The sequence below is a fragment of the Pholcus phalangioides genome, unplaced genomic scaffold (assembly GCF_987345545.1).
Source record: "Pholcus phalangioides strain wild (caught in Gottingen) unplaced genomic scaffold, Ppha-v1.0 ptg000004l_1, whole genome shotgun sequence".
NCBI classification, from domain to species: domain Eukaryota; kingdom Metazoa; phylum Arthropoda; class Arachnida; order Araneae; family Pholcidae; genus Pholcus; species Pholcus phalangioides.
The window spans coordinates 19,600,405-20,177,120 of record NW_028301597.1 but is presented as its reverse complement, the minus strand read 5'-3'; the positions used below and the strand labels follow the sequence as shown (position 1 = coordinate 20,177,120).

At 35.8% G+C, this 576,716-nt stretch overlaps 1 protein-coding gene and 5 long non-coding RNA genes across 21 annotated transcripts; 4 read left to right on the top strand and 2 right to left on the bottom strand.

Moving 5' to 3' along the window:
• Positions 1 to 93,690: 93,690 nt before the first annotated feature.
• LOC149086726 (uncharacterized) lies at positions 93,691 to 365,293 on the bottom strand. 11 transcript variants are annotated; one of them, XR_016192510.1, is made up of 7 exons: positions 347,129 to 347,233; positions 297,902 to 297,955; positions 295,419 to 295,463; positions 238,344 to 238,433; positions 232,984 to 233,049; positions 198,090 to 198,186; positions 174,097 to 174,214 (listed from the first exon to the last, which is right to left on the bottom strand). It is a non-coding gene; the product is annotated as an uncharacterized LOC149086726 (long non-coding RNA). The 11 variants fall into 11 exon arrangements; XR_016192508.1 differs by lacking the exon at positions 297,902 to 297,955 and having other exon boundaries at positions 347,129 to 347,401; XR_016192505.1 differs by lacking the exon at positions 297,902 to 297,955 and having other exon boundaries at positions 238,358 to 238,433; positions 347,129 to 347,394.
• Positions 365,294 to 365,302: 9 nt separating this feature from the next.
• LOC149086722 (homeotic protein antennapedia-like) lies at positions 365,303 to 552,533 on the bottom strand. Of its 6 annotated transcripts, XM_089231076.1 has the most exons (5): positions 552,344 to 552,533; positions 481,752 to 481,827; positions 479,743 to 479,933; positions 413,877 to 414,790; positions 365,354 to 367,219 (listed from the first exon to the last, which is right to left on the bottom strand). In XM_089231076.1, the coding sequence occupies exons 4-5, from the start codon at positions 414,667 to 414,669 to the stop codon at positions 366,951 to 366,953; spliced, it is 1,062 nt and encodes a 353-aa protein (XP_089087202.1). In that variant the 5' UTR covers positions 414,670 to 414,790; positions 479,743 to 479,933; positions 481,752 to 481,827; positions 552,344 to 552,533; the 3' UTR covers positions 365,354 to 366,950. The 6 variants fall into 6 exon arrangements, with proteins under 6 accessions (XP_089087200.1, XP_089087202.1, XP_089087203.1 ...); XM_089231077.1 differs by lacking the exon at positions 552,344 to 552,533 and having other exon boundaries at positions 481,752 to 481,854; XM_089231074.1 differs by lacking the exons at positions 479,743 to 479,933; positions 481,752 to 481,827; positions 552,344 to 552,533 and adding an exon at positions 479,525 to 479,717 and having other exon boundaries at positions 365,303 to 367,219.
• On the top strand, positions 418,622 to 451,630 carry LOC149086725 (uncharacterized). Its single transcript, XR_016192513.1, has 5 exons — positions 418,622 to 418,840; positions 440,970 to 441,042; positions 443,369 to 443,504; positions 445,588 to 445,652; positions 451,472 to 451,630. It is a non-coding gene; the product is annotated as an uncharacterized LOC149086725 (long non-coding RNA).
• Positions 463,266 to 491,360, top strand: LOC149086724 (uncharacterized). Its single transcript, XR_016192512.1, has 5 exons — positions 463,266 to 463,384; positions 472,914 to 473,019; positions 474,802 to 474,868; positions 481,462 to 481,565; positions 490,711 to 491,360. It is a non-coding gene; the product is annotated as an uncharacterized LOC149086724 (long non-coding RNA).
• Positions 491,611 to 531,782, top strand: LOC149086723 (uncharacterized). Its single transcript, XR_016192564.1, has 3 exons — positions 491,611 to 493,320; positions 525,890 to 526,084; positions 531,741 to 531,782. It is a non-coding gene; the product is annotated as an uncharacterized LOC149086723 (long non-coding RNA).
• On the top strand, positions 535,686 to 574,799 carry LOC149086721 (uncharacterized). Its single transcript, XR_016192511.1, has 6 exons — positions 535,686 to 535,876; positions 537,930 to 538,105; positions 541,860 to 541,985; positions 561,137 to 561,208; positions 569,519 to 569,711; positions 573,595 to 574,799. It is a non-coding gene; the product is annotated as an uncharacterized LOC149086721 (long non-coding RNA).
• Positions 574,800 to 576,716: the final 1,917 nt, after the last annotated feature.

Here is a 576,716-nt window from a genome sequence, read left to right as displayed (position 1 = left end):
TCAAAAAATTCACACGTACTTAAACATATTTTGGTGTAACTTATGAACATATTATGCAATCCTTTAAATTTTTTTTCATAACCTGCAATATTACTAGCTAAATGCACTGTAAAAATTTAAAATGCATTTCATTAATAAAATTTTTTGCAATCGTGTTTCGAATATCACATGAATTTTGCCTAAAATTTGACATAAAAACGACTTTTTCGTAGAAAATATAATAGATAGACCAAAATTTGTCACTGTTTTCACTTTCGAGACACTTTCTATCAAAAAATGTATTTAAAGTTCACTCCAGAACCATTTTAAAGAAAAGTGACAAGAAAGGTCGTCGGATACCTTAAATGGAAATGGACTGGACATATGGCAAGAAGACGAGACAACAGATGGACCGAGAAGGCGTCCCCACGCGAGATGGAATGACGAGATCCGGAAACTGGCTGGATGGCCAAAAGCATCAGACAGAGTAAACTGGAAAAATTTTGAGGAGACCTTCAACCAGCAGTGGATTGAAAATGGATGATGATGCTACTTATTATTTCATTGGATATCATGGTATTGAATGCCGTTGTTGTACAAATGAAGTTCGTAGTTGTGTGCAGTTCTTCCCAGTGAGAACCACCAAGTGATTCCAATTTGTTGAAATGGTCTCATTCGATGAATGACCCTCAAATGTTCACGTGCAGTGGAGAATTGATCTTATTCTGGCACTTAGATCAAGCCATAAGAGCGTTGATTTTACAATTGTACAGCTCTCCACACATTGACAAATATCTAACTCAATTTTCTTTTCTTTTGTCTTAACTGAAGCCGTTCGACTATGGTGAAGGGGTACAGTAAGGGTACCCAACCTTTAGGAAAATGCGAGTCACTTCATACGTGTGAAAACGTGTCAGGGGCCACTTAAGAGATCTGTTAATGTATCCCGCGCCACTTAAGAGATCTGTTAATGTATCCCGCGCCACTTAAGTGATCTGTCACTTGAGTGATTTGAGAATGTGCGGCGTGTCTCTCAAGTCATGTGTAACTGCATCACGGGCCCTAAAGTTCTCTGGAATCGAGCCACACGTCAGTAACCTGTAAATATGTCGCACATAGTCCCCGCACTCGTGGTTTACAGATCATCTATTTTCTTTATGATCACGGGCGTAATATTGTGTCCAAACACCAGTGGTATAAATTAAAACAAGTTCTCTGTATTTTCTTTCCTCTGTCTTTAGCATCGCGAATCTTTATAGTAACCCTATTTCTACGAAAGTTACTCTTTCTCTCCCCTCCTTTCTTGAACTAAAATGTTAATGATTTTTCCCCCCCACACACATAATGTATCTTTCTATTATACATGTAAGAGCGAAAGAGAACGCGTAGGGTGAGGGGGGAAAAAGAGGACACTCTCTCTCTTAAAAAAACTCACACAATCTCTTATCTGCCTATACTATTATACTTTTTCCTTTTATATAGTTTTTCCTTTTTTTTTCTTTTTTTAACGTGTGGTTTGGAGTTAGCACGAGGTTATCATATTTATCGCCGAGATTCGTCCAATAGAGATAATCCGAATTTCTTGTCAAAACCTTGTATGTGAAAAGTAGAGCACGTGTCCAGAGCACTTAAGTGACCCACGGCACATTTACAGATAACTCAAGTGACTGACTCGCTGTATATTAGCACATCACTTAAGTGACCTGCGGCACAACCCCAGTGAATTTAAGTGGCTCGCGCACGACACGTTCTCTAACCAATGAAGTGACTCAAACTCTCCCAAAGGTCCAACACCCTTGACATAAGTGCTCCTCTTCTAGTGATGGGCATGCACCCAGGCTCCTGACTCGAAAAATATTGATGTCCACTGCATATTGCATTTTTAAGATGTCAACATGAGAACTGAAGGGGAAATGAATGAATAAACTGAACTGGCATTCATCAACTGAGATTGAAATGGCACTATATCAGCGAAGAGGATGAATCTGGACATCACCCTTTCTATGGAGATCTCTTCTTCTACAAAGTGAATATCTAAGTTATTTATTGACTACCTCTGTGTAGTGTAACGAAAATAGGCTAGTGTAAATTAATAATATTATCTCAATATTGGCGAAAATAGACATAGTGCCTGTTACCTCCGGCATGCAGAACAGAACAGAACAGACCGAGCACGACCAGGCTCTATGTCATACGCGATAATAAGCTAATTGTCCCGGAGGGATTCGTCGTGCCGGAGAAAAAAATTCTGAGTCACAAGAAGGAGAAAAAAAAATAATTGATGTAGACTATCGTGGGATCAAAATGACCCCTAATCATATACATGCATTCATATACAACATGTGCGAGGTCAGCTAATGCAATGAGTTCGGGAGCCCCTATTTTAAGGTACCTGGAGCAGTGGTTCTCAACCTTTGGAAGCCCGCGGTCTGGTTGATTTTTTTTTTTGGGGGGGGGGGCCTGTCATACACACTAATAGGGAATAAATGGGAGAAAATGAGAAAGTGTATCATTCACGGCCCGGTTTGACTGATGTCGGGGCCAAGTACCGGGCCGCGCGGCCAGGCGGTTGAGAAATACTAACCTAGAGGATCTCTTAGAGCTTAGACAATATGTATTACCTACGGCATACAGAGTTACAAAATGATAATTGTAGATTATTTTTCTTCCTGGTTAGTTGTTTAACCGCGAAGTCAATTCAAAGAAGTTTTTGTTAAGCCAAGTTGAGACCGTCATAAGAGTTTCTCAAAATTCGACGTTCATTTGGAAGTTTTCAACGAAAAAACGCGCGAATATAAATCATACTCAAACTACATATCAACCTAGAATTTTCTTCTTTCTCTTCTTTAGTCTTACCATGTGTCAGAAAAGAAGAAACTTTCTCTTTCATTCCTCACGGTACCATCACCTTCTTACCTTAGAAAGTTTGTGTTGGTGGTGGTGGTGGTACAGCTAAAGCAGCTTTCTAGTGCTTGCTGGGAATCGTCTGGCAGAAGATTGGCAAAGAGAAATGACTCTTCTCCAGGAGCTTTGATCCTTTTCCCTTCGCATCTCTCTCTCGCTCTCACATATACACACACACAAGAGCTTTCTCTCTCAGAGAAGAACCTGGAACCTTTCAGGGTTTGGTAGGAGAATAAGAAAAAAAAAAAAAAAAGGAAAGACGCAAAGCAAGGAGCTCCTAGATTGAGGCCAAGATCCGAAAGGAAATCGAAAGATTTTCTTTTCGTGGTAAGGAGAAGGAGGAAAGAGACGGATCTTTGAGAGATTAAACGTCTTGGGATGAGAGAGAGTTTGGAGGAGGGAAAACAGGGACCACAAGGTGAAGAAGGAAAGGAGTGGAAAAAAACTGTTTTTCTGTTAGTTTTTCGGGGTTTTTTTTTCCAATTTTTTTTTCTATGTTTTATATATTTTTATTTCCCATGTTTTGACGGTACTGGAAATGCACCAGGATATCATCGTAAAATCTGAAGAAGAAAAAAAAAATAACTTGGAAAAGCTTACTAAATCTAATTACTTATATGGACAATTTCATTTTATGTGCATTTTATTGACCTTTTTTTTACGGTATAAGGACCCCCGACCTCGCTTATGAATTTCTTTTTTTCTTTTTGCTGAATTAACAAGCTCAATTAGATGAGAAAACTTTTTATTTATTCATAAATTCTTGGAGAATTTTTTTTTTCTCCTTTCGAAGTATAAAGGTATTACTGAACCTGTACTATTAGAAAATCTCATTTACGTATTCTGATTTTTGTATTTTGTGCTGCTTTGTAGGCTATCTGAGCAACAGTTAATGATCGAAAATTATTTTTATTTACTGGACGCTGTAAAAGTAGTATATGTCTTCAATACTAAAGAAAAATTTGAAGTTTGAAAGCAGCATTGTTTCAGTTAAACTGTGATGTAACCGTAGAAATGATTTTTCCTTATAAACACTCGGTAAGGATAAATAAGAGAAAGATAATGATTCGGTTTTTTTAATCAACAAAATCTTATTCTACACAAAATTATCATATTACTTATTATGTATATTAAAAGCAAGCAGCTTCTAAAAAAGTTATCCGTAAACTTTTTTACCAGACATCCGTATTTTAAAGTTTTTATCCTTGAGTATACTGTACTTCTGTAGGACGAACAAAATATCCGTAATTTTTGAAACATTATGTGATCAAACAAGTTGAAATGAAATGCGAAATTGATATAATGATATAGAAAAATATGTGTGACACACAAAGCGAAGCAAGTTTTATGTGAACAAGAGTAATGATACACTGTTATGACAGCACTGCATTTTGTCATCATGGGAAGAATTGTACACCATTTGTACTTAAAGTATATATAATAGTGCATATACAGTGAAACCTCGCTATAACAATACTCGATATAATGATAAGTCCCTCTACAACGATATTTTTCAAAGTATAAATTGATTATATTTCGTGTAAATTAACCTCTTATATGAAGTGCACAATAAGTATTATACTGTAAAAGTCTAAGGGGTTAAAATGAAGCAATGGTTCTTAATAAATGATCCTGGACCCTTTAGGGTGTCTTGGAGAGATTTCAGGGTTCGTGAGCTTGGGTGACAAAACAATGAACCCATTGTTTTTACATTGATATATTGCATATTATTTAGTAAAGATGTCCGTGGCGTTAATTTGATTAGTACAGTGGGTACGTGAACTTCATCTTATTGGCACAAAGGGTCCGTGGAACACAAAATGTCAAGAACCTCTGCAGTGGAGGTATAAATTTTCATTATAACGGACTTCTCGTTGTAAGCAATCAGTGTCTTTAACATCAGGTCATTAACGGCGTGCAGCAAATCATTCGTAGTAGCGAGATCTTAGTTAGACATATTCGTTATATCAGACTCTTATATTTTCAGATTATTGTGAGAATTTACGATATGAACCATTATATTATATTTGATACACCTAACATCTATATTAGAATTTTGAAACGAAAAACGCGTGATGAGAATAATTTAAAAAAATAAGCACAATTAATATAATGTGATTTGAATTTATTTTTATTCGCGCGAAAATAATTCTCACTCGAATACTCTCAAACGTAGAGATTCTTTAAAAAAAAGTATATTGAGGACTAAATAAATAAAAAAGGATATAAATATCATATGTATAAAATATATATAATGCAGCAAGTGTTACCAATCACGAGTAAATGAGAACATTCCATACATGGTCTTTTCTCCTTCTGCATCAAACAAAAAGAAATCGTAATAAACTGATCTCGATCGTAATGAATGTAACACGATTCCGTACTCGAAAATAATAATTCGCGTCAAAAAAATAATTACTACACAATACCCTTTTGCCCCCCCCCCCCTTCAAGTTCGTTCCAGTATGTACTTTAACACTTTAATCTATACACATCTATTTATTATTATTATTATTTTTCTATCATACGTGGGGGGTCCCATTTCGTTATTCCTTAAAGACTTGCTTGACATTTACAAAGAAAAAACGAATAATAAGGAAAAAAAAATCTAAAAAAAAAACCCCTGATGAAAAATATCGTAAGAACTATTCCCAAGCAACATTTTTCGAATTAGCATAAATTACACCTGGCAACCAATCAGCTACGAGCCAGCTTTCATCCCGGTCGGCAAATTCCAAAACGCCTTTCTATCAATTTCTCTCCTCTCTCTCTCTCTTTTCTCTCTTCGAACTTCTCTCTTTTCTCTTCCAATACAAGAAGGTTCGGTTTGAAAAGCGCAATTTCCATACCTGAAACTCTTCATTAACCTACAAATTCCCTATTCTCGAACCCAAAAAACCAAACGAAGTGAGGTGGAAAAAAAGGGGGCCGCTTAAAAATAAATAAAAATTAGAAAAAAATGTATGTATGCATATGTGTTGAGAAAAAAATATATATGTATAAGAAAGATAGAGGACTCCAGCGTAATTTAAGAATCCGTTATTACTTCACAAGACTTTTCATCAAGCAATAAGGGTGGGAAAAAAAATGTTAAAGGAAAAAAAAAAGGAAAAAAAAAATTAAAATTCCAGAGTCTAGGCCCCCTTTACTAAAACCTCATTTAGGAAGGTAGCATTCCATGCGTGAAAGCGTATATTAATAAAAGAGGCATTAGCGCGCGATATATCTTGGTCCCAAAGGTGGATTTTGCCTTTTCTCTCACTCTTTAAAAGGGGTTGGTTGGTTGGTTGTCGACGCTATTGCCACTCTATTCCTCCTCTTTTGCTGTAAATTTGCTAACAAATGACTTGAGGTATAGCAAGAAGTATAGATGTATTCATGTATGGTATGCGTGCGTGCGTGTGTGTGTGTGTGTGTAAAGCAATTAGCACGAGGGATATAACTTTGTCGTTACTTAATTCAAGACTGATGTCTTGCTTTACCTTCCGTTTGAGCGAAAGACCGGTTGCTAAATAAGAAAATTTCTCGTCTTGTGTTCGTTCTTCCTGATCTTGAATTATTAATTTTTAATTTAGATTTCGGTTTGGTTCAAAAAAAAAAAAAGGAGAAAATTCTACTTGGAATCCGTAGAGAAATGGATGAGGCTTAAAAGACGTTTTTTTTTCTTTCCAACCTGAACTTATATTAACGGTTTTTGATTAAGAACTGAGAAATCGGAAACTGTTAATTATGAAGGAGGTTCGGAATCTGCGTGAAAATATAGCCTAGAATATACTCCTACAGTAAAAATTTCTGAGACTATGTTTTGGTATCATAATATCAAGATGCAACTGATTTTGTTCCTTTCGGCCAAGCCTCGTGGAAAAACTCCCCGTATTAATCGCGTAAAATTCATTGTTTTTCAGTTGATATGCAGCAATGTTTTTCAACCTGTGGTCCGTGGAACCCCAGTGGTCCAAGAGACCATGTAGGTGGTTCACGGATTTAATGCTGCAAAATTTTAGTTCAATACTTTTTATAATTTTATGAGATGAAAATTATAAAAAATGCTCAAGTTGCGTAGCAAACAGGAGATATGACATTTTACTGGTGAATCGTTGATCCTAGAGGTGTACTTCCAATTAGAAAAAGTTTTCAAATAACGTGTGGTAGGCTACTCAGGTATGTCATTCATGATTCAAAGGGTTGTATTGTTATCGAAATAAAAAAATAACTTTTTATACAGTCCCCGTGTACCCCCAAAACCCAATTAATTACGGGGGTGGGGGGGGGGGGGGTTCATGGTGTATTGATTTTATGCATTAAAGCTAATATAAAGGTCCTTAAAGTCTATTAAACGTCAAAACTGAACATCACTGAGAGTTTAGAGATTCTGGTGTGGCAACAAGCGAGAAGCGTTCTTGTTGATGATTAGCGAATGAACTACGTCTCTCCATCATCTCTCCTAACTATGTTTGTTTTCTTATAAACAATCCTAAAGCACTAAAAAATTGACCTTCACTTAAAGGAGGTTCGCCACATCAAAAAGGAAAAAAGGCTGGGGGAAATATTGGTTGTCAGAAAACTTTCCTGACACAGGGGTGCAACAGAAATGGCGACATGACCGCAGATAAAAATTGCTACCGCAGGGAGTCACCTATCAAGGGGTTAGCGCACCAACCTCTCGATGTGTATAAAAATACAAGCCTGCCGTTCAGAATCGGCAATAAATTGTAGGTCCCGGTCTAATTAGCCCTCGTGTGCAGAAAGTGACCGTGGTTTCGAAAAAATGATCAGTGTTTTCGCCCCCAGTGAATTCATAGTGTGAGAAAACAACAAAAATGATAAAAATCATGCCGGGTCCCGGAGCTAGACAGCCCTGTGAGACCTACCCTGGTGAGACTGTTTTACGAACACGATGATTTCACACCAAAAGTTATGCAGAGATTTTCTGTCCTTGAGGGAGCATCGAAAATCCCCCTTATACATTTAAAGAGATGCTAATGAAGTTTAAAAAATTTCTCATTTGCAATTAATGTTGTAGATAGCTTATCTCGACGATCTGTATAAAGGGATGAGCCTGAAATAGTGATGTAACTTTAATTACGAACATGAGTCTGTTTTAATAACACAAAAAATAGAAATAATACATTTTTTTACAGCTCTGAAGATGCCATTCTCCTCCGCGTATACAGCAATGATTTTTAGCAACCGGTATATGTATGCTCAACGTAAATAGCATTTTTTTTTCCGAAGAGGGTCTTCCAAAAGAGCAATAACGAAATTAAATACCACGATTGGAACCTCTTACATGCATTATAAGAAGTTTCATTCCTTTCAGATGAGGCTCGAGGGTTTATTTCCGTCCCTTCGCAATCAAGTGTAGTACCGTCTACACGTGCATGAAGGATGCTATACATGTGTGTAGGGAAGAAAAAAGGTACAAAAGAAATATGACTTGTACACTCATACCTCGTTTCCTACCCATGTTTTTATTTATATGGAGCAAACGCCCTGGGAAATATTTTGAAAATATTTCAGAATCCTCAGAGAAGAAGGAAAAAAAAATGAAATAAGGAGGGAGTGCAAAGCAATTTCAAATATGGATTTGAGAATTTCCCCTTGCGACCAAAGAGAATATCGTTTTCGAAACGCACCGTTGTGCACACTGCCGTTTCAAGTGGACATTTTTTTTTATAAGAATTGTTTGTAATAGTGGAAGGTTGGAAGTTGTGAAGAGACATTTTTGTGTTTGGAATGCCTTGGGAGATGTAACGTGAGATATTCTTTTTCCTCTATACGGCAACGCATTTTACTCTCCGTTACTTGAAAAGTGTCATTAATGACTTTTTGTTTTTTTGTGGTCAACCTTTGTAAGGAAATGTGAATGTGCGCTGTTATTTTCCACAAACGATTTATTTTATTAAGTGCTCTTAATATTTTTCAAGTGCTCTTCATTTGCATAAGTGTTGCACAGCATTAAAAACATTTATATGAATTCGTCCGATTAAGAAATAGAACAAATATAGATTGCGAAAAAGTATCCTGAGCATTTCTAATTTACCTACATATGTTGTTCGAAAAAATTTCGTTATTGAGAAAATTGGTTTTAAAAAAAATCTGCTTTTTTTGTAGTTAAAAAACTCCCATTATTATTATTATTCGAAAAACAACTGAACATTGAGGGCTTTGTTGAAAAATTAAGAAAATTGTTGCAAAATGTTTTTTGTTGATAGCAACTTTATAATCAAACTACATTAACGACAATATTATTCGAAGAGCATTTTTATTGACAACGTAGTAGAAAAAACATTTTTATTGAGAAAACATCCTTGCAAAAAACATTATCTTGAAAAATATCGTTGGAAAAACTTATTTATTGAGAGCGTTATTTTGAAAAACACATCTGTTGCGAGGAATAACATTGCGTTGAAAAAACATTTTTACTTAGAATATCGTTGAATAAACATTTTTATTAACAGCGCAAACATTTTGCACAAACATTTTTATTGAGAGCATTGTTGAAAACAAATCTATTGAGAGCAATTGGAAAATAAATCTATTGAGAGCAATGTTGGGAAACACCTCTATTGGGAGCAGCATTATTGATAAATGTATCTATTGCGAACATTATTGGAAGAATTTTAGCAAAAACATTTTTACAAGATATACTGAAGACATGTCATAAAAACATTTTTATTGAGAGCAAAAAAACTTTTTTATTACAAACATTGTTGAAAAATACATCTATTGCGAACATTGTTGAAAAAAAATTTTCATTGAGAACATCTTTATATAGAAAAAATATTCTTGATAGCAGAAAGCGCGCGCGCACATCTATTGAGTGACTTATCTTTAAACCTTTCACAAAAACACATCTATTGAGACCAGGGCCGTAGCTAGCCATTCTTGTGCCCTGTGCAAGAATTTGAATTTGCGCCCCTTCTGGCCCATTTAAGCCCATTCTGGGCCCCCCCCCCCCTTCCAAGTGGGCCTTGTGCGGGTGCACCTGTTGCACCTGCCTAGTTACGGCCCTGATTTGAGACCATCTTAACAAAAACACATTTATTTACAGTATTGTTGAAAAACAAATCTATTGAGAGCATTGTTGAAAAACAAATCTATTGAGAGCATTGTTGAAAAACAAATCTATTGGTAGCATTGTTGAAAAACAAATCTATTGAGAGCATTGTTGAAAAACAAATCTATGAACGCAATGTTGAGAACACATCTATTGAAAGTTTTGTTGGAAAACAAATCTATTGAGAGCATTATTGAAAATCAGAGAGCACTGTTCAAAAAAACACATCTATTGCGAATATTATTGGAAGAACATTTTTATTGAGAACATCGTTGTGTACAAACAGTTTTATTGAGAACACTTGTAAAAACTCGGCCACTGAGGTAGAAAAATTCTGTTGGACTTTCTAACTCCACAATAAATACTAATTACAAAAAATATGAGATAACTTGCCAAATTTTTAAATGCTAGAAAATCTCTAATATGGTTAATTATTATTTGTCGTACGATTTGTTAAATATTTTCAAACAATTATTGTATTAAAAAATTTCATTTCCATCATAAAAAAAATGCACGTGTAGCATAAGACTTCATTAATTTTTATATATTTATAATTATAGATTTATATTAATTTACACATTTTTCTAACTGTAGGTTTTACTCCTATTATTTCGAAATAATAGGACTGAAAGGGTAAAACAAAAAAAAAAATTACGGTTTTTATTTGAATCAAATATGAACATTGGTAAAGTATGTTCATTGGTAAATTGATTAATAGCATCGTCACGACATAACGACATGTGTTTACTGGAGATTTCATATAGTTGCTAAGGGTGGTAACTCGTTTCCTGTTTCGCGTGGCAACTTATTTTTATACATGAAGTATGCATTTTAGCAAACATCAATACTCTAAAGTTAATTCTTTTTATGGACGACAAAATATGATATGATCGATTAGTGTATTAATCATATTGATGACCGTCTCAGTTATCAGTACTAAAATACATTATTCATAGTTCCACTGTGAAATGTACGGACAAAGTTACTCGTGACTCTTTATTGATTAACACTTATAGGCGGTACTTTAAGTTATTAGAGAACAATGACTGTATTTTATATAAAAAAGCGTCTAGTCGATGTTTTTATTAAAGGGGAGTTTCCTGTTCTATAAAGGGGAGTTCTCCAATTTTGTGATACATCTCCTATGAACAGTGGTTTTTAATATTTCAATGGACGATGTTTTTCCTTGAATTCAGTATGAGGTGAAATTACATCGGTACCAGTTACATCATGCTATGAACCGTGATCAATGGTGATAATAAGATTTAAAAGTGCGGCCCGTGGATGCTTTTTTTTTGTTGTTGTTGAAATTAATGACAGAGTTTGCTGAAAGATAAGGTGCGTTCGATCATATAATTCAAATCTGAGAATAAAAAAAATTGGCATTAAGATTTACCGGACTATGTTCCGTGGGCGTGTGAGCAGTACCATGCGTAAAACATAATCGTCATCGATAACTACTCAATTACCTGAAGCATGTAGATGCCTCTTAATTTTTTGCTTGTTAAACATAGACAGCACTGAATGAGTCAATATTGGCCATGTGGTTCAGCATTTCTTGGCGTTTTCTCGCCCATGGCCCCCTTCCGACCATATTTTTTCTTCTGTTTCCTTTTTTATGCAGAACCAACATCCAAGAGTGATACCCTTTCTATTTAGTAACATTTTAAGCGGCATTGACGAGATTTCTTATCTCCTTAACGGCCTCTTATTTTATCGTTGACAACCTCAGATATTTCGTAAAGTCGATTTGTCAATATATAATATATACACACTCTTCCCTATACTTTACACGTGATGCATATGTTACCGATAAAGCTCAAAAGCCGTTAATGTGCACATTACCTAGATAATCTGCAGATTTACTGATTTAATACCTAGATAATCAGTAGAATAACTGATTTCTGCACTTGTTAGCAGTAACATATATCTTACTTAACTAAAAAAAAGGATTAAAGTGGGTTTAGTGATTTCTGCTGTGCCGCTCAAAGGGTTAAATTGATTTCTGAGCAAATTTCTGAGCACGGAAATTTTTTCATAAATAATGTGATTTCTAAACCCTCTGGCAGGTCCTCGTCAGTCTCCATTTCGAGTGCCCGCGTGGCATGGTGGTAAGATGCCCGTCTACCATCGTGCAGGTTGTTGTCAGGGTCCCGAGTTCGAACCCCAGGGAGGATATAGATAAGATATTTTCCCTAACGAACTCGAGGCGACCACCGATAGACAGTGCCTTCACTTCCAACCCATCTCACTAATGGCAGTAAATAGCGATGTGGCCAGAGTTGGTGTTTGGTGAAGTAGTCTCCATTTTGTGGGGAATATATTCGAGTAAACCTACGGTATACTCCAAAAATAGTTGCACTTTTTCTCTACTGTATTTCATTTGAATGTTTATAATCTTTATTGTAAGGTTTCTGTGCTCCCCCTCCCTAATATACCCCGCGGTTCCCCACTTTTAATTCATCTTCACCCATGACTACTCAGGAATACACAAGTGGTTGAGAATCACCGATTTAGATCTTTATTAGATCTTTATCGGTATCTTAAACTCTTGTGATATGAGCACGGAGAAGGCTGACGCCGAATTTTAGCTCACAACAAGAAATTTTCGCTTCGTAAACCTGTGAGTTGGCACAGGTAATCTATAAAAATGACTGTATATATAGTCGATCCCACTTATAACGTTTCCCGCTTAGTACGACTTATCTTTGAGTGTGGTCTCTAAGTAATTCTCATTAAGATTTCCTGTTTGAAAAGCGTTTTCTCACTTACAACGTTTTTCATGATGGTTTTTAAAAACATTGTAAGAGGGATCCACTGTACATATATCATGCAGATGGAGGTTTTTTGGGGGGTATCAACACTCGGGAGAGAGCCATTCGTCACTTGGCGTCATGGCTCCCACGAGGGCAGGGCTGGCAATCCTCTAGCCCTCGGGCCTGGGACGATTCTTATTTTATCATTTTATCATTTTCTAGTTTTTTCACACTATATATTCACTATAAAGGGTCCCGTCAAAGATCGCAGTCTAGGGCTCCTGCTTCAGGATGTGGGGAACATGCGTGGCGTTATAGAGAAACTGGACATAAATGATGAATGTTATGTTCTTGGGTAGAGTCCACGCCAAAGTTTCAGCCCGAAATGCAATTTGTTTTCGTAACTCATCGATAAACTGTGCTGTTTCTCCTCAAACATAATATTTACAGCGACAACCAAAGATGGACAAATTAACAAAAATTCAAAATAACGTACGCCCAAATCAATATTTTACATTCGAATACCGTTATAGCGAAAATATCGTTTTAACAAAAATTTTTCTACTCCCCCAGATAAGTTTACAGAGGAACAGTTTTAAAAAACCTGGAATTCTTTTATAACGAAATTTCGTTATAATGAAATGATTTCTAAGGTCTCTTGGAGTTCGTTACTACGGGATTCGACTGTATATGGAAGCATACTTCATGTGGTTCAATAAAAAGTACTACTCAAAATTTTTATACGTCCAGTTATGTCGTGCAATAGATTGTCCAGTGGACAATGTCCAGCCCCCCCACCCCCCGATGATAACCATAATTATCTGACCTGCAGACGTTTTGGATCTGTTCTTGACATTTCGACATTTGTTCACAGACATTTTATATTGCCTGGACATTTCTTTCATTCAAATTTCATTTCAATTCTTTCATTTCAGTGAAACTCGGTTGTAACGACATCGAATATTCTAAGAACTTTTGTCGTTATAACCGAATTGTCGATGCAACCGAGGAGGGCCTTTTTGACGAAAAATATCAGATTCCAATGAAATGCTGCGTTTTTTTGTTTGAAAAGTTTTTCTTGTTTTTTTTTCCATTACCAGTAGTGATCATATTTGGTCAAAAAAAAATATCGCCAATTCTCGCCAAAAAATGTAACGAATTTCCATCGAAACTGCCAAATATTGCTTGCAAATAACACTTGGTGTGAATCTCTGGGCTACAGCAAGTCTACTAAAAATTCACGGAAAAAATGAAAATTAAACATGATAGCATTATGAGAGAAATATTTATCATAACGCAATTTATAAATTTCGTAAATTACCTGTGAATCCCCGATTCCAGTGAAAATTATGAATTAAAGTAACTTTGCTGTAAAAACGGTAAATTTTTATAAAAAAAAAATTCGGAAGATATCAATTATATAAAGGAAAATACGAGAATGTCCCGTAAACGGAACATGCCAATGAGCAAGTCAGAACGTCAAACATGTAATAACTTTTCTTTTCGAAGACAAACATTGCCTCAATGTGACCTCTGATACTAGTTTCTTGGAGAAAACTGAAAAAGTAGAAGCAAAAGTGATGAAACTGTGTCGTTATATTCGAAGTCGTTGCACTTGCATCGAATTTATAATCAAAGTTCATCAACATTATTCTCCATGAAAGTCATTCTGGACAGCTAGTTATTGACGTTTTAGCCGAGGTGTCGTTACACACAACTGAGGTCATTATAACTGAGTTTGACTAATTAAATATATCAAGTCTCATGGAAAATGAATTCTCTACAGTAGCATTTCTCAGCCTTTCTGAACCCAAGCACCAGTAAAATGTTTGAAACAATTCGAAGGGCCTGTTGTGGCCCGTATTACGGGGCATTCTGAATTTGAGGACATTCCGACCCCCGTATTACGGGCCGTTCCAAAACGATGCTTGTTTGAATTTGTAATGTTTACTAAAATCGTGAATAAAAACAGCGTTTAAATACTTATTATGACAATTATAGCTGCAAATACAAATATAAACCTTAACTACAAGTGAGGATTTTGAAGGCTCATGACAGCGTATTTGATGGCAATGGGCGACGTCCCATATTTTACCTTATTTAAAAGACCCCAGTTCCCCCTCATTTTTTTTGAATGAAATGTGGTCATCGCGTCGTTTGAATAGGTTTTCGTTAAATACATCTTTGTTTACCACAATTTATATCACCCCTTTATTTCCCAACTTCACCCATATAAGGATCTCAATTTCCTGCATTTTCTTTGATAAGGTATGGGGAACATAAGTATGAATATGTTGCACAGTTTTTATTTGAACCCATATGGATATCATTAATAAAAATTAAGACAATCGAATAATATTTCATTTAGTTAGAATTGAATTATCAAGTCTGCCTGAGGACCGACCACTTGTGTACCAAGGACCATAGATTGATCAACGCTTCTCTACGGTATCCGATGAACTTCATCCCCGAGCTCATGAATGTATGAGAGCAGAGAGAGCAGAGTCCCATACGTTAAACACTGAAACTGAACAGCTAAATTTTTTCTAACACTGTAATTTTTTTTTACAACTCCACACATTCGCAATGTACGAATAGAAAAATTTACGATCATAGGGAGCATGGGTAAAATATACTTTTCTTCTCCTTACGTGTATTTCCTATGCACGGTCTCCAGGCTTAGAAGGGAAGTAAGTCACAAGCGATGATCGCAATTTACGTGTTTATTACCTCGCACCATTTGTCTTTATACGACTCGGAGTTGGTGTGAAAGTGATTGATTCTTCACCCTCTTACGTGTCCTGAAGGTGGGCCAATGGGGACACGAAGCATCCATTAGCAAGATCGTTACGCGCTGGGATCAATACTTTAGTATCCCACACACATACACAAGCACGCCTCGTGTGAAAAATCGACGTGTATAGAAAAGAAGAAAAGATTTTTATCTCTCATGCATTTTCCACTCGGAAAATAAATAAACTTCTCATTTAGTAACAATTATTTTTTTTCCCTTCTCCTCCTCCGTCTCCTTAATTACAGTTTTTTTTCCCTTCTTCTCCCTTGATGTGGAAAGTCTTTGATCATTTTGCCCGTGTTTTTAATCATTTAAATTTCTTCATTTTATTATTATACGGGGGGAAAATTATATTTTCAAACATATTATTGCTGTATTTTCAAGAAATTTACAACACCTGTGACGTGTGAATAGGTGACGTAAGGGTTCATCTTTTTAAAAGGAATAGGTGGAGAGGGGGAAGGAAAAAGTAAATGATGATGTCTTTCTTGAGCACGGTTGCTAGACATGGTTGAAATCATGCTCAAGCTGTTACTTCTCTCGTCACCCACGTCGTTAACGGTACCTGAAATCATTATTTATGCTATATTTCAACGTTGACCACCTGTTGTTATGGAAATTATGGTACGTAGATGATGGTCATTATTACTGTTCTGAAACCCTAGGAATGCATTTCATTACGGCTTCCAGTTCCATATTTTTTTTTTTTTTATTTCCTAAAGGGGAAGAGAAGCTTAAAAGTTTAATAATTCAAATTCATAATTTCATAAAGTTATAATGGGGGAATGAATGATAGCACCTTCTAGCCTCCTACATAGTCTTTCAGCGTAATGACGATAACTTGCAGGAAAAAAATTAGTTTGATTAAGCCTTAGCTTTAGAATGCGCAAAAAATTTCGACCGAAAAATAATTGATACCATCAAGTACCGACAGCAAAAAACGAATTTTTTCCCCATGTTATGATATTGATCTGTTCCGTTCTTTGCAATAGTGATAATAACATCCAAATGATAACATTATCCGTGATTATAATAAGTGGCATAATGACTGTATTGGAAGCAAATATTTACGAATGACCTAGTCACTAAAAAGGGTCAGAATAGGCAGGCAAAAAGGTACTGAAAATTCCTAAAATAGGCACCAAAAAAATTATTTATAATCTGTGGAAGGAAGGAAGAAAATATAACTGAAAACTAGGTAAAAGGTCCAAAAACTAGCTGAAGAATTTTGTGGTTGCATTTAATCCGTCTACTGTTTTCATTATAGTTTGGGGTCATTGAAGTATTACGTCAGCATCGGGAGGGGGGGGGGGGTTTGGATTTGCTGACTTTTGATGACAAGGGGGGGAGGGGGGGTTTGAAGGTTGCTTACGTCATCAACCACCCCTTTTTGAAGATATGAAATATTCTAAGCTGCTGACGAAATTTTGCTGGGGGGGGGGGGTGTTAGTGTTTTGCTTACTTTTTCTGACGGGGGGAGGGAGGGGGGTCAAAAATGGCTGGAAAATCTGCTTACGTAATACTTGAATGGCCCCTTTATAATAGCTTCATTATTATCCGAGTTAAATTTATTTCCATCCCAAAATCAAATGTTAGTACATCATCAAAAGTTAGACCCGCGTGTTACGTGAATTCCCGGCGTCACCCCCATTACCAGCCGTGTAGCCCATAGAGAAAAACCTTTGGGGCAGCTCCTTCGAGTTGAATTATTTGGAATTCATTTCTCTCTCTCTCTCTTACAGTTGAAACACAGCTACTTTGTCCTTTTTGTCGTAAAAAAAACTTTTTTTGATCACAATGCGGGATTTCACATATGCGGGACTCTTTCAAGCGCAGGATCCGGTGTGGTCGAATTCGTCTCACATCTCCCTTAAGGACGATTCTGGTTAATTTAATCGAAGGCTAAATAAGAATGTAAAATAATTAGCCATTTTTGTTTGCAGTGCGTACATGGTGTAAAAAGTAAAATCAAAACAACATGGGCTCCAGAGTCCTATCTGTGCCTTTCTTGCTTTGCGTGAACCATGACGTCAACTGATGAGCTCTTTTGATAGTCAGCTATACACGTATACAATATAGTCCAATGTCTGAGCGAGAAATATTATGTGTGAAGCCCATGTGGAGAAAAAAATTTCTAATATTCTCCACTGCTTTTATACCTTGGCCTCATTCGTCTGAAACAAAATCATTCACGTCTTACACTGTCCGGTCAAAGCGCAGTTAAGGCATGGCAACACCAAGTACCCTATCTCTCAGATCACTTATTTACAATCATATGGGGCTGGAGGAAGGGGGGATTTCTCATAATTAATACTGAGTTGAAAAATTATAGAAAGAGCAATTCTTTTGTTCTCAATGCTCAAAATATCTAAGTTTTACAGATTATGATCTCTAAAATTTACTGATAAACTTCGTAAAAATAGGCATTCATGCTCTACGAATGACTATTTGGCCAGTCTTGACACGAGTGTGTCCCTGGCTTTAACCATGTTACTATATATATATATATATATATATATCGGCCATTTTTCTCACATTTCGGGGGAAACAGCTCATCCCCACCCCAACCCCCTTTGCTACGGACACAGAGAGCTTTGAGAAAACAATATTTAAAAAAAAAAAACCTCTGTAAATCAGTGTAGCCGCTGTGGTAGTCGAGTGGTTATAGTGACGGACTCGCGATGCGAGGATCCGGGTTCGAACCCCACAGTGGTGGTCAGCTGAAGTTGGTTTTCTGTGGTTTCCAACTTCAAGGTGCGAATGCGAGCCGATCTCCCCGTTAAAAAGTCTCGCCACAGAGAGCAACAGGCCTACAACGTTACAAATATTCAATCATTACACTTCACTCACAATTTGAAGTATAGATGGCAGCACTGAAATATCATACACAACACTAGCTACACACTCAGACTGTTAGGTGTACACACTCACTTTGTTCCAGACTCTGCCACGAAGCTGGGCTGGGAGAGATCTCGGCAACGCGTTCATTCATTCATGTAAATCAGTGTAGGGTTCTTAATTCTGAATTACTCTTCCTTGAGTAATCTACGTACAGTAATCGATGGCGAAATCGAAGGGTTACGGATAATACCGTCTCGATGAATTCGGGCCAAAGGATTAACACATTTCTTGCAAGCTATTGAGCATGATAAAATATATTAGGACCTATTGAACCGATAAATTTTATATATTGTGAGAGTCGGCATCCAGAAGGTCATTCATACATACACTTTGAATGAAAAAAAAAAAATGTTGAAAATTGGGGGGAAAAAAGTGAAAATTTAAATTGAATGGAAACCCTTAATAATTTGGAAGTCCTTGTTTGACTCGGGGTCCAGTTGACCCTCCCATCAAGATACCGCTGTTTACAGATTACCCTTTAAGAACTGATCATTTTACTTATGCCTTTTTTTTTTTTTTTTATGACTTTTCTACGGCTTAAAGTACTGGCAGTGCCGAATCAAACCCAAACTATTGTCTTTTTCTTCGCTGGACATCAACCCACTGTGGCATTCCGACGAAAATAAGCTGCTTGAATTAAAAATCATGACTTTGATACGTGTTTGCACGGTATTGGTATCACCCTCAACCCTTAAATGCATAGCTTTATATATGTTGGGAAGGTCCTTTAAACGTCCATTACTGCAGCCAGTTTGAAGATAAACATTCAGAATCGCATTTGAGCATAAGGTGAGGTCATAGTCTTCCCATTTTATATTTTGAATACGCTGGTAGGTGTCCCAATTAACGACAACAACTCTTTGTTGGTCGCAGAGCATTTGTGTGGCTGTGATCTCACCATTTTGTTAAAATGTTTTGTTTGCATTTCTTTTTTTCCCCCTGTTTTTTACCTTGAGTTAGTAAGAAGATTTTGTTTTCTTACTATAGTTTAAATCCCAAAGAAATTAGTTATACAGGGTGCGTAGCAAACAGGAGGGTATGGCATGTTATTGCGAACCGTTGATCCTACAGGCATACTTCCAATAAGAAAAAGTTTTCTATTAACGTATAGTACTCAGATATGTCACTCAGGCCGGCATTTGGGGGGGGGGGGGCAGTAAATATTTTGAAAATATACTAAAAATGGTATATATATATATACAAATATATATATACATACATTGAGTACATGTGCTTTGCCCCCCCCCCCCGGAAAAAGTTGAAATTACGGCCTTGATGTCACTCGTGTTTCAAGGGGTTGTGTAGTTATTACAATAATTAAGCTTTTACACAGTCCCCGAGTGTCCCAAAACCAAATTAGAAAGATGTTGCTCTGTTTCTCCTGATGACAACAAAAAATTCTACGTCTTTAAATGCAATATTCGCTAATATATTCTAATTCGAAAAACGGAGGGAATTTTGGAAAAAACAGTGTCAAATGGTTGTGAAACGGTTTTTCCATATTTTGAGCTGGTTTTTTTTTCCAAACTTTCCTCCGTTTTTTTAATTCGAATATCTCAGTGAATATTGCACTTAGAAACTTGGAATTTTTTTTCGTTGGCATCAGGAGAAGCAGGGCAACATCTTTCTAATTCAGGGGTTAAGGGGGGCACACGCGGACTGTATAAAAAGTTTAATTATTTTGATAAGTATACAATCCCTTGAAACATGAATGACATATCTGAGTACTAAAAGCTAGTTGAAATCTTTTTCTGATTAGAAGTATGCCTCTAGGATCAACGGTTTGCCAGTAGAACGGGCCGTAACCCGTTTACTATGCACCCTGTATATTGGATAGTAATATTGCTCTTCAATACATTTATTTTATATGCAATTTTTGAGGCTCTGCATGCCCTCTATAAGGTATAAGCAATACAATTCGAAATAAACTTTTAATGATTTTTCCGGCTTCCTATACTTCTCAGTGACCATGAAAAAAAACTTATCAGCTCGATTAAAAAATCGTATATTTGAGTGTTACAACCCCATGTGTATTGTAATCATGGATCGAAATCAGTTTTCCTGACTCTCATCTTCGAAGTGTGAAGTGTTACTGGAAAACAATAGGTAAATTTTTTAGAATTTTTGAGCTTGTTTTTAATGGCAACAAATGATTGCTTTATTTTATTAGTTTCTAAAGATAATTTTTCTGATTGTCGTTGCGTTGAAATAATAATAATAATGATAATTAAAAACCACCCTCAAAATTCTGTGTTATGGACCTCAAGCTAGAATTTTAGGAGACTTCAAAGTTCAAAAACAGCAGCTTATATGACTCGTAACACGAAGATAAAAATACTTCGAGAGTAAAATCAATCAATATCAATGATAGAAAATCTAATCCACCAATCGCATAAAACACAGTAAATAAATGTTTTTTGTCACCGATTCACACGCACAATAGCATAACACAAGTGATTTTTTTTTTCACTCCTGGATATGTGAGAGAGAAAATATACATATATCTAGTAAAGAACGAGAGAAAAAAAAACCTCTCACAAGTTGTTGTTCCGGAAAAAGAGGGAGAATATGTTCCATATTTTGACGTCTCTGCCATAGCAGTGTCAACCAAGAGTAATGATCTCCAGTGTTCTACAGCAAAGACATGTCTGACATTTTCTTGGGACAAGGAGGTTGTTGGGAAGAGAGAGAGAGAGAAAGAGAGAGATAGCCTGAGACATTGGAAGAACCCTGAGAAAGAATACATATATATACGTATCTTTTATGGATGACACTAGTGGAACAACGACGTGCCAGAGCTGAGGACGATTCCAATCTCTTTTCCACGTCTCTTTCTCTCTCTCAGATTTCTCCAGAATTTTTCTCCGTCCTTTTTTCTCCCGAGTATGTATATATGTGTGTCTGTGTATCGTCATTTTTCCGTTGTACATATTCATGGCATTTCTGTTAAAACATTCCAAGAAAACAGGGGAGCTGTAGGACGATGGGAAAAATGAAAAATGCATCTTTTCAGACGCCTTTGATTCCTTTCGTATATCGATTAGTCGATGGAGAGAAATTTTTTGTAACCATCTCTTCTAAGAAGAAAGGCAGATTCCTCTTTTACGGTATATTCATTCTAGAGATCAGATTTCGTTTGGAACGCGCTTGATTTTTTCGCAAGGGAAAAAGCTATAACATTCTTTCTCCCTCCCTCCCCCCCCCCTCTCTTTCCTGTACAGAATTTCAGAATCTGATCATTGGCTTTGATTTCTTCCCACTCGAAACACGTTAAGATAGATAGAATATTTGATATTTTACGTAGAATGAGGAAAGAGATTGAAATCCATAACGTTGTGAAGTTTTATTTTTTGAAATTTTAACCAGAATATTGGATAATGGATGCATTTTCTTGATGTACTGCATCAGGAGAAATATGCATGGCGTTTCACGAACGGTGTTCAATAGAACAGCTCATTTACATCCATATTTTAACCAATTAACTATATTATGTTGGATTAAAGGTGGTCAATGGAATAAATGAAAGAATAAAAGAAAATAATAGAATAAAAGAAACATTAAATAGGAAACTTTCGGTTCTTTCTTTCAAACCGAACACGACTACTTAGGCTCTATAGACATAGCCGACTTCAGCAGTTGTCCCTGACTGACGCGAAACTGTGTTGGAGCAAACTTTATTAAAGAATTAATTTTTATTGTTAAACTTTATTACAGAAGTACTACTACTATTTTACCATACATGCAAACAGGTGTAAACATGTATTCGGCCCAGGTCCCCAGCAAAGGGCCTACTTAACCATAAAACCGGATTCTATCCTCCTTGTCTACTTGACAACTTAACAACTGAACTCAGGTAAACGGCCCTTAACGTCTGCATACATTTCAAAGTAGGCTACTTCGCGACTTAAAATTTAGTTTTATACTTAATTACTTGGCACGTGTAAGCGGGTCTTTGGTCACAGTTATTGAAGTAAATGCCAAGTGAAAACTTCAACGTTAATAACAAGGAGCTGCAGCTTTCATATAAAAGAAACACTGCACAAAACACTAAAAGCAAATTTATTATTGAATCATTTTGCATGTTCAAAAACCGATAAAAAGTGTCATTTAATGTAATTAAGTATATACATTTTCTTTTAGGGTATTCTCTCTCTCTCTCTCCGTAATTCATTAGTAGAATTTAAATTTTTTAACTGGACATAATCGACACATTTTTTTAAGCAAACATATTATCCATGTTTCTCCCACTGAATTTTATCCTTGCGATTCGGAATTCAGGGGACAAAATTAAAGGGGGGGGGGGGTGATAGAACGCACATGAACAAGCATTTTTCGTCATGGAATGTCGTCGAATACGAAAGGTTGAGTTGCAAACTTTGTAATAAAACATATTGGTAAAGACGCATTAATGACGCTTATTTTGGCGATGTGGTTCCCAAAGGTGCCAATAGCAATCACGTACACGATTCCAAGCAGATGGACTCACAAAAAGAAGTCCATGGAGAGGAGATATGGTGAAAGACGGATGGACGCTGTGTAATGAGCTCGGCGTATCTAATCCGTTGGAGAAAAAATGAAGTATTTGAGTAATTTAGAATTTTTCCCAGCAAAAAAGTGGGTCTACTTCATTAAGCTAGAACCATATGCACACCCTCGGATGGTGGATGGCAACATATCGCAGTAATTCCGCTGGAAAATTATTACTGTATTTTCTACTGGTGAAATGCTATTTTGCACTCTCTAAAAGCACCTCTAACACTTTTGCTATTGCGATTCGACCACACTTTCAATGCCCAAAAATGCTTGTTTAGGGGTATCTTACATCACCTCTTAAAGTTTGTCCCACGAATTTAGAATCACCCTGTATTACGAATGTAAGGAGAAACTAGACATGCATGATCATACAGGATGATTACTTAATCCCCCTCCCCCCCCCCCTCTGAACCGTTGATCCTAGAGAAAAATTTCTAATTCCCAATTAGACAAAAGTATCCAAAGAACGTGCAGAACTCAGATACGTCATTCATGTTGCAGAGGGTTGTAATGTTATTAAAATAAAAAAATTAATTTTTGTACGGACACCCTGTTCTCAAAAACCCAATCAGAAATACAGATACGCAGACACATAGGCCACAATAGCCAAAATCTCAACGAAGAGGCTAAAAAAAAGATATCCATAAAAAAAAAAAGAAATGTCACAATAAAGTTTGTGCCTTGCCTCTGTCGAGGCCAACAGTTCCAAGTTTCTGAGTGCAATATTCGTTGAGATATTTGACTTGAAGGAAAGTTGGGAAAGAACAGCATAAACGAGAGAAAGGAAGAGAAGTAATTGTTTAATTTCCTTTTTCACACAGTTTCTATATATATATGAAATTCATTTCAAAAATGTTTTTGATTTTCAAAACCGGCGACGTTGATTTTATAAAACGGAAATTTTATCATGTGATTTTGTATTGATTTGATTTCGTTTTTAGAATTTGATTTTATTTAAGCTGCTGATTTTTGGCGGTCACTGCAAGTATAGGATTGTGGATTTTTCAACAATCAGGATATAAAAATGTAGAAAATGCCTCAAGAGATTGACATAATATAATCATTTTTAGGACAAAATTTTCCCTCCAAAATATTTTGTTTTTTTTCTCATTTTCTCACACCTATAACAAGCACGTTCTTAAAATATGCACCTAAGCATCGCCATAATTTAAAAAGGGGGGGAGGGGGAGACGAAAGATCGTCAATCTGGAAAATAGCTTTTTCTCTCTTTCTGGTAATAGCGCGGCTAAGTTTGGATCATCTCAGAAGCAATGGGATCGTAATTACGAAATTAGGCAAACTTTGAAATCCGAGAACGATGGACGCGTCTAATAAGAGAGAAAAAAACCGCTTCGTCCGCATTTCTCTATCCGATACGACGGACGGAGCTGATAAATTATCCCAAGATTTAGATGAATGACCAATTTTTTTCTTTCGCTTTCTTACCAGAGGGTGTCGCGTGTGAACAACGGCTTCTTCCCTTCTTTTTGTTTCCTGAAAATCCCTAAAAAAGTTTTTCTCGTAATTGCTTTTTTTTTTCCCTCCCCGAGAAGTTAGCGGAAGCCTCAATTTTCTTACCTTTTTTCTTTTATCTTATCCTTCTTTTTTATTTGAAGAGAGAAAAAAATTATTAAAGATGATTGAGAGCTACTTGAAGAAACTTGACTATTTTTTAGCCGATAGTTTTCCCTTCCATGACTTTACCATCATCGCTAAACGTTCTTGAAATCCTATAAGAAAATTGGCATACCTATTAATTCTTGTCAATTTTAGAAGAAAATTAGATCGACTTTTCGAATATAAATGAACACTTTTTCCTCTCCCCCCCTCTTTCTTTCTGCTTAGAAAATTTTATAATAGTGTGTTTCGATTTCGGAAAATTCTGAGAAAATGATGCATAAATTTGTGGTATAGATTTTCAAAATGCATTTATAAAGTCTTCACTGACCACAACGCTTTGCAACTCATTGCTCAAGGAGGCTGTCTCTCTCGCACAACTTGAATCCTCTCCCTTCAAGAGGATCAAGATGATCCTGGCGTCACTGGTGAACGGTATATAGCTTGCTCATCAACATATCGTTATGGTTTCGGGTGTCATAAGCATTAATAACCGACCACCTTTGGTTCGTATAACGATTACAATAGCAGCTCGCTGCGCTGCTATATTTATCAGGGCCGTCTTAACGCACAAGCTCAGGAGGTTTGTATGAGCCCCGGTGTATAGCCCAGCTTGGGGGGTGCCCATGATGTGGTTACAGTGGCCCTAACGTTGGTGAAGTGATTCATGCTGGCGCAACCAGGGCAGAGCAGGTGGGTCTCGTGCCTCGGGCGCTAGACCCCAAGTGGGCGCAAATTTCATTCTCAAACCTCTCCTTCAACATTACAAGGGGGCGTCAAAATGCGCGCTTGCCCCGAGTCACCAAGCATCTAGTTGCGGCCCTGGGCGCAACATCCTATGTACGGAGCGTGCCAAGAGGCATTTTCGTGAGAGATGAAGCACGCTCCCACACAGCAAAACATCACCAAGCAGTCTATGCAAAAGATGTAATGATTAGATCATATATGCCCAGCCCATGGCCGCAGGACAAATGTGGCCCTTGGAGTCATCTGATGTGACCCGCCACCTAATTTTTTTAAAAATGAACTAAGTGGTACATTTATAGATCACTGTATACAGTTCCATAGCACATAAGTGACCCACGGCATATTTGCAGATCATTGAGTGACCCCACGGCAAATTTGCAGATCATTGAGTGACCCACGACGATGTCCGGGGCACTTAAGTGGACACTGGTGCAGTTCCACCTCACTCAAGTGATCTATGACACATTTCCAAATCACTTGTTAGGCGCACTTACAGATCACTCAAGTGACCGTGACATATTTACATATCATGATGTGTGGCACTTTCCCAGATAACTTTAGCACCCTTTAATGCAGTTCTTCATCACTTAATTTATCCGAGGCATAGTTCCAGAGAAATCAAGTGCCCCATGGTATACTTCCACTTCCACATGACTTGAGTGGCCCACGGCACATTTCCATATCGTTCAAGTGATGCATGACATATTTTCAAATCGTATTTGTGGTCCGCAACATGTTTTTAAGAGAATGGTTTGAAAATAAAGATAACACGCTCAATTTTTGGAAATGTGCTTCAAAAATTTCATCTTTTCCTTTACATTCATACAAGCAAGGTGTTACAATTTACTCAAAAAAAAAAAAATCTAGGAAAAACTCCGCCCTCCATTTCTCTGAAAACCGGCCCTTTCAGAGATTTTGTCATTAATAGAAATGCAGGGCAAAAAATCGTATTTCAGGCTACAGATGTGCAGAAGTTGAAACGCTTGGTCTGAATCTGACTCAACTCTAAAAATACTTATTAAATGTTCCACTAGTCACTTCAAGCCGGGAATTTTTTTTTCTTCAAAGTTCTATATTTAAGTCTTTATTTTGCGTATCGTTTCAATTGCATTCATTGAAAATCAGTTCACAATATTTTTATCGAATTCAAATTATTCAACCTGTGCTATATTTTCCTCTATAGAATGACATCAAGGATTTCAAAAAAACATGACCTCACATGATAGATCTCTAATAACCTTTCCTGCCATGAAACATCCATGTATTACATTTACAGGAAATAAGAGTTACTCTACAGAAATATGCAATGTGGTAACAACCATATAGCACTGATGCACAGTATTCTTGCATATTCTAGTTTCAAACAAGTGTGAAATTAGGTCCAAGGTATAGATGTTCATCAAACGGCCCGTGGGTCAAATGTGTCCCTCCGAGTCATCTGATGTGGCCCTGGACCTCAAACCGAATTTTGTAAAAATGAGCTGACATTTACAGATAACTTAAGCGATAATAATATTTAAGTGGCCTGTGGTGCTGTTCCACTTGATTGGCCCGCGACACGTGGTATAGTTACAGATAAATTGAGTCACCCCTCGCTTAAGTAATCCACAGCACATTTACAGATCACTCAAGTGATCCACGGCACTATTCCAGATAACTATAGTATCCCGCGACACCTTTTGAAACAAATAAAGTGGCCCACACTCTCTTGAAGGTTGAGCAAACTTTTCGTTCCATCGGCCTCTTGTTAAAATTGCTTTTTTTTCCTCTTTTTCTCTCTCTCATCCCCCCCCCCCCTCCAACTCCAGAAAACCCATATGATCCTATACCAGACCCACAACTTCTACCGTCTTCTGGAGCATTCATATTACCCACTTTGGAAAACACTGGTCTAAGGGAAAGTGGGACCACATCTTGTCTTACCAAAGAGTGACCTTTAAAGGAGAAAGTGTCCTTTTTGATGTGAGTCTAACTAACATAGAGTTTATAGAAGAAACTCTAGACCCACGATAAAAATTTTCTAGTCTAAAGAGAGGTAGCCTAATTGTTACTGCGGTCATAGGCAGGGTGAAGAGGGTTCAACTGTCCCAGGTGGCAAAATAACAAAAATCCTGGGTACGCCTATATGACTCATAGTCTACCCAGGATTTTCTCAAGTAGGGGTTTTTTCCATTTTTTTTTTGCTTCACTGGAGTACGGGGGGAAGGAATCGTTCCCGAATGCAAAAAAATTCTAAAATCTCGGCTGAAGGGGGTGCGGGATGGAATTTCTTCGACTACGCCAGTGCCTGTAGCTCGACGTTTACAATATCTGAACCTGATAAGGAATTAATCGACTTTCTCAGCAGATGTAGCGCCCGATATACGTACCTTTAAGTGTAGACGTTTGAAAGGAGAAACAGGAAAGAAAATTGGAGAGATATTTCGGAATACTTTGATCAGAAACAGCAGAACGAAGCGAAGGAAAAAATATATATAAGAGTAGAAAAATAAGAGAAAGAAAAAAAAAATTTTCTAGGGAAGTGTGTGTGGTAGGTAAGCGCGTGGTTGTATGTAGTAAGAGGAAGGAGACTTGGTAGGAGAAAGAGAACGATGTGAAGTAGAAGGAGATGGTCTCTCTTCAAGAAGTCTCGAGATTCCTCTGGTAATTAGGTAGTCTCCCTACCCGTCACAGCTCGTTTATCAGGCACTGCAACCCCAGCACTCTGGAATAATTGCAGACCCCCCTTCTTGTGTTCTCTCTTTCTCCTTTCTACTTTTACTACTACCCTAACACCTTCCATGGATTCTCGACGTTTCTTTTGCCCCTTATCTTCCTACCAAAACGCTTCCAATATCCATTCTTTACCTTTGAAACTCCCATAGAGTATAGCAATCACCTTATGTAGTCAAAAACGAATGTACGGCCGATTTCTGTTAAATCAAAATCTCAGGAAATGTTTCTATATCAGCATAGATAATAATGGTCATCCTGGTTGAATCGAATCCGTTATACTGGGTCATTTCATGCACTACTATAATCATGTTAAAATGAAATGGATTCTCTCTCTCTATGGATTCTGGCTGTTTGTGGTAACACTTTCTGAATTGAGTCAAAACATCAGAACCCGGTTTTAGATTAAAAATGAAATCAGTTTGAATGTGAACAATTTATGTTTTGATAAACAATTTATATTATTTTCTGTGCTGTCATGTAAAAGAGAAATGCATAAAAATCGTTCAAGCTTGCAAAATATGACCGCAAAAGCTAACCATAGAATATTTCACAGTAGACTCTTCATAGCGCTAGTCAGGCCCGTTCAGTGGCGTATTCAGGCTAGCTCCCTATAGTATCGAAAAAGAAAACAACATGTTTCTGCGTATCCAGACTTTGATGTGGGGGAGGGGGGGGGGGACTCGGCAAAACAGAAACTATAAGGCTCCTGCGACTAAGGTCAAAGACGTTTCGTTAGTGTTAAGGAATTCGTTAGCCCGAAATTTTCAAAAAAGTCCCAGTTAACTCCTACCATGATCGTCTTAACGCACGGACCCACCCAGCCACAGCTCGGCACGTATAAGGGTAGACCCTCATATGCATGGGGGGGGGGGGGGATTCATGATGCGACTATGATTTTAGAGCAGTGGTTTTCAACCGGGTGACGACATGGCCATGGTTTTGGTACATTCTAAGGGGTCACACGGGTGAAAATCAGATGAATGGGGGTGTCATGACGAGGGCTGAAAGCAGCCGCAGAACAAATAAAGCCCTCGGCCCCACAAGGGTAGGGATGACCGGTGTCCGGGGCCCGGAATGGTTATTATCATTTTTTTTGTTTTTCACACTATGAAGTCATCATTCAGGGGCCAAGTGAAAAGTGTGTCTTGGGGTGGTGCATGAAAGATCCCTTCCTAAGGCCCCTGCAACAGCCTCCAGCAGAGCTGTTCATAGAACCAGGGACATCTTAGAGCATGTTGGCGTGGTCCGGGGAATGTTCACAGTGTACCTACATAATAAGATCTGGCACGATACTTTTTGATTATAATAGCTGGTACTTCCAGGGGGCTAGAGAACATTGCTATATCTGGGTAACCATGATGCTCAACTGAGATGGCCATGGCCACAAGAAAGAAGCTCACTGAACTCTAGGTAGACGTAGGGCATGGCCATCTCAGCATCATGGTTACCCAGATATAGAAATGTTCTCGAGCCCTCTGGAAGTAACAGCTATTATAATCAAAAAGTATCGTGCCAGATCTTATTATGTAGGTACACTGTGAACATTCTCCGGACCACGCCAACATGCTCTAAGATGTCCCCTGGTTCTATGAACAGCTCTGCTGGAGGCTGGGTGATGTGTCAGGAGGTGCGAGTTATTGTGTAGGTTCGTTGTGGATCATATTGTGTTTTACACAGATCAACTTTTCCCATATAATTTGGCTCCTTTTCATATGTGAAAAATTTTTGTGTGTTCACTATAAATTTAGATTTCACTAAATCCAATCCAATGAGTAGAAAAAGTCTCGCTCCTGGGTGAGGGTAGAGGGCCCTAAATAAGACGGGAAGGACCACGAAAAGAAATAATTGTAGCTTGGAGAGGCCGTGGGCTAAAAAATTTTAAAAACACTGTTTTAGCGAATAAAATAGGTAGACACACTTTCAGTAGGTTGGGGCCACAGAAAATCACTTATTCCCAGGATCTAAGGTGAACCTGGTCTTTTGGGAACTGGTCGGTTAGCAGTAAATTTTCTACAGCTCATCTACATGCATTATGCTAATTTTACACCATTTTGGGAAGCCAAATGTGTTTTTAACGAACCATTTTATTCCTCACTTGAATTTATACAAAATGAGTAGTATTATATCGGGTTAATCACATTATAAGAGAGAATCGAAAGTATTACGAACATAAACGTTGAATGGCTGAAATGTAGATTTTGATAGATCCTTTCGGTAGCAATGTGGGTATTGGTTAATAATGTTATTTTTGTATGTATTACATTAAAATAAAAAAATAGAAATATACATTGCACACTGGAACTGCAAGAGAGTTTTCAACTTCCAAAGACGTTACTGCAGGAAAGGATTTTGGAGTGGATTTGCCATATATTGATAATTTTTGATAATTTTTGTGGCTAATTGGACTGGGACCTACAATTTATTGCCGACTCCAAACGACAAAATTTGTCATATATTGGGATTCAATTGCAATAATATCATATCATTTTAGTATTAATAAATAGAGATATGCTCTGGAATAATGATCTTTTAAAAAATTTTTTATAAACTTACATTCAACTCGTTATGTCGGCAAAAAAAATCTATCTCGATTCTCCATCTTTGCCTACGCGAACTGATTTTACTTAATACGGTATCACGTGATTCATATCTTGTAATCAAGAGTGAGAGAGAGCGAGAGGGAGGGAAAAAAGTTCCAATCAATGGCGAAATGCTTACGATACTCTTGAGTATCTCGATACAGAACCAAATGAACAAATGCCTCAAGTTGTGACTTTGATACATTCCGCTCTTGCCTAGGTTTCTCTCTCTCTCCTCTTTCACCAAAATCTCGGGGACTCTTTACTTTGGAACCAACATTCATCGTTCTTTTTGAAGAATGGGCCGAGGAGCAAGTCTCCAAACAAAAGATCTGTAAATTTCAAGCATTCTGTGTCAGTGAAAAATTGGACACACCTTTCGAAAACATTCTCCGAGGATTAATAGTTCTTATTCAACACCTCCTATCAGTCAGTGGTAGGAATGAGGAGGGCCGAAAGATGTGTGTGTGTGTGAGAAGAGTGATTACAGGAGCCGATCGATCAGTTCCTGAGAAAATATACAGACACGCAGCGATGGATCAACTTTTTGGCTTCCAAGAATTATTACACGAAAGTTATGAACGGTATCATAAATCTGTTTGGTGACGCTTCTGAGCTGAATTTTTCCACCGCAACTCTAGGTATACGAGTCAAGTTTGTCCTGCTTATTTCTCATCCTGTATTTTGAGTAAACACTGCAGAACTTTAATTTTTTCTATGAAATTCTAATTCAATTCTTATAATTAATTTTGATTTTTCCAGTTATTCATATTTTAATTTTCTTTAAAAATGAATTCTAGTGCATTTGGGATGTGGAAATATATGAAATATATTCATGATGTTAGAAGGACTTGACTATGAAATTCCTACGGGTTACAAAAGTGTATGTTTATTTCTTTGTTTATATTTTTCTTTATTATATTTTTGTGTAGTCTATTGTTTTGTTACATGTACAGTGATGCCTTGGCTTACGAATTTCTGATCCAACGAATATTTTTTAGTGTTTTTTCTGCCTCGGCTAACGAACATTTTTGATATGGATGCACGTGCTAATATTAAACAGCAGCGCAGTGAGCTGAGTTTTGGCTCCAATCAGCATCAGAGAATTTCTATCCCGCCAGTCCAATCAACTCATGTCCACCTCAGAATATTTTTCCAGATGCTCTTCCATTTCTCTTTCTGAAAGTTTTTGAATCATTTCATGTAAAATGAAAGATTCAGCCAATATCTATTGCAAAGGGAAAAAAAAGGGGGGAATCTATGTTTTCAGGGTGCGCTTTCTTTCAGTGCAACACTCTGAGCATCAAACTTGGATTGTGCCAAGACTGAAGCTGGTGTTGTGTGTGTGTGTGTGTGTGCGTGCGTGAGCATATATGAGTGTAAAATAAAAAGATCTTCAATATATCTCTCCTCTTCCTGTAGATTATCATTTGCCCAAATTTCAAAATGTTCATGTTAACCTTCGGTCAGTTTTTGTCCATCTTATAGCGTTTTTCGGAGTTTTAAAAAACTTATCTTTAAATTTTAGCAGAACTTGGAACAAATCAAACGATTTTCCATAGACACCTATAGGCCTATAGAAAATCACGTTTCGGCTTACGAAGTTTCGACTAACGAACATGATATTGGAATGAATCATCTTCGTTAGCCGAGGTGTATCACTGTATTACGTAATTCAATGTGTTCTTGTACATTTGTCTTATGTGGGGCATGTGTTTTTATTATGCGTGTCTGGATGGGAAAAGTTTTCGAAGCCACTTTGTGAACCGAAAATCTCCGTTTTTGGAATCAACATGTTTGTAAGATGTCACGAGAAGTATGTGTTTATTTCTTCTATACCTATATCAACGTAAGAACTGAAATAAGCGTCAAGAAATTACTCACATCAGGGATTAATCATATACTTTAAAATGTAAAGAAATTCCAAATGTCTTCATTGAAAGCCATATGAAAATACTTGCCCAAAACTTTAAACTTCCTTCTGTGTTGTGTATAATTTACTTTCTTTTATAAATATTTAGAACGAAATCGTTGCCATCTGTAGTCTGTGCAGTCATTGGGACTTACCTTGTATACTTAACTATGCGATTCAAATTGTACCACCTATTTTTATAATAAAAAAGCGAAGTAAAGAAAACACGTTCACGGGCTGTACCATGTCCCCGTGTTGTAAATAAATATATGAAATATTTTAATGAGATATGATAATATTTGGTGTGATTTATTTTTTTAATGTAAAGGGCGCTTATAGTTGAAGGTGGCGTGTTTAAGCTACCCTTACTTTTCCACAGCCTTAACCACCCCAATCAGAAAAATACGGTACTTTAATAACGACTAAATGTCAATATGGGGATAATAATTATAGATCCAGTCCCCTCAAAGCAATTTTTAAGTTCTTAGAAAGAGAAATATTTTAAATTTCCAATTGTTTCATGAGCCGGTCCTAATTCCAAACCAATCACTTCCTGAAGACGAGAACGGTGGTATTCCCCATGAAAACAATAAGGGTAGAGATAAATCAGTAGAAGGCGGTATATGGAGCGACCAAAATGGATGGATGTAAGTGAATTATTACAGTTAAACAATAATAAGAAATAAATCATATAAGAATTCTATTTTTTAAAGTTCAACAGCACGTGCGTTTGTGCCATCCATTCTTCCTAAAAAAAAGGAAAAGGCTTCGGGCAATTGTACTCCATGGTTCCATGTGGATGTCGCTACCAGCAAAAAGATCATATCCCTGTCAAGATGTTTAGTCGTCGTAAAGCATCTAATGGACAAACGAGCTCTCTTCTTCACGACTCATAAGAACCATTCTTCAAGAAATTCCTTCAATTTTTTCGCTATATACTCCTTAAGATTTCTTCCTCTCCAGAGAGAAAAGACAAATATATATGTTACCGGCAAAGTATGAAATCCAGGCATTCTATAGAATGCCTAGGCATTGTATAGAATGCCTGGTCGTTTCAGGCAAAGTATGAAATACCGGTTTTATTCTATACTTTGCCTAGGCATTCTATAGAATGACTAGTCATTCTATAGAATGCCTAAACACAATCCAGGCAAAGTATGAAATATCTTCTTCCAACAAATCTCTTTAGGGGCGGTATAAAATATTACATAAAATTAAAATTTCATAGAATTTTCTTTTTTTCCCGGAAACGTTTCCCTTTCGCTCTCGTGAAAAAGGATCTGTTGAGGGGCGGTATAAAATATTACAATTTCTTCGAATTAAAATTTCGCAGAATTTTCGTCGTTTTTTCCCGTTAACGTTTCCCTTCGCTCTCGCGAAAAAGGATCTGTTGAGGGGCGGTGTTAAATATTACAATTTCTTCAAATTAAAATTTCATAGAATTTTCTTTTTTTCCCGGAAACGTTTCCCTTTCGCTCTCGTGAAAAAGGATCTGTTGAGGGACGGTATAAAATATTACAATTTCTTCGAATTAAAATTTCGCAGAATTTTCGTCATTTTTTCCCGGAAACGTTTCCCTTTCGCTCTCGTGAAAAAGGATCTGTTGAGGGGCGGTGTAAAATATTACAATTTCTTCAAATTAAAATTTCGCAGAATTTTCGTCATTTTTTCCCGGAAACGTTTCCCTTTTGCTCTCGTGAAAAAGGATCTGTTGAGGGGCGGTGCTAAATATTACAATTTCTTCAAATTAAAATTTCGCAGAATTTTTGTCATTTTTTCCCGGAAACGTTTCCCTTTCGCTCTCGTGAAAAAGGATCTGTTGAGGGGCGGTATAAAATATTACAATTTCTTCAAATTAAAATTTCGCAGAATTTTCGCCATTTTTTCCCGGAAACGTTTCCCTTTCGCTCTCGTGAAAAAGGATCTGTTGAGGGGCGGTGTAAAATATTACAATTTCTTCGAATTAAAATTTCGCAGAATTTTCGTCGTTTTTTCCCGGAAACGTTTCCCTTCGCTCTCGCGAAAAAGGATCTGTTGAGGGACGGTATAAAATATTACAATTTCTTCAAATTAAAATTTCGCAGAATTTTTGTCATTTTTTCCCGTTAACGTTTCCCTTCGCTCTCGCGAAAAAGGATCTGTTGAGGGGCGGTATAAAATATTACAATTTCTTCGAATTAAAATTTCGCAGAATTTTCGTCGTTTTTTCCCGTTAACGTTTCCCTTCGCTCTCGCGAAAAAGGATCTGTTGAGGGACGGTATAAAATATTACAATTTCTTCGAATTAAAATTTCGCAGAATTTTCGTCATTTTTTCCCGGAAACGTTTCCCTTTCGCTCTCGTGAAAAAGGATCTGTTGAGGGGCGGTATAAAATATTACAATTTCTTCTAATTAAAATTTCGCAGAATTTTCGTCATTTTTTCCCGGAAACGTTTCCCTTTTGCTCTCGTGAAAAAGGATCTGTTGAAGTTCGTAATTTTTTCCGGAAACATGCATTGGCCAGCGACGACTTCCATTCTTATTGGTGTATAATCGCACCATTTGATCCACGATGTCGACTCCATATTTAATTTCGTTATTGTAGGCAACTGTTTCTGGGGTCTTTTTCACGTTTTCGTTGATAGTTACATCAGTATGAAGTGAACTCAGAACTAGAACATTTTTAATTTTTTTTTTCTCTGATAAGATGTCAGCGTGATATCAGTTCCAGTTTTGAATACTATTGACGAGTATAGATCCCGTGTTCCTGTTTTTGCAGTTGGAGTTACCTCACGACGGTCTTTTTGAAGGGTCCCAACCAAGCTTGTCCTTTTCAAAAATGCACATAATCTCAGTGATGTAAAATAATCATCTGTTGTTTTGTTTCGACGTTCTCCTAGGTAAGGTTTGACTAATCGAATAACATGTCCATAGACAAGTTAATTTGCTGGTCTGGTGTTATCTGTCCCAGTGTAATCGAAACTGATTTTCTGTCTATTCAGAATATATTTGGAATCAACGCAGGCAAGAAGCCAGAATTCTGTCCCAAATTTGTCTGGCTTACTTGGGATATACTGTGTAAATGGACATCTTGCTTTTGAGGGTAGAAGTTGTTCGTCCACAGTTAGATTGGGCCCTGGTTTGTAGCACGTCGCACTGTATTCTATGAATGAAATCCATAGTGAACATGCAAGAGAAAATTGGTCAGATCGAATCGCATGAATTTCAAAATTTCTTTGAAACGATATCTTGTCATTGTTTGGGGAAAAAATAGAGGACCCCAAATCTGGACGACCACAATGAATTCAGTAGGAAGTTTTTTGCACCTCTTGCATACATAATGGATATTGTTGCATCCAGTTCAAGCAAAGAAACTGACCAAGATGGGCTTCAGCTTCTGTATATGTCGAATCATTTTGTCGCAGAAAATAAGGCGTCACGAACCCAAAACACTTTCATTTATGTTTTTTGAGCGCATAAAATGTGGGGCCTTGATTTCCTCTCAATATATTTTGCGATCCTCGACATCCTAAAGTTGAGGAAGGTTCTATGATTTTCCATATGCTCCCATCTGCTGCAGTTTCTTAGATCGTTTCTGTGGCTTCAACGAGTTATAATGAGTCACACCACGGTCATTTTCTGCACACGAGAGCTAATTAGACCGGGACCTACAATTTATTGCCGATTCCGAACGGCAAGCTTGTTTCTAAGCTCATCGAGAGGTTGGTGCACTAACTCCTCAATGGGGGACTTCATGCGGTCAAGTCGCAGTGTCTGTTGTACCCCTGTGCCAGGAAAGTTATCTGACAAAGACGAACCGGGTATCAAACTCACGACACCTCTAAACATCCTTTGGTACTTTAGGCGAGTATCTTATCGACCTGGGCTACCGCGCCCGAGAAATAATTTTATATTGATTTAAATATTCGTCATCAGAACCGCTACTTTCTTCACTACAGTTCGACATAGGGTAGATGTATGCTCTTCTGCACTTTCATCATAACTGCTTCCAGAGTTTCTCTCATCTAATCTTTGCATCTCCTGGAGTATTTCTTCAGTAAATATACGTTTTCTCGTCATTCTAAACCAATGTTTCCCAAAGTGGGCAATCGCCTCCTGGTGGGCGATAGAAAGGACCAAGGGAGCGATAGAAGCCACAGGTATAACATAGGATATATGGGTTCGCTTGAGTGGGGGGGAGGGGGGTGATGAGGGAAAAATTTATCTGAAGAAGGGGGCGATGGAACAAAAAGTTTGGGAAACTATGTTCTAAACTAACTGTTTGAAAAGATCACATGCACTCAAATTTTCTACGTCCCAGAATAAACAATTTAACGGATAATATGGCAAGAATGCTTGACAAAAACCAAAAATGACACACCTGCTGACGACACTTGCAGATAAGAATGAGAGGAAAAGAAAGGTCACACACAAGGTCAAACGCAAAAAAGACTTTCAGAAGGATTATAGCCTACTTAGAAATCAATTGTGACGACGATAGTAGTATTTACCGCATAATGTGCTAGAATATAAGGAAGGGTCACTATGACCCCCCCTTCGGTCTTTCTAGGTATATCCGCTCGTAGCTTCGTTGTTAAAAAAGATAACGAAAGGAAGCTTTGGTATACAATAAGAACGTGCTAATTCAGGAACAGTCCAGAAATTCCAAGTGGTTCGGTTTGTTCTTAGCAGAGATATGGAAGCTTAAACAGCGTGCAGGGTCAAAAAGACACCCGTTCCGTCTTTCTACTGTTAATATTTCATCATTGATAAATGGAACTTGCAAATGCGGATTATGCGATATCATTTTGTCTTGAAAGAACCGAAATTTTCCTCTACGGATTTATGAACAAAAAATATAATGTATAAAGCGCCCGTTAACTCATCTAATCGAGGGTAAGTGACCGTGGTATGTCGGTCACGGAAAACAAATTGGTATACGTAGGTTTACCATATTTTATCGGTGGAAATACGGGAGATAGAGATCCTAAGTAAAGAATTGCTTATTGTTAGGTCGACGATATTTGCTTGAGAAAAATACGTGAAATTGGGATTCGAAATACGGGAAAATGTGGAACAATGTCAATTATCGCTAAATGATGCCAAAAGTAAACGAAATCGTTAACTCGTGCTAAAATCACTGAAAATTCGCCAATCGTGAGAAATAAAGTGCCACTTCAAATTAAAGTGAATTAAAAAAAAACATGACAAATGTGTGAGATGAATATTCTTGTTTTTAGTCTCTTAATGAGGCTTTTTGAATCACGTGATATTTCCCTTTTTCTGGAGAGACATACATGGTAACCAATATGGCGACTTCCTGCGCAACTCATGAAAGACATAAATCAAAATTAAAGAAACGTAGAAATGAATTGGTTTTTTTTCTACTTTTTGATGGGTGCTAGATATTTCGAAAATTTTCTTGAAGCTCAAGTTATCGATTTGCCTGCTTTTGCTTCAAAAAATGCTTGATTAAAGCTGCGGAATTTCTTCAGTGTAATTTATGGGCCCATAATTAATTTCAAAACATCCTAAACTATATAGATTGATGATATTGGATATTATAAAACAATACAGAAGTATTAATTCTCATTTTTGTGCTTGAGAAGATATAAATCAATGTTATTGCATGAATATCTAACTCAAAAGTAGGTCCGGATAATTATTTCATATTTAATTTTCTGTGCTTTATATTTCTAAGCGAACTCAATTTTTCTAAAATCGAGAATTCAGTTCAATTTTTAAAATTATTGATGAGGCGGAAAACCCTACTAAATTTCCACATTTCAACGGTAAATTCGGCAATTTTAACATTGATTTCCATGGGAAAAACATGCTGTGCTTGTCCTTCCAAGTGATACTGATGATCATAGGCGTACGCAGAATTTTCTCGAGGGGGAATTGAGATTTTTTTACCTTCTGAGGGAGTTTTACCTTTTTTCCCTTTGAGTACGCCAATGATGATGATGATTATGATGTCTATTCCAAAAGCCTCATTATCGTGATGTAATTTCTAAGCTGGAAAGATCATTTTAATCGTTGATTTGAAGAATAAAAAGTCAAGTTAACTTCGTTGAAAATATTTGAAAACTCAGGACATTTCTGCAAAAAAGTCGGGACCTTAGAGGAGAAATAAAATACTTTATTTCTCCTCGATGGTCGGGACAGCAAAAAAACAGAAATACGTGTAGTGAAACCTGACGTGAAGTTTTTTGTTTCTCTAATGCTTGTTATGTGTAGTGCTGCCATCTGCCACCAGTTTTTCTAACTATGAGTGAAGTGTTATGATTGAATGATTTATTGTTGTAGGACTGTCGCTCTCTGTGGCGAGACTTTTTAACGGGGAGATCGGCTTGCATTTGCGCCTTGAAGTTGGGAACCACAGAAAACCAACTTCAGCCGACCACCACTGTGGGGTTCGAACCCGGATCCTCGCAACGCGAGTCCGTCACTATAACCACTCGACCACTACAGCGGCAAAGACGCTTATAGTTTTATACTTTATTAAAATCAACTATTGAAATTATTTTTCGACGCATAAATTATATCACTATAATTACAACTATGAATAAGAATATTCACCTCACGTACGTCATGGTTTTTTTACTTTCTTGATAAAGTGATCCTCAAATATGTTCAAGAGATCCTGTATGATCTGTCCAGGGAATTTGTTAATGTTGATAAACATCCATGCCAGAGAGAATCAGGGTTCGAACCAACACTTCCACAGTAAAACGCTAGCTCCCAAACTACTCCACTGCAAGACGGCAAATACTAAACGTTGATTTAATTGTTTGCCCCTTCAAACGTTTTATTTCGTTATTTTACAATGTACTTCGTGGAATCCAGTTTTGTTCACTGCAATTCTCTCAGAGTAATGTTTGTTTCCTGCCATTGGTGTTTTTTAAGGGATTTCTGCAAAAGTTTTCCACTTTGCTTACATTCGTCGTCATTTATGGCGATGATTGGCGATGTTCCGTATTTTACCCGTATTTGAAATCCTGAGTTCCGGTATTTTTCTCGAAGAAATTTGTTAGCCTAAATGTGCAATAAAACTTAGTGACACGGTTTTTACAATCTACCAAAATTACGAGAATTCTTTGGATAGCAATTTACTTCAGCTTTGGGAGCTTACGTCAGTGGTGAAATAATTGACGTTATGTGTCTCATCAGGCCCCTAGCCAGAAATTTCATTCCAAGGGGGATCACTTTCATTTCGTGGGGAGGGACCAAAGTGATAGAATACTGGTTCCAAAAATTTTACGTCGCGGGGCACTTTTCAGAATTGTTATCATTGAGCACTAAATTTGACAACATTTACAGGTTGGTGCCATGTATAAAATACAGTAATTGTGATAAATCTGGTGATTGTGCATAATCGCCGGTTATTATGCACAATAATTTCATCCGTTTTGATCGGTGATTATGCATAGTAATCGATATAAATCCGGTGATTGTGCATAATCGCCGGTTATTATGCACAATAATTTCATCCGTTTTGATCGGTGATTATGCATAGTAATCGATATAAATCCGGTGATTATGCGTAATTACAGATTTATGCCGTTTTGTTTACGGTAACGTATAAAAGGTATTCCACGAAAAACGTCCGAAAGCGATAAAATGTTGTCCGTATCCGATTTGAAATTCCAAAAAGAAATTACACGCTTAAATTCAGTTGTGATTTATTTTGACGAATGAATTTTAATTTGACGAAAATGTGACATTTTATATCGTCCATCCACAGATCCCTTGTCAAGAAAGCCAAAGGAAAAGTTTACAGAAAAAAATTAGGAAAAATTATATTAAATTGTAATCGTATAAATTGAATATTTTATACCGATCCTATAAACAGATCCCTCCTCCAGAGAGCCAGACGTTAAGGTATCCCGGAAAAATCGAAGAAAACTGTGTGAAAATTTAATTTGACGACATCGCCCCTCAAGGGATTCCTTCTCAAGAGAGTTAAAGGAAAACGTTTGAAATTGAAAACTGTGTGAAATTTTAATTTGACGACACCGCCTCTCAATGGATCCTTTTTCACGACAGAGAAAGGGAAGCGTTTCCGGGAAAAAATGACGAAAATTCTGCGAAATTTTAATTCGAAGAAATTGTAATATTTTATACCGCCCCTCAACAGATCCTTTTTCACGAGAGCGAAAGGGAAACGTTTCCGGGAAAGAATGACGAAAATTCTGCGAAATTTTAATTCGAAGAAATTGTAATATTTTATACCGCCCCTCAACAGATCCTTTTTCACGAGAGCGAAAGGGAAACGTTTCCGGGAAAAAATGACGAAAATTCTGCGAAATTTTAATTCGAAGCAATTGTAATATTTTATACCGCCCCTCAACAGATCCTTTTTCACGAGAGCGAAAGGGAAACGTTTCCGGGAAAAAATGACGAAAATTCTGCGAAATTTTAATTCGAAGAAATTGTAATATTTTATACCGCCCCTCAACAGATCCTTTTTCACGAGAGCGAAAGGGAAACGTTTCCGGGAAAAAATGACGAAAATTCTGCGAAATTTTAATTCGAAGAAATTGTAATATTTTATACCGCCCCTCAACAGATCCTTTTTCACGAGAGCGAAAGGGAAACGTTTCCGGGAAAAAATGACGAAAATTCTGCGAAATTTTAATTCGAAGAAATTGTAATATTTTATACCGCCCCTCAACAGATCCTTTTTCACGAGAGCGAAAGGGAAGCGTTTCCGGGAAAAAATGACGAAAATTCTGCGAAATTTTAATTCGAAGAAATTGTAATATTTTATACCGCCCCTCAACAGATCCTTTTTCACGAGAGCGAAAGGGAAGCGTTTCCGGGAAAAAATGACGAAAATTCTGCGAAATTTTAATTCGAAGAAATTGTAATATTTTATACCGCCCCTCAACAGATCCTTTTTCACGAGAGCGAAAGGGAAGCGTTTCCGGGAAAAAATGACGAAAATTCTGCGAAATTTTAATTCGAAGAAATTGTAATATTTTATACCGCCCCTCAACAGATCCTTTTTCACGAGAGCGAAAGGGAAACGTTTCCGGGAAAGAATGACGAAAATTCTGCGAAATTTTAATTCGAAGAAATTGTAATATTTTATACCGCCCCTCAACAGATCCTTTTTCACGAGAGCGAAAGGGAAACGTTTCCGGGAAAAAATGACGAAAATTCTGCGAAATTTTAATTCGAAGAAATTGTAATATTTTATACCGCCCCTCAACAGATCCTTTTTCACGAGAGCGAAAGGGAAACGTTTCCGGGAAAGAATGACGAAAATTCTGCGAAATTTTAATTCGAAGAAATTGTAATATTTTATACCGCCCCTCAACAGATCCTTTTTCACGAGAGCGAAAGGGAAACGTTTCCGGGAAAAAAAGAAAATTCTATGAAATTTTAATTTTATGTAATATTTTATACCGCCCCTAAAGAGATTTGTTGGAAGAAGATATTTCATACTTTGCCTGGATTGTGTTTAGGCATTCTATAGAATGACTAGTCATTCTATAGAATGCCTAGGCAAAGTATAGAATAAAACCGGTATTTCATACTTTGCCTGAAACGACCAGGCATTCTATACAATGCCTAGGCATTCTATAGAATGCCTGGATTTCATACTTTGCCGGTAACATATATATATATAAAGGAGACAAAAAAAAATACAATATATATAAGAGAAAAAAAAAGGGATTTCTCTCTTTCTTTGACTGAGTCGAGGTGGAGGATGGCTTTTTCCTAAAAGAATAGGAAAAATATATATAAAAGAAAGGCGTAGGATCAATATTTGGACACACTTGGGGTGGAGATGCAATGCACGAGAGAGAGAAGAGAGCCCAGCAGCATCTTTGAAGACTATGTTCAGTTGACCGGAGGAACTTTTTTCGTTGTTTTATTTTGCTTTGTTATTTTCGTTGATGATTCCTTCCATTCTTTTCTAAGATGTCATCCATCTCCCGCTGATCCTTGTCAGTCTTTTTTTTTTCTCTTATTTATAGGCGATCCCATGAATCGTATATCATACATATATATATGAACGGATCTCTCTCCACTATAGTATATATTTTTTTTTATTCTCTGGTCTTGTTCGCTCCTGGGGGTATCTCGGGGTCGAAATATCTTTATTTATTCATGCTAACCAGAATAAACGCTGAAGAAGATGCATAACTTGTCATAATATCGTGCGAGGATAGTATTGCGCACCTGCTTTTAAGCTATCGCATTCTTCATGGAATGTATTCAAGGCAGATGCAGATTAGTGGTCACTATGCAATGTCTCGTGTACATTTGTCTTTAGAAAATTCTCTGAATATGAATAGAAGGGTTCAAATGTTCTTCATGAGTAGTGGAAATAAGGTAAGAGTGAGGGTAATATGGCCATACTAAGCTTCGACGATTTTTGCCGAAGCCTATCTGGCATATTCTGGAAAACTGATATTGTTAAAAATTACCTTGAAGTGTTCTAAAAAAAAGTTATACAAGGTATACAAGGTGATTACATAATTCCCCTTGTAGCATTTTACTGATGAACCATTAATCCTAGAGGCATAATTCCAGTAAGAAAAAACACCCAAATAACGTGTAAAACTCAGATATGTGAATACGGGTAATATAATTATCAAAATACAAAATCAAACTTTTTATACGGAGACCATATCCTCAAAAACTCAAAAAAATAGTTGTTTTCCTGTCTCCTCTGAGGCAGACAAATAAAATTTCTCGTTTCTAAGTGCCATGTTTATCAAGATATTTCAATTACAAATTATAGGAAAATTCGTATAGAACAGCAAAAAACTAACAAATACAAATAAATACAAATACAAATAATAGCTCTTCCTTTTCCCTTATTTATTCTGTTCTTTCCAAAAATTTCTCCCATTTTTAAATTCAAATATGTTAGTGAACATTGCAATGAGGAACGCAGATTTTTTTTTTATCTCAGGAGAGACAGGGAAACAACTTTTTATTTGAGTTTTTGAAGACAGGATACCCGTATAGAAAGGTAATTTTTATATTTGAATAACTATACAATCCTTTGCAACACGGATCACATATGTGAGCTCTATACGTTATTTTGATACTTTTTCTAATTGGAAGTACGCCTTTAGGATCAGCGACTCTTCACCTATGAAATGCGGCAAGGGGAATTAAGTAATCACCCTGTATATCTCAACGAAAAAAACGAAAAAATTAGTGGTTTTTTTTTTTCAAACCTCTTGACCATTCCCAACAGAAGAAGGCATTATAGCCAATCGATCCCTCATCGTACAATCTCAACAAATTAACAGGCATACACACGAGAACTTCTTAATTAAACACATCTATTCAACTAAGATAACTTTTATTTGAAAATGGAATAAAAAAATAATATACTTCATCTCCAGAGAAAATAAACTTCGTGAGCTGAATTAAAATAATGAATCAAAAATCAAAATTGAAAAATTATCATGAAACTAAAAGTCACATTTTTTCGGGGGAGATGAACCATTTTTATAATTTCTTAGTAAACTTAAATTGTGGGGGAGGATGGGGGTCTAGAGACCTAGGCACATAAAATTTCTGACAAAAAATTAATATTTGCACATGTGCAATGAATATGTCATGCCTGGCCATGAAACTAATCTGCCAAGTATTCTAATGAAACCTGCATGACAGACAGAATTTTATACAGGGTGAAATTACAATGATCTCACTTGATAAAACACATTAAAACTGCACAAAAGTGAATGATGTGTGCTGGCATATGACGATGTCATAAAGGCAGATATTTAAATCCTGAAATTTTTAACACAGATTGTAAGAGACATTCCTTAAAGTTCAATGCATTAAATATTCCATATAACCTGTCAGTGCATTACACGAACTAATACTGAGTATGTTACATGTTTCTGAATCACACTTAGAGAAAGACTCATTTTAATGTAATATTTTTCTATGGTCATTCAAAGAAAATTGTAATCTAGATATTCCATACTACTTCACCAAACACCAACTCTGGCCATATCGCTGTATTGCAATTTACTGTCATTAATGAGATAGGTTGGAAATGAAGGCACTATGTATCGGTGGTCGCTCAAGCTCGTTAGGGAAAATATCGGTAAGATATTTTCCCTCGGGTTTGAACCTGGGACCGTGACGGCAACCTTCACGGTGTTAGACGAGCATCTTACCACCACGCCACTCGGGCAGAGATTACCTGCCGGAACTATCCACCATACTGACCGGAATTTCAATAATTCATATTCACTTGCGTACTATTACTGAAAGTACTCTTTTCAATGCTCATTCAAAAGTGAAACTTCTGAGCGTAGATCAGGTATTGCTCGTTTTGATGGAATTTCTATAGCACCAAAAATAGCAAAAAGTTGTAACAGAAAATTAAATACTTTTTGAATAATTGAAGTGATGAATTTCAAAATACAGGGTGGGCAAAAAGTCCGTAGAAAATTTAAAAAAAAAAAAAAAACCGAAATAAAACGAAATGTAAAACGGTTTGAGGTTAGCATTGCGCTAGGTCACGGAATTTTTTTCAAGACAGGAACAAAAAAAATAACTAAAAAAACAGGCAATAGCTAGCGCTGATACGAGCGACTTCGGTGGAAATATGCAAATGACAGTTGCAAATGAGGCAGTTATAACAACTTGTGCTCCTGTGACGGAGTCGACTGGTGAAGGGGCATAAAAAGGGAAACAAATTTTTACGATTAAGGAATCTATTTGCGTTGTATTTTAGCGTCCGTCAGCAAAGAAAGTGACCATCAGAAATAATCCATAACCAGTTCACCGTTGTAAACCGCGTATGTAGACCTGCTGTACTCTGCCGTTGCTGGATTTGTGACTTGCCTGCAATGTATATCTTTTCTTTGACTTGTGTACGCCAGCACCACCCATCGGCTGTTTTTTTTAGTTCTTTTTAACTGTCAAAAAAAATTCCCGTGACCTAGCGATTCTAACCCTGCAAACCTTTTTTTATTTCGGTGATTTTTTCGGTTTTTATTCATTTTTAAAGTTTCTACAGACTTTTTGCCCACTCTGTATAAAACAACTATATTTCAACATGAGTACTCTTTCACTTGTTTACATGTAGCAAGAGCTAAAAAACTGTTTGGAATGCTGAATATAATATGCAGCCTACTGAAAGCTTATAGGAATTCGTTTCTTTAATTCTAACTAAATATATAAAAATATATTTCATTGTAAAATTTATTGCTTAGTTATTTTGATTGTTTCATAGAATTTGATAAGTAAATTAACATTATATTAATGAATAATTCTGTATAATCATAACAGTTTATGAATTTATAGAATCCATACATTTTATATGAAATTTTGTCTTCAAATGTTACATAACAGACATATTTGATCGTTTAAAAAAAAATTAATATTTGTGTGTTTCTACATCAATATATGTGTTACCTTATAAAATTGTTGAGAAGGAATTAATATAATTCAAAATTAGTATAAAATATAAATTTTAGTACCCGTAACAAATAGATCAAAACAACCATCTACGTTTTTCGGAGTCTCGTGATCATATGAATAGGAATACGAATTTTATAATTCTTAAAAAACTCTCTTGGAGTTCTTCATTGAGAGTGGTGACATATGTATGGTGGACAATTTTTCTTCCCTTAATTAATAAAACAGTCACAGCATACCTTTAGGGGGAGTAAAGAATTTCTTGTGTCATCTCGTTAGTCATTACAGATCTTGTTAATGATCTTGCTAATCATATAGTGTTGATATTTCAAGGAAAGAGACTTCTGTAGTTTCCACCTAGAAGTCCGCTTGTAGTCCAGAAAAGAAACGTTCTGAATCCAGTGTTTCTCTGAAAAAATCTAATGTAGTCTCTTTCCTTGTATTATGGCCCGATAAGAAATAACTGCTGTCTTATGCAGATATTATTGCATGAAATCTAAAGAAATAAGCATATATCATATTAACAGTCATCTTTCTTTTGTTATCCTCAACGTTGAGAACAAGAACACAGTGATATGTATGTGTTACCATATATATAGGTTCCAGAAATCACAGCGAGTAAGGCCGAATATCTTTTGCAATGTGTATACAGAATAATAGAAATAAGTAACAAAATATCAGAATCGGATGGTTCTGTTGTACAGTAATTAAGATAGCGAGATCCGAGCAATTGAAATCTTCGTTTTGCCGAAATATTTTAGTACCGCGGTATAACTGAACAGTTGAATTTGAAAAAATGAAACTTAGAGTAAATTAAAATTTTCAAAATGAATCAAATTCTAAGCCAAGCAAGTTGAATTTTACAGTAAACCTAAATTCTACGAAAACAATTCTCACTCCACATTGAGAAGTAATCGCAAGAGCCAGGAATAAGTCAAGCAACTACCCACAAAGAGCTCATCGGCACGTGTACGAAAACACACACACACACAAACTCACTCTCAAACATTGCTTCACTCCTTTCAATTTGATTTTCCTCTCTTCAGGCAACCTAGGGATAGATTCCTCCCCCCATAAAGTTAATTCCAATTTGATAAAAAGGTCCCGACCCAAGACACTCTATACCTTTTCCCCAAACGGCAAGTCTTACAATACACACACACACATTCATTCGAGATATATACTGTGCTCTGCCAGTCTCTCTATCCTCTCAATGTTGTCGCCCAAAAACCCTCATTTTATCTATTCGATAGTCGGATCAGGTGTCCACCTAAAACGCTCGGATATTCCTATACGGTATATTCCCTTCCTCCCGTTCAATCTAAAACGCCAAGGTATTCTCTTTTATTTTATTTTTTATTTTCTAACGTGAATTCCAAACATTGTTCGCCATGGGTTTTCAGAGAGAGAGAGAGAGAGAAAGAGAGAGGGATAGAAAACTTCACAGGGAGTTATTCTCTTCTCTTCTCGGCGATTCCCCAGGGGAAATTCCATTCAAAAAATAAAAATAAAAAATAAAATTTCGACTGCTTTTGGAAAAAAGAGTGTATAGGAGAGGTAGAATAAGAAGAATCTATAAGTAATAAATAAATGAAGGGAGAGGAAAAAATTGTGTGTGGTGGAGAGGGGATAGTATCCAAAGAAAATCGCGGAAATTCAGGGGAAGTTGAAAAAGAAAAGACAGCTTTAGCTTTGATATAGTTCCAAAGATTAATGTTTTTGGGTTGGTTCCGTAAATTAAAAGGGTCCCCCCCTTCTTATCAATCAGTTTTTCCCTTTATTTTACTTTTTTTTTGGTACTGCATAGTACGTCTTGGGTTGTACGGGTTTTAATGCAGTTCGGCAATTTTCTTGGCAACACAGAGAGAGAGAGAGAGAGAGAGAAATGTGTGTATACGTTACTACTACCACTACTATTACGACACGTCTCTGCGACATGCATTAACACCCTCTACGACCATTGGATGTAATTCCTAAGGCTGAGGGGGTGGGTTATAAAAATGCCCTGCTTGCCACCTCATGTCCCCATCACACATACCTAGCTAGTAGTAGCACTTGTTATAAAGCCTCGTGGATCATTTACTTCTCACATGCCGGAACTATTGCCGCTGCTTTTTACTTCTCTCCGTATGATCCACTTCTTCCTAGAAATTCTAACTTTTGTCAACTTTTTTTTCTTTTAGTTTCTGTGAATATTCTTTTCGCGGAAAATCTTCACGTAAAGATACACGTAAATTTGGCTGAAATTCGGGTAAAATGAAATAAAGAATCTGTTTTATATTTTTTCTGCCTTTATTTCTATGCCTGAAATTTCAAAATTGCTTTTGATTTCCCCGAAGTACTAAATAACTATTTGCAGCATGGGTGCACAAAATATTTTTTTGGTATTCGGGCCATATTTCACACAAGATCTCTATGGGATGGGGGTCGGAGGGTATTCATACTTTTTAAAATGGTCAAAAAGCCTCTCTTTAACTGTCCCCCACTCTTTTAGGGTCGAATAATACAATTTCCTCCTGATTAATAAAAGTCTGCATTTCAAACTCCTGATTCACGGTCGACCTCTTTTCTGCCAGTGATTTATTTTTACTACAAATATTTTCGATTGCGTGATCGATCTCTATGCTATCCCAACAAAACATTTCATATATCTCTAATATTTATTATTATTATATATATATATTTTTTGGCAAATATTGAAATATTAAGAGGAAAATATATAATGTTAACTCATTGCGCGCATAATAAAACAGCATGAAATTAATAAAATTTATTAAAAATTTATTCAAAATAAAGGAAACTGTTCAGTTCATAAAATCAGCGAACATATTTGAAATACATTCATAAATACTTCATTTATACAATATATATATTCATTAAATTAAATTGATTTTTTTAAATAATTAATTACCATTTTTTATTTTTTTTTATTTTGAATTATATTGAGTCAATGAAATTTCTCTCTTTTTTTTTGCTTTATTTATATGAACTGATCAATCTCTTTATTTTTTATTCATTTTTGTTCAATTATATTGATGTAGAGCTGTTTATATGTTTTATATGCTTTATGCTTGCAAAGGTGTCAATATCACTTTTTTTCCCTAAGTGTTTCAAAATTTGCAAAAAAATAAGTGTTAAAAGATATGCAAAACATTGTGTTAGCTTAGCGCAGCGTATACAGTCGAAAATATGTGCACCAAGTTTGAAATAAATTAATGACTGAATAATATTTTTAAAGTCTACTATAGCGCTAATGTCTACTATAGTCTACTATAGCGCATAGTTTTTGAGGCTTATTGACCATGTTAAAAGGTTGACTATCATTCGAATTGGGTCCATCAATAGATATCATGCTCGCGTATGACTTTAAGCATACATTTAAAGCTGGATGTACATCAGTAGAACTCTGCACAATGTCGCAGGGCAAAAAAAGCGGTTTTGAGATGTGGCTAGCACACGATTTAAATGGTCGATTTTACGTAGCCACACCGCAAAACCGGTTTTCGCGCTGCGGAATTCTGCAGAGTTCTGCTGGTGTAGAAAAGGCTTGAAGTGGTTATCAGCGCCTTAAGGATGGGTGAAAGGTGTTAAGTTTGTAGAAAGATGCTCTTCTTCTGATGCTAGATTCAGTCGGTGCCCTCGAATCGATAACGGTTAAAAATCCTTGATGCGTAATGAAGCATGAATAAAAATCACTGATTGTTTTCTTGGAATGGAAAGCCAACAATTACATCGTAGCACATATACAGTTTATAATACGGCTCAGGAGGGGGTGGGGCACAGGTTCCTCTTTCAATCACCCCCCCCCCCCCCGCTTCAAGCCGTAATCTTTTACTGCCGCGTGCAATTAATTTTCTCGCAACTCGTGCATTTATTTTTACTGATTCATTACTTTTCACAATGTTACATTCTCGTTCACATTTTCTTAGTCCTCTCTTTTCCATTGTAGGTATGCTCTTCGAAAGGGACATCGAGGTAAAAAGGTGGGGGGGAGCACAGATGGAAAAGAGGCAAATTCTATCGGGAATCGCACTCTAGTACGGTGGAGGGGAGGGGGGGGGGTCTCAGTCTTTCCCCCTCCATTCCCCGTTTGGCAACGCAACCAATGAAAGAGCGCTTTCCGGTCGCTTCTCGACCAATTAATCACTCCGGATTGAGAGGTAATCTGGAGGTCACGTGATATTCTCGACAGCAACTTCCATCTCCACCCCCTTGAAACGAACCTCTCTCTTTTGAGTCCCAAAGGGGGAAAAAGTGAAGGGAGGTGGATTTTTAGGAAAATATGCAGATTTAGAGCCTCCCCCCCCCTACTAGTATTCACACTTTTCCCTCTCACCTGTACACGAACTGGGTATCAAGTCAAGCGTTGCCAAGTCATTTATATTAGCGACTCGAAAAGCCGACGAACTTCAAGAGTAAAAAAAAAAAAAAAATTTGCATGAAAAAGAATTAAAACAGTGAACTGAGGAATGCTGGGTATAGGGGAATGGTAGGGAGTTGAGAGAGAATACTATGCAGGGGGAATTGGAGAGGATCTTAATTTTTAAACATCGCTAACATGTCGGATTTTTACTGCTTAAGCGATGTGAAATTATCAAAATGAAAGCCCTGCAAACGAAGATGGATTAACGGTGTCTAGTGTGAGCAGATGAATGAATGAGTCACGTGTTCGTGTCCGATCACACAGACTATCCGTGATTCATGTGATGAATTAGTTCAATCTCCCACGTCGCAGAGAATATTTTATGCAGACATAGAAGTGGCAAGAAACTATAGTCTATGGAAGTGTTTTCTTGGTTTAATCCGGGCCACGGCTCACTTACGCATGTACAAAAATGGGGACCCCCGCATTTTCCATGACCCCCTCCCCTTCACTTTGAATCTCCAATGATGTATTGGAAACTTTTAAATGAACTTGAGGGAGAGGGGATGCTTGATATTTTACGCGAAGCTCAATTTTTCTGGTCTCGACTGAAGTAATAACACTACGTGAAATGGTAACAAAAGTGGATAATATCTGGAAAAGACGCTTACTTTTTCTTGAAAGTTCGATGGGAATTTCAAATATCTTGCAAAACACGTGCTGTATTCCGTGGCACTTGTGCAGCACCCTTAATTGCCTAGAAAACACATTATTTTCATTCCAGCTGGGAATCACGGCTTTATTGCTACCAGCGGTACCGAAATGAAGAAAACGTTACGTTGAAGGGTGACTGAAAAATGCTAGCTGTCCTGTATATACGAAACTCAAGTCCTTATGCGGGGGTGTTGCATTGTATATTCATTAATTATTGCGGGCCCGGGGGGGGGGAGGCTCACACAGCATCAGCCTCCAGCTTCAGGTGCCTGTGATTGGTTTAAAATAGGGGATCTTCAACGTTTTGCATCCGAGGGCCACATCAATAGATTAGTAATGTTACGCGGACCACACTTAACGGGAGGGAGTGAATCACTGGAGCTGGGCAACCCCCCCCCCCCGTCTCCTGCTCATGGTTAACATGCAACGAAAAAATTATGGTTGTTATAAAATTTGAGAATTTATTTTACGAAAAAAAATATATAGCCAAGAAATAAATGAATTAGACTTAACATTAATTAATTAATCAAAATAAATTATTAGGTAATTGTTTATTAACTTTGCAAACATAGATCTCGCTCACTCTGAGAGTTGTGTCCAATAAAATCTAGGGCTATCAAGTCTGATGTTAAAAATTAAAAACAATTTTTTTTTTCGTGGAATAGTAAATTCCTCAACAAATTTATTCCTCGACCACTATTGATAAAAAAAATTTCTGATGTAATTCAGAAACTTTTTTCATATTGATCAAAATGGAAACTAATCAGTAAGAATTCTGGTCAAGATTCGATCTTTCTGTAGATATACCAAAGATCGCACAATAGACGGAATATTCCACAGTAGTTTCAGATAGGGGAATACTAATTTCATTTTTCATTAATCGATGTCTTTTCCCGGCAACGCTAAAATGTCGTCGGTGGACCACCAGTGGCCAGCGGGCCTCGGATTGAAGTCCCCTACTTTAAAATATGTAAGTATATCGTGACACCTCTCCTACAGCGTGGGTGTTCAACTGTTGTTCCGCGGAACCCTAGAGTTCCGTGAGAGCTTTTTGGAGATTCCGTGGCATCAAAAGATCTAATAACTATTCATAGTAGAGGAATATTTATCTTTGGGTTCCGTGTGGACAGTCTCGCCATTATTAAGGGTTCCGTGACAACGAAAATTTCGAAAATCTCTGTCCTAAGGTGCCACAACACACTATCTGTAAATCACCGAAATCAATTAATCATTAATTGGTGCATTATTTTGTATGTGAAACCAATGTTGATTAGCTTCGGAAGATTTACAAAAAATCACACGTGTTTTTTGTCTCTCTCTCTCATATTCTCTGTTTTTAAAATACACTCAATGCTTAATTTGATGATTTGCGAGATATACGCGTCCTGTACATTGATGATGATGATGCAGATCACTGGAAACTATTTCCCGAACAATAGTAAATGATGATTACCCTCGCTTTTACTCACTTGCTTCGGCCGATATCCTATTTCAGCGGGGATCGCCACCTTCATAATAGAAGAATGGATTCTTCGTAAATGGGCAGTTTTGTACTCTCATTTAGTTTTCTTCTCCCATATAGAGGAAGCTTCGTTCTTCTTCCAGCGGGATCGTAGCCTGAAGCATCGCCTCTGGATCAACTGGTGTTTCTTATTTTGGGTGCTGGACTTTGAGAAAATCTCGTGTGAGTGAGGGAGGGTGTGTTTGTGTGCCACCTGTGTCATACCCACGAAAGCTTTGTATGGGGATAAAGATCTACTTTTTGGGTTGAGGATTTACAAAGGAGAAAAAGAAAACCTTTCGGATAGAGATTGGTTCTCTTTGGAGCCTATTCTAAGAAAATCGCTGCAGTGTCGAATCCGTCTTCCTACTATGATATTGTTTATGTAGGTGTATTTTGGGAGTCGGATTCAAAAATTCTAGAATTTCCTTTTCAAGTATGCTGGGGAAAATTATATTGAATTTGAATTTCTACACTCGGAAATACCTGTCTTAGATACATTAGTTGATAGAACTTGATTACTGTGATACAACATTATAGGATTGGAAATACCGACCAAGGATCAAGATCACAAGCTTTTCGCCATGAAGAAAGCTATATCACTGAGAGCAGTTTAATGCAAGGAAGCATTAACGTACGCAGGGAAGGGGGGGGGGTTCAAACCACAAACTATCATTTAGGTGACCAGCTACGAATTTACAGATCACTTAAGCGACCCGTGGCACAGTTCCAGATTATTCAAATGGCCCATGGCATATTTTCAGATCACTATTTAGGTGGCCGATGACAGGGTTCCAAATCAATAAAGTGGCCCGCACTCCCCAAAAGGTTGAGCACCTTGAGTTAGAATCTATGAATCTAATGAATTTTAATCACACAATCAAATATGCTTTCGTTGAATGTCATTTAAATGCATATGAATATATACAGTACTACGCAACACATTCATACATGAAACCAGTGTTTCCCAAAGTGGGCAATATCGCCCCCCCCCGGTGGGAGATGGAATGGTCCAGGGGGGGGGGGGGGCGACAGAAGCTACGAACGAGTATAACACAGGATCCTATGGGTTCGCATGAGTCGGGAGGGACAATGAGAGAAAAAAATTCTGAAGCAGGGGGCGATGGAATAAACAGTTTTTATTATTTAAAAACTTATTTTATTATTATTATTTTTGCATTCATTATCTTAGAATAACTTCATGAATACAAGCATTAGATTAGAGAGAAAAAATAGACCAATTTATTCTTATTTTGCTTTGCTCGAAATCCTTTGATGGAGGAGATTGTTATTCAAGTATAGGATGTCTTTTCTTATTCCCTGAAAGGCAGTAAGCAAGTACTCACTATTCAAAGGAGAGAAAGAGGAGGGAGAGAGGAGTTAATGAGAACGACAATTAGATGGTGATAGTCACTATACGCCCCTGTACTTCCGAAAATCATTAAGACAGGTTCATCAGCAGAAGGTAAATAACCACAGGCACGATTTTTTTTTCTTTTATTTCTATTATACACTCTCTGTAGTATTTTCTATCCTATTATTTTATTTCTTGACGTTGTCATTCCATGGTATGAGACGTGAATGACGTGACAATTATTTGCTGAGCCATCCTGTGACACTAGTTTCTTATAAGTATCAAACCGCATCACGTTATGTTATGTTATTTGTTTAGAGACGTCTCTCTTATCACTTATTCATGATAATTTTGATCACATCTCAAGTTTGAAAATAAAAACCTCGTGGAGTTCGTTGTCACACACACACACACACACACACACACACACACACACACACACACACACACACACACACACACACACACACACACACACACAGAACTTAAAACCGCCAAGAGGCTCCACTACAAGTGCGTCACAACTCGTGTTCAGCCTGAATGGCCCTTCTGTAGGTCGTTGATGGAATCCCAGTTTTTTGTATCTGTGTCAAAATTTACTATTGGTTGGAAATAGGTAGCAAATGATATCAATTGCAACGCAAGGGACATCAGAGGCCTCTCATGCGTCTAAGCTCAAGAACTGCGTCCGAAGGAGCCCATATACATGGGGGGGGGGAAGAATGAGGGGCCGTTCCAGCGTCAAATGTGGAGTCGACTGATTTAATAATGTATAGGCATATATATGTATGAATTGACATCATCATCATTATCGTGTCCCCCTCCCCCCCAGAATTTCAAGTCTATCACCGCCTGTAGTCAGACGTTAATCCCTGTTCTGATACGAAACAAGATGTGCTAATCGTCTATCATAAACCAGTGTTTCCCAAAATGGTCCCTATAGGGGGAAAATATGGGGCGCCGGAATGGACCAGACGGATGACAAAAGCTATGTGTACAATATTCATGGGGGGTAGACGTTGTAGGATGAATAAGTTTAGAAGACACTGTCTTTAAAACCTGCATGTTCAACCTGTGGCCCATTGAGCTCAGCATTTTCCGGCTTTACACTCAAACTCGGTTGTAACGATAACTCGCTTATAACATCAATAATTGTAAGTTTCGGCTGTAATCCACCGACAATAATGTTAATGAACCTTGCTTATAACGTCGATAACACGCAACAACCTCGGATATAACGGTACATTTCCCCGCTTTTGCTTCAGTTTTTACAGAGTTTTTAAACTTGTTTGACGCTGGTTGATTGGTATGACCCGCATACGGGATGTTCCATATTTTCTAATAACTTTGTCCGCGACTCTTTTCTTAAATAAAAATGTCCCATGTTTTTAAGCTTACTTGAATTCGCGACCTTTACCAAAATTGGAGATGGAGATAATTTACATACTCTGAATATTATTGCACGAATTCATCTACATTTTTTAAACTTTTCTTTTCTCGTGAAATACAATTTAACTTACTGTGCAGACTAGTTTTAGCACTTCATTTACCCCCCCCCCCCCACACACACACAAAGGATTATTCATATCCTCGACAAGCGGTAACAATTTAGGCCGATTTTGGCCTAAATTGTTACCGCTTGTCGAGGAATATATAAAAATATCCAGTATTTATTAACTCTATTTCCTGTATTTTTGTCGCTAAAATATGGCCATCCTAATCATAGTACAAATACAAATACAACGTCACAACAGGCAAAATGCAATAAAATGAAGCCTTTATGATTTGAGTATTTGATTATATTTTTCATATTCCAAAGGTCTTGAAAATATTAACCTCGGATGCATTGACTCCTCGGTTATAACGACAAAATTTTGTGCAATCTTCAATGCCGTTATAACCGAGTGAATTGTATTTTATACTATATATACAGTATATACAGTTATGGTTTCCAACTTCAAGGTGCGAATGCAAGCCGATCTCCCCATTAAAAAGTCTCACCGCAGAGAGAGCAACAGGCCTATAACGGTAAAATCTTTAAACATTACACTTCACTTATACTTCGAAAAATATGTGGTAGATGGTAGCATTATAACAAGCTTCCCGTTAGGTTCACAACATGGACAGGCACATTCCAACATGTACCAATTCGTTAGAAGTTCCGCAGAGGAATATGGACGAGGTACATGTGTGGTTTAGTAGCAGTAGTATATACAGTATTAAAAAGAGTACAGTTTTGTTGGGCAACATATGAAAAAAGATTTCGGCTTTGTCTGCGTTGAATACATCGGAAGGATCGTATGACATTATCAACATCGCTATTTTACCAGTTTTCCATTCATTCACATTTTTTATATGATTGAATTTGCTTCCCCGCAAATCTGTTTTGCCACCACACCATACCATTCTTTCAAACGATTCAGCCAGCCGACACTTGCTTGAAGTTTTCGTATCCAAAAGCACATGCGAATTCCAATTCCAAAATCTTCTCTCCTATGACTCCTATAGATCATTAACTGGCACACATTTCGGGAACGAATGTCCTGAAACCAGGTAAAGACAACTGCATCCACATCTTGGAAGTTCGAAGGATTTAGATCTTTTTTCTATGGAATCCTATTACTACTGTTTAAATTTGCAATTCCAATTTCGTTCGATTTTTCAAAAACTTTGAGAGTAGATGGAAATACAAGTTTTTTTTCGGACACTTGTTTTTGAGTTCGTTATAACGGAGTTTTCATTTCATTTTACAGGAATTGTGCAATACATTGTTTCTATGTAAACTGATTTGAAGGATTGGAAAAGTTTTCCTTACAACGAGATTTTCGCTATAACGGTATTCGTTATAACGGGATCCGACTGTAGTTATAATTCTCTAAATGAATTCAAAATTAAGGAATTTTTTTTTGTATTTCACAATTTCTTAAGAATTTTTTTTTTAGAAAATAAAGCCTAATCTTCCTGAGTTACTGAAATTTTTCTTTTGTGATATTTCGTAAAATCCTTGGAATTTCACGGAAGGGACGTACGAAGACATTATAAATTCTCTCATAAATAGCAATGTATAATGATCACGAATACTGTTCACGGCGAATAATCACAACATTCAATGTCAGATTCAATTTCGCTGCATTATATTATCCAATAGGATGGGGCACTTTTCACGTTCTCTTTACACGAATCATTTTCTCTTCACTGTTATACGACGTATAAGCTGATCTTGATAAATTAGGAATTTTTCGGAAAAACTCTAGCGAAAGCGACCTTTAATATGTTCATCAGCATGCAACCGAGAGTTATTTTTTTGGCATGATGCCTACTTTCTCATAGAAGGGCTTTTTAATATATTCCACTTCTCTTTTTTTTTCATCTCTCTCTCCTTTCTCTTAACTGATTTCAATTCAATTTTTTTTTCATTTTTCTTTCTCTCGTGGATTTTTCATACCTTTCAGATTTTTAATCAAGTCGTCACGGAGGCGACGAAACGCGAAAAATTTCCACGGAGAAGAAGAGATGACTGAAGTGACGCCTAAAGGCGATGCTGGAGCGCGAAATTCGCTATAGCGTTAAAAATGCGCCTCTTTCCTCTCTAGAGTAAAGGGGGTATGTATGGCCTGTGTGTGTGTGTGTTCGTTCTCTTCTGCCGTTATCCGGTAAAATTTTTACTTTTTCCAACACTTTTCCTTCTCCTCTTTCTCCTGGTCATACTGGATCTGAGACTCGCACAGGTGCTGCTAATGGAAGGAGCAAAGGATTGGTATAGTGAGAGCGAGAGAGAGGATGTGTAGGGTTCGAATCCCACCAGTTATTCCCGGGCTTCCAAAGGCGTCAAGAGCTAATAATGCAGTTTGCAAGCTAATGACCTGCAGCACTAATAACATATTAATAACGGGCGTCTGTACAAGCGTTGTTTTCAACGTTGGGAAAAGACTTTTCGTTTTGGGTCCTGGAATTTATACGCCGAACATTCTCTTTTGGATCTTTGGGACACGTGCTGGAAATATCGCTTATGCTCTGTAATTTCGATAATATACACAGGCACTGGAAAGTTTTACAACGAGAAAACAAAATTTATACGATATATGTTATTCTCATTTCTTCCTCCCCTTTAATATTATGTCCGTGGAATTCCGTAGAAACACCCTTTTCAAAAGTTTCAAACTTTTAGTAGTTTGAAAAGCAGAGAAAATGGGGACTTGTGTGTGAGAGTTTCGATTAAGAGTAAACTATTAAATTTTTTCGTGTAAAAAATGTTTTTTTTTTTTTTTTTTTTGCTACTGCATTACCATATATTTCATTAATTTTACATCGATGGTAGGTATTTTAAAACTTCCACTCGTTGATTTGAGAAACATGGTCATTGAAAACATTTAATGTCACATTTCCTGTGCGTGGGAAAAACTTGTAAAAGGAATTCATAAAGTAGAGGTTAAGTAGGATAAATATGTTACACTCAAAAAAAGAGGGCAATTATGATACGCCTTAAAAAAAGCACTTTATTGTTGACCAAACCAAACCTAAAAAATATATTTGAATTACTCGTTTCTTACTCTTTTCACGTTCTACTATATTTTAAAAAATTTGAAGCATTTAAGGCATCTAAGAAAAAAAATTATGACACCGATTTTTTGAGCCAAAAACTTTTGTGAGGTACATGAACAACTTTTACTGTAACTTTCTGCAGAATGAAGATATTTATTATTGATGTATATAAAAATGTCGGTACTTCGTATTTAATCTGAATTTCAAGTTATTACCAGTCGAAACTATGAGGTTTTTGAAAGTACAGTATTCCGAGGAATTTCGGTGTCCACAACCGATCTGGAGTGTGCGGCTTAAATCTCAAATCTCTATAACAGGAAAGATGAAATAATTATTAAGGAATGTTTATGCAACACGATACATGTTCCTGATAATAATGAATTTTAATGGGAAATTAGTTCTATTAACATTTTAGGATGAAAAACTGGATATTACTTCAATTGTTCCAATGTTTTACAATGGCAAAAAATGTTGAAAGACATTAGACCAAATGAACCAGACAACGATACTTGCCAATGTCAATTGCTTATAGTCTAATATCTCTGAGGTTAATAATTCGATAATATAACAATTTTGTGCGTTGTTTTTACAAGAATTCAGTTTTCTATCCTCGAGTTATTTCGAGGAAGAGGATGAGAAAATAAGAATCGAATGAGAGAGAAATTTCGAATTTAAAGAGGGCTGGTAGGTGTTTTACGCCAGAGGCACAAACGCATCGAAAAAAAGGAAAGAGTTTCCAGGGAGTTTCAAGGTTTTCCCCCGAATTTCCAGGAGTGACATGCCACGAAATTGGCTGGCGTACTTCCTGAAACTTATTCGAGTGTGTAATTAAATTCTTTGCACGTGGCGGGCCGATAGGCTGATCTTGACGGATTGGCCGAGCTTCTTTTCTGTATAAGGCTTCAGTTATTCCATGGGCTTCCCTTGAGGGGGGAGTTTCGTACGAGTCGGGTATAGCACGTGACTCAAGTGAACCAAAAGCTGGATGTTGGTGGCGGTGGTGGTTGTTGTTGCTCGAGGACCATCTTCCCGTTCTTCTACTCTATCTCAGCCATCCTTGCATCAGAGGAATCCTCCCAACAACCCCTTGGGAAGACACAGCGGGCAAAACTCGCCTTTTTTTTTTACTTTATTTTTTTTATTTTACTATTTCATTTCATGCTTTTCACTTGTTCCAATTCGATTCGGTCTTTGAAAATTCGATTTTTATATAGCAATGAAATTTTGAAGATTCGTGCATTTCTATTGAATTTGTGTCACGTCAGGGTGCGTTGAATATCACGTACGGGTTTGAATATGTAATGTAGCGGGAGACGCATAAAAACTACATGAGTTGATATTCAGATGTAAGTGGTGTATGATCGTATTATAATTCTATTTGGATTTGAATAAAACAGATCTTTTTTTCTTCTCTTTTAAGCACGATACAATCATACTCGCTCATATGACGACAGTCGAAAGACATTGGAATTTTGCCGCTAAAACAAAAATTACTTAAAAAATTAAGGTTTTAAGATGCTGATATGAAGTATGTTATCACATATTATCATGAAGTGATTATTTGAGCCTAATACAAATAATGCAAAAAAATAGAACTTGCAAACACATCCAGGTGGGGTCTTTGTATACAGAAACCGAATGGCTCATGGCTACTAGGAACTATGAAAGCATTTCTATGTAAGTTCGATGGAGGGCGATTATCGACAATAATGTGAAGAATTAAAGCCTTCCTGTGTTCAAATCGCCATGCATTCCATCAATGTATTGAGCTCACATCCTAAGCATTTCTTGGAAAGTCACCACAAAAACGGGCGTAAAAATGCTGGACAATTATAACTGTGGTCATAATATTCCATTCACGCTAAAACAGAGGCAAAATTGTTTTTTCTTCGTGCCGGGACTACTACTCTTTCAAATTTTAGATCTAACAAGGAAATAGTCCGAATGTGACGTCTTCAAAAAGTCTTGTAAAAATTACCACCGACTTTTAAATATGCATAAAAATATAAAAAAATCCGGCCGAATTATTATGGGTCACTCAATTTTTTTTTAGATACTAATATTTTGAACGCCAATAGAGGCCAAGAATGGATTTAAAAATCCCGCAACCCTAGAGCGTTAGAGTGACGCCATTCAAACAACACATGATAAAATACAGCACAAAGAAAAAAAAAAAGAACAATAATTATAGTTTCTTTATAGGACAAGAAGCTGGGGGAAGAAAGGAAAAGAAAGTGAAAATAAGTATTTACAGATATTGCAAGAAGCGCGAGAGGCGATGAGTAGACAAATGTAATAATTTATGGTAATTTTTTTGCAACCTTAATAATTGCATTCCTCCACTAATTTTTGTTTCTGTATGTTTTTAGATGAAAGAGAGACGAATGTACTTAAAGTTTTTCATAATTTTTTGTAGACGACACCTTGGGACCCTTTCCTTGTTATTGAAATCGAGTTTGACTGTACCGAATTTTCCCGAATGTAATTCCATTAAAGAAAAAACCATTGGAATTACTTAATGAACATTCTACATAACAGAATATATTACCAGCATCTTTTCTTTTTCATAGGTTGGAATATTGATAAATATGAAAAAAATTAATTTGCTAAAAAATATTTTTTTACAGATCTATAGATGGCGCATAGATGCTGGTGGAAAAACAATTTTTATAAGAAAAAAATGTGGTCAAGAACCCATTTATTTGGCTTTATATTTCATTATCGGTGATTTATGAATATACTATGACATTTTCTCCCAAAGCAGCGAAATTTGCAGCTGCGCATTATAAATAATTACACTAATAAATCTTTCTTTCACTCTGAATTTTAAAAGCAATTAATTAATAAGATTAAATTCTTCAATCACTGGAATGACTTGAAAGTAAAATAAATAAGACTTTTATATAGATCATCGTATTAACCTATCTTTCTCAGCTCATTTTTCAAAAGTATTTCTCCATGACAGCCGCTATCAGTCAATCAGCAGAGCTCAAGCCTGTACACGTTCATGGATACTACAGCCAAAAGAAAAAAAAATGGATTTCCATTTTCTTTTTTCTTCGGGATAAGAATAATATCAGCGCACGATTATACATGGTGCTGAAAATTAAATTTGCGTGTGGGAGGAAAATGAATGAGGACGAGAGAGAGGAGGAAAAAATAATATAGGCAAGAAAGAAAAATCTCCTGGTTTTTGTGTATGAAGAAAACGGAATGGCAGGTTGATCCCGTCACTTGATAAGTAACAGACGCTACGTAAATCAAAAGGACAAACTAGAGCCGCTGACAAGATTTGTGAACAAAATGGTGGCGAATGATGTTTTCTGAGTTGTATCATCGTTCATCAAGTGGCGACGAACTCTCTCTCTACACAAAATTTGTACATGCGAGAGGAAGAAAATGATTCGTCAGAATGAGGAAAGAGATTCTCCTTCTTCCTTATGTTATGTTCTTCTGTGTACGAAACCACTCGAATGTTTTCAAAACAACGGAAATGAAATAAATCTGGTCCAAAGAGGAGACAAAAACATACAGTGAATTTCTTTTCTTCTTTCATATCAAGATGGTCATGTGTCGATCTATCGCCACTCTGTGAAATATCAAAGTCATCATGTGGTTCGGTGGTGAACGAAAAGCTTTGATTGGTGGGATAAGCCCGGTGAATATCGAATGTTCGTCGCATAATTTAGTGAAGGGGTGCACACAAACTTTTAGTCTGTGGGCCAGATATGTGGTAATTCTGCAGCTCACGTGACAAAATCTTGAACATGTTATATATCAGGTGACCATATGATTCGTATTTTACGGGACATTATGTTCCAGTAATTTTGCATGTGTGTGTGTGTGTGGCCCTGCCAACTTTTGATAAAATTTGTCTCGTTTTTCTCATAATTTTCAACGAGGTTCACTTGAATTTTGGAAGTCAAGAATTAAGAGAGATCATTTCCATGACTTATAAATTAAGGCTTTTGACAATTTTTTTTTTTCCGTAATTTTCTATTTTACTTGCTTTTAACAGTTTTTGCTACTGTAATTGACAACTTTACTTACTTTCGACAGTTTTTTTGGCTGTAATGAACGGCTTTACTTGTTTTTGACAATTTTTGGGTTATAATTGGCAACTTTACTGGAATCTCGGTTCAGATTTGTCCATGGCCTCCATAATGTTTTCTGTCAGTCCCAGGGGCGTGCTCAGGATCGACGTAGGAGGGGTCACAAAAAGTTTGGGGGACGGGCCAACAGGATTTCCTTCCAGAGAAATTTGTAGTTATTAACTTTGAAAAAACATTCAAGTGTTAAAAAAATTGATTAAAATAGCTGATAAAGTCATTTTATTAGTCTTTCAACATTTTATTTTTTACAAAAATTCTGATGAATATTTAAAATTTTTGATCGTCTTGGGAGGGGCTCAAGTCCTCTATGCGCCCCCCCCCCGTACGCTTCTCATCAGCCCCAAATTAATGTGAAGTGGTGACAGAAAAACTCATGAGGGACATTAAAAAAATACATCTGCGACATTGACTTAGTCCGCAGTTTCACAAACTTTTTGTTCCATCACCCCCTTCTTCAGGAATTTTTTTCTCATGTTATACCCGTAGCTTCTATCGCCCCCCCCCCCCCCCGAACGGATCATTCCATCACCCACGATGTGCATATTGCCCACTTTGGAAAACACTGACTTAGCTATATTTTCTTTATTTTTATTTATTTCTTTATTTCAGTTTAAGATATGTCATAAAATTACAATGTATAGCATATTATTAGTCAACAAGAGGCCGAGGCTTGTATAGTCGACCGTAGACAATTTTTTATGATCAAACTGTGAGTAAAAGAACAAAGTAAGTGCTAAATGTGTTAAAGAAAATACATTAATACATCAATCAGTATAAATAACTATTATAAATATATACACATTCGTAATTATATACATTTACAAATACATTCATTGCATTCAAATACATTTATTACATTCAAATACATTTATTACATTCAAATACATTTATTACATTCAAATACATTCATTGTATTCAAATATATTCATTGCATTCAAATACATTTATTACATTCAAATACATTCATTGTATTCAAATATATTCATTGCATTCAAATATATTCATTACATTGAAATACAATTTTCATATAATACATTCAAATACAATTCTCATATAATACATTCAAATACAATTCTCATATAATACATTCAGATAATATGTATTTCATACCTGATGCTGAGTTAGATAGAATTATGGCACACGCAGGCATAAAAGTAATATTAATTTCGCTATTGGATATTAAAGTATACGTCAATATCATCTGTTGATAAGATTAATTTGAAAATGGATATTTTGAATTTTGTGTAGGTAGGTAAATTTTTAATTTCTAAAGGTAATGCATTGTAACGTTTAAGAGTCAAGTAGTAAAAATGTTTCCGGGAAATTTCTTTTTGACAGTGCGGTAAATTTCAGTTGGTCGTCGCAAATGTACATTATTATTTGCTACACATAATGATTTATTCCGGTATAGAGTGAGAAGAATTCGGTATATAATATTATATCTCGAAGGTAATAAGTTTGAGGTTCTGTATATTGGAGTATGTGGAGGACTAATAGTATTCATGATTCTAAAACATCTATTTTGAATTGACACTATTGATTGCAAATTTGTTTTATAGTCTCCACCCCGGATTATTATACCATAGTTTATATATAGCGGAATAAAACAGTGCATAATATAAATCATTCAAGAACTTGGTTGTAACTGTGACGAAACGAATGAAACGAAGTTTCTTTGAAATTTCATCAGCATGTGTTTTCCATTTTAAATTCTGATTGATATAGAGACGCAGGTATTTAATTACTTCGACTTTAAGTATTTTACTACAAGGGCAGTCAGGATTTATAGAACAGGTTGGGCTGTGGAATTTTAAGTTTAGATCAATTTCAGTGTTAACTAAATTAAAATGAATATATTTAGCTTTAGCAAGATTTAGGGTTACATAGATCATTTGCAACAAACCATTTTCTAATTAAACGAAGGTCTTGGTCGATCCCACCTGTTAATGTATTAATGCCGTTTAAAGAATCATCTGCATATGTTACCAGGGTTCTGAAAATGTTTAATTTGCAGAAATCATTTATAAAAATAATGAAAAATAATGGGGTCAAATTTGATCCCTGAGGGACTCCTCTGTTTATTGTAGTATAATTACTTAATCAATTTTTTCGACTAAATGGTTGTACATAAACATAAAAAAGCGTGTATTTCTCTAAAAAATCGGGAATCGAATTGTTATTAGAGATAAAATCAGTGTTATACCATTCCCCAAGTTTCAGATGGCAAAAAATAGGAGTATGATAATCTAGTATCCTTTCTCACATATAGCTTTAACGAATGAGTAGAAAAATTCATGCATAAAATGGTTGAAAAAAAGTGTAAAAATGACGTTGAATTTTATAGTACTTTCAGCAGTAGTAACTATCGTGGATGAGCACTAGAAGAAAAATTTGCCCGTGAAGGAAAAAATAGGAATAAGAAAGAAAAACAGTAGCAATAAAAGCAGCCATACCCCTCTCATTCACACGAAAGCGCCCTCGTTAGCGATTTTCAACCCTTTGGTCACGAAAAAGATGGACCATAAAAACATACTCCGAATACGAATACTAGGGATGTTCCAGGGGACAAAATCGTTAATCATGTTCACAAAAGCTAGTCATAATTCATACACAGCGTAAAGGGGGAAACTAGCCAAATTTCAGGCACTTTTTAACTAGAGTCCCACGCCCTATCACCTCAAGCCATAAACCGCGATCGTTTTTCATATTTTAACAAGAACGTCATAACCGTTTAACCCTTTGATGACTTCCCATATCTTCTCCGTTTATATTTGAGGGGCGTTCGGGGTCTAAACGGTCTTTTATGTAGAAGAGCATTGAGAGGTTAAAGAAAAACTATGTAGTGATAATGACGACCGCATAGCGCCCCCTATTGTGTTAACTAATTCGACCACCGTGGTAGTGGTTTACTAATGTCCCTCCCTCCTACAATAAATCTTATGGCCTCTATCTCTTGGAATATGACATCCATTTGCCGTTTTTACTAAAAGCCCATTTATCTAAAGAATGCTTGAAGAGGAAAAAAAAGGCAATCTCAGTATTCCAATTTTCAGTACTTTCATGAAAGAGTTTGGTTCCGAAGGCCTCCTGAAACTAGGCCACCTAACCTGAGAAGTAAGTAGAATTTTATAATTTTGGGATTTTCTTTGAAAATTTGAAATATTGTTATCTTATAAAAATATTCATATTTGTCATGAAAAGCAGGGCCCGAATATTGATGACATTTGCATTTTTCAATACTTTTTAACTTTTAAGGTATTTTTTCAGGTTATAGAGCATTTTTTTTGGCATTCTTAGGATATTTTTCACTTTTGGAAATTTTTCAGTTGACTAAAATTTTTTTAAACAAAAAAATTCATTACTTTCATCACTTAACTTGTATCTTCCTCTATAGTTGACAAAGTTTATGGAATCAATTCCAGGTAAAATTAGTTTTTTACATAGTAAAATGATTTTACATAGTGAAATGATTTTACATAGTGAAATGATTTTACATAGTGAAATGATTTTACATAGTAAAACAATAAATGAAAGCGAATTCAACAAATTCTGATCCCATATGGAAAAGGGATCAGAAAGTTGATAGATTTTCACTGTTAAGAGAGAAGAATTTTCATTATATAGAAGTGTGAACACATGAAATAGTAGGCCTACTTGCATGTACAGTACATGATGCACTGCAGGGAAATTTTAAAGTCTGCAAATTCGTGTTGAATGATTTCGATCCGAGAGAATGCTGTATGCACTAAGATTTCGTAAGGTTTGTTTTACCTTGGGAATATTGAAGAATTGATGTGATGCGTACATAAAAAAGATCAATCTTTAGTATTCTGGTTTCCATCATTCAGTACTTGCAGAAAAGTATGGAGCTTCACTTCGTGCCTTAGTATCTTGATTACTTCACCAACTCTTGCCATATTACTATGTTGCAATTTACTGCCATTAATGAGATGGGTTGGAAATGAAGTCGTTATCTATTGGTGGTCACTTTAAGTACGTTAGGGAAATATCTTAACTATATCCTCCCTTGGGTTTGAACCTGGGATCGCGACAACAACCTTCACGGTGGTAGACGAGCATCTTACCACCACGCCAATCGGACGCCGTGGCACCTTGACTGGGAGTAGCAATCGTATCAAATAGTAAGTAAATTTATTGTTAAAGAGTAAGTAATTCCAAACACAAATTTTTTGGAGACCCTAATCAACCTCACGGCGCTTTCTTTGGTAATCCTTACTGCATCCTCGTGATATTTCTCGTGATAAAGATCTCAGCGTAAAAAAAAGAGCTTTTTCTTATTGTTATTTTTAAGTTTTTATCAATATTTGCCAACGAAATGATAAATTATCATTCATCAATTTCAAATTTTCCTCAAATTCACATTTCATCAATTTCACGTTTTACACGAGTTGGTTGTTACGCCACTAAATCGCAATTCACCTCCTCGGGTATGAAATATGAATGAATATATTTTACATTCGTAATGCCAAGAGGTAGCAGTTATCAAGCAACTTTACATTACAGGTTCCATAAGGAATATTAACATAGATATCTGTCTGGTATTTCAAGTTGAAGTTATCAAGTAATTTCATTTGTAGAAAATTTAATGCTCCGTGAGAAAAGATAAAATGGTAATTGAATAGTTTTGTGTAGTTTCCATAAATGAATTCATTGAAAAGTTCACCGCTGAACATTGACTGATGATTGTCAGATAAAATTTTAATGAAATAAATCTTTTACATGAAAAATAAGTTTACAAGGGAATCGATAATATTTGCTAATTAGATAAAGACTTGACTCTACAAGTAATACTGATACTGAATAGAACTGATTATCGATAGCGTTTTTTGGGAAGCTCGAACTATCGTTCGTAAAATACTGTTAAAGAATGCACTGGATGTGGTTTTTTTTTTCAACATTTTCCTCAAAACTTATGAAGTCTAGACACGGTCGAAGAGAAAGTTTAAAGGTCTGCGTGAAAGAAGAAAAAGAAATTGGAGAACCATTTAGGAAAAAGGGGGGATTTAAGATGATGGCGGGCGATGCGAGAAAGTTAACGTTAAGGTGACGACTCCAATAAAAACGTAATCTAGTTTTAATCAAGCTCTCTTAACACCTCGCGCTCTCTCGCTCTCTCTATAACCTCTTCTCCACCATCACAGGCACTAAACTAAAGATTTTCTTCTTGAAGGAAGACCATTCTTTATCTACTTTTATCGTGAGGTAAGGAGAAGAATGTGCGGTTGAATCATGGATGTTGACGTGACGGGAAAAGGCGGGAACAATCGCTGCTCTGGAATAAAACAAAAAAAAAAAGATCAAAGATGGTAGCACACGAAACTATGCACGCGATTTCCACCGACAAGACATAAGAATATATTTTAAAAAAATAATCCGATTTTTTTTTTGTATCGGTTATTATTGAAAAGAAATATTTACATTTGCTTTGTTATCACCCTTTCAGACAAATAGGTAGGTTGCTTTTTCTCACTGTAGAATTTTTTTTTCTTTTGACATCAAGGAGTTAAGCCCTTACTTGAAGGATTGTGTAAGTTTAGTGACAGAAATATGGTGAATGAAGTTTTTAATATGGTGAATGAAGTTTTCAACGGGATCGATAGGATAGACAAAGAATTATTAATACGCCGTCAATCAACTGCTTTGACAAGGGGCCACCAGTATCGATTGCTAAAGGACAATTCTAGGTTGTGGTGTCGCAGGGAATTTTTCTCTAAAATAGGGTTGTGAATAAATGCAATAACTTACCCCCGGAGGTAGTAAATTGTAACACAATTGACACGTTTAAAAAGAAATACGATAAACACTTTGGGGTAAATCGAGAAGCTATCCATACTTAGAATAAGACAACCATAAGTATTCTTTATGATCATTGTATGTATTATATTATAACACTTCACTCATAGTTAGTAAAACTGGGGGCAGATGACAGCACTACACATAACAAGCATTACACAGAAACAAACTTTACGTCAGGTTGCACTACACGTACACGCACATTCCCGCATGTACCTATTCGTTGGGGGGTTCCGCGGGGGGGGGCGCATGTGTGGTGTAGCAGTAGTAGGTAGGGGCTCGGGGATCCATGATGTTCTTAAGTCAGCCACCTCGTTGGGCAATTTGCCTGTTGTGGCGTTGTATTTGTATTTGTATTTGTATTTGTATCATGCACATATATAGTCTTTAGTTTTTATGATTGCATTTTTAATTGGGGGGGGGGGATTTGCTGTATTTTAGAAATATATGACATCCATATTTGTTATAGACATCTTTTTCTCAGCCACCTCGTTGGACATTTTGTCTGTTCTTGCGTTGTTTTTGTATTTGTATATGAATTTTGGGAGCTTTCATCAGAGGGCAGCGATTAGAGTTGGACTTCCAGGGGTTTTTTAAAATTTCTTTCAGGAGAAAGTGCCTTCGGGAAAAGTGTGATTTCTCGCATAAAATAATTTAGCAATAAAATTCGGGAAGAAAATTGTATGTCAAGATGAAGATACCCTGCAATTAAGATTTGTGTTGACATTTGTTTTTAATACATTTTTTCGAGTATCAAAAATGCATAAAACATTTTGAAGATTTCAAAAAAATGAATACTCGGGTCTGGAAGAGTTACGGATAAACAAGAAAATTTACTTTGAATTTTGCTTTATCTAATTTTGTACAAAATGTCATATTCAATTTCCCTAAAAAACAATAATTCTCAATATTTTCACATTCACGACACCTTTTCACCTTCTAACTAATAGTTACAATAATGAATTTTTCACTCGTGAACTACATTTTTGTTTGTTGCGATTTGCTGCAGCCCTTTACTAAGTCACCCTTCAATAATTTTAGTGACAGTTTACAAATTTGTCGTAAATTGCATTTTTTGGCTGCAGTCAACGATGTCTTGTATCGAGGATCTTACCGCATTTTTCGCGATTACGATTAGTATTTTAAGTATAAAGGACTCTTAATTTGAACCCATAGGATATTACTAACATAAATTACAACAATTGAATAACTTTTCATTTTTATAATTGAATTATCAAGTCTGCCTGCGGACCTCCTCGTCCGTGAACCATAGGTTGAGAACCTTAGACTTTTTCAGCTAATGGTCCCCTTCGGACGATATTATCTTCTTGTGCAGCTTCCCTTTCTTGTTAGAGACTCCCACCCCCCCCCCTCTTCTTCCAAGAGCGAACACATACAACCCCCTCCCCCCCCCATCTACTTATCGAACTGAATTCAATCAAAACTAAATTCAATAATGATCAAAAATTATATAAATAGGATTGCTCTCTGGAGCCCTGGAGCAGGCACGGATCTGGAAGATGGGTGATCATCCCTCTCAAAAGCAGAATCATATGGAAAAAATATGTCTGTGTAAAATACGGGACAACCCAACGAACCTACACAATAAATCGAACCTTTCGACACATCATCCTTGGGTCCACGTCTAACCTGGCCTAGAGAAACCAGCTTTCTTCTTGTGGAGGTTTTATGCATAGTCGCGCATCAACATCGTGGGTCCTCGGGCAAAGTGATTTTCTAGGGGTACTCTCTCTCTACCCTGAGCTGGAAGTGGAAACTTACATACAGTATTTACATTTGAAAATGGTAGTACCAGATCTCATCGTGTAGGCCTCTCTGTGGATATGAAGACTAGGGTCATGCCCATGGCCACCACAAGGGGTGGGCTGACGAGGCTCCTGGCCCTGGGGCCCGGGAGGATTTTAATCATTTTTTTTTGTTTTTTACGCTATAAATTCAGCATAAAGGGGGCTCTGTGAAAGTCTGGTCGGGGGGCCCCGTAAAAGATTCCAGCCTAGGGGCCCTGCTTCAGGATGTGGGGGCCATGGTCATGCCCACATGGACCCATGTGCTCTAGTTCTATGAACCTCTGCTGGATTCTGAAAGTAGTTAATTTTTTTTACAATATTTCACTTGAAAAAGCTTTATTTCTTCACAACTCGCCGTGGCCGTCTTAAACACTTGTTGTGGCTCCCTTTTCATCTGATCTTCACCCGTGCTCCCCCCCCCCCCAGAACATCAGAGGACCACAAGCGGCCATATGGCACCAGGTTGAGAACCACTGGTCTGAACAGTAGGCACTAGCGAATGTCTTCAAAAGACTTCATCACATAAGCAAAAGCTTTCAGAAAAATCCATAAAATGAATATTCTCTACTTCTTGGCCTTTATATATCATAATGACGAGAGGAAGGAAAATCATCTTATATATTGCGCTATTGTGTTCCGACCTTGATATATAGGAGTAAAACATAAATCCTCCATAAAGGCCAGCCGTCGCTTCCCACGGGTGTCTGTGGTACTAAGAAAATTGCTCTCAGCGTTTTAACAAGGAGGTTGCTTGTGGCCACAAGGTATGAGATGAAGGAGTAGTGGGGGAGTTCAAATTGGCCAGTATTAAACCATCAATTAACAGTAATCAGAACCACTCGCATATTTCAACTAATTCTAAAACATTTCGAGGTAATCTAAACGTTGTTGGAGAGAGAGAGAGAGAGAGAGAGGCCATGAAGCGAGAGAGATGGAAGTGGTGACGAGAGAAGAGAGAGGCCGAAGATTTCCGCTTTAAAAGCAATTAAATGGGCTTGCGTCTGGACGGGATTTCTCACGGAAAAGGCCAATTTTAATGAGTGCCAAGCTTGTGGAAATGAGCTTAAGCAAAGCTCATCGTGGCTCATCTCGCCCCATTACCTTTTACCAACCGCCTCTGTTTTGAATCATGGCGGCAATCGTTTTGTGGAGATACAGTTTACTCCCGAAAGCGATGATCTGCAGCTTATAACAAAAGAGAAATATGTGTGTGTGTGTGTGTGTGTTTGCGATGATGAGCACGGGAATGGAGGAAGATGGCTATGAAGATGGAGAGAGAGAGAAGCCCGATCTATATTAAAAGCCGATTATGCAGTTATAAAGCCACCCTCTCTAACTCTACATCATGATTTTCGATTGAGCCATGTTAAAAGGATAGTTATTGAGGTTTGTGAGAGACGGAATAGGAATTAGAGCAATCAAGAGGGGACCAAGTAAAAACTGAGCTATTGTAAGATGATGATTTATTGTTCGAGACGTCACAGTTGCGAAATACAGTGTTGATTTAAAGTCAATATTATCCTGATTAAGGACAAGCAAGAACTTGAAGTTCTGTAAATTTGAGGGAAAAATTATGTTTTAAGTAAATAATTAGAAATAAAATGCATGTCTATGTGTGTGTGTGCTGCATTATTCTGGAAAAAAATCACTGCAACTGATTTTCAAAAAATTAGAAATCCAAGATGATTAATTTAGGATTCACGTGAATCTCGCGGATTCATGGAGATCATAACTTAGACCTTGCAGCCATGGATATAATTGGCGTACGCGGGGGGGGGGGGTTCCCCCATGCCGAGATTATATATTATTTTGCAGGAAAAAACGTAAACCCCACCCCCGAGAAGAAAAAAAATTGAACCCCCACCCCCCTGAGAAAATTCTGCGTACGCCTATGATGGAGATCATAATAACATAGTTGGCCTTAGAAGTATACAACTAGTAGGGCAGACCGGGACTCTGTTTTGATGTAACAGAAATAAATAAAAAATATATATTTTTATAATTTGTATTCGTTTTTTGTAATAATTAGAAAAGGTGAAAGGTTACGTTCAATTATGAAAATGCTTATGAACGTGGGAACATTAGTCTGCGAGGAATTAATGGGAATCATTTATCCATCGAAGAGGTCCAGCAATCATTTCCGCACAGTGTCTTGTAAGGTTGGCCCGGCGTGATTAAAAATCATGGATTCGTATGGAATCCAGGGATTTACAACAATCATAATAAATATCATAGATTCGTATGGGGCCGTTCAAGTATTACGTCATCATCAATGGGGGGGGGGGGTTTCCGATTTGTTGACTTTTGATGACAAGGGGGGAGGAGGGGTTTGGATGATGCTTACGTCATCAACCACCCTTTATGAAAATATGAGTTAGGATTCAGAGGGGCAGAGCTGATGACAAAATTTTTCGGATGGGGGGGGGGAGAGGGGGTCAAAAATGGCTAAAAATTTGCTTACGTAATACTTGAACGGCCCCTATGGAATCCAAGGAATAACTTTAATAATCAATTTAAATAACTTTAAATAAATTCAGTTAATTGGAAATACAATGCATTCGCTCATTAAGGGATGCATATCATCATTTCATGCAATTCGTGATCAAACCATCTGTAGAATTTAATACCACTAAAAGACATATCAATAAAAGCTATTGTAAATAAATTCCAAGTATTTTTTTTAGTACGTAAAAAAAAAGACAAAAAAAAAAAGAACATTGTAATCAGAAAAGAAAAATTGACGAATGATCAATTTGAATCTTTACATTATTCGAATATCTTCAAAAAACATATCCTGAAGATACTGTATACGATATTTCATGCATGCAAATAAAACTAATACGCCGAGAAACACAATAGAGAGAACGAGAGCGAGAAAAAAAGTACTTATCCTGAACGAGAAATCATAAACCTCAAACAAAACCATATTATACCAAAAAAAAAAAAAAAAATTTTATTTCATTTTTTCAGTAGAAAACGAAATCGGATGACAAGAATTGCACCAGATAATGAAAACAGTCCGGAAAGCTGGGAAAGAAATGTCGACTTTCAGAAAAGATTTTTGTCTCACTAAAGTTTGATAATATAAAAAAAAAAAAAGAAAACGAAATTGAAAAAAAAGAACAGACAGAGTTGAATAATGGAATCCAGAATGTGAAGGTAGAAAAAAAAAATTCACATACCTCTGCAGAAAAAAAAACACGGAGGAAAAAAAAAACAGAGACATCACTTCGTATTCGGAGAAGAAAACAAAACCATGAGAGAAAAGAAATTCTTTAGGTAAAAATCCTTCGCTGCGCATTTCTTGAAGGAAAGAAGAAAAAAATTGAAAAATTTTAAAGTTTGTTAAAAAAAATAAAATAAAATAAAAATCTCCTCGAATTGAAGCAGTTGTTCTTTTCAAAGAGATGGTTTTATTTATATATATTATTCCGCTGTTATCTTCCATGTTTTTTCTCAAAACGTGATGTATGACATTCGAATTTTGAAAGAACAGCAGAAAGAGACTCTCTAAAGTTAGTTTTTTTTTTTTTATGTAATGCCCAATCTTTTCTTTTAGGTTTCTGTTTTTATACGTTTTTAAGAGATTTATTTTATATTTTTGCTCCGATTCGAGAAAAGAATAATGAATGATCCGACTTGCAATCGGATCAAGCATATAATTCGATTTAAGGCCAATGGTGGATGAAGTCTAGCCATTGAGACAGACTATATATATAATTCGACGTTTTACTCCCGACATGAGTTGTTTCTGCGGTGTGTTCCTGAAAATTAAGTTTGGCGTATGGGGTAGCGTAATATATTGCGTGTATTACGTTTACGTATTAGTTTAGTTACAGAACCCAATCAAAACTGGAAATTAATTTCTTTGAAAGTAGTGGAAAGTCTGAAATTGAGGAAAAATCCACAAAATCTTAGATAAGTAGAAGATCGGCTATTGTGAATTTTTCAATTCATTAATCTTAAATGGTAAAATATTTAACTCACTAGGATTTCTTTGGTGCTGGAATAGTCTAGCTCCAGTCCAATGGTATTCAACATTTACAACAGTACGGGCACGTTATTGATTAAAGAATTTGTCGCATTCAGTGCTGTCTTAAAGCATGGGCCCATCTGTACACATCCCGTGGAGCCTCAAGAGGGAGGTCTCACAAAAAAGAGTACCGATTGGAATTTTTCGAGAATTTGCCGGGTAGGGACTCAGAAAAATCACTTGTCCCGGGCGCTTTAGATGCTTGACGGCCCTGATTGCGTTCTTCTCAATTTAGTGATGTGGGAAAGTGTGACTTACTTAATTCATCTCAAATGTGCTGTGGGTCACTGAAGTGATTCGAAAAAGTCATTTAAGTGATCTGAAAATGTGCCACGGACATGTGTGCCTGTGGAACTGCACCGCGGATCACTAAAATGATCCGGAAATGACCTTCGGCATACCTAAGTGCTCTGCAAATGATCCGTGGGTCACTTAAGTAATCTGCGAATGTGCCGCTGGTCACTTACTTGATCTGGAACAGCGCCACATGTCACTTAAGTGATCTGGAAACTCCGCTGTTATTTTCCATGTTTCTTCTCAAAGCGTGATGTATAACATTCGAATTTTGAAAGAACAACAAAAGAGACTCTGAAGTTAGTTTTTTTTTATTCAATGCCCAATCTGTTGTTCTTTTGGCTTCTATTTTTACGTTTTAAGAGATTTATTTCATATTTTTACTCCGATTCGAGAGAATAATAATAAAATGAATGATCTCTGACTTGCGATCGGATCAAGCATATAATTCGATTTAAGGACAATGGTGGATGAAGTCTGAAACAGACTATACGCAATGGATCCCGATTTTAACGTTTTCCATAAAACCTCCATGAAGAAAGGTTGTAAGCGCTTTAAACGGGAAATCTTTATAAGAATTACTTAGAGTTGAGATCCGAAAAAATACGTCACATTAAGCGGGAAAACGTTATAAGCGGGATCGACTTATATAATTCGATGTTTTACTCTCGACATGAATTGCTTCTGCGATGTGTTTATGGAAATGAAGTTTGACGTATGTGTTCGGTAGCTTAATCCATTGCGTGCATTACGTTTACGTATTACTTTCAGTACAGAATCTAGAATCAAAAAATTCTAGATTAACTTCTTTAAAAGTCTTAAATTTGAAGAAAAATTTTCGTTTTATATAATAGAAGTAAGTTTTATATAAGTTTATGTAAAGTTTTATATAAGAAGTAAAAGGTAGGTTTTTTTTTTTAAATCTACATAAATCTTAAACGATAAAATATTTATCTTGCTAGGATATCTTTAGTGCTAGAATGGGCTGGTCCAGCGGGTCCCGCCGGTGCTCTGTGGCCGCTCGAGGGGAAAAAACAACAGTAAATTTGAAGAAAAATAACTATAAATATTTTTTAAATAATACAAAATAAATCAGTTAACTTTGATGAATGAATAGAATAATGGGCCCCATCAGGATCCGCTATAGAAATTACACAGCAAAAAGGAGCCTCCGCGAGTCAAAAAAAGTTGAGAACCGCTGGACAAGGATGTTCAACTTTTAAGAGGCTGCGGGGGCCACATCATTGATTAGAAAACGTGTCGGGTGTCACTTAATAAAGCGAACTGAAACAACGGAGCTGGTTACTTAATTCATCTGTAAATGTGTCGTGGGTCACGGCTTGAATGACGTGGAACTGCCCCGAGGGTCACTTTAATGATCTGAAAATATGCTGTGTCTGTCCGCTTGAGAGATCTGCTAGAACTGCACCATGGGTGACTAAATTGATTTGGGAACGTGCCGTGGCGTCACTTAGGTGATCTGGAACAGAGCGCTGGTCACTTAAATAGTCTGAAAATGTGCCGCGGATCGCTTGAGCGATGTGAAACTGTGCCGCGTCACTTAAATGATCCGTGAACGTGCCACGGGTCAGTTATGATCGGTGAGTATGCTGCGGTACACTTAAGTTCTCTGTAAATGTGCCGTGGGGTCACCCAAGTGATCTGGAACTGCACTGCAAGTCACGGTATCATCTAATCTCATTTTAGGGTCCTGGGATGTCGGAGATGCATACAGTGAAAATTAGGCACGCAATATACATGTCACTATGTTGATATTAATACTTTAGTCTTCATTCAGTTCAATAGCATGTCCCGAAAAATCACCAATGTAATGTTTTCAGTTGTGGAATTAAGCATGTATTTGCTTATCCATAACAAACTTGAAACTTTCGTACTCCAATTCGCGAGCTTCAATGTTATTACAAGCTTGTGTCATTTAATCTGAAATTCACACGATGCGTCTAATGCAGTTTTATTTCATGTTTATCCCCGCTGCAATGTCGGAACAAACAAGAATCAAATAATATCTATGCAAATTTCGCAGATGCATTTTCCTAAAGCAAACGAAAATTCGGGACTACATATTATTAAGCAAACAGGAATATTCGTCTCCGTGTTTGCAGACACCAGCCCGTGTTACTGAACAAATTTCACTTTCATGAGTAAATTCCATAAATCCTCCGTACTCAACGTCCTTCATGAAGTTTACGATATTCCAAAAATAATAATAATAAATATTTTCCCAGTATTATTAACATTGCGTGTTCTGCACGATTTTAGGAGATGCGTTACATATAGTTGACTTTTTTTTTTCGTACTAGGATTTTGAAAAATTACTTTTGAATTAACTACAAAATTAACAGTGTCTACAGTTTGGATTAATAATTATTTTAGTGCAGCTACTCAGGTAAAATCTATTCGTGGTAGAATGAATGATGCGCAGTTCGTTGAATACACCGTGTTATTTCTGCTTCTGGTGGGGATAGGGGGGGGGGGTGGTTGGTGCATGCAAATTTTCCAAAAAAACGCATTTTGTGAGATTCGCAGTCTAATCTCATTTTAACGAACAGGTAATCGTTCTAATCCCCCCAGATAAGTTTTCATAGCAGCAATACAAAAACCTGGAATTCCTTTATAACATAATTTCGTTATAACGAAGTCATTTCTCCGGTATCTTGGAGTTTGTTGTAACGGAATTCGACTGTACTACAAAATTTTCTGCGCCCAACTGTGTTCGAGTTTTTGTTAAAGGCATCTGCATAATACAGCATGATGCTAATATACATTAACATCTTTAAAATATTTTAATACAAACCTCTGTCAGGCATTAAATGTGCTAATAGTATCCATTGAAGCGCTCTTTTCTTAAAACTATGTTTTCTTTGTCAGATAAGGAACATTTTTCTCAAACATCGCCGGTTCAAATGTCGTGAAACTTGGTATGTCTCTCAGCATGGAAATTTTACATACTTTAACCAGAGGATTTCTCATTAAATTTATTTAAAAAAAAAAAAAAATTATGGAACAACGTACAAAAATACGGGTACATTTTGACGTCGCTGTGGTGGTCGAGTGGTCATAGTGACGGATTCGGGTTCGAACATAATCGTTGCCACAGTAGTGGCAGCGGCTGAAGTTGGCTTTCTGTGGTTCCTAACATCAAAGCACGAATGCGAGCCGATCCCTCCGTTGAAAATTCTCGCCACAGACACCAACAGGCCTCTACAACGATACAATTATTCAATCATTACGCTTCACTCATAGTTAGAGCAATTGACGGCAGATGGCAACGCTACATATAACAAGCACTACACAGAAACAGACTTCATATGAGGTTCACAACCATAGGCGTACGCAGAAGTTTCTCGGGGGTTTCAGATTTTTGTTGCCTCTGGGGGGGGGGGGGGTGTAACGTTTTTTCCTGCAAAATAACAATATAGTGTTGGCTCAGGGGCCTTGAAACCCCCCTTGTGGGGTGTGATTGTGGGACAATTTCCCCTCACAACTCCTGCCACACGTGCGGAAACTCACCATAAAAATTATGACACGGTAATGACTAATTTCTTGCTAAATTTCAGAAGCTTCTATACAATACCAATCGAAATACTTGAATATATTAAATAAAGATATACTAAAATCTCTTCATTTTGAGACAGAGCGGGGAACCATGATCTGGTTAAGAGAGGGACGTAAATTTTCGTGATGTTCGAAAAAGTTGATGTTGAAATCGAAATTCGAAAAAAAAGAGCAGCAACTAAAATCTTGAAAGCTCTCGTTAAATTGTATGAAAGTATACACAGAATTCGAGAGAAAAATTGAAGCCTTAAAGTGAATAGAAAATTTTTAAATGTTTCCAATGAACATTTAAAAAGAGGATTTCTCCCATAGGAAAGCATGGGAAGCCAAGATCGTGCACCAAACCCTCCTTAATACCTATTGTATATGGATGCTTAACAATTTAGATAATCCAAAAAAAAAAAAAAAAGAAAGGAAAGAGCTCTTCTGTCTTTTTAAAATCTTTTAACTGTGCAAAAAATTCCATCTTGCTTTTTTTTGTTTCAGTGTATAGATTTTATTTATTCTTTTTTAGTTAAGGCAAACATGCTTCAAAGCTTGTATTTAATCATATTAAGGAATCATTTTATCGAAACTAGTTGTGGTACATAAATGTCAAAAACTCTTGACAATTTTATTGAATGCTTCTTAAAAAAATCTTTGTTACCAAGAGTCAATAAGTCGTTTTAGTAGAAAATCATTCAACAAAATAATTGGAAATAGAATAATTTAAAAATAGTTGTGGCCAATAGACTGACTATTAAAAAAAGCATTGTTGCTCAATAGCCTGACTGATTCCAATGCCATTGCTTCCAATAGACTAATAAAAAGACACTGTTTCCAGTAGACAAATTCGAAAGACATTGTTGCCAATAGACTGACTGATTTAAAAGTCATTGCTAACAATAGACTGACCAATTTAAACACCACTATTGCCAATAAACTGACTGATTCGCAAATTCAATGTTGAGAATAGAATGTTTCAAAAGTATTTTAATTAAGAATGTTACTATTGCTAGTAGTATGTTTCAAAAGTTATTTTCGTTGTCAGAAAAATGATTCAAAAGTCGTTGTTACCAACAGGGTGATACAAAAGTTATTGATGCCAATGGAATGATTCAGAAGTCATTATTGCCGAAAGCCATTTACATGTGATCGTTTCCCCAAGAGAACAAATAAAAAAACTTATTGTTACTAAAGATAATGTTTAGAATCGCTCTTTCCAAAATATTGTATCGGCATTCATTGAAGCATTTCGGATGAAATTAATTATAACAAAATTCGTTCACAAATTATTCTCACCATTTGTTTGATCACTCACCTTAAGTCAGCCGCAACTTCTGAATATGCACGTGTAGAAAAATATTATTATTGTTTTGTATATGGGTGGTTTCTTTTAATTGTTCAAAAATCGTTGCTCTAATGAAAACGATCACAGAATCGAAATTTAAAAATAAAATAAAAAACTTTTTTCGTACATTTTTAAATTCTTCAAAGATTCATTTTATAAATTTCGGGTTTAAAACGCACAAATAAACATCTACAACATCAAGTTGCATGTGCAAAGCATGAAACCATAATTATTCATAGAAGAGTCGACAGAGAGAAGAATGAACCCGAAATATATGCAGTTATGGCAAACATTCGACAAGATTTTCATGTTATGCGGATCAAAGAAAACGTTGAATATCTTGCTTGCAAATTCTGAAGGAATCTGAAGTCCATCTATAATTACCGTTGTTCAAAACCCTCTCAAAGTTTGACGTGTAAAATAGCTGGTAGGGACTACTGGTATTGCTGTCGAAACAGCAAGCCGTGAAATAAGCGCCATTTTTCAAAGTGAGAGAGAGAGAATACTGGCATTTTCTAGCACGAATAAACAAGCAGCCCTTGTCGACACCCCTGAATCAAGCTTCTGGACGGTGAGAGTTGGTAGGAGACATGAAACCCGTCCATCAGTGTCAACCCTGCGCGACGCAACGCCACTACCCCGGGATAACGCACTACGCCTAGCATATAATTCATTCTATATCCCACTCTCTCTCTCACCTTATTCTCTCTCTACTTCTACCTTCTATTGCATGTATACCTTATATACCAACGCCACTACTACTACTACTAGACATACATACACTCTACATCTCTCGCTTCAACCAAGTTTCTGGGCTTGCCACGTTCTCGCTCTCATTCCTTGGACAGCTAACACGGCTTCGACATTTATCAAACACTCACCCACCTGCCTCTTTTGCCTTGTAACGCAGGTTACAATTTCACATTCAAATATACTAACTATACACACACATACACCGTGGAAGTCCTGTGTATGAAAAGTCTCCACTCCCGAGTCTCATACCAAATACATAACTTATTTCGACACGCCCGAATTATACTTTTATATATATAAGAGGATTTTTTTCCCCCATTCCACGATCTCCAATCAAAGTCCCAAAGTCCAAAGTTCAAAAGCAGAAGGAAATAAATCCTATGCAATCATAACCGTGTTTTAAATTGAGTGTCACTCAAAGAGCAGCATTAGATGCACAACCATGTATGTACGATTGAAGTAATTTTACACACAAAGAATCATGGCTCAGTCTTTTTAAGTGGTATATAATTGCACAAATTCATAAGTTCCTCAGAGGAATGTTAACGAGGTGCATGAGCGGTTTAGTAGTTGTAGGCTGTGCAACGACACCTTCAGACATCACTTTGAACAGCGAATTTAAGTCTTTCTCTGATGTGAATAAAGTGAACGAAATAACCTAATCCACTTACATGTTTCCACTCTTGAAGGATCAACGTTGGACACATATACAGTATACTCCTATAGGAGTGCCATTCGTAAATAGAACCATTTTGGATCGGAAACACTTTGGACATAAAACTATTTTGGATAGGAAACATTTTGGAGATATATAGTAAAACTATATATTTTAACTGCAGTTTCACCCGTTCATAGGCCGAATTCAGATTCGTATGGCTTTCATTATTTTTTTTTTCTTTTCCATCTTCTTATGAAAGAAGATATTAACCAAGAATTTCGTGAAAAAAAATTGCTGTATGTTTTCCTGGACTTGTCCATGTATATGAAAAAAATGAGAACATGAAAAAATATATATATATCTATATATAAATATATACACAATATTTTTTTGAAAATTCGTGATTTTAAAAATTTTTAAGACACATGTGATGAAATTAATGTTTTTTTAATCAAGTTTGTAATCTCAGTTTTAAGGGGAAAAATGAATGTCATCAATACAAAATTTTTAGTTAATGTGTCGAAATTGAAAAAAAAAAAGTTAGTTAGAAGACCGAAATGTGTGTTAGAATCTGGATGTTTCATGGAGTACAAAGGAAGCAAAATTTAATGACACGGTAACTTACCATTTTAAAATATATTCAAAATATTCTATGAATGCAAATATATACCGTATACAAGTATATTCAATTTGATTTAATATTTAAAAAGAATGTTTAAGGAAAAACCAAAATTCCAAATAAATATTACATGTATTTCGAGGAATCTAATTTTATTCTCAATCTATCATGAACATGAAAAGCGAGAATCTCCAATCATTTATTTGGATATGCATAAACGATGATCATGTACACTTACCCTCGAGACACTTTGTATCTTTCATTGCAATTATTCATAACATTTTATCGAGAAGCACTACAAAAATATTAATAATGGTTCCATACCCCATACTGTCATAAGTTACACTATATTCTTTCTCCAAAAATGTATTCTTTCGTTGTAGTGGCGTGCCGATTTTTTTTTCATGAATATTCCTCTCCGTGAAAGAGTTAATTCATATTTTCATATAAGATTCTGATGTTCGTTCGCAAGAATATTCACCACTGACTGAGATTCAGACTTGAACAGTTTCAAGAGCAGAATCTTCTTCGTTTTCTTTTCTGTGATAGCTTTACACAAAGGAAAATCTTTCATTCATCATGATGGAATCTTTTTTCTCTCTTTTCTTTTTAAAGTAAGAAAGAAATCTCAAGCACAAATTCTTCTTCTTGCTTACTACAAACTATATCGACCAAAAAAAAAAAAAACAAGGAGAACATTCAATGATTAATGAGCCAGGCTTATTCTGTAAGCTCAAGAAAATTGATGATGTTCCAGTTTTTTTAGTATTATTATTAATATCATTTCATCAAGGCAATTTAAAAAATGTTGGAATCGTTCATTTTTGGAGTTCGGGACTGTCCAATGTAATTTATTACATTCAAAAACAATCTTCATAGAAATCTTGTACGATACGAATAAGCATATGTTTCTTGGGATGGAATTCAATAAATCATGTGAAGTATTGATGAGATGTTCAAAGAAATTTTGAACAAAATCTATGATGTGGATTTCCAAACGTGTCCGAAGTATCCACGGGAGTGAGAAAGAGTTTTGTGAAGAAAAGTATCTCGTGGCACTTTGGTGGTACCATAAAGTACTGTGACACACTAGTTGGGAAAATCACAGCTTTATTTATTACTATTGTTTATTCTCAATAAGAAAATAGCACAGTGTTTGGAAAATATTGATCATTTCTAGGGATTCGGATGTCTATGACATTGCATATTTTGCTATTTTTCACGATTTCCAGTAATTTTCAGGCATTCTTCCATGATGTTCAGAATTTAAGACATATTTCTTTATTTTAAAGCATTACTTTGCATATTTCAGCAGACCAATGAAGAGGGATTTTTTAACCAAGCTCAGTACAGATGGGGAGCGATCGCCTCTCCCAACAGCCTAATACCATATTATGAAAAAAACTTGTCTGTCCCGTAAAATACGGGGTGGTCAACGAACCTACACAATAAATCGCCCATCCCAACGCATGATCCGCGTCTGTATCACAGAAGTTGCCGAAGATCCTCTGCTTACTGACACATTCCCATACGAGAGTAGTAGATACTGTATATGTATGTTCTAATGGTGTTTTTTTTAAATTTGTTTTCACCCATACCATGCATATATACTTCAGTAATATCTAACCGTCTAGCTCCGGGTGCAAAACCCTCCGGCCATCAAGGGGTTCCATCCGCCTACGAAAGATGTTCCTAAGAAAAGTGTCACAATGCACACAAAACGATAAGTACATCAGTTTGTGGCCCACAAGTGGTAGCCGTCTCGCTGACTAAATACGTTGTGCACTCCTACTCTAGTGCTTAAGTCTTAAAGTGGTAACCGCAGCCCCCTCGGGTTTCGCGAGAGCTTTTCTGGGGCGGGGGGGGGGTCCAACTGTATCGAAATCCGTATAATTTTCCGTTGGTGTTGCAATAAAAATATCGATATTGGAGATTCATTCATGTTCGTTTGGATTCCGGCGAATAGTTTCATAACCATCAAGGGTTCACTGTGGGACTTCCCAGAAACCTCTAATTTAAAGGATCTCCAGAGCTCCAAGCAGGGCCGGGACAAGAATGTTTGAAGAAGGGCAAGAAGCAACTGTCCTTTGTAGTAAAATTTTGTGAATAATTTTCTTTTTGCCAAATAAATTTTGTTATGGAACTATGGAGTTTTGAAGAAGTAAAATCAAGTTTTCCTTTTCCTGACAAAAATCCTGGTAACAGGCATAGATCGACGGATCATTTTTTGAGAACCACTACGCAACACAATGATTTGCTTTTTAAATTGATTAGCACATTAGTTGATCACTTTTTTATGTGTAGCCTATTACATATGAAGCAATCATTATATAGATATATTTGGTTTACTTTCGTGCATGATTTACCTGAAATACGCAGAGCCGCCTTCAGGGGTGTGCAACAGGTGGGGTCGTAACAGGCTCCGCGTTTTGGGGGGAATCTCCTGCCCTCACTAACGTGAATTGTAATTTCTTTCGTAAATTATAAATTTTCATCACTTCTGGAAATCTGCATTTTCTTCTGGAAAAAAAATAATTGCCATTTTTTTCTTTAAATATTTTTCTGGAATTCTACATCTTCATCTGAAAAAAATTATTGTGGAATTATTTTTTTCAAAAATTCGGAATTTTCGACAGTTCTGAAATTCTGCATTTTAATCACGTCTGGAAGTATTTCTTTCATTTATTCTGAATTTTCATGGTCGCTGGAATTATCTTTGCCAATTGCTTATTTACGTTTCCACGATTCTGAATTTTCATCAGTTGTCCGATAATCTCTTTCATTAGGTTATAATTTTAATTGTTTTTTGGAATTATGTCTTTCATCATTTAAAAATTTTCCCCAGTTCAAAATTTTTCTTACTGTTAATTTACATTTTATTGCACCTATATTTTTTTTTGCATCGATATTTTTCAACATTTCTGTATACTTCGTAACAAAATATGGATTTTTGTATGCCGTCCCCTCTCTCCCACAGAATATATAAATTCGGAACTAAGGGGTCCGAAATTATTAAGACACCTCTAGCCCCCGTTTGTACTTACGCACCAGGCTCCGCGCCTGTTAAGGGCGGCCATGGAAATGTGCATCATATACGGCGAAAAAAAAATCCAATGTAATCATAATTTACCTATTTTCTTTCATGCGTGAAATCTTGACATATATTCGGTAGAAAAACAAGGAAAATACCTATATAATTTGTCATAATCAAAGCATTGCGTTTGTTCAACGGAAACATATCGATCCATACCGATCCTTAACATCAAAACAAACACCGGATTGATCGATGGTTTACTCACACACGATGAAAGATTTCATTAAAAAACGGCCACATCATTTTTCCATTTTTCAATCAATTTAACAAAAAAAAATCCATAAAATTAAATTTCCTTGTTTTTTCAGCCCCGTTGATAAATTCTAAATTTGAAATATGTATGTGTATATTTTTTAACACTCGACACCATACATAAGAATAGAATGTATGTGAGTAGGAGGAAGAGTTTTTGGGATCTTGGCGGTTTCTTTTCCAAGAGATGTTCCAGGAGAATGGGATAATATGATGAATGACGATCTCTATTATACATTTCTTTACCTTTTCTTTTTTTATATATTCTCCTTTTGTGCAATCCCTATACCGTGGCTGACACAGAATGTTTGAGCACCATCTATAAACATCGGACGATAGAAGAAATAAAAATAAAAGAGAAGATGTAATAATAAAAAAAGAAAAGAGAGATCAGAACATAAGAAAAGATCTTTTTCCTTGCTTCTCTCGATCTCTTTCTTCTCTTCGAGTTACGAAAGATTGATGCTGTTCTACAGATCTCTGATAGCCAAATGAGAAACGCAGACTCTCATCGCTGAAGGGCATAAAGGAAAAAAATGTATAAGAAACGCTCTTCTCACAACCAACTTCTCTGGTTTTTCTTATTCTCTTTCACTCTATTTTTTTTTTTTTTTTTTATGAAACTCTATGAAGATGAAACCTTATCTTCATTTATATTTGTTCTCTTTAACCCTGTCTTACATGCCTCTAATGAAATGGCTCTAAATGTATTAACTCCGGACAAGACTGGAAATTAGTTATAAATACTGCCCATCGAAATGATGTATAGAGCTTTAAACGGTGTTCGAGCAATGTATGTTATCTAGTTACATGTGAATATATGTCTTCTTATTACGTTTGATCAACGATGCACGCTTGCCGAATGATCGGTGTATAAATTGTTTTTCCTCGGAATAAATGTGTGTGAAAATTAATTAATCTAATTGTTTAAATTAAGATGAACTAGTGATTGATCAAGGAATTTATCGGTGAGGGGAATGGGTTAAAAGGAAAACGTACAATATACAGTCGGTCCCGCTTAGTCGGATATCAATGACTCTAGTGTACACAATATCCGATTCAGCGATGAATAACTCGATTGTCATTTTGCAACGTTAATATAGGTTGTATATTCAAAACTGATGAAGGATCAATATTAATAAAGCTTCTCGTATAAAGTAGACATCAGAAATGAAATGAAATTGTATTTAATTACAATTATTACAAATTAAGAGTTTTGATTTTCATTAAAAAAGTTTGCGCTCTCTATTGGCTCAACAGAAAACAAAAATAAAATAGTTCAATGTGCGTATTGAAGACAACTTGAATAGGCCAGTAAATGCATTAATCTTAACCTAGTAACATATTTTCAATCAATTCCAAGTATTTCATTCAATAAAAAACCTGCCTCCACATCCTGGATCAGGGCTGGGATCTTTCACTATAGTTAATTTAAAGCGTGAAAAAGCAAAAGATGATGATAATTGTCCCGGGCCAAAGGGCTAGAATTCTGTTAGCCCCACCCTTGTGGGGTTCTCGATAAAAACATTATGTATGTAGTAGTTGATGTGTATTATTAGTTGAGTGTGAAGCGCAATATTCCATGAAACTGGGAAAAGTAATCAAAATTATCATATTAAGCGGAGAACTTTAACATTGTCTATATGGGAGAAATTTTGGTGCCGGATGATTTTATCCGTTTCTATGGGGTATCCGTTTATCCGTTATGCGATTAAGTGGTGCTGACTGTACTTTTACATGCTGATTCTGAACTCCTGGAACAAACTTTAAGGGCTAGCATACTGTGAAATATATTGTCGAAGTATGTATGGGTGCAAGTGATGAGTTCAGGCACTTTCGTGGTAAAAGCAACACTAATTTGTTTTTTGAATTGATGTCCTTTGATACGAATTCAACTCATTCAATTGCTTTCGGTTGGGAATAAAATTATATTTCCTCATATTAATAGTGATTTTATCAATGTAGAATTTACTTATAGCACTGCTGAAAATTTGAGCTGGTATAGATCGTAGAAAGAGCGCTACGAACTGAAATCCACTTGATTCACTTTCTGAGTACCATTCAGCACAATCATCATACAAACTACATTCACATCACTCAGTGGAAAAAAAAAGAATAATTTTTTTTAGTGAACTAGGAATGTTTTTTTTGGTCCACATTCCTGTGTCATCAACATTGTCAATGTTATTTCCGCTTCCGGCGATTGAAGTCGTAAATTACAGGGAGTAAACAACAACAGATGTCCTATTTTCAAAGAAGAGACTCCACCTAAAAAAACGTTTTTCATGCTATTCTCCCCTTTCTTCTTGTTCTTTTTAAGGGAACTCATGAAAAAAACAGCCCCCAGCTGTAATTCAAAGCTTCCAAAATGTTTCTATTCCTGTTTCCTATAACGTCCCGTAGTGAGTTTCAACTAGGAAAGGAACTTTACAGCACACACACACAAAAAAAAAACTATTTTTCCACCAAAAAGCTCGATGCATGAGGCTCTGAACAAAAAAAAAAAAAAAACCATGCAAATGATGCGCAACACGCAGAAAGATAATCATGATGTTATTCAAATGATCACGCTCTTTTCTCTCTCTTTCACACATTATAAAAAAAATTTGTTCTTTCAGATTTGACAAACTATAATGTGTATATTATATAGTCTACACATTTTCACCTAGGGCCTAAAGGAAGAAACTTAGATTTAAAATTATAGGTTCTGTGAAAAACTTATGTTTTTACGAATTATCGTGTCATGGAACAATGCTAGAACATTTGACTAACATTGAAAAAAAAATGAAGTTCCTAGGATTGCAACAGTGAATGGATAAGATTTAGAAAAAAATAAAATAATTACAAATTATTTTTTCACACATCTTGTGACTATGTCAAGTAACTTGTCGTGCTTGCGAAATATTCATATTATATTCAGCGGAATTCTGAAAATTTCGTTTCCTTTTCTTCTTTTACTAATCACATTCCCAGCATTGGTAATGAGGTTTCGGATATCTAGAGTTCGATTATGATGCATGTCTTCGATTTGATTACCGTCTGGCAGCTAAGTAATTGATTAGCAGCTGAGTCTTCAGCAGTGTAGGTCTGGGGTCTAATCCAGGCATTGCTGTTCCTGTCTAGCCGTTCGGAACGGCTAGACAGCAATAAGCCTATCCTGTAAATCCTGGTCTAAATACACCCTGGTCTTAGAAGATGACCGTAGTGACAGAAATGTGTCAGAAAGTGGCATGAATCGAAGTCTATTAAAATAGATAATTTTATCAATATTTTTCTGTCTTTTTAAGCTTGCAAGCTCTTATAATATTTGAAAAATACAGTAAAAGTCATAAAGAAATGCAAGAGGAAGATTGTCATTATAACGATCTTCTCGTTATAAGCAAATGCCAATTCTTCGCTCTGTAAGGTTTTCAACAATGATTTCAACAATTTTTTTTCTTCTCAAGGGGGGGGGGGGGGTTATGCATTTTCTTGCAAAATAACACTATAATCTCGGCTTGGGGGGGGGTTAGAACCCCAAACCCTTCCCCTTTGCGTACGCCAATGAATTGTTGAAATCATTGTTGAAACGGCTGTTAGATAGTTTCGTCCATGAACTCCAGTCGTTTGATGAAAATTGATTTTTTGGTGATTCTCATAGACCAGTGTTTCTCAATCTTTCTGAAAATAAGGACCAGTACAAATACGTTAGCAAAAAAGCAAGGACCAGTAAAATGTCTGAAAAAATTTGACTGACCGCTTGTGTCCCGTATTCTGTTACATTTTCGCTGTTCCGATTTTTTTGATACATTTATGTTCCCATTATTGTTTAAAATTCAAGTTTATTTTACTTTTCTGAATGAAATATGATCTCATCAGATCATTTGAATATTTTTTTCGTGAAATACTATACGTTTTTGTTAACTGCGATTTGTAGCAGCAGCCCTTTATTTCTACACCCATAAAGCAATTTTAGCCGTGATTAGCAAATTGCATTAAAAGAAATAAATTGCAGTTTTTTGAAAAAAAAATTAGTGATATTCCGTATGTGTAAGATCGCAATTTCCAGCATTCTCTTTGATGATGCATTTTGAACCTAAGTATGAACTTATTTTTTATTTGAACCCGTATGGATATTACTATTATCAGTTACAACGGCAAGTCTGCTTGCTGATCCCTATGGCATAGGTCCTATGCCACCGTGGAGAAACGCCGGTTGTTGCTTAGAATTATCAAAGTGATTTAGAGAGAGAGAGAGCCGAGACCACCTAGCAATTACACAATTCTCAGTTACTACATCACTGCTTACTTCCGTGGTTGTATGGATTGTTTTTACACATTTTTCTGCTAATCTGAATAAGACTTTTCGCACGATTTGTTCAGTCGTTCGGAAATGATTTTTTACAGAACGTTCCGGTCAATTAATCCCTGGCAGGGACCGTGGTCACTGGGAGAGACCAAAGTCGAATAACATCTTCACATATCTTGTGTGTATAGTAGGAAAGCCTAAAAATAATAAGAACATGCAAAAAAATATGACTTTTCTATGCCCTGTCTCGTAAAAGCACCCCGTTAGACTAACGTTTATAAGGAGCATGTGTGATGATAAGTCGAATGAAAGAGAAAAAAAAACAGTTTTTAGAGAGTTTTTTCCACGTTAAAGCGGAATATATACACTTCCAATTTTCAACTTTGTATAACCGAAAATTTTTCTTTTGTATTTTTACTGTTATGTCTTGTCTTGGAAAATCACTTGCAAATCATTCGTTATAGAGAAATTCTCGTTACAAGCCGTAGTCGTTATATCGGATCTTCACTGCATATATTTAAGATAGAAATTAGATTATATCTCCCTGTTCTCCACCTCACTTACAGGTTTCATGTATGAATTTCGTTCTTATAAACACGATAGTTTTGGTTGACAAAAGCAGCTTTCTTTTGGGTCTACTTTTCTCCTCCAAAATAGAATAGGAAAGGGAAAAACCTTTTCGTTTCCAGCCGAAAGGACCAAAGTAATTAAGGGACGAAGAACCCAATCTAACGAACGAATGGCAATGACAGATGTTATTCAGAAGACGAATAAGATGTTTTTTGGACAGAAAAGGGAAAAGTGATCTCTTCTTTTTTTTTTCTACGGAACATTCATCCATCCACCCTCTTTCTTAAATTCGCTTACATCTTCCATGATCAGATTTTGTTAATCCACACATTGATATTCGTGAAGCATTAAGCGTTTGCACATTTAAGTTTGAGTTTTGCCCAGTAGGTTTTATAAAAGTAATCAGAGTAATTACTTTGATTTATCAAAGTAAATCTGTAGGTTGATTTATCAACCTAAAAATTTAACCGGTTTATGAAGCGGCTTATTTCAATGAAATTTCAATTTAAAATTTTCATCCTATTACAAATTTTAACGATAGTTCAGTTATGAAAGTGCATTTCGTTACACTACAAACAACAGATGTTAACATTTCTTCCTCTAGGTTTTTGTGAAATGTTTTTATGCGAGTAAAATAACTCGATCTTTGAATTGATATAATTAGGAAAATCAAAAATTCCAATCAAGAAAAATTTCAGAACGTATGAACGTTAGAAAAGGTAAATGAAAGATTGAGACTGAAGAAGTAATTGTCTTTGAAGAAGCAATTCGAAAACTAATGATGTGAGATTCGTATCACAATCAATGTAGACATTGCAATGTCAGAGCATATAGAAATCGATTTCCCGGGAAAAAAATATATAATTGTGTTTGCTTTAATTAAGATTTAAATGGACTTATTATTATTTGAATGGACTCAAATTATTTATTTATAAATTAGCTCACTTGAAATTTATTATTCGTGTAAAAATCGATACGATTTTGCCATGAATAAAATTTTTGAAATTTCTGCAGTAAAACCTAAAAATATACTTGGGATTATTATTTTTTTTGGTTTTAATTATTTATTTATTTAAATTGAAAAATGTACTCAAGTGGGAAATGCAATAAATATGTTATTTTGATGCTCGCCTCCCATTCTCATCTAATGTTCTTGATCACACATTGTCTGAACTTGCTGCCCTCGACTATATCCCGCTTAGCCCTCCTGTTTTATGACGCCTCTGTTAGTCATTGAACATTGAAGGACACACCCCACTTCACATCTCTCAGAGAGATATCTAAGTGTTCCCGAAGGGTGGATGTGTCCGAAAATTTTATTAAATAACATAGAGCTTGCTCGCGACGAAGGCAACAAAAGTAAATTGATTAGTGGCTTCGGAAATCATCTCCATATAGTCATCCTCTCTTAGCCATTTTTCACCTTGTTCAGAACTATAAAAACCACGTTTTTTGAGTAGCTTAGATAAATAACCAAGCCATATTGCGAACGAAATTGATGCTTCTAGTTGAATATGAGTGACTAATTTGCAGAAATAGTTATACATAATATTTTTTTTACGTAACTCTCGGTTTTCTTGTTTTCAATCACAATCATTCGGATCAAGAATCCGTATTTTCATAAATATCCATATTATATTGTATAAATAAATGACGCACAATGTTTTGAACATGTATATTGAAACTGTGTGAATGGTCAAAAATTCCCAAGAAATATCAGTGGTACATGATCATTGATCACCTATAAAACAATAGTAGTTCTATACTGTATTTTGCAACTGTGTATTTTACTCGTGCTTCACTCAGGAGAAAGAGGGGGGTAGCCCTTATTTTTTGATCGACCCCCTCCGAGCAACTAGCTAGCAACAAGTTGGGAAGAAAAGCAAGGAGGGATGGTACTCAATCACAAGACCTGAGGGGGAATGGCAGGCACAGGGGTTTCCGAGAGCTCATAAATATTCCGCGAGTTTCCCCTCCTGTTACGACCCCCTTATTACTTACTCCTTAGGTGCAGCAACATAAGCACGTGGTGGGGTTACCGCGAAACGAGCCATTTCCGCCAACAGAATGCCAACGTGCGAAGAATAACGTCACTGTTTTTATATTTTCAATTCCAAAGCCACACGAAAATATTTTAGAAATGGTCATTCCTCGAAGATTTATATTTCATTCAAACTTCATAAACTTGTATCAGTTCGAAACAAACAAGTGAAATTTTTCCTATTGTGTTATAGCGGTAATGATCTTCTGAAATCATGTATTGTGGTGTTTTAACCCAAAAATGCTAAAAGTAAAAGTTCCCTTTAACGAAGTACGGCTTATGACAACAATCTTGTAATAACGTGTACGGCATATAACGAGACTTATTGGCAAGTGATTGCCAGATAGTGAATTTTATAAACTTAAAGATGCAAAAGATATTCGGGTATAGCGATTTTAAAATTAGGAAGCATTCGTTATAACTTCACCAAAACTCTCCGAAAGAGATCCTTTTTTATCTTTACCGTGAAGGATTGAACTAAAAGGGTGAATTATCATCACTTATCATTGATATTAATTTATCATAATGATTATTCATTTAGCATGAAATTAGTTTAAAATATAAGTACGTTTCTCGACAATTTTCCCCCGTGATTGTGAGCTCCCGTTACAATATACTTTTATACCGTACAGTGCCTTGTTATGTGATACGCGTTATCGGTTTTATATTAATATGGTGATTTTGTTTATTATTAATATCCACAAGATCATTGGCGACAGTCGAAAGCAATCGCATCTATCAGGAGATTAACAAAAGAATGTCATTTCTAATTGATAATGATGCCATTTCAACAGATTCCCATCATTGCTATGATTCTACAAGTTGAAATACACGGCGGGGTTCCAACACTTGGCGTCTGAGCAGTTTCGTTAGCTCCTGACGCATAATTTATGTGTGTTCTGACAAGAGTGGACAGCGGAGAGTTTCAGAGAGCACCTGGGTACTCATGGAAATAATTTCCTCGCGCTTTATACCGAACAGTACTCGAATGAATAATTCAGGATTTAAAAAATAACAAACTCGGAGAAGTTATCAATCATCATGTGAAGGAGAATTATAATATTTCGTTGTTTCTTTAGCGAATGAATAGACCATTAGAATTAATTATTTATTTGGAAGCAGTCTTATCTGAAAATGTAATTTTTTTGAAGAGTAGTTTCACTCCTTTCCAAAAATTTTAAGGGATATTTTTGTAAAAAAAAGAGCATATTTTTCTTTTTTTCGTCAGTGAGATATAACTATAAACCATTGAATGCGTAGCTTTGCATAAGCGCAAAGGGTACTTCGAACATTCATTACTGCAGCCAGTTTGGAGATAAAAATGCAGAATGGCACCATAAGGGAAGCCATATTCCTCCTATTTTATATTTGGTAGATGTCCCAATTACCGACAACAGCTCTTCGTTTGTTGCAGATCACGCGCGGCTGTGATTTCGCTAATTTCTGAAAATGTTCTGTTTGTTTTGTTTGCATTTCTTTCTTTTACCTTGACTTTTGTAATCCGAATTTTTTTCTTATTATCGTTAGAATCACAAAGAAAGTTATACATTTGGAAAGTGACATTACATTAATACATTAATTTTAAGTGCGATTTTTTACGCTTTGTATGTCTCTAATAAAGTCCTCTGTAAGCAGTAGGAATACAATTTGAAAAATATTTTTTTCTTGCTTTCTATATGGATCCATTAACTGCCAAAGAAAACTATCAGCTCGAAAAAAAATGAGTACTAAAGAGTTTATAAAAATTACCTACTAATTGAAGGAGTATTTTCACTCCTAAACGAAATTTGGGGGAGTAAAATTGATTGAATTTTGTTGGATGAATCATACATCTAGATGCGTATTAGCGAACATTGTTTGAAAGATGCAAACAATTCTACATTTGTAAGCACATAACTTAAATATATATTAGCTTTATATGGTTCATATTCCTACTATACAAATACCGAAAAATTTAAATGCTGAGCAGGCTAATTATAGATAATAATAGGTGGTACATGAAACAAAATGACATAAATTATGAGTGCGACTGATTGGACCACACAGTGGATTTTAGATATGAAAATAATAGTCAGAAGAATATTTTGAAATATTTATTATTTTTTTTTAGTATTTAATTTTCAGGTGATGGCTCCATTCGTATGTCCACATCAGTGTTCGTAACTCGACGTGGAATTCTGAAAAGAGAGATACCATAAATATTTTTAATTAGAAATGATAACAAAAAAAATATATATATATATATATTTTCCAATCGCGATAGATTTATAATTGCTATGAGCCTGAACTCGGGCACCCCACTTAAGAATATTTTGAATAAAACTTTCCTTGTTTGGCTGCTAGAAAAAAGTAATATACTACGGTATGTTTTAATTTGCTCTGATTTAATAAAATTTGAGTTCGGAAACATAAACAACTGCATACAAGGCATACAATACAATTGCATAGGAAAAAAAATTATATATTTCGCGGTTTATTTACTTATTTATATTTATTTTTTTATACACGCTTACATAGTATCGACTGGGTAAAATGTAGACGGCATCGCACTACAAAGTTATCTAAACACTCAATCATAGCCTAATTGCAAAAAGTATTATAAATTTCTTCAGAATACACGTAAAAATGTTCTTACGCTGACGCATGCCATAAAATAAGCGAGTTTTTGAGAAAAAATATTATTAATCTATAGTTATAAAAGTTCTCGTATGATTAAGAGGGAATATATGAATATTTAGAACATTTTGCAAGCGAAAACTTTTCTCCCCGTTTTTCTTCAAGTTATGTTGGTTTCTGAAACTCGCCAGGTTCCAAGAATACTAAATATGCACATCCATAATTTCTTTTTTTCTCTTGAATTGAATATATTTCCTTACATTCTATGAATTTCTCACGTTTCAGAAATTCCCGGGAATTTCTTTGTTTCTGCACATTAATTGAATTGAATTTTAAATGTGTCGCAAAAAACACTCGTGTCCGTCAAGCGCTACGAAACATTAGCCTGCAATCAGTGTCTTGATTATTATTACCAACAAAATATTTGATGACACCCTTGGCTTATCCAATGGCATCGTTAAGTCTCCCGGCACACCGTTTAGGAATCACTGCTAAAAACATTAAGATCATTTCAGTGGTTATTTTTTCACATTAAAATAAACCAATGTTTCCCAAAGTAGGCAATATCGCCCCCTGGTGGGCTATTGAATGGTCCAGGGGGCGATAGAAGTTTCAGGTCTAACATAGGATCCTATGGATTCGCTTCAGTTGGGGGCGATAAAAGAAAAACAATTTCAGAAGAAAGGGGTGATGGAACAAAAAGTTTGGGGAACTATGAACTAAACCATAGTTTCCCAACCTTATTTGTCCCATCGCCCCCTTCTTCAGAAATTTTTTTCTTCCATCGCCCACCAACGCAATCTTACCCATAGGATCCTATGTTATACCCGTAGCTTCTGCCGCCCTCTGGAACATTCCATCGCCCCCCAGGGGGCGTTAACACACACGTTGGGAATCACTCTCTGATCTAAACCATAGTTTTCCAAACTTTTTGTTCCATCGCCCCCTTCTTCAGAAATTTGTTTCTCCCGCCGCCCAACTTAAGCAAACCCATAAGATGCTACGGGTATTTACCTACCTATAGTAGGAACTATAGGTAGGCACCTGTAATACCTACCCGTAGCTTCTATTGCCCCCTGGATCATTCCATCACCCACCATGAGGCGATATTGCCCACTTTGGGAAACACTGATTTAAACATTGCAAAAATCTTCCACGGCACACGAAAAATATAATACAGATCACTAAATATCGATACCATAAATCCATTGGTGTTTGAGTTGAATGTTTGATTAGCCGAAGGGTGCTCACTGATCAACCTTTAGGAGAATGCAGGCCACACTTCATTGGCTTGAAAACGTTCCGCGGGCCACTCAAATGATCTGGAACTATGCTGCAGGTCACTTGGGTGATCTGTAACTATGTTGCGGATAACTTGAGTGATGACTGCACCGCGGGCCACTTGAATGCTCTGGAATTGCGTCACACGTCACTTATGTGATCATTAAATGCACTGCGGGTCACTTGGGTGATGTGGAGCCGCACCACCGGTCACCTATGTGCTCTGTGTCACGGGTCACTTAATATGTCCTTGGTCACTAAAGTAATCTGTAAATGTGGCGTTTAGTTTTTACAAAATTAGGTTTAAGGTTATGAGCCAATTCAGACGACTTCGAGGGCCACAGGTTTGGCCACCACATTTGGATTAGCACACGCAATACAAGATTCTTTATGGTTATTTAAATTTCGATACTTTTGGTATTTTATCCAGGGATGTTTTAAGAACTTCATGCCTCCCCTCCCACCCAAGTTATTTTTCTAAAGCTGTACCTGCAACATTCTCAGAAATTTCAACTAGTTCTTATTTTTGTGAGGCCCCTTCTTCTCTTGAGGGCCCCCGGGCCATGCGTTAAGACGGCACTGATTCTATCTAAATCTTCCTATTTCTCTAACAGACTTCCAAACATTCTCAACAGAATTCAGCAACTTGAATCTCACCTCCAAAAATTAAAATCCATTTTTGCTTCTACCGACTGTTTTAAATTCAGTTCTTTCCTCGTACTAAATTTTACTTTAAGATACGTGCTTTGTTCTAGTCATAGTTGACTAGAACAAACTCCTCCTCCACTATCACTGATTCTCCCACGACCGCTGAATATTTGTACAATATAAAACAATATCTCTGTTACAATCAAACGTCTTCTCTTGTATAGGCCTCCTCAGCCAACAACATTGTATAAATATATTAAATGCAGTATAACATAATATCAAAAATACATGTATACATTTACATAATTCCATAGATAAAGTATTCGCATACGACAAACAGTGACGTCTTAATGGGTGGGGCCCATTGCTCCAAGTCAAACAAGAGTCCCAAAATCGAAGATACTTTTATTTATCCTAAAATTATTTCTTTCATTAATACTGACTTCTCATTATTTTTTTTGTTGGGTTAATATATTTTGTTTTGATATTTTTCAGCATTCCTGTATATTTTGCAATTGAATTCTGGCCTTCTCTTCTTTTTTTTAATTGGGGGCTCAAGGAGAAGTCGGGCTCCGGGCCATCCGAACTCCAATCCTAGACACAGTGTTGGTAATTTTATTTCATTTATTTTTTTAAAAATAATCAGTAAAGTTCCTAAATTCCATGCAGTATGTTTGTTTTTGTTGCGTTCATTTGGATCTCCTTCAATGTTCATTTCTATAGTTTGTTGCCTCACCGTGGAACTCTTGAATAATTCCTAAGGGTCAGAACCTTACATACAATGTGAACGGAAGTATTGATTGACCTTTTCCCTTTTTCGTACTTTTTTTTCACTATTTATTATTGTTTTTCTTTTCCCTTCTCTTGTGTTGCTGGGCGCCCCGAGGACTGATCAATGTGGCCCCTCATCCAAAAAAAGAAAGTATTTTTTCCTGGAGTGTTTTTTTTTTCCTCTTGTCTTATACGGTCTTCCTTTTCGGGAACCCCTGGGGGGTTACAATGGAAGACCTGCAACGCTGCTCCTGCAGGAGATGTCTACAAGATGACGGATTATCCACCGGAGACTGTTGGGACATGGCCGACCCCAGGACTTGAGCTAAGAGAAAACTGGCCAGAGTTAAGAGAAAGACGGAGGAGGAGCAGCTTATATATATATATATATACTGAAATGAGAAGAAGGAGAAAAATACTAGGCATTGCGAAAATATATATGGAATAAATAGAAATGATAAAAATGTACGAGAGGAAAAGGAAATGGCCTGGTTCAACAGCTCTGTACTAAAATAAGTACTGTATAAGTAAAAAGTTCCGGCTAATTAATTCTATCATGAGTATGAAAAATCTTTATTTGAACACATGCTATATTATGCGAAAACTTTAAATGTTTTAAAAACGGAGGAATATAGCGATTTTGAATAGGACACCAACACATCACGTTTTACTCGTGAACTTTATCACCAATCTATCACTATGTGTATTTTCCCATTGGACTACCTATTGTAGAATTGGAAATGCATAATACGTGTAGTTATTACGATACATGTTCACCCCGTGGCCCTAATTAAACCCTGCAAAGCTATAATTAATATCATTAGTCTTAGTGAACATTATTTCACCTTAATATTTATTACTTCACTAAGACGCTACTGTGATCTCCACTATTATTTAACTTTATGCTACAGGAACTTTACACGACAGGTTATTGTAGACTTCGACAGCCTGATTCATAAAAAGAAATTTAGGTGTTACTTGATTCAAAAAGTAATAAAATCCAAGAAAGACGAGAGTTGTTTAACTGTACACAATATACTGGGTGTCCTGTAAGTGCCAATGCGGCCTTTATCTCATCAACAGTCCGACGTAAAGGTACGGTTTCAATTTAAAAAAATGCTTCAAATGCGTTAAAAAATTACCTTATATCAGTTTTGAGAGTAAAAACATGGCGTGTCACAAAATAAAAAAAAATCTAAATTTTTATACGGTCCCTCTCCGTTATTTAACTTCCAATTAAAAAGTTGGCCCTGTCTCTCCCGAGACCAACAAAACATTTTTTACCAAGTTTCCAAGTGCAATATTCACCGAGATATTCGAATTCAAGTATCGGAGAAAAGTTGGGAAAGGACAGCATAAATGAGGGAAAAGAGCATTGTGCCCGTTAGTCTTTGGTCTTATTCCCCAACTTTTTTCCTGTTTTCGAATTAAATATCTCAGTGAATATTTTGCACTTAGAAACATGGATTTTTTCCCGTTAGGCTAAGGAGATATAGGGCAACAACTTTCTAATTGGAAGTTAGAAGTAAATGGGATCGTCTAAAAATTTTGATTTTTTTACTTTTATTTTGTGAAACACGATATTCTCACACTGAAAACTGGTACAGGGTAATTTTTGAACGCCTTTTGAAAAAATTTTTGAATTGGAATTATACCTCTACGACGGACGGTTGATAAGGCCTCGCTAGCACTTATAGGACACCCTGTATATTCTCTACATAAATTATATTTATGTGCTCAGCCCAAAAATTATAAAGTAGTGCAATAAATATTTTCCCCTCTCCCTCTCGTGGCAAAATTACATACTAGCGGCAACATCCTCACCCACGAAGATGATCATCTTCTTGCCATGTTTACACACAGTCGTGGGAGTCAGGTCCTAAATCAAAGAACGTACAAAACACAGTAATAACCGCGCACGGAGATATTAGATATACCCATAGCATACATACTTCACGGTTGTAATCATCATTGTCGGGAGGGAAAGGGTCAACAATGTATAAGCAGAAACAGGTGACCTCACTCTATGTGTGGTATATACTTTATTCAAAGTCGGCAATTGAAATAAAAAGGTTGTTTTGATACATATGCGTGTGCAACGAATCTTGTTCGCTGTAATAGTGGGAGGAGGAGGACGACGAGGGCCACAAAACCAATGTCTAGACTTGAAGATCGTGGATTTTTTTGATAGAAGTTCCGGTTCGATTTGCCAACAAGAAGAGCGAGAGAGACAAAGAGGAGGACCGATTGGTTCAAGAAGATGATGATGAGGAACAGCAAAATAATAAACCCTTCGCACGGCGATGTATTGATTAATTTCGGATAATAACTGGGTTGTAATAAATTCCGGGATGGGCGCGGACGGTCCCGTTTAGGGCGCAATTACGATTGTCTGCCGGGGCGTTTATAAATAACTCAAGGACTCGCATCCAGAACTCGTGGACTCCCATTTTGTTCTGTTGATTCAAGGGTGTCTTTTAGATTTTTCTTTTACTGGAGAGAGGGTGTGAAGCAGCAACTCAACCTAAATCACGGAGTTGGTTAGAGGGAAAAAAATGTATTTTATCATTTTACCTCGAAATATTTCGAGTAACTCTAGCCTTGGATTACATTCATTTAATCAAATAAAAAGTACGTCTGTTTATTTATATACTTACGTAATTCCACAATTGTTCTAGTCAGTCTGAAGGAATTAGACGAGTTAAGTTATTCAAATTGTTTCATTAAAATATAGTAGGGGAGGCACAGTTTATTCCTTAGAACATTATTTTTCACTTTTTTTTTTTCTAAATCAGTTTTTACTGTAAAATTTCACTTAATTTCTTTTTAGTATCTGTATGAAACCTCAGGTGGTATTTAAAAATTGCCGTTCTCTGTTCTACTATAACCGTGAGGTATGGATTTAAGAGCAGGCTAAAATGTTTAAAGGTACAACATTGGACTTGAAACAGGGTAAAATTACAAAAACAAAAAAATTGAAAAATTATTGTAATGGTAACCAATTTTAAATATAAATCATATACTTAAATGAAAAAAATATCAAAATAATGACACATATAGGATAACTAATGTATATACAAATACAAATGCAACGCCACAACAGGCGAAATGTTCAACGAAGTGACTGAGCAAAAGATGCCCATAACAAATATGTACACACTATATATACACACACTGTATACAGGGTGATTCAGAAAAGATGGGAGAAACTTTAAGAGGTGATAGCACACACCAATACAAACAATTGTCATCAAAGAATGCGTGATCTAACATGAAACGCAAACGCGCTAGCGTGTTTCGAAACGGCATTCCTGTTGAAATTTATCGGGAGAAAAAGAACCCCGTGCATGCAAATGTAACCTGGGGAGTAAGAAGAAGAATTAATTTCAACAGAATTGCAGTTTTAACGTTTGCGGAGCGGCCGTTTCGAAATGCACTAGCGCGTTTGCGTTTCATGTTAAGCTGGGTTTTCTTAGGAGAAGGTTATCTGCTCCGTGTGCAGCATGTAAACGCTGACTGGTTAAAAAAAACCTGAATTTCAAGTTTTTAACCAATCAGCGATTTCACGCTGCACGCACCGTAGAAAACCTCTTCCTAAAAGAAAACTCTGCTTTAGACCCATGCATTCCTTGATGACAATTGTTTGTATTGGTGTGTGCTATCACCTGCTAAAGTTTTTTCCATCTTTTCTGAATCACCCTGTATATTCTAATCACCGGCATAGCAGACGTCCCCTTTCGTAAAATGCCAATATCCTTTTGTTTATGAAGCAGGCTTTCTTCCGACTTTCAGTAAGTGCAAACAAAGTAAGGGGAATGGGGAAAATGTATTCCATTAAGAAATCTGCTTTACGAAATATGTAGGCTTGTCATTACTAAAATAAAAGGATTTTAAAGAGGCGAGATATCTCATCAATGCCAGTGAGACAATTTCGTTTCTATGGATATCCATATCTATTACAGGCATATTTCCAATAACAACTGCTTAAGATACACTATACGTATTTTTTTTAATTTATTTCTTCTTCCACCCATTTTATTGGGCAATTTCCCTTAGTTTTGCATTTTAAATGAATTACATCATTCAGGAACTGAGTTTCATTGATGATAAACGATTGAATGAAGTAGAATTAAAATTGAAATTCTATATTGACGTGCTATTCATTCAATTTCTTATTTTTCAGGAAGATGCATATTTCAAAGATAGGAAAAAAAGATTTTTGAATCTAAAATTGCATGCAAATACGTGTATAAAGAGTCAAATGATTCATTATTTTATTAAAAAAAAAACAAAAACTTCGAGGAAATCTCACGCAAGAGAAATGAAACGTCCAGGTTGTTAAATGTTAAATGCAACAAATATCCTCTAAACTAGGTTGTTGATGTTAGCTGAAATAAGATATAAAAAACTTTTGATTCCTAATATCTTATCATTTACAGGCCATTATCTCAGGATTACAAGTTAAACGGGCATTTAATGTCTTTAGAGCTCACGAACTTTCGGAAAAAGTTGCGAACTGATGCAAGTTTGTTTTCGTTAATTGCATTATTTTATTCTCGGTTTTTACTATAATTTTTCATCAATTTTGAATTTATAATAAATGCCGAATTATTACTTTCAATAAGTTCTGTGTGGAGAGTTACTTCTTACATTAATTTCCATTTTTATTAGTTTTTTTAGCTATTTTTCACCTGTAAACGTGAATCCCACGTGGGAACGTAACTTTTGAAATTAAATGTTTTTCTACAAGATTCAGAATAATTGTTTTCCATACATAAATAAAGTAGGTTTGATGAATAAATTTTGGACACACTTGTAACACGAAAAAAACCTAATTTTACACGATCACTGAATTTTTTTTTGAGTGGAGGAGATCACAATAGAAGTTATTATAATTAAATTCTTACTGTTGCAAGAAATGCAGTGACACCTCGGTAAACGAATTCGGATTCAGCTAACGATCATTCTAATTGATATGGACGCATGAACGAACATAAAACAGCCACGTCGTGAGCTGAATTTTCGTGCCAATCAAAACGATTCCAATGAGTAACTGTCATTCGAGCCAGATTGTGATTTGATTCCACCTCAGAATCACATTCCAGATTTATACTTCTCTTTCTCTTTCATAAAGATTTTGAATGATTTCATGTGAGATGAATAATTAAACAAAAGGAAACTACATTTTTTTAAAAAGCCTCAGACTTGAAATTTTTCAGTGTATATTCATTGGTATTTCATACACTAAGACTCATAATGTCAAAATGAACAGTCTGGACAGTCTAGGAATCTATCTTTTCCATCTTAACCGGCTCTCGTGTGTTATCGGCAGAGCAAATCGTGATTCGGCTAACCAATGTGATTCCGTACCGAATCATTTTCGTTAGCCGAGTTATTACAGTTATTACTGTACTAATATTTGGGCTTAATGTTTCACAGTATTGATAGCATGAGCACTGTAATGTAAAATAATAAAAATTGTAGAAATCAGAGTTAAGTTCTTCTGGTTCTGAAGTGCAAAAATTTAAAAAAAAAATCGTAACTTCGAAACAAAGACTTAGAAATTTTTGTACATTTAGAAATTCTTGATAGAGGTGACAGAGGTGATTTTGTCTATGTGCTTACAACAATCTACGAAGGAATATTTAATTTGCTTCAAGAAACGAAGGAACGTATAGCAGAAAATAGAAAAAGAAGCGCGATGATGAGGAAAAATTTGGACTTCCCTCATAATTTTAATCGCATACTCCCAAGTGTTCTTCAAGTTGTCAGCACACACACAAGAGTGGTTTTTTAACCCCGCATGCTTCCATACGTTTTATATACACTACTTACTACAAGTCTCTCTGTCAAGGAAAACCCCCAACGGCAGCAACTGTAAAGCATTCAAAAACGAATTTAATCCGCAATCTTTGCTAACATGAGACAGCAGAATAAATCCCTACAGGGGAGAATGAGAAGAAGAAAAAAACATAAATAAATAAGTAAAATAAAAGCAGAGAAAACTGAGGAGGGAAGACCTTTCTCAGTGCTTCTGCCTTATTAATCATTCCTGATGAACTTAGCCTCTGAAGCAGCGTCTGAAGTCATTTATCAGCTTGTACTTCTCTCTCTCTCTCTCTCTATTTTTTCATCTATCTTTCCCCTTTCTTCTCTTTTCAAATGCTTTTTTTTTTTAATTTTTTTTTTTTTAAACCGAAAATCCTCCCGCACTTTATCTGTATCTTCTTGTGTTTTGATTTGACTAAGATCAACTGTTAGAACACACACTTGACGGTTATTTGATGGAAAGCTGTGAGGGATGACAGTGTGGTATGATCATTCATAATGAATGCGCGTATCATGTTACGTTTGTGATATGCTACATTTCATGTCTTTTTTTTCTATCTTTACGAGCGCAAACATTGCTCGTTATAGCTCTCAAAGTGTTAATTATTCGGCCCTCCTCTTTCTTTTTAGCTGATGAAAGTTCTTTATAAGAATAATATTATATATTTTTTTATGATTTAGGACCTATATTCACTGAGAAAAAGAGGGGATTTATTCATAAGGTTAAAGAGTGGTTCTCAACCTACGGTCATACAGTATTCTTAAGGTCCTGGGATATTTCAGGAGGGGGCAAGAGGGGAGGGGTGAAAATCAAATGAAGGGGAAGCTATGATAGTTAAGAAGGGCCACAGAGAGCTGTGAATTAAGTTCAGATGTGATAAAATGAAGCTTTTAAGTGAAATATGGTGGGGGAAAAAATTTGACTGTTTTCAGAATCCAGCGAGATTGCTCATAGAACCAGGGCCCATCCGACAATGGATGGGGGCATCGTATACGATGGGGCTACGTGGACAGTGGCCCGTGGGACAGGGCTACGTGATGAGATCTGGTGCCATGATTTCTGAGACGAATTATGCAACTACGTATTTTTACTTCCAGATAAGTACGGGACCCCAGATCACCAAATAGTCAGCGGATCCATGATTTTGACACAGTGATAGAACCACTCACTCCCTACAAGAGAAAGGGGCTAAACTTTAGCCCAGGGAGTCCGAAGATTGACCCTATTTACAAAAGTTTAGTTTATTTTAAATTCACTCACTCACAAAATCAATCCAATACGTTGAAAGCTTCTCTTTCCTTGAAGAATGGAGAACAACACTAAGAAAATGAAGTTAAGTTGTGGCAATACGAGAAAAAACAACACCTGATTAATCTTTAAATGCTAATTTTTTTCCGAGATCTCTCTCTGATAACCTTTTTCATAGTTAATGACACGTATTAAAAACCAGAAAAATCATTAAAAGACATCTATTTCGAATTGTACTGCTCAAACAGGGCCTTAAAGAGGACGTACAGAGAATCAAAAATCTCCTATAAAATAAATGTATTGAAGTAACATTACATTCCAAATATATATATATATATATATATATATATATAATTACGTTCTTTGTGATTCACACGGCAGTAAGACAAGAATTCGAATTGCAAACTTCAAGGGGGAAAAAAAGAAATGCAACAAAACATTTTAACAAATTTAGCAAAATCGGAGCCGCACATGCGCTGCAGCAAACAAGCAGCCGTTTGCGTTAATTGGGACATCTACTAGCAAATCAAAATTATAAAATGGAAAGAAAATGACCTCGGCTTATGTGCAAAGGTGATTCTGAATTTTTATCTTTAAACTGATTGCAGTAATGAACGTTTAAAGGACTTTCTGCACATATTCAAAGTTAGGCAAAGGTTAAAACATCGTTTTCATCCGGCCATCGGGCATGACCACATATGGGAGTATAAAAATCACGTTTTTTATAAATATATTCATTTAGTCTTTAAGCTATTCAAGAGGAAATAACGCTCAACTGAAATTTTTAAAAGGAATATTCTCACTTAACGGGAAAAAGATCAAACTTTTAGTAACATTTTTTTACTAAAAGACTTTTTTAAAGTAAATTCTGATTTAACAATGTTTGTAAAACCTTATAAATCTCATGAGGTAAGAAATATATATCAGTATTGATTTTCATCACTAGATCTCTTCAGTAATAGAGTAAAAGTCTGTTAAAATGACAGTTCACAATCAGAGGAAAAGTTGTCGTTATAACGGACCTTTCGTTATAAACGAATTTAATTTTTTTACAGTAGAAACCATATGAACGGGGGGAGGGGGAAACAAACTTTTTTTTTTACCCTTCTTGTGTTCCTTTTATTTTAAACTACTTTTGCTTAAATATGCCTCTAGAGTTAGCTGCTCATACACAATGTTGATTGCATAACAAAATTTTGCACTTTATCGAATGCATTAGTTTCTTCAATTGGAGTATTCGTTGCACTATAAAAATGCCCAATAACATTGAAGGCAGAGAAAATGATTAAGACCTGTTTTCTCTGAGTCCAGTTTCTGAAGATTCCAAGAAAAGAGGGGGGGGGGGAAAGGTTGTTTTTTTTCAAGGGAAATAACAACAATGTCAAAACCGGAGGTCATGCCCCACCTGCCTAACGAGCACACCTATAGATAAAATTACGTGTTTTTCGGACTCGTACATATATAACAAAAAGAAAAGATACAGCATATGGTCTTCTTATCTATGGGAAGGTACCATGCCTCGTTCATAAGCACCTACGAGTAGGGGGTGAAGAGATTAAAAAATATATATTACCCTTTCCCAGTTTTCAATTTATGTAATTCTTAAAGAAAGGAAAGGAAAAACGTGTTTTTTTTTTGAGAATTTCTGTTGTCATTATATCGAGTGTGTTATCATTCATAAATAACTCACTGTAAGCGAATAAATCTTTGGCAATCACTTGCGAAGCACTCGCAACAGCGAGATTGTCGTTATAAGCCGTACTCGTTATAACGGACTTTTACTGTACTTTGAAGAACCAAGTACAAGATCCCATTTATACTTTTTTGAAGAAATAATTTCGACATTCAACGACCAAGTTCGAACTTCATCACGTCAAGGAAGAAACTCCATAAATTTCATCGAATACTTCGTAAAATGAACAAATACAACAAAAGACAGTTCTCTATTTATTGTGGGAGCATGTATTGAGAAGGTGGATACTACATTCTTAATCCATAGCGTCCAAATACCTAAGAATAAAACAAACGAAAAAAAAAAAAAGTGAAACAATATTTTATCTTTTTTCTTGTTGTCTTCGTTTGTCCTTAATCAACTTCACTTTATTTCTTTTTGTTCTTCTTCACACAACAAACTCTTGTGAGAGATCCCCAAGCGGTATATAGTTCATCCACAGTTGGACTGGGAGGGTGCATATATATGTTACGGTCAGGCACGGAATTATTTATAGCCCACAGGAATATAATTCATTGCTTCGTGACGTAAAAAAATATGTTACCGAAAAAAGTATTTTTTTTTGCCTTCCCTTCTCCATTTCCAGGGGGTTATAATCGCATTGGTCAGTTGGGAAGAGGAATAGATACTACAATAAATTATGTGAGAGATGGAATTATATTTATTTATTATATTTATATATTTTTTTATACTTTTACTCTATATCTTCTCTGTTTCATTCCCCTCCCTCAAAACTCTCGATCGGTATGCGTGCGTGTGAAAGCAATCTAGAATGTTGTGTTCGGGGTGTTATTCTTGAAAAAAAAAAAAATGTATATACATAGTGCATGTATTCTGTGTGTATTTCATTTACGAGGAGCGATAGATCTTCATTTCACCAGGCCTATATTATCACAGTTTGAGTTCCATATATCGCGATCCGCGTGAACTTGGTATATAGATCTTTCGCTGCAGTATGTCTATAGAATATTGAATGACTGGTCACCACAATCCAACACTATCTATAGAAGATATCTTATAAGGTAGTGTTGGGTGGCTAGTCCTTTGTAGTGACATAAAAAGTCTTTTAAAACCTCACGGAGACAGATATTGAATTTCTGATGTGAATGCAGTGGAACATCTTTAGGAATGTTCAATAGAACCTAATAAAATCCAACAACAAAAAAATACTTTATTCCAGGAAAATCGCGGCTTTCAAGACGATGAAATCCATAAATTGTGTCGATGTATGAAAATCAAGTTTATCATGAAACTTTTCGAGCTGTTGTTACATCATATGTAATGCCCAATTTTTCGAATTTCTATTGAAAATATTTTCAAAATTTAAGTCATATTTGAAAAAAAAAGAAAAAAAGTCAAAGTGGTGGAGAGTGTGTGAGGAAATAAAAGGATAGACAATAGATTTCAAAGTCCCGATTGTTTCCATATTTAGGCCTATCACATGTTACTTTTTTTCGTTAAATGTTTCTCAAACATTTTTCGCGTGCGGCTCTCTTCCGCAATTCATGTTTCCACTTCGGCTCCCTAGAATATATATTTTCCCTCATAAAAGAGAAACTTCAAAGTATAAATAGGCACATGCATCAATTATGTGTAGCTCGCCACGAAAAAGGTTGGTGACGCCTCTAGAAGCCGCACCGCCAGGGACGCAACTGAGGGGGGGGGGCAGCCGTTCTGGTGCTCCGGGCTCTGGACCAGAAGGGGCACAGAATTCACCCTTTAACTGCATCTTCTACGTGGCAAGGGGCTTCAGAATGCCGATCTGTCCCGGGTGACAAAGTATCTAGCTGCGGCCCTGCGCACCGCACACTTTGAGAAACATTGGTTTAATGCCTCGTGCCTTCACATCTGAGAAACATGGTCAAATAGCGTAACAGAGATAATGAGTAATCAAGACGAGAAGAAATTTACTAAATAAAAAAAAGTTTCAAAATTTAAAAAAAAACACCTTGATATTAATTAGAAGTAATTAAAGAAAGGACAGTTTGGCAAATGAGACTTCCTAAAGCAGTGAATTATTCACAAAATGGCTTACAAGAAAAAAAAATCCTAAGGGTCTTTGTAAATGTAAAAAGTTTGGTTGAAGAGCTGTTGTTGTTATATACCTGTTTAATATCGAAGAATTTTTTCCCGTTCCCATAAATCACAATTTTGACAAAATGCTTCTTTTATAAATTTTTGAAGGAAAAAAGAGAAATATCCGAAGAGAATGTAGAAGAAAATACGTAACACCAAAGGGTTGAATGGAAATAAAAATAAAAAAGCTACACACACACACACACACACACACACGATGTTAAGGCGCAATACCGCCTGCTGCGACAAACTTTCCCATTAGCTTGTCCTCATTGATTCGAACTCAGCGTGAAGCAAAAACCGTTCAAAAATTCGTAGACGTAAGCAGTACGAAGGAGAATACAATAGCCCTGCACCAACCAAAGCAAGCCACCCTGCCTTCGCCGACAAAGTTTTCTCGATATGAACTTAAAAATCGATAGCCCTCAGCTTTCATGTATTTTTCTGAATACCACACACACACACACACACTTTCTACACCACGCTGTAGTATGTCATAGAAGAAGAAGAAGAAATAAAAATGTAAGGCTAAGTAAGTTCGATATACGGTATTATATTTTTGCAAAGGTAACCTCAGCCGTTTCTGGTCGATTGAATTTCTGCTGTTTAGATGTGCTTCAGGGGAATTCCGAAATCTCATTTTCTTTTTGGCAGAAAATTTCATACAATTTCTCAGGAGAGTAAGAGTTCATTCAATGTTTTGGTGAGAAAACTCGCTTTTTATATTCGCGCATCCCGAACATATAGTCCTGACAGTGCAGGTTATCATACCACGAAAAAAAGACATTTTCGGTTATTGGAAAGATAAGCAGTACCTAAAATCTTAATAATGAACTGCGTGAAACTGAAATTTCATTAACACACACTCGCGCGCACACGCATATACAATACATAAAAACACAAAGTAAATACAACACGACACATGCACGAACATTGGGGTACGTAAAGAGGGGGTTTAGTGTTCTAACCCCCCCCCCTACCTTTAGCCAAGATTATAGTGTTATTTTACAGGAAAAAACGACGTATACTCCTCTCATACGGAAAAAAAATATGAAATCCCCACGAGAAAATTCTGCGTACGCCTATGGAACATATACGAACAACATGCATGGTCCACTATATTGTTGCGATCTGTCCTACTCAGACTATTTAGGATATTTATGTTGGTGGCAAACACACATATACACATGTAAAGCAGAGTGAATAACGTAGACTTAAACATAGTTTTCTCAATCAATGCAATCATTTGTCAATTTCAATTTTATTATATTTTTAAAATAGTTTCCGATGATAATTATTTTCCATTTAAAGTATAGAAGTTGCATGTTATTGGTTATTTATACAGTGGGTAATGAATTTCCTTAAGGAATTTAAATTTTTATCATTTCTTAAATAACGGTTTATGTTATTGTAGTGTCTGGGGGCGAGATAAGGAAATTGAATATAATAATAATTGATATATAATAAGCAGTTATTTTATAAGAAATTGAAAATGGTAACAAGAAGCAATGGATTTTCGATTTTAAATTTGATTCTTGATTGAATTAATTTATCTGATGCGTCCGTATCTCATTTGTATGCGTAGTTATGTTATGTCTCGCACTATATTCATTTCGCGGCGGAGGCGAATGTCAAACATTTAACATATTTGGCCTCCTAGAAGGATTACTGTGCCTTGGAGGCACATAATGTATGGTTAAATGTTAATGTTATTATTATTATTTTTTGTAGTTTCTTTGTTTATTGCCTGTGTTAATTTATTTTTTTTCATTTTACAGAAAAAGACGAAAGGGAGGAGACACAAACACAGAGACAGGGAGAGAAAGAGAGAGATCCATAAAAGAATTTACAAATTTTTAAGGAAATATTTGATTCCAGGTTGTCTTTCGTCTTTACAGAATATAAAAGTTAGAAGTTAGAGTAAATAAATTATGCATCACAATCGATTCCTTGCGATCTGATTTTATATCTGATTTCGAAATCGGAAGAGAATTCTGATTTTTAACTTTCTGTCTTGTATATTTTTTTGTTGGCCTGAGTGTTTGTATATACATCATGACAATGTCTATAAAAGATTTCTCCATCAAAATACCGAAATGACATTTATGCTTCATTTTGTGAAGATTGATTGCGAAGAAAAAAATTAGACTTACTGCAAATACAGTAACACCACGATAACTCGACTGCCCAGATAACTTGACAATTATTATTCTCATGGTTGGCATAATATTTATAATTCAATGGGAAGAAAACTCTTTAACTCTACACAATATAGCTAAAACGCTACGATTCATGATGTGCTGTCGCAACTAATTTTTCGAAATTGTCCGACTAATTGTTCAACTAAACATCATTCTTGTCATATACACATATACGTGAGATAAATGATGCTTAAAAATTGGGAGGATGTTTCAATTAAAACCTCGCTAACTTAACTTCCACTTAAATCGACATCGATAACTTCGGGGTGTCGAGTTATCGAGGTTCTACTGTATATGCAATATACATATATCCTTTTATACCCACATATCGTGTGAAATTCCACTCATCAGGGCTCATTTATAAGAAAAACACGATGAATAATGAAATTTTAGTTGAGCTGATCAAAAAAAACAAAAATGTCAGTTTTTCAAACACAGTGACAATGCCTAGAAAATTTTAATAGAAGAAAATAATCTAACAGAAATGCCCGGCTTCTTAACCGTATGATTAAGGTATTACGGGCGGATAAGGCATCAAAAACCACTACTCTACTAACTTACTTAACCTTACATTCATGTTATAAGCATTTCTCCCTCGGGAATTTCTAACGAATCGGTACATGTCCGAATGTGTGTTCTGAGTTTACGTGTGACCCCTCCCCCTCACCGACTTTAAAAAATACAGACATAGAAATAGACAAACAAGGTGAAATATATATATTGTATATGCATATATTGAGTATATGTTCTTTGCCCCCCGGAAAAAGTTGAAACGACCGGCCTGCGCTTATAACGTTTTTCAAAAAACCCCGGAAAAACGTTGTAAGCGGGGAAACGCTTTAAACGGGAAATCTCGACGAGTACTAGTAAGAGTTGAAACCTCGAAAATAAGTTGTACTAAGCGAGGAAAATATACTTTTGAGTTGAAGAGGAAAAATACTATTAATAAACACTAGAAGGTATTGATAGTATCTGGCTATCGTTACACATAGCACATGTGCATCCGACAAGCAGAACTCGACATATATTGCTAAACGTTTTAAGGGAAAAACGGGGGGTAAATTCACACTCACGCACACACCACCCGGAAAAGGGAATCACTTCCGTTCCTTCATTTTCCAAGTTTCACCCTCACTCCATCCATTTTTTTTCCCCGGGTGCTCTTCTTCTTCCCAATTCTCTGTATCGCCATCTCTGTGAGCACAATTCTATTCCACTTTCTCTCTCTCTCTACCAACAACCCTCTCTACAACTATGGAATTTGGCGCCCTTTTCCACGGATTCCCTTGCCCTTCTTTTCCCGTCTTTTATTTATTCATTTTTTTCGCCTCTGGGCCCTTGTTCCTGTCAAGCGCTGTCTCCCCCGCCATTTGTCTTGGCAAACTCCTCTCTTTCCTGATACCCACCAGCACTCACCTTCAGACAAGCATCGTTTCCTGTGCGACTCGAACTCACGCATCTCTCTCTCTCTCTTCTCTTCTCTACACCCTTGATTGTGCCGTATGCATTTTAATATATGGATTTCCTATTGAGTACACGAATTCAGCATTATGTTGTGCCTCTTGATGCTTTCTTCAACCCCTTCCTCTCTTTCAATTTTTATTATTATTATTATTATTTTACAGGCACGTACACACTGTGCCAAAATCGGGATTAAAAAGCTATATAGACCTCTCTTCTTGAACCTTCAGAAATTACTTTCGTAGCTGGCGTTAAATAAAAAAAGAGGTCGGGGTGGAACGAGCATATGTTCGGAAATACTGTGAAGTAAAGAAAAAAATCAAACTGCGAAATGATCAGCCCAACCCTTTGGAATTCAAGTTCCGTCTATCGAAATTTCTCCCCCTCTCTTTTTTTTTATACCATACTTAAAGTCGGAAATTGCAGTGCTACCAACTTAGGTGCTTAGGATGAAGCAACAAGTTTCCATCCATGTATTACCGTGATGAGATACCATTTCGGTATCGCATGAAACTTACTTCTAAAGCCAGGATCACTATGAGGATGAAACTGGACTTCAGCTGACCCACATTTTAAATGCGCAAGAATATTCTGGAATTAAACGAAGTTCTCGAATATTATGAGAGAGAGACTTCATGTTATTATTATATTGTACTATATAATAGTTGACTAATTTCGATAGACACCTAGTTAGGCCACTATTGACTACTGATTGTAATCTAAACCGTATAAGGAATTTGAAAAATGAAGCATTGAAATCAGTTTGCATGGCATGGGCGTAAACATGACATACGCAATCATTTTTATGAGAGAGCATTTCATGGTTGCGCAGTTAGTGAAGGAAAAAAAAGTACAGTGTATCCGCCTATTAACATTTTCCAAAAACCATCATGAAAAACTTTGTTAGCGGGAAAACGCTTTAAACGGAAAATCTTGATGAGTATTAGTAATAGTTGGGACCATTGGCGTACGCAAAGGGGGAGGGAAGGGGGGTCTAACCCTCCCCCTTAAGCCAAGATTGTAGTGTTATTTTTCAGGAAAAAAGTAAACCCCCCCCCCTCGAGAAAATTCTGTATACGCTTATGGTTGGGACCATATGAAAATAAGTCGTACTACGAAAATAAGTTGCGGGAAGCTAGAACGTTATAAATGAGTCCACTGTAGTTTAAAAAAATATATTCATTTAAATTATAGTTTCCCCAAATCTCTCTCTTCTAAATTTTTTTCTGTCATCGCCTCCTAACTCAAGCGAACCCATAGGATTCTATGCTATCCTCGTAGCTTCTATCGCACCCCTCCTCCGGATCATTCCATCGCTTTGGGAAACACTGATTTAAATCCTCAGTAGGCCTATAACATAATTTAAAAATGTGATTGTATTTTACATTGATTAAATCATCCCATTCAGTTAAAAAATCTCTTTTTGGGGGTTGCTGTATATTTTGACAACCATATTTTTTTTATGGGAACCCACCTTGTTGGGCTTTTTGCCCGTTGTAGACTTTTATTTGTACTTGTATAAATATTTTAACAAAAGAAGAGTAAGACTTTGGCCGCGTAACACAAACTCCGGCAATTTCGACAAGAATATGTAATTATTATAACATACACTTCAAAAACTGCAGATAAATGTAATGATGTGCTGTATTATAAATATACTCATATAAAGCTTAGATTTCGGTGCAGTGATAAATAATATAAGGTAATAACTACAGAATGATTGCTCAATTTCTCTTGCAGCATTTTACTGTCGAACCGTTGATCCTAGAGACATACTTTCAGTTAGAAAAATTATCCAAATGACTTGAAGAACTAAGATATGTATATGTTGCAAGGTGTTGGATAGCTATTAAATTATAAAAAAATAACTTTTTATACGGGCACCCTGTCCTCAAAAATCCAATTACAAAGCTGTTGGCCTGTCTCCTCTCTTGAGGCAAACAAAAAAAAGGCCAAGTTTCTGAGTGAAATATTCGCTGAGATATTTTTGAATTTCAAAAAATCGGCAGAGAAAAAACAGCATATAAATGTATAAGCCAACGAATAACGCTTCTTTCCCAGATTTATGCTGTTCTTTCTCAACTCTCTGATTTTGAGAATTCAAATATCTTTGCAAGTGTTGCACTTAGAAAAAGTGAAAGTCTTTTTTTTTGTCCTCAGGAGAGACAGGACAACAACTGTCTGAGTGGGTTTCTAAGGACAGCGTGTCTGTATAAAAAGTTAATTTTTTTTTATAAATACGACACCCCTTATAACATGAAGATGCATCTGTGTTTCTACACATTATCTAGGATAATTTTTGTAATTAGAATTCTTCAAGGATCAACGGTTAATCAGTAAAATGCTGCAGGAGGATCTGAGTAATCACCCTGTATAAATGAAGAACGTCAGTACAAATTAAACATGTTTGAATTAGTTTAGTTTTATAAGTGTTTTTAATGAAGAAACTTAAAGCGTTAAAGAAATAATAATAAATATTATATTGAAGATATAAACTGAAGAGTCTTTAACGCATCCATAAAGTTTATTTTTCAGATTCAAAAACATAACATTAGTATCCAATTAAAAGAAGGTATTGCTTACTGGTGGCACTGCTTATCAGTTTAAAAAAAAATACACTGTGACTGACACAGACGAGTGAACGCAACTAAGAGTTGAAAGGTCCCAGAGATGATTCGACAGGAAACAGGGTCAACTTGATAGAACACAGAAGAGAACCAAGATTTTTTTTTTTTCGAACTAGAGAAAAGCTCATTTGATCAGTAGCGTCAACTGCAGCAGTTTGTCTCTATACAGTATCACGAATTTTCAGATGCAACAAACTTTTTACCACAAACCTAATTTTTTTCGTTGATTTACATTGAAAGTTATTACTGTGCAAGAAATTTCTTTGTGGAACGAAAAGACTCGACTGCTTTATCACTGGATTATTTATCCTTGATTAGAACTGGATGAGAAGACAGGGCCGAAACTAGAGGGGGGCGAGGGACAACTGCAACGGGTGGAAAAATTTAGGGGGGCGGCAGTTTTAGATGGGAGCAAAGAACATTGTTACATAATTATTGAATTATAGAATTGTGGAGGCGGCAAAAATCCTAGTTACGGCTCTGCATGCAGATAACTATTTATTTCCTTAGTACTTGCTGGAGTATTTCCTTAGAAACATTTTCTTTTCAGCACCTAAAGAATGTGCACACGATTCCACACCAAACAAAGATACTTTCACGGGACTTGAGCACCGAGTCGAAATTAAATTATATGATATAAATAAGTTTTAAAATTGACCAGGCCTCTGTTCTAAGGTTGCCGCTGCAGCTTTCTCTTCCTTGAAGGAACAATAAATGAAATAAAATGCAGGTATTTCTTGCTTCACGCGTTTTTGGCTGTAACGTGTGATTTCGAAAAGATAATTTCAAAAATCGTAAACCTTGAAATTTTGTCAGTAGTTGAAAATGATCTGACAAATTAAAGACATGATATAGTGAAAATGACAAAATCTGATTGATTCTAGAATGTGATAAAATACACTGCAACTCCATTTACTTTAATTTGACTTTGATGCAACTTATTTATTTTCTGGAAATATATAAAAAAACTAATGATTAAATTTTTTACGTACATTATGTTATTGAATTGATACAGTGCATTGTGTGTGTGTGTGTGTTGGCAATATATTTTTTTTTGGAAGCATGGTAACTGAATTTACATTCCGAAATTCATTAGAAAGTTAATAGAAAGGAACCATTGTAGTTAATTTTTGATTATTCCTCACAAGTTTTCAAAGTTTGCTGCATTTTATGTTGGATTACGTTTGATCTTCGCATCATACACCGGTACATGCAATATTGATTGGACATCACAGATTTTGTATTCAGTAAAAAATAACGTAATCAATTTTATACACGTGGATGTAATGGAGATTTAATGACCATGATGATAGACAAAATTCACAACACTAAATTTTTTGTTAAAAAATAATAGTCAACATTCTCTCAAAGAAAACTATATATTTCGAACAATTTACGTTATTGAAGCATAGTTTCTTTACACATTATTATACTGATTTTCAAGTTAAGAGTTTTTGACATTTATTCGCAAAAGAAAAGTTATTTTGATCTAAAATTTTGTGTTCACAAAAATATTTTTTAAATGAAAACTTCGAATTCATCTGCAAAAACATTGCTTACATCAAAGATTTAGCATTTATTTATTTATTCACGTCTCAACAGGCAAGGATTGCCCAATTACAGAGATGGACAAGAGAAGACAAATACAAAAACACAAATACAACAAATTACAAAAAACAAAAACGAATGAAACAATAGAAATCCATACGGAAAAGCATAATAACATGAATATTCAATACTCACATATAACATTCATCTACAAAAATATTTTTTCAAATGAATAATTTTGCATTCAACTGCAGAAACGAACTAAAGACAATTTTTCTATAATTTAATTATATACAAATACAACAGGCCAATTGCCCAACGAGGTGGCTGACTTAAGAACATCATGGATCCCCGCGCCATTTTTTGGAGGCCCTACCTACTACTGCTACACCACACATGCACCCCCCCCCCCCCCGCGGAACCTCCAACGAATCTGTACATGCGGGAATGTGCGTGCACGTGTAGTGAAACCTGACATGAAGTTTTTTGTTTCTCTGTAATGCTTGTTATGCGTAGTGCTGCTATCTGCCACCAGTTTTTCTAACTATGAGTGAAGTGTTATGATTGAATGATTTATCGTTGTAGGACTGTTGCTCTCTGTGGCGAGACTTTTTAACAGGGAGATCGGCTCGCATTTGCGCCTTGAAGTTGGGAACCACAGAAAACCAACTTCAGCCAACCACCACTGTGGGGTTCGAACCCGGATCCTCGCATCGCGAGCCCGTCACTATAACCACTCGACCACCACAGCGGCAAATCCATAAAATAATGGCCAAGTATTCAAGCACTGTACTTAGTTGAAAGTTTTGAAATTCAAGTGCTCAGCAAAATTATTACTAATCCTTGTTTTAAAAAATTTTAATTATCAATATCTCGCGGAAAAGTGGTAAAAAAAAAAATTTCGCATTTATTTTGTTCAAAAATGGAAAATTTTGCATTTATGGGGATCTGTTTCGCGAAGACGAAAATTACAATCTCTATTAATAGAATCCTACTACCATATAGAACCTTGATGAAAAGGATATACATTTTAGGAGTTGACGGATATTTTCATATAATTCAAAGTAGGATCCAAAACGTGAAGTACCCACCCATCAATCAATTTTGATATCATTATTTATTACGAAACAGCTTCATTCTCTATGTTCTCAATATAGGGAATAGATGGTGCGAAACTTAGGGATAGGAAGAACCACAACAGACCATGTTATCAGAACCCATCCATCAACTCTTTCAGACAGCTTATGTACTCGAAGAGTTGGAGTCGGTACTCAATACTCACAGGCAGAATAAAAAATTACATAATACGAACGCATACGCACAGAGAACACAAGTTCGTATAACGTCACCCATCATTAAATGCTGGGAAAGGCACCACCCGCAAGGGATTATGAGATCTTGAATTTTTCTATATGTAAAACACGAAACATTTCGTACTTTCTATGAAAGAACGGGGGGTTGACGGGTGCGCCTAAAAGCGGAAATAATCCTCGGGATATTTTCCCTATTTGCCGCCCACCCGACTAGATAAGGGAATTTCATACATACATATATATATTTGGTTGCCGTATATCATATTCAACCGCATATAGAAGGGAATATGATATGAGGAGGGAACAACAACATCCAGTCCGTGAAGGTGGAAGGATGAGCTTCGAATTTCTATTGCAAGAAAGAAAGAATATGAGGGGGGTGAGGTGGGCTATTTTCTATTTATTTAAATTTCTCGACCCTCTCTCACTTTTATTTTATTCCTTTTTTTTTATACTTTTGGTAGAAAGGGCTACCTGTCAATGTAAGAAGCCCGGCCACAAGATTAACGATGTTGCTCGGCTTAAACGATATCCGCCACTGACGTGAAATTTCGAGGACCGCGCGCGTGTGTGTGTGTGGGGGTGGGGGACAAACTCCTAGCATTTATTTTTTCTTTCTTTCTTACAGTTACAAGTAAGAAAAGAAAGAAAAAATTCATTTATATTCAGAAAACTTTTCTCACATTTTTGCTCCCTCCTTGTGTTTTATTTTCCAGAAATTATACAGCAGATTGAAAATGCATGAAAAAAAACAATATATATATATATTTCCCACTGTTCTTGACCGTTAAGATTGATTGTCATTGGCTATTCATCAATTTAAAGATTGAGAATTCAGTGAATAGGAATTTTAAAATGATTTAAAAAAAAAAAGTAGATATAAGAATAGTTTCATTTTTTTACCTTGAGGGCCCTGGATAAAGCAGGCATCAACATAATACATTAACCCAGCGTTTCTCAACCTATGGTTTGCCGAAGGATGTCATAGGTGGTTCGCAAGTGGACTTGATAAAATCATTTAGCAGTTGTGATTGATGGCTTCAAACAGGGCTGGAACGAGAGGGGGGGGGGGCAACTACGACGGAAAAATTTAGGGGGGCGGCAGTTTTAAGTGAGAACAAAGGATATAAAATTATAAAACTATCGAATTTTAAGGATGTGGGGGTGACAGAATTCCTAGACATGGCCCTTGGATCCAAAAAAAAAATTACACCTTTATACTTAGGTTCACCGTGCACCATCGAGGTGAAAAATTAGGAACGCAGGAATTTGCGTTCCTAAATACGCGATACAATTAAATTTTGCCAAAAACTTTAATTTATTGCTTTAAATGCAATTTGCTAATCAGGCCTACTGTTAAAGTTTCCGGAGAGTGTGGAAATAAAGGGCTCTACAAATCGCAGTAAACAAAAATGTGTTTCACGAATGATCTTTGTTGTTCACGACTCCTTTGTGTTTTTTGAATGATCTGATGACAATATTTCATTGACAGAAATAAAATTCTGTACACTGCGATCTTAAATAATAATCCGTAAAATACGGGGGGAAATCGTACAATTGTCATCAAATGTGAGATGAATATGTATAGTTTTTGCCATAATTATCATAATATAATAATTTATATTATGAAAACGCCGTGTGTGTGTGTGTGTTCACTGATTCAGTAAATAACACAAAAGTATGGGTGTAAAATAGGACAAATGCATAAAAATACGAAAATTACAAGGGGGTCAGTGAAATTTTTTTTCAGACATTTCACTGGGTTTTTTTTTTCCCAGACAGGTTGAGAAACGCTGCATAACCCATTCATATCCTACCATTGATTTGTTTTGGAATTTTCAAAATGTTTTTGGATTTTTGATGCTCAAAAATGCACTAAAAACATAAATGTCAGCAATTCTGATTTATCTATTTAACTTACTTTTTTTGATAAAATAATTCACTTCGTCCAAATTTTCTCAACCAAGATTATGCAGGGTATATACTCATTTATCTCTTTCCATACAATATTTTCTAGAATTTTATTGCTAAATTTTATGAAATCACACTGGCACTTTCTCTTGGGAGCCATCTCCAAAACCTCCTGAAAGTTCAACTTTAAGTCTGATGAAAGCCTCCCCTTCCCACCAAAGTTCATATTCCCCATATTTCTAATTAAAAATTTACACAGTCCTTTAAGTCAGCGCTTAACTGTCTGAGGTTAAAGAAAAATAAATTCTACGGTAAGATAAAGCACCCCACACATTTGTGGCACCGGGGTCTGAAAGGTTTAGAGTGGCGATTCCCAAAACAGTGCCCCACTAAAGTGCTTAGTGAACGGCCGGTGCTGCCACGAGTTAATTCTATGTGAAATTCCTACTTTTTCGTGATCATTTTTTCGGTTTTCCTTTTGTTTGAAAAATCTTATTAGGTGCGAAATACAGAGTGTCCAAAAAATAAAATCCGTAGAAACTTTAACCGAAATAAAAAAACGGTTTGCAGGGTTATCATCGCTGTCACGGGAATTTTTTTTTAAGACAGGGGGGAGAAAAACCTAAAAAAACAGCCGATAGGTGGCGCTGACGTAGGCAAGTCAAAGAAAAGATACTCAAATAACGAACAGAATTATTCCAAATCGTTTATTACAGCAGTATGTTCCACATGACCACCACCACAGGTAATAACACATAATGTGTATAATATGTTGTATAATGTGTTATCCCCTGTGGTGGTGGTGGTCATGTGGAACACATACTGCTGTGATAAACGATTAGGAGGCATTCTGTTCGTTATTTGTGTATTTTTTTTTTTTTTTACTTGTGTACGTCAGCGCCACCTATCGGCTGTTTTTTGAGCCCCGTCTTAAAAAAATTCCCCTGACCTAGCGATGCTAACCCTGCAAACCGTTTCTTACTTCCGTTATTTTTCCCGTTTTTATGAATTTTAAAATTTCTACGAACTTTTTGTCCACCCTGTATTTCCATCTACGACGCGTAGGTTTTGGATTCAGCGTTGAGAAGTTTTCGTTAAAAAATAGAATAGTGTGTATTGTGATTTATCCGTGCTTATTAATACGCGCGCGTAGAGCGCTTCAGATGTTGACGGAGATGTTCTGTGCTAAATCTCATTAGTGTGAGGGGGGGGGGTCTCTCCAATTTTCTGCATAGTGTGAACCACATTGAAAATTGCAATGAACGGGCAACTAAGCTGTTCTAATAATATAGCTTCATCAATTAATCTTAAGCGACATTGAAATCTCGATATAGCGATACTCTACGGACCATGGAAAAATATTCTTATAACAAGGTTATCGTTATATAGAGTATTATCACGCACCCCTAAATATTTAGGCAAATGCTGACGTTTATTCGGAATCATCGTTGTGAGAACTAGCACAAATCAACTTAATTCGTCGGGCAAAAAATTATAATGAATTAGTTGAGTATCATAGAATCTAGTTTGTCTTCTTCGCCTCTGTACACTACGATAGATGAACTACACAGAAAGTGACAATAGCGCTTCTTCAACACTTTAGTGAGTGTCATTTCAGTTTATACCGACCAATACTAGGCTCTGTCACTAACGCGATTTAAACTCAGTGCCTCAAATATACAAATATAACGCCACAACAGGCAAATTGCCCAACGAGGTGGCTGACTTAAGAACATCATGGATCCCCGACCCATTTTTTGGAAGCCCTACCTACTACTACTACACCCCCCCCCCCCCCGCGGAACCCCCCAACGAATCGGTACATGCGGGAATGTGCGTGTACGTATAGTGAAACCTGACGTGAAGTTTTGTTGTTTCTCTGTAATGCTTGTTATGTGTAGTGCTGCCATCTGCCACTAGTTTTTCTAACTATGAGTGAAGTGTTATGATTGAATGATTTATCGTTGTAGGACTGTTGCTCTCTGTGGCGAGACTTTTTAACGGGGAGATCGGCTCGCATTTGCGCCTTGAAGTTGGGAACCACAGAAAACCAACTTCAGCCGACCACCACTGTGGGGTTCGAACCCGGATCCTCGCATCGCGAGTTCGTCACTATAACCACTCGACCACCACAGCGGCGTGCTTGAGAGTCAGGTGGTGGTGCAAAATACCGATGTTATGGTATGCCCTGGGAAAAAGCATATATTGATGAAGAGTTTAAAAGTATTGATACACAATTTTGAGCACTATAATAAAAAATGTCGTTGTAGTGGCTTGAAAATCCCTTCAAAGATATCGTTATAGAAGGATTTTTCCAAGTAAAGGATATCATTGCATCGACAGGAATTCAAAAACAAAATTAGTGACAATTCCAAAAAAGATTTGAAAAAGTATCGTTATAGAGCCTACATGCTTATTCCTTAACCCATGGCCCGTCGTGGTCTGCGACAGTAAACCTGATTGTGCAAAAATATGGCACAGCTCCAGATCATTCAAGTGACCCGCGACACAGTTCCAAATCACTTTTCAGGTAGCTGTATATTTTTAAGTAGTCTGCAACACATTTCCAGATCACTTAAGGAACCCGAGGCATATTTGCAGACTAGTTGAGTGGCCCGCGGTGCAGTTTCAGATCACTTTTAAGGTAGTTGTATATCTTTCAATAGTCAGAAGCAAATTTCCCGGTCATTTCAGAAAACCGCGGCGCATTTATAGACCACTTGAGTGACCCGTGACACAATTTTAGATTACCAAACATCGCACATCACGTTCAAGTGACGCGCAGTACGTTTAGAGATAACTTAAGTGGCCTTTGACCTTTAAAAAGATAATTTAAGTAACCTTTAAAAAGATAATTTAAGTAACCTTTAAAAAGATAATTTAAGTAACCTTTAAAAAGATAATTTAAGTGATTCCTGTCACAGTTCCAGATCACTTGTGATCTGCGGCACATTTACAGAGCACTTAAGTGACCACCCTTGTTGTGTAGAGAGATTTATCGTTATATCGAATTCTCTACATGTTTCGACTGTATGATAATTTTCCAATGACTTTTTCTACCAATGACGGCTTTTACATTCATTTTTTCGTAATTTTCATAATTTATTTTGATCGCCTCCCGCGAAAAAATACCATTACGTGGTTACGTTACGATATTTTTATATGTCATGATAGTTTGTGATTACTTAGCCAACAACACTCTTATTAATATTCTTACTTTTTTTCATACTCAATTATTACTTATTTTTCATCTTGAATCATGGATATTTCTGAGTTTAGTGTGTTATTCTGAGCGAGCGCGCCGCATAGTTAATGCCAACTCACTCTGATTAATGACTGGTCTATTTAATATGCACTGACGTTTCCTCATATATTTTGATGATCTATCACTATTCTACAAGGCTGCAGTTTTCTTTGAGACTATGCCGAATGCATTGAGTTACTGAGCATTACTATATTATGTATAGAAAATAATAATAAGCATTTAATCCATCGTGTCATTTTTCAGAGTTAGTTCTTCATCAAATACAAATACAAATACAAATACAACGCCACAAATGATGAAATGTGAAATAAGACAAAAATTCTAGATTTACTCACTGAAAAAGTTCGTGGTACTGAAACTACTGTTGCAATCGGTGTGTGTTGAATGAGTGTATAAATATCATAAAACGCATAAAAATTTAAAAAAAAATAGATACATCGATTTTGAGCGAGGAGTGAATTATTTTAACTCTGTGTGTTGAGGTCACATACTATTATTACTATATGATTCTATAATGTTGCAAAATTCAGTCGTATTATGCAGTCATACTGTGTGCTAGAATTATATGACATACGATATTACAGGTCATATATATATAATCTCGCCATTTATTTTTTTTAGATGAGTCGCACAATACATTTGCACCTGCAATATGGGAGGTGGGAAACAGTTGTACTTTGACCATAGTAAACCTTGAAACACTTGAAATAGTTTTAATGGTATTGCATTTTGGCTTATGTTTTCAGAGCGCAAGGGACGAGAAATACATAACCTAACAACCAAACGTCGTTTCAGCTTTTTACCCGTGACTTTGACATAGATTTTGCAATTGGCACATGTATTTTAGTAACAAAATTGTGCGCTTGTTTTTGCCTCGTTTCTTCTCAACATTGCAAGTTTGGTGAACTATATTTAGTAATTATTATCTATGAGATCACCTGATGAACGATACCAATTGCTCTGCATTGAGAGAAAAAGTTATTATAAATGGTGGAACATCGTGTACCCTGAAACAAAAAACGTCGTGTATCTCGGAATAGTATAAAACTTGAAATTTTCCTAGTTTGCCTCGAATATCCAACTTACACTAGAAGAAATTGTTTGAAAGAACATTGTTGGGAGAATTGTTGGAAGAAATAGTTGGTAAAGAGCATTGTTGGAAGAAATTGTTGATTAAGAGCATTGTTGGAAGAAATTGTTGATTAAGAGTATTGTTGGAAGAGATTGTTGATTAAGAGTATTGTTGGAAAAAATTATAGAGAATCACATGAAAACATGGTTGGAAGAAAGTATTGAAATGAACTTGAAAGCACATTGTTGTAATTAGTCTCTGATAGCATCATAGAAAAGGTCATCGATGCATCACGAGGAACAATTGGGTATATTTATTTAAAAAAAAAGAATAATTAGTAACTGAAACCATAAATCTAATCGATTGTGGGGGTGAACCATTTTATGGAATATATTTTATTTCATTTTGTTCAAGTTCTTTTTCACTGACTATATTTAATAAACACAATTATAAGTATGTAACAGTTGCAAATAACACTAAGCGATTGAACGAAATTGAATAAGCTCAGCAGAAATAATCGAAATCAAAGGTGACTTTAATTTTTTTTTTTTAAAAGACTTCAAGAAAAATTCTCACACATGAACAGAAATACAGATATAAGACAAAAAAAAAATATATATATTTTAACAAAAAAGAATAGAGAAAAAAAATATGGCAACACTAAGAAAGAATAACGAAAGGGATGACAAAATCACCTTTCGAGGAGGAGTCAACGTATATAGAGAGAGACAAAAGGAGGTAGAAGGCGAAAAAAAAAGGAGGCTTTTTTGATGTAGAAGCGGGAGTTTCTTGAAAAATGAGATCGCGAAATGTGGAATGATCTGGAAAAGAATTGAAGACATAACGCTTTGGAAAGGGATCATGAGTAAAATAGGTGCATCATACGGAAATAACAAAAAAAAGGAAGGACTCGAACCTACATCCCATCCTTTCTTTCCACTGCTTTTCTATATTTTTCTTCCGTTTTTTTTCTTTTTTGTCGAAGAAGAACTAGACAGAGAGGAATGTCATAAACTGCTTGTTTTGTTTTTATGGCCGTTTTAGAGCAACTTTTTGCTGTAAGCTCTCGAGAAAAGACATCACATATATATATATGTGTGTGTACATAGTCCCTTTCCTTCCCCTTTTTTTTAGACTTTTTCGAGTAGGTCAAGTTCTATTCTAGTTTATTTTTGTCTCGTTCCTCTTTCTGCTATGTTACAGAGTAGCAAGAAGTTGATGTCATTTACATAACTTCTGCTGATTTCAGTGGTTTTATACCGTTGAGTGAATTAATGTTCTACTACAGTATTTCTCAACCTATGGTCCGCGGACCACCTCTTTTCCCCGACGGTAACAGACTTGATAAAGTAATTCTAATTGAATGAAATAATATTCAATTGCTGAGTGTTTTAATTGATATTAAGTTAGCACTCAATACCTTATAATTTCCTAATTAAAATAAGACCTCTGTACTTACGGTAACCATATCTAGTGATGAAAAAGTGCCGGAATGTGATCCTAAATAAAAATTCCAGCTAAAAAAATTTTTAATTTTCTAAAAATTTGTTAATCATTGCTAAAATTGCTAAAGCGTGGAAAAATGAGAGGTTGCTACAAATCGCTGTGACCAAAAAACGCATTTCACTGAAAAAAAAAAAAAACATTTATCATGGCGAGGTGAGCATATTTCATCGAAAGAAACTGTGTTCTTAAATATCAAGAAAAAAAAGATGAGACATGGACGATGGTCACCAAAAATGTTGCCATAACTCGACAAAATCGCCAGTTGTTGCTTAAAGAGGCCGAAAAATTGCTGATGGCTAAGAAATTATGTGTTACTGGAACCACAGTGAATTGAAATGTAGTTCAAGGAAAAAATGTTGAACAATGAAATTATATGTGATGAGCATTTGTAAATTATATATATAGCCATAATTATCATTCCATAATATAATTTGTAATTTATGGAAATTATCTCCATTCATGATTTCAATAAAGATTATATATTCAAATAAAAGCTTCATTGAAAAAATGGGACAGTTGGAGGAAAATTGGAAAATTATAGAGGAAATCGAGAGAAAGAGAGAAATGTCCGAAAGTACAGTATCTGAAACTACGCAAATGACCTGTAAAATACGGGACATATGCGATCACTCAGGCTGTAAATTAGTAGTCCGTTGAATTTTTTTAAACATATTGCTGGTCCTTGGGTACAGAAAGGTTGAGAAATCTTTGTTCTACTATCTATTACCGATTCTTATGTAGTTGAGAAAACTTGAAGTGTTCTTTTGCTGATTTCTTTCATTTTAATAATAATGATTAAAAAATAATTTTCTGACAGGTTTAATGTAATTTAATCTTGTACAGGATGACGCGCGAAACGTTTTCACTGAAAATATCTTATGAATATTTATTGTATAAAATATCGCATACGTGCCGCTATCGAAATATCTACTGATGTGTGTGCAGGGCTGGCTGCCACGGAGAATGTGTTGAATGGCGACGAACTTTTGCGTTGGTAATCACATAAATCTTCTGCTAATTCTTTGTAAAAAAAGTTGCGATAGCCATTTTTGACTGCAGTAAATTTTCAGAAAAGCAAAATGTTTTGAGCTTACAAAAACCAGAAAATATATTGCAGCTGCAAGGGGTCATCGTGACAGATTGCAAGAATTAACGAAGGAGTATTGGTATAAAGTGTTTATAAAACATGAAGGTTAGTTAGATCAAAGAGTTTGATCATTTAAAATATTGTTCTCCATAAGACAATATACCAAAAATGTTAATCTCCACATATAACGAAGTCTTCAAGATGTTGCCCACCAAATATGTTTGTCTCCAAGAGGTTATTGTTTTGATACGGGGATATTGGGTGGGAGTACTGGATTTCATACATCGAAATTAAGTGAGAGGAAACTCTTCTCCTACATCACACTTTATTTAAAGCAGCCATTCGACAAAACATGTTGCCAAAAGGTCAACTACAAATTCTCTTCATGCTTTTTGCATATACGTATATAACTAGCCATTAAAAAAACCATTTTTATATTGTAACAGTTAGAAATCGACAATTTTCGTCTCCAAGAGCTAATACAACAAGGAAGATAGGCAAATTGAACGAGACCTCAATGCCAGCTTACATACAATGCTCTGGATTTTTTAACACCTTAAATATGTGAGATATTCTATATAAGAAATATTTTATATTTTATATTTTTTTCCGTTCATGGCAATTTGTTAATCATCGTGCAGGCAAATTATTCAAACAGTGCAAGAATTTAATGCAGTGAAACCTCGACACAATGGCACTCTGCGGACCTAGAAAAATATCGTTGTAGATGGATTACCGTTATATCGAGAGGCAGCGGTTTAACATTAGAGTAAAGACATTTCCAAAAAATCGTTAGATAATTTCATCGTTAGATCGAGTTTTCTAAGGCGAAACTGATGTTTTTCAAGTAAAATCAATTGGTATTTCATTTTTACTAACTGCAATATTTGTTAACAGGGTATGTTGTATAAATGCAGGTTGGAATTTTATTTTATCCGCATAAAAAATAATCCATCGTATTTGATGCATTTTATAAAATTTCATTCTCTTCAGTATTCTTACAAAGTGATTAAAGTTATCGAAGTACAGTATATTCTTAATGGTAATTAGTAAAATAATGTTCACAAGAAAGTATATATTTCTTATACTCATATGTGGAGCCCGGATTATATGCAAATGCGTATGTGCATATGCATTTGCATATTTTGGCCTGTTTTAGCATTAATGCATATAAATGCATAAAATCAACGAATTTTCACTGTAAGTGCATATTTTTGAAAGTTTGTTTAAGCACACTCAATTTTTTAAAAATAATTTTTCGGTTTCTTTCCCCCGCAGTTAAAATTTAATGAATTAATACATATGCGTGAAGTATTTTACGAATATTAACCGTTTTATTGTAAGGCTATTTCTAGAGATATGTCAAAGCGTTAAATTTTTTTTAGAAATAGTGTCGAAATTCTTAGGTTAATGCTATTTTCGTTGTTGAGCAGTTACAACAAACTGAAAATTAAAAAATACCTGAATAAAAATATGTAGAAGATATTTATTTGCACATGTGATATATGTATATGAGGGGATATTTTTTTGTACTAAGAAATAGAAAAGATGCATTTCACAAACACTGCTTTTTTTGCATGATTTTTTTAATGCATATTTTCACATTTTTTTAATACATATTTCGGAATTTCTAGCATTTCAAGATTTCAATGCATATTCTGGGATGCTTAATGCACATTTTGTGCTTTAAGTGCATATTTCGCCACTTTTTAGTGCATATAATCCGGGCTCTAATCATATGATAATAATCACCGATGCTTCAACCAGTACTACTCAAGAAAATGTAGCTTTCAATGAGTAATGGGTTCCCCCAAGTATTGCTGTAGGAAACAATGTGCCGTAGTTCAGCATATAAATACAACATTTAAACCGCTATTTATACGCATTATTCAGTGATAAAAAAAATTACATGTTTTTGAAAAATCCACCGAAAATAACAAGAAATGTTTATTGATTATAAGTATCATGCCACAAATCATTATTCTATTTTTCTTTTCTTTTTTTCTCTCGTCCAAATCTAATACGTCGTGGTTTTATATTCCCCCTTTCGGTCTAGTATGCCATTCATCCGACTTTATTTCTTTACCGAGCAAAAATGTGTACACTCTTACTCTTTGAGCGGTGGCTTCCCACCAAAATTAATAGCACGAGACGCCTTCTGGTCCATCATAAATAATGTCCTTCGTGTTAATCTGCGGCTTTTTCTCTCTCTCTCTCTTTCTCCCACTTTTTTTTTTTCTTCCGCTAAAACCTTTCGAAAAGTTCTGGTAATTTCATCCAATCCGCTATAGCTGCTCGCCATCCAATGCATCATATAAGACGTCAGTGCGCGCACAACGCCATACTTCAAATCCGTTTCGCGCCCTTCTTTTTCCTTTGCCCGGTAAGACGTTTTTACGTCCTCCCGTGATAAATATAACATCTGCACCTAAACAAACAATTCAACATTTAGAAAAATTTCTTCCTCTCAGTTTCCATAAATCAAACCGGGCTCCTTGCCATAAATCAGTAAAAGAGATTTTTAAAATCGTTGTACGAATTTAACCGCAATGTGGACGGAGAAGAGAAAGTGGAGAGGGAAATTAAATAAAATTGTTTCTGATATCATATTTTCCTTTTCGATGTTTTCTAGAAGAACACATAAGTCTAGGCCGTTTATCATAAGCGATTTTTCTAATACTTTATTTTTCCCCATCTTCTTCTTCTTTCATATATTTTATCCCGCTCTTATAAGACAACATTATATTGAATTGATTCAACGAAATAATTTAAAGAATCGGAGCAATGATGTATGGTTTCTTACACGACAGCCGAAGAGATTTTCCTTCTGAGAGATTTCTGGTAAAAATTGAAGGAAAAAAAAGCTATATATATATGAGAAGATGGTGAGACAAATTTCAGAAATCTGAAACTGTCTAAGAAATTTTTCTTTCTTTTTTTTCTTTTTCTTATCCCCTCTTTCTCTGCCTCTTTCTAGCCTTCTCCTTTTACCATATTCCAACTTTGGCAGTGAGGGAAAAATTTTTGGAAATTCCGAAGAAACTTTCCTCAAAACAGATTTTTAATTTAGAAAATCGAGATTAAATAGTGTCGGAGGTTGTTTCTTCGTTGGCTTCTCTCTCTCTCTCTTGCCGTGAAAAAGAAAATATTTTAATCACAGTTTCACCTTTCGCGATGTTAATGAAGGAAATTTAACATTTTCTCGTGTCTTTCTGTTTTCAGCGGGATTCCACGGCTGTTTTGCGTTGGTTGGGCAAAATGGGTAGGCTGTCGGAGAGAGCGGTTTAATTGCATTTTTATTAGTCGTGATGTTTAACTGGTTTAATTACCAAATTCCTGTCTTAGTTATTAAAACTATTTTTTAAGCTTCAACTGATGAGGATTCCTGAGAAGGAAAGGGGAAAAAAATGTTTTACTTTTTTTTTTTTTCCGTCGTTGCCTCGTTTTAATTTTCTGGGAATATTTATTTATCTGTTCGGCTTTTTTTTTGTTTTCTTCTTCCTCCTCTCTCATATAATACTGTGAAGGTGGAATTCCACTACCAAGATAAGACTTGACAAAAAAATTCAAAAAAAAAGAGAAAAGAAATAATTATTCTTTGTGAACAACGTTTTCTTCGTTTCGGAGTGAAATCCAACAACTGAAAAGAAATGAACGTAATTTGTTGGGGAAAAAAAAAGAATTTTTACAAATAATTTATGTCAAGTTACGCTTAAATTTAAATTCTCAAAGTTTTTTTTTTTGTTTTCTTTTTCATTTACTTGGTCATTTTATGCGCATATCATTATAAATAAATTATCATCAAATGATTATTTTTTATGTTGTTTATGAATTTATCCTCGTAAATGATGTTGGATATTTCTTGGCTGTTTCATTTTATTAGGTTAATAAAACTGGATTGCACATACACACACACGTGCGCGTGCGGACCCCACATGAATAACACAATGCGTAAAGGAAATTTAATTATGCTAATAGTTGAGCTTTTCTACATAATTTAGTAGGGCTGGTCCGATTAATCGGGTAGGTTAATCGATCAATTACTAATCGCAGTTGAAATGTTTAGTTGCGTTAATCGATTCGATCAATCCGATTAAAATTCGATTAAAAACTTTTTATCAAAAAATTATAAATTAACTTGATTTATTTGACGAAAGTGGTTAGCTATCTTACAAATTATTTTCCTATAGGCTACATAACATTTTGGATAAGTGACATATTTAAAAATATTTTGATCAAATTTTTTGGCATGGAGGAAATAAATTCGATTTCACGAAAACTGATGACTTCATACTGAGTTTGATTTGGGAGTTTTAGAAGGCGAGATCAAAATTTATATTGTCTCTACTATGTACAGAAGTTTTTATATTCGAGAAACATCACACACACATAAGTCCTTTCTCTCTCTCTCTCTCTCTAAGTACCATTTGGTAAGAGTTTCTGGAAAAACAAAGCAACAGTATGATCAAAAGTAGCTTCGAAATCAGTGACTGAACTAAAATAACCGATGCGAAAGAAACAAAAAACAACAACACCACAAGATCTAAGTGAAGAAACTCCAGGATTTGACACATATGTTCAACATATCAAATAGCTTCAAGCTGGCAGATTCAATTGCTTATTTTATTCCTATATTTGTTACAGCTAGTGCATGACAGGAACAAAATATGTTTTTGTAGAATCAATTAACTAAACATAGTTACGAAAAATATTCTGATTAAAATTTCTGATTTACCAGTTGAAAACTTTAACCGATTCTCAGCTCTATAATTTAGACATTTTCCTTCCATTACTGTACTGTGACAGAGTTTATATGATTGGTGAAATTGGCAAAATCTTGGAACGAACAAATTTTATATGTATAAGTACACGTACAATAATTTCTCTATAACAGTGGCACCTTTCATTCTTCTGAAAACCAAGACCCTTCGGAGAGGTGTCTTTCTGATGGAGGTAAACTAATGCATGGATAGATAATTCCATACAAGAAAAAGTTTGTCCTATAAGAGATAGGTAGAAGGTAGAACCACTGTGTTAGGGTGGCCTTTCTCAAAGGTTTTACTTTACTCTTTGGCATGAATGTTTCTCAAGATCAAAAATTATCAATGAAACAGAAGTGATGTGTATGGATAGATCTACCACCCCTGGCAAAAAATGTTTGATTATTTACAAAAAAAACCACTGGCAATAGTGTGTTTAAAGCCTAGAAAACTAAAAACAAAATATTTTTTTCTCTCAGTTAAAATTACAGGTGAAAAAAAAAATCATTTTTAATGCAAAATTAATGAAAATATAAATTTATTCTATTGTGATCATGAAAATAAGTTTATGAATTGGCAACAGTTGGAGAAAAAGTATCTAAGTATTCGATCAGCACTTTTCTGGGCTCTCTTATGTCATCGATTATACTTATAACATACAGTTAAAATATAACTTCCGATAAGCTTTCACTTTGTTAAATTATAATACGGGCATATGACGACTAATAATAGAAAAATACAGTATTTGCTAATTAAAACTATCCGGACTGCCGAAGGTGCTTCAGTATAGACTATTAAGTATTAAGACTCGTATTATATTTTTGCAGCAGTAAACTGGTTTCCAACTTAGAATACAAGCCGATTTATCATTTCCAAAAGTCTCTCTTCAGAGAGCAACTATAACTTCTACAATACGATACATGAGAGTTCAGGCATTTGTAGTTTTAAATTCAAAATATAGAAAACAGATGCAATACATCAGCTATAACATGAAACAAGTATAATTCTGACAACATAAGAACATTAGGGTCACGCATATACATACACACGCCACACGTTCCTGCATGCGCCAATTCGTTAGAAATTCCCCAGAGGAATGTTTACGAGGTGCATGAACGGTTTAGCAGTAGTTAACTCATAGAGCTAAAAACGAGGTGAAATTATGCATTTAATGCCAATGAATTTCTAGAAAAAGAGAAGTTTTAACAACCCATAAATATATCTATGATTAATGTAAGTGTGTTCCTCTTATGCTTTCTTAAACAAAATATCTCTCAAGGAAACAGTTATTTTCGGATATTATGCTGAGGTGAACTCGAAAAGAAAAGTCATCTTGTCTCCGCCGGGACTCGAACCGAGGCCCTCTTGCATACCGGACAAGCATGCTACCATCTACAACACTGGAGACATGACCCTGCCGGTATTGAAGAGGGCCTGGGTTCGAGTCCCGGCGGAGACGTGATGACTTTTCTTTCCGAGTTCACCTCAGCATAATATCCGGAAAATAACTGTTTCTTTGATATCTCGGGCTGAAAAAAAAGCCATCTATCTCTCTCTCTAAAAAAATTAGCTCTCGTTTCTTTTTCTTTTCCTTCACGTCTTCATGGTGTTTTGAGCACCAACAAAAAATTGAATAAAAAATAAAAATTCGTATTCATCTGAATTTCATCCTAAAACTAAACGTAACTCAATATAACCGAGATGATGATACATATTACGTTTATAGTTTAAGTATATTTAGGCTTCTAAGTACAGTATATATTCTGGCTTTTCTTCCTTCACTTAAATTTTGTATTTTATCATACACGCAGGCGTACATTTTGTTACAAATTTATACCAATTAAAAGTACAGTGCATAAAAAAAATGCTACTCTGCGAATACAAAGGAACAGAAATAGTGTATGGAATAACATCCAGAGTAACACTGATCGCAAAGATACAAAAAGATTGCTGAGAGAGTAGGTATACACAGTTTAAAAATATCAATATCCATCAACAATAATGCTAAAACTGTTAAATTTGATCTAACATATTATGTTATACAACATGAATTATTTTTTGGAAAAAAAAATAGTGTGTAATATTGAAAAATATATTTTCCACATTTAATTAATTTAATATCAGCCATATGGACATTAATTAATCGAAAACTATATATATGAACAAAAATAAATTAGGAAATAAATCCTAGAGTAGGCCAAGTAAAATTCAAAAATAACAAATCCAAAGATAGAAAGAAAAAATGAGCTCTTTTCTATGTTTGACTTGATTTCTGTCCAGCGGCCAGAACGTCATGGGATATTTATGCCGCGTAATATGCGATTATGCATCGTCATACTTTTTATTGATGTCCTTTAGGTCCTAAGGGGTTGGAAGACCATTGATACAGTTCAAAGAGCTCTTTAAAATCGCTTACACAAGAACCACAGACATTGAATTCGTCCCGCGTCTTTTACCTCATGCACGCTTCATTAGAATATTCAAAACAGAATCTTGTTTTTCAAATGAGTAACCTCCCTTCTTCTCTGCGTCAGATATTTTCAATAGCCTGAAGTATTTTTGTATTTATTTAACAAGGAAATCTATTAAGGTATCAATGACGATGTATGAAAAGCAATAGAAAAGCCACTTTCCAATAAGTGTTTATTCTTTCTCCGATAAGGGCTCGTTGGCCCAATCGTCTCGTCGAAATTCAAGTAAAATGATGCATGATATATTATTCTATTGAGCAAAAATACAGTAAAATGTATCTGTTAAATATAATAGCCCCGCTGCTAAAAAAATATTCAATAAATAAACTACGTAGTTCCTTTTGCACTGCTGGAAGGACTTTTCCCTTGAGTCAACAAAGTGTTTGGTTGCATTATTTGCATTGTATGTATCATATACAGGTATTTATGTATTATATGTTTGTATTTTTCGGAATAAGTAATATATGTGTGTATATATATATGTGTGTGTGTGTGTGTTGCGATGAATGTGTGAACGTAGTTGGTTATTATGTATATATACGAATGTCTTGGTAAGTTTGATGAATTTATCATTTTTAATGGTGAATATGCATAATACTCAAGCGTCATTGGTAATACAAATAGGACGCTACAACAAACAAAATGCCCAACGATGTGGCTGAGAAAAAGATGTCCATAACAAATATGAATGTCATATATTTCAAATTATGTTTCAAAGGTAAGTTTGATAAATACTGAAAACATTATCACTTAATCACTGGTGATTATGCATAATAACCAAGTGTCGTTGGTAAATTTGATAAATACTTGGAATTTATAGCCTTTATCTGTGATTATGCATAATTCCCTCGTGTAATTGGTGAATTTGATAAACATGAAAAAAAAAAAAAAATCCAAACGAGTCTAGTATTTGTGATGAATATAGTCGAACCCCGATATAATGATAACAGATTTTGTGATCGATATAGTGACAGAAAACATGTATGAATATTTTCATGTATAGTAGCCTATATCATAAAATACGATTCATCATGCTTACCAACGACGCGACGTTTGGGCATTATGCATAATCGTCGCTAAAATTGATAAATTCAGTGAAATTTATAAAATTTGCCAAGGCGCTTCGGTACTACGCATAATCGCCGGTAAAAGTGATAAATTAAGGAAATTTAACCAAATTTTACCAAAATGCTTGTTAAATATGCATAATAACCAGTTATTAACAACCGCATTTATCACATTTACCGTAACATATGTATATATTCTCAGCCACATTGTTGGGCATTTTGAATGTTGTGGTCTTGTATAAGAAGATATAAGAAGAGAATAAAATATACAAGAACAGTAAATCAAAAGTATGCTCACTTATAATTCTTCGTTATGATTCATTAACATGCTTGTGAATATCTACATATATTATGGAATATAGATAAAAAAAGACAAATTGTTTAATAATCTATACTGGCAAACTGTATGGCATTTTCCCAATCAGTGTATTTTGTCTTGATGAATTCGAGAAAATACTATATAGTCGGGGTGTTTTTACAAATTATTTCTACACACTTCTCACGTTGGGAAAAATATTTTAAAGTATTAATTTTTATAATTTACTCTCTTCACGTACAAATGGTTACCCTTTTCTTTTCAAGTCTACTACAGACGGATTTGACTTTGAACGTCAGTTTAAATCATCAAAATTCAGTGAATTATACAAACATTCTGGTAGATTGTTGGATTAAAAACAATATTCATGCAATGAAAATGAATGATTGTGTGCAAAGAACTTCGTGAAAATTTGGGGTTCATGCATGGGGTTTTTTTGGTTAGTTAAATTTATGATAGCCCTTGGAACTGATTGCTTGAAACGTACATAATACCACCACATTTGTTAAGATACCCATCTTTATATTCCGCATATTACTTATCATGCCTTTTTGTACGTGCACATGAATCATGATTTAAGTTTAGAATAGTCTCAATTTTCTTGATATAAATCACTGGTTGCAATCGGAAATGATATTTGCGATGAATTCTAATAGTTATACGTACTGCATTAGATAGTTATTTACACACTACAGAGGTTATTGACTCTGAATCGAAGAAGCTTATATTTGAAAATTTTACCTATATCTCCATAAATGCAAAACATCAGCAAGTATAATTATAACGGAAAGATTTATAAAGCCTTTCTCATACGTGTTCTTTGATTTTTACGTAGGTTTTGGCCAATTCTCGCAGTTGTGACTTTGGTATAAGAGAACACAAAACACTCGATTCTCAAAAATATTAACTTGAATGTGTATTTTGTCTAAAAAATAAAACAAACAATATCTTTACTCTTGATGTAATTTTCGGTAATGGTGGCGCCATCTGTTAGTACTGAATACCTTTCCGCACCTCATAAATTTAATTTTAGTCGTATAGTATTTCTATTTTTAGGACTTGAACTTTCTCGGCAAGTGGTGCGTTCAGTATTTCAAGAGAAATGTTCCAACGCTTTCACACATTATTCTCTTGATTTTTAATAGTGACATTTTCTGATTCCATTGTAATTTTCTAAGAAAGTAGCACCATATATTTTTTTCATATATGAGTAATGCTCTTACGTAATTGCATCCCAAAAATCATTTTAAAAAGATGAGAAATCAATGAAATAAGATTCCCGTAGTTGATTCGTCTTTCAAAAATCGCTCATGTAAATAACGGTACATAATAAAAAATTGTATTTTTCACATGCATAAAAATTGTTATTGCTTTATATTGTTCTCGTCAATACTTTTTATACCTTTTGGGACTTCTTTTTTTCATGTTGTTTTTTTAAGGAGGAAAATAAATAACGGGGTCAATTAATTAATTCATTTTTATTAGATCCTTTAATGAGTGGCTGACATTAAAAACGCAAAACAAAATGGAAATTAAGAAATACATACTGTTATGATCTCGGCGACAAACAAACGGAAAAATGTACATCTCCAGTATATGTATTATATGAGAATTATACATCACTCATATAGCCCCTTGCAAAGGCAACACTACCCAGAAATTTTACACTCGAGTAAATTCACATTGAAATTAATATTTTCCGCATTTTCCTTTCCTTTCAACGCGGCAATATGTCAACAAGTTTTATGATACTGTATTGTGTTTATGTACTCACAATGAGATATTTTTTATGGGATATTTTGGGTTGAAGCCCCATCTGTTGGAAAATTTCGGAGGTATAAAGTAGATATTCAGTTTATTAAACGTAATGTATTTATTAAGTGTTTATTGCCCTGTATAATTGAAGAAACTAATGTTATATAAGAACACCGGACCTACCAATGGTAGATGTTATTGTTTTAATAATGTCCGTGCATGTTTTTCGATTTTCCACTAGTGGCAAATATTAACTTCCAATTATTAATACGTTTATTTATTATTTAATGTATTTGAAATACATTCTTATTTTATTTTACCAAAAAAGAGTATTTACTTGCTTAATACAGACCTATACTTTAAAATGTTTAAGTTCAAAATTTTCAATAGTAACGCTAAGCTTCCAATCGCCAATTTTCATAATATAACATGAAATTTTCTCATGCTCTTAATATATATTTATTTTTAATGGAACATAATTCCGTGGGCATCGCAATTGTGTCAGATGTGCGAGCGCTTGACTTGAGTTCGTATAGGTCTGCGTTTCTCAGCCTATGGTTCGCAGGCCAGAGGTGGTCCGCAGGCAGACTTGATAAAATTTCATTTTTCCATTGTAATTGATATTCTCTCAGCCATTTTATTTGTATTGTAATATCCATTTATTTGTATTTGTAATATCCATATGGGTTCAAATAAAATTATACCTTCATTCTCGGTTCATTATATCCCACAAGGGACAGAGCGGGGGCCATGTTTGGTGTTTGTATTCTCGGGTTCACCATGCATCATTGAGGAGAATGCAGGAAATTGCGATCTCTAATACGAGATACCACTAAATTTTGCCAAAAGTTGGGCTTCATTGCTTTAAATGCAATTTTTGCTCTAATTACCGCTAAAATTTTTTGAAAGATATGGACAAAAAGAGCTGTTACAAATTGCAGTTAACAAGAATGTATTTGACGAAAAAAGTATTCAAATGATCTGATGACCATATTTCATTGAGAAAAATACGGTAATCTGGGATCTTAAATAATAATCCATAAAATAAGGGACATCACCAATTGACATGAGAAAAATTACGTAACAGAATAGGCACATTAACCGATCGCAATTAAAACTGCGGAAAAAAACCCGCTAAACCTGACAAATAAGTGGGATGAATATTTATAATTTTTGTCACAATTATCGTAATATAATTTATATTTTGAAAACGCTGTAATCATTAAAAATTCAAATAAGTATCGTTAAAACACACGGGACAAATGAAAAAAAGAATCGGAACAAATAAAATTTCAGGAACGTCCCGTAATACGGGACATGAGTGGTCCGTCAAATTGTTTCAGACATTTTAGTGGCACTTGACCCCCGTCTTCGATACCACTGAAAGTTTTAATATGATGTTGAGTTTTTTCTGTTCTAAATCACATCATGAGAAATTAAGAACATTTTGAAGAATTATAAATATATGGTCACAGTTACTCATTTTTTTGTTAACTTTCTTTGGTCCAGTGCATAGTTTCCCAAACTTTCTGTTCCATCGCCCCCTTCTTCACAAAATTCTCTTTCTCATCGGCCTCCCCCAAGTCGAGAGAACCCATAAGATCCTATGTTATACCCGTAGCTTCTATCGCCCCGCTGGACTATTTCCATCGCGTCTCAGGGGGCGATATTGCCCACTTTGGAAAACACTGGACTCAAAAAACAACAAAACACACGTTATTATACGAATTTCTTTTCCCAATCGAGATAAGAATTGTTCAACTTTTGCCAAGCAAGTTTCTATCAGTTTATAGCAGGCATCTTCAACCCGTTGCTCGCGAGCACCACGGTGCTCCCTGATGCCCACCAGAGTGCTCAATGCTCATGCAGAATTTCGTGCTCGCGAGCACTCGATCAACGTTCCAGTTAAATATCTTGTACATCTTGCGTTCTTGAATTGAAATCATGCTAATTTCATGCGTTCGTAAGTCGAACTTGCCGAAAAAGAGTGCTCTTTTGCTGATTATGACACAGGCAGTGCTCACGACCAGAAGAAAAAGGTTGAGGACCTCTGGTTTATAGGTTACAGTAAAATATAAGGAAAACTATATTGCAGCCTTAGTTGCCCATTTTAACTAAACGGAAAAAAAAATCCGATCTTTGTGTAACTAAATTCCCGTTCTGTTATTACACACTAATTAACTGCTGCATCGTTTTTAATTAAGAATATGCTGACATTTGCATCCGTATTTCTAAAAACGAAAAATACATTTTCGATGGGGGAGGGGGGGTGAATCTTAAAGGGGTGAGCTTATGACTATTACAGAGCAAGCGATGAAACATGAAGAAACTCATACCAAAAAAAAAAATTCCACGCCGAAAAAAGAAATTGATATGGTCGGACACACACACACTTCAAAAAATATCTCACAATATACAGCATACTTTGAACTATAGATATTCAGATACGAACTAATTCAGAAATCGAAATCAGGACTAAATAATATATTTACAGAATCCTTACTTTCTTTTTACGTGCTCGCGGAAATTTCTTAATTGGAATCAGAGCCCCATCTATAGGAAAAATTACGAGTTATTCACTTCTCTAATTCTAGTTTGATTTTTTTTATCCTCACAAAGATTTACTTCAATTTCAAACGTCCAATTATAGAAATATTGGATATAAAATTGAGCCTGTATGTCAACGGTTCTCAGCCTTTTTTGACTCGAGGAGCCCTTTTTGTATATAATTTTTATTCCGGAACCCTGCAGGTCACTTTTTTTAATTTATTTATCCATCAAATTTACTGACTTACTTTATTTTCCTCGAGTCGTGGCTGAGCCCGTGGGAAGTGCACACGAAGCACCGGTTGAGAACAGTTGCTGTATGTAAAAGTTTCTTTTCTTTATTTCGTAGTTGAACATTTTTTTTTTAAAGAGAAATGCCATTCCACAAATAAATTTTGGATTGTTTTTAGTGCATTAAAGTACAGTGAAACCTGTCTAAGACGGACACTGTATGAGACGGAAACTTGTCTTAAACGGAATCAAAATAGTCTATTCAGTGACCAGAGCTTTTATTTTCATCTTCATAAAACGGAAATCTGTCTAAAACGGAACATTATTTCAGTCTATAGACGTTCCGTTTCGTACAGGTTTCACTGTAGTTAAATGAATCACCATGTCGTGGTTTTCATTATTATAAAGCATAACGCAAACCTACAATAAATAGTTACGTACCTTTGCTTCAACATGAGCCATATAAGGAATATCCGTTGTTTTGTAAATTCACAATAAAGTCTCCGTGCGTGTACGATGATACTTCTACATCATAAAAGGTCTACTAAAATAACACTGTGGGTTTAAGGACTACCTACATGCACTTAACTACACTGATGATAGCAAAAAAGAAAAAAGCTCACTACTTTTTAGTTTTTACTTTTGTCACTTATTCCTTGCATGTGTTGAAAAGATCAGTACAATTACTAAGAAAATCAAACGTACTCCAATCGAATTGTTTGTATTCCAGTATATGAATGCAGCGCCATCTAGTGTCAGTACTGTTTTTAAAAAAATCTAAAAGATTAAAAGTTGAGGTAAGAGTAACGGTATTAAATCCAGAGAATATCTATAAAAGTGTTTTTTTAGCAATAAATAGAATAAAGTGTATATCACGTTACATATTATTTAAATTTTAATAAAGTAATTATAATGATAATAAATAAATATTCGATTCTGTAAATATAAACAGTTACAGCTTGAGCCTTCAACTCAGTTAGTCAAAAATGGTGACTCCCCTTCCGTGGAGTCGATCTTTACGGACACATTTATAAATACAAATTTTTGCAGAATGAGAAGACTTCATCCAAGTTTCAAAGATCAGAGCGACATCGATTTCTAGGTCAATTACTAATTGTCTAAATTCTTGGAAATCAGGTTTCAAACTAGTGGCTTGCATCTGGCTAATCTGGTGGTATTAATTATTGAGCGTTGCTTTTGAAGAATGACAATCAAAAGTTTCATAATATTACTAATTTTCTCTTCAGGGATGCCCATGCTGTCTAGAACTGGTGTCAAAGTGTTCACCAAGTTATCCATGGGCAAAGAAAGTATTATTTACATGATTCACTGGACGAACCCAAAATTGGAGTTCGTAACACCCAGTCTAACGAATTGGTTCCTTTTTTATTTCAATTTCTCTAACTAATTTCTAACGAATTGGTTTACATACAGGGGGGAAACGTGCTGTGTATGTCTATGAGTGGCCCATATCGCGTTTATGTTGTTACAGTTGTGTTTGTTTTCTGTTCTGCTGGTGCTGCCATCTGTTTACCTGTGATTTTTAAGAGAAGATGGTAAATACAATGCAATATGATGCAAATATACAGTATATAAAATGACAGAATAGTAACAATATTGTTTATATCGCCTGCTCTCTCTCTCTCTCTCTCTCTCTGCGAAGAGATTTTAGCAGGTGGTCGAACACAACCTGGGACATGCTGGAAGCTGCACATGTAAGGCGTCATTCAAGTATTACGTCAACATTGGGGGCGGCGGGGGGGGGGGATAAGGATGTTTCGGATTTGCTGACTTCTGAGGACAAGCGGTGGGGGGAGGTTGAAGGCTGATTACGTCATCAACCACCCCTTTTTGAAGATATGAAATATTCTAAGCTGCTGACGGGGGGCGGGGGGGGGGGGGTAAAAATGGCTGAAAATCCGCTTACGTAATACTTGAATGGCCCCTAAGTGTTGTGAGTGAAGTCTTTTTGTGTAATGCTTGTTATGTGTAGTGCTGTTATCTGCCACCAATTTTTCTAACTATGAAGTGTAATGATTGAACAATTGTATCGTTGCGTTCCAGGCATGTTGCTCTATAAGGCGCGACCTTTCAACAGGGAGATTGTCTTGCATTCACGCCTTGAAGTTGGGAACCACTGAAAACCAATTCAGCCGATCACCACTATGGATACGGTGGGGTTCGAACCTCAATTGGCAGACCGGCTCACGTTCCGGAAAACCAATTTTAGCCGGCCGCCAATGGGTTCGATGTTAGCATCACCAGAAAATGTGCTTTCAAGTATTTATTCGTCGCAAAAATTTTTTAGTTGATTAATAAAGTTCAATTGAATGTATTTCTCCTCAAGAAGAATTTACCGCATCGTACTTTTGTGCACTAGCAATACCACGGCATTTGCATTTACGGTGATGAGGTGGTGCAAAATACCGATTTTATGAGACACCCGCAGAAGAACAAAATCAGGTGAAGGTTTTGAAAATATATTGAGTGATTTTGAGTGAGATGTTAAAATACAGGGTGGTTACAAATAAACTGGCACTACTCAGACGGACGTATGTAGCGCCCATTCTGATGGAGGTATTTTTTTGAAACTTGGTATAGATATAGGAAATAAGGACCATGGGAAAAATAACGTATATACCAAGTTTCAATGAAATACGTCCACCACAACGGGCGCTACATACGTCTGAGTAGTGTCAGTTTGTTTATAACCAGTCTGTAAACAAACACAAGAATCGTGAATGTTTAGAAAAATCATAAAGAATGTAACGCAAGGAAGGGGGATGTGGCATTGTCATGGATTCAAATCCTAGTTCAGCATTACATTTTTTGGATATTGAAAGCATTACTAATAGTCTGAATAAGAGAGCCTCACATCTGGTCGCACACATAATGAATATTTTCGTTGGAGAGGAACTATTTTTAATATACTTCCTGTTTTGTTATTTTTCAGATAAACTTTGTCCCATTGTGATGCGAATTATTATAGTATTTTAATGTAGCTGTGCAGTGATAACATATAATTTAAAGAAGGAAAAACTTCTACGTTAATCATTGTCAAAGAACTCCGAGATCTCAATTCTCATTTGAGCTGAATTTTTAAGCTCAGATCGCGAAATTGTTTTTTGTGGTCCAAACTTAAAATGCTTATTGTGAGTTCAAGAAAACTAGAGGGATGCTGGAAGTTGTCATGAGAACTGGAACCATAACCCATGAATAGCAGCACTCCCTACAGTTTTATGTAATTTGATGGTTCTGAATTCGGCTGCCTTTAGATCCAGTGATTGTGAAAGACAATTGAGCTTCATTATGCTCTTTTAACCACCTGCGAACAAACATGGAGGCATTGTCTTGCGGAAAATATCCATTTGCAGTGGGAGAAAATTGGTATCATTGCATGTGTACAGGGTCAGAAACTAGTATACGTAAATACTGTTGGGCATTCAGATGTTCTTCTGAAAGTGAAGGGGGCTGGACAATGCCACATAACGTTCCTTAAATCATAACCTATCTTCTCTTCCTCAGCTTGAAATGCAATTGCAATACATACACTGGTTGAATTTTTCTGTTTTGTTTTTCTCGATTCGCATGGACTGCGTCGTTAGCATCATGCAATTGAAATTGTGATTCAACGGACCACGTCATCTTCTTTCAATCATTTACTATCTAATCTATGTGGTCTTTGTTGAACTAGAGACGTTCATCCTGTCAGCTTCAGATGGAAAATGCTTCCGCACCCGCTTTCATGTTCCAAGCGATGTGGTGTTTCTTAACTTTTCTCGCCCATGGCCTTCCTTAGCAGTGTGTAAGACTATATTTTCCTCTCGTGGGCCTTCTTGTCTTATCTAGGAACTCCTCCACTCTTAGCCTATCGCTATTAAACCAAACGCGCCCCCATGTTAATATTCCTGAGGAAATTCACTCTTATCCAGGAGAAAGGCAGATTTATGGGTTTTGCCACCCCCAACCAATTTTTTTGTCTAATTTTTTTCTCTAGCTATTCTTTGAGCTTACCGCTCTGGGTTATAACACACTTACCCCCTCTGTAAATACGACTCAGATGGAGGACCCTTTGTACCTATTGGATCGATTTTGTGAGTCAATTTAGACAACAAAAATTTAATAAATTAGGCCGATCTCCAGGCCCCTGGATTTCAGTGAACTTCTCTCCTGGAGAGGTTATAGACAGGATCATCTTAACATTGTGTGCCCCCCCCCCTCCGCACTAAATAATGTTGTGGAACCTCGAAGTTATCTGAATGCAAATAACACAACTTGCATACTTACTCCCGAAAATCATTTTCCACATCTTATCCATGTTCACCTTTCCATGGACATGAGGTTTCTGGACCATGCCGTAATGGGCCCTGGGGCTGCTAAGAGGGTCCTAGTCCTATGGGCAGTTCTACTGCATTCTAAAATTGGTCACATTTTCCCACTATATTTTCACTTAAAAGATTGATTTCTTCTTATCCGAATTTACTTATTAGCAGTTCTCCGGGTATCCTTTTAACAACCTGTCATGGCTCCCCTTCTATTTGAATTTTACCCGTGGCCCCAAGCACGGATCGAGAGGGAGGGGCGATCTTTCCTCCGAGAGCCGAATAACATGATGTAAATATGTCTGTGCTATGAAACACCGCATGATCCAATGTACCTATACAATAAGTCGCTCGCTTCTCTGAAACATCACTCTGGATCAGTCTGTCTCTGTTGCATTGGTAGTTGAAGATGCCTGCCTCCGTTCCATTCGAATCTTAAAATAGCTGACTTCGCTTTATTCGCAGCTAAAGATTCCTGCCTTCACTCCATTCCAATTTAAAAATATCTGCCTTCACTCCATTCCAATTTAAAAATATCTGCCTTCACTCCATTCCAATTTAAAAATATCTGCCTTCGCTCCATTCGTAGTTGAAGATGAATGCCTTTGCTCCATTCGAATCTGAAAATATCTGCCTTCGCTCCATTCGTAGTTGAAGATGAATGCCTTTGCTCCATTCGAATCTGAAAATATCTGCCTTCGCTCCATTCGTAGTTGAAGATGAATGAATTTGCTCCATTCGAATCTGAAAATATCTGCCTTCGCTCTATTCGTAGCCGAAGATGTATTCGAATCTGAAGATGTCTGCCTCCGCTCCATTCGTATCAGGAAAATATCTGTCATCTGTCTTCACTCCATTCGTAGCTGAAGATGTGTGCCTTCGCTCAGGCACAGATCCAGTCGAGTTGGGGGGGGGGGGTTAATTGGCACTATCGCTCTTCCCAAGAGAAGGAAAATTTTTGTCCCGTAAAATACAGACTTTGTTTCACAGAACTTACATAATTCGCCCCTTCCGACACGTATTCCTGGATCCACGTCATCATGGCCCTCCAGAATATCCCAGAACTACGGGGGAACGGCGGAAGGGGGGTGCATATGGCACTCCGGTGAGAAAGTGCCCTAATGCATGGCAGAAAGTGTCGTGGACATCAGGAGGCCATCGAATACCTGATGATTCAGATTTTCTGTATTGCTATAGTTGCTGTTTTGTTTGGATTGGCAGTATCTGCCAACTTTCCTTTTCAGCTGGTGTATTAAATTCAACTCAGAGAGCACAAGTTGTTCTGCTCAACAACTCTTGGACGTAAGCGATAATCCTTTCAAGATCGATCATCAAGTAGGTGCCTATGTAGCCGTTTTCGGCCTACTGTAGTTAATGTCGAAAACGGGCCCAGTCTTTTGTTTAGTAGACCACTGTGTATTATAAAGATTTCATAGCAAAATATTAGGGAATTATCCTCATCATAGGCGTACGTAGAATTTTCTCAAGGGGAGGGAGGGTTAGAACCCCCTTCTTTTGCGTACGCTAATGATCCTCATTATGATGATAACTACATGTTTTCCAGTTAGATGATGAATTCAGCACGATAAGAACCGATAATTTTATCATGTGCAACTTTACGAAGCAACGATTCTCAACCAATGCTCCGTGTGCACTTACTTCTCGTGGGCTCCGCGGCGGATCGAGGAAAATAAAAAAATCAGTAAAGTGGATAAACAAATAAAAATGGAGGCCTACTGATTTCTTCTTCTTTTCAATGTGAACTTGTAGCATTGGAACATACATTCCAATTTACGGAAAAACATGAAGAATTTTCTTTGGTTTTTTAACTTTTTTTTTTTTTTTGAATAAATACATGTAGATAAGCACGTTACCACAATAATATGGCCCCCCCCCCTCACATTACAACCGTATTCAAGTAAGGGCAATAGGTATGTGGAATGTGATTTATTTATGACAATGGTTTTCGAAAAATGTGGTCCGCATGGGTGACTCTACATCAGTTGTTCTCAACCTTTGGAAGCCTGCGGCCCGGTAGAATTCATTTTTTGAGTGGAAAGCCCGGTCATATACACGACTAATGGAAAATAAATAGGGAATATATATGAATGAAATGATGAATCACTCACGGGGCCCAATGTTGAGAAACACTGCTTTAAAGCATAGTTTCCTTTGCCCTCTTCTTCAGAATTTTTTTTTTCTCTCATCACCTCCCCCCGAACTCAAGCAAACCGACAGGATCCTATGTTATATTCGTAGCTTCCATCGCCCCCAGACCTCTGCATTGTCCCCCAGGGGGTTATATTGCCCACTTTGGGAAACACTGCTCTAGAGCTATGCGAAACTTGCTATTCATCGGGGTGCAGCTTTTAGAGTGGGGGGAGGGCAAGCAAATCAGGTGTAAAGTACAAAATTATTGCAGAAAAATTCAGAAAAAATTCTTTGTTTGAAGAAGTTTTGTTTGTAAAATGCAAATTATGAATGTATTGATGTATTGATTCACAGAGAGATAATTGCAATTCCTGATGCTCATGCACGGGTACGTGCAGACACACATACTACATACAGCTGGGAACACAGCTGCGGACGGTGTTTCTCATATGTGAATATTTCAGGTAACTCATGCCTGCGCAGTCTTGAAAGATTCGAGCGTCCAGCTGTGGGACGTGGAATTGTGATGCACCAGAAAACTGAACAAAAACAAAACTAGGAAGGAAAGGTTCCACGCAACAATTTTTGCAAAGTTTTAAGCCAGCGTTTCGGAAACTGTACAATAAGATGTGGCAGCTGCTGTGCAAGCAAACTTGTCTTGCATATTTTATTAAAATTTAGTCAAGTCATTCAACTAAAGCAGGAGGGTTTTTGACCTTTCATGTTCCACAAACCGTTTGTGCCAATAAGTTGAAGTGAACGGACCAATAAAATGAAGGCTACAGACAACTTTACAAAATAACATTCAGTAGCCTACATAACGATGCAAAAAAAAAAAAAAAAAAAGAGTTTCTCAAAACCAAGCTTATGGACCCCTGCATAAGATCCTCTGTACTAGGATCGTGTCAACCAATGCATTCCAATCCCACATGGGTTAGTATAAAATACTCAACCCTTGTGAAGTAATGGTCTGCAAAATTTTTTCAGACATTTTTCTGGTCACTTGGTCTAAAAAGGCTGAGAGATACGATGCATAAACGATGATAAAAAAATCCACCTCATAATTCTTTCGGAAAAATTTTCGCAGTTATACTCCTACAAGTATTTAAAGAAATACGGGACATATTTACACACTGAAGAGAGCTTGCATGAGTCGATATAGTGAAAGGGTTCTTTGAATAAGGATTCTCAAAAATTAAATATTCAGTCGGCCCCACTCAATCGGATATCAGATGAACGGATACCCGCTCAAAGGGATAAAATCCTCTTTAACGAAAATTTCTCCCATATATTATGAAAAGAGAAAATCTCGAAGTTCCCCGCGTAATATGATAATTTTAGCGGTTTTTTTCGCTTAATCGAATACAGTCGAACCCCGTCATAACGAACTCCAAGAGACCAGATATATCACTTAGTCAAAACAAAATTTCGTTGTAAAGGAATTCCAGGTTTTTGCATTGTTCCTATGTAAACTTACCTGGGGGATTAGAAAAGTGTTCGTTAAAAAACGAGATATTTCCACAATAACAGGGTATTCGTTATAACGTAATTCATTGTATTATACTTCGCACACATCAACTTTTAATACACATCCATCACTGCACACATAATGTTTTTATTGAATGAAAGTAACGGAAAATATGTTACTAAGTCAAGATTAAAAAAAAAACGCATCAAGTTTTCTTCAACACGCAAATTCAATTATTTTATTTTTGTTCTCTGTTAAGCCAACAGAGGACGCAAACTTTCGTAATGAAAAGTAAAAATCTTAGGCATTATACAAGTAATTTCAAATTGAATGAAATTTTCATTTCATTTTCCATGTCTGATTTACTCGAGAAGCTTTATTAACATCGATCCTTCATTAGTTTTCAATATACAAACTATTCTAACGTTTTAAAATGCCAACTGAGTTATTCCGCCGCTTAATCGGATATTGTGTGCTGGAATCGTTGATATCCGATTAAGCGGGGACCGACTGTAACTTATAATTAAACTCTCAAAAAAATGCACAAAACATCGTGATTTCGCATTGCAGTCTTTTGTTCACGTCAACTTCGTTCCTTTTCTTTCTATGTGAAAATTAATTTGATCTTTTAATGAGAATTTGAGTATAACAAAAATTCTCTCCATACCGTATAGGAAAGCCTTTCAACTTCAAGGAGTATACTTTAGTAAGTAGGAAATGACCGGTAGACTAAAAGCTTGATCATTTACGCCATCGTTAAATTCGGGATGAGTCTAGTACAGTATTTATTTCTCGAGATGGAATTGTCTGGGGGGGGGGGGTGATAGAAGTTACGGATATAACATAGGATACTATGGGTTCATTTGAGTTGGGGGGCGATGAAAGAAGAAAATTTCTGGAGAAGGGGGCGATGGAACAAAAAGTTTGGGAAACTAGACCCTAGTAGGAGATCGAAGAAATGAGGATGGTAAGGAAAGCAAGAAGCAGAGATGCAGTAAGTGCTCGCTGATGATGCTGCGTCTAAACATGCTTTGATTGACGGTGATTGCTGAAAGGGATTCCCAAACTCTTCTCTTCACTCACGTACACCACTCTTACATCTTACATTTTCCTTTATTTATTTCTTTGCTTGATTGCCTTAGCGTTTCGGGTGAATTGGAGGATGTGCTCCAGTAAAACATAAGATGATTCCCCTAATTAGTTTTCTTCAAGGCAGCTTGAATATTCAAGACGTTGCCCGAGCCCGAACCAAATTTTTCATCTGACCACGAATCAACTGCGTATAATGGGCGCTTCATTACGTTAAAAAGAATGTTTATTTCCTTTCTCCATCAAGGCTGTTTCTGCTCCATTATCATTCGGATTATATGAGTATTCTAATGCCACTGCATAATGACTGTGCATATAATTCCGAAAAGAAAGAAAAAAAATGACCTACCTGCAGTCAATGAACTGGCAATTTAGTTTTTGAGTTCGTCCGTTATCCGAATAAAGTGTTAACGGATAGACCGGTATACACTGTAGTATGCCCTTCCTTTTGCATGCTGACCACTTAGTTGAAAACGTTCATTTTGTACGGTTCTAATACCCGATTTACATCTATATATATTAAGATCCTATTTGCAATTTTTCCATAATCTACACTGATTGGTTCCGGTAGACAAAATAACCACAATTCCGGAATTGTCTCGGATCTATGTGTTTTTCATATAAATGAATTAATTGTTCGGAATTCAATTGTTACAATTGATCCTTCATCAGTTTTCAATTTTCAACCTATATCCCACTATAACGTTGAAAAATGGCAATTCAATCGTTCCAGCATAAGTGGATACCCCGCTAAATCGGATATTGCGAGATGGAATCGTTGATATCCGATTAAGTGGGACCGATTGTAACGTACTCGTAATTAAATTCTAAAGAAATGCCCAAAATGTTGCGATTTTGCACTGTAATATTTCTTTCGCGTCAACTTTTTTAGTGAATTTTAGTGAAATGGAAAACTAGTGAAATGGTGCCCTCTCTTCATGCAGTAGGAAAACCTTTCAGTTATAGTAGAAAAACGCGAAGAGTCAGACGGAAAATATTTGCAATGACGTTATATTGGGAGGGTCATTATATCTAAAGTAAAACAAATATGATAGTCGTTCTATGAAAACATTTTGGACTTACCCTACTGGTCGTTGTAATGGAATGACCACTATAACGTGGGGTCATTATAACGAGCGTGTACTGTATTTGCTAAAAATGCATCACCAACTTAAGAGATGATGTTTGACTAATCAGCAATGAGAAAAATATATATGATCTATAAAAGCAGAGCGTTTATAACCTATCAACGCAAATAGTCCACGGAGATGAGACAGATTGGATTGTTTTTGCACAAATATAGGCGGAATATTATTCTGTAAAGCAGTCCCTCTCAAAGTGTACGTCGTGGCTCCTAGGGGCACGTCACCCTTTGTCAGGAGCATCATGACGAGCTGGAGATATTAATTTGTGCGCCTATTTACGCTTTGAAATAGTTTATTGAAAGCGTGTGTGAAAATATCTACTGAAATATTCTAGGGAGCCGCCAAAGAGCCATGGATTGGGTAAAAGAGACGTGGGTGGCAAAAGTTTGAGAACCATTGCTGTAAAGTTGACATTCGGGGAATGAAAAAGTTAAAGGAAACCCTGTTCTATATATAGTGTTAGACGTACATAGAGCGGATCCCGCTTATAAAGTCTTCTAAAAAAACCGCCAGTTACGTTTGTGATAGGCGGAGAAACGCTTTAAATGGGAAATCTCGATGAGTATTAGCGAAAGATGAGATCACGAAAATAAGTCATACTAAGCGAGAAAACGTTGTAAGAGGCAACGTTATAAGCGGGATACACTGTAAGTATTATAGAAAAAAGTATATTTTCACTTAGCCCACTTACTGCGCATCTAATGCTCTAACAAGTGTCAACGATTAGTTGTCCAATAATATTTTCAGTGCTAGACATAATTAACACACCAACAGAATTTAATAGGCCACTGTCGATACCATCTAAAACAGAAGGCATCCGTCGTGACGTCACAGAAGAAGGTCATCTCACCTATAACCATTGGATATAGCAGGAAGCCCCGTATGCTTTATCTTTACCCTTACATCCCTTACATCCCCCTGTAGTACATCCAATAGCTATAGGTGAGATAACCTTCCTCAGTGACACCACTAGCTTTGCAGATGGTGTTGCCACTGTGCCCTTTCATTTATTTCAAACCCGACAAAAGTATTTCTTCACCTTTTTAGGAAACACTAGCTTTTGATGCAGAAATTAGAGGGTTAGGCAACCTCCGCAACTGACTCCAATGAGAGTGTCCTAACTTATTATGGCAATTGAATCGGCGCTTTCCTTTTTTTTTTTAACTCTTTTATACTTTTCTCATTATGTCCCTTTTGTCTATTTATGAAAAGTCAATTACGACATACCGATAAAGTCCTAAAATAACGATAGCCAAATCTAGTCAAACTCGTTTCAGCTCATAATACGTTGCAAACCAATTGTTATTAGTAGAGCCCGGATTATATGCACTAAAAAATGGACGCGAAATATGCTCTAAAAATATGCAAATATGCACTTAAAAATGCCAAAATATGCACTTAAAAATGCCAAAATATGCACTTAAAAATGCCAAAATATGCACTTAAAAATGCCAAAATATGCACTTAAAAATGCCAAAATATGCACTTAAAAATGCCAAAATATGCACTTAAAAATGCCAAAATATGCAATTAAAATGCCGAAAGATACATTAAAACCCAAAATATACACTAAAAATGTATGAAAAAGTTAAAAATGATCAAAAATGAGAAAATATGCATTTAAAAAATCACTATGCGAAAAAAGCAGACATGCTTTTAAAATGAATATTTTCTATTTCTTATTTAGTGCATATTCATTTACAAAAAATTATCCTCACATATACCTGCATATGCAAAAAACTTCTACATATTTTTTTATTATCATTTTTGATTTCTAGTTTGTTGTGAAACGGAATACCAGTAACAAAAGAATTTCAACACTATTTCTAAAAAAATTGAACGCTTTTGACATATCTCTTGAAGTTGTAATAATAATTAACAGAACACTTAATAATAGAACACTTGATATTTAGAAAATAAGAACATCTCTCTATGCGGCAAAAAAACCGATGTTATAAAAATACAGTGTAGACCCCCCCTTTACAGACACCTCCTCAGATGCGGTCACCCTTCTTTAACGGCCAAATTATATTTTCCTCTTGTGTAACAGAAGTATTCATTTCAAATCCCTGATCAAGAGCCACCTCTCTTTCACGAATGAATTTTTTTATCCCGCCAATGAACGCAAAACAGAGGTTTTACTGTATTAGCAATATTTATTTAGATCATAAAAAAGTGATTACGCTTTCAAAAATAAATTATTTTTGAAAGTTTAATATCAATTTTATGCATTTATATGCATTAATGCTAAAAAAGTCCAAAATATGCAAATGCATATGCACATATGCATTTGCATATAATCCGGACTCTAGTTATTAGTAAAAATATTAATATGTCGAATTTTATTCACTTTAATGAAAAATAATCAACAGAAATTATACAGGAACCCATATGCTGGACTATCCGGCTTTGGGCGGTATTCACCGACATGGTTATTTACATGTCGGTATATATATATACGTTATTATTACTATAGTTACAATTTTTTGATAAGAGATCGACACGGATTGGTTAAATTCAGGTTTTTAACCAATCTGTGTTGATCTCTTATCCAAAAATTGTGACTACAGTTTAAACCATGTCGGTGAATACGGCTTCTGATGTGGAGGAAGGACGGGCCGGGAAGGTCGGAATTCTATGAATTCAGTCCTCCCTATAAATCCCCTCCCCCATACCGCAAATTATCTTTCTTACACCAAAACCAGCTTTTATTCATAATTTCTGACGTCGAAGTACAGGCGAGTACTTAAAAAACGTGTGTTTGCTATGCACTTCTGAACTGTTCTGTTTTAAAAATTTACTACAGAAAAAGGAAGTCCAAGAATAAAAATATTGCACATATCTCAAGAAAAACTTTATAATGTCCAACTTAATTGCAGGAAACATAAAATCACGCAACGTTTTTGAATGGAGCCCCGTGTGTCCGTGGGATAATTTTCATTTACTGTCATTGCATGAAGAGCAATACATTTAGTTTTATGAAATTGTAATTTACTGCTTCAATTTTTTATGATATATTTATAAAAAAACACAACACATTTGAGATTTCGTGGGGAGGCAGCGTGGAAACTGACCTTCGTTACAGGGAGTCCGCGGGGCCTTGAACTTCACTAAAAGGCTAAAAGGGGGTCCATTGCATCATGAGGTTGGGAAACACTGATGTACAGTACAAATACACACACTTTCAAAACGAGCAAAACATAACCGTAAAATGTAGGATAATTGCTTCAAAAAAATTATTTATTCTTATTTTACTACCGGAGGAGACAAAAAATCACTTTCCTTTCCAAACATTAGTTTCGGCATAACATCCAGAAAATTCAATTTCTCTGTTTTACTACGGTTCACTTTGATAAAGGACTACACAAATGTGAAAAAGTAATATTGTAATCCATTAGTGCAGCGGGTCTCAACCGGTGCCCAAAGGGCTCGTGCGCTCCCAGGGGCTCCGCGGCCGCTCGAGGAAAATAAAATAAACAGTAATTTGGGTTTACGGGGCTCCGCCATAGAAATTGCCAAAAAGGACTCCGCGAGTCAAAAAAGGTTGAGAACCGCTGCATTAAAGAATTATTGTTTCAGGCCCAAGAGTACAGAGGCCGGATAGTCGAGAGTCTACTGTATATAGATTTGATTTTTTTTTAATTATTTCTAATCAAAATCTCCTGCAGCGGCGATTCACTGGTTTTAAAGATTACAGAATTAAAAACTTTTTACAACTGATATAAGGTTTGTTGCTGTGTGTATTTGAAACTCCACGGAAAATGAATATAATTTAATCTGATATCTAGACATATGTCAATATTCATGACAAAAAGAAATCGATTGCGGAAAAAGAAAAGAATTTGAATTTACATGCGTGTTGTAAAAGTGGTTTTTCTCACGATACTGCGTTTTTTTTTTTAAACACATGATGACAAATGTGTTTAGAACCCAATGAAAGACCTTGAACTATATACTGAAGAGCTACTTAATGATTTTGTTTTATACCAATCATCTATTCCGATATAGGCTATATATAGGGTTTATGTAGTTGAAACCTCATCTGTTCGAAGCTGCCTGCTGCCGAAATTATTCATCAGAGACATGCGAAATCTCAGTAGTTAAATGAAAATATCTAAATGCAAAAGATAGGAAGGAGAATTCGGTAATGGGAGAAATAGCTTTCAGAATTCACAAACAGTGCCGTCTTTACGCATGGGCCCACCTGGGAACGGCCCGGGGACCTCAAGCGAAGAGGGGCCCCTCACAAAAATGAAGTATAGTTGAAATTTTCGAAAAGCATAGGCCTACAGGTAAACTTGCTTGGTAGGGCCTCAGAAAAATCCCTTGGTCCTGGGCCAATGGTGCTCTCAAGACGGCCTTGGTCACGAAGACGTATTTTTGTGTTCATTTAGTATCTGACACTAAACTACACAGTTGATTTGTGTATTTTGGGTGAAGGTGAGGTTTACTCATAAACGCCACGTGCCTCCATAATACGGGATTCTGCATTATTCAAAGGAATCAGTCTGAACACCATTTGTGTAACGTCACTGTCTCTTATAAGAGATTCATTGCATAGGGGGGGGGGGTTAAGCAGGGTCGACCTTTGGAAGAAGCACAAAAGATTTAGGGAAGGTGGTGGGCACAAAGAATCTCTTGCCAGGAAAATTTTGAGTTACTAACCTTCACAAAGCATATAAATTAACAGAAATTGATTGAAACAGCCTATACAAATTAAAGTACAAAAGCAGAAGGCAAATTGCCCAACAACATGGCTGGAAAAAATTAAATATAAATAAGAAAAATCAATATCAAAAAGGAATAATATTGGAAAGATCCCATAAAAATATGGTTGTCATTAATATCATATCATTGTTATTATTATTATATATAATGATAATAACAAACAATTATTATGCAAATAATTACATAGCCTACTTTACTAACATAGCCATAATAATAGTTGACAGTTGGGGTTCTTAACCATTTATAACCGCCTCCCAAAATCAACAAAAACAATCAACTGCATGACACATGGGTATATTTTTACTTTAAAAGCACTTAGATGTTCATCAACAAAACTTTTGGTTTTGGAAACTAGTAAAACCATTCAGTGGTGTCTTAACGGGTGGGCCTACAGGCCCACTCGTTAAGTTGTCTCTTTCAATAAGTTTCTGTAATTTCTTTTCAAATGAATCATTTTTATAAATGAAAATTATTGTTTGATTATATTAATAATTAATGTTGTTTCTTTTATTAACCAATTCTGGAAATTTTTGTCATCAATTCTTTCATTAGTGTTTTCTTAGTAGTTTTTAGTCATTTCTTTCATTAGTTTTCCGTTATTTATCATTAATTCTAGAAATTTTTCATTTATTCTAAAATTACATATTTATTTCTTTCATTAATTACACATGCATTTCTTTCATTAATTACATATGCATTTCTTTCATTAATTACATATGCATTTCTTTCATTAATTACAAATTTCCATGAAATTACATAGTGATTTTTATAGATATATTTTTCAGCATTCTATAATAGTATGCGTTTTGTGTTACCAACTATCCCCCCCATCAAAAATGTATAATTTCATGGCTAAAGAGGGTCTCAAAAAATTCCTAGGTCCCAGTCCTGGCCACCAAAATCGTTACAAAGCGTCTGAAACCAGTGACACAACAAATGGATAAATGGAACCTGATGATTAATGGATGCGTACGACGCAACTTATTTTAAGAGCCCCGGCGACCCAGGTTTGGGACGGGGCCCATTATGACCTGATTTATAAAATTTTCGTCAACATATACAATTTATTTAGTTATGTTGTTCGAAATATCTGTACCCTTTTTGCATTAAGTTTATTTTCGACGTGTTAGCTTCATATTTACAGTTGCGATTATGAATTGGGAAACATGTTCAATTAGGGTTTCTCAATGAATTTATAAATCTCAAATGTGTGAATTTTTTCCTCTCTTACTGTATATCAAAGCGTTAGATTATGAGATTAATATTTAATATTGTTTTTTCAAGTAAATTTATCCACACGCAAGGGGGAAAAAACTTTCTTTTTCTATAGAAATGAAATCAAATCGCTGACTCCCAAGAAATTCAAACCTAATGATATTTCCGTCCTTTGCAGAGATCTTCGGTTACGTAGTCCGACGAAGAAGAAGAAGAAGAAGGCAGCGCTCCTGACGGCAACTACACGAAACACCACTCACTAACGCCCACGTAACGTCAGAAAGGCGTGGCTTATTCGACTGCAGTGATTCGCCTGCTGCTCGATTGGCTACTAAAACAGGAACTGATGCATTCGCCCACGCCCATCGAACCACCTCGAAAGCTTTTTCCGAAAAAGAAGAAGAAGAAAAAAAGCTGGGGGGGGAAAAAACTCAGAAAGAAAAACACACCAAGAAAAAGTTTTTGCAAGAGTTTTTTTCCATTTTATTTCCTTTTTTCTCTCGGTGCCACAACCTTTTCCCTCCTCCTTCCACATAGTTCCGGATGAAATGTTTTTTCTTGAAAGAAAAGCTAAAAAAACGAACTGGAAAAGCAAACCTTGCATAGTAACAGAGTTGGAGGCGTGACCAATGCCTTAACAATAGCCAGGAATGAAAGAAGAAAATAAAAAAGTGAAGAGGGGGTTTTCTGAGAGGAAAAAGCCAAGGCAAAGAAAAGAAAACGAAAGTTACTTTTGCCTTATCACAAGGGTCATTTTGCCTTCCTTACCCCCCTTCTTTTTCAAAAGCAATGCTATTTTATGCTTCAATAGATATTTCTAGTGTGAGTTATCGAAACTATTTTTTTTTTTTTTTGCTCTCTTTCTTACTTTGACCTGTTTTTTTTTCTTTACTTTTCTCTATATACATGTATAGATATATACTTCCAAGTTTTCCGCTCTTTCTCTGGCCATTTCATGGTCGACTACAGTCGGACTCCAAGCTATAAGTCTTTCTCTGTATTCATAGACATGCTCCAAGTAGGATGGGGGAGAGTAGAAGAGGAAAAATGATGAAAACAGTTATTTGGTCATTCTCTTTTCTCCTCTCAATCCGCTCTGGGGGGTTACATTCACCTCTTGGGAAGCGACACCGAAGAGAAAAGTCTTGTGTCCGTGGAAAGAAGAGAAGCGTTTCATTTTATATATATATCTCTCTCTCTTACGTAATATGTTTACGTATTTATTTATTTATTTATCCATTCACGACTTGAATTCACTCTCGGTATTAAACAGTATCGAGATAGCACTTATCAGTTTATGAAGTATTGGTTTTTTTCTTCAAATGCTCTTTAAACTTCAAGGTGGGATGAAAAATAAAAAATATTTAAACAAAATTATCAAAAATTGAGACGAAATTCCTGAAATGAGAAAGACACAATGATATAGGCAATAATGAAAATTTATGTTAATACTATTTTCTGGAGTGTGGGCTGTACTATAGGCCAACTCTAACAAATTTAAAATCCTGAACATCTGCCGTATAGGCATAAGCCCATGACATGAATTATTTATTAGGGATCACAAAATGTCATGTAGTAGGCCTAATATTATAATGAACATTACCATATTCAATTTTTCTGTATGTGGAAAATATGCTTTTAGAGTTGAATACCAAATGAAAAACTTTGTTCCGATTTGTTCATGGAATAATGAATAAAATCGAATAATGTTATAGCCTTGAAGTAGATTTCTTTTATATTATTTATATCCTGTTCTAACAAATAGGTTACGCTGTTAGGATAAGATAATAGGATTAATTCAAAACAATTTTGGTTTTTAATGCGAAGTATTTATTTCACAGACACATTATTCGCGATTTTCATTGTGAGAAGAGAAAAAAAAAAACATTGATTGCAAAATATAATTTTGTAAATAGTTTATAAATTTTTTAAACAAACTTCACTTTTTCAATCACTGTGTGTGAAATAATTAGTCATCAACTTCATCCATTTCAAATTAAACTATTTAGTCTGAGAGTCTACCTATCACCGATGGAGTCTCTTGAGGATTTAGGCCACAGATTTCCAACTGGTGTTCCGCGGAATCATGGAGTTTCGTGAGAGCTTTTTGGGGGTTCCCCGGAATCTAACGTCACAGAACTCTTAAAAATCCTGCAACCAGAAGATCTTGTGCATATATATACAGATATGTACAAACACTCATTTTTAATTTTTTTAATTTTTATTTTTACGAAATAGTGTCATTTTAAAATACTCAAACCATTTGGATGCCTAAACAACTGAGAAACAGCAATTGCAGTTTATTTTTGTCCAGATCTCGTCAGTACAAACCTGGGGATATTTGAACTACAAAAAGAATTGGGAAAGACATTTAATTACAATTTTTTCCCTTCGAATTTTTCTTTTGTTAAATGCTAAAACCTGTTGGACTTCTTTTATATTACATTTTTTCAACCAGAAGCCAGTTCCAACTCTATGCGACGGTAGAAGATGCCATAAATATTATTTTCCGTTCAATCTGAAAATTAGTAGTGATCATGTAAACCGTATTTTAAGGAACATTCCGTATAAGTCGTAAAATGGAATGTTTTTTGTTTTGTTTTGTTTCTGGAATCTTTTTTTATTCCCCAGTGGTGAAGCTTCTTGAACCGCAGAACTCAAGTGAACTTTGCGAGGACACCTGTATATTAGAAAAATATTAAAATTTTGTTTGGGTTCCACAAAAAAGCCTCATAACCATCAAGGGTTCTACAAGAGCTTTCACATTGCATCTATGCTAGGATTTTTTTTTTTTTTGCGGGTGTGCCTCTACTTTCTGAAAGTATTTTCTATAGCAATGGTGCCAAACTGGGGCGGAGCATTTTTGGAGGAGCGAGATGGAAAAAAAATAAATAAAACTTCTTGATTGATTACTCAGGCAAATTAAAATCATGATAAAAATTGAATTTCTCAATTCTTAAAAAATATGAATCTTAGCAATTATTTTGACACCTCATTTTCCTCGACTTCTACTCGCATACGAATTTTGCGTTGTAAAAGTTTCTGTAAAAGTACTTGTTTTCTGTACTATTGAGAAAACATACTATTATTCACTTGAACTATTTAGAGGTTTGTTTACATTGGTACTGTACCTCGTGCTATTAGAATGTTGTGCTTAGATTTGATACTGTCGTCACTCATGACTCAGGAAAAAAATAAAAAAATTCAGTCAAGTGTCAAAGAAACATTTATTTGTAGTTATCGCAGCTGGAATCAATAAGCGAAGAGCTATTCAATAAATCTTTTTACCACATCTAAAAAAAAGTGCTTTTAATTTCGCTTTTGAATTAATTTTCAGAAAAAATGCAGCCAAAATTAAATATTTGCCATAACCGAAAAGACATCAAACAATAAGTAAAATAATTCATAGAAATCAATTATTGGATAATTAATGAAATCAATTACAGAAGAAAAACCTGAATTCTCCAATAGATAAAGAACGTATTATCCAGTGGGGTTGCTGGAAGGAAAGTCGCATTGCTATGGGGGTGCGGGAAAGAGAAAAATGTTGAGAATCACTGTTCTAGAGAATTTATAGTGTTAAAAAATTTAAAAAAAAAGAAAGTAAAGATTAAAGTTAGTCAAGTTCACTATAACAGACCTGTTCACAACAAAGAAAATATAGAATTTATGGAAAAATCAAGAAGCTACCCGTTCCTGTTATTAGACGGTGGAAACTAAACTTTTTATGCTCAGGGTATTTTCCCTTTCAATTTTTCATGTTTTACCATGCATAAATTTTTGGTCCTATATTAAAGTTTTACAATAGGTATATGTGGTCATTTATTTTCAACATTATTTTTTTTCCTCAGCTACTTCACTGGGCAATTTACCTGTTTAGGTCTTACGTTATCATGAAATTTAAAACTATTAAAATATTAATTAAAAACTAATTAAATTTCCAAAAACTTATTATAGATCTTTATTAAAATGGAAATGCATTAATGGGAGGCCTCGTTTCATTTTGAAACAAAATAAGAGAAAAAATTCTCGTGCTTTCGGTACGTAAACGAAAATTCTCAATTAGCTTCCTCAGTCACATTCACATATGTATGCGTATGCGATGTGTTTCTTGTTCCAAAACAGCCGTAATATTCGCTGAACATTCAAAACCGCATATCTATTTCCTCCACCTCCTCATTCGGGCCGGTAATTTCGGCGAATGGCATAGTGGGGGGAGAGAGATTTCGTTTCATATTTGTTTCTCATCACGCCCGAAGCGGCAGATGCAAATTTAATTCATTACTCGAAAGCAAAAGTCAAACCTCCACAAACAACTCTCAGAACGGAATAATGTTCTCACAGCGGAAACACAAACCCTACGGGTTTACCACACTTTAATTACGCATACTCAAACTGTAATTCTCATTCTAAGGGGGGCATTGCACAACTCATTTTCTGAGCTTAATTACACGTAATTAAGCAAGTGTCTGAAAGAAACTAATTTAAACATGAGTCTTAGCTGATGGCCTAATGCGTATGTATGCACATACATTCGCATATGGGAAAGGGATTTCACGAACGGGGGAAGTAAAGGGGGGGGGGAGATTCGGTCCTGGCGAACGTATACACACACACACACACACACACCGGCTACTGTGATGATATTACACCACTGTGAAAGGAATCGGTAAAACGTGGTGGTGGAAAATACAGCCGTCCGTCAAATATCCTGAGTCAGGTCTTCATTCGGACGGTATGTGGAAAAGGAGGTGGGCCTGGGAAAAATCAATAGTAGTTGACCCGGAACATGGAGAATGGTAGAAGGGGCGACAGAGAGATGCGGGGGGGGGGCTGGGATATCGGGCCCCCCCCCCCTTTCTACTCTCGCTGTTTTCCAGGACTGCGCTCCCGAAAGAGGAAAAGGATTTGGGTCATCTGATATCCTAATCTTAAAATCTGACAACGCACACACACACACACACCCTCTGCGAGAAGGTGGAGGGTAGGATCCAAGCGGTAGGGTAAAAATGGGAAATGCCTTTGCATCGATTCACGAATTCCATTGTGCGCACATCGAAACCAAAAAAAAGAAGAAAAAAAAAATGAATGAATGAATAATAACAATAATAATAATAACAAAAATAGAAAAGAAGGAAAAAGTTTCTTTTATTTTGGAAAACCGAGCTAGAGCTTCTCTTTTTCCCCAAAAATCACTGGTATTGATTCACGGGTTTGCATAAATTTCGGGTTCCGATATCGGGAATCCCAGGCTATTCGATTTGATTCGATTCTCTCAGAAAGAGATTTTTCCCGATGCGAGCGGGAAAAGGCAATTATTCATTTTGTGTTCCTGTATTTTTCATTTTTTTCAATAGTTTTTAATCTAATGACGTTGAATAAACTAATAACGCTGCGCAAAATTTTCGTGTTGTAAAATGCCACCATAATATTTGCATTCGGTTTTCCTGTCATCCGATTCGCTTAAACTTCGAAAATTGCCTGAACCCGGGAAATAGATCTGTTTTCATATATTATAGGTACACATAATTTTCTAACATTTTAGTTACTTTTTGATAACATTTTTTTTTCTGGTTTCGTTAACATGACGAGCCATTCTAGACCGTTTTATATGTCGAGCTTGACTACAATCTGTGTGAATCGCTTATAGGCGTGCGCAGGGTTTTCTTTCGAGGGGTTGGGCGGGGGGGGGGGGTTTCGTTTAGTACAGGAAAAAAAAACACTGTAATCTCGGCTCGGGGGAAGGGAAGGAGTAAACCACAGAACCTCATCCTTACGTATGCCAATGGACACACTAATAATCGGATTTATTTCTGTAGTTAAAGCCGCGGAACCCGAAAGTTTTGGACCACTTGACTTGATTGTTCCTTGAAGGTCTTGTATAGCCGGAGCTGATTTTTACATATAAACTGCGCTTCTCCCTTTCGTAAAACTATCAATATTTCTGGTTGCTTTCTCTTCGTTATGATCTAATACAGTGTTTCCCAAAGTGGGTGATGGAATGGTCCGGGGAGGGGTGATATAAGCTACAGACTTAACATAGGATCCTATGGGTTCACTTGAGTTGGGGGGGGGGGCGATGAGAGGAAAAAAGTTGTTGATGAAGAGGACGATGGAACAAAAAGTTTGGGAAACTATGATCTAATATGTGCTTTGAAAACAAGTGTAGGCCTAATTGAATTCAGCGTGTGCATGTGAATTTTTTCACATGCCTTTCAGCTCTCACAACTAAATTTATCTGTCTAAATATTTTCGTTCTAACGGTCAATATTCTGATGGTGATTTGATTCGGTCAGTTGATATTTATGCGCAGAACCAAGTTCTACGCTAGTGTTATCAACTTCTAGAACAGGGGTTCTCAAACTGTGCGCCGCTACGCCCGCCCCCAGAATTTATTTTCTGATCAATCCCCGCTCCCGCCTTCCTGGATGATAGGATCCTCGCTCTTTCGTAACTATAACCGCCCTTCTCTAGCACGTTTTACCACCCCCTCCCCAGAAGCTGATATTGACCCATTTTTAGAAACAATACTACTAAACCAAACACGCACCTCGCCCATATTCCTCTGTGAACTTTTAACGAATTGGTACATGTTGGAATGTGGGTGTACGTGTTGTGAACCTAAACTGAAGTTTATTTCTGTGTAATGCTTGATATGTGTGGTGCTGTCCTCTGCTATCAATTTTTCTAACTATGAAGTGTAATGATTGAAAAGTTTATCGTTATAGGTTTGTTGCTCTCTGTGGAGAGACTTTTTAACGGGGAGATCGGCTCGCATTTGCACCTCGAATGTGCGAAACACAGAAAACCAACTTCAGCCGACCACTACTGTTATAACGGTGGGGGTTCGTTCCTGGGTACAGCGGCACTTGCGGAAACACTGGTATAAGGAGTCAGTGTGGTCACCATTTTATTCATTAAAGGCAGAGGCGTATGCAGTGAAGGGTGGGTGCATGGAAGCTCATGCCTCCCCTTCTTCGGTTTACGGAAAATTCACCGACCAGCAATTCACCGCCAGCAAAATTCACTGACCAACAATTACTTTGAAGTGTTGTGCATTGGTCGAGAAACGGCGTTGTAATGTTGCCATTGTGTGCAGTTATTGTGATTTGGTTATTAATTAATTAATTAATTCTCCTGAGGTTATTCCTTTTCTTATGGGTATGTTAAATGTGTTTAAGGTGAGAGATTTCATTTTAATTATGTCAACACAGCTGTTATTAAGGATAACCGTTGAATTGCAACGTTATCGAGAACTAACTTTTCGTTAGGATGGACCGTTCTTGAAACCCAACTGCTTGCTCTGTTAGCCCCACATCTTGCCCCAATTCACCGACCAATAATTTACCGCCATGCAATTCACCGCTAGGAAAATTCACTGACCAACAATTCACCGCTAGGAAAATTCACATACCAATAATTCACCGACAACAGTTCACCTTAAGCTACCGATTCCGTGAGCAAGTGAGGGAGTGAGTGAGCGAGCTACTGAGTCCGTGAGCGAGTGAGTGGGTAAGTGAGCGACCGAGTTACTTGGTGAGTAAGTGAGTGGATGAGTGAGTGAGTGTATGAGTGAGTGAGTGGATGAGTGAGTGAGCGAGTGAACGGGCGAGTTTGTGGGCGAATGAGTGGGAGAGCGAGCTACTGAGTCCGTGAGTGAGTGAGTGGGCGAGTCAGTCCGTGTGCGGGAGAGTTTGAGAGCGAGTGAGTAAGTGGGTAAGCGATTGAAATAGTGAGCGAGTGGGCAAGTGAGTGAATGAACGAGCAAGTGGGTGTGCGAATGAGGGGGGCCCAACCACTCGCCACTTGCTCACTCGCCCAACCATTCGCTCCCTCACTCACCCGCGCACGGATTCAGTAGCTCACCCGCCAACTGGCCCGTCCACTCACTCGCTCGCCCAGTCAGTCACTCACTCGCTCGCTCACTTATCCACTCGCCCACTCACTCACTCGCTCAGGGACTCAGTAGCTTCGTGTCGAACTGTTGTCGGTGAATTTTCCTAGCGGTGAATTGCTGTTCGGTGAGTTTTCCGGCACGCTCCTCTTCAAGATAACCAGATATTACCTTTTTTGTTGTATCATAAGAAAATTAAATTATCTGAAAATTTCTATTAATATTGAATGTCTTTTGAAGGTTGAAACTGAAAATTTCTCTGGAAGAAATTCCTTGAATTCCTTGTTCTTTCTCCTCCTACCCCGTCAAAGGTCGATCTTGCGTACGCCCAGTACCGTCTAAAAGTATGGGACATTCCGGGAGCAGTCCTTGTGCCTCAGTTGCGGGGGGGGGGGGCATAACAATCAGAGTATATCAATTTTCGAGAACACTTTATGTAATGTGGAAGGTATGTAACAGAGACCGCAAGAAAAATCACTTGACCCCATGATGCTCTCAAGATAGCCGTGCGTACGCCCCTACTTTACTGCACACCAGCTCCGGTCATATATGTCGCTATACGGCAATTTCCAACTAAAGTTGAGTGGGAAATGAAGGTTCCATCCAATGGTGGTCGCCCCAGGATCGGTAGGTAAAGAACTTGCTTCTAACGTTCTATGCCCGGATTCGAACCCATTGACCTTGATGGTAACCTTCCAAGTGGAAGACGAGCATCTTAGCACAGTGCCGCTCGGGCGATGCGTACGCCCCTGGTTCAACGGGTCCATGTAGGTACCAACCGAACATGATATGGCTGTGTCGCCGCCACTGTGATATAGCTCAATGACTCAAGACGTGGGCCCGGTCATACAAACAACTAAAATTCTCATAGACATGAGAAAACTAAGAAATTCAAAGAAAAAAAAATTAAACGGCGAAACCCAAGCAAATCATTTCGGCCCGGTCAGTCTGAAGTCTAGCCCGGTGGTGGAGAAGCGGTGTTCCACACAAAATATTGAAAAGAATTTGACTTTCATCAATATTTTATATCGAAGTGATACATTCTATCGGTAATTCAAAATGTCTAGTGGACTCAATTGCTAATTTTCATTCTCGAGATTTTTATCCGCTAAATTAACCAAGGATTCATAGATCAACTATCGAATGGAAGCTCATGGTTGACTTGCACTCCTATTACAAAAATAATATTTCGTGAAAATTTCAAGTTTTTAAATGGCTCCTGATTTCCAGGGCATAGCAGGAAAACATTTGTCATTCGGTAATTTATTTCGGATTTATTTTTTGGTGAATCAGTTCTGCCGTTGTCATCAGTTTGGTGACTGGTGGGTTAACGTAGAACATTCGGGAGATATTAGAGATCCTTTAGTCCAGATAACTTGGGCCAAACCAAAATGTCCTATCATATTTCATTACTAAATGCAGAATGGTATCTAATACGTTTTTAACGACCTCCTTCCGACTGTTATCGAATGGGGAAATCACGCATCGTTTAAAAACACGAGTAAAAATGTATTTCCTTGCTCCGGCATCGGAATAAATTCTGTTCATCCATCGGGCGATATTACTGTGTGTGTGTGTGCGTGTGGGCGAAGCGAGTAAAACACATCTCAGCGGAATTTTCGGAAACTCTCCAGTCATCTGCATAAATCTTTCGCTGGGAAAACCAAATTACACATAGTAAGTAGAACAGAATAGACGGAAATCTTGGCAGAAATATTCACTGAGATTTTCGGATTGTAGATTCGGATATGCATCATTCCAGAAAAACTGGAACTCTAAAAAATTTTACTAACAAAGACACGTATTATTAACTGATTAAATTGATAATAGAATTTACTGAATTATACGAGTGGCTTATTTGATGAACTTATTGATACAGGTAGATACTTGATACTTGATAGTTATCGGATCCGCAAAAGTTCGTAAGCAGAGCTTCAGCAAGTGACAATACCCACTCAGAAAACAACATGAACCACGAATGCATAAAATAAGTTAAGAACTTATTAATGTTATTATGATTACTGATTTAAACACTTCATCTTGAAAAGCTACTATCACAGAGAATAAAAGAAGCACTATATCGGATTTCGAAGTAAAATTATTCTGCTATGAAATGCGCCTTAATGTAATTTGAATATAGCTAAGCTAAGAAGATGGCTATATATTGAAAAAATGAGAAGTGTATTGTAATGTCTGTCTATAAAACCACCGGGCTATCCAAGAAAAGAGTTGTGATTACACGATGGTATTTTTTTCTCAATTGTTAAACTCGGGCTCCGACGTCATTGCTGATACTTCACAATTCATCCGACCAACTTTGTGCCGCCAACGGGGTTTGATCCTGAATCCTCGTGAAGTGCGATGACTACACGGCCGGGCCAACGTGTGCACTACAATTTTGCATACAAGTTGTATAAAACATCTTGTAATGGTGAATGTTAAACTAGTTTTTTTTTTTTTTACTCTCGATATTATTTCCTATTCCTTCACTACAACGTTTCCAAAATTTTCTTATTTTTCGGACGCGTATTTACGGCCACAAGCAACTCTGAATAGGTGAACTTTAACTATATACACCCTGTACATGGAATCACGTGAATAATTTTACTGTGCATACTGCATCCTTGAAATACTTGATAATTCCCCTCCCTTAAAGAACTCTCTGTCCACTTGTCCTGGATTTTGCCACTAACTACTCAGTTCTGTTAAACTTCACATATTTAGTATACAGCGGTTGATCTGTTTTAGACCATAGTGTATATATCGATCTTATAATGACCAACGTTTAGGCAAATGCATAGAAATCATATTAATACAACAGTTTCATTGATCCTGCTTTTAATTTTGCCAGAAATTGATTAATCAAGAATAATAACGAAAGGGGAAAAAAATCTTGTCTCCTCTTGTGTATCGTAAATATAGTTAACCTTTATATAATAAACTCGCTAATCATAATTAATATAACCACATCACGGTGTCACGGAATAAACAAAGGATCAGCTAACTTTATCCTCCTTGTTGGTTATTTTTCGCTTATATCATTAAAAATATCAGCTCCAAAAACAACGGCCCCCAACCAGTAACTACATGATTTCATTAACAGGAACTTGGAGGAGAAGAAACAAAAAAAAGAGTTCTGTGGTTGAAGTCGCAAAGTTCTTTACAAGTCACGCAAGAATATTGGAAGGTTGAAAGGCCGTGTCACAAAACTTGTTATTGATCCAATCCTTCATCCGAATCCTCTCTTACCCCCTCCATTTCTAGGCCAACATCCTCTCTTTATACAGGATGAAGAGAAGATCTTTTAAAAGACTCCAACCAATATCGACCACCGAACTTGTCAATACCACATCGACTCCTGACGCTGGGAAACGCTTCTTCTATTGTCCCCCAGAAACTTTAGTCCCAGGGTTGCTTCTAATTAAGAGGTTTTCTCCGGGACGCCAGGGACAAAGAAGCGTCCCGGAGAGCTGTTGACAGTACCAAAATAGATTGACTTTCCTGCAGGTTCTGTCTTATGTCTCCCCTTGCCCCCTTTTTCTTTTAATGGAATAGTTTCGCTGCTCTGGAGAAAAGATTGATGGCATGAGAACCACAGATTTCATTGTTTTCGTTTTTTCCTCCTTCGGGACATGGACTTTGGTTTACGGAAAAAGATTTTTGCAAGTTTGTTTTTTTCTCTCTCTCTTCTTTTTCCTTCCCTCTTATAATCTCTTTTTCCGAAATGTTCCTTTGCCCTGGATAAAGAATAAGAAGAAGGAAAAAAGAAAAGAAAATTCGGGAAATTCGAGAATTCCGGTTTGTTGAGGTCGCATGGCTTTGCTTAGACATAAATCAATGTTGACTTGGGCAAAGAAAAGAGTCCTGGAAAAAAGGAGGACACATAGGCGGTGTTTGGGACAGCCCAAGATGAAGTTGAAGCCCACAAACTAGAAAAATCAATTCATTGACCGAAATCGATTCCTTGCCTACGTGTGTATCTTTGTTTGGTTCATTACAGAAAATGTTCCTTCGCTTTTCGATTATTTTATCGTTTGCGATTTAAGAGAAAAAGAAATTCTGTAGATGAATGCCCCTGCTTTGACATTTGACTTTATCGTGCAGATTTGGATCTTTTCTCCCTGGTATCTGAACGATACTCTTTGTGATACTATCGTTTGGAATTAAGCCCTTCGAGTGAAAAACATAAAACTTCCCGTTAAAACATATACCGTAAATCCCATGAATTCCTAAATGAAAGAAAATACGATTTAACTCTATATATATATGTATATATATATTTGTCATCCTTGAATAACAGGAGGAAGGTGTCAGCTCTGTGTTTTGACAACATTCTGGATCAATGAACTTTGACTAGGTCAAGTCCAGTAAATTGATTGATTGGTGAGAAAAATGATCAATAATCATTACTGGAATTTTATATTTACGAATAAGTCTCCAATTAGTAATTTAGCGCTAAGGAATCAGGTAAATTTCCAAATCAGAATGTAATTTGGGTGGATTTTCGCACTAATTTCACTATTTTTTTAATAATTTTTTCGTAATTTGTGAATAATTGAAGAATTATTTACATAGGCTGTTTTAAAAGCTTATATATATATACATATATATATATATATATATATATATATATATATTAGAATTACATTCAAATTTACGTTCAAATTACATTCTGATTTGGAAATTTACCTGATTCCTTAGCGCTAAATTACTAATTGGAGACTTATTCGTAAATATAAAATTCCAGTAATGATTATTGATAATTTTTCTCACCAATCAATCAATTTACTGGACTTAACCTAGTCAAAGTTCATTGATCCAGAATGTTGTCAAAACACAGAGCTGACACCTTCCTCCTGTTATTCAAGGATGACAAAAGAAGGAGGTCAAATTTCTGCTGAAGCGAGTCTACTTCTTTTCATTCTTTCCTGGTGTCTAAAGATTGATTGGTATTTTTTTTTATCAGCTGACATGTTTGGGTTCTACTACATATAATTAAAATGTTGTTACATCACTGCTATTTTTGTGGGAATGGGTCAGCCGCACAACAAAAAAAAGGCGTGATGGCTGAACTGCACCCCACAGTTCTGAAACTCCATCTCTCCTCCGAGAGCAGTTTGCTCACTGTGACACAGGCCTGACACAAAATGCTACTACTACTACTACTAAACCAGACATGCACCTCGTTCATATTCTTCTGCAGAACTTCTAACGAATTGGTACATGTTGGAATGTGTGTGTACGTATGGTGAACCTTCCGTGAAGTTTGTTTCTGCGTAATGCTTGTCATGCGTAGTGCTGCCATCTGCAATGAATTTTTTTAAAACAATGAGTTTTTTTCTCAACTCATAGTGAGTGAAGTGTAATGAATGAATAATTGTACCGTTGTAGGGCTGTTGCTCTCTGCGGCGCTAATATTTGTGTTTCGAACATACCATTGGTAGTGTGTTTCTTCTATATACAATACAAATACAACGCCACAACAGGCAAATTGCCCAACGGGGTGGCTGACTTAAGAACATCATGGATCCCCGAGCCATTTTTTGGAGGCCCTACCTATTACTGCTACACCACACATGCACCCCGCGGAACCCTAAACGAATCGGTACATGCGGGAATGTGCGTGTATGTGTTGTGAAACATCACGTGAAGTTTTTTTTGTTTCTCTGCAATGCTTGTCATGTGTAGTGCTGCCATCTGCCACCAGTTTTTCTAACTATGAGTGAAGTGTTATGATTGAATGATTTATCATTGTAGGACTGTTGCTCTCTGTGGCGAGACTTTTTAACGGGGAGATCGGCTCGCATTTGCGCCTTGAAGTTGGGAACCACAGAAAACCAACTTCAGCCGACCACCACTGTGGGGTTCGAACCCGGATCCTCGAATCGCGAGTCCGTCACTATAACCACTCGACCACCACAGCGGTCGATGGAACACTTCCTGCCACGGGTAGTAATTGTGCAATAATATTTTTTCCTTAAGCATTCCATTTATAGTAGACTGTTAATAATGTTTGGTGAAGTGAATTGTTACCATAAACAGTCGGCCCCGCTTAATTGGATATTAACGAATCCGGCTCACAATATCCTACTAAGCAGAGAACCATTCTTAATAGCCGAACGTTTTCGAATAAATCACACATCAAAAATGAAATGGAAATTATATTTAATTACAATGATCACAATACCCAAGATTTTTTCATTAGGAAAGTTAGCACCATTTATTGTCTCAACAGAGAACAAAAATAAAATAATTAAATATACGTATTGAAGACAACTTTAATAATTGAAGGCCAGTACCTACTTTTAAGTGTATTTATCTTAACACTAGTAACATATTTTTCATTATTAATTCCAAATGTTTCAGTCAATAAAAAAACATGTGTACAGTGGTTGATGTGCATTTACAGTTGACAAGGAAAGTATAACCCTTATAACCATTGAAACTACTATTTGACCCTCTTAAGGGTGGAATTTCAAAAAACCCGATTAAGCGGGGAAAAGTTGAAATTATTATAATAAACGGGGTATCCGTTTGTGTTTACTCGTTATTTTCCGATTAAGCGAGGCCGACTGAATGAATGAATGGCAAAACTCTGCTACTGGACTTATCCCATCCCGTTGTCGAAATCTTTTCCAGCCCAGCTTCAGTCCGGAACACTTTATTTTGCGAGGCTGACTGTAATTTCAAAAATTTTATAAGAAAAAATATTAAAACTAAAATTTTTGCATTATTACACCATTTTCATTCCATTTTCATTCCTACAATTACACATAGTAAGTAGAACAGAATTGACGGAAATCTTGGCAGAAATATTCACTGAAATGCAGAAATTTCACTGGCAGAAATATTCACTGAATCACAAAGTACAATAAATAATAAACAATCTCCGTCTACGAAGATTGGTATGAAATCTTCGTAAATTGGTATATTTTTGAATTACTGTTATGCTGTAAATTCTAATAGATGGATAGATAGCTCACACAACCCCAGACTGATGCAAAAGCACCTTAATTCTGTTACCTCAAAAGAGGCAGAGTTGTGTGTCGGAAAAATTTATAACGGTGGCTCCCCTTGCCCCGTGTTCGCGTTATAAAAATCATGGGGAAAAAAAAAGTGAAAAAAATATGTGATAACAAACAATGGCCGATTGATCAAGGTTAACGACTCGTCGGACGTTGAAGAGATTATAATAACCAAACAGGTCAAACGACTAGACAAAATGTCCTAGTACCGCAACAGGTTTTATCTTCGAGTCAAGTCATCTTAAAGAAATATATATGAAAAAAGATCCAGATAAAAGCGCTAGATCATATACACTATTTATATTTATTTTTCCGAACGAATGTCATTTCACAGTGGGAGGAAACTCAAACTCACCACTGGAAAAAAAAACAAGAGGCCAAAGTCCTGAAAAAAATGCGAACTGAGTATATAAACATTTTACATATTCGAATATAATCCTATTCTATGTAAGTAGGTGGAGAAATCACGAGAAAAAAAGAAGTCCGGATTGAAGTTTCGGAACTAGAAAGATGAGAGGTAGAAAGAAGCGTTCGTGTGTGTGTGCGTGCGTGATGTAGAGAAAAGTAGATAAGATGCATCCCTCCCCCCTCAAAAAAAGGGACGTAACGTATTCAAACCTTATATTTATTTCCATTTCCCACGTACACTTTTCTTTCCTGAGCCAGTGTTTTTCCAAGATGAAGACATCAGCAGAAGCCGGCATCTCAATTGATGATGACTTGCCGCCGCCAGTCACACAAACCAACCAATCGTAACTGAGGAGGGCATACGCATTATTCGCACGTTTTCTTTTTAAAGGCGAAAAAAAAAAGAAATAAGAAACGATTTATATACTTTTTTTTTCTCTTCTGGGTTATTCTGATTATACGTTGTCTATCCTCCACGCGGCCTTGGAACCTCTAATAACAGACCTTCAGTAGCGTAAGGCCCGACAATAAAAGGGGTTTACAAGAGCAAAAAAAAAAAAAAAAAATTCTTTTGAGAGTAACAACTTTATCATGATGTACGTGATGTCTTCCATCAGAAAAGATATAGTCTACGAGGTCACAGAACCGTCCTGAGATTCCGATTCCAATGAACTGCTATAAGAAGGCAGGCAGTGTATACATACTATCAAAAGCCTCAACTAGTTTTTTTTTTCATACAATGTAAGCCTACGTAATGATCAGCAAAGGTCAATAATCGATTTGTAATCGTCATCTTCATTGATTGATCTGTGTCTTTTTTGATCTTTCCACCTGTCACGTAATCGGAGAACGATTTATTCCTCAACCCTCAAATTAATTATCTCTAGAGTAATTTTCCTGCCTCACCCCCTCTTTTGCTCATCTTCATTTCCAACTCAGGTCATAACTTCGATAACATCAACAGGTCATAATAATAATATTACTCAGCAAGGAAACTTGGCGGCTTTCTATAAAAACTTTACGTAAGCAGAGCACAAGTAGAAATACGTTGAATTCCTTGATTGGAGCCTGTGTTATGATATAGGTGAAATTTTAATGATATTTTAAATGTTTCGAAATAAATTGTACGATAATTATATTAAAGCGTCTCTATCAGTTTGTGGTGTATATCTAGTGCGGCCTAGAAACAACAAATAGTAGATTCAGTAGTGCCAAGAAGAGACAAAAACAGGACAAACCACCAATAAGTTCAACAAGGCTTGTATGAACAATGCATGTAGAAATAAGTGTACTTATAATACAGGATGCCCCATAAATAGTTTAAAAATTCATAAAAATTGTGAAGGAAATGGTACATTTGAATGCGGTTAGAGAAAGTTATTCTCACGAAGGGGGATTTATTTGGTGCAAAAAAAAGGTAATTATTTTGTTGATAGAGAGCAATGCCCAAAAAGAAATCACTAGAAATATATTACACTGGAATTGTTCATGTTATTATGCTTCTCCGTATGTATTTCTCAGTATCGTATTTTTAATCATTGTTCCACTCGTTTTTTTGTGCTTTGTTGTATTCACCTTTTGTATTTGTGTTTTGTATTTCTCTTCTCTTGTCCATCTCTGTAATTGGGCAATCTTTGCCTGTAGAGATGTGAATAAATAAATAAATACAAATAAAAATTCCATAAAGTGCAGGGTGCACGATCAACAGCTCATTTCCGAATTTTAATGATAATGGTACTTGACATTTTTATGAATTTTTAAACTATTTACGAATTTATGGGACACCCTTTATTTACTTGATATTATACTTAAATACTGGTATGAAATCACGGCTAACACGATCATTCATAAAACCACTTTTATTTCGTTAATTTAAACGCAATAATTTGCTTTCAAGAGCACTCTGGTGATAAGAAGTTGGATTTATGGAAAAAAATAATTTTTGAATTTCGCTTGAGTAAAATGTTTGTACAAGCAAAATCAGTGAAAATTCTGAATAACTTTTTTCTCCTACCCTCCGTAAGAATATTCATGTCGTCCAGTGCTGATGGTTTTGAAAAGTTGGTTCGTGGGTCCCGCGTATACTGCCGCTAATATTCACATTTTTATTAAATGGATTTCACCATTATAGAGATTTTTAATAGGTAGATTTTATCATGGAGGGGGGGATAAGATGAATATTTCTAAATTCTCGTATCAAACGAACTCAACTATGTTACTGCCAAAGCCAGAAGTGCGGTCAATTCGTGAAGTGGCCGAGAGTTTTGGCCAAAGTCCGATTTTCATAAATGATTCGAGCTTTGGCCGGCCAATTCAGGAAGTGATCGAAGACTCCTGGTGAAAGTTCGATGTGCGGATGTAAGACAGCCCAGAAGGCACAAAATACATTTTTTTCTATCGCCAATTGCGATACACTACTAAATATAGTAGCCGTATTGAATTAGCTCTATGTTACTAGATGAACGAAAGAGAAATATGAGAAACTGCAAAAACACTAGCATAAACACATAGTTTTCTGTGAAATTTTGAAGAAACAAAATGATTACCACGTCGCAACCGCTATATGATGGGTTGCCATAATTTACGTAGCCATAATTATCACGTAAAAATACGCAAATTTGGCGATGACCCCGTATCATGTTTTATTGTTATCGGACTTTGGCAAGAGATCCCGGCCACTTCGCGAACTCACTGGCCAAAGCCTGAAAATCGGAAATTGATCAAGTCAATTTACAACGAAATTTTGGCCAATTCACGATGGGGATAGACACTTCGCGAACTGGCCAATTTTGTTAAATATTGACAGGACCAATGTTCAAATTTCGGATATTGGCCGGCCAGCTTGCGGAGTGGCTGGGTGATCCCTGGCCGAAATTCGATAACAAAAGTCATGATTCGGGATCATCACCTAGTTGGTGTATTTTTGTTTTTTCTGTAATAATTATGTCCATATAAGTGATGGCAACCCATCATACCGCAGTCACGATGCAGTAATCATTTTTTTCTCCAAAAAATTTTTCAGAAAAAACTATATGTTTACATAATTATTTTTATATAGTTTTATCTCCCGTTTTTTTATGGAGCTAATTCAATACAACTGTTTATATAGACATCTATCACATGTTGGCGGTTAAAAAAAATGATTTTGCTCCTACCGGGACGTCTTACATCAGCACATCGAACTTTGGCCAGGAATCTGCTGCCAAAGTCCGAATAATTTCTTCAATTCAGATTTGGCCAAAACTCTTGACCGATTCACGTAGTGGCCGGTCCCGTCACTAATCGGCAGCACTTCGGACTCTTTGGCAGTAATGCATATATTATTTTGAAGGCCATGGCCAGATATATATAGAGAGAAAGAAAAACTATTCTCTACCACATAAAAATGAAAGAAACCAATTTTTTTAGTGTTACGTAATTTGTATTACCTTCTTACCAATACGGAGTCGGGAAACATTATTGGCTACAGTCTCGAGTTTTGTAATTTCAAGCAGTGATTGCCCACAGATGAACGCAGCCAACTCCTCTACAGGCTTCCGTTCGTCAGTCAATTGTCATTTTTTCACATGAATGACTAACAGAAGCCCTTTGAGGAGAAGGTGCAAAATATATTTTTTTCCCCTAAGTGTTTAAACTACAGAAAAGAAATCATTCGCCAAGCAAAACTGAATGAACATGACGTGAAATGAATATTCGAATTACCAATTCACTACGGATTTCTCTTAATCATCTTGTTTTGTTCATTTCAGTCACTTGTGTTCATCGTATCGGGACGGCGTTCAGAGATTCAATTCCCATAGCATTTGCAGGATCCGAGAGTGTCTTCCTAAAAAAAACACTATTGTGTACATAAGACCAAAATGCAATTTATATATAAAATTTAACTCGATTATAACAACACCTTGGTTATAACGTCAATAATGGGCGTTCTGACTAATTCCCATAATGTTAAGAAATCTTGCTTATACAGTAATGTCAATGAAAACACAAGTCAAGTATCGGATATAACTAAAACATTTTACCGTTATTCCGAATTATCAACATGATTAGGGTGATAATACGACACGTACAAGGATCATTTCTTAATTTTTCCCTTCTTGGCTTTTTTTCGTGAAAAAGGCCCTCTTCAATGGAACTTACTTTAATTCAAAACCCCTTCTAAAATCAGGGATGAAGATAATTTGTAAAATTTATAGATTATAGATTATATTATATTATATTATATGATACTAATATAATTGAAACTATGCAAATTATAGTTTATATTATGGCAATTATATCTATATAAATATCAACACTAATCTCACATACTTGGCGATTTCAGCGCCGTCTTAACGTATGGGCATATTCCAGGCACGGCATGAGGGCTTCAAATGCATTAAAATGAGATCTGATCAAATTTTCGACAGTGAGTATGTAAATTGGGCAGGAGGTGTTTTTAGGCAAGTAGGTGGAAGGGGGGGGGGCAAAAAATCCCTTTACCCGGGGGCCTGTGATGCTGGCCGTTTTCAACTTTTTTTTTCTCGAGAAATACATTTTAAATCCTGCAAACTTGCTGTAGACACTACATTTTTCGCCAAGAGTTATTTATGAGGAACTAGCAAAAATACTCGGCTTCCCGGGTTTTCTTCAATTACTGGGAGGATTGAAAAAGTGACAAACTGTTATAATAAACTGTGATACATAATACTGGCAGCATAGAAGAATTGAAAAACCACTGTAAAGGCATATATATGTCTGAAACGCATTGCTATGGAACCACGGTAACCAAAGTAAACCGAGTAACTATTGTAAACAACAGACTGTTAGGGCCCAGGAACCATTGTTGCCCAACGGTTTTTCACCCATTTCGGTCATTTGCCCAGCACTGATGAACTTTTAAAGTAGCTTATGGTTCAATCGGTCATGCAAAATTTGGCGACGATCGGTCTAAAATTGTAGATTGTATAAAGAACAAACAAACATACGTACGTACATACAGACATACATACTTTCCCATTTATACATAAGATAATTTGCGTTAATTGGCAGCACTTTTAGTCAAAATTGGTTTGTCCCGTATTTGTTTATAGCAAAAATTCCGTTATAACGAGTACTGTATGTAACGAGATTCCCACTATTACGAGTAATTCGCACGCGGTTGTCAAGTAGCTAATGTTAAAGATACATAAAGATATTCGCTTATAGCAAGTTATGTATTAATTGATGGATACTCAAAAAAAAAATCATGCTCTTAAGGAAATTTTAGTGGTTTTAGGGTATATTGGGGCTGCTGATTCCGGTTCTGGCATTGGTTTTGTCGGATTGGTTCTAGTTTTTGAGGTAAAGTGATCAAATTTCAATGGTAATATACCCTAAATCACTAAAATATCTTTGAGAACAAAATCAGTGGTGACCATTGTAATCAATCAGAATACATTCGCTATAACGACAACGGAAATTCTCGAAAAACATGTTTTCCATTCCCTTTCTTTAAGAATTGTACATGGAATGGACAGGAAAAGAGTGAAATTCTTTTATTTCTTCACCCTATCCATAGTTTATAAACGGGGCATGTCATACCTCCCCATGCAGATAAGACGACCGCATGTTTCACCTTGTCTTCTTGTTATCTATATAGGAGGTGGAAAAACACTTCATTTTATCTGTAGGTGTGTTGGTTGGCAGGTGGGACACGACTTTTGGTTTTGACATAGTTATTTTTCCCTTCAAAAAAATTCCCCCCCCCCCCTTCCTTTCTTGGAATCTTCCAAAACTGGACACAGGGCAAACAAGGCTTAATCATTTTCACTGCCACCTGGACACTTTTATAGTGCAACGAATACTCTATAACAGCGGTTCTCAATCTTTTTTGACTCGAGGAGCCCTTTTTTGTACATAATTTTTATGGCAGAACCTTGTACGCCTCTTTAATTTACTTATCTATCAAATTTACTGATTTATATTATTTTCCTCGAGTCGCCTTGGAGCCCCTCGGAGTTGCACACGGAGCCCTTTGGGCTCCACGGGGCACTGGTTGAGAACCCTTGCTCTATAATATTGTTGCAGAAACTTGCATTCCACGAAGTGCAAAATTATGTTATACAATCAACATTGAGCAGACTTATGCATAAGCAGTTAACTGATGGTAGATGCATATTTCAGCAAAAATAGTTAAAAGGTAAATTTATTGTTTCCCCCCCCCCTCATTTATATGTTTCTACAGTGTAAAAAAAAACTAAAATTGTTTATAACGAGAAATCTGTAAAAACGATAATACCCCCTCCCCCGATTATGAACTCCCGTTATAGATGTGTGTGTGTGTGTGACTACTTTCCGTATTTTTCCAAATAAAATATGGTCATCCTAATTATAATAGAACAATAACTTCATTATGCACACATTATTTCATGCACTTCATTATTTCATTGCATCTGATTGTATTTTTCATACTTAAGTAGTCTTGAAAACTTCAATCTTGGTTGTAACACCAATTCGGTTATAACGACAAAATTTCGCGGAATCTTCGATGTTATTATAAACGAGATTTACTGTATATGTTTGGGCCATTGGGGATTCACATATTACTATCGGGCACCTCGGGCTTCACAATTTTAAAGTTTTGTGGTTGAAATATATTTCTCTCTCCCTCCTTTCGACGATCATAATGAATGACTGTTATATGAGATACGTTGTGAGAGCTCTCTCATTCGCCGCCTTTACTTCATAGGTGTATACATCAATCTACCTTCAGCTCGTTAACCACTGCTTCCCGCCGGAAGGAACTCAGAAGCCCGCTTTTGCATTTCGCAACCACCACCACCTTCCCGCCGTTCTTCAAGCCACAGCTGGGAGCTAGGCGATTCGACAGTTAGTTGACTGTAGCGAACCCAAGTGTTATGTCCTAATTAATGACGTTTCCTAGCGTAGTCAGTATCTTGATCCCTGGTGATTAAAACTGGCTCAGTAACACAAAGAGATAAATTTCGAAGTTAATCTGCTGCCTTAAATCACACCCCTCACTGCACTCTCAGGCACTCTTCACTATTACTCGCAGTTGTTTCTGCTGTCAATGCCCCGTTCTGCATCCGACGCTAAGTTCGGCATTAGATACCGCGGTGTCTGGCAGTTCTGAGTTTGAGAAATAACCCACACCAATATTTAAACTCTTTTAAACCAAAATATTGATTTTAATTGGAAATAAGGTACTGATGATAAGATGAAGAAAAAAAAAAGTAAAATATCATTTGAATGCCTCTATCGATAGCTATTTCATTATGGCTCTTTTGAGGTGTCCAGAAAAATTTTGGAATACGGCATATCTCGAAACAAAAATATTGTACCATAAATAGAAACAACAACAACAAATGGAATATTATAATGATGTACGCATTATAGAAAGACTGAGGGAAAAATACCTATATCATGGCATGAAACCCATTTAAGAAATACTAAAGAATTCGATTAATGTATTAATACAATATACCTCTATAGTCCCGGATATACTTGAAATCATGGTAAATGGTGGGGGGGGGGGGGTCATTCAAGTAATACGACAACATATTTTTAGTCATTTCTGTCCCTCTTTCAGTAAAACTTTGATCCCCCCCCCCCCCGTGTCAGCAAAATTTCGTCGGCTCTGCTCCTCCTACACAAGGCCGTAGCGAGGGCGGGGGACTTGGGGGGGTCTGGTCCCTCCCCGAAATGTGAGAAAATGACCGAAGAAAGGGAAAAAGATGGCCAAATCTATTGTTCTATCACTTTGGTCCCCCCGAACGAAATTTCTGGTTACGGGCCTGCTCCTACCACGTATTGGGTTCAGAGGCGTACGCTGGGGGAGGGACATAAGGGGCTCGTGCTTCCCCCAAGATAATCAAAAGTTAATTTTTGACTCAAAGAAAATTAAATATCGAAAGAAAATACCTTTATACACCTTTAATACTTTAAATACCTTTATATACGTTTTTACCCTCTTTTTCAAAAAATTTGAACACCCCAGAAATTTATGAGAGAAGTTGAAATTCTGGGGATGGAAAGCCAAAATTAAGGGTAAGGTTATAATTTGTATTTACAGCTTCTGAGAGGCTCTTCTTGAGCACATCGGCGGCAAAAAATTTGCATGAAGTAGATTGAATGTTTCTTAGTGTCAAATTACTTTTTCCCTCTTTGTTTTAAAACTTAAAACGGATTATTGGACTTAACAGTAAATTTCATACAAATTTACATCAATTAGACTGAATTCGTAATTTATGTATTTCTTCGTTATGTATGTAAACCCAGATTTGTTCAATCTTTGCGATACGGATAGAAAAACGGGACATTTCTGCAAATGCAAAATTGCATGTGTATTTGGTTGACCAGTATGAGTAAACGCGTGCTGATATTGTGCGAATACATTGTACAGTGGTCATTTTTGGTCTTGACCATGGATTTTATGCACCAAGACATTGAATTTATAAAGCTCCATCACAGATCTGGATTGGACCTCAGCTATGAATCCCATCGTCGCTATTGTAGATCAGCATGTTTTTTTTTGCTCGACTCCACAATCTCTTAATAAGATCAGAATTAGGCACTTCATCAATCATCAGATATCACGAAACCACCGAAGTATTGGTGATGCTTGATGGACATTGACGAATTCTTGATCCAAAATTTCCGTTTACCATCTTCAAAGTATTCAGCTGCTGGAACAAAAATAGGAACCTATGAATATGAAGATTTCTCTGGATGGAGGTGTACATTAGACTCTCTAACTTTTGATTACAGAAATTGAAAACTGGTATGGAGAAGGAAATTTTATTTGCCATCAAGATTTTTACTAAGTCTAAGAAGCTGTATTGATGCTGCAGCAAGTCATATAGGCAAAATCTTTATGACAAATTAAATTTCCTTCTCCATACAAGTCTACAACTTCTAGAATCAAAAGTTAGAGAGCCTAATGTTCACCTCCATCCAGAGAAGTCTTCTGATTCATTGGTCTCTATTTTGTGGTTCCAGCAGCTGAAGACGTTGTTTGAAGATGGAAAACGTAGATTGGATCAAGAATTCGGCAATGCCCATCAATCATCATCGATACTTCAGCGGTTTCGTGATATCTGATGCTTGATGCTGATCCTACCAAGCAAATGGTAGGATCCTGCGTACGTCCCTGATTCTGATTGCCCTTAGGGAATATGCATAGTGAATCTGACCACTACTGTCTGACACTCTGCGGCAACTTTGCTATGGATCATTTTTCACATGATAATAAACTAAACACACACTATATTTTTAGATAGTGCTTCAAGTTTTGAGCATTAATTAACGGAATTGTATTGTTCCCGTATCTGTTGGTGAGAGCATTGTTCATCATTGTTTCCTTAAATTCCAGAGATGTTAATCGCAGTCATGCCAAGATGGTTGCTCCTTGTTTGTCATTTTTTGAGAGCTGCTACAATTTTACGTTGTTAGGGATTTATGAATCGTATCAAATTGAGAGAACTGGAAAAATTCAAGGAAACAGCTGTTCAAAAACTTTGCTCAGCAAGATTTTATCTGCTTATAGGCAACAGTAAAAATAACGACAAACAGTGTAATTCGCCCTCAATAAAGCATTTTAACTAATTAAACAATCACTCCAATCAATTAAATTGCTGTGTTGATGTATGGTTTCAATTTAAAATATGTTAACAGAATCAATTTACATCCGTTTCCGGAAAAAGAAGAAAGAAAGAAAAGGTTTTTTAATAATTTTTATTGGGGGGAACCATAGAGGGTAAGAAAAATGAAAATGTCAAAAACAGAGGGATGCTTAAATTTTGTACGTTCGCGACACTTTTGGAAATGAAATAAGAACATTAAATATCTCGTGGTACCTCTGATTCATATCAAGACAGTAAAGTGACGTGTAACACTGATTGGTATCACAACCCTGTTATTACTTCAATCTAATTTAATTCCTGACACGATTTTGGAATCACTGTCTGTAAAGTCACTGGTCTAGAAAGATATAAAAAGTAAAAATGAATAAAAAAAAGAAACACTAGTGTTAGCAAACGAATGAAAAATTAAAAATCAAAAAAAGAAATGAAAAGATTGAAAAAATATAGAAAAATCAGAAAAAAAATCTAAGAGATGAATATCAAAATGAGAGAAATTAAAAGGATTGATTGAGAAGAAAAAAAAATAATTAAGTGAAAAATATTTTTGGAATTTAGATGAAAAGAGAGATTAGAATAAAAAAAAAAGACAAAAAAACGTATATGGAAAGAATAACAAAAATATCAGTTATAAATGATGGGAAAACAAATTTTTCGAAAGCAACTAAAATATGAAAAAGAGTATTAGTACCATTTTCCGAAATAAAAGTAAAATAACAAAAATATGATAATAAAAAATATAGAATGAAATCAGACAGCGATAATGTTTTACAGTGAATTAAAATTAATATTAAAAAAAATAAAGTGAAGATTAATTAACGGAAATAGCTCTCAAAAGTTATATCGTAAGTAATTAAAATAAGTGATGAACAGAAGAAAACAACGAAAAATAATAATGGAGATAAGTTTTTTGATGTAAATGATAAAACCATTAATTAAACTTCAGAATTCAATCACATAAGACATGTGTATATAAACACACACCATTTACAAGACGAAGAAAAAAAAAATCAGCCATAGAATTCTTTTCTCCAGCAATTTGCTTGATAGCTAGACCATAATACAATTCTTAAGTGTTCGCTCCCACTTTGAAACATTGTCACCGTTTAAATCAGTAGTTTTCTTCATCCAAAAAACATACATTTCATGAGAGGAAAAAGAGTTTGGCTTGGATTTCCGCCAATCTCTTCCATATACCAATTCCCAATGTAAACGCAATGGAGCTTTAAATTCAGCAAACAACGGGTTTGAGGGGGATTGACCATGTCGAAGAAAATGAAACTTTTTCTCTGTTTCCCCCCCATTTGGTATCTATTTCTTCTATTTTTATATTTATATATATATTTTTTCATCTCTTTTCCCCAACTGTATATGCGTTTTATTTATTATTTTTTTTGTTGTCTTCTCCTAGCGGTCGCAAATTGGCATCATTTGGCAGAGAACAAGCGATTCATCCGTGAGTGGAATCAAGGAAAGCTAACCCTGATTTTAATTCTTGAAAACTCCCCTTTACCCCCTTTCTTAACAGTAGCTTCTTCTTCTTCCGTCAGGGGGCCTTTTCGAAAGTGGGCCATGTCGCATCGATTTTTGATAACTGGATCCCTTCCAACTATTCAAGGATTCGTCAAATCCTGTTTAAAAGCTCTTTTTCTTTCTTTTTCTTCATTTTTTTTTCTCTATCCAGGGATTCATTCCAAGATCCACTTGGAAGACAAATGACCAAAAACTTTTTTCATAATTTTTTTTCCTCCTCTCTCCTTCTGATTTTGTTTTCTTTGTAGGAACAAAGAGACCTGAGCATTTGCATCAATGATAGAATAATTCACTCGTCCATTTCTTGTCTTATCCAGACTCATTTTCATTTCATATGCATGTATGTATCTTGCTTTCTTGTTTTTTTTTTCTTCAAGATCTCTTTTATGCTAGATAAATAAAAGATTTGTTTTATGTGTTGAAATTTTTCTTTCCTTAAAAAAATACCAGGATACATAATGAGGAACAGTTAAAGGAGAAAGAATTATTACCATTATTTTTGTCCACTGTAATTACGGCTAAAGTGAATGGAAAACCAACTGCATAAACAGCTTGATTCTTAAACTAATCAAATGATTTTCTGATAACTTACCACTTACATGTAGCTTTTTGCTTTGTTCTTATGTGTGAAAGCTATGTCGTTAAAAAGTTATTGAAACCTCCTTTCAATAAGTATTCAGAATCAAATCAAACTGAGAACAATAACATTTTAGTTCTTTAATTATTCTCCAAAATTAGAATTGCTTATTAATTTATTGGATACGGCAAGTATCGAATTTTTTAGGTTTTATTTAGTCAGTATGCGTATTATTTAACCTAAGAGTGAAAACAGTGGAATCAATTTACTTTCCTCTAATTAGGATCAGATAATTGCAGTATTGGTAAAGTTTAGTAACATATGTGCTGATAATTGATAGCGTAGTACGGAAGCTTTCTTCATGTGAAAGAAGTTAATTAATTTTTCTACTTTTGGCATTGGATGAAGACCAAAATATAGACGAAATAACTATGAAACTACCCCGATGGAAAAATCAAAACAAATTCAGATGTAATGACATGATTTTGGAAATTTCTATAATTTATTTGAAAAAAAAAAACACCACAAGAGAAAAGAAAAGAAAATCTGTTGAAAGTCTATCTATAAGAGGAGAGTTTGCAAGGCAATAAATTACGTTGAATTGGATGATTTTCCCATGACCCGTTTCAATACATTGATATAAGAAATATTGGGTAGATTGATCTAATTTCAGTAAATCAAACCAATTAACTGAGTGCTCATTTTCAAACTCGAAATCCTCAAAGAAATGCAAAAATCTGGATTTTCCAATAACTTTTCTCTTTCACCTGTTTGCCCAACACATGTGGGAGGGAAGGCTCTCTCTCTCTCTCTCTCTGTGTGTGTGTGTATGAAAATCGCAAAATACATATAACAGTATTATATAACAGAGATTTTCATACGCAGTAAATTAGTTTAATGAAGCAATTTCACTAGAGGCGTTAAAACTTGCATGAATAGATATTTTTAAAAATTTTCAAATTTAATTTGTATACAGGGTGTCCCAAAAATTCGTAAATGGTTTAAAAAATTCATATAAATTGAAGGAATTGATATATTTGAATGCGGTGTGCGAAAAAGTTACTCTCATGGGGAAGGGGGGGATAGTAACATAAAAAATTAGTTCAAATTTTTGTTGATAGAGAGCATGAAACCAAATCGCTTAAAAATATGCAAACCAGGGTCCTATGAAACGCAGGGTGTACGATTAACAGCTCATTTCTGAATTTCCCTGCTACTAGCATTTGCATAAGGTTTTCATTGTGATGCTGACATCGGTGGATAATGTGCTATCGAAAAAGTTTTACCTCAGCCACGAATCACCGGCTAACACTTTACGAACGTCTCAAACAACGATGGGATTGAAGAAAAATTCTGTGATTTGTTTCCGTGCATAGTTCTCTATCGACAAAATTAATTTTTTTTCTGTGCCAAAAGAAGTCCCTCTTTTATGAGAATAAATTTTTCGCAAACCTCATTCAAATGTTCCTCCTTCAATTTTCAATAAAGTTTAAACCATTTATGAACTTATGGGACACCCTGTAAATTTTTCACTACTAATATTATTTCATTGTTATTTTCATATTATTTTATCTCAGTAATGAATAGATTGATAATTTGAAGACATCCCCAATTAGTCATAGAAACATTATCTTTAGCACTTGCGATGGCCCTCCAAAAAAACCTGACAATTTTTATGATGAGGAAGAACTTTCAGAATTCGAGAAAGAACAAGAATCAATTATGAAATTAAATATAAAAATCATATATAAATTAAAAAAAATATAATGCATTTCCATTTAAAAAAAATGTTTCGTGAGTAAATTTCACAAATTTCTCATTTATACCATATGAAAAGATGGGTTCAGCATATGAAAACGCAAATGTTTTTTTAGTACCGGTGGGTTTGCTTGCTCAGACGTAAACTTGCATCCGGCTCATGGAACCGAGCCCCCCCCCCCCGCCACAAAATATTCTTGAGCCTTCCCAGTATTTCTAATTAGTTTATTGTCTAACGGTTAATATATACGAGCTCTGATTACATAAAATATTTCATACGACTATGCTCAACACGATGTACTCGTATGTACTGCAGCGCAACGTGGTATCTGAAGCCCAAATGCGTAGTTTATTGATGCGTTTCGCGAGGAAATCAAGCAGATATATGCTCAAATAGAGAATTTATTTGAGCGCTGTTCACCCGTCAACATGCATATCATTAGTCTGAGTTAGCGCTTGACAATTTCGCTGATGATGAATGAGCGGAGTTTGAAGAGAATATTGAAAACGAATTAGTGAGAGTCCGTATCGATCATCATCGTCGTCGAGCTCGTAACTACCACTACTAATACTTAGGGGGCGAACAATGAAACAGAAAAGTCTCATCAGTCACCGGGTCGACGTCCACAGCAGTGACGGATATGGGTCAACCATCTTTTGCTGAAACAAATGAGCGAGCAACTGCGTTATCTAAGCTCCGATATACCAGAACGTACACACACAGCAAGGGCTTAGCTAACAGAATTGGAAACATCAGACCATGGACGTCATGTAAATGTAGAGGTAGAAATTTCGTTGTAGAGAAACGGCTTTCAAAAAATTCCCGTTTCGTAAACAATGGGAACGAACAAAACTGAAACTAATTAGGCACAATATGTAAAATTAGCAGCTTTTTTTTTAGCCAAAAGCTGGCAATTTGCTAGGAAAATAATATCTAGAGAGAGGGAGAGATGTCTTTTTTTAATAAGTTCATAGAGAATGACTTGATTGTGCTTCAAGGTAGATTAATTTTTTTCCATAATTTCATGTGCTGAAGTTATTTTCAATCAATAGCAGTTTTGAACAGAGAACCTAAATACACAAGATAGTTTCAAAAAACCTATTTCACTTCATGACCTCCTAGTGCAAATTTCATAAATTGATTTATGGCCTTAAAATGTCCGATGTCTCGTTTGGTCGAACGGGACGTGTATAAACATGTAACAACTTCGTTTTCTTCTTCCCACAACTAGTATCAGATGCGCACAATCGCGTCTTTTTTTCCATATTTTTCAACACAGATCCCCCCTTTAAGCTAATATCTTCCCTTTTTTTAAAGAAAATGTGATGAGTTAGAATGTAACTTTTTAACCCTTTATTTGGCAGTGTTGCTCTCATATCCCGCATGAGTTTCTTATATTTTTCAAGTAAATGCATTTTATATTTTGAGCTGGTTTCGGTGTAACTCCCAAACATTCGATTTTTACTTGTGAGCTGTTCATGAAGTTTCTACAATTACCAGCAGAATGGCTCAATGGTACATAGGTCTCCCATTTCTTGACAAGAAAAGGAAAAAAAAAATTTTGATCCTCCTGGCATTTTTTAGGAGACACCATGCGTGGAGGAGACACATTGCTGTGCATTCTTCACAACAATGATAACAAAGTAAGTTGGCGAACAATAAATGGCATATTTTTGCTATTCAAATCCATGTAAATCATATAAATACAGTGTTTTGGAAGGATGTGATGTTCCCTGGAGTGTAACTTCCCATATTTTTTTTTAATATTGCACAATAACGTTTTTTTGTCATGTAATAGCATTCAGAGTACTTCATTTGCTTTATGTAACCCCCCTCAAAAATGTTCTCCTCTGGATATTTCAATGCAGGCCAAGTAAAGGGTAATGTGCAACACGACGTCCAATACTTTTTATGATGTGCGGTACTTTCCATGCATTTCCTTGGCCAGTTGAAAGAAACTGACCGAAATCTGAAGAAAGTGATTGTTTTTTATACCTCACACAAGCCTTCACTGTAGGAAAGCCATTGCAGAAGCAGTGCCACACGTGCATGATTCATATCACCTATTACGGCCCGATTAGGAAAAGCCAACCGTGAACCGAATACGAAAAATTTTGTCAGCAAAAGAACCTTCTAAACTCCTACATAGTTTTGCAGGTTGATAACGACCCTTGGCGTACGCAAAGGGCCCCCCTTCCCAAGCAGAGATTATAGCATTATTTTTTGGAAAAAAACGTAACACTCCCCCACCCCCCCCCGAGAAGAAAAAAAAAAGGAAAAATTGAAATTCCCCATGTGAGAAAATTCTCTGCGTACGCCTATGATAATGACAACTTATAGGGGAAAAAAAGTCTAGTTATACTTTAGTATGCTATGTAGAAGTATGAAAAATAAGAAAGAAACTTTCGACGAAAGAAAATGGATAACATAAGCCGTAGTTCGGATAACTATAAATTAATTTTCTCCATATTATGATATAGGTCCGTTCCGTACTTTCAGTACTTTGTACCCGTACGGTAATATTATCAGTGATTCTAATCAGCGGCGTCGAAAGTACAAATTTGATACTTATTGATGCTAGCTTCTCTTACTTAGCTTCTCTCCTGCCAATCCAATCAATTTCGAAACTCTTGGAAGTTTTCTACTCGGCTTGATGCAAAGAAATAAAAACTAATAACGCGATTGCCATCCTTTCACTCAAGTAAGTTATAATTGCTGATAGATTTTTTTTGTTATATGTAGAAAAATCTGCAATTTCGATTGAAATTTTTTTCGAAAAGACTGTTTCTCGGAAATACTGGTTTCAGTTAACCGATATACAGGGTGCATAGTTAACTCCTCTCGCTGCAAATTACTGGCGAACCGCTGATCCTTGAGGCATACTTCTAATTAAACAAAAGCATCCAAATAATGTGTAGACTTCAAGTACGTCATTCATATTGCGAAGGGTTGAAAAGTTGTTAAAATAAAAAAAAATGATTTTTCCTACATACACCCTGTCCTCAAAAATCCAATTAAAAAGTTGTTCCCTTGTCTCTCCTGAGACCAACAAAAATTCCACGTTTCCAAGTGCAATATTCACTGAGGTATTTTTGAATTCAAAAAATGTTGGGGAAAAAACTACCGGAAAATTATTTTATATATACCCTCATTTATGCTATTATTTCCTCCAACTTTCCGCCGTTTATTGAATTCAAATATCTCAGTGAATATTGCACTTAGAAACGTGGATTTTTTTTTTTTTGGTATCAGGAGAGACAGGCAACACCTTTTTCTAATTGGGTTTTTGAGCACAGGGTGTCCGTATAAGAGGCCAATTCTTTTTTTTTAATAACTATACAACCGCTTGCATATGAATGACGTATCTGGGGTCAACACGTTTTTTTTGGATACTTTTTCTAATTAAAAGTATGCCTCTAGGATCAACAGTTCATCAGTAATTTGCTGCGAGAGGAGTGGGCTATGGACCATGTATAATGAATGCATTTGTAAGAAAAATTGCAACTCGAGTTACGCTGTTATACTTGGTCCCACCTATTGCGAAAATGAATTTTTGGAAAGAAAGAGAAAATTCAACTCCCTTTTTGCGGGGAATCGAACCCACGTCCTTTCACTTTCCGGGTGAACGCCCTAGACTACAAAGGCAACGAATCTCTCTTAATCAATCTTTCCTTGGAACTCGTGTGCACTGAAAGAAAAACTTAGAAAATTCATGTTGTGCAAGCATGCAATAATGCTTAGTACGAATTCTGAATAGTTGTCGTATAATTCAAATTGTTCATATTTGATATGCTACGATAATTTTCTTAGAAATTGAGTACGTATTTTGAAAAAAAAAATTAAGGGCGTAAATCTCAGTGTAAGCAACGAAAAATTATGCTTTTAAAAAGTGTAAGTGTCACCGCTGATATGTAACAAATACAGTCAACCATGAAAAGGAAATTTGTTTAAACACTAATCTATAGATTATTTCATTTTTTTCCTCTCTCTGTACATTTTCCAAAACCACCTCAATCTTTAAATGATCAATTTTGCATTTTTTTGAGCAGGAAAATGTATTTAATAAAATATGTTCGTGTGGAACAGTACTCTTATACAGGGCATTGTTGAAGATGTACAAAGCCTCAAAAATCACACATAAAATAAATGCATTGAAGCGATATTAATATCTAAATGCATAACTATCTTAATTGCGATTCAATCTATATATAGTAAGAAAAAAAAAATTCGAACAAAATATTTGAACAAAAGAATTTTTGCCTTTAATTGGGACATCCACCATCATGTTCAAAATATGAAATGGAAATGATATGACATCAGTTATTATGCAAACGATTCTCTGAATATTTATCTTCAAACTGTTGGGGTAATGAATGTTCAGTTCAAAGAACCCTCTGCACATATATAAAGCTACACAATTAAGGGTTAAATTCCACTTATATAAGTGGTGTTAATAACCAATTTTGCCAAAAGAAGTAGGAACACGAAAAATGAACGATACATTTCTTCCCTACCCCGAATTTATTTCAAATACAAGAAGAAGTTTCAAAACTTTACAAGTTTCCAGAAAAAAGTTATTTTTCCTCAAAACTTACTAGGATATTTGAAATGTAGAACTAGGCCTATCCTTTTTCAATGGACAAAAAAAAAATTGATCAAAAATAACAAGAACTGCAATTCAAAAAATATTTTCTCAACGAATTCACATCCAAGTCGTGACAAATACTAAAGCAACTTAATGCCTTCGCAGTGAAAATAGGGACAAGAAAAAAAAAAAGTATAAAGCGTTGCTATTCTTTTCGAAAGCTTCTTTTTCTTTGCTTTTCAGAGTGAATTTCAACTCTTTCCCATCCTTCTATTTTTTTTTTCTTTTTATTCATCACGGAATGCATCAAAAATCCATCACGTGGACATCCTCCTCATTTAGAAATCCTGTTCCCTTTTGTGAGAAGTATACATCGCCTTTTTTTTTTCGTACTTCTCATCCCTGCCTGAACGAATCGCCACGGACTTTTTGCACGTCGTCGTCCGTCTGTAGTAAAAAAAAATAAAATAAAATAACGTTGCGAGAACTGAATTTCATTTCCTCTTTTGTATCTGAATTTCATAGAACCAAAAAAAAAAAAAAAAATCATCGACAAAAAAAAAAAATTGCGGAAAAAAAGCGAGAAAAAAATAATAATAAACAAGCGACGACGTGACAAAATTGCATTTTTGTTCGTGTTCATCTGTCTTTTTCAATCCTGTCATTCCGCATTCCATTTTTTTTTTCCAATTTTATTTTTTTATCTTATTTCACTAAAAAAAAATATTTATTTTTTCCTTTCTGTTTTTTCACAGATACCAAAGAGTTTCGATAGTGTGACAGAAAAAAAAAAGAAGAGAAAAATGATCGGAAATTGGAAATTTTTCAAAGAGAGAGAGAGAAGGGGGAAGAAAAAAAATTTTTTTTTCTTTTTTAAATTGAAATTGAGATTGGCATGGACTTCAAAAAAGAAAGAAAAATGCATAAAAAAAACAAAATTTCGCCATTATTTTTCCGTCCAAATGTATGTATTTTTTCATATAAAAAAAAATTTTTCGTTGCATATTGAGTTTCATTCAACGTCGAATCGAATTCGATTAAAGTCAACGGCATTTTTTTTTAAACATATACGAAAAAATTCTTTAGTATCGTGTGAAAATAGGATTTTTTTTTGTAGGTGGTGGATGGATGGGAAGTATCGGCAGAGAAGGAGGGTAAATTTGACTTTTAGCAAATCAGAATGAGATCATTATAGGGCCGCCATTGCTCCATCCTCTCTCTTTTTCTCGCCCATCCCTGTAACGGTTACGCATCAAACACACGTTTTCGTCTATTATTTCGTCGCTATATCTCCCTTCTCACTAGATGATGCTCTTAAATTACTCTATTTTTAATAGTCTAATGCTCGCTGATGACACCCTATTTCCCCGGGACTTAATAGGGGAAAATATTAAAGTTTCCTCCAACGCCCCCGTCCATCGCTATTTTCCACCTACCCTCTAATACAATTCCATTCTTCTTTTCAGTTCCAATAACAAACACTGTTTTGGAACTTCATTTTTTTTCACCTCTATTCATTTTTCTACATTTTTTTTTTTTTGTTAGAGTAATAGAGGAAGTGGAAGTTGGCGTTAAAGAGTTTGCATAGTTTCAGTGCATGATTTTTCCTTGGTCCCCTATACCTGCTGTCATATTGGATGCTATTTAGGGTGATTTGCAAATATGTGTTGCTTTTTTTTTCTACTTTTTTTTTTGTTGAACGTGTATTCCCATTTACGATGTAACAGTAGAATGTTAAGTGCGTAAACGGTCATGGGAATATCGGAATTTTTCCGTACCTAAATTTAAATATTATAGCGATTGTTAGGAATAATGGTTCTTTCTTGTGCGTTTCGCTAGAGCAACTGGTGAAATCATTACGTTTCGGTAAAATGCATTGTCTGAAGTTGGAAATCATGCATTCATGCACATTTTTTGGTGATCTGAATGTCTGAGTTTTTACTGAAATGATAGGAAAAGTTTCAATGGATTTGGAAATGTCATCGTGCCATTAAAGTTTTTCTCCCATGTACAACTGTCAAAAAAAGAGTCTCTATAGCAAACTTCTGGCTGACAAATTTTTCTATGAAAATAAATTTGCAATGAAAGGATCATATTTACTTTGATTTACTCTATATTCAAAGGTCGATTTACGATGTCTCTACGCTCTCTTTAATGAATTTTCTTTGTAATGGATTTTTTTAAATAAAATGTTCTTATAAATTTTTTATTACATTTTATTTTCAATATTTATTCGTTTATTTTATTTTTAATGGTTTTTATATTCATCTGATACATTGTATATTTTTTATCTGTTCAGTTTCTTCAACTTTAATATTAATTTCGCTTGCTTTTTTATATTTTTTACATATTTTTTCTCCAACTGCAAACGGATTATTTCTGTACGTTGGAATGATGATAAATAAAATTGTAAATCGATAGAAATAAAACATTGCCTATAAACTAAAAAAAAAACACTGTGAAGTCCGCATTTACGAAAGAAAAATTTCGAAATTTGCGAGAGAAAAAGAAGATGAGGGGAAAACAAGTTTGAGAAAACAGTTTAAAAAACACTCCAATACATAGGAAGATATAAAAATAAAAATAGTTTCTCGAACGCGTACACACACGAGAAACGTATCAAAAATAATCTTCGTAGGCCACCTAAAGATAACATCTCTTTTCTGAATAGAACTTGAACATAAAACATTTTTTCGATGTCTGATTAATTTGGATATAGATTTGCATAGATTTACATATAGATTTCGTTCAATGTTAAATAAGAATAATGCTGCTTGAGAGAGATAAATAAACAGAGCAATATGACCACTAGAACTATGCCACAATCCTTTGAACATTGCCTTATTAATCTTTTTTTCAATCGAGCTTTTATGAAGCACAGAGCAGACCGACAGTATAAAATGGAGCATTCTATGATTTTCTTCCCACCCCTTAAATCGAGTAATACTCAAAATCTGCAAAATTTCTACGACATTGAAATTTGCACAAGCGTCAGACGCGTTTGAGCACCGAATCGGTTGATTTATTCATAGCATTATAAATGCTATTTTGCTGATTACGGATTCGGTAGAATTAATACATACTACGCAACATGAACCTCTAAGCACGTTATCACGTAAGGCTGGCAATCAATAAAAATTTTAACTGGTTAATCAAAAATTTTAAATCGATTAATCTTAGTCGGAAATTTTCAAATGCTAATCTTTCATAACAAACGTAGTATTGGTAACTAAATAACATTACTGATGCTATCAAAATATAACTTTTTGGTAGATCATTATAGCAGGGTCGTCTTATGAGCATCATGGGCCCCCGAGCGGAGTTATTTTTCAGAGGCCCCCACTTGCACAGTTGTCGAAAACTTCAACTGGTTCTTGACTGGCTACCTCTTTCCTTGAGGCACCCATGCGTTAAGAGGGCACTGCATTTTAGTTCCAATTAAAGCCAAAAAAATTTTTTTTGGCTTTAATTAGAGCCTAATATTTTTATACATTTGTTAGGGAACATTTTATGAGGTGCAGTGTTTTACTGCACTAAACAAAAATGTAATGCAGTAAACACTTTTGTACAGGGGCAAAACATTTAACTGAATTTTGTTAATTAACATATTTAGAAAAACTAGTTGCCCCACACTTGTGCTATCATCTCTGGTAATAATAAAGTACCTAGTAAGTGTATAGTTGGTATACAGCCTCCATACTCCAAAATATAAACACCCATAAACGTATGTAAGGGATGTTACGTTATTTAAAAAGAAAATGATACTATTGTGTACATTAAGTAGTGAAAGGGTTAAAGAACTTTTCTCAAACTTGTCACTGAACACATTTATAAAGAGGAAATATTCATAAACATTAATAATATTGTAAACCACCAGTTCAACCACCAACCATAACTTATTATAGTAATATATCAAAGTATAAGAAAATAAATGAGCTTTCAGAAATTTCAAACAATTGCTGCCACAGAAAACATATTGAATTCATAGAAACTAACTATTATAAAGTTGAAATCATTTTTGATAAATGTATTAAATGGATGACAAGACGGGAAACATGTCGAGGATATGATGACTGGCTTTTCCTTTAAAACAAATATGTTTGTTTCCATCGGTGGTAAAGCCGACCTGGTGGAAGATTATAATTTCAGTTGCACGGTGCACCGAGACTCGGGTATTATATCATAATTCCGTTTCAAAAGAAATTCCTTTCATGCTCCATTTTCTACGAGAACCTGACTCGTTCCATACGTCACAATAATATGCAAATACATCTTTTTCGAAAACTGCGGAACAAGCGCGTAAACCCATATGATCTTTTCCTTGGCTTGAGAGAGAGAAAGTTTTTCTATTAATTTTTGGTGACGTTTGTCCACATTTCTGCGACAGGTTGTTCGTTCCTATGTACAGTTAGAGGGAAAATATCATTTCGTCTTTGAAAAGGGAGACGTAATTACGGAAAGCTCTAAATCAAACTCGACGTGTTGGAAAAACTTGGAGGAGGTGAAATTCCGGTAAGGAAAAGGAGGGGGGGGGGGTAGAAAACTAAGACGTTTCAAAAGTTTGCCATTTGTTACTTTTGATGTCCAAGAAATCGGATATCACGGAGTCGGTAGAAAGCGAACAACCAAAGAAAGAGAGAGAGAGAGAGAGAGAGAGAGAGAGAGAGGGAGGGAGAGTGGAAAAATGAAGAAAGTCGGGGGTCGCATAGAGGGGGTGGGAATGAAGGGCTCTAAGAAATCGCTGCGGTGCTCTTTCTTACTCCTACGCCACCTTCATTCCATCCCGGTGTTACCGTTGGAGTAGAAGAGGAAATAACACCTTTTCCAATGCCCGGGAGGCATTAGACCCTATTAGTTTTTGGTGGAACTCGTTCCATGGTTTTCTCCAGAAGGCGTATTCCATCTTATGAAGGGACAGAAGGAAGGGGTTCTGTGTGTGTGTGTTAGAGAGAGAGAGAGAGAGTGAGACCCCCACACATGAAATCGGTAGAGAGTCATATCTCATACTTCGCCTGACACAATCGAAGTTAAATATATCACTGGGACCCGAGACCAGCGACAGTATCCCTGTCAGGCCTTACCCTAGAAATATATAGCACCCTGTCAGGATGAAAGAACGGACCTGTTTCGCTACGGGGCCTTAAAAATGGCGGCTGTCGCAGACGGCACCAATATCACCCATTACTCCACGTAGTTTTTCTCTCCTCTTCTTTTTTATATATCTTTTTTTATATATACATTTCCTAAGGAAATGAAAGAAAAATATCAAGAATGCGAAAAGAAGTCTACGTACGTATACAGTATCTGTAAGAAAGAAAGAAAGAAAAAGGAGTGAAATCTTAAACCGTTTTATGATAGCGGCTCTATTCTTGGCATAGACCGATTGCCTCTACACACTACAGTTGAGCTCTCATTCGGATAGAGATATATCGAAATCGGAGTAATATTAGACTCAAAAGCCTCTGCAGAGTGTAAGTTTATTTTGAAGAGAAGAGGGTTCCGAGAAAAACAACTCTATGTTCTATAACTCATATTTTTCATGCCGCTTTCCCTCCACACACACACACGTTCGTATACACTCGTAGGCTGGGCATGCTGTTTTTGATATGTGAGGCCCTCTTTTTCTGCTTTGCTCAGAGCAATTTCCGAGAAAAAGTTCATTTATCAGAGGCTTATGCGTGCGTATGAAATATTCTTAACTCGGATATGAATGATTTGAATATTATTTCGAAATTTAATGACGCTTTGAATTTAATGGAAGGGTTACGCGGCAACAGTTTGTTTCGGAATTGAATATTTCACTTTTCTCAAACGGTGACTGATTTAAGTCTCATTGGTTAATTTACATTCTGATTTGAAACCAATTATGATCTCTCTGCATATCCGAAAATTAAGTTTCGTTCCTCGTACCCTTAGGCCGGGATTACACTATAGAAGTTTTCTAAAATTTATTTTATGAAACTTGAAAAAATTCAACCAATAAGCTTATCGGTTGCATTTGTTCGAATGTATCCCCTGAGCTTTATAGGTTGGATTTTTCAAGTTTTATAAAAGAGATTTTATGACAAGAAATCAACATCTCAAATAATAAATATCTTCACAACATCCAGTCTTCTGTATATCTTGTATTAACAAGTGGAGAGCGACATTCTTGTCATATATATAGCCCTCTGGTGGCTCGTCGTCCATGAGCTATTAGCTGATCGGTTTCACCGTCCATTGCACGGTTCCGTTCGGCATATATACGCTCTAGCGAAGGAAAATCTCTATCTCCTCTGTAGCTTAGTGGTCAGAGCACTCGTCCGGCAATCGAGGGACCCGGGTTCGACTCCCGGTAGAGGCAGAGATGAGTTTTTTCCTTCCTTAAAAAAATTAACATCTCAAATATTAAATATCTTCACAACATCCAGTCTTCTGTATATCTTGTAAAAGAGATTTTAATCAAACTTTTATAGTGTAAAACCTAACCTTAGAAATACGGATAACATTTCAAATAGCTCACGGCATATTAAAATGTAATGACGTGCCGTATATAAGAATCACTGTCCTAAATATTATTTCCTACACTAAATTTGGGAACGTTAGCCCAGGACGATAAGACACTCGTCTTAAGTGCCAAAAGATGTTTAGAGGTGTGAGTTCGATACCCGATTCGTCCTTGTCAGAAACTTTCCTGACGCGGGTGCGCAACAGAAACGGAGACATTACCGCAGGGAAAACGATTTGTACCGCGGGAAATCCCCACACCGAGAGATTAGTGTACCAACATGTCGGCATAGGTGTAAGTAAAAAAAGGCTGCCGTCCGGAATCGGCAATAAATTGTAGGTTCCGGTCTCCTCAGCCCTCGTATGCAAAAAATGACTGTGGTGCGACAAAAATGATCAAATAATAAATCTGTAATGGACACGTATTCCGAATAAAGACAGAACCGCCATTAAGGGGGGTGCGTAACAAGTGTGGTCTCATCGAGCCCTGCGGTTTGGGGGACTCGTTTCAACGTAAGAGAAGTGAAAAAATATACATACATTTAAAGAAAACAGGTTTTTCTCGTAGTAATCAAGGAGTCTGGGATTCATCTTATGTGATTCTGAAATATTAATCAATTTTGGAATTATAGCTCTCATCAATTCTGAATTTAAATCAATTTTGGAATTATTCTTCTAATTAATTCTGAATTTTTATCAATTCTGGGATTTTTTTTCTCTCAGTAATTCTGAATTTTCATTGGTGACATATATTTTTAAGCATTCCTGTATAGTCTGTGACAATGCCTGGATTTTCTGATGCCCAATTCTACCCCCCCCCCCTCCCAACTCAAAAAATATATAAAACCGTGGCTAAGGAAGCCCGAAGATATTCCCTCACCGGGCCTCGCGTCTGATAAGGGAGGCCCTGGATAAACATAAATTATATTCGTAGAAACTCAGATTGTCCAGCCCTCTTATGATTATGTACGAAAAAAGAGACCGTAGAGCGCGTTGACGCAGTACCCAAGAGCGCTCGATGCTTTAGGTATGCTTTGCCCTCGCAAAGCAAATAGTGATAAACACCCTAATAAATCTCACCATTTGAACTGCATGCCATATGTGTGCTGTTCTTCTGATGACGGGTTAGTGGCTCGGAAAGGTTGAAGAGCCTTAGTCTATGGTGAACAATTTAAAATTTTTAAATATATATAAAAAACATCTAACTGTGTGAAACGTTGCTAGTTTCTTTGAAATTTTTCTTGGATGAGCTCAAATGCTTTTCCATGGCATGTATGAAACACATTTTATGAGACAAATACAAGCAAAAATGGATAAGAAAAATTTCATCATGGTACACATGATTATGATCGTATTACTGTGTGCAATTTATTTAATTATTTTTTGCTCTAGCAGCATGAGTAAAATATGGAAGACACGCGCACGCTCACATAGCAGCATCACTAGAACATGAAATAAGCATAATAATCTGACAACATAAGTACGTTAAGGCCACGCATACACACAGAACACACCTTCCGGCAGTAACAAATTCGTTAGAAATACCTCAGAAGAATGCTTATGAGGTGAGGTGCACGTACGGTTAAGTAGTAGTAGTAGCATGAGTAACAACAATTATTATACATTAAAGCCTATAGCAGAAAAACGCAGCTATCGGAATTTGAAGTCTTCAAAAGTAAAAGATTCATTCATCACTGGAATTAACGTTAATTGGAATCGAAATGACTGAGAAAATATTTGTAATAGAAAGAAATTATAAATTTTATAAACGATTAATGTTAAAAATATAATGTTATAATTTTATAAACAATTATAAATTTTATGAAACGAACAAATAAGACATATGTGAAGATATAAATGGGACCGAAATGATTAATCGTGAGGACAATCAATGACATAAATTACGTCAAAGCGCTGCTTTTTAACCAATGGTGAACGAGAACAGAATCAGAGGGTGCGAGCTAGAAATTGTTATATGATATATATTCACTATTTGAACAGGTGTGTGATTCGAAATCGATTGAAAGTGCAAGAATACCAATGAATGTTACTAGCGGTACAGTAGAAAGGTAAAGAGTCACTGCGACAAAAGAATGACCAATATTCATCGAGCACAGGTAAATGGATCTAGTAAATTTTTTTTCATTATTATTATTTATCCTCACGTGTTTGAAACGACCAAATAACACAGGAAACTATTCGAAACAAAAGCATTATTGCATCATATATTATTACATAGAGAGTGAGAAATGCAATCTTCAATATTATGGAGAAGATACGAATCATTTCGTGTTTCAGACCCGCTTGTCGCGAGATTCACAATAACAAATGAATTGCTTATAGCTTCCGTATGTACCTTAGATGAAAATGATAAATTTCACAGCAATTTTCCCGACTATATAAAGTGAAAATCATCAAAGGATGGTGTTACTGATTATTTTCAATATACAGCCACGGATTTCACGTATCGCTGGCGATGAGATAAGAGACTCAAATAAGCGGACAAAATCAGTCATTTCAAGCTCATTAAATTAACAAATACATTGTGAGGCCACAAATGAACCTGAAAGACAAAAGAAAAGACGTAAAAAAAAATAGCTAAAGGAAAAGAAGGTCGTCGTCGTGTATCACTGAAGAAGATGATGATGGAAAGGATGACGAAGAGCAAAGAGAGATGATGAACTTTACTTCGAAGAAGAGAGGAAAGAAAAAACCTAAGAGACGTTACTCTTCTTCTTTTCTTTTTCGTGAGGGGGGAAAGAGAGGGTCATTATTGTGAGAAGAACTTAGAAGAAAGATGAAAGTGAGGACAAAAAAAAGAAGAAGAAGAGAATAAGAAAAGGCATGAAAGAAATATGAAACGCCTCCGGTGTGAAAGTACTTCAGATATCGAACGTGAAATGAAATTTCGATGTTCATAAACGTGCTCAGCCCTTCGGCGTAGAATTAGTACCTTAAATGCGCCTCACATTCCACCCTCCTTCTCCTCACGACTTTTAAATGACTTTATGAAGGATTTTGAAGAGATGACTTCTAGAAGTTTGAAAGTCACACAAATAAAACAATCAACTAGATAGGAAGGGGGAAAAAAATTCAATTTTTTTTAAACATTAAAAAAAAAAGGAAAATAATGTCATTTACCTGCTTTTAAAGGATAACGTTATATAAACTCGTCTTCATTGTTGGTCTGCGTCGAGAAAACTGCAGCGCGCGTTTCGTTGATAGACATGATAAAACTCTGTTTCAAGAGAGATTAAATTGTTTTTAAAATCATTTATGTGATACAAATACAAATTGATAAAAATACAAATTCAACTCTTGTATGAAATATATTTAGTCACAAAAAACAAATCGAAAGAGATGTAACAGTCCCAGAAATATTTTTTTGGAGATTTTTCATTCATTGCGTATTTAAAATGCAATTTTTAAAATTTTTTTCGAAGTTTTTGGTGAAAAAAAATTAATATAAAATATACGCACATAGGAAAACCATTTGGATTTTCTGATTTATGTTTACTGAATCTCGGAAAAGTGGGAATTAGAGTAAACTACTCAACCCCGGGAATTTCTCAGGATTCGGTTATCGTAAACATATGAGCAATTTAAGTAAATTTAAAGGCATTTAATAACGGATATAGTTTTGATAGTGAAAAATTACTAATATTTAATTTTTTTTAAATAATATCAATAATAATTATATGTTCAATTAATTTGTTTTTAAGAAAACTGAATAACCAATACATTGATTTGTAAAAATAATTCATTCTCTTCTCACTAAGTGTTTCGAAACAAACAGATTGCTGTTGCAAAAACGCTTCACGTTCCCCACTTACAACAACCTTTCAGTGGTGGACTTGCTAACCCTTTAAGCGGCACAGCAAAAATCGCTAAACCCGCTTCAAAATGCCATATATTTTTTAATGACAAGGCTTTTTTTCCGATTTTCAGCAGGTGCAAAGATAGCGGTATAGGGAAGAGTTTTCTATTGAAAAATCAACTTTACAAAATGTCTGGGTTTGTAAAATAAGGGGGCAAGAGATTGACGAGATATCTCGCTAATGCTGCCTACAGGGTTTATTATGTATAATATGTGTAATTTATTGTATTAATAATTTATCTATTAATACGATTAGTTTCATTCAAAATGCATGTTTCTAGTGTTAAAAATTTCTTGCGCATGTCTAATTCAGTATAGAAATGTGATTTGGTTCAACCTTATTTTTCTTCCAGAATCCGGAAATGAGTTCAGATTCCCGGTAGCATTTTAGAAGCTGGATCCCGGGAGGAAAAACCTTAGTGTCAACAGGAATGGAACTGACAAAATCATGAAAATTGTCATTTAGCGGCGTATGGAAGGAATATATTGCATTAATGTTAAATAAATAGTAAGTAATACCTAAAACCTGCTTAAATTGGACAGCTACGGTTCAATTAAGCTCTGAACGATACAGAGAATTTTCCAAGATATACAGGTAAAATATTCTGGACATTCTATGAAAAAAGAATAATGATCGGTTCTGTTCAGAACCGGCCTGTGTAGGAAGATGTCCAGGATATAGAGTAGCCCAAAAACTGACAAATTTTACTGTAATTCTGTGGTCAGATAGCAAAAATGTCACAAGTCACTTTTCCCAAAAAATCGAGTTGTTCACATTCTCGTGTCTCTTTCGTCAAAATTTTTGAAGGTGACAAAACTTCATCCATCTCTTTCGGTTTATGAGGAGCCAATGTAGGCAATTGCTATAAGTCAAAACGCCACAGTATCACATTTTTACAAAATATTGTTTACAGATATTCCCTCGTGAAATTTTGAAAAAGTGAATTATTACATTTTGCCATCTGAGCACAGAATTCATATAAAAACCGAAAAACGACAGCTTTTTTTTCAATCTTTCGAGTGAAGAACCTATTTGAAAATGATGGCTGTTTGTGAATTACTAAACTTCAAAAGAAATATATCTAATGATATGGTAATGAAAATTATTTTGTCTAAATTGCATTTTTCAAGGATACTATACTATGAGTATTTTGACGGATACAATATATTTAGGTTTCCCATTGTGAGCGATTTTTTTTTTCTTCTCCCATTTCGTTGGGTTGGATCTCACATTCAGAAGACGGGCAGGCATGAAATCAAGTAAGAAAAAAAAACACATATGATAAATAAAATATCATGGGACATAAAAAAAAAAATAAGGGCTTATTTTTGGAAGACGAAGAAGATCGAAGGGTGCATGCGTGACGGAGGTAGGAGTGGAATGTCATCAGTTATCATTTTCGTTGCCCTTCTCGAAAGTTCGAACAGATCTTTGCAGAACCTCCTTGACTTCGGGCCATCGTCTCCTAAATAACAAACGGGCGCAGAAAGCGTCACAGACCAGTTGTTCTGCTGACAAGGCCATTTGCAGAGCAAGAGAGAACAAAAAAATAATACTGTATATATGTATAGGGAAAAAAAAAACAGACATAAGAGGGGGAAAAAAACACGAAAAATCCTGAAAAAAACAGAGAAAAAGAGAGGAGAGGGCTTATCTCAAAGCCTTGGCACCATATGGGAAAAGAAGGCATCTCCAGGAGCAGCTAGCTCCATGTCTTTAGCGAGCCGAGAAACGATCTTTACAGATTAGAAATCCCTCGCACCAGGGCTTTGATTTCCAAGAAAAGAAGAGTAAAAAAACACACACAGAGGATGAGGGAGTTGCAAAAGAAATGAAAGGGAAGCTCAGGAGCAAGAAAAGGCGAGGGTATAGCCGGCAAAAGCCATCAAAATAGCATAGGGGGGCAAAAGGCAAAAAAAAAAAAGTCTTCGAAAAAAAAGAGGGATTCAAATGTTGACAAGGATAGAACGATGCCGGGGAACTGTTGGGAAAAGGTGTTAAAGAGATTTTCGCGATGTTTCTTACTATGCCAGCTGGACCCCGGGTTCGATTCCTCGCTCCGCACACACACACACATACACACCATTCCCTGACTCTTAGGCTCTTTTTCGTTTGGAAAGAAGATGCGCCAAAAAAAGAAGAGGATGGAGGGTGGAGGATGAAACGAGAAAAGCACGAAAAATATGGGATTTTCGGGATTTTCCTGGAGAAAGAAGGATGAGCCAGGGAAAATGAGCCTGGCTCCAGGGTTACTGATAGCCAAGACTTGCTAATACGACGTTGATGTTTCTGTTAGGATATTACGATACGGACGTATATATTTATAGATGATTTTTTTTTTCCTGCTTCCCACAATGTTCCCACCTAGCAGATAGATCTTAGTTTTCCTTTAATTCCTATTTCTTCTCCTTTTGGATCGTAATACGTCTTCTTTTTGTTTCCTTATTTCTGTTTTCACATTCAAAGGGGAAAACAAAAAGAAAAAAAATCTCAGAAATGTATGATAAATAAATGTATTCAGATCAACACAATCAATCAGGATTGAAGATAAAATCCTTTTTCAACCGGATCCATTTATCATATTTATTCCATGTTTTTTATTCTACTTTCAGTTAAAAAAAAAACATAAAATTTTTGATAACGTTATGTTTTTGTGAGAATTTCCGTAATTGTGCTATTTTTCAAGTTTTCTACTAATTTGACTCGTGCAGGTTAAGCGATATCCTATAGTACTATATTATGAATAAATAAAAATTAAAAAAAAATTATCAATACAGTCATTAAGAAAAATGTTTTACTTCAATAATTTTGAGTTAATTTTGATTTTAACACGCTTTATTGATTTATATTTATTTTTAATCTATTTAAGACAGTAGTTCATAACCAGGGGTGTCAACATCCCCAGGGGCATGACGAAGCATTTTTTTGGAGCGCTAGATGGAAAAAAAAAACTTTGTGGAACGAATATTTTAAGGAAAATTGAAATGATGAAAAAAATTGAATTTTCCCCCATTAAAAAAATGTGAATCATTCGAACATTTTCATATTGAAATGCGTCGGGAAATTCGCTGTAAAAGTTTTTTTTTCGGTTAGCGATTGTACTTGTTTACTTGTTTCCCATTTCGATTGAGAAAAAAGTACCAAAATATTTAGGGCATTGATACCTAAAATATTTAGGGGTTTTACATTGGTACATTGGTACATTGGTACCTCGTGTTATTAGCATGCTGAGCTTAGATTTGATACTGTCGTGAGTATGACTCAGAAAAAACGCCAAAAAGTTTAATAAAGTGTCAAGCAAACGTGCATGCATTGTTGTTTTGGCTGGAAAAATACTATTCACTGAATCTTTATCTTATAAATTTCTAAAAATATTTAAAAAAAAAGTACTTTTTATTTTATAGTTTTTGGATTAATATTCAAAAAGAAACCGAAACTAAACCATAGCCAAAAAGGGGGTTTCATGATATGATGCGTAAAAGAATTCGTAAAATTTAATTAATGGAAAATTAATGTAACTGATCACAAAAAAAAACTAAATTTTGTAACGGATAGCAAACACATTAATCAATGGGGTGCATTCTTGTGGACTACATTACGCTACCCTTCTTTGTGCACTACAATTCTCATCAAAATGCCCTCTAGCGATGAATGGCTGGTCTGATTTAAATTGTTCTCAATTTCCTCCCCCCCCCCCCCATCCCCTTCAGGAAGGCGTTCCCAAAGTTTATTAATTTTGCTGATGAATAGATACTACTGTAGATAGATCTGAGCAGGTGAACTTTAATTAAATGTACACCCGGTATGCTATTCCTCTGTAAAACTTTTTTTACACTACGAATTTTTTGATGGGACGCAGAGACTGTTATAGAGAGAGACCAGACGGTACTTATAGTTCATTGAATGTATTTAAAAACTTTTGAAATTTCCCTTTTACATACTAAACCAGATTTATTCAAGCCATTCAAAATCGTGACTCGAAGTGCATTTCCGAAAGCATTCAACAGGAGTCTAAAATTTATTTTCAGCTGTCTTTCTAGAATTCTATAACTCCTTCTTTTCAGGAACATATATAAAAGTTATATTTCTCTGTGGTTGATTCCACCATTTTGTGTGTAATGAAGATGATTGAAGTATGAACAAGAAATAAAAACCTCTTCATGAGCTATCGGTGGAACAATATAAAGATAGAGAAGCACTGACTGACTCTCTCTCTCTCTCTCTCTCTCTCTCACGTACTGCAAGAACAATAACAACAGCGTAAGAATCATTTCCAGCAACTAATTCCCCCGCCTACTCGAACTCCCTGAAGAATAAGCCATTAGAATGTGTTATTCTGAAACCATTACTGCCAGCAGCCACCATAAGAGAGAGAGAGAGAGATATTCCCTCGAGTCTGGACCATTAGACGGCTCTGGCTATTTAAGGAACAACGGATAAGATTATTATGATTCTAGTTACGCCTTCTGAACAGTTACATCGGCTGCTACATGTTCTGCATAATCAGGGAACAAGTAGAGAAAAAAGGAGAGAGAGAGAGAGGAGAGAAAAAGTGTAACCGAGGGGAGAAAAATGAAATATACACATTAGATGTGATATTTCAGTCTTACTTAGGTAACGCAAATAGTCCATTAGAAGACCGTTAGAGGTTATTGAAATGAAAAAAGGGGGAGTTTTTTTAACCTGGTTTTTTCTTTTACCTTCAACCAAACCACGCACATCTTTCTTAAGTAATCTTCACATGTCTATTGGGTCACCTACGGTCGATGTTCATTGGACAGTGCAACCACATAATATGTAATTCAATTCAAACGTGATTTTTCACGATCGGTTTGGTAAAATATATGTGTTCGCTAAGGCTGAAATAGATACCTCCTATCATATATATAATTTTCATTCCTTTCCGATCTTTTTATTACCGACATGCCGGTTTTATTGATCTGTCATTAAACAAATTTTCTACGCTTATTATTTAATGAGTGTTTACTACTGTAACTACGTATGTGTAAATGGCATGGTTTGATGCAATCAATCACCCCGATGGGGGGAAAATAAATATAACTCATACATTATCATTTCGAGGAATTTTTTCGTTTCGAGTTCCTTGACTTCTTTTCAGGATGTGAGAGAAGATGTGAGCTGTGATTACACAATACGGTTTTAATTTATACAAAAATTGCCACGTTTTTAAGACAAATAAATTCAACTGGTCGAATGGTCGACGCATTTTGGCTCTTCAATGGAGAGCCGTCATCAGGACCTCGTGGTCAGAACTCACACGAATGAAGAGTGATGTTTACGTCTGGTCGTCCGAAGAGTTCGCCTTTGTATTTGCTGCGTCCGAGTGGTCTTTGGATGCGAATTGGGGAGCCATCTGTTGTAAAGTGTTGAAAGTTTTTTCACGACTGAGGTTAATAAAGCCTGTCCAAGCTGACGAAATAGGTGGTGTGTTTCTTCCATCATTAACGAGGAAATTCTGGCATGTTCTGATGAAGTATCCCTCGAGAAAATTCAATTCCGAATTGTGTGTTGCTTTTTAATTAATTAATATCCATGTATCAAGAGTCGGTTGAAAAATTAATTAGCGATGGACCATATACTTGTGATAATACGGTTTTAATTTAAAAAAAAATATGATAATGAAGTTTCGATACATTTCCTTTTTACTTCATTTTCAGAAATCCCAATTAGTGAATATTTCATACCCGAATGCATGTATCAATATATACGGCATGCATGCTCAATACATTTACGTCACATAGGTGATACATTTCGCCCATGGCCCGCGGGCGAAATGTGGCAGTTGGAGTAATTGAATATGTCCCTTGACTTCAAACCGAATTTTATAAAAATCTCCTAACCGGCACATTCCCAGACTGAAGTGACGGGGGAACCATTTATATATAGCTCTATATTTATATATAGTGACGTGGGCGGTGTTCCAGATCACTTAAGTGTCACGCGGCACATTCTCACTTGCATTAAGCAGCAAAAAATTTACTCATTTCATTTGGAATTGAATAAATATGAAATACGAACATACAATAAAAAAAAGATATATGTGTAACTGACATACGAATGGATAACTCGATACAAAAGCAAGACTCCTTTATACACAAATACAATCGAAAACAAATGAATTGAACAAAAATACGATACACAAGATAAACAGAAAAAATAAATTGAGAATAAGGACTTACACACCATGTTGTCACAGACAATCGGGGTACGTTGTCGCACAACATTAATTAGGTATTCACTCATTGTAAAACATTGAAAATGGTAGAACTAAATAAGCTTTATAAAATTTATTACGAATTCTCTTGTTCAACTCTTTATTGTCAATCTGCCCATCAAAATGGGAGAAAAAAGCTGAAATAATTGATTACTTAGGTTTATAAATATATATATTTTTATGTATCCCTCTTCTCTTGCTTGTTATACTCAAAAATTATAAATGTTGACAACGTAATTATATTGTAATTTGTTTGAATTTTATTTATTGCCGTTTTTGAACAGTGATTTTGGCTATTGTGCTAAGCGTTGCCACTTGTGCACAGTGGCATCTTAACATGGGGGAGGGGGATGGTGGTTGCAACGGGTCCCATACCACAATGAGGGAAATAAAAGCCTCTAAATTATTGAGAATTTTTATTAATACACATACGCAACATTTTAAATAAATAAATTCAAGGAGAAAAAAAAAAAAGAGCTGGAGGCTCCCGTGTACCCAGATTCACTCTTGGAATCAACGCTGGGGGCATATATCACAATAATCTCTGAAATTGTAATCTCTCAGCCTGAAATGAAGTTGATGAATTCACTATAATGTAGTATTATACTTTCATTTTTCTTGCATAGTGAAATAAATAAGCAATGTGAGGGCAAACTAACACACTGTAATTCCCTTCGGGAAGTTGTCACATGAGACAACTAACCCCGTTTTGTTTGGGACAACTAGCCCCAGATTTCCAGATCTAAAAAATTTAGTCCAACAACAATTTTTTTGTTGACAAGAAAGTTTACAACTATGCAAAATAATAGCTTATACATTACTTTATAATAGACATACTCGCAATAAAATCGGTTAATAAAGGCATGCCATTGAAATAAATCATAAACAGAGAAGTCTACTAATCCAGTTAAAATTCAGAAAAATCTTCCTAAGAATTTACGAAAGCGTCCGAAGCAGATTAATAGGAAGAATAATCCCCTTAACAAGATGCACAAACTGTACCATTACGGACACACAGTGGGCACCATCTATACTCAGAGAAATTAAGCGCTTGACAACCTACCCGTGTGACAAAAAGTTCAGGTCTACCCTACTGACATATCGAATTTGTATCATCGGATTGGTATCAGATGACACGATTATCTATTTGCGTTGCGAATATCCCGAGATATAGCGTAAAACAACTTCGTCACAAATGCTGGCTGCGAGCCTGGTCAACACACCAGGCTTGCTTAGGCCTGGTGCAGGCCTGGTGCTTAGACCCGAAAAGATATTAGAACCAGAGTAGCATCATTGGATTTGCCTCCAAAATGCGCATCAGACTACACCATTAGCTTTCATTTGCGTTGTGAATCTCTCGAAATATAGTGGAAAACAATTTCGTTACGAAAGCGGGCAGCAAGCCTGGTGCCCAGACCGGAAGAGGTATTAGAACCAGAGTGGTAGCCTTGAATCTGTGGTAATGAGATCTACCCGTAGATCTCAAAAACATTGATATATTCTGAATACTCCGTGAGATATGAGCGTTTAAATGATTTCGTTACGCAACTTTTTGTGAATGCACCCAGTATCGGCAGATGATTCAAATGACGTATTCACGTCAAAAACATGGCACCAAAATACTCTTACAGAATATACATGATTAAAAATTAATAGTAGAACACAATGCAGCGTCAAAATTATGATGAAAAAAAATCTCATATCTATCATTATTGTACATTTAATAGCATACAAGGAAATTAATATTTCTGTCGATGCATTTGAATAATTTCTTCAGAGTTCATCCTACTTTCCCCTGTATTGACACAATCACGTATCAGTAATCTTTCATAACACTGGAGTATGTGACCCAGAGGAATCACGAGTGATTTATCACGCGAGTTAATTTTAAACCTAAATACTTTGTTCAAAAAGCGGCAAGTAATCGCCACTGCGAACAATAATCCTACAAAATAGCGATTTCTTTAGATAGATTATATGATCTAAGAATCTCACACATTCAACGTCACTGTTCAACATGAAAACATTAAAATCGTGGGAAAACAAAAGAGAATATGTATGATTCATAAATATGATATCTTTCTTTCTTCGGGCTGAACTTCATAAGGATGTTTCCAATGACTCCTCGACACTTATTTTTTCACCTTCATGCCCATTACCGCTTTGATCCAAGCCTCCAACACACCATAAAATACAGATGCACAACAATAAAAACTCGTAAATTACATTTGCTTGTGTCCGGGGTGATTATTCGTTGACTGTGGTGTGAGCCCATTAGTCGCACTCCGCAAATCAAGCGCGATGCCGGGTTCGTACCAAACATAACGTGTATTAGCGTGACCAATCTCGATTTCGTAGAACGTGTCTCGGCCCGTCCCCATATACCCCCTATTCTCAACATATTCGTGCCACCTAAGCATTTTGTAAAACCGACGGAAAAAAAAATCGTTTAGCACTCTATTTCTATTGAAAGGAGGGATTTTGAAACCGTGATCAGACGTGTGGAAAAAGTTTCCACCCCCAAATACCATTGAAAATGCCAAGAAAACCTATTTTATCTATCTACATCACGTGAAATGGAATTTAATCGAGAATTATTTATCTCGATTCCAATCTACCGTGTAGTTCAGATACAGTGAAACTCGGCTATAACGACATCAAAGCTTAAATGAAATTTTGTTACTATAGCCGAGGTCGAAATTTTTAAGACCTATTTTTAAAAGAAAATATAATCAGAGGCAATCAAAAATACTGTGCATGAAGTTTTTATTTCTTTATGATTAGGGATACCATATAAGAAAGGGGGGAAATGGGATAATTAATATGGGCATAGCCGATTCGCGCCAACCATATTGCTAAACGACAGTGAAATTGCCAAATACTGCTTACATAAATAATCCTTGGCGAAAAATAGAGTGATACCGCAAGTCTGCTAAAATGTACTTCACACAGAAGAAATTAAACTTGTTATATATATACAGCAGCGGTTCTCAACCTTTTTTGATTCGCGGAGCCCTTATCAGTATATAATTTCTATGGCGGAACGCTGTTTGACTCGAGGAGCCTTTTTTGTACATAACTATTATGGCAGAACCTTATATATAAGGCCTCTCTCTTATTTACTCATCTATCAAATCTACTGATTCATTTTATTTTCCTCGAGTCACCGCGGAACCCCTGGGAGGTGCACACGGATCGCAGGTGAGAACCGCTGATATGCAGGATGGTTATAAATAAACTGACACTACTCAGACATATGTAGCGCCCATTCTCATGGAGGTATTTTGATGAAACTTGACATAGCTGGAGGATAATCGTCCATGGGGGAAAAGAAAGATTCAATAAAGAATAGTTGAGTTTTTGATGACCAGGTGAAAAAGTGACACTTTTTTTTTTACCGCAGTTGCCTTTCCTCCATTTTTATACGATAAAGTCAGGAAGGGAAAAATACGGAAATGTCTGTATATTATCATGTCAATAAAACAACAGACGAACATTTTCCCTGTGATCAGCTATAATCCTAGGAATTTCTTGGAAAAACATCATTGAAAGGGGGAACAGAAGAAAAAAACAAAACAACGAGTTTGACTGAAAATAGGGTACATAGCGAAGTCCTCTCGCCACAAATTACAGGCGAACCGTTGATTCTAGAGACATACTTCCAATTTAAAAAAAAAATGCTCAAATCCTGTGTGGACCTCAGATACGTCAATCATATTGCAAGCAGAGGAGTATTTACATGGGGGTTAAGGGACTATAGCCCAGAGCGGAAAATTTGAGGAATGAGTTGCCAAGAAAATTAGTCGAATAAGAGATGGCCAGCGAAATTTGTATAATCCTCAATAAATCCACCTCTGCCCAGACAGCAAGGAACTAGGTCAGTGAGCGACCAAAACAGTGAACAGAAGAGTTTGCAAGCACATGAGTGAGCAAAAGAGTGACTTAGAGTGAAAGCAAGCATGTGAATGACCAGACGAGCGACCTATAGAGAGAGAGGGACCAGGTCAGTGAGTGACCTCAACGTGTGCAAGTATATCAGTGATCACAACAGTGTGTAAGCATGTGAATGGCAAAAAGAGTGACTTTAGAAACACGTGTACTCGCAGGTTGCTTTCGCCGCTGTGGTGGTCGAGTGGTTATAGTGACGGACTCGCGATGCGAGGATCCGGGTTCGAACCCCACAGTGGTGGTCGGCTGAAGTTGGTTTTCTGTGGTTCCCAACTTCAAGGCGCAAATGCGAGCCGATCTCCCCTTTAAAAAGTCTCGCCACAGAGAGCAACAGTCCTACAACGATAAATCATTCAATCATAACACTTCACTCATAGTTAGAAAAACTGGTGGCAGATGGCAACACTACACATAACAAGCATTACAGAGAAACAAAAAAAAAAAAAAAACTTCACGTCAGGTTTCACTACATGTACACGCACATTCCCGCATGTACCGATTCGTTGGGGGTTAGGGTTTCCGCGGGGCGGGGTGCATGTATGGTGTAGCAGTAGTAGGTAGGGCCTCCAAAAAATGGCTCGGGGATCCATGATGTTCTTAAGTCAGCCACCTCGTTGGGCAATTTGCCTGTTGTGGCGTGGTATTTGTATTTGTATTTGAGTGGTGGGGCGCGGAGCGGATTATAATCAGGGCGTCAAATTGGATGAAAGAGTAGTCAAGAAAATTAGACTAAAATTAGAGGAGGGCGACAAAATTCGTATAGCCCACAAGGGGCAAAAACCATAAAGCGTCTCTGATTGCAAGGGGTTGTATAGTTATTAAAATAAAATAAAAAGCTTTTGTATGGACACCCTGTGCTCAAAGCCCAATAAGAAAATTGTTACCTGGCCGTTCCTCAGGCCAACAGAAAAATGCCACGTTTCTAAGTGCAATTATTCCCTGACATATTTGAATTAAAAAATGGAGAAAAATTGGCGAAAAAGCATTTTACGTTAGCGTGACGTATCTGAAAAGTCTAACGCTCTATTTGGATGTTTTTCCTAATTGGAAGTATGCCTCTAGGGTCAATGGTTCACCAGTAATTTGCGGCAAAAGGACTTTCCTATGCACGCTGTATAAAAAAAAAGGTGAAGTTTTTAATATCTCTTTAGGTTTTTTTTAAAAACATTTAAAGCTCCTTGTAATAATAATAATAATAAGGAAAATATTCCCGTGGGGTTCGAATACAATCATCCAATGGCCTCTCGGCACTTTATTTGCTGTTCGAAAGTCATTGAAAATTTGAAGTGGAGTGTTGAAAGGAGGGAGGAAACGAATCAGCCAATGGGTCTTCGATGCGCAGTTCCGATTTTCACAACCCATCTGGTATCCATAATTTCCTCTAAATTGATAACTCACCCACCTTCCTCGTTATAATGTATGTCTGTTCTGGCATGTCAACGTCAAATTTACGGAGGGAGAGAAGCATTTCTTTTTTTTTAATTTTCACAACATCGTCTTTTACACAGAAGGGAGGGGAGGTGTGTTATTACCTCTTCCATTTCTTTCGCGAGGGCCCGTTTTTTCGACTACGAAAATTATTTCATGGATGGCAGCTTTTTAAAAGACGGTTACAGTTTTCTTTTGTCCATAATAACTTCCTTTCATTTTTTTATTACTTTTTATTTTATTTTCTCGTTTATTTTTACAAGAGGAATCGTTTCCATCCACCTCCTCGTATCCTTCATTTTTCCTCCCGTTCGAGTAATGTCTTAATATGATGAAGAGGGAGGAGCAAAAAGAGCTCGTGGGTCACATTAAGCGGTTCGTCATTACAACCAACACCTGGTGTCATGTTTTTTGTTTTTTTTTCAAAGTTTTGTTGCATGAGGTTCTCTTCTTTATTATTATTATTTTTTTTACTATACTGAATTATAATGGAAAACTAATATTTATAATAGAGGATGAATGTTTGCATCTCAAAGAAAATAATGACACCTTCAGAGAGGATGAAGCTAATCTTTTAACGCTGCAGTGATGATGAAATATTGAGCATTTTCTCTCTCGATATTGTGATGGAAAGAGAATATCGAAAAAAATTTATATATTCATATTAGGAGTAAGAATAATTATTTCTGGTGTAACTTACATTATTATTTTTGTTATTATTATAAATGATTGAGAGTTATTATAACTCCGGCCAATACAAAGAATTAATCATTAATTACATCGGTGCTGTACTTTGAATTAACGAATTTATATGTGCATTAATTAGCGTGCATGTGTCTACTGTATAGATGTCAGTAATAATCTTATCTTTTGAATGTTCCTAAATTACCTGTCTTCAAATTTTTATTGTATATATTGTTCGTATTTATCTATACGTTTTTTAAATACTTTATGTGCATTTTGTTCAATGTATTTACGGTTTATTTGCTTACATGGTCCGACTTTTTTGTACAAAATATTTTTTCTTTCCCCACAGGTGGTCCAATGTAACATTTTTAATCATATTCTCATGCAATTATCAATGTTTGTAATATCTTGATTTTTCCCCCACTCAATGTTGCGAAGAGATGTACTGTACTGATACTAATTCCGGAGCTCTATCCTGTAAGAAAAATTACTATTCTCGGGGGGAAAAAATCATATTCCCTTCTTACATACACATTCTTTCATCTATTATATTCTGCGCATAATCCACAGATTGTAGGTAAAAAAGTAAAAAAAAATACCTGAATATATTTATTGGGGCAAAAGAATTATATATATATATATATATATATATATTTTTTTTTTTTCATATTTGTATTAACTCCATTATTTTTCTCACAGATTGGAAATAAACATTAGAGAATTTAATTTTTAAGGAAATATTTTTTATCTCTCCCTCTATCTTCTCTATCTCTTCCCTTTCTATCTCCTCTATCTCTCTCTTCTCTTTCTCTCTCGACTAGCAGTGAAATGTGCGTTTCTGGGCCGTAGAAGCGTCTATAGGAGACTTCGAATTTCTCTACTACTGTCTCTTTCTACCTTCTCTCTCTCTCTCTCTCTGTCTTCTCTCTCTCTCTGTCTTCTCTCTCTCTCTCTCTCTCTCTCTCTCTGTCTTCTCTCTCTCTCTGTCTTCTCTCTCTCTCTCTCTGTCTTCTCTCTCTCTCTCTCTGTCTTCTCTCTCTCTGTCTTCTCTCTCTCTCTCTCTGTCTTCTCTCTCTCTGTCTTCTCTCTCTCTGTCTTCTCTCTCTCTCTCTCTCTCTATTTTCTCTCTCTCTATTTTCTCTCTCTCTATCTATATCTTCTCTCTATCTTCTCTCCCTCTCTCTTCTTTCTGTCTATCTTCTCTCTATTTTCTCTCTCTCTATCTATATTTTCTCTCTATCTATATTTTCTCTCTATCTATATTTTCTCTCTATCTCTCTTTCTCTCTCTCTATTTTCTCTCTCTCTCTGTCTTCTCTCTCTCTCTCTCTGTCTTCTCTCTCTCTGTCTTCTCTCTCTCTCTCTCTCTCTCTCTCTCTCTCTCTATTTTCTTTCTCTCTATCTATATCTTCTCTCTATCTTCTCTCCCTCTCTCTTCTTTCTGTCTATCTTCTCTCTATCTATATTTTCTCTCTATCTATATTTTCTCTCTCTCTCTCTCTCTCTCTCTCTCTCTCTTCTCTCTATCTCTCTTTCTCTCTCTCTCTCTCTTTCTCTCTCTCTATTTTCTCTCTCTCTCTCTCTCTTCTCTCTATCTCTCTTTCTCTCTCTCTCTCTCTCTCAAGTAGAAATGGGAAAAAATATGCAATCCTTTTACAAGAATATGACTACAATCCCTTCCATCAAGGCTGAACTAATCTCCAAAACTATAAATCCCATATCGGGCATGTAATTTATACCTGAATCATTATTTTACAAGCCCGAAAAATAATATCACTGGATTTACTTAAAAACAATTTTTTTAAACAAATTGATTTATTCCCATAAAGAAATATCTAAAGTAGTATAATTTTTTGAAATCGAAATTTTTAAAGATTCAAAAAGGTTGTGATCAACAACTAAAAATATATTATTAGGCCAAACCGATAATTAGAATTTTCCGTGCGGTTAAAGAAGGAAAAGAATGCCACCAAATTTTACAATTTACCTCGCTTAAGGAATCATGGATGATTTACGTACGGGAACGGACGTGGGCAGTTGCGGGCCTTAAATAGGATGATGGTACGAAATTAGCTATTGGTACTAAAGCCTGGGCCTGATCATCACCACCTAGAGATAGAAGGCCTTCGCACTCTGCTTGTGACGTAGTCCTATTTCCCTCAGCATATTCAGGGAAAAAAATTCCCGGCTCGTGCCGTGAAAATTTTCGCGAATCGGCACAAATGGGAGAAATAATTTGAGAACCGAGGGAAAAAAATCAGGAAGAAGAATATTCCCAAGCTTTTCTGATTTATTATACTTTACTTTGCTGTTGTAAAAACGAGAAACCGCGTTAAAATAGAATTTCTTCAGCCACCTATTGAATAAAATGAAAACTGCCTGTTATAATTCTTGTTATTTTTAATAGTTGTTGGTTTTTAAACAAATGTGCAGCATAAAAATGCACACTGTACAAGGTATAATACGCTAAATTTTCACTTTTTATGTCGCATTCCGGTGTAAATTTTATGCGCCAAAATAGCGGTGACTAAATTTTTTGATGCTCACATAGAGTGATTTTGCGGAATCATAAAAACACAGTAACCGTTATTTTGCCGTATAGAATTTACACGGTATGCAGCATAAAAATAAAACATTTAAATTATGTAATATAATTATACAATATAATTTTATATCGCATGTTCTTCATTTTCATGCTGTACGTTAGTTCAAAACCAACAATCGCTTTATTCTAAGAATTAATACAGATAGTTTTGATTTTATTTGATAGATGGCAGCAGAAATTCTAACGTAAAACGAACTATTTCAAGCAATAAATATGCGTATTTCTCGTTCATGCAAAAAATTTCGGTACGGGAAAGAGCTAATAGAATACGGAGAACCCTTCGATTATTTTCTTGTGTCTGGATAAAGGTGGCTCTGATTTAGTACCGAGTTGATGTCTCTGTACCGTAATGATGTGGGAGATGCGCATATATCTCTCGATTCGAAATAAGAAAAAGTGAGGTTCTGTGCAGATTAAAGATTCCAAATGAAGCAGTTATATTCTTAAAAATAATCTTATTTTATTGAATCTCTGATTAGCGGGGGAAAAAACCGGAACAAATAGATATTCTTAAGGCTCTTTTCGGGAGAGGTGCATTTATTCGTCAAAAATCGGTACGTTTTACAACGCTATCCTAGGATGAATCCCATTATTATTTTTACCGAAAGATTAAAATTCGCTGAAGAGTTAAAATGAACTGAGAAATTTAAGAGAAAGGCCCATGAAAAAATTCCAGGAGAGGAGACCACCCAAAGATTCCATCCCAGCTGTAGTAGGCTACATGAGGAGTCCATGACCGCGTGAGGCTGCTAAATACTAGTACGGTACAAATAGTTCTAAAAATTTATTGAATATACAATTTTATATCATCGCTGCCAAAGAAAAGCATTGCTGTGGAATTTCGCGCATGTGTGTAGGAATAGATACATTATCGTCGATGTAAAAACATTAAAAAAAACAAAAAAAAAAGACAACGAACGTTTAAACATTTGTTGTTTGCCCGTATTTTTTACGTGCCCCAGGCGTGTCGAGTAAGAGATGCCTTTCATTCCTTAAAATTGTATTATTTGTAAATGAAATTTGCATCTGGGAATTACTTCTAGGCAGGGATACGAGCTCATTTCGCCGTCAAAAAAGAAGTATTGCTACGGAAAGCAACAGCGGTACAGATATTTAATCATTACACTTGATTTATTCATAGATGACAGCAGTGAAAAATCAAACATGTAGATGTACACTCAGACTGTCAGGTACCCCCAATTTGTTCCAGAAGCTAGTCTGCAGGAGATCTCAGCAACGGGATAAGTGGCAGAGTCCAGGAGTTCATTCAGAGTACAACAACAATCGTCGCGTTAAACTATGTAACATCATATTATCGAGAGACACACAAAGTTTCAAGACATTTGAATGAGTGGTTTTCGAAAAAATGTTCCTTATCTAACAAAAAAATTAGTTTTGATAAAAGAGCATATTATAGTGGAAAACATTAGCATATATAACGCCTGTCAGCAGTTTATATTGAAATTTTTAAAAAAATATTTCTAGTACATGGTAGAACAAAAACTTGAACACAGTTAGACGCAAAAAATTTCCTAGTAATAAAAAATTGGAAAACGTGTTTTTTTTTTTAAATTTGCGTGCACCAACCCCCTTAATCGAATCCCATCCCGAAATAGACCTGTTGAAGAACATTTCTGGCATGCAAAATAAGAACATAATAAGTCATCAAAAAAGATACAATACTACGATAACTACTGGTCAAAATGGGTCGTAATGAAAATGCTTTCATCCTCATCGAATAGTGCATCAATAATCATCATGAAAAAAAAACCCTTTTCGAGGGGGTAGAAAAAACCTCATAATTTACTGTTATATTTTAAACATTGATATTGATCACCTGCGTCAATATCTTTAAAATTTAGACAAAGTAGTATTCAGAAAATTTCCCAGGCTTTTCTTCCATCAAGATATATAGAACAAGAAAAAAATAGCTCAATCTCGGATTTCGTTGGATTTTGTCCTCGATTCGAATTCTTTTCATCGACGTTAAAACGTCCTGAATTCAGAAGCAGAATAAATTTGCATCTGATTCACTTAGAGAAGATGAAAGAAAAATCGGTGGAAAAAGAAAAAAAAACTTTTTTTTAGTGGAAGACTGAAAAAAAAAGAGAAGAAAAAAAAAGGAAGGGGACAGACACAGAACGCTTCTATTGTTCTGTAATTTAAAAAGGTGTTAGAAAGCGAAGTGCGAATCTCAAAAGATTCAGAAAAAAAGAGCTTTTGGTTTAAAGGAAAAGAGAAAAAAATAAGTTACCAGTTCGGTTTGAATAATAATAATGAAAAAAAAAATTTCTTTCATGAATGAAGAGGGAAAAAAGTAACAAAAAAATAGAAAAAAAAAATTCAAAAAAAGGACTAAATTTTTTTTTCCCTCCATCCTCGTTATTTTTCTCTGAGCAATTTACTTTGCTCTTGTGGAATTATCTCACAAGACGCGTCATTTTTGCTTTCAAATAAATCATCATTATCAAAAAATGAACATAGAAAGAAAAAAAAAATGCCCCAGAGAAATGTGATAGCAGAGGATAACGTAGAATGTTGGAAATAAAGGGATAAGAAAATAGAAAAGCGGAAAAAAAAATCTTATCAGCGGATCGGTTCGAAACCCCTGTATATTCATCTTTCCTCTCTTACTATAGGTTTACGTATGAAATTAATATTCGGAGGTGCGTATTAAGATTGGATTCCGGCCAGTTTTGTTTTGACTGAGTCACGATATTGATACTTGTTTGCCTTGATTTTTTTTCTTCTTTTTCCTGGTTTTTATAAGATAGTGAAAAAAGTTTTACAAATGGAATGGGTGAATGTTCTTCTGATTTCTTCTCTGTACTGTCTGTTTTTAACTAATGGTGGTTGTACTTTTGATTTTGATAAAATTATTATTGAAATCATTCGGACTTTGAGGAATAAAATCTCTCGATACAATTATGAGAAAAGATTAGCTATGCACATGTTATGAAATAACCGCTATATCACACTGAAATAAATTTTTTGCTACAGACAAGGCCACACGGCAGCATATTTTGGAAGTGCACCGCTATTCTGCTGTTGTACGATTTTTTATCGTTACTTTAAGCTCTACGATAATTCGCATAATTGTGCAAAATCTTGTTTTTTGTATCTAGTCGTCGAACAGCCGTACAAACAGAGTTGGTACTTGAACCGCTTTTTCGTGAGAAGTTTCAAATGTGTGTAATCGCGCTATTTCCAATACAATATATATATACACACACACACACACACACACACACATATATATATATACAGGGTGTTCTTCTGTTAATGGACCGACAAACTTAGAGGATTGTTAGTAGACATCAAGAGGGACAAAAGTTGCAATGGAACATACATGGTGTCACAAGCCACTTTGAGAGGGGATGAAGATCGCAAAAAACGCATGCAGGTTTCGATGCCAAACTGGAACGACAAAAAGCGCAATAATAACTACAAAAATATTTATTTGATTAATTATTACAAGGGTTATTGGAGGTGGCGGCCGCTGACGTTATTGCACAGTCTACACCGACGTAAAAACGATTCCCGGACGCACCGGAACATACCAGGTATGCCGCAGTGACGACAATTCGCGCTATGAGATCCGGTGTGCATACAGGATATTGCTGTTGGTACATCCGCTGTGCTAAACGCCCATTGCCATCTGCTCGACCGTAAATCAGATTCATATCATCGTATTCCTCATTCGTGTAGTCAGCCATCACGATATTCATTGAAACAGACAACTAACTGCTACACGTGCTTACTACCGCAATAGGGCTAATTTACGTCGTCTTCAGCGCGTGATCCTACCCCAATGCTGTTTACGTCAGATATGGTGAGAGAACCCACGAACTCATCTTAAACCAAGAAACGACATGATTGGCTTAATAGAGCTTTACACTAAAAACAAATCGTACAATAGCAGAATAGCAGCACACTTTCGAAATAATCACCCGGCAGCCAGATTTTTGAAGATCAAGATTTATTCGTTTTTTTTACTTTCAACCGAGTTCAGATTTCTTCAGATTCAGATTTAATTACACCTTTTGAACATAAATCCACCTTAGTGCAATGAAAATGAAGTAAGAATGTTACATACAGAACTTGGTTGATGCTTTACCATAAAGAAAATATTTCATTTCTAATTTTCACAAAAATGTGCGTATGACTGGAATTACTCTATAAAAGTTTGATAAAAGGTATTTTACAAAACTTGGGAAAAAAAACCTAACCAATAAGCAAGAATATTGGTTGAATTGGTTGAATGGAACCAAAACGCTTATTGGTTTCATTTTTCAAAGTTTTATAAAATAATTTTTACAAAACATTTATAGTGTAATTTAAAGAAATTAATAGCATTTTCAACTTTTAATTCATTTTTTATTTTTGGTATTTCATCTTCGAAGACTGGATGGTAATACGAATTTTGAGATTTGTGTGTGTGTATTTTTCTGTTATTCATTGAATGAATTTCACATGAAACATTGTGTTTTGAAGTTTTTTTTTTCTCATGTCCTTAAATTGCGTGTTTATCACTCATGGTTCTAGTTGATTGTCCAAAGAGTTAATTTTCAACCGTTGTTTTCAATGAAATGAATGCACTGAATGCAACTTTGAAAGTATCAAACAAATGCTGAAATTGGAAAAAAATATCTTAATTAAATGCGAATTGTAAACTTTCGTAAAGCCATACTCATCCTCAAAGAGAGAAAACGAATGTTTGCCAGCAACTTTCCTGCTCGCTTAAACTTCCATATAGTCAAAGAACTTGTACTGTACGTTGATTAATATCCCGGATTTCTCCCACAATAAAATGATCTCGATATAATTTAATCCCCCAAGTATGTGGCGGTGAATTTCTTTTAGTCTTGACCATTGCCTAAATCGTTTTGCGAAGACAAATGAAAAAACAACATGGAAGGAAGGGGAGAGAGAGGGAGTTGCATTTTCAATTAAATATCAAACGAATGTTGAAATTAAATGATTGTTGGAACTGAACTGCATAATACTTCAACATAATAGATGACTCAGAGATAATGGATTTTTTTTTTTGCTTCATGTTTTTTTTCTTCTTCTTTCTTCTAATTTAATAGTTGATTTTAAAAACAGTAATTACTTGGAACACGAAAGAACGATCATTTACTTTCCTCGATTCCCAATGCTGCGAAAGCAAATCAAATTTTGGGAACCTCGATATTTTCCCCCTCCTAATGATTTAGTGGACCTCAGCACTTATTTCCACTCTTTTTCTTTTCTATTTTTACCAAATCTCTCTCTCTCGCTCCTCCCACTCCTTCAAATTCGGGAGGTAAATCAAGCTAATGTTAATTAAACTAGTCGAAACTATACTTCTATGTACGTATGGTGCAGCAAATTAATTCCACTCGGCCATTGGTATAAACATCCGTAATGATGTGACCGCAGTATATAGGAATCTGAAGAAAAAAACAACACAGAGTTTCCCCTTAAGATTTTATAACGGAATCAGATTAAAACACGAAAGAGTATCTTGTTTTCTTAAGTTTCCAAAATTAAATTAAGAGTATATTTTCCGCGCGAGCATGTATTTGTCAAGAGTGTAGAAGCACGATGCATGATTCATTTAGAAATAAATCACATGAATTCTGTGTTTGCTATCGTAAACCAGTGCGATTGGCAATGATTTGATTCAAGCAAAATAAGGAAATCACCAGGTTATGAATTAAAAATTATGACACTCCTAAGGGCTGAGAGGTATTTGTCCTGGAGGCCTTAACGATACAATTCTTCTACTCCATAAGGTTTGAAAATAATTCGTGGACGCGCTAAAAGATATTGAGGCCGTAAGAAAACAATAAACTTGAAATATAATTTCTAGAAATACAAGTATTTTAAAAAGAAAAGTTGCACAATAGACAAAGATTGAAAGCTTCGAATTTTTTTCGCCGTAATAATTCGACAGAAATGGAAGTTTTTGAGTAATATTGCATATAGCATAGATCAGAACGTAATACAGTACAGTCGTCCCTCGGCATTCGCGGGGATTATGTTCCGGGCTCACCGCGCGACTATGGAAAATCCGCGAATAATAGAAACCATAACTTTTGTTTTCCAGGCATCTCGTTCATATCTGCTTTGGGCCACCGAAATAGGAAGGGTGTCCAGTGATTCTCGGTGATGTTTTCTCTGAAAGAATATTATTTGTTAGAGTAGGGTGGTAGAGGCTACATCTCTCTACTAATTTTTCTACGTATGACGAATGCGTCATTGATGGGGGTCTCGACTAGTGATCTAGTCTCTTCTGACTGTGGATCCAGGATCCAGGGATATACAGTAGCATGTGTAACTACAGCAACAGCTGATCGAATTCTATGTTCTTTTTTCCTCGATATATCTGATTACAGATTCATCGATGACGTAATAACGGGGAACCGTAGCAATGAAGCTAAACATTGCAAATACTTCGAATTTTTCTTTCAAATTCTTCACTTTCAGAAACAACATTTAAACAACAGTCTTCTAGAAACATTTCCAGAAGCGCCATAATAACCATTTGGAGGATTTATTTAAAACGATTGTGTGACACGTACAATTTATATCTTGTTCCGATACTAGAACTGGCACTGGAAAGTGTATTCCAGAAAACTGGGGGGGGGGGCTGCGAATAAGAAATCTGCGAATACCTTGGGTCGACTGTAATATTAGTACATAGTGAATAGAACATAAATAGGGGGCCCCCAAAGGAAGTTCACTCCCCTGGGCAACATAATCATAGTAGAATGACTAAAAAAAATCACTCAAAAATTAAATTTTTCAGAAAAAATTTAAATTGAAAGTTCATTAAATACACCTCATTGGCACTGGAACATAGAAAGCACAGGCCACATAAGCCTCCCCCTCCCACCTCCCAAAGCAACTTTCCGAGGTCGCCGAGTCCCTTAATAATTAATTCATGAATATTCAATGCAATCCCAACCTGAATTGCCCTTGTGGGCCTTATATACGGACGTCTAGCAATCCTATACACCTCCTCGTTTTCTTTGTATCCGAGTTCCTAAGGCATCTACGACGAAACACAAATTACGCAAGCTCGACCATGCACTATGCAAATGATTGGGTCCAGACCCCCCTATCCCAGCGCTGAACCACTCAAAAACCCGTTTTTTGCCAACAGCGTGAGTCGGTTTTCACGGAAAACAGGTTTTGGTGCGTTTGTGAATCGAGTAGAGCAGCGGGTTCAGACGCCGCTTTACAGATTGCCTTCCACGCCCAAACAAAACAGATCGGCTCCGAATTTGTCTTCTATCTAATTACCTCACATGCGTATAAAAATTCATCGTTGTAGTAAAGATCGATGCAATTTAAAAAAAAAAAAACAGTAGTAAAAGTAAGTAAAATATCGCAAGAAACTCAGACCCGATTTTTTTTAAACTGATTTCCGTAGTATTGAGAGTGTCTCCCGTAGCTTCGTAGTTTATTGCTGTCGTCCGTAGAAGCTACGGACAATCCGTAGCAGTTGGCAACTCTGCATAAATTCAAAAATGAAAATATATTTTGATGAATATGAGAGAAGAAAATAAGAAGAAAAATTCAAAAATATGTACGGCTTTACTGAAAAGGAGTTCAAAAAGTTTTTGTACCCCTTGGAGAGTGAAAATACAGTGTGTCCCAAAATAAGAAATATCTAAATCTTATACGGTCCCCTTGTACTCTCACTTCCAATTATAAAGTTACTGCCCTGTATCTCCTGAGGACAAAAATCCACGTTTCTAAGCGCAATATTCGCTAAGATATCTGAATTCAATTGCAAGAGAAGATATGAAAGAACAGCAAAAACTAACGGACAATGCTCTCTTCTCTCATTTGTGCTGTCTTTTCCTAACTTTTTTTAAATTGAAGCATTTTTAAAGCATATTTTAAATTGAAACTATGCCTGTACGACGGACGGTTGATGAGATAAAGGCTGAATTAGCACTTACAAGAAGGACACCCTGTATAAACTTACTTCGTATTACGAACCATTTTATTTTGAGTAAAGTTCGTTCTCCTGAAAGATACAAACATTTTGTATTCATTAAAAAAAAAGTTAGAATCCTTAATAATGTATAGATAATTCTAGTTTTTCGCTTTCACAGAGATTTACTGGTGAGGGAAGAAAAACGTACGAGACAAAGTAATTGAAACCATGAACCCGGTCTTTCTAAACAGTAATTAAAGACAAAAAAAAATTCCAGAACAATTCATTTTAGGACATCGAAACGTAAAACGGATGGATGTATTTCTCTAAACCATGCAATTTAAAAGATTTTGAATTTTTCGAAACTTCTCGAATATGCAAATAAATAGAAGCGAGATTTTGCTCCGGCATTCTCAATAAACCAGCACACACACGCACATTCCTCCTAAAAGATATGCACAATAATTACTCTTATATTTTCATTAGCTCGCTAACTGAGACCGGAAGAGTCTTAGCTTTCTAACGGGGGTTTCCAGTTACGCCATTTATTTTAGTTTTGACAAAGCTCCTACGTATTAAAAGCGTTGGAGGTTCGTCCTCCATCAATTAACACTCGAGTATTTATCTCAATTTTAATAGTCGAAATTTCTAATTACTCTTCTGGGAGGAGGAGGAGGAGGAGAAGGAGAAAAGGGTGCAGCAAAGCAAAGGTTACTTTGGATATAGCTGTTGGAAGAAGGAGGGTTTTAATTTACCAGCTTGGAAACTTCTCGAGGAATGACGATCTTCGATGGTTTATTTTAATTTGAGCTGCGAGTCGATTTATAGCGATGATAGAGCGATTTCGTCGGTTCCAAGACGATACATAGTCATTCTACTTAAGTTTATGTAGTAAAAAAAAGGGAAAGGAAGAAAAACCCAGTAGGCATATATACATATAAAGAAATTGAATGAATTAAAAAAGTAGTTATTTTTCCTGGAAAACTTCACTATCTTATCAAAATACATGAAAAAAAGAAAAGTTTCTCTCTTTTTTTTGCGAATGCGAAAACAGAAAAAAAAAGTATGATGACGATTAGAGACATATCTGTCTGTCACCGCGAAATTGCCAATCTATTTTTGAAATTGTTGAAAAATCACCAACAGACGAGGAATAAAGGGTTACTGCCAGGTTGACTATATTTACTCGAGGAAAACACGGGAAATCGGGATTCAAAATACGGGAAAATACGAGACATCTCTAATTATCAAAAAAAAAATAATGCTAAAGGTAAGCAAAGTTTCCAAATATTGCATAAATCTCTGAAAAATCGCCAATGGTGGGAAATGATGCATCACTGCAAATGAACGAAATTTCTGGCTATGGGCTTGGGGACACTGCTAATTTGTTATTCCCGAATTATAGTTTTTCCCGGAAATTAGCAAGGAAGTCAATTGTTTCACAGAAAAAATTTGGACGTGAGAGCCATGGCCCCCACATCCTTAAGCAGGGCCCCTAGGCTTGGATATTTTACGGGCCCCCCGACCAGACTTTCACGGGGCCCCCTTTATGATGAATTTATAGCGCGAAAAAACAAAAAAAATATTGAAATCCTCCCGGGCCCCAGGGCTGGAGCCTTGCCAGCCCACCCTTTGTGGGGGCCATGGTGAGAGCTGTCTCCGCTCTGAATAGGCGAACTTTAATTAGGCGGCCTTCATAAAGTGATGGGGGATATTGGGGGGAATCAGTTCCACCATCAACCATACGAGGGAGTCTTCTAAGAAAATTGTAATGCACATTCTAAGTTTTCGCAAACATAGTACCCAAACTGCTCAATATTTATACACTAAATATAATCAAGCGTATCTAAAAACGTTTTCCATTCTTCTATTCTCACTAATAGGATTACGACGTTGAGTTCATTGTCTTTAAAGTCTATGTCTTAAGAACGTGCTTTGCTGATGGAATTCTTACACCATACACTCTCAACCCATGGTCGCGCGTGCCAAATGTGGCCCGCGACCTAAAACCTAACTTTGTAAAAATCAACTAAGCGGGACATTCTCAGATCACTTTCGTGACCCGCAGCATATTCTAACATCACTTCAGTGACTTATAGCATATTCAAACCACATGAGTGACCCACGGCACAACTTTAGATTACACCATTGACCAACGGTGTAATTTCACATCAATTAAGTGGCCCACGGCACATTCCCAGATCAATGAAGCGGTCCCGTCAGATCACTTCAGTGACCCGCGGCATATTTACGGATCACCATATTATTATTTTTTTTTTTTTTTTAATTTTTTAATAACGTGATCCACACGTATTCCCAAGGGATCAGCATGATCCGTCCAGGGAATTTGTTAGTATAAGACACTGCTATAGTCTCGTAATTTTCTGTTGGGTAATAGAGGCTTTAGACAGCTCAGCTCAGATGAACTTCTCCCCAGAAGTCCATTTATCAATGACTCAACATATGATACTCAAAAATTAAATTCAGAAGTTGCTACAGAAGGCCAAGATATTTATACGGTCCCTTCCGGAAAGGATCTGTAGTGCCCTCTGTACTCGATGTTAATCCTCAGTAGGTTCCTTTTCATCCTGAAACCTCTGACAGAGATGGAATTATTTTCGGCAATACACATCAGTCAATGTAGGAGAAGGGAGGAGTCAGGGGAAAGCTAGGATAGAAAAGCCTTACTTTTCTGGAAGTGGAGCTACATATCCGATGCCGAGAGAGCCTGACACGTCCTATATCTTGGCGAGAGAACCCGGAAAAAGGAAATAAAAATATATTTCTTTCTTTTTCTTCATTTATTTATCTTGTTTTACTTCTTTGATCCTGAAACTATTTTTCTGGCAGCTAAAGGAAAGTTCGGAATATATATTTCCCAGCTTACTATCTTTCCTCACTGTTTTTCCTCCTTTCTTTTGGTTTTTCATACGAGTATGTATCTTTGGTATTTGTGCTTCTTCTCCCCCCTTTTACACAAGTTGTGGTTTCCCACTTACTATATTCTTACAGTATTTTATCTTTCTTCAAAAAGGGAAAAAATAAAATAAAAACCCTCCTCTTCTATTTCATCTTCCATTCATTTTTTTCCCCAATATCCTTCTATTTTATTTCTCCTCTGGGTTTAAAAATTGCGGATGGTGAATAGCTGATACTGAATTTAAGAAAATTTTGCATTTGAACATCCATTGAAATTATACGTTATACGTTATGGTGTGGCCAACCTGCCATAGAGCGAAGATTTGTTCTCCCATACTGTTGCATTCTCTGAACCAGTTTGTCGTAACTCGTAACGTAAAGCTTTTCTCATGTCGAGGACTCTTTTCTGGATGTAATGCCGATGTGATCTCGAGGGGGAAAAAATCATCTGGTCCTCTTGCAAACCGAGGTGGGTTCGTGTCTCTAGTGGTGTATATGAAACGTACTTTCCCGGTTTGCAAGAGGGCCTACGTTCGATTCCCAGTTTCTGTGTTTACCTCGGTATAATATCCGGAAAATATAAAAAAAATTGGGGTAGGCTGTGTCATAGACACTAGATCTAAGCTATAAGGTCTTTTTATTTGATTCATTAACTGCAAATTCAAAATTAACTGTACAGCATAGCTGGATTCATTTACTTTGACAAAACATGGAAAAATTTTATTTATTTATTTATTTTATATACAGGGTGATTATAAAAAAACTATCCCGACATATGGACCCCTAACTATCATACCATTCACAGAGACTGAATGAAATTTTGGCATAAGGTATTTTGATGTATGCGCTCAAGAATGATATGGAAAACAACAGTGTCACTCTAACAGTTACGGTTACAGTGAGAACATTTCGAAAATATCAAATGGCAACACCAAGTTTTTTGTATTGGAATGTGATCTCCATTGTGAAAAACCCTAAATAGCGTTCGAACGGCAACTGTAGCATGAAAATCACCGGCGGTAGATAGGCTAAAAGTGAGGAAAACCAATAAGGACAGAGAAGCAGCATAAAATAAAGCATTTTATTGTGTTTCACAAATTTTCCACGTGACCTTGTGGAGGACTAATCAGGCTGGGATCGAAGAAACGGTGTGACGAATGAAACGAACATTAATGTTCTGGTGCACGGCAAAGTCCTTTTTACTTTTTCCTTGCCTAGCTCCGGGGATTTTCGTGCTACAGGTGCCATTCCAACGCTATTTAGTGTTTTTCAGTATGGAGATCGCATTCCAATACAAAAAACTTGGTGTTGCCATTTGATATTTTCGAAATTTTCTCACTGTAACCGTAACTGTTAGAGTGACACTGTTGTTTTCCATATCATTCTTGAGCGCATACCTCAAAATACCTTATGCCAAAATTTCATTCAGTTTCTGTGAATGGTATGATAGTTAGGGGCCCATATGTCGTGATAGTTTTTTTATAATCACCCTGTATATATATATTTATTTATTTATTTTATATATTTATTTATTTATTTTATATATATATTTATTTACTTTATATATATATTTATTTTTTTATTTTTTTGCTGCAGATATAGCTTCAGCATAAAACCGCAAATGCATTTATCTCAAACACTTTTGTCCATTATTATTTTTTTATGGGTGCATCTCCATATTTTTTTATGGACATCTTTTTTCAGCCATCTCGATGGGCAATTTGCCTTTTGTGACCTTTGTAAATGTATTTGTACTTGTATTTTTTCCCCGTTCACTGATCTTTACACAGAGCGAAAAAAAATTATTTTCGGTCGAGCTCCGTTATAAAAAAATCACCTTTACTCAAATCTTAGCGAATAGCATCAGAAAATAACTAGTCACAGTACTAGCAGAGGACTGAAACGCTAGGCTCAAAGGAATCAGCACTCGGTAAAAACCGAGAAAATTTCATCTCAGCAGCCAATCTCCCCAGCACGAAAGGGGAAAAAATCTGTAATAATGAAAATAAATTTCCTACTCATCAGGTTGAAAGCAAAAGGAACGTTAATTTAAAATTATTTCCAGATTAAAGTACGAATTTAATGACGGCATAATTACAATATTAATTATTGTTCTTATGAAATGAAATAAGTGAGAAATATAAATAGAAAATAATAAGGGCCATGTATATCGCAGACCGAGGATATTCATGCCCCCTCCCTCCTTCAGCCCTCTTGTCATAAAAGCTTGTCCCTACCCTTTCCTTCCCGCGAACGCTAAGCCGAAGAAAACTTCCGAAAATTCGAGAGGCAAACCAAACCTTTGGTGATTTACTGCGGAGGAAAGAAAGGTAATTTTTCGCCTCAGACAACATTCGTTACGACGTCAAGAATAATAAATGGTCGAGATTACTCATAATTACGGGCATATCCCAACTACGGTGGCAAGAAGATTTCTCATATCCTTTTCCAACCCTCCTTTTGATTCAACTCCCTTCTCCGACCCACCCGATACCATGATTCGTTCCAGTTTTGCGGATTTCCCACTCCTGGAACGACCCACCTGAGGTTCTGACTTTCTTACTCCAGGACGTCTCTCAAGACAGATCAACAAACTGGTAGAAACTTTTCTTCAAGATCATTCCTCAAGACCGAATCCTCAGAGATAGGAAGAGAGAGAGAGAGAGAGAGAGAGAGAGAGAGAGCGAGAGGAAAAGTCAAAATTCTTCCAAATCTTTCCTCGCCTTCTTACTTCCTCATCTCTACCACCACCAAGCTTCCTGAAAGAACATACAAGGAGAGAGAGTGTGTGTGTGTTGGTGTGAGGGTAGTTTGGGCCACCACGCACTCCGTACCCTCCACCCCAATCAAGGAAATGGGGCGGAAAAACCAGAGAAGTTGTTAGCCCCCCACCAACCCCCCCCCTGCCTCGAATTCCTTTCCCAACGCCCCCCTAGAATACTGGGCTGCTGTGTACAGCCGCCCGGGGTCGTTAAGTAGATTGCCCAAACGCTCTTTTGAATGATGAGTCCCCTAACGGTATAAGGTAAGGGGTCGGGTGGGTAGAGATGAAAAACTAAAAACAAAACTTCGCTATCGTGTTTGATGATTTTCGGCTCGAAATACTAAATCCCCGAAAATTAAGGGTAAGCGGTTTTAAAGGATTAAACTCTAAATCCGAGAAAACGTACAGCCGAGGGTGTTTAATTTCTGTGAAAATCGCAATTAGTTTGCTGTGAGCTAATGGGTAGATATTTGTTCTTTGCAAAACGCGAAACTGCAATTTGCATAGGCTTCGACAAGTTCTATTTCTCAAACTAAGGAAATAAACGTGCACTCCCTCTCAAAAGACGTTTGATACCTTCTTTTCTCCTTCCCGTTCTCCTCCTTACGGAAAAGGAACAAAAAAATTGAAGGGGAGAAATTTAAGCTCGAACACATTTCATCCTTCCTTAAATCCAGATCATGGAAATGGCAAACAATGCTTTAGATGTTGTTGAAGCTATTCATTTCAGAGGGAAAAACGAATAAAACAAACAATCTCAGTGTTGAAACTGACACGTGGCCACAATGTCGTGGAATATGCAATATTTATGAGCACTTCTTAGTGCATTATTTTGTGTTAAAGCAGAGTGCAAATATCTGGTCCATGAAGTTTGGCTATGAAACAGTATGGGGAAAAGAAGGGTAAGAGTACGCACCTACGGGGTTTTGGATTACAGAAACGAAACTTGAAGAGACAAAGCCTCAAACATTTTATATTACCTAGTTTATTAAATCAGAAATAATTGTACAAGGAATAAAAGCAGTAACTTTATAAACAAATAAGTAAAAAATTTTTACAAAAAGAAATGGCGAAAGCGTAGGCTTACTCTATTTCTCGTAATGTCGGGTACAGAGATGAAAAACTAAAAATAATACGCAGTCTGTTCGCCCAAGAGCACACAGATATTTAATAGCAATCCCAAACGAATGTCCTCGTACCTTCGTAACGAAAGCATTCCTCATGCGACCTGTACTTACATTTTCCACACTGATTCGAATCTTCAACGTGGGATTATTCACAGGACGGACAGATGGACTTCTAATTGCACATTCAACGGAACGATGAACCTCTCCGCTATAATCAGGATCGTCTTAAGAGCATTATGGGCTCCTGAGAGAAGTGATTTTTCTGAGCCCCCGTCTGGCTATGCATCAATTTGCATGCTTGCTCTAAAAATTTTTAATCATTTCTCGTTTTTATGAGGACTTCCCCCCCCCCTTTTAATTGAGTCCCCCTGGGGCCGTGCTGGGGGTGGGCAAATGCGTTAAGACGGCACTACCGCTATTTATACAAAGTGAAATTGACAACAAGCCAAGATGAATTTCAGAAAGAAAATGCACATTCCTCCGAGGGGAATCGAATCACCAACCTTCAGTCAGTGCAACAACCAAATCAGTGCGCAATCTCGTTCAGCGTAACATATGTTCTTGGAAAATAAAATGTCTCTCTTCTGTAGTTTAATGGTAGCGCACTCACCCGGACTGTGAAAGGTTATTGGTTCGATTCCCCAACAGAAGAATATGAATTTTTTTTCCAAAATTCATCTTTCAAATTTTCTTTCCAAAATTCATCTCCCATTAGTGTCAAGTCAAATGTACTTGTACGGTAAAACTATGCTGAGAGAATTACTTTTTGATGGAGTTTCGGAAGTTTTTCGTGTTGCTTCACGGGGTGTAAATAAGCAAACAACCCCCCCCCCTTTTTTTTAATAATTTTATTATCTCGACCAGCCTCTGCTTTCTTTACTTTCCTTTCCTTTCTATGTATTTTACCACACACACACACACTGTATATATATCAAATACATAAAAGAGCTGTTACTGAAGGGAAAAAAAATCAATAATAAAAATCATATAGGCCTGCAGGAAGGACCTTAATATCCCTTGGGGCTACATTGTGCATGTAATATATGTGTGTATTTTGTGTAATTTATGTTTGTAATTTGTATATTGTATTACATTTTATATTTGTATCTTGTAATTTGTTATTTGTTTAAATTAAAAAGAAGAAGATAGAACTCGCATCACAGTTGTGTGTGTACTCTTGGCTTTTCTAAACCACTCATAGATGACAACACCTCACGATACAGTTAAATTCTAACGTCACCATATTGTCCGGCAGAGAATGTACTTCAAACTTATACCTTGAAAGCTTTAATCACTCTTCTATAGACACAGAAAAATTGAGATTCTTTCGAAGAAAAATTACACACCGACGTGACAGAATCACATTTTATCTAATAAACTAGCGGTTACCCACGACCACTCGCGTGGATTTCGTAATCTGAAAATTCCCCCTTATAAATTGTTGAATTTTGAAAAAAAAAATTCCTTCTTAGTGAGTCTCTGGATTATACAACGTAGAATAAAACTATGGACCCCCCCCCCTTCCAAATTTCATATTTATAGTTTCAGCAATTTCGGCTCAGCGATGATGAATCAGTCAGTGAGTCAATCAGGACATATTATTTTATATGTATAGATTGAGCAGCGGCGTTACAATAATTACGATTTCTTGAGACAGTTCAGAAAACGCGTGTTAATTTGATAATGCCGTCTTAACGTGTAAGCTCACCCAGACGGCACGGGGCCTAATGCACAGTGGAGGGTATCGTGATAATCAGATCTTAAATTAAGTTAAAATTTTAGATTTTAAGCATGGACATCGGTAAGCAATCATTTATAGTCAGATGGGGAGGGGGGGGGGGAGATTCAGCGAAACTAATTTTCCTGAGGGGAGCACGATGCACTTATGACCGCCCTGTAAATTGGTCATAGTCACTTTTACTCACCCATTGCTACCACTAACAAAATTGCATGAGTTCTCTCACATATATAAGACATTCTTTTCAACACAAAAAAAGAAGATTCGAGAAAAAATTTCTACCATAAAAATGACGAAAAAATGAATGAAAATCATGAAAATATTTGTGATTTCATTTTTCCTTAAATTAATAAAAAAACAACAGAATTATTTCCGACTTTTTTTTTCAGTGGGTGTATGAGCATACATTATAATCACAAGACTTCGCAACCAATCGAACTGCTGCGCAACGCCCAAAGCTGATTGGCTGAGAGTTTTCCCTGAGACGTAGGTGTGATGCGAGGAATCGATATAAATTAGAAATATGTGTTTATATATTTAGGCGAAAGAGAAATGAAGCAAGAAATTTAGATTTTTGACCATTATGATGCAAAAAATGTCATTAAGAACACATAATGTAGATCATAAGAATGTTGCGTAATAAATTATAGTAAAACGAAATAATATATAATGCTAAAATATGTTACGGTATATATTGCCAATTTTATTTCGTTAAAAATTGACCGACAAATGTTCCGGTTTCGGGTTTGGCCAGCCGGTTTCGTGAAGTGGACGGAGATCCCTGGCCAACGTCCGATAACAAAAGCTATGATTCGGGGTCATTGCCCAGTTGATATATTTTTGTCGTGATAAATATGGCCACGTTAGCTATAGCAACCCCTGAAACCGCAGTCACGAGGTGGCTATCATTTTTTTTTTCTTCAAAATTTGACAGAGAAATCTATGTCTATATTATTTTTTATATAAATACATAGTTTTTTCTCTCAAATTTCTTTTTTCTCTCTCATCTTATGAAGCGAATCCAGTGCAGCTATTATATATATCCATGTATTACACGTTGGCGACGAAAAAAAATAGATTTGCCACCTACCGAATTGTCTAGCATCAGCACATCGAACAAGGATCTCCGTCCACTTCGCGAATGGCCAGACAAAGCCCGAATTATTTTTGAAGATCCGACTTTTGCCAAAACTCTCGGCCAATTCGTGTAAGTGGCCGCACTTCGGGCTTTGGCATTAACATATACATTACAACCTCTATTACGAACACTCGTCATTAGCAGAAACCTCTCGTTAACGGACAGTTTTGAAGTCTGTGAAAAACAGGGCTTCAATGTATTTCGCTATATATTAACGGTCACTTCTCGTCATGGCCCACACTTCTTGGAGCAGTGCAATGCTCCTAGAGTGAGATCATTGGTGGGTCCCCAAGCCAGACATTTCACGGGCCCATTTATAGTGAATTTATAATTCTATAAAACAAAAAAAATCATGATAATTGTCCTGGGCCCAGGGCTGGATCTGGAGCCCTGTCCTTGTGAAGACCATGCTCCTCGTTAGCGGACAAAACTTCCGTTGGTGGTGGTGATTCCCATGGTGTCCGGTATCGCAATGTTCCTCTGTAATAGGATCTTTAGGCTAGGGTAGGGTATTTCGGGATGAGTGTTCGAAAATAATAAACATTCTATATTTATATGTATATAATTTAAGTAAAATAAGCACACCAACATGGAAAAGTTCTTTGCTAGAAATGGGGAGAGAATCCATGTGATAATTGTGTTCCTAAAAACCAAGAGTTCTTAAAATAGAGGTCTCAGCTCAAACTTGATTCTTAGGGGCTTCCTAGAAGGGTCGAATAAAAGGAGTGGATTTGTCGTCGACAAATCCACTCCAGAGTGCCGTTATAAATACACTTATTGCACTGGTCTCACTAATTTCGAGAAACAAACAATCCTAGGATCGCGAAGCTGATCTTGTTGATTTTGGTCGTGGGTGAATAAGGTAAAGAGCCCCTGCCATAAACTAATATAATCGGGGAAATCTAAAATCTCCATACCGACCGTAAAACAAAAGAACGCAAATTGGTAAAATTTGAACATCTATTTATTGCAATGACAAATATTTTTCCTTTTTGGATGAAAATTTGTTGAGGCATCTATAAATTAAAATTCTTATTTTTGCCATTTTTACTGACCAGGTTTAAAAAGGATATGCTTTCGAAAAAAATCATGAATTTCCATGATTAAATGATGATTTTTTTTCTTCAAATAACGGGTAAATTTAAAGAAAGAAGAAAAAAATTTGATAGTTGAAACTTTTCTGATTCGATGAAATTTCAGTTTTTATATTTTCTTCTAATTGTAGAACTATCACAGTTCAACCTAGTTTTTTTTTTTGCTCATTTTCACAAGTTTAGACAAAAAGTACATTTCTTTTCTTTTTAGGTGTTTTCCGTGAATCACACCATATGTATTAATGATCCAGCATAAGGAAAAAAAAATTAAAAATTTAATTTAATTCAAAATCCAAAACACAATCTTCAAAACAAGTAGGAGGTATATGTTTATCTTTTCTTGCCTATACGGATAATAACGAATAAGATAATAATAATGGATAATAAGATAATAACGAAATACATATTGTACTTTTTATCATACGTCGATACTAAAACAATTTTTAAATCAAATCGTGAAGACAATTTTTCACATTGAAAACAATATTTAAAGATATCAAATAAAAATGTACAATAAATTTTTCTCATAGACATTCACTTACTCATGAATTCATCTTTTTCGAAGAAGATCGATGTCTCCGAGCGATTCAGTCGCATATCATTCGTCCCTTCAAAACAAACATATGAGTCAGATATTGATGGAAATTTCTCGTAAATTTAGTATATTGGGAGAAAAATCACTTCAGTAATATTTATAAAAATCATCCAAAGAGTGTCGTATCATTGGTTAGTTTAATAAATTATCTGCAGGTGATAGATCAATGTAATTTATATTTCAAACTCTAAACAAAAATAATTTTTCACTACGAAGAAGCGAAAAAATGTCAAAATTAATGTCTCTTCAGAGAAAGATATGGGTGTTTTTTTCCCGTTAGTGTTATATAATATTTGCAATCTTTCAAGGGATGAGAAATGCAATACGCACACCACACATACACCCTCGACTATTTGTTCGTTTGATTCATTGATAGAAATGCATATACGTCTTTCGCAGCTGCCGAATGCATCCCGCGTCGAGGGCAATAAATATCCCATTGAATACCAAATGGTCAAAGGGGAAAAAAGCTCTCGAACCGTATCAGTTTTCCTCCGCTGAATAAGAAAACCATGCAATTTTTCACTGGAATTTTCCAATGTTTATCATTCATCAACGAAGAAAAATGTACTGACCAACGACTAACCTTCTTTTGTACTTGGTATAAATGATGTATGTGTTTTCCTCTTTCTTCTTCTCCATCTTATTCGCAACTTTTTCTTTTTCTTTTTTTATTTTGTTTTATTTAATGCTGCGAAAGGAAGCGATGGCTCAAGAAGAATAGCGTATTCACATGATAGATGACACTGAACTCATTTTAAAGAATTTCTCTTCGCAAAGATGACATTCCTTATTTTTTTTCTTTTTCTTTTTTTATATGGCGATATTCATGATTGTATTCATTCTATTTTTATTCGATTTTTTTCACCGTTCATCGTTTACAATAACTTTTTTTTTTGGTAAATAAAATTCATAAATCGTTTCATGCTCTCTTTGGAATCAAAATTTTCTAAATCCGAGAATTCTCGACATTCTCAGCTCGTTTTTCACATGGCTTCGTGCTGATCGATGAATTATTATGTTAGCAGAAGAAGGAAGAGGAGGGATATGCATGGCATGAATAAATTTTGATCAAGATTTGAATAAAGTGAATACGATCCTCTTAATGCCCACTAAAGAAATTTTTAAAATTTTTTTTTTTTGGCAATTTCAGAACGTCACGAAGTTGCAATTTTTAGGATTTATCAATAGATAAATTACATAACTTTAATTGAAGGAATTTTGTTGCAGAATATTTAATGTAATTTTCTGAACCAGAAAAGTTTTTATGGGGATGGGTCATTTGCACTAGAAAGTAGACATAACGACCAAATTACGCTACTGTTTTATAACCTCTTTCCAAATTATAAATTATACAATTTTTCCAGCGCAACTGAGCTTGGGAAAATATTTGGATGGTTTTACAAGGAGTGAAACTGACCCTTGTTCAAATAGAAATTAAGCTTTAAAATGCGTTTATAAAAGCGGCTCTTAACCTTTTTGAGCTGCGACCCAAAAAACAACGATCCGATTCATGACCCACGAGACTGTTTGTTTTTCAAAATAAGTGAAGCCAGTGACGTAATAAGAGCGTTCGTAACAGGACTGTAAGTGAATTAATACGACTCAGTTAGAAAGTCCCTGAGAATCAAGTTTGGGTGGTCACCTTGTTACCCCTAGGTCAAGAATCCCTGGCTGTAAGTGGATTTGTACGATCCATGTTTGGGTCGTGACCCATAGATTAAGAATGCGTTTATGACATTCTCGAAAATGAAAACGGGCGAGGGTCAGTTTCACTCCGTGTAGCTATTCAAACAAATCCACGGTCAATAGTATAGGTCAAATGATAGGTCAAATCAGTTTAAAGTTGGAGATATTTTAGAACAGCAGGGAAATATTAGGCCGTTATGTCTATTTTCCTGTCGAATTGACCACCTCGTAATGCAGAGGTCTTCAACCTTTCAAACATTGTGGGCTAAAAAAATATTTCCATTATGACCGAGGGCCAACAAGTCGTACTGTAGTATCTAAACTTTAGATTCTAAAGTAACACAGCGGTCTCTTAACGGGAAGGCCTAACAAGGCCTAGGGCTTAGAGGACTTGGACCTTTTTGACTCAGAGCCCGGCCTGAGTTTTATTTATTCTGAGATCAATTTCCCACCAAATGTGAATTTCATTAATTCAAAAATTATTATTCTATTGATCATGAATTCCATTAATTCAGAAATTATTTTTTAGTCAAAAATAAATTTTCGTTAATTTTAAAAATATTTTAAAATTAAATATGAATTCGCAAGAAATGCGAAATACTTTAACCAATTCTGAAATTATTTCTTTCGTTGATTCTAAAATTATTACTTTCAATAATTATGATTTTATTATATCGAGCTATTTCTCATTAGAGTTCTGAAATCACTTCTTTCGCAAATAGTACAGTGTCTTTTTACATTGAGGTTTTTTCAAACATATCTACAAATTCTGTAACTATGTCAAAGCCTTTACGTCGGCGGAACACTGCAGGAAGATTCGAGGGCCATATGCTGAAGACCCCTGTTCTGTTGGAACAGGTGTGTGCAACTAAAATTTTTCCTATTAATAGGAACCTATTTAAATAAATTATTCGAGTGATAAGTTCATCTTAGAAAATAATTATGTTGCCTTTTGAATCAAATCAAATTCAAATTAATTTTTACGTAAAGTACGATTTATGGACAATCAGGAATTGATAGCTGCAAGAATTTCATTGTGTATTACAGCAAAGATGAAAGAAAAAAACTATAATGAACAAAATTAGCCTTTACAAAGTGTAGAAGTAACAAGAAGTCAATGAATGAGCTCATTAGAGTTTAGCGAGAAACAAATAAGATGCTTGAAGTCGAAAAAAAAATTTCCATAGGGAAAAACAACCTAAACAACGATCATACAAATGGAAATTCTACGAAAAAAAAAAAATCGCAGGAAAAAAAATGCTTTAACGACAGATTTTATTGGAGGAATTATCCGCTCCCGAATCCGGAAAAACAGAAATATCTGCAGCTGTGCTAATACCGCGTCATCTATTCCCCGTAAAACACACACACATCGGAATGAATAAGCCCCGGGGCTCACAAAAGCCCAACAAATACGGCCCCATCACCAAAGGCCGGAGATCGGAATACGCATAGCTTAGCACAATCCGTTAACATCGCGGGAATATCTTATCAGGGACCGTAGAAAGCATTACTGTCCTAATGGCTTCGCAATCTGATAAGTTTAATGCCTTTTCTCCATTCTACCACACCAAGGTTCTACCTCTTCCTATAAACTTTCTCTCCCCCCCTCTACTCGATGATACTGAGGGGGCAGCCTTCCTCTTTTCTCACCAACATTTTGATGAGTTCAGATAGCGATAGGTTAAGCTTCGGTTGGATTGCCCAGTCAGGGGAAGGGCATTCATTGTATCAGAGAGATAGATAGATAGACTTGCAAGCGAAGAGCACAACTTTGGGGTGGGGAAGGTACCTGAGATTGACTGGCATTTCGAAGTCAATTAAAAGTCCCAAGTTTCAGGCTTCATCAGCGTGACCAGCGAGCGCTCTCCATCCGATACAGTAGGAGGAGGAGGAAGCTCGGATGCATGCGTGTTAAATATGCATGTGTGTATTCGATTAGTATAAAAGCGGGTGCTTCAATCGTTATCGGTTGTCTTGACAAAGTGATGATTCAGTCACGAGGTTTCATGTATTTTTAATCTTCACCTCTGTTATTCGCTGGACTAGTAGTAATGAACGCGTAACGGCAATGGTTTGCATACATCTTTCTCCCGGAAGTGATTTTTTTCCCTATGCATTCCTCTCTCGTAGTACTTCTAAATTCTATTGATGAGTGTTCATCGCTAATAGAATCCCATTTAGACGAAGATTTTTTTTGGTCCCGTTCATTTATGATATTCAATTAAGTGTATTTTACGGCCCATTTATCGTCCTATAAGACACAAATTACCCGTTAGTCACTAATCACTTGGTATTTTTTTTACATTCCGATTTCATCGTATTCATTTTAAATGAAATCATCAAATCGAAATTTAAAATATTGAAAAAATATATTTATTCGTGATTGTAATTCTTAATATCCCCCCCCCCCCCATCGATGATGACGTAATACTTGAACGGTCCCTAAGACTTGCCGCCCCACAACTTCTAAATTCGACAATTTTATGATATGGTTTTCTTTGTTTCTACCTAAAACTGCCGCCCCTTGAGATGTGAGATAAATATTTTATATGACTCTAATGATAATTCATTTTCATAATTAATTATTGTAATTATTATGTATTATTATGATATTAATTATCAATAGAGTTGAGAAATTATTGTTAATCCTTTCAGTAAAGAATAAAAATTCAAGTAAGCAATGTGTGGGAAAATTTGGGATAAAACGGGATGACCACAATTACAGAAAACTGCTTGTTTCGATTGGGGAAAAAAAATTGCCAAAAATTCATAGGATCCTTTAAAATCCTGATCATGGATTTTAAAGTTTCTATGTATGTTTTACATTCAGTCTCAATGTTTTCCATCAGAAGTTATATATATATTTTGAAGTTTTTTAGGTCCTATATCAGGCATCTTTAACCCGTTGCTCGATGCTCGTGTTCGATTTCGTGCTCGCGAGCACTTAATCAAAGTTCCAATTCAACATCTTGTATTATTGCATTCGAGGACTGAAATCGTCCTGATTTCATGCATTCGTGAGAAAACGTATTTCTCACAAATACGGTTGAGTAGGCTAATGACCAAAACTGTAGGCCGGTGAGTTCTTAGCCTTTTGTATTCCATGGACCTCCTCCCCGTGCCAATGAAATTGAGGCCACATACCCCTTGTGCGAAAAAAATGAAGACACTGTAGACTTATTCACGGACTACCTTAAGACTTCCCAAACTTTCTAGGGCAGGACCGTAATGTGGATTTTTGTGGAGGACAAACATAATTCTGCCACCTCAACCACTGAAGTCCAATGATTTCGCAACGGTATTTTTGTGTTCCCACCTAAAATTTGTCCTCCCACCAAAATTTTGTCACCATGGACAGCCTCCTCCCGTGGTTCCAGCCCTGCCAATGGGTCTGTGGGCCCTCTGGTTAAAAACCCTCGCTATAGATGATCCAAATCTCAATTCCAACGAGATATGAAAGCTAATTTTTATACTCGCTTCCGATATAAACTGAAGATTGTGGCCAACATGGTAATCCGAGAATTTAAAAAGATTATTGCTTGACGAAATGAACAAAGAGATGAGGTAAGTCAATGAGTAATTATGGATTAAAAATTAGTATCTGAAATCAATTACTTTTGCGCTCTCACCTTGATTTCAAGTTTATTTCTTTTGAGAACAGCTTCGGAGTCTTGTCATCATCAATTTTCGTCCACATATCAGCTTCTATATCAGCAAATGAAAACAAAACTTCTTTTCATGCAACATCTTTACAAAGGAAAGTTTATGTTTTGGAACACAAAAAAAAAGGAATTTTTTTTATTAGATATAACTTTCGGATATCGTCTTTCCCGGATCAGGAAATTGAGAATAACTTACAAATACTAGTCGATAGATGGCGGCACGAGTGACGCATTACCGAGAAACTTTATTAGGAAACCATGCACACAATTACTCTATTATAGTTAAGCAAATAATATCCCTTTCAATATTATCTGATACGTTTTTGATATTTTTTGCGGTCATTATGTAGGTTAGTAATCCGATGGGGCCGAGAGGGCTTCGAGTCAATTAGGGAGCCCTACATTAAACGAGAATTTTACTTACTCTGGGATAATTTTTTCATTAAATATGACATTTCATTAATTTGTGAATTATTATTTTTTTCCTAGGACACGAATTCCTTCAATTACGAAACTTTTTCATTAAATACGGATTTTCATTTATTCTGAAATTATTTCATTGTCAAATATCAATTTCCATTACTCCTGCAGCTATTATTTCAATGAATATAAATTTTTCATTATTTCTGAGAATTTCCTTTTTATCCAATTTGAATTTTCATGAATCATGATTGCTCCCTGAAAAAATCAAATTGTCCCCCTTAAAAATTACATTCCCCCACCCCTGTGGGGCGTGTGCCCCACGTTGGGAATCACTGAGTTATACGGAATACAGAAGTGACTAGAAGTCAAACGGGCAAGTATTAGCATTCGTTTCAATCCAGATTTATTCTATTAAAATTTATGGTCGAAGAGAACATAAAAACTATGTTCGTTCGTTACCGACTGCTTAAATAATACACGCGCGCGCGCGCGCGTATAAGCTACAATCAAGATCTGTGATCTTCTTTTGCTTGCAATAAAGAAGAATATATAAAATCTGATGCATTGATCTTCTAGAAATCTCTAAAATATCGTAAATAAAAGCTTTATTTCATCGATGTCTAAATTTCTTTTATAATTGTTTGAATTTTCTAATATAAATCAATAGATGATTTGAAAATAATTTTTTGTACTCAGTAAGCCTACATGTATATACAGTCGACGCTCGTTGCAATGACCTTACGTTATAGCGAACGTATCATCACAACGTTCGGTATATCAAGTCCCAAATTTTTTCACATTCTCTCATCTCATGTTATTTTTCATATAATATAATGGCCTGGGAAGACAATTCGATCCAATAAAATGTTCGAAAACAACTCTGACGCTCCTCTTTTTTTTGCAAAGGAATCTGCAAAATCCACTCTAATTAATTAAATTTGTTGTGTTGATGTATTGTTGCAATTAAAAATATGCCAACAGCGCCAATTTACATCCGTATTTGTGAAAAAAACGTATACGCCAAAATTGTGTTTGGTCACTTGATATTAGATATTTCGGTTTGTGCGAGCACGAAATTTAATTATTACAATCTTATTATTATTTTCTAACGTGCGGTTTTCACTGCAACTGCTTAATAATTTTTAATTCTGTCCAAGTATGAAATTCTCTTAATGAGCTAATATTTTTTCAAACTTTCGATATAACAACCTCTTAAAATGAAGTCCGTTTTCTATGGAACTATGGGGGCTTTTATAACGAGTGTCTTTTGTATTTGGAAGATAGAAATCGCTATTAGTTCCAGCTTGAGTCAAAGAGAACAGGTCAAATGACCTTCGGTTGATTCTTAGGCGTTATTTATTATTCGAAAGTGGAAAGATCAGATTTTCTTACATTTTCTGACACCAATAAATTTTTGTACAATTATAGCTTTGATTTTGCCTGAATTTTATTTTTTATTCACAAAGAAATGAAAGTATGCCAGTGCCTTTAAAAAAACATTCCCGAGGTTAATTCGGGTCAATGCTGAACGCACTTATACGGTGATATACTCATATTTACAGTGAAACTTCAATGTAACGACACTCTGCAGACCAACGAAAAATACCTTTATAGAGGGATTATTGTTATATCAAGAGGCAGTATTATCATTCTGTGCCACCACATTCATGCTTTTGTTGACATCTTTTCTAAATTAGTGCTGTTAGTAGCAACAGAAAATGCACTTTCAAGTATTTATCCAAAGCGTAAAAATTATGTTTGATTAGTTGATAAATTAGCCCTTTATGGTAACACGTGTATAATCGAATATTACACAGTAAATATACATGGTAAAAAATAACCCTTTATAACAATTTTTTTCTCTCAATTTTTTCATATCATTTCAGTACATAATACAAAGCTTTTCTTTACGAGAAAGAGTTAATGCCCCCGTCGGTGCCATTGTTTGAGAGCTGTTGAAATTTTTCGCGTTCAGAGATTTATAAAATCGTACCACATTGATGAAGTCGGAAATAAGAGAAATTTAAGGAAACAACTATTCAACTTTGCTGAGTAAGTTTCTCTATCTCTTCATAGATAACAGTAAAAATAGAGCCATAGCTTACTGTGCATTTCACCTTTAATTAGACAGTGCAACTAATCAAAAAATCTACTCTAATTAATTGAATGCCGTGTTGATGTATTATTTCTATTGGAAATATGCTAAAAACACCCCAGTTTAAAATTCATTTTTACCAATTTTTTTTGAACGAGTTTTTATGGAAAGCCAACAATAGAAAGTTCGGTATTGCTACAGAGAATAGCAATACCGAAAACTTTAATGGTAATTATGTGGTGCAAAATATTTATGTTATTAGATGTTCTTAGAAAAACGAAAACAAGCGACGAATCCAAAACTATATTCAAGACAATTTTGATAAAGATATATTAAAAAATATCATTGTGGTGGTCTCAAAATATCTTTAAAATTATTGTTATAGGGGACTTTATCGTGGTAAAGGATATTGCTATATCGAGCGAGACTTAACATCAAACCACATGCAATTTCTAACAAGGTTATTTGTTATATCGAGATTAAAGATTATCGTTATATCGAACTCCGTTGTTGCAAGGTTTCACCGCATCTCATTTTGGTACTCAAGAATGGGTTTTCTGCTACTTCCACACAAGTTTCTTCGCAGAGAGTAGCCAATCAACAGCGAGATACTTACATGACATGAAAGTTCAAGCATTTACCATTTCCACTCAGAAATATAGATGGTAGATGGCAACACCAGCAAAACACGAAACAAGCACAAAATAAATATGTATATATATATCCCTGACAAAATAAATATGTTAGAAGCCACACATACACTCACAACACACCTCCCGACATTTACGATTCGTTATAAATTCAGCATGAATGAATGAATGAACGCCAGAACTTTGCCACTGGACTTATCCCGTTGGACTTGCCCTTCCAGCCCAGCTTCGTGGCAGAGTCTGGAACACTTTGTTATAAATTTAGCAGAGAATTGTGTACGAGTTGCATGTAAGGTAAAGTGATAGTAGTGCTTAAGAATGAAGCAAAGACAAAATTAAAATAAATTTAAAAAAAATAATAATAATGATGATGATTTTTGAATTGAATGCAGATTTTTGCCAACGGTATTCGAATCAACGGATTAGCTTATCAGAAATAACCTCATATTTCCGCAACAATGTTTCAAATGAAAGCGTGTTTTTGATTTTCTTTTGAATCATCTCACTGAAGATTCTCTTCTTTTTTTAAATTGAGAATGTGTACTGAAAGCGGAAGGCCTACTGTATATACGTAGTGAAATCTAATTCTAGTGTATGGAATGACCTGACCGGAAATTTAATAGCGCAGTGCTGGGAAACATGCGCCATAAAGAAGCCGAGCTTACGTAACAAGTGCTATATTAACGAAAGAGCTTGAAAGTGCTCTTCCGCACGTACTAAGACAGAAGTACCACGTGAGTTAGAGATACATCTATGCGCTCGGACTAGAGTTTCTTCACCGCACGCACGTACCACTGACTGGAACTATATCCCCTCTCTTCTTGCCTTCAGCAAGTTCCATCCGTTTCCCCCAGGTACCGCGCGCACACACACACACACACACACACACAGAGCCTAGCTTTTTTCCTCTAACAACAACGTTTTTCTCGTTACCTTTTCCCACACATACACGTAATCCCTGACTTTTCCCAGATAACTTCAGTCCCTCCCCGCCCTGTACATTTTCTTTCTCCGTAGGTCTCAGGCAATCAGCCGAGAAGCCCTTGGATATGAATACTTCATTGGGCCTTTCCAACAAACTTATGAAGCAATCTGCTCAGGATGTCAGAGACGGATACGATCTGCAGATGGCCCTTACCACCGTACGTACCCCCTCTCACTCTCTCTTCCACTGAAATCCTCGATCCCACTACCAGAAAGGAGGATAGGAATAAAAAAATTGCCATTTCGGAATATCTCTAGAGATATTAAGACATACACTGAGCACAAACACAGATGTATAGAAGAAAGGTATGAAATGTGTATGTAGTAAATCCACCTTGCACATATACTTGGAGGTAGGAAAAATGTAAGGGAATGGAAAGTAACCAAGGTGTCTTTTTCCTCTTCTTTTTTTGCCTCTGATCGAAAATTCCAGAAAAACCGATTTGAATTTCCAAGAGATGAAGCTTCTATTTATTATTATTATTTATTTATTTTTTCTTTAGGATGCACCGCATCAACGAATGAGATAACGATTTGCATTTTTATTTTTCTCTCTTTTTTTTCGGTCTGCATAGAAAGTTCGCGATATATGCATAATATGAGAAGCTGATGAATATTATAAGCATTAGATTGGCTTCAATAGTTCGGCTGGTAGGAATATGAAGATATTTCCACCCTATCTCTAGAACCAATGAAGGAAAAAATACATATTTTTTTATTTTTTGCTCTTCTCCCTCTCTCTCTCTCTCTCTCTCTCTCGCTCAATGTGAAGCAAATGAGATGTACGGATGTACAGGAACCCATCGCTGCAAAACAGTTGATCATATTTTTCAATCCCCCCTAATTTTATATATACGGAGGATTTTTATTCAGTCTTACCGTTGCGGTAAGAAACTTTCCAGAAAGGCAGTAGCTATGAAATGTATACGAATTTCAGGTAATTTAAAAGCAATTTGTTTCTTAGGTAATCTCTTGTTTCATAATTAGTCATGAAATTTTTTTGAAAAAAAAAACCTCCCCGTATATATGCGCTTATAATTTCACATCTTGTAAGTACATGGATTGAACAACGAAAATACATTTTATCTATCATCCTATGAGAAGTCATATTATCAAAATTTCATTGGGGCTTTATTTTTTCGTAAAATAAATTTCGTAATTTGAGTTTTAGTGTTTATCTTTATGGCATATTATGAGGATCGTTGCAGATGTTTGAAATCCTCATTATCTCCGAGCTCAATTTTATTCAATTATCATAGAAAAATTGAAGCAGTTTTTTTTCCCCAGTTTCTTTAAATACAGTCGAATTACGTTATAACGAACTTCAAAAGACCGGAGAAATCACTTCGTAATAACGAAATTTCGTTATAAGGGAATTCCAGATTTTTACATTGTTCTTATGTAAACTTATCTGGGGGGATTGGAAAAGTGTTCGTTAAAACGAGATTTTCGCTATAACGGTATTCGTTAAAACGGGATTCAACTGTATAAACAAACAAACAAAAAAAAAAACACTGACGTATGTGGAGGGGGGCGGGAGGTTGAAGTTAATCCGTTTCTCTTTTTAGTCAAGATTTTAGTGTTTTTGTGTTTTTTTTCCCAGTAAAATCGGAACAAGTTCCTCCTTCGAAGAAAATCCTGCATGAAGTGATAAAACAGAAAACACCGAATTTAGCACAAAATTTTGTAATTCGTTACCACTGGGAAACAGAACACGTTCCGAGACGCGGCATTTGAAGAAGCATTATTCAAATTACCAATTTCAATAGATGATGTTGCAATAATTTCAATCGATGATGTTGCAATAACTTCAATGGATGATGTTGCAATAATTTCAATAGATGATGCTGCAATAATTTCAATAGATGATGTTGCAATAATTTCAATACATGATGTTGCAATAATTTATTTTGACATTGACATGGAGCAAAAATTTATTCCCCACATATATTTGGTATATTTAATAATTAAATATTAATTAATAAAAAATTCCAGCTTTTGTGTTGTATATGTATGAGGTTTTTTAATGTTCTATTTTTTTGCATTAACAGCTCCTTAATTTTACGTAATTCACTTTATCGGTGGTACAGGCTCTAGATTAGAGGTCTTCAACTTTTCTAGTCCTGATCCCTGCCTGAATGAACACAAGAACTTTGCCACTGGACTTATCCCGTTGCCGAGATCTCTTCCAGCCCAGCTTCGTGGCAGAGTCGGGAACACTTTATTTTGTGTCAGTCCCCACGAGCACTGCCTGTAAAGCACTGCCCAAAAAATAGCACCCTTACAGCAAGTATGGTACACGAATGCATTAAATCAGGATGATTTCAATCCTTCAATGCAATTTGTACAAGGTTTTAAAATGGAAACTTGACCAAGTGCTCGCGAGAACGAAATTGGACACGAGCATCGAGCACACTGGGTGCTTCTGGGAGCACTGTGGTGCTTGCGAGCAACAGGTTGAAGATGCCTGCTCGAGACGGTAAATATGTGTTTCTCCAAAATTCATTTTAATTTTTTTTATACATGAATCGAATAAAGTTGACTCATCCCTGTAGTTTATTTCGTAATGAGCACCCCTCCCTGCTCATCACGTGATCGTTCGCCCTTCGATCATATCTAATAATCCACTTTGATCTTTAGTTTCTTCGAATCGGTAAACACTTTGGAGATATATTTATTAGTTTCCAAACTATGACATGATTTTTTCCATAAATGACGTCACTAAGCTCTGGGACACAATTTTTGACATTGCTTTTGTCCCTACGCTATTGCATTGTATTGTTGAAAAACGCAGTGTTTGGATACCAACGTAGTCTAAGTGAAAGTTTCGAAACTCATTGCTTAAGCCGAGAGACAATTGTGGCCAATGATTTCGGTTTTTTTGCATATTTCCAAAGCTTCTCTTGTAAACAGCGATTTGGTGAAGGTCTGTCAAAGACTGACGTATAGTATTAAGCATATAGATACACAGACAGACAGACATACACAATCAGTTTTACACCTCTTTTATCAAATTTCTGTTAAATAAAATTTTTTACACACCGAACTTTTGATGATAATTGGCTATTTCCCGTATTTTACTCTATTACTCTATTCCCCAGTTTAAAGTATTTTTCTCAATGAAATATGGTCACCTGATCATTTGAATTTTTTCCCCCCGTAAATTTACATTTTTGTATCCCACAATACATTTTTGTTTACTACATTTGTAGCAGTCCTCCATTTCCGTTCAACAATTTCAGCAGCAATTAGAAATGCATTTGAGGCAATAATTTGCATTTTTTGAAAAAATTTTGTGATACACTCCGTATTTATCGCATCTCGTAGAATCACAATCCCCCGACATTTTCCATGACGATTTGAATTCGAGTTTGAAGGTATAATTTTTATTTGAACCCATATGGGGGAAAAAAAACTAACATCAGATACACAGGTTGAATAATTTTTCATTCATTCAGAATAAATTTTTATTACAATTAATTTTATCAAGTCTGCTTGCGGGCCACCTATAACATCATCGCTATAGGTTGGTCAATCAAGAACTCTTTTCTGCTGTATAGACAACATATTCAAGTGTTACAGGCGTAATATCGAATAATTCATGAACATTGGCATAATTAATGAATTGAAACATTGGACAAAGTTGCAACCATGAAGAGAAGAAAAGCAGATCGAGTCTTCTTTTCCTTTTATCATGACTCTCTAGAGGAGATGAAATCAAAACCTCAGGGTAATCAAAAAGTGATTCGAACTCTGTCACGGAAGTACTTATATCGTTGGGACCAAGAGACATTCCTAATGACATCAAAAAGAGGAAGGAAAGATGAACTGCAATGTCGGACAAGAGGATGAACCATCGACAAAAAAAATCCAAACTGAGAAGCTCTAAATTCCTCGTCCGAGATTGAAAAACGAGGAAAAAAGTGAACCATGGGAATTAAAAAAAAAAAATCTTTCATGTGACCCATGACTGAAATCACAACTATGTCGAAATATATGTGTCGCTCACACACTCCATTGCAATTATGAAACCGAGAACTGCCTACTATACACGTCTGTAAGACATTGATGATGACTGTCATTTCAACTTGAAAAATGAACAAAAAAAATAATAATAATGTTGTACATAAAATAAAATTTAAAAAAAAATGAAAAGAATTTCCTTTTTCCTTTTCGTATTGCACAAGCGAATCCGCATTCGATCAATAAAGTCATTTCTGCTATCGAAATCGTTTGAATCGGAAGTGGAAAAGGTAATCGAAAAAAATGTCTGTTTTCCTATCGGATTTTTTTAGACAGAAAATTCCCTGGAGAATGTATATACACATCTAAAAAAAAATTCCTGGAAATAGGAAAACGAGAAACTAAAAAAAAAGAAGAGAAATAGAAATCGATATATAAAGTAAATTAAAAAATGGATAAATAAATAAATAAAATTCCAATGATTACTTACATAATAAATAAAAGTAAAAGAAAATTTTCAGTTACTGATAAAAAGTAAACACAAGATATAAAAGTTTACATTTTTTATTAGTTTTTTTTTCTGCTATTGATGTATTTATTAGGCAATCTCGAACCGGTTTACATTGGAAATTGGGGGGGTAGAGGATGTGGTAGGGTTTACATACAGCTTGGGTGAAACAAGCACCAGGTCGGTTTCCAATCCCTGGAAATACGGGAGAAAGGTTAGTCGCTGATTTCAAATCGAAATACGATACTTACGATTAGGATTGTAATGAATGTCGATGGACTTATTGACGGAAAAGGCCACGTTAACGACCTGTATTGATTTTCACTCGTCATCGTCATCAACATCGCTCACCGAGAGAAAAGTCAAAGATAGCCCAAGCCCATTCGCTTTTGTTAGGTTTTTGCGAAATAGTTGAAGAGAAAACGAGTGAAGATGAAGCGATTCTCTGTGTGTTTTGAAAAGTTAAATTCGTTTTGAAAATAACTTTGTTTCGAACACTGCGGGGGCACGGAGGAGAAGGAGGTGCCAGTGATAGCCTTTTGAAGAGTCTTTTTGGAATTTTAACTCTTTCAGTTCTAGAAACGATTGTAGTGGAAAAACATTCATCAAAGGATGTCCCTCTCGCGCGTCATTTCAAAACTTTAATGCTTTCAACGGCGAGAGTTCAAAAGAGCAGTGTCATTATTAGCGTTTTATTATTTAGTACGGCATGTTTTCTCCGACCGAGTCCTGATCTAAATCATCGACGACTATTGTCGTTTGTGGAGCTGTCGCTGTTCATATACGTAATTGAATACTGCACTTATCGTATACATTGTGACTGATGAGTTTTTTCTCATGTGAATAGTTTGAGCAGTATAAAAAAAAAATGTTTGATAACGCTTTTTTTTAAAATAACCATTATCGTAAGCTAATCAGTGTTTATCGGAGTTTTTGAAATTTTGTTTCCGAGCATGAATAAGAAAGGGTAACAAATGATGCGGCTAATGATTAACGAAGGTAATTAAATTTCGGATTTTCGAAACCACAAATCGCAACGTGGATTAGGGTTTTTCTATAAAGCTTACAAAAACACACAAAATTGATTTTTTTTTTCATGCCTATTTTTTTTGGTAAAAATTTGAAACCTTTAATCATCCCCATTTACAAGTAAATCAGTTTAAAATAACCACATGAGAAAATTCGTTACATTGATTGTATGCTCGCTATAGTAAATCAAAGCCAATAAATAATCTAGCGTAGCGTTTCGCAAACTTACTGTAGGCCCTATCTAAGAACCAGTAAAATGTCTGAAAAACTTTTACGAACCACTAATCTACAGACTTAGTGATGTGACCATATATCCAGTATTTTATGGCTCATCCTCGTATTTCCTCGTATTTTTGGCCGTTCCGTCTTCATACAAATTGTTCCATTTGTTTTTCCTTCGAAGCTTATAATCTTTATTGAAGTTACGAATGTCGATAGTTTTCCACAACTTAACATTAATCTATGATATTATATATATATATATATATATATATATATATATATATATATAATTATGGCTATAACTTATAAATTCTCTCATCATACTGTATATTTATTTTGTTCAACATTTTTTCAATGAAAATTCATTACAGTTTCCGGTAGACCTCCATTTCCAAACCATTGGTAATTTTTCAGTAATTTTAGCTGAAGTTGGGGAATTTTTCTCTGGTTTTATCGTGACGTTTAAGATGATAATCGGTGGGTGTCCCTTATTTTGCCTTTTAAGATAACAAATGTAATATAGTCATGAGCGTTTAATTTGTTGAATAACTTTTCGTTGGATTCATTTCCCCTCCCTTCAGCAGTTTTAACAATGATTAGAAAATTTTTCAAACACTGAATATTTTTGTTACAATTGGCTGTACCCCATATTTAGAACTATTAAACCATACATGCACCTCTTCCATATTCCTCTGCGAAAGGAATCCGTATTTAGGACTGCGCGATTCGCAGTATTTTTCTCGATGAGTATATGATTAGAAAGACTAATTTTTATTATTTGAATCAATAAGGATCTTATGTCAATCATAACAACTGAATGATTGTCCCATTCAATTAGAATTAAATGATCAATTCTGCTTGCGGACTGTCTATGCAATTGTCGCAGATGATAGGTTGATAAACACTAATCTAGCATGATTTATGTCCAGTGAATATCGTTTTAGTAACAATGAAAGTATAGTACATGCCAGCGGTTCTCTACCGGTGCTCCGCATAGAGTTCCCAGAGGCTCCATGGCCACTCGAGGAAAAGAAAATAAATCAGTGAATTTGATAAAAATACAGACAAACTCGATTATAACGACATGGAGGATTCGGAGTATTTTGTCTTTAAAAGAAGGTGACGTTATAACCAAGGTCAACGGTTTCAAGGCCTATTTAGAGTGAAAAATATAATCATATGCAATCAAGTAGTGTGTATGAAGTTGTTTTGTTATATTTAGGGTGACCATATTTGATCAGGAAAAATACGGGAAATTGATATCTTTAATACGGGACATCACCAATTCCTTAAAAATAACCATTGGCGAGAAAAAATTTTGAACCCTGCTAGGGCCGTCTTAACGGCGTCATAGGCCCAAAGTCAAAATAAATTTTCTGGGGTCCTCTATTTGGCTAGACCCAAAAGAAAGATTGGGGACCCCAAAGATTGGGTAGAAATACCTTTTACCCAATTTCATACTCACTGTCGAAAATTCGAAAAGATCTCATTTTCACACGGCCTTTGTTGCATTTTCAACTATATATAATAAACGAGGATTACAGGGCTCCGCCATACAAATTATATGCCTACTATAAAAAAGAGCTCTGTGAGTCAAAAAAAAAGTTGAGAACCGCTGGTATACATGATAAGGTTAATGTGATAAATCGGCTGTGTGTGTGTGTGTTATGCATAATCGACAATTAATTTGCATAATCGTTAATCATGTGTGTATATAAGTTTGATTGATTTATCAATTTTATCAGTGATTATAAATCCAAGCGTATGTAACTTGGTATATACTTGGTAAAGTTCATAAATACTCGAAATTTGTCGCTTTCATGGGTGATTATGCATAAAGTATAATTGGTGAATTTGATAAATATGAAAAAAAAGAAATCACAAATGAGTCTAGTAGGTTTGATAAATGTAGTCGGACCTCTATATACGAAATATCATTTAATGAATTTCATGATTCAACTACTAAAATCATGATTTCATGGTTAAAAATTCGTTAAATCGAAAACTTTTTAAATTTTTAGTTCGTTATATCGAGGTGCGACCGTAATATTTTGTTAAATAGGAGTTAATTATATCGGGATACGATTTCAGAATGCGTCAAATACGATTTAATTATAGGGGTTGAGGGATGCTCTGAAAAATTCGTTAAATCAGAGTTCATTATATCCTCTTCAGACTCGCAACTAACGGTCATCTAAATCATAGTTCTCAAACTTTTTATTCCATCGCCCGCTTTATCAGAAATTTCTTTTTCTCACCCAGAGGAGTTAATCCAAGTTAATCCATAGGATCCTATGTTAAGTCCGTAGCTTTTATAGCTCCCTCCCCCGGACGATTCAATCGCCACCAGGTGGAGGAGATACCTTCCACTTTGGGAAACACTAATCTAACTAATAAATCTTATCACGACAATAGAACTAATATGCGAAATGGCGATTATAAATAATAACCAGCAAATGTGATGAATTCAATACGATTCATTATTGTTACCAATGATGTTTGAGTGTAATGCGTAATCGCCGGCAAAAGTGATAAATGTAGTCAAATTTATCAAACATACCAAAATGGTCGGTGATTATGCATATCAACCGGAAATTATGCATATCAACCGGAAATTATGCATAATAACCGGATTGATCATATTTACCGTAACATGCACACATAATTATTGAGTGCGGAGTATGAATGAAAAAAGTATCATTCGACACCAGGATATAAACTTAATTTTTTCCATCAAAACGCACATGTCAAGTAGAAGTATCGAATAATAGAAAAGTCTGAATTCGTGATAACTTCACGGTTATCAATCACAACGAATTAGAAATATATTATAAGAGTGAGTAAGAAAATTTATTGTACGGAGCAAAGTAAATATATTTCCCTTAAAATCCAACGGCAATTATTTATAATTAATTTCGATATTTAACTGAATTTTTCATATGGATATATTCAAAGCATTCACCCGCTCACTTACTTCCTCCATCTATGCTTATATAAGTGCACATTTTTTTCATTTCCTCAAGTTCTTCTGGTTATAAATTAGTGCACCGCAGATAAGCGTTATTAATATATCGGCTGAACTCATAAATTCTGCCAGTCGTTCCCATTCAAGGATCGAACCAGGATGTTGGTAAGAACGGCGAATAGGCAGCAGAGGAGGAAGTGAACGTAAGGAAAAGTACTAAAATCAATTATTAATAATTAGGGGAACCCTCTTCCCCATACCCCCTTTTTACTCCTTTTCTAATTTGAAGTGTCCGAGAATTCTCACTAATTAGACTTGCAGCAGCAACTGCCTATACCCCCCTTCTTCTCTCCATTCAGCTTCTCTCTCTCTCTCTCTCGAAAGCTTTTGCGCAGCCTCAGCTTTATTCGGCAACAAAACGGCAGCAGCAGTTTTGGTCGTCGCTCAGCGCTTTTTAATGCGTCGCCTTTACTGCGAGTGCCTGAGGGGATTAATTTCGTTGAATTTCGCTCGGTAATTTACGTAGGTGTGACACCTGCTCGTCATCGCTTCCCCTAGGAAGCTGCTGGAATGAGTGGCGGTACCTGGATGGCAGCGAAGGGAAGGGGTCCTTCTCTAGCGACGACGGCGACGAAAAATTAATAAAGGACCCTTTGGAAGAACGAATACAAAGAATGGGAAGCGATATAAGAGGGGAGAGAAAGCGTAATATCCAAAAGGCTCCAAGGAATATGTATGTATGCATTCGCAATATGGGACGCGAGCGAGACGCGGCAGAACTTACTAAGAGACCCGCAGCTGTTAACGTTCATTAGTTAGCCTTAAGCGAAAACTTTAATCATGTTTTAATAACTTCTGTTTGATGAATTTTATTTTCTCTCTCTCTCTCCTCTCCAACGTCAAACTATAGATTGATGCATGAATTTCTCTTTCTCCAAATTTTTGGGGCTCTCTGCAGTTTACGTTGTAATTATTTTTTCCTTTTCATTTCCTCAATTTTGTTTTCAGAAATTGATTCTTTTTCGATTCTTTTCCTGGAATTTGTAATTTTCTAGGGTATGGGGAGAAATTTCCGTTTGATAACTAGAAGGAAGTAAATCAAACGGCGAAGACTGATGATGGTCGAATTTATCAATATCTTTATTATTATTGTTATATATGCATGTATATACGGTAATTGCTTTTTGTTTCGGGGTGGAGAGATTTATGAAATTGTGATTTATAATTAACATAAATGAAGTAATGACGTAGAAATTTAGGTACGGAGTTCTTCAGTATCCCCCAGCATTTCAAAAAAATTTATAATATCTACGGGAATAAGTATTAAAACAAATATAACTATTTTTTTTCTTGTGATTTTTCTCTCATTTCAATTGCGGAAATGAATTTATTTTGTATTCCAATGTTTAAAAGTCTTAATCTACTTATAATACGTCGTTCGTAATGTCCTTTTCCGCCCTAACCGTAATAAAACTACAGTGGATCCAGCTTATAATATTCCCACTTGAACGTTTTCCCGCTTAGAATAACTTTTATTTTCATGCTGCCTCTATCTCTCTCTCTACCCCCAACTATTACTAATATTCTTCAAGATTTCCCATGTAAAGCGTTTTTCCACTTATAACGTTGTTTCATGGCAGTTTTTCCAAAAATAAGTTATAAGCGAGATCCACTGTATATGCAGAGATGTATAACTTACCGTATATATACCTATTTTCAGGAGAAAGAACTATCGTAAACGTATTTTTATTATCTTGCTCAAAAACTAGTTTCTAACGCTTGGAATAGGCCGATGATTCCTCTCGATGACAGTGTAAAGTATCACTGGAATCAAAAAATATGACTACATACTTGGAGCGCACACATAAAAAAATCATTAAATTATTTTTTTCGATAGGAGACGTAGACTTTTATTTTGAAATTTGGTATAGGAAAAAATCTTATATATCATCACAAATATACTGACCAAAATATGTTATTTAATTTTAAGACATTTTTTTTTTACATAAATTACTCATAAATTTACAAATTAATCCAAAAAAAAAATTTTTAACGGCTAGTTTTCGCTCAGGTTAAAGAGGCTATGAAATAAATATGTTTCATTCGGTTTGATATTTTTACACACGCATATTACTATATAGCTCCTATAAAAAATTTCTGTTATTACTTATATAAAGAAATGTAACTGAAATTTGATATGAGCGTTGTAGTATAAAACGTCATAATACTAGATATCAATTTCATACATGCGTTTGTAAAAATTACAAACCGAATCAAACTTATTCACGAGACATTAGCGAAAAAATAAATCATAATTATTAAATGAAATTGGGTTTTCTAATGCATAAGATCTACAGTCAAATAAATTTATTATATATAATTAAACTAATGTATTAAAATACAGACATGTGTTGTTGAATGCATAGATATAACATACCGTATATTTTTCTCTTGAACTAAACAAATGCTTATGATATTCATTCAGATAATTTGAATAAAAACTTTCAAATATGAAAGTAACTTGTTAAAAAAACCAAATGTTCCTTGTGAAAACGTGAATAGGATAATTCACCGCGAAAGAAAAAAATAAATAAAAATCTTGAATAATAGAGCAACATAAATTTTTGAGTATAAGTAATGTTTACGTTTTCATTCCATACAAATCAGCGATTCTGAATAACTCCAAAAAAAGCATACGCAGACTCAGTTATTGTAATAAGTGTAGGAACATCCAGAGTTATTAATTGTGGTGAGAGCGTTCCACGATATCAAACATTCATTTCTCTGTGTTGCTGGTGTTACCCTTTATCCTTCGGTGGGTTATGAATTCCTTCCATTTTCTTGTTCACACTCACGCACGTAACCACGCAAGCAATCCCCAGTTATAACAGAGTTCCGTTCCTTTTTCCCAACAATTTCTTATTTTTTTTTCGGAGGCAATACTTTCACTCACCTTTTGTGAAAAGAGTTTTCCTTTGTTGATATTTCTCTTTTTATCTACTTTTTTTTTATTACTACTTATCATGACTTTTTTTTTTGTAAATGTATGGTTTTATTCGTTCTCCTACTTCATCGCTTACCTCACAATCTTCTTTATACTCAAAGAGATACGTGTGTGTGTGTGTTTGCTGTGTATATATACGTTTTCTTTAATAGATTTTCTCTCACAGCTCGAAAGCATCAATCTCTGAACGATATTTGTATGAGCAGAGTTCATTTCTTTCTCCCATTCGTTTCTGAACCCGAAGAAAAGACTTATCATCACCATCATCATCACAAAAGCTCGTTTCTTTCATTCATTCAATCTCTTGCTTTCAGATATAAACCCTTGATTAACTATAAAACTATTAATCTTTCTCAATTTTAATGCTCGGCTATCGATCACGTTTATTTAATAGCATTGCGATTGTTAATGGCTTACGTCTCATGGAAAATATGTATTGTATTCAGTTTTTTCCTTTCTTTTTTAATTTCATATCGGTGAAGAAAATCGAAATTTTCACCACGTGAAGTGCATTTCGGAGAAGAGTTTGTTTTTTGAATTCTTTTTTTATATTCGCCATTAATTGATTTTCCGATCTCAATTTTACAGGTGGGTAAGGAATTCTTAGATGAATAGCAATGTAACACGAAATATCGTAAGAATAAAGAAATCCATATAACCGCACCTTTCCCCCCATAATCGTTCTGTATCATCAGCAGCAAATGAAATCTGATCTTGATATTTAGATTTATTTTGTTTTCAGAATTGATTAGGGGTGCGGTAGCCCTGGAAGTTCATCTAACTTGCCAAAGAATATTCTCGGTGGTTTCATGAGTTCAAATCCTAGTCAGAATTTATCCTATGAAAGAACATTGCTTTGAAAAAAAAAAAATAAAAATAGGACCAAGATAAGAAAAAGCTGTTTGAAGTCGATTATAAACAATAAGAGTCGTCGTCAAATCAGCTCTTTCTGTTCACGAGATGGCCACCATATTACAAAAATGATTGCAAAAAATATTGTTTTAGTAATTTTAAGACAATGTGCTGCAATACTTTAGGGGGTTTACCACTTCAAATTATGAAAGAAGAATGACAGCATAGTGGTGCGCGAAACACGCATAACTCCGACAACATAATTGCATTAGACTTAGAACCACACACGTACACTCAGAACATACATTCCATTTCGTATAATTCGGCAGAAATTTCCCAACGGAATGTTTACTTAGTGCATCTACAGTTGACTATGTTAAGTAGTGGTGCACCAGGGAGACACCAGATTTGTCATTTTGATCATTTTGTCGCACCACAGTCATTTTCTTCACACGAGGGCTAGTTAGACCGAGACCTACAGTGAACGTCAACATCCAATATAATGATTGTCCCATGTACCTTCCATGTATTATTCCATGTAGACGAGGGAACTGATGCTTCAATCCATAGTTTCCCAAATTTATAATTCCATCGACTTACTTTTTGAGATTTTTTTTCTCATCTTCCCCCCCCCCATCAACTCAAGCCAATTCATCGGATTGTCTTACAACATCCCTTAGCTTCTACCTCCCCCACGCAACCATTCCATAAACCCCAGGGGGGGGGGGTGATATTACCCACTTTGGGCAACACTGATCTAACCCCTCGACGGGAGATTTCCTACTGTAGTAATGCATTTAATATGTGGTCATCTTGTCACCGTTTCAGTTTCATCTCCGTGTCAGAAAAGATTCTGACAAGGATGAATCGGATATCGAATTGGGTTTTATGATAAAATTTATTGTGAATTTCAATTCGATTGCAATACCGTATTCTCTACATAACAATTTTTTCCCTCAAATGCATGGACAAATCGCAAACAAAATTTAAGCACCAGAAAAACTTTTAGGCACCAACAATTTTATCGGAAGAAAAAGTTGCAAAATAAAAAGTTGCTGCTTTTGACAGGGCATAGCGACCCTCTTTCATGTTGGCAGATGTGCTGTTATAAATTACAAACATTTTGGGCTGCTTGCAGCCTGAAATTTATAAACTACACAAAGATAATTTTATGCGCCAATACCAATTGTTTAGTTGCCATGGTGACCTGGCGGCTGAAATTTCTCCGGCCCTGGTGAAATGATGTTTCATTCTAATGCTGACTTACATTTTCATTCATTTATTCTGCATTGAAAATGCTAACTTCTCTATGGTAAATTTTCTGTACCACATAATAAATTTTTTGATGGAAGGAAGGGACTGCCACAACTGCAGTCTTTAGGCTTTTTAGCCACTGCTTATTCATTGATAAAAATTTGTAAAACTATTTCATTATTGACTTTTTTTACAAAAGTAAAATTCACGTCTTGTGCAATAATATTTGAACAAATAGGCCCTTCATATTGAATTGGCTTGAAAACGAAATATATAACATCCCATAGTTTATCTTCCTTGAGATTTTGTGTCAACTGCCATACATTATCATAAATCAAGGCGAAATATACCAAAATATTTCACCACGTATCTATCACCCTGTGGAGGAAAAATGAGTTGATAAAATAAAAATAGAAGTCGGAATCTTTGACCGAACAAAGTCCATGTGTTTGTCTTGTTATTACGGTTTTCCTGTTTTATGTAAGGGCTGTCAAAGAACAACAGTGTCAGTGGGTAAAAAATTACACGGGATGCGCAATGCTGAATAGGGCTTTTCATTCTTACCAGCCGGCAAAAGAGAAGACTCTCAATGCTCTTCTTCATCCTTCCTGGTGTATTTCTTTTACTTCGAGTGTTAGCTTTGGCTTTTCTTCCTTTTCTCTTATTTTTTTGTAAAAAAAGAAGACAGACTTGCTTCCAAACTAATGTTTCCTGTCAGAGTGAATCTGGAATCTGTAAGTTCCTTTCTATGTTTTCTATTTTCTTAAATTCTCTTTCACTGTCAGTTTCTTGTGTTTCTCTTCTTTGAAACGGTTTTCTTTCTTTTTTTCCATTTTAGCATCTCACACATTTTTTTCATTTCAACTTTTCTTTCCCCACGTTCTGCAAACTGAATCGAGGATGTCATCAGTCTGTAAAGTCTACCAGAATAAAAAGCGTTTCATCATATTTTCTTTCTTATACGGTTAAAAATTCTTTCTGTCCAAGATGCTCTACAACAAAAAGAAACTTCAATGTGTGTGGAAATATTTTTTGGTTTATTTCTGCTTCTTCTTATCCACACTATTGAAGTCCAAGTACAATTTTCAGTGAATCCCTTTATAACGCTAACTGAAACCAATGCAGTACAATAAACATACAATGTTATTTAAAATGAATTGAAAATATTTCTGAGTTATCAATTATGGATGAATTGTGTAGATAACGCATTCTCTTCCAAATCTGTCAGTGAAAGAAAAATTCGATTACATTATCTACAGAAACATCTACAAAATTGGTAAGGCCTTGTTCAATGTAGATTTTTCAACAGCTGGCTGATTCGAAGATGAATTCAGGAAAGAAAGAAAAACTAACTGCCGTAGCAGGGAATCGAACCTACGTCCTGTCACTTGCGGTTTGAGCGCATTAGACTACAAAGGCAACAAATCGCAGTCTTTCTTTGCGTGCTGAGCGAAACTGTCTATGGATGGTCGGACCAAACTCAGGCTAAAGCTCACAATTACTGCTGACACTGCCACCAGATGGCGACCAGAGCTCTAATGAAAGATTGAGATTCGTTGCCTTTGACGTCTCCTGCGGTCACCCGGCAAGTGAGAAGACGTGGGTTCTATTTGCCACAAGGGCAGTTGAATTATTTTTATTTCCTGAACTCTCATCTTTGCTTCAGCCAGCTGCAGAAAACCCTCGTATGGATAGAGGAGAGTGACATCATCCCTAACATGTTCAATGTATTTATCCATTGACTCAATTAAATGAGTAGGTTAATATCATAAATTATTACTGCACAGGGTAGTTACACTAATCAGACACTGCTCAGACGTATGTCACTGACTTTACTCAGATGTATGTATTGCCCATTCTGATGGAGGTATTTTGATGAAACTTGGTATATAGGATATATGAACCATGGGGGAAAAGAAAGAGTCAATGAAAAAATAGTTCAATTTTTGGTCACCAAGCGAAAAAGTGGAGCATTTTTATAGCAGATTACCAAGTTTTAATGAAATACGTTCACCCAGTTAATCGCCCCAATACTCATCAAAATTCCATTTTACTCCTCCGACTTTCATTGAAGAGTGGAAATACTCCTTTAAATTTTAGATAACTTTTTTAAATAAAGTAATTTCTCTGTTTTTCACAAAAAAATTCCCGTCTTTTCACAAAAGTTTGAGATGAGTGAAATTACTGTTAAAAAAGTTTTTACAGATAACATTGAGTACACCACAACGGGCGCTACATAGGTCAGAGTAATGTCAGTATAATTAAACTGTCATTACTCAGCTTAATTATACTCACTGTCACTACTCCGACCTTTGTAGCACCCGTTGTGGTGGGCGTATTGCCTTGACAGTTGGGCCATGGGGAAAAAATATAATGTGATAATTAAGCTCCACTTTTTCACCTGGTGGCCAAACATTTAACTATTTTTATAGTACCTTTTTCCCCCCATGGTCCATATATCCTATATACCAAGTTTCATAAAAGTACCTCCATCAGAATGGGTACTACATGGGTCTAAGTATTTAAGTTTATTTATTACCCCCCTGCATTTAGTTGATTGCTGATTAAACTGTATACTCAGCATAATTGTTTACACTTATCTGCACTAGAAATGAATATAATAAAAAATCACCCAAATCCTCTGCAAAAATGTTACATCTAAATTTTCAGGAGGTTCAGTAAAGTTTGGTTTCCGATTTTCTGTAGGTGCGAATGCTGTGTGTATCTTCATAATATATAAAAAATGTTTCACCACGAAAAATTAGCGTTGTACAAAGTTTTTGGATTCGTCATTGCCGAAATGAGAAGCTTTTAAGAAGACGGAACATCTCGTGAATGCCGGTGAGGGGTTTGAAATAAAACCCATACTTTTCTCAAAGTAGATCTAGAATGATTAAAAAACATTAATGACGAACTAGAATTTGATCGAGACCTACCATACCGCTGTGGTCGATGCAAGATTTCTTTAAATACGTAAATAGGTACGTTTACAGTTATCAACAGCAGCGTTTTTCAATTAGCTATCATCCGAGGACACCTTCAGCAAACGCCGAGAGCAGTGCCATATTTACAGGAGGGGGGGGGAGGGGGGCTTAGAGGGCTATTGCTCATGGTGGCATGTTCAAAAGGGGCAAATTTGAGGAATGAGTGACCGAAAAAATTAGTAGAATCGGGGAAGGGTGGAAAAATTTGTATAACCCTTAATGAATACACTTCTGTCCTGACAGTAAGGGACCACGTCAGAAAGCGACCAAAAAAAGTGACCTAGAGCGTTTGCAAAAGGAGTGAGAGAGCATAAGAGAATGAATGACTTAGAGCACGAGGAGCATGTGAAAGACCAATAAATGACCTACTGAGAGTGACCTAGAGTGTGTGCATGCGAATGACCAAAATAGTGATCTGGGACGTGTACGAGGTTGTGAATGACCAAAACAGTGAACTAGAGTGCGTGTAAGCATGTGGATGACCAAAAGAATGACCTAGAGCATGTTTATACATTTAAATGATCAAACGTCTGACCATAATGTAAGGAACCATGTTCAGTGAGCAAGTGAGTAACAGAAAGAGCTACCTAAAAAATAAGCTCTGGAATATAGAGAAAAAAATAGACAGCTTTTTCTCAGCCCAATATATCGGAGAAACAAATATTTTCTAGATATTATGCCGAAGTGAACTTGGAAAGAAAAGTGATCTGATCCCTATTGGGACTCGAGCCCAATCCCTCTTGCATACCGGGCAAGCATGTTACCATTTACACGCACCACCCTGCCTTCCTCATTTCGTTGCTTTCCGTCCCACCTGGGGGTCATTTGCTGAAGTTAACAATAGAGGCTACTAATGCCTTTACTTCAGCACCTCGTTCCACGGTGAGCGAAATAAGGAAGTCAGGGTCGTGTCTTCAGTGATGTAGATGGTAGCATGATTGCCCGGTTTGCAAGAGGGCCTGAATTCGAGTCCCGCCAGAGGTCAGATGACTTTTCTGCTTGAATTTACCATAGGATAATATCCAGGAAATACAGTCAAACCTCGTTAGTGCGTCACTCGGTTAACACGTCATCCGCTTACCGGGTCACTTTTTTGAAAGTCCAAGTAGTCCTCAGGCAGGAATTAGCACAGCTATGACTTACTCCGTTTAACGAGTCACTCCGCTTACGAAGTCATATTTTTGCTCTCCCAAGAGTGACTCATTAACGAGGTTTGACTGTATTTGTTTCCTTGAGTTCTGGAATATGTCTAACAGAAAAACAAAATAGTAAAACTTGACTGCATTTTCTACGCCACATTTTACAAAGTCTTTGCCACGACAAAGAAGAAATGTTCGGATACATAAAATGAAAATTATTCATCCGAATACCATAATAATCCCACGCCAAGTCAGTCCCTCAAATAAGAACACTACTTCGTTCTGAATTCAAATAGCGCGTTTCACTTATTAGTTCTAATTTCCCTATATATAAAATTTTTTTTCTCCTTCTTGTCTCAAGTTCTGCGTTCCAACTAATTAGTAGGGGATTCGGGAGAATACACCAAGGAGAGAAAAGGATTTCACCAGAGCGTGAGAGAAGTGTATACGCCAGAGTGAAGGCAGTTCCATGTAAAAGAAATAGGAACAGCAAAGGCACGAATACAGAAGAAGAGGAAAGTCAGATCTCGAGGTATTCCCAAGATGGCCCTGATCCTTGGCGTGAGGATCTATTAAGGTATTTCCAACACATCTTCCAAAAGTAAGAGGCAAAAGAGAGATTCTCTCTCTCCCACTTCTTTCCCTAATTACTTTAACCGATCCTCCTCTTGCAAACTAACCCTCCTCTCCAAACTTCTGGTAGCACATTAAACGAATTAAGATGAGAGGCCGAGACTTTGGTTTGCCTTGCTGATGTTTATATGCAGTAGGAGGAGGAGAAATAGGAGAAGTGAGGGTAGGCACGGCCCTGCCTGAAAATTGTAGCACGTTTTGCTCAGGCATACAGATGAGAACTACAAGAGGGGGTGTTTTCCTCCTTGGGTTTTGAGGGAGGAATGGAGTGTTGGGTGTGAATGAATTAGTCTCAGAGATATATACAATTTCCCATTTAAATTATTCAAGACAGTGAGTGAGGGCAGGGGCCTCGTGTATTCTTGGTTTTACTCTTCTTTTTTTTTTCATCTTTATCTGCTCAAGAACTACCTTTTAATTGAAGGAGAGTTTTGAATATGTGTTCTCTTTACAGATTCGGCGAAGGAATTAAAATTCACGGCAATGAGCCTGAGGGGAGGGTGAGGTAATTACCAACGGATTGTGCTCATCTTCGACGTGAGTGTAAGAGGAAGAGGATTATTACTTTCGTATAATGACATAAACTAATAAGGTATAGCCGAATGAAGGATATTACGGCTCCCTTATTGACTTTCGGCGTCGGAAAATAAGTAATGTAACATACACCTCGCTGAAGATGAAGCTTAAATTATTATGGAAGTACCGGAACTGTCTGTGTATCAATCAAAATTTCTTAAATTTGATCTTTTTCCAGACGAGATATCGACAACAACATGAACTATCGGTAGATTACAAGTTTTGTGTTTCCTTGATCGAGCACCAGAAATTTTATTGTAGATATTTTCCGTGTAGAGATCATATCATTGCAGAGAAAACAGCATTATATAGATTCATGTACTGCCGAATTTATGTAACTACCAAAGCCTAAAATTGGCCAATTCATGAACTGGCCGATTTCGTTGTAAATTGACCCGGCCAATGTTAAAATTTTGAGCTTCGGCCAGCCAGTTCGTGAAGTGGCCGGAGATCTCTGGCCAATGTCCGATAACAAGAAATATGGTTCATATGTCACATCGCCAAGTTTATTTGGTTGGCATATTTTTTCATCATAACTAAGCCCCGTTAGCTATGGCAACCCATCGAAACACAGTCACGATGCGGTAATCGGTTTTTCTTTCTAAATTTGACAGAAAAAAAAGTGTCTATATCATTATATTATATAGTGTTGTCTATATTTATATAGATTTTTCTCTCAAATTTCTCTTTTTTACCCTCGTCGCATGGAGCTAATCCAATACAGCTACTATATAGCCATGTTAGGCATGTTAGGAAATAAAAAGAATTTGACTCCAACGACCTGTTTTACATCAGCACATTGAACTTTGGCCAGGAGTCTCCGGTCACTTCACGAATTGGCCCATTTTGAGCTTTGACAGTAACATATACACTCTTATACCAAAACAAAAAACACAAAGCACCCCTAAAAATAATTAGATTATCTTGAAATTTCACATGCAAATTACTTTATACCAGGAATACAAATGATTAAATTTTTAAGGCAAATAAATGTTAGCTTCGGTCATAGCGCGCGTTTCTACTGCGAAACTAGCATTGTATAAAACCGGTAACAGTCGCAGACGGTTTATCTTTGCTCGTTGTCGGCGTTGTAGTTCCTTGAAGAAACAACCAATAATGTTGTTATGACGTAGTCGAAGACCTTATATCCAACTGACTGACTTCGAACGTGGTCGAATAGTCGGGATGCGTGAAGCTGGCTCGCCATACAGAGCAATAGGCCGTCATCTGCACTGTACGGACACGGTTGTGCAAAAGTTCTGGCAGCAATGGTTGCTGCAAGGAACTCATCAGCGGATTAAAGGCTCTAAAAAGCCATGGTGCACGAACGCGAAGCAAGATTGGATGATTGTGTGACAGACCCAAATTGCCCAACGGCATCAATGTCCGCTATCAAACGTGCTGCAGCCTCTTCCATGCCACACATGATCTCACGTCGCTTTTCTGTGGCGGGGTAACGCTCACAGTGGCCTTTAAGACTTCTGCCTTTAACCCCACAATATCGACAGAGTCATCTACAGTGGTGCCGTTGCCGATCATAATGACTGCCAATAGACTGGCATCGAATGGTGTTCAGTGATGAATCCGGTTTCAGTCTTAGAACAGATGACCATCGGACCCCTCTATGGAGAAGGCCGGGGGCAGTGGTCCTAATCAGCCTTTGTTCTGCAGAGGCATGCAGCTATTACCCCTGGTGTGATGGAGTGGGGTGCTATTTCTTGGACACGTCGTGCGTACAACTTTAACAGCTCAACGATATGTTTATAACATCCTGTGGCTGGTTGCATTACCCTTTATGGCACGTCACTCTGGGGCAATTTTCAACAAGATAATGCCAGGCCAAATACTGCTCGCATATCTCTGGACTGCCTCCGTGCTGTTGATTCTCTTCCTTGGCCAGCAAGGAGCAATGGACCTTCCTCCAATCAAACATGTATGGAACATGGTAGGCTGCCAAATTCGAGCACCTCAAAATGTGTAAATCCTGGAGCAACAATTGATAAATGCCTGGCAGAATGTATCGAAAGATGAGATTAGGAATCTTTATCACTCCTTAGAGGCCTTTCACACGGAGCGGATGCGGGACCGGAAGAAGTTTTTACAATTGGAATATACTGAGCCTTTCAGACGAGCCGAAAAATCTCCGCACCTAGGAAATGTTCATGCGGGTCCGGATGTCGTCCGCATGTGTCAAAACCTAAGTGCGGGCTCCGCATCCGCACATAGAAGTTTTGACAATAGGTTTATTCGGAGCTATTCACACGATGCGGATGCGGAGCGAATTCGTCCGCATCTTTGGCTACTTTTTGAAGGTGATTTTTCACGGAATTTTTTTAATTATTTGCCATAAATACCCTTAAAAACACCATATGATGGTCCCTGCTCATTAATATAATGTACCTACATACGTCTATCCCTTTGTTTCCTTATGAGATTGAGATGTAGCAACTTTAACTGTCTTTTGTCCATACTTTACAATTTTATGCAATAAAACCTGTCAACAACGGCCGTAGACGGGACCAAAATTATAAGCCGTTCTGTTCATTACGAATATTTAATTGACTACATACAATTTAATTTAAAAATTTTAATTTGTTTCTTTTTAAATTTTTGAAATTATTTAAAAACTATAAATATTTGAAATATTATTTTAAATATTTATTATTTTTTTAAATTTTTATATTTTAATTTTTCAAACTTCAAAAAAATACTTTTAACTAATGTTATCCACGTACGGCGTTCACTCAGGGACGGATTAAGACGATTGCAAGCCCTAAGCACTTGAATTGTTTTGGTGCCCCCCGATACAAGTATATTTTACTCGAAAATTGTGTCTATAAACTAAAAAAAAAGTGAGATTTTATATTTCAGAAATGACTAGTAATCTAAGGATGGGATTTCACTATAAAAGCAACTAATAAATTTATTAGTTGCTTTTTTTAAAAGAATTATTATAAAATTTTTATAGTATAATCCAGACTTTAGGCCGGGATTATACTATAAAGTTTTTTAAAATAACTTTTATAAAAGTTGAAAATTTCAACCAATAGGCGCATCGGTTGCATTCAAGCAAATGCAACCGGTGATCTTATTGGTTGAATTTTTCACGTTTCATCAAAGAGCTTTTACAAAACTTTTGTAGTGTAATGCCGGCCTAAGACTGGTATTACACTAAAAAACTTTGATAAAAATTATTTTATAAAACTTGAAAAATGTAACCAATAAACACATCTGTTACATTCGAGCGAACTTAACTGATCCGCCTATTGGTTGCATTTTTCAAGTTTTATAAACGAACTTTTATAAAACTTTTATAGTGTAATCCCGGCCTGAGTTAGACTTGTGATGTAAATATTTCTAAGCACAGGCACTTTGAAAGTCTCTACCCCTCTCCTTTTTTTCTACTTGCAAACTCTTTAATACCTCCTGAATTTTTTTTTTTTGGAACATCGAATGTTTTGGATGTTTTTGGAATTTTTCTTTCATATTTTTCCGAAAAGACAGATTTTTTTTTTTTCAAAATCTTTTGAAAATATTTGAAGACATTTTCTCCCATCGACTACTTGTGAGGATCGGAATGAAGACATCTTTAGACCCATATTCTACGGGGCTCTAGACTAAACCATCAAAGAATGCCTCTAGGCTGCCTATGGGCACTGAATCAGGGGTGAGGGGGAAAAATAATTACAAAAATTGCAAAAAAATAGTTTTTATGCACGAATTTCAACCTAAAGATGCGGGCGAAACACCCGCATCTTCAGTGCTCGTGTGAAAGGGGCCTTACATCGACGTATACAAGCATGAATCGGCAAGCATGGTCGGCTGAAGTTGGTTTTCTGTGGTTCCCAACTTCAAGGCGCAAATGCGAGCCGATCTCCCAGTTAAAAAGTCTCGCCACAGAGAGCAACAGTCCTACAACGATAAATCATTCAATCATAACACTTCACTCATAGTTAGAAAAACTGGTGGCAGATGGCAGCACTACACATAACAAGCATTACAAAGAAACAAAAAACTTCACGTCATGTTTAACTACACGCACATTCCCGCATGTACCGATTCGTTGGGGGTTCCGCGGGGTGCATGTGTTGCATGTGTGATGTAGCAGTAGTAGGTAGGGCCTCCAAAAAATGGCTCGGGGATCCATGATGTTCTTAAGTCAGCCACCTCGTTGGGCAATTTGCGTGTTGTGGCTTTGTATTTGTATTCATGAATAGACACCGGGGGGGGGGGGGTTCACAGATTACTGATTAGAACATTCTATGTGCAATTGCTAGCCATTGATGGATCCTACGGCTTTGTATTTTTAATCACTGCATCATCTGTGCATGAGCTTTACACATATTTGATTTCAATAAAAAAGTCGCTTTCTCCATGGTGCTTCGTTTATTTTTTTTGAAAAATAGCTTATATAACCAAGGTCTGTAGGTATATGGATTAAATTAAGAATATTTTCCGAAAATAAAATAATACGTACATAAAAAATTACAGAAAAAGAGGGGGAAATCATCTAAAATTGAAATTTTTACATAGCGTACTAAAACAATTAGTTAAATTTGCACCCTGTCTTTATTACTGAGAAGAAAAAAAAAATTTCCCCGTGATCTCTGAAAGTTCGTCGAAATATCAGTGGCTGATATTTGTTTTATTTTAGCCTCTTTTGAAATTTTGAAAAGTTTGAGACAAGTCAAACTTTGTTTTCGGCATACTACAAAGAGGTGTCAATTTCACACAGCACTGCTAACAATTAATGACCATGTTCATATGCCAGCATTTCTCAATCTATGGTTCGCGGATCACTTCTGGGCCATAACGGTGGCGAAGGTAGTCTGCAGGCAGAATGAAAAATTATTCATTTGTTATTTGGACCCATATGGGTCCAAATAACAAATGCATGAGAAAAATTGAACCTTCATATTATTACGTTTACTGTACATCCCCAAGGAAAATCGCGATCCTAAATACGGGATATCACCAATTATAGACAAAAAATTAATTTAAAAGTTGGCTAATTACTGCGTAAATGAGTGGAGGGTGAGGAAATAAAGGGCTGCTACAAGTCGTAGTGAACAAAAATTTATTATTTATGACCACTAATTCAAGTGACTAGATGATCGTATTACATTCGGAAAAATAAAGGGAATTGGGATCTTAAATACGGAAAAAAAGAGGCGTTGCCAATTCCCATCAAAAACGTTGCTATGAGTTGACAAAATTTCCTATTGACGTTAAAATTGTGGAAAAAAACTTTATACCTGACAAATATGTAAGATGAATATTTGTATATACAACTATAATCATCATAATAAATTACAAAAAAGCAGTTTATTCACGATTTTAGTAAACATTACAAATTGAGGTAAGCCTTGTTAAAAAACGGGACAAATATATAGAATACTGATCAACTAAAAATACAGGAACGCCCTACAATACGGGATACAAGTGGTCCGTCGAATCCTTGCGTTCAGAAAGGTTGAGAAACGCTGCTTTAAACTAATTTTCTAAATGAAATAAGATAATTTCTATGCAAGAGAGAGGGGATTGTTTTTTCATCTCTTTGTGTCATCCCTTCATTTATATCAGCTTCCACTGCTACTTCTAATTACTCCGATATGCTTGAAGTAACTTATGAAGAGCGGGGCTTTAAATAAAAACGTATGTTATATATAGAAGCAGAAAACCAAACAATAATTCGGTAAAATAAATCTTAATTAACTTTTCCTTCTCCCTTTTCTTCACTAATTACATTGAAACTTTTCTCGGAAAACTTCTATTCAACTCTCTCTCTCTCCCTCACTTCTTTCCTTCCCGAAAGTTCTCAGAATCCGTTAACGGCTTTTCTCGAATCTGAAAATATGCTAAAATCAGAGTTCGCCAATCGCTTGGGATTAGGTGATGGAAAAGCGAAATCAAAATGGAATGTTTATGCAAATTACTTCAGATGCATGATCTCTTACCTCCCTTTTCACCCCCTATGCTTATCCCATTTCTCTCCCGATACTCTTTTCACATTTTTTTCGGCTTCTCTCTCTCTTACCAGTTTTAAACTGCTTTCTCTTCCTACCTCCCCCTCCCCCCCCCCTAAATGTGCATCTGGGCTGGCTTATCCCTAAACATAAACCAAGAAATTCTTGTTTCTATGAATTGGTCATGAGGGACGATGACAGCTAAAGCGGCTGATATATATCTACACACAAAGCTTTGATATAAATATACATTCTCGGAAATTTGCATTTTCTTCATCAATTTCGTAATTCTAACGTTGATACTATTCGAGAAACAAAAAATAAAATAAATTAAACACATTGCATCATTATCTCATACATTGATGAATTTTATTCATATAGACGACCTACTGTATATGCAGTTCCTGCTCTAACTTGATAAATTAACACCACGTGCAATCTTTCAAGACTAGGACCACACATTCCGCAGCACAAAATGCAAGAATGCATACTTTCAATGGTTACCACAACAGTGATAGCATACTCTTGGGGGTGCGCGATGGGCTTTTCATGAATACACACGAGAAAAAAAATCATTAATGACCGGAAAATAAATAAATTTGAAACACGAAATATTCAACGCTAATTATGAATTTATGAATGCCGGAATGCACGTGCACGTGTTGTGAACCTAACGTGAAGTTTGTTTCTGTGTAATGCTTTAGAAGTGTGAAGCTGCCATCCGCTATCAATTTTTCGAACTATAAGTGAAAGCAATGATTGAATAATTGTACCGTTGTAGGACTGTTGCTCTGTCGAATTACTGTAGACCTGATATGTTTCAGGTCCTCAGGTTGATAAAGTTTGTGAACTCTACCGCCCCTGGACCAACTTGGTACAGAGTGGGACAGTGTGGGAGCTATGTTCTGGTTCGGGTGGACCAACCTGGTACAGGACCTTAGCAGGTGCAGTGGCACCAAGTCGTAAAATGTTAGTAACCATAAAACGGAATTATTGAACTTTATTGAATATGTGTATTTGGAGATGTGTGTGTGACGTCACTCTCAGCTATTCATACAACAGTTTAGAACATTGGTTCTCATACCTTGATCTGACCGCTCCCTTGTTTTATTCATTGTTTATTCACAGCTTCCTATAATAACGGTGAAAAGAATCACCTCATGGCACACAGGGTAGCTATACATGAATATCATATATATGTTCACCACGACGCATACTTTGAGAAACACTGGATTGGGCAACTGGGTTATGCGAAAATGAATGAGGAGACAGCTGAATTTTTCTTTTTCAAAAAAATAAGCCAGTTGTCCAACAGTGTACACAAAGTTCATAATGTATAAAAAATAACACACATTCATAACGGGTCCCGAGGCCTGCAGCGACTGTCAGCCTCCTCTATGCAGAATTCATCGGTCTTATACAGATTCCACAGGCAGTTGCACAATCAATTACGGGCAAAACAAGTAGAATTAGGTACCCCACAGCCCCCACATCCTGCATCACGGTGCTTAGGCTTAGATTTTTGACGGGCCCTTAGAATAGACTTCACATGCTCTTCTCCTCCTCTACAGTGAATTTATAGCGTGAGAAAACAAAAAATTGTGAATCATTTTGGGACCCTGTGCAATGCTTGTTATGTGTTTTGCTGCCATCTGCAATCCATTTTTTAAACTATGAGTTTTCCCTTCAACTTATAGTGAGTGAAGTGCAATGAATAAATAATTGCAATGCTGTAGGCGTGTTGCTCTCTGCAGGGAGACTTTTTAACGAAGAGATCGGCTCGCATTCGCGCCTCGAAGTTGGGAACCGCAGAAAACCAACTTCAGCCAACCACCACTGCGGCGGGGTTTCCCATTGGGGTTTATCGGGTCCTCGCAATGCGAGTCCGTCACCGTGACCACTCGACCATCACAGAGGCCAGCTAGATAGCCCTGTCAATCCCACCCTCGTGGAGGACCATGCCCCCCCCCACACTTAAAAGAGTCTTTTCTTCTATAACTTCCAAATAATCCGAGGTTGTCTCGGTCCCGTTTACTTCGGATTATCGAGACTATACACAAAGTTCTCGAATATTAGTATTTTTAATGGTTCCCGGAGCCAAGATTTGGCGAACGAAACAATTTGGAAAAAATCATGGTATCTCAAATTCAGCAAACTCGCAATTATGAAGAAAATTTGAAATTATTTTGATTAATATTGATTTTTAAAATGTTGGCGCTGTTCATGAAGCAAATATGACGCATCTTAACTCTGTACATATCAATAGTAAAGAGATATCGAAATTCTTGATATAAATACAAATTCAATGTATATTATATATATATATATATATATATACAATCGAATCCCGTTTCAACGAATACCGTTATAGTGAAAATCTCGTTTTAACGAACACTTTTCTAATCTCCCAAATAAGTTTACATAGGAACAATTCTAGGTAACCTGGAATTCCTTTATAACGAAATTTCGTTATAAAGGAGTTTAAGGTTGTTTGCATTGTTCCTATGTAAACTTATTTGAGGGATTAGAAAAGTGTTCGTTAAAACGAGATTTTCGCTATAACGGTATTCGTTAAAACGGGATTCGACTGTATATATATATATATATATACACATATATATAAATATTTGGACATAGTAAAAAAAAAACAGATTTTTTTTCGTTATTAATCGACGAAACATTACAAATACTAAATTTAATTAGTTAAGAAAAATATAGATGTGTGTGTTTGTGCTTTTATTGCTTTTACGTTAAGTAAAGGATAATGGCAATGTGCATTCTTTCAAAACAAAATGTAGAAAAGAGAAAAATAAACAGAAGTCTTCTTTTTTTCTTGTATTTTATTCTCTTGGGTTCTGAAATTCGTGAAACCGGAAATTCTTGGGGTTTTGCTTCTTCAGATAAACTGTTCAAAATAACTTCAATCAGGATATTAAACCAATATCGAATCCACTAGTAGCGATACTCCGATGGACGGAGGAAAAGAAGCGAATACGGAGCTTGAAAATTGTAAGTATTCCAGAGACCGAAGTATATAAACAAAAACAGAAAAAAAACATTAGAAAAAAAAATCACTTTCTCTTAAAAGTTATTAAATTTTGGATACATACCATATTTACACTACTTTATATTATAAAAATTCGATGTCTTATATAGCAATGTTTTCAGTCAGATACAGGATTTTGGATACCACAGCGATACAAAATGAGAAATACGCGAACGGAACAACTAAGTAAAAACCATTTGTTTCCAACTGAAAAAATGAAAATAAAAGAGAGAGTAGCGATCTCTTCGTCGGATAGTATTGCTTCTCTTCCCCACCCTGTAGCGAAGTAAACAACTTTTCTCTTAAACAGAACAAATGTACCGATTAAAAAGCGATACTCCGCGATATTATACTGTAATAGAGATTGATTTTCCAAGCTTTTACCAGGCCGTGGAGGCTTTTGTCTTTGATTTAAAAGTCTCTGGATTTTGTTGAGGAAACGACTTCCTTGCGATGTTCATCCTTTTTCCCGGAACGTACGTATGTGTGTGTGTGTGGGAATAGTGGAATTAGGTAAGAAGGAAAGATGGTACATGTGTGTGTGTGTGTACATACGCCAGGAAGATGTAAGAATTGGACGCATAGAGAAAACGATTTCTGAGGTAATAAGAAACTAACATCTTGTTTCTTTACATTTTTGGTGGTTTTAGTTGACAGGTTGTTTGCCGCTATTTTGAGCCAGGACAAGAAACAGGTATTTTCCTGGGAGTTTTTGAAGATACGCAGACTGCTATTGTAGAAACCCAACAAACCACGAAACCAGAAGAAAAGTTAGAGAGAAGATTCGTTTATTACTAACGTGAGTTTGGTGAGAACTGTTTGAATTCATGACTGAGATGAATCAGAGAAAGATGAAAAAAAATTTTTATGGTGTGATTCCCTGAGACTATTTATTAACCGTGACAAATTATCATTTCAATTTGTTTATAAACTTTTCAGACTGTATTTGTGAACTCAATCAAAGCAGTATTAGGCAATGTATTTTTTGAATGCGTGCATATTGAAGAGCATTGTGTGCCATTGTGTTTCGATTCTGATTCAGCAAGGATTTGCATCGATGTTATTATTTATTCCGCACATGCTCAGCTTATTTTCCACTGGCCAAATGTGGCCCTCGGAGTGATCTGGTGTGGCCCCATTTGATGTGCCCTCAAAACTATTTTTGTAAAAATGAACCAATTGACATATTATCAGATTAATCAACTGATCCGCGGTGCAGTTCCAAATCACTATAGCGATTCGCGATACAGTTCCACATCCCTTGAGAGATTCGCGATATAGTTCCAGATCACATAGGAAACTCGCATCATATTTATAAATCACTTCAATGACCCGCGGTGGAGTTCCTTATCAATTGAGTGATTCACAACACAGTTTAAGAGAACTTGAGTGGCCGGCGACGCATTTTCGAATCACTCAAGTGCCCCACTGCACAGTTCCAGATCACTCAAGTGACGCACGTTGCAGTTCCTCATCACTTAAGGGGTGCATGTCATACTCCCAGATCACTTGAGTGACTTGCGGCACAGTTTCAGTGCACCTGAGTGGCCTGCGGAACATTTGCTGATAATGTAAGTAACCTGCAGCAGTTTCAGATCACTTGAGTGGACTGCGGCGCATTTACACATCACAAAAGTGGCCCGTGAAACATATTCAAACCAATGAAGTGGTACACACTCTTCAAAAGGTTGAACGCTCTTGATTTATTTTAATCTTGATATAAAAATTATGGCTATTGGGCAACTAAAAGAGGCTTTTTCCAGGATTAGTTAAAGGGTAATATTAATCTTTTCTGCCCTGGTGATTCCAATTAGAAGAAATAACGTTTTTATCGATTTTACACAAGCCCAATCTTGATGAGGGAATTATGCTAATTAACATTGCATATTGTAATTTCCATGCTTTGCTGATAGGTTGCAGTGGTTTACTGTATAATTTTGAGACCATTAATATTATATTTTTATGATACAATTATTCAATCATTACACTTCACTCCCAGTTATCAAAACTGATGACAGATGGCGGTCCTACATATATCAAGCGTTACACAGAAACAAGCTTCACGTAAGGTTCACAACACGTACATTCCAACATGTACCAATTCGTTAGAAGTTCCTCAGAGGAATAAGGATGAAGTACATGTGTGGTTTAGTAGTACTAGTTTACAAAGAGGAATAAGGACGAAGTACATGTGATCAGATAAACCACAACACATGTACTTCGCCGGACGGACCACCACCAACGGAACTTTGGTTATCCAGTCCAGACGTGCCAAGGACGCTACAATATCAATTTGGACTTCAATTCTTAGACTACGATTCCTCATAATTATTTCGTTGATTTATGATCCTGTATGTACTTCTTATTCTGTTATGCAAATTTATATAGATATATTCTATATATTATACTTATAATTTTTGTGATTGTGTTTTTAATTGGGTTGCTGTATTTTTTAAATATATGACATCCATATAACATATGGGCATCTTTTTCTCAGCCACCTCACTGGGCATTTTGCTTGTTGTGGTGTTGTATTTGTATTTGTATACATATACAACTCCGGATGCACCCATCTTTCGAGAACACTTCGATATCTCCTTCAGATGGGAAGCGGGATGTAACCGGTCCTTCATTGTTCCTATGTAAACTTATCTGGGACGATTAGAAAAGTGTTCGTTAAACGGGAATTTCGCCATAACGGTATTCGTTAAAACGAGATTCGACTGTATTATCAGAAAATAATGCACATGAATTATGTTTTGAATTGAAAACTATGTAAGTTAAAAAAGATGCCCTCCCCCACCGCTTCCTCCAAATTATTCAACGCTGATCCATTTTCGAATCGTTTCAAAACTTCAACACCGAATATATATAAATATATATATAATAATATATATAAAACGAACGGTAAAGTAGTTTTTGAGTGAATCAACTGATACAGTAATAAAAGAAAGTTCCATCAGACCGGGCCGGTTTGTCTCATGGGCAAACAGTGAATGAGCCCAAGGTCCTGAAATTGGTTGTTTTTTGTATTTTGGGCACGGCTCACATGATCCCGCTACCCCAACATACGCTTCCGCCTCACAAAACACTACACTTGAAGGACTCAAAAAACTCGTGTTTGCCCAGGGCCGAAACTTATGCGGAACAGGCTCTGGCATCATGATCTCAATTCTTACATTAGAGGGCGGAAAAGATGAAGTATGAGTAGCTCGTCAGTTGTGTTTGGCTACAGATCTCCGGATCATACAATAATAGAACTCATTTAATTTTAAACATAGAATTGATAAAATTAATAAGTATTCATTCATTAAATGTATTAGGATTGCATTCACGAAAACCCAAAATGCTGCTCGATGTTAACGAGGAGAAAAACTTTCATCGAAATCATAATTCAGATTTATGAAGAATACTTTCATGACGATTTTAATATTTTTTGATGAGAGAAAGATGCAGAATTTCACTTTTATATCACACCCGTTTATATTAAGAAGACACCAACAAATAAGGCAAATACTTAATTTGCCTTATTCGTTGTGGTGTCTCTTCTTAAAATTCTTAGGTAAAGTTGATCAACTCTTCCACACCCATTTATGGCTGCAGCTTGATGCGCTTTGAATTCCATTTCGATATTGGGATATTTTGTTGAAATTGCATTCCAATTAAGAATATTTCAAAATATTTTTTTAATATATCAACAAGAAGTATGACACCGACGACAGTAAAATATGACGACATATTTAGAAAAAAAAAGTTGAAGTGAAACGAAATTGAATCGTGTTAGTTATTCACATTAAATTGTAAACTAAATAATGAATTGCAAAAGAATCACTTTCATGAAAACAACAATATAATGCAGATAATATAAGATACAAATGGGTTAATTGAAGACAGTATTTTTAATACAAAATAAATAAACATTTTGTTGATAAAGAGTCCTTAGGATAGAAATTCTCATAAACTTCTTTGAATTTTCTTTTTATCACAAGTTAGAAACTTCATCCTCCTCATCACATGCCACTGAAGTTATAAGAATTTCCAAATGAAAAAAAAAAACTTTAAAAGCTGTATATCACAAACGAGCTCTTATGGACAGGGCTTATTTCACACAGTCGAAATATCACCAAGTAGAAAAAAGAGTAAAAAAAATACAAATGTGTGTATATACACTATATATATTTACAAAAAAAAAAAAGCTGCAGAAACAACTAAACAAATAACCATTTACCAAAAGTGGTACTTCCACATTTTTTATAAAGAAAGAAATATATGAAAGAGAAGCAAACACACACACATACAAAAAAAAGCCAAGCAGAGCCTCTTGGCCACAGCGGGCCATTTCCTTCCGCGATAAGCCTCGGGAGGTGCCAACTCAAAAAGGATAAATGGACAACGGGATAAGGTCCCGAATCTTTTGCCAATACATCTCCAGTATCCGGAAAAGTTTTCTAGATCTTTCCTACACTCTCTCTCTCTCCCCTACCAAACACACACATATACCCTAAGAATATCCCAAGACCTCCAGAGAGAATGTGAGGATAGGAAAAAAAAATAGAGTTTATACCAAAAAAAAAAGAACTTGCATTTCCTCTAGCTCTATACCTCTCTCTCTCCTCCGTTTCATTGCCAAAAAATCAATTAATCGATAAAGCAGTTAATTATTTGGAGGAAACACGGCTGGTATAATGGGATCCAGAATCTTTTCTAGCTGATATTCTCTAGGGGTTTTTCGGCAGCGAGAACGTAGAAAAAAAAATTTTTTTTTTGTTGTTTCATTTCTTTCTTTTATTCCTTCGATGGAGTTTTTCTTTGGTCTATAATTCACGAAGTAATTTCTTTCTGGTGTTTCTTTTTCCTCTTGTTTTTTCTTTATTTTTATTTCTTACCTCTTTCTTGTGTTTCTTATTTTTCTTCAGAGTTTCGTGTCTTAAGAACGTGAACCTACTTAGACCAAAGAGGCCTTTCTTCTCTCTTCTCATCCACATCCACTCTCTCTCTCTCTCTCTCTCTCTCTCTCTCTTTTACTTCCACTCACTGTCTACACGAACTTTTCGAAGAGAAAGTATTGTTTTCCCTATTTCTTTTCTTTTTTTTTTGTCTTTATTTCTTCGCTACATCCACCTAATGACTCGAGAGGAAAAAAGGCTGCCGGCTGAATAGGCAATATTAACAAATTTTATTTCGGGTCAGGTGCCGTCTGACAAGGCATGAAGGATAAAGCATATTATAGTCATTACAACGGAGAACGAATTAATATTTCAGTGAAAGAGTGTGTGCATGAGAGAGAAAGAAAGTGAGAAATAATAATAAAATAATAAAAAAATTGTAGGAGGGAAACAAACGATACCCTTATTTTTCTAGAGTTAGTTGTTCGCGTAGTTCTTGCAAAATGCATTTACACTTCCCTTCCGTTTAAAACAATATCACCGCAATAAATAATAAACGGATGGTGTTGATGAAGGATTGATGAAAATGGAGAAGAAACACAAGAAACGTAAACTTCTTATTTGTTTATGAAGAAATAATTCAAATTTTTTTGTGATTAGAACCTATCTCTTTGACAATGTATTATTCATTTTTATCAGTCTCGTTGATTAAGATTATAACTCTGTAAACTTTCACAATTTATTGAACGATATTGATGTGACATATTATTATTATTATTTTATGATATTTTTATCAGAATTTATTCTTATACATTGTAGTAATTTTCTTTTTCTAGTTCGCATTACCTTAGTTTAATTGATGTCGTTTCACAATCAAAGTCGTTTTTCTGAAACTTTTAATGAAGAATAATATTGCATAAATAAATATTTATTGAGAAAAATTGACAAAAAATTAAAAAACAGCAAATTTTGTCATTTTAAAACTAGAATTAATACACTGAAATGAAAACTGAATTTTTTTTGTGAGTTAAGAAGCAGAAATGCTTAAAAAAATTATTCCATTAATGACGTGAATAGAGAATTGGGAGAAATAAAAAAAAAATGCAGTTACATAACCGTTTTGTACGAAAAAAAAAATCTGTTGATACTGTATGCTATAGAGTAGTGATGAGCAAACTTTTCTCGAAGTGGACCTAAAAACAAGGGGAAAAAATTTTGGTAGGCCGGATTTATTCGGGCATTGATTCGTAATTGGAATTTTTGGGCTTGGAAATTAAGTGGCGGGATTTGTTGTACACTTTTGAAGACTGCCACGGTTTCATTGCAAATGAGACGCAATGGTTCATCATTTACAACTGAAAAAAATAAGTATATTTTAATAACTTTATGCATATTTATTGCATAAAGTAATTATTGCATACGCTCTTATTTTTGGATATGCAAAAGTTTTCAAATCAATTTCTATTTAAATTCTCACAATTATATTTTCCATACGCAGAAGAAAAAAAAACACCCTTGTAAAAGTTTTTTTTCAAACAAAAAAAAAACTAAAATTTAAAATTTCTATATACTAGTATTATAAAATCTGCGGAGGGCCGGATAGAGCCGGATAGATCTGGAAACTACTCAGCAATTATTCCCACAATTGAACCCCCCCGTCCCCCCTCATGACAATCTTGGGGGGCTGAATTTTCAGAAATCCCGTCTTAGTGGTCTTTACATTATAAAATATAAATTTCACATTTATAGCTTCATTGGTTTTGGGTAGGCCATGATTGCCCCATATACCTAAGTGGGTGAAATTCGAAAAACCAAACCCCCCTTGTTGTGTGTGTCTTTACATCATAAAATCATAATAAAACTACTGACAACTGAAAATAAAACTAATGCTGCAACAAATTCGGTTCAGCGATGGAACCAATTCCGATATTCCAACCAAATAACCTTGGAACAACCCTTATTAAGGGTTGAGTTTTGAAAAATCCCTTATTAGTGATCCTCAACATAAAATAAAAATACTGACCAAATTTCATATTTGCAGATTCGGCTCTCGGTGTGTTTTCTCTATGTAACCTTTGAATCCCCCCCCCCCCCTATTATTATATTCGACTCCCTTAGGTGTCGAATTTAAAAAAAAAACACCTTCTTAGCCAGTCTTTACATCACGAAATGAAACTACTGACCGAATTTAATATTTGCAGCTTCAGCGGTTTGGGCTCGGCGATGATGAATCGGTCAGATAGGACATTTTATTTTATACACATAGAAGAGAGACCAACAAACCATAAATCATCTTTTTTCACCGATTTTGCAAAAACCTATACTATGGGACTATTTTTATACCAAGCCAAATCACGATGAGTGCAATCGAAATTCTATCAGCTCCACACGAAATAAATTACGCCACATAAGTCTATTCAGTCAACGCTCGTTATAACAACCACGCGTTGTAGAGATCATTTCATTATAACGACCAGTATGAAAAGTTTTTCATATACCCTATTCCACATAAAGGGAAACAGCAAGGGAGACCAGCATGACGGAAGTACCCGTACTTTCCGTTATGCCGGAAAATTCGAGTCACAGATGCCGGAAAATTCTAAAATACTGTATATTCGGTATCAGCGGTTCTCAACCTTTTTTGACTCGCGGAGCCCTTTCTGGTATATAATTTCTATTGCGGAGCCCCTTAGGCCTATTTTTTGGCCTGTTGTAGGCCTATTTATACAGAATGCCTATATCTACTGAGAATCGAAATTATTCGTATACTACGCACTATTCCCCTGATACTCGAAAGTTCAGTCAGCACTACATGATTCGAAAATGAAAATTATTAAATATAGAAATATTTTGGAAAAAATATTTATATTTTCGTAGTTCTTTTTTTTTCCGATTCGATATGAACAGCTCTATAAGGACACAAAATCCCGTGCATATTATACGATTTCGGGGGGATCTTAAGCATCTCCTGTTAATAGAAAATCTAAGAGCTAACTTATCAATCAGCATACCTTTTATAGGTTTTCGCTGCAGTGCCAATACCCATTAAGTGAATAATAGAAGTCATGACCAGATAATATATCCGCGCACGTGTTTTATCAATTACATAGAAAATATCCGACTTAATAAAATTATTGTACACCCTGTGGCAAGTTTTCCGTTAATATTAACAGCTAATGATCATTATATATAAATTAATTATAGGTCATTTTCTATCATGTTAACACTGAATGTATGAGAATTTGCGCAATCTCCGTTGACCAAGACCGTGGTTTCAAATTGAGTTGTCTCCACCCAATTCGGTTTGAATCCATAGAATCATTAATTGGTCTATTATGGATGCTCATTAGCCAACGATATAAATTACTTTTCGGCCTGCCTAGCCAAAGTCCAGTTCCACTCTAAACACAGGATGAGAAAATGCTTCATTCCCCCCCCCCCTTCACAACAACACCCTCTCTGGTCAATCCTCCCACCGCTTTCCATCAATGTCCACTTTGCCAGTCGAAATACCCTTCCGGTCACAAACAGTTATCTGTCCAACTGTCACAAGAGGTTGTTTCCCCAAGAAACCTGCAGGACTGTCCAAGATTACCTTTGACCTTAGCACGGGAAAGAGAGTCGGCCCACATGTACACATACATAGATAGACCTATAGTAGGAGTAGGTTGTAACAGAGGAGAGAGAGAATGTAGAGACTGTTGTTGCTGTTATACCAAGGGGGTTGATGGATTACGGAGTGGTATGGCTTGTCCACTGTTTGTGAGAGAAGCTTCTCTCTTCCCTTCTCTCTCGCTCTTCAGTTAATGAGGCTTACATGCAGCAACACTATCTTAGAAGAACGCTTCCTTCTCATCCGAGATACTTACCTCTAATCACGTGTTGTGTTTGCTAGAATGGAAAGGATAGCAGAGGGAGACGGTGAAAGAGGAGAAAGTCAGCTGAGGGAGGGCGTAAAGCCATTGCCCAAACAACGCAGCGCTCGCCAACCCTTGTTTCTGTTCGAGGGGTTCAAGAAGTAGGAGGGCCTGGTATCCTTGTTGCCCTCTCTATATTCTGGACGGGCATTGGGGGGGAAAAAGTTGGAAGAAGACACGCATCAAGGAGAAAAGCATCCATTTCTTTCCTTTTACCAGAGAATAACCAGCCCACTTCGAGTTTCCTATCCCATACACGAAAATATTTATTTATTTACCGTGTACGTTTTATAAAACGGGAAACGTTCGAAGTGAGGTTGAGAAAAGTTTTCTCAAGTATTTCAGCGATGTAAAATTAAATTTAAATAAATTTGTACATGTATAGTATCGTCATACGTTTTCGCATCATTGTAGAAAGCTCGCAAAGTATGGCGGTTGTGTACGTGAAAAACAATCTTTTATGCAGAATCTGTGTTGAAACTTTCATTTGGTGAAAATTAAATCTTAATATAAGATGTAGTTTACAAAAAATTATATTTTCGTATTTGATATTCACAGAGACATTGAGAAAATAATATTATGATATTTTAAAGGCTTTATTGTTTTTTGTTTGAAAATTGTATTGTTCTGATTTGTTTTATCTTTGAAAAACGAACAGCCTGCGACAGAGTGTTCATTGAAATACGTAGCAAAAAGTCTAGATTCGAACCAGGTTCGTTGGGGAAGATACAGTCATCAAAACAGAATTTTCCTACTTCGAGGTTTGCATGTGAGCCGTCTACCAGTTCAAAAAGTCTCTCCGCACAGAGCAGGCAGTTATACGATATTTACATAACACGAAAATTCAAAAATCTTTCATTCTAATTTCAAAATATGAAAAACAGATAGCATTACCAGTTAACACGAAACAACACAATTCTGGCAACATAAATACGTTAGGGGGGCTACGCATATACGCACAATACCTTCCTGCATATAACCAATTGGTTAGAAACTCGTAAATTCGTACGAGTTCCATGTACATTATACAGTCAACACGCTCAATCGGATAACGGATAAAATCCTGTGGCACCAAAATTTCTCTTATAGAGACAATGTTAAAGTTCCCAGCTTAATATGATAATTTCACGACTTTTCACCACTTAATCGAATATTACGCTTCACACGTCAACTGGTAATACACATCAACCAATATACAGATAATGTTATAATTTAACGAAAACGCTTGGAAATAATGGAAATATGTTACACACTGGAGACTAGACAAATACATATGAGACTAGGTCTGACCTCAAGTATTCAAGTTGTCTTCGATACGTACATCTAATTATTTTATTTTTGTTCTCTATTGAGCTATTGGAGGGCTCTAAATTTCCTGATAAAAGAAAAATCTTAGGTATTGTGATCATTGGAATTAAATACAATTTTCATTTCATTTTGGATGTGTGATTTAATCGAGAAGCTTTATTAATACTGATCCTTCATCAGTTTTCAATATACAAACTATACAAACATTGTAAAATGGTAATTGAATTGTCCCCTGCATAATCGGATCATTGGCGTACGCAAGGGGGGGGGGATTTGGAACTCCAAATCCCCCCCCCCCCAGCCAAGATTTCAGTTTTATTTTGCAGGAAAAAAAGTAAATTCCCCTCAGGAGGAAAAAAAAAATCTGAAAACCCCCCTCAAGAAAATTCTGGGTACGCCTATGGATCGGATGCCCCGCTTAATCGGATAATGTGTGCTGGAATTGTTGATATCCGATTAAGCGGGCCAACTGTATGTAATAAGTAGTAATTTAAAGTAGAATTTAAACTGCAGATTCTAATCTAATTTATTCATTTGAGTGTATTAAATCACCGTTGTGCAATGAAATGAATGGTTAAGATCATGTTTTATTTAAAATCTACGAAACAAACAAATTTTTTTTATCATTAGAATAATTAAGTAATTACGTTTTTTATGTATTTATATAAGGATTTATACCTCTCATTTATTCATTTTGATCATATATTAATACAAAATGATACATACAATTGAAAGTTCTTCGTTAACTCTGCCTGAAAACTAAAAATTCCAGCACATTCGTAATGTAATCATTGGAATGATTTTTTTTAATTTTTGTAATCTTTGCCTTATCCCATCAAGAGATTGTTAATTATATCTTTGACTAATGACGGTTTTAAAGACATTTTTAATTAGATTAAACTCATCATACTTAAGTGAGTTTTTGCTACTTAATGCAAATTTCTGGAAATCAAATTTTAGTTATTAAATTTTTTTTTCGAATGATATAATTTCATTATTTCATTTTTGAAATTAAATTAATTACATTTTATTGATTAATAATGAAGAAAACTTTTATTTTGTATCTGGCATTAATTTTTTTTCCCATCGTTCCCTGAAAACTAGACATACTCTATTTTATTACGCTCATCATACATACAACGGTTTATTTAAAAGTCCGAAAGACCCCCCCCCCCCTCAAATTAGAATTTAAGAGAAGAAGCTAGCCCTTTATAAAAGGCAAGTTTGTGTCCACTAACGTTTGCGTATACTAGTACTTGCAAGTCCCCCCCCCCCACCTCCTCCAGAGTTGAATGCAGTATTTGGGTATGTCCACTGGACGAAATGATGTTTCGGGGCCTATCCGTAGCTATAAGAGTGCCCCTGCCCATCAATTTACATACTTACTCCCTCTATTGTATCTTCTTGTAACTTTCTTCTCATTGTTCTCTATTGCAGCGTTTCTTAACCTTTTTTTGCCCGTGGCCCCCTTTCAAGCACATTTTTTTCTCGTGGTTCTCCTGTCTTACCGAGAGTCTTCGACCCTCATCTAGAAGCAAGATCCTTTATAGGTATTGAATTGATTTTTTCAGTGAATTTATACAAATGAAAATTTTGCAAATAAGATTGGCCTCCAGACCACTGGCCTAAAATTTATTGAGTTGCCCGCTTATCCGAATTCTGTTCAGGACTAAATTTGCGCCCTACTCCGGTCCAGCGTCGAGGCACCAGACCCGCCTGTTCTTCCCCAGTTACAACCCTGTCTTGGACAGAAGTTTAAGTGATTGCTTTGTTAAGATGTCAAATGTTACTCAATATAATCAAAGTATTTTTACTCCATTTTGCAGCACCTTAAATTTAGCAGCCCGTTGCGGATGTACCCTTCGCACTTAAGTCAGTCCCTTCTCCTTTACGTTGAGTGTTGAGGGGAGCCATAAATGTCATTTATTTTGTCTAAAGCAGCGATTCTTAACTTGAGATTTTTGAAGAAACTTCTGGGGGGGGGGGGTGTCTGTGAGCTTGGATCAGAGATGCGGACCTAGGATGATGTTACCATATTTATTGCATAGTGTATCAGATCATCCTGTATTTTACGGGACAGACAAATTTTTCCTGTATAATTCGGCTCTTGAGAGGCACGATCACCCATATCGTCCCCCCCCCCCACTGGATCCGCGCTTGGCTTGGATGAGAAAACATTATAAACTCAGTGTTTTTACATGCAAAACATTATTTTGTAAGGGAGGGGGTACGTCTTCATTTTTCTTCATTTTGTTGGCACAGGGGTCTGTGGATTCCATCTTATTGGCACGAATTGTCCGTGGAACACAAAACATTAAGAACCCCTGATGAAATCCCTTCCAAAGAAAACACTGAAGGAGAAAAATAAAAGAAACAGAGGGAAGCAGTTATTATAAGAAATTGTTAATTAATATTTAAATTTGAACTGATGTAAGAAATGTGGTAGGAGTTTTGAAAAGTTTCAAGCGTTAATATGAAATACTCATTCCCAAATTTTCCCCATAAAAAATCAAATTGCCCCCTTGTGGAGCGGGCGCCCCACGTTGGGAATCAGCGATTCAGATAATAGCTATCTCTCATGAGTCGGAGCACGAATGCATGAACGCCAGTACTTCTATCAGCAGACTTATTTCACTCACGAGATCTCCTCCAGCCCAGTTTCGTGGCAGAGTCTGGAACAAAGTGTGTACCTAACAACCTGAATGCGTATCTAGTCTGATTTCTGCAGTGCTGCCATCTATATGTCAAATTGTAAGTTACGTGTAAGGATTCGATATTTGTACTGTTATAGGCGTTCTCTGTGGCTATACCTTTTAACGAGTGGGGGGATTGGCTCGCATTCGCACCTCGAGGTTGGGAATCAAGTGAAAGAAACGTATAAGTGAGAGATTAATATATTTAGTCGAATTTTTCTTACATTGAATAAATATTCTCCATACACATCCTCTGGCACATATGTCAAATGCGACCCGCCGAGGTACCTCATCCGGTTCGCGGGAAATGTTCTGGTAAAAAAGTATCGATACACGCAACACGATGTATCGGTAAAAAGGTATCGGTACTTCGGTAAAAAGATAGGAAATCGGGAATCCACCCGGAAAAATCAGGACGTCACTAATTATCGCCATAAATGTTGTCAAAGGCAAGCAAAACTGTTATCTATCACAGAAAAATAGACTAATGGGGAGAAATGAAATGTTACTACTATATCAATCGCAGTGGATTGAAATGGTAATTCACGAAAGAAAAAACGTTTAATTTGAGAAATATGAGAGAAGCGAGATTGATATTAGTATAATTAATTATGTTGTCATAATTATCATGCTATAATTTATAAGATATAAAAATAGTCTTAATCCATGGTATGAGTGAATAATAAAAATTCATAATAATAATAATAATAATAATATTCATAAATAATTATAAATAATAATAATAATAATAATATTCATAAATAATTATAAATAATAATAATAATATTCATAAATAATTATAAATAATAATAATAATATTCATAAATAATTATAAATAATAATAAATAATTCATAATAATAAATAAAAGTTGGAAGTAAGGGAAAAAACTTAAAATTTTTATAATAAAAATCTGTACATCCAATATTGAGAGAGTATCCCGTAAAATACGGGACACATGTCACCCTACATATTTCAGTTTCTGGCCCGTGGACTGAAAATGTTGTGCACCTCAGCTTCTAAATGGCTACTCAATTTCATCGAAAGATTAACTTTTCATGAGACGAAATGATGATATACGCATTTAGTACATTATCATGATGCTTTTAAATTTTTAAACTTCCGTAAACTTTACACGGAAAAAAAAATTTTTCCTTTGCTTTTTCTCCAATCCCCCAACGTTTGTGCACATCAAAACTCGATGTTTTTCTACTGTTTTCATTTTTGTTTTTTTGAGAAATATATAAAAGGAAATCCAATTTTTTTTTTATACTTTTAAGCCGTGTTTGTTGACCAAACACGTATACAGAGATGTATGTGTGGCAGCGGGAGGAAAACATGGGGAAACAGTCGTGGAAGTGGGCGTTTGAAACCCTCACCCGTTTTCATCTCTTCCCTACTTCCATGGAGGTTTCAGCAAGCAAAATAAAATCAATAATGACGCAATGCAGCCATTCCGGAATCTGCGAACGCCACTTGAGACATTTTATCCTTCCGTTACTGATTTATGTAGACAGCAGCAAGAAAAAAAAAAGACGAAAAGAAGGAAAAAAGAGAGAAAAAAAGAGAGCTTTGAAACTTTTCGTAAAAACCCACGGATTTTCTGACAGGAAATTGATAGCATTCACCTGGACCTTAAACCGTAAATATTACAACTCACCACGAGACTCTTTATTTTGAAATTTCCCATTTTTCTTTCTTTGAAAAATTTTCAAAATATGCAATTAAAATAAAATCAAGGATTAATAAAGAATTACATTAGAATCATCACTATATTGAAGACAGTAGAAACGCAAGCTTCTTATGTACATGCAAATAAAGTCAAACTTGGTTATAACAGCAACCAAGAGACAACGAAAACGCATTTAACATCCGAGGTGTCGTTGCAACTGGAATTGAGGTTTTAAGATCATGCACTTACTTCTTTACAAAATGAAATACTGTCTGTTCGACCCCGCTTAATCGAAAAACGGATTCCCAAAGCTTAAACGGATAAAGTCATCCGGCACCAGTTCTCGAATTTAGAATTTATTAACACAGACCATACAAAACGGGGGGGGGGGGGAGACAAAACATATTACAGTGGGATGGGGGGGGGAATCAAAAGCAAATATCCATAGTAGACCCAAGAGATCTATATATGATCTGTCCAGGGGCAAACCACAAATAACTTTAAATTAATATGATAATTTCAACGACTTTTACCCCGCTTAACCTACTATTACGCTTTACGCGTTAACTGTAAATACACATCAACCACCACTATACACAATGTTTTTATTGAATGAAATATTTAGAATTAATAGAAAATATGTTACTGAAATAAGATTTAAAAAAAACATTTGGAGTAGGCAATAGGCTCCAAGTATTCAATCTTCAATACGTTCATTGAATTATGCTATTTTTTATCTCTGTCGAAACAATAGATGGCACTAACTTTCCTAATAAAAAGTGAAGGTCTGACTTGGGCTGACATGGGCTGACTTGGACATTTGGACCAGGACTCCATGTGACGCAAGCATGACAACGCAACGACGATTCGTCGTTGTACGGCCTACACGACTAACTTGTGACATCCAACGAACGCCGACGGACCACCACCAATGGAACTTTGACTATCGAGTCCAGACGTGCCAAGGACGCTATAATATCAATTTAGATTTCGATTCTTGGATCATGATTTATCATAATTATTCCGTTGATTTATACTCCTGTAATTGGACTTGTTATTCTGTTAAACAAATTTATATGGATATATATATCTATACATATTTAATAAAATTCATCTTTCCGGAACGCTTCGATATGTCCTTGAGATGGGAAGCGGGGTGCGTCCGGTCCTTCAATGTTCAATGTGGTTCAAAATGTGGCAAACTTACTAGGTAGTCTTAATTCCAGATGAACTTGGCAACCCGTGCGGAGGTCTTCTATCTCTAGGATGTGCTGTGCCAACTGTATTTCATATGATGCTATCATGAACTGGGTATTTTTAACTTCACACAAATACTCGTAATGCAAAAAACTAGCTAAGTTTACACCACCACCACGAGATGGTTTTCGCACACTCAGATGCAGAACAAACTCTAAAATCCGAATGGACGATAAAAATAACAAGTAACCAGGGGGTATACGAGGATGCGACTTTTTCGAAGGGGCACAAATTGTTTGGGGAGACACAAAGATACTCTTCCAGAGAAATTTCGACTTACTAACTTACTTCGAGAAATTACTGTTATTCTCAAACAACACATAAGAATAATTGAGGAATTGATTAAAGTATCAAAAACATATTTTCGTCCGATATTTTAATGGTTTTACAAAAATATTTAAGATATTTTTACTTTTTTAGTGTCTTGGGGGACGGGAAGCAGGAACCCACTTCCTTCCCTCCACCCATTCCCATGTCTGCGAGTAACAGTACTTTTAGCATTTCAAGTACATTTCACAGAGTAAAAGACAAAGCTTGAAAAGTTAAAGAATGCATGGAATTGCACAAAATTAAGGATCCTCATTGCTGGAGACTACTAAAGAAGTTCTTTAGTAAAGATACTTAAATAGGCATTTAAAAAACTATAGTAAGGTGCCGAGGCTCCTTGGAAATCTGTCTATGTCAGGGGTCTTCAACCTTTTAGACATTACGGGCCAAATCAAAACTTCCATGAATCCCGATGGGCCGCCAAACCACGTCATACTGCGATATTTATTACAGTAAGATAGAATCCAGATTCACAAGGACATTGAATAATGTACAGAAAAGTCTTAACAGTGAAAAAAGGGGACCTCCAAATAATTGAAGGCTTTTATTTATTCTGAAATTATTTTTTTCAGAAATTATTTTTTTCAGAAATTATTTTTTTCAGAAATTATTTCTTTTCAGTAATTCTCAAATTATTTCTTTTAGTAATTTTAAAATTATTTCTTTCGGTAATTCTGAATTTATTTCTGTGAGTAATTCTAAAATTGTTTCTTTCAATAAACTTCGAAATTATTTCTGTCAATTATTCTTGCATGTCAATTATGTATATATTTTTTTACTTGGTCGACTTTCAAAGTTTTTCAGATTTTTCCTAAAAATGGTCGGGGAGCCACGGTGAAGAGCCACATGCAAGAGCCACATTTGGCCAGCGAGCCATGTGTTGAAGACCCCTGGTCTATGTTCATATGAGTTCTGTATGTAAATAGAATGGCGATTGACAATCGTGGAGAGGAGAAGAAGAATAATATTCCTGTTTTATCTTCATAACAATCAATGGAAAATACAAATAAAAATTCCATCAATGTGTTGAGCTCAAATTCTAAGAATATCGGTTGAAAACAGCACAAAAATTAAATTGAAAGTATCATTGCATTCAATTTTTTTAATTTCTTTAACGTTAAATAAGACGAATGACGACGACATCTCATTCCCTTTAAGAATCATCCGAGACTGACGCTTATTGACTTTATAGTCAAAGTCGTTATAGCTGAGTTTGACTACATTTTATGACTAAAACTTACGATGCAAATAAACATTCCACCTTACTCCAATCATAATAGGAGAGGAGAAGAGTTCAAATCTAATATATTAATTTACACACATGTAAATTTTCCTGCGTCACGAACATTAAATATTACTTTCAACATAAAATCGACGTGTGCAAATGGAATACCAAATATTTTGAAATAAAATCCGAGCATTTCCTTCTCGAACGGCCACGAAACTGTTTGCCATACGAACAATCATATCATCTTTCATGCAAGCATAAATCCTAAAACGAATCGATTCAAAATGATTGATAATGCACTCTCCCACGAAGTCGATTCGGAAGTGAATTCCACGCTTAAATTTTCGAGGAGAGCACAATGCAAACAATTCGGATCGCCTAAATAATGACGTTTAAGAATTGATATCTACCCCCCTCCCTCCACCACACACTCGCTTCCTTCTGCATTATTTAGTTATATATAAATTTGAACATGACATTTAAGTTACCATGTTTCTTAGTCTATCAAAAATTGTGCTTATGTTTTTTAACCCTTAGACTACCGCGGGGTCCATTGGACCCACCTCATGTATTAAAACTCAATTTGTGAGTATACTGTGCGTTTCCGAGAGCCAAGCCATAGGCGGAGATAGACTTGGAAGTCTGAGGGGGGGGGGGCACGATGATGATGATGTCAATTCATATATACGTATATGCATTAGATCAGTCGACTCCACCTTTCACGCTGGGGGAAGGGGGCTCCCCGCCCCCCCCCCGTATATCCGCCCATGAGCCAAGCTTCACTGACTTTTTTCCTATGACTTTTTTCTTGACTTTTATATTTTTCGTTCTTTTTGATGAGCATTCATCTTTTTTTCAATTTTTTCAATTAGGCCCAACTCATTCAAATTTGTAGCTTTCATTATCATTGGGGCCCATTGGGAATTTTATGAAAAAACAATGAAAGATAGGTTGATTTTTAGCTTTTCAGCATAAAACCATCGCAATAGACAGACGATATCATCGTTCTTTCGCAAATCTTCTTCAATTTCATCCACATTTTTTGTAATGATACCCGAGGTTCAGAAATTCCATGCATTTTGACAATTTCACATATGTTTTGAGTTTATTAAAATAATTTTAATAATAATAATTTTAATAATAATAATTTTAATAATAATAATTTTAATAATAATAATTTTAATAATAATAATTTTAATAATAATAATTTTAATAATAAAAATTATTAAAATAAAATAAAATTATTATTATTGAATTAAAAACTTTCAATCTGTTTCAAAAACAGAAATTCTTTCCTTTCGTGTAATTTTTTTTTAATTTTAAGACATTGCATGAAGCCATGGTGTTTGCTGAGATTTTTAAATTTTTTTTTTTTTTTTTGAAAAGTTAGCGCTCTCTATTGGCTAAAAAAAAATAAAATAAAATAATTGAATGTACTAAAGATAACTTTGACATTAAAGGGCATCCATTCTGGACTTTTCATAAATATTTCAACTGTTAACTTATTTCATTTAATTTTTGAATGCTTCGTTCAATAAAAATGCCATAGTGGTTGATATGTATTTATAGTTGGTGTGTGAATTTCAAAAATACCGTGTATTCCAGGGGTTCTCAAACTTTTTCTACCCGCGGCACCCCTTTCCCTCTAATCAACTTTTATCCGTGGCTCCCCAGGGTAGTTCAACAAAGAAAGAATCTCTTCGAAAAACCACTATCGGTGCCGCCGCTGCTGACAAATGTTTGTAGAGTGAGGCGGTTAAAGGCAAGCACTTGCTTCACAATTCAAAGATAATTAAACATTTATTACACAATATTAAAGTTACAGAACCTATACAAGAACGTACCAATACAAGCGGACCGCGTGACCGACTGGTTTCAGCCGCAAAACGTAAATCGAGTTCCTCCATCGCGCAGATGGAGGATGGTGGACACACTGTCGCCAAAATTGGAGGCGCACCAGGGTGCCGCGGTGCACAGTTTGAGAACCCTGCTGTATTCGATTAAGCGGGGGAAAGTTCTAGAAATCATCACATTAACGGGGTGGGATGGGGAACTTTAACATTGTCTGTATGGGAGAAATTTTGGTTCCAGAAGATTTTGTCACTATAAGCGGACATCACATTATCCGTTACCCATTTAAGTGGGGCCTACTGCATTCGTCTGTTCAATACAAGGTAAAAGTGATGATATGGAAAATTAAATTTTATCCGGTGAAGGCACGGCACTTGTGAAGCTTACGCCAAAAAATAAAGTATATAATTTTCATTCATGTTTTTAATCACGAAAAGTAATCGAACAAATTTAACATTATGTATCATTATTTCCAAAACAATATAAAACAATTGACAATTAATAAATCAAAATTATTTGATGAGTTTTTACGGAATTATATTACAGCAGCAAAAATATAAGCGTCTTCGTTTCTTGAGTCCTCGGGAGCTTTTGTACAAACAAAGATAATTTTAGCTAGAGTTAAAAAGAAAATAAGAAGCATAATCACATAAAACGAGGATGAATTCTTTTTTATGCTGTTTTTTTATTCGTTCTTACATCTCATCGAGATAATATATATATTTATGTACACATATACGAACACAGAATCGATAAATACCTCGGGTTTTGGGTATAATAAAAGATAATAAATCCTATCCATACCGAATAAACTTCATCATCTCCCAATGTTTTTATTGATCCAAATAACTTTTTATGAAGGCTCTAATGGTTTTTCGATTGCATATTTGCTCATGGGTTCCTCATATTAATCGAAGAAGGTCTGATAAGCTGCAAATATAGACTTATAATTGGAGAGCGTTTCGAATTTCTTCTTGGGGAATAGCATCTCCCTTTCCTTTATCTCATTTTTTTCTCCGAAAAAAATTCGTAATGCTGTAAACTTCAAGATATGAAAAAAAAAAGATTCAGGAGGAGAAATGTAAAATTTCATAAAAAGTCTAATTTGTGAATAGATTAATACGTTTTTCATCTATACTATAAGCTATCATAGCTATTCATCATAGTTTGTTTTTTTCTTTTTTCTATGCATTCATTGACACTCTCTGATAATGTGTTTTTGGAAAGAAAACACGAATCATAAACTCTTGGTTTCTCGAGCTCATTAATCTTTTTTTATTGACGGGAAATTTCAAATTCCCTCTCTATAAAAGTTTTCAACGATTTCTACCGTACATCGCTATAGAGTTGAGTTAAGTAGAATCTTTTTCTTTTTTTTAAATTTCCCGTAGTGTTTCTGAAATGAAAAATTGAATAATTGGACATCGTTTCGGTGGTTAAAACCACTATTTGAGTAAGGAATTTTTAGTATTAAATCTCAGTTTGTAAAATAATTATAATAATATGGAAAGGCTATGGTAATCCAGGTCGATAACATACTCGCCTAAACTGCCAAAACATGTTCAGAGGTGTCGAGAGTTCGATACTCGATTCGTTCTTGTCAAAATGTTCCAGATGCGGAGGTACAGCTAAATTGGGATAAAATGACCACCGAACACGTTGTTACTGCAGAGATTTCCTCACTGAGGGGTTAGCGCACCAACCTCTCGGTGAGTATGAAAATAAAAATATCACTCGCGGCCGTTCGTAACCGGCAGTAAATTGTAGGTACCGGTCTAATTAGCCCTCGCATGCAGAAAATGACCATGGTGCGACAAAAATGATCGGAATCATCAAACAATGTGGAAAATTGAAATTTTATTTTTAAAAAAAGAAACGTTTTTATGTTTTATCCTCAATTTTTAAAAAGTCTCTCACTATTCAATCCTGATGCTTATTAGATCATTTTTAGAGCTCCTATTACACAAAGGCAGTGTTTTTTAAAGTGAGCAATAATGCCCCCTGGTGGGCGATGGAATGGTCCAGAAGGCGACGAAAGCTACTGTTACAACATAAGATTCTATGGGCCTGTTCGAGTTGAGGGGCGATGAGAGAAAAAAATCTTTGGAGCGATGGAACAAAAAAGTTTGGAAAACTATGCACAAGGGGATCTAAACGAACGGGTCGCGACTTAAACTCGGTTCCCATGGGCTCTTGAGATGGCCGTACGAATCCACTTACAATCATGCAATAACAAATCCATCTTTTTGCACCACTGGTTTTATGGGTGTCTCAACAATCTTGGTGACTTAGCTTGGATCCCAGACAACTTTTAGAGCCCTCCCATAAGACACAATTTTATACGTACATTTTTTTGGGGACGTGAAGTTAGCATTCAAAACGGCATAACACATTTTTACAGAATGTACAGGAACGCTGAAATATATCTACACAAAAACATTACCTCATTAAACAGAAAATAATAAGAATTCAGAATTAAAAACTTGAAGCTGATGAAATAATTCTAAATTAGTTTTAAAAAATTTAAAAAATTGGTGTAAAATAATTCCAGAATTTTAGATGCATAATCGAAAATTAATGACAGAAATAATTTCAGAATTAGTGCAAACTTTCAATAATTTCGGTCCTCTCATTGATTTGAGGCTCAATATCTTTAGGCGTCACTGACTTACTTCCTTACCGAAAACGGTCAAGCTCTGTCGCTTGCGCAATTTAAGCACGTTGCCCCGGAACATTGCCGTGGACATGTCGGAAAAATTTATTCTCATCCTCACAATTCACAAATAGCATAAATATACACAGATAAGATACATAAATAATGACATGAAATCAGGAACATTTGCGAAATGGCATGACGTCACTGACTGTGGCTCCACTAATTTCGGAAATTAAACATTTTATTAAACACAAATATTCAATAAAAGCATTGCTTTATTAAAAATAGGCCGACGTGTCGTAAAGTTCACCGTGTTGTTGATTTTCTGTCCCGCCATAGACAGGGAGCAACGGCTAAAATTGTCTTAAGTCTATAGAGCTTGGGCCTTGCTCTGTTCGAAAAAAAGAAAGTTAGCCCTACTATTCAGAAAATACTTGCTGAATGCTCAGAACAAAGTCTGAATAAATGATATACAATTTACTACATGTAAAAAAAAATTTTATACGATTATAAAAAAAAAGTTGTACGATTATAAAAAAAAAGTTGTACGATTATAAAATAAAAGTTGTACGATTATAAAATAAAAGTTGTACGATTATAAAATAAAAGTTGTACGATTATAAAATAAAAGTTGTACGATTATAAAATAAAATGTTATACGATAATTTTGGACCAGATTTCTTAATACTTACATTCCTTAACCAGGACTTGACAAATCAGAAAAACATTTAGGTGCCGGCCAAATTTCGTAGGAGCAAGCATGATTTATTCGCAAGAAAAAGGGGGAAAAGTGTCTTAAATAATGATTTTTTGGCTTTTCTGGGACATGATGGCCCCCTTCCCATGTTGGAAGGCAGTTTATTAAAATCAGAAAATTTCGAGCCATCCCTAGACTCTGATTTAGCAATCACATATACAAAATTTTAGGAGCTAACACCGATTTTCTAGTCGCCTGGGATTTGTCCAGCCTTGTCCTTAACGCAGGCGAAAGAAGAAAAAAAAAGTCGATACCGCTATTATGCAGCGCTGCAATCCTTCACAAATAGGGTGTGATAAAATCAGCATTACGGTAGTCTGCTTAAGAAATAAGGTACATCCACAACGCTTAAGACCATTGTAATGATTTAATTCAAGTGTGTTGCCAAAAAATGAAAACCAAAAATTAAACTAATGATGTTAATTATAAATTAAAGTGAAACAGACTTGTACTTATTGCAAATTCATTAATTTATACGCGAAAGAAAACTTGGTGAAGAATGTTAAAATTAATGTAACTAGAACTTACATGTATGCATTTCTTCATCAATTCACTGCATGATCTTTAGTAGAATTAATCACAATCGATTAATTAACATGCAAATATGAGGAACTTGTCAAAATAATCAATTATCACAGCCGTCAAGGAGAGAAAAATGGTAATCCTACCTACACATGTGTAAATAACCCGTATAACTGCAAGGATTTTTGAGCAGTATGCAAATCCACAATTTCAATTTCGCAACAACCATTGAAGCAAACCAGGCAAAATTTGCCTAATTCAGCTCTTTAGTTTCAAGCAACATAAACCCAAGTTTTTAGCGAAAATCCGGGGAGTGAAAAAAAAAGTGTGTATGTGTATATATATATATATATATATATATATATATATATATATATATATATATATATTAATTTTGAAAAGTAACCACAGTTTTCGTATGCACAAAAATTTTTCAGCAGAACGGAGACGAAGAAGAAAGAAAAATGTGCAGGAATGAGAAATATGCAGGCAAAGTTAATATTTCTTGACAATTTAATCACAAAACGTGTCTACATGATAAACATAACGAACTTGTTTTCCAAAAAATTGGAAAATGCAAATTAAAATTAAAGACGCACTAAACGCTATCGAATTACGTCTCGCACGTAAAGAATATATATATATATATATATATGTTTTTTTTTTCCCCGGGCTCTTGTTTGTTCATTCGTTTTCGAAGCAAATTCAGCGAAATTGAGTGAAACACCTCCTGCTCCTCCTCCGTCCTCTATCCCTTTCCTCCATCCTAAAACCTCGGGGTCGAAATTATTCCTGTTAAAAATTTTGCGCTAGCCTAAGCTTTTACCAGATTTTTCGCGAACTAAACGAGTAAACATGTGTCAGGAAAAGGTGTCGGGACGCCGAGAAGGTGAGGGTGCCAAAATATGTGTGTGGAGGGAATGAAACCCCCCCCCCCACTCCAACTCTCTCCATCCTACTTTCATCCTTCTTCTCTCCCTATCCTCCAGCACTAACTCCAGAAATTTCCGCTCAATCAAGCAGATAATTAATGGAATTAATTTTGAAAATTTTCCCCCCTCATCCGCTCTTTCTCTCACCTACCCCCCGGGGCACTCCTTTTCACTACAGCACCTATATCCGATAACGTATGAAAATCATAAGTCAGGGCAATACTGCGGAGGTATTATATCATAATTACTGCTTCTCGGTAGGGAAGTAAAATGAACGAAATTTTGCGATAAATATCAATAATTTGCGAGAATTAATCAAAGTTTTACCAAAGATAGGGGGGGGTCGGTGCTCTCTCCTTCCCTCTCTCTCTCTCTCTCTCTCTCTCTCTCTGGTAGTGTAAAGCGTAGGCAATGATGGGATGTGGGGAGAGGAGGATCGCGCGAGCTCTTTTACGGAATCCAATTTTGCCGAAGGTGATGTATAAGGTGAAGTATACGTTCTTTAATATGGGAAGGATATTTGTAAATGCCGTACAGAAAGTACCTTTAGAGACGTGACAGGTTCGTACTCTTTCACGCTTGGCATAATACGCTGCTTAAGTTGTTTCTATATAGCGAAACATTAATCTCACTGGGGAAAAAGGGAAGGAAAACGGCCAAAAATGCAGGAGAAAAAAATATTCCAAAATTTACTTCAAAGAAATATGGTTTTGGAATTCTTTAAGTCTTACCTTCAAAGGCTTGGAATGTTGGATGAATAAACTTTTGGAGTGGTGCTGGAAATGGAAAAAATACAAAATATTATATATATATAATATACACACACACACACACACATTTCATTTTTACGCTATAAGTTGAAATGAAAGATTTGTGTAGAAATAAGCAATTTTGAAAAGAATTTTTGAAATTATTAAAATATCTTAGAATTTCTATTTTTTTACTGTAGGGTACATATTGGGCGAATATGTTGAGATATTTGTTCGAGTGGAAATGTATTTCAATTTCAAGTTTTAGGTTCAAATGTTTTGACTGGAGATTTTTTGCTTCTTGTGAAAAATTCCATTCATCATGAACGTGAAATCTGGCTTAAGAGAAGTAAGAATATTGAGACTAATTCGTATACACACATTGCATTCTGCATCGTGGAATTTTTAATTCAATATATAGGGTTAGCGAGAAATAATTTGCTCACTTCATAGAGCTCTGGAGTGCTCTAAATGAGGCAAAATTTGTACTACAGAAAGTTCACATGACGTGCTTGTCACTTATTGAATAAAAAAATAATGCAAAAATCCGTCCAATTATCCATCAATCCATTTTTGCCGAAGGTGATGTATAAGGTGAAGTATACGTTCTTCAATAAGGGAAGGATATTTGTAAATGCCATACAGAAAGTACGATAGTTGACGCTGGAGCACACATATAAATATTGATTATGCTTACACATATAAATATTGATTATGCATACTCATAAAAATATTGTTTATGCTTACACATATAAATATGTATAAATGTTTAATATGTAGTACGTACGAATGTGTAGTACGTTATATATGTACTGCTAAATATGTTCCCCTCCCTTCATTTTTATCAATCTGCTCTAATCGCAAAAACAGGACAGCATTCGACATCACGTTTTAGAACAGTGATTCCTAACATGGGCATTTACGCCCCCTTGGGGGCGATGGAATGTTCCGGGTGGGGGCGGTAGAAGATACGGGTATAACATAGGATCCTATGGGTTAGATTGCGTTGGGGGGCGATGGGAGAAAAAAATTTCTGAAGAAGAGGGCGATGGGGCAAAAAAGTTTGGGAAACTATGTTTTAGAATCTAGATATATATCGGCAGACTCACTGCATTCAGCTGTAGGAAATATGCGACTAAATTATACTGTTAAAAATAGAAGGGGGGGGGACATATTGTGCAGTTTTTAGTGCTACATATTAAACATTTATATGTGGAGCTATGCTATTGAAGGATTTTTGTGTAGTATTTTGTTTATTTAACAAATACAAGCGCATCATTTGTCTGTAGTACAAATTTTTATCTCATTTGGAGCAATAGAACACACTTCAGAGCTCTCTGAAGTGAGAAACTTGTTTCTCGTTAACCCTGTATATACGTACAGAGACATTTTTTGGAATTTCGTTTAGAAATATGGCAGTGATGTGCAGTGGGTCAATTTTCTTTTCTTTTCCCGTTTTTTTTCCTAATTTTAGTTTAATTATTAGGCTATGCGACCGTGGAACGTTATACACAGTAGCGTACCTACAGGGAGGAATAGCGGGTTATAGCCCAGAGCGGAAAGTTCAGAGGGACGGCAAATTTGGAGAGTGAGAGGAAAAAAATTAGTATATAATGGGAGAAGGGCGGCACAATTCGTATAACCCTCAATAAACCCGCCTCCGCTCAGACAGCAAAGGACTAGGCTAGTGGGTGACCCAAAAGTGACCTAGAGAGTTGACAAGAACGTGGGTGAGCAAAAGAGTGATTTGGAGCGTGGGCAAGCATGTGAATAACCAAATGAGTGACCTGCAGAGCAAGGGACCAGGTCAGTGAGTGACTTAGAGCGTGTGTAAGTATGCAAGTGACCAAAATAGCGTGCAAATACAAATACAACGCCACAACAGGCAAAATGCCCAACGAGGTGGCTGAGAAAAAGATGCCCATAAAAATATGGATGTCATATATTTCAAAAATATAGCAACCCAATTATAAATGCAAGGATGGGAGTAGTAACCAAACAGTGTGCAAGCATGTGAATGACCAAAAGAGTGACTTGGAGACAAAAGTGTACTTGCAGGGAGCAAAGGCCAAATGGTTTTGTAGCACAGGGTGGTGAATTCGAGAATTAAAAAAGAGTAGTAAGGAAAATTCGAGTAGAGAATGGGAGTGAAGTGGCGAAAATTCGCGTAGCTTATAGGCGGCTACACCATAAATGTACTTCTGGTTATACAGAGCACCGAGCTCATAAGAACCTCATTCTTTTTCATCTTGGAGTAACAAAATACAATATTACATTGACATAAAATGTAGAAGAATAAGGCACGGCATGTTTTTGTATTTACTCGTACTTACTTTACTTTGCTAACAAAAAAATTAACTGGCTTTGATTGATAATTTTTATTTCATTTTTTTAAACAAAACAATGAAGAATAATCATGTTGAATTCATTAATTATTTCAATGATAAATAAGTTATTGAAATTACCGTTTTATGGGAAGACTCAAGTGTATTTATTTCAGAAAAATATGGCTTGTTATACTGAAATAAAAAAGAATTTATAAAAATAATTAACGTCTACTTTTTCCACATAAGTCGAGTTTCGTTCCTCCAAAAAACTTATTATACAAAAAATACGCCATAAAAGGAATAATTTCAATGTAAATTTAATTAACGTATAAATTTGAGGCAGCAAAAATTTAGTTTTACGGTGAAACCTCGATATAATGATACTCTGCGGATTAATGACAAAAAAATGTCGTTATAGAGAGGTTATCGTCATATTGTGAGGTAACAATATCATTAGTGATCAGTAAATTTATTAGATTGTTGGCATCTCTTCTGAATTGGCAATGCTGGTCGCACCATAAAATACATTTATAAGCATTTGTTTGCAACAAAATAGAAAAATTAATTAATTTATTAGTAAAATCCCGTTCGTTTTTGTTCCACACTGTAAAATGGTTTACTCTACAGCAATGTGTGTACGACACAAAAAGTAACTTCACGGCGACTTCATTAACAGTTTCGTAGGGTAGATAGTGCAAACTATCTATGCTATTAAACACCCTCGAAAGAACAAACACTCATGAGGAATTTAAAAATTAATCGACGATTATTTTCAGCGAAATTTAAAAAAATATCGTTGTTGCGGTTTCAAAATCCCCTCAAAGAATATCGCTATAAAGAGATTTATCGTAGTAAAGGATATCGTTGTATCGTGTAGGAAATTCAAAACAAGATTTTAAAAAATTTCGTTGCAGAGGGATTTATCGTTGTACCGAGGTTTCATTGTATAGGGAAGAGCGATTAAGCATAGAAAGTAATTATACATTAGATGTTATTTATATCAAAGTACAATGCTGTGTGCCTTGTATAGCCGTGTTGGAGGTGGCACACCATAATCAGCTATTTTCTTATTTATATTAAATCATCTCGATTTCAGCATTTTATAAATCATATACTTGATATATCATATTTAAATATTCTAATTTTCTTCTTTTGTTCCTCTACATTTCCGATTAGATTCAGACATTGGGTGCTTGTGCGCCTAACTAGCTTTCGAATGGTTGCTTAATGACAAAGTTTCATTTGTTTTAATGCGAGATTAGGTTTTTCTGGCTTGATGCAGGCATGGGGGCGAAGAACCAAGGAGTGGTATTTATTAATTCCATTATATGCGAAACCTGACCTGTCTACCAGAACTGGCGGTGATGAAAAGTTGATTGTTGTCAGCAGCGTCGTCTTAACGCATGGGCTCACCCGGGTGCGGCCCGGAGGACTCACAAAAGTAAGATCTGGATGAAATTTGTGAGAGTAAGCAGTAAATTTACCATGTAGGGCCTCAGAAAAATACCTTGGTCCGGGAGCCCATGATGCTCTTAAGATGGTCCTGCTATGCTCAACATATGATCTGTATTCCAAATGTGGCCCTCGGAGCCTTCTGATGTGGCCCTCGAGTTCGAATATAATTCTTTAAAAATGAACTGAATAATATTTCACACTAATTAGACCTTTTATTCTATACTTAGTGTTTTTATGTGAGATGATGATTAAACAGTAATTATCCGATATTGGAGCCCCTATCCTTGAAACTTTCTTTATGGATTTACCGTACCGGTAATTTGCACCATCATCCAGTGTAGATAGATTTTACGTGAAAAAACTAGTCTTTCATCCCCGTATTAGCCGGTGTGTCTTAAAACTCGAGGGCACCAGTTTTTTGAACGTAGGGTACTGGTTCGTTCCCAACATGCAGGGAAAAGTGATGTCAAAAAAAATCACAACATGCATTTTACGAAGCCAATTCAATGGATTTTTATAATAAAGAATGTTCCAGAATATAACATAATATATTTAAGAATGTTCCAGAATTTGTGATTCGAATTTCTTGACATGCCGGAAAGCACGGGTATGTCTGGCATACTGGTCTCCTTCGCTATTTCTCAGCAAGCCGGCTAACGCGGGGAGGAATGTGGTATATTGTGTGATATCGGTTTTAACATTTTCACTGTGCAATCTAAAATTTAGAAAGAAACATTTTGTTTGGTTGCAGTCGGTGACCGTTTATCAAACATGCAGACAAGCGGTTCACAAAAGATTATGAAATCACTCAAGAGAGCGCAATCTTCAAAATGTTGCTCACCTCTTCTTTCATTTATTAAAAGTAAAAATTGATCATTTATGCGTCTTAGTCTCGTGACGATTTCAAGAAATATTTATTCAGTGCACACCTGAACTAACCAAAAGAAAAATCTAATATTTTTGTGTAGTTTTCAAGCAATTATTCAGAACTCTGTCGTGTAAAGCTTCACAGCACCAACACAATATTTTATACATTTTATTCTTTTTTTACTTTGAGAGAGTAAATTGAGATTGCAGCTATTCATCTTGTGCAGAAAGAAAGTGGCACTAGAAGGAAGAGGAGAGAAAGATAGGGGCGAAAAAAAGAGTAAGAAATAAAGACGTGATGATGGTGAGAAAGAGCGAGAGCACAACATAGTCAGTGCATTCCATTGAGTTTCTTTGCTCGGGAAGTTTATTACGGAACTTCGTCTTTAAAATCTTTTCACGCCGTCACAAAAATTTCACGGTTACCGCGAATAGAGATCTAAAAGTACGGTAAGAAGGAGTTCAAAGAAGAGAAGGAGCAAAAAAATATATACAGAGTATATGTGTGTGTGTATATATATATATATATAAATAAGTGGCAGAAGCGTCTTTCTTCGCTTCTTTTCTGCGAAGCTTTTAAAGATTACGGACCAGTTTACGAGCCATTTAACGGCAATAAGTCGAGTACCCTAATATGTCAAGACGGCGCGAAAAAGTCGAGGCATGTTACATCCGCTCCATCGTGTTGCTGTAACAAGGTTAAGAGGCAAGAAGATGAAAAAAAAAATTGCCTTCCGTGTACTAAAAACACCCTACGAAAAATTTACTCAGTGTTTTTTCTCCACTCTTTTTGCCCTTTCGATTAAAGTACTAAAGAGCGAAAAAAAGGGGTCAAATTCAGTGGGAGAGAGAGAGGCATCAACCTTTTGATATATGCACAGGTATCAACAAGTCCTAATGACTCAAGATGCATAAAAAAATGTTTATTAAATATGTTGCTTGGAAATTAATTAACATTTTCTATTCGCTTAATAGCTCCCATAATAATACAGATGGTATTTCTTTAGAAAAATAATTGTTTTATAATAATGATCCTCTCTTAATTTACAGTGATTTTTGTTAATAGTGTGATTTGATACTCATAAAAGCGTATTATTTTTTATATATAACAGCCTTTCCTTTCCAGTTCTATTTTATTGTGTAACATCATTACGTAAGAAACGCTGTTTTTAACTTCACACACACTAACTCCTGTCATATCGCTATACTGCAATTTACTGCCGTTAACGAGTTAGGTTGGAAAAGAAGGCGCCATCTATCGGTGGTCGCCTCAAGCTCGTTAGGGGAAATATCTCTTACCCCGGCTCGAGCCTGGGACATGGTGGTAACCGTTCATCATACTATTTTGTGTGTTTTGTACCTTCCGTTCAATCGCATTGACAAAATGTAATGTCTTCAGCATCATGGCAATGTAAATTTCTGTGGTATCATATACCATAGTATTCTAAATATTTTCGGCACCTAGTTTCGTCACATGTGTATGTCATATTTTCATATGCTTCCTGTGATTCTGCTGCAGATTTTAATTCACTGCACTTGTATAGCGTTTTGTTCTTCATCGTGTAATACGTTATATTTTTGCTTCTATATCTCTTTGCATCTACTTGTTGCATGCACCGTGCTTTTCTACATGCAATTCTTCCCCCTCTAGTCGTATTTTGTATCCCTTTGCACTGGCATAGCGTTTTGTTCTGCATTTGTGTCTTTTTTGTGATTGTTGCATACAGTATTATATATATGGGGCCCCAATATATGACTATTGTATTCATGTGTTGTTCTTTTTATGTGGGCTTTTGTTCTGTCTGCAAATAAAAAAAAAAAAATATATATATATATATATATATATATATATATATGTCTATGGTTGTTCGTGGGCCCACTTCGAGGCTTGCTGGAGACGTACATATTTCTGTAAGCATTGCCCACTATAACCTCAATTTAGTGTCTGCTTGTCCACTGGTGGTCTTTCGATGAGTGGTGCTCCAAGCAGAAAATTAACTAATTTAATCAGTAATAAAAAAAAAATTCAGAATTGATGAAAAAAAATTATTTCAGAACTAATCAAAATTGATAATTAATAAAAAAGAAGTAATTTCAGAATAAATAAAAATCTTCAATTATTTTTGTCCCTGTTTAACTCAATGCTACATTGACCTCTTTCTATTAAGCTGTCACTAAATTACATGAGTTTGTGGGCCGCGGGCTTCGTAGGCAGGTTGAATTTGGCCCGCGTTGTCTCAAAGGTTGAAGATCCTTGACTTAGGTGATCCCAAGCACATTTCCAAATCACTGGAGCGACCCGCGACACTCTTCCAGTTCACGTAAGTGGCACGTTTGCATATTTGCGCTGGCCGGCACATTTGCGGATCACTTAAGCGGCCCGCACACATTTCCAGATGACTTTAATTGCCCGCTACTTATTTTGTGTGCACTCAAGTGGCCCGCAGTACACTTTCAAATCACTTGAGTTTCCCGAGATGCATTCCAGATAACTCAAGTGGCCCGCACTCTGCAAAATTTTGAGCACCCTTGTCCTTATGCTTCTCTTTGCGACGATGGATAAGCCTTACTTGGAAACTCAATAGATGTTGCAATATCAAATCATTTCAAACCAAAGACGATTTCGAAGTTTTCATGAAAGCATTTCCTAATTGGTAACGCGCCTTATATAATTTATGACTGCTTTAAAGCCCACTACATGTCTCTTCACCCCAATATCGGGTATTTGCTTTCGAAATCGAGTTCATGTTATGTTAAATTTTAACTGTATCATCAGATAGTAGCCGTACTAGTTCAAAATGCTAATAGCCTAGAAATGACTAGAAAATGAGCCTATTCTTGGAGATGAATTACGTCGAGCTCAATCCCTTCGATTTTTCAATGTGTTTTTGTTCTACTTTTGCCCTCGATGAAGAAAAGGGGGTTTTCGGAACCGTCGGCTTTCCTCGTTCATCTCCGTCTCGGGAATCGGAAAATCCGAACTAAATCATCAATCTCAGGGGAAATATTTTCCAGATAGCGAACAAAAATCATTCTTTGTAGTTTCACCTCCGCATCACCTTTAACATTTTTCGCATAAATTTTCTATTCCTTTAAATTTCACTTTTATTCATTCTAATCACTTCAATGTGCGAGTCGAAAGTGATCCAGTTTCGCTAATTTTCCTCTGCTTTTTAATTGCCGGAAACTTTTGGATTTCGAAGTAGAGCTGTCGTAATCTACTTTTTAAATCGCTTTCTCTCTCTCTCTCTCTCTCTGCAACTGGAATTCCGTTCAATCATCCGTCGACATCGCTATTCTATCCAGCCTTTTCTTGTAAGAAAGTTTCAAAGTTTCTAATTGGATTGAACCTTTAAAAACTGATATTTAATGTTTTCAAACGCAAATATTGAAAATGATTGTTTTCCCTTTCTTTGTCATCGATTAACTCTTTCCGGTTTTACATGCATGATTAATGCTTTCCATTTTCTTTTTGAGTAACATATCAGTATTGTATTGTCCTGCGTATGCTCCACAGATTTATATGCTGAGAAAACATCGGAATTTGTCGGTACGAATTACGCACCACTCTGCGTTTTATCTCCCCATTTTTTTCTGAGAAGCTAGAATATATATATAAAGAAATATTTATTAATAATTATTCATGTTAACACTTTATTACTCATTATTTCATTCCCTTCTATTATATGGTTTGGCTATCTGGGGTGGCGACTTCATTTCAAATCTTACACCAATAATGAAACTCCAAAAAAGAGCGATAAGACTCATCACAAGTGACTATTTGACTCCTTTAAAACAACTTTTTCACAGTCTTGGAATCCTTCCCCTACGTCAGCTTTATTTCTACAAATCTACTATAATTATTTTTAAACGACAATTTGCTTTACCTTTGAACAGTTCCCGTTTCTCAAATAGATTGAACAATATATACTCTCTATCCCTTATCCACAAAACTCTTCTGAAGAAGCATTTTAGCCTCATCCCGAAATTTTGCAACTCTTTACCACCTGATATCCTTAATATTACTAACTTATTACCTTTCAAGAGACACATAAAGCAATATCTGTTTTCAATAAGTGACATCGAGAGTTTCTTTTGATTTGCCTTATGCTCCTCAATCAGTTAAATTATGAATCTATTTGATCTTGCGTAATTGCACTCCTTGCTGTTGCCAAAAATACTACAAGTTATGTGAAAGTTTTGTTTTGACATTTGATTTTTTTTTTTGAAACCCCCTCCCCGTTTTCGTAAAACTGTATGTGTGCGTGTGTGTGTGTGCTTTTCTAATATATCGTTTTTCCGTTTTAGTTTGTTGATGCTGTTTACTAATAAGCAACTGTGCTGCTTATTATTCGTTGAATTTGCAATGTATCATCCAGTATGGGTCTCTAGACCCCTTGGCTGATTTTTTATTTCATCTTGTATTTATGTAAAACATTAAAACAATAAACAATATTTTCAAAATGAATTTGTGAGAAATATTTTTCCTTTAAATGTATATGTTACGGCAAATATTATAAAAATAGGTTATAATTCATAGTAGCCAGTTATTATGCATACTTACCAATCGTCTTGATAAGTTTGATAAAAATTTATCACTTTTACCGACGAATACGTATAATACCCAAGCGCCGTTGGTAAGTTTGATAAATACTTGGAATTTATTGCCATTATAAATACTTGGAATTTATTGTCTTTGTTAGTGGCTATACAAATACAAAGGCCACAACAGACATAATGCCCAACGATTTGGATGAGAAAAAGGTGCCCATAACAAATATGGATATCATTGTATTCCTAAAATACAGCAACTTAATTAAAAATGCAATCATAGGAACTAAAAACTATATATACATGATAAAACATTATGCAATGCCCATAAAAATAATACCCTTGTATAATTGGTGAATTAGATAAGTATGAAAAAAAAATTTAATTGAGTCTAATATGTGTTGTTGTGATGAATTTAATCGCACCCGATACAATGTGATTAGAAATTTTACGATCGTACCCCGTGATATCATATAGTACGATTTATCATGTTTACCAACGACGCAACTGTTTGGTATTCTGCATAATAGCCGATAAAAGTGATTAATTTAAGGAACTTTATTAAATTTACCAAAATGCTCGACGATTTCGCATAATAATCGGTAATTATGTTTAATAACCGGATTTATCACTTAATAACATATAGATGGCGTATGAAGATGTGAATAGAAAAAAATCTACATTTTTTTTTTTCTACAACACCGAAAAAAAAAATCCCTTCCATTCTTCAAGATTTCATTATTGGGGGAATGCAATTTTCACATGCCGATTATAGTTTACTATACAATCATATTTTCTTTCAAAGTAGCGAAATTCGCAGGAAATCACGGTAAATGTATTTCAAGGTTTATTTTGAAATAATATAGTGTGTAAATTAATTAATCTGGACAAGGCGGTTCTCGATTACTTACGCATCCAAAGAACGAAAAATCGCTAATTGGACCTTATGAGAGATTGCCTTGCAAAGAATAAACTGTTCCACATAGGTAGAAATAAATGAAAGTGAATGTTCGAAGTATACCCTTTCAAAATTGACAGAAGCAATTATACATATTTCCCTTAATTCCAAATGTTTCATTCACTAAAAACATTACTTGTATAGCAGTTGATGAGTATTAACAATTGACCTGTGTGTGAAGCGTAATAGTCGATTAAGCGGAAATTAATTTTGTTGAAATTATCATATCACGCGGGGAACTATAACAAAGTCTCTGCATGTGAGAAATTTTGATGAAGAAGGATTTTATCCGTTTAAGCGGAGAATCCGTTTACCCGTCATCCAATTGGGGGGGGGGGCGAACTGTATTTCATATTAATTTTGCTGTTATTAGTGCAGCCATAACCGTACCGTATGTAAGGTACTGAAGATTAAAAAAATAATAAGAAATGTTGAAATCATCCGTAATTACGTACATTATATCAGTACATTTATATGCACTAAAAACAAAATTATCGACCATATATAAAAAGTATGAACTCGTTCATAAAAATTTGAAGACGAAACAAATGCTAATTTTCACCAAATTAATGTTCACACTATTGTAACGAAAAAATATATAATAAAGTGTTTATAATAATAAAGTGTTTATAATAATAAAGTGTGATATTGTAATAAAGTGTTTATAATAATAAAGTGTTTATAATAATAAAGTGTTTATAATAATAAAGTGTTTATAATAATAAAGTGTGATATTGTAATAAAGTGTTTAAAATTTGATATAAAAATGTGTACATATACAGGGTGTCCTGTAAGTGGTAGCACGGCCTTTATCTAATCGACCGTCCTTCGTATAGGTATGATTCCGATTTAGAAAATGCTCAACAGGTGTTCAAAAATTACCCTGTAGGCCTACGTACTAGTTTTGAGAGTGGAAATACATTTTTTAGGAGAGACAGGACAACAACTTTCTAATTGGACGTTAGAAAACAGGGGGGACCGTATAAAAATTTAGATGTTTTTTTATTTTGTTACACACTGTATTCTCACTCTCAAAACTGGTACAGGATAATTTCTGAACGCCTGTTGAGCATTTTCTAAATTGTAATCGTACCTCTAAGGACGGTTGATGAGATAAAGGCAGTGCTAGCACTTACAGAACACCCTGTATATTAGAAGTAAATGCGCAAGTATAATGTGCATATATTAAAACTCCAGTGGACAATAGAAGAGTTAGCCGATGAATAGCTGTATTATTCTTGTTCATATCTGTGACGTAAGTATTCGTTTCATACATTTTATTTAGCCATGAAAATATATTTTATAAAAATTTATAAAAGCTCCATTTTTATGCATAAAAAAACTTCATTCCAAACCGAGTTTCGGAATTCTACCTAATTCGAGTTTTCATTAATCCCGGTCTCCACACCACCGTAAGATTATCAGCAGCGTATCATATTTATCATGTGGTATTATCATAGATCTAAGGATAAAAATCAGGAGGAAAAATATTCTAAGAATCAAGATATATGTATATATATATATATATATATATATATATATATTGCGTGAAATTTTAAATTCCAGACAAAACAAACAAATAAGATAATAAACAACTGCGTTCATTAACATGGGGGGTTCAATAAGTTAATTCAACCAGGGAGAAATGCCCATTAAACATTTCCCCGTTTATTTTTATTTTTACTTCAAACTTAAATATTTTGGCTTTCACAAAATCTCCCCGGGAAAGATTAAAAAGGGCAGCAAGTGATCCTCAAAACTTCAATAGCCATTTCTCTTTTCTCTCAAGCCATACAGATACTTTGAAGTAAATTTTGTAGAAGCGGGAAAACCAGAAGCAGTAAATACTTTCTATCGCCATACTTAAAACATTTGACGCACCTTCCATTATGTTGCCTACTTGATTGCAGAGCTGCTCCGTCATTAACAGTAATTATAAGCTATCTTTTAGCCGACACTTCATCAAAGAGACTTGAAAGAGAGAGAGAGAGTTAATTGTGTTCTCGTTTAATTGTCTTAAAATACGAGACAGAGCTCGAAAAGAAAACATTGGTCCGAATCTCTCTCTCTCTCTCTCTTTCTCCAAAATGTTTTTATTTTCTCTCATCCTTTCGAGAGGAAAACTTTTGAACTTTTAACTCAATCCTGGATGATCCTTAACGAAGAAGAAGAAGAAGAAGAGGATAGGATGAGATGACATGTAGACCATGAGAGAGGAGAATGGATGAATGAATAAAAGTACCCTATTGATTCCCGTTCCCTGGAAATGATGATTACTGTACATAATTATGCAAATTTTTGAAATATATCCTCTCTAGGAAAACGACTATTTTTAAATTGCTTTATGAATTTATTGCTACCTCCTCTCTCTCCAACTCCTATTGCTTTTCCGAAACCATTTGCATATCGACTAGAAAATATCGGAGGAGAGAGGGAAAATTTTTAAGGGGAGGGAATTATTTATGTTAGGGGCATATCTTGCTGTCTGGAGGGTGTTGTTGGTACAACTTATAGTCTCAGACAAATTAGCATTCAAGGTCTAATATCACGATCCTTCATGAATTTTCTGAAAAAAAACATACATAGATGTATAACATATTTATATTAAAGAGGCCTAGAATAGGCATGAGGCTGATGGAGGAATAATGGAAGAAGCATTTGCTTTGGCGATGAAATTCTTCGTGAGTTGAATAGCCGGATGGCAATTATAAAGCTATTATGGCTTTACTCTTGGGCATGGGCATTAACCCGTGCGAAACGCAAAGATGTTTCCAATGTTTTGGAGGAATATTTTTCGATCTCGGTTTATCCGTTCATTTGCGATTTCTCTCTGTTCTGATTATTTATTGGTTATTTCCTTATAGAAGGAAATTCGAGTCATTATATGAGTTCCCTCTGTTTTAGGAATATGGAGGGAAGAGTAATTTCGGATATCTTTTTCTAAGTTTGAGGAAATTTTTCTTGGAAATTTGTACGGGTTTCGTGTTTTATAGGATCTCTCTCTACTGCTACGTATTTTTAAGTTTGTGGCCCTCTTATCACTTGACAAATGAGAGTTTTTGGCTGATCGTTTATGTTGATTGGTGCTGAATATTTGAAGGAAATTTCGAGGAAAGTGGTGCTTTTGAAATGAAGGTTCAAATACAAGAATTTAGGTTTTTATGTATTTTAAATATTTAGTGATTAGCTAGACAAAACTGCATATTTTCAACTCTATTCGACAGCATGCATTTTGTTCCCTGCGAAATTGCATCATGCACCTCGATAATCAGACGTATCAGACGCAACATGGACGAGCCTACCTTAGAAGATCGAAACTTTTGGATAATTCTCTCTCTTCCCCATGCATCAGTTGAACGAAGACTAAGAATTCGTTATTCTGTGCTTTACTGCTATATTTCTTTAGCAATTGTTTTGATAGGTTTCAATATTGTTGCTGCTGCGGTGCGTGTATGGTTTTCCGTGAGAATAGAGGGCGCAAATTTCCAAATTTATATATAGTCAAAAGCAATCACATTAATGTGTAGCGTAGCTATGGGGTTCGTTCCCGGGCTCCAATAAAAAAACCTGGTAGGTGCCATAGTACCACGGTTAATGTGTTATGAACTATTACTACAACAATTTCACCGTACATTCACCTCGTGAACATTCCTATTTCTAACATACTGGTTCATGCCGGAATGTTTATTTAGAGTGTATGTGTGTCCCTTAACGTATTTATGTTGTTAGAGTTGTGCTTGTTTCGTGTTCTTCTACAACTTTACCGCACACCAGCTCCGGTCATATTGTCATACAGAAATTTACTACCGATCCAATTGGGTCGGAAATCTTTTCCTCTAGTAAAGACAAAATCATGATATATATACTACATTTTCGTACTCGTCTTGAGCATGGAAAGGACTTTGCGAGGGTATATTGAAAAAGCGCCATCTATCGGTGTTCGCCCCAGGGCCGGCAGGGAAAGAAATTAACTATATCCTTTCCCGGGATCCAACCTGTGGACCTGACGGTAGTCACGCCGCTGTGGTAGACTAACATCTTACCACTGCGCCACTTGCGCCTCTCGTGTTCAACTGGTGCTACCACCTGTCTTCCATATTTTTAAGTGAAAAGGGAGAGTGCCTGAATTTTTGTGTTACGTAAGTATCGTGCTGAAGGTCTGCCTGCTCTCTGCGGAAAGACTTTTTCGAATAAGAGACCGGCTCAAATTCACGCCTTCACAGTGATTTCCGGAGAAATTCATATAATCGAGGTTATGAGTATTTTTTCGAAAAATTCCCCAACTTGATTTTTCAAAATACAGCAGGCCTACTACGTAACTCATGTAGTTCATTGAATAGATAAGAAACCTCTAGATGTACAAGATTAAGATTCAAGTATAGACTGATTTCTTTATTTTGATCAAGAAACTTTACCCACAAAAGTTCTGCACCCTGACTAGTTAATCGCTTCAATGTATCCGAAACTGATACTGTAAGTGCGTGCCGCCGTGACTTGGCCTTTTGTTTTTGGTGAAACTAGACGTCTAGGTTTAGAATTTCCTCGCAGGTTAAATCTTCTCTTTCACGGCAACCCGTAACAGTTTCCCTCTGAACTTAATTAAGACGTTAGGGCCATGTCATGTCAGTGAACGCGAGCTCGGCCGTTTGTCACCGCTTTACTTGCAGCTAAGCCCGGGCCTCCATTTACCGCTAATACCTCTGTTCGCGCGAGGAAAAGGCCAAGCTCTATTCCCGCAGAAAGATCTCTCTCTCTCTCTCTCTCCCTCTCTCTATACCTTTCCAACCTCTTCTATCATCCAATAGTGTTTTATGACCACTCAAGCCCGGAGGCCCTCCAAACTTACTATAAGGTGGTTGTTGATGTTGCTGGTTTCCTTTTCCTCTCGATGGTTCCTCACCATCACTTCTCAGGTTTCCACAGAATCCGTCACTTTGCCATTCACCCCTTTCGTATACTACCTCCCTCAACTCGCTGGCCAATGGAGTACAGAGAAGAAGGCTATTAACAATACGGATTTACCCCACTTTCCACCTAGTTCTAACTCTTGATGGCCGATGCCAATTTCCACCTCTCTCTCTCCACACTTTTAATAAATGGTAGCTGAACCATTGAAGCCAAATAGGGCTCCAGAAAATGAGCTTTTTATTGCTTCCTAAGTTGAAGGTGCTGGAACGTTAGGTTATATGGGTTCTGTTCGTCTGCGGTACTTTTTATAAGTGTAACGGGGACGATGATTTAATTCCGAAAAAAATAGAAATTAAATTTCCTGATTGTATTACTATGCTCTATTGAACAGTCTCGTTGCTATTTAAATAGAAAAGTTTTTCAATTCAAAACATTTTCCAGTAGATCCATAAACACATTTTTACAGGAGAACAACGCTATTGAATTCTCAGTTAAAAATTTCCGAATAGGGGTCATTCAAGTATTACGTCAGCATTGAGGGGGGAAGGGGTTTCGGATTTGCTGGCTTGTGATGACAAGATGGGGAGGGAGGCTTGAAGGTTGCTTACGTCGTCAACCACCTCTTTTTGATCATATGAAATATTCTAAGCTGCTGACGAAATTTTTCTGACGGGAGGGGAGGGGGGGGGGGGAGAGAGAGAGTCAAAAATGGCTGAAAATCTGCTTACGTAATACTTGAATGGCCCCATAGCAGCAGCATACGCTTTTGGAGATGCATGAGCATCAATTGTATAAAGTTTTGTTTCGATCTTGCGTAAAGTTTTAGACTTGGGCCCTAGGATTTTCAAATCGACAGAAAATGCGTATGAGCCCTCTTCCCACCCCCCCTAAAAGTAGAGGAGTCATCCCACTTTGGTATGTGTTGGGCGTTTTTTTCAACTCTTCTCATTTTTCCAACTGCCCACACTCTCTATGATTGCATGGTTCCTAGATTCTTTATAGGTTCGTTATGTAATCTGAAAATTATTTCTTATTACGATCTGCAATTTGCTTGTATGAGTATGATACAAGGGTAATAATGTAGTGTATAATTGTTTTCAATATTTTCTATTAGCATATTTTTCTGCGATTTTTGCAGGTCCGTTTGTCCCGTTTTCTGTAGTTAGGTGAACCAATATATTTCTATAAGGGGCCGTTCAAGTATTACGTCATCATCGATGGGGGGGGGGGATTCCGATTTGCTGACTTTTAATGACAAGGGGGGGGGGTTTGGATAATGCTTACGTCAGCAACCACCCTTTATGAAAATATGAGTTAGGATTCAGAGGGGCAGAGCTGATGACAAAATTGTGCTAACGATAGGGGGGGGGGGGGAGTGTTAGCGTTTTGCTGACTTTTGCTGACAAGGGGGGGGGAAAGGGGGGTCAAAAATGGTTAAAAATTTGCTTACGTAATACTTGAACGGCCCCTAAGGCCATATTTTCCCAACGGGAACCCATTAAAAGCTGTACAATTTTTCATTGAGGTTGTAATAAAGACATTCTATTCGACAGTCCAGTGAATTATTACCGAAGCAGTGTTGGCCACAAGAAGAAAGAAGAATCATTCTTCGAGTGCATTGTGTGCAAAACTTCTGCCGTGTGCAAAACGGAAAATGTGTTTTGCGTGAAAATAGAAGCTGTTTCACGGCAGTGTGCACGTGTGTCGCACTATTTCAAATTTCGTTCAGCTTTCGCTTCCAACTCAAATAATATGATACGATGATATTAATCTTATAATATGTGCAATTCTTATAAATTAATAAATAGAAGAATATGATAATCAGCGACCATCCATTTTCTTCTCTATATTTGAGAAACATTCATTCCTGCTTGTTTAGATTCCGTATAATCGATTCGTAACCATCCACGTGAATTAAAACAAAAAAGGCATTTCCCTCCAGAACAGGCGCCTTCAACGGTTGGCGCAGCGTGGGCCAAATTTAGAATTTCACTGAGGCCCGCAGGCTACTCAACTTAAGACACATTTCACCAAAGAACTCGGTGGGCCATTTTTAAGATATTGGCTCAGCTCAGTTACGAAAGTTTAAAAAAAAATAGTAATATGCCTATTATAATTTATGTACCTAACATAAGTTATGAATGTTGTATAACCGATTGTGGTCTGTTATTGAGTATGTGCATGCAAATCAATGAACACTGAACGAATCGTGCAATCCTTTGGGTAAAATATTAGAATGCAATGTGTGTTTGTGCATGTGTAAACTGTATTGTCTTCATGTGTTAATTAAATTTCAGTTTCAATAACTTATGCTTTTTTGACATGAAGATGCTTGCATCAAAAAATATGGCTATGAAAGCTGCAATAAATGAAGAAAACTGTTTTCACGTGACTTAAAATCGAAGAAAATAAATTATTTATTAATTTGCAATACAGTAATTCCAAGGAAGTGTCTTGTTTGCTTATACGTAGTACAGTAACGACATGTGTGCAGAGGCGTGCGCGGGAGAGGGGAGGATGGGGAGATCGTGCCTTCCCCAAGTCGACCAAAAATACGAGAAAAAAATAAAATACCTTTTATATTATATAGTAATTAACCAATTTTTCTGTTAACTTAAATGTTTTTTAAAGGTTTGAAATGTTTTTTGCAACATTGAGTTTATGTTCTTCCCCTTCCTCCCCCCCCACCCCGGAAAAAGTTGAAATGACGGTCCTGTTTGTGTCCCCTCAAAAAGTCGATTCTGCGTACGCCCCTGCTTCAGTGGGGCATATATTTTCTATTAAAGTTAAAATTTTCGAACAAATGATGTATACATTCACAGTTAATTTCGTAACTGATTCCTAGAAAAAGAGATTTAGGTTTCTCGATGTAATGTCTTTAAATATCAGATGCACTTTAATAAACCTATCCAGTGAAATGTATAAACGGAGATGGTCGTAGGGGTACTGGATTATAGCATGATACATACAGCAAGGTACGTAGATCGAGAGCAGAATGAATGCATTGATTCCACCGAAAGATAACCTGGATATATACATACACACCACTCCTAAGCCACATCTTCTCTTCTTTCATTGAGCTCATCCCTCTTGGATCTCCTGGTTCCATTCCCGTTCTGCGGAACAGCTTCTTCATGTGAGCCGATGCACTTCATCTTGATTCGCCCTTACCTTTGAATCGCCTAGGAAGACATACAGTGAATGTCTTCAGAATACCTTACTTCTCCTTCTTCGGTTTCCCGCACAGCCGCAGGTTCCCAGATGTAAGAGACCCAGATTTATGCGTCCTACTATCTGAAAAACGCCGTATCATCTATAAAAGTGTTGATTGAAAACCGTGTCAAGACCAGGGGTAGCAACCGCTACGAAAAGAAAGCCCGAAGATGGAGGGTGGAAAGTAGTAATGCATATTCGAATACATACATATACACAGAGATAGATAGATAACAAAGAGGGACATGAACGTGGAGATGAGTTGTGGGAGGAGGCTTACCCTCCATTAACATGTTAATAAACAGATGTCTTATCGATGGTAGACATCTCATGTCGATGATTGATAGAACATTTGTGGAATTACTTTACCGAAGACACAGGAGATAAAAGCAGTCGATGAGATGGTATTGCACCCAGCATATACTTGATTTGTGTAGGGATGCGGTCGTTAAAATCGATATATTCGCTTTTATTCGAACGTTACCTTATCGTATGCACTCAAGTAATATATTCATATATTAAGTTCATTATAAGTTCATCGATTTCACGAGAAAATCTATCTTTGAGTTTGTATCTACCTACTTTGTATGTGAATTTGGTGGGCTGAAGTAGAATAAAATACCCGCTTCAAGATTATGATCTTTCTTCTTGCAAGTTCCCTGGTATCGATTTTCATAAGAATTGAATAGTAAAAAGTTCACATTAAATGGATAAACGCATTTCTAATAATGAATATCTTCCTAAACCGAACTCTATTCTGGTTCCAAACCTCATCCACCCCCTCGTGGAAGTCTCACCTTCAAAGAGCATGCAAATGCCAGAGTAAGAAAGATCTGGTTCCGTATCCCTCTTTTCTGAAAATGAAATCGATGTATTTTATTTGTTCGTCATTTCCTTGATAAATGGAATAATACTTTGCAAGCGATATGTCTGTTCTCTAAGCAGAAACGACATCTTCAGACACGCAGTCTTTTATAGCTGTCTATGAGCATCACGTACAAATGAGTTCTATATTACTCGTCTTCTGAGACATTGAACCAATTTCTTTGACATAGAATTAGTTTTATTAGATTTGTAATTTACATTTAATCAAACTGGTTCAAGAAATTGTTATTGCCTTAATTGTTATTGTTGCTGCTTATTTGGCTTTCGTGGCTGTTTTTTTTTCCTTATTGATAAAGTTATTATATCAAGTGACTATTGAGCATACAGCATACTTTCAAAAAGATATCAGGAATCATGTAATTATGTTGGCGACTACTGCTGATGAATGATTATATCTTTCAACCCTGAATACCATAATAGATGCATACGTATATGGCAATTTAACTGTTTAAAAATGATGCTATATGAAGCCGTACATACATACATCTCGCAAACATTCCTGTGAGGAATATCTAATTAATCAGTTATACAAATACAAAAACTAAGGTCACAACACGCAAATTGCACAACACGAAAAAATTCTGTGATGTTTGGTCAGAACATGATATCTCCAAAAAATGACTTAAAAGTAAGTTTCCCTAATTATAACTAGTTAGAAGCGAGATAAATGCACAAATACGTGCCGTGCGGCTAAAAAACATGCTGATGTACGATATTTTCATTTGTATTTGTGTGTATGCTTTATTTCTGATTTTTAAATGACAATGAAAATGCTTATGTCTCAAAAATATGATTTTGGAGTTATCATGTTCTGACGAAACACCACAGAATTACGCCCATAAAATATATGGATGTCAAATTTAACCAAAATATTCAATATAAAGCATACATCTCCAAGAATAATGATAATTAGTTAGAATTAAAAAAATTAAGTCACTGGTCCCATGGCCCCAGTAAATTGTCCCTAGACGATTTGCCGGGGCTATTGTCGGCGAATTGAATTGGTCCCATGGCCCAATGAATATAAGATATTTTGCTGCTGTGGTGGTCGATTGGTCAGACTCGCATCGTGAGGACCCAGTTTCCAACCCCACGCGGTCGGCTGAAGTTGGTTTTCTGTGATTCCCACCTTCAAGGCGAAAATGTGGGCTAATTATCAGTTAAAAGGTGTCGAGAGAAACAGGCCTACAACAATGCAATTATTCAAACATCACACTTCATGTATCAATTCGTTAGAAATTCCGCAGAGGAGCATGGAAGAAGTACAAGTATGGTTTAGTAGTGAATATGAGAACTCAGTGATCCGCAGTCATCATGGTCCGATAAACACAACTGTTGATTTCTTGATGTGGCTTTGTAGAAAAACAAGTGGGGGGGGGGGTTAAAGAGGCATTCTTTTTTTAAATTAAGTTTTCAGAAAACATTGTGCAAAACATATTTGCTAGTAAGAAAATATACTGAATGGTTCGCTAAGATTCAAATGGCAACATTAGTTAAGAAAATAATTAAAACAAAATAGATCTATTTTTTAAATGCACGTTTCTTTATTTTTTACCATATTCAGCAAAATACAAGACATTTTCAAGTGTCAGAGCTGCCGAGACAGCAAAAAAAGGACTCTGGAATATGCTGTCTATGCACCCTCGGGAATAAGGGGCGTAAGAACTCCCCCTCCCCCACACACATTTTTGTCAGACAGAAAAGATAAAAAATTAATTCGACGGATCCCCTAAAAAAAGGATTGAGAAACAACTGATATTCACAACTAAAAGTGATACTTTAGCACAAACTACTTTTTAGACATAAATTCAATAAAATTTCGATCGGATTCATGAGAGCATAAGAGATTAGGATGGCATGCAAATGCCGGAAAAATATTGATTCATAAAATGAATGTAAGAAGATTGAGGCACCAGATGGTATATATATATATATATATATATATATATATATATATACTATATGTATACACGCAGCATATAAAAATCAGTTCCACTCATAAATTTTAGAATTTCGGCAAGTGCGGTTTTCTAAATGTGTCTTAACAGCAAATAAACGATTGTCATTCGACATTTAAATGGCTGAGACAACATAAAACGACTGAGGATCGGTGATTCTCCCATAGGAGATTATTCTGCAATCAATGTATCACGGAGGGGCGGTTTCAACTACTAGCCCCTCGGACCACTACAATTTTTTTCTCGGTGGTCCGATGGTTTAATCAGCAAAATGACTAGCATACTTGCATGTAATGCAGATGTTCTTGCATTGGTGCGTATGTATACATACAGTGTATGTTGTATTATACTCATAAATGTATTCATTTATAATCAATGTGAATTATAAATAATAATATGAAAAAAATAAATGATTATTTATTTTTTCAAACTAATATAATTTATTATAGGGCTATTTGAAAATGATCATTTATCGTAATTTATTTGCCCGTTTATAACTAAGGGTGCCATTAATTTAAAAATGTAAAACGCTGAATGTTAATGAGTAAATTGATATTTGCATGAAATTTTTTCCCCATTCACTAAGAAGTAATTATTCATCCCCTTTCATTTCTGTTTCTCCTTATTTCTCTGATTCCCCTTTTTCGTAAAAAAAAAAAAAAGAATTATTTTTTCCATATCTTTTTTTTTATTATTATATTCCCTTTCCCATCGTGTGGTTTCTTAGATTAAACATGATATATCGATTTTTTTTTCCTTCGAAACAAAAAAAACAAAAAAATGATCGATTATATAGAAACGGTGGTCTCTTACGTTACAGCAAACCGACAAAAGATGATATATTAGATTTATTACTTTCACTGCGTTGAAGGAACAGAACGGTGTAAGGAATCAAATAATAATAATATATATATATAGGGAGAGAGTGAGAGAGGATGGAAGAGAGTATAGAGAAAACATACACCAAAACCAGCAAAATAAAATGAAAAACTAGAGCAGAAAGAAAACCTACAGCTAACTACAAGTAAATGAAAAAAAAAAAAAGGATGAAAAAGTAACGGCCATGTGATGACTTTGAAATATGCCGAACGGGCATTCGGCCATACATCATCCTCGCCGTTCCGAGTTTTCAGAGTTGGGTCACGTATATTTCAACGCGAAAACTTACGAGAGAAACTTTCGTCGGTTGCGGTCTGTTGGGTTCCTTCTTGATGCCAAAGGAGGAATGGAAGGTGGAATGGATGATACCCAGGAATTTTTCCCTTTTTTTTTCTGGATGAAAAATAAAGAGATAAAGAAGAGCCACCACCACACCACAGATAAAAGAAATAAAGAACACAAAATATGTGAGTGAGTGAGTAAGAAAGTCTACGCCAGTCTTAAGTATGACTTTTTTTTTTTTTTGAAAAAAAGAGAAGAAAATACTTTAACCATGAGTTTCTGAATTGTATTACGTATGGGTTTGGAAACACAAAAACAGCTGCCTTCGTGAATACAAATTTTCAACTATTTTCTGAAGAATTTCAATGTCTTTATAGGAATTCGTATAGACTATATGTAATGTATTGAATGAGCTATTATTCCTGGGGATAACCGTATCAAAATTAACGTTTAATTCTGAGAACAAAATTTCTTCGATGTAAATACTATTTTTCGTAAAAATGTACGTACGTAGCTTGTAAACGTTTTTGAAACTCGTTGGAAAACCTATGTGCGTTTTTTTTAAGTGTACAGTACTTATAAGTTATACAGAAGTTTTATCATGTATGTTATGAAAAGATAACGAGATCCCGAAATTGTCTATCATTTGAAATGCACTCCATCATTCTTGCTTGCTTATCTTCAAAAAAGGTTATGAGAAAATTCAATTCAAGCTTCACATCGCGATCATCCTTCTAAACTTTCCTCTGAACTTACAAGAGAGAAATGGAATTAACGCGAGGTTAGGTTTAGTCCACCTAAACTTGGCCACACCCGTGAAAAGTGTAGCTTGGGAACCCACAAAGATCCCAGTCTAGGGGCTCCAGTCCTAGATGTGGAGGGGAGGCATTTCAATCGTTGAGGTTCTTGCAACCGTAGTGACAGTTTTTCAAAATGGTCATTTTGAGCTGCTTTTCTTCGTTATATAGCCCAAACTTTTGAAGTAAACGTGTATTGAGCATTTATTTTATCGTCTCTCAAATCTCACAAGGAACTAAGCTACTAAGCAATACAATCCACCAGTGGACATCTACCATAATATAAAGGTATAACCATTCTATCAGCAAACTTTCTGGTGGTGATTTGCTCCAGTCATGTGGCACACACGGCAAAACCCTGCTTATTGGTGAATATTGCGAAAATTCTGACTTCCCTCATATATATAACATCAATTCAACTTCGATCTCACTTGAATTCCAATAAAAAGGAAAAAGAAAAAAAATGACTCATTGTGTGTATCTATGTTCAGATGTATCTATGTTCAGATTCCTTAACACCAAACATTCGTATTGTTTCACTCAATTCGATCTGAAATATCTTTCCACAGTATATATATATCCGTCATTTTGTTATTACATTTCGTACTCTTTTCATTTTTGAGGAGGTTCTGAAGTCTTAAATAAAGATCAATGTCCATACATTTCCCCTCCCAACGTTTCTATTTTGGCCACACAAACATAAAAGAAAACGTTCTTTTTAGTTGATTTGATAAAATGTCTTTAAAGAAAATTGATTTTTCTTTTATAAATTTTCATTCGAAATTCTTTTCGATATTTCTTGATGTATGATCATCTTGCATTACATCATATCTTTTCAAATAATCAACATGCATCACTTCTCTCTTTCGACGTACAGTACAATACATATAGTGTTACTCCCTCACTATTTTTTTTTTCTTAGAGAATTTCGCATTCGATAATTGAATGTATTCTTCATAAATTGCTCTTCTACACAGTCTGTAACAAGAGAGATAGAATATGTTTCTTCTTTTTCTTCTTTATTATTCCTCAGATGGGAAATTGAAAGATGTTATCCAATACAGAAAAAAGAAAATAAGATAGAAAGCAATGAAATTGAGAATGCATTTCATGTCAAGATGAAAAAGAAGGGAAGGGTAAAGATATGTTCCAACCACCACTAAAGTAGTAGTAGTGGTATAGGGAAATGGGAAATTGTGCTCTTCTTCTTTCGATTCCGGGGCATTGGACATCCATTTTCCTGTTTACGGTATCAAATAAAGACATTCATTTTTTGAACATTAAATTGGAGCACGTGTTGACGCTCTCACGGCTTCCATGGATAGTGATACAACCCACTGACAGACAAGAGGAGAATAAGAAATTGTAATTCAGCAGGGTGGAAAAAGAAATAGATGTAAGAAAAAAAATGCATTACGATGGAGGCAGTGGTGATAATGAACTTGTGGGTGAGCTGGCCAAACTCAAAAAAGAGTATACCTCCCGTAAATTGTTTTTTTTCTCTCTCTCTCTAATTTTTTTGCTATAAGTTATGACTTTTTTCAAGAACTCATAATTTTTACGGATTTAGAAACATCATGGTTGGAATTCAATTATGTATGAAAAACTAGAGCAATTTAGATTCGTTGAAAAATTTTATTAAGAAGTTTTGCAAGTTGTGATAATTGTTTGTGTCTATTAAAATTCACCAATGATTTTTTGGTTCATAGCCACTCAAATATTTTTGGGTTATACGGAGTAGTTTATTTCGTTTCAAAATACCTTATGTGACCAAAATTGATGATTTGATTCATATATATATTGATATTCATATATGTATTTTGATTCATATATTTTATTTATTTTGATTCATATATTTTATTTATTTTGATTCATATATTTTATTTATTTTGATTCATATATTTTATTTATTTTGATTCATATATTTTATTTATTTTGATTCATATATTTTATTTATTTTGATTCATATATTTTATTTATTTTGATTCATATATTTTATTTATTTTGATTCATATATTTTATTTATTTTGATTCATATATTTTATTTATTTTGATTCATATATTTTATTTATTTTGATTCATATATTTTATTTATTTTGATTCATATATTTTATTTATTTTGATTCATATATTTTATTTATTTTGATTCATATATTTTATTTATTTTGATTCATATATTTTATTTATTTTGATTCATATATTTATTTTTATTTTTTATTCATTAAAATATTTACATTTATAAAACATTATTCCTCTGCTCGTATATGCGTGAAACCGTACTAACGGTTAATTAGAGTACATTATCTGAAAAAGTTATAAACCGAAAAACGGCGTTACCTCGAGTTTCAAATGTGTTGATTTGCGAGTTACTCAAGTTAAGAGCCAAAGGGTATTTATTATAAATGGTTGAACTCATGAACAAATGTTCGATTTACGAGGTTGGAACGTTTGAGAAGATGCTTATTGGGCGAACGAAAGTTTGGGCGCTTTGAACAGGCGAATTTGACTGGGATTCCTTTTTTGTATTGCAGCTATCTTACTCTATCATTCTGATTGATTTTTATACGAGTATCGGCGTCATGAGTGCCCGAGTGGTACAGTGATAAGATGCTCACTATTAAAGAGAAATGGAATTAGCATAAAGTCAAGTTTAGTCCACCTCAACTTGGCTAATCGTCCTGATCTCCACAAGGGTGGAGCTGACAGGACTCTAGCCTTGAAGCAAGAAACAATTATCATCATTTTTTGTTTTTTTACACTATAAATTCGCTGCAGAAATCCCATGAAAAAGTGTGGCTTGGGGCCAGAAAAAGATTCCAGTATAGGGGGCTCAGTCCTAGATGTGAGCGCCCGAGTGGAGCGGTGGTAATGGAGAACACTCCGGTGTATAAGCCGTACAGGAGTAAAATGACCCAGGAAACTCTCCGATTTGTATACGCCAAAAGTAATGTGGTGAAACACGGCAATTTATTTATCGTTAAACTGTATGGAACTATATAACCATATTATATTATAACCAATAGTTCTTTTTCAAAATATTACACTTGAAGATCGATTTTTCATTTTGTATTTTATATTTGATAAATATTTCATTCAAGGGGTCGTTGATTTATGCATGGTGCTAGAATCTAAATGCTCAGTTTAAGTAAAGGGGATTAAATTTAGGAGCGTCGGAACATTGAACCCGTGGTACTCGGCTGGAGTTTCGTGTAAAAAAATTCTGATTTTTGAATGAATTCTGGTGTGTTCGGATTCATGCCCAAAAATACTGCGGGTGCTCGAGCACCCACATTTTTCCTAAGAAAAATAATTATTTGCGAAGGTATATAAACAGTGTTTAATGGAGAAAGTTTTAAAATCTGTCGTTTAAAAAATATGAGGCTCGTTTTAAAACAAGAAACCAACGAGGTATCAAAGCTTGTTCCTCGGCCAAAAATCGCAACCTACTTTAATGAGCAATATACAATATCACTGACGGCCCCTAATTCCATATACTGTACCACATCGTCTTTGTTATCGAATCGTTATAACCTGTTCTTGCAAGTAATCCGTTGTAGTTGGGAGCATATAAAAAATTATTTAAGAGTAGAATAATCTCCTTTTCCCCTGTTTTCCCAAAAACCCCAGGCTTCCACTTTTGGTGGATTCTTGCATTTAGAGAGGAAAAAAATATACGTCATTGAAAGAAGGAGTGAGAACAAAAACATTAACAAAAGGTTAACTGCTACTCCCGTACGTCCATAAAATTACGAGTAACAAGATTTATGATTCATCTATTCTTATTACGGGAGCTACCTTCTTTCACCAGAATATCGATGATTCTGTTTGAAGAAGTACCCGTCTGGTGCAACGTGGAATGCCGCCAACCTGCCGTGTCGAAATTTAGTGGTGAGTGCTACTGTTTTCGGCACAAATAACCATCATGTCCAAGTGGAGGATTCCATCGGTTTAAAGCACAAAATCATCATCACTATCAAACGTGACAAACTTTTGCCCTTTGGAATTATTAGGGTTTACGTAGCCTAATCAGTTGAAATTTTTCGGGGCGTCATGGTGAGTTAGGCATGCGAAAACGATTCTCCACAGTGAAGAGAGCAACAAATACGCATTCAGTTTCAAATACAGGCAAATTGCCCAACGAGGTGGCAGAAAAATATTAAAAATATGTTCATAAGAAACCTTATGAACAATTTACATGTTGGAAAAGGCAGTAGGCCTATAAAGAGAATGCAGGAGCTTTTTTCCGCCACTGGAAATGCGGAGTCTGTTATTCAGAAAGTCTACTGTTGGATTCAAATAGTCGACAAATCTACTTTTTACCTGTGGCTTGCGGGCCAGCTGTTGGCCATCTCTGTTATAGAATATTATGTGGTGACGTAAATACATTTATACTAGTTAGTATATTGTACACGCTATTTAAAGTTGGTAGAAGGGGGGGGGGAGGGGTATATATACCTCTTGGATATTCCCCATCGCAATCTAATGATTGTTATATTAATATGATAGTAACATTGCAAAACAAAATGGAAACATAGATAAAACAATGAAGAAGTCCCTAATACAATTCTATTAATGAGAGAAGTAAACGGTTGATAAAAAGAAAAAATAATAAAGCACATGAATTTCGTTACATTCCTTTTTTATGTCATCGATTGTCAGTCGACCACTCAATCAGTGCCGATTGGTCGAGATGAATCGATTCATCCTAGAGATAAATGAGTATTCCGATTTTTATCGATCTGAAAACATAGTAGCCTATCGCAAAGTAAGTCGAACTCGATTGATATTAAATACAGAATCTTAATCCCAAAATCAAACCCAACTCTTCTGGGTATAAATTGTTACGGAAGATACTCGACAAGTCATAAATCCATCTTCTCAGGATAAAAAAAAAAGAAGAAATAACTAAAGGGGGGAAGAAAAAAACCAAACTCGTGATTTATTTCCTTTATTTATTTATTGGTAGACTCGGGCTCGGTTCCAGACGCTTTGAGATCCGAGCTATGCGTAAATAGATATCCCTGAGATTTCTAGCCATGAATCATGAGCTTCATCCGGCCCGTCAGTCTTTTGCCGAGCTGCTGGGTCGACGTGGCTCAGTCTTCTACAGCTCCAGCTATTTATTTTAGGAGGGAAGGGTATTGGGGGAAGAGACTTTTCCTGATCCCGGAGCCATAACAACAAGGTTCTGATGTGAAAGGTTTCTGGGGGGGGGGGGGACTAGAAGGAGGGGTATAGGAGAGAAATGTCCACATATACACACACACGTGAACCGAACGCAGAAACCGCTACAGAGAGAAAATCCCTATCCATCTTGCACCACACAAGATATTTCATCCTCAGTGAGCCGAATCTCCAAGTTTCTCGCCTGACATGACCTGAGGAAAGAGCAGCTATGTTCGAAAAATTCCAGCTCCCTATATAGTGATAGTGACTTTTCACAGTCACCAGCAAACCTCATCAATATGGTTGTAGAGGTATTCATGAAAATAAATATGTGATATTGTGTGCGATCGGAATTTCTCATTATCACCTCTTGATCAATTGATGAATTTTCCCCCTTCAGAATTCAAATAAAGGGAATATATATTCTAATCCAAGGATGCTCAACATTTTGGAAGTGCGGGACAATTCATCTGTTTGGAAACGTGTTGCGGGACACTGGAAATGTGTGCCGGGGGTCACTTGAGTTATCTAGGAATGTGTCGCAGGCTATTTGAGTTGTCTGGAAATGTGCCACTAGTGAATCTGGTGATCTGAAAATGTGTGTCGCATGCCACTTGAGTGATCTGGAAATGAGCTTTGAGTAACTTGAATGATCTGGAAATGTGCCAAGAACCACTCAAGTGAGCTATGAATGTGTCGCAGGCCGCTTAAGTTATATCTAAGTGCGCAGTGAATTTGTTGCGAGCTGGTTAAGTAATCTATAAGAGTGCTGTGAGCCACTCAAGCTCTCATCTGGAAGCTTGCCGCAAGCTATTCGAGTGATCTGGAAATGTGCCTCCAGTCACTCAAGTAATTTGCAAATGTACCATGAACTCTATACTTGAGTGAACTGCAGGTATGCTGCAGGTCACTCAAGTGATCTGAATTTGTTCCGTTGGCAGCTTAAATGGTCTGGAAATGTGCAAGCCACTCAAGTGACTCGATTACCTTTCGTGAACCACATCAAATGATTCCGAAGGCCACATTTGGCCCACGGGTCATGGGTTGATCATATGTGTTCTAAACAAATATATTCAAACTCGGTTATAACGACATCGAAGATTCCGCGAAATTTTGTTGCTGTAATCGAGATGTTACAAAGGAGGTTTGTGTTTTCAAGACCTTTTTGAGAAAAATTTTATCAGATACAATCACATACTGTGCATTAAATTGCTATTTCATCATGATTAGGGGTGACCATGTTTGATCGATAAAAACAGGGGTGATTGGGATCATAAATACGAGGCATCGCCAATTCTCATCAAAAATATTGCGAATTCTCTGCGAAATCGCCAAATGCTATATAGCTTGTAAACTTTATGACTCTTGTGCCACACTAAATCTGCAGTAAATTAAGGAGTAGGCCTGATTGACCGGAAATATGTGAGATGAATATTTATAGTCATTAGTATTATAGTCCTTATATTTCGTAATATGATTTATAAATTGAGCAAATTTTTACTTCATACTCCGACACTTGGGAAGATTGCAACTTAAAGTAAGTTGGGACATTTTTCCAGGAAAAGGCGGGAAGGATGAAATTACCGAAAATATACGTGAATGCCCCCATTTACCTGTCATCACAATTAGCAAGTTGGAGCTTGAAACATGGAACAAATAATCTTTTTATCAACGATGAACATCAATAAAACCAACAAACGGACATTCCCCACAATCTCAATGTGAAGAGCTCTAATTCTATTAATTTCTCTGAAAAACGTTATAAAAAACTGAAGCAAAATTGACATGTGTCGTTATATACGAGGTCGTTCCGTTTTCATGGACGTTACGAAAAATATATATTAACATTATTTCCTATGAAAATCCGCCAGCACCACCAATTATTGACGTTAAAGCCGAGGTGTTGCTACAACCGAGTTCGTTAAAACCACGTTTGACTTATTCATATTTCCGCGTTCGTTATTATATTTCAAACTAAAGAACTAAAGTGCGCTAACGTATATCTTGATTCATATCTTGACATTTCAACGCTATACATACTAGTAACGATCATGCTACATAGAAAGCCAGGGGTTTTAGAATTTTTGTGTTCCACAGACCCTTTGGGCCAATATGATGAGGGCCACCGATCACTTCGCATTCACACTTCATAATAACCTAAAAATATTAAGTTGATTGCTTCCTCATCCCCACCTCACAGACCCGCTGGAACCTCCCCAATGACCCTCAAAAGTTCCATGATCTATCCTGATTAAGAACCACTGTTTTAAGCGGTATCCTTCAATTGTCAAACAGTGAATTTCTAAATTTTACAGTAATGGACCTATCTAAAAAATTGTGGCTTGGAAATCTGAATGCCTTCAATCAAAATCCTCGGTTTCTGAATATTTGAACTGTTTCAGCTGTATTGTATTAAACATAGAAAAGGTTTATTATACATAGCCAGCATGACAAAAAATCCCAGATGTAAGTGTTAGTAGGAAACATAGACAGATCCGCACGATGCATTTCTGCAAATAGGGAATTTGGTAGCATTTAAGCACACCCAAAAAAGCTCTTTTTTCCTTAAATTTATCTTTGCACTCCTAATTTCTTTTATTCCCTTCCTTAAGTACGTAGGAGTTGTACTGTATCCACATTACATTCTTAAAGTTTCAACCACTTTCTTCTATCACTAGAATGTCGAATGCTTTTGGAATATTTCACTCTAAATTATTTTTTACCGGTAAATATTACGGAAAAAGTGGTAAATCAGTGATTATGGTTATAACCACCGATCGCCTTAGTAAATTTAATTTGTTTATCACTTTCACCGGTTGATTATCCATAACTCACTCCTAATTGAAATCGGTAAATTTAATAGATACAAAAAGGAAATTATACCCTCGGTTTTCTTTATTTAATCAGTTTGTTAGTTTGCGATACGTCCACGTTACGCATTTTGACATAAAAATTATATTAAAAGTGTTGAAAAATTTTCTTCACACACATAATTATGTTCAAATATCAAACATTCGTATCAACATTACAATCGATTGCTTTAATGAAGAATTAATTTCATGTAGTGCACGGCCTAGAAAAAATAACGCAACAAATTTTACTGCATCTACTGTGCAGGAAACAACTATTCCAGAAGGAGATAGTTGTGATCTGGGGGGTTTTCTATTAGGGCAAGAAATGAAGTGAATATTTTAGCATATGTAATGATGCATTCACCTGTGAAAGGATACGAGAATGTGATTCCAGAATGACAATGTCAAAGTATAAAAAAAATTTGTTGAAAAAGCACGAGTCAGTACTCTGACACTTAGATTGTCATTCACCGCGTAAATCGATATCAAATCCAATCCGACTAAATACAATCGAAAGCCTTCAAACTTATTGGAGAGGTATAGAAACATTATTTCTGGATTCACCAAGGGTGCTGGTGAAATATTGCGAATCTGACCAAAACATAACGTTGAGATAACATTGCGGGTTCATTTAAGGTTTCAAAGCGCACAACTTTCTTTTCAGGGATTCACAAACAAAACAAAAAGAATCGACATCATAACAATAAAACTCCGTAAATTTTATCACTTCACCGTAATTTCAATCACGAATATGCATTAAAGACGTTTTCAGTGGCACAATTTCATGTGGATACAGACCCTCATAATTTCAGGCTATTTATGGTAGAGAAGAAAACAAGGAAGGGCAGGAAGAAAAACAGAAAAAGAAAAGGCCTATGTTTTGCCGAAGTGTCAACAAATTCTCTATACGCAGAAATGCACCGAGCAGCGGACATGTCAACAAGCCAAAACGTACGAAGTTTTGGGGATATTGTTATGAAGAGATGAGAAGGCGTTTCCTCTCTCTCTCTATGCAAAAAGTTTGCTTACATGCTAATTTTTGTAATTTTGTGCCTCATCTCAGGCATAACAGCTGCTTATTTAAACATCTCCTGTATAACCGTTTCCATTGTTATTTCTCCACAAGTGACTATTATGTTGAATTCACTCACAAGACCATGATTCGATATAGTTATTATAATTCTCTTATTATAATAATGTCTCCCGTATATCAGAAGCACGAATACGCAAATTTCCCCCTCTTTTACCAGCTGGTTGGATACCTTATTTTGATGTCTATGTTTTGTCTGAAACGTGAATGCATATCCCTATTGAAACACGTGCTACAAAAAACTTTAGGAAGATAACTTCCCTAGTGAACCTATAAATAGAGTAAACATCATTTTACATCATCAAACACCATTTCCCACGTTCTCTTTCGGCCAAGGACGTTGCGCATGCGTGCTTCTGTCATGAGGAGGACGATAAAAGAGTGAATGATGCAAAATCATAATTTGAGGGGAAAAATAACAATAATAATTACATATTATTATCATTTTTCCACTCAAATGGAATTCTGCATCAATTGAAGCAGCAGTGTTCATGCAGGATGCTGACCTTCCACACATGGCCAATTACGTAAAACAGCTGCTTCAGAATCCATTTCTCAAACGGAAGAGGTCATCAAACGCCACCCTCGATGTTTATGGCCTGCATGCACCGAATAGACAAGGAAATGACGAAACCTCAAATATGGAAGATTTTTTTCTATTTAGAGCATTCTGAAACAACTCTGGTCTGTTTCCAGATCTGAAAGACGCATATTTCCTTACCATTATAAAATGATCGACTGTGAAACATGCTATTCTTGGATTTCAGATGGTAGCTGGCAATGTCCTTATCGTCGCATCAAAATGTTGAATACACTTTTGCAATGATTATAAAAAGTGAATTTTTGAATTAGTTTTCAACCATCGTTTTTCAGACATTCCAAAAGTATCGTTGCTTTCTGGCAATTAGTTTCGACTGTAGACAACTCAGAATAAGGAATTGCTATTGTATACAGTACACCCTGTATTTTGTTATGGATTAAAAAAACATAATTTTCTTAGTTTACAGTTTTTCTTAATATTATTGACTTTGCAGACTATAAATTCTTAATCCATTTCGATGGAATATTTTCAGGCATAACACACAGTTATGCAGCAAAGCAACGTCATCATGGGAAAATAATCAAACTACAGTTTGAATGTACATCCGTACCCCGATTCAACGCCATCATTTATTTCCCAGAGTTCTATATTCTCATTACAGCAAGAGCTATAACGAGTTATGGCATTATATCGAATCACGATTTAAGACGAATAATCTTTGAAAATTGGAAAGATTGTTTAATCAAAAAGGGGGTTGATACGACATCAGGCACCCTATAACGGGGTTCGATTGTAGTTAATGAAGACCTGAAGAGCATCGAGCACAAACATCGAGCACTCTTGTGTGCTTGAGTGAGCACCACGGTGATCGCCAGAAGGTTGAAGATGCCTGAAAATTTAAAATATGTAGTCTCCGAATGAAGTCTAAATCCACTAATCAATTAAAAAAAGACTTTTTTTTCTTAATAGGTCTACTGTAGATATTCTTTTAGTGTTTCCCAACTGCTAATAAAATTATTATTATTCTTTCCTTTCAAAGTTTCAAATAAAACGTTTCCGATGCGAAAGAAACTTGGTGGTCTGTGGAATTGCCTTTTGATATTTTACTGATCCTTGGGTACAGCGCTGTTATGGGTACAAAATGCAGCAAAAAAAATGAAAATGTCACTCTCCAAGACGGAAAACAAAAGATAGCAAGAAAAGAAATCAAATACAGATCAGCAGGTATTTATAGAGACGTCGAGAACTGAAGAACAGACACACAACTAAATCAAAATGGCAACAAACGGAGCAAAAGTTTTGTCACGCGAACCCAGAAAACCTTATGTGAACGTGAATTATGAGCATTCTTGTACCGAACCCGAATTGTTTAAACATATGGATATACCGTAGAAAAAAGGAAAAAAAAAAGAAAAAAATAATAATAAACCAAAACTAAATTCTTGGAATGATTCCCAAAGAAACCTCCTTCTCTTCCGCCATCGCCAGCAATTGAAGAATGAACTGGAAGAAAGTCGTCGATCATACTTCTTATTTCTCTACGACGAGCCATTCAATCAATCAATCGTAACAATTTATTTCAGTCACATGAAAAACGATATAATCCTTTTCCAGCGAACTGTAGCTGCACTTTGTTTCCATTAGCCAAGCCAGTCCAGGACAATCCAGGCAAGGAGAAAGTGAGAGAGAGCAAGAAAGAGAGAGAGAGAGAGAGAGAGGTGGTTCTCGACTACTACAACTACTACTACTACTTCTTAAGATAACGTTAAGAAAGAGAAGAGAGTAGAAAGGAAAAAAAAATCTCTTGATCCTCGAGGTTTTTGCCGCCGGACTCTTATTTCGTTGATGTATGACGTTCTATGACCATCAATTGCCATCCTCGGGATCATCCCTTGCCTCGACCATCCCCTGGGCTCCGATTTATTTTAATCAAGTCGAGCTAGGCTTTTGCTGTATCCCTTACACCAGCAGAGGAGAAAAAAAAAAAAATATATATATATATATATATAAGGAGAAAGCGGGTTGGTCGTGGGAGATGGATCCACGAATGGGAGTAGTGTGGAGAGAGAAAAGGAAGGGCCTAGGCATTAACATAACAAATAGCTGGTAGTTTCTGCGGTGCCATCCGTCAGCCGATGCTGTGACATCGTTTTGACGCGGGATGTGCAAGAAGAAGGATCGCCTCCGCTTATCAAAGTCTTGGCCTACGCTATCCGTTTGGGATAAGCCAGTTTTTCTTCATTTTCGAGTTTTGCCGGCAGGGTGGGGTGTCTGTCAGCCACTGGCAGCAGCAGCAAGCAAGCAACATTTTCGCTGAGCTTCGTGCTACTGGCCATGATAACAAAAAAAAAAATTGTTTCCGAAAAAGAGTATGAGTTTTTTCCCCCCTTTATTTATTTCAAGATAAAAGGAGAAAAAAAATTTCATCTTCTTTCATTTTTTATTTGTTATTTTTTATCCTATTTCTTGCTGACCCCAAGGAAAACATTTCTGTACACATACATTCTTTTTCTCCTTATACGAAAAAAATCATTCATCATTGAGACGATATGTCTTCTTTTTATCCATTTTTTTTTTTTCGGAAGTATTTCGATTAGCTAAATGTTTCTCAGCACCGTCCCGTAATTAATAAATGACAAATTCACGATTAAGAAAAAAAATGCGTGCGTAAAATGTTGGAGACGCATTTTTCTTCTGATGTATGTTTCAGTTCGATCCTTAAATTGTTATATAAAAAAATGGACAATGATTTTTAAAAATATATCTGTTCAATATCAATTCACTGATTTAAACAAAAGCATTTATTTTTCTAATTGCATATTAAAGTAAAAGAAGAATTTTGTTCTGATGAGAAAATTTTTTTTGAAGAAACATAAAATGATTTTCATCAATTAAAATAAATTATCTGAAAAAATCCATCTTCCATTTTTTTTCCTTTATACAGTATTTTTATCTTTCATCCCATTTCTTTTTCTTTCAAACCGAGCACAACTAGGATCCTATTCGCCTAACGATTTTTCTGTGCTGCCATCTGTATTTGAAATTGTGATTGAAGTGTATTGATTGAATATTCGTACCGTTGTAGGCCTGTTGCGGATACTTGTCTGAGGTGAGACTTTTTAATGGCATCCCATTCCAAGAAAAGCATTTTTGTATACATACCTTCTTCCCCCCTTTATGCAAGAAAATAAATCATCATTTAGGCGCTGTCTTTTTTTACCCTTTTTTAGGAAGTATTTCAATTAGCTAAATGTTTTATAACACCGTTCCATAATTAATACATGAAAAATATATAATTAAAACAAAACATATTTGCGTGAAATATTGAAGACGTATTTTTCTTATATTATAATAAGTTCTATCCTTGAATTATCATTAAAAAAAATAGGATAATGAATTTGAAAAAATATCTCTTCAATATCAATTCTTGTGATTCAAACAATAGTATGTTTTTTTTTCTAATTGCACATTAAAGTAAGAGAAGAATTTTTACATCGATAAGAAAGTTTGTTTGGGAGAAAAATAATTTTTTTTTATCAATTTTAATAAATTACCTGAAAATTCAACTTCCATTTTTTTGCTTTTATGTCTGCTATTTTTTATCCCATTTCTTGCTGACCTCAAGAAAAAGATTTCTATAACACAAACATTCTTTTCCCTCCTTATTAAGAAAATCAGTCATCATTGAGACGACAGTGTATGTCTTTTTTACCGTCTGTTTAGGAAGTATTTCGATTAGCTAAGCTAAATGTTTCTCAGCACCGTCGCGTAATTGATGTATGACAAATTCGAGATATATTCAAGACATATTTTTCTTTCTATGTTATTATAGAGCTCGATCCTTCAATTGTCAATAAATATATGGGGTAATGTCTGAATTTGTATTTGTATTGTAATTGTATTTTTTGATTGCTTATTAAAACAAATAAATAATTTTTGTTTCAATAAGAAAATTTGTTTTGAAGAAAAACGTAATTTTCATCACTTACAATAAATTATCTGAAAATTCTTCAATCATTGTTTTTGGAATTAGAAGTGAGTGGTATTTTGTTGAAACCTGAATGGATGCTTGCATCTATATAATTAAATTATCCAAATTATATAATTTTAATAAAATTTAACTTAAAAATTGAATTATCTGAATTATTATTATAAGGCCTGAGGAGTCCATACACTTCAGCGGTAGGCCACTCTAAAGTAGTGTATGTACCTTCTCCCGCCCATGGCCGTTTTTCATCCGTATTTTCTTCTGGTGGTTCTCAATCTTATTCAAGGCACCCACCCTCACCCAAGAGCGAGATCATTTTGTCTTATGCAGTTCATTTTTCGAGTAAATTTATAGTGAGCAAAAATTTCATGCATAAGATCAATATCCGCAACGGACCTGTTGGCTCAAGTTCAGTGAGAGTTCTCTTGTGGTCGTTTCATACTGGGCCGTCTTAATATAATAAGGCTTCGGGTAAATTAATGTTCGGGATCCCCTAGAATTTTCTGAAAACCCTTTAGCTGGAAGTGATAGCTAATGGGTTGCACATTTGCACACTTAAACTCGACACTCGTGCCCGATTATGCAGCTCCTCTATGGACATGATCCCCACCCCCTACAGGATACGTGTGGAAAGGCCAACGTATTAAAATGACCATCGTTTTATTAGCAGTGCTGCTTTATTCTGAAAGTAGTCAGACTTTTTTTCCACTATACTTCACTTGAAAGCTATATTTCTTCACATCTGAATTTTTACAGCTCTTGAGAATCGGGAAATTTTGTTTGGAAACCGTAGATATATTTCTGCGGTCGGAATCATTTCTACATGAAATATCTCGTAGCACTCCTTCCTGACATCGCACGTCACCCTAGAATACGGCACACTATGTGGGAGTTACTGAGATGCACCAAATATGATTAATGACTGAGAACAGCAGAGAATTTATGGCAAATTGGAGATCAAACCATATCGTTTTCCCCTATACTTGAAATGCACAGACTAACTTTTTCCAGACTAACGGGATGCCACATATTCAAATCGGATAGACTGAATTTGTTGTTGTTTATGTGTCGATTACACTATGGACTACTATTACGTAAATTGCATGTTTAGTACATGAGAGAAATGTTGATTCATTTTCAATAACACACCTGGGTGGTTTTTTTAATGTTTCTATACATCTGAAATGGGCGCGTGGTATTACAGAAATGTTATTGAGAAATATATGAAGATTATATATATCATTATGAAAATTCAAAAAAAATATCCCCATCCTATAAAAATATATTCACTTGTTATTTTCGTATGTGCGAGGGGAAAAAAATTCCCTACTCATTTTCGTTTTACAAAATCCAAGGTAATATTGGAAAAAAAGGAAAAAACTATATACTGTATGAGGCATAAAGTTACAATTAAACGGTATGGAAAATAGGTTACAGCACTGTGGGGGGAAATTAATAAAAAAAAAATTAATAAATGCAGAACATTAAAAGATGCTAAAATTGAGTCAAAGTAAAGCAAGAAAGAAAAAATTAGCGAGGAAAAAAAATTAAAATAAAACGATTTTTCGTCCATCAAGAAAATATCCAATTAAGAAAGAAGCCACTGAAATTACGCATCAAATTGCTATGAAGTGGGTGTGTGTGTGGGTGGAAAGAAATTTTAAGTATTTCAGTCTTTCAATTTCCTCTGGAATTACACGCGAATTAAGTTATTCTCCCCCTCCGACCGGAATAAATTATATTTGCAAAAAATAAATAAAATAAAGATTTATGTTTAAAAACGGAAGAAAAGGATACTTTCCGGCAGAATTGAAAAAAAAAAAATTAGGAAACGCACGGAGAAGAGAGAGTAAACACATTTCCTCTTTAATTTCTGTCGAGGTTTCGTCGCAAAACCACAGAAATACACACCAACATACCGTATTATAAAAGCGAAATAATTACGGCAAGATTATCATCTCCCACAAGGAACGCTGAGATTTAATTAATGAATGACTTGAAAAGCGCAGATTTTCAACATTCCACAGAATACACGAAATTAAAAGTTGCTTCTTTTTAAAAAGTCGCTCTCTCTCTCTCTCTCTCTCTCTCTCACCGCATATATACATTTTAATAATACTATTATTCTTTCTTTCTTTTTTTCCTTTTCTTTTACTATTTTTGCGTTTGAGCAGTAAATTCTTTTCACCGAAGTCATTTGTTAATTCCTTCTTGTCCTTTCTTTACCCCCTTTCCTCCACGTATGAAATGAATTCGCAACAAACTCTCTCCCTCGCTCCGACCACACTCCGGGTAAAGAAAATTTCCAGAATACTTTCCCAGCACGGCCATACGCGTCCGGAATTCCTCGTATCAGAGAAACCGAACCCCGGCACGTCTAGGAATTCACGTTACGGACATGCTCAACTTAATTGTCTTATGACAAGGAAGTAATTGCATAAAGCACAATCTGACCTTTAATTTACGAAAATCGGAATCAGGAATGTACGGTCTGTAAACCGCACTCTGCTTCTGCTGCTCCTCCCTCTTTCTGTAGCAAAAGGGAACAGAGATTCCACGAGTGCGTATTTGAAGCCGCCGTTGGATGTTCCCAGTGCTGACTTGTGTTGCCTCGATATGGATGGTCTTTCAAAATCTTAGAATTCATCGTTTTCGGGTATCTCTCGATATTCGCTTAACTAATTCTCTCAATTCCAGTGAAGAAAATAGTTTCGATTTCACATGTCTCCCATTCATAAATACATCTTGGAACTCTTTTGTTAGACATTGATTCATATTGAATGACATACAAACACTAATTTACTCAGTATTGCTACTATGGCGAAGTCAAGAATTTTCTCTGACCTTTCAGACCGTAAATTAAGTTAGCGCAATAAAAAACGTCTTATTCTCAATGGTTGAGAAAACATTCAAAATGAATAGGCCTACTCTGCTTTGTACAGTATACTGCTCATATACATCATGTAGTGATCCCCTTTTTTACGTTAGAAGACACGTTGGTTGTGAAATCAGAAAATTTTTTCATTCTTAGACTCTGATTTTATATCATAGAAATTTTTAGGTATCAATGCCGATTTTTTTAGTCGTCATGGTGACCTGGCGCCTGGGATTCTTCAGCTCCTGATATACACTGGCGTACGCAGGAACCCCCCCCCCCCCCGCAATCCATCACCGAGAAAGCTCCACATATGGGAACTATTCACTTGTTATTAACCACTTTACGATCAAGAACGTAATACTGCGTCCAAACAAAAGTGTGTGTTTGGGGGATAACCCTGTTTTCTTTCTTCTCTCTTCTCATCCTTGTGAAGAGTTGTTTTTTTTCCTCTCAGTTTTTTGTACACCCTGCTAGTGATTTTTTTACATGTGATGTATTTTTATTATAAGAGTGAAAGAGAACAGGTTGGGTGAGGGTTAAAAGAGAAATCTAACTCTGTGTGCTATATGTTCTTATATTAACTTATCTATTACACTGTTTTACTCTTCACTTGTCTTTTCCCTTTCCTCTTTCTCTCTTCTAATTTTTTTTCTCTCCCCCTTTTCCTTTTCTTTTCTTCTAACGTGTGCGGTTAGGTTAGGATATGGTTACGATTTTTATTTCTGATTCGTCAAATAAAGATCATCAGAATTTCTTGCCAATCGCTTGTGATCGAAGAGGTAGAAGGAATTAGGTGAAAATTGCTACATTTTGGCAGAATGGCACCTATTGTATCCTATTTACGGATTTAAATCGGCAACCCTTTTATATTACGCATGCGAGAAAAACATACATCCTTCGACAGGAGGGAGTCAGGCAATTGGCATATATACTAAGACGCTATTGACTGGCGCAGATGCGAATATTGTGAAAAATCTTCAACATAAAACGCCTCAGATGAGCAAAAAAGTTGAGTAATTTCGCATGTATTGAATTATTGGTTAATTTTTTTCATAGGACGATCTTGATCGTGCATTAATTGCACTAATTTTATAATCATGGATTAGCAATTACTCTACGATCGGACTGTTTTAAAAAAGTAGGGACCAATTAACGAATATAGGCCTACTGACAGCTTGCCATGCCACTTATTCGAAGCTTTTCAAGTGAAGGATCTTCACAATACCTGTCTGCATCTGCACCAGTCCATGTCGTCGTAGCCGAGTGCTGTGGTTGCTCGAGCACCCACGGTAATTTGTGACACGGGTAAGGCTCGAGACGAGCACCCACAGGTCCGAAACACTTCGACGCCACTAGCATCAGTTATAATTACATGGTCTACTGAATGAAACTATCTTAGTATATAGTGCAAATGCATCCTGACATGATTGATAGCCCCAAATTGATCGATACGATCAATCCTATTGCGTAGATGTTAAGTTATTAAAAATATTGGGGGGCTCAAAAAATACTATGTAAAAAGGTGGGATCAAACCCAATATTTACAGGTGTTATGGAGATATCGATAAATATTGAGAGAACTCGGGCCCATGAGCTGGATGCAATTTTACGCCTAATGTAGATTTCACCTATTATCATATGTTAAATTTCAATACAGGATAATATAACAGAAATTCGTCACGTGTCGATGAAAGTGGGAAATATATTTCATTGTGTTGCCTTAGACAGAAACATTTTTTCCACCATTAAAGAAGCCATAGCGAACGAAACAATAAAGTAACACGAGCATTTATTCCACCAACAAATCCAAGTAGGAAGGCTCACCTACATTAACAATCACATTAACTAAATGATTCTTCTATTCAAAATAAAGAAAGCGATGATGAGTGAACCAACAGCATGAAAATCGACTGGTTCCTAAATTTCAAGAATTTCGGGTTCGTCTCGAAACTCTCGAGAGAATGAGAACCGAATAGCGCCTGGGCACGCGAACGTCTCGAAAATTCGATGTGGTGTGTGAATTCTGGAGGGAATACATAGTGTTGTACGTGCATGAGTGTATAAGAGTATGTATTTCTCTCCTTAGCCCATTCACAGCTCGTCGAAAGCTAATTTCTCGTCTCGGTTCTTTTGAATGGCCGCTTCCGCTCCATTACGCGCCTATAAAAGGGTAGTTAATAACACGCACGTGGGGTCTTCAATCATCGCACACGCAAGCGACTCTCGCTCTCTCTCTCATGCTCTCCATGAGAAGGACTAAGCATTTATTTATCTCACTCTCTCAAAAAACTCTTTTCTTGGCTCCTTTGAAGTCTCCAAGCTTTACATGGTAGAGTTGGGCATGGCCCAAGTGATATATAGATGCATGTGTCGGCGTGTATACACACGCACACGTAGATGATTAACCAGTTTCGAACATTCATCTACGAGCGTACGAAGTAGCATTTAGGTGAGATGACAAGACACGCGATCAAGGACACCGAGCAGTACGTGAAGCTAGAATTAAAATCTGTTGCAACGCATAAAGAATCATATGATAAATAATTAAAAATGTTAGCCGATCTAGGGAGTGCTTTTCATTGTAAAATTTTAAAAGGAGTGGGAGATAACACTATAGTAATTGTTGTCTAAGTAAAATGACAACAAACAAATAAACAATAGGAAGTTAGCTAGGAAAGCAAAAGCGCGTTCGTGGAACGAATGGGAAATCGTTTGTTTATCGTGGCTGTTCGAGACAGGTTCGTTTTTACGAGATAATTTATGAAAGCTCCTGCAACTGAAGTCATTGCTCGTGATGCCGCCATGTTTATGAAATTGAACAAATAATCTAATTTTTTACGCAGCTATCGAACAAGATCTGTAGCTACATATCAACATGAAAGGCATTCAACTGCATATATAACAGCTTTTAGCCCGATATTTTGGAGGAAGATAACAGTTGTGCCAGTTCATTAAACCATGAGCGAATGAGAAGACTCATTAGATATGTGGAACTGAAAACTTCCACAAGCTCCATAACAAGAAAGATGTTGCAAATGGCTGGACATGGCGAAATGAAGTACCATCGCTAATGCCTCACGCCCCATGAAGAACCTATGATATGCGACCTCTTCGTGGCAAAAGGACCGGTCAAGTGCTCAACGACAAAGGTCTAATCGTAGATGAACGATTTTTGCAAATTATCATAATGGAAAATTAATGATTTAATCTGGTGATCATATTCTGATTCAGATTCTATAGCGACGATACAGATTAAAGACTTTTAATTTCACGAAAATTAGCGTATTTTTATTGTGCTCAATCTCTGTTATTGAACAGATCTTGAGAATAAAGATTGATTCTTTTTTTTTTTTGGTTGGTAATTTTATCTTTTTGTTGCTATATTTTGCTTCTGTTATTTAAGTTTCCCGGATACACCCATCCTTCGAAAACGCATTGAAATCTCTCTCTCTCTCTCTGAGATGTAAAGCAAGGTGTGTGTGCGGTCCTACAAGCTTCAACGTGCGTTTAATTCTTTCGCATTTCATTTTTTTAATGCATAGGCTTATGCAAGGCCATTAAAGTTGCACAGCAGAAGGAATTTGTCAAAGGCAAGTGAAGTTACCAATTACAGCTGAAAAACTCCTCAAAGGCAATTTTTTTTTTTAAACAGAAAATTAGAACTAAAACCATTAAACTACAATTAAAAATAATAAAAATGCAATTAAAAAATTAGAATTAGTATTAGTACTGCACTAATATAAATTAACAAGAATAATGAAAATGAGAAAAATCAGAATTCGAAATAAGAATTAACAAACATCTCAGGATTATAAAAAATCAAACTTCCTGACTGATTTTAATCAAAAATTGGTTAGAAAATACAAAATAATGTATGTAATTTGTTATCGATTATGATAATTGAGTGTTTTATGTTCAATTATACAACCTCTTCTGTTTACCAAAAAAAACACGAAAGGACAATTTCGAAGATTTCAAAAGTCTAACGCAAAACAATTAAATTACTCGTATTTAACCGAATTCAATGAATATTCGGTCTTCTATATACATATACATGTCTTTAACGCTCTGTGAACTGCCGCTAAAAACCTATAAATTATGTTGAAGCGTAACGGTGCTCTTGTAAAACACCTTCAACGAAATACGAAATTTATTAAGAGAAATTTTCATGGAATATATCTTTTTAAACTCCGTATGTACGTGGAAATAAATTGCGAACAAACTCCATTAGATATCGTTTCGCTCTTTTCCGCAAACAAGACTTCGCTTCCATTCATCGCCATATAAGAGTAATAAATTATTTTTGAACTAACCCACGCATACATAATGAAGTCAAGTAGTACTTGTGCTGCCATCTATCGCCACCTAACAAAAACGACGTGATCATCTCTATTCCCATGAGTACATCTCCATTCTTATAGTCTGTACAATATGATTTTTTTTGCTTCAATAATGATAATTGAATAAAAAAATTTATTCAATCCCTCGGTATGGATAACATAAAAAAAAGTTTTTTTTTTTTTTAAATACGTAACAATAGACAATATTTTGAAATGTAAATATAAATTTGTATGCATCTTTTACAAATTTTCTGTGTGTAGTATAGGGTGTATGAACTCGCTTATAAGCCGATCTTGAACAATTAATCACATTTTGGAGGCGAAAATGTATACAAGTAGAGAATCCGGCCGGAGTTAACAGAAAAGCGCCGGAGTTCTATAAATGCTTACTGCTTCTATTCATATTTTGTGACCTCTTGGTACTTTCTAAGGCTACTTTATACGTAAATGTATAAGTTACTGCCAAAGACTGAAATTTACCGCTGCACAAACTGGCCAGCCCAGTTGATCCGGACAATGTCCGAAATTCGAGCTTTGGCTGGCCCTTATTTGTCGATACCTATCTATTGATCACTGAGATAACGATATTCAGATTCCTCTGATCGTTCGGGTTGCCATAGCTGACCATAATAATTACGGCTAATTATAAATGGCCATAATTATCACAGAAACATACGCCAACGTGGCGATGACCACGAATCATAGGGATCGATATAGGGGTCGGCGAAAGCCTGAATTTCGGGCATTGGCCGGGTCAATTGAACCAGCCAGTTCACGAAGATTACTGTTGATATTCTCAAATCAAAATTACAAATAGATTAAAAGTCATCAAATTATAAGGTTGGTCTGGCTATTAGTTGTTTCAACTACTCTAAAAATGGCTATTTTGATCAAAATCTCTCCTCAAGGAGAGACAGTGGTGAAGATGAGGGAAATGTGCTTAGTAATTCGATTAACCGTTACTAAAATTTGTTTGAATTAGTTTCCCAAACTTTTTGTTCCATCGCCTTCTTCAAAATATTTCCCTTCTCAGCGCCCCCTCCCCCCCCCCCGCAACTGAAGCCAACCCATAGAATCCAATGTTATATCTCGATATCACCGAATTTGGGAAATACTGGTTTAAATTATGAATGCAGGTACTAAGGAGCACAATCAAGTCCTTCTAAGACGTTTGTCTAGCCCTCAAAGCAATTCTATTGCTTTAAAACATGATAAAGGAAGTAAATTTAGATGTGATATACATATGCATTGATGATAATTATGTAGAAAAAGCTGCATTAATCAGAATAAGTATGTGATCATTGATTTCAATAGTTTTTTTTTTTTTTTTCATTCATATTTGACCTACGAAGTAACTCAGCTTTTTTATGGCCTGGGAGATTAATTCGATATGAAATATGGCCCTCAAGGACAAATTTTGTGCACCTATGATTTAACTACTTTAAATCATAAGTGAGGACCGCTGTCCAATCCGATACATTCAAGAGATTTGTGTCCAGCACAGCAATCTTGAAAGTATTTCATTATAAGGTAGGCCCATCTCAACTAAATAAAATATTACGAAATAGAATAAAAATAAACTAAGATGGTTATTGACGTCCATGAAAATATCTGTTGAAGGTTATTTCATTAATGATTTCCACCCGTATTTTATTTATTCTTCAAAGAAGTCATTTAGCTCTGAACAGCATGCAAAAGCATTTTATTGAGGCGAAAAATAGTCCACGCATTAAAACTTTATTTGATCATGATTAAAATTATTTCTTTCAAAAAAAATTAATTCGGAATTTTTTCCTTCATAATATGTATCCAGGCTTGTTTCAAATATTTACATATGATTAGCTGCAAAGCGTTCGCATATTTAATGCAGTGAGATGATTATTTATTTACACAGCAGTCGATTGAATGTCAAAATTTATATGTCAGATATTCTCAAACTTATTAGGAATTTCTAAGCTATTTTATACTGGAAATATGTCGCTGACTGATCCTACGGCATTTTGATGTGCACTCAACTCTGATATAAGTAATTAACTGTTTCCTTAATCCCCATTCCAATCTTACATTCTCATTAATAAGCATACGATGCTATATTTAGAAATTACTTTCTGATATATACAGTGGTCCCGCTTATAACGGGTTTTTTTCTCAAAAAACTGTCATTAAAAACGTTCTAAACGGGAAAACGCTTTAAACGGGAAATTGTTATAAGTGGGAACGTTATAAGCGGGATCGAGTGTATTATGGAAAATCCGAATCAGAAAGAAAAGTTTCTTTGAAGGATCGTTCTCGGAAATGATGTAACATGCCAAATTCAAGCAGAATCTTGAAGGAAAAAATTCGTGTCGAATCATGCTAAAAAAATAACATTTAAATAGTGATCCCTTCCAGAAATATTTTCACAAGTTTCGCGAATTTCGTCTCTTCTCTCGAGAAAACTTTCAGAAACTTTTATGGATTTGTTCTTCTCCAAAGATGAAAATAAAATAAAACGAAAAACTCTAGAGCGAGAAGTTTTTGAGAAATCTAAATATAGAATCATTGATATCGCAAAGTAATATCGGGTAAGTTTTTAGGAGGAGAAAAAAAAAAGAAGAAAGTTTTTCCTCATCTTTTAGAGAAAAAGCCGTCTTATAGATTGAAGTGGAGCACTTTTCACAGCGGTCATTAGGCAGTACTCACCTAAGCGAAATTTGATTCTAAATCATTAGAAAAACGGGCAGGTGGCCACTGCTGATGAATATTAATGGGCCGGGCTTTTAACGGCTGGGCCTCCATCAACCAACTGTAAGAGATCAGGTGGCTTTTCCGCCAGAGAGAAATCAGGGAAAAGATTCTAATGGCTCTTTCACGCTCATAACGATCGGTTAAAACACAAGCTCCTTTTAATGACAAGAATATCGAAGATTCCGTCCGAGAAACGCACCATTTACGTATACGAAGATCTCGATAATAGAAGAGAGAAGGAAAAAAGAAACAAAAATTATATACAAAACAACAAAAATAGTTTGGCTCTTTTCTCGCTTCTCCTCTTTAGAAAGCTTTCTCAGCGCAATCAAAAGCCCCAAGCCTTTCGAAAAAGGAATAGTAGAAGAAAACTGAAATGATGATAAGACCCAACAATCACTATTCCCATATAACACTAACACACACACACATTATAGAGCTGTGAGATACGACCAATAAATGCTGCTGGAAAGGAAATGGCACTTTCTAATTTCGTGGTCTAGGTATCGAAACCTATAGACCGAATTTTTTTCATGCATTCAACTTCATACAGAAGTAGTGTTAGATAAAAACATAATAATAATTAAATACACTGTATCACCTACCGAATACAGAAAATTTTACTATCAGCATCAGCAAGTATAAAATCATTTATATCGAGGGTTATTGACCTTTTCAGCATCACCCAACATCAACGGCGCAAGATCAGCTTCACGGCGACCCACGGGGACTGTTCGTGTTTCAAAATTAGTGAAGCCAATGACGCAATAAGCGCATTTATTATCAAGATTGTAAGTTGATTTGTACGCCTCATCTAGGAAGCCCTTGCGAATCAAGTTTGGGTCGTGATCATGGCCACAAACATCCTGTAGCAGGGCCTCTAGACTGGGATCTTTGAGGGCCTCCAGGTCACTTGCCACGGGCTGTTCTATATTGAATTTATAGTGTGAAAAAACTAAATATGATTACAATCGTCTTGGAGCCTTGTCAGTCCCAATCCTGTGAGGGGCCATGATCGTGATCCATAGATTAAGAAACCCTAGTTGTAAATGGATTTGAACGACCCATCTAGGAATCCCCCGCAAATCGAGTATGGGCCGCGTGATTCACAGCTCAAGAATCTCTGGCTGTAAATGGATATTTACGACCCAACTCGGAAGCCCCCGCGAATCAAGTATAGGTCAAGAACTTTTGATTTCAATGCTTGAAGCAAGAATTTTTTAAATTCATCTACATTGCATTCAAACAAAATTAAAGTATCATATTTTACAGTATGAATTCTACGGGCCGGAACTACACGGGGGTTAAAAGGGACAACAGCCACTGGCGGCGAATTTTAGGAGGGAACAAAAAATCACCGAATTTTACAATGGTTTAATGGTAGAATCTGTTACAACCGCCCTCCCCCAAAATCATAATTACGGCCATGGTTCTGAAACTCTGACATTTAAAATACAGTAACATCTCGTTAACTCGTCGCCCTCATAAGTCGTCATTTTTCTTCGGTCCCGTCTAGCTTTCATAGATAACAATGCTATTAAACTCTCGTTTACTCGTCGCTAATTTCGGTTAACCCGTCACTATGGGAAAGTTTAAGAGAGAGGAACAGATGATTTTTCCAGGACTCCATTTGAAAAAAAAAGCTTGATAACAGCATTGACACACACACACATGTTCAAAAGTGACCATAAAAGCCTTGTGTACCAAAACGGAACGGCTCTAGTAACGAAAGTTACTCTGAGAGAGTTTATTTGCCGACCAAAAAAAAACAGAGTTCCAGAAACTTCAGGGACTCTTCGTGCTGGATATAATTTCTGCATGGGCCCTGAAGGGCTTAATATTCAATCAAAATATATCTGTTGAAAAGCCAGACATTTATTTTCCCAAGTTGATGCCTTCTAGTGTCTGCTTTGCTCTGCCTAGCACTCCCTAAAGTAAAAATTGGGGGTTCCGTGTTCGAATTTACCTTGTATTTGTATCATAAATTATTCATAAGTATATTTTATCATGCTAAAAAACTCAAAAAAGGTACAAATTTCATTTTTTTCCCTTGTGTAATCTATAAATTTTGTTAATACAGTATTATAATTTTAATAAATATTTTAATAAATTTTATATTTCTTTAAAATTATACGACTTTCACAATATTGCACATTTAAATCGACGGCACTCTCTGTCATGGTTTCTCGACGACTTGACGAGGTTTTTACATAGTTGTAGTTGCTGGAACTTTCGGCATATTCATATGAGGATTGCATACGAAAACAATGCTTAATTATGCCTGAATAATTATTATAAGGGAAGATTTATGTGTTCCCATATGAAGTCCGCTAGTGGGAGGGATAAAATATTATGACTTCATGAGTTTTACAGCTTATATATTCATGAGCAAGGAAACTGAATTTCTCGTACAGCCTAACTACCTCGGATGTAAATATATAATTTCGGTACTCGTATAAATTTAAATAAATATATGAATATAAATATTCTCTATATAAATAAATACATATATATCTGTTTTCCTAACAGTATTTCATATAAATTATTTTAAATCATAATCTTATTTTTAATAACTGCATGAAATGATATAAATGCGTAATTTCAAGTTATTTATGTCTAGTTATAAATCACAGAGCATAAAGCATATTTTTATGTATTGTCCAACATGATTATGAATTAGAGACAAACCACTGCTTATAATTATACCACTAATTATGCACTAAAAATGCCTTAAATAGGCACTAAAAAAGACACTTATATTTTTGGCAGGAAGAAAAAATAACTAACAACAAAGGTATTAAGGGTCCAAAAACTAGAGCTGAAAAATTGGTTGTGCTTAATCCATCTATATTGTTTTAATTACAGTTTATAATAACTGCATTTTTATCAACGTTAAATTGATTTCAAGCACAAAATAAAATGTTATTAGACCCTCAGGATCAGGCCAATTCCAGGGCCACCATCGCCAGATGCGAAGCTGGTAGAGAAAATGATTTGTGGGGGCTACCTCGAGTTGCGAATAATTTATTTATTGTACTATTTGGAATAATCACCATCATTTCTATCTTTCTAAAAAAATTAACTTTTTTTTATTATCATTCCAAGCATGGGGCCTTGTGTGGCCGCATCTGTCCCGCCCCCCATCCAGAGGGTGACTCTGATCGCTTTAATAGTATACTAAAAAATATGTACGTAAAATAAATAGCCATGGTTGTTGCAGTGCATTTATGGTGTAAAAAATAACAACGAAATAAGATGGGCTCTAGAGCCCTGTCTACTCCTACCGCGTCTTGTGTGAGGCATGACGTCCATTCATGACCTTTTGGGACAATCATCGGTCCGCTATGCAAATACAACGCAGTCTAACGCCTGAGCAAGCCATAAAGTGAAGTATGTGGAGAAACAAAAATTTCTAATTTTCCTGTTTTTCTAACCTTGACTGCGCTCATCTGAAACGAAATCATTCACGTCAAACACCATCCTGTTAAAGCAAAGTTAATTCATGGCAACACCAGTCTCTCATATTACTCTAAATAGGGCTGGAAGGGGGGGGGGTGGAATTTTCTGATGATAATTAAACTGACAGTTGAATTTTCTTTTATAAAAAGTTTCCAATGCTCAAAATATACAAGTTTTACAGATTATGGCCTCTGAAGTTCACTAATAAACTTAAAATTATGTTAAAAAATAAGCACCCTAAATTTAAAAAAAAAAGCATTTATGGCATTTTTCCTGAACTTCCCGGCTCTAACTAGAACCATCAAATTTTTATTTTTATTCATATTTATTATGGTTTCATTCTTTTTCTACTATTCATACTCTGCTTAATGCGTATAAGAGTTGATAATAAGAGTTAATGATTAAAAACTCGTAGTTATAATATACATAAAAAATAGTTAATTCAATTGTGTATTGAATTTTTTTTTTGTTTTGTAACTTGATACCTTTTTCGATCGAGTACAAATTCATATTTAACCCTTGACATGGTAATTTATATCAGAAAAATTCACCAAAAATCTTTTTTGTTGTTGTGCATGCATTGTATGAATGAAAAAAGATAAACGAATTCGGGCTTCGTGGAAAAGAAAATACTATTTTTTGTCACAAATATAATCAAATTGCTAACATAAAATTATTTTTCGGACTCGAGCGTCACTGTCAAGGGATAAATATAAGAAATACTGCATATGGAGTTTACTGCAACAATCTCAGCATAAATAATATGATACATTTATTGATAATGAGATCGAAAATAACAATAATAGATATGAAATCATACTATTATATATTATTTTATTATAAAATTTACAGTCGTTACGCTACATTTACATTATAGCTCCTCAAGTCTTGATGAGTCTAGATAACATATCTTTTATTTCGAGTAGTTATGCATTTAATAAGTCAAATAACTAGTGATTATTTCATCTCCTTTTCAAATTCAATTTTACGTCTATTAGGTGACTAAACAGCCGGAATAAAGTAGGATAAATTGGTAAATTTATGATTAGTTTTATAAAATTGCTCTATTTTTTAGACAGATCTAATGAAAGAAATAGTTAAAAGAAATGTTGAGAGAACCACACTAATCTTAAAATCACAAAACTGTATTCTTATTCAAAATACTTAATGGCATGCTTGTCACACAAAAAAAAAAGTCATTGTAGTAAAATCTAAGGATAAATTCCGATATTTCTGAAATTATCAATGAATTTAAAACAGAAAAACGTGCAATAAAATCAAAAAAGAGCAAAGTTCTACGAGTAGACGCTAGTCCTAACAGGAGAAGTACAGAAAAGTGCAGCTCTATAATTCACTCTCTCCTTTCTTTCAACAACGAGTTCCAATGACATGGACTCGGTTGTTTATTGCACAACTAAAGCGAAGATATACACAGAGAAAGAAAAAAATAGCAAAACACTCCTCCGTAAAGCCTAGAAACATCCCAACTTTATCATCGCATTTTTAACCAAGTTTCGTTGGAAATTAAGATCAACAAACATTTAGAAAAGAATAACGAGTAATTGACTCACCGTTCACATTAGAAATTGCAGTCTTTATAGGAATTTTTATTCGGTTTTCGCCGGTGTTTTTGTTGGTAGCGCTTGGGGCCGGCTTCGTTTCGTTAGACAAGGGAGCCGCCATCTTGCCTTGACAAGCCTGCGCAGAATCAACCTCGTTAGAGGAAAGCGGGATTCTCGATGGTTCATTACGGCGTTTTAACTCTCAAACGCTCTTATGAAAAATTGCGCTTTCAAGGCACGCATCTCCAATTGCAACGCTTTATTATTATTGTTATTATTATCATCATGATCGCGAGAGAAGGAGATAGATAGATATCTTTCACGAATAAAACAGCCATATACAAGTTAGTTCATGTATCTATAACTTTCACGCTTTTCATGACTATCGATACATTGGAGAATGGTAACGAATAATATTATTCATAAAATAAGAAAATAATGATGGAGAATTACATTTCACTCCTCTATGACTGGTGAAAGATAACACAACACCATGCTGCTATTCTTTTCAAGAAATATGTTCATATACTTTTACATCAATAAATAATAATTTAATAATTAATTTTAAAGTTCTGCATTTCAAGGAGCTCAACACATAATCTTCATGCTGACTTGTTTCTTCATGAGCTTCTGAAATATATCATTTCACTGATATTTCATAAGTGCAGTCGACCCCGTTTAAATGGGTATCAACGGTTCCAGCACACAATATCTGATTATAAGTGTGACATTTAATTATGCAGGGAACAATTCAATTGCCGTTTAACACCGTTAGTATAGTTTGTATATTGAAACTGATGAAGGATCAATATCAATAAAGCTTATCAATATTAATGAAGATTCTTGAATAATGAAATGATGAATAATCAAAAATGAAATAAAATTTATATTGAATCACAGCGATCGCAATACCTAATATTTTTACTTTCATTGCGTGTGAAAGTTAGCGTCTTCTCTATGGACTTAACAAAGAACAAAATTAAATGTACGCAGTCTACTGAAGATGACCTAAAGGTATTGTACTTCCAGGAGAGTACCCACTCTCAAAAATTAAGTTTTTTTTCCAAGTCTTAACTTGGTAACATATTTTCTATTAATTCCTAATGTTTTATCCCATAAAAAATATTGCATACATAGTGGTTAATTTGTATTAACAGTCGTGCGAATCATAATATTTGATTAAGTAAAATAATAATAGAGAAACTAAGGCGAGAGCTTAGTGCTCGGTACTAACTAGCAACGACAAATTACTGAACTTTTTTGATTTAGCCGAGAGAAATATTGGTTACAGAGGATTTTACCTGTTTCTGATTAATCGGGGCCGACTGTATTTGATGAACCTAAAACCACTTTCTAAGGTTCAAATCCAGGAATTCATTTCAAAACTGTCTTCAATAAAAAACTCAAAAGTTCCTATGTCATTAAAATGGTATCTAAAAATATAACATTATCGGTTCTTGAATCAAAGGAATAAACACGTTAAGAAGAAATCATTTACGCATGAAATCAAATTATATTTTTGCATTATTTTTGCTATAATATGTAAATTTAAGCGTATTCCGTGTTGTTTTGGAATTATATTCGAGATTAATATTATACTAATTTCTAGGGCGTGAAATATCTATTATGGATCTTACATGTGAAAAAAAAAACTTTCTTATAACCTTGCATGAATAATTTATCAACTACTAAAGAAAGCTTGATTATATATTCTGCCATCCCTGGTTCATTTTGAAAACACAACCTATGCTAATGAAATTCTCAACAGACTTTTTGGTGATACTCACAAGTATGAAATAGAAATAATAATGATGATTATAATAGAAAAAAGAGAGAGTGGAAATTCACTCTGGAAAACGGAAAATGATAACATTCAAACGAAATTCATGCATTCCCATGGAAATAGTTATACTACGTATGTGCAACTCGACGGCTCTCCTCTCTATGTATTTGGCGATGAGATAAAATGAAAATACGTGCCTGCGATCCATATACAAATGATATACTATAGGGAGAAGTCGAAAATGAAGACATCCGTGAATGAACTGTTAAATTATACCTTTCCGAACAACACTGATGATGCACTTTGTGCCCGTGATAATGCCCTGGGAGCCAATCAGACTTACCCTGCTTAGGGGAGTTGTTTTATACCAAGGGGGACCGGATACAAAATAAACATTGCCACCAACGAGTGCCGTCGATTCGATACGAATGTGTGATTACTGAGAACAATAAATTGAACAGATGTATTTAAAAAAAAAGGATTTTATATATAAACATTTAGCAGTGATTATTAATTAGTGAGTTTTTGAAAGGTCAGTCTTCTCACTGAATTCGGTTATTTCTCATTCCCAAACTCGATTAGCCTTTGATATATATTCATTGGGAATTTCAAAGCAAGCCCTTTAAAACAATTTGCATTCATTATGTTGTCCATTTATCATTATTATGTGTGTGATTGGGAATGAGTACATGGGGTAAATTGGCTCTCCCAGCTTGTGACTTGAATAAGCTACACGTATGTACGTACGTACAACTGTGTGCTTTAGTTTGAAGTTCACAAGAAAGTGGAATTTCAACTTTTCACGCGAGTGGGCTAAACTCTCATAATTCATCGAGATTAACTAAAATGACAAGAAATTCTAGGTCCAGAATCTTACTTCTAAAAGGAATAAGAATCTCGCTGCAGGGCAGTTGCGTTTCTAACAGGATCGAGCCCATCCTCACGTTTATACAAAGACATCACTGCAAGACATCTTTTTAACCTTTATGTCCTTGGCGCATTCATCACGAACTTTAAATAACGAGGATTATGTACAAAAAAAACTAAAAATACTTTTTTGCTTAGGTATTTAGAAGTATGTTCGTGAGACAGGGACAATTTCGGATATTTTGGCTTCCAGCTGGGAGACGTGATTGGAGATTATAACATATTTACTCATGAATGAAAAAAAAATCGTGATGTTTTTTGGATTTTCATGCCTTATACATTTTTTAAAAATATATATCTTTTGCCGCGTAACGAATTAATCATTCACCACACGGATTTACAAAACCCATGTACTTTCCAAAAATCCTCTTCGGCGTCATGTTCGATTCTACATCTTACTTTCGAAGACCCTAACACAACACAATAGCGAATTTATAGCGAGAGAGAGTGACAGCCGTGTGTTGAACATACTTCATAGTTTAAATGATGAATTATTAACAAGTGAAAAAAAAAAGGCAAGATCATTCGTTTTCATTGCAAATATATTTTAGAAATGAATGAAATTCGAAGAAGAAATAATGTATTCAAAAGTATGATGCATTATTTCACAAATTATGAAATTTCAGAATTAGAATTGTTTTACGACCGCAAACAGAGGAAAATCATAATTTTTGTTGTAAAGAAAGGTATAAAATATATATATATATATATATATATGTGAAAATCTGGTTATTATGCGTAATTATCGGCCAATTTGTTTGATCAATTTTACAAATTTATCACATTTACCGGGGATTATGTTTCTCATATGATAAATCGCCAATTAATTACTTGGACATCAATCAGTTAATTTACCGGACATTTTGCTGAAACTTCAGTCTAAGAAAGAATGATAGATTCGATCAGTGATGTTGATTATTATGTTTGAAAATGTTGATAAATTTGCAGAAAGTTAACACATTATAACGCTGACAATAGTTCATACTTATTATCCTAATAACACCTATTTGAATTTAATTTTTACGGAAAAATGTGTGTGGTGCACATCTATCACGTACTTGAGAAACTGATAACTGTTTAATTTAAGTGATACGTATTTCCGCATATTATTTTTCTATATTTATCATAATTGTCTTCAATCGGGAATTATGAATAATCACCGGCGAAAGTGATAAATGTAGGAAAATTTATCAAACTTACCGAGACGATTGGTAATTATTCATAATTATCGATTTATCGCATTTTCTGTAACATATAGCCTACAATTTCATAATTATTTTCAGTAAAAAGAAATACGCAGAAGTAATTCTTCCTCTCATTGAATATAATAATAAAGATCCGTGTATATAAAAAGAAAATGAATATATGTAATAATGATTACGCATAGCGATATATTCTAAAAAAATATTAATTTACTTTTGTATTATCAGATATGAACTAAAAAAACTGTTTGGTTTTTATTTTCAAAGAATATTTATATTTCAATATTACATTTCATTATCATTTAAGATTTTCATGATCAATATTTAATCATTAAAAAAGAAAAAATTCCCACGGGAGAAAAAAATACGATGCACGTTTTACATGATCATATTCTAAAAATGTGAATATATGTATGAAGAAAAGTTTTGTATTATCCGATATAAATTCAATTAGAAACTTCCCTGCTATAGCATTTTAAGGATTATTTATATTTAAATATTACATTTAATTATCATTTAAGACTTTTTATAATCGATATTTAATTATGGTAAATATCATATAAAAATATATGGGGTATTTTCTTTACTTAAGATTCAATCATCAGCAAATAATTTTTGATACGGTAGAATTTTTTTATCCATTTAGAATTCTAGAAAAATAATTAGTAGAAATTATTTATGAGGATGATATAGATATAGAACTTTTATGCTCCTAAATAGAGGACAATCACGGTTTTCGTTGTTAAAAAGTTCGAAACATGTGTATGTTAATAATTACATGTGACAGAAAGAAAAGAAAAGAATTAGTACAGAGTACATTATGGCACAGATTCGTATATAAAGTTGAGAAAAAAAAATTCATAAAAAACACAATAAACGATCATAATTAATATTACACGATCATATTATAAAAAAGTTGTATATATTTTTGTATTATCAAATATAAATTCAACTAGCAAAACTCTCCTTGCTTGCATTTCAAATGTTATTTATATTTAAATACTGCATATATTGCATTTTATTACCATTTTATGATCGATATTCAATAATGGAAATAGCCATGTTTTTTCTCTTCTGTTGAGGTGAAAATAATTAGAAATTATGTTCATTTGGTCTCCTCGTGAACACTGAACATTTATCATAGCATACTCTTTTTATACATGAAATAAAGATACAGAAATACTGCTACGCACGAATAAATGATGAACACGAAATTTCCAAATTTAGCTATACGTCGTTTCCCTGAAATCGTGTGCAAACGTCCTTTCCCGACTTTTCACCTTTGGTGCATAGGGTATAATTTTCTGAATATTAAGACATTTTCGGGGCCCGCAGATTTTCCGTTTGTAGGTCTGGGGAGGGTTATAACCACTAGTTAGAGGAAAGTAGCAGCGGCACAACGCACACTTACCACAAGATTACAATAAAAGTAATAAAATATTATAGCAAAAAAAAAAAATGTAACTAGAGGAAACCACGTTTGAAGCTCCTTAATGATTGTCGACAATAGATTGCAGTGAGTTTTTTTTCCTTTCTACTTCGGAAAAATGCCAGTTAGTTGCCAAGTCATCGTTAAAAAGTACAGTATAAGAAGGGAATAAGAAAAACACCTCCTTTCGCGAAATGATACGCTTTGAAATGGCGTTCAAAATGACTTTATTATGTCTGGATGCAAAGAAGCAAATGCTTCTCATGTGCACGAGGTTGACGCTGTTTGGCTATTATCATGTCTTTTTTATTTTCTTATATGTATTATCATTTTCTTCTTATTATTATCATTTTTTCTTAGTGTTAATACGTCACGCTCTTAATGGCTGAGATGACCAATGACCGTTAACCACGCGATCGTAAACAGAAGGAGAGAAAAAAAAAATTACACAATCTCGACACAAGAAGAATTTTCAATTTTTTCGCAATTATCTATTAAAAGGCAATTAAGGTTGATGTTTCAATTAGTCGCTTGACGTGTGCTGTTATCATCTAAACTACATTTAATGTATATATTTTTTCTGCACTCTCTTTTTTTTTCTTCTTCTATATCTCCATCATCTTACTGTTTCCTTAATGTATAAGCACATTGCTAAATTTGTCTCCCTTTTTAAGGTCAGTTCCGAAATCCATGATGAAAAGGGGAATGTTTCCGTGCACGCTATCTAACATTTTTAGGGAAAGAATAATAATATCTCGAGAATTTAATTCTTTTTTCGATGGAAAGAAATTATATTTGTGGGGATTAATTAGAATCTTGGGATGCAATGTTGAAATGATAATATAATCAGGAGAACAAAATCGATAAAGTAAAAGCTGATTTTAATTTCAATTAAAAAAAGTTTCAGACGATTATTGAACTCAACATTAAAATTAAGCTAAATAACCAATTATTAATGTTGCACAAATTTATAATCATTTTAATGAGTAAGCTATCGTTCCGAGTAAACATTTTGTAGTTGCGGAATAAACTTGATTGAAAAATTATTTTTCTATTTGTGTGATTCTTCGTAATCCAACACCAATTTGTTTCTCAATTAAAAAAATATTTTACTAAAATTTCGTGTTTTTACTGTAAGGATTTCGTAGGAAGTACAGCATGAATAACTTATATAACTTATAACTTAACGCCTTAAAATCTCCGCCTTAGAAAATATTTACATAAAATTTGAAAACTTATCTTAAAAATTTCATCTTAAATTTTAAGTAAATTTAAATTAAAAGCTTAAAAGACGACACACGTCTAGGTATTTTGTTTTTCCTTTATTTCTTACGCTTTCTTCCGAAAATGGTGAAATGGGCATTTATGAGAAATTTATGGGAATTACGTTCCTTATCATCATCGTCTACCAGCAGATATCAGTAGATATTATAGTAATCAGGTATAGTATAATCAGTGGATATAAAACCCTCTTATAAATGCACTTCTTATATCTAGGAATGGACGCAAAATCAGATGTTGACTACAACTTTTTGAAAAATGAGGTACAGATTACATTTTTTTAAACGCATTCAGTCATTTTTTCTGTATGTTCAAATCGCATTTTTAATTAATCATGGCCATTCGATAAATTTAATTTTTGCTAAATAACCTTCGGTTATCTTAACTCAACATGAAAAAGTTTTTTATTTTTATTTTGCAAAAACAAATCAGATGCAAACTGGTGTTATTGTCTTGTCTCAAATTGAAGCAATACATCAACACCGCAATTCAATTAATTACAGGGGATTTTGTTAGTTAGCTAAAGTGGTTAATTCAGGACGAAATATACTGTTTGCCTTTATTTTATTGTTATCTATAAACAGATATAATCTTGCTGAACAAATTTCAATAGTTTTTACTTGAATTTTATTTTTAATCTTAATGTGTATGGTGAGATTTTATAAATCTCTGAACACATAAAATTTCAGCAGCTTTAAAAAAAATGGCACCCTTCCAAGGGGGAATCAACTCTTTCTAGTAAAAAAGTTTTGTACTTATGCAGTCGTATTCTGCATTGAAATTGCACTAAAAGATGTAGGCCTACTTTCTAAAACACCAAAAAAAAAATAAATAAATAAAAATTAGAAAAGAAATTGGTATAATGGGTATTTTCACTATGTATTTCCCATGCATATTCAATCGTACACTGGACCGTAGAGGGTTAAATTAACATTTTATTAGTATTTTTTTCAGCCAAAAAACTCTTTTAGTATCTAATGGAATTTTACGTTCTTGCGAGGATTTATTACTTGAGAATTGCTGATAAAAGCTTAAAAAGATCTTCAAAAAGATGATTAATCATTAATTAAACTGAGTCGTTTGATTTCTACAGTGCTATAAATAGCATATGATAAAAAGACAGAACTAACTGTATATGGATTGAAATTACGTATAATTAATGATGCAGTTTCGATTAATTTGATTCGAGCCAGATGAAAATAGAGCGCAATCCACGGTCTCATAATATAAGTTCAATTTTTTCGGCAGGAGCATAATATACGAAGATATGAATGAACTTGGATGGTATTTACCATGAGATATATGGAAATGAGTAATAACGGTGAATAAAATAACATAACAAAATAATGACAATCATCATGGAAAGCTGATCGAGATACCGAAGTTCGAGCGAACATGGACGGTCACGAGAACGTTTGCTATGCCAACGCTTGCCGCAACACGGACGCTCGGATCTCCGGTCGGCTAGCTACGAAGAAAAACCATGATCAAAAGCGCGGATCCATAAAAATTCATAGATTGAAAAAAAAGTATGAAGTCCCATGGGAGTTATATGCACAATATAATATTAAAAAAGCCACATTTACAACATGAAAGTTAGTGCAAATTCTGGGCACAAAAATGGGAAAATAAAAACATAAGTTATGATTTATCTCGACGTCAAGATTAACATGAAAATTTTCGATCGTACCGATCAAGAAATGCGTACATATATTTTTGTTTTAAAAAGCACAACTCAAATTATTTCATATCACATTCTATATTCTGAAAAGAAATAATTTAAATCGTCAAAAACAATATTTTAATTATCTTTTTTCAGTTTTATACTCATGCTTTGGTATAATACTGCGACAAAAAAAAAATTCTCTTAAAATGAATGATTACAGGGTTCATAAATCAGATGTTAATTGATTGTGTAACACAGAATTATGCGATCATTAGCTATTTGAGATAATTAATCATCAGAGAACATATGAGAATCATTAATTATATTCATTTAAAAAATAAAATGAATTATGCCGAATTTTTAATTAAAGTTTAAATACTTAATTGAACTCTACGTGAATTTGATAAATATTACAAATTTAATGTTTCTGTGGGAGAAAGGATTGATTTTAGCTTCTTGAAATCCAAATATTGTAATGATTTATTTTTTATAATAAGAAATTAATCCGGGAAATTTCTAGGTATAAAATAATTTAAAATTTTATGAATCAAAACTAAAGCTACTGAAAGGCATTCAATTTTATTTACTGAAGTTAACTCAACTATATAGTTAATTATTTTTTTGAAAATAAATGAAATGCGTGTTTGAAGAAATATAAAATGTAATACAATAACATTTTCATCGATAAATATTTAATGCAAATATTTTTATTGATTCTTTTAATATTTATTATTTAATTCTCCTGTAATTTTTTTCGTCAACACCGTGTGCTTATTATTATATCAATTGCGAGCGGACACGTAACGCCCTCTGTTGTCTGACGCCGAACCTTCGAAATAAAATTTGAAAAAAATCAAAATTTATTTCTCAGGCTTTCCAAAACAACATCTTTTTTATAGTAAATATTTCAATATTAAATTAATCAAGATTTTTGTAGAAAAACAGAAATTAGATAATAATGATAACAGTTCACATTTTATCCATGAAACGGACAAAAATTGTGATTAATCTATTTACAGAAACTTTTAAATTCTTTGGGAAATATTTTTGTTAAAATGTGTTCCGTTAATATAAAATAATTTCCACATTATTTAAAATAGAATTTTTATTTATTACAATGATTGTTTTAAAAAGTGATTTTTCACTTCGTTGCAGAAATTAATTTTTTAATAGAAGAATTATGACGACGGGGAGCTTAAATCAAGGGTCTTCAATTCATTTCCCACCGAGGAAAAAATAGGAAACACAATATACATAGCTTTGAAGCCCGTGGGCCACGGCTCCCACAAGAGTGGGGCTGACAGATATCCAGCCCTAGGGCCCGGGACGAGTCTAGTCATTATTTGTATTTTCAAGCTATAAATTCACTACAGAGGAGCTTCGAAAAAAGTACGGCCTCGGGCCCTGCTTCAGTATGGGGGGGGGGGCATGCCACGAGCCTCATTAAAATTTCAAATGTGGCCTAGGCAGTGTCAACGGTTGAAGGTGCCCAGCTTGAAAGCTCAGCACTCTTCACCCACGACCAACGGAAACTTGAGATTACACATAATATTAATGAATTGGACATATTCATACATGTGGCATGAATTCATTGAATATTAATTAAAGTAATCGATTAATGAGGTAGAATTTGAAATCAAATTCTAACAGTTTCTTTGAGTGTTATAATTGTGATTATGCATTTATGAAAAGTCATTTTTCTCACCGTGTTTAACAAGCTGGTTTTTCCCTCCTCCAAAAGTGGGGCAAACAAGCCTACAGCCCTATAGTGACCTTTATTTATTATTTTTTTAATGCTATAAATTCACTATGGATGGGCTCACGAAAAGTCCGGAATACGGGCCGGCTGATGATCCCAGCCTAGGTCCCTGTTGAAGCATGTGGGGCGGAGGAGCTTGAAACTAGTCATAAAATGGTTATTGCCTCATGGTGATCAGACATTTTCAATCCGAAAATATTTAACATCTTGAACGCACAATTGCATCGTTATAGCATGAATTCTGTGAATGATATATAATTTTATTAATCCATTCAGGAAGAAATTAAAACTTCATTCTCAACCCAACAAAGGATAAAAGAGATGGAAACGCTTGATTAATGTTGAAAAAACGGAAATTATCCAAAATTTCTCAAAATGAGCGAAATATTTTACATAGAAAGAAAGAATTAATGATCAGCGGGGGCTTAAAATTCTTCTTGGCTTTACAACACGGTAAACTTTTCATTCCCTCCCGTTACATTGAGAAATCGATTCCCAACATGAACGCGCGTACATGCGTATACGTGTGGCGTATATATATACACACACACACACGCGCATACACATATGCACTTTGAAGTTTTCTGCGAGGAAAATGTGATTCCTTGAAAGATGAGCCTGCGGAAGGCACAAATATTTCAAAGAGGACCAAAAGGAATTCTTGTTTTCCAGCTGGCAGACTTGAAAAATGAAAGGTTTATCAGTCTTATTAGTCAAGGAGGAAAGCTAAGATCGCCTAGGATAGCACGAGGCTTAACTTTCTGACAGAGAAATACGAGGATACCTCTTCCTCCAGACTCCGGGACCGCTACGGCACTAAGGCCAGGACATAAGTCTTCAATGTCTGCTCGGTATGCCCGAGGATTTAAACTTGGAAGCCATAAAAACCCCAGCTGCAGTATATCTTACCTACCATACCCTACCCCCCCTCCCAGCCCACCGTCAATTGCTCCTGTTTCTCCCGATTCCCAACATTTCTCCTTGGAACCTACCATCTACCTTCCAACCTTACTGTATATGTGTGTGTGTAGCTTCAACTTGATCAATAGCGCGACGTATTCAACATTTTTACTCTTAATAGCTCAATAATGTACGACGTCACCTTTTTTTATTTTTTCTTTACTTCTCCCTTATATATATACATTATTATTGCTTTGAAGAAGAAAAAGAAAAAAAATTATCTCTTTTTCGTAAAAAAAAAGATAAAAAGTTGAAAAAAAAAAAATTGATGCAAAAGAAGTTATTTTTCTGAGAGAAATCCTGAAGAAAAAAAATTCTCTTCTTTTTAGGACAAAAAAACAGAGAAGAGCATAATTAAAGCGGAGTTGGAAATAAAAATTGCGACTTTTCTGTTTCAGAGATAAAAATTTTTCTAGTTTTTTCCAGTTTTTTGTCATGTTTGTTGCTTCTTTTTTTTCTATTTTTCTTGGAAGTAGTTGACAAATACAGATTCCAGCAGATCATATTTTTCTAAACGTTTCCTCCAAAAAAATAAAATAAAATAAAAATTATAAAAAAACAAGAGAAATTCCTTACGGCTTATTTTAAAAGCGAAAAGTTAATTGTTTGAAACAAATGGTGATTTTTCATGTACTACAGTTTTCTGTTTCGAGAGAACATTTCTTTCATTTATCTTTTTTCTATTTTTTCTTTAAATTCTTATTTATAGCTCCTGATTTTCTATCTCCTTCTTTTCCATGTAACTCTTTCTCCCTAAAACTAAATTTTATTGTTTTTTTTTTTTTTTTGGAATAAATAAATGATGATAAAGTCCTTCTGAATAGATAAAGTAGAAAGATTATACAAAAAAATTAAAGCTATCCAGAATTTTTCAGGATTCTGATAGGAAAAAAAATAATACTGATAAATATTGAGAGGAGAAAAAAATCTGATAATGGGAATTTTTGGGGAAAAATTACTCTGATATGGTTCATGAAAAAAATTCCGTACAGAAAATTATTTTGGTATCTAATACAGAAATCTAAACACTAAAAGATATGTTTTATATTGTATCATTATTCTCATATTTTTGTGTGGTAATCAAATTATTATCAATGAAAATTTATATTTCTTTCAAATACAATATTTTATACGATCTCTGATATATTTATGATGAGTTTATGAAATTTGTAGTGCAGCTCCGGTCAATCGATCAATTGTTACCAGGGCAGTTAAAACTTTAGTTGAGTTGATCGACTCGATGAATCCGATTCACAAATTCGATTAAAGTTTTTATTTAAATTTGGCGAATTAAAATTTGATTTGTTTGAAAAAACAGATTAGATGTCTCACAAATTATATTCCTATACATAACGTTTTTGATAGGTGACCATATTTAAAAATAGATAAATCAATATTTTGATCAAATTTTTCGAATGTCGATTCAACGAAAACTTCTGGTTTCAATTTCAAATTGAGTTTGATGGCATTAGATGGCAAGACCAAAATTTATTGCCTCCGCTACATGAACAGAAGTTTTCGTATTCTTGGAAAAAAAAAGCATTAGCTCCTCTCCTCACACGTACCATTTGGGATGAGGGTCTAAGAAAACAATCAAAAGTATATGAAGGGAACATATTTTTTCTGAATTTTATGCAAAGTGAATTCGGAAAGAAAAGTCATCTGGTCTCCGCGAGGACTCGAACCCAGACCCTCTTGCATTCCGGAAAGGTATGCTACCATTTGCGCCACTGGAGACACCCGACCCTGCCTTCCTTATTTTACGTACTAAAGCGTGAGGTATGATCGAAAAAAGTTTCGAAATCGGTAACACACCTAAAACCATCGATTTTCTAAATAAAAGTGACAAGATCCAAGTGAAGATATATTCCAGGGTTTTTTTTGGCAATGTATGTTCAGCATATCAAATTGTTTCAAGCGGGCAGCCTAAATTTCTCAATATATTCCTATATTTGCTTACATCTGCCGAATAGGTGTGTAAAATGAACATTTTTATAAAATAAGTGAAATTTTTATAGCATTCTCTATTAATATTATAGTTACAAAAAATATTGGATTAAAAATTCAATTAATTATTCGATTAATCGATTACAATTTTTTGATTAACCAGTTAAAAGTTTAAATTGAATCCCACTCCTTGAAATTGGATATACGTAAATATGTATTTTAGTATACGCAATACAAAAAGTAATATCTCAATATAATGCAGTGAAGATAATCAGTCGAACGACAGAGAATATGTCGTACTTAAAATCTTTGTCGTTTAATGTCTCGTTTCTTCTGGAAATATTTACATGAATCTTATTCACATGGAATTGGCCCGAGTTAATCAAGAAATTCATTAGTCAAAATCTGAAATCTGCGGTTATAAATTAGATACATAAATACATATAACGCATTTTTCCAAATAACTATAAATCTGTGTCTATATATGGCAATTCAAAAAAGAAATCTATTTACCATCGATGATTATTGGTCATGTTCTCAAAAATAGCTACAGAAAAAACATAACGATAACATACTTACACAAACATGTATGGACAATAAAAAGAATCCAGCTGGTTTTAATCACGCACCAAAGTACATGATTACCCGTTGCATATTAAGTAATCCATCGTAGGTGAATGGGTTTTTTTTTCTCTTCAGTGACACATAAATGACAAATACCATACTTTACACAGATACAATATGTACAATGCATGAATAAAATTTCATTAAATGACACTTGCACGCACAAAAACAGAAAAAAACGTACAGTACATGCAAATTTCCGTAACTTATAAGTTTATCCACGTCGTCCAAAATACAGCATGCATTTTCGATTCTAGTTTTTTTTTTCTGTCAACACTAAATGACTTCCTTTTAAATTTAAACTTTATTCAGTTCATATGTTACGGTTTAAATTTAGTAAATCCAATGATTAAGCATAATAACCGATCATTTTGATAAATTTTGCGACTTCACATTTACCTGATAAATATGATGAATTATCAATGATTTATTTAAATTCAAAGGTCATTTTGCTCAAACTTCCGTCTAGGATTGATGGATTCGATAGGTGTTGTTGATTGTGTTTAAAAATGTTGATAAATGTGAAGAAAGCTAACATCACAAAACTGATAACAATTTATATGTTTTTATCCTTATAACCCTCATTTACATTTAACCCTTCATATCCTGACAGTACTTTAAAGTAATAGGTTAGATAATTTGTTTTCAACTAATTAATTGTTTCAAAAATATTGATTTTTTTGCCTTTAATTAAAACTAAAATGACCTACTAAATAATTTACATGATAATTATTTATTATTATCATTACATTTATATTTCTATTTATCATAATTTTCCTCTCATTCTACTTTTCATAATGTCGTATATAAAAGGTTAATTCAATTTTTACGGCAAAATATGCGTAGTGCACCCATCAGGTATGGGAGAAACTCACAAATGATTGAATTTCAGTGATATTACCGCATGATTTCTCCCATATATATTTATCATACATACCAACTTCATTTGCGAATCATACTTAATCACCGGTAAAAGTGATGAATGTAAGAAAATTTATCAAACTTACCGAGACGATCGGTGATTATGCATAGCAACTGCCGATTATTGATAATAATCACTGATTTATCATATTCACCGTAACACATGTAATATATATTTTCAATACTACAATCAATTCATGAGCATTTTCATCTGAACAGAATATAATTCCAATATTAATAAAATATAGAAACCGAATGAAATTAGATGCATTTTTGTGAATATAATATGTATAATTATGGTCTCTCTTTTTAAGGTAAAGTATTAGGTGTAAAATAAAATTATAGATAGGATGGGTATTTAGATATTATCAGACTGGATTAAGATATAATTAGAATCAGAGAAGGGAGTTTCTACAAGAAGAATAAGAAAACAACTCAACTCACATAGAGAAGTGTCTATCCTTGAATTCCAGGGTGTAAGGCAGTACAGTACATAATCCAAAGGATTTAGATAGAAACCACTCATAGAAAAGAGAAGAGAGATTGGAAACTGAATTCTTCTCTATCCAGGACTGTAACTGAAATCCCAAGCCACAAGAAAAGCTCTTCCCCTGTATGGTAGAAATAACTGAAAAAAGGGGTGGTTGTGGTGGCAGATAGAGCACAGCAGGAGACCCGGGAGCTCGCGGCCCCCTTCACATAGCATACAAAAAAAATTACGAAGGGTCGTTCTCAGACAACAAGGGGCCACTGATACTATGGTAGTAGCTGCACATTTTTTTTTTCTTTTTTGCCCCTGATCTTCTACTTTTCATTTCTTCTGAGAGTTGCGAACATTTTTCTTTCTTTATTATTCCGGAATTGCGCCACCCCTCAAACAGAATCCCAGGATCCAGCAGAAGTGAAAAAACCTCCCTCTTTTCCACATATTACCAAAGATGTTGATTGATTTTCTTGCCCCCTTTGAAGAAGGGGGAGAGAGAGAAGTTCCTTCTTCTTGTACAGAAAAATAATAAAAAAAAAGCAAGGAATACAACATGGTTCTTTAAATCAATATATCGAGTGGTGATTCAATTATACCAATCTCAATCCAAAATATAGCTAAAAGGAAATCCTTTGGAATCCAGTTTATTTTCTTCTGTTTGCCGGAATCTGAGAAGAAATAGAAGACTCGACGATAAGGCAGCATTACGAAAATGGGGACTGATTTTTATAAAATTCAATGTCAATACTGTAGAGTAGTGGTTCTCAACCGGTTCTCCGCAGAGCCCTTAAGGATACGTGTCACTTCCCAGGGGCTCCGCTGCCACTCGAGAAAAACAAATCATTAAATTTCATGAAAAAATAATTTAAAAAAGGCCTACAGGGTTCCAGCATACAAATTACACGCTGAAAGCGTGTAAAGGGCTCCGCGAGGAAAAAAAAGTTGAGAACCGCTACACTGTAGAGTCTCGATAATCCGAGGTAAGCGGGACCGAGGCCATCTCGAATGATTGAAATATCTTAATTATCCAAGGAAAAAAAATATAAATCGGCTTTGGGGGGGGGGGGGGGAGCTAGACATACGAATTCGTACATACTTTTTCCTCCCACCTATTTTTTTCTTAATTCAATGGCTTAGTTTAGTGGTTCTCAAGCTTTGTTATCACGCAGTTCCCTTTTCTTTATCATCGCTTATTCCTCCCAGAATAGTCTAGCCAAAAATAGCTCCAGAAAGAATCACTTCAAAGCACTGAACAGGTACAAATCACTACACCAGGGGTCTTCAGCGCATGACCCCGCGGGATACTTGTCACCCATCGAGCTTTTTGATAACGTGTATGGTATAGCTTAGTGGTCCGCGGACCTGGCTAAAATGTCAAATGTGGCCCGTGGTATGTCAGCAGTTAAAGACCCCTGCACTACAGAAACTCCTAGCGACGCCAATGAGAGAGGTTGGCGACGCACACTTTGAGAACCACTGGCATAGTTCATTAACATTAGATCTTCCAAGACCAATGACCTTTTTATAAGGGAGATTGACAGATGCTTCCATATCCCTGTTCCCCGATATGAACGCAATTTTTTCACATTATAAAATTGATAATAGAATGGCCTATGGAACATTCTGGCATAAGAAGGGCGAGGGATGTCTACTGAAAACAATAGCCTAGTGATCAGGACCCAGTTGAACTGAAATTACTCGCATTCGTTGAAAGAATCAAAAGAAATATGTAACGTGCTTTAAGAAGGAACTTTGAAAATTCCAGCACCTCACATTACACGAAACCATGAACTTTGAGACCCGGAATTATTGAGATTCTACTGCATGTTTAAATTAAATCACGAATAAGATCACATGCGACAAAATATATCGTTTTTTAAAAAATTTTTGAAGAAATCCGATGATGTGAGAATAACGTATAATTGAACGTATACAAGATGGGAACAGAATAGGCATTTTCAAAATTTCAAAGAGAACTGAATATGACAGATATGTGAAAATTATATAGGCATACTTACATGTGTTTGCAGTAAGTCCTATGCATTTTAAATTTTTTTGTGGAGCAAGATGCAATAACTCTGATGCTCTCAAAGGTACAAGCAGCTTCTAATGTGAAATCCCCTACTCACATAGCGGATATGAATGCAATAATTCAGTTTTTGCCAAACAAGCTGGAACGTATTACCATCAACACTCACCACAGCTGCGGTGATCTTATATATATATTTGTTCTTTATATTTTTCTTTAGAAATCGGCTCTACACTGAAATGATTAACTCAATTAAGATGGCTTCATTTCTTCTGTGCTTCGTATCAGTGACATGCCGAAATTCATGCATTTATTAATAGAAATCCACCTCGACGTTAAACCACGTTGAACTTACGTCAGCCCCCAAGAAGTCCGTTTGACTAGTAATACATTTAAATTGACCATTCACACCACACATTCTGACCCTATGCCCCACGGGGCCATATGTTGCCCTCGGAGTTGTCTGATGTGTGGCCCGTGACCTCAAACCTAATTTTGTTAAAATGAACTAAGCTGCACATTCCCAGATCACTTAAGGGAGCCGCGGCCTATTTACAGATCACTTTCGTAACCCGACACAGTTCGTTCCAGAGCACTCAAGCAGCTCTTGGCATGTTTACAGACCACTTGCGGGGCTGTTTACGATCTCTTGGGTGATCTGTGACGCAGTTCCAGATCACTTACGCAGCCCGCGACGCGTTTTCAAACCAATAAAGTGGTCCGCACTCTCCCAAAGATTGAACTCCCTTGATTTATACCCTGTGACTGCACTGAGGAGACTATGCCAACAAGCGAGCCCTTCATCTTAAATTTAACTAAACTGAAACATGGGAATCACAGCAGCTGTTGCCAGAGTAGATGATGGAATAATGAAGAGTTTTTATCAAAATTTTGGATTGAAAAAAAAAAATATTTGCTTATATAGAATAGTGGTTCTCAACCTTTCTCCAAGCCGGCTGTTTCATTCATTTTTGTGAGTCGTAAGTTTTGTTCCCGGTCAAACACACGTCCAACGAAAAATGAATGAGGACAAATGAAACGGCTAATCACTCGTGGCCCGGCGATTGAGAAACACTGATATAGAACATTCATTTACCCCGAAAAACCTCAACCATATTACCTACACCACAGTTTCCCAAAGTTTTTGTTCCATATTTTTCCTTTTTCAGATTTATTTCTCAGCCGCCACCCCCCCCCCCCACCCACACACACACAAGTCAACCCATAGGATTCTATATTATAAAAATAGCTTCTACCGCCCCCTTGGACCATTCCATCGTTTCCCCCGAGGGGCGATATTGTCCACTTTGGGAAACACTGATATACACAGTACTACACGTACACACTCATGTAAGTAATGTAAGTAATTTTCACATATCTCTATTACCAATTCATCTATCCTTTGAAATGCTGAAAGTATTTATTTCTTTTGTACCCACCTTTATATTATGCGAGTGGCAACATATCACCACACTAATAGCGACATTTAGTAAAATTATATTCAATTTTTCATATCAGTCGTTATTTGTTGGCAGCTATAGACAAATTTATCATGAAAATGATTATAATAGCCTTCTTCAGACTATAGATTTCAATTACTAATACAAATACAAATTAGTAACTTCACATTTTCAAACCGAATTGATTTATTCTAATCAGAATCTGAATCGAGTGCAATTTCAAACTCAATATAATAAATTATTTGAAGACAGTGTACATCCATATATAAACATGTAGGTGAGAAACTATCCCTGGTAAATGAATGGGGAGAGGATTGTGGTCAATTTCACTGAAACGAATTTTTTTTTCTTGAATCACATTGATGCAAAATCAGTCACATATGATCCAAATAACTTTTGTGTAGGTCATCGGAATCATTTATCGATTCATTAATATGCACGTGTATACGGTATACCATTGACGAAGCCCTTGGTCACGATCTTTAGGTGGGTAGAACGACTGCATCCACGATTCACATACAAAACTCACAAACTGCACGCACAAACACACACACGGATATCTCAAATGATCACTTTGTAGACATGGTTTAACACTGTATTCCACTTTTTAGAAGAAGAATCACCAATCAATATCGGAACCACTTTCTATTCATATGTGATTTAAAGATTTATATTGAAAATCATGTAGAAACAATATTCATGTTTCATCATAGGTTCAATATAATGGTTCTATAAAACCCTCCACAAGCACACACTCGAAGCATGCAAGGTGTCGCGTACTCTGTATCATTAATAACAAGATGATGAAGTTTCACCCATGTGGTGTCTCTCACTTGTCTCAAATATGTATACTTCCGTATATATGTAGAACATATTTATCTTCTATCATGAATAAATAACAACCAAGATTATAACAATTACGATTGAGACTTTGAAAAAAAAATATTACCACGACGATATAAACAATCGACAAAAGCTGCCGTTATACTTTCAATGGTATTAGGGGTTTCTAGCGTTAGCGAAGTCACTTCTTGGGGCATCCATGATGATGCAAGCATGACATCCATGTCTCAACCTAACCACAATGAATTAGAAGAATGTCAACGCTTCGAGAAAAGATTCATTGAATCGTCCAAAGTGCTAGATGTTATAACTTCGCTGCTTAAGCCCTTACCAGCCTATAAATGCGTCTTTTTCCCCTATCTGAATAATGCAGTTTTCATCTATATGTACAGACCTAAAATCCCGCTTCAATCAAGGGTCTATAAACTAGGCGAAAAAATTAAAAAGCTATGGTATCACGAGATCATTTTATTTTTAAATTCCTTTTCCAGCTGCGCTTTCATCATTTTGTCATGGTCAGACAGCGGTCATCGGAGGCCTATCGAGATGATGAAGCTCGGGACCGTTGGGTCCCATGACCATACCGGCTTCCATTTTTGCCTTGTTTTCCTTTTTCCATTTCATCCGCCGGTTCTGGAACCAAATCTTTATCTGGCGTTCTGTCAGACAGAGCGCGTGGGCGATCTCGATACGTCTCCGGCGTGTGAGGTACTTATTAAAATGGAATTCCTTCTCCAATTCCAATGTCTGGTAGCGAGTGTATGTTTGTCGTCCTCTTTTCCTCTCTGAAAATAAATGCAATGAAACAAAATTAGAATCAATAGCACGCAATAGTTCTGTGAACAAATTATATTAGTATGCACGCTCAAATTTATTGATGTTTAGTAGGTACTATATGGAAAAGGAACCACATTCAAATTTTTCGTTCCTTTTGGGAAGTGATCGAAAGGTGCGTACTGTAAAATCTTAAATGTCTAGATATATTTTTATTCTTTTTCTTCCTTTTTCTAAAACGTGTGAACATGATTACCAATTTTAACGAGATACGTCCAATAGAGATCATGCAAATCTGTTGCCAAAAGCCTGTACGAGAAGGGATTGATACAGTAATGGAGGCTTATTCAGAACCAGTAAGTATCAAAGCAATTTGGGGAGCAATTTCGAAGCTTTACAGATCAGCAAGGGTGTCCCGAACATAAAAACCTTGGAAATCTGCTATATAAAAAAATAATGCCACAGAAGATTGCAAATCACACCATGCTCGAAACCCATGACAACTCGAAACATTTTTTGTATCGAATTTTCAATAAAATTAACAGCTTCAACAAACTTCAATGCATTTAAGAGTGAAATTTTTTTTAAATAAAGCACCGACATTGCCTCTCATTGTAGGCTCAAGCAACTATTAACACAGTTGCGTCACATTTTACGTTTTAACGAGCTCCGCGCACCACTAAGCTACACTACACGTTATCAGAGAGCTGGGCGGGCCATGCGTTGAAGACCCCTCTGGCGTAAGCAATGGCTAAAAGTGTCACCTGATGGTGATGCCTGGGTACAGCACGATTGAAATAGAAGTGGGGAGGAACATACAGTGCATGTATATACATTGGCGTACGCAGGGGCGGGAGTGTCCCGGGTTCAAACCTCTTTTCCCCGAGTGGAAATTATAGTGTTATTTTATACAGAAAAAAACATTTAAACCCCCCCCCCCCTACTTTCAGGAAAAACACCATAGTCGTACAGTCCGGAGTCGCACATGTAATACTCACATTAAAATATTATTTATCAATAATGAATCCAATTGGAATTGATCAATTGGAATCATAGCTATTTGCAGGAGCATCGGAGATGTAGAATGTGCTCGACTCGAGTTTTACGTAGAACCCTTTCATTTTTAAATTAGTGCCGTGGCGTGTGGAAAAAAAAACAAGAAAAAAAAGACCCACTGTGAGTGCTTTAGCACCCGCAGCTCCAACGCTATAGATGTAAATCGGAAAATTTTGCAATTTTCACAGAAAAGTGACCACTTTTATACAGTATAGGCAATGATTCAAAACAGTGAGAGAAATATTTTGCTTTACACTGAGAAAATAGTTGGGGACGAAATAAGTTTTTAAATTAGTCTTTCAATTCTATTATATTTCTAAATTAGAGGGGTAAGGCACAGTCATTTACGCCCCCCCCCCTCTCATTTTCAGTGTAGAGAAATTCACCCAGAAACAGGAAATGTTTTCGAAGAAAAGAGGTTGTCATTTGACGGTGGGCATTCGCACAGTTCTAAGAACAATGGACTGGGGTTGAAACTATTTTTTTTCACTTGACTTCCCTGATAAAAAGAGGAAGAAACAGCCTGAAGCGTGAAATAGCATGAGACGGTGAAAACGCAACAAGAAAAAAAAAAGGCATAGGTCCTCTTTGGGGACAAATGTTTGCCCAGAAGGATAGAACAGAGAAGAAAAGCTTCCATTGTTTGGGGGTACCGACTTCTCCATAGAAAAACTCACCCTTCCCACCAAACTACAGGAGAGAGGGAGCAAGTGTTGTAAATCTTGTGCAATCCATCGCAATCTTCTTCAGCAGAGCACATCTGTTGACGAACCTGGAGGCATTTTCACCACAGTCCTTTTTGTGATTTCCGAGAGCGCTACCAGCAACCGCCGTTTTCTGGGGAAACGATAACTACAGGTTTGGTCCTTGTCCACCCACTGTCACCCAAAGAAAAAGTGATTTATCAACAAAGGTTAGAGTTAAAAATAGTTACACCAAAATGAGCATTTCTCCAAAAAGCATCCACGGGGTGCCTACTCTTTTAAATGCTGTCATCATTGAAAAACTCAGAGAATGACCCTTGCACAATTGTTACCTCTCTAGTTCAACTGGACTTGTTGGGAAGGTATCATTGCAGTGGTTAAAGAATAGAAATGGGATGGGCATGTTTTACTGCAAGAAAATTGGACACGTTAAAAAGGATTATTCACATTCTTTCAAGAAGTGGAAAAAAAAAAATCTAAAAAGAAAATAAATATCAAGAGACCCGATTATGAAAATTGTATGTACTTTATCAATTACTTATTTTTATGGCTATATTGAGACACATAAATTTAATGGATATATTCTTCTAATCTATAATAGTTTGACTGCAATTTTTTCTGCGGGTAATCCACGGATTATATGCTAAAAAACCATGGGCAGTTTTCAAAGCGGACGCTGCGTCTAATGTCCCGATATTGTTTTTTTTTTTCTGAGATGTTGGAAAAGAAATGAATGCTTTCAAAATTAATTTCTAAGGATTTTTTTTTTTTTAAATATTTATAGCTGGTATAGATGATGACTAGGAAAATCTACATTTTCTAGACCGCTTTCATTTCTCAGAATTTCATTATTGATGATTAAAATTGCGGACACTTTGATGATATTTCTTCTCAAAGTAGCGAAATTTGCATTTGAGAATGATATGCAGAAAAAATACGGCATAAAATTTTGTTTCTATTAATTGTATAAGATTGATGTGAAACAGATGATAGAGTGATGCTGGAGTAAAAGCCTCTTTTACATTAAATAATTTCATACAATCTATAATAGAGTTGATGACACGTCGATTAATTTAAATATACGTATACAGCATATATATATTCTCTTTCTGCGAAAATGAATTTTTAAATGCTTTTATCACATTAGTTTTAGTAACGTTTTAAAACAGGCTTTTACCAGCAATGCTTTCGGTAACACGTTCTTTCAAACATTAACGAGTTATTCTTTTGAAAAAAAAAAATTGATATCCGATACGAAATGGTTTAATAATTTAATATAGCATGGAATGTAGATACTGATTTGAAATTCACCAGTCATCTCCTTGTAACATTGGAAGCCTCGCAACAAACTTTTTTCTTCAGAGAAAAATGGAAATCTTTAAAATTCTTTGCGCATACTCGTATAAAAATAAATCAGCATATGAAGCCTATTCTATGTTGAATAAATAGGTTGAATCAATTCGGCTTCGCTTAAAAGATGGATACAGTATGCTACGTAATAGTAGTCAGACAACCGTTGTGTGCTGGTTGAAAGCACATAAGATTTTGTGCTTCAAATGATTTTTTTTTTGTATGTTAAAAGCTCGCAAGCTGAATATTTGCTTGCGAATTGAAGAAGCTTTATTAGGACTATTGGAAACATTCTTAACTAAAGCAACTGCAGTACAGATTGTCGACTCTCCTCTCTCTGCTCAAGACACGAAAGTATACCGATAGGTTTAGTAGGTTAAGAAGAAAGTCAAATACACACATATAAGAGCCTTAAATAATGATAAGAACATCAATTTAATACTTAGCAATTCACCTATTCGCGGGCCACATACTGCCCGCGGGCGAGCTGTTGGCCACCCCAGGTCTATTTGGGTATTTTTTCTAATTGCAAGCATGCCTCTAGGTTCAATGGTTCGCCAGTAATTTGCAGCCAATGGAACTCTTACCCTGTATATTTCAAATATACACTATATTGAAAACTATTTTTTTCGTAACGAATTTTGTGATGAAATGAAGTGAATCCGTTATATAGAGAGTCGACTGCATTTGATACAAAGATTTAATCTCCGGTTGGAATAACAATTCCTCTACTTGCAGGATCTAATCCCTAATCTCGATTTACATTTTAATATGTTTGTGCTTGCGTTTCTATTTTTATTTTTTTATTCTCGAGATTTTATAATTTTCTCTCCAAACTCAAAATTGCTGGTATTTTTTTTTTTCAACGGTGAGATGAAATGAAAGCGCATGGGCGCTAATTCAAAATTTTCGTCATAGCGAAAAGCGGGAGAGGAATGAGAATAATATTTGAATCTGCTCTACAACTCAATTTTTACTGCGAAACAACAATACTTTATCATTCTTGTTTGAAAATATAGTTAGAGGAAATGAGAAAACTTTCGCGTCCGTCCGCCTACGTATAGTATATTTATGCATTTGTAGGAAATGAAAGCCGCAGTCGAACATATATCATATGTATATGCAAGGGATCTTCCTTACCAGTCAAAAACTTCATGCATACGTAAATGCAAATTCCTACCGCTATATATTGTATGTACTGTTGGGAGGGAGAGGGGGAAAAAAAAGGAAAATAAAGCCACAACGGCGTTATATTTTATTCATTTCTTCATCTCCGCTTTCTAGCCTCGAGCAAAAACTTTTGGTCCTACCCGTAAAAGAAACGTGAGAAATATATGCGAGGATCTCTGGAAAATTTCTTTATTCCAAAACGAATTTAAATTTTAGAATTCTTCCAACGTGCATTATTTTCACAAGTTCGCCATATATGAGAAAGATGTCTTCTTTGTTCAATTTCTCCGGCACCTTATATTTTTATATCAACCTTACCGCTTCCAACAAATTAAATGTAGTGTTCCGCGGCTATTTCTTTCTGATAAAAATTAGTTTCTTCTACAGAACGTGATTTTTCGCTTATTTTTGAAATGTGATGAAACACATTCAATCTACGACGATTTAGAGCTGAGTAAAGATCTAAAACCAATTTTATTTCAGATGTAAGTACTATTTTATACTCGTATAATGATGAAAATCACAGTCGACTTTGCTTATTAGAGAATCCCGAATTATGATATCATTTGAGTATTGTTATCACTTTTGCCAAGAACGGACCAATATCATAACATAGGAAGAAAATTCGTTTTTTGTTATCAGGGCTTCGGATAGTGTTATCAATTTTTGTTGTCATCGAAAGTTTTTATTTGCGTGTTCTGAAGCAAAGATTTAACAAAAGTTATTTATTTTCTCCTATGCAGGAGGCTAGATAGTATTCTCCCCCTCTCCCCTTGAGACAAACATTTCCGTACTTGATGTCGTAATCAGTCTGTAGTATTCGCTGTGTTTCCATATACGTGTGGAGATGCTTTTGCAATAATCTTCGTATAAGTCAAGGGAAAAAAAGACGTTTTTCTTCGGTTCTTGATCAGTTTCTTTCACTTGACCATATTCAAATTCCTTTTCCGAGAGACTTGCTTCAAGAGATCTTGAAACATTTGTGCATTAAAGAAAATATGGTAATTTGTGATATACATAAGATAGTTTCATTCTATCGCCTCACAATGGATGAATAACGGAAATGCAGGATTTTAGCTCAAAGAAGGGGAAAAAAAGTCCCGTTTTAGAATATAATTTAAAAAATGGAACGATTGAACATTTTGCAACCAATTATGTGGGAAAGAAAAACAAAGTTGCCCCTTTTACAAATACCCAATTACCATACATCCTGTGTGACAAAACGGGACGGAAAACCTCAAGTCCCAATGTGATCACATAAACAGGGCCGCAACTGGGGAGGAGCAGGCGGGTCTCGTGCCCCGGGCGCTGGACCAGAGAGGGCGCAAATTTTATTCTCAAACCTCTCGTTCAACATTACAAGGGGGCGCCAAAATGCGCACTTCCCTCGGGTGACCAGGTTGCGGCCCTGCACGTAAAGCAGCGTGGACTCTATTACTTTTCGTGTAAAGTGTTCGCTATCTCATAAAAATTCTACTTGCACTCTAAAACAGTGAGAGAGAGAAGCATACAAATTTCTTTAAAAAAACCCTCTCGGATCTTTACTTATCATAACCCATTTGTTCTATTTTAAAGTACTTTTTTTATGAAAACATTTGCAACATTGAAAAAAAAAATACCATCTATGCATACATTTGCAACAAATGGGTTGTCTTGCTACGCTGTACTTAAACGAGTACGGTGGGTTAGCTAACACTACCTATAGAAGGTACGACAAACCATTGGCGTATGCAGGGGGGGGGGGGGCCCTCAAGCCGAGATTATAGTATTATTTTGCAGGTAAAAACATAAACCCCCCCCCCCAGAAGAAAGAAAAATTGAACCCCAATTTGAGAAAATTCTGCGTACGCCTAGGCCACAAACACACACCACCTTTAGAAGATATAATACGAGAAAACTGGCTATATGTAAGAGATACTGATGTTTTGGGAAGAAAATTCATCGCCGCCTCCACGGGGATTCGAACCCTGGTCACTCGTGTGAGTGCTCTATCACTAAGCTATAGAAGCAGATAGAAATTTTTCTCAGTGAAGCGTATATAGGCTGAATGGCACTGTTCGATGGACGGTGACAGCGATCAATTAACCGTTCGTAAATTGCATCAAGACCACTAGATGGCGATGCATATGAGAGAAAGATGGTCTCTCCACTTGTTAATGCAAGATATCCGGAAAACGTTCCTTTCCAACATAATCAGCATCTCTGCATATAGGCCGTTTTTTCCTCTATGTTGTATTACCAACTAGAAAGAATACCTTTTTCCACATCCACCACCAATATAAAAGTATTACCAGGTTTTGCCTTCACACGGATTGAAACTTATTGAAATTTGGCAGGTTAAGCATTTGGCCATGGATCGGACAAAATAGGCATGCAGTCACTGAATTTAATCTGAAAATCATGGCAATTATTTCAGAAGCAGAACCCCCCCCCCTCTTTTTGCACTTATCACATTCATATTTAGAAACTCATATTTTAGTTTACAAAAAATTAATTTTCTCTGTATAGGATCGTCCATTTGTCATCTAAATACAAATGACCATCTGGGGATGTATTATACAACTGCAGTAGGTGCTCTATCAAAAATCGAGCTGAACACATACATACAAGTGTTGGCTCCTAAGGAAAATGGCCGCGGCTTCAATTCAAGTATTCCGGGTTTTTACTAACGTTTTCAAAAAAGCAGACTTTATTCGAATTCAGAACATTAACAAGCGTAGCCTAAATACGACTACTCTCCCCTACCATCCCTTAAATCAATCTCTCTAATACTACCGCTCTCATACTTTCTTTTTTAAGCTTGACGTTCTTACAAATCGCTCGTTCCCTCGAGCACAAAGTCACGTTACATTTCTTCCTTTTCAGCGGCTGTTCAACAGCTTCCTACACTCGGTCATCCTGACCTGCAATCGTCCCGATTGCCCCACAGTACTGGTCTTTACGTGTCGACCTCTTCGGATTACGTCTTGGTAACACTGGCTCATCTTCTTCTTGCACTGAAATGTCTTCATCATCGGACTCAGACTCACACCTCCAAGCTTTTAGTTGGCTCACGTGCGCTGTTGTCGTGTACAGATGACCTTTCACTGTTGATTCCAATTCAGTCACCCGATACGTGTCATTTGGTAATACAGCCGTGACAGTCATCGGTCCTCTATACTTCGGTTGAGTCTTCGTCGGTTGCCCCATGGCTCTCGGACTTTTCTTCATAACAACAACCTCGCCTGGTTCGAACACTATTGTAGCACATCTGCGCTTATCGAAGGTGCTCTTCATTTTTCTTTGATTCTCCACGATTATATCTCGAGCTTCTTTTCTTACTTCCTCTGGATCCATCCACGAGTTATTCTCCTCATCTGCTAACCGTCTCAACATTCCATCATTGAATCTTGGAGAATATCCATGCAACATCTCAAATGGTGTCTTACCAGATGACTTGTTCACAAAGTTGTTCAGATTTCGTTCTACCAACTTGATTTTCACGTCCCAGTCCTTATGGTCTCTGTTCTCCATACCTGTAGTTATCGACGACAATATAGTCCTATTTGCTCTTTCGACCATCCCATTTGCTCTAGGGTGTTTCGTTGAATTGAGCGTATGATGAATTCCGTTATCCTTGCAGTACTTTTCAAACTGCTGTGACGTAAAACAAGAACCACGATCGCTTATAATTCGGTCCGGTAGTCCAAAGTCATTCACAAAGATGTTGACCGATTTCATTACACAAGTAGTTGAAGTATTTCTAACTGGAAATAATCGTACGAATCTGGTAAGGTTGTCAATGATCACTAGTAGCTCCTGATTTCCCTTCGAACTTTTGACAAAAGGTCCCAGATGATCCATATGTATCACTGCAAACGGTCTTTTTCCGGGTTCGATTGCGTGCAGCAATCCCTGTTGCTTACCTGCCGGTAACTTATTGACCAAACATTCCAGACACATAGCTATATGACGTTTTACATAGCGTTTCATGTATGGGAACCAGTACATTTCCTTGATCTTCCCAACTGTTCTGTCTGTGGCGAAATGCCCCATAAGATCATGAAATTTGATTACAGTACCTTTCCGCATGCACTTCGGAATTACATACAATAGTTTCAATTTTCCTTTATCGTCCACCTTCCTGAAGAGTCGGTTATTCTTCAGCTCGTACCCAAGAACTAATTGTTTTTCCTCCTTGGTCCGGTCCGTATCGTTTTTCTGTAATATTTCTATCTTTTTCTTCAGTTCGTCATCTGTATGCTGGATCATTAGGATTTGATCTTCCTCAGTGAGAGTTAAGCATATCTCTAATTTCTGATCGATAAATGAGTCTAGAGTATCTTTTGACTCTGCTACAGGTGCTCTACTAAGTGCGTCTATATGTGCCATTTTTGATCCTGATCGATGTTTCACCTCGAAGTCATATTCCTGAATTAGATCAAACCATCTGGTTATCTGTGGATTCATGCATTTCTTTGTATTCATGTAGACCAAAGCTTGACAGTCAGTGACGATAGTGAACTTGATCCCAATTAGGAATTGTCGCAATCTATCCAACGTCCAAACAATCGCCATCAATTCCAATTTACTCGAGTGATATTTACTCTCAGTTTCTGTGGTCTTCTTGCTCACACAATATACTAGATGCCACTTGCCGTTCGTTCCTTTCTGCAACAACATTCCCGCTAACCCAATTGAGCTCGCGTCACAATGGACTTCGGTTTCCGCTCTCGCATCATAGTGTGATAGTATGGGTTGGCACATCAACGCATACTTCAGTTCTTCAAAAGCTCTTGTCTGTTTCTCTTTCCAAGTAAACTCTTCGTTCTTTCGAGTCAATCGTGTCAATGGATCAGCTTTCTGTGCATAGTTTTTTATAAATCTTCTAAAATAACTAGTCAATCCTAGAAATCTACGTAGTTCATGAACGTTACCGGGAATCGGAAAGTCTTTGACAGCTTTCAACTTCCTCGAACCTGGCTGAATGCCTTCTGCATTGACAACGAATCCTAAGAACTCCAGTTCTCTTTTCCCGAATTCACATTTTGTCAACTTCAGCGTCAATCCGGCTGTTCTCAGTCTTTCGAACACTTCTCTAATTCGCTCCATCATATCTGTCCAATCCTTCGCTGGTATCAAGATATCATCGAGATAGCATAAGACCTTAGTGTTCATGAGTGGACCCAACATTTGACACATCAGTCTTTGAAACTCTGCTGGTGCATTTGCTAACCCGAATATCATACGTTCAAACTGTCCTGTTTCATCTGGAGTGATGAATGCTGTTTTCAACTTCGCTTCCTCCGTTAGCGGTATCTGCAAGTATCCATGAGCTAGATCCAACGTCGTAAACACTTTACACCCAGCCAAATTTTCCAGTAAATCATCGATTCGTGGCAATGGGAATTTGTCTTTCACTGTCTGATTATTCAATCGACGGTAGTCCACAACTAATCGGTTTTCACCTGTCTTTTTCTTCACCAATAATACTGGACTAGCATACGGTGACCTAGTTTCTGTGACTATACCATTATCTTTCCATTCTTTCACGATATCGCTGATTGCCGTCCTCTCAGACAAACTTGTTCTATACGGCGGTACACAAATAGGTTTGCTGCCTTCTACTTCCTTAATGTCCATCTTAGTCAACGATGTACACCCAAGTTCCTCAATGGACAATGCAAAAACATCTCTATACTCATTCACCAATGACCAAACTTCACGCTTTTCTTCTTTCTCAGTTGAATCGTCAAACTTTATCTCATCTAAACGAATTCCTCTTCTCTTACGTCCTCGTCCCTCACACGTAGTACCCACATTAGCAAATTTCTTATCGCGAGACTGTAATTCATCCCACAGTTCATCCTTCAAGGCCACACTTGAAATGATATCATCCTCACAGATTACTTCAATGTCCCTCGATCCTATGACGGCCTCACTCACGCAGCAATCAGTCGAAGGACTCACTTCTTCATCCACCAGAATATCCAAGTTTTCACGTAGCTCATCACACACAAAAGAGTTTCTGACTTCGGGGTTTCCTACAGCTTCATCAGATTCTTCTAATTCCCTCATGCTCAGTTTATCAACAACGATTGACGCACGACCGATACACTGTCCTTCACCAAACTTCACAACATGTTCCCCTAAATTCAAAATAGGAACCTTCGTTTTCCCCTTCACGACTTCTAGCAAGACATCAGTATTTCCTTGGCTTCCTTTCATCAGCACCAGTCCGTCCTCCACATCTTCTGTTCTGGCATCGATGACCTCCATCGTTGCACCGTCAACTTCTTCTGGATTCATGGTCATCAGCTCTATCCTTTTCTCCTCGACTCCGACATCTCGAACACATGGCAACTCACTTGCGTGCCACACGCGCAGTCTTCCTCCACTCCCGGCAAACTCAATTTCCGGCGACATCAGATAGTTCCGTCCAACTATCAAATCATACGACTGTGCATTATCATCGACGACCAACACATCCACAGCTGACTTTGCACCATCCACTTCCAAATCCACGTTAAGTTTCCCAAGTGCAACTGCTGATGGCTTCACCAGATCTCCATAACCGAATAATTCTTCTGATTTCGGCACATACTTGAGCTTCATATCCTCCGCTACGGACTTCTTCAACAATGTCACACTACTTCCAGTGTCGATCAAACATGAGATGAGACGCCCATCATTGATCCTAGCATTTTTGATGCAGTTCCCTTCGTAACAATCAGCACAACCATTTGCTGCCAAGTTGACTTTCTTCGTTGTAGTCTGATCACAGTGCTTTTGAATATGACCGGCCACACCACACAGGCGGCATGTTAAATTCTTCTTTCTTGGACAATCACGCGACACATGACCCAGGTATCCACACGAAAAACATCTGGGCTCCCAGTCTTGCCGCTTATTGTCTCTCGGAACCGTTGGCCTGACACGTTGTCCCTCGCCGTCACGAACTTCACTCATACGAGGTCGATTGTTCCGGTTCAAAGTCGTTCCCATCATCATATCTCTCCTTGAATCCACGTGCACAATTCGATCCTGAGCAACGGTTCTTCGGTGAGCATCTACCCTTTGGTCATCCCAAAATCCGGATCTTCGTTCATCAGTCCCGGTGAACTTGTGACTTTTTACATCCTCGATCTCGGATCTCACGACTTCGTATTCATCGAGCTTCTTCGCTAATTCATCAGGGTTCACAAAACTAGACCATTGATCGATGAAATGTTCACGAATTTTCGTCGGTACCCGCGATTTCATCTGTTCTGTGACGATCAGTTTCTTCAATGATTCAAACTCGGTAACATTCAGAAGAGATAGCCACTCGGAAAAGAAGACATTCAATTCATATCCAAAGTCCTTCCAAGTCGACTTCAGACGTCGGGAGTGCTGGATAAACTTTTGCCGTATCTTCTCTGTCGTCAGCTTGAATCGATTCAGCAACAGTCCCTTGACGAAACCATAGTCGTTAATCCTCTCCTTGGGTTCACGGATCACGATTTCGGACACTTCGTAAGGCAGTAACACTAATAAGCTAGTGACCCATTGTTCCTCTGGTACTCTCGCAAGTTCGGCTTGGCACTCGAAGTACTGTAAATACAGACTTAAATCCCCGTTATCCGCGTCGAACTTCTGTATCTTCTTCGTCAAATCGCACGGTACGATGCGATAACTTTCGGTGTCATCATCGATATTTCGCGACGCCGCACATGTTATCCGAAGACGCTCCAGTTCAAAATGCCGCTGTAGCTCTGCCTCTCGTTCCTGTCGCTGGGCTTCGGCTTCTTCCTTTTGCCGCAGGGCTTCGGCTTCTTCCTTTCGCCGCAGGGCTTCGGCTTCTTCTTGACGGGTTTCGATGATCTGCTCGAGGAGGCCTCTAACAAATTCCTCTTCATAGTTCTTCGACATGACGATGAGATTCTTCAGATCGGCGACTCTGTCATCTGAAGACGGCTTCTCTCCCAACTCCAATGCCAGCATCTCCAAGTCTTTCTTTCGTCCTCTCACGAGAAATGACATTTTCTTCTATCGCAGTCCGGTTTATATCCCGCTTCTGATAAATCTGTTGGCTCCTAAGGAAAATGGCCGCGGCTTCAATTCAAGTATTCCGGGTTTTTACTAACGTTTTCAAAAAAGCAGACTTTATTCGAATTCAGAACATTAACAAGCGTAGCCTAAATACGACTACTCTCCCCTACCATCCCTTAAATCAATCTCTCTAATACTACCGCTCTCATACTTTCTTTTTTAAGCTTGACGTTCTTACAAATCGCTCGTTCCCTCGAGCACAAAGTCACGTTACATTTCTTCCTTTTCAGCGGCTGTTCAACAGCTTCCTACACAAGTAAAAAACACAACTCGTGACTCGAAACTGTGTGAAAACCAAGAAAAATGTCCATCCATATAAATTTCATGTAACTTTTCCATTTTTTCTCTCTCACTCTCTCTTCCCTTCCCATGCGCTTCAGGGGCTCCCTATTCTACTGCTGACTCCAGAATTATATTTTCCAGGAGCATCTATAGAATATTTATTCTTGGAAAAGCCTTTTCTCACATCCGGTGCTGTTTTCTTCTTCTTTTCTGTACTTTTTTTTTATATTTTCAGGCTTTTCACTTCAGTTTCTCTCTCCAGGTTCCTTTTTTTTTTATTCCACGTCCTAACAGAAACCAACAAAGCCATTTAGTTTAGAACGCCATGTGAATAAATGAAAAGGCAACCGTGCTGACGCATCTCGAAATTCTCCGAGAGAAAACTCCGGACGACGGTCATTTATATATAAGCTGAATCCTTCTCCTACCCTCCACACGCACGAACTTACAAACGCACATACGCGGATATAAATACGCGTGACATGAAGAAATGAAAAAAATGGCAACAAATACAAATAAAATAAATATATAGAGGCAATTTCCTTTTTTTTTTTGTCTCTTTTTTTTTTTACCGGTGACTTACTAAACAATTAATGAGTGAGAGAAAGAGAGAGAATGTTTCTCAAAATATTTTATTCATTGACTCATAAATTATTATAGAATTACCATTTGGGTGGATACGCAGTAGTAGTATATTTAAGAGATAGGGTGAGTATTGAAATGATAACACATACTGTATATTCGTGTATTAAATGCTAAATAGTAGTAGTGGTGCTTTAGATGCTTTCTGATCGTTCTTAAAAGAAAAGAGATAAAAAGATTAATTGAAACAGCTGTCGAAATCCGGTCAGTATTAAAATTGTTACTTTCTGCAGAGAGCGGGCAGACCTTGAACACAATACTTAGATAGCATGAAAGTTCTACATCTTCATTTGAAAATATGGAAGAGAGATGGCAGAACACGGAAGAATCACAGCTCTGACGAAATAAATACGTTAGTTAGGGTCACGCATTTGCGAACGCACGCGTGCACACACACAACAACACTGCATGTATCGATTCATTAGAAATTCCGCAGAGAAATGTGTATTGGGTGCACGTCCAGTTCAGTAATAATAAAATAAAAATTATTAAAATTATCATTAAATAACCTCTTTAGTTCGTTGGATTGGATTTTAAATTTATTGGCGCAAAAAAAGAACCAATTTGGTCAAACTGCGCCAAATCAAATTTTATATATAAATGTGAATGTATATATGTATGTATGTATGCTCTTTTTACAAATCTACAGTTTTAGACCGATCATCCCCAGATTTTGCATATATACCAAACAGGTCCGGAATTGAACCGTAGGCTACTTTAAAAGTTCGTCAAAGCTGGGCAAATGCTCGAAATGGGCAAAAAACTGTCGGGCAACAATGGTTTTGGGGCCTCAACAATCGCTTTCGGAACGTTTACTTTGGTTACCGTGGTTTCCAACAATGCGTTTCAGACGGGAACATATGCCTTTACAATGGTTTGTCACACCTTTAATTCTGTTATTATAACAGTTTATTCCTTTATAACGGTTTGTCACTTTTCCAATCATCCCAGTAATTGAAGAAAACCCGGGAAGAGCGCCGGGTATTTCTGCTAGCGTATATACAGGGTGTCCTGTAAGTGATAATGTGACCTTTATCTCATCAACCACCCATTGTATAGGTATAGTTTAAATTTAAAAAATGCTTAAAAGGCGTTTGAATAATATTCGCTGCACAAGTTGGACGTATGACGTCGCTAACAACCATAGGCGTACGCAGAATTTTTTCGAGGAGGTATCAGATTTTTTTTCCATCTGGGGGGGGGGGGGTATGTTTTTTCCTGCGAAACAACACTTGGTTCAGGGGGGGGGAGGGAGTTAGAACCCCAAACCCCCGCCGTACGCCAATGCCAACAACAGAGAACAACAACTACGACGACAAAACTGGGAATAAAAATGTTTAGCGCCAACTGATGAACTCAATGCTTGCCTCAAATCATCAACACTCTGGCACGAAGTTAAAAAATTATCATTATCCACCAACATGCAAGTTCAACTGCAAAATGACTCAGCACTGCTATCATTTTCACGTCAATTGATCAAACTTGGCAATGGAAGAATTCCCGTAGAGACCCAAGCACTGGACTCATTACGTTTCCAAATTTATTTTGCGAATTGTTAAACTCAGTTCCAGAACTTGCAGACAAAGTCTTCCCAAACATTCAACAAAATCACCGGAACCATGAGTGGCTTTGTGAGAGCGATTCTGGCACCGAAAAATGACAGTGTGAACAAGATCAACGAAAAAATCCTAAAAATTATTCCGGGACATCTTACAAATCGGTTGACACTTTGACAGACACAACGTAGACAGTTCTGTATCCTGCAGAATTTCTGAATATTCCGGGTGTGCCACCACACAACTTGAAAAAACTTATAAAGTTCTTTTTCAATCTCGATATAAAATCATAATGGTAATAACAAAAGAAAGAAACCGGAACTAAATTTTTGAGCAGAAAATAAAAATTCTTTAAATGAAATTTCACACTCAAAACAAAAAAATCGAAATCTACAACATAGGATGCAGCATTTTTAAGCCGCTGATACAAAGCAGCAAGAGTATATAGCTTAACAGCTTCCTTTTAAGCACGTAGTTTGGCTCAAGTCCAGTTGTGATGACAGACAGCATTGTATTTTCCCAGTTTTCTGCATCGTTACGTTAACTAGGGGGTCAGTTCATCCTTTGAAAGTTCTCTAAAGGATAACAATAGTTCGAGCACAGTAGCTTGGCCGGAAGTATAGCTAGTGCAACTTTGGTGGCATCAATGATATTCTTCATCCCTACGACGAAACCCCAGCTTTATTCAAGCCAACGGATTGAATTCCTACTATTATAAGACTTGTCAATTCCTTCCTGCTATATTCATATGTCAATTCCTTCATGCTATATTCATATGTCAATTCCTTCATGCTATTTTCATATGTCAATTCCTTCATGCTATATTCATATGTCAATTTCTTCATGCTATATTCATATCTCATTCTCTTCAGGCTATATCACTAATAATAATAATATTATTATTGGTAGGGGTCGGATTTTTAAGACCTAAAGATGTAAAGTCGTTGCTGATTGGCTTAAAAAACCTGAAACTCAGATTTTCTAGATCAGCAACGACGTTTCATATTTAGGTCATATTTGATCATTTGATCAATTTTGTCGCACCACGGTCATTTTCTGCACACGAGGGCTAATTTCACCGGGACCTACAATTTATTGCTGATTCCGAACGGCAGGCTTGTTTTCTATACTCATCGAGAGGCTGGTGCGCTAACCCCTCGATGGGGGACTCCCCTATTGCGGTAGCAATTTTTTGCTGTGGACAAATCGCCGTTTTTTGTCGTACCTATCAGGCCCGTCATTTGGGGGCAGGGGGGGGGCAACGTCCCCCCCCCCGCCTTTTTAAAATACACTAAAAATGGTATATATATATATACAAATATATATATATGTATATATACATACAACATACATTGAGTACATGTGCTTTGCCCCACCCCCCCGGAAAAAGTTGAAATGATGGCCCTGGTACCTCTGTGTCAGGAAAGTTTTCTAGCAAGGACGAACCGGGTATCGAACTCGACACACCTCTAAACATCCTTGGTACTTTAGGTGAGTATCTCATCGACCGGGCTACCGCACCCAATTTAGGCCATAAAAATCCGAGCCCTATTTTTTTAATTATTGGTAACTGAACATTCCTAATAAATACGTATTTAAATGAAAGTCGCGATGTCTACTAATATTCACTACTAAAAATTGAATAAGGGGCGATATATTCAGTTTGTTTCATGAAAAATACAGTCGACACTCAGTGCAACGCCTACGCGTTATTGCGACCATTCCGTTATAATGAAATATAAGTCCCATTTTTTCCTAATTTACACAATGTTGTTTTATTTTTAATCCAATAGAGCGACCTACAAAGACAATTTAATTCACAATACAACGTTAACTCAGCTCTGCCTCTTTTTTGCATGGAAATGTACCAAACGCGTGTTTTTCAATTTCCAAAATTCTGTTTTATCTTGACACTTTATATTAGAGAATTTGAGACATATATGCACTTGAATACAATTAATTATCACACTTTTTCTTTAGTCCGATGCATTTTCTTTGCACTTGTTTACATTACAACAAAAATTCAATTCATAATTTTATTTTTTTATTCTGTCCAAACATGAATTCTCTTAAGCTCATTTTTTCCATCAAACTTTCAATATAACGACCTCCCAATACAACATCCATTTTCCGTAGAACGTTGGGAGATCGTTGTAACGAGCTTCGACTACTGAATCCGAATTAAGGTATCCGACTACCTTTCTTGTCACCTTTCTTAAAAATGGTTCTGGAGTGAACTTTAAATACATTTTTTGATAGAAAGGGTCTCGAAATGGTGAAAACAGTGACAAATTTTGGTCTATCTATTATGTTTTCTATGAAAAAGTCGTTTTTATCTCAAATTTTAGGAAAAATTCATGCGATATTCGAAACACGATTGCAAAAAATTTTAATAATGAAATGCTTTGTGATTTTCACAGTGCATTTAGCTAGTGATGTTGCAGGTTATAAACCAAAATTTAAATGATTGCATAATGTGTTCATAAGTTACACATAATATGTTTAAGTACGTGGGAATTTTTTGAAATTTCATCCTACATTTTGTCTATAAAACACTGTAATTCAAAAAATATATGTGATAGACCTTCGATTTTTGTTCATGATCTCAACAATATATAGCAAAATACACATTCAAATTTCGTAAGGATGCAATGCATCAATATTTGAAAATCATGTCACAAAGTCAAGTAAAATGTCAAAAATATCATTCTTCGTAAAACACGTTTAAAGTCTTTATTCGCGTATTACTTGTATGTAAAAACGCAACACTAAAGTGAACATAACTTTGATTCTAAGAATTATATAAACAAAACAAGACCTGTTTTGGAATCATAACAAATAGGGCTTTTATAAAAAATAAAAAAAAATGAAAATCCATATTTTCTTCCAAAATGACGTTTCCAACTTAGTCGGATACCTAAATTAATTTTTTTATCTTATATTGAGAAAGAGAAATTAAAATCTTAAAGATAATCAAGACGATCCACGAACATGAAACTTAATTGTGTTTCGAAATGATAAAATAATTGAAGTTATGAACATCACATCACGAAGAAAAAGAATAGACCAATTTTATATAGAAGATATAAGACTAGCATGCAACATTGTTTGAACATGAGCAAAAAAAAAATCCAAGTATCACAGAGGAAATGAGAAAGAATGCATCTATGTCGAGAGAGAGCGTACGCGCAGCTCAAGCTGGCACCTACTATACGAGAGCGGAAAAATGGTTTCGGTATGAATAAATAAAAAGTCTCTCTCAGCCATGTACGTACTGTATTTATTTATTCATTCGAAGTAGGAAGATATAGCGAAGGGGGGAAAAATGTACCCCAATACTAGAATTTTCAGTAAAAATAAGAAAGCACTGACTACACGGAGCACTTCTCAGACATATATTATTTCTAGTTCTGGATGTTATCTATGTGCTTTCCACTGCAACTCTCTGAAGACATTTTTTTTCACCACTTATATTTATCCAACAGGAAAGAAATATTTTGTTCATAGTAAATATATTATGTAAGAACATCTCCTTTCATTGTTATAGTAATTTTTATTGGACTGTATAATTAATATTTTAGTATCACTTCATCAAGTTTAAAACATGCTACAAAATTTAATATAAATTCGATAGAGTGACCGTAATCATACAGAAATTATATGTTTTTAACTCTTACAAAATCTATGTGCATAAAAAAAAATATCATCCCTCCATTTATATAACCATTATAAATCCATGTTTTCATGAAATAGCCTGCTTTTGACTTCAGCTGTTTCATATTCGATGTGTTATAATGTGAATATGACCGCGCGCGCATTTATGCATGTACAACATTCGAAGCTGCACAGGGTAGTAAATTTTTGTCTTAATGAAGGTCAAGTCTGCTATAATCAAGTTCTTTTTTTTATTTCCATCAAAGCCTAGCATGGCTCAGGTTATGTGACATTATCAAAATGATTTATTTTATTCTTCTTTTTTGGACAACGGGGAGGAGCTCGAATCCAGCTTTTGTAGGTATGTCTGATGTGGTGATAAATATTAATATAAAGAGAGCTTGGGCTCAATACAAGTTTACGCCTATGCATGCAATGTGTTTGTTAGTAAGAAACAGCATATATTTTTTATTACAAAACAATATAAATTGATAAAAAGTATTCTTTAAGTTCAGCAGCTCAAATCAAAACGAAATGCGTAGTGAATGTATTCAGATTTTGTTTCATCCCTTTACTAAATATTTTGTAGGCTAGCATATGCATCCTTCTCGCCTACCTGTCTGACTAATAATGACAAAATTCATCATATCTTGTTTATCCTTCCAGTTGATATGAACCACTGTTCCATCCCACTTGTAAACTATTCAGTAGTTGAGCATTTCCAGCATTTACCATCTCTTTACTTTAGAATGTGGAAGACAGATGACACCAATGTGTGCCAAACATAGTCCCCCCCCCGACTCCATCCTTTGCGGAATATAAGCAGATTATTTTGCAGCTAGACCATGCTGGAAAAACTCTCCCGGTATTTCAGCCCGGCGGGCATCCCCAACTCGAACGCTACAGGATCCAGCCTTGCTAGTGCCTCGCTCCTCCATGCAAGCAGCAACCACACTCCCAGGAGCGCCCGGAAGCCACTGCCGAGGAACAGTGACAAAACCCACGCCTGCATCGGACCACCGAACCACTCAATCGACCAACAAAAACATCCCGGTGGCCTAAAGGTACAGTCCCACGAGAGTTTGCTAGGGCAGTGTTTCTTAACCTTTTTTTGCCCGTGGCTCCCTTTGAACCATATTTTTTTCTCGTGGCTTCCCTGTCTTACTCAGAGTTTTCAACTCCCATCTAGAAGCAAGACACTTTATACGTATTGAAATGATTTTTTTCAGTGAATTTATACTGAACGAAAATTTTGCAAAAAAAAAATTGGCCTCCAGACCACTAGCCTAGAATTCATTGATCTCCCCGCTAGTCCGAGTTCTATCAGGACCGTCTCAACATCATGGGGCCTCCACCTTAGGCAAAGTGATGCTATGGTAGTCCCATACTTTAGCTGGAAATAAACAGCCTACATATTACCAACTTATTTTCAAAATTAATTGCACTATACAAAATATCATGAAGTGGGGTCACTTATGGGCATGAGGCCCCTGGACATGACCCCTTACAAGAGTGGAACTCACAGAGCTACAGCCCGGGGCCTAATATGGTTTTCATCATTTTTTTTTTGTTTTTCAAACAATAAATTTCATATAAAGAAGGGGGGGGGGGTCTAAAAAATTTAGCCGGGGACTTGAGAAAAACCCCATCCTAGGGAACTTGTTACAAAATGTTGGCGGTGAGGTCTGGGTGGGTCCATGCCCTGAAGAAGGCCCTGGTTTTATGGGTGGTTTTGTTGGATATTCTGTCTCTCACTGTAAGTGTGTCACTAATATAAAATCTTTATTTCTTCACACCTTAATTTTTCTTCTCAGTTCTCCAAACCACCTGTCATGGCCTCTTTTTCTATTTTCTTCCGTGGCCCCCCTTGAAGTATCCCAGTACCACAAGGGGGCCATATGGCCCCCGGTTGAAAACAACTGTGCTAGGGGACCCTTGGTAAGATAATTAAAGTTAAAGATAATAAAAGTCTTTGTCAGGATCCGCGGTCGTCTCGGGCAAACAATGCTTTTTATGGCTTTCAATACAAAGACACTGGAACGAGCGTCTTTCTTTGAAAATGACGAAACAAGTACAGATTACTTCACGCAGGTTCACGCCGGCTGTGGTTTTTGCGGTTTATGTCAAACAAAACCTTTTATTATCTTTAGACTTTTATTAACTTTAATTATCTTACCAAGGGTCCCCTAGCAAACTCTCGTGGGACTGTACCTTAAGGTCGCATCGGGACAACGAAGAACGCCGCCATCCGTCCCGTCCCCCATCTCTAGAAGCAACAGATCAGAACCATTTGGCCTTCCTCATCCAGCGGCACATGTCTTATCCATTGTCATCATTGCACGAAGGGAAATGACAGCACCAGATTGAACACGAAACAACCACAATTCTGATAACATAAATGCCATGCATATACACTCATAGAACACGCTCCGACATACATCGATTCGTTAGAATTTCCACAGAGGAATGTGTACGAGGCGCATGTACGGTCAAGTAGTAGTAGTTTGGGCATGGAGTCGTAATTTATTCGAATTCAAAGGGAAGTAAAAGACCCTAAACACATGCCTTGACTATGTGAGCACATCTAAGCAATAATAGTAAACCTATTTACTTCCTGATAATTTTCTGATTCTTATTTAATTAATTAATATTACCATACTCAAAAAAATATAAAATTTATTGATATACTTAACATAACATAATGGATAAAAATTCTTGTACGGAATTTGAGAAGATGAAAAAAGAAGGTTAATAAATTGCTCAGAGTATCTCATCACTAATGTTAAAATCCTTTTCCTCCAAGAATTATAATTAAAAATGCAAAGAAAAGTTTTCGGAAGGCATTCAAAAACTTCCAAGAAAAATTTATTTCATCAAGCACAAAAATAATTTAAATCACTGAGCAATTACACGCAAGACTGCATAAACTCAGAAAACGCCTTTCATTTTCGCGTTTTACATGAATCAGCAATCACTGACTGAATCCAAGAAGAAATTAAAAAAAAAATTGTAATAATACTAATAATAATAATAGGGAAATTTTCAAGAGTGAGTATAAAAATCCCCTTGAAAGAGAAGAAAAGAGGAGAAAGAGAGAAGGGAAAATAATGAAAAAAATAGCATCTTCAACAATGCGAAACTTTTAATTAAAAGCGACCGGGCACAAGCTTTACATTAATAAAAGACGAAATATTACGCGAGACTCGGAAGTTATTTTTAGTTTAATTGCTTAATTAACGAAGGAAGTGCGTTCTTTTTGACAAAATTCATTAACAAATGGACTTTGATAGGGAATGAGATACAGCCGCGTCTTGCCGCTCCATATTTCACGCAGTCCAGAATTAATGCTTTCCCATTACCAAGCAAATTCAGGCTCTTGAAAAGAGAGAGAGAGAGTGAAATTTCCACACTTTGAAGCCGTCGAGAGGTGCGCGTGTGTGTGTGGATTGGATAGAAGACTTGTACAGCTAGATGGACACCCTTCCTCCCTCTTCACTATCTAGCTTTACAAAAGCTTTGGCTTGTATTCCCTTCTCCATCCACTTATTCTACTTTTGTACATTTTCTGGGCTGCGCATTTCTGGCATACCAAAGTGCGAAAACTGAGGAGAGGGTGAAATGAAAAAAAAAATTAAATTGCAGTTTGTCGAAATGTAAGAATTTCTGGAATTTAGGGCCCGCTCCCTTCCTTTGAAGAGTTATGGTCACCGCGGTTTTGGGTAAAGCCACAAGTGAGAGACGATGTAAAAAAAATCATGGTATGTGGATTAGGTTTGAAGATACTCTCTTCTTCTTAAAAATTCTATCCTGTGACATTTGATTTATTCATTTAATTCGTTATATGCATAAAACTTGGTTTTTGCCTATTAAAAATCAATGTTATGCATTTGGTAAACAATTTATAAATTTTTCTCCAAATTGAGTGCAATATATTTTTTTAATAATAAGAAACGGTTTTTGTCACAAATTCAGTTTCTATGAACTAAAAATGACATACAAAATGACCAAACGCTTATAAATGTTCAAAAAAAATCAAACTGTGATGTACGAACACATTCTTTTCAAGCTTCTATATACTTTCCATGTAGAAGTTGAAAATGATTTATCTATTTCATAATTATCAAGCTTTGCTTCCTTTTACGTGAAAACACTGTTCAATTCCAAATAGACGATAACCAGAAAACAATTCTCATTCTTTTTTTGTTTATATTAACCCATTCAATACTTAGGGGGGACTTACCACCAACTTCAAGAGTTCGATCAACTTTTTAAAACCCTTTACATAACATCCTTTACATACTTTGTTGGGTCTAAGTATTTTAAAGTATAAAAGGCTGTATAATAACTATTTTACGATTACCAGATGACAGCACAACTGTGGAGCATCTAGTGTTTCAAATATATTAATTAAAAAAATTCAGTTGGCTATTTTGCCCCTGTAAAAGTGTCTACCGCATTACACTTCTCTTGTGGTGCAGTAAAATTGCTTTTACAAAATGTTCCCAAACAAATGTGTAAAACGAATAGTGGCTTTCTTTGTGGTTAAAATAAATAAAAATTCATTATTGTGTATTATTCAACATATTTGAATAGGTATTATTTTTTTTTTGTATTATAAGCATTTATAGTACTGACGAAACTTTTAAGTATCAGGTTAATTAATTCGTTGGGTACTGAATATAGAGTTTTCTGTTAATGGATCGACAAATTCAGAGGGTTGTTAGTAGACATCAAGAGGAACAAAAATTTCAATGGAACATGGTGCCGCAAACCACGTTGAGACGGTGAAAATCGCGAGAAACACATGCAGGTTTCAACGTCACGCTGGAACGACAAAATGCACAATAACTACAAAAAGATTTATTTGAATAATTATTACAAGAGTTGTTGGAAGTGGCGGCCACTGACGTCATTGCACAGTCTACATTGCCGTAAAAACGATTCCCGGACGCGCTTGAAGATACCAGGTATGCTTTTGATGCCTGTCGCAGCGACGACAGTCCGCGCTATGAGATCCTCCGGTGTGTCCACAGACGTGATCCTACCCCAGCGCATGCGTTTCACTAAGCTGCTTACGTCAGATATGGTGAGTGAACCCACGAACGCATTCAGCGATCGACTAATATCCACCTATCTACTAACAACCATCCGAGTTTGTCGGTCCATTAACAGAACACCCTGTACATTTTTTATATTTTTCTTTTGTTTGTTTTTGTTTTTAGGCTTTAATTACAACTGAAATGATTAACCAAAAAGTTTTCATGATAACTGCTTCATTTTTTCATAATGTGGTACTTCAAATGATTAAATGTTAATATTACCCTTTTATCCTTTTATTACCCTTATTCCCTTTTACTTTTATTCCAATTTTATTCACACTAAATAATGTATAAACATTCTTATTATTTCATAAATTATATAATGCTATGTGCATGAAGTAATGAAATACTAATGATATTGTACTTGCATTAATATAAAAAAAAAATTATGTTTTGTTGGTCTTTTAATTAAAAGTTATTAAAGTTTATGAACGTGGAATTCAGTCTCAATATGCACGAATACAGTTTGAAAATTTCTTTTGAGAATAAATACATATTTTCATTAACCACCCTTTCCTTAGGGCCGTAACAAATGCTTGATCAGACGGGGAGAGCATGCATTTTGGCGCCCCCTTGTAAGGTTGAAGATGATGTGAACGGGTGAAATTTGCGCCTCCTTTATTGCGGTGCACGAAGCATCCGCCACCTGCCCCCCCCTCCCGCCTTGAATTTAGATCAGACACGCTTTCTTTCTCTCATGAAAGACGTGAATTCGTAATCTCTAACGAGCAATAAATTTCTCTGTTCACCATTACCCCTCTTTCCCGGTATAACAGAAATCACCGAACCCCTTTAAAATGCCATGTATTTTTTGATGAAGTAGGCTTGCTTTTCCGATTTTCAGCAGATGCAAAGTAAAGGGATTGGGGGGGGGGGGGGATGTATTCAACCGAAAAATTAGCATCACAAAATATCTGCGCTTGCCATTGCTGAAGTAAAAGACTTTCAAGAGGTCGAGATATCTCGTCAATGCCAGTTAGAGGGTTAAAAAAGAAATCTAGGTTCTTATTTATCCATTACGAACTGTCCATGAAATACTACTGTATAACATTTTTTCGACGGAACTAGCTGAGGAAGAAATGTACTCGTACAAGAACTCTCTGCACTTACGATTTTTAAAATTGATGTACAATTCAACAAGAGGGGGAAAAAACATGCCTCAGTGTGGAGAGTGGAAATCCCGACAATTTCGGTACCGATTATGTTGAACAGACCGATACCTCCATACGAGAAATTAGTAGATGGCGGTGGTAAGAGTGTAACAACCCACTTTCCACTCAATGATGAGCTTTTGATGACTTCCAAGAAACAGAAATTTATGAAGTTAAACAGTTTCCCATATACTAAGCCGAATTTCGTCATAACCAATCACTAATCAGAATTAGGAAGTGAGGCCCGGATGAGGAAGAGCGACAATACACAGAATGACCAGAGAAATACCCCCCCCCCCCCCCCACCTCGCTTGAATATGATTCTCTCGTTCTAGTTTGCTATTATGAAGATAGGGAAAAGGCAAAACGTACTTCAGAAGAATGCCTCTTTTAGCGTGTAAGCAAGCTTTACGGATGTTATCGCTTTTGAAGTCGAACGTTTAAGTCTCGTTTTGCATAGCTTTCACATTAACTCTCTCTCTCTTTCTCTAGCTAGGCTGAAAGCGAGCAAACGCAGAATAACAGGAACGAAGAGTGAGAGCAGAGAGGAAGAATGCTGGAGGGAGTAGTGACCAAGAGAGAGAGAGAGAGAGGAAAACAAGGGATGCTGTAGAGCGAGAGAGAGAGAGAGAGAGAGGAATGTAAAGGAGGTGGTGGAATGGAACTAATGTCCTTCCAGTGATTAATGTGGAAACTGCGTCTAATGAAATTCGCATTACCCTAAGGGAAATCGGAGGACATTTGGCATTTCAAACAAGGGGCCGTCTAGGTGTAATCCTGCAACTGGACCACGGTACTGCATCAAATAAATGTGTGATCTTATTCATCCGAAGATGGAATCATCATTCAAAAACTCGGAATTTATTAGTTTTAAGTGAATAAAATAACTTTTATGTGAAACATCTTGATCTTTAATTTCTGTGTATTATGCTGGAATATTCGAATCAGTTGATTAGATTTTAAAATAGGTCTTTTATTTGGTAAGGCATTGAGGAAATTTTCAACTTGTGACTTTACCAAGTGGTCACTCATACCTACCATAGTGAATTGCGCATCGAACAACACCAATAGCACCAAATTTAACGAATTGGAGGCAGCCTAAACGAAACGAGGTACATGTTCGGTTAAGTAGTAGTAGTAGCCTAAACGAAATTTACCACGAATACTCCCCCTCCCCATTTTTAGCATTTTTTGCGATAAATGATCAATTAATTCATTATTTTAAAGAGCTTAGGTGTAAAAAAACGGCATAATTAAAACACAAATTCACTTCCGACACAAGAACAATTGAGAAGTGATAATCTCTGTAATACTTCAAACTTACTCAGAATCAAGAAAACGTGGAGAACAATCCCAATTAGAGAATCTATGGCCAAAAATTTAAATATATGACCAAGATTATAAAATTTACTTATCTGATATTATCTTTCAGAAAATCAGTTCTTTATTTATTACATTTTTATGGAGCTTCAAAATAGCTTCCTGTAGCTTTTTATACGTTCACGACTAAGACATAAACGTGAATAAAATGACATATTTTAGTATCAAATAACAACTCCAATAAATAACGATAACAAATCAATACTGTATTTGTAAGCATAGAAAAGGGTAGGAAGATGACTTATCGTGAAATATTTATAAGCATGCCGAGTCAAATAGAAATAGAATTTCAATTTCTGCTGCATTATTGGATTAATATCTGACGTGCCACAAAGATCTCAAATTAAATTTAGAAGTAAGAATTTATTTTTTTGTTTTAACAATATTTTAATAATTTTTTTCGATATGATTAATTATGCCATATTTAATCATAAGTGAAGATGAACGTGGAGAAAAGGGGGGGAATCGATCATAGTTGGACCCATAATTCTCATAATTCTGTGTTAAGATGGCAAAATGTTTTTCGTTTTCAATTGAGGAAAAAAACAACGGAGGACATTTTCTAATAGTCAAAAAGCCACAGAACTGCATATTGGCAAAATGCTATTTACAATTTGCCATCTTGAAAATTTTAAAAAATGGACTCTCCCCAGACATTTTCCCGTCTGAGCACAAAATTGACGATGGAATTCCTCCCTCCCCCTGCACTTATGCTCTGCATCTAGTATTTATTATCGAATTCATTCGAGGAATTATTTTTCGAAAAATCATTTGATTGTTGGAAAACCAATCTCACAGCCTCATTTATGTCAATGGTAGAAAAAATATTTCTATTTTTATCTCTCTACTTTGATATCAAACACAATTTATTCAGCTTTTTCAATAGCTCATACACTCTTATATTCAAGATTGTGCTACTGGATTTGTCCGAATAATCTAGGGCACGTGTATAAGTCTTTCGAATTTCCCTTGCTTTCGAAGACCATTCGAAATTTTTGTGCGTCCCCTTTGGGATGATTTTTGAGCTGGCAAACTTCCCTGTTCGTCGGCTGCTTAATGAGTCCGTCGGCTGGCGGCCTAACATCGAAATGAGTCCACCAATCTCTGTCTCCTGACGGCTTCATCAGCGAACATTGAAATCCAAAGTGACTCCCGCGCCTTTCCCTGGCTTAACAACGGCGGACCCCGTTTGATAAGATACATTACGACTGCGATCTTAAACAATGTGAGCGCGTGTGTGAGTGCAGGAGTGAGAGTGTGTATGCCTGTACTCTTTTACGCCACTTCCACACACATACACAGACGCTCACAGATTTCTTTCGAAACTCTCGAAACACAGACACAAGAGATTCTATTTATTTTTTTTCCATTTCCGTAAACTGAACACAGATAAGGCTGACAGAGAAAGACAGAGAGAGAGAAGAACTGACAATTTCTAGCGATATATTAGATTACAACGAGTCCACAAGTCCCGAAAAATGTTACTTATTACACAAACACACACACGTACGAAGAAGAGATAGTTGGCGTAGGACGTAAATCTTCCGCATGTGAATGCATGTGTAATCACGTGCGTGTGAGCGCCGAATTAACGAAAATGGTTCTCGACAATTTATCAAATGACTCGAAACATGATTCGATTTTTTGGGGGGAATCCGGAGCCTTTATGAGAATTGTCTGAAAACCGAACAATCAGCCGCGTTTCAGAGATGTTTTCCTTCGGTTTTTCGAAAAATTTGGATATTAAAAGCATTAAGTTTTGGAAGTTTTGAAAGCTTCGCGGAAAATGTTTTTCCTTTTTAACTTAAGTATTCAACAGTTTTTTCGAAAGAAGTCAAGATAGATCAAACCATAAATTCTAGACAATACCAAGATATTTGTGAAGCAACTTTGAAAAAAGAACTCTGATAAGAATCACAACTGCGAATGAAACGTACATAAATATTCGAAATAAATTAACAATATTAGAGATAACAATCGGCACCGTAGAAATAAATAAGAGGTCCATGATCCGATATATAGTTCCTTCGCAAACACTTCATTTCTTTCTCCCCATTTAAGAATAAATGACCTCAAAGACAAGAGGCAGATAATACCGATAATTAAAAATAAATATTAGATAACGTGTATCACGGAATTCACTCAACGAAGCATCAGTTGTCAAGAGAGATTCTTTTAAGATGTTGAAAGCTCCGCTGTTTCATCACTTTCAAGTTCTTGTGACTGGTAAGAAATCTCGCGTCAAGTAGCTAACGCGATCAAGTAAGAATAAAAGATCCATTCGCTGTCACATTATTTAAGATAGTCACCATAATACAAGGAAATTGAAGAGATCAATTTTTGTTTTAAAACTATCTTAGTGCTTGATAATTATTATTAATTTCACTATAAACATTACTAACATGAGAGGAATGAGATGTAATACAGTTAAACTGGGTTATAACGACACCTCGGTTATAACGTCAATTATCAGTGGTTCCGGCTGATTCCCGGAGAATAACGTCGATGAAAAACGACCTCGGATTTCACGACAATATTTCGATGCGTTTGTTTCCGCTTTTAATGCCTATCTAAATGAATTCGTACAACTAGAGTTCATCACTGCGATTTCTCTCCCGGGATCTGAACTCATTTCTCGGGATCCCGGCAGAAGAATAAGATTGAACCAGAGCACATTTCTGTACTGAATCAGACACGTACATAAGAAATTTTTATCACTAGAAGCATGCATTTTAGAAGCTGCAATGAACAGCGGTGAAAATACATATGCTGACGGCATCTGAGAGTATATCGGCATGATCATCACATTCATAGAAAAAATTTTCGTTGTTGGCTAAATAGGACCATTAAAGCTATAGCTATGCCGAGAAAATCAGCTGACTTCAAATTGACTGACCCTAGTCCAGCCCAACAAAAACAACTCTAACATAATCATTCAAAACTCATTATCCAAGACTTGCGTAGTGGGTGCAGCACAATTATATTACGACTCTTTTTTCCTGACATTTAGTATGGTTGTTCCGGACACGTGGTTCGGAGCTGCAAAGTTCCACAGCACTATGCAATAATAAGCATGCATTTTTGTTCTATTATCTAGATCTAGCACAATGGTTTTTAAACCTTTTAATGGATCAGTGAGACCCCCAAACAGCTTGGATTCCCCTTTTCGTACCCCAAGTAAACTTAAAATTACATTCTCGCACCTGTCCAAATAATCGCATCACCGAACATCGTTCTCTCTCACCCTGTAGATTGCCTTTCCGCACCCACAGGGATGAGTGCTAGCCTGATCTCTGTTGAACATTATTTAGGAACTCATTGCAAGGTTATCTGCAAGTTCATTGAAGAACGAAACTTATATTATTCTCAGCATTGTATGGAAATATTATTGAAAGAAAGATTCAAGGAAGCTTACTTACATTGTCGATTTCATGGATAATAACGCCAAAATTTATTATTCAGCAGCAAATAACAAATTTCACGTTATTATTCACGAAATTAAATTTATTATTCAGCAACAAATATCCAATTGCGTATGGATTCCAATATTCCATAGGATTTGTACTACGCCCAGCTCCCTCATAATAAACACCTATACGAGAAGACAGTGGACTTTCAAAAGAAATTTTGCAGCGTAATAACCTGTGACCTGAACCCGTTTTTCTTGTTGATACCATTAGTCAAGGGTGATCATTCGCTTTTTCAATGATATCTATTTTTATATATTCCGCTCTCCGTATCCTCGTACTTTTCCAAATTATGACAACTAGTAAACCATTCATGTACTCTGTATTTCAATACAAAACGACCTTGAAAATGCTCATCGTAGGAAAGTTCGTGGGAATAGCCTCGATAACGTAATGACACAATCGTAAAAAAACTCCACCTCCATCATTATCTTAGGATCATCATCTTATTGTTTCAGCAAACCAATCAGTCCACACACATTTGTAAGACGATTTCTTTTTTATCAGTTAATGGAAAGGTTCATGCATCACCGATCATAATTATTACATACAGTCAAACTTGGATACAATGACATTGGTGAACATGCGGATGTTTTATGTTGTTATAAGGTGCCGTTATAAATAATTTTTTGATCAAGAATATAATCAGATGCTGTGTATGAAGCTGTTGATCGGGAAAAATACGGGAAAGGGGGAAAACAAATACGAGGCATCGTCAACTCCCATTAAAAAATGGCATTGTCAAATATTCCTCCTTGGTGAGAAATACATTACTATAACAGGTCTGCAGTGATTTAAAACGCATTTTACGATTGAAAGCATTTGAACTTGGCTGTTAGATGAATATTCAAAGGTCCCTTTTCCCAACATTAGGCATCATAGCACAACAAACAAAAATAGCGCTTATTAAGCTCTAATTCAATGTTTCTCAAGGTGGGCAATTTTTCCTCCTGGGGGAGGGGGGGGGGTTGGAATGGTTCGGGGGAGATGATTTAGAAGCTGTGGGTTTAGTATAGGATCCTATGTGTCAGCTCTTGAGTTTTGGACGATCAGAAAAAAAAGTGGCCGCAGACAAAAAGTTTGGGAAACTGTTCCCTATCCGATGTAACGTCCGATTTCGATAGAACTATGGGAGTCGTTTTTAATACCATCGATTGCAACCAGTGTTCCGCCGATACACATCTAGATGTGTGATTCACGCATCAAAATTCAACTTTACTCTTCCAAATTTTATTGAAGAGTGAAAATGCTACTTCTCAGATTTTAGGTTATTTTCAAGTTTTTCGGTTTACATTAAAAAAAAAAACAATATGCAAGGTGATTCAGAAAAGATGGGAAAAAAAGAGGTGATAGCACACACCAATACAAACAATTGTCATCAAAGAATGCATGGTCTAACACGAAACGCAAACGTGCTAGCGCGTTTCGAAACGGCCTCTCCGCAAAACGTTAAAACGACTTTCCTGTTCAAATTTATCGGGCGAAAAAAAACCACCATGCACATGCAAATGTAACCTGGGGAAGAAAAATAAACCTTATGCATCCGTTCTGGCAGTCCTTGTACGACCTGCATCGGACTGGGAAGCAAGAAAAGATCTCGTTTCGCACAGATGCCGATGCAAGCGCGCAAATGTTTTCGGATTGGGAAAATGCCTGCGGGGGGAAAACGCTCACCGTACATTCGTGCTACCTCTGTGGTACTTCCGTAGTTCGTACTTACGTTCTTACGTAGTACTTTCCTTCTTTAGTATTACTAAAGTGTGTCATTATCCCGTACGTTACAATTGTTGGAGCGGTTGCATGCAGGAATAATTTCATGCTGGGCTGGCGTCCACGCCTTTTATTGACAGTGGCGTAGATTTGCATACGGTTTCTTCTTCTTCTTCCCCAGGTTACATTTGAATGCATGGTGTTCTTTTTCCCCAGATAAATCTCAACAGGAATGCCGTTTTCAGGTTTGCAGAGCTATCGTTTCATGTTAGACCACGCATTGTTTGATGACAATTGTTTGCGTTGGTTGATGATAATCGAGCCGCAACTAGATGTTTGGTCAGCCGGGGCAAGAGCGCATTTTGGCGCCCCGATGTAATGCTGAAGGAGGGGTTGATTGGTTCAATCTACGCCTCTCTGGTTCGGCACTCGGGGAACCAGACCCGCCTGCACCCCCGTAGTTGCGGCCCTGTGTACTGTCACCTTTTAAAGTTTTTCCCATCTTTTCTGAATCACCCTGTGTATATATATATTCCTCCCCGAAATTTTAAGGGGGGGGGTAGTTTTATAAAAATATGGACGCTGACTGTAAAAGGGGTATATATATGTCCCTCTTACAGTCAGCGTCAATACCCCTCTTTTTATAAAACTACCCCCTCAAAATTTCGGGAAGGAATGAAATTACTCTTCAAAATTATTTTATCGCATGACGCTGACTGTAACTATATACAGTATAAACTTTTTTCAATATATTCCTTTTCATTCCAAAACAGAGACATACTCTCATACAATCTTGTAAACTTTGCAAAATGCAACCTCACCAACGTACTAAAGTCAATTCAATTTGAATCGAATTTATAAATTTATTTATCGAATTTAGGATTTATCCAAATTAATGTAAAATATAAAACTCGAAAAAAGGTCATCAATTCAAGCGAAAAAAGAACACGTCACAATCGAAAAATAATTACAGAAACAACATTGTTAAAAAGCGGGATGAGTAATACGGGGAAACGAAGTTTTTAATATATACATCACGGTATAATTTAGAGAGATAATTGCCGGTTATTAACAATTTTCTTTATCGTCGATAATTTAAAAGCCGTTTTCGCCCAGGAGCAAGACTCTGCAAACACCTGAGCTCCTTCCTCAACTGCTTTTTATTTCTTTCTGTTTTGTTCCTCCGTTATATTCCCCCAAGGAAGCAAAATCAATTATTCAGCTTCTCTCAGAATAAATTTCTCATATTTAGCAATTATTATTTGGCGTAATCCATATTTCGCCAAACCGATAACTAACTGCCAAGGATTTATAAATCCTTGCCCCGAGAAGGAAAACCTTTTTTTTTCTTCCGTGGTTTTTCTATGGCGTCTGAAATCAGCTAAGCCAGCAATTCTTTCTCGGGGGCCCATTAAGCCCGGGGCGTGGAAAATAAATGGGCCCCATCGTCGTTAGCCCCCGTCGGCTGGGAACCTCCCTGCCTTGTATTCTTTTTAGCTCTCTCTCCCAGCCATCTACCCTACCTGAAAGCTTTCACCGCAACCACCTCCATCCACTTCTCAAGGTTTCTTTCCACTTTGGCACACAAGTGCTAAAACCTCGATGTCTTCAATCTTAGTTCTTAGGTATTAGGATTACTTGGCTGTCATGTGAAAGCTTACCCAACGCGCATGTTACAGAATATGCGATATCTTAAAGAAAATATAAAGTTTATATACATTAAAGTTACTAGTGTATTTGGCTTCTTTTTTTTTCAGAAAGAAATGAAAGCACACGTATGACCCTTCTCGGAAATATCGAATACGTGATACTGTAATTAAAATTTGAGTTTTCACTTTTAAATTAATTTTCCTCTGAAAAAAGTTTTGGAGAAATTTCCCAGTACATTTTTACCTCATGAAATATTGTTCCTAAATTAGAAGAGCTTTCCGATTTTGTTATTGGGCCATTGAATGGCCATAGAGAAGGACTCGCATCGCGAGGACCCGGGCTGACACAGTGGTGGTCGGCGGAACTTGATTTTCTGCGGTTCCCAACTTCGAGGCGCGTGGATTCGAGCTGATCTCCCAGTTGAAAAGTCTTTTCCGTCTTTTCAGGTCTTCAGCAGACTCGCAATGGTACAATTTCTCAATCATTACACTTCAGTCGCAGATGGAAAAATTGACGGGAGATGGCAGCACCACACAAAACAAACATTACACAGAACCAGAGTTCAAGTTAGGTTCACAACACATACATGCACAGCTTCCAACATGGCGCAGATCTTTCTTGACTATCTGATAAATCCTGAGACAGAGCGGTGGGACATGATCTGGTTAGGAGGAGAATATAATGCATGGTCCACAGCCTGAAGCCGCGCCTATGCCTACTAGACCAGTAGATCCATTGGTAAGTTGATCAGTTTGTTGGTTTTGAGAGTCGCGGCTAAAAAAGTTTAAGGGTACATGTTCTATGATATAAAGGACACCTGGGCACACGAGTCCCGTTGGCGCACTCGTTAAAAAGCCTTTGTCTATATTCTCTACTTGCGAATAAATGGATGCAAGAGGAATAAAACGTTATTTAGATGCATCCAATATTTCAAAAATAATTAAACTAGACGAAAAATATTTTTTTTAATTATTCACCAGGGAAAGAGTAGGCCTAAGTGTGGTTTCATCAATAGTTTCACATAACAAAAAAAATGTAGATTTATATTCAGTTAAAGCATAACTACAACCAAAATAACAATTTAGATATGAGAAAAAGAAAAGATTTAAAAAAAATCGAAATTTTAAGACAAAAATAAAATAGGAAGGATTGGATCTTGTCGCAAGCCATTAGATGCGTCCACCTCGACAACCATGACAAAAGCAAGCCATAATAACATGGTTTCTAAAAGGAATAAAAAAACCACGGTCGAAAACTGAAATTTGATGATCATCCGAATAACATTCTCTTTTTCCAATGTTAAGGAATTGAAAGAAAAACACGATGGTGATCCTTTACTTTTGTCTATCTACAAGTCGAACACGACATAACCTTAAACAAATAAAAAAAACATCCACCAATCGAATTTTAATCAGTTTAAAAATACGGTAAAAACAAGCGATTTCCTAAAACACAAAAAAATCGGAAACTTCTCTAAAACTATTAAAATGACATGACACTACTAGGAGAGGTACAAAGAATTTTCTTTGGGAAAGAAAGATGACATTTAAGATGGAGCCAAGAAGGTATGATGCTCCCCCCCCCCCTCCTTTCTCTCTTTCTCATCTACCTTTACGCCTTAGCATTACCTACACAGCAATGGATGCACATATTTTAAAATTCTCCGCCCTTTCCGTACTTGAAACCTCTTCTAGATTTTATGCCACCTATCCTCCACCTGCCTGAATTTTTTTTTTTTTTTTAAACTTCTCCGTGATCGCAATCCTCCATTGAAATAATAAGAAAAAATAATAAAAAAAGGGTAAAAAAATTCCCACAACCTCTTTCCTCGAAGCTTTAAAAACGTAGCCCGGATGACATTATGTATGATGCAAGGAGGGTCGGCCCCAAAAAAAACATGAAAGCAAGAGGATACAGATTTTTGAAAACCAAAGCAGGCGCATATATAGAACCACAGTGTGTATGTGTGTGTTGCAAAAAAGTTTAAAAAGAAAAGTTTTTAGAGGGGGGAGGGGAGGGTTTCTGTTGGGAATTTTTATACCATTCCTCATGCAACACTACGAATCGCCCAGTGCATGTTAAATGCGCTGCGATCGCTCCGTATAAATAAAATAAAATAAAACATATGTATGTTCTGGAATTTTTGCGTTTTTTCTCCCTTTTTTTCCCCTTACAGGAATGTGATCGAAGTGGAAAAAGAAGCGAAAGAGAAGGAGCCACTGCGACAAAAATGAAATAAAGCAAAAGAAAAAAAAAAAAAAAAGAAAGGCCAAAAAGAATTGCAGAGCGATGCGCCATTATTGGCACATGCGCCTTATCACCTTGGCTCGATTTCGGATCGGGTTAGGGCTTGCAGCTCTGGCGGAAGCTGGCCTTCGATATTTGAAAGAGAAATATTTGTAATAAATAAAATATGATGACAATTGAAATGATGCAGTTTTGTTTTATCGAGTAAATTGCGAAACTTGGAATGAAATGTGAAGTTTTCATTAAATCTCATCAATTTACTCTTTTCACATCCCTTTCAATGTAATCCATTAAAAATCAGATCATTTATTTCAGAACCCGTACTTTCCCCGGAAGTGTGTGAGACGTGTGGCCCACCGAGCCTTCAACTTGTAAGGACATAAAAAAAAATAAAATAGACTATCAATTAAAGTTTTATTTTAGTAATGATAAGAATTGATTACTTTCCGACAACTACGAAAATAATAAAATTCATACTTTTCGGGCTGTTATGCCACGTTCGAGGACTCTTTGAAGCATCCAAGGGCTCAAAGAAGCCTAGAACACGGCATAACAGCCCGAAAGATATGAACTTTATCATAAACTCCAGCCTTCTCTTTTGAACTATGAAAATGTTCATTAAAATCTAAATCATATAGACTAAGGGGTTCTCTCAACTTTATGTGTTCCAACATAATGATTTGACCCTTTGTGTCCAATAACTCGGAGTCTTTGTAACCCCCCCCCCCCCACCCCGTTATGAAGGCACGGACCCCTTTATAAAAGACAATCTTAATTATTTCCACATCCAAGATCATGGATACCCCCCCGAACCCTCTCCAAGGTGCGTGGACCCTAGTTAGCATCAACCCATTCAGCGTTATAGCAGAAATCACTAAACCCCTCATAAAATGTCATATATTTATTCAATGAGGTAGGCTTTATTCTGATTCTCAGCAGGTGCAAAACAAGGGGTATGGGAAAAAGTATTTCATTGAAAAAAAATCAACTTTACAAAATATCGGGGCTTGTCAAGTAAGAATCTTTTACTTGAAGCTTTTACTTTTACTAAGCGTTCCTGATATAAGCAGAGGAATTGGCGAAAACTATTCGTTCCTGAAACAAGCAACGTGATTATGTTTAGCATCCGGCCCCTAATTGTACAGGTTGACCTTGCTTGAAACAAAGAAAATTTCAAGTGTAATTTAATGATTATCAAAAAAAGATAGAATTTTATTGAAACTAAAGTTTGAGATCAAATTAAAATCATTGAAAAATTAGAAAAGCAATAAAGAATTTACAACAACAAAAAAATTGATTAATTGAATAAAAAGTTGGTAACTGAAGTAAATCTAAATAGTATTTTGAATTAGTTTTTTTCATTTAGTATCTTAATATTTTGATTGAAGATTTTCAAAATACACTTGAATGAAGAAAAAAAAAATTTTTGAAAGAAAATGAAAATAATTAATTAAAAATTGAATAATTTGTAATTAGAATTTACTTTCTTATTTTTCAAAAATTATTTATATAAAAGTAAATTACTCAGAATCAAAATATGTTAGTCATTTTTATTCATGATGCCTCAGTCGCTTCAAAAATTATCAGGTTTTCTTATACTTAATTACAGCTTTTAACTAATTTCTGATATGAAAATAAGAAAAAAAATTTAGAAAAATGTATATTTTACTAAAATTATTGGTATTTTTAAACTCATGCATATCACATGCACATGAAATTTAAAATGATTTTACTGAAACTAACAAGAAATTCTTCTCCTATTCGTTGATAACAAACATTTTACAAAATGTCCACAAAATTTGAAAAAATAAAAACTATTATAGTGAAATTGAAATCAGTAAAAACTAAAAAATGTCAAGAGCACGATTTAAATAATGGAACCTTTGGCGATTTGTATCCGTCGCCAAAAAGTGGCAAACCTGCATGAACTCTAGAAGACGCAAGGGGTGGGAGGGCATATGTGACTTCTGAATTACGCGGCAGAGGGCAGGACCTACAAAAGACTATTCAAAAAGGCGCTAAAGCGTTAAAACATTTTTTTTTTCTTCTCTTTTAACATGCATAAAATATATATTTTTATATGCATGCATACATATGTGTATAAATAACAGCAACGGAACTTTTATACATTTTATTTTTTCCGTCGCCGCCGTGATTGCGGCGCTCCGACACTGACTCATGAGAGGGGCTTACATACGCACGTCGTCTCTAAAAAAAAACACTTTTTTTCTTTTCACCAGACAACAGCAAAACATTTTAACATGCGAACCTTCCCTTCCATTTTTAAAAGGTGATGGCATAATTTCAGCTGACAGAAATGCGCATTCTTTCCTCGCAGACATTCATTCAAGTGACTTTTTTCCTTCTCTTTTTCATGCATTAGAAAAGATATTTTGAATAAAAAGAGATGAACGATTTTCAACTACGCATATAAATCATATTGAGACATCAAAATTTCCAGACATTCATGATTTCTTATTCTATTCAAATAAATATAGTAGAAAAAAAGTATAAATATAATTTAAAACATTCGCGAAAGAAAAAAATTCGAAAAGATGATTAAAAATCATCGTAAGTCGATAAGAATCCGTTATTTGTTGTTATTTACTTTCATTTTCATTTTTTTGGGAATATGAAAAGGTTTTCCAAAATATATATTCTTTGGACAATATTTTGACTAGAACGTATTGAATTCATAGAATTAACGGCATTTATTAGATGAAAACGCATTAAAACCATATTGTACTCTTATTTAACGTATTCTATCATTCCAACATTTTGAATAAAAATATATATAGTCAAGTCTCCACGTAATGAAGTTATTTTATCCTTATAAAAATTATTATGTATAAAAACCTCATTATTAGATAAATGTGAATCAAATCTCAATTGGAAGATTTTTACAGCGATATTTGTCCTTGAAAGATTACAACGCCTTAAAGAAGGCTTCGACAAGGCAAAAAATTAGATAAATAATTTTTAATATAGAACTAAATGTGAGAGATTCGTCAAGAACTACCCTATATAGAAAAATTCGTTGTGAATAAGAAGTTAGCTGTAGTAAAACTCCTCTTACGCAGACAACGGTGGGACAAGAAAAAAAAAATCGTCGTAAAAGAGTGTTGACAATTATTATTTGACCATAAAAGATTGTTGGCCGATCAGAGCTTTTTCATTGTATATTGATAGAATTCCCAAACAATGTTCTTAGTATCCTTGGGAGTTATCTCACGGCACCCCTACCGAATGTAAGGGCACTTTGGTCACACTCTAATATATATACATAGAGTTACAGTTCTAATACTAGGTTCAATATGTTATTGTATCCCGAAGGTGCCTCGTACAAACATGACAGATCTCACATACAGTAATTGTACCACTTGCTCATCCGAGAAAAAAAAAATTTTACTGTAAAAAGTTTAATGCTTTCATATGCAAGAATTTTTTTGTCCATTCATTCAGAAAAATATTGAAGTAAAATGCAGCTTATACGGACTGTGTTGAAATTATAGGTATTTTTACAATAGCTTCTGGAACAAACCTGGCTTCTCAAGATGAGAATTACATTTAAACATAAATTATTATTAGGAGAAGAAATTCATCGATCCTCACATTTTTCAGAAAGTCAATCGCCGTAGAACCAATTGGTACTAGCTTTGGAAAGCCACTCCCTGAAGAGGAGTAATAGATGTACAATCCACTCTGGTGCTGCGGCACAATTTTTGGGAACAACCGGTAAACGAAATCGACTTAAATTTTAGTAGTTATTCAACAACGAAATGGTAATAATACTAATACGTATTGTAATCAAGATTTTTAATGATTCTACATAGTACTTGAAAATAACAGATTTATCGTTATACTACGAGGAATTTAAAATATATTTTTTCTTCAAGTAAGTACTATGATTCAAATTAATTTTGCAAAAATTGGTGGAAATACAGAACAGGTATAAGAATGTTCATTTATTTTATTCGTAATTTCCTTTTCACATAAAACTAAGCAAAAACTCAACGAAAAAAATAGAATCGATAGCCAAGAAGTTTGGAACAGACAACTTCTGTTGTAACCGACAAGACACATATAAATAAAATGTCAAAAGACTACCCCTTTTCCGTTCGTGTGTCGAAACCCTGGGTTATTGCCAACAAAATAATAACTATAGAGAAATACATCAAAGGAAAACCATACACGAAATAAAAATGGGAATTTTTTTCTTCTCATTTCAACGAAAAAAAAATGAAAATGCACAAATAATATTTCTCAAAAATACATAAATATCTTTTTACTCTTCTTCAAAAAAGAAATAAAAATAAATAAATAAAAGGGGGGAAAAGTCGTTTTTTTTTTCCTTGAAAGGTATTTATGGTACTTTTTCGAATAAATGCTGTACGCAGCCAACATACGCACGCACATATATATAAGAAAAAATGAAAAGTTCGGTTGGCTTAAAAGAAAAATGCCGTTTTACAATTCAAAAGAATTTTGACTTTTATGCATAAATAAGGACCCAGTCCAATAGAAGAATAGAAATAGAAAAGAAAAATGTTAGTATGTATAAGAAACAACTATTATTTATTGTGGAATTTCAGAAGAATATTTATTTTCTTTTTTTCCCCTTTGACTCCTGTTATGTGCCAAAAAAACTGAATATAAGGATTACCCATAAATCTGAAATTAATATTATATATATATATATTTTTTTTTAAAGATAGAAAATTGTTTCGAGTTATATCGCTGCTGTTGAATATTATATTGTCATTAGAGATACATAAATTCTACAAATACAGTATAACATTCAAATTTCGAAAAAACAAACATCCTCATCGGAAATTCACATCCGTTCTCAAAAGTTTTTTTCAAATCAAAAATTTTGCATTTATTTGCAAGAAAATTTCGAATAAAAATTTTTACGTTCATCCGCAAAAACTAACTAAACCGACGGCACAATTTTCTTCCTTTTCAGTTTACGAGGTCAAGTGCTTCAAAATTACTACACATTTTCACTTAAAACGGTGAAAATTATGAAGACTTCGCGGAAAAGGTAAAAAATCTAGTTTTCGCATTTATTCATCAGAAAATAGCAGATGTCGAATTTATCCTAAATACGAAAATCATACGTATCCCTAATTCTCATCTATTGAATTAAGTATTGGGAATTGCAATGAATTTATTGAATATTCAGCTGAAAATTTCGTGGAATTTGTAGAAGTGCGACGTTGTTTCGTTTGCGGGAACTTACTGGATGAAAATTCTGCGCATAAGTTATGGGAGGGTCATCCATCTTTCCAGTCACTGGTTCAAAGGGAGGGCTTGGCCTATGGATAATGGATACTGGAATAATTTATGGGTATTCTGACGATGTCGCAGTTTAGATTTTTTTTGGATTGAAATTCATGAAAATGAATGAAAAACTTTCTGTTGCGTTTTATCCAGGTCTGAACCATCTTTATGATCCTACATACTTTATAAAGAAAGATCAATAAATATTTTTAATCTTTAAGAATAAACAGACAGAATAATAGATAATAATCTCATCTAGCACAGGAAAGGATAAACACACCAATCTGAACCCAGTATTAGATTCAAGTTGCGACAGGAGTAGCTACTGGGGTCTATAATTAGGGGGCCAAATTTTAAACGATATATATTCTTTGATGAATTGATCAAATGAAACATTATGGGTGTTTTAGGATAAGGAGAAAATTGTTCATTTTGTGAAGGGGCTCCACGATTACATTCGCAACGGGTCCTGCGTCTGGTAAGGGCAGCGCAGCTGTACGTACCTATGGGCAGGGCCGCAACTAGATACCTTACTAACCGGGCCAAGCACGCAGTTTGGCGCCTCCGTGTAACGTACAAGGACCAATTAAAGGCTGGATCTGGCGTGCCCCTTTAGTCTAGGTGCTGACTTGTTTTTGCACCGAGACAGCAAGATAACTTGGAGCTGGCTTATTTCTGCGCCAAATTTTTTCAACGTTTGGTAACTTGGTGGCAGCCATTCGTAGGCGTGAGTCAATGTGAACAGTGTAATAATAACTGTTGTTTAAGTGATTTTGGTAAAATACTTTTCAAAAAATGGACAAAATTTCATGATTATTTAGAATCTTTATCTAGATTTTTTTTCCTTTTAATAAACGTATTGCAAGTTACTTCTTCTAACAATACAGTTAATAAAGAGTTTGTGGAGTACCTACTTAGTTTTATTGTGGTAAGCCTGGTCACAAAATTCCAGTGCTGGGTGGAAAAGGCCAGACAGATCCATTCCTTCTTTCTCAATAAAAATAAAACCAGGCACAAGGGTAGAAAACCAACACTGGTACGCGATAGAGGAATGTATCATTAAAGCTCTACCCGAAATTTATAAGTTTTGAAAAACCTTAAAAGTATTTTTAACGTGTTTTTTGTTCGTCCTGAAAAATTTAGAAAACTGGAGCTGTCTGGTTCTTATACCCCCGTCTTCATACGTTGTATGTGATTGAAAACTGAAAAATGCACGGTAATCTACCAAGTGAAACATTTTGTATTCCAAACATACCACATGTATTTTTTTATGTTCCGCTACTATCCATGTTGTTACCCGACATTGACGAGATAGCTCGCCTTCTTAAAAGGCATTTATCTTAGCGACGACAGGCTGAGACTTATTTTGTAAAGCCTATTTCTAAATGGAATACATTTTCCTATCCCCTTTACTTTGCATCCGCTAAGAATCCGAAGAAATAGCCTTCTTCGTAAATGAAGATATTGCATTTTACTGAGGGTCAAGTGATTTTTGCTTGAAGGCTAAAATATTGAACGGAAAATCACTAAGTGGAGAATATTCCGATTTAATTTCTCGTATAACTTTGATTTGCATCGTCTTATCGACTGATAATTACTTCAATGTTTAAGTAAAATTTATCTAATGAATTGATACGACAAGAAAATAACCGAAATGATAAAACGAAGGTGTTGGAAGTGCTCAGTTTTATACAGCAGATATTGATTTCTGAATGAATGCCAGTGGTGCTCGAGTACCCACCGTATACTACCAACGCATAAAAACGTTAGGAAAACCAAAATAAGAATTAAAAATTATTTTGATATAAATAATAAACTTAATAATGTATTAAACAATTTTTTTGTCTTATATTCTACTTTAGTTATTAAATATTATTGAACCACTTTATAAATATTTTTTTTGTTCACGCTTTCACAGTGAATTGTCACTAAATCTTGAAATTAGTTTCGAGTCTTTACTTTTTATATTCTTTACAGAGATGGCAGCACCAGAGGGCAGGCATACTATGAGTTGTTTTATAGGGTGGGTTGATTTTTTTTTCTTTGTATAGGCATCTCGTATCTCTCCATGCATTCCCAAATTCGAAATAGCTAGCGAAACAAAGTTTTAATAACAGATAAAGCGATCTGCAAATAGTTTTACGGGCTTCACATGAGACTGGTGCTTTTACTGCGACGACCCAATATCATCAACATCGTCAACTTGAAGACCGACCAACACCGGTCTATTTAAAATTCACAAACTCTGAAATATTTCTGATTAGCAAAACGTTCATTTTCGAAAATAGTGAAACCAGTCCATTGCATCTTAACAGGTGGTCCGACAGGGGTTGAGCACTGACCCCTGAATCTAAAAGGGAGAAACCCCAATATATTGGTGGCTTTCACTAATTTATTCTGGATTTATTTCTTTCACAAATTGAGCTTTCATTAATTCTGGAAACATTCTTTCTTATGAAACAAACCTTCATAAATTTTGGAATTATTTTTATTATGGAACAATGTTGTTCTTTCATTAATTTCAAATTGTGATGTCTGTTTTCATTAATTTCAAATTGTGATGTCTGTTTTCATTAATTTTTTTGTTTAATGTGTTCATAATTTTATATATAGTTTTCATCATTTCTGACTATTCTGCAATGGTCAGAAAGGATGAAGATTCTGGATGACATCCCCCCCCCCCCCAAAACATAATTCACACAAAATCATGAATCAAGAGGGTGCCAAAAATGTCCAGGTCCCAGCTAAATGCCAATGGTTAATTTTTGGATGGATTTAAAACCGTATTGTAAATGAATTCGTAAGATCCATCTGGAAAGCCACTGCCACCCCAAGTTTGGATCACGACCCATGGGTTAACTGCTTGGGTTGTATTTATTTATTGTAGAAGACACCTCATATATTTATCCGCATCCACATTCACGCATTTAAAATAGTCAGCAAAAGTTTTAATAACAGGTAATGCCACCTACAATTTATGGGTTTGTGGTTGTACATTGATTTCCCCCCCCCCCCCCCAGGAACATGAACTCATATCGATAGAAAACTTTTGCTGCTGTCTAGTGAGCATAATTCGAACCAAATTTGCAATTATCGGTGTCCGTACAGGGGTTTTAGTCCGATGGAGCCAATGATGAAAATTGTGTCCGTGATTTTATCTGAGGGTGACCGTTAAACAGGGGTTCGAAATACATTATTTAAATAGGCTTTCTGCCGGAATATTTTTATACGGCCGTAAAACAGGGGTGACCGTTAAGAGGAGTTTTACTGCATTCACAAAAGAAGGCTGGGCCTGGGCCCCCTGCAGCAGAACGTGGGGACCATGGGTGAACAACCGGGAGAAGGAGAAGGGTTCTGTTAAAGGGTTCTAACTTACGGAACCCTCACTCCGAGATGTGGGTACCTCTTGGCGATTCAGAATAATTCTCAGTTTGTACTGTATTATAACACAACCACGCACACAATAGTGAAATTATTTTTTCTCCAACACCATATGGATCTATGAGAATAACCTCACTGTCACTGTTATTCCCGCTCGAAATTTAAGCCTTGGCTTAAATTCATTTCGAGCGGGTATTACAAGAAAATTCGAATGGACCAATCGGATAGCACTATTCCGCAAATGTCCAATCAGGACGCTGCATTAGTATCTCACGCAGGCTCACAGCTTCATTCTGACCACGACGTTTGAAGTGAACAGACGTACTTCTTCCGCTGAGCAACCGAGCGTGAAGATTTGGTATTCAACCCAAATGGGAAACTCGGTCAGCGAAACTAGTGGTTAAATTTTTCCTCTGAAGACGGCACCCATTGGTGTTGAAATGCATTAGGACATTTATAATTTTTTGTGTATTTGCCTTATTCGTTGGTGTCTTCTAAATAATACAAGATTCATCGAAACACTGGTTATTTACAAGACCTTCCATATGGCCATCTGGTTGGCCTTTGTCATTCACGAGCTATTAGTTGATTGTTGACGCCGTCCATGTACGGTGCCTTTCAACATATATATATACGCTCCAAGGTTGAAATATTCTATCTGCTTCCATAGCTTAGATGGTAGAGCACTCGTCCGGCAAGCGAGAGACAGGGGTTCGAGTCCCCGTGGGGGGCAGTGATGAATTTTCGTCCTTGTAATCTTCATCTCCACAAATAACCAGTCTTTCGATGAATCTTGTATTGACAAGTGGAGAGGACGTCTGTATACACTGATAATATTCACTGAAGATATGAACCGTTGCATACACATAACTTGAAATCTTTTAGTATGCCAATATACATTCACATCTTTGATTTTTTTTTCCTTTACCACCACATAATCTATGTTCATATAACTTATACATGTTTCTAATATGAGTAATTAAAGGGGTCTAAAAAATAACTACACTAACAAATAACTCCTCGTGAAATAATTGTAATTTAAATTGTAATATAACACAAAAGAACTCAACACAAGATAGACTCACTGAGGCACGTGCATGAAATGCAACAAACGAACAAAAAAATGTTAGTAACAGTTTTTTGCTTCAACTCAATGAAGGAAAAAAAAAAGACTCAGAGTGAATTCGAATGTAGTGGGGTAGAAAAAGTCTATAAAACACACACACAAATTCATACGAACGCAAACCATATAAGGTAAACATGAAGGTATGAGGCTCGGAGTCCCTTTAAAGTTGTGAAATTTGAATTTTTCGTGTCATACATATTCCTATCTATCTCGATTTCTACTGCTTGTAGAACAAAAAGTGAAGTTATCAAAATGTTCAGGAAGATCTGTAGAATTTTTTGAAACAAAAAAAAAAATTCAGTTCCGTGTCCCTTCAATCTTTTCCAGAAGGCATATTTTTATCGATAAAATTTTATTTTTTCCCGTTTATAGGTTATGAACAATAGTAACAAAGGCACCATTTTTTCAGGATGAATGAGTTTGCAAAGTGTGGGCGTTTAGAGTCTGAAAGTGACTGAGTACACATAGTACACACTGACCCTGTACACATAGTTTTTTGCTGGGCAGAGACAAATTCTATTGTATAGGGAATTCCGTTTCATTTCGTCATTTCACGCAGATGTCGAGATATCAAAATTCTGTGCGCAGAGAAACAACAGGTCTGTGCAGGTTGAATAAAAGAGAATGCGCCCACTAGCTGGAAAAAAAGGTTAGAGGACAAAGATCAGGAGTGCTTACGTAAAGTAAAACATTGGTGAGGCATACTTGATTTCGCACTCAGAAGGTATTCGCCAACAACTCGAATGAACACCCATTGATCCACGATGATTTTAGCATCATGATTATTTCTGTTAAAGAATGTGCCAGAGTTTTTGTACGAGAGGTATTCTTCTGTGTGGTGATGGGTTTTATATATATATAATCAAACCTCTCTCTTGATTCGTTTTTTGGAAATTTTTTATCCATTAGAAGTGAGGATTCTTGGATTGCAGAATTTACGTGTACTTTAGGAGATACCCAGGGCCATCTAAAACACACGAGTCCCATCCGGGAACAGCACGGGAACCCATGGCCTACACATCCTGCAGTAGAGACCCTATGCTGGGATTTTTAGCGGGCCTCCAGGTCAGACTGTTAACGGGCCCATCTATTATGCATTTGCACTGGTAAAATAAAAATAAAAACAATGAGAGAGAATAATCTCCAGCATCCGGGCTGGAGCCCTGTCAGACCTCCCCCCCCCTTTGTGGGCCATGAGCGGCCCTCACTGTATAGGGCTTCCACGATAGGATCTGGCACAATTATTTACGAGAATAAACATGTTTTAGTGGAGGTTGCCCTCTTTTATTTTGCCTTTTTTGAGATGGCAGTAGACATTATTATTATTATTATTATTTTGGATAAATATTTGTTAGCAATATTTGCTTTATTTTGCAAGTATTTGTTTGAGCTACGTAGAACAGCCTTATCATCAATGGTTCCGTAGAACAGCCTTATAACTATCTAGGGTTCCGAGCGAAACTTTACGTTGGGAACCCTGTTCTAGAGCCCTCTGGTACATCTTAGTTGTGGGTGCTTTATCATTTCCCAGCTGGACAGATAAACATTCATTTGCAGCAAACGAAACATGTTCATGCATCAATGTTTACTCGTATTCTGTCTGAAGACCCTAGGGTGAGCAAGATATACAATGTCTGTTAAAGTCTATAATTATAACATCAAGAGTTTCTGTAAAGAGCCGTGGACTTACCAAATTGGCTTCTCATCCATGGATATAGAGGGCTAGGCCCGCCTCCAGGAGGAGGAGGCTGTACTTGGTTCTGTTGTTGTGGTGGTGGTTGCTGCTGCGCGTTAACGTGATTCACGTGGTTTGGATGATTGTTCGGATACATGGATTGTGGAGGAGAATGAACGGGGCTATGGCAATGCTGAGGGTAACCGTTGGTAGCTGCGCAATCAGCACGTTGTTGATGCACTACGTTCGGATCCGGCATCATCGGTTGTTGGTTCTGCATCTTGCAGCTGGGATAGTGCTGAGGTACCATACTCTGGGGATCCGTAGGTGATCCCCTGCAGTTAGTTTGCACCGTCACCGGCGGTGGAACTTGGTCCTGCGGTACGTACGCGTTCGGATGACTGAGTGGATTGGTGTGTTGCGGCTGTTGCTGTTGATGTTGGGGTTGCTGCTGCTGCTGAGTCTGATGAGCGGGTTGAGGTATAGTGTTCTGCGTCTGTTGCTGGCTGCACTGGCTGTAATATGGGCCAGGCGGACTTGAGGACTCGTCCGACGAAGCCGTTATGGGCCGTATCTCCAGTCTGTCGTACGGTGGAAACCTCGGGTACGTCGCACCCTGTGCGGGAGAACCGGCGTACTGAGGTTGCATGTATTGCCTCTGGTCGCACGAGTCCTCTCCGTTCTGTTGAGCACACATCGACTGCCCGTTGTGCATGGCCTGTCCATTGTGCACGGATTGCCCGTTGTAGTGTTGGTCGCCGCCATTGCGAATGTCCGATAAGTACGGGCCGTTGAAATAGGCCGTCATGCTAAGGAGGTAGCCTCGTTTTGCACACAGCTGGGAATTCGCTGACCTTCAAACGAAATCGTTTCTTTGGCCAATGACGACTGGTGAAGAAAGGTCCTTCCCGCACATCCGCTATCCAAGGCTAGGAAGAGGGATAGAGAAAAACATCATGTCATTTAGAAAAAAAATTGATGGCCCTGTGAAACATTCGAGAAAAAAATTGCAACGAAATTGTACACATAAATATGCTACTTAAAAACGATTTCACATAGATAATATGCGTATATACTGCCACTGAATGACACTAAAAAGGGTTCGGCAGGCGTTGACGATTCAATCAATATGTGCATGACACGAGTGTGAAGAAGAATATCAGTTTGTGTAATTTACGTAGCAACAAAATTAGTGTCGTCGGAGCCCCAGGTACTCGAGCACCTGCGATATTTCACAGCACGGATCCGAATGTCTCAGAATAATGAAGAAATCAAAATTGATGCATTAAGTTTAAACCAAAGGTCGACAGCATTTCCGACGGTTGAGACCAAAATTCCCAACCTTTTTGGTGATTACGGGAAACTTCAGCTTACCGGCTTTGTTACTAGTTACTGCCACTTGAATAATACAGGGTGTTTCAAAAAGAATCACCCGATTTGTAATGCGTATATTACGAAAAACATAAATCTTAGAATAGACACTTAAGATTACTTTTTATATTACATGGCTAATCATAAAGTTTTTTACAAACCAAATTAAAGGTGTTAAATATGTCCACCTTGGTTGGATGCATGGGATATGTCTATACCAGAGGGCTTCAACCTTTTTCTTGTCACGAGCACTGTCTGTACCCATCCTCATAAGAAGAGCACCCTTACAAGTTTGACATACAGATGCATGAAATCAGAATGATTTCAATCCTTGAATGCAATTTGTAAAGGGTGTTCAATTCGAGAGTTGATCAAGTGCTCGCGAGAACGAAATCGGACATGAGCTTCAAGGACTCTGGGTGCTTCAGGGAGCACCGTGGTGCTTAGGAAGCAACGGGTTGAAGATGTCTGGTCTATACGGTAGTCAAATTGGTCCCAAACTTTTGCGAGCATGCTTGTATCCACTGCGAGTGGATTTCTGTGGACTACGTGCGAAACTCTGTCGGATGCACTCCACATTTTCGTCTGACATTCGAGGACAGCCAGAAGATTTCCCTTTACTCAGACTACCCGTGTCTCGAAATTGTTTATACCATCGTCTAATTCTCTGAGCGATGGGAAGTTCAACACCAAGGTATTATCGATGAAAAGCACGATGAACAGTTGTTACGGACTCACACTTCCGAAACTTAGAGCACAAAACGATTTCTGTTGTGCAGTCGCCATCTTGACAAACACTGAAGTGGCGGCTGAGTGAAGAGCATTAGCGCTACCTGCCGGCAACTGCGTGAAGCTCGAGATTTCACTCTTTCTACCTACACATTATTCGACGAAAACGTATTAAAAGCTGAATAGTTATGATTTTTTTATATCGGATGATTCTTTTTCAAACACCCTGTATTTTAATAATTCACAGGCCACAAAAATTGGATGATTAAAATTTTCTAAGTGAATGCCATAGTGAAAATTTCAGATGATATCAAAGTGATCAGCAGTGTCATAATGAGAGGCCAAAGAGGCCTGGGCTCAGGACCTTGACTGTGAACAGAGAGAGAGGCATCTAATCATTGAACGTTTTATTTTCATTCTGAATTTTTACTACATTTTTTACTTCGAAATTTCACCTAAGTTTTCACAGAAGGTAAAAAGATTATTAAGTTACCCACACATACTCATGCTTCGAGCCTCGCGAACTCATCAACGCGGTCCTGATTAGATCGCATTAAGAGAATTCGTAATAGTCGTATCGTCACCAGTTTGAATACTCAAGTTTCATAAGTATCAAGTCTGCAACATTCATATAGGTTTATCATTTTAGCCCGGGGAGGGGGGGGCACATTTAACCCGCGGGACACAGGGCGAGCATATCATTAAAGGCGATCAATTACCGTAATGAATATGAAAACGCTGTTTATTCACGAGTTTAATAAACATTACAAATGCAAATAAGCATCGTTGAACAAACAGGACAAATGTGTAAAAAAGTTTTGGAACAATAAAAATACGGGAATGTTCCGTAATACGGGACGCAACAGGTCCATCGAATTGTTTCATATATTTTACCGGCTCTTGGGTTCAGAAAGGTTGAGAAACGCTGTCCTGATACATAAATATTCATGTCCTGGCGTTTCACCCGCATCTGATTCAGACATCTTCGGAGATTCAATAAGGTCTGTCTCATTATTGATTCTCCGAAGATGTCTGCATCGCATGTAGAAGAAACACCATCTGAGACATCAATATCCGGACCATGGCCCACAGAATATTGAACCTCCGGCTATGAAAACCTGAGACAAATATGACACGTAAGTATTTTTGTTTTTATTCACAGAAGATCAAGAACTCAATTATTCGCCATCATACAAATTTAATTTTCGCGTGATTGCCTATCAAAGGGGGAAAAAGGCATTTACGCGAACAAACACTTAAGCCAAAATAGAAAAAAAAGGAAAGTGAATAAAAAAATAAAATGAGTACCGAAAGACATTGTTGAAGGGAGAACTCGAGAGACGAGACAAACTTGTAACAGAATAATCTTCGGGATAAGGCTGGTGCCAGCTATTTGGAATAAGTAATCGGCACAAAGCCAGAGCACGGGGTTGCTTTATTTAGAACCAAACTAAGATTTTTAACCTAATTTATGGTTTCGAATAAAACCCGAATTCAAAGTACAGTCAATCTCGCGTTTATAACGGTAATTCAAAGATCTGAGAAATATTGTGTCGTTATAATCGAAGTTGAATATTTTTAAGTGTTCGTAAGAAATATATGGATAGGTTCTATCATGAAGAGTTTTTTCACCCTATAATATGAACAATGCATGCATAAAACAAGCTGGCAGCATAGCTTTTCATATAGGTCCCGCTTTTAACCTTGCAACTTGGAACGTTTCCCCCATGCAGTGTGACTTATTCTTTCGTGTTCCCAACTTTCACTAATACTTATCGGGATTACCCATTCAAAACGTTTCCCCTCTTACAACGTCTTTCATGATGGTTTTCAAAAAACGTATCCACGGTGTACCAAGATGCAGAACACACCTTTGCAATCTGAATTGATGTTACCAACGACGAATAATGTGTTATTTTTCTTAACTCAGACGGAGGGGGATAGGGGGGGGGGGGTTGTTGAAGCAGTCTCTAAATTGAAATTCACAAGCTTTTAGAGGGGTGTAATGAACCAGCCCAATGATATAGGAGGTCATTTTCGTTTTAGCCGAATTGTCTTTTAATCGAGGTCATCAAAAACCATGTTCGACTGCGACTTCTAAAATGCTCTCGTGAAAATAGAGAAATCAGAAGTTTCAGTTCCATCAGGATAACAGTCTTCACTTATTTTTTCCCGAAAATATGCAATTGATTTACATCACCCTGGATCAAGTGGGAACACGAAGAGCCCAAACCCAAGATTTTAATGAACTATAATCAATTTTTCATAATAAAATAATATAGGAAATCGCAGAATATGTACGTTTAAAACTATAAAATGTCTGATTTCTTTAAAGGGGGGAAAACGACGTAAAAGACAAAGTGTCGGTACATGTCTGTATTGACAATAGACTAGCCAGAGCGGAGTGCGAAATACAAAGAGATCACATACAATGAGGTTCTCGCAATCGCCCAAAGGTCTGTCGGAACCCAGTGACTAAATACCGAAGTTTGTATGGAATGGGGATTGGCAGCAACTTTAATGGATTCAATTGTTATAGTTACCCCATCACAACTGAATCCATCAAGTCGGCGGCTGGTCTTTCGAAAATACAAAAAAACAAGCCTCCGGCCTATCACTGTTTCTTGGATTTTGTATTTGTCATTCTTCTCCCATGTAACACACACACAACATAGCTAAAGCAAAAAGATGACGCCGCAGTAGTTGTTGTCTGGAAAACAGAGACATGACACAGTCTGAAGAGTACGCATGTATGTGTTCCGCGGATGTATTCGTGATACCAATGAAAAAGGAAATTCAAATTTTTCATAACTCAAGCAATACCCGCTGCCGTGATGACTTGTGGATACAACGTAAATCGATAAGTATGCAGAATATCGGTGAGTACATATTTTGTACCAATTACTTCCAATAGTAAGCAATACAGAGTTCATTCCAAAAAAATAATATAAGAAAAATACCTATTAACACAGAGAAAAAGTTTTTTGTTTTGTCTGTTCAATTGAAGTCAATCTATATGACTGAAAAAATTTCCAAGTCATATAGATATGACTTGGTATTACATTGCGGAATGACATGACAATATACAACCAAAAACTCTTGCGAATTTCATATCTCAATAATTATTATTAATATACCTACTAGACAAGAGATCTCAAATGAGAGAAATGCTGATGAGAATGTAGTCTACTCGGGTAGGGAGAGGGAGTCCCCTTATGCTTTTATACCATTGATTTAATATAAATCAGTACAGAGGCTTCTACTAAAAGTCTTAGCATAAGTTAGAATGGTTCAGCATAGTTTCATCAATAGTGAAGAGTATTTGAGTTCTTATGTTACCACAGGAGTTTCATTGTGATTGCCACTTTTAAAATATTTTCACGATAAATAGGGTTGAAAAAATAAAATCGGAATATTAATTATACTCTGAACGTTTTCGAAAAAATAAGCTTGAATTTCTAGCAAAATAAAAAAAAAAAAGATGCACTGTTTTCATCACTTCTCTTGCATGTTGCTTAACAGATAGCAGGCAAAGTTTATCGTCAATTACAAGTAAATTCAGTGTTTGATAAAACTTTCAAATGCTGCCACCTGGCATTTTCGTCGTATATGGAGGACGCGGGGGCGATTGTTCATTTTAAAAGGATTGATTGGTAAAATAGCTAAACATACTACAGTGGAAATTTTCAAAAATCTTCAAATTCATGTTAAATAATTTTGATTTGAAATACTGCATGCATCAAGACTTCGCAAGTTTTGTTTTGCAAAGTAATATTGAAAAGTAGAATGAAATCACATGAAATCAAATTTCAGCATTTTAATTTACACCATTAATTAATTGAGTTTTGAGAGCATTTTATACAAGTTTCAAGTTTTTAGAGCAAAATAGTTTACGCTAATTAAAAAAAAAATCTTTAGCACTTATCTTCAGCTAATTTATTATAATTGTTTTTCGTAACACCTCTGCTCAAATAAAAAAGTAATTTGAATATTCTTTAGTAAATGGTGTTTTACTTAGCTGTTGAAAACTAGACTTTTTTTTCATATTAATCACGTCTCATTAGGAGAAATTTTTCATGTAATCTTTATTATGATTTTGGGGAGATAATCAACAGGAAAGTGTCTAAAAAGATAAAATCAATATAAACTGCATATAAAATGAGATTTGAGAGTGTCCAAATTGGGTTCATAATTTCTTTTATCCCAAATCAGTTAATAAAGTCCCCCCCCCCCCCTCCAACTTTTTGTGAATTTCATGTTTACGTTAATTTACACAGAAACGTGATTTTTTCAAATTCTTAGAATCACGTTTATTGACTACAGGGATTTTTCAAGAAAAAAAAAGTGTTTATAATGCGACAACTGAAATTCCTCAGTAAATTAAACAGTATGAGGAAAAGTATCCATATACCGTCTCCCCCAGAAAATTCAGTAATTCTCAAGATTTGCATAGAGTTAAAGATAATTATATAATTTATCTATCTCAACTCATTATATATATATACCTAAATAATAACAATCAAAACAACACAAATTTTGGATTTTCATCATTCCTAATCCCCCCCCCCTTTTCCAGTTATTATCTACGCATTCATTTCAGTTACTTATATTTATTAGTTATATCATATATAAGAATTAGTTTATATGTATATAATTACAGTTATATTCATTACTTTATTGTATTAGCTTTTTTTTTCATGAATAAGACAAGTGATCATGCATCAATCAAAATGAATCTAAGTAGTCAGAAAAAATATAAACAGTTGATCCCGGTTATAACGTTCCCACTTATAATATTCTTCCACTTGGTGCGACTTATTTTCGACTTATTTACTCACTAAGTAATTCCCATTGAAATTTCCCGTTTCCCCGCTTACAACGTTTCTCCGTGGTGGTTTTTTTTTAAAAACGTTATAAGCGGGATCCATTGTATATACTATCACAAGAATATACGCGACGAGTTTAACCCCTGAAACTCCTGAGGGGACGGTTTCAGGAATTCAGCTATACCAAAAAAATTGTGACTGATCCCGACTAAACGACTTCAGCTTCACGGTTATGACGAATATGCAACGCAATATTCAATTAGTGATCTATAATTATCAATCGCTGACTGATTAAAAGAAAACCTTCCATAAGGCATAAATATAGCAGGTCAATGTTGATTTCGAAACTTACAAGTTAAACAAAAAGTATTGTTGAAAAATTAAAGCGTAATGAAGAGAGAGCAAAGCAACTGCGTCACTGCAAGTAGTCAACTGAATGGTTCTGCAGAGATTCCTGGCACTTTCGCAAGATAGCAGCTCCGTATATGCAAATTAGAGAAGGGGGGAACAAATTTATGACAGGGGACGGATATCAGGCACTTTCCCTTAACGTCGTAACATCTTTTTTTTAAAGGTTCCTGCTAGCATAATAATCAAATTGCACTTTGCTCTGTATTACGTTACACTGCTTATGAAGTCATTTTTATTCGGTCCGGAAGGGTTACGTTATACAGAGGTCCAACATTGTAAAATGAAAAGAACGAAATTTAATATAAAACATTTCGTTCTTCAAATGAATGAACATAGGGTTACGCCATTGATGACAGGTAAGCATAGGCGTACGCAGAATTTTCTCAAGTGGGGGAGGGGGGTTAGAACCCCCCCCCCCTTTGCGTACGCCAATGCAGGGGTAAGGCATATTCTCCTGAAAAAAAAATTAATTTTACTTTATTCATGTAAAAGTAATGTAATATATCAATGTAAGCGTCATTGATCTCTCATTTTTACTGAACCAAGAACGAAGGACAAATATCTGAAACATTTGATGGATTCTAATTTTCTATCTTGTGCGTCTGACATTTTATTTGAACCATGGTGAGTATTACTACAGTGGATCCCTCGTATAACGTTTATATGCTCTTATTACGACTTACTTTCGCAGTATATATACCAGCTTTCATTAATACTCGCTCAGATTTCCCGTTTGAATCGTTTTCCCGCTTACAACGTTTTCCATGACGGTTTTTTGTTGGCGTTGTGAGCATAATCCACTGTAATATTTATGTTTTAAAATTGAGTATTTTTTTTTTTCATTTAATTAGACTTATGAGAATAATCTCCGATTTTCGGGGTCCGTTGATTGCAAAACTCTAATCTATCAGATTCAGTCTTCCAACGCTCTTTGAAGCCATGTCACGTTCATATCAACCTGATAATTAATACAGTGGATAGGGCTTATAACGTCCCCACTTACAGCGTTTTCCCGCTTAGCACGACTTATTTTCCATGGTTCCAACTCTTACTAACTCATTGAGGTTTCTAGTTTGTGAAACGTTTTCTTGTTTACAAAGTTTTTTTTATGACGGTTTTTCGAAAAACGTTAAAAGCAGGATCCACTGTATTTGGAAGAACGCTTGATGAATTAGTTCGGTTCATGATCCCATATAATAGTTATTTAACTATTAAAATTTTAATAGTTATAGAGGATAATTATTAAAAAAAAGGGGGATCATCTTGACCAGCTCCAGCTGTATTAACGAATTCCTAAAAAGCAGAGCCTGTCCGTTTAGGAAATAGTAATCACCAAATTCTGAAAAGAGATAACACAGAACGGCCGGTCCCTTTTTCTTTTTACTTTTCCACTTAGTGGGGAACTAACCGTGAGGGAGGGACAAAGAAAAGGACCAGACGCCCTCAAGGAAAGTACATAAGTATCCAGTCGTCACAGTGGACAACGACTTTCAGTTGCGTCAGTGACAGTAGTGGTAGTACCACCTCGGGGACAACACAGCGATAACGACGTCTTTCTTTTATTTTTCTCAGAATTCTTCTTGCCTTGGAGGTTGAAAGCCATCAAGGAAGGTTCTGTGTCACAAACTGTCCTCCTCCTACTTCCTTTTGAAACCTCTTCACTCTGGGAATCTTCTTTTTTTTCTTTGGAATTGTCTCTGTCTGTCCTTTTTACCGAGAAAATGATGGCATCATCATCATCCAAGCAATCAAAGGTTATTGTTTTATTTCAAGATAGGAAAGGAACAACACACACATATATATCCCAGGAACAATGCGAAGACAGGACGGAGAGATAAGAAACAATAATCGAAAGGCACTTGAAATGAGAAAAATTCGATTATTCCTCCATCATTCATTGGATTTTCTCATTGTACACTAAATCCATACTTTTCGCTAACGTATAATATGTATGTTATGGTCGATATCTGACATCTTTGTGAAACGGCCAGCAACTGGTCGATCACTTCGCGAAGTGACTGGTGCAAGGGCGCTCAAACTTTTCGAGAATGCGGGCCACTTGGGGGTTTGAAAACGTGTCGTGAGCCATTGGAGTGATCTGGAACAGCGTCCCAATCTATCAAAGTGATGTGGAACTACACCGCTGGTCACTCAAGTGATCTGGTAATGTCCCACTCAGTTCATCTTTGTAAATTCAAGTTTGAGGTCGCGAGCCATATCAGATGAATGCGAGGGCCAAATTTGAACCGCGGAAAATGGGACCACGTGAGCATGAACTAGTGTCTGAAGTCCGGGAAGACGCTAGACCTCGGACTTGGACCGTAACATACAACAGCGGCCATCTAAAAACCCGTTGCTCGGTAACACCATGGTGCTCAATGGTCGTATCCAATTTCGTACTCACGAGGGGGCACTTGATTAACTCTTCACTTAAACATCCTGTAAAAATTCCATTCAACTTTTACAATTATGTAAATATTAGGCATGAGTTGCCGTAACGGGTGATCTTTATTTGATCTCGTGTCTCGAATCACCAGCACCGTTCGTGATTCGAGAAAGGTTGAGGACATCTGTTATTCAGTAATTACAACTTAGACATTTTCTACGCTAACTTTTAAAGCTAGAAAATTTTATTTGAAACCAAGATCTTGAGCCTGGGGGCCGATGTTTCCAAGTTTTTACCAATATAAATGCAAAGGGATGGTCTGGGGCAAATGCAAAGTGATATTCTACACAGGTGAAAGTAATAGGCTACCAATTCACACAATCACTCTCTAAAATAATAGTACCAGATGCCATTATCATGGAAGCCCAATATGACATTGGGAAGCTTTCCTGACCCATTCCCTGCCAAGTGAGAAAAGACAGTCTAGAGATGCTGAAAAGACCAAGGGAGCAGAAATTTGTAAAAAAAAGGCAATTTTTGAGGTCACCTCAGAACCTTGTTCTGATTTTATTGACTAAATTCTTTTAAAGGTGAAAGCTATATTTTTAAGACTTCAAAAAAAGTTATTAAGTGTAAAATTAGGCAATTACACGTCCCCGTCTCCCGCGTCTGTGGTAGTTTTATTCTAGAGTTGGGGGGGTGCCCTTGCCAGATTATTAATAACACTAGAACAGTCGGCCCCGCTTAAACGGATAAAATCCTCCGGCACCAAAATTTCTCCCACAGAGACAATGTCAAAGTTTCTTCAGTGAAAATAATTTCAATAACTTTCTCCCTCTTAGTCGCTCATTAAGCTTCACACGTTAACTGTCAATACACATCAGCGACAAAACACGTAATTTTTTATTCAATTGGAATTAATGTAGTATATATATAATGTAGTATATATATTAATGTAATATATATAATGTAGTATATATATTAATGTAATATATATAATGTAGTATATATATTAATGTAATATGCTAGTGAGTTAAGATTTAAGGGGGGAGAAGAGCATTTGAGAGTAGGTACTGGTCTCCAATTCAAGTTGTCGTCAATACCTACATTTATTTACCTTATTTTTGTTCCTCATTTAGCCAATAGAGGGTGCTAACTTTTCTAATGAAAACTAAAAATCTTAGGTATTGTGATCGTGGTAATTAAATACAATTTTCATTTCATTTTTGATGTCTGATTTATTCGAGAAGCTTTGTTGATATTGATCGCTCATCAGTTTTCAATAAACAAACTATACTAACGTTGTAAAATGGTAATTGAATTGTTCCTCGCGTAATCGGGTACACCGCTTAATCGGATATTGTGTACTGGAATCGTTATATCCGATTAAGCTGGGCCGACTGTACTATTTCACCGTGCATGAATTTCGTATTCATTCCTCTGCGCATTTTCTAATCGGCACATGCCGGAATATGTGGCCCCTAACGTATTTATGTTGTCATAGTTGTCCTTGTTTCATGTTCTAGCTGGCGCTGCTATTTGCCTTCTATATTTTGAAGTGAAGATGAAAATTCTTGAATTTATCATGTTATGTTAGTTATCACGTTAATGATCTGCCTGTTATCTGCGGAGAGAGACATTTTCAAATGATACAACAATAACACTGAAAAAAGTATATACTGGTATAATAGTACGGAAAATCACCTTATAATAAATATCAGAAGCACTTTAACAACACATTCTTACTGATATTGATGATCATCTATTAGTCCGATGTGCCGTTAAAGCATTGTTTCTCAAACTGTTCCGTGAGGCGAGTTCAGGTTTTCTCTATTTTTTTTTCTTTTTGGAAACTTCTTTCATTGAAATCAAACTCTATTAGTTATTTGTAAAAAGACCAAAGTATTGGGGAGAAAATCATTAAGCAAATCTCTCTTACAGCAGTCAAATATTTAAATTTTTGTCTCACGTTCTGCGAAAATGAAATGAATTTAGAGCTGTATTTGAGTGAATCATGTCTCCTGAAGAAAATAAAAAAGGAGAAACACACTGTATTAGAGAAATAATAAACACACAGGAACCATTTATACTGCACATGCTAAATTCGGAAATAATTTTGAGAGATTTCATAACGGCATTGAACTTAATAACATTGGACTTCTTTAAATTTCATAATTTTATCACGATATGAGCGTTTCAAAGTTTGATGTTCAGGCTATAGATTGGACTTGAAGGAATCAACGTCCGTTAAACTTTAGATGAAATTTAGATATTATTATGATTCATCATGAAATACGTCTAATTTTCATCATTATAATCACCGATAAAATTCTGTCAACTGAGCAATTATTTCATGATTTATTGAAGAGTTTTACACGAAAATTGTCTCTAGCAATCTAGTTTCTTAAATCTCATGCACCCGAAGATGGAGAATAACTCTTACCATGACTGAAGCTGATCAGCACATATTTAGGGTCCCACAGAATCACATAATCCCTCAGACGAACGGTCGAATTTGTTTGTCATTGTTACGAAGAACGGAACGGATATCTTGCATGATCATAAAGAGCTGTGAAGGGAAGTATCCCAGAGTTTCGGAAAAATAAGATTTCATGGCAAATGAGTATGTGTCTGAAAACTGAGAGAAAATTTAGGTGCCAAGAAAATCCTTCCCCTACTGAAAAGCGATTGGTTGGGGTGAAAAAATCGCAGAAGAGAAACATGAATCTATGTTAAGACACCATTTTGTTTTGAATTTTCTACCAATGTTTTTTTTTTTTTCGCTTCCTTTTCAAACCACTCCCTCCTCCAGAGAAGACCAAGGAGAAGAAGACATCTTCTCCTGTCATGGTGATCAGCACGAAGTAAGTCTTTCCTGCGACAGCAAGAAAGAAAGTGACAGCTAAGCCATGCTGTTTGCTGACTGTCGAAGGATTAGGTTGCTTTTCTCGTTGACATGTTGCACAGGAATTCAAAAAAAAAAAAAAAAAAAAAATCCCCTCACCAGCTTTACTTTACACACCGATGAACTAAAAACCCAAAATGTAATAAATAAGCCACACTGACAAGATCTGTTAAGACCTTGGGTAGAGGGCACAAGTTTCAGAAAAATTTTCTATGTTATGAAATTACCAGTATATAGTACACAGAATTAATTCCCCAACACTCTAGTGAAGGTTCAGAAAGCGATAACTCTCTGAATACACATGTCGGCCATCATATTTTATCATAAGTTGGACTTCAATGTCAAAAGGTAAATCCACGGAATTCTCAACGAGTCTTTAAACTAGAGGTTCCTTATCAGAGGTCCACAGACCCCTTTGAGGTTCTTGGAGAGATTTCAAGATGGGTCCGTGAGCTTAGATGAAGTGGTGAAGGAGGGGAGGGGGTTCCGTGAGCTTAGATGAAATGGTCTGTGGCCTTCATTTCATTGACTAAGGGGTCCGTGGAACACCAAATTTGAAGAACCCTGCTCTAAACATAACTGAAGTAATCAAAATATGCAGTACAGGTAGACTCGGTTATAACGGCATCGTTGTAAGCGAGATATCTCTAAAACCAAGGTTAACATTTTCAAGACTTTAGGTTTGAAAAGCAAAATTAGTTATTTCATTACTATTAGCGTGACCACACATTTTAGCGACAAAAAAAGAGGAGAATCGGGATCATAAACACGGGACTGCCGATTCTAGCAGAAATATCACCAATTATCGGTGAAATTGCCAATTATTACGCATAAATAAACGTTAGAGGGTAATAAAAATGCTGCGGCAATCTGAATTCAATTAAAATGTTTTGCACGAAGAAAAAGTTGAACCAAACAAATCTGTGACATGATTTTTTGTCATATCACACTTATATTCAATGTTATATGACGTATAAATTATGAAAATTACCTCAATCCCCAAATCGAAAAAGTGTCGTTATATCCAAGGTTGTCGTATTTTCATCGACCTTATAAACAAGGCTTATTGCCTACGGATGTTTTTTTCCCAAACTTTCCTCACCCTCAGCTCCTTTGTCCTAGTAATCAACGGTCAGCCACGGCTCCTAAAAAATAATCCCATTCAAAGCATCGCACAATTGATTTTCGCCAGCTCACCACGAAACCCCCAGGAGCATGGAAACCGCGACGCATAGTTTGAGAGTCACCGACCGACGGGAATCAGATCAGTCTGCAAATACTTGATGTTATACCCGAAATGTCGTTACTATCTAGATCATTATAACCGAGTTTGAACGCAAATACAATCCAGACAAATGAATATAATATCCATAACCATCAAGATCTACAGGGTGAACGGGAAGTCTTGTACATAACTTTAAAAGTTAATAACAAATGGACATAAACAGATGCGGTTTGCCCTAAAACGCATAGTTTAAGGTTTCTTTTGATAAATTTAAAAAAAGTTCAAATTTAACTTACAGGTGGCACTGCAAAAAAAAACGAAAAACTCGAAATTTCACTTAAAATGCAACATAAACAATTTATGTTACGTGAAACAAACATATTTCAACATTTGAGCCCCTTCTCACCCGTTTAGATATAGCTAGAAAAAGGGAGCTCACATATTCAAATGTGATAATTTTATATGTAATGCAAATTCTTACGAACATTATACACTGTTACACTGTTTGTGTTGCATTTTACGTGGAGTCCAGTCTTTTCATTCCATAGCTCCACCTGTGAGTGAAATTTGAAGTTTTTTTAATTTACGAAAATAAACTTTACGCTATGATGAGTATTTTAGGGCAAACCGCACATTTCATGTCAATTGGTTAATTTGTTATCAATTTTCAAAATGTGTCCAGAACTTATCTTCCATCCTACATCATTATTAATTCCCTATTGCTTTGAAAGAGTTATTTGCTCACAAACAGTAGGCCTTTTGGAGAGAATACCGCATGAGTCTTCAAAATAGGCTATTCTGTATATACCACGATTTTGAATACAAAAATCTCGAAATTCTCAGAGATTTGAAACGACACATTCCCGAAATTTCTCATACTACAAGCAAAACGAATTACTCATTAATGGAAACCGAGACACCTGGTTGTATTGGGAAAGCAATGCTATCAAAAGTTGAGAATGTCCATCCTGTTAACGAATCCCCCGCGTGTTTGAGCCAAATGGCCGTCGTAAATCTAGATCCTTCAAATTGGACTCGTCTTTCCTTTTCATCCGACGGCCAAAATCTATGGTCACGCAGTCCTTGGACATGCATTAAGTTCTACTTTTAACCAGGTACCAGAATCTCGCGTGGCCAGCAATAAGCTCAACGTCGGGGAGGAAAGACGATTCGCAATGCAAACAACTACACGGGGATCCTCTCATTCCGAAAGAATTATTGACTCGCAGTTCGTTAAATTCATATTTCGTGAGTCCAAGAGCTCTTTAGGGATGATGCACAACATCGCCGTTTTGATGTCCAGGGGCTCGTCTTCGATATAGAATAAAGGGGGAGCCAAAATGTGCCTCGATTGATGACCAAACACGTATATATGTGTAACAACCTTTGGAAGTAGCAATGCCTTCACTCTTCTAAAATATCGTAAAAACAGAACATACATCAAAGTTATGGTGAGACTTCTCAAAATGTTCAAAGTGTCAAGGTGGTCATCTAGATGTATATTTAAGATGACTAACCGATGTTCATTTATTTCGGGTTTACTTATTTGCATGACACTCGGGAAGAGAAATGGGTATATTTCATTAAAAGCAAATATCTGCTTTGGGGGATCCTAAAGAAGCATCTTTATGCATATATAAATCACGGGTTGGTCTCTCTCTAGCAAACATCTCTTGCGATGCATACGAATATAGTATCACTACAATATTCATGAAGCTCGTCTACAATTTCTGACAGTGAAACCATCAGGGATGGGATCAGAATGATTTCCCTCCCCCTAAATTCAAACCTTTTCCACAGGTTTCCAAAGTTCAAGACGCATTCATCATTCGCGATGACAAGATGTCAACACAGGGCCATCCCAGAACCAGTCACTGTTCCTAAAAACTCCATCCTAATGACCAAGATGGGTGTTAGCATGTAGGCAGGACACCTCTGTCCCCTGAAGCCTCACAAATCACGCGGCTGTTTGGTTGAGGTTCAGTTAAAGATCACGCAGAAAAAGAAGCGGCTTCTCTATTTTTGTTTCTGGAATTGGAACGAACTTTCTGTTTTCCCATGTATAGGAGGAAAACACTACGAATTAATATGAAACTGGTTTTTTTTTTAGATTTACTTCAGTATTTCTTTTAACAACATACATAAAAAAGAGAAATATTAAATTTTTAATATCCATGATAGATTAACAGAGCGTGTGACGAATCCATTTTTTTTCTCGTTTTAAAGCAGTGGTTAACCTTTTCTGACTTGCAGAGCCCTTTTCAGTGTATAGTTTTTATGGCGGAGCCCTTTTTAATATATTATTTATATGGCGGTACCCTTTAGGTCTCTTTTTTTTGTTTATCAAATTTATTGATTTATTATTGATTTATTTTATTATCCTCGAGTGGCCGCGGAGCCCCTGGGAAGTACACACGGAGCACCGGCTGAGAACCGCTGCTTCAAAGACATGTGATAAATAGCTTGTTTATATTGTACCATGTCACAAAGAAGCTGAACCCATGGCCCTCGGTCCGAATTTGGCTCTCGGAGTTCTCTGATGTGCACCGCGACCTAAAACCTAATTTTGTAAAAATTAACTAAAATATTTTTCACGTCAGGTTTGGTCTTTTATATGATGGAGATTAAACAGTTATCATATCTGACATCGGATCCTTTTCATTATAGCTTTCACTTTGGATGCCAACGGGCCTGTGGTTATAATTACACCATCATATACCACGTGGATCTTAGAGGAGGTACATAATTTAAGATAAGATAAGATAGACAACATAATTTTATTTAGTTGAAACACGGAGACACGAAACATTTCGAGGCTAAGCTAGCTTGTGAGTTCACAAAATTAATACATATTTGTCGGTACAAATGCATAATGAGAGGAGACAAATAATAAAAAAGAAATTAACATAAAGAAATAAGTGGCAACAGGAATGTAGTTGATAGATTAAAATAAAAAATCAGCATTTAGAGACGTATACAAGATGAGAGAAGATATTACCTTACAATGTCAAATAAGTAATGTAAATTTGCTTGGATTACCAACCATGATTAAAAATTTATATTAAAAAAAGATGCGTATGAAGATTGTTCAACTATTAACTGAGGAAAAAATATTTTGGGAGATAAATAAAGGGAAAAATTTTTGGAAACGAGTTTTATTTGGCTTTGGTATCTGCATAGTATGGCATCTAAATTGTATTCCAGATTTACGTAATTTCAGGTTGAGATGGCTACTTCTTTTATAACACATTCTCAAACTTTTATGATTACTCAGAATGATATAAGTAAAGGACTGTTGTTTGAAGAAAGGTGTAAAAATGGTGCAAAAAAATTTTTTTTTTGAAGTACAGGTCCCCCCCCCCTCCCCCATCAGGGTCGTAACTAGGATTTTTGCCGCCCCCACAACTTTAAAATTCGATTATTTTATAACGGTGTTCTTTTTCCCTACCTACAATTGTCGTCTCCCCCTAAATTTTGCCACCCGGGCCAGTTGCCCCCCCCCCCCATGTGATGCCACAAGTCAATATAGATTGTACTAATGCAATGAAGTTTCAAAATGGATGTGGAACATTTATTCCTGATAAAATTAAATTTCCTGACGTTGTGTTTTAATTCTACACGCAAAATATTTAATACCTGTTTTTTCTAGGATAGTTTTGAATCTAAAGAAATTTTGAAGTACTTTAAAGGTGTCCAAACTCCATTGATAACTGTGCACATTCTCTCCGAGATACAACCATCTGTCATAATATGATATTTTAGGAACCAAAATCATTGAAAGTACCAGAACGAAATAACATAAATTTAGTTTTATCTATATTTAATCCTTAAAGACGTGGTCCCGTATAAAAAAAGGGAAATGTTGACCACGCTTGAGAAACTTTAATTGTTATGCCCTACTTCCTTTGCCGGCCATTTTTTTTCAGGGGGAAAAAATGCTTAAAATTATATAAATTTATAATACGACCAATATTAGTCATTCGAGTTTTATAAAAATGCTTTCATTCATGCAATGCTATGCATTTGAGAAATTTTCAGTATATAATAGAGAACATGCGAAGTAATGAAGCATTTTATTTGATGATTGCGGCTCGATGCCATTCATCCATACGATCCCTTCAGAAGGGTCGACCGTGATCGAGAACCCTGGATTAATTCATAACGAAATGCACGCTCTTGTTGAAACTTCCCAATGGGCGACTCTCTCTCTCTCTCAGTTAGTGCCGTCTTAAGGCATGGGCTCACCCGAGCTCGGCCCGGGGGGGGCATCAAGAGATGAGGGGGGGGGGCTCACGAAAATGATAACTGGTTAAAATTTTAGAGAAATTTCTAGGTAGAGCTTCAGAAAAATCAGTTGGCTCGAGGGCCCGTGGATGCTCTTAAGACAGCCCTGCTCTCAGAGATTAGGCAGAATGCAATACTGTAGGCTTGTTTTATTATTGCTGTTGTTGCTCCTGTATAAATTTTTTAGCATTTTTTATTATATTTTTTTCTTGTTATTTATGTAGCTCAGATAATATACGAATTCGTCCATGAGTTACCGAACTTTTCTGTAGGAGTGATTGGAATTTCTATCACCGAAGATTGGCTTGTGACAGCTGATCTACATTTTTTTACAGATTTGGAAGACATGCAATGCCATCTATTGACGAATCATTGACACAATACGCAAATATACTCGTACTTTCATGAATAACACATTATCCTGTGGTGTCAAACTATGTTCTTCAAGAATTTTAAGCGTAAACGTGGGTAAGAACTTGAATATATATATACACGTCGAGCGAAAAGAAAAAACATTTATGCAATTCAAAACAAGAAAGTTATTTAGCTTTCATAGTAATATAGGCGCTATTATTATACTGCTGTATATATCAGTTAGGGTTCCATGCGAAGGACACTCCGTGCATCCTTCATAGATGTCGCCACGTGATGACGGTATTATGTCTTCATTTCTCTTTTCCCCCATCCCGCTTTTTTTTTTTCAATAGGGTCTCATAACATGTTACATTAAAATTAACCTCTCTTTTCCGCAGATCTTGTGCACGATTTTTCTGACTTCCCGACTAATAATTTTACCTCCCTATCATGCCCCCAGAAGAAAGCCTATAAAGAGCCCCCAGGCCCGATAGCGAAGGGCCCGGGGCCCTTAGATTTTACGAGCCTATAGCAAATTTATAATATGAAAAAGAAGAGAGAATTGCCCAGGCTGGAGCCCTCTCGCCCCCCCCCCCGTATAGCCCATGATTTGGCCACACTGGTCAATAAGTCATAATAATATAATTATATAATAATAATTTATCTATTTGCGTTTGATTGCATTTGCTAGAATGTTACTCTTATTGGTTGCATTTTTCAACTTTTATAACAGTACTTTTATCAAAATTTTGTGTAATCCCGGCCATAGTTACAAACCATTGGCAAAAGTGAAATAGTTCATTCATTATAAATAAGTTCTTTTCCAAAGGGGTCATTCACGTATTACGCCAACATCCGGGGGGGGTTTCCCCGGATTTGCTGACTTTTGATGACAAGGGAGGGGGGAGGGTTTGAAGGTTGTTTACGTCATCAACAACCACCCTTTTCGAAGATATGACATATATCTAAGCGGCTGGGGGGGGGGGTGCGTCAGTGTTTTGCTGACAAGGGTGGGGGAGTCACAAATGGCTAAAAATCTGCTTACGTCATACTTGAATGGCCCCAAATCGAATTTGGACAAAAACGCTCTTGTACTTTAAATGATTAATACTTTGGAATTGTTCTATTCCAAACTTAGATTTTACTAGCCTATATTGAGGAAATGATGTAGAATTACATACATTTGATATATGTATAAGACTACCTGTAAACTTTGATCACATAGAGTCTGAAGAATTTTCGGAATGTGTTTTTTACAAAGTTTGTGTCCATAGATTCTCTCCGAAAACTCAAGCCACAATCGTCGAATACAGTCGAATCCCGTTGTAGCGAAAATCTCGTTTTAATACTTTTCTAATTCCGCAAATAAGTTTACATAGGAACAATGCGGAAAACCTGGAATTCCTTTACAACGAAATTTCGTTATAACAAGTGGTTCTCCGGTCTCTTGGAGTTCGTTATAACGGAATTCGACTGTATGGAGAAAAGCCAGTTATGTGTATCAGGGAGTGAGCGTTATGCCTTTTCAAACAATTGGTCAAAACACGATCTTGGCAGTCTGTAGTTTGGCATTTTTTAGGATTCTAACAAAAAAGAAAACGATAAACTATTTGAGTAACACGGACATTCTCTCATTTGGCCAAGTTCACATCTAATTATATAACATGGCGTGTCTCGCGGGAAGTGCAATAGTTTTCTCAAAAAGAATTTAACACAACATCGAAATCATCCAAATATTCTGGGCTCCGGGTCTGTGCATATGACATAGTTGATACCGTAAGGGTAGGGCTGACAGGGATCCAGCCCTGGGGCACGGGACGATTCTCGTTATTGTTTTGTTTTTTCACGCTATGATTCGTCATAGGGGCCCGTGAAAGTCTGGTCTGGAAGGGGGCCGGCGAAAAATCCCAGCCTAGTGGCCTTGCTCCAGGATGTGGGGGGCCATGGTTGATACAACCAAATAAGAGTCTAAATGCAATATTGATTAATGAAATCCTAGAGTAGATAAGAATCGGCCAGATTCACCTTATTGCGTTCTTTTGCTTTGGACTTGCATTTAATTTTAGCTGTCAGAAATCTTCTCTCCCTCACTTGAGATTATTTTTTTTTTTTATAAATAATTTACAAAGATTGAGTCATACATGTTGACTTTCTATCTGATAGATGGCAGTAAAGTCACTACTTTTGTCATATTTTTTTCCTATATTCTTGTGTAGAAGAGAAATGCGCATAACTATTTTCTGCAATTTTAGAGTCAATCGTAGAATTTTTGTCCGTTTCCGACACTTTATGTATAATAGGAACACTGTGTAATAGGATCATGTAATGCATAATTTTTTTTGGGAGAATATGTATTTCGGGTTTTTATTGCAAACTAAGAAATATTTTCTCTTTTTACATGATTAAGTCTTTCATAAGTGTCTCCAAAACTTTTCTTTCTTCGTCGTAACCTTAAAATCTCCACCCGTCCCATCAGACATCTCTGCTTTCAAACCTATATCCTTCATGTACTCTCATATGCCTGTGAAATCCGGGACCGTCATACTCTCTGCAATATAGACAAACTAGAATCTATTCAAAATAAATCCATCCGCTTCATTTTAAACTGTTGGTCATCCTCCGTCTCCGTTACTGCGCTCAAACGCCAACTCAATATTCAACCGTACACATACCTCTCGATTAATTTTCCTTTTCAAAATCCTTCATGTCTACGTTCATATCGATACTTCCAATTTTCTATAACTACAGCTTCATACTTTTCGAATTGAATTAACTATTCCCATAAATTGAAACCCATCTTTGCATCCACTGATTGTTTCAAATTTAGTTTCTTTCCGATTGGAACAACTTCCCACCAAACATTATTGATTGTACAACAGTTTCCGATTTCTTTTGTAACAACAACCGTCTCTGCTGTCAAACTTCACCACCGCTTTCCCTTGTATAGGCCCGGACAAGTAATATTGAATAAGTAAATGAATAAATAAATACCACCATAATATACTATTTTGCTGCAAATGAGGTTTCCCGTTGTCCAGAAAAGCCCAGTTTCATTACGTGATTCCCTTTTGAGCCCAGTTGCAGTATATGAGGGCCCGTGATTTCACCGGATTATTTAAGACCGTAAAAATATATTGAAAAACGTTGACTACACATTTGCATCGAAGGAACTGAAAGTGTGTATAGGAACACTTTGTTCCAGATTCTGCCACAAAGCTGGGCTGGAAGAGATCTCGGCAACGGGACAAGTCCAGTAGCAAAGTTTCTGGCGTTCATTCATTCATGTAGGAACACTTGCATCGTCGTGAATGTGATGTGGTTAAAAAAAACGTGCCCGTCGAAATGTTTACATGCTCCGGGCATATCGAGCAATAGATTTGTCCAGCCATGTTTTACCCAAGGAAAACGCTTTGAACGTGGAATCTCAATGAGTATTATAGTAAGAAACACTATATACAAAAATAACTCGTACTATTAGCGAGAAAACGATCCAAGTGGACACCGCTAAGCAAGATCCACTGCATTTATTTATCAGTTTTTATGGGAATAAAATATTTGGACGTATATTTCGAAGCTTGAAAAAATGTATTTAGTCGAGATTCTATTCTCACGCACGTTCGGAAGCGCGCCGAACCTAGCACAAACTATACAACCATTTATATTCTTGCTTTCTCTCTCTAGGTTAATTCAAAATTCAGGTCAGCTCTCTACTGTGGGGGATGGGGTAGGGGAGGGGGGAATGATCTTTTTAATAAAAACCTGCCAATAAACTATCCATTTTTATCCTCCCGTTGAATTTCGGAACAAATATTCTCGGCTATTAAAGTCGAATCATTGATGTCAGAACCAATGATACAATGTATCCTGTTCCGGACCTCACAGAGAATATTAATTCTTACTCACAGACTTATCACCTGAGTATTATAAACGGGGGAAATTTTTTTTTCAGTTTTTTTCGTGCGAAAAGTTAGAAGAGAGCGGAATAGAAATGTGCTCACGCCAGCACGAAACCACCAAAGCGCAAAATTTATGGCCCGACTCGAAATGGCGCGAGCGATTCTAAAAGTCTAATTTGGGAGGGGAAATGAGAGGCTCCCTTATATATATAATATTTTTCACCTAAAAGAGCTGATCTACGTGTTGATACACCGATCACATATTATGAGAGAACAATGTAACACGAATATTCGACAAGATCATCAATTACATTATAATTGATTCTGGAAATTATCGCGTCTTTTATGATGTACAGCGAACAGAGGCGTGAAAGGTTCACAAGGAGAGAGAGGAGGGGGAAAAAAGAATAGCATAGGTTTTGCCCATGTGTAATGTGCGGATTATAAGGCATTAATTATGAATTAATTATACTCGGGAAGTAGTGTAAACTGGATTGATGAAAGATATATTTCATCGAGTCTCTGGAGCGGAAAATGTTTTGCAGAAGAGAATGTGTGGAAAGGATTTCTTTCTTTGTGGTGCGACACAAAAAATGAAACACGTTGCCGGTCGATGCATATTACAAATGCGTCTATTAAGAATTTCTTGCATCAGTGAAATCTTTAATAGTAATAATCATTAGTGAAATCTTTTATAAATTTCGAGCAATATTATCAATAAAAACTAATGTATCAATAAAATATTTTACAGTATATTTATGATAAAAGATCGGGAAAAAATTACATTAAAATCAAATCTATTAAAAAAAAAAAAATCACACGATTCGGTTCATCGGGTATTCGGACATACTGGTACTTGGAAGTTACGATCCATTTACCTATATCTGCAGCATGCGTGTCACCGGGTGTGGTCCACGAATGTTCACCACAAAAAAAACTGCATTTTCACATTTTTTTTGGGAAAAAAAAATTGGTAAGATCTCAATCGTTATCTCAGAGACAGAGTGAGTTTTTTGGTATTTTTGAATGAAGACTTATCTTTGAATGTTGGCCCTGTGTGTGTATGGAAGACTGACATGTCTGACATGACAACCCGTACTGACACGTTGAAGGCCCATAGAATGAATCAGTGACTATCAAAGGGGGGGGGGGGGAACTTAATACCGTTAGTTAAGAAAAAAATTTTGACAGAGATTTCTCGAAAATGTGCAACAATCTCGTATATACGGAACGTCTGTACATCCTAAATGAGAAGCCAGTATAAAAAAAAACTGAGTGAAGCGAGCGTGTGCATAATTGTTTGAATTTTTCTAGTCTAGGCATTCTGGTCGTCATCAGAGGGGTACACGGGGGGGGGGGGGGGAGGCCCTTGTATCTCTGCAAAGACGATGAAAGGTTAAATATATTTTGTAAAAGAAACTAAAATATACCGAAATAAATTATCTTCACATGCTACCTAATCAGTTGCTGAAAATTTAAAATGCTTATTCAAATATTCAATTAGTTCTTGGAGGCTCCCCCCCCCCCTCCCACTCAACAAAACCTTTTGTTCCCCTTCGAAATGCCAATCCTGCGTACACCCCTGGTCACCATTACTCATTGTTTGGACTGTGTGAGCCCTGTCAGAACATATTATGAATAAGTCGGATAAATCTATCGAATACATGCCGAATAGAATGGCATAAATTCTGGAAAAAAAAACCCACATTTCTTAAGCTAGCATCCCACTATGACTGGGTCCTGACGCAGGGTCAGATTATTAAGGTAAAAGATAATGAAAAGTCTTTGTTGGACACCATACACCACCGCCAACTGCAGCTGGCGCAAAAGTCAAGAAAAGCCGTCCGTTTTTTCGGAAATTTCAAAGGAAGACGCTCGGTGGGAGAGTAAAGACCTCTCGTTCAGTCATTATTCTATGGCCCTTGTATTGAAAGCCATAAATTATTGCTTCCCTGAGGCCCGAGGACGATGCTTGGACCCAGTCATGGTGGGATGCTAGCTTTGGTCCCCTTCCCGCGCAAGTCCGAGAGATCGTACATCGCAGTGTTTCTGAACCTGTTTTCCGCGCCGATGGTCCGGTTGATGGCATAGGTGTTCCGATATTCGTTATAGATAGTATTCCGATATTAGTTATAGATAGTATTCCGATATTAGTTATAGATAGTATTCCGATATTAGTTATAGATAGTATTCCGATATTAGTTATGGATAGTATTCCGACATTAGTTATGGATAGTATTCCGACATTAGTTATAGACAGTATTCCGATAGGTGTTAATGGTATTAATATTAGTAATAATTATATGAGTTCAAAAATTGCCACATAAACTTTCACACTTACGTTTGCCATACATAATCAAGGAGAATACAAGAAATTGCGATCCTAAATACTGGACATCACTCAATCTTGCCAAAAATTGAAATTTATTGTTTTTAGTGTAACTTGCTAATTACTGCTAAAATTGCTGAAGGGTGTGGAAACAAAGGGTTGCTACAAATCACAGTAAACAAAAATGTATTTCATGAGAAAAATATTTAAATGATCTGATGACCATATTTTATATAAGAAAATTACGGCAAACTGGGGCCTTAAATAATAATCCGTAAAATACGGGACATCTTCAATTTGTCATCAAAAACATTATCGCACAATCACCAATCATAACTAAAATTCCAAAAAATTGCGGACGAAACCTTAAACCTGACAAAGGACTGAAATAATGAGATAAATGTTAATATTTTTGTCGTAATTACAAGAATATCATTTATATTATGAAAACGCGCGCGCGTGTGTGTCAAGTCCGTCTTAGGGGCCATTCAAGTATTACGTAAGCAGATTTTCATCCAGTTAAACCCCTTCCCCCCCTTGTTAGTAAAACACTGACACCCCCCCCCCCCCCCCGTCAGCAGCTTAGAATATTTCATATCTTCAAAAAGTGGTGGTTGATGACGTAAGAATCCTTCAAACCCCCCCCCCCCACTTGTGATCAAAAGTCAGCAAATCCGAAATCCTCCCCCCCCCCGATGCTGAAGTAATACTTTAATGACCCCTCAAGAGCATCATGGGCCCCCCGGGCCAAGAGATTTTTCTGAGGCCCTACCTGGCAAATTCTCCAAAAATTGAATTACTTTTCATTTTTCTGAGGCCCCTCTTCTCTGAGGCCTTCATTTTTTGTGAGGCCCCCGGGCCGGGCCCGGGTGGACCTATGCGTTAAGACGGCACTGGTGTTTATTAAAATTACAAATTCAAATAAGTACCGTCGAAAAAACTTGACAAATGTATAAAAAGATCGGAACTGAAATTACAAGAATGGCCTGCAATACGTTACACAAGTTGTCAATCAAATTGTTTCAGGCAATATACTAGACATCGTTTTCGGAAAGATTGGGAAAAACTAGTATATCATATCCGTAACCATGAACACCCCTTTCCACACCAAGTACGTCCCATCAACTCTCCCAGCGGGTGATATCACCCACTCCGGGAAACACCGATATATGCAGATAGAGAATACCCGCACCTTCGACCTCAGTAAAACTCAACTCATTCTACTCTTAAGAGACACAGAAATTTTCAAACGTTCATAACTTTCCATAAAAATATCTTTTCGGTATCATTTGAATGACAAATGGACTCAGAACAAAAAAAAAAATGACAGAGATAAAAGAAATAATGAGTAGAAAAAGAAGAATGGAAACGGAAAATTAAATGAGCGTCCTTTTTCTTTAGAAGAAAATTCTGGATCAATTTCAATGGCTTAATGGCGTTTCCCATTTACGGACATTTTCCACAGGGGGGGAAAAATTGTCGAGTGACCCAGTTTTCCGGAAACTGGAGAAAAGATATCGGACTTTCAGTCAAAGACGCACCAGAACTAGCAGCAGCAGGCTCACATACACACGACACAAAAGACGCCAAAGTAATAAATTTCCGGCGCTCACTGAATTAAAATGGCAAACTCTGGCATTCTTTTTCTTTTAATTTTTTTTTGCTTGGCGTCGTACTCTCGAGCTGCTCCTTATCAAAGAGCTCATTAACAGATGGGTTGCAATCAGCGACTTCTCTTTAGTAATCAAGAGTAATTTTGGGAAAGAGCCATTCATTTGAGGATGCCGGGCATTAAACAGTTCTTGATAGCCCACCCTCTTCTCTCCTCTGTTTCCTTGATAGCCATCATCACAGCCAACCAACTTGGAATTACGATACTTACCGGAATTCCATGAAGAACGAAGAAAATGAGGCGTGAAATCTTTGTTCACAATACAGACAGGAAAAGAGAAGGGGGCAAAAAACGCTTTTATGCAGATTTTCACTGATTTTTATGCAAGTTTTTGGGGGTTTTCTATTTATATAATATTCTAATGCCCCTTCATCCAAGTCGATAAGTAAATTTGTTTTGAGCAATGGAATAAAACTACACCCAAGATTTATAATAATAAAACATTATTGACCTCCGTTATCTAAGAATATGTTGACCATCAGAAAATTTTCTTCAAAAACCGGAGCTGAAGTACTTATTTATTTTGTACATTATGAATGCCGTGTACAGCGCCATCTAGTGATAACTGCATATACTTCTTGCGTCCTAGAAATCTGTCGAACGCATAGATCTATACTTTTTTAATGCAATTGATATATGTATCTTCGTAGATCTTATACCCTTGTTATAGTCTCTATAATTTGTAATTGATTTTTCTTTTGTTATATAATTATATTACAGGTGCTGGAAACACGTTCTGGGTGAGAATCTGATCCTCTCCTTGGAAATTTTCGTTTTGGAAATGAAGGAAAACGTAAACGCATTTATAGTAGAATTTCATTTATCATTTATATATTTTATCATTTATATTTTATATTTACTTATCATTTTATATTTTTATTCAAAATTTTCATAATTTAATATGAGGGCATTTGTGAATTTCTCTCTTAATTTTCATCATAATACATATTATTATTTACTATTTGAAAAAATATATATAAATTGCTGTATATATATTTTTTACATGAGTTTATTCAGGACTTCATTGCTATAAATGAATGTTTACATCGATTATTTGTTTCAAAACTTACCTCGCTGAAGGAATTTCGTTTTTCAAGGAATATAAAACCAGATTTTATTTGATCAATAACAAAACTGAACACATTATTTGTTAGTTATGCGATTCTCAACCGGTGCTCCATGAGCACTTTCCAGGGGTTCCGCAGCGGTTCGAGAAAAACAAAATCAATCAGTAAATTTGATAAATAAATAAAAAAAGCAGCCTATATACTAAAAAGGCCTCCAAGAGTCAAACACGGCTCCGCCATAGAAATTATACACTGAAAAGGACTACGCGAGTTAGAAAATGTTGAGAACCGCTGTGTTAGTTGATACAAGCATTACAAGAAATAGATTAGCCTATAGCAGGGGTTCTCAACCTTTTCCACCCGCGGATCCCCTTACTCTAATCAACACTTATCCGTGGCTCACAAGAGCAGTTCAAGAACAAAGAATATCACCCAAAAAACTTTGTCGGGCCGCTTCTCCGCGGTGCACAGTTTGAGAACCTCTTCTACTATTTTAATATAGTTTTATTATTAATGCAATTGAGAACATTTTTGTATATGAACCAGGCTCAAATATATGGTTCAAATAGACCATTTGAACCAGTATAGATTTGGTATACGTGGTGATCACAAACACTTTGAAAGAAAAAGGATAAATATAATTGCAACGAACATTATTTGCAATGGGACCGTTTTTCATTTACAAAGCCATAAAAGAGAAATGTTTAATGTCTAATTTCTTCGATGTGTCAATTCTTTATGACAGTACAAAAACAAAAGAGCTGCTCATAGCCATCCCGATGACACCCCACAACGCATGAAAGACCATTTCCTATACTCCTCCCGTGGTGTTTATTTTTTTTGTAGCATCATCCCAAGACAATTTTTCATACGGTCCACAAATTAAACCCCCCCCCCTCTCCCGACGCAAAAACAAACACACACGCGCAACCACTTTAGAACACAGCCTTCATCTTATTGCCTGTACTGATATTTCAGATGAAGCCGTAGAGCAGTGGTTCTCAAACTTCTGTCACCCTCGGCTCCCTTGTCCAATACATGATTCTTCCGTGGTTCCCCAGCAGATATTTTCACTTATTAAAAAAAAAAAAATTCAAAGCATAAATAATATCTCCAAACGAATATCTCCAGCTCGTCATGACAAAAGTTGGAGACGCCCCCATAAGCTGCCACGGAGTACACTTTGGGAAGCACTGTTCTAGAGCCACAACGACTAAGCTAATATTGATTTGCTATTACCTAAATTGATTAAGCTGTATAATCCGTTAATTTTCAAAGTAATTAGCAGAGATGTCCCACCAGTTAATTAATGACCACCTTTAAGATGAAAGGAGCGCAAATTCATGACAAAATAATAGCATGATTTTTACAGAGCTTCGGGCTATTAATTATTTAAACCAAATAATCATATTATATTTATATATAGGCAAAGGGAAAAAAATACTACTACTAAAAAAACAATATTACTGTTTGAAACTTCTGTAAGCAAGTTCTTTAATTGCCATTTTTTTTAAAATTATGATTCAAGATTTGTTATAAAGGTGGTAAACATGACAGTTTTGACACGTGATATTTAAAAAAAAATTGCGCAAATAAATAATCTATAGCGCGTGCAAGCATAGGAATGACCAAAAGAATGACCTAGAGCATGTGTAAACGTGTAAATGATCAAGAGTGATGTATAAAGCAAGAAACCATGTCAGTGAGTGACCTAGAGCGTGTTCAAGTATGTGAGTTACCAAAACAGCGTTGAAGCATCTGAGTGAGCAAAAGAATGACTTTGGGACACTATTTCGGTCACGGATGTACTTGTAGAAGTGGGGGAGAGGAAGCCAAGCGGGTTATAACACAGTGTGGCAAATTCAAGGAAAGAGTAGTCTAGAAAATTAGACTAGAATATAGGAGAAAGGCGGCAAAATCCGTGTAGCCCACGGTTGGCAAAACCATGGATGCGCCCCTGTATAGTATATATTCTACTATAAGTACATACTTACAGTATAATAGATACTGTATATGACGAAATAAGAAAATTTATTACATTTTTACAAACAGAATCCAAAACAGATGTCATGCAGTGATGAAATATAATATGAGAATCAGGCATATGATGTGATGGAAAACTGATGCGTACCTAACACCGAGGAAATTTCAGAAGATTGCACAGGAGGAATTAAGCATTCATACTTAAGTATAACTTTTTGAATAATATAGTCAATTTATGATTAAAATACAGTATTCAACGTGTCTTACACATTATACGTGCATTACTTACCCCCACATAATATGTGTGATATCATTATCTTAACATATGTTATATGATTTTATTTTTTTACTGAAAATACACGTCAAAATAGTGTAAAATTTAAAAAAATCCTTAGTAAACAACTTCTTCTTATCCACATCTATTATTTCAGTCCAACTATTGCAATTCAGTTATGCATCTTTTGATACTGTAACAATGTACATGAGTTACATTCAATTCGATTCTTGATACGCGTTTATCAACATAAACAAGAAGTTTCACAAAACGCATTTCTTATGATTAGTGAGTGGAACGCACCGCCTCTTGCGCGAAAAACAAGACTAATTCATAGTCCCATAACTAAGAGAGAAAGCCTACCCAGAATGCGAAAAAACCATTCTGAGTTAACTCCTATTTTACTAATTTTACTAGAAAAATATGACTCAATCAGAAAATAAACGGGGAGAAACGATGTAAATTTTTGATAGCGCGGAAGAACCATTGGATGTCATTAGCTGAATAAAAGCCGAAAGTGTATCATCAATCCGTGATTGATCTCAGTGACACGTTTCGATATTCAAATAATTCACGAGGTCAGTGTGTGCATATGAAACCTTACTTTGCCCCGGTATCACAGACAAAAATAAATAAATAAATAAATGCCTTTTCAAACACACAGATAAAAGATAGATAGGCTTAAGACGAGAGCCTCCCTAGGGTTGCTAAGGCTGACGTCACGGTTTGATGAATGAGTAATGGTTGCTAGGGGCGTAAACTTGAATAGTTTATGAGGAGGCGGGCGTCGATTGGCGCTTTGCTGCTATTCAGTAGCCAACCGCGATCGGAAAAGTAATTTATGACGAGAAATGCTCCTAAATAAGAAATAAATATACCAAAAAAAAAAAAAAATCTCTCTTTTGTCAAAATTTCTTTTTTCAAGAAAATTATTCAAACAGTTTCACAATGCAACTCCTGATTGGGATTTCATTGATTTCTTTTTCTTCTTTTTTTTATATTTTGGAAGGGACCAGGGAGTTCTTGCAGAAGGGTAAAAATCGACAATATTGGACTATAAATTCAGGGGTTTTTTTTTCAAAAATACATATATATTGTGCACGCCTCAGTGCTATTTTGAAGCTAGAAGAGGGAAAAAAAAAGATTTATAATACAAATTATCCTTATAGCCCCTCTGGAGAAAGGAAAAAAAAAATATATACTTTGTGAAAGGGAAAGTGCTTGAATAAAAGAGGGAATAAAATAACAAAACATGAAAAACAAAGCATAAATAAATCGCACCATGAACATAAAGATGTTCAACTCATTGTGTGAAAAAGTTTCATAAATTTGAATCAAAATACTGTAAAATTAAAAATAAGCTGAAATAAAATTTTTAACACGTTTTTAGAGACACATGTAAATTACAATAAACTAACTTAAAAAATAATTTCATGTTTCTAAATGTTAATTTCTTTGAAACATATTTTAACATTTCTTCGAATTAAAATGAGGCGAAATTTCTATAGGTATATTAAAAATAATTCTTTTGCTCTTCAAAATGTTGAGAGAAGACAAGATTTATATAGAAATATTTTCCTCTGTTATTATCCTTATGAATAAGAAGACACAAATCCCTCTATTTATTCTGAATTAAATTAAGCTAATACTATGAAATTACGCTGGTAATTACGTTACTACATTTGAATTTAACATTTTATTACATTTGCGTATTAAATTTCACAATATAATGAATAAACTGAAATATTAAGTATATAACATATTTTCTGGATATAGAGGTGAACTCTGAAAAAAGAGTCATCTGATGAGAATGAAATATTATTTTTAAAAAAAGTTATAATTTTTCACTATGTTTTTCTAAAGATGATATTCATTCTTCAGGAATTGCAATACCATGAATTGTAACTACAGAAAATAAACCTATTATTGTATTTGTATGTTCAATTTAGAAATATAAGTGAAATGAAACATCATTTTTAAAGAAATTGTAAATTTCCTCAAATTCTTTCCGTAGACGATATCCATCCCTCAGGATAAGGTGATGATACCATAATACAAATTATACAATGAGCACACAAGGTAAGTTAGAATTTTTAAGATCATGAAATTGAGAAACGAAATTTTCATACATTCTTAAGACTATTATTATTAAAAACATGGAAAATATATATATAAGACTATTATTATTAATAAACATCGACCAGGGTTGCTTATATCTCTTATTTCAATTCACCACTACATATCTCATTTTCCGATTCTACCACCACATGCTATCAACTTTCTTATTCCATGCATGAACTAATCACTATTTAACACGCATTCGAAAAAAAAATTAAATGTTTAAAAATTTGTATTTACAAGTGATACACTCATCGAGTGAGAATTTCAAATTCCTCCACAGCATTTAACCACAGCATTACGAAAAGCAGACTGTGTAAGGAAAAAATATCCAATATAGATAAATTGATCAACCCTAAAGAATTATTATATCCTACTTTTCGTAGTGGTTTATGTCCACAAAAAAGGATACCTGAAAACTAAACTAATCTCAAAAAAGAAAAAAAAATTTGTGTACTCAATTTCAACGTGAAATGATTTGAACACAATTACTTACTAGAAGGGATGAAAAATTAAAATATTGAAGATTAAACTATTTTTTGTGAACCCCATTCGAAATTAATCTCAAAATATTTCCACATAGAAGAATCCTTGAAATAGCTTGAAAATATAAATAACATCCCCTCCTCATAAATTACCTCAAAATAGCCTCCTGTTGAGGTAGAATTTAACACCTGGCGGAAAAGACTTCTCTCCCTTCCCCAAATGATCGAATAGTAATTGATTAACTTATTAGAAGCAACAGCAGTAGCAATAAGAATTGATCTTTATAACTGATTCTTAAATAAGCGCTGTAGATAATTCCGTAGTATTATCACGTCACGCCCGCAGTTAATGATAATATTTTAGAACACTTATAACAGGTTTCACTGTTACTTTACACCAACTTTCTTCCGCTCGTGAGAGAGCGTAATTATGGGTCCACCTCTGATCCTTTAACATGCTTTTAAAAAAAGAAAGAAATAAAGCCAATGTACCAGAGAGAGAGAGAGAGAGAGAGAGAGAGAGAGAAACAACAGCTATACTAAGAGTGTTTTGGAAAATTCCTGCGCGTGCGAATAGCGACATCGGCGAAGTTCATGAAAAATGAATAACCCTTTAGTGTCGACGGGGAATTAATTAATTGATTCCAACTTATATTGATTTACATTCTATTCAGTCTCATCGTATCTACTGATTACTCACGATTCAAATCTCGTTTAGGTAGACTACCCTATTAATTTAATTTTTTTGACAGATATGAAACAAAAAAAACGTGGCAATACAGCAAAACATTAAAAGTCGTGATTAGAGTCATTTATGAATACAAATTTATTTTTAATTAATCATTTTCGCCAGTCATGTATTATCGTTTTCATTAGAATAAAATTTACAGCAGTGGGGTTCTTAACCGGGCATGAGGCAAAGCATTTTTGGGGATGCGAGATGGGGAAAAAATGTGTGTTTGTTATATATTGCTAATCAGGAAAATTAAAATGAAAAAAGTCGAATTTTTCAACTTTTTTAAAAATATTAATCACACCGACACTGACACCTTTTAAGCTTTCGCTTGCGAAAATGTTTCGCGGAAATTTGTTTTGAAAGGTTTTTTCTTTTTCGGTTAGCGATCTATTTGCTTTTCATTTCGATTGAGAAAAAATACTATTTACACCGAAAATATTTTACGGTTTATTTGCATTAGTAGCTCAAGCTATCAGCATGCTGCGCTAGGATTTGATCCGGTTATGAGAAAGCCTCGGGAAAAACGCCAAGATATTTAATCGAGTGCCAAATAACAAATGTATTGCGTTGTTCGGCTGGAATTATTAGGTTTTGAATTTATCGAATCTCTCTTAAATTTCGAAAAATCTATAATAATTATAATTTTTTCAATTTAGTTTTTGAATTAATTTTCAAAAAAAAGCCAAACTACCTATCAACCGTATTCAAAAAAAGGGAATTTAATAATATGTAAAATAATTTATGAATATTCAATTAATGCGGCATGATTAATGGCATTGATTGTAGAAAACTGAATTTTCTAACAAAGGGTGAATTTTCTAAACACATCATCAAAAGTGTCATTTATTGTTGGCCAACTTACTTTTAGCATTGTTGAAGAATGCACATGAATATGTCTTCTCCGCACATAATATTTCTCTCCAAAATGTAGGGGTTGCAAATTGTTCTTGCTTGACATGTCAAGAAAAAGGAGACGTGTACCTTTGAGCCATTCTGCTAAAAGTTATAGAAACTTCACGAACAGCACATTGTTTAGGAGTTGCTTAGAAGTATCGATGACGAAAACAAGCTCAAAATAAACAATGACTTTATTTCAAAAATACCGTAAAAAAAAACAAACTTGAAAACAAATGAAGGGTTAAGAATCACCGATTTGAAGAATTCAATTTAAAGAAAATAATAAATGAAAAATAACAAAATGTGGTTTTATGATATTGACTATTTAATTGATTATAAGTAGCATATTAATCAATAATATTTACATTTGAACAATCTAACCATGTGATTTCCTAACGCTTTATTTCATGAATATACGATAAGTGGAACGGGATAAGGAATCATTTTTATCCAGTAACAGAATTATTCTACATGTATGCGTGTAAAAGAAATATATACGTGAGAAGGGAATCTTTAGCACTCCTCGCGTCGTGATTCGTTTTCTTGATTCGCTACTATCTCTTTTTACGGCACTTCAAATGACACGAATGGCGGCGAAACACTCGTTTTATGACCGCATTGACTACTCCGAAAAGAGCGTCGGAGCAAAACGACCCTTCTCTTTTTATGTTCGCCAACAAATAAATAAAAAATCCTCTTCAAGTCCGTGAGAAAAAACCCACAAAATATAAATATAGGTAGAATTTTATTTTTATTCCGAGAAAATTCTTCTTTTTTATTCAGTTTTAGCGCGATGTGTTTTTCATTCCTACTAAAATCAGAAAAATTCAGTTTTTTAAAAAGAAATAACGGGAAGGATTTGACGTAAGAAAAACGCTTTTGTTATGGAATTTATTATTGATATTTTTCTACGCTTTCATAAAAGAAATAACGAAAATTTATGCGTCTTGAATTGGACAGTTCTACTCAGTGAAAACATCGAAATCTTTCATTTTAAAATGGTTCTAAACCGTAAATATCACGAGTAATTTAGCAAAATAGTAAAAATCTTCACAATTAATACTCTTCATATTTATTTACATAGAAAAGAAACATTTTTCTTAACTATACGTGCGATAACAGCAATGCCAGTATTTATTCTTAAAAACAGACCAACAGTGTAAGTTAATGTGGCCTTGGCAGGCCAAATTGTTTTTTCTCACTAGATTAGTGACAGCTGAGAAATATATTCTACCAGTAAATACAGAGTGGACAAAAAGTGCTGGTTATATTTTATTAGTTAATAAAAAATAACCTAATCTACATAAAAAGGTGCGGCATGCAGGGAAATAATCATCATGGCCTAGAGTTCCCTTGATAAAGCCATAATAAGTGTTTCAGTATAAACCGCACCTTTTTATGTCAATTGGTCATTATTAATTTTTAAAATGTGTTCCAGACTTCCCGTCCACCCTGTATATGACTGTGGAAAAGATTCTGTATATTTACTGTATGTTACTGTTTCTGTGATTACGTGCACAGCCAAAAACAATAGAAATTCCGTAAAATATCGAAGATGTGTAAGATTTTAGAAAAAGAGTTTAATTAATTCGGAAGGTATAAATTAGGAAAATACATAATATTCGAATCACCATTCACATTAAAGCCATATAGACGTACTTTTGTTATTAATATATATTTCCTAAAGACTACAACATACAATTTCAATCAATTCTTTGTTGAATGAAGATTCCATCTAATCCGTACGCAATCGTTTCAATAGAACCCGTTAAATTTTTCAAAACGTTATTAGCATCGCTGAAATTACACTAAGAGTTAAATCTTCTACGAAATTTAATTGAACAAATGGTTAATAATTTCCTCCAAAATCTGCATGGAACTTATTCAAGGCAAAACAACATTTTTTGTAGATGTTTTCCTCAAATAATTATTTGCAATATTATATATATATGGATTTTTCCTGCTGATTATTAGTTAAATAAATCATTCTTAGAGTAAACAAATGCACCTTTATATAAATAATTTACATTTCTTGCATGCCACTAAAGAAAATAACATATCCATAAATAAGTTTCATATCCATTATACAAATTGCATTTTTAATTAGGCAAATAAAAGCAAATAAATGAAAATTATTGGTAGTGAGCAGCTAAGTAACTAAATTATCAAAATGTGGATTATTGAGCCGAATAAAACAGATAACATGTCAAAATCCTCACACAAAGCATGTTTTTTTTCCCCCCAACGTATTAAACGTTCCTCCGGTCCTGCATGCAGATATTAATCTCACTCAGGCTGTTACTCAGAGAAAATTCCGCGAAACGTCCGGATGAAATCATACCAAGAAATTATGCAAAGACTGAATAATGGTCGTTGAGGGAAGCACGTTATATACGCATACATAATCCTTTTCGTTCGTCCCTATCGTCCAAAAACAGCCTAGCAAACAGTAATTCGGCAAATATTTGCGTAGAGGATCCTATATTTTACATAATGATTTACATTAGGCAGGAGAGTGTTACTGTATCCATACAATATGCAATGGGAAAAAAAGCCATGTTGAGATTAAACATTAAAATAACCTCGAAATACTGAAGACACACACGTGACTATAAAACAATAAAATAGTCTACGGTGTTGGATATATGCTATCGAAAGGAAAAGGGCGAAGGTAAGAATTATCTGTCATAGTGATCCAGATCCGTATGTTTTTTGACGCATTATTTATGTTTTAAGATATTTCGTATACGGTCAAGTAAGCTTAGTTAATGATGGTTTGCTGCACTCATTCAGTTCTTGTGCAATGTGTACGCAGTGTAATGAGACAGGCTATCATACATGAAAAATTTTGTTAAACAAAGGAAATTAAAAAGAAATTTTGTTCCCCACTTTTTAAATTATTATCAAGAGCTGGAAAGATGATAATTTCAACATTTTTAGAACGTAAAAATTTCATGTTTTTTTATATTTTAGTATCCATGAAATTGTCATTAAATTAGGTTTGGTACAGAGTATACAAGAAATAATCCTCTTACTATAATTTATTAGAGTCGTTAGTAAGTGATTATTTTGAACGTTATTTTCAATTGAAGCTACAAACTTCTATGATTCACCCTCTTAAAAATGAATAATTTTTTTTTTAGAAAATACGGATGTAAATGGGTGCTGTGTTAGAATATTTTTATTTGAAACAATACATATCAGCACAGCAATTTAATAAGAGTTCATTTTTTACTTCAATGAAGTGGCTAATTATAAGGGCAAAAATACTAATTGTTTTGATTTTAATGTTATTTATAAATAGATAAAATCTTGCTTTAGCAAAGTTGAACAGTTTTTTCATCTTGAATTTTATTTTCAATTCCCCTCAATTTGATGCGACTTTATAAATCTTTGAACACCTAAAATTTCAGTGGCTTCTAAAAAACTGATACTAACAAGGAATCAACTGTTTTTAGATAAAAAAAAAAAGTATTCTATTGACATAGCTGTATTTTGTACTGAAATGACACTTAAAGATGTACTTTCTACATTAAAAAAAAATTTAGAAAAGAAATAGGTATAAAATGGGGTTTTTTGACCATGTATTTGCCACGTACATTCATATATACATGGTACCATAAAAGGTTAACAATTACCCGAATTTATTCTGAATATTTTAGGAATTTCAACGAAGTATTATTTGGAAAATTTCTGTCAGGGAGCTCCGTTAGACGTTCAGAACTAAACGATTTGGGTCGATTTCCTCTCCACACGTTGGTGTAGCCACGTGTATCAAGATTCATTTTCGAACTGTGAATAAGAAGGCTGTATCTAGATGTACTTGGACTCGAGTAAGTGCGCATTTTTGTAATTTCGATTTTCCAATCACGGAAGTGCACATTAATAAATTATCACTATTTTATATAATCTACTTACATAAAACGAGTCACCATTTCGATGATTTCTGATGTTATTCAGTGCACCTTAAATAGACGACGGCGAATAAGCATTGATTCTCAGATATGGATGTTGATGATAGTGGCCCCAAATGTCCATCACCGGGACACTGAAACGAACGACTCACTACTCGATGGTCCGGTTATCACCGCCGAGATTTCTCGGGATCATCATCACTGAGAAAATATTGGTTGTAGGGATCGTGTTGGTGGTAGTAATAGTGATGAGACGACAGCAAAGACGGTGTGATTGAGTTGTTGTTGTTGTTTGTGATTGGAGTCGTAAGTCTCGCAACTTCGCCATTCGGTGCTTCTCGCAGGAATGAGGCACGGGTTGCTCGGTCCGGACCAAGAACTGGGTGATTTGATGATGGAGGTGCGCATTTCGTGCAAGGAGCGAACGAATAACCTTAACACTACTGTGTGTGATGCCACGCGAAAACCACCCACATACACACACACTATCTAGAAACGCTCGCACACACGCACACACTCTCTCAATGTGTGCGCGCACGAACACTGTTAAGTCATTTCAGATATTGCTGGGAGCATGCGGTGGATGGAGGTGCAGTGGAATAGCGGCACTAAGGATAGATACTACTACATACTACTGCACACACACACAAGCACGCAACTGAAATTGCAGTGGCGGCAGGAAACGGATGGTGAGATGCCAGTGGTGTGTGTGTGGGGGGGAAGGGACGAAGACGGAGATCATGATGGGGCAATGGAATTGGATTTCTAGTGTTAGTGCCAAGTCATTTTTTTTTGCGTTATTTTTTTACTCAATCTTCCACGTCTTTACATCCACTTTTCCACTCTCACTCACGCGCTCTCTCTGTTGCCACCATCAATCTAAGCCTTTAAAGCGAGTTAATTCTAGCGTTGACGTTTCACACTGCAGCGTGAAATAAACATTTTCATGATGTTTATTATTATTATGATTTTAAAAACGTGAGAAAAATCGAAAGAAAAGGGAAAAACGTTGCACGTGGGAAATTTAAGTGATATTTTTGGTGACAAGGGGGAATTTTTGTGAATATCTGATTTTAACCTCCAATGAAGTAGATTTACGACGGAGATAAATTTTACTGTTCGAGGAATTTTGATACACTTGCAAACTTTGGTTTTTGCGGAATTTCCAAAATAAATAATTATTTTGTACCTTATTTCTTGGCTTATCCGTTGCAGCACTTGCGTTTTTGAAAACGCAATTTTGTCAGGATTTTGACGATGTTCCAGAGTTCCCTTAACAAACTTATTTTTATACTGCCCATGCAAATTTTTGTATCAAAAAACAGTGCCAAAAAAATGAGCGTTATTGAAGAACACTCAAATATCAACTGCTTGAATTGCATTTCGTCTATCTAGAATTGGTTGAGAGCATTTAAGAAGAATTTTCTAATATAAATATTTGTTTAAAAGTATACGAATACAGTAATTTGTTTAAGTTAAATTTTATCCTGGAGAGGTATGCCAATTGGTCGAACAAGGTTTCAAGGTTAAACAAATTATTATCCCCGATGGTTTTTTTACTTTTTTCCGACAATCGTTTACGAAAAGAAATATGGTATACGATATTAGGCCGGGATTACAGTGTAAAACTTTCACAAACTACCTTTTACAAATTTGAAAAAAAACAAAAAAAACTAATAAGCCTATTGGTACACCGACACGCTTATTGGTTGCATTTTCAAGTTTTATAAAAGAACTTTATCAAACTTTTAAAGTGTAATGCCAGTTTTATAAATGAAATTATTTACAGTAATTGGTCAATTTCAGTCAGACGTCTGCATTATCTTCAGAATAATAATATATTCTTTTTTTTTTTCAACCACTATATGCTAACTTCAATTATCTATGCATTTTTCATACACATAGCATATGCATTTTTAATAACACAGAATTTTCATATGAAGTAGTGGGCCGGGGGCCGGGATTACATTACAAAAGTTTGATGAAAGATCTTTTACTAAACTTGAAAAAAAGAACAATCAATAAGGTTGCACTAGTACATTCTCCAGTGTAACCGATACCCTTATTGGTTTCATCTTTCAAGTTTTATGAATGAACTTTTCTCTAACACTTTTATAGTTTAATCCCGGTTTTTTAAATGTTTTTTTTCAAAGTTTTATAAACACAAGGTAATGATAGATTATGCATAGATTATATAGGTAATACTTAACTAACGTAAATATAAAAGAAAATTTGATAAAACTAAAAACATGAATTTGATTAAAAAAATATTAAAAACAGATTTAACAACGATTCAAAAAGAATTTAAAAATGAAAAAAAAAAACACTTTGACCGGGATTACACTTTAAAAGTTTGATAAAAGCTCTTTTATAAAACTTGAAAAATTCAACAAATGTGGGTATTGTTTACATTCGAGCGAATATAGCCAATAGACTAATTCGTTGAGGTTTTTTTTTCAAGTTTTGTAAAAGATCTTTCATTAAACTTTTACAGTGTAATCCCGCCCTTCCCCTTACAAGTTTGTAAGGGAAAACGTATTTATGACGAGCAGAGATATATGATGATATTATGACATGTGACAAGCGGGTGGGTGCTCCATTCCTGGATATTTATTACACAAAGTGTAGTATAATAAAATATAGAGTGTGTGTGTGTGTGTGTATTTATTTATTTATTTGGTGCATGGAAGAAATGATAGACCATGATGGTTATAGGGTCAGGTACAATACTGTATTTTTTTCTTTCAATATAAAATTGATAGGAATCACAGCAACCAGAGTAACTATTTTGGAAATCATTTTCGAATCTGAGAGACTCATTATTAGCAGACAGTTTTTCGACAATTTTGAACACTTTACAAGCAAAGTTTCGAAGTAGCCTATCACGAATGTCGGGTCCTGTTTGTTTCCATGTGGAATGTAGCAGACATGTCGATCAAAGATTGTAGGTTTGTATTAAAACTACAATTTAAATACAGACGGAAATGACATTTATACATCCAATTAGCTAAAGTTCACGGGACATGTGGTATTTCAGATAATTGAAATCCGCTAGGACGTATCAATAATAATTCTAAGGTTACAAGTATTAAACAGTAAGCAATACATCAAATACAGTCGGAACCCTACTATTGACAGTATTGAGACCAGGGCCGTAACTTGGATATTTGCCACCCTCACAACTTTAAAATTCGATAATTTTGCAATGGTGTCATTCTTTGTTCCCGCATAAAACTGCCGCGCCCTAAATTTTGCTACTCGTGGCAGTTGCCTCCCCTCCTCCGCCTCCCTCTAGTTACGGCCCTGATTGAGACTCCCACTATTGAGAACCCGGTCAATTAATAATGAGCGAAATCTCCTTTTAGATGTTATATAGTGAGCTTTCTGATACAGCAAATGAAGTTTTTAGCCCCTTGACGTTCGCTGATAACGGAGTTCAACAACAAATAACTACACTAGCATCATGAGTAAAGTAGTATACTGTAAGTGAAAATGAAATAAAATCAAGTGTTTTCTGCTACAAACGAATTTCGTCAACCATCCTTTAATTTCGTCTACGAGTGCAATAAGGGCGTCTCTGTGTAGGATATTTAAGTATCGAATAATCGAGAGCGCCTACTGTACACATTACAAGATGGTGATTTTTTTCTTTCATGTTAAAAATCCACAAACATCGAAAAACACGTAGTGGGAAACGGTAAATAAAAACAACATTAAATTCAATAACAAGAAATATTAATGAAATAGAGAAGAATATCGAGAAACTAAGGGGGAAAAATATATGTTTATATTTTAGTTCAATATTTCTAGAGAATGTGTTTTCTTCCTTTTAATATACTGTATTCTTTTTTAAATATTTATGATACATATATTCTGACCAAAGCTATAGGTGCTTCGTAATTTAATTGACGATCAGAGGGTCCGTCGCATTCAGTTACAATATATGCAAACCGAAAAATAACCTCCTGAACTCCCTCAAGAGTTAAAGGTTCGTTTAATTTGATGCAGTGAATAAGATATATTTGTTGTATTCAATGCACTTTATAAGGTGCTGGTATTCTACGACTCTGGCTTGGAAGGCAAAATGACAAACCCGTGGTATAAATCTTCCGAATAGTGTTAGGATAATACAGATGTATTAAGCTTTTGTTATATCAATTTGTATAATAAGGTGCATGGAATGGAATAAATTCACGAAAGATACAGCCAATAAAAGCAAAAATAAATATCAACACGGTGATAAAATTATATTGAAGTTGGGAAAAACTATGAGCAAAATGAATTTGAAATTCACCGAATATGTGTTACACTTGCTAAACGTGCTTAACGTGTAATAGGCAAATGGTAAATTTAAAAATACACCGAAAGAAAGGTTTTGTTCTCGCCTTGAAAACGGCCCAGATGATTACTGGAACGTATTAACTGCTCAGTTAAAAAAGGAGAAGAAACACTCAGAAAAATGAAATTTTTAGATATGCACGACGTGACAACGATGGAAAATGCCTCTACATACTGCAGAGCAACAACAACTCCCAACTCTGCTTCTATGCTCCCTACTGTTAGATTAGTTCTCACAGCTGAGATTCCCATTCAGTAAAAAGAATCTTTAAAATGCAGATATCTCAAAACCGTTTTAAGTTGTTGCCCTTTTGAACTGGGTCGTAGATATGTATGGTATTTTTAAATTTATTATTTGCCTATTTTACGTTGTTATTTAGGCCTTTGCTACTCTCAGGCAAAGTTATTAATTCGATTATTGGGTGTAAATTATTTAAAAATATAAACAACTCACTGAAAATGGGTGCCATAAGCTTGTGACATTTCTCTGGTATTGGTGTTTTACAGAATGGCTTCATCGTCGATCTTCTCAACGAGACAATTTTCAATCAAAAAACATGAACTGTTCTACAGTGCAATGAATTATTCGGTCGTAAGCAGTTTTCAAACAGAAGATGAAGAGAAAAACAAGACACGAAAAGGAAATCCGGCATAGACACACACACACACACACATACAGCAAAAGCTGCACCTGATTCAACTTTACCTGGTAAGAAAAATGTACAATTTCGAAGTTGATAGAAGAAGGCTTGGTGGGAGGAGGTTGAGTCGAAAGAAAATTGTCGAATCAAGTGGGAAAGGAAGGTTGAAGAAGCAAAAAAAGAAAAGAAAAGAAGATTGGCCGCACGAGTTTCGAAGCTAACAATAATCAGATCTTAAGATCAAGACAGACAACTTGACATCTGCAACCAGGATTATTAATTGTAGCTTCAGACGCATGAAACGACTTTCAGCGTGTGCAGAATTGATAATGGATAAGAACACAGCATCACACGACGTAAAGGTTAACAGCTTCACGCAATGTTCGCAGGTGGATCTTACAATGGAAAAATAAAAGTTATGATTGAAGACTAAAGGGAAAACTTATAAGATGAGACAAAAAAAGGAGAAAAATGAGGAGAACAAATGTTAAAGAACATAAAAGTTGTGTGTTAACTTATTTAGTATACATTGAAACACAAAAATTTCATGGGGCAATTTTAAAAGTACGCAACCATAACTTTTAAACTGATGTCTCCCAAATTCTTGAAAACATTCTGATATTCTGATGGAATTCTGTAATTTTGTTGAGAAAAACTACATTCATGTTATACCAAGTATGATCGGAAGAAAAAAAAAACAGTGATTCGTGACTAGTACTATAGCGCTGTCTATTAAGCGCAGAACGGAACTTCTTATAGATTATGCTAAAGTTATTGCGTCCGACGATGGGTACAAACTGTTATTATGCTGACTCCAATTTCTTCCACTTATAACAAAGATGAAGAAGCTCTATTTGTCAATTATTGTTTAATAATATGCTCTGTATGCCAATCATTGTTTGGCAAATATAGAATCAATTTAGTTATTTTCAGAACACATCTATTCAAAGACCAATACAATTTCAGAATCGGTTGAAATATCTCTCTTACATTCAATATTAGAAACACAATAACTACGGAGAAAAGTGCATGGTTTCATTTTATTCTATGTAAATTCATGTCTTTTGTGATCGAGATTAGATTTTCAAACTTTACTACTCAATTCCAAATGGCAAATGATGAAAGTTCAATTATTTCATTCATTCGAAACTAATGAAAAGAATTCTGTTGCAGGTATGAAAATTTTCGACTGCTAGAAAAAAATAAGAATCAAGAGTAGACGGTTATATATATATATCAGACAAATATACCGAAGAGAACACGGTTAAGGTGTGTATTCTTCATTGCTATAAAACGTCAATTTAATACCATTATTTGTGTAGCCGAATACTTCTATAATCTCGGTTATGTTTTAAAAGTAATAATTATCAAGTATACTCGACATACTAGATTTTCATGTGCATTATGTTTGAAACACATTCCATATAATAAAATATTAATTTTTAGCCTTTAGCTAAAAAGAATTATATTTTCAAATTTTATTACCCAATTCCAAATGACAAATCATGAAAGTTCAATTATTAAGTTCGAGTTCAATCATCTAGTAACAATAGTTTAGAATATTCGCATATAAATACAAAATATCTGTTTGCAACAAAATAGTGGCTCAATATCTATGAAGAAACGACAATACAAAAATATATTCATCAATTTCAGCCATAATTCACTGCACGAAGCGAGGCTGGAAGAGATCTCGGTAACGGGATAAGTCCAGTGATACAGTCCTAGCGTTCCCCTTCACTGCATTTAAAAATGAACTAAATTTCTGATAAAACTGTTTAAAATTTTTTATTTTTTTTAACAGGTTAAACTTTTAATGTACGCAATTTAGATAAAACTAGGCTATAACTTAGGTTTAGGACGAATAACAGAAAACAGCACATGTGTTAATAAGCGATCAACACTTCAAACTCATTATCCTCCAAAGGAAAAACCAAAGCATGGTTTACGGTAAAAGTCTCACTAATTGTTCGAAAGATTTAATATTATCTATACTAAAAGTATGTATACAGGCCTATTGTTTATATTATGTATTCTGACTCGCCTTCATTTTAAGTAGCAAATTATCTAAAGAACGGTTCCGGTTGATTTAAAAATTTAAAAAAAATGCATTAATGTGTGTACTTTTTGTTTGATGAATCATCATACTTTTCTCGAATTTCCAATTAAACTTCATTAACTACGCACAAAAAAATGATATAGAAACAAATCATTTTCACAAAGTTATGAAACACAATTTACATGTTCATGATAATTTATACTTAAGTCTTGGACACGTTTTAAAAATTAATAACAACCAATTGACATAAAAAGGTGCGGTTTATACTATAATTACTTATACTTATCATGGCTTTAACAAAAGAACTCTAGGACATGATGAGTATTTCAGTGAATACCGCACCTTTTTAAATCAAGTGGTTGATTTTTTATTAACCTATACACTATAACTAGCACTTTTCTTACACCCTGTTTTTATGTTACAATATATTTTTCGGCTGTCACTAACCTAGTAAGGAGAAAACATTCTAGCCTGCGAAGGCCATATTAACTTACGCTGTTGGTCTGTTTTGAAGTATGCAAACTGCATTGCTTTTATCGGAGGTATAGTGAAGAAAAATGCTTCTTTTCTACGTAAATATGTATATGGAGACTATTAATTGTGAAGGTTTTTCACTATTGCTTAATTACTCGTGATATTTACAGTTCAGAACCATTGTAAAATAAAGATTACGGTATATTCACTGAGTAAAATTGATCTATTCAATACGCATATGTTTTGACGTGATTTCTTTTATGATAGCGCAGAAAAATAAATTCTATCATGCTTAATAACAGTGAAACAATATTTTGTTTGTTTGCTAAAAGCATCAAAAACTATTGCCGCTTAGAACATTCTTCAAAAACATGTCGTTGATGAGAGAATATCCAAACAATCCATTATTATGCGAGTATTGATAGGATTAATGTTAATACGATAACGTATTTTAGCATTAAAAGTATACAGTAGTTTCAAATAGTGCGCAAAATTTCATCTAGGGTTCATTAAACGTAAATACAGTGATAGGTCACGTATTTACGCTAATCAGTGTTTCCACAAAAACGCCCATACAATTTTTTTTTGCGTGTATAGAATCATGTTTCCGTGCAATCGGTTTTCATGATCCTTGAAAAATGTTATACAGATAAAGGTAAAGTTAAGTTTAGAACCCTATTGGGTCCTTGTGTGAAGATTTTTGGGTAAACATTTTGAAACCTATATTGTGAATTTGAATTAACAATTCTACTTCAAATTTAAATTACTTTTATGTAAGATAAAGTAAAAAAAAAAGTGCACTACATAGCACTACAATATGATTTTTGAGAAAATCTATTATTAACTTTGATTTATGTACATTAATACATCCCAAATAGATGCGTATTTGTGCAAGGGTGACTCCCAGGGTGGTAAGTTCGAGTGGGTATCAAAATTTGAGAACGGGTGGCCAGAAAAATTAAAAATAATAATAATAAAGGGATATATTTTGCGCGTAATATAAAACCAAATTTAATGAGTCAATAAGTCAGTTTTGAGAGAAAAACGGGAGAGTATTGATATTTATGTATGCAAATAAATAATATGGAATAATTGGGAAAAACCATAGAATAATCGATAAATTGCTGTATATTTTCTCATTGTTTATTGAAAACGGTTATTCATTTTTAAAGTTCTGTAGGTTTTTTTTGATTCCATAATATAGTTTCCAAATAGGCTACAACTGGAATTTTTCCAGTTTCACCTGAGGAAATTATTGTTATGTTCAATATAATAGTACGCATTGATTTAATCTATTATTGAAGAATTTTACCCTGACTAAAAATCTGAGCTACCCGAAACTTTGAAAATGTTCTGTTCTGGCAAATTATTGCAGAATCGTTCTCAGCAACCAATAAAGAATTATCAGCGTTTTTCAGAAAGTATATACAATATACCAGAATGAAATTCAGGAGAGAAAAAAAACGACCAATTCTAACTCCAGAATCGTTACATTAATTCTATAATCAGTCATAGTTGAACGAATTTTAGTTAATTATAAACATAATTTTCTCAAGTTTGAACAAGGAAAAAAAACAGAGTTTAAAGAAAATTTAATTTTTCTGCATTAAAAAAACACACAAATGAAATGAATATACAAAAAAGAAAAAAACTTCATTTGAAAGACGGACAGACATGTGAACGCTTTGAGCAGAAGCTAGAGATATCAGAGACGCCACGCCACAAATAAATGAAATACCGACGTACCTTCTCGAACGGCATATGCGGTACAGCACATGAAACTTCCCAAGCGTTATCCATACTAGATGTCGTCTAAACACTTCGCATACGTGTACTCTTTTAATGTAAAAATTCAAATATCAAAATAGCACGAAACGATTTTATGGGAAATAAAGCAACGGTTAAAAAATAAAGGATCTCATCCTATAGTACTTATGTACCAAACAAGAGAGAAAAAAAGTTCTTGTACTTGTAACAATCCGCATAAGCTCCCAGGGAAGGCGGGGACGGTAAAGTGGTCGAACATAAAATATGACGCTTCCGCCAAAAAAGGAGGTGTCTGAAAACTAAGGAATGTTGCTTAATGAAGACATTTTGAATGCTAAAATCCAATCAAGATGACAAATAGACCTGGTAGACTTCATATTATGTTATCACAAGTTTGTGTTGAATTAAATCCGTAATTTATACCGTCTCCCGTCTCAAAAGCTTCAATTTTTGCAACGAGGAAAAAATAAAGGCACACTAAATTATCGACGGGTATTCTCAAAACAATAGGTATGAAAAAAAAATTAAAAATCAGAAAAACTTGACGTCAACTACGGGTCTATTGGTGTAATGTTATGATCACTTCCACAATAAGTTTTTCAATCACGGGAAAATTAAGTGGGAAAAGAAAGAAAAATTCCAGATTTTTCTCTTGAACGCCATAATAATACCCCCCCCCCCCTTGCGTCTGGGAAGTATGATGAAATTTTCTGAAATCGTGTTTTCTGTGGTGAAGGTATTTATGTGATACGACGGTGCTGGCATAGTAATTTTTTCATTAAAATACCTCTTTATAATTAACGTATAGTATAATATACAGAAGCCTATACAAATTTATGAATGTAGTAGATGTAATATATTCGAATTACCACTAGTTTCAGTGTATGAGCACAGTTTTTGTTCCCATTTCATTTATTACAGGCCTATAATATTAACCTGGATATAACTCAGAAAAATTCAATGAAAAAAAAATTGAATAACTATATTTTTATAAATACTTTCATTTTTTTTAAAAATAAAATACGAAGCAAATCATTAGTTTAGTTTATAGCGTTGAAACATTTTGAGTAAACTACCATTATGCAACTAGAATGGCGGAGATGACGCAACCTTTAATTTACGTAATATAAGTCGTGTGCGTAGTAGTACATCAGGGCTTGACAAATCCTGCGAGCCGGGTCGACATGGCGACTAAAAAAATGAGATTGGTGCCTAAAATTTTCTATATGTGATTACTAAGTTAGAGTGAGGACAAAACATTTTTTTTTCTTTTCGAATTTATATCAGCATATCTATTGACATGGAAAGGTGGTGTACTATGTCCTGGCAAAGTTGAAAAAAACTGTATTGTATTTTACACCTTTTTTTCTTTTTTTTTTTATGGTTTCCAATCAATTTATCTGCACCTAGAGGTTAGTTTTTAGCGATTTTTAAGCCCTACATTGCATCATGTACAGACAACGCATTACAGTAGTGTTCCTTGGTTATTTTAATTATTAAGAAAAATTAAGAGAAAAGTGCGATTCTCTCTCTCGGGAGCATGTAAAACTTCCTACACAAAAACATGCACGCAGAATGTGCTCACAATTCAAATGTGGATTGTATTACGTACAAAATCTTGAATTAAGTGTATATAATCATTGTTTATTATTCATCTATGTAAAATTTACGGTACTGTTCAGTCAAATAAAATATTGTTATCACTTTATTTTGAAATCAGTGAACAAATCTTGAAATCTTTCATTAATTCTTGCATTTTTGATTAATTATTTAATTCATTTTCGCAAATACAGATTTAGTAAAGATGGAATGTCCTTAAAAGTGACAATTCAATAACATCCCCTTCAACAGATTTTATTTCCTAACGTGAAATTCTTTAATAGTCTCATACAAGTGGTTCCAGAAAACACTTGAGGGAGAGAGGGGGTGGATACACTGTCGTAATTAATCTTTGCAGGATGACAGCTAATGATCGAAATTGCCGATTCATCGCAATGACTACGACACGTGAAATAAATTAATAATGATTATAATCGCTTCACAAAAAGTGAAGAAAAAAAAAAGACTGGAGCTTGTTACGCGCAAGCGCATCTGATTATAACGCTCGAATTGCCGTTAACTAACTTGTTACTGTGCACAGTTAAATAATATTTATTGCGTATCATTAATTTTCTTTTCTGATCGATGGTTACGCATGCCTATCGTTTATAACTATCATCAATTACGTGTTTGCTCTCACTCTATCGCTCTCTCATAGGTCCGGGTGTTTTTATTTTCATAAGAGAAAAACTACTAGAAGGTGTTTCGGGCAAAGTTTGGATTTAGAAATTCGCGGTTTCTCCTTTCTCAACACGAATCAATTGGATTATTTCAGGATCTACAGTGAGTACTATTTTTTTTGTCTTCTTTCTTCGTCTCGCAAATACATGATCGACTAGCATATATCAGAGAATTTAAGAAAAAAATATTTTTTTCCGCTTTCTATCAGTGCCATTTTTAACGGGGTCATTGATAAATTTCTTTCACTCAAATTAACTGTTACGATTTATTTCGCTCAAATCAACTATGATAATTTTTTTCTAAATTAATCTAATTTGTAATCTAATGAAAAACGCTCCATATATTGGCTACAAATATTAAAAAAACGTCTTATCATTACTGGAAAATCCCGATATTACAAGGCAATGTTATCGAAATGACAAAGTTAATTTTCATCAACGTTTGAGATTTAAAGACAGCAAGAATGAGTATGATCCTATATTAAAATCTTTATGTGATTTTCTACTTAATCTTTCAAGTCAAATAATAGAAGTATATATATTTAAACCAAAAAAAAAAAAAAAAATTTTACCCTATAATGTTTATGAAAATGTATAGCAAATCGACAAAAATTCTCAAAGCACATCTTCATGCACTCTGCATGTAGATTGGAGTTAAAATAAAATTACTGTATTCAAAGATGCTGGACCGTTCAAACCAGCTAACGCATTGTGGCCTCCCTTGAAGCTTATGCATGATAAATGAGTCGAATGTAACCCATACAGCCGTCTAATTTCACCCGGGACATCAAACACAAATATTAATATCAATCGAGATGAAAAATAAGTGTATTTCAACTGGGGATCTCTAGGAGTCGAAATGTAAGATGATTTATTCTACAGAGAATGATGATTCTAATCATTCCTTAAAATTTTGATTATGATATTTAATTCGAAGCTTTCTAACCATTAAATTCTACGCTTCTCGAACGCTTACCAAATCACTAAATAGGCCCGCAACCAATTACAAAATCACTCGAGTTTCCCGATTTAATTTTAAAAAATCCCTGGGCTTATTATTAATAAGCCTATTAATTAGTCAGTATGTTGATGATTAAAAAAATGATATTATTAAACAAAAAGGAACGATGAATAACGGAAATTATATCTTGACATATGATGTCAGTTTTTTTTCAAGTAAGCTACGGTATGGGAAAATACTGTATTGCACAAGGCCTAGGCTAACAATAGGAAAATGATTTTTATCAAGAAAAAGTCTTTCTTCCACGTGCTTTTTTTCCTTTATGAATGGAAAGGAAGAGTGAAGAGGAGAAGGAGGGGTGTTTTAGCTGTGTGAAAACATGTTTATGTAGCTCGTAGTACTACATTTTATTTAGATGATGTCGTTTGTATCATCAGCCATTGCGAAAAAAAAGGAGAAACCGAGAGCCTCGAATTAGTTTTAGTGCTGATAAAACAGCCACAAACGTCGACCTCCCGGAGCTAAGCGTATTTACACGCTATAAATCCGGCTCAGGATAAAAACACTTGTAAACCACTGCTGGAAGCAGTTGTTCCGTTTATAGAGCTATTGGAAAAGAGAGAAGCCAGTACAAGAGGAAAGGAGAGGAGGGAATAACCGTAAAATTTAATTGGAACATTTCGTGTCGAGTGGAGCGCGTAAAAATGATATAACAACCGCGGGAAAAGATACTGAACAAGACTCACACTCTCACTTCTGGTTGGTTCGTTCGTTGGTTGGATTGGTTTGGCGGAAAGAGATCCCAAACAAACCAACAAGTTTGTGGATTCTTTCTCCCCTACCCCCTCTTTTTTGACTTAGATTTCTTACTGACGTGAGGGATACTGTACTTTATGTGATATTTTTCTGAAATGACAATTCCGATAGTTTCTCCGTTTTGATCTTTTCATATTTTCGGAATATTTATGCGGTTATCTCCGTCGGAATCGAATGGAATTATTACTGCGAAAAGACCGAAGGTGGCCACTTCGCGAACTGGCTAGCCCAATTGACCCGGTCAATGCCCGAAATTGGGGCTTTCACCGACCCCTATATACACTTATATCGATCCCTATAATTCAGAGGTGGTCACTGCGTTGGCGTAACTTTTTTGTGATAATTATGGTCATTTATAATTAGCCATTTCTAAACTTAATTATTATGGTTTAACTATAGCAACCCTAACGATCAAAGGAATCGGAATATCGATATCTTCGTGATCCACGTATAGGATCGACATATTGGAGTCGGTGAAAGTCCTAATTTCGGACATTCGCTAGACCATTTGGTCGGCCAGTTTACGAAGTGGCCAACTTAGGGCTTTGACAGTAACAGAATCATTCACCCGATCGATTAATTAAAAAATATATAAAGAACTAAACTTACAAATATAAAATTAAGCAAAAAAAAGGTTGTTTTCTTTTTATGCAAGGAGTCTTTTATCGAAACTCTCACATTGCGAGACTCATTCACTCTTTTTCATTCTAAATTTATGATTTGGTTCCTATTATAAAATTTTTGATGGAGGAGCAAAGACACTTATTTATGTGGAGCTTTGAACAAATTCGTATTAGACAACTTAGCATACGTAATTCTACCCTAATAAGTTAAGTAAAATTTTTGAAAAGTATATTACACAAGATGCAAAGGATAGCAACCCATTTAGATATTTACTTTCACGAGCGTAGGCGAGGAGAGGGGGGTTTCTAATCCCCCCGAGTCGAGATTATGGTGTTATTTTGCAGCAAAAACGTAAACTCCTGCACAGAAGAAGAAAAAAAATTGAACCCTCCTCGAGAAAATACTGTGTACGCATATGTTTACTTTATTTTTCCGAAAACTACTAGTAAAATGTTGGGTTTTTTTTTTTCCTTGCAAGATCCTTTTAAGGAGTGGCACGGTTATTGAAGTCGATTTTTCAAACATGACTTTGTAAAAATATTTCATTTGATTGGATATCAAATGCAAAAAAAAATCGTGTCTATTGATTAATTTGTTCTTTTAAAATAAAAGAAATAAATAATGAATTATAATGTAAACGTCTACAAGGAAAAACACTTTGAACATGATTTTCTCAGGTTGCAGTTTTTGAACTCATCCGTAAGATTAACTAGAAAGAACTGCAGTACCAAAAATTCTGAAATTTTTCAGGATGTTTATTCGTGATGAGTTAGTGAAATGAACCTCGAATTTAGAAATTAATCAATGGGAAGTATTTTTAAAAAAATGTTGCATTCACAGATTTTTGAAATTCATGGGTTTTTTTTAAATTTAAAGGATCTTAAATTTTGGAAGCTGTAGTTCTTATTTTTTGATCTTACAGATGAGCTCAAAGACAGCAATCTGAGAAAATCACGTTCAAAGTGTTTTTTCTCATATAAGTTTACATTATAATTCATTATTTATTTCTTTTGTTTTAAAAGAACAAATTCATCAATCGACACGATTTCTTTTTTTTGCCTTTGATCTCCAATCAAATAAAATATTTTTCAAACTCGTGTTTGAAAAATCGACTTTTGTGGTCGTGACACCCCATAATAATATATTCTACTTTTCTATAACATGTCTACTACTAAAGAAGTTTCTAATCCGATCTGATCAGAGGGTCTGTAACTTTGCTGTGGAGATAATGAAATATTTCCGACTTATGAAAATGGATAGACCTACCGAATAAGACGATACACCAGCTAGTAGATAATTTTTTTCTATTTCCGTCCATTTTAAAATCGATTCAAGAAAAATCATATCCCCGTTTGTGTATAGAAAGAACCACATACAGTATACAGTAGCTGACTGCATACATATTTTTTTGGTTTGAAATTTTCACACATAAAGCAAATAACCTCCCTAAATGAATATTGAATTTTTCCAATTCATTTTCTTTCCCATCTGTTTGCATAACACGTGTCGAAAGCGTGTTTGCAGTAGGAATTTATACGTGAGTAGCTATTCTCATCATCTTGTAGTGAATTACTATATTTGGTTCTACTAAATTCAGTGACGCCATTTCACTAATTTTTACACAAATAGATGAAATATGGACAGACAGACAGACACGTTGTTTTTGGTTTCAATGGTATTGACAATATTCGTCTTTTTTATTGTTGGTGGCCCACGCTAAAATACACTAATGTATACTTAAATAAAAATTCAAGTTTTTTCGAACTACAGTGAAATCTCGATATAACGATACTCTTCAGGCAAAATAATATATCGTTGCAGAGGGATTATCGTTATATCGAGAGGCAGCAGTTTAACATTAGAGTATAGGCATTTTCAAACAAAACTCGAAAAAAAAACACCGTTGTAGAGAGATGTATGGTTGTATAGAGCAGTGTTTTTTAACCTTTCTTTGCCCGTGGCCCCCTTTGAACCATATTTTTTTCTCGTGGCTCCCATGTCTTACCCAGAGTTTTCAACTCTCACCTAGAAGCAAGACACTTTATACGTATTGAAATGATTTTTTTCAGTGAATTTATATTGAACGAAAATTTTGCAAAGAAAATCGGCCTCCAGACCACTGGCCTAGAATTTATTGATCTCCCTGCTAGTCCGAGTTCTAGCAGGACCGTCTCAACATCATGGGGACTCCACCTTAGGCAAAGTGATGCTATGGTAGTCCCATACTTTAGCTGGAAATAAACAGCCTACATATTTCCTACTTATTTTCAAAATTAATTGTACTGTACAAAATATCATAAAGTGGGGTCACTTATGGGCATGAGGCCCCTGGACATGGCCCCTTACAAGAGTGGGACTCACAGAGCCACAGCCCGGGGCCTAATATGGTTTTCATCTTTTTTTTTGTTTTTGTTTTTCATACAATAAATTTCATATAGAGAAGGGGGTCTAAAAAATTTAGCCTGGGACTTGAAAAAAACCCCATCCTAGGGAGCTTGTTGCAAAATGTATGCGGTGAGGCCTGGGTGGGTCCATGCCCTGAAGAAGGCCCTGGTTTTATGGGTGGTTTTGTTGGATTCTCTCTCTCACTGTAAGTGTTAGTCACTAATGTAAAATCTTTATTTCTTCACACCTTAATTTTTCTTCTCAGTTCTCCAAACCACCTGTCATGGCCCCTTTTTCCATTTTCTTCCGTGGCCCCCTTGAAGTATCCCAGTACCACAAGGGGGCCATTTAGCCCACGGTTGAGAACCACTGGTATAGAGTGTCGTTGTAGCAAGGTTCACTTGTATGGTATTATCGTATTATAGTATTATTAATGTATAGTATTCATCTACCTATAAAAGACCTGTATTGATTGGCATCAATCTCCATATCAGATGACCGGGGGGGGGGGGAGATTAGATAATTTGTCTTGAACTAATTGTTTCAAAAACATTTTTTTTTTTGTCTTTATATAGAACTAAAGTGACCTATCAAATAATTTGCATAATAACTATTTATCATTATCATTACATTCGTATACATTTATTTTAATTTATTATAATTTTCTTCTTATTCGACTTTTTACAATGTCGGATATAAAGGGCTGAAACACTGAAATCGCAAATTTTTATACAGCACTAGAATTTAAAATCTGCGGCGGGTCGTAGTTTGCCCATCACTAGATCGAAAACACACAACTTTAAAACCTATCTTCAGGAAAAATATAAAAGCAAAGAATTCATTTCAAAAATTCTTTCGATTCAACGCCGATCCATCTATCTACATATTGTTATCTAAGAAAAGAATTCACGCGCGCACCCCTCCTTACATTTATAAATTTCTCACCCAACGGGGCCACAAATAAACTGGGTAGCCTTTTCTTAGCTTCCCTACGGGGTTCTCTTAATGCCCCTTTCCATTTCGCTCACGTCAGTTCGGCGTGCGATGCAACAACGCTCCCAGAGAAAGTTGCATTTTCTGCATTGCTGTAATCTCTCAGACAGAAATCGAGCCCGGGAAATCACAAGTAGCAGTTGAAAAGCTAAAGCATGTCAAGGGGTTCTTCTCCTCTCTTTCTCCAGTGTTATTTCCGGGCAGAATAGTATGGTATGGCACAAGGGAAGCTTATGTGAGAGAGAGGGTACGAGCGGGACTTGGGAAAGCTCAACATAGAATTTCAATCAGCAGCACTCGAAAACATTTCTATTTCTTCTCTTCTCTCCCCTGAAAGGAGGGAGAAAATGTGATGGAATTGAAGCCAAAGCTTTCCATCTAAAAATGGGCAGAGGAAATGGGGAAAATCATATATATTATTCTAGAAATCTATTTCCACTAGGGGGTAAGAACGAAAGGAAATGTATATATATGTCCCTTACATTGCATTCCGATTTCCCTCAAGAGCCAGCCAACATCACTTTACTAAGCGCTTTCATTTTTTTTTTCTCGATCTGTTTCTTTCTTCTGATATTACATTCAGGTTTCGCCTATATTGACAATTCAATTCTAACGTTTGCATATAGTCATGAAGATATAGATCAGTGGTTCCTGAACACCCCCCCCCCCCCCCCCATGTGTCCACGGCCCAGTTACAGAATTAGAAAAAGAAAGTAATGCTAAGTTGGAGAAAAAGAAAAGAAATAATATAAATTACCTAAAAAAGAAAAGTTTCAAGTAAATTAAATGCGAAATCACCACTGCGACGTTGGTAGACTGCAGTAGTAATATCGTCATGATTTGACAAAAATTGTACTTGTGGTGACATCTCTCGATAGGAGGATGAAACGTTGTTTTGGCTCTATTACAGTCCAGTAGATAGCCGCTGTGCGGCGTGTGGTCATTGTGCTGGATTCTCATTCAGAGGATCCAGTTGTGAACTCTGTTGATTGATTAGCACAGTGGTGGTGGGTTAAATTTAGTTTTGTGCTGCGTTCCAACTTCGAGACACGAATGCGAGCCGATCTGCCATTTGAAAATGTCTCTCCGCAGACAACAGGCGAACCTACAGCACGACACTTACATAACATCGAAATTCAAGCATTTACCATTTTCATTTCAAAATATGTAGGACAAAAGTCTCCACCAGCAAAAACACGAAACAAGCACAACTCTCACAGCATAAAGCAGGATAGAATGTCCTCAATTGTTCGAGAACGTTCTCGTTGTTATGTGGTTGTAGTTTCTGTTTCTATAAATAGATGTCCATGGCCGACACCAAGATTTACGTGGGGGAGCGGGGTTGAACCATAGTAAAAGTATTTGGGAACCGCTGATATAGATCAAGGATGGTCTACCATTCCGAAAGCACTTGATTTGGTAACCAGTTGTGGGCTACTTGAAGAGTTTGGTATTGGGATCATGGACCACAATGAAATGAAAAATTCATATATAATTTTAGATTTTTTTTTTTTTAATGGAAATATATGGTGTATTTCGTGAATAGTATTCCTTTTCCCCAGATTTTGTTTGTATTTACACTTGTATCTATACAGGCTGTCCGAAATTGCTTGCACAGCAGATATCTTTGCAACCATTGAGTTTCGGAACACCTTTCAATAACAAAAAGTTTTCAAATGATGTGTGGTTACTCAAAATCTCTTAAATTTCCGAAGGTAAACATTAAAAAATATAGGAATAACTTTCGCGTGCAAAAACCATCAGTTGGTGAAATGTAAATGATGCTCAGAGAAGAATTGCATATTTTTAAATGCGTATATTTTTGACTTGCTGAAGTGCTTAGCATTTATCGCCTATGACTGACTGAGTCTGTGGTTCAGAAACTGCGGAATGTAAACTGAATTCGAAGTTGTAAAAATTGTGTAGTTGTCAAAACATGTGATTATTATTCATTGGGAATCAAAAAATAAAATGGCTGTGTTCAGTCTATGTGCATACAGTCAGTAAAAATGGCAACTTTTAGGCCAATGAAACATAGTGATAAGTTGTCGTTCAACACAGTGATAAGTTGTCGTTCAACATAGTGATAAGTTGTCGTTCAACATAGTGATAAGTTGTCGTTCAACATAGTGATTAGTTGCCAAAACATAGTGATTAGTTGCCAAAACATAGTGATTTTATATATTCAATATCTCGATGAATATCAATGATTTTATACATTCATTTAATGTTATGAATTTTTTTGTAAATCACTTTCCAGAGTGAGATTTACACTTAAATACTTGGAAACCTTAACACACGGAGACTGTAATTTCTTCTTCTTTTTTTTTTGTGTATGACCCCTATAAAAATTGTATCATTTTATGTAAACTGCACACGCCATTGAAAAACTCTTTTATAATTGAAAACATGTTTCTAAAGTCAACGGTTGCTGAGATATCTACTTTGCAAACAATTTGGGACTGCCTATATGTGTAATCATGCTCTAGGCCTTTTTTTTAAAGTGGGTAAGTCAATGTCATACACTATTTCCGAAGATTTAAAAGTCTCGCCACAAAGAGCGATATGCTTACAATGGTATAATTATTCAATCATTACACTTCACTCTGTAGGCAGATGGCAGCACTACATATAACAATCATCACACGGACACAAACTTCACGTTAGATTCAAAACACGTACACGCCTATTCAGGCATGTGCGAATTTGTCAAAAGTTCTGCAGAGGAATGTGTACGAGGTACATCTACGGTTAAGTAGTAGTGGTATTTTCGAGGAGAGCGAGAGCCGTCAGACTTCACAGGAATCTTAAATAAATTCGGAAACAAAAACCAAGGATAATTTTCATTTGGACTGTGATGAGCAGTATTCATCAGTCTTGTTGGCGTCCACTGTGGAAACTGCATCTGAAGGTCCCGATCAGGATCATAACTTTTTGATTTCGATCACAAGAAAAAATGAGTAACACACGTGCAGTTTTTAACTTTAGTTACTTTGCACAGGAATTTTGAATTAGGGTTAAATGCCACTCGTTCCAATCTAATTTTCATCAAATAAGAATACTCCAACCAGGCAAATTGTCCAACATGGTGACTCAAAAAAGAATTACATAAAGAAATAATATAGAAAAAAAAGCCCCCCCCCCCCATAACTTGAACAAACCCATAAGGCCCTACGTAAGACCCAAAACTTCTGCACTATCTCATGCCCCCATCCCCCTGGACCATTCCATCTTCCATAGCGGGGGATATCACCTACCTTGCGGGAAACACTGTCGTAAAGTCTATAAATACAACAACCCAAAGTTAATTACGACTTAATTCAAAGGAAAAATTCAAAAAGTTGGCTTTAAAAAACTTCAAGGTATAGAAGAGTTGATCAACTTTGCCTAAGAATATTAAGAAGACACCAACGAATAAGGCAAATACACGAAAATGAAAGTCCTAATGCATTTCAACACCAATGGGTGCCGTCTTCAGAGGAAAATATAACCACTAGTCACGCTGACAGCGTTTCTCACTTGGGTTGAATACCAAATCTTAACGCTCGGTTGCTCAGCGGAAGAAGTACGTCTGTTCACTTCAAACGTCGTGGTCAGGATCCTGGAAAACTCGGTCAGCGTGACTAGTGGTTATATTTTCCTCTGAAGACGGCACCCATTGGTGTTGAAATGCATTAGGACTTTTTGTATTTGCCTTATTCGTTGGTGTCTTCTTAACTTTAAGGTATACTACACTATCCATAAAGATATCGGGTTATGTAAGTATGGATAGCTTCTTGATTTCTCTCACCATGCTTATCATATATCTTTTGAACATAATCAAAGATTAATTTTCTTCTTTTCACGATCACAGACCACATCAGATGATTCTAAGGAGAGCCATGGATTGAGTATGTATGATATGGAAGTAGAGATCGAATTGAAAAAAAGATGTGACCAGTGCTCCAATAACCATAAAGGTCAGGACATGTGTGAAAAAGAATGAACATATGAATGTATCATATGAGAGTGTGGTTTGTAGTGGAATGCTTGTTTTTCTCAGTTCTCTTTTACAGAATAAAACTAAATTCGTGAAAATTTCACCCATAGATGGTGCTGAAAAAAAGTAAACACAGCACAGCAAGAACTAAACACAAATACTAACAGTAGGCTACATGTTAAAAGTTCAATCTTTCTTTTTCAACCTACCATTACCTCATTCAAATGTGAACACCATTTGTAGCTTGGACCAATTCGGGTGCATTTTTTTTTAATGAAATTCTTCATAATGACAAACATCTTAGCTCCACTAAGCCATTTCGTTACTTTCGTATTAATTTTCAAAACCGAGGTCCATCCTGTACCGTGGTAGCTCGGCTAACGAACAGCCTCGGTTCACGAATTTTTCGGCAAACAAAGATTTTTTTTTTCGTGATTTTCATACCTGAACTCACGAATACGGATTCGACTAATGAACATTTTCATTCATATGAATGCACGCGCTAACATAAAATAGCCACGTCACGAGCTGAATTTTCTCCCCCAATCATCATCAATTTTAACTCATGTCCACCTCTCTCTGAATCTTTTTTCCAGATGTACCTGCACTTCTCCCCTTTCTGAAATTCTTTTCATGTAAAATACAAGATTCAGCTAATAAAAAATGCATTAAAAAAGCCTATGTTCTTTCAGAGCACGCGTTCTTTCAGTGCAAGACTCTTAGCATCAAGCTGAACAGTCTGGACATTCTATCTAGGAGCACGTCCATCTACATCTTAGGCTCCCAAACTCCTTGTTCCATCGCTCCCTTCTTTACAAATTTTTTATACCCGTCGCCACCAACTCAAGTCAGCCCATAGGGTCCTATACTAAACAAATAGCTTCTACCGTTCCCTTGAACCATTCCATCGTCCCCTAGAGCGATATTGCCCACTTTAGGAACATTTGATCTATATGTGTGAGACACAGAAATGAGCTGACCAAATCACAAATGGATGGGAACACCTACGAACTCAACAGCGTTGTGTCTACCCGAGCTTTAGTAGGCCAAAGCTGATGTTGGGATTTCAATATATCTCTTATCTTCCTGTAAATTCTCATTTATCCAATTTTGAAGCTGTTCATTTTAGCCTCCAGTTAGCCTGTCTTTTTTATAGCATTCCTTGGTGCTTTAAGAAGCTTATATTTAAATTAACGGTAGAAGCTAAACGAATCAAATGATTTCCCACAGAAGCCTATAGGAAATCACGTTTTTGTTAATGAAGATTTCGGCTAACGAACGTGATTCCGGAACGAATTATCTTCGTTATCCGAGGTACCACTGCACAGGGCCGCAACTAGATGCTTGGTCCCGGGGCAAGCGCGCATTTTGACGCCCCCTTGTAATGTTGAAGGAGAGGTTTCAGAATAAAATTGGTGCCCCCCCCCCCGGATCTAGCGCCCGGGCCACGAGACCCGCCTACTCCCTCCTAGCTGCGGCCCTGCCACTGCATATTGATAATAGATATTCTGCAATGGAGCTGAGAAGTCTTTCAATACGAAGAGGTTCATCGGAAATTAACTTTCGTTCAATTACACTGGATGTGGAATAACGATGACGTCAGACTATGCTTGGCATATTCTGAAGGAATGAAAAAACTCTGTAGCTACTTTTTTTTCTTTCTCTCTCTACTGTGCACGAGAATTAATTTAATCCAAAAAAGAGCTATGGAATGTGGGCGCATATAATGTTTTGTTGTTGTTTCCCCTCAATCTTATTTTAGGGGCCATTTACGATATAGAGACATCACTGCGAGGCCTTGCAGAGGATAACTGAAAAGAAAAATTGAGGTAAGTATGTTTAACTGACACACCAGCCAAAGCTGCTTTTTTTTCAGTCTCACTCTCTCTCCTACTTGTTGGACCCTGATACCAGATATTGGGCCCGTAGGCGCCCAAAACCAGACAGGTTTCTTCGCTTTTGATATATGAACTAGAAGATTGTGCTCGAGAGAGGGTGGAAGTAGAAGCCGGATTCCACGAGACAGATTTTGCACTTTTTTTAGTTAGTTTTCCTAACTCCACACAACCAGGTACTTGTCAAGCAGTTATTCAGAGGGACTGACTACTTGACCTGTAACTTTTCTCTACCAGATAAGCTGTCCTCGAGATGCCTAGTGAAGATGGTCTGTCCACGTGGAAATTTGGAAAAAAATAAAAAAAAACTGAATGAGCAACACACACACTTGCACATACAACTCAGTGATGGAATGGTTTTTTTTCGGAGGGGGGGGGGGATTTGTCGAATTTTTCACACTGCTGTGTAATGCACGAAATAAAAGTCAAAGTTCTGTGTCTATTTCATAGAATTCGATACTACGATCACTGCATCAATTCAATACCAAAATTGACTGTAATTTGACAAATGCTTACTGTCTGAAACTGATTTCTTGACCGGAACCTGGTAAAACATGAGTTGGCTAAAAGCCGATCAGCCATCTTAACGGAACATTTATATGAATCGGGGATTTCACTCAAAAATATTCTAATTGTCTATGTGACTAGGAAATATTTAAATTGGCAATCACCCTTGAAACATTCAAAAATTCTACACATCACTTAAAAATATTCTGATTATTCGGGAAATACTTTAATTGACCAACTGAATGGGGGGGGGGGATACTTTGATCGGACATCTACCTGGAAAAAACTTTAATTGACCATCAACTGAAAAACATTTTAATTTACTATTTAACTGTAAAATATCTTAAATGGCCATATAACAGGGAAATGTCCAAATCGGCAATCATTACTTGATATTATTCACCAATCGGAAATTTCACTCACAAATATTCTAACTGACCATCTAACTGGCAAACACTTTGATTGGCCATCTAACTGGAAAATATTTTAATTGACCATCTAACAGAGGCAAATGCTGAAATCGGAAATTACTTGCAATTATTCAAAAATCGGAAATTTCTCTCCGAAATATTCTAACTGACCACCTAACTGGCAAATAATTTAATTTGCCATATAACTCAGTGTTTCCCAAAGTGGGCAATATCGCCCCCTGGTGGGCGATGGAATGGTCCAGGGGTGGGGGGGGGCGATAGCAACTACGGGTATAACATAAGATCCTATGGGTTTGCTTCCGTTGGGGGAAGATGAGGGAAAATTTAATTTTTGAAGAAGAGGGCAGCGATGGAACAAAAGGTTTGGGAGGCTATGATATAACTGGAAAATATTTTAATTGACCATCTAACAGAGGCAAATACTCAAATCGGAAATTACTGGGAATTATTCACACATCGGAAATTTCACTCCAAAATATTCTAACTGACCATCAAAGTAGCAAATAATTTAATTTACCAACTGGAAAATATTTTAATTGACCATCTAACAGGAATATGTTCGAATTGGCAATTACTTGAAATTGTTCCCAAATCGGAAATTTCACTCCGAAATATTCTAACTGACCATCTAACATCTAGGGAAATGTTCAAATCGGAAATTACTTGGAATTATTCACGTATTGAAAATTTCACTGAGATATATTCTAATTGACCATCTAACTGGGAAATATTCTTATCAGCATTCACACTTGTTAAAACATTCAAATCCGCCATCTAACTGAGAAACATTCAACAGGATTCACATCCTATCAATAACGATATTCTTTATAGCTGTTAAATGAAAGTACTGTGCTCTAACCTAACTTGAAGCAGTTTAAATTTTCAAATAAAAGACAAAAAATGAAGTCATATAGAGAAAATCCATAATTAGGCCAATCTGTTTATAACAATCTTTGTTTTTATGAATTAGAAAATTTATTTCATTGATTCTTGTGAAAATCATCCAGTTTTTCATTGGATACTCGTACTGTTATGAATTATTTGCAAAAAAAATTATGTGCATTAGGAAAAATGAGGGTCTCTGGAAAATAGATTATTTTTGTAATTATTGTTTTTCTAATTTTCTGATATTACTGTCAGGATCAGGGTTTAACAAATAAAAAACTAGTACTTTACCCCCATTATGTCTGCTTATTCAGTGAGTGTCCTTCAGTGTCCCTCCCAGGTCAATGGGACGATGGGGGAGGGGGGTGCTCGGTATCTTGACTATACACACACGGGATGGGGGGAACACTGGAAAATTTTTTAGCAAGAGGGTTACACGCTTCGTTCCCCCATTTTTAGCGGGTACTTCTGTACCCCATTGGATGCTTGCGATCTCAATAAGTTCTATAGACCCCAGGTAAACATCAGTTGCACTGTCAGATACTTGCTGTATGAAAAATGGTTCTTCTCACAGATAATTGGGGTCTTCTTTTAGTGTGTGATATCTTCATGAACGCAAAGAACCAACAACGTAATATTGAAGGTCCGTACAAGCTGCGCGTGTCGTTTACTGATATTACATGATGTATTGGCAGGGGAGGTTCGATGAGATTTGATCAGTAGCGTACTCCAAATAATGTATAGTGTATGAGTTACGTAAGTGCTAACCGGTTATTCATAATAGAAAATATATATTATGGTTCATTGTTGCCACAATACACTTTGTTGCCCTTTATACTTTATTATCTGTAGGCCTAATAGTCGCGGTGAACATGTAAGAATGACCGAATATGATGCACATCCCGTTAATGATTCCGAACACAGGATATCTCATTTTAACTACTAGAGACAGACCACCGCACAACAAATTTAAAATTTGTGCGAGTTGAAAAATGCCACTTTCATAACATTTCTAGTTCAAAAAATTTTAATTCCGTGAAATATTTTAGATGTTAGATTATTACTTCATATCTTTTATCTTTTCCCCACAATTTTTAATAATAAAAAGCAATAATCAATCGTCAAGCAACAAAATATTTTATAGATTTGTTTGAGGAGTTTTGGAGGAAAAAAAAAAGATTTAAAAGCATCGTCATTTTTTCCCATTGATAATCCCTATTTACAGAAAAATTTAAAAACCATTTAATCAGATCCGTCTTCCACACATGTATGAAAAATATTCTAAGATATCCCAAAAATAATTATTAATAGAAATTAAATACCATTTAATAATATGTATACTGGTATATAATACCAAATCAGATACGTTTGAGAACACTGCTTAGATTGAAAATAATTTCAAATTAACTCTTTTCAAATAGCAAATATAAATTGGTATGTAAAAATTATGTGAATTTTTTTTTTTCAATTTTGTGTTTACTATTAAGCTATTACAATCTTGATTTTTTAAGGACTCAATTTTTGAAAAATAAGGATTTTTTGAATAATACAAATTATAGAAGAAAGGAAATCAAATTTTAATAGATTAATAGGCCTACTCTGAGTGCTAAAGGAGTTTTTCTCCTATAAATACACAATAGAAATTTTTATGACGAATGCTAGATAAACTTCACAATCATTCAGAAATTAATATCAACAAAATGTTAGAAGATAAGTTAAGACAGTGGTTCTGAAACTTTTTCCACCAGTGGCTCCTTAGAATATAGTTCAGTATATATATTTTCACTTATAAAAGAACCACTTCGAAGCAAAAATTAGGCAAACAAATCATGATCTCCAGCTCGTCGCGACACTCGTAGGAACCGCGACACACACTTTGAGAAACACTGAGTTAAAATGGTCTGGCCTATAATAATTAATTTGCGATTTAGGAAATGCTTATAAACTCGGAAAAAAAAAGAAGACTGCATAGCACTATTGAAAGACACGAATATATAAAAAAAATATTTCAGAGACCTAAAACAAATGTAATCTTCGTCAAAAATGCAATGACGAAATCATTACTTTTCTAATGCATGGAGCATTAGAAATGAGCAAATCACATTAAGAAAATAAATTAATAATGCTTTGCGTGAAAGTAACAATGCCAAAGAAAATAAATTAACAATGCTGTTTTTTCAAAAGGCGTTCACTATATAAACTTGTAATTTAATTAGAATGAATTATCATTTAAGCCTACTGAATTTTTATGAATTATTTCTTATTGTTCACAAATGTTTTGTACTATTCAAAAATATGTTTTTTTATTGCTGAAAAGGTCCATTAAATTCTGCATTGAATCAGAATTTTCAGTAGATACAGGCTATCTAATTCTCATCAATAAGTAGGCTATATTTTTGGAATTTCGTTAAATTTAATTATCATCAAAAACTTATAATTTTTGATTAAGCGTTTCTTGGAATTTCATACCAATCCAAAAGACTGGGAAAATTGAAAAAAAAAATATATTTAACTTGTTCAAAAATCAGTTTGCAAGTAATATCATTTTAGGAAAAATAAAGTCAAATTTTATATATTTTTTTCAAACATTGTGGAAAAACCCCCAAATACATTTTATAAATGAAATAATTTTTGTTCCCCTTCATTCTTTTTTTTTTTAATTTGTCTAAAGTTTATTTTATTCATTTCTTTAGAATGCCGTGTAAAATTTCAAGTCCATCAAAACATAACATTCGCAATAGAAAAGAAAAAGAACCACAAACAGTACCTATTTCACTTCCTGGAAAAACTTCGGACCAGAAAACAGGGATTCTCCACTTACGATCCGCAGACACATAAACAAGAATACAATACTTGCAAGAGACAGTTATTGCCCATCTACATCACTTCAGGCTAAAAGATGTAATGCTAGTGGAAAAACTAGTAAATAAATATGAAAAAAAAAAAAAAATCTTGAAGAGAGAAGAGAGAGAGAGCCATATTTACCTCTGCATCCACATCAGAGGGGGGCCGGGCCATAAACCAAAAGGGGGCTGTCACATAACTAACCAATCAAAAGTCAGGAGGGCGGTCCCATAACTCAGGGAGGATGGCGAAGTGACAACAATATCAATTGCTCTAGGGATTCACAGGCTCTTTTCTCCATGAAATGATGATGATGATTGCTATTCTTTTCCCTACGAAAGGGGAAAAAGAACTTTTGCAGTTTAAATCATATCATTCATGATTGTCAAGTCACAAAAACAATGTTTTTCTTTCTGAAAATAATAATAATATAATCACTTTTATATCACAAATAAAATCTGAAAAGGAAAGAATAATCAGTCTGAAACAATCAATAAATTATTACCTAAATTATATACTTGGATCTTCTTTTTTTTTCAATTATAGAAACACATTTGTTTTAGAAAGTTTTCAACTGGAGATATTTTTAATTCAAAAAAATGTAAATGATTATCATAATGTTATCGCTAATATTAATACTACTTTTAACCGAATATGCACCTCGCACATATTCCTCTTGAGGAATTTCTAACGAATCGGTACATGTCGGAACATGTGTGAGCGTATGTATATGCATAGCCCTTACGTATTCATGTTGTTAGAGTTGTGCTTGTTTCGTGTTCCTTGATAGTGTTCCGTATTTCCCAGTAAATATGGAAAATGTGCTTGAATTTTCATAATATGTAAGCATCGTGTTGAAGTCTGCCTGTACCCTGCGGACTGGTTCGCATTCACGCCACTAATATCACAGGCAGATTTTCATAATTTGAATATTGAATCAAATTTACCTGTTAATAATAGACCAGCGTGTTTCAGGATAAAATGCAATAAAAAAAATTGGTACCTACTTGTAATAAATATTGCAATAAATTATCGAAAAGGAAGGGAAAATATTATGATGGTGATTAAAAGGATGTTTCTTTCCCAGGGTGAGGTTCACGATTGAACTTTATTAGTTGAGTCAAACTTTTACGCCAATTTATTTATGCGTACATTTTACTAATTATAGATACATAATTTAATAGAATTATCAGTTTAAAACATTCTAATTGACATAGGTACCTAACTACTGTAGTTATATCGATCCTTCATTCTAAATTAATAAAAAATAGAATGGAAAATTATCTGAATTAATTCAATGAAAAATTACTTGGATAAATCCGATGAGAATGAATTATACACAGTAGGTTATGTATATTATACTGTACTTATATACAGGGTGTTCCCCTTGTCTCATTTTACTGGCGAACCGTTAAGCCTAGACACATACTGCTAATTAGATAAAGTATTCCAACAACATGTGTAAAATTCAGATACGTCATTTATGTTGCAAGGAGTTGTGTGTTTATTGAAATATAAAAATGAACTGTTTATAGGGCACCCTCTCTCCAAAAACCCAATTAGAAAGTTGTTGTCTTGTCTCTCCTCAGGCCAATAAAAGAGATTCCATATTCTTATTCTTCCATATTTTTCCATATTCCACATTCATAAGTGAAATTATTCGCTAAATTCAGAAATCGGAGGAAAGTTGGGAAAGAACGGCCTCTAAACCAACGGAGGATATTTCTTTCCCCCTAATTTGTGGTAATGGAATTTTTAAATTCTATTCCAGAATGTATATATACATATTTCTTTCCACAGATATTTTAACTGTAAGCTACTCATGATGTGATTTGATTTTTTTTTTTTTTTTTTTTTCAGTCAAATAATAACAGACTAATTATTATGAACATGAGGTTTCAACATGAATGAAAGACTCGCTAGACTTTGTTACGTACACTATATGCTCTGGGAAAACATGTAAGGTATGTGTGAGATTACCATTATTCTCTGTTAATTATTGTTTTGTTAATCATAGCATTATTTTCATCATTACTGATTTTTTTTTTAGAATTAAACGGTCATTTCAATGTTGAATTAGTAAGCCTCAATTAACATATTTGTGTAAGTAGTATAAGTATTGTTGTTAAAGTAGCATAATAATTACTCACCTGGAGGTGACAGAAAAATTTCCATAAAATTGAATTTCTTTCCCCACGTCTCTGCATTTATTCATGGTGGTATTAGCTATATCAGGAAAATAATGTCAATAAAAATTAAATAATTAAGCCAAACGATGAATAAATCTTTAACTCTAATGAATTTGAACCTATCTTCGTAGCAGAACCTAAATCTGAATGAGTCCTTCGCAATAGCATGGGGCATATATATCAGTAATTTATTTCAATTCAAACTATTGACTGAATAACCCTCCTCTTCCTACTATACATGGAAATGAAATTAAGATTTCATGTAGCACAGTATACATTTGCATACGACGTACACCTGCATAGTTCTATAAGCGGATAAGCGTCCGCATGCACAGCAAACATTCCGAGGTTTTATGATTTTCATCCCCCCACCCTTTAGTCCTTGTTGGAATCTCTCATCAAAGATAGCGAGCGTTTCCACTTGTGAAAGACGGGTGCCACCAAGACGAGAGACAAGCTTATGACTACGGAAAAAAAGTCTCTACATTGAGTGGTTCACTCAACATTATCTTCATATAGCATTGCGTAACATAGAAGAAAAGCTATACGATATTCGTTTTTTAACTGTTGGTTGAGCTGTCAAGTCCTTGCAGGGCTGTTACAAAGATTTTTTTTGCGGGGGAGGGGGGGGGGGGTGAAGCAAACATGATTTTGCCGTCCCCCACTACTGTAAAATTCGATGATGAGTTTAAGAAGATGTTTTTATTCCCGGTCGATTTTTTTTTTTTCATTAGACCCGATCATACACACGGATAATTAGAGATAAATGGGAATCTCTGACTGCCCGGTTTACCTTATGTCAGGGCTCGATAGTGGACAGCGGCCAGGCGTTTGAAAAACACTGGCCAAAGCGATTCTACCAACTTGTGCAGCGAGATATTTTACGGATGAAATTACATTTTGATGGTGTGTTATTAGAACGGTTATTTTAAACCGCACTTTTTTGTCGTATTAAAAGTGTGCATTTTCTAATTCGGGCCAATGTATCAGCCAGGGGTGATACGAGGGGTATTTGAAATTTTATACCCACAACTGCCCAAAAAATATAAAATTCAGGAATTCCTCAATTATTCAAACTCTTTCCCACTATTCTCTCTCTCCGAGCTTTGCGTCTTAAAAGGCACTAAATTTTGTGCCAAGAAACATGATACGCTGGGAATAAACCTACTCATAGAATCAAAAGTAAGATTTATTTTTCAAATGCTTAAGAGAGAGAGAGACTCTATTTGAGAAATCGTGTTTAAGTAAGACTACAAGTTGGCATCAAGTGGATAGAAAAGTCACGAACTAGTAGTAGGCTAGTGATGAAGGAAATAAATGGAATAACGCCCCTTCAACGCCCTATTCACGCTAAGGGGGGGGGAGGCATAGTGGAATCACTATGAAGACTCAATTTCCTCTGTGCAGTTGAAGTTAAAATGCTCAAAAAATTCCACTTTCCCATACATCAAGAATCGATTGAATGACTTAAATCTTGCGTCTCAGAATGTTGATTTTTTTTTCAAATAATATTAATTTTTTATCACGAAATTAATAATTTTTTAGTCATTTCCTCCGTAACGCACTTCTTATATAAGACATTTCTTTTCTTTTCTAAAATATTTTATCTTCCAGCTCCTCCATCAAAGTTGAAATTTAAATCACTTTATTACGCTAGATTGGGATTGCGTACGAGTCCCTATCAGTCACGTCACATAAAGGGAAAAAAACCATTCTCAATGAAAGAATAGGTGTACAGTTTCATCAAGAGGATGACGTACCTTTACCATGAAACACTGTATTCGCGATCATTCTTTAAACATTACAATATTATGCGAATTTTAGTTTTGAAGTATAGGTTCATTTTGCATACATTAACTTCTATGAAATATCTTTTTGATTTTTATAATTTATGATATATCAATGCGTTAATAAGCTATAACTTAATTTCACATTCGCAAGTCCTATTCATATGAATGAACTTGCATCATCATCATCTACAGTGGATTCCACTTAGAACGTTTTCCCCCTTAGCACGATTAATAGCTGTGGTCTCAACTTTTACTAATGCTCATTAAGATTTTCCGTTTAAAACGTTTTCCCGCTTACATTTTTTATGACGGTTTTTTGAAAAACGTTATAAGCGGGATCCACCTTAAGCCAGTGGTACTCGATTTGTACCAATGCACAAAATTTGGTGGGAGAAAATCGTATATATATATATATATATATAACTACTTTCAGAATTCAATAGAACTACCAGTAGTATCCACGCAAGTAGGAAGTTGACAAGAATCTGTCTTGGTGGATAATTCTACCATTGATATCCCTGTGAATGTGAATGATAATTTTCATACAAATTTTGTTGTCTATAAATATGCTCAGAAATAAATTTGACAAGCAGATAGAATAACTAAAATAGAATCGAAAAATCATTCTCCTAGATATGTAAAGGGGGCCTTGGTTGAGTGCACATGGCTCTTACAAGGGTGGGACTGACAAGGTTCCAGCCCGAGGGACCGGGACTAGTCTCATCGTATATTTTTTTTATTTTTCACGATATAAATTCACCATAGAAGGCATCTCCCCCCCCCCCGCAAAGTCTGCCCTGGGGGGCTCGTGGGGCTACAAGAAGAAAATATGGTCCATTGGTAAGAATAGTTGAAAAACATTTATGTCTTCTTTCTTTAAATAATTACTGTATTCGCCCAATTTCAAGCTGGTTGATTGATAAAAAAAGCTCGTAAATTTGGTAATTTCACCATAACGCGTAAAAAGTGAATTTGACATATATATATATATATTTATTTATTTATTTATTTATTTATTTATTTATTTAGAGAAGACATTAGAAAAACGAAACACAAAACAAAAAGACAACAAGACAATTACGAAAACAAATACTATTCGACCCAAAGGGGATGATTTTTCAATGGGCCATAAAGAGTAACTTATAAGATTTATAGCAACATCCAAGTATATAAGAATAAACAGTAATGGATTTATAATCAATTTAGCAATTTGAATTTCTAAACAGCATTTTTCACAAATGGAATTTGAATGAAAAACGGCTCAATTTTTTTTAAATTTCTCAACATATCAGAACATTCCTTGTTCCGAATCCAATATATTGATATACTTCGTCGATTTTCACATCCTGCCAAGGCTAAGCGCAATGTGATGAAGATACAGAGCCGGGGAGAGTTCTTCAATTTCAGAGACATGTTCGCATTTGTCCCTTTCTATCTTTTTCATAAAAGATATCCATATATTCCCGACTAGATTCTTTAGAGAGAAAAAAAAAAAGCCTAACTTGGCATCCACTTCAACACGCAGCTGGATACTCCTCTCGGTCACCGATTATACCATTGTATTTTTCATACGTTATATATCTCTTTCTCTACCACAACATCAATGAAAAAGGTTCCTCAAAGAATTCCGGTCCGTGGCGCGAAAAACTCCGTAAATACATTATTTAAAAGCCAGACATGAAAAGGTAGGCTCCCTTAAAATGTCTGAAGTTTCCTCGTGGAACATTAGAATTATACTTTTAAATCTCTTCCCCCCTCCCCACTTATATATTTTATTGCTTCTATTGTACATTGAAACATCTAAGTCGGTATTGGTTCTGGTTGCGTTACTCGATATCCCGAGCAGTGCCGGTTTCAAGAAAAGCAAGAATGGGGGGGGGGGGACCTTTTAAAAGTAGTATTATGCACCACTTGAGTCAACAAAATAATTGTGGCCAGCCAGTGGACCCACTAAACAGTTTTCCATGAAAAAAAAAAAAAAAAAAAAAAACATCTGCTTTTGTGAGAATTTTTCTTATGACCCGAAATCTCTCACCGTTTCTTTGCTTGGATGATTCTCAGTCTTGAAGAAAGAAACTTATACATGTGTGCGTGGTTCCCGGTATCAACGTATGCTGGAATACGTGTGAAAGGAATAATATTCTTGTTCAATATCTTACTACTTTACTCAATGGCCATTCGTTATGATGTGTTAACCTCTGCGAGAAGTTAGTCTTTTCTAGAGCGATTGCTATGGTATTGAGAGGGTTTATAATATCGAGTTCTCGCTCGATATTTCAATTAAAAATTTGGTTGATCTGAAGTGTAAAATGATCTGTCATTTCCTACTTTTGCGCTGCAAATTATGATAAATGATGATTGATTGAAATTCACATTGTCATATTGTGGGTGATGTGAAAAGCTCTGGAACTTCCGGTACATCATATAAAAAAATTTCATTATAAGCGCGAAAATGGTAGATTGAGAAATTTTACACCATTGGATAAAGATATGAAAAAAAGTGGACTCACTTCAAACCCGGCCGTGCGCTAGTCCGGCCCGTTCAGTAATACAGTGTTTTTAGGCGGGTCTTCTTCGAGCTCCATAGAATAGGAAACCTGTCACCGTGTGTCTGTGCTCAGAAGCTCATATTAATTAAATGGGGTTTCACAAATATATGCATTATATCTTCCAGTAATCCGACATACCCCGGTTTGATATGTGCCGGATTGGTCGCAATAGACTACTGTATTTCTAGTATTTTTTGACGCAAATTCAAGGTAAATCATGTTTCGATTTTTTCTTATACAGATAGAGATCATTTATCAATTCCTTGATTATTCTGAATTAGGATATTCCTCCTTAATTGAGGATATCTTGACCTTGAAATCGATGTTTCCATAAGTTTCCATAATTAATTAGGCGATAATGACTGATATAAGCATAAACAGCGGTGATTTTTCTAACTGATGTGCCACGACATTCTGAGACAGGGGTCTTCAACACATGTCCCGTCAAACTGTTGTGAGCAGTATAACTTGCTGGCCTGTGGGTCCCATTAAAATGCCAAATGTGGCTCGGAATGTGTCAACAGTTGAAGTCACCCGCTGTAAAGTGACGTGAAGATCTGGACCAGATTTCTTCATACGCATTTGCCCAAGGCCTCATAATTTGAAGAGGTCCGTATTTATACGATACTATCTGTTGTCTGCTTCGGTCAGTCTCCCCCCCCCCCATCGTTCATGTAGAATATAACCCCCCTCATTGCATAGGCGGAGATCATGGTCCCCACAAGGGGTGGGCTGACGAGGCGCCAGGCCTGGGGCCAGGAGGATTTTAATCATCCCCCTTTGATGCTGGGGGGGGAGGGGTTACATTATAAAAGTTTCAATAAAGTTCTTTTATAAAACTTGAAAAATGCAACCACACAATAAGCGTATCGGTTACATCCGAGCAAATACAACCAATAGACTTAGTGGTTGTTTTCTCAAGTTTTGTAGAAGATCTATTATCAAACAGACAAATTATCAAACTTTATAGTGTAATTCCAGCCAAAAAAAAAAAAAAAAAGGAGTATAAAGGAGATCAGTGACAGTTACATAAAACCCCATATATGCAATTCCCGAACAGTGGATCCCAGTTATAACGTTTTAAAAAAACCATCATGAAAAAACATTGTTAACGACAAAATACTTTAAACGGAAAAATATTAATCAGAATTGTTGTTGTTATCACGAAACTGAAAAAGTCGTACTAAGCGGGAAAACATTCTAAGTAGGAACGTTATAAACAAGATCGACAATCAAAGCCCGGCCTGGGTTCGAGTCCCGGCGGAGACTTGATGACTTTTCTTTCCGAGTTCACCTCAGCATGATATCCGGAAAATAACTATTTCCTTGATATCTCGGGCTGAGAAAAAAGCCATCTATCTCACTCTAAAATCGACAATACTAGTGAATTGCATCTGTGGCGACAGGCTGCGATCTAAAAACGTTTTCTTCATCCATGCTTTTAGAAACGTAACACAAAATATTCCCTCGAGGAAAAAATTCACACTTCTCAACGGGTACGGAATAATTTAGATACTTAACTCGTCTAAAAAGTTTACGTGGATATAAATGCGTTTCATGTAATAATACTGTATAAAATACGCGCACATCTCTCACAAATTTATTTTTAAAAATCGATCAACCACCTTTTAAAAATTTGACATGGATAACTGGTCGGGAAATCAAACACTGTATCAACAACAGCAGAAGCTGGAAAATTCCGTTGAGATTTCTCATTGTAACCATGTTTTGTGGAACCCCCCAAGTGAAAAAAAAAAACCCAGAGCACAAGGGACAGAACAGCCATTATATTCCCTTTACTGTATTATATACATAGGCAAGCTATTTCATTCTCCGCTTTCCCTAGACTTTTTTTTTTGCCCCTCCAGTTAACACTAGAATTAGCAGCAGTTCGGCTTTTCATCAGACGTATAGTCAGTCTCCTTCCTCGCCCGGGGCTTTTTTAAATAGCCATCAGGAAAAGGTTCTCTAAAGAAGACATCTCCGACTGTTACGTGATTTATACGACACACATACCGCCTTAAAAAAAAGGGATGAAGGGTAGGGAGAATGCTACCTGGAAAAAAAAGAGAAGAAAATAGTACACATATATAATAGAACACAGGGTATTGAAGGGGGCCCTGTGGATAAGGGCCAAGCGAAAGTCAAACGCATGTTAATACCTGATACTAGGAACAAAACCTATAATAAAACTCTCATCCATGGAAAGAACCAGTTCTCGCAATTATCCTCTCGGGCAATTTCTTTTTTACTTTCCCTTTTTTTTTAAGGAAAAGGGTAATAAAAAATAGATGATAGATCTATTTATATATAGGAACGAAAAGAAGTCAATATATGAATGATTTATTTCCCACAATAAGGTGTTTACGCCACTGCCTCACTTTAAAAGGCTTCATTCACCCACAAGTCTATGTTGAAATCCCAGCTACGGCTTGTATTAAATTTCTGAAAGCTGCAGTTATGATGTCCAAGATCCCCACAACATTCTTGGGCTCTCTCCTAGGTCAATATTGTGTGCAATCTTACCGGGCAGAAATTTTATCGAGTTCTTGTATTGATATTGGAGTAAATTTATACTGTTAAAAAATATTCAAAAAATCAGGGGTCATGCACAGGATCGACCTTGGGAAGGGCAACTGGGTGAGGTGGGGAGGTTTAGTATTTCACCTTCAAAAACATTTTGGATTTAAAAACATTGATTAAGAAAGCAAAAAAAAATATTTTCTTTATATATTTTGAAAATTTCACGAAGATATATACAAATATTTTTAATTTTTGATTGTCTTGGACAAAGGAGCGCCCAATCCCTATACAACCCCTCCCTCGTCCGCCTCTGTCAAAAAGCCAGGTCTAGAGACCACTGCCACCCTCCTGTATGTAGCTTCTCTGGCATAATTTTTAATATTTGTTGGTATATACAGGTTTCACAGCTAACAGGGTGTATGGTATTTTACTGGCGAACCGTTGATCCGAGAGGCACATAACGTGTAGTAAGTACTCAGATACAAGGGGTTGTATAGTTATTTAAAAAACCGTGGCTTTTTATGCAGTCCCCGTGTGCCCGAAATCCGGTTAGAAAATTGTTGCGCTGTCTCTTCTGATGCCAACCAAAACAATTCCATGTTTCCAAGTGCAATATTCACTGATATATTCTAATTCGAAAAACGGCGGAAATTTGGGGGAACAGGCAGCGTTAAATGCGGGTAAAACAGTTTTGCCGCATTTAACACTGTTCTTTCCTTAATTTCCTCAGTTTTTCGAATTAAAATATATATCAGTGAATATTGCACTTAGAAACATGGAATTTTTTTGGTTGACATCAGAAGAGACTTTCTAATCAGGTTTTTGGGTACACGGGGACTGTATAAAAAGCCTTTTGTTTAAAAAATAAATATACACCTCCTTATAAATGATTACTTACTACACGTTATTAGGATGCTAATTGGAAATATGCCTCTAGGATCAACGCTTCGCCAGCAAAATGTCCTATACCCTGTTGCCTATATGTGTTTACTTACGCGCCTAAATATTGGTATGCGTGGATTGTGCTTCTGTGCAATAATCAGCAATCATATTTAAACATGGTATCGATGGATTATTTTAATTTTGTGTGTCACACACACACGCACACACAGTCACAAGACATGCCATACAAGTAAGCAGCATCTGCTGGAAAAGGGATGGATTTAAATTTATGCATAAATGTAATTTTCAATTTATGAAGTTCAAACTCTATATGTTGAAAACAGTATCCATGTAGCGAGGAGGGACATTTTCTAAAACATATACTGCTACAGTATTTAAACTGAAACGATGTTCTTTGTTTTGTTTTACAAACACAAAATTTCAATAACAATATTTATATTTTCTGATCACTTCTAATAATTTTTCATTAAACTTTTCGTAAATGTCAATATAGGATTGAACTTTTATGGTTTGAATTATTTTGACAGAAATCAAAAATATGATACGTTTCATGGTATGTTAATGCAGACTTTCGCTAATCCGACACGTATAATACCGGGGTGGGCTGGATTACTAAAATCACCGGATAACTGGAAGTTGATTGGAAAAGCTCATTTAAATAATATAAACTGCAGCCAGAACATGCAGTGACATGTTTTTCACTTCTATGACGCAAATAAAATGCCCCTAAAAACGCCGGATAATTGAGCTAATTGGATAATCTACTGCATTTAAGAATTAATTTTACAAACTCTTTTACTATAAGTGAAATCTATTCGGACAAAAGAAATTGTTCTGCGATTATGTAAACTCTATCATGATTTATAATTGCTCATAATCAAGTTGGTTGGTCGTCTTTTTGAATCACTGTTTTTTATTTTTATATCTGATTAGTGATTTTTCAGAGAAGCATGAGACTACACTGTCTTTATGGCGGCTTTATTTTTTATCCGATTTATAGTAAATTCATTTTTTTTTATTTTCTTAATTAATATCTAGTTAAATTTGCTTGAGTAAGTGAATTCAATAAAAACGTGAGTGTTTTTGCGTTTTCTTACGGTTGTATTTTATTATGATTTATAATAAATTCTTATAATTTTTCGAATTCTTTTTCAGTTTAATTACGCTGATGATGTCTCCAAAGATGATGTCCCCAACGGTGATTATAAACACGCGAATTCAGAAAAACAAGATGAAAGTCTATGGCAACTGTTCTACAAACGAGAAAAAGTGAAACGAATTCAACTCAAACTCTTTTTGAGGATGACAATTCAATTAAAAGTGTTATTATAATGTGAAAATTATTTACACGATATTTTCAAATTACAAATTATGTATAAACATACCTTATACTGTATTCCTCATTCTTTCGCGAAACACTCAGTTTTTCTTCCATTAGTATTTGATTTCTTGCGATATATTCATCGTTTGGTGTCCCATAATGCAAAAGCCTAGGTAAATTTTGCCCTCATGCTATACAATATAGTATTATTTTTCTATTACATGCATATACGCAAGGCTGGACAATTCCCAGGCGTAAGGACGACTAAAAAATTGTATTGGTGCCCAAAATTTAATTCGTGTAGTTACTAAATTGCAGGCTGAGAGCAGCACAAAATGCTTTGAATTAATAGCAGCATATCTGCTAATATGTAAAAGGGTCACTATGTCCTGAAAAAGTCAAAAGAAACATTATTTTGGAAATTTTTGTTCGGGTAAAAAAAATTTTGGCACCTTAAAAAATTATTCTGGAGCCTAGATTTTTTTTTTTTTTTGCGATTTGTCCAGTTCTTCATATAAGCACACATAAACCTACATAATTATTTGTTTAAATTTTTTTCGAATATTCGTAAATTATTGTCTCTTTTTTTCTCATCAACACATTTACTTGAAACAAATTAACATGGTATTTTTACAGACTCAAATCTTTTATTATAACAAAAATGTTTGCGAGGAACATAAAAAATACTATGAGTAACAATTTTACTAATTGATTCGATAGCAATAATTTTAATTTCATGATCCCGAATCACCAACAAAAAATGTTTTTATCAGCTTACTGTTCACGTTGTCAATGTTAAATCAGTTGCAAAGCATTCAAAACAAATGGGAATGTAAAACGTGTTTAATTTCAAAACACAACTTAGTGTGATGATACAGTCGGATGTCTTTGAGTTTGTATAGGATAAGAGGACAACCGAATAAACTTTTCCTATTCCAGTCCCGTTTCTATACATCAATATAAGAATAAGCGGATAAACCTAATGAAATTCTTGTTTTAATTCGAAAACCAAATAAATAAAGCTGCTAAAGTAGGCACCGAATTTTTCTGTTATTCCTCCTGTTGGTCTGTGTGCCCAACACGTAGTAAAGTTCTGTATGTAATCTACGAGATAAAAGCAAAATTTGAAGGAATAATTTCGTAATGCAGTATATGCTGAACATATTCGATGAGAAAATTTTGCAACATATTTTATAACTGGATAAATGATGAAACTCAAGAGGATATTGGGATTTCAGTCCAAATGCTATCCTCTTAGAGCAGAGGTTCTTGACCGTTTCACGGCCCTTTTTGTCGATGACAGGAAACCCCCTGCGCCAATAAGATGAAGGGCACGGTCGATTTACAGAAAATATTCTGCAAATATAAAGATGTAAAAACAATAAGTTAATTTTATTCTCTAAGCTCACTGAAACCTTCCCCCCCCCCCAGAAACCTCTCTAAGGGCCCTAAAGCGGTCCCCCGTGGACTCTTGATTAAACGCCACTGACTTGGAGCGAGCTTCTTTCAGCATTTCACGTATTCATACAACCTGGACTGAATTTGAATAATATCTCAATAATTTCAAACTCCTATTAAGCTAGTAATCAAACTGCAAGCAAACAAATAATGTAATACTTGTATGACGTGTCACCCAATCTAGACTTACCCCTCCTCTTCCCAGGAATAGTCATACATGCCGATATACAGTGTAATGATTTACACATTATATTGCATGGCAATGATGACTTTTTTTCTCTTTTCGGGGAAAGGAATAAACGAGAGATAAGAGCGAGAGAAACAGGTTGTAGGATAGAAGCAAGTCTGACAAATTTGATTGCCGTCTCCATCTTTTAGCCTTTCTTCTTTGCTCCTTCAACAGCTTTGCCAATAGATAAGTCCTTGTAATTCCCTTCACTTTGAAAAACGCCATCATTGTCAACCCCTCCATAAAACGGACACTCAGAAAACCATAAACAGGAGGTTACCCCTTGTTTATGATACCTTCTTCTTCTTAAGGTTTTTTCTTTCTTTCTTATCCCAGTTCTCCTCTTCACTTTTTCTTTTTTATCTTTTATTCTTCTTTACGCAACTCTCATAAAACGGCTGTAATTCCGGAAGACATTTCTCCCTGGAGGCATTTCTTTTTTTTTTCTAAAGCAGCTCTCGAAAATTCACAACAAGAGACGACATCTATTGCTTGTCCAAAGATACTTTTCCTTGACTCCTCAAATAAACATTCTTTCATATGAAGAGCTCCTGAGCTCTTTACGTGTTTACTATATATAAAGCGTATTTCGATAAGTTTTCCCCACTTTAAACAAACAGAATACGTTTTAAATTTAACCAAACAAAAAAATATTTACAATTTAAGTATTCGAAACCCGATTTTATTCGTGAAGTGTAGCGTTCGATTCGAGCGAGCATCGAGTAAAATTACGTCATTGAGGATTACGTAATTTCAAGTAAGTGTCTTTCTTCTCTCGCTAATGATGTAGAAAATTGTTTTTTTGAAAACCAGTTTCATATAATATCACAGTCAATTCATAATGTCTTTTGTACATGTATACGTAGAATTTACACCACTTAATTCACCAATTGATACTTTTTTCCAACTTTTAATTTTTAAAATATACGAATCGGTTATTGAAATAAAAATTGAATCGTCATTTGACCAACATTCGATACGCCTACATTTTTAGGGACAATTAATGCCATTTAATGAGTTTCAAACAAATTCATTTGATAATTATATAAAATATTTACCGGAAAGTTCTTTACGTAATGTATTTTTACAAAGTTTATGCAATTAGTTATGAAAAATGATTTTTTTTCTCCATGAAATGAATAAATTTGGATTATCAAAAATGCAAAACAAATGTTATTAGCTTATTACATTCTTGCACAGTTGCTCTCCTTGTGTGCACACTTGCAGTTCTTTTTCTCGTACGAAGTTAGAGTTTCAGCTTTTACAACGAAACCTCACTACAACAACACTCGATACAACGATATTTTCTCAAATCTTGCTCGAAAATGACTACAGTCACTCAACTTATTAAACTACTGCCTCTCGGTATAATGATAATCCCTATACAGTGAAATTTTGTCGTGGTTCACAGAGTATCGTTATATCCAGATTTTACTGTATACTATTCATTTGAATAGTTTGGTAAATAAATATGTATGTATCCATATTTTCTTATTTTGACGACATTGACAAGTCTTATTTGACGAGTCATAATAATACAGGTTAGTGTGAATTCTGAAATTAAATAAAATATCGCCCCACACTAAAAAATATTTGATATTACTTAATACACCATATTTAATTTCGAATTCGTAATCCATTAGTAGGTATACAGTATTTGCGAGAAAAATATAGTTACCGATATTGAACAGTGTTATTCACATTTCAAAGTTGAAATATTTATAGTTCAAAATTTTAAATATTTTTTTACTTGAATTTTCACAATGGGTTCAGCTTTCCTTTATTTCCGTAAGAGAGATTCTGCTATATGTACATATGAACAAGGGAAGAAAGATCGAAACATTGTATTTCGCTGTATTTGAGCTACATCGAAGTTCTTCTGGCAAATAATATCAATTAAAAGTGATGTGAAAATTTCACAAAATAAAATATAATCATTTAGAGGTGTAGAAAATTTCCGAAATACTACTTTTATGCTACACATATGTATTTGATTTGAATTTGTTCGCAATAGATACTCATACTTCTCAGTAACAATTTTGCAATCATGATAATATATGAGTACATTGATTACAATCTACAGGCTCGATTGAGATTTAAAGATGGGTTTACGACTATTAAACTATTTTTTCCCTTAGCTACACGCGCTCATCTATGTATTTAATATATTTATTTATTTATGTCTCGAATTATTTAATATGATCGAGAACTTTCTTCTTTTTTAACCTATTTTTTCTGATTTTCATGTATAATATTAGCGTAGTGCAGGACTGGACAAATACCATGCGCCAGGTCACCACAGCGACTAAAAAATTGGTATTGGCACCTGAAATTTGTGTAGTTACTAAATTGCTGGCTGAGAGCAACACAAAACGTTTCGAATTTATAACAGCGTAGTATCGGAAAACATGAAAGAGGGTCACTCTGCCCTGAAAAAGACTAAAACATTATTTTGGACCTTTTCCTCCGGCTAAAAAGTTTTTTGGCGTCTAAAAATTTTTTCTGGTGAACAGATTTTTTGTGATTTGCCATGCCCTGGGCTAGTGTAATTGCTTTTCACGAGTGGAAATAAAACTGGGGGAAAAATGGAAATTGTGTGTGCGAAAACGTTTCTCTCTTCACACTTCCCAATAAAAGTTCATTCATAGTTCACAAGTTCTCGAATGCCTCAGATGCGGGTAATAAGATGAATTGCGGATGCGGTTTTATTTTTCAAGCATTCAAATATTCAACACCTATATTTTAAGCGATATACGAGCACAGTTGATTTAATTCAAATCTTTTGAAGTGTGTCACGTAATTTATGACACTGTTCCTTCCCCACCAGTCGCTAACAGTCCCCCTGGACGAGAGAGATTCATTAGTAACTTAGTTTTATTTTTCCTAATTTAATGTTCTAATATTTTATTGTTGCATATCGTTAGTTCGTTTGGGGTGCGTAAGGATTTACTAAATCCCCATTTATTGCCATTAGGGCTGGGAATCGATTAAAACTTTTGACTGGTCAACCAAAATTTTTTAATTTTAAAAACATGCTGTTCAAATTCGATTAATCGAATTTTATGTAGCAAAATGTAGGCGGTGAAGCCCGGTTGGCTGCATGCCCAAAGACGGCCCTGGTTTTATAGGTGGTTTTGTTGGATTCTGTATAGTCACTAATATAAAAGCTTTATTTCTTCACACCTTAATGTTTCTTCTCAGCTCTCTGCAGCCCTCCAAACCACCTGTCATGGTCCCCTTGAAGTATCCCAGTACCACTAGGGGGGGGGCACATGACCCCCCCTGTTGAGAACCACTGCATTAGAAAAGCCCCTAACTATAGGTTTCTTATAAATTTCAATTTTTAACATACATTTTTTTATTGTTTCATCTGCTATTGTTTCAAGTTTATATTGGTTGATATGTACAGTATTTACAGTTATTTTCCGAGTTCCTTAATTCGATTTAAGCGGGGCAAATATTTTAAAACTTAAACTTTAATCGGCCAATAAGAGACGAACAATAGATGATAGGATGATGAGAAATATGACATAATGTAGAATTATACAAGGATGACGTCACTCTTCGCTACTATACGGAGGCCCTTTAACAACTGGCCGCTGCGAAGATATATTTTGGAAAGAGAGAGAAAGTTCAAATACCCCTGCGGGGAATCGAACCAACGTTCCCCGACTCTCCGGGTGAACGCCCTAGACCACTAGACTACAGTGGCACCGAATCTCTCAATCTTTCCTTGTATAAGTCGCCATCCGGTGGCAGCGTCAGCAGTTGTGAGCTTGGCCTGAGTCTGGTCCGGCCGTCCATGTACGGTCCCTCTCAGTGTACACGAGCTCCAAAGAAAGATTGAGAGATGCGGTGCCTCTGTAATCTAGTGGTCTAGGGCGTTCACCAGGAGAGTGGGGGGACGTGGGTTCGATTCAGCGCAGGGGCAGTTGAATTTTCTCTCTTTCCAAAATATGTCTTCGCAGCGGCCAGTTGTTAAAGGGCCTTCGTAATGTAGAATTATTTTTGATTTAAATAAGAGGAAAAGAAAGACATTGATGATGCATGAGATTCTACATATACAAGGGAACTACCCTGACCTATGTGAATTAGAAACGTGTACCGCAATAATTGACAGATTCTGCTTGTTGGCTGATTTCACAATGAGTGCTGCGCAATTTTTTTTACTGGGGTTTTAAAATTAAAGTAATATTTAGTATATCAGTGACACGCCAATAGTGATCCCAAAGACGAAGGAGATGTAGATCAAAAATAATTGTAATATTGATCTGGCGCTCTATATAACTTAGTCATGGTCATAATCAGGATTTTATTATCATAAAAAATTATTTTTTATTAATCAGAAATTTTTTTCTTTTTTGTTCATGAAAGCACTTGATGTTTTTGTTTTTCTCCCCGAAGGTGTGAGATTCCAAACTTGATTTACAAAAAAAAAAAATCCTTTAATCGGCCTTAATTTTTAAATTTTTCCAAATCACCTGTTTTTATAGAATAATAAAATTTTATATTTTTGTTTTAAATTTTAATGTTGTTTCTGCGGACACGGGCAATTAATAGAAACATACAGCGAATTTTTTTTTTTCACGCAAATTTTGATGGATATGTCTCAACTACTAAAGCATCAGAAGGGAAAATATAAGGAAACAGAAATTATAAAATTCAATCTAAATTCAGCCGGTGAAAGGTTAAGCTTAAGAAGGATAAGCATTAAGGAGAACTTTGGTTCCAGAGTATTTTATATCCGAATAAGAGTGGGGTAAAGTCTATCCGATTAAGTGAGGCTGACTGAATATATTTTCTGTATTTTTGTTTTTTGAACAGCATACTTCTCACGATAGGCTTTCTTTTCATGTAGGAAAAATCATTAGGGGTTCACGCTATCCAAAGGTTGATAACCACTTATCTATATGAAGGCGTTCTTTATAATAATAGAATCTTATATTTTTATTTCTCACACAAGCTCAGATGTAATAAAAGTTTTGCTCTCCGACTGGTGGAATGAAATTGTGAGCGAGGGGGCATTTCTCTTCCAATTGAATTAAATGTAAGAACACAATCTCGATCCATGTAACATCTCGAAAGAGAGAGGGAGGAAAAAGATAAGCCGTGTGTTGATTTAAAAAAACGGCAACAGCAAAAAAGCCTTTTTTGAAATCTCGGTATGTCTATAGCCAGCTGCGACAAAAGCCGAAATCTCACGCGATATAACACACAATACAAGACACCATACATAGCTCCACATAGGTAGGTATATAGATGGATGGATGGATGACGAGAGTTTTGTAGGATGTGGGAGTGAAATGAAAAAGAAAAGGAAAAAAAAAAACTTAATTGTGGCGATAAATTGTGGATCGTATTATATCCGGATCACCTAATATCCCATCTAATGGCATCGCACTGTTCAGCACCTGCGTTCTTCCACGGGTATCGATGAACAAAATCGAAAAAGAGGTGTGTAGGAGAAATACCATTACTCTGCCGATACTGTGTGTAAGCATGGATTCGATACCTGATAACGATACAGGCCGGGGACAAATCGATATCTTCCCCTACCCCTTACCGTTCCTGTACATATATCTATCCCCATACCTTCCGAGCTTTCAAATACTACCATGTCTGTAATGGGTTTTCCCTGGAACACTAGAGTATATTAGATATCCTTGGGATGGATGTCTCATCCACGGAAAGGGGGATCTCCAACAAAATTACATGCAGTAACGAGACAGGAATCGAACCAGTGCAGTTTTAACGCATGAACCCGCCCGGGGGGCTCAAGAGGACCGCGGGCCTTACAAAAATTAGAACGGGTTGAAAATTTTCGGAACTTGCTAGGTAGGGCCCTCAGAAAAGGCCCGCTGGCCCACGATGCTATAAAGAAAGCCCCGACTCGAACACCGTTATCATGTGTGGTGTGTGCTATGATTATATGAATGTTCTAAAGCAGTGTTTCTCAATCTAAGGCCATTTGCCCCCCCCCCCCCAGCGGTCCTCAAATACCCTGGGGGGGGGGCAGTGCCGTGACTAGATGCTTGGTCAGCCGGGACAAGCACCCATTCTGGCAACCCCTAGTAATGTTGCAAGAGAGTTAGGTCAAAGGTTGAAATTCGTGCCTCCTCTGGTCTGGGGCACCAGACCCATCTGCTCGAATTCCAGCACTTAGCACCGCCCCCCCCCCCCGTAGCACTTGGGCCACTTGAAAAATTTTTGCTCATTCGAAATTTACTCAAAAAAATCAATAAGTATAAACGGTCTCACTCCTAAATGAAGGGCAAGGACCTAAAAGGACAGAGAGAAGAAAATATCGTCCAGAAAGGATGGGCGGGGGGGGGGGGGGCAAGAACGAGAAAGGTTACAACGCTGCTCTAAAAACAATGGTGTTCGCCGGTGTGTCGAAAAATGACAGCCAACAATAGCTATTTTGGTGTGCCACAAAATTTCCGAAATTACTACACGTCACCCACAAGATTGAAAAAGCTAAAAAAACCATTCCTCTAGACCAGAAGTTCTCAACGTTTTTTTACTCGCGGAGCCCTTTTTGGTAAAAAAAATTCTATGGCGGAGCCCCGTAGGCCAATTTTTTAATTATTCATCAAAGTTGCTGATTTATTTTTATTATTTAAAAATACTTATAATTATTTTTTTAAATGTTAATGGTTATTTTTTATTTTTCTCGAGCGGCCGCGGAGCCCCTGGAGAGTGCAAAAGGAGCCCCAAGGGCTCCGCGGAGCACCGGTTGAGAACAGCTGCTCTAGACAGTCTAGAGCAGGGATTCTCAAACGATGTGCCGCGGCATCCTATAGTGCTTTGAGGTGGGGCTGTGAGACATTTTAGAAATAAAATTGTAGTGAAATTTTCGACAGTTGTGCATTTATAATTAAGTTTAGATAGATATTATAATTATATTGTTAAGGAACCATCAACAGAAAATTTTGGGAATTCCTGCTTTAAAGAATTCACAGTTTGAGTTCCCAATAGCAATGGCCAACTCGTATATGTCTAGCAATGATGAATAATTATAGATGCCAGAGGGCGGAGGCATATCCAGAGTTGAATGGGCATGAGAGTATCCCCCACGTGGAACAGGAAAAAATATGAATATTTCTCAAATGTAAATTCAGTATTCCGTCGCAACACCAATGTGAAACTTGACAGCTTTTGATACTGAGGAACTCCAGAAAAAATTTCTGGGAAGAACCAGTTTGAACCCGTTTTCTAAAAAATTCAGCAATGCAGAAGGCTCCCAAAACTCAGTAGCGTACGCAGGATTTTCTGAAGGGGGGGGGGGGGGTGATCAACATTTTTTTTTCTGGTTCTGTTTTTTCGGGCGCAGCTGCATTTTTGCACTTCTCTCGTCTGGGTCACAAGACCTTCCTGCAGCCACCTTCCTAATTGCAGCTCTAATAATCGTTATATAGGTGCGGCATTATCATCACGCAACGCCAAATTTATCCTGTTTTGACATCTTTTCTTCGGCTTCAAAAAATTACAACTGATTAGTTAATTAATCAAAATAAGTTTCTGCCCCTGTAAATCAGTTTACCGTATTGTACTTTCAAATACTACACAGAAAGTAGCAATACTGACAGCTTCATAAACACTTTCGGTGATGGGAGAGATTTTGAAATACCGATGGTATCGGATGTTACGGAGGAACAAAAAACATGTGACAAGTTCAAAAATATATTGAACCAGTAAAAATACCCGGTGCTTCCCGGATTTTCTTTAATTGCTGGGACGATTAAAAAAGTGACAAACCATTATAAAAGAATAAACTGTTATACATAATTGGCAGCATTAAAGAAGAGGCAAACCAATGTAAAGCCCCGTGCATGTCTCAAACGCAGTGTTAGGGAACCACAACAACCGAAGTAAACATTCCGTAAGTGACTGTTAGGGGCCAAGGAACTATTGTTGTCGGGCGGTTTTTCGGCCCATTTCGGGTATTTGCCCAGCTCCGACGAACTTTTAAAGTAGCCTATCGTTCAATCCGGACCTAGACAACTAGACTACAAAGACAACGAATACCTAGACTAGTAGTCTAGGACTCTAGGGCGTTCACCCGGAAAGTGAAAGGACGTGAATTCGATTCCCCGCAGGGATAGTTGAATTTTCTCTCTTTCCAAAATATATATTCTCATCAGCCAGCTGTTAAAAACCTTCGTGTGGATAGCGAAGAGTGACATCCTCCTCCGATAAGTCGGCATCTGGTGGCATTGTCAGCAATTGTAAGCTTTGGCCTGAGTTAAGTCCTACCGTCCATGTAGTCTCGTTCAGTGCACACGAGCTCCTGGGAAAGATTGAGGTATTCGTTGCCTCTGCAGTCTAAGTGGTCTAGGGCATTGGTTCGATTCTCCGCAGGGGCAGTTGAACGTTTACTCTTTCTAAAATATTTCTTCGCATCAGCCAGACCTTCGCATGTTTACTTTGGTTACCATGGTCCTCAAACAATGCGTTTCAGGCATGTATATTCCTCTAAAATGGTTCGCCTCTTTTTTGATGCTGCCAGCGTTATATATGCATAACAGTTTATTCCTTTAAAATGGTTTGTCACTTTTTCAATCCTTCCAGTAATTGAAGAAAACCCGGGATTTGCCGGGTATTATTGCTAGTTTACATATAAGATGCAATTTTTAGCGGAGAACTTGCATTCAATATACATTAGCAGTAAAAATTTGTGTCGCTTCAAAAATATCTTTGTTGTTCCCAAACTTTTTTGTCCCAGTGCCCCCTTCATCAAAAATGTTTTTCTCCTATAGCCTCCCAACGCAATCTAACCCATAGGATCCTATGTTATACTCGTAATACTCGTAGCTTCTTTCTTCCCCCCCCCCCCGGAACTTTCCATCGCCCCTGAGGGGGCGTTAACGCCCACGTTGGGAATCGCTGTTGTAATTGGTTCAACATTACAGGCAATTCCACACAAGATTTGGAAAAAAATATCATTGTAAAGAGATTTGTCGTTTTATTGAGTATTTTAATGAATTATTGAGTATATCGTTGTAGCCAGGTTGAAATACATACATTATATTTTTGACTGAATCAAAAATTCCCATTGTTCGAAGTTATGTAAATAATAAAACTTTCACGTTAAAACTCGTAATCTAAGCACTTATCTACATTCTCATAACACAGATTTCAAACAAGATTATATTTTCTATGGAAGAAGACATTGCGTTCCAATACACTCAGTCTGTGACGGTAGCTTCATTTTTTAAAATCTGGAAAAAATTCTGGAATTTCAGTAGTCATTCGGATCAGGATAAATCAAAGACAAATGAAAGCTATTGTACGCATGATTCATTTTCAGTTTCTATATTTTATTTATATATAATAACCACAAGTAATAGTAGAACAAATCCCGTCGGCACTATCTCAATTTTATGCCGACCCCTTAAACCCGAAGACCGGGTTAAGAGATACACGAGGTTTCGTACATCATTTAGACGTCTAATCGCAGTGCCACCGGGCCCGTGTGAGAAAAACGTGCGGGTGCATCCACGGTACTATACTACTGCTATATTCTATGTGTGTGGGGCATCGGAGGAAAAGCTACAGCCCTTGCTGATCCGGCTTCAAACCTTAATCTTTTTTCCCCTCGAAGATTTATAAGAGTGCGGGAGCCCTTGATATACTGCTACTACACGAGGCAAAGGAATAAGAAAAGATAGCAGCGCTGTCGGATTCATTCGAAATGCGGGAACGAACAGTAGCCACTTCTTTCCTGGAAGAACAAAAAAAAACAAAAACCCCTACCCTAGAAATGCACGAAATATAAGCAAATATATATATAAGATTGCTATTTTTATTGTTGTTCACTCTTTCCACACAGTCGTTTCTGTATTGCTAAAATAAACAATACATTTATAAAGTTCAACCCTATCACGACATCCAAAATCTACACGCGTCTTCACATTAAAGATGGAAGAGGTGTTTCTGTTGTTGTCTCTTCTTTTTCTTTTTTTTTTGTATTTATACCATGCAATACTACTGAAATCGTCTTGTTGCAGTTCTTTTTTCTTTCTTTTTTACAGTAAATTATTTTTAATATGGACTAGCAAGAATACCCGGTGCTGCCCTGGGTTTTCTGTATATATTGGGAAAATTCAAAAGTGACAAACTATTGTAAAGGCACATACATGTCTGAAATGCATTACCATGGTAATTAAAGTAAACATTCCGAAAGTCATTGTTGTGGCCCAGGAACCATTGTTGCCTTACGGTTTTTCGCCCATTTCGGACATTTGCCCTGCCCTGACGAACTTTCAAAGTAGCCTGTCGTTCAATCCCGGTACTGTTGGTATATATGCCCCAATACCCGGCATTGTCCGGGATTTCTTGAATTACTGGCAGCATCAAAGATGCGACAAACCATTGTAAAGGCATATGCATGTCTGAAACGCATTAGGGAATCACGGTAACCAAAGTAAACATTCCGAAAGTTATTGTTGGGGCCGAGAAACCATTGTCGCCCGACGGTTTTTCGGGCATTTGCCCTGTTCTGACGAACTTTTAAGGTAGCCTATGATTCAATCCCAGTCATGTTTGGCATATATGCAAAATTTGGCGACGATCGGTCTAAAGTTGTAGATTTGTATAAACAACAAATATACATACGTACAATACATATTTACACATTTATGTATAAGATGAGACAATAATTGAATGGAAATTTTTGAAGATATCGGAATTTTTTTGGGTCATGGAATCGTCATGATGTGAAAATCGAGCAAATGATACTGACATGGAGTGACTCGGGTGTACCTATAAATAACTTGGGGGGGGGGGGGGGGTTTAGGGTCATTCAAGTATTACGTCAGCATCGAGGGGGCGTTTCGGATTTGCTGACCTTTGATGACAAGGGGGGAGGGGGGGTTGAAGGTTGCTTAAGTCATCAACCACCCCTTTTTGAAGATATTAAATATTCTAAGCTGCTGACGAAATTTTACTGACAAGGGGAGGGGGCGGGGTCAAAAATGGCTGGAAAATCTGCTTACGTAATACTTGAATAACCCCTTAGCCGCTACAAAAACTGATCAACACGGCCAACTTCACGATCCATATGTGTCTACTTCGGGTTTAAAATTCTTGCTAAGATTTCTCAATAGCGAAATGATTTGTTTCCGACATTTTTGAAACCAGTCGTCTTAGCGGGTAGGCCAATGTAGCCTGGGGCCCGAATGAAACGGGAGGGCCCTGAAATATTGAAGGCTTTCAGTAATTCTTAAATAATTGCTCCATAAATTATGGATCTTTCTTTGTTCTGAAATTAATTCTCTCTCAATAATTTTCACTTATTTCTTTCATCAATATTTGGCATCATTTTTCATTATTCCCGGAAATATTTTTAATTAATTCTGGAATTATGTATATTTCTTTCATCAGTGCCGAATTCTCATTCATCAATTTTTGTTCAGTGAATATACACCGATATTTTCGTATTTATATTTTTGAACATTCCTCAACATCCTGTAACAATGTTTTGCCATCTTTAAATGCCGAATTCTACCAAAAAATGCATCTAATCTTTTTCTAACCACTTCTGTGTCCGAAACGTTCGCAAAGCTTAAGTCGGCGATTCTTGGCTGAGGTAAAATAACTTCACCCAATAGTGTTTTATTGACCAATGTCAAAGTCATAATGAAAAACTTACGCAAGCACCAATAACGGGTAAATTCAGAAAAGAGATGTTAATCGTACACCCTGCATTTTATAGGACTCTGACTTGCGTATATCCAGTGATTCACTTTCGTGCAGCACCCTATGTCGTCAAAAATTTGAACTAAATTTTATTTCTGTAAAAATACCCCTCCGTGAGAATAAATTTTCACAAACCACGTTCAAATATACCAATTCTTTCAATTTTTATACTATTTTCAAATTTATGGGACACCCTGTGCTTCAACAAGTTATACTGTTGTTCTGAGCGATCCAATTTAGATGTTACCAAACGCTTGCATCAAGTTTTCGTAATCTTCCACGCAAGCCTTACTTGCAATCATAGGGAAAACATGGTAACTCGTAAATGGGTCACACTAAGATCAATCCTTTCCACTTAATTAGCTTTATCTTTTCTCGTACAAAATCCATTGTTTTCTAAATTTTGCGACTCTAAGAAAGACTAAAGTTTCCAGATTCATACAAAACTTGCTTAATCATTCTAACATAGGCGCACGCAGAATTTTCTTGGGGGGGGGGGGGGAGTTACGTTTTTTCCTTCAAAATAACACTATAATCTCAGCTCAAGTGGGGGGTTAGAACCCCAAAACCCCGTTCACGTACGCCAATGCACTCTAATACCGTCGTTTTTCATGCTGCCCACCAATGAAGGGCCAACTAAAAACTTTCAGAGAGACTCATATTCCCCGTATCGCCGCTCTTAAAATTGCTTTCAGCAATTCCGTCTAAAATAATGAATCGATCAGCATCGTGACTGTATCAATAAATCTGGCCGTGACAATATACAGTATAATTATTGAATTCCAAATTACGCGTCTTGTGGGAATACGATAGATTAATTCACAATAATAAGGAGTGTATTGAAATTGTCGATTTGATGGCTGCTATCATGTTTCAGGAATGTCATTATTCCTCTTCCTCGCAATTCCGTATCTCACAACACATATTGGCAAACACTTTCGGAGCTTCGTGATGATATCTGGTCAAGTTTTCATCGAATCGCCACAGCTGCAGGGATTCAACGTGATTTCTCACCCATTAATCAACAAGGGTACTATTCTATCTCTCTCTCTATAGCTCTTGTTCCACCAACCATGATCGTGGCACACATTTATTTATTAATCCCACTTGATAAGATCTTCTTGCACACGGAGAGAAAAAAGGAAAGGAGACTTGTAAACACAAATCGCTGCGGGAACATTTCAAAAGAGCCAGTCAGTACCACAGGATCGATGTTTGCTCTGCTCTCGCATTGAATCTCTTCTCACCCCCCGAATGTTTCTCCCACATACACACACACATTCGCTGGCACACCACGGCACAATGATTAATCGCATTAATCCCTAGCGTACTGGCAAAAAGAAAAGATTTATATGTGTATAAAAAATAAATACAAGAGACAAAAGAAAAAAAAAAGAGTGAGGACGTTTGTAAAAAGGACCGTGATTTTTCTAGAATGAACGGGTCTGGTTGTGCTTATCATGGAGCTTGGATGCCAGATAGTGTTACTTGCTGAATTTACGACCTCGCAGCTGAAGCAAGAACTTTTCCTCTCTTCCTTTTTTTAATTCTACTATTCTCTCCCGTACAAAGTTTATTTCATCTTCTTTCCTAAGGTTTTCTAACCCGTTTCGTACTTTAAGAAAATGCATTTTCACACCATTACATAGAAATAACCACAAACGTTCTGTATAGGCTTACATAATACTGTACAAGGGATATGTTTACTGCCATCTCCGAATCAGCTAAACATATTTCAATGAAATTGTATCAACCTTCAATCGTAAATAAATATCTGCTTTGCCATGAAGTAGGTTTCTTGAAGGCGGACGCATCCTCCGTGTTGGTCCTCGGCTCTATTGTATGCAAGGAGGGAGGGAGATCAAATTTCTCCCTTAATTCAAGACAATTACTAATAATTTGCTTAGCAATGATTCAAATAAATACTACTGAAATTTGTGTATACTGTGTGTTGCCAAAATTCTTTTTTTTTATTCTTATACCAAGAACATCATCAATACTGTATAGTAATACTTGATAAAATTCTCTTTAAAAGGCGAATTTAAAAATACAAGCCGTCTAGACCTTGTCTTCGTGTGCTGCCATCTGTCTGCAGCATTGGAAGTGCGGAAATTAACTTTTTCATGATTGTTTGTCTGAATGAAATGCATATTGTCTGAACTCTGTTACTTGTTTTTTCTGTCCCCCAACCTTTAATGTGATGAGACCGTTATGAGGTATCGGAAGGGTTACAGTACTTGACCAACTCTAGCCATATCTATATTTACTGCCATTAATGAGATGGGTTGGAAATGAAGGCGCTGTCTATCGATGGTCGCCTCAAGCTCGTTAGGGAAAATATCTTATCTATATCCTCCCTCGGATCCGAACACGTGACAGCAACCTTCACGGTGGTAGACGAACATCTTACCACCACGCCACTCAAGTGCTCGGAAGGGGAACAGAAGACACAAATCAAGGCCGGGACATTAATTTGTTTCTTGTGTGAATCAATATGAAGACAATCACTATAGTGAGAAACGTAGCCGCTCCCGACGGTGGTCCGCGGGAGCTTCGTCCCCATACCCAGTCTCGCCACGTTCGCAGCTGAGGGACGACCTTCCTTAAGAAACCTCTCCAACTAGTAGTCCGATAGTACACGTCTTGAAGAAAAACACAAAAGAATTGATCAGACAATGTCCGATCGTTTCTTGATTTCGGGCTTTGGCCAGCCAGTTTGCGAAAGTGCATGGGGTGATGGGCTAATGTCGGAAGAAAAAGACGTGATATAAAATGTAATTGCTTATTCTTTATTTATTGCTATCACTTGTTGTAACAAATGTGAATTTCTATGACATTCCGAATCGCACAACAGCCAACAGTTTCGTATTTCTACATTTCGATAGATGTGCCACCTACCAAAAAAAAAAAAAAAAAAAAACCGCACTAATTGTCGGACTTCGGACAGACCTCTAGGCCAGTTTACGAAATCGCCGACAAATTCGCAAACTGCCCCGTTCTTGACTTTGGCCGTCACATATCCATGGTTGACTACTGGAGGCATATCTTACTGTCAGACTCTTTACCCCCCGCCCCCGAAGACTTTTGAAGGCAGAAAAATAGGGGGGGATGGGTGTCGGAATGATGTGTACGGGTGATGTAGACACTGTATATGCATGCATTGACATCATCCACCCCAGACCTTCAAGTCCATCTCCACCTATGCTCTAGATCAGTTGTTTTCCACCTCATGGCACGCGTACTGTGCACGAATACATGACAATCCATTCTGGGATACGCAAGAAACAACACCAACAATGACGGGGCAAAACTGGTGTAAAAAATGGAGTAAAGTAATAAAAAGTGGAAAACACATTAGCAAGCTTCCTACGCATTCCCTAGGTCTAGGAGCATGCACAACAACCATTTCCAGTAGTAGGCTACGCAAGTTTTCTTGGTATTTCTAAAAAGATATGCTATCATCCTACACTTCTAGAGATATCCAAACCTCCTACGTATCTCTCAGAGTACACAATCCTCATGCGCATATCTTCGAATAGAAAAACACCCTTCGTATTTCCAGTGTGTGAAATGCAAGTCTTCTATGCATTTCAAGGCTTAGGTTATGCAAGCTCTCTCACGCTTTTCTTAGCTCTTATGCGTTTTAAAGGTTACGCAATCGTTCTATGCGTTTGAAAGGGTACGCAATAGTCCTTTGTATTTCTAGGGATACGCATTTCAAGGATTACGCAAGCCTCCCATGTATCTCCAAGTCCTTGAAGCGTGAATTTGAAGTTGATGAAACTGCTAAACTGACGAAGAGTCAATTAAGTATACATAAGATGGCATGCACATGTCAAAAATTTTAAAAACCATGATGAGTATTTGCAGCGAGAGAATTGATTTTTTTTTCTTATGTTCCGCTTATTTTACAAAAGTCATTTTTTAAAGCAGCTTCAAAGAATTAGCTTACGTCAGAGCCGTAAGCAGGGAGTGTATGTGTGTGTGTGTGCTCAAGGGGTTGGTCCACCCCCTCCCCAAGCCGACCAAAAATTGGAAAAAAAATTAATATTTCGTTAAAAAAATGAAATATCGAAATAAAATACCTTTTATATGCTATATTATTTAAATAATTGTAATTTAAATAATTTTTTAAGGGTGGTAACTCAAAATTTCTCGGAAAGAAAATTTTTTGTGCCCCTCCAATCCTGCGATCGATCCTGCGTATGCCCCTAGCTTACGCATGTCGTATTATTAAAAATACACGAGATTCACTTTTTAATCTAATTAAGCAGTTTATATCTCGAATAAAACACTATTACTGTGAAATACAGTTATAGGCTGCTGTATTTTGATTTCAAAGTCATTAAAATCTGAAGGGGAAAAATAAATCTTTTGAAAATTTAAAAAAAAAGCACATTTCCTGCAGGATCCGAAAAAAATACTTAAAAATTTGAATGAAAAAATCTTTTCGAAATTTAAGTAAAAAAAACTGAAATAGAAAAAAAATCTTAAAAATAGCTGCAAAATCTAAATTTAATTATAAAATTTACTTAGGGAGATGGAAAGATTTTTTTCTCTAGTAGGAAAAAAGGTCATTTCACCTCATTTAGCGTGGATCAGAAAATCCTTTTTAGAGAAAAGTTCCCTCAAAGAATTATTATTATTTTTTTTTTTTGTCAAGGCACGTTATTATAATTCCCTTTTTTTGCAAAAATCTCCCTCCATCTTCTCCCCCATCTGCGTCATAATTTATGTTCTTCCTCATAAATTAAATTTCTCCCCTCCATTTCTCTCTCTCCCTCTCTCGTCTTCTTTTCATTTCCCTTCTAAATAGCAACAGCAAAGGAACATGGTAGTGTGATGGTACAGAAACCACAATGTAAAATAGAGCAGGGAAACTTTTTTCTCCTGTACTAAAGTACACTTTGCAATAATATACAGCAGGGGCGCACAACCTTTTCAGTCCGCGGGCCAGATATGTGGTATTTTTTGCTGCTCGAGGGCCAGAAACTTGTTCATATGGGGTTATCATATTTTGCTGGATATCTCTGTAATTTTATAGCTAATTTTGGCCATACCAACTTTTTTATTTAATGTCCCGTTTTTTCCCACTATATTTTCAACAAGGCTTAGTTGAATTTTTGAAATTAAAATTATTTTCACAACTTATAAATTATATTATGATGATTAGAACTCTATCATAATTAATTATATAGTCACAAATACTATGTTCATCTCGAAATATTTGTCAAAAAATATCTTTCTTATTTGGTTAATTACATTTTTACCCAATGCGACCTGCAATAACCCTCTATTTCAGGCCACTGGCGAATTTTAGCAATTTTAGCAGTAAATGGACTATCATAACACCTTTCGCGGGCCGGAAGGAAACCCTTGACGGGCAGGAGGTTGTGCATCCCTGATAAACGGTATATCCGAATACCAGACCGAATGTTTGCTCATTACGTATCTACCTCTACCATCAAATCAATCACAATAAAATTGAAACGACGCAGGAGAGTACGATTAATCGAACTTTGGAGTGGGGCAGAAGGATGGAATTTTCAGTCACTATTCATTAAAAAAATCATTTTAAATTAACAGAAATTGATCAAGTTAGCATATGAAGATATTTTCCTGGGGTTTCCAATTATTTTATAAGGATATTTAAAAATGTTTTCAGCTTTCGATCGTATGGGGTGGGGGGAAGCACACAAACCACCTGTGCCCTTCCCTATATACGCCTCGGATTCAATGTGTTTTCTTGTGGCAGCGGTTCTCAAATAGAGATCAACAACCCACCATGGAAAATTGTCATTTTTCAGATTGAAATTCGTATGTATTATTCAATTCTTTCAACAAAACATACCCTCACATCCTGCTGCCGGACCCCTACGCTTGGGATCTTTGACTGCCCCCCTCTATAATGAATTTACTGTGTGAAAAAAAAAATCGTCCCGTGTACCAGAGCTACAGCACTGCTAGCTCTCCTTGGGAAGAAGGCATGCATACTTTGCAATCTTTCATCTGTAGCAAGCGTACACTGTACATGCTGAACCCATGACCCGCGGACCGAATGTGGCCCGTGACCTCGAACCAAATTTTGGTAAAAATGAACTAATGAACTGAAAGATTGTTCACGCTAATTAATTGATTGAAATTTTTTCATCTTTTTTTGAGTGCTGGTGGGGCCCTTCCAGTGGAACTTCCACTAAGGATTCGAATGAGACCATGGTTAAAATTGCACTAGCATCTAAGGTACTCTTGTGACAAAAATTATGTCTGTTTTGGTTCAAAAATTTTTACTTCCCAATATAAAATGTAAAAGAAACATTATAAGTCATAAAACATTTTTTTTAATTGCTGCCCGCAACAGTCTATCTAACTAAGCAAGTCTCTTGAGGAGACAGGTTCCCAAATGACTGAAGTGATACTATCCAAAAGGTTGAGCGGAGCACCCTTGGCATACACCTAGTACTTAATCAAATTTGGTTCTTGAAGCATTCCGATGTTGCTCCTGGAGCCAAACTTAACACCAGACTCTAATGAATATTAATTTGATAACTTGTTCCAAATTTTATGTTGATCACAATTTAACGGGGGTGGGGGCGGGATTAATTCCGAGACAAAAAATTGTGATCCTAATCAGGGCTGTCGTGACGAATTCGGGCTCCAGGCCTAAACATTTTTGAGACCTTATTCGAAATCTTATTCCTGTAGTAGAACCTGTGTTTTAGTGATACAATACGTACTACATTGAATCACCAATAACAAACCTAAATGAAGTGATGAAGAAAAGAAGTAAAAAAATTCAGCGAAAACAAAACAGGAAACTAATGGCCCCGCTTATTATTAGAGCCCGGAAGTTTAGGCACTAAAAATGGTTGAAAAAGGCACGAAAAATGCCCAAAATAAGAACTAAAACAAGGCACTTATAATTTTTGGAAGGAAGAAAAAAATAATTATATATAAAAGCAAAGGCATTTTAAGTGTCCAAAAACTAGCTGAAAAATTGGTTGTACTTAATCCGTCTATTGTTTTAATTATAGTTTATAATAACTGCATTATATTATGCGAGTTAAATTGATTTCAAGCCCAAAATAAAATGTTATTAGACCCTCAGGATTAGGCCAATTCCTACACCACCATTACCAGACGTGGGGCTACTTCGAGTTACAAATAATCCTCGTTTATTTGTTGCATTGTTATGAGTAATCATTATAATTTCTATAGTTGAAACATGACTATCTTGTTCTATTTTTGCATAAAAAAACAGTAGTTTTTTATATTACCACGTGTACGGGACTCCTTCAAGCGCGGGGCCCACTGTGGCCGCATTTGTCATACCCCAGAGAGCGACTGTGTAATAAATAGCCATGGTTGTTTGCAATGCAGTCATGAAGCAAAAAATAAAATCAAAACAACATATGCTTCACAGCACTGTCTACTCCTACCTCCGCCTTGTGTGAGCCATGACCTCAATTCATGACCTCTTGGGACAATCATCGGTCAGCTATACACATAAAACGCAGTCCAAAATGCCTGAGTGAAGCATATTATTTAAAGCGTGTGGAGAGGAACAAAAATTCATAGTTTTCCTCTGCGTTTCTAACACGGGCCGCGTTCATCTGAAACAAAATCATTCACGTCTAACGCCGTCCGGTCAAACAAAGTTAATGATTGGTAACACCAATTTCTCAGATCACTTGTGTCTAAATGGGACTGGAAGGATAATTTCTGATGATAATTAATACAGGGATAGTTGGTAAAATTTTAAAAAGAGCAATACTTTTGAAGTTCTCAATGCTCAAAATACCCAAGTTTTACAGATTGTGGCCTCTAGAATTCACTGATAAACTTAAAACTTTATTAAAATAAGCATTTACAGCACAAAAATTTTAAAAAGGCATTTTTACCAAAAAAAGTTTGAAAACAGACAAAAAAAAGGCATTTGTATTATATATTGTACAACAATATATTGTATATATATTGTATACCCTCGTATGGTGAATAACATTCGCCGGGTCGGGGTAAGTAACTCATATATACTGTATATCTTTTATGGCGTTCCGCTTGAACTTTCAGACTCTACATTATGGCTTCAAATTAAGATGAAATTTTCATTATATAATAATTTTATTTTTTCCAAGCGACCAGGAGTAGTGTAATTTAATTGGCTTGCGGTTATAAAAAAAAATGAAAGAAAAAATTAAGCAACCTTGATTTTGGTGCGTAATCAACTCTCCATACCTGAGTGATATGGTAAGAGTCTTCAACATGTTTAGAGCCACTAGCAGGAGAAGAGCACCAATATGATAACTCCCGCATATGCACAAACTCAAACTAACATAGTAATGTGATTCCAACCTCCATGAAACAAGCTCGAGTGATTGTTTAATATGTAATATTGGTGTCGGTCATTGACGTACGCAAAGGAGAGGGGGGGGGGGGTGTTTGAGGTTCTAACCCTCCCTCCTCAAGCCGAGATTATAGTGTTATTCTGCAAGAAAAAACGTGAACCCCCCACTCTAAGAAGAAAAATAATTTAACCCCCCCCCCCCCGAGAAAATTCTGCGTATGCCTATGGTGTCGGTAGTAAGCATTGACTCAAGTACAAGCATTGATTTCACTTTAGGGCTTCACACTGACAAATTAGAACCATTAAATTTAACAATTTTAAATTTTATAATCTACTGTATTTTTTTAATTGCCCAACGCCGCTGAGTGCCTTCTCGCGGCCGCATGGCAGACTTTTTCTTGCCCCTCCCTGAAATGATTATTATCATGCGAAATAAGTAATATTTTTTTTGAGGGTCTCCCATTTTGCTCGGGCCCTGGTCCAGTGCCCTGGTTGTCCCATCCTAGTTATGGGGCTGATATTCCAACCATTGGCGTTCACAAAGGGGCAGGGGGTTATAACCCCCCCCCCCCCCTTCCCAGAGTCTAGATTATAATGTTCTTTTTCAGGGAAAAACGTTAACCTCTACCTCCTTTCAGAAGGAAAAAAATTTGACCCCCGTCCTTGAGAAAATCCTGCATACGCTTATGACCCCAACATTATTATCCTCATGTTACATCATGAAGAACATCATGTGGAAGGGGTCCTTGAAAAGTGAAGTTTAAAATTACAAGGGACATGTTCGAAGGGAAAAATTATATTTCTTTAATATTCTCAGCTAATGTGTTTTTGAATAGCCTACCCTAAAGGCTCACAATTAACGCATTTTATTGAATATCAAATCAAATTATTCGGGAAAAAATTGTTTAATGAATAATTTATTGAAAAATAACCGCAAACTGCAATGGGCTGTATTTATCCTCCTGTGTTTCCCATTTTAATGAAATCAATTCATATTTTTATTTGCCTTCCAGAGACAACACACAAGCGTGTAAATCATGCATTTTAAGATGTGCCCAATAGTACGTGAGAAAAAAATTGATGAAAATAATTTGTTTTTTCTTTTTTAGCAATTAACCCTTTTCCGTACAAGCTGTTGGCAATAAATTTAAATGATCTGTATTAGGCGTATAAGCGATAAATATTGCGTAATTTGATAATAAGCGGGGGTTGGGGAGGAATGGTGCAAGAAGGTAGATAATTAGATAAGAGGGTCACAGAGAGATAAGAGATGTGTGTGTGTGTGCTTTTTCGCGGTAATTTTAAATTACGAAAGGTACAAATGTAATTTAACCATTACATTCACTCACTTCACTTCTGACACATAGTTGGCAGCACTGAAAAATCAGACATAACACTAGATACGCACTCAGACACTTCCGGCACAACTCACTAGATCAGGGGTTCTCAAACTGTGTGCAGTGGCTCTCTGGTGCTCCTCCAATTTTTGAAAATACATTTTGTTCAACAGATTTGGGGAGCCGGCGGAGGTCGCGGATAAGCATTGAATAGGGAAAAGGGGAGTCGCGGGTGCAAAAAATTTAAAAGTTTGAGAGCTCCTGCACTACGTAGTAAACTGCCAATCGATGGCAATAGACCTTAGTTGTTCTCGGTTTGAAAGAAAGATGTTTTCCACTGTAAAGTATTAAAAAAACAAAAAAAAACAAATATGAATCGCTATTTTCTGCAAGTTAATTATTCTCTTAAACGGAGAAAATCTTTAGTCTGTAGCAACGGCTACTTTGAATTAGTGATTTGAATTGGTGATTTTTGTCACGATGTTTGTGGTAGGATTTCTGCCAACCAGTTTCACGAAATTTATAAAGTGCCCTTTACAAAATTCTTTGACCATCCCCCCCCCCCCCAAAACAAGTGAATGCAACGTCAGGGACGGAGTTATGGCTTCATCGCCTGTGGTTATTCAAATGTTGCAGCCCTTCTCCTGCTCTAATTTAGTGTTCTTGACCACTGATTAATCAAATTTGCCGTCCTGACCTCCACTGCATATACGACACTTAACTCCACTGTAAATTCGTTGCTGTGCATGGTCGGTAAACATGCTGGCTATTAAGAATATGAAAATGGCTGATTACAGTATCCTGTAATTTCCAAAATTAAGACACTTCAGTGATGCTGTAAGAGCTACCGTGAAGAATTGATTTTCGCACAACACGGTGGTATTTTAAGAATTTATAGGCAATTGACGTAATGCATTTAACCAAATTAATAAATTTTACATATTGATAGTAGGCCTATAACATAAGTTTGACGACTCGATCAAACATTTGTTTGTTGAGAATAAAACATAGTTATGAGCCAGTTTTTGCGTCGTCTCATATTTCTCGAAAAGCGTCAGACATGCATATATTTAACTAACAATGGGGGGGGGGGGGGGGAGAGAAAGAGATTCATACTTTTTATCACGACACTTAATTCAATTAAGCCATCAGAGCCTCTCATCATTTATGGCTCAAAAAGAAATCCCAAACTATTTACATTTCCTAATTAAGTATCGAAAACAATAATTTTTCGCTGAAGAGAGAACTCGTTTCCTCACACGTTTTTCACACCAAGACTCGATCTACCTGCCTATCACATTGGAAGGGTAAGCACACAGAAAGAGGACAAAAGGCGTATCTTTACCTTCGAACCGCCTACCAAGTTTCCAAGCGAGGGGAATATATGGTGGGCCAATCAGAAGTAGTTACCTAAAAAGGACAAGAAAAACATCAAGGAGCAATCCCTCAAGTATTTGCGTGTAAATCTTCCCTGACACTCGAAAGCAATTAATTCTTAACCCCGTGCACTTCTGGGAGGTAATTATTTCTTAAGCGCGGCGAACATCACACACACAAGGAACTCCGCCATCTTTTCTTTCTTGTTTTTTTTTATGTAAGAGAACTGTTTGTTGTGTGTGTCTTTTTCTGTGAGAAAGAGTGCTATTTTTTCTTTACTTTTACAGTGCTGTAGGTCTCGAATTTAACCCAGAATGCCAGGGATAGATCGTGAGACCTTCAGATAAAACAAAACTTTCTGCAGGATATACACTATTTCATCCTATGACATTATCATAACATTAGAGCTGGTCCCATTAGTAACACTTCTTATAAACTATTTTTAAAGGAATTTTTAATTCTGAAACAAATCAAAACTGCGATTTGAAGATACAGTCTAAAGATACAAGTTTGAAGTATACAGTCGACCCTGATTAATCGGTTAAAATCCTCCGATACCAAACTTTTCCCCGTAGAGACAATGTTAAAGTTACCCGCTTAATATGACCATTTCACCGACTTTTCTGGATCGAATGCAACGCTTCGCATCAGACCAGACAACGTTTTCGTCGGTTCCTGGAATTTGTAGGCTGTTGTCCGACCTAAAAATTTCCTGACATTGGCGTATGAAGGAAGTTGGTGCTTGTGTGTCAATTGTGTAGTAAGTGTATGTTTAAAGAAATAAATTTTAATGTCAATCCAAGTGGGTAACTTACAGATCTTTGAATTCTGCATTCACTCATTAGAAATATTTACTATATTCTGAAGGAACATTTGACATTGGGGGGGGGGGGGGGCGTAGCTGATGCTGTGTTACCCAAAAGCCCCCAAGGATTATGTGACATAATTGAGAGATGCTAATCAGAGATTTATGTTTGCAGAGCATGAGTCTCATTTTTTTTAATTATTGTTCGTTCATTAAGTAATATCAAAATTATACACTTGACATGACTACATTGCAAACCTTGCAATTCACAACTTATGCATTTACAACCATACGAGCAATACATAACGACAAAACGCGTGATAACTGTTAATATACATCAAGCGCACTAATGTTATTATCGAATGAAACATTAGAAATTGATGGAAAATATGTTAAAATAACAAAAAAAGTACATTTAAGAGTAGATCCTGGTCTTCAAGTGTTCAAATTGTCTTTAATACACAAATTTAATTATTTAATATTTGTTCTCTGTTGAGCCAATAGAGGGCGCTAACTTTCCTAATGAAATTTTTTTTTTTTTTAATTGCTCTCATTGGGTTGCTATATTTTTGATATAGCTTTTAGATATGTATTCGACATCCATATTTTTTATGGATATATTTTTTCAGCCATGTCGTTGATCATTGTGTCTTTGTGGCCTTTGTATTTGTATAAAAATCTTAGACATTGTGATCATTGCAATTAAATATAATTTTCATTTCAGTTTTTATGTCTGATTTATTCGAGAAACTTTATTAATATTGCTTAATTATTTATATAAGCTTAATAACAGTCTATATCAACGTCGTAAAATCGTAATTGAATTGTTCCCCACATAATTAGATAACCCCGCTTACTCGGATAATGTGTGCTGGAATCGTTGATATCCGATTAAGTAGGGCAGTTGTACTTGAGGTCTTGAATTCTCCCCTCAAATTAATGAACATTCTTTTTTATTAGAACGAAATCGGTACATATGCTATACAGCAGCGTTTCTCATTCTATGGTAAAAGCAGATCGCAAGCAGACTTAATTACTTTAATTCTAACTCTGAGAAATGTTTTTATTGATATTACAACTGTATTCTTATATATGGGTGTAGTTCACGGAAAAATATTGACCATTACAAAATAACTTTTAATGTAAGATCAAGATGAGTATTTTTATATTTTTAGTGATAATTATATCATAGTATATACAGTGGACCCCGCTTATAACGTTTTTAAAAAATACTGTCATAAAAACGTTGTAAGCCGGAAGCGTTTTAAACGGGAAATCTTAATGTGAATTAATTAGAGTTGGAGGACCAATATAAATCGTGCTAAGCGGGAGAACGTTCCAAGTGGGAACGCTATAAGCGGGATCAACTGTATAGTCTACTACTACTAAACTAGACATGCACCTCGTCCATATTCCTCTGCGGAACTTCTAAATTGGTATATGTTGGAATATGTGTGTACGTGTAGTTAAACTTCCGTGAAGTTTGTTTCTATATAATGCTTGTTATGTGCAGTGCTGCCATCTGCAATAAATTTTTAAAACTGATCAACTCATACCGAGTGAAGTGTATTGAATAAATAATTATTGTAGTCCTGTTCCTCTGTGCGGCGAGACTTTTTAAAGTTGAGAGCCGCAGAAAACCAACTTCAGCAGATCACCTGCGGCGACGGTCGGGTTTGAACCCGGATCCGCGCCCGTCACTATGACCATTCAACCACCACAGTGGGTAATTGTATAGTCTGTAGGTTATTAAAAAGTTATCTTCGTCCACCATTTTGAGTAAAGATTACAAATTCGAATAAGCTTCGTTGAAAAAAAAAACGAAACAAATGTGTGAAATCAGAACGGACAAAACTACAGGAATGTCCCGTAAAATACAGGACGCATCGTCACACTACTCATGCGTCAAATTAGAGGTCCATCCGAATAGTCTCAAATATTTTACTAGTCTGGATTCGGAACGGTTGAGAAACGCGGTTATCGAAGAGACCACATGCCAAGACTTTTTTCAAATTTTCATTCAAACTTGCTACGAACTATTGAGAAGAACTCGGATGGGATGACAAGAAATGTATTTCTATTAGAAAAGCCATTTCATCATCCACGACATTTCAAAACATTGCCTGATGAAATCTGCAACTTGTCAGAAATAAGGAAAAATCTGAGGTAAAATGGCAAATTTTGGGAAAAATTATAAATCGACAGTTACACACTCATAAGGTTTGCGATAAATTGAGATTTGAAGCGTTCTGACTACTATTAGACAGTACATACACCTCATTTTTCTGGAATGGGAAAATTTTGCCATACTCGGGAATTTCTAATGAATTGGTGCGTGTCGGAAAGCGTTGTACATGTATACATGTTGTCATTAAATTATTTATTATGCCAGAGTTATGCGTGTTTCGTATGTAAGAAATGCTATCATCTGGGTTTCATATTACGAGTGAAAGTGCAGATGTGTGAAGGTCTTAAAGCGTTCTAACTTTGTTTCTTCCTTTTAAACAGAGCACCACTACGGTCCTATCGCCATGGGCTAATTAATTACCGAATGAAGTTGCGCAAGAAATGCGTGCTTGTGTACCTCGGTTGAAATACGTGTTTAGTGTTGTACTTGAATTGTTTTAGTGTTACCATCTATTTTTCAAACCACGAGTGAAGTGTAATGATTGAATATTTGTACAGTTGTAGGTTTTCTACTCTCTGTAGCGTTCTGACTGCAATGTGCTAATTGTAAGACTTTAGATTAGTGGTCTGGAAGTGATTGCTTGGTGGGGGGGGGGGTGTCCTTCTAAGCAGAAACGTAGGAAAGAATAGGAAATAATACGAAATTCGTATGTATGCACGCTTCTTTTGTGAGTGACTATGATGTAGTATGGGGAGGGGGGGGGGGGTCTCTATTCAATGATCCTTGATCCTGGGCGAATATGAATTGAAAGAACTTACTCTTCCAATATTTGTTTTTCTGGTCATCCTTATTTTGAAAATAAATAAAAACACTTCGGTGCTAATCTAAGCCATGGGACCTCATGTTGTATAGTGGGCCTGTATGTTGTTTCCGCAGCTCCTTAAATAGGGAATGGAATGACCCCCGCGGCATGAGAATGCATGAATGCATAATACTGCATTTTCATGTATGTGGATTCGTGAAAAGCTATACGACATCGACCGAATTCAAACTCAATGATCTCTAAACGAATTCACCAGTTCTCTGGTGACTGTTATAATACTTGTTGCGTTATTTCCTTGATTATTTTGTGATCTAGCTAGGGCATGAGTGATACATTAATGTTATAAAAATCAAATCATTTTCCCTTTCCGATTCCATAAGAAGTTGATCTCCGTTCGGGTGATTCGCTTTCAACGGATCCAATGCCTCTCTCATACTTCCAACAACAGAATAACGATTCGAAACAGCATTGGTCCAAAGCAGAGAGCACAACATACACAATCACCATTTTCTCTCTCTCTCTCTTTCTCTCCCCCCCACCCCCCTTAACTCACCCTCAACAATACAAAGTTTCGTAACAGCCCCGTGGCATTCCATTCCAGGAAAAACCTACTGCTCCCGAACACCACTATTTCGGGAAGCCCAGCCGAGAACGTACCACACACACACACCAAAAGCCTTACTCGTTTCCTCCACGCAACACACCATACACCATATACATACATACAACAGCAGCAGCACCGAAATGTTTCCTGTTTTTCCCCCGGAAAAAGGAAGGCTGATATGGTTGAGGGTGGAATCCCAGGATCAAAGAGAAGCCGATAGATGGCAAGCAAGAAAAAGAAAACGTGTAAGTCTGGGAGCCCCCCACTGGGCAGCAATAAAAGTCCTCCCCCCCCCCCTCCCACACACACACACACCAACCACTTTTGCCGCTCCACAGAAACGACTACTTTATGGAAATTTGGTTGAGACCAGCCGAGAAAGAATAGGATATTGGGAAAACGTTGAGCGGGAGAAGAAAAAAAAAATTCAATATATATGTACATATACAGAAGGAGGAGGAGGAGGAATGGGAGATCAATAGATTTATATATTTTATTTATTTATTATTATTTTTACTTTCTTTTCATGTGAATTCAGTTTTCCCCTGAAGGCACCAGAGCAAAATAATGTGCATAAAGTTGAATAAAAAATAACTTTAGGTATGTATAAAATTCAGCTTTATGAGTATTTTTGTTTGCCCAAGAGGAAACGAAGATTTACTCATGAAAAAGCACGGAGGAAAAAAATATTATTTTATATTAACTTGTTTGATTCCGACCGAGCAATTCCCCCCCCCCCTTTTTTTTTGTTCGTGAGATGACATTTTGGATGCAAGAGACATTTATCAACGGAATTTCACGTAAATCACACATTGAAGTTACAACTGGAGATGGACAAGTGCAGCTTAAAGTAAATCCTTGACAGAAAGAAGAAAACCTGCTAATTAACATCGACTTTCGATCCATTATTCAGTCTTTAATATAAACATCTAATACAGGAGTTTCCAGCCTTTTTTAGCCGCGACCTAGTCTCTTCCCGGAGAGCAGGCAGGCCTACAATACCATACTAACATAACATGAAAAATTCAAGCATTTACCATCTTTACTTCCAAATGTGGAAGGCCGATGGGAGCACCATCAAGAACACGAAGCAACCGCAATTATGACAACATAAATAAGGGTCACACATACACTCAGAACACACATTCTGACGTGTGACAATTCGTCAGCAATTCCGTACAGCAATGGTTCTCAAACCTTTGTCACCTGCGGCTCCCCAGAATAGTTTGGTTGATATTTTGTCATATAGAATATATATAACACTGCCGTATGGGCGTTGTATGAGGTGAATGTATACTTAAGTAGTAGTAGTATCGTTGACGGCAGAGTGGTGGTTGGCTGAAGTTGGTTTTCTGTGGTTTTCAAGCTTCGAGGCGCGAATGCGAGCCGGTCTCCCATTTGAAAAACTCTCTTCCCAGAGAGCAGGCAGGCCTACAACACGATACTGACATAACACGAAAAATTCAAGCATTTCCATCTTTACTTCAGAAAATGGAAGATAGATGGCATTGAACATTGAAGGACCGGACGCACCCCGCTTCCCATCTCAAGGAGATATCAAAGCGTTCCCGAAAAATGGGTGCATCCGGAATTTTATTAAATATGTATATATCTATATAAATTTGTATAACAGAATAACAAGTCCAATTACAGAAGTATAAATCAACGGAATAATTATGATAAATCGTGATCTAAGAATCGAAATCTAAATTGATATTATAACGTCCTTGGCACGTCCGGACTCGATAATCAAATTCCGTTGGTGGCGGTCCGTCCGCGTTCGTTGGATGTCACTAGTCGTGTAGGCCGTACAACGACGAATCGATGTCATGTTTGCGTCACATGTCATGGTTCAAGTGTCCAAGTCAGCCAATGTTCGGACACCCAGATGTTTAGCTCATTCTAGGCAGACATTCCTGTTCCATAAGCATCCTACGTCTTAATTCTCCTGGGCAATTAGGAGATTTTCATCATTCCCGAAGCTACATCGGCTGGCTAGCTGGATTATGGGTGGCATTGATTCACCTCATTAGCATGTTAAGTGTTTATAGTCTCTCCAATAAAGTTTGCCGTTCAACGACGTATCAGTTTCGTGAATTTCCAGTACCCCTACGTGGCCGCAAGTTGTAGACTCTCCCTGGTATCAGCTTTACTGGTTTGGAAGGATGAAATTCATCCTGCTTCTTCCGTAGTCCACCCTTCTTGTCGTGCAGCAAATATAGGTTACTGTCTAAAAATTGAATCAAATTTTGAATGCGCGAGAAGTTCATCGGACTTTTTAGTATTCTTCTTTTGAATGCCGTCATCTGACTTTGTGACATCTGACACACAACATGTTTGGTTTTCGAAATTAGTCAGGTGTGGCGTCTTGATGGGTTTGAGCCAGAACCTCTAATCAAACAGAGACCCAAATTATTTTAATCCTGCAGTAATTTAGGAATTATCAATCTAATGATTTTCGAGCATTTCTTTCTAATTTTTTAAAATTATTCCTCTTATTAATTTTAAAATTCTTTCCTACATAAATTCTGCCATTATTTTTCATTAACTCTGGAAAAAAATGTCATTAACTTTGGAAATAATTTTCGTCAACTCTGTGGAAAATATAGCGAAACAAAGGAATTCATAACGGGATTCTTTGTGGATCTTTACGGCGTATCTCAGAAGCCCCTGCGACCGGAGTTTGGGTCGTGACCATAGGTTTGAAAAGGAGGAGGGGGGGGGGGGGGTAACCCCTGATCTAATCCATATTCAACCAATTTTCTCAAAATAGGACACCCAGCACATGAATTAGGGTATTTACTTCAATAACTTAAATGCTTAGACCAAAAATTTGAGTTTTATATTCAGAATCAGGGTAACAAATATTTTGTTAAATACCAAAGGTCTAAAATAATTTGAATCAATGTAGGTGATGACAGGATATTTTCCTGTCCAATGCCAGGAGTTCTTAATTTCAGGTACACGTAAGATTCACGGTGTCAGTGAGCTCGGATAAGAAAACAATTAGCTCATTATCTTCACATTGTTATATACTAAATATTATGTTGTAAATGGGTCCGTGGGTTTCATTTTAATGGCACGGGGAACACAAAAATGTTAAGAACCCCTTGTTCCACACGAAACAAAGACACTCTGAAAGGAATTCTACCACGTTTATGAAATTTGAACCACCCTTAGTAATTAATTATCAAAATTTTCTTGATCGTTTATTTAGATACATACATTCCTATTATGTTCAAATCTATATATACATTGTCGAAAATTTCATGTAAAGATTCAAATTTTTTGATTGCTTTGTAAAATATGGGTGGAGTAAAAAAAGAAATCTTTTCATAGCTTTTTTTAAATAAAAGATCTGAGAAATGAAAAAAAAATCCATAAAAAATTCGGCTTCCATCAAAATATTCCGAAAAAGTTTGAAGAATGTGGACGGCCTCTAGAGCTGGTCCAGCTTATACAGCTGATTTCTAGAGGCAATGCACACACGAATTTATGTAAATTAAAACAACACCTTTTGGCATGTTATGTGGGAAAACGGGAGAGTGGGCTGAAACTGGAATCGTGTTGTATCCGAACCGCACAACCGCTGTGCCACCACTAACAATAAAGCACCTTCTCTTCCCATTCCACACTTACAAGTATCCCAGAAATTTCTGTCTTCTCCCGCTTTTGTATAACAGTGGAGAACGCATATAATACATACACGGGGAAGGGCAGAGAAGGGAAGGAATTTAATTAAGTTTATCACCGCGCGTTTTCCCGCGTTGCATAATTTAGCTGTTAATATGCAAATGAACTCACGGGAGTTTTGCGCGCAGATTATGAGGACGAGCGGAACGTGGATCCGGATGTTACAGGGAAAAGAATAAAAAGATAACTTTTATCACCTCTTTTAATATCTTTCTCTAATCTTTTCGCGAGGCTTCTTTTTTCTTTCTCTTGACAAGAATCTTTTTTTTTTCCCTTCATTTCCACAATATACAAGATTGACAGCATTTCCTTCATAGATTGGTATGGAATATTCACTTAAAATCTTCAAACCAAGTTTTCTCGAACCGATTGAATTTGTTATAAATGAATTCAACATTTTCCGAAACAACTAATTTAATCGTCGAAGAATTCCAGAAAATTATACAGGGAAAGGGGGGGGGGAGGGTTGATTCAATAACTCCCCCTTGCCGCTTTTTACTGGCGAACCGTTGATCCTAGAGGCATACTTCCAATTAGAAAAAGTATTTAAGAAACCCCCCCCCTCCCCAATGAGAAAGTTATTGCCCTGTCTCTCCTGATGCCAACAAAGAAAATTCCACGTTTCTAAGTAAAATTACTATACTACTCCCTGAGATATTTAAATTCAAAAATCGGAGAAAAGTGAGAAAGCATGGAATAAACTAACGGAAAACACTTCTTTCCCTCATAAATGTTGTTCTTTCCCAACTTTCCTCTGATTTTTGAACCCTAATACGCTCCGAATATTGCACTTGGGATTGTATAATTTATTTGTTGACCTTAGGAAAGACAGGACGACAACCTTCTAATTGAGTTTTTTTATGACTGGGTGTCTGTTGACACCAGTCCAATGTCTGTTCACGGTAAAACGTTGACTTTTTTTTTCGAAAACCCATATAACCCCTTGCAAGATGAATGACGTATCTCAAGTCCACACGTTATTTGGATACATTTTCTAATTGGAATCTCTAGGATCAACGGTTCGCCAGTGAAGAGTGGCAAGGGGAATTAAAGAATCAATCACCCCCTGTAGAATTGATGATATCATTGAGATATCGTTTGCTTATTCATATGAATGGTGAATCACGATGATACTCATTTTTTGGCGTAGAAAATATTGGAAGTTAGTTTATAGAGGAGAATACAGTAAAAAAAAATTCACATATGCAGTATTATATCCTGGCAAAACATTCCTGCAAAACATCACTGAACTGCAACAACTGCTGCTACCTATCGAATGAAAAATACAACTGTTGTGATTCTTCGATTGAAAAAAAAATTGAGACGATAGATTTTTTTTTTATCAATGCGTCACATTGAAAAACTCGGTATAGTATGATGTTGACAAATATTTTTTGAGAAATAGTATTAGTTGATTCTCATAAGTTTGCTCCAAAATTCCAACATTTTAATAAGGCTTTATTGACCGTGAACGGTATACTGTGCACCGAGCTCAAAATGACCCTATTCTCCTTCATGTTGGAGTAACACAATATTAGCGTGTTTCCCCGAAAATAAGACACTACTGTGATTAATTTTTTGCTCCAAAAAAGGCACTAGGGCTTGTATTAGGAGCATCCTGAAAAACCACGCTACGGCATTTTTTTTGGCACAATATCTCTTTCTTTTGTAATACATTTTTGAATGATGGTTATACAAAAATCAACAAAAAATTGTAAACGCTGAACTTCTTCATACTTTTGGGTGCCTTCGTTTGTGAAATAAACAATAGAAGTTCAGTTTACTTAAGTTTCAGAACCAACCGAGGCGATGTGTTCATTCGGTCCTCAGCGTCGAAGTATGCCGGTTATTTACTTATGACAACTGCATCCATTGGGTAGCCAAAATACGTCATCCCCCCCTCTCTCTCTCTCATTGAGGGACATACAAACCCTGTCCAAGTTAACCAATATGGCGACTTCCTGCGAGTCTCATGAAAGAAACAAATCTAGTGAGAAATTTAATTTGGGTGTATCGCGGTTTCTCCATTAATTTTCTTCATTTTGCTTTGATAAAAGTGTCTCAAATTTATCTGTTTACGTATGCGTTCATTGTTGACCAAGGATGCCTAATTGGGTATTAACAACAATTTTTACTTATAGTTTATATTGTAATTTATTTCAAAAGCTATAAAAACCCACTTGATGGGCACCACTTAAATGCGGTCACCTTTCTTTTACGGCAAAATAATAGTTTCCCCCGTATAATAAAAGCATACATTTTAAATCCCTGATAAACGGTCACCACTGTTTCACGGATGAATATTTTTGTCCCACCGGTTTCCACAAAAGAGAGATCTTACTGTATTAATTTGTGTAAAATCGTTCGTTAGGATTTTTGTTAGACAATAAATAATAATAAAATCATAATTTTTTTATGGTTCAATAAATCTGTCGTGTGTTGCAACGACGTACTAAATGCGTCTGATTGACGATTTTAAATTTGCGAATATTAGTAACAAGAATGTTTTCTTTGCAAGCTCTCCAGATTCCTGGAATTTTGAGGGTTTTGTGGCGTTTGACCATGCGGAACCCCCAAAAAAAACAGTTCCCAGGGTTACCGGAACACCAGTTGGAAGTCCAGGGTCCAGGAGTGCGTCGACCTGTGGTTAAGAAACGCTGCTTTGCAAGGTTCTACATGCTTCATATGGAATGTAAATTGCAAGAATATACAGGTAAATCAAGCCATATGAATTTCATTTTCCTCGCATGAACATTCTGACAAATTTCGAATTTTGACGGGGGAGCCAAATCATGTTGAACATTTTTCAAAAATGCGCAAAAATTTACCATGGACATTAATCCATCAACAGAAATAAGAGACGTAATACCATCTGCTCCAAAAAAGAAATTCCAGAAGAATCTGTTCTTGACGGTAGACTTATTTCACAGTTCCCAGATACATTGATGTTAATAACCGAACCCACGTTGTCCCAATTAATTTGTATGCTATTGTATATCAGTCGTAGCCATTGGCGTATGTAAAGGGGGGTTTTGGGGAAAACGAAAATCCCCTCAGAAGGAAAAATAATCTGAAACCCCCTCGAGAAAATTTTGCGTACGCCTATGGTGGTAGCATTTCCTCAAAACTATATAACATACGCTACATCCAGTGATATTTAAATTTTGTTTTGTCACACTGATCCAAAACATATTTCAGATATAATAAATTTGTAAAATTTAACATAATAATTAGGAAAAGTTTTTCAGCATTTTCCATGTAATTTTTTTCATATTCCAAACAAAATTTTATGCTTCAGAAAAAGATGGTGAAATATAATAAAAAAAGTGTATTCATGTCTATCGTAATAAAATGATCTCATAAATGTTATGATGCGGTATTTGACTCTCACATATGTTTTCATAACAAAATTTTTACAGATTATTAATTTAGTAATGTTAGACGCATTGTCAGAATTCATCCAAATCGTACAATTTTCGCTCCAGAAAAATTAAAGTTGAGAAATTCGAGATATAAATTCAATACGTAAATTTCCCCGTTTCTTCTATGGTTAAAGGAAATAATAATTACAGTATGGGAAGGTCTTGTTTGCTTTGAGCTCCATTGTAATGGGGGGAAAATCAATGAATAAAACCAATATTTTCTCCGTTTTCTTTGATTCATATTCAGTGATGTGATTGATGTTACCATAATTAGGAACACACCTCATCAGTTCGATTGGTCATCCAGACAATGACTGGCATGAAAGTAAAGCCCGCCTCAAAACTGGGTCCCATAGGAGGGCAACCAAAATAGAATTCTGAGAGAAGAAAATGGAAGAAAAAAACAACAAAAAAGAAAGAAAAGAGAGAGGAAAAAAAAGGAGAACGAAAAGAGAAAAACGGTTTTTCTTCTTGGTGCAGCTAATTAAAATGGCGCAAACGTGGCGTCTTTTAAAAAGGCATTCTTAATGTAGCTTGAACAAGGGAGTGACAATGACGCATGGCAGGGGTCCACGGGGTCGCAATACGTCACCCTCTTTCTTGGCAAAAGCCAGTACCAAATGTGTGTGAGTGTGTGCGCGACCTTCTTAGAAAATTTTTCTCTCTCCAGAAAGAATATGTCTCCTAAAGGAAGGGGCGGCAACTCTCTTTTCTTTGGTTCTTTCAAACTAAAGTAATAATTGCGCAATGGTTTTTTTTCCCTGTTCGTGTTTCTCTGTTTGTAAAGTTCAAAGGAAACGTTGCAAAAGGAATATATATTATATATTTTTTTACATTTCCTATCCCAACAGAATCAAAAACAACATAGAAACCTTATTCTTTTCGGATAGTTCCAATATTTTAATGAGGGAACAGTAAATAAACAGAAGGTAAAAAAATGTAATTTGTTTTAAACGACCATACAATTGCTTCTTCTAAAAGAAAAGTGAAACAAGAATAATTATCTTGTACATCATGGAGTCACACATTTTGTTATCAATCACATTCTCCTGATCACGATCGATATCGTCTTCATAAGATAATTATAGTCCTCCGACCACGAGATGAATTTTCGCTGCGTCATGTCACGTCACGTCGGATGATTTTATTCAATTTTTTTTTGGTAAAACGATTGCACACCGAGAAAAGTTCATCAGTGACTGAGCTTTCACGATTGGCATGTCCTTCTAGGATAAAATAGAATCGTTTGACGTGACATCACGTGTCGTAGCCAAATCTCATCTCGTGGTAGGAGGACTATACATGCATCTGTCGCTTTACGCGGTTTTGCTATAACGCGATTTCAAAAAGTTGATTTTAGAAAAATTCCGACTCGCAAAATTTCGCGTGTTTTTTGATTTTAGTCCTGAAAATGGGCTTGAAAATTAGAGGTTTTTAGAGGCTAGAGGATCTTCCGCGCAAAAAAAAAAACATTAACCCTTACAGCGGCAATCCCGAGGTATCTCGTCACACTTGATCTGCTTTATTTCGGTCACCCCGAAATATCTCGGGGTTCTTAACTCGATTTTATTTCTAATGTGGCAGTTATAATGCGGATTAGGAAAATTTTAAAAACCACTTAAAGTGTAGATATACTCATTTCTCGCGTCAGTGAAATTGCGTGAGATGTCGAAGCGTCCATGGCGGGTCAAGGTGAGAACCACTTGCAGTGACTCAAAGACGGGAATTAGTTCATTAAAGAAGCAACATGCAACGGACCACGACGTTTTCAGATTAAGCGCGTTATGAAGAGTGACTCTATCTCGATGTTTCGTTAATACAGGGTGATTCCATAATTCCCGTTGCCGCATTTCACTGGCGAACCGTTGATCCTAGAGACATAGGTCTATTGTACTTCCAAATAACGTGCAGAACTCAGATACGTTATGTTGCAAGGGGTTGTGTAGTTAATAAAATATGAAAATTGACTTTTTATGCAGACACTCTGTCCTCGAAAACTCAGCTAGAATGTTATTGCACTTTTTTCTTTTGAGACCACCAGACAAAAATCCCATGTTTCTAAGTGCAACAGATATTCGAATGATCCGAGAGATACTGAGATATTCGAATTAAAAAATTCAAAAAATTTTGGGAAAGAAGAGCAACTAACGGAGAACGCTTCTTTTTCTCGCTTATGCTTTTTGAAGGTGAATTATTTTTTTGGCTTTTGTGCAATAAATTTTTCATTTGGGTTTTGAGGACAGGGTGTGCGTACCAAAAGTTAACATTTTCATTTGAATAACTATACAACCTAGAAGAGTTGATACACTTTGCCCAAGAATATTTAGAAGACACCAATGAATAAGGCAAATACACAAAAAATAATAAATGTCCTAATGCATTTCAACACCAATTTCTTCTAAATAAAAAAAAACTATACAACCCCTTACATGCTATTTGGATACTTTTTCTATTTAGAAGTATGCCTCTAGGATCTACGGTTCGCCAGTAAAATGGGAACAACCTATATACTGTGTAACTGTATTTTATGATGTTCTCTTCTGCGGCGGGATAGCGTTGATACTTTCTGAGACTGTGAATTCGAGTTGTACCCTTCGGGAAGATTCGAAATCGCAGAGGTGAAATGAACCTGGGTGCGTCTGGTTCTTCAGGTTCAGTCGGGAACCACTGAAGTAAGAACACAGTTCAGTCTAATATCACTGTTGAATTCGATTTGTCCAAAGCACCAGAGCTTTCATGTGCTTTGTATTTGAATTATCGACTCTAACCGTACGTTTCATGTTCATATGTCAAATATTTGCTCCCAAGTCCACCCAACACTCAAATATTTCTCGCCCTCAACTTGGGTTTCTCGCAAGTAGTACACTCAGACGCACAAATTTCGCTAGATTTCTTATTCATTGACTTGTGGCTCGAAATCGCAATTATGTTTTAGAAATTTTCGATAGGAATGCATTTTATATCTTCCAAAAACCTTTCGTTATTAAGTTACTGCTTATTATTAATTCCTAATCATCCAAAATTTTAAATTTTCCAAAGACCTGAAAAAAATAAGACTTTCAAAAGAGAAGGTATTTCTTTTTCGGCCTGAATTTCAGGCCGAAAAAATACCATCTCTTCATACAAAACGCCAACTGGGACGAAAATTGCTGTAGTTAAGGCACTTGCCCGGTATGCAAGGGATGGGTACCTAGGTTCGATTCCCGGGGGAGGCAAATCACTTTTCTTTCCAAATATCAGTTTCGACTTAACATCCAGAAAATTCAATTTCTCAAGACTTTCAAAGTTTGAAAATTTTCTGAAATTTCGCATAAAATAAAAGGAAGGGAAAAAATGCGAAATATATATGGTATCTATCATACACCTTCGACTTTTTCCTGTCTCGAGCGCTGCCTGTACCCCCATCATCAAAAGAAGAGCATCCATACGGGAAGTTTAACATACGAATGCATGAGATGACAATCATTTCAAAATCCTTGAATGCAATTCGCCCAAGGAGTTTAATTGGAAAGTTGTGCGATCAAGAGCAGAACCGTAACGTGCCTTCTCGGTGCAGCTTTTCCTTGGAGTCCCGCCTGAAATGGTTATCATGCAAAACACATGAAAACTTTTGTGGGGTCCCCATTCGGCTCGAGGACCAGGGGCAGTGCCCGGTTGCCCATGCCTAGTTACGGCCCTGCGATCAAGTGCTCGCGAGCACGAAATCGGACACGAGCATCGAACACTCTGGGTACTTCAGGGAGCAACGGATTGAAGATGTCTGGTATACAGGGTGGAAACTTTAAGAGGTATAGTACACACGAGTACAAACAATTGCCATCAAAGAATGCATGGTCTAACATGAAACGCAAACACGATAGCGCGTTTCGAAACGACCGCTCTGCAAATGTTAAAACAGCATTTCTGTTGAAATTTATCGGACGCCAGTTCTGTGAAGTTATTCCAGCGGGCAACCGTTCTAAACAGTTGTAACGTACGGGATAATGGCGCACTTTAGTAATTCTGAGTTAATACTGAGTCCGCGCCTTTTATTCATTGCGACGCAGATTTGCATACGGTTTCTTCTTCTTCCCCGGGTTACATTTCCATACATGGTGTTCTTTTTCTCCCGATAAATTTCAACAGGAATGCCGTTTCAACGTTTGCGGAGACGCCGTTTCGAAACGGTCTAGCGCGTTTGCGTCTCATATTAGACTATGTATTCTTTGATGACAATTGTTTGTATTAGTGCATGCTATCACGTCTTAAATTTTTTTCCTATCTTTTCTGAATCACCCTGTACATATGATAAAAAAAAAAAAGGAAAAAAATATCAATTTGGAGGGAAAAAGAAGAATCGTAAATAGAGGAGGGGTATTATATTCCGATTGGAGCTACTTCACTATACTCTCAGAAATTTATCTTAACTATTTTAGCGCCATCTATTTAATTTTCTTTCAACTAATCCTGGTCGCTGAAAAAACACGCACACAACTCCCGCATTTTAATGAGATTATGCTTCACACTTTAAAATAAAAGAGAACGTGAGATGGAGAAATTATAACAAAAATTTATCTCTTTTTTATTTAATTTGTCCGAAACAATTTTTTTGTAATTGTTTTAAGGTGAAAAAACAATGCCTTAAATGTGACGATAATTATAAAAATTGTCAAACACAATTAATTTTTTCTACTGCTGCGTCGTAAGTTTGTTACAAGGAATTCGTGAAATCATGATTACGATTAAATTTAGAATTTCTGTACATACCGTATTGAAATTTCGAAAACAATTGAAATAAGTATAAACGAATTCTATTTCCATGGAAATAAACTCTAATGCTGTTTTCTTATACAATTGCCATACCTCGTTCAATCTGAAAGAAATCATTTTCTATAATCATATCTTCAATGTTAATTGATAATAAGTATTTTTCGAGAACATATTATAATATTATCTGTTTTTTGGCAGGTCAAGTTAAACGCCTACGCTGAGTCGAGAACTACAACCATATGAAGTTTATCCCATTTTTTGCTATCAGGAGAAAGAACGTTGAAAGCAATTGGTAAATAAAAATAAAGCCTCGGTTCTTCATTTTTTTTGGTACAAATCAGGGCAGACTTTTCGTGAGACCCCTCTTAAAAGGGTTATTATTTTGCAAAACAAATATAAACTTTTGTAGGGAAGGGGGCCCAATTCCGCTCGGGGCAGTGCCCGGTTGTTCCAGCCTAGTTAATAATAACATTTATTTGCATGTTGGTCATTGACCCCTTAGAAAGAACCCCAGCCTAGTCACGGCCCTGGTACAAATCTAAACTAATATAAAATGTGCCATACACCGGGCTATGATTACAGATCGCTATCATACATTGTTGCGCCATCTATTGGCATGCAGCGCAAACAGATATCCTGTTGGGTTTTTTATTATTTAGTGTATAATTTTGCTTACCTTTTCGAATGCTAAAGAAACTTTGTTCTGAAAAATTATTATATTTTTTCAAACAGTATTAAGATGTAAAAAAAATTTAACTACGCACATTATAATAATAGTTGAATTTATTATTTTGTTCAATTTAAATTATAACTTTTTTCAATAAACTTACGTTAGCATGTTATAGTAATTGATTAAACAACGAAAACTGATTGTGTTGCATCCATTTTATTGCATTACTCTTGATTTAACTCTCCGAAAGGTCATTCCTCGAATTTGTTTATGAAGTTTTAAGAACTTCATGAACAAGGAAAGCAAGAGTGCTGAAAAAAAATTATCGTTATATCCGAGGTCGTTAATTTTCTTTGATAATAAAAGTCAGGATCATCAACTTTATTCTCTACGGCAGTGGTTCCGAAATTTCAATGCTTACAGTACCTCCTGGAAATGCAGAGAAGGCGTGCGTACCTTTAGAAATATGCTCATGAGTAGAGCCCGGAGGTTTAGGCACCAAAACGGTCAAAATAGTCAGCTAAAACGGCACTAACAATGCTTACAATAGGTATTTATAATTAATGTCAGGAAAAAAATACAATAATAGGATATATTAAGTGGCGAAAATTTGACTGGCACTTACTCCGTATATTGTTTCAATTATCCTGTTCGCTTTCAGAGGCATATAGGTACCGCATTTTCAACGGTTTTAAATGGTTTTTAATGATTCTTTTATCACGTTAAGATCTGAGGTACACATATATGTGTACCTTACTCAACTTACTCAAATCGTCCGAGTAAACATATGGGTCGAAATTATTATTTTTTCTTTTTAAAGGACATTTTGACATACAATAAACACAAATAAATTTTAAAAAATCAATAGTAAGTTTTATCAGAGCCGTGAAGAGCTTGTAGCTTATAATAACTGCATTATTTTCAAAATTGAATTGATTTTATGCTAAAGTGTTTGTGGTTCCTCAGGATTAGGTCGATTCAGACGCGGTGCCCATAGAGAGGAAAATGATTGTGGGGCTCTTCCCCCCCCCCCCCCCCGAGTTGCAAATGTCTTGCAAAAGTCTCATTTATTTATTGTATTATATATTTGGAAAGTTCATTATAATTTTTATATTTGAAACACACCTTCCATATTTTATTGTTGAAAAAATTTACTTTTTTTAATGTTTGTATTACCACATATGCGGACATATACTTCTAGGACAGGGCCTGGTGTGGCCACCCCAGAGGGCATGTCTGGTTAATTCAATCGAATACTAATACTTGCCATGGTTGTTTGAAGTCCATTTGTAATGCAACAAAATAAAATAGACTTCAATACCATATGGTCCTCCCCATTGGCGTACGCAGGGGGGGGGGGGGGGGTTCTAATCCCCCCCCCCCCCAAACCGAGATTATAGTGTAGTTTTGCAGGATAAAACGTAAACCCCCAGTTGAGAAAATTCTGCGTACGTCTATGGTCCTACTTCCCCGGGCCAGAGCCCCCTCAACTCCTGCACGGCCTGGGTGAGCCGAAACGTCAATTGATGACTTCTTGAGATAGTGATCGCTCAGCTATATACGTACATATACAATGCAGCCCAATGCATGAGCAAGATATGTTTTTATAAGGAGAAACAAACTTCTACTTTTTCCCAGCTTCTCATACATAGCTGCGTTCGTCTGAAACCAAAACATACCACCCTGCTAAAGCGAAGTTACAGGGCAATATCAAGTTGTCCATCTCTCAGGCACTTTCACCTATTCACGTTCAAATTTGCTGGAGGAGTGGGGAGCAGGTTTCCTGCAATCATAATTAATATAATAAAAATTAGAGATTTCAAAAAAGATCAAGTCTTTTGGAAGTTCCCCATGCTCAAAAAGTTCTACATAATACGGCCTCTATAATTCACGAACAAACTTTAAAAAATGTCAAAATAGGCATTTATGGTAGGAAAAATTTATAAAAACTCGTTTTAACAGAAAAAAAAGTTCCAAAATAGACATTTATCGCGTTTTGCTCATGTGAGTACAGCCTCATGAGGCTAACATACCCCTAGATATGCGTAAAAGATTTTAGTACTCCCTTTGAAATACGTACCGAGTGTTATTTGAGTACCTATCCCCGAGAAATTTGGTGCATATGCCCAGAAATGCGTAGAAGCACACACACATACGTACCGTTATATATTTTTATCCCTATAATTGTTTTTATTTTGCGCCTCTCTCATATAACTTGATTATTTATTATTACTATTTCATTACTTTCTGCCATTGCTGATCATTTTTTGCGGAATATTTTGAACACATACCAGTCCTATGGCATTGGTTCCCAACCTGGGGCCTATATGGCCTTCCTTACCGTCATGGAATTGGGGGGGGGGGTGGCACGCAGGTGAAAATTGCATTAAATGGGAACCATGACAAGTGGTGAAATGTGCAACAGAAGCTGTGAAGAAATAAAACTTCCGGCAAGTTATACTGTGTATAGTAAGAAAAAATGTCCATGGAATCAGGGCCATCTTAATTTTAATCCATAGGCTCATGTGGGCATGACCATAAAGTGCTTACACTATGAGATTTGGTACTATGAATTTTAAATGTAATTATGTTAGCTGTGCTTCCAGCCTCCCACCAGGACATCATTTCGCCTGGGATCCCACGATGTTGAGACGGACATCCATAAAGCCCCCACAAGAAAGAAACTCACTGAACTCTAGCCCAGGAAATGCGTGAACCTATGATGATGCATCGGAAGGTTCGTTGTGGACGTCCCGTATTTTATACAGAATTCTTTTCCTCATATTCGTCTCTTGGAAGGGATGATCATCCATCTAATGGAGTGTTTCTCAAAGTGCGCGTCACCAACCCTTTTCAGGGCGTCGTAACGAGCTTAATTATTGATGTGCGTGTGCCTATTTATGCTATGGGTTCTTTAATGAATGCTCAATATCTATTAAACTAGTCTGGAAAGCCTCAGGTGAGTGATAAAAGTTGCGAACCATCACCCTAATGTATCCGTGCCTAATACAGAGGTCCGAAGGTCGATCTCATTTATAAAATTTTTATTCATTATTGATTAAATTCAATTCACACAAGTGCCTCGTTCTTGGATGAGGGTAGAGGAGTTGGTTCCTGACAGGGGAAGGGGCACGAAATTAAAATATTGCTCAAAGGGGGAGGGGGCCATTGGCTTAAAAAAATGGAGAAGCATCGCTCACGGAACACGTACTACAAGCTCCGAGCAACTGCCTTTCATAAATTTACACACAAATTGTGTCTTTCATAAATTTACAAATTGTGTCTTTCATAAATTTACAAATTGTGTCTTTCATAGATTCACAAATTGTGTCTTTCATAAATTTACAAATTGTGTCTTTCATAAATTTACAAATTGTGTCTTTCATAAATTTACACACAAATTGTGTCTTCCATAAATTTACAAATCAATTAATTTATTTTACAGGGAGATTATGGAATTAAGTCTAAGTATTTCGAAAACACTTTTCTGGCTGAGCATCAAAAGGTTCAATGTCAACATCATATAAGTCGTCCATTGCAGCTGGCAGCAATACTGAGTACATCAAACAGCCAGGCTTGTGTAATACTTAACGAAACTTGAGCCACAAGCCATTCATTCATGCCCATCTCATACACAGAGAGTGAATTTTTAAATATATAAATGGTAAATATGTGAAGAAATTCCCCGTACCAACCTATTCCCGGATAATTCAATTATCAGTTTCGCCGTCCCATTAGATAATGAACTCGATTACCACGATGCTTCTGAGTGCTGTGCTAGATATCATTTTCCCGTCGGGAAATTTGAATTTTCTGGATCATCATCAGCCTCTTTTCTCGTTTTCCCATTTTCTGTCTTATTCAGATCCATGGGAGACAAGGAGGATGCCACACGGGAAGGTGAATTACGAGTTGCTGGGAGAATTCACAGCAAAGCCAGAGAGAGAGAGAGAGAGTAATGTGTGAGGTCCATTGGTATAAGCATCCAGAATAAGAGAGGGTGGAAAAGCAATATACCCTTATTTTCGTTCGGTTCACCTCCCCCACAAAACCCACTTTCTTCCACATCCAGCAATGCACTATAATGCATGCACCCACGCTAGCCGTTGATCACGCTCACATTCAGAGGTAATTACAGGGTGGAAATGGAACACTCGTAAATTTCATCTCTACCTCTGGAGCACACAGCCCTTGCTTTCCATAAACCTTTTAGCATAGTCGCTCCCTTCCCTAAAGGTAAGCAAGCTTACAGTGGAATGAGACCCAAATTTACTATGGCACCAACCAACTTCCCTTCCTGAATACTATGATTATTGGTCTCTCGGAACAAGGGTGTACACATAAATACCTAGGTTTGTCTGAGAGGGGTGAATTGTGCAGCGATGCTCCTCTGCATCCGTTTCGACCTTCTCTCTCCTTCTCTTCTAGCTCAATGAATCAAGTCCCTGCCGTCAACCCGATAATTAGAAATAGCTGGGAAGGCGGTGGTCCATTCAACGGCGTTCAGAATTGGCAAGGAAGGTATCTCTGAATGTACGTTGGATATACTGCATATCTGAAATTCCGGATTCGGGTACGAATACGTACGTGCACTCGCATATCAATATTCAGGAAACAAGGACTGAGATAAAAAAAATACCATTATAATAAACTTAAATTTAATAAAGAAAAAAAATGAATAAAATCTTTCTAATCAACAATCAAATACGGTGGCGTAAGTCGATATTTCTCAAAGTTTGCGTCGTGGTTCGTGGAGAATCGCTGACCTTTGTTATTCTGGTGATATTGATGTGTACTTGTTTAATGCTTTGAGGTAGTTTCGAAATGCTGGAGAATACATGCTCAACTCATGGCCCGCGAGCCAAATGTGACTCTCGGTGTCATCTGACGTTGTCCGCGACCTTAAATCCTAATTTTGTAAAAATGAAATAAGCGGCACATTTATAGATCACTTAAGTCACTTGTGGTGCAGTTCCACATCACTGAAGCAGCGCGGCACATTTCTAGATCACTTAAGTGACCCGCAGCATATTAACGGTTCATTTTAGTCACATCACCTAAGTCACCCGCTGTGCAGTTTCATATCACTTGAGTGGTCCGCGACATGTTTTTGAACGAATCAAGTGGCCCGCACTCTCTAAAAGGTTTAGTACCCTTGTGCTAGAGAGTAGAAGCTAGTTACTGGAAGGAAAACTTTATAGTGCTAGGATATCCTAGATATATATTTGTATATAAGCCCAGAGAGAACAATGACAAGGCATTTGAAAACATTTTTAGAGGCTTGTGGCAGCTTTGTTTGAAAAAGATGGTTTTAAAAGAATTCAACAAAACAAAAACATGAAACTACTAATAACCACTGAAATCATAACTTTTAAATGCAAAATATTTTCTTAGAATGACATTTTGGTTCCCCGTAACTGATTGATTCTGACCATCTATCAAGTATTTTCGAACACAAATTAACCGAATACAAGTTAGAATTCTACCCCGAAAAGGAGCGGTGGGCTAACTTTAATCTCAAACATATTTGTAAATAATTCATTTACTGAGTGATGAACATACACATTATGCTTGATCTGCAAAAAAAAATTATCTGAATTTTGAAGCTTTTCCTTCACGGCTATTTTCTTATAGGCCTACTACATTTTAAAAAAATAAATGCTGTTTTTCATTCAATTTGTGAAAAGTATGCCTATTTACTCTTCTCATCTTTACAGATCTCAAGGAATTAATCATGAAGAACAACCTACCTGACAAACAACATGATGAGGATTCTAAAGATTACATGAACTGACTATTTCCAGAAAATTGAATCAATAAGAGAATATGCGAGACTTCCGAAGAATACCATCAAGTTTGAAAAATTTCACACATATGTGATACTCAGTATTTAGTAATAAGCTTTACTTTTTTTCTTTAATGTCAAGTTAGGCCCACACAATCGTCACATTTGAATTATTATTATCAAAAAAATTGATAAAAAGTATGCTATTTTAAACTATAAAGCCACTTAACTAAATGTTTACTTTAAGTATGCTTATCTCCCGAAACAATAATAACAATTAGACAGGATACTGAAAAAAAAAAGAGAGATATCTCCAAAAAGTCCTCCTTAATAATGGATACTAATAATATGTACATTGGAAAGGACAAATGGAAAGGAAAATTTCACTACATGCCTGTATGACCAGAAAAGTGAATAAATTCAAGTGCGCATTCACCTTAAAAAGACGGTATTTCACTTAGGCCAGGAGTTTCTCACGGAACCCTTGATGGTTATAATGCTGTTCAGCGGAACCTTGATGATAATGAGGCTGTTCTACGGAACTGAAACAAATTTTCGAATATTTATCCAAAACAGTGTGTCCCTATACTGCCATCTCAATGGCATCATAGCCCCCAGGGCAAAATGAAAGGTCTTCGTCACCGCTTCCTCTTAATCAGGGGCATACGCAAGATCGACCTGTGAAGGAGGCACAAAAAGCTGGGGGGGGGGGGGGGTAAAAATTGCCTTCCCGAGAAATTTTGAGTTACCACTCCTGAAAAAGCATTAAAATTAACAGAAATCGTTGATTTAAAAGAATCGCAAAATGCCCACCTCGTTGGGCATTTTCACGTTGTATTCACGTTGTAAAATATCATTTAAGGTATAGGTAAATAAGGTACACATAAAAACAGGCGCGCAAAAAGTTTTCTAACATTATAAATTCACTATAGAGTAAAGCCCACTAAAGATCTCAGTCTGGAGGAAGGGGGGGGGGGATTGCTCCAGGATTGGGGGAGGGATGTGTACCGAGATGCTCGCGGGGAAAGGAATAATAACATTATTACAATGAAACCAATTCTGCCACCCATGAAATAAAAAACACAACTTTCATGATTTTTCGATTGGAATTGATGGCCAGTTTTTCCTTAGTGTGCTGCGTGAAAATAAGTAACGATATTAGTAAATAATGTGCGAGTAATAATATATAGATTGAATTATCAAGTTTGCAGCAAAATTTAAACAGTTGATGTTTCTGTGTAGTAGAGTATTATTACCAACACTCACAAAGTGCGACTTCATTCTTGACTGTTACTAATGTCATTTTCTGTACACAAATATTAACTGTTTTGCAGCGAATTTGATAATCCAATTTATATTATTGTTCAAAAAAATTTATATTATACTAATATCGTATTATATTGGTTTTTTTTCTTCCATACGGCCCATTACTCAAAAACGGGTCACCAATTCCATTGTAGAATTATAATAGTTGTGTTTTTTATTTGATACATGGCAGAAGAGGTTCCAGTTCAATGATGTGTCTCAAATTATATTGAGAAACAATACTGTATTTTCTAAAAGGCAATGCTTTGGCTGTTTTTCACCTGTTTCTTAGTAATGAACAAATGTAACTAAGAAAGACAAAATTTTTTCATGGTTAATGAGTTTACAAATTACAGGGTTAGGATTTGAGAAGGCTTGCGTGTACGTAGAGTTTTTTACTGCGCAGAAAATATTTTCTACATTGTATAAGGTAGCATGTTATTTTTTGTCAATCTTCCCAGATATCGAAATTCTGTGCGCAGAGAAACATCAGGTCTGTGCCACAGACATTAAGGAGAATGTGCTCACTATCTGGGAAATAAAAAGGTTCGGCACATATACGCTCTAGCAAAGGAAAGTCTCTACGTCCTCTGTAGCTTAGTGGTCAGAGCACTCGTCCGGCAATCGAGGGACCCGGGTTCGACTCCCGGTAGAGGCAGAGATGAGTTCCTTCCTTAAAAAATTAACATCTCAAATAATAAATATCTTCACAACATCCAGTCTTCTGTATATCTTGTAATAAAAAGGATTCTTGGTACCACCGAAATATATATATTAAAAATATTTCTATTCAGCTCAGCAGGTTTTTTTAAGCCGGCACGGGTTCCAATGTAACGATATTACTTATTACTTACGTACTCAATACGCGAGAGGAAAACGTTAAAAAAAGTAGAGTTAGAGGTTCTTAAACTTGTACATGAGGATTCAAGCTCATGCATCTTTGACTATGTTCCTTACATATGTTTGCAAGAGATGGCGGCATTACACAAACAATGAACAACAATTATTTTCCAACCAAAACAGAACCACACCTTCAGTGCTTTTCACAATGGAGAGTATTTATTAATTATTCAGAGCTTCGTGAGTGTTGTTTTACTCATTTGTTTTGTTTCTGAACTGAAAAGGAAGATACTGCCTAATTCTTTAATAAACTACCTCAGTGCTGTCTTAACGCATGGGTCCGTCAAGCACGACCCGGAGGGCCTTCTCTGGTGCATAGGGACATTCCACGATGATGAGATCATGTGCTATGATAAATAGCAGGTGCCGCTTGGACAAATGTCTCGTTGGGCAATTGATAAGGGCCACATAATTTTTGGGCCCTCCGATGAAACGTATTTCGAGGACCCCTCCGGAAGCGGACTATGACTATGGGGCTCCTTCGAGTTACGAATTATTCTGATTTATTTGTTGGATTATTTGGAAAACTCGTAATCATGGTTTCTGGTCGGAACACAGGCACTATGTTATACTGTTGCAAAAAAAAAAGTATTCGTATTAACACAAATGTGGACACATACTTTAAGGGCAGGGCACAGTGTGACCGCACCTATCACACAGCCCTTAGGGCGTCTCTGGCTAATTCAATAGAACACTAAATACCCAAAATAACTTGCCATAATTGTTTGTTTATGGTGCAAAAAAATAAAATAGGCCCCCAATATAATATGGGCCCAGGACCAGAGCCCTCAACTCCTGCACGCCTGGGAGAGCCAATACGTAAACTGATGACCTTTTGGGACAGTGATCGGTCAGTTGTACCTATATACATTGTAGTCCGATGCATAAGCAAGATATGCTATAAGGAGAGAAAAAAATCACACATAGCTGCGCTTATCTGAAATAAACGTATTCATGTCTAACACCATCTGGACAAAGCAAAATTAATGCACGGTAAACCAAATTTTCTATCTTTCAGGTACTCTTGTGCCTACTCTCGTTTACATGGGGCTGAAAAGGGGGGGGGGAGGTCTTTCAAATAGTGATTACTACTTAGAGTTGAAGATTTGAAGGTAAAACAATCGTCTTTTTGAAGATTTTCATGCTCAAAATATCCGAGTTATACAGGAATATGGCTCCGAAAATTCAGGAAACTATGTAAAATAGGCATCTATGGCAGGGAAAACTAAAAAAAAGTGTTTTTACGAAAAATGTTTGGAAATAGGCCAAACTAGGCATTTATGACATTTTGCCTGAACTTCAGGGCTCTAGTTATAATATATAGGTCTACGAAACAAATTTGAAACTCTGAGAGAGGCATTTGTTTACGCGAAATTTATTTGTATTGCAATAGATGAATTTATGTTGATAGCTGAAGGTTTTTGAAATATCAATAACCAATTCCTATACAAATAAAAGGCCACAACAGGCAAAATGCCCAACGAGGTAGCTGAGAAAAGATGCTCATAACAAATATGAATTTCATATATTTAACCCGTGACAGACTAGACAGTAGGCCTACATGTATATATATTAGTATAGAAAGTATACGTATTATTTAGATGCAGTATATGAAAAATTTACGCAACCGAAATCCTTATTGAACTCAATTTTTCAGGTATGAAAAAAAAGAAAAAAATGAAGCATAATAACCGGATCAGCAAAACATGTCAATGAAATTTACGTATCTATACGACAACATGCAGCAAGAATGATGCTAGATCGGAAAAGTTATTGATTTTGAGTAAGTAATTAAGCACATTGTATCATATACGCTAGAAAACACATATTGAGATAATCACCGTATACGTCTATATATCATCACAGAAAATTACTTGTTAACACAAAAGTATGAAAAGTATTCGAAAATATCGTATAAACAAAATGATGGGATTTCTTACATTCTATACAGAAAGAGATTCCTCTCTCTATATATAAAGTAACTTATTTTCGGAGTGTAGTGAAACGGCATCTCTTGTTTTTCAAAGCTCTAATAATATTCCTTCAAACAAACACAATTTCACGGAACTTTCTTTTTTTTTTTTATATTGAAGAAAAACTAAACTTCTTTTTCTCTTCTTTTTCTTCTGTAAAATAATAATTTTCGCTCTACAGTCTTTCCTAAAGACCGAGCGAGTGTGTTACATTAAAAAAAAAAAAAAATAGGCATCCAATACATGCAAAACTTTTTTTAACATGCTAACTGGTGGGGTTTTTGACCCACCCGCCTTTCTATTCGGCTCACCAGTAAACAAAAAGTGTTCTCTCATGAATGAAAAACTCTGTTTTTCTGTTGAATGTAATGACTCCCACAACACACCATTAAATGTCCTTTCTTCAAAGTGCCCCCCCCCCATATGAATTTATGAATTTCCCCTTTATGAATTTCTCAAAAAATGGCCTGAATACACGTCATAAAAACCGGGTTCAAACCCCATCGTCCCCATAGTGGTTATGGACTGCAGTTAGTTTTCTATGGTTCCCAACTTCGAGGCGCAAATGCAAGCCGATCTCCCCGTTAAAAAGTATCGTCACAGAGAGCAACAGACCTGCAAACAGTACAAATATTCAATCATTACATTTCACTCACTTCACTTCTGAAATATAGATGGCAGCATTGAAATATCAGACACAACACTATACGCACTCAGATTGTGTTAGGTACACACACTTACTTTTCTGGCACAACTCATTAGATAGTAAATTGCACTTGGCGATAGACCTGAGTTGTGCTTATTTTGGAGGAAGAAGGAATTATTCAAGTAGGAATTAAGAACGAAAACTGAACAACATGCCTTGCCCTACACTAATAATCTATCCTCATTATCATCACACAACTTCTGTTATCTATAACACGACATCGGATATGCATAGTTGAGTTGATACATTCACAATTTTCCTTACGAAATCTCAAATCAAATCACTATTCCTAGAATTAAATCAATCGACAAATTCCAGAATGGATTTTCCTCTCTCACCAAATTCTGTTTTCTAAATCCACATTTTCCCAAAATACAACTAGCTTCTCACGATTCACCACATTAGCTACACTCTATAATTGAACATTGAAAAAAAGAGCATAATATACCATGAAGGAACCAAAAATTGTATCATAATCAAAACAAAAAAGAAAAAAATACCCGTAATTTTTCCCAAACTCATAATGGCTTACAAGAAAGTTCCTATTTAAACTCCCACCAATAAATAATAGACTTTTATAAAACTTACCTCAAAATGTAGAATAAAACTCTAAAACGAAGAGAGGGGAGACCATTAAAATTATTGAGAAGCCTCTTATTTTTTGAAAGTAATTTTTAAATACCGATAACATATATACAAAAATCCTAAATTTACAAAATGAAAAGAAAAAAAAAAAAAACACCGAATAAGAAAAACCGCACGTTATTTATTAACTCTTTTTACAAGAAAAATAATGTACATTTTTGTTCTTTTTTCGGCCTTGATGGTCATAAATAATGTTAACAAAGAAAAAAAAAACTAATAATCGACTCATGAGGAAATACTAAACCCGTGTAATTTATAAAATACCTTTTTTTTTGGTCGCTTCCTTTATAATTGGTTGTTATTCTGTTTTTTTTTTCTTTCTTTTCCACGCCGCATAAAAATTAATGGCCTTGTCGAAAGTAATAATTTACAATGGCTGCCCATTTTTAATGTAATACGCTCTCTCTCTAGAAAAGACGGTAGAACCAAAATTATTATCTTACGGGGGGGGGAGAAAAAAAGAAGAGTTTTCTAACGAAGTTTAATTTTTCTTCAATATACAAAAAAGAAAGTTTCGTGAAAACTGGGGGGTTTTTTTTTTGGAATATTATTAGAGCTTTGAAAAACAAGAAACGCCATTTTACTACGCTCCGAAAATAAGCTATATAGAAACGACAGAGAGAATGATGGCCTTTATTTAGTTTTTAATGACGCAAAAATAAAATTGTTCAAGTTATTCAATGTTAAAATGTTAGTTTTTGGTTGTTGTTTTTTGTAATAGTTTTATTGGTTGATTCATTCATTGAACAACGATGCTTTTTGTGTATAACATTCATGCGTAAGAAGAATAGCTTTTACGTAATATGTTTTTAGCGTCATTATATATTTCGATTTCACGTTCAAGTTTTTTTAACTAACCATTTCTGAGCATATTTTGATAATTTTCACGGTATAGGTAATTCGTAATATCGATCGGTAGGTTTTTGTAAAAATAAATTGTAATGTTTGTGTGTTTTTTTGTACCATTTGTAATGAGACTTTCTGTACTATGCACGACCAGAGGAATTCTTTGAAGCATAAAATTTATAAACTAATTAATTTCATGAATTTAATTTTGGAAAAGAAAAACTGTGTAATGATGTGCTACTGTAAATAAAAAATAACGAAAGAAAATTCTAAATATACGGTGTATTACAAATACAAACACAAAGGCCAAAACAGGCAAATTGCCCAACAAGGTGGCTGAAAAAGATGGGCATAAAAAAGATGGATGTCAAACATAACTGAGCTACAACAACGCAAAATAAGAGCATATATTACAAAAAACTAATAATTAATAATACATAATAAATACACTGCTCATAAAAAAAATTTACACACATTTCGAATGAAACATTTTTCCAAGAAATAATCGACAGTCCTTCAATTCATTCCATACCCGAAAGACGCGAGCGTGTGTGTGTGTGTGTGTGTCTCAAATCATTATATTACCTATAGAAATTCCACTTAAAATGCGAATTCGATAGTACTTTAAAAACAAAAATAGATTTCTCCCAAAATAATATTAATTACTAGTATAAAAACTCGTTATGACTATCTATATTATTTATTATCACGCCATAGGAGTGAATTTTATGCAGAGTATGATTCGCGAGCATCGGTTCCAAGATGTTCAACAAAAGCTGTCAAACTTAATGAAAATGTGTTGCTTTCATGTGTTGAATGTGTTTTTCTTATACATTTCACGCTCGTTAATTGGATATTTAATGGACATTATAAGTGAATATTCTTTCTCTCTTGTAAATGAAATTTCGCGCAAGTCGGATTTCTCAATTTAAGTCGATTTACCACTAAAAACGCATTATTGAATTTTGATTTTTTCTTAAATTTTTGATCAAAGCCTGAATGTAATTTACTACAACTGCAATAAATCGTACATATACCGAGTAAACATTTCTGAGGGGAATTTAGAAATTCTAGAGTTATGTATGCTTTGTGTTGGAGAAGTAGGCCTACTACCCACTATGGCAGCGTATCTCAACTTATGGTCGGCAGACCAGAGGTGATCCGCAGGCAGACTTGATAAAAGTTATTCATATTGTAATTGATATTAATAATATCCATATCAGTTCGAATGAAATTTCACCTTGATACTTAGGTTCCCCATACATCATCGAGGGGAATGCAGGATATTGCTATCCAAAATACGGGATATCACTAAATTTTGCCAAAAACAAAATTGCAATTCATTGCTTTATATGGAATTTGCTAATCAACGAAAATCACAGAAACGTCTCGTAATATGAGACAAAAGTGGTCCATAAAACTGTTTCAGACATTTTGCTGTGTAATTTTTACAAAAAGGTTGAGAAACACTCACTATGGTGAAGTGAGAGTTTTATTTACTGCGAAATAGTTCAAAATAATTAAAATATGAACAGTTTTATTTAGCATTAACTTAGAATTTACTGAATATAACATTTATCAGTTTGAAAATATCGCTATTACAGAGATATTGAAATAAACTAGAGGTTATTATAACTTATTATTTTCCGAATAATTAAGCAGCCTGTAACTGCTTATATCAGCTTCAATGGATCGGGGCATTATAGTGTCTTTTAATAAAAATTATGTCTACAATAAACAAATAAAAATAAGAGCCAATTTTCGCCATAATATAATGTTCTGCCACATGTAATGAAATTGCGATTGTTACTCAACATAGGAATAGTTGAATGATTTTTCTCTTGTATGAACAAAAAATGAAATCCGTACAATGATACTAAAAAACGGAGGTAGAAAATTTTTTCCCATATTTTTGAAAGGTTGACACATTATATTAACTGTAACTTATCGTTTCACTGGAAATGGATTTTGATGCAATTTAGTATATATTTCAAGTAAATAAGCTTTTTTAATGTTTATAAATAAAAATTATTTTTCGTAACAGTGTTTAGAAAAATGACAATAACGTGTAAATATTACATTCTCTAACTTCCATAACACTATAATAATTGTTGTTGTTGTTGCTGCTGTATAAACGAATAAGTCTATATATGCGCTTTTTAAAATATGCATTTCTTATTCTATTAGATCTAAAATATTTCTTATTCTGTTAGAGCTGAGATATTTCTTTTTCCATTTTTTTATTAGAGCTCAAATATTACTTATTCTGCTAGATCTCAAAATAATACAATTTAAAAGACTATATGAATACTTATGTATATATATATCGAACAACACAAATATAATTTTCAATATTCCTCCATGAGTATCCCGAGAGGGATGTAAACTCTATTTTTAACTCTGAAATCTAGTCGTGTTATTCCATACTTCATATCGAAATTGTATCAGAGGGAGCATTCATCACATAAGGGACAATACACAGAACAGATACTTCTCCTGTATTTTTCTCCCAAAATTTTCCTCTCGCCCGAAAGCTTTTCTCTTATATATACTTTAGTATATGTACAGTATATACAGTATTCCCAAAAATCTACAGAGGGGGTTCTTCCGAACAATTTCAGCAGCATAAAACAGCAAACGGTTGTCAGCAACAGCGAGCGAATTCACAGGAAATATGACTTATCGATTTGCTACTTACTGCGCATGGGACATGTTAAGGGAGGAGAATATCTGGCTTTTTGTATAGTGAGAGAGAACTGAAGCAGAAGAAAAGACTCCAGATAAAAATTTTGACTCGGCCATAATTCACACAAAATTCGCTTCGGTGTCTCTCACCGATTCCACCCAAAACACTGTATGAGTAAGACAAGACTTCCTGATATGTGATTTAGACTGAATTAGAAGATAGAGGGGAATAGAATGGGAAATCTCACTATAAAAGGACGGGGAGAAACCGGGTAGAGATCTTCCTTCCATTCAAAAACCATTTACCTCAACACGTAATGTAATATTCCTCTTCCCTTTTAATAATATCCTTACATAATTTGAAGTCCCTCGATCCTATCTATTGATTTATTTGGAGCGTCATTTTATTTCAGTCTGCTCTCAAAAAAGTCCATGCTTCATTTATTACACATGGAATATCTAGGGCTTCCGATAACTGGAGCTGTGTATCGGCGATAAACAAATTGAATTCGTTAAGGGATTTAAAACATCGACATATTACTCAAGGTACCACAATTACAGTGGATCCCACATATAACGTTTCTCAAAACTACCATCATGAAATAATGTTGTAATGTTATTGATACACATCAACCACTAACCCTATGCACACAATATTTGTATTGTTTTTTCTTTTTCAAAGAAATTCGTTGAAAAACACCTAATTTTGTTTTACCTTTTAAAACCACTTTCAGTGTTGATAACGACGATGGCCTACTGCAGGGCCCCGAAATAGCATACACCGAAATACAATCATTGCTGCTGCAGAACAATCTCGTCAAGAATTTTAAAAATAAGGAAAGACAACAAACACTGCATCGTTTCTTGGCTATTATCAAAATGTTTACTGCAGAACATATTCAGTCAGCTGAGGGCTTGTAGTGTGTGCTGGGCAATGCAAAACATTTTGCTTTGGGCTGTAGAGTAGGCCCATTCGTCTTCTGAAATGATGTGATTATAAAATCCATTGCCATCGGCAATGATTTAATACAGTCTCTTATTAAACACAACGAGTTTGTGAATACGAAAACTGGTGATTCCAAAACAATCTATTATTTGTTACGAAGCTCAGGCATTCATCAGTGATATTGCAATTTAGATATTTTGCATTATATAGACTCCTTTATCTTAATATTTTTGTATCATTGTTTCTCAAATTTTTTGACGAACTCTTAATACAGTCGAACCGCACTTCATACGAATCAAAAACATATATCTTCCTACTTTCTTAACCAAATCTCTGTTTTGTTGGTTAATACAAAATTCCGTTAGTATGAAATATTTTCGGTATTGCATTTCTTCTACTCTTACCATGATTCAACTGGACAATATCGATATGCAGAGTTTCCTCACAATATCGCGAGAACTACAGTGGCACCTCGAATTAGGAATGAAATTAATTCATCTAGGGTTCTAGGCTACTCGTACAGCGGAAAGACAAGTTTCATCTAAAATAACGGACGTCTCTTGAATTTTTCATATATATCAAAACGAAAAATTCGTATAGAAATCACTTAAAATTTCAAATATAGTTCTTTCTACGCAGTGCATAACGTAGTTTTTCAAGCAAGACAAATACGCAAAACATACCGACACAATCGTGGTCGACTTTCATCATTTTAAGCTGTTTTTAGCGAATATTTTTTGTTCCTACCTTCGAGAAGCTAAATGGCCAAAGACTGTTATAACATATTAATATTGAAGTCATAGCTGTATTATGACTATCACTTCCTAGCTACATTACACGTAATCTCGGTTAAAAAGCACTGCTTAGAAAAAAACAAATAGCTAGCCTATAGTTTTCGAAGTTTACGTTAATGGTGAAAAATGAGGCTATTTACTGTTAATTTTCGTTTAACAGAACGAATTAAAGTGTATGAATAAATTTAGTGATATCTCTTTCATTTCGAATAAAAATATGAATCTATTTATCCGATGTATATTTGGGTATCTAATTCCTATTTTTAGTAATGTTCAAGTTCGGAATAGGCTACTCTGTACATAGAATATTCTGCACTTCAGCAAAGTAACTATGATACCAAAATCATAAAAAAAAGCCTGTTGAAAAATGATTCGCGACAAAATCAAAACCGGTAAGCATCGACCAAAGTTTACGAATAATATCAATACCGACGCAATTCGACATTATTTCTTCAAATACCCATGTCAAAGATGATTAAAATCATACTATACAATACACAAACAAAACGCAATACAAGATGAGAATTGAATGAAAATGTAGATGAATATATGATCTCTAATCTCACAGTTTTTCTCGTAAAAGTATCTATTATTTTTATTTTACTATTATTATTTGTTTTTAATATTAAGCATTTTTTATTTTGAATTATTATTTCGTTTTAGTTTTGTATTTATACTTCGGTTTTTTCGCAGTTTTTACTTTATAACTTGCCTTATAAGCCTACCTTACAATTTGTCTATTTATTAAATATTATTTTTGGAGAATGTGGCGTAATAGCCTTGACAGGCCTTCCATATGTAGTGATAAATAAAATAAATAAATCTACTTTGAAAATGCATTCCAAATTATAATATTAGCAGAGAATTACATAAATACTAGTGAAAAGATGCATTTTATATTAAAAAAAGAATAACTGAAATAATATAACACTGAATATAAATTGAATCATTTTCGAAAAACGTGGCTTAGCAAATTTTCAAAGTTGAATAAAATCTTACTAAATCAACTTGGTTTAATGCAATTTACGGACGAAAGAGAAGAAATAATAAATAAAGTGGAGGGATACAGTATAATAACCAAGGCGTGGGTGTTGTTGACCTAAAAATAATCATATAAAATGGCCGAAAAACTGAAACAAAAACATGTCCTAAATTAAGAAAATAAAGCTATAAAAATAACAAAACAAATTTCTTTAAATCCAACATTGTTTGAAAGTGTAAGATTCTACAAAAGCATCGCGTATTTTTTGTTAAACAAAACAAAAAAAAAAAACAATTGTATAGCTTAGTTTTCATAATTAAAAACAATGCAATCGGCATAGATACACTTTTTCGACCTTTTTTTATTCTGAAATAGATTTCAGAATAAAAAAGTGAAGAAAATATCCTAAAAAATACCAAAAATTAAAATAAAAATGGTCTAAAACTTCAAGTGTAAAAGTGCGAAAAAATGCAACAAAAAAAAGAGTAGGCCTAATCAAACTCGGATTTGTTATTTCGGAAATTTATCGAACAGGACATCAAATGAAACAAAAACTCAGGTTTGAATCTGACCATGCCTAATGAGAAATGCAATGTGGAATTCTAATACAAATAACATTGAAACTAGAAATATGCTGAGAAGTGAGAAAATTTTACAAGAACGACACAGGAAACGATTTCACGGTATCATTAGATAAACTGTTTATGAAAGTTGTTTTTTGCAAAAAGTCCACTTTAACAGCAACAGAAACATATTTCTTTTGATTTTCCAATCACACCACCAGCAACTGGGAGGGAAAATTTTGAAAACTTCTCTCATAATATCTCATGGATTTGGATGGAAAAACTGATAGTTGCACTCGCTTTACTAAATTATTACGTAGTAATTAAATTGATGTATCAAATCAAAATTATAGTTTAACCCGCGTGACACGAAATCACAGCCAATAAGAAATATCTCTGGTTCGTTTTTGAATTCAGTTTTTGTATAAAATTAGTTGACGATATGCTTGTTCTTGGGTTACTGCCATTAATATTCCAATTTCAATCTTTTGTTTGGATTTCACTAGTAACAACTACTACGAGCTAGAATTTAATTTTGTTTCTCTTATTAAATTTAGTTCAGCCTTATAACGATTTATGAAAATTATACCCCAACGAATTTTATATAATAACCTACTAAATTTCTCATCTATTCAAAATGAAAGCACTCGGCGTGCTTCGAGTTGACATCGCGGATAAGGCTATTAGGAATAATAAACAGGTCTGATATTTATATTAGCTCCATTTCATACATGCTTCATCCATGGCACGCGGCCCAAACGTGGCCCTCGGAGTCATCTGATGTGGTACGCGAACTCAAATCTAATTTTGTAAAAATGAACAACCGTCACATTTTCAAATCATTTAAGTAACATGATTAATATTCATTTAAGTGACATGTGCGATGTAGTTCAACGTAACTTGAGTGGCCCGTGAAGTATTCCCAGATCACTCAAGTGCCCCTCGCGCATTTCCAGATCACTTAAGTGACCAACGGTGCTGTTCCACATCACTTAATTACCGTGCGGCACATTCCCAGATCCATTGAGTGGCCCGCGACATATTACAGATCATTTGATTGGCCCATCAAACAGTTTCAGTGCCCCATTGTACGTTTAAAGATCATCCGTGACATATTTCCAGATCACCCAATCTGCCCGTGCCACATCTACACATCACTTGGTAGACCAGTGACAATTTCAGATGACTTGAGTCACCCACGTCACAGTTCCATATCATTAGATTGTCCATGTCCCATTTCTAGATCACTTAATTCAGTGACCCGCGACAAATGTTCAAATCAATGATGTGGCCCGCACTCTCCTGAAGGTTGAGCATCCTTGCTCTATTTCAACAAGAAACTGCTCTGACATGAATCGAGTCTACTGAATACATTTTTCAGTATCAATTAACGGAATATTCCATCAATTAATTATTTATGAACTTCTTAACGGTCAATGTACCCAGTCGGGAATATCGGTTTTATTCATTAGAAAATTTATTTATTCATTTCATTCATGTTATAAATTTAATTTTTTTCTCAAATCGCCTGTCCCCGAAAAAGAATAGAAATTCAATTAAATTTTTTTAAATTCTAATTTTGTTTCTGAACATGGGTTCCTTCGTTCTTCACAACAATGGACATGGTCAAGTTCAGAAAACATGCAGGAGAAATGAATTTTTTCATGCATTTTTCCGTTGATATCTCCGAGGGCCACATCAATATTTTCGTAAAGCTACGCTGGCCAAATGTAAAGGGAGGGGTGAATCACAGAAGTTGTGCAGCCCCCATCCTCTTCTGTGACTATACAATGAGTTGTCATGGTAAAATTTGAATTCCTTTTGCAAAAAATAAAAAATATATAAATAAAACATAATTATCAATTATTAATTGATAAACAATCATTAATTATCGATTTGAAATTTTTTTTTCAAACTTTATGCGTTAGAAAAGCAATTTCGGTACAAAAATGTTAAAAAATAAATGTGGAGCGTCAAAAATAATAAAATTCTATCACTTACATCGAATATCCGCAATATCCGCATCAGTCCCCTATCAACGCTTGTTTCACACCCACAATTTCCTGATTCCTCATCGAAGTTAGTTATCCTGAAGAGTGTCCGATGCTTTCCTAATAACTCCTTTTGAAATTCCAGAGGCATTTTTCGATATGAAGAGGTTTCAGTTCCTACCAGCACAAAGTAAAATGCCAGTCTGAATACTGGGGAAACTTTTCAGTAAACAGTTTCTCTTGAAAAAGCGGAACGAGCACGTTAAAACGCGTAAAGCCATCATGTTTGGATATATCTGTCACAATAAACAAGGGGATTTGATAAGTAAGTGACCCAATCCCCACCAATGGAAACAAGCTAGGATTCCAGCTACATTCCACTCCCCGCCCTTGCGTCCCCGCTTTTTTTGCTGTTAGCCCTATTTCAAACATTTTACGACCTCTTCCTTTCTCTTTTTTTGTTTGAAAATGGGCTCTGAAATCCCAATGGGGTTCCAAGGTGACTACTATTTGAATGGTGGTGATAGGGGAAAACGGGATCTCCTCTCTGTTACAAGTTGCATAATGAATATCCCAAGGCTATACACTAGTTACTTTCTCTAGTTAGGACCCCACAGGCTTTCACTTTCAATGGCTGAAGATGATACTGAGAGAGATAGCTGTGGATAAGATCTTCCTTTATTGGGCAAAAATCTGGACAAAATCAATCTTCACTAATAAGAGCATTTGGCGTTTAGTAAAGGAAAAATATAAATAAAAAAAAAAACAACAAAATATAACTAGTAAATAAATAATAAACGGAAAAAACTCGTAGATAAAATAATTTTTGTATTCAAAAATGCTTTATTTTGGGAAACGTATGAGAAACATGCGCATCAATAATCCCCGCAGCCGACATGCGAACTTTCTTTTAGGTCAGGGATATTCCCATACTCCTGTAAAGATAATAATGTAAGCTTTAAAAACAAATATAAAATAACTTAAGGATATTTGCTATTAAATAAATTTTCGAGCTGTTATGATGAAAATACCAAAACAAATTCTCGAATATGAAGGCCTATTTTTTAGTATATTTAGTTTTCTATGTTAAAATAAGAAAATTCTCCAAAAAAAGCAAGTAATTTGCAAGCATTATGCATAAGAATTAATTATGTAATGAGACTAGAATTGTTTTGTTTACCAGTAAAATAAATTCTAATATATAACTAATTCGAATTTATTTTCAATCAAAAATTTGAAGGAATGGATTAATCTGTATTGATTTCTTTTTCAGAAGGAAAGAAAGAATTAAATTAAATTCCTGCTTTCTGAGCGAGAGTATCTGGAATCTCATTGGTTAACGGGAATGAAATCCTAAACAGGGCTCTTTTTTTTCTATGCTGTGTGTGTGTGTGTAGGATATATGTTTCCCTCCCATTCCGTGAATTATTTCTAAAGCGACTGAGAGGAGGGGAGTTCTCCCTGAATATGGGATGAGATGTGGTGCCTCTGAGACAGGTTTCCCAGCCAGTAAATCCCCTCTAGCAGGAGGTGAACAATGTCCAATGAACACCTACTGAGATCCCACCAACCTCCTTTCTTTCCTTACATTGCATAAGCATTAGTCCTACAGCTTTCATATGTTGGTCTTCTTAAGAGGAGGAATTAAAAAAATTGCGATATAAAAACAAACAGAAGTCTAGAATTTTGAATAATTACGATTATTTCGTCGTATAGAATATAAATATTTTATTTCCTGGTGTTATTATACTGGCGAACACTACGCTTTGCAAAGTCGTGATACCATTTAGATTTAGACCAACACTTTTTATGAATTTAGGGAGTAGTTTTTCTTTTTTTAAATATTTAAAAATTAAAAATTTAAATTATGGATTTAATTCACTTTTTGAAATGTGAATGAAATCCCTCCTTAAATATACAGTAGAACCTCAATGGAAATTTCGTATATGGCTAAATGTCTCTGTAAAGCTGTAAAAGAGATAGAATGAAGCTATTTAAGGGTCAAACATTATAACAAACTTGCTTATTTTATTTATACAATTGAACACAAATCTAACGAAATTCGCTCACGAATAATTTACATGGATTATCTGATCACCGACAGCGTATGCTCTTCTAGCCCACACGTATCTTTAAACTATGCGCAAGTGAAAATTAATTTTATAGGCTGACAGTAAATAATACTAATGTGTTATTTAGGTGATTTATTAATATTATTCACAATCTCGACTTGAAATCAGATTTTGGTATTAACTAGGAAAAATTTAGTTTGAAATATTTCAGGGTCAAACATAAAAATTCAGAATTTCTATTACATTTACATTTTTCTTTTATACTATGAAAATAACTCGATATCCACATGTAGAAGAATGCATAATGATTTTAGTGTTTTGATTTTCGGTGTGTGTGCCATACATCCCGCTTGTAATATCCTTCTATGATGTTTAAAGGCTTCTAAGGGGGTGTGTTTTGGTTCGTTTTCGGCAGATGGTAGCGTTCGGTAAATCTGTATATTTAAAACACATCAAGTAAAAATAAATGGCTAGTAATTCAATTATATAGGAAGTATTCAAAATTCCCACACTTTTTTAAGACGTTCGTGAAATTTGAATTTAAGCTTTCTGAATCACCGTCAAATCCAAATTTGTGTAGCTAATATCAAAACAGGAACTGTTGAAATATATAATATAAATTTCAAATGAGTGATGTTTTTCAAGTAACTTTTTCTTCACTACTGATTTAGGTGAATTCAAGTCCTCCATAAAACAAAATCATTCCACCACTTCATTACTACTTGAAATATAATGCATTCAAGAAAATACCTGGCTTAAGTTATCATAGCTTCTGAGAGAACCGTAAGTCAAAGCAAAACGCACTTGCGAAAAATTGCCTGACAAAATCTGAAACTGGTCAAAAACACTGCATCGCTCGTAAGCGCTGCAATTGTAAAATTCTAAAATTGTTCAAAAATGAAAAAAATAAATGTCACTTGTTCATTTTACATGAAATATTCTCGCCAAGATGGCGGTCTGGAGTAAAAATTGATTGATTGCACAAGTGATTTCGGTGAAATATTTATATTTAGTATATAACTTACCGAACTACTTAGTACCACCTTCTGATACTATAACATAGAACTTGAAAAATTCTAAAAAAAAAGTAGCCCATGTAAACGCAGCGACGCTTTTTCCAGAAATTACGGTGATATAAATACTGATCATATGAATACTTGACTCGAAAAATTGCGTAGAGATGAACAATTTATATCATGAAAAATAATTATTTCACATTTTTTTTCAAATGAATTGGTTGCTTTAAACCGAATTGAAATTTAAATTATGCTTGAAATTTGAATAGAAAACAGATTATGATCCAGATTATGAATGAAATGTAAAATACAGTTGTTGAAAATTATTATTATTGTGTGAAATCACTGTCCGGAAAACCATGACAGGAATTTCAATAAAAATTGTATGCAAAACTATAATTGAAAAATATATATACTGTATACGAAATCGTAATTTAAATTATCGCGCAATTTCAATGAAACTTTCATGAGCGAAGTTTCAATTTAGATTGTGAAATTGTAACTGTGAAAAACTAAGAGTAGAATCCATGCAAAAGTACATAAAAAAGCTATAAAAAACGAACCAAGATCGACACATAATTTATTATCATCAAATCATGTGTTCGTCTGGAAATACCTCAATAAATTCTAAGCAAAATTCAGAATTTTTGGACCCCTTGTTCAATTGACTGATATCGCTTTGAAATCTGGGATTACGTGATAGCAATTCGTTGGTTCATGTGAGTTTTTGAAAAAGTATGTAACTTACTGTCTCCATACAACACACTCGTATTTAATTTTATAAATTCGATCGATTACCCTTAATCTTCTACATAGGCCTACTGTATTTAAAAGTGGGAAGAAACATTGTTTTCGGGTAAACAGGACGTAAAGTTCATCTGAAATACCGTAGGCCTACTCTGAAGGCGGTGATGCAGGAATGCATTAGTATATGTGTGAAAAAGCTGGAGCAAAATAATTTATTCATCATCTGACTGATGTCGTATTGAATTTGAATAGCAATTTCTTGGTTCAAATTGTTAGCCTATGTCTCTAAATGCAGAAAGCTTTAAATTTGGAAAATCATGATTTTTCAAATTATAAACAGCAGATCTCACTCATTCAGTGAGTCCTACTTGTAGACTTCATTTGTGCCTACTACTCCTGAACAGAAAACACCCATGATTCTCGCATTACAAATATATCAGAGCCATGAGAATACACACACGCACGTGACACTTTCCGGCTCACACCACTTGGTTAGAAATTCCCCTTGATATACAACATAGTAATAGTAGAGTCTACATAGTTCCAATTGCAAACTAGCTAACGTCTCTAGTATATTCTGTTCTAATTAAATGTTTTAGATCAAGATCAGCATGTGCTATATGCTTACTTCAGTACAGAATGCATTCCCATTCTTTGGCACTTGTAGTTTCTGAATATTGCTGTCCTCCTCCCTCGCTTCTCAAATATTCATTGATTTAGATATTTTCAAAAGATTAAATTTTTTTTTAAGTCTACGGGTAATGGGTGGATGAAGATCGTAGATGCTTCAACTGCATGGGAAAGGGGTAAGATTATTACACGTTTCTATAAGGTTTTCAATAATGTGAGATGACTTATCTACGTATATAATTTCGAAAGATGTTTCTTTTTTAACGCAATAAACTAAGACTAAGTATTTCGTGTGAATCCTGTTTCTATGTAGGCAAGTTTTTTTTTAGTCAAAATGATTTATTTTACTCGTGACATTTTGTTGGGTTCAGATTCATTGTACTGCATTCATATACAGCGGTTGTTGACCCTCTAAATCTTGCGGCGTACATAGAAATGTGTTTTGTACATCTTATCTTCAATGTACTTTCATTGTTTTGTAATTACCTATTATTATTATTCAGTGCATTTGCTCATACTGTGAAGAGACAACGGTAGGAAATGAATCTTATACGTGGTTAAAAACAATTATATTTAGTAGTTAGTATATTAGTACCCTATAGGGAGTTCTTAATCACGCACTGTTGCCGTTGCATAAGGCACAAAGTAGAGGCAGTCTCTCTTAACTTCAGCAGATGGCCCCCATCAAAATATCTAGTACTGCATTAGCGCACTCGCCCGGTTTGCAAGAGGATCTGGGTTTATTTCCGGTGGAGACCAGATGACTTTTCCTCAGCATAATATCTAGAAAAGGTCTATATCTTTGATGTATTCGGCTGAGAAAAAACCGTCTCACTCTCTTTGTATGAATTTTTGTAATCTAAAAATTTTCCCATAGTGAACATGTTTAAAAAATCACGTTACTGAGTAACAACAACACAGAATTTGAAAAACTGGTATATACATCATGCGAAATCCGCACATTCCTGGCTTGTTTTATATGTCTTCTTCTATGATATATCATTTTAGGATACAAATTCGTATTCTAAAATGAAGTTTCTACGGGAAAATCAATATTTTATATTTTAAGGGTACGTAATTTTATCCAACAAAAGCAACTGAGAAATAGTAATCGTTGTTTGTTGAAATATTATAATCGTACTTTCTCACGCATATATAGCTTATCTACATCGTCCTATTTAATAGCAGATTAGAATCAGATTCAATCGAACTTATTGTATCATACAAAAACAAATCAAAATTGGTTTTGTAAAAAAAAAAACTGGAAAACTTCTTGACGAATTAATAATGTAGTTAGACGAAAATGAATCGATCCAATAGTCTTCTTTTTTCAACTAAATATTATAAGTAATAAAAATATTATTGATTGAAACCACTAAGACTATAAGAAATGTGTCTAGAAAAATTGTATGACGGAAGTGAGATCGTTATCGTAAACTTATACTACAACCTTTTTGTGTTGATGGAATTCAGGCGAAACTCATACCAGAAAAGCAAATGTGATTATGTCATTTATTAATTAGAATTATTATCGAAATAACAAAAGAATTTATGATCGATCATAAATTGAAAAATATATCGTGCACTACATGCGCCATTTTTTTGCGCTCATCTCACGCGGTGCTTCATCTCAAAAACATGATTTTGGAGACCTCCGACGCTAATACTGGCGCGTCACCTAAGTTAATGGTTCTCAAGCTTTTATCAACTTTTATTAACTTTTATCCTTTATCCAATTCATGGTTCACATGCGGCTCCCCAGAATACTTTGATAGGTATTTTCCCATATAAAAGAACCTATTCAAGGTGTACATACGCACACAAATCGATATCTTCAGCTCACCGCGACGTCATTAGGAGCCGCTACGCACACTTAGAGAAACACTGGCCTCAGTTTATGTCCGTTTCAAAAACCACTATCCAAGATTGATTATGCTCATTAAAACAGTAATATAAACAACCTAAATCGTATTTGAATTGTTCAGAATTTTTTCCAAGTATTCAGTAAGTATTATCTATTCAAATATACGTTTTTATCTCAAAATAAACAGGAAAACTGATCACTAAAATAAAGTTAAATTTGAATCTGGAAAAACTAATTACGTATTGTGTTTAAGAGACATTACGTTGAAAACCAAAAAAAAAAATTTTCCCGATAACTTTTTCTTTAGACGCCGAGTTTTTCGTCAAGAAATGCAACATTTCATTAATCTGATAAAATACGGTATATTTAAATGCTTTCGAGTGGTCTTTCGCGTTCGAGTCAGAATTGGGCATTATGTCTCTTTTTATGTTTGTTTATCTTGTGTTTGTGTGCTGTTACTCACAGCCCCTGTATGAAAACATTTTAAATGTTTTGTCTGAGGGCAAAAGAAAGTAAATGAACTACATTTCTTGAAAACGGATTTAATTCGGAAATTTCAAAAGAAATCTGATCGATAATTACGTCACCGTCGACAGAAAAATGTTTCTCAACTAAATCGTGAGTGGAAATGTAGTTGTTAGAGAATAAATCAATGAAGATTAGCGTATCAATTGATAACTGTGGTAACAAAAGAACGATATAGAAAAAATAAATTGATAGTGTGTATCAAATAATTATACTGCAGCCAATATAAAATCGTTTTTTTATGCCACCTTCTAATCTGTTTGAGAATAATGGTTTGAAAACCATGTCATTATTACTATTATTACGTAATTTAAAATTAAGAAATCACTTGTCTGCATAAGCGTACACAGAATTTTCTCGGCGAGGGGGGGGGGGTTAAATTTTTTTTTATTCTGAAGGGGGGGGGGGTTACGTTTTTTCCTGTAAAATAACACTATAATTCTCCCCCCCCCCCCCCCCCCCCCGCGTACGGCAATGCTGGTCTGAATGTCTCAGATCAGAGGTTCTTAACATTTTTCAGCCCCGACCCAAAAAGCAACATGATAAACTCCCCGACCTGTTGGACTATTTTTAATTTGAAAATCCTTATTGAATATTTCTGTTTAACAAAATGATTAGTTTTCGAAATTGATGACAACAGTCAAAGGCGTCTTAATAGTTGGACTAACAGGTTTTGTGCCCAGACCCAGAATCTAACACAGAGGGTCCCCCCCCCCCAAATTATTAAAGGCCTTTACTAAATTCTGAAGTTATTTATTTATTTTTAAATAATAACGTGATCAGCACGTATTCCCAAGAGATCGTTACGATCTGTCCAGGGATTTGTTAGTGTTAGTAGACATCCATGCCCGACCCGGGATTCGAACCCAGACCTGCACAGTCAGAAGTCAACTCCCTAGTTATTTATTCTTCTAGCTTCTAGTTATTATCCCAGTGGTTATTTCTTTATTAAGTTCTGAAATTATTTCTTTCATAAATTCTTTATTTTCTAGTATTTATTATATTTGTCAATTTTCAATTGTTTTCCTTATTTAATGGAAAATAACTCTCAAATTATAGAATTGTTTCATTCAATAATTTTTTGTCTTTCTCATCAATTTTAGAATTATTTTCCATCATTCTGGAATAATTTTTCATACACTGTATTATGAAAATGCTTTTCACAAATTCTGGAATTATGTTGTTCTGTAATTTCAAATTTTCATCATGTTTTAATTTTTATTAATGATTGTTTAATGTCCTCATACTTTCATGTAGGCCTAGATATATTTCAGCATTTCCGAGGCATTCTGTAATATAGTACCATTTTGGAGCTAACTTCCCCTCCCAAAATTTTATAGATTAAATCATGGCTCAATGAGGGGCCCCAAAAATGTCTGTCGCAGCCCAGGTCACCTAAATCGTTGAAATGGGCCTATGAAACTTGTGGAGCAATAAATTATTTAGTAGATTATTCCATTGGTGCAATTAATGGATTCATATCTGAACTGTAAGCGAAATCGTACGACTCATCTCAGGAACCCATGCGACCCAAGCATGGTTCACCAGTTTGGTCACCAAGTTTGGGTCGCGACTCGCATGTTAAGAACCCATGGCTTAGATAATATACATATTTTTAAATACAGTACGAATAAATTCTTCTCTCTTATTGTCTCATTCAAATAAATATCTTCTACAGTATATCCGTAACGTTTATTTCATTCCGCTATCAAACATCATGCTTTATGACACCAATGAGTGAAAAATTTGGTTTCAAAACAAAATTTCAATCCTTCTTTTTATGCTGTCAAAAAATAATCTGGTTTCAGTGAATCATTTTTTTGACTGACAATTTACAGGCAAAGTAGTCCGTAGGTTTCTTACGTTTTCCATTCTACAATATCCATACTTTCTTTTATGTAAAGAATAAAGAAATAATAAATTTACCAATATTCTCTCGAATTTCATAGGTTTCAAACCATAGAAGATTCCCCAGATGATAAAACAGAATCATTTGATTTACATCTCTATCCATTCTGAAGGTATGATAGAATTTTTTTTTCTTCTTCAAGTAAAAATGTCATGCCCAAGAAAAAACTGCTATACATTATAATGATATTTCCTCCACAAGTACCAGGCTATTTTTATTACCAAACAATGTACTTATAAGAATCACATGCATCTATCTCCAAAACCGGAAGTATGTTTTGAAAATTTCTGTTTTCTTCTATTGCTAAGGAGCAAGCTTCTTAAGAAAAAAAAAGATAAAAATGCATACAGAAGAAAACAGACTTTTATCCTCTCGGATCAGACAGGCTACAGAGAGAAAGACATGGAACCTACAGCAACATAAATTCTAGAGATTAGGTGTGAATGATGGAGTAGCGTCGTTAGACAGGAAATACGGCCTGCAAGATATATCTTTTTCTCTTAAAAATATCCCATATACACACACATACACTACTGTCCCTTCTTAACATTTGTCACCAGAGCACAGGGTATTATTGGCTCCGTCACAGCTATTCGGGGACCTGGAATTCTTCCAGGCAAAAAAAAAAAAAAAAAAAAAATTTGCCTCTGGTGTCTGTTCCCTCTTTTCTGCCGTATATACCCTCTTACTGGGGAGGCAATAAATTTTTTCTAAGGTTATAAATGGATGGTGTCTTTGATGTTCAAAAAGAACCGCTCTGGATACAAGACTAGGGAGGGTGAGACGAGATGTTTCACTTCCCACCAACGGGACGAGGTGAAAATGCTTTTCAGCTTGGAGCATCTACGTATTCCATGAACATGTTTGACTTCCAAGAAGAAAAAAAAACGTAAAAAAAAACCGGAGGACTTGAAACGGATTAAAAGCGAGGGTTTTGAACTTCTAGCAGGAAGAAAATGTCACCTTGAAATTTCGTAGATAATCATGCTCACGTTTCGAATTTACCGATTGTTTCTTCCGATTTCTCCTTTGCGAAATATAATTTTTCTTAACGACGAATCTATCCCTAAAAGCAATAAATCAGATCCTTGAGCAAATTGAAAATTTACAAGATTCTTGAGCATCCCGAAAATTTATCAAATCTTCAAACGATTCATAAATTTCTCAGATCATTGCGCAACTCGAAAATTTACCTTCGACATTTACCTGATTCTTGAGGAAACAAAATTTTTCAGAGAGAATTGAGCACATTCAAAAATTTATCAAATCCTCAAGCAATTCAAAAATTTATCAAATCCTCAAGCAATTCAAAAATTTATCAAATAGGCAATTAGAAAATTTATCAAATAGGCAATTAGAAAATTTATCAAATAGGCAATTAGAAAATTTATCAAATAGGCAATTCAAAAATTTATCAAATAGGCAATTCAAAAATTTATCAAATAGGCAATTAGAAAATTTATCAAATAGGCAATTAGAAAATTTATCAAATAGGCAATTCAAAAATTTATCAAATAGGCAATTCAAAAATTTATCAAATAGGCAATTCAAAAATTTATCAAATAGGCAATTAGAAAATTTATCAAATAGGCAATTCAAAAATTTATCAAATAGGCAATTCAAAAATTTATCGTTGATGGATCCCGCTTGTAACGTTTTTCAATAAACCGTCATGAAAAAACGTTGCAAGTAGGAAAACGCTTGAACGAGGCATGTAAATAAGAATGAGTTCGGAGCACGAAAATAAGTCTTACTGAGCGGGAAAACGTTCCAAGTGGGAACGTTATAAGCGGGATCAACGGTATTAAAGCTATTAAGACTATTTAAGCTTAAATTGAAAAAAAAAATCAAGTTATTGAGCTTTAGAAAATATCACCAGATCTCACTGATTAATTTTAAATTCATGTAACAATTGACTAATTTGAAAAATGATCAGATCTTGGAAAATTCAAAATTTTTCAGTCAAGCTGGTGAATAATCTAAAAATTATAAAATATCCTTCATATCACAGTTTTGAAAATTCAGTTTCCCTCTCATAAAATTTTTGGATGACTTGAAATCTATAAGATCTTAAAAAAATTTAGAAAATCTATCGGATAATAAACGAAATTCACTAGACTAGACTATCCGGCTTAGTTGAATGATGATAATTGTCCGTGATAAAATGAGGAATAATTTACTTTGCCGAGGCGTTCCAAGTGTTATTAATGTGTGTAATCATTTGTCAATGAACAGTAAAAAAAAGAATAATTTTTGGTTAGAATTAAGTCTACACATTAATATTTTGTTTATTTCAAAAGTTTACGTATCCATACTGCACCGTTTACATAATTTTACATTACCTGCAATTAAGTTGGGCATTATCAAATTTATGAATTTGAAATTTATTTAAAATGGAAACAATATTTCAATTTTTGGACTTTTTTTTGTAATAAATTGTTAAAACGTACAATACCGTAGGCGTACGCCGGGAGGAGGGGGGGGCCCTTGATTATGGTGTACTTTTGCAGTAAAAAAGAAAATACTGGGAAACAATTAACAAAAACTGAATCCCCCCCCCCCAAAAAAAATATAGTCCTGCTTACGCTATTCTACAGTATTCCACAGTATAGACCAGTCTCCCAAACTTTTTGTTCCATCGCCCCCCCCCCTTCTTTAGAAAAATTTTATTCCCATCACCCACAACTCAAGTCAGCTCATAGGATCCTATACTAAACCCATAGCTTCTACCTCCCCTTGCACCATTTTATCGCCCTCCCCCAGGGGCGATATTGCCCACTTTGGGAACCACTGATATGGACGTATAACAAACATTTATAAAGTAGACATACTGGCTTGTATTTAGTGGTTAGAAAATATCAATAAGAGGGGTTTTGGTTTAAGAAGGGTGATTTTTAATGGTATCGGGTGGCATAGGTAGTGAGAGCTCCGGCTTATCAGGGTTTTTGCTATCCAGCCATTATCCGGACTTTCGCCACATTAGGCCGGATAGTTCATTGTCTAATTGTATCTAAAAAAATCTATTCCATAATCGAAATATCTAAAAAAATTTTCCGATAATAATCGAAATATCTAAAAAATCTATCCGATAATAATCGAAATATCTAAAAAATCTATTCGATAATAATCGAAATATCTAAAAAAAATCTATCCGATAATAATCGAAATATCTAAAAAATCTATCCGATAATAATCGAAATATCTAAAAAAATCTATCCGATAATAATCGAAATATCAAAAAAAATCTATCCGATAATAATCGAAGTATCTAAAAATAATTCCAGTCCCGAACAATTTAAAAAACAATAATAATTGAAAATTATTAATAAATATAATAATAAAATCATCTATAATAACAATCTATAATAATAAAATCATCGAACAATTAAAAAAAAAATCTGATCCTCCAGTAACTTAAAAAAATTTGGATCCTCGAACAATTAAAAAGAATTCAGATCCATAAATAATTCAATGAAATTTTCATCAGACCCTTCAACAAATCAAAAATTATCAAATCCTCGAATAGTTAAAAAATTACTAGCTTTTTCAACAATTCTGAAATATATCAGATTCTAGAGAACTATTCACTATAATTTATTGAACCCTTCAATAATTCATCAGATCCTTAAATAATTTTTAAAAAATTATAACTATAAGATCCTGAAAACTAAAAAAATTCATTAGCTGAGATTCATAACAAATTCGGAAAGACAACTTCAATAACTAATTTACAAATAATTGAATATAAGAAATTCAATGCAATATCAATTATAAATACAATATCAGGAATGCACAATCATAACGGGAGAAGACATTTTACACGTTAAATTGTAAGTAATAAACGTACTTACATAACTTAACTTTCTCATATAACTTATAACATAACTTTCTTTTCTTCTCAATTTACATTAAACGTAAACTCTAAATCTTTTAAAAATATATATGATCAAAAAGATGTAGAAGCACTTCGTATACTCAAAACTTTGAGTTACTCAAGTCTTTAAAGAAAAGAATCCCGAAAGCGTGATCTATAAAAGACATCATCGAAAAACAAGACTCGCTCGTTACAGGTATAAACCTCAAGTCACGTCTTTCTTACGTGCTGGAAGCCCGCATCCATATATTGCGTGGAGAAAGAACATAACATATGAATTCCGAAATAGCCTTTGACGACAGGCAAACAGCCATTAAGATTTTTAAATGGACCCTCTTCAACGCGCATGAACGTACATCAAAATCATGGAGGTGAAGATTTCGAGATTAATACGCGGCCCGAAGCTCTTGATCTTCTTATTTTTTTTTATTGCGCCGATCCTATAAAACGCTGCTTTACAAGAGAATATATAATTCTCTTCTATTCATTTAAAAAAAAAAAGTAAGAAATAAAAACGAAACACACATCACCCTAGTGTTTTATTTATTTATAAATGGATTCCCTATCTGACACATTCAGGGATGGTTATTCTAATTTACGTTCGGGGAGCCCGCGGCGCATGTCCATGGGAAGCAACACACAAGGAAGTCCGCTAGCATTAAATATTAGGAATATAAATCACTTTGGGAACCCCACAGGATCCAATCCAGCCTGTGAAGCTTCTCTCTTCTTAAAAGAAAATACGTTATATATATATATTTTTTTTTATCAATTCTTCTTTTATCCTAAATAGTATAGAAATAAGCCAGTTGTGCCAGTCTCTCTCTCTTGCTCCATGTCTATATTCTCTCGCATGAGCAAGTAGATGAATAAGCAGAAAAAACCGGCAATACTTCTTTCTCAGTTCTAAGAAGTCAAAAGAACAGGAAAAAAAAATCTTAAAAAAAAGATTAGAAAGAAAATAGCTGTCTCTCTCGATACTATCTAAATGTTTTTTTAGTACCCGTTTTTGAAAATACTACCCGAAGAATTATTTATTGATTTGCCTGTGAGAGTATATATTTTTTTTCAACATGCATTCATGGTGTGTATAATGCATGTGTTATATCAAAAATACAAAAAAAAAAATTAATATTTTCAGTGAGTAGAAGTAACAGACGTCCCAAAATATGCAGTCTAAGAAGAATTGAACTGAAATACAATGCGTTTTTTCACAAGAAAACATGCAATAAAGAAAATAATGCAATAATTATATTGCATATAGTGAATATAATTGCAAATTGCATGTAGTGTTTTTTGCATGGCCCCCACATCCTGAAGCAGGGCCCCTAGGCTGGGATCTTTTACGGGTGCCCCCCCGACCAAACTTTCACGGGGCCCCTTTATGATGAATTTATAGCGGAAAAAACAAAAAAATGATTAAAATCACACCGGGCCCCAGGGCTGGAGACTTGTCAGCCCACCCCATGTGGGGGGCCATGGTTTTGTGAACCGTAACCGTAAGTACCACAGTATATATATATATACACACACACACAATAATAATAATAACAATCTGGAATAAAAATTGTGATTGATAATAACACCGTCCACAGTTAATCAGTCCGAAATCGTACTATTGTCCTTATATAGATAATTGCACAATAATCTTGTCTTGTATATGGCGGAATCTAGAATTGAATTTATCCAATCTATATAAATATACCAATCTCATTAATGTTCAGAATAAGCAATCACGCCGGAATAAGATATACATTGTAGTCTATATGGCCGGCGCCTCCATTTCATTCACACCCGCCAGAAGTGGATGAAACAGCTGACGCTTGTCTTCTATTTAAATACAGTATTTGAATCTAGTGAATTCCGCTTGTAACGCCCGAATTTAGTTCCCCCTTCCCCGAACAATTATAGATTGGAACAACCTTCTATCAAATAGGGTACTATAGATTTTACTTCAATTTCTGATTTTGTTTGTAGCATCAGTCGAGTCGTCTCCTATGTCAAATCCCATCACCGCATTTTCTTCAAATAAATAAATACTCGTCGATATTTCCCATTTTCCTACTTACAACGTTTTTCATGGTGGTGTTTTGAGGAAAGCGTTATAAGTGGGATCCACTATACATAAATGTGGTAGTACGCCGTACTTTCTTTTCCTACCATTTTTGTCCAAAACATATTCATGAAATCATAAGTTTATTTGTGGAATATCACCACTGAGAGTTTAAAAAATGCTTTGCACGTATGTGCGCATTTAAATGTTAAAAAATAACTTAGCAAGCGTCCAAAATTATGTTTTGTAAACGAAAGCGCTAAAGTGAATGGGCGAAGAAAAACGGAAGTATCTAACTTTAAAATTTCGTATTCAAAGAATTTATATCATATGCAAGAAACTTACAAATAGAATAATTGTTCCTGAATTCTTTTTAATATACTTAATTTTTGATCAATAAAGTGCAGAATTATTTTTTGACTTCGTTAATTAGCTTTAAATGCAATCGAAAAGAATGAATGATAAAGGAGATAAAGGATGTGAGCAGATGGTAAATTTTTTTTAAATTATTTTCCGTCACATTTCCCTATTCTACACTTATTTAGAACTAAATCTTCCACAAATTGAAATGTTTAAGAAATGTTGACTCTGACCATTACTATATATATTGCATCATTTGCTAAAAAAAAATAGGCACCTATTTTTCTAGTTAAATTGAGTGTATTTATGGGCAAATTTGAGGCTGTTGCAAATTTAGAAGTACAAAAAAATTTGAATAACGAAGTATTTCTTCAACTGTCTTTAATGAAGTCTTTATTAAGTATTTATACAAATACAAATACAAATACAAATACAACGCCACAACAGGCAAAATGCCCAACGAGGTGGCTGATAAAAAGATGCCCATAAAAATATGGTTGTCATATGTTTCAAAAATACAGCAACCCAATTAAAAATGCAATTAACACAAATTACAAACAATATATACACATGATAAAATATTATACAATGCCCATAAAGAATACTTATGGTTGTCTTATTCTAAGAATGGATAGCTTCTCGATTTACCCCAACATGTTTATCGTATTTCTTTTTAAACGTGTCAATTGTGTTACAATTTACTACCTCCGGGGGTAAGCTATTCCATTTATTAACAACCCTATTGGAGAAAAATTCCCTGCGACACCATAACCTTGCATTGTCCCTCACCAATCGATACTGGTGTCCCCTTGTAAAAGCAGTCGATTGGCGGTGTACTAAAAGTTCATGGTCCATCCTATCCATCCCATTGAAAATTTTGAACACTTCGATCATATCTCCTCGACACCTGCGTTCATCCAATGTAAACATATTCAAAAAATGAAGTCTTTCTTCATAACTCAAGCCCTGTGTGCCAATAAGGACACGCGTAGCTCTTCTCTGCACCCCTTCAACCAAGTCTATGTCCCTCTGTAGGTATGGTCTCCAAAACCTTACAGCATACTCCATTCCAGGACGAACTAAGCCTCGAAAAAGCGGAAGAATGACTTTAGGAGAACGCGAAGAGACCTTTTTGAAAATGAGACCAAGCATGGACGAACAATTAATTCAATTCTGTTTCAAAAATAAGCCCACGAAATTTGAATAATGAAGTCTCCTTATCACCTATTTCTATCATAGCAACCATAGCAACGGCACCATTATATCTGTTCCAATTCAAAAATCGATTCTTCGCTTTGTGAAGTAAAAAAATTATGTGTTTAAATTATGAATATGAAAAATTATAGGACTTAACAAACAAGAAAAGTGTATTCCATAGTATAATTAAAAAAAAATATATATATATAGTAGGATAAAAATACAAGGGAAATGAAGATAAAAAATGAAAAGGTAGTGAAAAAGTATATGAATGAATGACACACAGTATATACTTTTGAATGACAAAAGCGATAGTGCTGCTTACTTGTCCTTTCAAAAATATATATATACAAAAAAGAATTATTTTTAGAAAAAGGAAAAAATAATTGAATTTTATTAGAGTAAAATATAGAACCTATGCAGTGGGTCTTCATCGGAGAGAACCCCAAGCATGGTTCGAAAAGTGTAGGTGTTTCTGAAGAATGGCTATGCCTAAAAGCATTAAAAAATGCCAACCCTCGTTCCCCGACTCCTGCCTTCTCACAAACATGTTGAACGAAAAAAAGACAATGAAAAAATGTTAAAAATACAAATATTAGAAAAAATATATTAAGATTATAAGCTCAAAGAAGCATGAACAAAAATATGCAAAGATACAGGAATAAAAAAATTACAGTGAATATTTTGCAAGGATTATGAAAAATGTAAATATATATATATATATATATATATATATATATATATATTTTATGGTTATTTAGTTATATCATATCAGTGTGGTAATTATTAAACATATTGGAAATAATTTTTTGAAAAGCAATAATTATGTATGCTTTCTTTTAGAATATCATGTCTGCTATTTTTATGATTTTTCTATGTATAAGCTACATAAATTCGCTTTTTAAGCTCCTGAAGCTAATTTATTTGTTTTAACACAGAAGAATACGAAAAGCAAAGCAACGAATGGAAGTTCGATTGGAAACATTTTTCATAAAAGAGGATTGATGATCTGTGTACACTTATGATAACCCATCCAACCAAATGTATACACGACGAACGTGCCTACTTTCCGTGGTTATCTTGTTATTTCTGGACGCATTCATAGAAGATATGCGAATTTTTCACGCAGAGGTAAGCCAAGTGACATTCACAGCCACATTTCTCAGATTTGACATTTAGCTTTGTTAGGATTAAAAAAAAAAATCCGTATCTTTTCAACATTAATCCATTTGTTTGATCAGGTGTGTTTGATGTTTAAAAGCGCATTTATTCTCTCAGCACCTATTAAACATTGCACGAACAAAAATAACCCAGAAATGGTTGTAAGAGTTATTTTTAGTGTTAAACAGTTATTTTTTGTGAAGTGTGTATCGCGTAAGAAATATAATCAGACCGGGACGTATAATTAAAAGTCAATTACTTACTTAATTTTCATATAGAAGCAGCTCAAGGCACGTAACAATGAATTTCAATACCTACGCGTGTATTATATTGAAAACACAGCTCGTAATGAATTATAATGTTCTTATTCTGTATCGTTGCATAGACGCTATCAAAATTAAAATGATAAAAATTATGAGATTGACTATTTAACATAACACGGTAAATTCAGTATTTTACAATAAATTGGTATGAATGTGGTAAAATGAAGAATGAGCGACTGCAACAATGAATAATGAAGTTCATGGACACTTTAGTTGCTTACCAGAGTGTTTTTCTATCCATGTGTTAAATATGGTGTAAAAAAACTGGCCAATTTCTCACACAATCTCTTCATCATTGATGGACGCATGTTCTACATTTTTTTTAGAGCAAAACAATGCTTTTTTTTTCTATTAGTGATCAACTATGGTGATGGATATAATTAATTAAAATTGCTTAGATGAAAAAGGTGTAGAAGTCATTTGCATGAAAATATTTTTTGTAAGTTGTTTGCCCTTATAGATTAAGAAATACAAAATACACAATTTAAAAACATGATTTAGCAACTTTGAAAGATTATTTTTTACTGCATTGATTGATTATTTTCCCTGGATTTTGTAAAAGATAAATCAATCCTTATTCCAACATGAAGTTGCATTGAGAAAATATTGTGAATTTTTAATTTAACCCATTTTCACATTACAATAGATTTCAAATTGCATAGCCTTATTTATAATATTACATAGCTGCCAAATTTAGAGGAGGTTTTCGCACGGATCTAAATTCTGTACAAAAATAAATGTAAAAGGAATCTTTTAAAACATTTCAGGAATTTTTCATTAGTAAAAGGGAAAATTTGGGGATCTTTTCTCGTTGGAAAAGACATAACACCGTGCAAGTCATCGCCAATCATGGCCAACCAGTAGGTTAAAGTCCTTGGGTAAATTACCTCGCAAACCAAAAAATCTCCGTCGGGCCCGAAACGGGACATATGGATGAAGCAGATACCTGCGATCGTGCCAATTTTGAATTTCGAAAGGCCGGATTTTCACGCTTGCTGATTGGCGAATATTGTTTCTCCCAAAAAATGAAATATTTTTTGTGATTTGATGAAATGACGACTATATATATATACTGTATTTACAGAACGCTTATGAAGCAGCAGTTGTTTTTTTTCCTTTTGGTAAATTCTTGAGGAATAATTTTTTTCCTAAATGTAGGGATTTTTCACAATCACGAGCGAAATTCAGGACATAAAAGAATTTTTCGAGAGTCCGGGAGATAGGGTAGAAATTCAGGAGCCTCCAGGAAAATACATTGAACATTGAAGGACCGGACACACCCCGCTTCCCATCTCAGAGAGATATCGAAGCTTTCCCGGGGGATGGGTGTATCCGGAAACTACGTGAAATAATTCAACTGACATTATCACTAGATAAAATAACGAATTATTTGGCATCTCATATTATCACAAGCTCGACACATTTTAAGCACGTTTTATTTATCATCTATCCATGTGATTCATACTCCTCACATGGTTAAATCTCATTATTATTTTCACGAATCAAATTTAAATTACCTGTCGTGCACACCATCAGAAGCAGAAATATTGAGCTTGAATAATTATGACAATACGGAGTGTGAGACCAACTGCAGCCTTATTGATTTCCGCGAAAATAAAATTCAATGTATTCAAAAAATGAGCGAGCAAAAACGCATCGAAAATACTATGGTAGATAACAGATATATATATATATATATATATATATATATATTTGATTAATTTTTATATCTCTGAAGGAAATTGTAATCTCATTCCATCCATGAGGGGGAAAAAAAAACTAATAGAAGATGAATAACTCTGAATAATCAAGTTCATCATCTGTTTATCGCCTTTAGATTCTCACGCTTTAGTTATACAAATACATAAGGAAGAGCCCCCCTTACGTATTCTCGTTATGGGCATATTCATTTTGTATATAAATGCCCTCTGCAGTTGTTAATACAAGATTGGGACTGGTTATTTGTGGAGATTAAAATAACAGCGAAGAAAATTCATCTCTGCCCGACGGGGACTCGAACCTTGTTCTCTCGAGTGTTCTACCATCTGAGCTATGGAAGCAGACAGAATATTATAACAATTATTATTATATTAAGCTTAGATGGTAGAGCACTCGTCCGGCAAGTGAGAGACCGGGGTTAGAGTCCCCGTTGGGGCAGAGATGAATTTTCTTCCTTGTAATCTTCATCTCCATAAATAACCAGTCTTTCAATGAATCTTGTATATTCATTTTGACAAACGATTATGTCTTAAAATACCAATTTATGCCTATATCGACATATTCGGGTATTCTCCTGCGTAATTGTCGGACTGCTTTAAGAAAAGCATATCTTAGTGCGTATTATTTGCACCTTTCTTTCTGCGATATTTTTTCTCAAAGTAATGACATTTTGTTTGTGAATTATACGCAAGAAATAACCGTAATTGAATAGGTCTACGCATCAGAATTAGCTGAATAAAGGTGTTTCGTGTGTATTCGTAAAATAATGGCAAACTATTGAAATTATCAACTCAGAAGTCTCGTACAGATGGACAATATTAACTTGGATGGATATCAATTCTATGGAAAACAGATTTTTCGAGTTGTAAATGCTTCCACGAATTTCTGAAATCCTACCATTTGATTTGCAGTGAGTTTTCATGAACTTAAAACGGCAATATTTTCGCGAATACGGATCGATCATTTAGACAGTGAAACCTTGCTACAACGCACAACGATATTTTTTCAAATCTTGTTTGGGATTGCTTATAGTCTAATGTAAAACTCCTCCCGATACAGAGATATCCTTTACTGCGATAAACCCCAGTATAATATTATTTTTAGGGGATTTTGAAACCACTCTGCCACGAGATTTTTTTCATATACCGCTCGAAATCCCCTTCAATTAAAGTTTTGTTACGTTTCTTTTTAGTTATTTTTTATTCCTTCATGGACGTTAAATAGCATCGATATTTTTGCACTACTACATGGTCATCGAAAGTGTTAATGAAGGTGCCGGTATTGCTCCTTTCGGTGTCGTACACAAAGGTGTGGTATGGTAAACTACTTTTACAGAGTTAAGCAACAAACTAAACTTTTTATTCATCAACCTAACAATTAGAATTTTTTCCTAGGAGTAAATATGTAGCTACTGATAAATGCGTTTCACTCACTGCACTAAAACGCCAATTCAAAAGAGATGGCAACAACATAAATTTGACGGCATGTGATGATAATGTAGGCTACTGCTCGATTTAACGATAACACTTCTGCACCGATATTTTTTCTTGGTTCGCAGAATGCCGTTATATCGAGGTTTCACTGTCGTAGATCGAATATAAATGCACCATTGAAAGGAAGGACACGAGTAGTCACATTTGAATTTTATCGATTTTCAAACACTATACTTTACGAAGGCTATAGGCTTACTACAGTAGGCTATTATTTGCATTGTCATTATTGAATAATATATACAGTATCAGCATCACAATAACTGAAACATCTAGCAATCTTGCATGACTATTGATTTTTCTTTGTTTCTCTCGTTTCAGCCACCATGGAAGATACTCTGAAGAGATGACGGTGGCATCTAATATTTTATGATTGAGTTCCACGCAAGGATCACGGGCGACCTCCAAGAGTTAGTGAGACAGGGCAGACATCATATTATCTTTGTAGTTAGTAGCAATATGGAAGCCCTCCACAACAACCATCAGAGTGGTTCGTGTACGACAGAAGGATGGAAACTCAAATGTACTTTATACCCGTATATATACACCACCAGCAGCAGCATCTCAACGCATATGCAACAATTATCGATTTCACATTTAGTTTTTGTTCCGAACATTCGTGACTGAACTCCATCAATAGTGTCGGTGTCGGGATTTCCAATACTGACCACATGTTCTCAAACAGCACGTGTAATACTGAATTCGAAAAAAAATGACTTCTTTGGACTTGCCACTAGACGATATTGAAATGTTTTTAAATTCTGTAAGACACGATATTCAATCACTGAACCACTATTGTAGGAATTGTATTTGTATTGAAACATTTGGTATTTATATATTTATATTGTACATTTATTATGCATGAGGCATTTTTCCATATTAAGAGCAACTAGGTAAAAAAATTTCCAATTAATACAATCGAATCTCGTTTTAACGAATACCGTTATAGCAAAAATCTAGTTTTAACGAACACTTTTCTAATCCCCCTAATAAGTTTACATAGGAACAATGCTAGATAACCTGGAATTAATTTATAACGAAATTTCGTTTTAACGAAGTGATTCCTCCGGTCTCATGGCGTTCGTTATAACGGGATTCGACTGCAGTTACTTGCACTGAATTTTGTTTCATTTTAATGACTATAATTCTTAAGAAGCAATCGAGCTGAAAATCAAAAGCCAGAGCAATTTTATTTTCAACTTTTTTTTATTCCGCGGAGCACTTGAACTTACAGTTGAACTTCCGCGTCACACACTTAAATTACACTTTCTACTATTTAATTACAGTATTAACAACAACTACTAACCATGAATTTTTCATCATCGATTATTGCTTTTGTGATAAACAAATAATCGAAATTCCTGAAACAACTTTACTAGCTATCTGAGCTTGAAAATTTGAAAAATATTTTGGACAGGAACCCTTTTAATCTTCTTCCCAGCATTCTGTAATCGGTTTTTATTTCCAACATTGTTCATCACAGAAACACTTGTTTCATATGATGTTAAAAACAAAGTTATGGCTTTTTATCGTAATATTTCAAAATGTGCTATTGATAGATTCCCAAATTTGACTCCTTAATCCTTAATAACAAATTTAAATCCTTAAATTTATCTACCAAACTAACTCAAAATTTAATATCTATTTTTTAATGGTTTAGTTGCGATCCTCTGTCATTTCTCCCACGACTTATTTTTACTCTATCATCTCTTCTCCTTTTCCATAATATTTCAATTCACTGCCACTCGCACACTTCAAACCAGGGGGGTTTCTAGAAATTTTTTGACTCAAAGAAACCTTTTGAAGAGAAAAAGGGCTATTTTTTTTATGCCTCTTGGGCATCTTTTTTTTATTCATTGACTAAATTTTCTGATTAATTTCATTTTACTGGTCTGGTCATGGAGCTCGTAAACCACTGGCCTAAACAATGGAATTTCTGACCCAACTTGGAGGAAACAATCACATATGTCGAATGTAGGCGCGAAAATAAAAAAAAAAAAAGCTTTTCAAACTTTTATGCAATAAATCGAATTTTCACCTCTCGACTTCGAAATCGACCTCATCGACTTCACAGCTCGGTAGATCAAGTGTTTTCTATTTTAACTCTTTCTCTCAAGACGTCTCGTCTAGGACTTGTTTTTCACTTTGGGTACTTTTAACTCGTATTTTTGTAGAAAACTGTGTGTGTAGAAGCATTCATCAGACTTTTTTTCATTTCCATTATCATTATTTACATCATATTATACGTAGAGTATCTCAATTTTTATTCGGACATTCAACTTTGAGCTTTATTGTAAAATATATATATATATATTTAATTTTCTCCGGAACTTCCGTAATTTTGGTTGAAATTTTTCGCAGTAGCCTATTTAATTCTTTATGCAATTGACTAATTTTATCTCAAATTTTTCGCAGTATTTCATTTTCTGTACAATTAACCTAACTTTCACTGAATTTTTTCTCAGCACACCTACTTTCTTCTCAGGGCACACAGAATGAAAAGTCCTATATTAATCCAACTAAAAATCCATAGCTAGAGTAAAAACTGCACTCCAGATTACTTCCGCCATGGAATATTGGTAGTGGATGCCTTTTTCCCTGTGAATATCCCCTAGTGCTCAAATCACATTATCAGCCTAACAAAAGCATCTCCTCCCCCAAAAAAAGAGAGGATGACCACAGGCGCTAAACTCCCTGGAGTAATCTAGCTACTAGGCTAACCTCCCCCTCCCCGATCTCGTATGTAATTGAAGTTGTGAGGGACGGGGAGGGGGTAGGCATAGAAGCAAAGGAAAGAGAAATCCTGATTTATCAACGCTTCTCCAGTGTCCAGAAGCTGCTACCATTCTCATCTATGATGTGGGAGGCGTGTCCGATAGCCGTAGAGAAGGGGACAGCAATCCCATACATCAAGTTTAATGTCTTTATTGCTGTCTCCAAGGGTAGAGGCCATCTCCTGCTGTTGACAACAACTTTTAATGTTTTAATGTTCAGTAAATTCTGGTGAAGTAAAAATAACTAGTGATATGATTCTGAAAAATTTATATTCGAAGGTAAATATACGAATTTTTTATAACTTGAAAGATTTAGTTATTAATTTTTTTCGAGCTAAATATCAATGAAATGTAATTTAAAATTTTAATACTAATAGAAACTTATTCAAAATAATGCTTATAACATGTGATTGACAAATTTAGAAAACATTTCCATATGCTTAAAATCTATAAAATTTCATTTAGATTTCAATAATTTTATGCGTGCTTATATTTTATTAATCTGATAGTTGAATTTAATCTTTGTGTAACGCGTAAAAGTATACCGTAGAACGGTTTTAGAATATAATATCCCATGCGTGAAATAATTTGACTTGCAAACGTGAATTCTAATATCAGGAAATTTGTTTGACCATCTTATTCGCTCAAGACTGCACAACTGTAGTTGAT

Excerpts from the sequence above, each read along its gene's own strand:
- LOC149086722 (XM_089231076.1), bottom strand. The coding sequence starts at position 414,669 with ATGACGGCCTATTTCAACGGCCCGTACTTATCGGACATTCGCAATGGC. Across the intron at positions 367,220-413,876 it reads ATGGATGAGAAGCCAATTTG|AGAGGAAAAGAGGACGACAA; the intron begins GTAAGTCCACGG and ends ATTTATTTTCAG.